At 46.0% G+C, this 576,716-nt stretch overlaps 1 protein-coding gene across 1 annotated transcript; it reads left to right on the plus strand.

The window, feature by feature from the left end:
• The first annotated feature begins 78,221 nt into the window (after positions 1–78,221).
• On the plus strand, positions 78,222–470,080 carry AMFR (autocrine motility factor receptor). Its single transcript, XM_085638721.1, has 14 exons — positions 78,222–78,771; positions 125,309–125,401; positions 148,406–148,570; positions 178,798–178,950; positions 187,048–187,088; positions 194,277–194,409; positions 232,851–232,984; positions 278,381–278,491; positions 292,227–292,417; positions 335,222–335,325; positions 354,519–354,653; positions 364,367–364,450; positions 401,325–401,509; positions 466,871–470,080. Exons 1-14 carry the CDS (start codon positions 78,529–78,531, stop codon positions 467,028–467,030), a joined length of 1,932 nt encoding a protein of 643 aa, XP_085494847.1. The 5' UTR covers positions 78,222–78,528; the 3' UTR covers positions 467,031–470,080.
• Positions 470,081–576,716: the final 106,636 nt, after the last annotated feature.

Here is a 576,716-nt window from a genome sequence, read left to right on the forward strand (position 1 = left end):
GAATAAACACTGTTTACAGTAACCACTTTTCTAATCATATCCACTTCACTTCTCACTGAAGGTATCTGTGACTCTGAGGGGTTCGATACAATTAAAGGCGGTCCGTAGCAGGGCATTAGTTATGTAACAGAAGTTGAGTATCTGGAGAAATTTGGTTTTGTCTGAACAGTGGTATAAAGATTGAGCGCTATATGAAGTAGGGGTTACCCATCTATCTGTGGTTGATCGTTAATTTGAACTTGGCCACCCATGAACTGTATGGTATAGGGTCAATGTTGCACGTAACACAAGCTTGCCTCATTTAAGGGATTAAGGGAGTTGTATGTGTGATAACATTGAGGATTCTTCATATTATTTTGAGCTATATTCTACTTACTTTCAGACCTCTAATGCCACACTTGTTTATTAATTAATGTGTAAAAAAGAAGCTTAGATGATGTCTTCCGTGATATCATCGGAAATGTCATCAATGATGTCATTTGATATGTCATCAGTGATGTAATAAATGACGTCAGTGAACATTTCATGAGTGATGTAATATGTGAGGTCATAAGCAGTGCAGGCGGGGCGCAAGTTATAGTTAGCTCTGCAAAGCTCAGCAAATATATTTTAACCCTAATTTCTAAAAAAAAACTACAGAATGATATACACCAAATCACAAAAAGCACAATCTGCCGACCAAGATCTTGCTTCCTGCCAAATTTGGTGTAATTCGGCTGAGCAATTTATATGGTAGTGCTATTTAAAGAAGTCTATGGGGAAATTTGCTTCTGGGACCCCCCTGTTTTCTTGGCCCCCGCTTGACGGATCACCCCAAAACTTTCCAGGAAGGAGCTGAGATGAATTTACTTGGAAGATTCATCAAATAGTGCCAAAAAAACGCCTTGTCTATGGAAAAGCTGACCTAACTATAACTACCACCACTGGATTATTATATATAAACAATCTTTAGAAAATAAAGAATGTCACAACTTAAACGTTCTGGTCTGCTTGTTGTTGATTTAATGACACTCATAGTAACAGGACCCCTCCAGGGAGAATCTAATGATCTCCAGTAAGGAGGCACCTAATTTTCCCCATTCCCCCTCACTGCCTGATCCTTTCTCCCCTTAAGCTGTCTTCTCCCTACACCCCTACCACAACTGAATATCCACACTAAGGCTTTCCATGGAACCACCAGAGCATTAAACGTGTTGTACAGAAAGCAATAAAGAAATGTGATCTTTCTCCAGTATATTTGCTGCCACAGTGTATCTCTAGTCCCAATTCCATCTACTCTTTCCTCATTTAAATTGACTGGTTAGAGAATGAGTAATTCCCTTCAATGGTTGTTGTAACTAAATGATAGCTATGTCATCAACACTTTACATAAAACAGCAGCATACAGTAAGAACTAGAGTAGCTACAGACCAGAGAAAGATGAAATGTGGAATATCATTCTTTGATCATCGGATGTTACTTGAAGAGGTGAGGTTTTAGATGTTTCCCAGTAGGCTAGTAAGTTCACTGGAGTCTGAGCTATTCGGGGGGGGGATGATTCCAGGTCGTGGGAGCTTGATATAAGAAACGCTGAGTGAGTTTTTGATTTCTTAGTATTTTGTTTTTCCAGAAGGACACTGGATTTGATTCTAAAGTCTCTTTCTCATCCCTTGATATGTAGTTCAGGTAGCTGGCCTGTCCAAGGTGAAGGGCTCTTTGTGTGATATAGACTGAAATGCATTCTGGCTGCGAGTAGAAGTAATTCTAGGGCTCTTAACATCGGGATGATGTGTTCTAAATTTTTGGACCCTTAAACAAGCAGCACTGCAGTATGGGGAATGTTTTTGTGGGGTGCTAGGATGGCGCTGGGGAATCAGGCTAATGGGCCATTGCCGCTCTGGGACAAAACCAGACCAATCTATCAATCACAGTACAGATATCCCTGCAGTCAGTTATAATGTTGCTAACAATTGTACTATCAACTGAGATATGCCCCACACAATCAACCAACACAACACAGTAGAAAATGTTCTATGCCAATGCAACTCAAGAACAGTTATGCCATATGGTGTAAACTTGAACACTCTCTTGTGAAGCTTCAGATAAGACATCCAGCACGGCAGAAATCGCCCCTTGTTTAAAATGATGGCGCTTCTGAAAAGCATTTATTTCCTACAAAATGCTCCGTTTTCGATACCTAAGGATTTTGTTTCAAAATGGATGAAATGTTACACTTCCTGCTGTGGGATGGCGGACTGACCAGAATTTAGCTGGAATACTCTGTAAGGGAAAGGGAGCTCTTTCCCTTGTTTGTAATTAGTACTGGGTATCCCCTCTGACTATGGTAAATTAGTAGACTTTGGTACTTTGGAATGAGCTGTCACATGTACTATCTACATGTGTTGTACAGATACAGTGAGGTAAGCGCGCTGCCTGGCTGCTCAGACCCAGAGACTTTCTTGTATGAATTTGGAATGCCACAGCCATGATGGCTGGAAGGGCCTACTTATAGGGGAAACACCACGTTGATAGGTCACTAGAGTCCTGGAAGTATTGAGGCAAGAATGCTTTCTACGATGGGACATGATGGGAATAACTAGATGTGACAGATGTTTGGGGATGTTCAGGATTTCAATACTTCTAACTGCTGTATCAGAAATACCATTGGAGCAACTCTGAATCTTTAGTAGTTACTGCTCAGACTTGCAATAAGGAAATATGTAGAGAGTGACTTAAATATACAGTATTGGTCAATGAACCAAGTGTTGAGCGAGCCTCGGGTAAAAGGGGTAAATTTGCTTATTTAGAGAACACTGATGAACAATTCTCTCAATGGTTTGGAACCACTGCGAAGGAAATGGGAAAGGGACATGGACTCTCTAGAAGACCCTGACTGAGAAGAATCTTTGATATGCTCTGGGGGTTGGGGGGGCGATGAGAATGAGATTCAGATTGGTGTAACTTTAAATATTCCACACTACACAACAGTTTAACTGAATTCCCGAAAGCTGTGGCCATGAAGAGTGTTCCTATAAATGTTATGGAATTGTCTCGAGAGTCAATGTTTCTGGACAGGGGTAAAGAGATGAGTTGTGTAATGTTCTGGAAAGAAACACTGATATGGGAGTTACACTGACCCTATGAAAATGTGGGAGGAACATATCAGCTGAAGACATCATAAAATGCTTAAAAATCTAGTACTACCAGTGACATGAAGAGACAATTCACACAAATAGGGCTGCACAAGGCACATACACTGGACACCTGGTGTGTTATTATGGACTGGTACATGGCATTGGACAGGCTGGCTCACCAAGCAAGGGTATGCCCCCCAAAATAGAAGAAGATATTGGGCACTGCATGCACCACTACAGACTTTAAGATCTCTACAGATCTTTCCCTCTCCTTTCTTTACGGGGCTGGAAAGTTGACTGTGGTGTGTCCCACAAATGTATGGTAGTTGTATAATGCAAATATGAAGAATCTAAAACAAAAATACTATCCACCAGAAAAAGCATTACTTAAACTGTGAATACATCTGTAAGAGTGTGTTCACCATCATATAGAAAACAGCACGTGGAACATGATCAAAAACCTAACTCTAATCTGCTGTCAGTTTACTCAGATTGTGTGAACCACCAAGGGAGAACCTATTGGACAGATTGATTATCAGCGGGTCCAAGTTGTAACTTTCCACAGGATTAACTTCACCAGTCATACCTTTGGGTAATGTCACAATAATGTGGACAACGGAGGCAGGGATGTTTCTCATGAGCAGGGTAGCAGAGTGCAGTTGAGGTGAGGGAACTGCCCTCTAGTTCGTACACTGAACCAAACATCAAGTCAGCATTAGGGAGTCCCTGGGAATCAGCAGGTTGGGCAACAATGCCACAAACCATTGGGATGGATAAGGGTGGGGAAGGAGGTGGGCCTAGCTCTATTACAGATTCCTTCCCAGAGCAGAATGATTGACAATCCCACCAATAAGCAAACACTTTAGGTCTGCCACCACAACTCCAAACCAAATAAAGCTCAATCATGAAGAAGTAAGTGGCCGGGAAAAGCAACAGTACCTCCCACCCCTTTTATGTATAGAGAGATCTTGGTTCAAAGACTTTAGCAGAGAAGGCTTAAAGAAGCACAGGGATCTTGACTCCCAACTTCTTTTCCTGCTCAGATATATTTTATGCGGCTAGCTGCAGAGCGAGGAGACAGTTTGAAACAGAACAAGGTTAGTGAAGCACTGTGTAGTATCCTGGTTCTAATGTGGTTCATGCTATGCCAGTGGAATTCTCCCTGAGTGATGTAAGATAGAATGTTGGGAGTGAGAACCTACAGTTGGAGAAGGGCTGAGCAGCATGCTGGCTGCTCCTGGTGGGGCTGAACTACTGGAATTGTAACTACTACAATAAATACTCCTGAAACACTACAATCTGTCTGGACCAAGTTACTACACACTGATATCCTGATGCCTTCATTTCTCTCCTAGGAGAATAAAGGCTATGGGAACCTAGCGCAAGGGACTGGATAAAATGTGTGAACCTAAAAGAGAAAAATCATATAGACTACATTATATCCTTCTCAGAAACAATGAAGGTATAGAGACTGAATGTACCTTTTTGTATGGTTATGAAATAATATCTCCACCCATGGAAAGAATACAATTTTAACAAGGTAAATTAAGGTCTCTTTTTAACTACTAGAGAACAGGGAGGTGTTTCTGGTGATATGCCCGCCCCTACAATATGTATTCTGTAGTAAATCGTTGGGTACAAGTGCTTTCAGTCGGGTAATGTGAAGTACCTGTCGGATTTCATCTAGGATTTTTACATGCCTACACTGACAAAAACACCCACACTCTCTTTCATCCATGTTTCGAAGACCTTAAGAAAATGCTGATTGGCTTGAAAAATATTGCGTTTTAAGTACCCCTAGCAATCTGCACTCTCTCTTTCCGCCACCCCTTAAGCGCCTTCATGGCCTGTTTCTCATATAATGTGTTTTAACAATATGTCCCAGCGTGATTGTTCGGAAATCTGAAGCTCCCTCTGTGGAAATGCCTTTTTAGGGGCCCACCGTTGCAGGGTTCACCCTTATCTGTCCACGGGTCCTTAAACCAACAAAGAAGAAATTGGCACTGAAGCTGAAACATCAAACAACAGGTTTATTCATCACTCATGAGTGGGACTACATCAATACAGAGCTCTCAGGAACTGTATGAGGTAGTACATTGAAGTCACAGAACACAGGCCTTATATACAGCTTTTTCTGCACAGTAAGCATTGAGACTCAAAGGGGAGGTACAGGCATACACAGGAATAGCTATTGACAAATATGGTTGGACAAGAATCACTTAGCCAGCAGAGTGGGAGGGGAAACCAGAACTGCTTACATCAGTTAAAATAACCTGACAGTTACACTCAAAGACAGGTGCATTCTAGCAGCTACAGCCCTTTCTGAGCATACATTGCTCTGGCTCAGTGCTGAAGGAATATATAGTTGATGACTCAAGCAGAATAGAAAAGCAGGCAACGGTAAAGATGGAAGAAGCCCATGGTGAGCATGTGGCTTAACTAAAATGGCTGCCACAACCAAAATGGCTTCAGCTCATGCTAACAGCGATTTTTGTTGATTCCCACAGACAACCCTTTTAGCATTAGCTGAAGACATCCCTATAATTTAGAAGGGACATGGAAGATATCTTGCACATCTATATGTGTCATGTTATTGATCTCCTGATCTACTACTAGTTGAGCATTTACATTTTTGGTATTTCTCATGACAGGTGTGCATGAAGTACAGGTAGAAACACAAAGGGAACAAAGTACCGGGCCACATTGTAGACATAAACAGCAGATGAAGAGGATTGCAATAAATATACATAGAACTGTTAACAGTTTCCAGCCCCAAGTGGTAAACAATGTCCAAAACCAACCGGTAAAAGTCCAAGTTCATAAATCCTGATGGATTTCAGTGGCAATTTTATGCAGCTTAGAAATTGCTTCGAAAACAGAAGGAGCATGATTAGGTGTATAAACACAGCAACTGCTCCCGATGATGTGGCATGCTCCACCACGATCTGCCAAGACCACATCGAGCACCATTCGGTTTTGGAGCACCACAATTCTCGCAATTTGTAGTTCTTCTGTGATGTTCCCAAGTGCCATAGCTGTTTGATTGGTCACAGCCTCTACAACACGTGTCAAGCGCCTGATCTTTCTGCTGTTTAAGGCGGCACCAACAAAGAAGAACAGTCCCAAATTGAAGTTAATATACTGTTGCAGTGCAGTATCAGTTTGATCAACCTCATCATGATTTATTGTCCTCTTAAATCTGTTTTTGGAAATGTCATTAAACAGTTTATAGTCTTTATGATAGGATGTAGGAGCCAAAAAAACAGGTGGTAGCAAAAAGGACACAAAACAGGTTCCCGACCAAGTGATGGGTAAATGATAGCATCCCTTATTTTCACATATAAAATACGTATTGTGTGATGATGTAAAACTGCTATTATTAATTCCAGTAATATTTAGCACCAGAGTACAATCACTTTTCCCCACAGGAATACTACCAACACTGTTTACACACAGGTCTGCTCGAGCTCTAGTAACAGCTATAACAAAAGGTCCATTACCCTTGGCAGTTCGAGTGTTTGGGAAAACATAATGTGTGGAGGAATTTCCTCGGCGATACTCCTCCATTTCACATACAGTTCCTTTGGCCAGTGGATCTCCTTCCTCATCAGGGTAACAGGCTCTGTTTAGCTGAAAGTTCAGTCTTTCTACGCCAAAGTCAGTGATGTTAGCAACATGAGTAGCCTATAGCAGCGCAAACCAGGCTCTGCAGGAGCCGTTGTGTGAAAATGGCAGAGGAATAAGGCTTCCTCCCTTTTTCTGATGAGCTGGCATCATTCCACACACCCAACAGTTGGTAATATTCGTAGCATTATGGGTGTGATGTAACATTTGAATGAACATATTGTTGAGATAAGACTGTCTATATTTCTGCTCATGATAAGGGAGGGTGAAGTAGTGGTGCTCAATGGGGACAGGAGTAGTAGCAGTCAGTAGATTTGGAGCAAGAGCTACTCCCTCTACAACCCATGTTATCATAGCAATGATGATAATAATGGAAGTAAGCCCAATGATGAACACAATCTTTCTCATAGCAGTTGACTTCTTCTCCATAGGCATATCCATGTTATATTAGTGGAGATTTATAAAGCGCTCGGCTACTCAAAAAGAGTGTCCCGGCGCTAAGAGTAACCTGCCAAAAAACCAAGGAGCTCACATACGACTTCTTGAGACCTCACCAAGCAATATAGTTACAGTCTATAGGAGAAATAGCCAGGTCTTAAGGTGCTTTCTAAAGCTGAAAAGTTCAGAGGTGCTTCTGAGGGCCAGAGGAAGGGTGTTCCATAATTTGCTAACCATCGCCTGGAAGGAGCGACCACCCTTTCTGGTTAGGAGGAACTTAGGCACCTGAAGCAAATAGAGAGCAGAAGATCATAACGTCCTCACAGGACAGTAAGGGATAATTCTCTTTTTAAGATAAGCAGCTCCTATATTATGAAGTGCCTTAAAAGCAAGGACCAAAGCCTTGAAATCAATTCTATTTTTTATTTTGAGCCAGTGAAGTTCCTTAAAGAGGCTAGCCAAATGGGTCCTAGGGCCGACCCTCAAAACAGCCCTGGCTGCAGCGTTCTGAACTAATTGCAAACGATTCAGAAGAAATTTCGGAATGCCCAGATAGAGGACATTAGCATAGTCCAATCTAGAGATGATGAGAGCCTGCACTACAGTCTGTCTGTGAGACCTGGACAGGAGGGAAAGAAAGTTCCTCATCATTTTAATAAGCATGAAACCAGTGCCCGTCACAGATTTCACTTGCGACTTCATAGAGAAGTCTGAGTCCAATAGGACTCCAAGATTTTTCACTGTGGACACAGGATTGGGTGGTAAAGGCTGGTCCTAAGGCCACCAGTTTTTCCATTCGTCCCCAGGCGAGTGACAAAAAAGATGATTTCCGTCTTAGCCAAATTACAGGCTAGCTGATTCAGACGGAAGCATCCAAAAATATTAGACAGACATTCCCTGATTAAAAATTCATTAAACGGTTCATCCTTCCCATAAGAAAACAGGATTTGAGAGTCGTCAGCGTATATTATGATCTTGGCTCCACATTTTTCAGCAAGAGAGACTAAAGGGGCCATGTATATATTAAAAAGAGTCGGACTCAACACTGAGCCCTGAGGTACTCCCACATTTAATTGGGGAATGGCAGCAGAGAAAGGAGGAGACCAAACAGACTGCTGACGCTCATTGATGAAAGAGGAGAACCAATTAAGAACTGTGCCCCGTAGGCCGCACTCCCTCAATCTCTGAAGGAGGCGGTCATGGGGCACGGTGTCAAAAGCAGCTGAGAGATCAAGCAGTATGAGAACTGCTTTTCCACCCTTGTCGAGAGTATTCTTGACGCTTTCAGAGATTTCTAACAAAGCTGTCTCGGTACTGTAATTTGCTCTAAAGCCAGATTGGCTTGCATGAAGAGCATTGGTGGTTTCTAGATGCTTAGTAATTACTGCATTCACATATTTTTCTAAGGTTTTGGCAAAGAAAGGAAGCAGCGTTATAGGCCTATAGTTGTTAGTGACTGCTGGGTCAGCCGTGGGTTTTTTCAAAAGAGGGAGTATCATGCCATGTTTCCAACTCATCGGGACAGTGCCCGTACTTAGTGCCAAATTAAGCACATAGTTGGGGGCCGGGTTCATAACTTCAGCAATTGATGCTAATATCTTAGCAGGGCACGGGTCAGAAGGCACACCTGATTTTAATGATCTCATAATGGCTAGAGAAACATCCAGGGGTATCTCGACGTTGAACAACAAAGCAGATATCACACTAAGGTCCTGGACAGCCATTGGTTTCTTCACTGAGGTTGAGACGGGTATCACTATTACGGTCCCCCCCATTGCTACTCAGGCTTTCACTAGCCCAGGACAGTGACTCAACCAGTCTTTTTCAACAATGAGGTCTCTCTCTTCCGGGGTCGCAGCTGATATTGAAATGTACCAGGGATCGTGTGGTCCGGGAAGACTTCCTCAGGTCCTTCAGGTGTCGCAGGTTGGCCTTTCTCGGTGTCCAGGATATCGCGGTGCTCTTTGAGCGCAGCAGGTTCCACCAGGGTGGACGGCACCTTCTTACAGTGGGTGGAATGGACCCAGTTCTTCTGATTGGTCATTCGGACTGCAGTTCTGGTCACCAGAAGAACTTGCTCAGGTCCACGCCAATGAGGTTCTAGGCTGCTCGACCTCTGGAACACCTTCACCATCACCTGGTCACCGGGCCGCAGATCATGACCATCACCTTGCGACCTGTCAGGAAGAGCCTCTTGGACCTGTTGATAAATAGAAAGCAAGCTGTCAGTCAACTGAGACAAATAGTCGTTCATCAATACATAAGGTACATCATGTATAGGGCGTGGCTTAGGAATTCCCCAAATGTTCATTGGCCTTCCAAATATCACCTCATATGGTGTGAGGCCAGATCGTGTATGTGGTATCGAGCTGATGGACAATAAGGCCAAGGGCAGTGCATCAGGTCATTTCAAAGATGTGGAAGCCTGTATTTTGGCAAGTTTCAGTTTTAGCGTGGAGTTGTAGCGCTTCACCAGCCCTGCTGATTGTGGGTGGAAAGCAGCATGGAACTTCTGCTTAGTTTCCAGTCCTTTCATAAGATACTCAACAACTTGCCCAATGAAATGGGGTCTGTTGTCACTCCACAAAACTCTGCAAACGCCGAATCTGGGGAAAAGCTCCTTTAGTAGCACCTTTGCTGTAGTAAGAGCTGTATTATCTTTCGTAGCGTATGCCTCTATCCATTTACTAAAGGCACAGACCACTACTAGAACATACTTCAGGTTATTACAGCGTTCCAGCTGAATATAATCCATTGCAGAACCTCAAAAGGTGCAGTTGGTATTGCAAACCCTCCTGATGGCGTTCGTGTTCCCTTTACAGGATTATACTGGAGACAAATCAAACAAGACTGGACTATCTTTTTAGCTGTGCCGGCAATATCTGGATGATCCCAAACTTGCAGAAGTAACTTTGCCATTGAGGATGCTCCAACATATGCCGGCCCATGTGCCATGTGAATCATGGGGTGTAAATAGGCTGTGGGTAATTGCAGTCATATCTTTATTCCTCCAACAGCCCTCATCAACCAGTGTTCCCTCCTTGGACCATTGGTCTAGTTCATCAGCAGAGGCAGATCGCTGCATATCCAGGACCTCTTGCCTGACATCATGCCGACGTTCAGCCTGTGACTTGACCACATACATAGATGTAGTACTTCGCTGCATTGCAGTCTCACAAGCTGTACAGTCTGCAAAGGCAGTCCCTGCTCCTTTTTTGTCAGTCATTTTCTTGTGGGCGCTACACTTAACAATTGCTACTTTCTTAGGATATGTCAAGGCAGTAAGGAGATTATGTACTAATTCCCCATGCACTTTTTGTGTACCGTGTGATGTAAGGAAGCCTCTCTCTTTGCAGAGTTGCCCAAAGTCATGAGCCACTCCAAAAGCATACTGGCTATCGGTGTAGATGTTAACAGACAGGTCTGTGCTAAGCTCACATGCTCTTGTTAATGCTATCAACTCAGCTGCCTGAGCTGACTTCTGTGAAATGCAAGGTGTCTCAACTACCGTCTGAAGTGTTGTAATTGCATAAGCAGCGGATGTCGTGCCATCGGGCAACTTCAAGCAAGACCCGTCAACCCATAATTCCCCATCAACTTCAGAAAGGGACATATTTTGTAGGTCAACCCGACCCTTTGTTTGTTCTTCAGTAAGGAATATACAATCATGAGACTCTTGTGACTGAGACTGAGTAGCTGGGAATGGCAATAGTGTAGCGGGATTAAGAGTCAAACATCTTTTCAACGTGATATGAGGGGCCAAGAGTGTCAATTCATATCCTCTCAAGCAAGCACTAGTCAAGTGTTGTGTTTTCGTCTGATTTAAAAGGGCATCGACTGAATGGGGCACTAACACAAGCAATCTGTGTGACAAGACTATTCCCTCACGTTGACGTATGGACACAGCTGTTGCCGCCACCGCTCGAAAACACCCAGGCAACGCACGGGCGACTTGATCAAGGACAGCTGATAAATATGCACAAGGACCTTTGCTTATCACCGTGTGTCTGTACTAAAACTGAGAGAGCGCAAACATCCCTCTCATGTACATAAAGTGTAAAGGGCTTAGTGTAGTCTGGAGTTCCTAATACTGGTGCAGAGCAAAGAGCTTGGCGTAACTGCTGGAAAGCATTCTGACATTCAGTAGTCCATGGGAGGGGCATCGGAGTGTCTTTAGTCAAAAGGGCCAACAAGGGTTTAACAATGTAAGAAAAGCTAGGAATCCACTGCCTACAAAAGGAAGTAAGACCAATCAGTGCACGAACATCCTTCTGAGTACGGGGCACAGGCGTGTCTAAAATGGCTTGAATGCGGTCTGGTGTGAGTGCACGTCCCTCCTTAGACAGGAGGTGACCAAAGTAGGTAACCTGCTGTCTACAATATTGCAATGTTTTACGAGGGACTTTGTGACGTTGAGATGCAAGGAATAAGAGCAATGACAGTGTCCCTTCTTCACACTGTTCAGGGGTATCAGCAGCCAACAAGTTATCATCAACATATTGAATAAGAGCCACCCCTTTCGGTACAGGAAAAGAATCAAGCTGCCTTTTCAATGCCTGGCTATAGATGCTAGGACTCTCTACATACCCTTGTGGAGCTCTACAAAATCTGAAAGATCGATTATTCAAAGTGAAGCCGAACGAATAACGGCTGGCAGGATGAATAGGGATGGAGAAAAATGCATTTTTCAAATCTACTACGCTGAATGTAGTTGCAGTAGGAGGAATCATAGTAAGAAGTGTTGTAATGTCAGAAACAACTGGGTATTGAGGCACTACTATCTTATTGACCTCTCGTAAGTCAATGATAAATCTATAGATTTTAGAATCAGTGTCTTTTTTCAAAATGGGAAGAATAGGGCTATTACAGGTATTGTAGGGGACGTCTTCCACAACCCCCACTCTGGTCAAATCCTGAACAATGTGTAACAATGCCTCTTCACCTTCTCGAGAAATTTTATATTGGGGCAATTGAGGCAATGAAGCACCCTCCTTTACTTGAATATGTACTGGTGAAATAACCATCTGACCCACATCAGTATCTGATGTAGCCCACAAGGTACTAGGTAGCGATGCCAAAGCAATATCTTCTTTAATAAGGCAAGACCTCCCAACCATTGGATAGTTATTATTCAGAATGACACCTACACCTTCTGGGAAACAACGTATTGTAGCAAGAAAATGTTTAAGAATATCAAGACCCACAATGTTATCTGGTGTGTTAGGGGAAAGCAGAAATGGACATGCAGCAGCGAAGTTACCGAGACTAAATGCAAGTAGCTGTGACAGTGGGCTAAGGGAAGGTGTCCCATCGAATCCTATAGATGTTATCGTCGTACCAGACGGGGGAGCCCTAGGAACCAATTATTTAGACAGAGCACCATGAGTAGCTCCTGTATCAACCAGAAAGCGATCAGTAGAACCTAAGACATTTGCATCAACATAGGGACCCCTTTGATCTACTGGGACCTCAACCGGTTCCGTACCCCATCCTAGGCACTCCTATGCATAATCAGAATCCTTAGGATCATTGATCGAATAATCAGACATTTGATATTAATATAGTCTGTCAAAAGTATTAAGAGAATTTGGATTCTGTGCAACTGCCTCAAATCTAGCAAGTATATCTATGCCTCCCCTATTACCTAAGTTCCCGGGACGACCTCTCATGTTCCCTCTACCCCGCTGATACTGCTGACCTTGCAAAAGGGGGCACTCAAAACGCCAATGTCCGATCTCCTTACAATAAGCACACTGATCAGAAGACAGAGTTGCTCGCGGGAAAGGGGGTGCACCAGGGTGATACATCGAACGTCCACCTCTACCACCACTTCTAAATGATGGACCATAAACTTGAGCCAACATAACTTTCGTCTTTAAATCCTTAACCTTTTTATCCTTGTCTTTTGCTTTAAATTCCTACCGCTCATAATACTGGGCCATAGTCAAAAGGGAGACAGGGGAAGACGTAGTCCATGAACTCTCGCTGGCCTTTAGGCGACTAGCTATTTCTATTCTGGCAACATGTTCGCGACAAATTTGTCGACGAACAGATGCTTACCCGTGTCATCTGCTTTAAGAGCCATAACGTCTGCTCTACTCCAAGGAGTATAAACCCAATTATAGACAAAATATCCTTTTGAATCATCTGAATCTTTGTCATCATTTGTGCCTGCACCCTTCGGGGGAACATACAAAGGCGCAGCTTCGCGCATCGGTTTCACAGTAACTACAATATTACTAAGGTCATCATCTGACCCCGTAGTTCCTTCTTGTCGCACCGAGATCTGAACTGTTTGTTCAGTTGTGACTTTAGCAGCTGCTTTTTTATCTTCTCGCAGACGGAATGTATCAATTCGCAATTTAACTACTCGCCTAATGAGGTCAGGTACCTGTGAAAGAAGAAAAGTGCCCTCAAGTAATTGTTTATAATCAGAATTTATATCAGAGGGCCCTAAATCGTCAGAATGTTTTCTAAAACTGGATATCACTTCCTCAGCAAACATTTCAACAAAATATAAATGCTCTAAATCTTTCCACTGCTGAACCATTGCTAGAATTTCTGGAGCAGAGGTACTCTTACGAGCAGCGGATCTAAGAGTGGCCATGCATTCAGTAGTTAAAGTAGAGCGAGTTGTTCGCCCGACATCCTTATCGTTATCTTTTTCTTCTGAAGAAAAATGCTCCTCATCAGAATTGTCATTCTTAGGGGCACTAGGGAATATATACGGTGGCGGAGGTCGATCTAATAAAATACTGTCATCCTGAGGTTTATTAAGTATAGGGTAAACGGGGCACCTAACAGGGTACTGGCCAGTTACCTCTAAAAGACGCTCCCTATCTTCTTTCTCTCTTATTTCCTCCATCTCTTTATTTTTTAATTCTAACGCTTTTTGGTAGATAGTCTTGCGTCGTTCTTTTTCTGCTAGAGCTTCTTCTTTTTAACATCAAATGATCCATTTACTGGCCATCGTAGATCAGGATCCTTTTTGGTATATTTGTTCCACAGTGTACTATAAATTATGGAAGAAATAACGTATTTGACATACATATGCCTATTGGGTGTCCCCTCTGGGGGAGCCGGCTGACTTTTTTCTGAATCCCTTTTGGTACCACCAAGACAGCAACACAACCTGCGAAGTGTGCTGGAAACAGGCATGACAGAAATATTATAGTAAATATAATATTATCAGGTAAATAGTACTATCCCCAAATATAGTACCGATCCAAATATACCAAAAATAAACAAAAATCTCCTCATTACCTGCCCCTTTTTTTTTTTTTTTAATTTATTTTTTAGCTGACAACACATGATGACATACATAGCTGTGCGCCTACAACCCTGAGGCCGGCTGCGATGTTGCTGATGGGCACGTTACATCACAGCTTATCCCACATCCCGGAGGCTGGGCATCACTGTGTTCAGAAGTTGTAGTTCGGTATATCTTTCAAGGCTTGCAATCTTGTATGCCATTTCTTGTAGACTTTTCTTCATAAGGGGCACAGATTTTTCTACTTTGAACATAACACCTGAAAAATCAACACCCTCCCCACCCCCCTACCCATAACCGTTGATGTGTCCTGTCAGCAACCCACATAAGATTTATCCTCGTACTCAGTACCTAACCATGACGTCTCCTCTCAGAAGAGACTTCCATACCTTGTTTCTCATATCAGACAGGAGTACGTCAGTGGCCTTTTGTGTCCTCCCCCCTACCATCAATCCCCTGTTAGTGTAGGGACTCTCCTACCCCACCATCTATACGGCTCTACGAGCTCCTAAAGGTCGCCCCTCAGACCGCTCAGGGAATGGCTGTGCTCGGGGCCCTCTCATTGTTTGTCCCCGTCTTAGTCTCCGCAGCTCCACCACCCCTCCCGAGATAGTCGGCGTACAATCCCCAAAAGTTCTTTGGCCTGCTCCGCGGGGGGAGCAGTTCGCTAAACTTCTCTGACTGCGTGCAGCAGTAGAGCACATCTCGTGCCCACTGCGCCACTGTGGGCAAGGGACCCCGCATCCAACACAATGCTACCCTGCGCTTTACTGTAAGCATACCCATGTCCACTAGCTTACGTGCTGCCTTGGGTAGCACTCTAGAGTGTCCTAGCAGGGCCACTGCAGGGTCTGGAGTAAGATCTAATTCTACTATTCTTCCTATCTGCTGAAAGATGGCTTCCCAGAAGTTGTGGATACCTGGGCAGTCCCACGCTAAATGGATGAAGTCAGCAATTGGGTGGCTGCATCTATCACAAGTCGTCCCCTCCCGTAGGCCATACCGGTGCAATCTCTCCGGCGTATAATAGACTCTGTTTATGAATTTAAAATGAATCAGCCTATGCTTGCCGTGTAATGATATGCGACGTATACCAGAACAGCAATACGCCCACATGGCGTCGTCTATTACAGTGTCTAGGTCCCTTTGCCAGGCTAATCTGGCCTTAGTATATTTCTGTGATCTCTGCGACATCGCTATGCCGGATAGTTTAGACATCAGCCTACGGGGACTTTTGTGTTTAATGAGATATGATAATTCCAGAACCTCAGGGGGTTTGGCCATATCGTCCCCTAGGTGCTGCTGCCGTGCCCCCCTCACCCTATGGAATTAGAAGCGCTGCAGTTGTGTAGCGGTTTCCACTGTGGCAGCGACCTCGTCCCATGTTTTAGCGATGCCGTCCGAGAACAGGTCCCCCAGCGAGTGTATACCCAGCTCTCGAAGGGATTGCACCACCCCGCGGTCCCTGCAAGGTGTCAACCAGACCGCCCAGTCAAGTGGCATTGCTGGGGAGTATAATAATGCCCCCGCCGTTTGCTGCAGTATATTATTCCATGCATGCCGGGTTGAGTTTAGTGAGTCTAAGAATCCCGTTCTACGATCAGTCGGCTCAAAAATGGCCGCGGGTAGCGGGAGAGGTGCAGCAAACAATCTCTCTAATTTTAGATATGGGACCGATTCATCGCCATGTATCCAGCTATGTGCCTGAGCTCCCTGTGCAATCCTGTAGTACAGCTCCAAATCAGGCTCCCCTAAGCCTCCTATATGGTAAGGCAGCGTCAAGACGCGCCAACTAACACGGGCTTGCTTACACGCCCACGCCAGCCGCAACAGGGATTTAGTAAGCCTAGCAAAAAAGGCGCGCGACAACACGATAGGGATATTAGTAAACAGAAATAAAAATCTGGGAAGTGCCACCATCTTCATAATGGATATCCGACCCACCAGTGACAGGGGTAGCCTGATCCAGGTCTCCACATCTTCTTCTAGTTTATCAATGGCTCTACCATAGTTCTCAGAGAGTATTACTTCAGAATCCATATGCAGTTGTATCCCAAGGTATCTAACCGAGTCGTCCGACCACTGAAGCGGATACTCCATCTCGAATGGGGTAGTGGACGGGGTCAACGGAAAAGCGATGGACTTAGTCCAGTTTACCTTCAGCGCAGAGAGCGCCCCAAAATGCACCACTTCCCGCAACACCGGTGCCAAGTTGTTCTCAGGGTCCCTGACATAAAGCACGGTATCGTCTGCGTATGTGGAGACCACGATCCTGTATGTTGGAAAGCTCACTCCTCTAAGGCTGTGGTATTCCCGGAGGGCGCACGCTAAAGGCTCCGCTATAAGGGCGTACAATATGGGCGACAAGGGGCAACCCTGACGCGTTGCCCTAGAGATTGGAATAGCATCCATAACCAGGTCGCCTAGTCGTATCCTCGCAGTAGGTCCCCTATATAGCACCCCGATCATTTGTAAGAAGACCGGGCCCAGTCCCATTTTGGTCAGAACCTGTCGCATGAAAGGTCATTCTACCGAGTCGAAGGCCTTTTCCATATCCAGGAAGACTGCAAGAGCCCGCGTATCCCGTCGTACATGCTGCATAGTGCCAAACACCGTCCGCAAATTATACGTGAGGTTTCTGCCGGGCACAAACCCTGCCTGTTCCGGATCGACCAGCTCCGAAGTGAGCAGGGCCAGGCGCGTGGCTAAGACTTTCGCAAAAAGTTTAGTATCGACATTTTACAAAGATAGCGGTCGATAAGAACTGCACTCCTCCAGCGCCTTACCTGGTTTGGGGATAGCAACCAAAATGGCCTCTCTCATAGACTGTGGCATGTGGCCCGTAACACACATATCATCAAACAGTACCGATATGTGTGGGAGCAGCAGGTCTATAAAGGTTCTGTAAAAGGCGACCCTGAGGCCATCCGCCCCTGGAGCACTATTCGCCTTCATGCCCGCCAGCGACTCCAGAATTTCATCCTTCTCTATGGGGAGGGCCAGAAATTCCCTGTGTGCATTAGTGAGAAAGGGTAACTGAATATGATCCAGGTAGTCTCGTATGCTCTCTTCCATATCGGTCTGTCAGGAAGCATAGAGAGTAGCATAATACGACTTGAAGCGCGTAGCTATATCTGCCTCCTCCGTTAATAGCACACCTTCGTCCGATCTGACCTTGGTAATAGCGGCTCTACCCCTCCGGGCTTTTAGTATATTAGCTAGTACTGAGCCAGGCCTATCGCCCTCCCCATACACCCTGGCCGTAGCGTACTTTCCTAAATGCTGCACTTCCGCATCTGCTGCCTCATGATATTCCGCTAACAGTGCCTTCAGCTCCTCTGCAGTATCTTCCGACGCATCAGACTGTTGCCTAGCCTCTAAGTCCCCCAGCTTGCGCTCCAATGTCGACAGTCTCTGCCGGATATCGCGCAGTACCCCGGAATGCTTGGCTATTGCCACCCCTCTAATATAAACCTTAAATGTTTCCCAAATCGTTTGGAAGCTATCCACTGAACCAATATTGGTATCGAAGAACAGTGTGATCGCCTCCGCCATTTCTTCTTTAAAAAGGGGGTCCAGCAGTGAGTATGGGGGAAACCGCCATATAAATGGAGGAATGGTCTTTCTGGGTGTAGCCAAGGTCAGCAATATAGGGGAATGATCTGATAGAGTGCGCGGCAGCACCTGGCACGCACGGAACTGTGACATAAGAGACGTCGATGCGAGCCAGTAATCTATACGTGTATGTAGGTTATGATAGGCAGAGTAGTGCGTGAAGCACCCCTCCGTAGGATTAAGGGTTCTCCACACATCCGTAAGGGCCATACAGAGCATTTCCCTTCCGATTACTTTAACTGCTGCTGCCTGCATTCTAGCCGGGCCTCCCGATCTATCAAGGCCTGGATTCATGACCATGTTGAAATCTCCTCCCCACAACATGTGTGGCACTCCACAGTCCCTAATTGTGTTAGCTAACGCAGTATAAAACTCTGGGCAGTCATAGTTTGGGCCATAAACATTAACCAATAATAAGTCCAGACCTCTACCCTGACAACGCGAGAGCACAAACCTGCCTCCGCTGTCCGCTGCCAACAAATGCGACCTGTAGTCTGACTTAGGGTTGAACCAAGTCATTACCCCCCTGGCGTGGGTGGTGAAACCAGCTGCATGTGTATTTCCCATCAACCCTCTGGTGCGCAGCATGTGGCTATGGTTGGGGAGATGCGTTTCCTGTAGGAAGGCTATATCAATAGCATGTCTATTAAGGTAGTGTAGCACCTTACGTAGCTTCCGGTGATCATTCAGGCCTCTGACGTTCCAGGTCACCACTCTTACAGAATCGAACGACCCACGTGTAACAGTTTTACTAGTCATTGCTATCCTGTCTGAAACGCATAGCGTCTACCTCTGAGTACTATATGCGACATGTATGATGGAGAATGCACAATATAGCATACTGACAGTCGGACCTCTGAAAAAGAAAAATGGAACCCACTACCCTCCCCCCCACAGCAGACCACCCGCAACACGGCCATGCCGTGTCCCCTGTAGGGACTACCCGCACCTCCTGCCACCCTGCCCTGAACAAATTAACCCCCCCAAGTTGTGGTATTCACTCGCGGGCGGAGGTCGCTCAGTCCTCAGTTTATAACGGGTTATCACCTTGTACCCAATTACGACCCCCAAGCGCAGCAAGCGAATGTCTGCCCCACCGCCATGCAATGATCACAGACCTGTATACGTCTCTACACAACCCGCAGTCCCCAACTGCGCGCCCGGCCCGTGCACCCCCCCGACACCTTACATGACGTGTTGTCAGCCGGGGTCTAGGCCTATATGCCAGCCCTCACTTCCCAATGTACAGCTTATAGGATATTTGGCCGATCACAGCGCATGCAGCCTGACAGTATTTCAGTGAGCGTCTATCCATCAGTCGCTGTTTGCACCCTGTCCCATCGACTCCCCCCAACACCCCAACCCACTTCACCCTCCTAGGTACCAAGTAAATGCAACACATGCTTGCCGGTCCTCCAGGTTCAGTCCTGATCCTCCAACGAGCCATCCGCCACCTCCCCCGGCAGCTGTCTCTCTGGGCTCCGCTTCTGCTCTTTATTCCAGTCTTTCAACGCCTTCTGCAGTGCCTTTGGGTCCAGGAAGATGTGGGATTTCCCTTGCCTGTTAACTCGCAACTTGGCCGGATACAGCATTGCGTAATCCAGTCCCAGTTCCCGCAGCTGTTTTTTAACTGGAACAAACTGCCGCCTGGCCTCCTGCACTCTGGCAGTGAAATCCGGATAGAGCGAGATGGTCGACCCTTCATATACCAGTGTCTTTTTCTCTCGCGCCACACGGAGGACCGCATCCCTGTCGCGGTAGTTCAGTAGTTTCGCTATGATTTGTCGCGGTGGCGCTCCCGGAGGGGGCCTGGGTCCCAGGGATCTATGCGCTCTCTCCACCACAAACATCCTTGAGAACACGTCCTGACCGAGCAGCCCGACCAGTAGCGACTCCACAAAACACTCCATTCTACCAGTTGACGCCGTCTCCGGCAGGCCTGTAATGCGCAAGTTGCAGCGACGAGTACGTGCCTCAAGGTCCTCTGTTTTATCCTGTAACACCTGCATAAGATGTCCAAGTTTCTTGTGGTCCGTGTCCAACGAAGTCTGTGCTTCTTCAACTTCAGCAAGACGTTGGTCCGACTGATCCAGTCTCTCCGCATGCTTGTCAATTCGCTCCCCCATTCGATCCATCCTGTATGAGAGAGCGTCGATCTTTGCGTCCAAGGAGGTGATACCGTTTTGCAGTCCTCTCTCCATGGAAAGCAGCAGGCCCCGAATATCCTGTTCTTCTTCCGGCGGGACAGAGGGGCCACTGTCCGCCCCCTCGGCAGGGACCTGAGGTTTGGGGCATCTCTGCTCAAAAGATAGTTTTGATTGGGACTTGTCAGACTTGCCAATCGTGGTTACTGCCTCCGCGTGGCGTCGCACACCTCGTCCAAAAATACACCCAGAGGTGCCAACCAGGGCGCGCCGATGTGCAGAGTGTCTCACCTGGTGCAGTCCTCACCGGTCTCCGTTCCTGGGGCCCGGCACCAAATGCGGGTGTAGCGTCGTCGTTGGTTCTCCCCCTAGCGGGTGTCGCCGCACGGCTTCCCTAAGAAGGCCCACTGTTCCGCCACATGCGCAGCGATGCTCTTCCTACTCCTCGCCTCCCAATTTAAGGGCAGATGTATTGGGCAAGAGGGGTCGCCACGACGGCTCCCGCCCACTCCTCGCCCTCCGCGGCCTGTAGTTCAGCGGCGCTGTGGCAAAACTGCTCTCTCTCAGCTTCCCCAGGATGTCCAACTTCGGGCTTCACTCCGGGCCCCCGCTCACCCGTGCACCATGCACCCTCCTGCAGCCAACACCCCCTCGTTGTGCGCAGTACCCCGGTCGGCTGATCCGCAACGTGTCTCTGGCCAACGCGGTCATCCAACCTCTGCTCCGGTGGTCGCCTCCCAACCGCGTCTCATGGCCACTCCTGCCGTGTCTCATCCAGGTAGTGAGGAAATTCAAATACGGCCCCATCTTTGCTTGTAACACCATTACGCTGTGGGGAACAACCTTTACAACGCAACTTTTACAACGCACTGCCATTACAACGAAACTGTTACAACGCAAATGCATTGACAACGCATGCCATTACAACGCAAGTCTTTACATCGACTTGCACTAGATGGCGTGCTAACATTAAAAATAGTGTAGTTTACTATCCAAACACCTTCCCTACTGTTACGTGGACTGGAGTTAGAATAGTAAATTACACTTTTTTAATGTTAGCACGCCATCTAGTGCAAGTCGATGTAAAGACTTGCGTTGTAAAGACTTGCGTTGTCACTGCATTTGCGTTGTAAAAATTTCGTTGTAACAGCATGCGTTGTAAAAGCATGCGTTGTAACATCATACATCCTTACGCTGTTGCCCTCACTCAGGCCCTTTCAACCTCCATAGCGTTTCTATCACGTTCTGTACTGTTGCACATATTACACGACCTTTCCTGTTTCCTTGAACTAAGTCCATTCTGAGACCCGGCTCGAAGCAACTAATTCCCCAGATAACCATCTATTGACCTTTGGTGACTGTTCTCGGCCTCTCCAGTTGTTTTACGAATCACCATCTTCAACACGCAAACACGTCCTGTCGTAAATTGATTTAACCCAGGAATGGCAATGCCACCTGACCTATAGGGTCGGGTAGAGAACACGACCTTAGGGAAGGAATTTCTATTGCCCATTATCCTGTATCTTGTACAAAGAATGTTTTCCTGTGGATGATTTGTATTTTTATTGCACATGGAGGGGGTTGTTGCTTTAGGGGATTCAAGCGCTACAAAAGACTGTGAGCCACGGATTGAAGTGGCAGTCTCCTGAGAACCTACCAATGATGTACTTCTAGGACAACTGAACCTAGCTGCAGCTAATAAATTGAAGTTCCTATGCCAGACAGAGTGTTCCGTGTCTCTTTAATTTGGAAGGCGAGCTCAGAAGATTTCAGGCGTACCCTGCGCCGCCAGGCCTAAATAGCCCGGTTCTTCAATTTGGTGCCCTCTGTGAGGCCGCTTCAGAGGCCGTGGGTCCAGCCCGAGGATCGTGAGGAGCCCGCAAGGAAATTCCGGAGGACGCGCACCACGTGATCGACCCCTGCATGTCATAAATGGACCGAAGGTTTTTTACCGTGTGGCTTCTCCCTTCCAACGGCTGCGAAGACCTGCTGCCCTGACTGTGGCCATGCTTTGGCTCCCTTTGGTAATTTGTATCGCGAGACATCAGACGGACCTCTGTTGGCGGACGGAACCATCTGGTTAAGTTAAGTATAGTGGCCACTCCTTTGTCTTTGTTTTGTCTTTGTTCGAGTTTTGCAAAAGCCGAAACCGAGGGGTGAGTGCAGTTTTTTTGTACTATAAAGTGACTAATTAACCCCTTGAAGTTTGTAAAGAAACTATTGTGGTAGCGATGCCTAGTTTCAGTAAGTTTGGAAAATGGTTTTGTTGTAATCGCGATAGGGCTTCCCGACTGGAGGACTCTTGTCCAATTCCTCCGGCCGGAACTCCCACTTATGAAGTATATTCTAAACATGGTATTGGCCCCATAGCTTTTAATGAGGCATGGGTTCGCTATACTAGGAAAGATGGTGTTTTACGATGGCCACAGAACGGCAGTTTTGAGCTCAATATTTTAGATAATTTGGAGAACACTTTGTTTAAGTGAAAAGCCCGGCCGGCTATGTTTGACTCTTTTCGCCTATGGCGTAAGGAGGCCAAACAGAAAGAAATAAAAACAAGCTAAAAGAGATAGGAGGGATATGTCTATTTTGCAAGCTGCGCAACAGTTTAAAAACAATGAAACCGATCATGCGATTGAGGTCTCAGATAGGCAACATCGTGTGGCGGTAGATAAATGTTATCCAGTGTTGCCAACTTCCCCTACGGAGAAAGATGTAGACCCTGAGAAGGATCCTTTAATGTTCCATCTGTTGAGATTACCCCCGCCCTATGCGCAGGGAGGTAATGTACCTTTTGGATTACCGCCTGCACCTTTATTGTTAGCGCCTGCCCCGCCTGTTCCGCCCGTTGTCCCACCTGTCGCTCCCCAACTGGTTCCTGCACCCCCACCACAGCTTTTTCCGGCATTGCCGAGCTCTCCCTTACCTTCGGCTCCCTCCGTAAATGTTACTTCTTCTTCTGCCCCGCCTAATATTCTGTCTCCTGTCCTAATGACGAATTCCCCCTCCGCTCGGAGGCGAATGATCGATACCGTTTCTGGCCTTTTGCCCCCTCTCTTTGGGACATTTCAAATGACCCCTGTTTCTCCTCGTAGACAAACTCGTAGTCAGCTACCAGGTCCGGAGGAACGGGAAGTGCTAGATCTTCAAGCCCGAAGGTGGGTCACGAATGGCCCCCAGTATAGTGTGCAAGATATTATGGTAACCTTTCGGCAGTGGGAGGCATCAACGCAGAGATATGTTTTTGATACTATGTGTAATATTTTAAGTCAAGAATGGGAGGATATGGGATTGGGACCAGCCCCTCAGGGCCTGCTCGATGTACAGGCCGAGTTTGATAAAGGGCTGATTGTGGGCGCAGAGGTTGAGGACGCGGTAGGAACGCTTGTCACTTTTAGAATGATGCTTGCCTGCCGGTCCTTGCCAAAACGCGATTCCTCCGTCAGGCGAAAATTAAAACACTATCCCATGCGAGAGGTTCCCCCAGTGTGGAGAGAGGAGGTTGCAGCTCAGGGCGCTAATCCTATCATACCTGCTCACTTTCAACGCGTGTGGGTACACGTTCCGTGGAAACGATCTGAGGTATTGGCCCTTAAACAGTCGTTACCGGACCCCCGTAAAAATCCTGCTGGGTATTACAAAGAGTTGTCCCAAACTGTCGATGCATGTATTATGAATTTGGCCGATATAGACATGCTAATGGGTAATGTGGTCCCACAACCGTTATGGGCTAGGATTCGGAAGGAGGACCATGTGAGGGAACTGGGGGGTGATTGGGCTGCCATACTCGCTGCGGACAGACTCCAAGTGGGTGGTGCCAAACCTGAGGCTCTAATTACAGAACTCCCAGCTAGGATCATTACCTTACTGAAAACTATGATGCCCCCTCTGCGAGTTAATTGGGATAAGTTAGCAGCTTGCAAGCAGAAAGCAGATGAAAACGTCTCTGATTTCTTCACTCGTTTCGAGGAGATGTTCATCGATCATAGTGGTCAGGATATGAGCACGGAAGGTGGCCAACGGTTGTTTGTAGACAAATTTGTGTCAAATTTGGTTCTGGAAATATCTAATAAGTGGAAGATTCCGAAAGCGCGTGGGCGGTCTCCTCTTCGGCCCAGATATTGGCTACTGCCCAGTATTATGAAAATAGGGACAAAGAGGAAAGAGAGAAACTTGATAAAAAGACCAAAGAGTTGAAAACAAAAGTTCTTTTACAACAAGCTTATCCTCCTCGCCCTGCCCAACGTGAATATCAGCCGTCTCCACAATTCCAGAGACAGTTGCAGAGGTCTGGGCCTTTCGTTCCCCGACCCCCACTGGGCCAAAATCAATGCGCTTACTGTAAAGAAGAAGGCCATTTAAAGTATAATTGCCCGGTTTTGCTACAGCGCACGAGCGATATTCCCGCGTCACGAGGCCAGGGTGGTTATCAGTCAGCACCTAGAGGTAGAGGACGAGGTACGCAGCCTAATAACCAACGTTCCATGCCCCCTGGAAACTCCACAAATTATTTTGATCAGCAAAATGTTCAGTCTACCAACTGTTACAACAGTGATTACTATACTGAGGATGAGAGTCAGAATTCCCAACCTAGCTTGGACAGCCATGGACAAAGTAAGGGAGTAGTATCAGTTCCAGTGGACCAGAGCGGGCCTTATGTTGATGTGGAAGCACTAGGTGTTACAGAGCCATTCCTATTAGACACTGGTGCAACAAAGAGCTCTATGATTCACTCTAAACTCCCTGGGGCACTTTGTCTGGCTGTACAAATGTTTCTGTAGGTTTTTCTGGCGCCCCAGTTCAAAACCCGGTTTCATGCTCTTTGCCCATTTCAATTGGTCCTTACAAATTGGAGGACCCGCTCCTTTTAACAACTGGTTGTGGTGAAAATTTGTTGGGCTTGGATTTATTGAAGAGATTGTATGCAACATTACATTGTTCCCCTTCTGGTGTACGTCTTACCTTAGGTAAGAAATTGACCTCACCGATGTACTTGTCTAAAGATCAGCTTCCCCCTGAATTACAATCTCTTCCAGCCATCCTCTGGGCCACCGGCCCCAATGATGTGGGCCTCTTGCGGATTCCTCCCTACAATGTAACACTCAAGCCTAATGCTAAAATTCCTCGCATTCCACAGTATAAAATTTCCAGTGACGGCTAAAAAGCTCTTTTGACTATAGTTCATGATTTGGTACAAAACGATGTAGTCGAAGAGACTAGGGGAAATGTATGCAATAGCCCTGTTCTGCCTGTTTTTCAACAAACCAACCCTTCCCAGCCACCTGTCTATCGTTTTGTGATTGATCTCAGAGAGGTCAACAAGATTGTGGTACCTCAATTCCCTGTTGTCCCGGATATCAATGCCCTGCTGACAATGATACCAGCCTCAGCTTCCTGGTTTTCTGTCATTGACCTCAAGAATGCTTTCTTCAGCATTCCCATTGCGGAGGAAAGTAGGGATACTTTTGGCTTCTCCTTAGCAGGCCGAAGCTTCCGGTTCAAGCGAGCTCCTCAAGGCTATTGCGAGAGCCCCTCCATTTATAGTCAAGCATTGAAATCACAGCTCGATACTTTGTGTTTACCACCAGGGGCCACTCTCATTCAATATGTGGATGACCTATTGGTCGCAGCAGATTCTGAAGACACTTGTAAAAAGGCTACCATTTCACTGTTACGCCACTTATCTGACCACAACCACAAGGTTTCACCATCAAAATTGCAATATTGCTGCCAAGAGGATACCTACCTAGGTCATCTCTTGTCAAAGGAGGGACGGCGATTGACCCCAGAACGTATCCAAGCAATTGCCCAAATGCCTATTCCATGTACGCAAAAAGAGGTGCGTGCCTTTTTAGGTATTACCTCTTATTGTAGACAATGGATCCCCAATTTTTCCCTTCTGGCAAAACCTTTGTTGGCACTCACTCTTAAAGATACACCACACCCGCTTCCATGGACTGCGGAATGTCAGAAAAGTTTCACTGATTTACGCACTGCCTTGTGCTCTGCCCCTGTGTTAGGTACTCCTGATTACAGTAAGCCTTTCACACTCTGTTTATGAGAAAGAAGGTTGCGCGTTAGCAGTCTTAACGCAACGATTTGGGGACAAGCAACGCCCCTGTGCCTATTTTTCGGCCACGTTAGATCCAGTGGCCAAGGCATTACCTAGCTGTTTGAGGGCTACAGCAGCAGCAGCAGTTTCCATTCGCCAGTCTGCTGGATTGGTATTGGATAATACCCTTATGGTCATGGTACCGCATGCTGTAGACACCCTCCTAAATAGAACAAAGACCCAACATCTCATGAGTGCACGCCTTTCGGGGTACGAATTGACGCTCTTGGATAGCCATGTACACATTAAGCGATGTAATACCTTGAACCCTGCAACATTGCTGCCAATTCCAGTAGAAAATGACACTCAGGAGCAACACGACTGCTTCCTCCGCACGGAGGAAGAGACAAAAGGCAGAGTTGATTTAAAGGATACTCCACTCCCGGACCCGGATGGGACCTTATGGGTGGACGGTTCTTGTTTTAAGCTTCCCAATGGTGAAACGACCTCAGCCTATGCAGTCACTACCTTATACACTGTTGTAGAAACAGCGCATATTATACATAACTCAGCCCAGGCAGCTGAATTGATAGCACTGACTAGAGCTTGTGTGTTGGCTGAAGGAAAAAGGGTGAATGTGTATACTGATAGTCAGTATGCGTTTGGAGTGGCCCATAGTTTTGGACGCCTGTGGAAGGAAAGAGGGTTTCTCACATCCCATGGCACAAAGATACAGCATGGCCAATTGGTAAATGACCTCCTTGAATCACTCACCTTGCCCACTCAGATAGCGATTGTGAAGTGTAGGGCACATAAGAAGATCACTGATGATGTAGGTCAAGGAAATGCTTTCGCAGACCACATAGCGAAAGAGACAGCTAGAGACACTACAAGCCGCATGTATGTTGTGGGCTCAGCTAGATGGGTTGCACAAGGAGGGATGTGTGAGAATACTGTGGACAGTGTGAAAACGATCCAGGCAGAGGCCACAGAGAAAGAATTGAGTATGTGGAAAGAAAGTATAGGAAGATTGGATGTGACAGGGTGCAGGACAGACTTGTCAGAACATCAACGCTGGTTGTTACCAGATGCTTATGTACTCCCAGTAGTTACCATGGCACATGGTCCAGCCCATATTAGCGCTAAAGGTATATGCAAGCTTCTGGCTCCGGTATGGAAGAATGTGGGGATCCATAAATATGCAGACAATCTAGTTAAGCATTGTATTGTATGCTTGATGCATAACCCTGGGAAGGGACCACCAACACCAGCAGGACACTTTGCTCCCCCAACTTACCCTTTTGAGGTTTTACAAATATATTACATCCACATGGAACGATGTAACAATCTGAAGTACGTTCTTGTTGTGGTATGTGCCTTCTCCCGATGGGTAGAGGCCTATCCCCTATTTATTTATTTATTTATTTTATCAATTTATAGGGCGCAACAGCTACCCAAAAAGGGTTTCCCGGCGCCTAGACACAGCTAGTTTGAGGGCAGAAAGAGGGAGGTGGCTGTTGAGTGTTTATTGTTCAAACAGCCAGGTCTTAACAAGCTTTCTGAACCTAAGATAATTTCCTTCCTTTCGGATACAGGGGGGGAGCGTGTTCCAAAGGGAGGGTCCCAGATAGGCAAAGGATCTGCCACCTGTTCTTGCTCGTTTGAACCTTGGTATGCAGAAACAGGCTGCCATCTGCGACCGGAGGTTTCTCTTGGGCGTATAGAGGTAGGCAAGAGTTAAATAATACTTAGTTAATACTGCTCTATCCACGGCAAAAGTCCTTTTGAAGGAGTTTCTGCCAAGATTTGGGTTACCCAGAATTATTTGGAGTGACAACGGGAGTGAATTTGTGGGTCAGATCATGCAGAAAGTATGTACAGGCCTCGGCATTCAGCAAAAATTCCACACAGCAAACCATCCTCAGTCAGCAGGTTTGGTGGAATGCTATAATGGCACCCTTAAGCTTAAACTGGCGAAAATACAAGTCAGCACGGGTCTTGCCTTGCCTGATGCCTTGCCCTTGGCTCTCTTATCCACCAGAACAACCACCCATTCCCGTATGGGGCTTAGTCCTTATGAGGTTGTCTTTGGACGCCCTGCAAATGTTTGGGGAGTCCCAAGGCCAAAGAAATACTCAGAGATAGAACATCCATTGTTAATTGACTATTTACATGATCTAACCACTAAGTTACATGTCCTTCACCAACAGGTACAAGATACTTTGCCCCAGGCTTCAACGGATCCTGGTCACACCATACGGCCGGGAGACTGGGTCTGCGACAAAAACTTCTAGAGGTCAAAGAACTTGGAACCTCGCTGGCGAGAACCTCGTCAGGTGATACTGATGACGCGTACTGCAGTAAAGGTGGTCGGCAAAAAGAACTGGGTACATGGGGTACATTGCAAGAAAGTGCCCCTACCATTGCCTTATGATCAATGGGTTCATAAACGAATTAGTGACTCTGAAACCGGAAGAGTACCAAGATTTGGACTATTCAGCGATGCGCGCCTAGACTTTGCCGGAGCAGGACAAGACGACGACGAGGTCCTCCAGACAGCTGTACCACCGGCAGTGAAATTGGACACTACTAAACCACATCTCCTTTTCCAAGAGCAAACTGTACCTGGTTCCCGGAGGTACGATTTGAGGCCCAGACTGAACAAAATACCTCAATAGTGCTTCACTGACTTTGTCTTTACCCCGATTTCCACATGATTGCAGGGCCGTGATCGTAAGTCTCAGACTTGTGACCCAAGATGTGGCTCTAGGCCTGTGGGACTTGTAGGAAAGTATAAAGAACTACAGACAATCACAGCAACCTCCCGTCACGGGCTATATTTAGAGCTGGAAATGACTGTTAACAAGGGAATGGACAAAATACAAACAAGGAGCACAAAGCATTGTAAATTATTGCATAATCTTTTTATAGTGGTTTTAATGATATTGATTTTGATATGTATTATATTGTCTTGTATAGGATGGGGACTACACGTAGTTTTTTCACAACCTACTCCCAAAGTTACGGTTGAAATGCATACACATGGCACTCTACCACCTCATGTTGAGTCAAGAAGGAGTGAATTCCGCAACAACACATTTGTTTCCATGCTACACCAACATCAATTGGCCACGAATGCGACAAACTGTTGGGTTTGTGGTCTTCTGCCAAGTTCGGTGAATACTGGAATGCCATACATTACCCTTCCTTTTTCATTTAATGGCTCTTGTAGTGCATGGTGGGAGTTGAGCACCAGTTGGGTATTTTCTGGAGATGGGGATACTCGAGAAGTAAGGAGCTTGGGAGTACATCTATACCATTTATGTTGGCGAGACAGAAAAAGGATATATGGGACGGAAAGTGAGAAGTCAGAATATGCTGATCGCCAAACCAAATCTACGGATTTGTATTTTCTGCCCTCTAATAGAACCTCTCGAAAAGGACAAACTTTTCTAGTTGTACCTGGTCAAGCACCATTCTGTATTAGGAAAGGAGGGTTAGAATATAAAGGTACAAGCAATTGCCAACATATTGTGACATTGAATGGGACAGATTAGCCTCGTATAATTCTCTCACGTAATACATACTTCGTGTGTGGAAATAAGTCGATTCAGATTAACAACAGCCTCTGGCTTCTTTGCCTGAGTAATGGCAAAAGGAGGGTCTGAGGAAATTCAAATACGGCCCCATCTTTGCTTGTAACACCATTACGCTGTTGTCCTCACTCAGGCCCCTTCAACCTCCATAGCGTTTCTTTCACGTTCTGTACTGTTGCACATATTACACGACCTTTCCTGTTTCCCTGAACTAAGTCCATTCTGAGACCCGACTCGAAGCAACTAATTCCCCAGATAACCATCTATTGACCTTTGGTGACTGTTCTCGGCCTCTCCAGTTGTTTTACGAATCACCATCTTCAACACGCAAACACGTCCGGTCGTAAATTGATTTAACCCAGGAATGGCAATGCCACCTGACCTATAGGGTCGGGTAGAGAACACGACCTTAGGGAAGGAATTTCTATTGCCCATTATCCTGTATCTTGTACAAAGAATGTTTTCTTGTGGATGATTTGTATTTTTATTGCACATGGAGGGGGTTGTTGCTTTCGGGGATTCAAACGCTACAAAAGACTGTGAGCCACGGATTGAAGTGGCAGTCTCCTGAGAACCTACCAATGATGTACTTCTAGGACAACTGTACCTAGCTGCAGCTAATAAATTGAAGTTCCTATGCCAGACAGAGTGTTCCGTGTCTCTGTAATTTGGAAGGCGAACTCAGAAGATTGCAGGCGTACCCTGCGCCGCCAGGCTTAAATAGCCCGGTTCTTCAGTAGCCTGCAGCTGGGAGTTCCCATCAGAGTGATTGCATCAGTCCGCAGCCCCAGGGTGCACCTTCTATGCCCCCCGTGTGTCGCCTCCAGCTCCCGGTCACTACGCGCGCAGCTCCAGCCGCCGCTCACGCGTCTGGCAATGGTGGCCGAGTCTTCTCCTAATCGGGCCCCTCCCGGCCCGAGATTCTTTGAATTGCGGAGGTGCCGGCAGTCCCAAGCGCCCCTCCCGCTTTTACCGCGGTACGCGGCAGCACTCCGGGTGTCTTTTCCGCGTCGCGCCTGCCTCAGTGCCCGAGCCTGGGCCGCAACAGTGGGAGTCGGCGGGACGGGCCGCGGCACATCAAGTACTCAGGCCTCACGCACAGCGACGCAAGCACGCCTGTGCGCGCACTGGTGTCCGAGGATTAGCGGCCCAGCGCCGCACCCAGCTCCGCCGGCCGTCCCACAGTCCCGGCAGCGTCCCTCAGCACAGCAGTCGCATCGCTGGGTAGCGCACCAAGCCCGGCGCCCAAGTCTTTACTTTGGCTGCGGTTACAAGCCGTGTAGGGCTGGATCAATGAAGGATCAATGTGCTGCCTGCCGGAGCCCGAGGCTCAAGCAGCCATCTTCGTTGCGAGCTAAGCTCTGCCCCCCTACCTGCCCCTTTTTATTGTAATAAAAATAATCAAACCAAACCAGAATCTTGGCCAAGCAAATCCAAAATCAAGAGTGTAGCTTCAACGACCTTACCATACAAAAGTCTCCAGCCTCCAACTGCCAATCTCTTGTGTGACCTAATGGTCTCTGCAAATATGCGCCAAAGGAAGTCTCAGTCGGGACCGGCCACCACCTGGAGGGTCAAATCGGGCAAACCAGAAAAACACGTCGGTCTGCAAAGACAAAGTGCCTCCTCGTGCAGGGTACCTCCTCAGTAGAATTCCATTCCTCCGTCAAGACCACTCCTTCGGGCGGCCGCGTCTCCGATGAGCCCCACGAGCCGGGTGCCAAACTGAGGAAATGAGCCTTTTTAGGGGCCCACTGGTGCAGGGTTCACCCTTATCTGTCCACGGGTCCTTAAACCAACAAAGAAGAAATTGGCACTGAAGCTGAAATATCAAACAACAGGTTTATTCATCACTCATGAGTGGGACTACATCAATACAGAGCCCTCAGGAACTGTATTAGGTAGTACATTGAAGTCACAGGACACAGGTCTTATATACAGCTTTTTCTGCACAGTAAGCATTGAGACTCAAAGGGGAGGTACAGGCATACACAGGAATAGCTATTGACAAATATGGTCGGATAAGAATCACTTAGCCAGCAAAGTGGGAAGGGAAACCAGAACTGCTTACATCAGTTAAAATAGCCTGACAGTTACACTCTAAGACAGGTGCATTCTAGCAGCTACAGGCCTTTCTGAGCATACATTGCTCTGGCTCAGTGCTGAAGGAGTTAACTATAGTTGATGACTCAAGCAGAATAGAAAAGCAGGCAACAGTGAAGACGGAAGAAGCCCATGGCGAGCACGTGGCTGTACTAAAATGGCTGCCACAACCAAAATGGCTTCAGCTCATGCTAACAGCGATTTCTGTCGATTCCCACACCTCCCCCCATCCCAAGGCATACTTACCAAGCTTCCTATGCCCCTGCTAGAGATGGCCACCCCAGTGATTTTTACAACGTCCAATAGAGCAAAGATATGGCATGAAGTAGGCTATAAAATATAACTACTAGCTGCACTTACCATCAGGAGAAACCACAGCAAAATATACTAGCTAGGGCACTCATTAACTAGAAAACAGAGACATACCAAGAGCATCAAGCATTATAGAGACATCCACATAAGAAATCCAACATTTTAGAACATCACACAGTCGTTCATCAACACAGATCTGAAGGGCCACATGGCAAGTAATGATAAGCTCGGTGACGGAAGTGTGAATAAAAGCTGAGTGGGTCTAATTTGGTGGCGGGGTGCCATAGTGCGGATGCAGTGGTGGGGTTGGGGTCAAGCCTAGAAACAGTGACCATAGCAAAACCACACTGGGACAAAAGGGTCTTCCACATCTTGACCCTAATGAGTAGCCTTATAAATGCAATGGGCACGATAACAGGAGGTTTCTGGATCATCAGAATTATGAGGTCTATGGAAGCACTACTGACCTGTTTTGTGTTCCCCATAGTTTTCGGTTGTTTTGAACAGCAGAAACCTCTGGGGGAAATTAGGGGGAGGGGTGAATTCCCAGGTGAATTGGACTCATAAATACTTATTTACCTGGGTATTCTCCACTTCTCACCTAAACCTCAGAGTTACAATCAGAATACCTGCCACCTCCACACCCCTGGAATTAATAAGTCCCCCAATAATGTTAACTCCTTGGGTGCTGTGCAGGCTGGGGTGAGATTCAAGCACTAGTAAAAAGCCCTTTGTGAGGTGATGTTTAGAGAATCATCAGGATAAGAATGTGCCATCCTTTTTTACAGAGATCTGTTGCTAGATGAGTCACACTGAAGAGGAAAAAAAAAATGGAGATTACGTCGGGCTCACAGTCCCAAGGGATGACTATGATAAATTAGACTCCTACAGAGTTAAAGCTCTTCAAAGATAAGTAATTAAAGATGCTTTAATTATGGAGGTTCCCTACGCAATGGAAATGGAAATCGACCCTTCAATAGAATAGAAAGGTTTCATAATATATTCTAGACTGCTGGAAATTAGCGTTAACTTGCATTTCGTTAACAAACATTTATAGAATTGTGTGCGTCCAATAATAAGAGCAAACATTGTTTATGCCTGACTGTAATTAATGGCCCTGGAGGTGAGCCTGCCTACCTAGGTACTGGCTTTTTAGTTGGAATGGAGGCACAGGAAAGAAACAAACAATGAGTGACCAAGCTCAACAAAGTCAATATATTTACACATATCAACAGTGGTTACACATGCCATTCAATCACATTAACCATTTGATTCAAAATAATTCGGGTCTCTGATCTTCACAATGGTGACAAAGTGAAGCTTCCTTGACTGCAAGATCAGGCGAAATTTCAAGATGAACTTACGGCCATCTCTGAGTAGATGGCTGATAACTACCTGCAATTAAATTCCATCAAGTCAGAGGTGCTTTTGGTGGGCCGAGATACCCATCTATGGGGCAACCAATGGGGGCCCTCGGCCCTGGGATCCCCCCCCAACCGAAAACCGTGGTTAAGAATCTAGGAGTTTTGGTGGACAGCACCCTCTCATTTGAAGGTCACGCCAAGACAGTGGCTGGCACCTGCTTCGGTCTTCTACGCGGCTGGAAAACCATTCTGGGATTCTTTGATGCAGCCACCCGACAGATGATCGTCCAATCCACTGTGCAGTCTTGCCTAGATTACCGTAACGAGCTACTACTCGGTGTAAATAAAGCTGTGACTAAAAGACTGCAACGGGCACAGAATGCAGCTTCCCAGATGCTCTTTGTACTACCTAAGTACTGGCATGCCTCAGAACTTCTTCCCCGTCTCCACTGGCTGCCGATAGAACAGAGAGTCTACTTCAAGACGTTATGTCTTACTCATAAGATCTTGCATGGCCTAGGGCTGCTCATTCTGAATGAGCTGTGCTCGCTGTATGTTCCAGCTCGAGCCATGTGCTCCGCGGACCTGCATTTCGCCTGTGTAATGCGAGTGCGCAGGACAAGAGCTGGGGGGCGCTCGTTCAGGGCAACGGCACCCGCCCTCTGGAAATCCATTCCTCTTGCTGCTCGCGGCACTCAGGATCATTGGGCCTTCAGGAAAATGATCAAGACGTGGCTTTTCTCCACCCTTTAGTTTAATTGTCTTTCCTGTCTGTTCCTGTTAGTCTTAGCGCTGGGACGCCCCGTTGCTGGGGCAGCCATGTGCTCTATAAGAACAGTTAACATAACATAACATAACTGTTTACAGATACAGTACCAATGCCTATGTCTAGAACATTCTGGACAGGGAGCAGTTGGACAATTCCTAATGCAAAAAAAAAGATTACAGGGGCCTAGTGTTGCAAATGGAAAGAAGTTTGCCACGTTCACTCCTTCTTCTATTTGCTATTTGGAAAAAGTAGCAGAAACCCTTTCACACTAGACTACGGAATGACTTTTGCAACTTGTAAAAGGAGTTATGCGTGTTTTCAAAAAGATATTGTCAGGTCACAAACCAGGTATTTTTGTTATTTTCTGACTTAGATCCTGCATAGGATTTTTGTACATCAGGCTTAGTGACCCCTAGGGTACATTTATGGTACAATATAAAATTCACACCATGAAAGCTTGTTCATTAAGTTAACTGCTTGCTGCTGAAATGCGTGTGACTTTAAGATAATGAGTTTAGATCTTGGCAGGGCCAAATCATCCTGAGATATGCCAACTCACACGGTGCCACAGTGTATCACAACACAATTGATGTCTTCACCTGGTCTGCCAGTGAAGAGCCACTATCATCGTGTTCACACAGTGAACTGGAGAAAGCGAGTTTCAATCTTGTGATTAGCAGCTCTGGGCAGCCAAAGTCCAACAAGGGGGTTTCCAGCCCCCAGGACATCGATTACAGCCTCAGCAGCCTTTGCTTTTTTTTATTTGGGAAGGGGGAGTGTTGGCTCGGGTAGTGTCAGGCTATAAGCACTGACCCCTCCTTGGTTGGCCAGGTGATGCTGAGCTAAAAGCTATGTCCATTGAAGGCCTGTCCCCTCTGATACAAACAAAAAAGTGTCAAAGTTGGCGGTTCTGCAGCCTTTCATCCTTTTGAAGTTGGAACGGCCTAATGTGGGTTTGTTGTTGCTCTTTTAATAGCATGCTGCACCTCACCTGCTTGAGCCATCGCCAGTGAACCTTGTACTGCTGATACGTATACTGTGTGCAGTGGTTGAAATGGAAATATAGAACGCACTATCCCTCAGTACCTGATTCTTTCTGAGAAATTCTGGTACTCCCCAATTAAAATAGTTGGACTGGGGCTAGATGTTCTGGCACTCCACATTTCAAAGGAAAGAAGAGCAGGTACTCAGTGACTGGTTCCCTTTGCATGTCAAGTCACCCGCATTTGCTGGGTGTCCCCTACTTTTTACTTGCATTTGTTAGGTTTGTACGTGTGGCCCCCTGCGGACACCGTAGTGGTTCTCGCATCTATGTGTCCCTGCGAGGACACCGTACCTGCTGATCTCCTCACCGGCTGTCAGTTGATGTAATGTCGGGGCCCTAGGCCCTCATGCTGGGAATCATGGACGCAGGACACATAGTTGGGGATAGTGGGAATGGCCACGAGCACGTGCGCTCGGCCCTTTTATTGACAGCGTCACCTGACACAGTGACGTCTGTGGTGGGTGGGTGTACAGTGTAGTACAGCAAGTTAGAACACTAGAACGTGTCCATGCATGGACACTACATCCCTCCCAATTTTTAATAACAAAACACAAAGTCAAAGTTCAACCTGGGGGAGAAAGAAAGATATACACAGTTGTAATACAGAGACCAAACTTCTGCAGAATCGCTCACGCTTCAGCTGCTTGGAGTCGCAGAAGATGTTCTTCCTGTCGCGGACGATGCTCTTCCTGTCGCAGACGATCACCAGTTCACTGTGGCACCAGTCATGGGTGCTCGATGGATCTAGTCTGTTTGACGGCTCTGCCTTGAAGTTGTTCTCACAGTCTTTTCTTCGCTTTACTTTCTTGGCGACAAACGCAGTTGAGTTCTTGTGGTTCACCGCTAGATGTTGCCGTTCGTCTTTTCGTCCAGTCCTTTTCTTTATCTGTGGCGTGTGTTCTGTTTTGCAAAAGACGGATTGGTTGCAAGACACCCCTCTCACCATGATGCCTCTCTCGCAGGTGTTCCCCTGCCACGGGATATCCCTGAGGCCCTCTGACTCGTCCTGAGCTGGGTGTACTGTGCCGTGTTACTCGCACGCCGATCCGTGTGGGTGCAGAGGAGACGACAAGTCTCACCTCGGGTTCTGCAGTCGTGCCTGGAGGGTAGCTGTTGGCTCCTGTCTTCGCACACAATGTCTTCATCCTCCTGGGACCTTTGCTGGAGGGCGGCTGATGACCATCTCTCGTCACGGGGACGCTCTCTCACTGGCATCCCTGAGGCCTCTGCCCCTGGGTCACCACGGCTGGCGTTGTCCAGTGTCCGTGTGACCCCAAAGGTGGGTGTTTCGAATGGTCCGGCCTGCTCACCTCTGCAGATCCCAGGTGCGCTGAAAACATCATCAAACAGATGGTCTTTTCTCCGTGCCACGGGTGTTCTTCAGGACTTGCGCACCGTGTTCTGACGCTTGTCACCTTCCTTGTCTTTGAGGTGTGAGTAGTCTTGCCACACTCTTCTCTCTTTCCTCTAATTCTTTCTCGGTGAGGATGTCATGTCACTCTGACTTCGTCTTTTGTTGCAGTGGCAACCGTGCCACTCAGATCTCTTCCTTTCCCCTTTTCTTTTGGTGGCAAACGTGCCACTCCGATATCTTCATTCTTCTTTTCTTGTAGTGGCAAACATGCCACTGCGATCTCTTCTTTCTTCGTAGTGGCGGACGTGTGTACTGCTCGATTTTTCCGGCCTTTTCTTGCGTTAAAGAATAACTAGTGTGACTTCAGTCTCTTTCCATCCAAGTCTAAGGGTTAGAGTAGTGTATAGAGCCTATTTATTAGGCACTTCGACATGATCCTGTGTCCTTCCCCATAGATTAGGGCTTGCACACATATCCTAGGGGATAGATTCGTTAGTCTTAGGGATAGCCTGCCCTGTAGTAAGGGTATTTCATGGAGCCGTGCTGAATTCAGGCCTGGTAGGCCTCAAACGGGGGAGACTCCATCTTTCTTTCTGCTCCAGCAGCTTGAGATGCTTCTAGGTTAAAGGGGATGTTTTAGTTATGAGGTGTTATTCGCTTGGAGAGAACCGGTTCAGACCGGCCCTTATCGAAGGATTGTATTTTTCTTCATGCCGAAGACGCTACATCAGGCCGGCCGGCTGGGAAAGTGTCCTTGGCACGGGGAGGTACAAGAATTTGGTGGGCGGCAGGTTACGGGCTGGAATTTTCCATGAGAAAATGCACCTCTATATTAGTGAAAGTCTGAGGCAGATACTGGCACTTATTCTTTCAATCCATAGGCGGCATCTAGCCGTTAGCAGAAAAGCTACTACTTATTCCAGGGAAGACAGATGACAAACTTGAGGGCGGAGAAAGACCAAGAGACAGATACTCTTCTAGCAGAATTGCCAGAGAGGAGAGAGTAGCCGATGAGGAAGAGGTCCCAGTGACTCGGAGAAGGGAGCTACGGAGGTGTGATCTCCAGGCGAGCCGAGGCACAGACGAGAAGGGAACCTAGATGACCATTGAGTGCAGGCTACACACGACTAAGGTGATGTCGACCCCTTTCTTATTAGAGTGTACAACCTAATCTCTCACTTTTCTTTACAGGTTATGTGTTACACAGTAATGTTATGTGCTTGCGTATATGATATATAATAAAGTCAGTTTGTAGTGAATCAACATGTGCTGCGTGTTCTTGCATAAGAGGGTAGCCTATTCTTCTAGTCAGCTGTGACTTGACATGAACAGATGTTAACCCTGATCAGGTAAGTGGTAACTGAATAAGGGAGAGAGGAGCCCCTCGACCCAGAGAACAGGTTGTGCTCAAACTGGCAGTTCTTGTGTGATCTGATAAATAGTAACACTGATTCCCTTGTTGTATGTTATGGTGATCATAGGATGAACTCGTGCTAAGGCTGCCGTCTGGGTAGGAAGTCCTGGGTCCATCTAGGACCGCGAGGCTGAGGCTGCCGTCTGGGTAGGAAGTCCTGGGTCCATTTAGGACCGCGAGGCTGAGGCTGCCGTCTGGATAGGAAGTCCTGGGTCCATCTAGGACCGCGAGGCTAAGGCTGCCGTCTGGGTAGGAAGTCCTGGGTCCGTTTGGGACCGCGAGGCTAAGGCTGCCGTCTGGGTAGGAAGTCCTGGGTCCGTTTGGGACCGCGAGGCTAAGGCTGCCGTCTGGGTAGGAAGTCCTGGGTCCGTTTGGGACCGCGAGGCTAAGGCTGCCGTCTGGGCAGGAAGTCCTGGGTCCGTTTGGGACCGCGAGGCTAAGGCTGCCGTCTGGGTAGGAAGTCCTGGGTCCGTTTGGGACCGCGAGGCTAAGGCTGCCATCTGGTTAGGAAGTCCTGGGTCCGTTTGGGACCGCGAGGCTAAGGCTGCCGTCTGGGCAGGAAGTCCTGGGTCCGTTTGGGACCGCGAGGCTAAGGCTGCCGTCTGGGTAGGAAGTCCTGGGTCCGTCTGGGATCGTGAGGCCGCCACTTGTATTATAAGAGGTCTTGGTATATATAGTAGGAATTCCCTGTCCTTAGGTGGTATATATATATATGTGGTTACTTATTGTGAATAGGCCCTAGGGAGGGGGTAACGTTCTGGCTGGGTTAGAGAGGCTCTGTTGAGCGGGTTCTATCTGATCCGACAACCCAAGCAGAACATTTGGCGTCACGAACCGTTTTCGAAACCTGTGTGCGTCGTGTTGTCTCGTGTTTGCTTTCGGCGTGTGCGTGGTTTTGTTTGTATATTATTTGTAGTATAATTGTGTGTATAGTTTTTCTTCTTCTTTCTTTTCTTTTTCTTTCTTTTCTTCTTTCTTTTTCACAATGTTTTCTAGAAAGTCAAAATCTACTTTTAAGTTGCCCGTTGATATTCCCGGATGGGATTCAACGCCTTATGAAGCCTTAGCCCGTAAGTGGGCTGATTCTACTGGTTTGAGTGAGAATTGGAATTCTTCTTTGGAGCTGGCGGAGCCGGCTAATGTGATTACTTGTTTACAGAAGGCACCCATCTCGAAGGGTGAGGAGATTCCCATTTTGGGGCGCAGAGGTTGGATTGTTCTGTCTGCGTACAGGATTCTGCATGAGAGGTTGTTGAAGCTACAGATCTCTCTTAAGGATGTTGAAGCGCACTTTGTTGAGATTCAGAATTCTCATACTTTGTTGCGGTGTCAAAATAAGTTGCTTGCTGACAAACTTGAGACTTACCAGACTATTGCCGAGAGGGCGGCTGTGCGAATTGCCCGTTATAAATACAAAAATCGGCGCGGCCGGGTTTCGACGCGAAAGGTGCGTCTGGTCGTGGCGAAAGCCGGACTGGATTGGAATCCTGATGAATGGGATGGTAATATCTGGAATTCGAGTGATTCTTGTTCCTCGGGTGAGGAATCTGTTAAGTGCGAGTCCTCCCGCTCCCGCCATGATTGTAAGCCTGCTTCTCGCACCCCTGATGGTTCACCCCGTGATTGCGCTCGTCCTTCGAGTGGGGTTGATGCTTCTTCCACTGGTTGTTCCTCTACGTGTACTGGTCGAGCTCCTTGTGATGCTCACCCCGCGGTCTCGGTGCATCCAGTTTTTCGTCGGAAATTGCAGCAGTCTCCTGCTGCTCCGCAGGGTATTTCTTTAGACTCTTTAGAGGACTTTACTCAACAGGAAATTAGTGATATTTTGCAGCGATTTCGGCAGCGAGCTGGTGAGACATTACTCACATGGATGGTGCGCCTTTATGAACTGGGCGCTGCTGGTATTATGTTGGATAATGGTGATTGTTTGAAGTTTTGTTCCTTGAGCTCGGATTCTACTGTACAGGATCATTTTCGTAACTATAATGGTGGTGGTCAAATTTCTTTACTTCAATTGGCGACTGAGGGTTGTAATATAAAGTACCCTACTGAGTCTGATTGGCCTGTGAATGACAAACAGTGGTATACTTTGCGCGACGCTGCACAACGTCTCAAAGAAGAGGTGATGAAAACGGCGATTTTTCTAGGTACTGCTGACAGGTTGCTTGATGGTTCGTTGACATCTTCTGTGCGGAATCGTATTATTCGTTCTTCCCCTGTTGCTTATAAGCAGGTCATGATGACTTTATTGATTAATCAAACTGGTAACGTGTTATCTACAGTACTGGAATCGGTACGCCAACTCGGTGAGTTAGTCGAGTGGTTTAAACCTGAACGTCAGTCCCGGCCTGACACTCGTACTCCTGGTGACAATAAACTTACTAGACGTGATATCTTTTCTGGTCTTCTGGCCGATGGTGTGCGGAGGGAGGACATTGACGGTGAGACAACTGCTCGTTTGTGGGAGTTGTTTCGCAAACGTGGCTTGGATCGGAAGGAGGGTGCCCGGCGTGTTCGGATGTCTGAGTGTGATCGCGGTGGTTCTGACGGTAGCGGTGATGACGACCGCCGTGGGCGCTCTGTTCGTCGTGATGACCGACGTTATGTACGTGATATGTCCCCCCGTCGAGAGAGAGACAGAGAGAGAGAAGAGGAAAGAGAGAGGGGAAAAAATGATTATATTTACAGCAGACGTAGAGATGATAGGGATCAATCCTCTGAGTTGAGGAGGAGAGAGGATCGTCATAATCTGGCCGATCGAAACCAGCACTGTACTGCGGAAGACACGAATCCATTTCGTACTGGGAATGGATATGAACAGGAGGTACCGATACCTAAGAAGCGTGAGAGTCTTTATCCTGATTTATCCTGGTACACAGAATGCAGTAAACATGACTAGGAAATAGGTCAAGCTCCAGTACACAGATGGGCTCACAGAGATAATAGACCCTATGTAGATATTGAAATTTATTGGAGACATCGTAATATCCAAAGGGCCCGAGCATTGGTAGATACAGGAGCGGAGGCCACTCTTATTCATGGTAAATCAAAGAAGTTTAAAGGTCAGCCTTTTACAATTACCGGATTAGGTGGAAAGGAAACTCCCGCAATTCAAACATTACTTGAAATGAGAATAGGTAGAATTCCTAGAAAAGAATACTCTGTACTAGTGGTGCCTCTCTTGGAATTCATAATTGGAATAGATATTTTGAAAGGAATGACTTTGCATTTAGATGATGGATGTTACCAATTTGGAACTACGCATTATATATCGTCCAGGCCTATACGGGTTGGTCGTTTACGAATGCCCCCCATAACAGTTCCTCAGGCGACAAAAGTGGTTTGTCAGAAGCAGTATCGTATTCCAGGTGGTCATGAGGAGATTAGTACCACTATTCAGGAGTTGGTGGATGCAGGTGTTATAGCCCCAGTTACTTCTGCTTGGAATAATCCTGTTTGGCCTGTACGTAAAAGTGATAATTCTTGGCGTATGACTGTTGATTATCGAGAATTGAACAAACACACACCCTCTTTGACCGTTGCAGTACCGGATGTTATTACCCTAATTGAAAGAATCCAAAAACATCCGGGTACATGGTATGCGTCAATTGATATTGCTAATGCTTTCTTTTCGATTCCGATTGCCCCTGAGTGTCAGGAACAGTTCAGTTTTACGTGGAATGGGCGTCAAATGACGTTTAGGAGTCTTCCTCAGGGCTATGTGCATAGCCCTACTATATGTCACCGGCTGGTGGCAGAGCATTTGGCTGAGGTACCGGTTCATCCACAGGTTCAGATGTGTCATTATATTGATGATGTTTTGATCCAAGGCGAAACACAAGAGGAAGTTCAGACCCAATTGGACAGAGTCATTGGGTGCCTGCGTGAGAAAGGTTGGGAAATCAATCCGGATAAACTACAAGGCCCGTCCCAGGCTGTGAAATTTTTGGGTATTAATTGGCATGAAGGGCACCGTGAAGTGATCCCTCAGGTTAAACAGAAAATTCTTGATTTTGCAGTTCCAAGGAATAGGAAAGAAGCCCAAAGCTTCATTGGTTTATTTGGTTTTTGGCGTCAGCATATTCCTCATTTGAGTCAAATATTGGCCCCCTTGTACCGTGTCACCCGTAAAAAGAATGCGTTTGATTGGGATACACCACAGCAAGATGCGTTCGACCTAGCAAAAGAGGCAATTCAACATGCTTTGGATTTATGGCCCGTACGTGATGGGGAGGTAGATTTAAATGTGTCTGTACAGGGCCTTTATGCAAATGGAGTTTGTGGCAGAAGCAAGGCAGGAGTAGAGTGCCGTTGGGTTTCTGGACCAAAAAGTTACCTGATGCTAGTGAGCGTTATACACCCTTTGAGAAACAGTTACTTGCATGTTATTGGGCTCTGGTGGATACCGAGCAATTGACTTTGGGACATGATATAGTTTTGCGACCTGAGATTCCTATTATGCAGTGGGTTATGAGTTCGCCAAAAACTCACCGCATTGGACACGCTCAAGAGGCGAGTGTGATTAAATGGAAATGGTATATACAAGACAGGGCACGTGTGGGACAGAGAGGAGTTGCATCTTTACATGAGCAGGTGGCGCGAGCGCCATCGACTGAGACTGAGAGTGTATGTTCCGTACCTTTAGTACAGGAGTCTCCTGTCAAGTGGGGTAGACCCTTTGATGATTTGTCCGCGGAGGACAGGAACCATGTCTGGTTTACGGATGGTTCAGCAAGGTTCATAGGGCCGAAACGGCACTGGAAAGCGGTGTCCTATAATCCGGTCACACAGAAACTGCTGAGCACAACTGGTGAAGGTAAGAGCAGCCAATTTGCTGAATTGTATGCTGTTTATCAAGTCCTGAAACAAGAATTACCCGGCACATGTCATATTTTCACCGACTCTTGGTCTACTGCCAATGGACTGGCAGTTTGGTTACCGACTTGGCATTCCCATAATTGGGAATTGCATTCAAAACAGTTGTGGGGAAAAGAGTTATGGCAAGAGATTTGGGAGATGCTCCCACAGAGTACTGTTACAATCTTCCATGTGGATGCTCACACCCCTATAGATTCTCTTGACAAATTTTTTCATAACATTGCAGATGAGAAATCTAAAATTGCTGAGGCAGTGGTGGACAGGCAAGATTCTGAGATGGCGGGATTGGCGAAATGGGCCCACCAGAAGGCAGGACATTTTGGAGAGAAAGCCACTAGCAGGTGGGCTGCTGATCGAGGAATTTATATTCCCTTAGATTTGATCAAGAATGTTATTTTACATTGTCCCATTTGTCAGCATATCAGACAGCGCAAAGTGCCCCAAATTGTTAAAGGTCATTTACATCGCGGGAAACTGCCCGCTCAAATTTGGCAAATTGATTACATTGGTCCACTTCCCATGAGTAGGAATTGTCAATATGTTTGCACTATTGTTGATACATACAGTGGCTTGTTGGTAGCCCTTCCCTGTAAGCAAGCTACCCAATTGAATACCATTAAAACATTGGAATTGATTATCATGTATTATGGTGTGCCATTCCAAATTCAATCTGATAATGCATCCCATTTTCGTGGAAGATTGGTACAGGAATTCTGTGTGGAAAACAATATTGACTGGGTATTTCATGTCCCGTACTATCCACAGGCCTCAGGTCTTGTGGAGAGATTGAATGGTCTGCTGAAGGGGCAGCTGCGTAAACTAACTGATGACAAATATAAGAATTGGCTAGACTTTTTGTCCCAAGCACTATTAATTTTGAATAATCGTCCTTTTCTAAATGCTGAATCTCCACTTATGCGTTTGTTCCCTCCGAATGTTAATGCTCAGCCAAATGAAATCAGAGAGACTGTGATGTACTGGGAGATTACTCCCGGAGCCTTGGCTCCATGTAGAGCGACCCCAGGGTCGGCAGGTTTAGACTTGCATGCCATGGATGACACCATTCTAAAAGGTAAAGATCGGGTCATCATCGCGACCGGTGTTGGTGTTCATATACCACCCGGGAATTTTGGATTAATCGCCCCTAGATCGGGGCTGGCTGTAAAAGGCATTCAGGTACTTGGAGGGGTCATTGACAGCGATTATCAGGGAGAGATTAAGGTGCTCCTGCTAAATAGCAGTGAGGCTGATTTGCTGATCCATCGAACTGACCGAGTGGCTCAATTACTGATAATGCCTGTCTTCAGTGGTGGAATGGTAAAAGGCACTGCCCCAACTTTGCTAACTGTACGAGGCCAGAAAGGTTTTGGCTCCACAGACAACCCTGGGGCCAGGGTTTGGGTGCAGTCGCCTAAGACTCCCCCTGAACAGGCAGAGGTCATCGCCACCGGTCATGATAATACCATTTTAGTTATGAGACCAGGGAAAGATAGCTGGGAAGCGGTCCCGGCTGACAAATGTTACTTACGAGAATGATTAATGCCTGTATTTGATTTTCTTTCAGATCATTCTTTGGACTGTCGCTGCAGGATGTGTCGTCGCAGGACTATTTTCGGGTTGGTTCGACGAGAGAGGAGGACTCCCGTCAACCCCGGATGAGCTACGCGCCCGAGTGTCGCGTTCCTTCGCTGCGTGGGATTCGTCATCGAACTTTTGGACACTACTGGCGAAAAGGGTGACCGATGCCCCTCACTTTTGTTTGACGCCGATGAGATCTGTACATGACATCCTAGCGACCTGTCTGGTTGCTGTCCCTGCTTCACTGGAAACACTAACTAATATTTTCAACATTTCGAAGGCTCGCCCCAATGTTCTTCTGGGCGATTTTGCCACCCATACGTATTGCCCCTTATGTACTGAACTACCGGACAGGATACCCCCCGTCCAGTCCCAAATAGTTACCTATAATATCACACAAGGTGATATATGCTTTTTTCTTACATGTAATCCTAGTGCAATTTCTGAATGTCTACATCTGAAATTGAAAGGTGCTACTTCCTTCACCTTTCATGAGCGAACTTTGTGCTTTCAAAGGACACCGAAAACATGTGCTTCGGTCATGAACAATATGACTTGCAAGAGTTTGGTAGTTACCCCTAGTCATTATGGCACGATGTTGCTACCTGCCGGATGGCTTTTCTCATGTGGTAATACTTCTTGGCCATATGTCCCCGCAAATATTTCTGGTGGCCCCTGTGCCATTACGAGACTCAGCTTACTGATGTTCTCGTCACATCCGAATGCCAATTCTCGTGTGATTCGAGATGCAGTGATGTTACAGGAGGATTGTGACTCATCTTTGCATTTATATTCCAAGTCTGAATACCTTAGCCTGGCTATTTCAATTATTGGTGTTCCTGCTTTGGCGGTTTATAATGCTAAATCTATTGAGAAAATGGCCTGCTGGATGGTAAAATCCATTAATCATACTTCTACAGTCCTATCTGACATGCTGTTAGACGCCCAGGGTGAACGAAGAGCCATCTTGCAAAATAGAGCGGCCATTGATTATCTTTTGCTTAAACATGGACATGACTGCTCTGATTTTGAAGGTCTTTGTTGTTTTAACTTGTCTGATCATACACAATCTATTCGCGCCCACATTGACAGGTTACATGATTTGACGGAGGAAGTTAGAAAACACATTGACCAGGGCTGGTTTGACTGGCTCTTTAATTGGTTATCTGTTACGTCGAATATTAGGAGGTATTCTAATTACCATCGCTGTTTTGATTTCTATTTGTTGCTTTATTCAGTGTATCCCTTCACTACTTCAATTCTGCACACTTGATACTAGACATAGATCAGTTAGTTTTGTTTCATATTATTCTTCCACCGATGTTAGTTCTGTTTAATGAATGTATAATAGACTGAAGTCAAGGGTGAAATGTACTGCTCGATTTTTCCGGCCTTTTCTTGCGTTAAAGAATAACTAGTGTGACTTCAGTCTCTTTCCATCCAAGTCTAAGGGTTAGAGTAGTGTATAGAGCCTATTTATTAGGCACTTCGACATGATCCTGTGTCCTTCCCCATAGATTAGGGCTTGCACACATATCCTAGGGGATAGATTCGTTAGTCTTAGGGATAGCCTGCCCTGTAGTAAGGGTATTTCATGGAGCCGTGCTGAATTCAGGCCTGGTAGGCCTCAAACGGGGGAGACTCCATCTTTCTTTCTGCTCCAGCAGCTTGAGATGCTTCTAGGTTAAAGGGGATGTTTTAGTTATGAGGTGTTATTCGCTTGGAGAGAACCGGTTCAGACCGGCCCTTATCGAAGGATTGTATTTTTCTTCATGCCGAAGACGCTACATCAGGCCGGCTGGCTGGGAAAGTGTCCTTGGCACGGGGAGGTACAAGAATTTGGTGGGCGGCAGGTTACGGGCTGGAATTTTCCATGAGAAAATGCACCTCTATATTAGTGAAAGTCTGAGGCAGATACTGGCACTTATTCTTTCAATCCATAGGCGGCATCTAGCCGTTAGCAGAAAAGCTACTACTTATTCCAGGGAAGACAGATGACAAACTTGAGGGCGGAGAAAGACCAAGAGACAGATACTCTTCTAGCAGAATTGCCAGAGAGGAGAGAGTAGCCGATGAGGAAGAGGTCCCAGTGACTCGGAGAAGGGAGCTACGGAGGTGTGATCTCCAGGCGAGCCGAGGCACAGACGAGAAGGGAACCTAGATGACCATTGAGTGCAGGCTACACACGACTAAGGTGATGTCGACCCCTTTCTTATTAGAGGGTACAACCTAATCTCTCACTTTTCTTTACAGGTTATGTGTTACACAGTAATGTTATGTGCTTGCGTATATGATATATAATAAAGTCAGTTTGTAGTGAATCAACATGTGCTGCGTGTTCCTGTATAAGAGGGTAGCCTATTCTTCTAGTCAGCTGTGACTTGACATGAACAGATGTTAACCCTGATCAGGTAAGTGGTAACTGAATAAGGGAGAGAGGAGCCCCTCCAACCAGAGAACAGGTTGTGCTCAAACTGGCAGTTCTTGTGTGATCTGATAAATAGTAACACTGATTCCCTTGTTGTATGTTATGGTGATCATAGGATGAACTCGTGCTAAGGCTGCCGTCTGGGTAGGAAGTCCTGGGTCCATCTAGGACCGCGAGGCTGAGGCTGCCGTCTGGGTAGGAAGTCCTGGGTCCATTTAGGACCGCGAGGCTGAGGCTGCCGTCTGGGTAGGAAGTCCTGGGTCCATCTAGGACCGCGAGGCTAAGGCTGCCGTCTGGGTAGGAAGTCCTGGGTCCGTTTGGGACCGCGAGGCTAAGGCTGCCGTCTGGGTAGGAAGTCCTGGGTCCATTTGGGACCGCGAGGCTAAGGCTGCCGTCTGGGTAGGAAGTCCTGGGTCCGTTTGGGACCGCGAGGCTAAGGCTGCCGTCTGGGCAGGAAGTCCTGGGTCCGTTTGGGACCGCGAGGCTAAGGCTGCCGTCTGGGTAGGAAGTCCTGGGTCCGTTTGGGACCGCGAGGCTAAGGCTGCCGTCTGGGTAGGAAGTCCTGGGTCCGTTTGGGACCGCGAGGCTAAGGCTGCCGTCTGGGCAGGAAGTCCTGGGTCCGTTTGGGACCGCGAGGCTAAGGCTGCCGTCTGGGTAGGAAGTCCTGGGTCCGTCTGGGATCGCGAGGCCGCCACTTGTATTATAAGAGGTCTTGGTATATATAGTAGGAATTCCCTGTCCTTAGGTGGTATATATATATATGTGGTTACTTATTGTGAATAGGCCCTAGGGAGGGGGTAACGTTCTGGCTGGGTTAGAGAGGCTCTGTTGAGCGGGTTCTATCTGATCCGACAACCCAAGCAGAACAACGTGCCACTCTGGTCTCTTCATCTCTTCGCTTCACGACCTACTCTGGACCGTTCCTGTTCTCCTCTTATCTGGCCAGGCTTCTCCATGCAGCGCGCGCACTCTGCACGTGTTCCCCCTGGTCTTGTCCTCGTCCGAGAACACTCTCTTCATCTTCCTCAGCATTCCGAGTTAGGGTCGTGACCTTCTCTTCATCTTCTCCATTTCACAAGTTACTTTGGTTGAAGTTCGTGGGGCCGTACTCTTGGTCCGCTTCGTTCTTCTCCTTTTCACCAGTTACTTTGGTTCTTCTTGAGCTTCTTGGACCACTTGACGGTCCGCGCTGCCGATCACTGGCAGGATATCTTCGGTCTTGTCGTCAGACCTCTTGCTTTGTAGCTTCATTGACCCGTGCGTCGGTCACCTCCTTTTGCAACTCCTGGCGAGTCGGCTTCTGTGGTGCGACCATTTGGCTGGTCGGCTTGACCGTTGTGGTGCGACCGTTTGGCAGGTCGGCTTGGCCTTTGTGGTGCGACCATTTGGCTGGTCGGCTTGACCTTTGTGGTGCGACCGTTTGGCAGGTCGGCTGGGCCTTTGTGGTGCGACCATTTGGCTGGTCGGCTTCACGAGGTGTGTCGCGTCGTGTGACTACCTTTGTCCGCTGCCTTGTCAGGCGCTGGTGCGTGCTACTCTTCGAACCGTCGTGGTACATCTTCAGTGTAGCGTTGCTCCTTGTACCATGATCACTTGATGTGGTGGCTTCTTGGCGCCACTGGGTGTGGTTCAACATCCTTGCCTGCCAGTGTTGGATACTTGCTGTGCCCATCCTCTTCAGTGGGTTCCTCTCCTGTAGGCGCTGCAGTGTACCTTCCGCGTCCGGGGTACAACTGCGCTGAGTCCGTTTGTTCTCTCGAGGGTTCGCTCCACTTGATGCGGCGACAGCGCAGTCCTCGCTGGGGTGGATGTGGCTTGACACCTTTTCTTCTTTCTTCCTCCTTATTGCTGTGGGATAGCGCTGCATCCCTGTGGCACACCGTCTCTTCTTCCTGTGCTTCTGTCGCGTTCCTGCGCTTCTGGCACATTCCTGTGCTTTCGTCGCGTTCCTGCGCTTCTGGCACATTCCTGTGCGCCTCCGTCGCATTCCCGTGCGCTCACCATCGCGCATCCGTCTGCCCTTGCGGTACATGCCTTGCTGCCTCTTCTTCCTTGCGCTGCGACCGTCGGTCTCCTGTAGCTGCTGGACTTCCTTGGCTTGCTGTAGGCTTGTTGATTTTCCCCTTTTCTTGCAGTACCACCAGTGGCCGCTAGATGGCAGTGTTGCTTTAAGCTTCTTTGCTGTTAGACTTTCTTTCCCGTGTTGTTTTTTTTTTCAGGTTTTGGCAGAGTGCAGACGGGCCAGAGTGCAGACGGGCCAGAGCCACAGCAGAGCAGTGGAGGGCAGGACACGTGGCAGCAGGTAAGTCTTTTGTTCTTGTATTTATTTCTTTTGGAGGCAGGAGGGCACAGGCGTTGGCAGAGAGCTGCAGGGGTCAAGGCACTACTCTGTGTGTGCGAGTTGGAGGGGGGGGGGGAAATGCTCCATAGTCATGCTAGGGTTTCCAGCACCTCCTTGGGACTCCTGGGGGCATGGTGGCAGTCAGTGCCATCGCGCACTCCGCTTGAGTTTATTTTCGGCGGCGCTGGCCGCTTGCTGCTCGTGTAGGCGCTGCTGGGGGTCCCGCGAGGTGGGGGCATACTTCTATGGCCGGCGGCGGCCATTCTTTACATTTCCTTTCGCCCTCCGTGGCCGGTGGCGGCCGCTCTTTACTCTTGACATCGCCCTCCCTGCTCGCGGCAGCTTCTTGCGGCAGGGGGGGGGGTGGGGTGTGTCGGCACGCTTGTCGTCATGCGGGGTAGGCACCCGCTGGTAGTGCCTTTATTTCCTTTTGCTGTCTTTGCGTCGCGGGCCAGACAGGTCTCGCGCTCCTTCGCGGGTGTTCTCCGCTTTTACCTTCAGTTCGTCCCGCCCCCGCAGCAGGTCTCGTCGCTTCACCGACCGCGCGGGGGGGGCTGCTGGTGCCGCTTCTGTTTTCCGTCGCGGGTGGGCTCCGCTTGACACTTCTGCTCGTCCCGCCCCCGCAGCAGGTCTCTTATCGTCACGGACCGCGCGGGGGGGGGGGGCTGCTGGTGCCGCTTCGCTATCGCGGCGGGGTAGGCTCCCGTCCGCTTCAATTAGTTCGGCGCTCCAGGGCTCACCTTATGCCCGGCTGGGCTTTTCACGCGGGTGGGCTCCGCTTTTACTTTCAGTTGGCGGGCCTCCTTCTTTCCGCGGGTGGGCACCGCGTGTTACACGCCTCTTGCGGGGGTCGCAGCCGATGCGGGTGGGCTCCGCTCGGCTTGCTCTTCTCCTCCTTCACCGGGAATCTCAGCGGCAGGCTCCCGGTCCCTACGGGACATGCTGCGGGCCTCGCCTAGCCCTGGAGGCTTCTCGACGCGTTGCGCCTTACTGCAGAGGGGGGGTCCTCACCGGGGGTAGTCCTCTCCCCCTCATTGATGTTTGGTGCGCAGATCGGGGCTGCACACGCGGGGTAGATTACCCGCCTCGTCGCCAGTGTAATGTCGGGGCCCTAGGCCCTCATGCTGGGAATCATGGACGCAGGACACATAGTTGGGGATAGTGGGAATGGCCACGAGCACGTGCGCTCGGCCCTTTTATTGACAGCGTCACCTGACACAGTGACGTCTGTGGCGGGTGGGTGTACAGTGTAGTACAGCAGGTTAGAACACTAGAACGTGTCCATGCATGGACACTACAGTTGAGATGACAGTTGACAGCCGGTGATCCGAGGCAGCTGCAGTTACTTGTGCTCCGCGTTCGGAGCTGTGTTGGCAATACAATAAAGAACTTACCTGCTATCTACGTCTTGTGGAAACTGGTTCTTTACAAGTGGCGACGAGGGCCAACACCGGAACCCACATGTTACAGAAAAGAATACCGACGAACATCACGAACCAATAGAAGAAATTCAGCCGTTCAGAGATACATATGCTAGAAGGAAGACATCTGTATAAAATTAAAGCAGCTAAGGATCACATGGAAATACAACGCAAAAGGTTTGTGAAAATAGCAAATAAGAAAATGTACACATGCGTGTGAGGTGCTAAAAATAAATAAATGTAAAAGTAGAGAAATTGGCTAGAGCTGGAGCGTACAAGTTTATACGGTAAAGACTATATCGTGAATTCTAGCTTAACATCAAAAGGAAGAAGCCGATTTCCAAATGTGACGAGACTAATTGTGAGTTTAGCGCATGACAAGCCAGTGACAGTTCAACGAACTCTTCAACCATCAGCTGGTTGGAACGTCATCAACTGATGTATCAACGGCGTGACGAACTACGCGAAGACGTGGAGAACAATCTTGAAAGTGTGGTTAGCAGTCCAGCTCCCCGGATGATGCAATACGCAGGATAACGTGCGGCCATTTTGTTGCCAAGTAAACAAACAACAAAACGGTCAATTTCAGTCTAAAGACATCACGCACGCAAAGGAAAAAGGGACTTTCACCTTGGAAAAAGGGATTATTCAAGTATTAGAAGGCAGCGCGTACAATCAGGTACGGCACTGAAGTAAATTGAAACAAAAAAAATAATAATAATAAACAGTACAATTTAAAAAAAAAAAGGCAAAGTTGCAGAAATATCAAACAGAAATAAACATTGCCTACGAAAGTTTAAAATTCAATCCTATAAGTAGAATATACTAATGCATTCTAAAAGCAAGTATGGCATCAGGCTACTTATGGAATCTTGCCCCCCCACAATCATTCCTACCAGGTAAAGGTGAACCAGTATTGAAATGGGAGGAATGGAGGGAGTATTTCAACAATTACATTTCCCAATTTGATGAAGACGATGAATTTACACCAAAACAAAAATACAAACTTTTATTACATTGTCTGGGAGCAGGTGGTATCAAAGTTTACAACAGCATAAATAAAAAGGCTAGAGGTGAAGGCGTGGATGATGTTTACGCAAACGCAATAGATGACCTAAATGCATACTACAAGCCTAATGTGTGTGTGGGTGTGGACAGGTACAAATTCTTCCATAGGAAGTAAGGAAAAGACGAGTCAGTTGATGACTACGTGTCCACACTGAAAGAATTGGCATTGAACTGTCGCTTTGGCGCCTTGCATGACGAATTCATAAGGGATCAAATCGTAATGCAAGGGTCAAATGCCAACATCCAGGACAGTTTATGGGCCAAAGGGGAGTACCCACTCCAAAACATAATAGATGTTGCCAGAAAAGCAGAGTTAACGGGTCGCTGTGCTAAAGCTGTCATTGCCGAGAGCAATGATAAAAAAGAGAGTAGTACCGTAAGCAGAGTGACACAAGTCAAGCACACCCCAAAACAGGCATGGGGCAACAAAACTAACAGACCTATATACAAAAAATAAGTGAATAACGAAATGAAACGTTGTTATAGATGTGGCGATGACTCACATTTGGCTGACGACAGGAGGTGTCCTGCTAGAGGTGTGAAGTGCACGTACTGCGGAGTCATAGGACATTTCCAAAAGGTATGCCGCAGACGTAAGGCACGCACTGTCAAGATAATTAACGAAGAAAATGTGCACCAACCTGATACATCTGATGATGATGAGATCAATATGTGTGTCCTTAGCATAGAGGATGAAGAAGTAAATGAGGTCAGTGAAATTGAGACCACTAAAAAGAAAAAACCCATCTGTGATATGACCATCGGGGGAGTGAAAATAAGCATTGTTGCTGATTCAGGCTCACCTTACACGATCGTTAACAACAAAGTCTGGGAAGAAAAGTTCTCACCATGCATGGGAAATCACCTAGAAAAGGCAGACATATCCATAAAGTCGTTCACTGGTGAACCAATTGACGTATGGGGATACAGAAAACTTAACTTTGAATATAAAGGGAGGGAGTCAGAAGGAAAACTGTACGTATCTGCAGTAGGACCGTCAGTACTAGGTTGGATGGACCAAGGCAATTTGGGCATCATACTTGATCCCAGCAAATCTGACCCTGTCCTTGTCGTCCAAAGCTCAGTCGACTACAGCAAGTCCCTCTTAACCAAGTACCCTAAAGTGTTCTATGACAATATCGGAGCACTAAAGGGATACCAGCACAAGATCATAGTAAAACCACATGCGACACCTGTAGTACACAAGGCCCGTAATCTTCCATTTGCTGTAAAGGATGAAGTCAAAATACAATTAGAGACACTTCTAAAGGAGGGCATCATAGAACAGGTGGAGGCTAGCGAATGGGTCACACCATTAGTCGTTGCCAAACGCCCCAACGGTAAATTGAGGTTATATGTAGACCTGCGTGACCTCAATAAAAACATAATTGTCGAACAATTCCCACTACCGAAGATAAGTGAAATGCTAGCTACAACAAAGAGAATAAAATGGTTTTCAACAATTGACTTAAAGTCAACGTACCACCAAGTACCATTAAATCGTGAAAGCAAGAAGCTCACAGCTTTCATTACACCCTTTGGGTGTTTCCAGTTCAAGAGGGTGCCATTTGGGCTGGCATCCGCAGCAGCGATGTTCCAGAGACTTATGAACCATATTTTCAAGGGTGTAACAGGGATACTTATGTTCCAAGATGACATCCTTGTAATGGGAAGGTCCAAAGAGGAACACGATGGAAAGGTACAACAGGTGCTGGAAATATTAGAGGCGAAAGGACTAACGGCAGAGTACACCAAATGCAAGTTTGCTTGTGAATCTGTAAATTATCTGGGACACGAAATCAACGGAAATGGGATCAGCCCAAGGAAGGACTTACTCGAAGCAATAAAGAATTCACCAATACTAAAAAACAAGGAGGAGTTAAGGTCATTCCTAGGCCTTGTAGAATTTTACGCAAAGTTCATAAAAAACTTCTCTAATAAAACCTATGAGCTACGGCAACTACTTAAAATGAAGAGAGAATTTGAGTGGAGCATAGTGTGTCAGGAAGCGTTCACCTCACTTAAAGAAGATTTGTACAATGCTATACCCCTGCAAGGATTCAACCCTGTGCTCAGTAACACTATCACTACGGATGCAAGTTCAAAAGGGCTAGGTGCGGTCCTAACACAGAAGGACGAAAAAGGAACGGGGTATACAATTGCTTTTGCATCACGGTCCCTAACCCCGACGGAGGAAAAATTCTCCGTCATCAAACGTGAGGCATTGGCATGTGTGTGGGCTTTGGAACACTTTCGACACTTCGCATGGGGAAACAAAGTCACCCTATGCACAGATCACAAGCCACTCACAAAGGTGTTCACAACGAAAGGCTTGTTTAATGCATCACCGAGACTAGCCCGCTTATCTGTTCGCCTTTTTGACTTTAATTACTCCATTCAATACGTACCAGGGGTGAAAAATATAGTTGCAGACTACCTAAGCAGGTTGCCTGTTGGAAAAGGTGACGAAGACAACCCTACACAAGAGGACGAGTATTGCATTGCCAGCTTGGAAGACTGTCTTCAGGGAATTTCAAAAGAAGAATGGCGTATGGAACAAGAAAAGGACAAGGACATCTGTCAAGTAATCAAAATGTTAGCAGAAGGTTGGACACACAAAAACAAACTCAGCGAACACCTAAAACATTTTTACGAAGTAAGGGACCAACTGTCACACGAAAATGATTTACTGTTGAGGGGTGGTAGAGTAGTTCCCCCTGTCACTCTGAGAAAACGCATTCTACAGTTATGCCACGAAGGACATTTAGGTATCGTAAAATGTAAAAACAGGGTGAAGGAAAACTACTGGTGGCCTGGTGTCGGTATTGACGTAGAAAGAATGGTTAGGGACTGCAGCATGTGTCTGCACTCTGACAAAACCCAAGTGACCCTTAGACCACCCCTTCACCCCATCACATGCCCCGCCATGGGAAAGGGTGGGGGTGGACATTATGGGCCCTGTGATGGAGCATTATGAACAGTGGTACATAATGGTCATCATAGACCATTTTACCAAGTGGCCCGAACTTAGATTTACAACCAGGCCAGATTCTAAGAATGTAGTTGAGTTCTTAGATGCAGTATTTATACGACAAGGATTACCCAAACAGATTATCAGCGACAATGTACCGCAATTTGTTTCTGATATGTTCCAGGATTACATATCAAGAAACCAAATTATGCATAAAACCACATCAGTGTACCACCCAGCTGGAAACGGCGCGGTGGAACGTTTCAACCGTGTACTTAAAGGTGTCATCCAGCTGGCAAACAGCAACAGTCTAAACTGGAAGAAAGAGATTCTCAAAACCTTGTGGGCTTACAGAATTACGCCGTGTGACACCCCTCACCAAAGACAATGTAGGTTGGACCTTAGCCGCGAAAAGAGTGCACTGGTCTACCGACCAGGTTAGAAAGAGAGTTGCGCAAAAACAGCACAAATGCAAAGGCCGGTATGACCTTAAACACAGTTGTAAACCGGTGCAACTCTCTGTAGGAGACATTGTTAAGGTTAAGAGAAGTGGACACATGGGCAAGGGACAGGACAGGTTCTCCCCTCCCCTGACCATTGACAAAGTGTATTGTAACTCCGCTCTCTTGAGTGACGGTAGGGTTTGGCACTTCTCAGCCCTCTCTGTATGCAAACCTACCTCAGAGGGCCTTACCAAAATACCCAGCGAATTATCTGGCAGTGGACAAACCTGTCTCCACAAACGCCACAATGCCCTATCAGACTCGTCCGACGGCGAGTCAGTGAACGATCCACATACATCACGCACTGAGTCTTCCAACAGGGCTGCACCTACACCAGCGGACATGACGTGTGCTACCCCCATGGTTACCAACTCTGGTAGGGCAGTTAGAGTATTGCCCCCCACACCTGGGCACAACGAGTCACCCCATGTCAGCACCAGCAGATATGGTAGGAGGGTGTTACCCCCGGTCAAACTCAGTGATTACGTTTGTGATTAAGCTTCTGTATATTGAACTAAATCTGCTGTGCATTTTCTCTCATGTTGTATACCCTTTTCTCTCCTTCCCCTCTCATCCTTCTCTCCTTGTTCCTTCGGGGGAAGATGTGTTAGGTTTGTACGTGTGGCCCCCTGCGGACACCGTAGTTGTTCTCGCATCTATGTGTCCCTGCGAGGACACCGTACCTGCTGATCTCCTCACCGGCTGTCAGTTGAGATGACAGTTGACAGCCGGTGATCCGAGGCAGCTGCAGTTACTTGCGCTTCGTGTTCGGAGCTGTGTTGGCAATACAATAAAAAACTTACCTGCTATCTACGTCTTGTGCAAACTGGTTCTTTACAGCATTGAACACCCTTACAAACCAAATGCTGCCTTTGGGCTTAAATGAAGTCCCCCTCTTTTAAAAAAGAGATCACCTTCCAAAGAAGTGTTCATTCCACCTTGGCCTTAACGGGATCAGCCTCTTAAAATCCAGATTTCATCCACATTTTAAAGCAAGAGGATGAGAGGTGTCCTGCTGGGTGTGCTTGACCGTTCCTGCGTGTTTGGAAGATGTGCAACGTCTGAAGGTTACGCTATGAACTATGCCATTAGCGACACTATTGAACCTTTCGCTATACAAACGCCAGTAGTTATTTTTAATGCGTTTGTTGTTTTTATCACATTATTCTTGTTGTTTTATATTTAATCTTTCGTTTTTTAGGCCTTTTTGTAGTGTATGCCTTATGGCAGTGTTGTTTATATTCAATGCATTGTGTGTGTGGAGCGTGGCCTGGAATCCCTGTGGGTTCCGTTCAGTTTCCATTCCAGAACATCAGTTCCTGGCTGATGTCCTGGAGAGGAGGCTGTGTAGCCTGGCGCTCGCCTGTTCTTCTCAATTAAATAAATACCTGAATATATCCACATCGTCATCCTTCCATCATTTCAATTTGCGATGATTTGGGATGGACCCACGAGGTGTTGCTGTCATCTCGGAAGAGGTGTAACGGATGCGGAGGAGTATTGACGGATTTGCGTCGAGGGACAGATCGTTGGTTTGCAGTTTTTTTTTGGGGGGATCGTGCCTGCTGGGATCCTCTCCGACACTGACACTGAGGCGAACTGAGGGAGTCTGAGGTTGATTCCTGTGCTCACAGCATGGTGCGAACAGTTGGGAGCCATCGGCGGCATTATTTGACTGGCAGCAATGCTCCATACCAGCGCGGACTCTGCTCGCTTCGTCACGAACAGACGAGCGTGAGCGGGGCATGCGCGTGAGGATTAGCACCACTAGCGCGCAAGGTCACGTAACGCGACCTCGTTCAACGTAGCGGCCATTTTGGAGGTAGCGCGATCGGGAGAGAGGGAATAGAACATACTGCAGACAATAAGGATTATTAAATTAAAAACTCGACAATGAGGAGAACCAATATTTAGAAGTAAGAACAGGTGAGAGAGTCGGGGGAGTCATATTATTTTAAAAAATAAATAAAAAAAAGTCATTGTTTTATTAACGATAGTGTGGATTAATACTAGCAATTACACATTTCCAGTTTCTGACATTTTTGTGAACTGCATATGGATCAGGGGGACCAAGCATCCCAAACAGAGGTACAGAGAATGGCTCAACAAAACTTCTCAATAAGCTCCCCACATGCGCTTTGGATGAGTGGACCACAACCCATTATTAAATGGATGGAGTGGAAGGAGCATTTCGTGAATTACATTGAGGCCATTGATGAGGATGGTAAGATGAAACCAGACCAAAAAAAAAGACTACTACTTCACTCTTTAGGTCCTGTGGGTTTAAAAACGTATTTGCGAATGCAGAAATCTGCGGATAACGATGGGAATGTGTTTGTGGCGGCACTTAAAGACCTGGACAGATACTTCGCCCCAAATGTGTGCATTGGCGTAATAAGACATAGATTCTTTCAAAGGAAGCAAAATAAAGAGGAACCTGTGGATGAATGGCTAGATGACCTCAAGAGATTAGCAATAGATTGCAAGTTATATAATCTTCACGATGACCTTATTAGGGACCAACTGGTCATGCATAACAATAACTCGTCATTACAAGACAGATTATGGGTCAATGGGGATGCACCTTTAGATGATGTGTTGGCCATAGTTAGAAAATCGGAGATGTCAGGAAGATGTGCCACAGTAGTTAAAGAGTCGGGAAAAGACCCTAGTGGTGTGTTTAAATTACAGAACGCAAACAGGAATCCAGGACTACGTTGGCCTACTCAGGTCCAGAAGTCTGCACAGAAAGAATGGAAACAAGAAGAGAGGAGATGTTACCGCTGCGATAGCAAAGAACATTTAGCGTTCAGTAAATATTGCCCAGCGTTAAAGAAGAAATGTAGCATTTGTGGGTTGGTGGGTCATTTTAGCAAAATGTGCCGTAGAAGAGGTAATGTGAAATATGTATGGGATGGTGATGAGGACGTCGAAGTTAAAAAGGACAGTGAAGACGCTTGTGTCAAAAGCTTACAAGGGAACTATGTCATAAATGTCTCGGATGAATCAGTCAAGGGTAAGCCTATTTGTGAAGTGTCCTTGGGGGGTGTCAGGATTAATGTATATGCGGATTCTTGTTCACCTTATACTATTGTAAATGAGTCAGTCTGGAAAGAAAAGTTCATAGATAAAATGGGGCAGGAGCTGTACCCTACAGATGTGAACCCGGTAAGTTTTACGGGGGAAAAGATTAACATGTTAGGGTTCAGGTGGCTCACATTCTGGTTCAAAGGAAGATCGGCTAGAGGCAAATTATACGTGGCGGAGCATGGACCATCCGTGTTGGGTTGGTTCGATCAAAAGAATCTGCACATTATATTGGACCCTAATGGTGAGGAGAAAGTTTTGATAATGGATGAAACTTACAAAATGGGGGATGTATTAACAAAAAAATTTCCAAGTGTTTTCGGGAAGGGTTTAGGAGCTCTCAAAGGGTTTGAACATAAGATAGTGCTTAAAGAAGCAGCAGAGCCCAAAGTTCATAGGGTGAGACCAGTCCCTATTTTGATAAGGGACGAAGTCAATAAAGAGTTACAAGATTTGTTAGCTAAGGATGTAATTGAGGAGGTGGAAAGCTCGGAATGGATTTCTCCGGTTGTCGTCGCGAGGAAGGGCAACGGGAAAATTTGTCTGTGCATTGACTTACGCCACCTAAACAACAACATTGTGATAGAGAAGTTTCCCCTGCCAAAAATTAATGAAATGGTTTCCTCACTTAGGGGAGCTAGTTGGTTCTCAACTAGTGACCTGTCGGCAGCCTATCATCAAGTCATATTAGCACCAGAATCAAGAAGACTCACTGCTTTTATCACACCCTTTGGGTGTTATCAATTTAAACGTATGCCATTTGGCCTTGCCTCAGCCGCGGCGGTTTTCCAGCGGCTGATGCACAAACTTTTGGGTGGAGTGAAAGGTGTGAGTTTCTTTCAAGATGACATTTTGATAGCTGCTGCGAACAAGGGAGAACATGATGATCTGCTTAATAAAATTTTGGGAATTTTACAGAATGCTGGTTTAAGCGTTGAGCTTAGCAAATGTAAATTTGGCGAAAGGGAGGTATCGTATTTGGGACACATTATCAGTGGCGACGGTGTGAAACCTAAACCGTCACTTATTAACGCAATTATGAGATCACCAGCTCCGGGCAGCAAGGAGGAGGTTATATCTTTTTTGGGAATGAGTGAATATTGCTCAAAATTCATACCTAATTTTGCTAGCATCTTGTACAACATACGCTCACTTTTAAAAAAAATGTGAAATTTGAATGGACGGAGGACTGTGAGAAAGAATTTTCTATGATCAAAACATATCTGGATAATGTGAATGCCTTGAGTAGTTTTGACCCAAACTTAGAGTGTTTTTTGACCACGGACGCAAGCGACAAAGGACTGGTGCAGTCTTGTCGCAGAAGGAAAACAATGGTCATGAAAGAATTATTTTGTTTGCTTCAAGAGCCAGTCAGTCAGTCAAATTCCTTTATTTGATAAATCAATATCATAAAAGACATTTGTACAATCATAAACAATCACAGTTAATTTCATAAATATGGATAAAAACTTGATATATACAAAATTCATATTATGCTTGTCATGAACTATATGGCCCAATCTAACACAAATATAAATAAGTATGATCTAAAAACCACTACCATAAAATTATGCATCAAGAACATCTTTAAAATACAAGAAATATTCTAATTAAAACCACATAAATCCGGCGGTATGATACCTATTTTTTTTCTAACACGAATAGCAGCAACCAAAAAGCTAGCAACATGAAACATTATTCGTGGAGAATTTAGTTGCTGTAGGTACACAAGTGCTGGCCTAACCTGTATAAATCCCGCCTCCCTCAAAATTGGGAGCAAAAACTTCCTTCTACAATCATTATAAAAGTTACAGAACATAAAAAAGTGAAGGGTATCCTGTCTTGAAAAATTATCACATTTACAGGGGTCAGCACGTTCCATAGTGCACCATGTTTGGTAAGAACCCAGAGAAAAATGTACCAGGTTAAACCTAAATCTGGTTAAAAGATACCGGTGGTATGGGGCATTCACAGTGGTCAAGTAAGGCTCAGGGCCCGGACAGCTAACCAAGGCATAATTAGCTCTTACTTTTGTTTTTTTCACTTCTGTCTCCTCTCGCTCTAGGGATAACAAAGCCAATAGGGCATTTCTTGTCAGTGCAAGGTCCTTTTTTGTTATAATGTCAGGTGAGGAGTAAAGGGCCTCGCGCCCTATTTTTTGGAAACCAGATTTTATGTAAGCCAGCCATGGGATTTTATTAGCGTTGTCCAACTTTAGGCAGTTTTTCAGTATTGTATGGTTTAGGGTAATTTCTTCGTTCAACCATATCTTTAGCCAATATATCAAAGGAGCAATTTTGATTTGATCAGTAACAAATCCGACCCCCACTTCTGTGTGTGTAGAAAAAGTGGGGGTGGACTGAGGAACAGAGAGAACATCTCTCAAAAACTTGTTCTCTATTAGCTGAATTTTTTTGTGGTTGGTATAACCCCATATTTGACAACCATACGTTGCAACAGCCAGACATTTTGCTTTATAAACCTTTAAAAGGGCTTCAACTGGTCTGGTCCCCAACCTTTTGATAAACCCCCTAAGCCCTGAGACTGTCCTTGCAAACGCCACACTTCGACTGTTATTTTGTGCAAAATGCGAAGTGGGTCGCACACCGCTCGTCATACTAGCTAATAGCCCCATAGGATTCTGGAGAATGTAGTGACAGCGGCGGGTACACCTATGCCACGAGTAAAAAGTTTAAAATGCCATCCCTGTTATTTTGTGCGTACCAAGTTCCCTTTTCATCAAAAACAACCCCCAAGTAGGGGAATGTTGATACCCTACAAACCACTTCCCCACTACAGAAAAAGGTTTTAACCTTGGATTTCCGCTTTCCCCTCCCTGCAATCAGAACCTGAGATTTTTTTGCATTTATTTTTAGGTCCAGGTTCTCCATAAAATCTCCAAAGGCATCCAACAACTTTTGTAGTCTTACCCCAGTACGAGCCAGGAGGACAGCATCATCCGCGTAGAGGAGAACCGGTATAACCAGTTCCCCTATACGCGGAATATCCAAAGATGCCTCTCCCAGTTGGGATTCAAGAGCATTTATATATAATGTAAACATCAGGGGGGCCAGAATGCATCCCTGTCTGACACCCCTTTCTGACCTAAAGTGTCGAGTTTATCGCCCCTCAGTATTAACTCTAATTTTAGCCGAGAGATCCGAGTGTAGGTCTGCTAAAAAGTGTACAAGGGATACTTCAATTCCCATGTCTAAAAGAATATTCCAAAGCTTTGATCTATTTACGAGATCAAAAGCAGAGGAGAGGTCCATGAACCCCATATATAGAGACCCCTCCTTGGCTACCGTATATTTACTTATTAAAAGATGCAAATTCAGGCACTGATCGATAGTGCTCCGCTTTGGTCTAAAACCATATTGGGCATTGGACAGTATCCCTCTCTCCTCTAGCCATTCACTTAGTCTGTGCAGGACCACTCTACCTAGTATTTTTACTGATGAATCAATTAAAGAGATAGGTCTATAACAAGAGGGATCCTGTCTAGCACCTTTTTTAAATACCGGGATAATAATTGAGGTGGCCCATGATGCTGTAAAACTATCTTGCCCAATCATGTTGAAAAAGTTAGTTAAAATTTTTGACCAAAAATATGGGTCAGCTCTGAACAAATCCGTGGGGACCCCGTCCGGTCCAGGAGCTTTATTTTTTGACATTTCCCCTATAGCCCTTTCGACTTCAGAAACCTGAAAATTCAGGGGGGACAGAACGCGTTTGGGCAAATTAAGTAAAACACATTTGCCATCTGCAGGGAGACTGTATATCTTTTCGAAATGGGCTATCCAAACCTCGTCCATAATATTACAGTCCAAAGGGTGATTTTCATCGTCATTAGAAAACAGAGGCTGGTTTATAGTTGCCCAAAATTTCCCACTGTCTTTCAGTACTTCCGTTGACAAAAGTTTTGTCCAGGCTTCATCCCTCAACTCCTGTTTTCTTTCGGTTAGGGCCTGTTTGTATACTAACCTACAAGTGGCTATAAATTCCCTATCCCTAGGGGTAATCTTCAGGGCCTTCAAAAGAGCAGCATGGGACTGTGAGCATTTTTTATTAAACCATCTTTTACCAATCTGGGGTTTTTGGTTCCCTTTAACTAGTAAACTATGGTTTATTTGTACACAAATACTATTAAAAGCATTAATAATGTCAGGGCCTTGAGCCTCAGCATCTAAACAGATATTAAACTCTACCTCGGCTTTGGATAGGATTTCAGATAAAAAAGACTCTGGAACCACTTTTGTCCATTTCAATTTTCTCCCCTGGTCCGTTAAGGTAACTTCTTTCACTACCTTTTGTAAAGTGTGCCTAAAAGATAATAATCAATCCTCCGGAATCAATTCCAAAATCACCGGGTTGTGATCACTAAAAACAGAAACCTCCATAAAATATCGTACAACTTGAGCTAACATTAAAGAACTCAAAAATACATAATCTATGATTGTACCTTTGTCTTTCCCCTTAAAAGTTGGGATCCTGTTTTCAACCTCCCCGCTAGCTGACTCATAAAGGTTCCAATCTGCTAAGAGGAGTTCCAATTTCTCACCCTGTCTTGTATGTTCAAAATAAGGAAATGCCGAAAATGGTGGACCCTCATGGGCATTTCCCCCACACAATTTGTCACAGGGGTGAATATTTAAGTCCCCCATCAGAAGAATCTCAAAAGAATTTGACCTTAAACTATAGGTTAAAAGAAACTGTTCTAACAAATCTAGGTTATTGTCTGTTTCCATGGAATTATAGAAATTAATAAATAGTACTTTATTTGTATCAGATACTGAAAGTTCCACAACTAAACAGTTATGGCATCCTGCTTCGAGCTGCATGAGAGAGCCCTTTATCTCTAAGGAGAACAAAGTAATCAATCCTCCCTTCGCTCTCCCTGCAGCACCTTGTTTGGCTGAAATATAAAAGTGACAATAACCATCCAGAGAAAAACAGTTTTGGGTATCCCAAGTCTCTTGAAGGGATATTATATCAAATGTTTTTAAAAACCCCTGCCATCTTGTGTCACCCATTTTAGCCCTTATACCCGCTACATTCCAGCTCATAATTTTACAGGAAGGGGCTGGGGAACCTTCTGGGCACTCTTTCTCCCCAGAGTAGCGTTCCAAACGCGTAAGGTTCCCCTGGGTTGATTCAGCCATTCTAACGTAGGGAACTATCACTGGATCAGTAGGCAAGGGATGAGAATACATTTTTCCCTGTGGGTACACAGAGGGAGCAGGGTCTAATGATAAAAAATATAAATCATTACAGTCTACTGATGGTGAAAAAATATCCGTATTTGGTCGTTCACCACCAGTTTCTGTAAGGCCCCCCAACGGACAACTATCGGGAGTTTTTCCCCTCCTGGTAATGCTACCTTGGCCATTTTTATCAGTACAATCAAGACCTATACTGTTTTGGGCCAGTCAATCCACCCCTTCCATGCTGCTCAGGGGTCCAAAGCGATTGTACAAAGGGAGATTAAAATCCGGTCTAGGTGGGCCTGAGTGGCCCCTATAAACCCTTTCCCACCGTGCTGGCTGGGTATCGGGGGTGATGGGATAGAAATACCGCAAATCAAGAGTGAGTATTCCTCTAGACCACTGGGTGTTAAAATGGTAACATATATGCCTCACTACTCTGGGGTCCCTAAAATTTATAATAATGCAATCACACTCCACATCCTTGGATTTGGTACCCAACCAACTCACCCTTCGCACAAACAGGATTTCAGCACACAGATTGGGGGGAGAGGCCTATTTCCATTAAGCCAATGTATGACCTTATTCTTCAGCTCTCTAAAAGACTTATCGTGTGAAATCCCTGGGACACCTGCCAGAATTACCGTGTATGGGCGTGACTCTGGGGGTAAGTTTATACATGGGGGTTTGGGGAGCGAACCAGCATTCAAAGGGGCTGAGGTTCTACCAGATATGTGATCAGGGTTAGAGTCAGTGTTTGCTAACTTATTATTACCAACTCTATTTTCATTATAGGCATCTTCCTTTGCGGGATCCAAAGCAGGAATATTTACCGGCACTATAGGTGCAGAACATGTGGGACAATCAGGTGATTTACTATGCAATGTAAAATGGTTTGTGTCATTTAAAGTGTTCTTTTCTTGTGTCGTATTTTCAACTGGTAATGAGCTCCCAGAACCAGGGTAGCGCTCTAGGGTTCTTTCCAAAACGGCCGTATTCGCAAGCATAAGATTTTCAAGATTCTCTACCTTTGTGCTTAATTGCTTAACTCTCTCTAATATAGGGACAACAAAGATTTTAACAGTTGTTCAAGGGTATCCAAAACACCAGTAGGGAATAAAGTTGCACAAGGCTGGCCAGGTAAGGTCTTGGTGACCGTAGGGCTTGATTTATCTGGGGATGAGTTAGTGTGGACTGGGGGGTTGATTACATTAGGAAATATGTGGGATTTTGCCACTTTAGCTCGTCTTCCCTTATTTGTCCCTCCCACACGTTTCCTTTTTGTAGGTTTAAACTGAGTCATACTCCCCTTTTCCTTGATGACTCCTGATGGTAATTCTACATTGGACACTGAAGGGATGGTACTGTGTTCCCCCAGGGGAGGTCTATTCTCTAGGATAGATATACTATCTGTACTATGAACACTATTAGGGCTTAGGTTGGTTATGTCCGACCCCAGAGCCTCAATACTAAGTGCCACGTTGGAATCAATATCAATTGACGAATGCTCAGGGGACTCTACAGACATAATTTTCCCTAGTGAGGATCTCTTAGCTGATAGGTCTAGGGACAATCTCTTTTCTGTGAGAATAATTTCATGTTCCAGGACACGGGTAGCTCTGGAAATAAAATGATCTAAAGTGCCAGACACTGCACCCCTATACAATCCTGAGCAATTTTTCTCCCAGACCTTAAGGAGGTTGCCATGGTTTAGTATCCCGTATGTATGTAATAAAACAATGAATGAATCAAAAGGGAAGGGGGGGACCAGGAGCTGGTTGTGGTCCAATGTCCGTGCTCCACCAATGACAATTAAATCAATGAGGACATTGTTCCATGTTGGCGGTGAGACAAAAAATGGCGGTCACCTGCTCAACGAAAAAGGTTGGGAGGTGGGGGGGGGAAGAGAGAGAAAGAGTGTAGAGGAGGGAGGGAGGTAGAGGGGAGGTGAAAAGAGGCAGAGAGAAATTTCCCCAGTGTCAAGGATCCAATCCCGAAGGGGAGGACTCAATGTAGCCTCTTGTTTGCCCTAACACACCCCGAAGGATGTCTTGCTTCATCATCGGGCTTGTTATTGCTCCTCGTCGGGCCGGCGCTGCAATGCCCGACGGTCCCCCGAAGGGTCTCTTTGTCGGAGGTCTTTTAAAGAGAAAAGCCGTAAGGTGAGTGCGGGTGTGTGGGCTTAAAAAATGATGGTAGTGGATCCAGGAGAAAGGTGATTGCGTGCGTGCAGAGTGTGTTAATAAAAATGCCTAGGGGTGGCCAAAAAGATACTATTTTAATGATGTGGGGCCCCTGGCAGAGTAAAAAAGACCAATAGGTCACGGGGTCACTAGAAAGCGCAAGGTGCTAATGTGACTTATAAAAAGGTCGACATGTTTCACGCCTAGATAGCCCAGGAGGGTCAGTGGCGATTCTTCAGGACCTAACTCAGTGGGGTGATGTGCACGGTGAGGACGGGGGTTCCAGTGGTAGACAAGGTAACCTGCGTCCAAGAAAGGTAAAGAGAGGTACGGAACTGCGGGGTACAGTGACCTATTCAGCAGATTTTGAGAAAGCGTACCAATGCTAGTGTTACCTAGAAGGGGAAATAAACGGGGGAGGGGGAGGAAAGGGAACGGGGGAGGGGAGTGACAGACACACGTTGATGTTTATAGACAGATCTGGTACAAATGTAAACACCACTTCATCGAGAGAACACAGCAACAAATTGACCGTGCCCCCGATTACCATCCAAATTGTAAGTGTGCAGTCACATCCATCGTATTGTACAGAGAGACATACACAGGTACCGTGATAGCGGTACAGCATTGTAACATTAGTGCCAGGCACACACATCTATATTGCAGGTGGTATAACGCCCAAACGTAGAGGGGCGGTGAAAGAGGTCAAACAATCGCATCAGCTTGATCAATATAAGTGCCAAACAATAGATGACGATGCGGGGGGCAGTCTGTGCACCCAGAGAGAAATGACGATTATCATAATGATTCAGGGGTGAATTTAAGTGTATACATTCCACCAAGTGAAGATAAAGTCCCGCTCTGCTCGTGGGTAGACAGCAGATACAGAGCACACGTGGAAACTTGGTTCATCTCACTGAGTGAGTGAAAATAGAATGAAACAGACTCGGCATTCAAACAATCATACGGGAATCACAAACACGTATATATCACACTCCTTACCCTCGTAAATGTACGCGAGGGCTTCCTAGGTGTTGCCGTGGCTGCCTGCGCCCTATTTGCTAGAAAAAACAAAGCATAGGTGGATTGATGCTGGGGCCCCTTAATAAAGGCGAGCTGCGTATTGGGATCGTGGATCGTGGAACGACTCCCAAGCAGACCCTGCGTATGTAGAGTACTTACGGTTGCGTCGGGGGCTGGCTCATTCAGCACCTACCCTCTGCCAGCGGCTGCCTGTAGATAATCCTGGTACTATTCAGGGTTCCATTTAAAGCCGTTGAAGGAGGGGTGTCCCACTTCCTGTTCTGGAGGAACCGGGTCGCTGTGAGTGAAGGATCTAGCGCATGCGTAGGTGACTGTGTCTTGGCAGGCGCGCATGCTCAAACGGAGCAACAGGTGGTATGCGCGTGCGTACTGAATAGACCTCGGTGCCCTTCCAGGAGGTGACGTGCATGTTAAAAAATGCAACCAAAGACTGTGTGGGCATGCGTTATGACTGTGCTCGGTGCCCTTTAATGAAATTGACTACGCTTATGTAAACGATGGCGCTAGTAAATGTGGATGGTGCCTCCTAGTCTGGTATAAAATAACGGAGTGGCGTGCCCGCCCCAACTAAACCAGACGTATCCGTGTATCGTCAGGAAGCCCCTTCATAAAGTGGTCAATGATTCCAGGGGCATCAGAGGGGAGCCAAAGGGCCAGAGCAGGGGGATATCCCTTAATCAATAGCCAAAGGGCCACCGTTGAGTCACAAGTGTACAGATATATGTCCAATGGAGGGATGGTATATGTAGGGGACTAATTAGAGTTCCACCCAGGGTATCTCATCATTAAGACCTCTCGTATCAGTATGAAGACGGAACACCCAGCGTTGTTCTTGGCGTAAGAGCGCCTGGGCATTCCAGAGAGGTCTGGATTCTAGTATGGTCCAAGACAGTTGTTCACAGTTATGCCCAAGTTCAAGGAAATGGTTGGTGAGCTTGGTGGCTGTTCGTCCCCGTCAGATGGTGCTCTTGTGCTCACGTATACGTATTTTGATGGGACGTGAAGTCATGCCGACATACCTGAGGCCACAGGGGCATGTGATAAGGTACACGCAGTTCTTGGTATTACAATTGGAATGTCCACGTTGTTCAAAGATGAAGTTCTCCAGGGTCAGTTGTTTGCTGTGGGTTGTGGTGGAGCAGGCGTGGCAGTTCCCACATGGGTAGTGGCCTGTCACAGCGGGTAGGTTCCACAGTGTGGTGTTGGGTGGTTCCGGTTTACATTGTAAAGGTCGCGTGTTGACCAGTCTGTCACGGAGGTTAGAGGTTCTTTTGAATGCGAAACGTGGTTGTTCCAATTCCAGTGTGTCGGTATTCAGAATCTTCCAATTCCGTTTTATGATTTGTTTGATCCTGTTGGACCGGGGTGTGAAAGTTGTGACACATGTAATGGACTTGCTGGGTGCCTTGATTCTAGTTTCCAGTAATGTCTCCCTATGGTTGTTACGGGCTCTTTTTCTTGCGTGTCTGACAACCCTCTTAGGGTAGTGTCTGTCCAAGAGGTTTTTTTCAAGGTGGCTTGCTTCAGTCTCATAGTCCTGACTAGTTGTACAGTTGCGTCGTATGCGCAAAAATTTACCATACGGTAGGTTCTCCCGAAGGGCCTTGGGGTGGTGGCTGTGAAAATCAAGGAGGCCGTTACAGTCCGTGGGTTTCTTGTGTAGTGTTGTCCTCAGGGTACCATCCTCTAAAATGATCTTGAGATCCAAGAATGGGATGGAGGTTTCGCTCATAGTGCCTGTGAATCGGAGGTGGGGGTTCAATCCGTTAGCCCATTCCAAGAAGGTCTCACAAGACGATCTAGTACCCTTCCAGAAGACCAAAATGTCATCTATGTACCGCTTCCATGTAACGATGTTATCCTTGTATGGGTTTGTGTCTGAGAAGACATAGCTGCTCTCAAAAGAGGCCATGTACAGACCCGCCAGACTCGGCGCCAAGGTACTACCCATGCTGGTACCTTGTACCTGATGGAAGATGGAAGTTTTGTACATAAAGAAATTTTCTTTCAGGGCTAGTGTAATCAGGTCCATGATAAAGGCCACTGGTGTATTCGTTAGGGGTTCCGCCCTCTGGAGTAGATCGTTGACAACCTCGATGGTGGCGTCTTGAGGGATGTTAGTATACAACGCTTCTACATCCATAGTCAGGAGTAGGTCAATAGGTTCCGTGTTCTCTTTGTTGATGGTTTCTATGAGGTTGAGGACGTCCCGTGTGTCCTTAAGATACGCGGTGGTGCTCTGAACCAATGGACGAAGGAAGTAGTCACTGAATTGGCTCAGTGGTTCCAGGAGGGAGTTAATCCCCGAGACAATGGGTCTTCCTGGAGGGGGGATAACCCCCTTGTGTATTTTGGGGAGGATGTAGAAGTATGGTGTCTTGGGATCATTGTTGATCAGGAAGGCCGCTTCATGGGGGGAGATCCACCCCTCCGTGCTGGCCTCATTGACCAGTATCTTAATCCTTTTGGACAAATCATCTGTTGGGTCTTTATTCAATTTGCGGTAATATTTAGTGTTCCTGAGTTGTTTCTCACATTCAGCTTCGTAGTCGGTGATGTCCAGGAGAACAGTGGCTCCCCCTTTATCCGCAGGCTTTATGATGATCGTCTCATCTTCTCTCAGTGACTCCACTGCCCGGCGTATTTTGTTTGGGAGGTTGTTGTACGGTGATCTTTGTGTTAGTCGAGTCGTCTCTTTGAGTACGGCCTTCTCGAACGTCAGGACCTCAGGTGGAACCATTGCGGTGGTGGGTGTAAATTTGGATGGGGGTCTGAGTCCAGAATCCTCTCTGTCATTGGGTGGTTTACCCTGAAAAAAAGCCTGTAATCGAATATTTCTAAATAGTTGGTGTAGTTCCTGATTCATCCTAAAGTCATCCTCCTTAGGGGTGGGAACAAAACCAAGGCCTAGTTCAAGGGTCGTTGTTTCGTCTTCATTCAGCTGTTTCCTGGAGAGGTTGACGATCAGGGTCTTTGATTTGTCATGCTCCTGGTTTGTCTCTGCTGTTGTTGTTGTTGGAGTTGTCCGGCGTCCTGCCATTGTACCTGCTTCTGACCTCTTCTTCTCCCTCTGCCTCGCCCCCTGCATCTGTACTGAAAAGGAGGTGGTGGGTTTGGGAAGAATGGTTGAGGGTAGCCAGGCTGTGCGTATCCTGGTTGCGGTCCATGAAATGCAGGGTACCACATTGGGCCTTGAGGTGGATAAGATGGATGGTGGAAGCCATAAGGGTTGGGTGGCATATGTTGGGGTGGGGGGAGGAGTCCCGGTAGTTTCATGGCTCTCCCCCAGCTCCTGTCACTCGAGTTGCTGTAGGATGAATGTCCTGAGTGATTAGATGATGTTGAGCTGTCTTCCGAGAGGGCATCATTATCTGTGGTTTGGTAATCATCCTTGATATAGGGGTAAACTTTCTCTCTGTCAAATTTTATGACATCCTTCTGGAGTTTTGTGATCTTCTGTTGTAACAGGTAGTCGCGGTGTTCATTCATCTCGCTATTGATCTCGGCGAGACGTGTTTTGAAGGATGATATGTTGATGCCTGTTTTCAAGCCATCTTCAGAGATTTTGATCTTGATGATCAGGGCTTCTGATAGGCGTTTGGCTGTGCTGATGATCAGTATGAGCCAATCACGAGTGCACTTCCAGGCAATCTGACTCCATTCCCTTTTGAATACCGGATCATCTAAAAAGATGCAAGGAGCTGTCCGTACTATAAGGCCATTAGGGGCCGCATTGGCCCTAAGATACTCGGTCATAATCTGGCCGTGGAGTGTGACCTTGACCAGTGTTTTTTTAAGGGTGGTCAGTGAATTCCAGTCTCCTTGGGAGCTGGAGCATGCCATGTTCCCGTCCGTGTCAAGTATAGATGGTGTCCTAAGAATTTCAGAGACCATGTCCTCGCCGAATGCGAGACCTAGGGTGTCCCCCATGTTGGGTGTTGTCATGTCCACAGATGTGTGGTGTCGGGCCGAATGAGAAGGGGAAGAAAGAGGTAAAAAGAGATAAAAGAGGATAAAAAGGTCCCTCGGCTGCGCCGCCGTGCTAATACTGAATCAAAAGGGAAGGGGGGGACCAGGAGCTGATTGTGGTCCAATGTCCGTGATCCACCAATGACAATTAAATCAATGAGGACATTCAGCCTCATGCATCAAGCCAAAATCCAGTCGGTAAAATACCGATTCGCTAATAGCTCCCGGTATTGAGTTAAAAATACCCAATCCCAATGCATCAACCCAAAAGCAAAAATCGCTATTTAAGGAATCCTTAAATAGCGATTCCTTAAATAGCGATAGCATTTAAGGAATCCCAAATTGAGATTCCTTAATTTAAGGAATCTCAATTTGGGATTCCTTAAATGTAATGCATGAAAGTTAAAAAATTAGCGAATTCGCTAATAGGGGGAGCAAATTACCATGAAGATGAACGGCATGGTAATTTGCTAAAAGTTTGAAAAATGCACTTTTGTGCATTTTTCAAAGTTTCATGTTGCGCACACACATGCCCTTAGAGCATGTGTGTGTGCAACATATGTGCACATATCAATTTCAGGGGTGCAATAGGGTGTCATTTTGACACCCTTGCACCCTTGAAATTGCATGAGCAATTTGCGAGAACCTACTGGTACTCGCTATTTGCTCATGCAATCTCCAATTCATTCCTATGGGCCTGGAGGCCCATAGGAATGATTGGGATGGCATTCCTTAATTGCTACTCGCAATTTGCTAGTAGCAATTAAGGAAAGTTAAGGAATCGCTATTTGAATAGCGATTCCTACATGCATAGCCTTTTGCTATTCCTTATTAGCGATTCCTTATTTTTCGCTAATAAGGAATCGCAAATGGCATTGTTGATGCATGTGCCCCATTGTTCCATGTTGGCGGTGAGACAAAAAATGGCGGTCACCTGCTCAACGAAAAAGGTTGGGAGGTGGGGGGGGGGGGGGGAAGAGAGAGAAAGAGTGTAGAGGAGGGAGGGAGGTAGAGGGGAGGGGAAAAGAGGCAGAGAGAAATTTCCCCAGTGTCATGGATCCAATCCCGAAGGGGAGGACTCAATGTAGCCTCTTGTTTGCCCTCACACACCCCGAAGGATGTCTTGCTTCATCATCGGGCTTGTTATTGCTCCTCGTCGGGCCGGCGCTGCAATGCCCGACGGTCCCCCGAAGGGTCTCTTTGTCGGAGGTCTTTTAAAGAGAAAAGCCGTAAGGTGAGTGCGGGTGTGTGGGCTTAAAAAATGATGGTAGTGGATCCGGGAGAAAGGTGATTGCGTGCGTGCAGAGTGTGTTAATAAAAATGCCTAGGGGTGGCCAAAAAGATACTATTTTAATGATGTGGGGCCCCTGGCAGAGTAAAAAAGACCAATAGGTCACGGGGTCACTAGAAAGCGCAAGGTGCTAATGTGACTTATAAAAAGGTCGACATGTTTCACGCCTAGATAGCCCAGGAGGGTCAGTGGCGATTCTTCAGGACCTAACTCAGTGGGGTGATGTGCACGGTGAGGACGGGGGTTCCAGTGGTAGAAAAGGTAACCTGCGTCCAAGAAAGGTAAAGAGAGGTACGGAACTGTGGGTACAGTGACCTATTCAGCAGATTTTGAGAAAGCGTACCAATGCTAGTGTTACCTAGAAGGGGAAATAAACGGGGGAGGGGGAGGAAAGGGAACGGGGGAGGGGAGTGACAGACACACGTTGATGTTTATAGACAGATCTGGTACAAATGTAAACACCACTTCATCGAGAGAACACAGCAACAAATTGACCGTGCCCCCGATTACCATCCAAATTGTAAGTGTGCAGTCACATCCATCGTATTGTACAGAGAGACATACACAGGTACCGTGATAGCGGTACAGCATTGTAACATTAGTGCCAGGCACACACATCTATATTGCAGGTGGTATAACGCCCAAACGTAGAGGGGCGGTGAAAGAGGTCAAACAATCGCATCAGCTTGATCAATATAAGTGCCAAACAATAGATGACGATGCGGGGGGCAGTCTGTGCACCCAGAGAGAAATGACGATTATCATAATGATTCAGGGGTGAACTTAAGTGTATACATTCCACCAAGTGAAGATAAAGTCCCGCTCTGCTCGTGGACAGCAGATACAGAGCACACGTGGAAACTTGGTTCATCTCACTGAGTGAGTGAAAATAGAATGAAACAGACTCGGCATTCAAACAATCATACGGGAATCACACACACGTATATATCACACTCCTTACCCTCGTAAATGTACGCGAGGCCTTCCTAGGTGTTGCCGTGGCTGCCTGCGCCCTATTTGCTAGAAAAAACAAAGCATAGGTGGATTGATGCTGGGGCCCCTTAATAAAGGCGAGCTGCGTATTGGGATCGTGGATCGTGGATCGTGGAACGACTCCCAAGCGGACCCTGCGTATGTAGAGTACTTACGGTTGCGTCGGGGGCCGGCTCATTCAGCACCTACCCTCTGCCAGCGGCTGCCTGTAGATAATCCTGGTACTATTCATGGTTCCATTTAAAGCCATTGAAGGAGGCGTGTCCCACTTCCTGTTCTGGAGGAACCGGGTCGCTGTGAGTGAAGGATCTAGCGCATGCGTAGGTGACTGTGTCTTGGCAGGCGCGCATGCTCAAACGGAGCAACAGGTGGTGTGCGCGTGCGTACTGAATAGACCTCGGTGCCCTTCCAGGAGGTGAAGTGCATGTTAAAAAATGGAACCAAAGACTGTGTGGGCATGCGTTATGACTGTGCTCGGTGCCCTTTAATGAAATTGACTACGCTTATATAAACGATGGCGCTAGTAAATGTGGATGGTGCCTCCTAGTCTGGTATAAAATAACGGAGTGGCGTGCCCGCCCCAACTAAACCAGACGTATCCGTGTATCGTCAGGAAGCCCCTTCATAAAGTGGTCAATGATTCCAGGGGCATCAGAGGGGAGCCAAAGGGCAAGAGCAGGGGGATATCCCTTAATCAATAGCCAAAGGGCCACCGTTGAGTCACAAGTGTACAGATATATGTCCAATGGAGGGATGGTATATGTAGGGGACTAATTAGAGTTCCACCCAGGGTATCTCATCATTAAGACCTCTCGTATCAGTATGAAGACGGAACACCCAGCGTTGTTCTTGGCGTAAGAGCGCCTGGGCATTCCAGAGAGGTCTGGATTCTAGTATGGTCCAAGACAGTTATTCACAGTTATGCCCAAGTTCAAGGAAATGGTTGGTGAGCTTGGTGGCTGTTCGTCCCCGTCGGATGGTGCTCTTGTGCTCACTTATACGTATTTTGATGGGACGTGAAGTCATGCCGACATACCTGAGGCCACAGGGGCATGTGATAAGGTACACGCAGTTCTTGGTATTACAATTGGAATGTCCACGTTGTTCCTCCCCCTCCCCCGTTTATTTCCCCTTCTAGGTGACACTAGCATTGGTACGCTTTCTCAAAATCTGCTGAATAGGTCACTGTACCCCGCAGTTCCGTACCTCTCTTTACCTTTCTTGGACGCAGGTTACCTTGTCTACCACTGGAACCCCCGTCCTCACCGTGCACATCACCCCACTGAGTTAGGTCCTGAAGAAACGCCACTGACCCTCCTGGGCTATCTAGGCGTGAAACATGTCGGCCTTTTTATAAGTCACATTAGCACCTTGCGCTTTCTAGTGACCCCGTGACCTATTGATCTTTTTTACTCTGCCAGGGGCCCCACATCATTAAAATAGTATCTTTTTGGCCACCCCTAGGCATTTTTATTAACACACTCTGCACGCACGCAATCACCTTTCTCCTGGATCCACTACCATCATTTTTTAAGCCCACACAACCGCACTCACCTTACGGCTTTTCTCTTTAAAAGACCTCCGACAAAGAGACCCTTCGGGGGACCGTCGGACATTGCAGCGCCGGCCCGACGAGGAGCAATAACAAGCCCGATGATGAAGCAAGACATCCTTTGGGGTGTGTGAGGGCAAACAAGAGGCTACATTGAGTCCTCCCCTTCGGGATTGGATCCTTGACACTGGGGAAATTTCTCTCTGCCTCTTTTCACCTCCCCTCTACCTCCCTCCTTCCTCTACACTCTTTCTCTCTCTTCCCCCCCCACCTCCCAACCTTTTTCGTTGAGCAGGTGACCGCCGTTTTTTGTCTCACCGCCAACATGGAACAATGTCCTCATTGATTTAATAAAACAATTAATAACACGTCAATGATGTCAATAAATGTACATGGGTGGCTCAAAATATATGACCAAAGAACAAGTATATCTCCCACATATATAACAGACACAGTACCGTAGCTGGCAACAGGAGTTGGATTGCTAAGTCCTGGTGTGGTGAACAGGGCAGTGATAGCGTCTTACGACCAACAACTACAACCTGAATTGGCGTTTGATAGGGGGTGGCCCAGCCCGGCCTCCTCTGGCCCCTGACGGCCACAGACGGCCCGCCCTTTGCCCGGGCTTAGCCCGGCGCACGCCCGCGCGCGTCCCGCGAAGCGGGAGGCGCGAGCTCCTTTCAAGGTCTGGTGCGAGAGGGAGGGGCCACAGGTCACGACACTGCCCCTCTACCTCCTGGGTCTTGAAGTCCGCTGCCCTCTGGTGAAGTTTGCTGTAGTCCCCGCCTGCTTCTCCTGCGATGCGCGTCCCGCGAAGCGGGAGGCGCGAGCTCCTTTCAAGGTCCGGTGCGAGAGGGAGGGGCCACAGGTCACGACACTGCCCCTCTACCTCCTGGGTCTTGAAGTCCGCTGCCCTCCGGTGAAGTTTGCTGTAGTCCCCGCCTGCTTCTCCTGCGATGCGCGTCCCGCGAAGCGGGAGGCGCAAGCTCCTTTCAAGGTCCGGTGCGAGAGGGAGGGGCCACAGGTCACGACACTGCCCCTCTACCTCCTGGGTCTTGAAGTCCGCTGCCCTCCGGTGAAGTTTGCTGTAGTCCCCGCCTGCTTCTCCTGCGATGCGCGTCCCCGCATTCAAGAGCCTTATCTCCTGCGGAAACCAGATATCCCATAATTGAAAGGGAAGCATTAGCATGTGCTTGGGCGTTAGAACATTTTAGAGCCTTTGTGTGGGGCAAACCTATTATCATCTGCACCGACCATCGACCTCTGGTTAAGATTTTGACTAGCGAGGGCAGTGTAGGAGCTTCTGCTAGACTGACAAGGATATCCATGAGGATGAAGGAGTACATTTATAGAGTCATTTATGTGCCTGGGAAGGACAATGTGGTCGCAGATTGTCTCTCTAGGCTGCCTGCTCCCTTGGAAAAGTATGAGGATGACCCGTGGGGCAATTTTAGCATTGCCCTTATCCAAGACTCAGGCACCCCGGTCATTACTAAAAAGGAATGGGTGGAGGAACAGTCCAAGGATGAGGTTTTACAAGTGGTCTCTAATTATATTTGTAAAGGGTGGCCAAAGAAATTCAATATTAAAACGGAGGAAAAAGCTTATTGGGAAGTGAGGACAGAATAGTCTTTGGATAAAGATTTATTACTTAGAGGTGATAGAATTGTTCCTCCTAGAAGTCTGCGAAAAAGAATTTTAGAGTTGTGTCATGAAGGACATTTTGGAGTAGTCAGGACCAAACTTGTAGTGAAGGGTGTGTTCTGGTGGCCGGGAGTGGACATGGAAGTGGAGAAGTTTGTTAGGGGGTGCTCAATTTGCTCTTCTGCAGATAAATATCTCAAAACCTTGAGACCTCCTATGAGTGAAGGGTTAATTCCCAGTCTTCCTTGGGAAGTAATTGCAATTGATATTTTTGGACCAGTGGGGGACTTGAGAGAGTATGGCATTGTTGTGGTCGATTTATCCACCAAATGGCGGGTGGTCAAAATTGTGGACAAAGTAGACACTCACACTGTTTTGAAGTTTTTGGATAAGATTTTTATTTTGGAAGGGCTGCCGGTGTGTATTTTAAGTGACAACGGAGTACAATTTACATCCAATTCTGCAAAAGAATACTTCCAGAAATGTGGCATCCAACATAAGACAATTTCACTTTATAATCCTGGTGGGAATGGTACAGTGGAACGGTTTAATTGTGTTCTCAAAGGTGTAATTCAATTTGCAATGTGTAAACATTTGGATTGGAAGTTAGAGTTGCAAAAAGCTGTTTGGGCGTATAGAGTGACAAGGCATTCCACAACGGGTTTATCACCTTTTGTTATGATGAGAGGTAGAAGGCCCAGATCTAAGTTCTGTCCTAACCGGATAATGGAAGGTGGGATTGAACAATGGTCACCAGAAGAGGTAAAGAATAACCTAGAAATAGCACATGGCAAATGTAAAGAGTATTATGATGTACAACATGGTTCAAAGGAAGTAATGGTGAAAGTGGGGGACTGGGTAAAAATTAAAAGACCTGATAAAGTTCCTAAAGGTGAGAGTAGATTTGAAGCCGAACAGCAAGTGGTGGAGGTTCTCCGAAATGCTGTTAGGCTGAGAGATGGAAGGGTGTGGAACATGAGAAATGTTGCATTTGATTGGGCTCAGATGCATGCAGAGAGTACTTCAAATTCTGAGCATACACCTAATTTTGAATGGGTGGGAGATTATTTTGATTGCAGCAAAGTACAAGCCGATTTGGGTGTGGGAGAGAGTGTTGATAGAGGGTTGGTGGAACAGGATGGGAGATTCAAAGAGCTTGATTTTACTGCAAATTTTGATGGAGAGAGTTCCGTTCTTCCGGAATCTCTTCGCACTGTAAGGAAGGGGGAAGTGCCTAGTAGTTCTAGCATTAATATGGAAGGTGTGGAAGGGAGTGGGGACACAGGTGTGGATAGTGGTAAAAGGAAGAGGGTTTTACAGGCATGGCTTAAGGAATATGTCAGGTAATGTGTTATGGAATATACTCACATTGTTAAGAGAGGTAATTCTGTGTTTCCCTAAAAGTTCTCCCTTCCATCTTTATCATTATTATTTTTATTGTATACATATTGTCATGTAACTTTCTTATGGTTATGTATTTCACATTTTTGTTCTTTGTTTTATTTTTCCAAGAGATGGGGATGTGTAGTGTATGCCTTATGGCAGTGTTGTTTATATTCAATGCATTGTGTGTGTGGGGCGTGGCCTGGAATCCCTGTGGGTTCCGTTCGGTTTCCATTCCAGAACATCAGTTCCTGGCTGATGTCCTGGAAAGGAGGCTGTGTAGCCTGGCGCTCGCCTGTTCTTCTCAATTAAATAAATACCTGAATATATCCACATCGTCATCCTTCCATCATTTCACTTTTATCGCTATAATAGTTTTCTTGTTTTTATAATCCTTTATATTTCTTCCCACGGTCGTTCTTAGTTTATTACTCCTCTCCTCTAGCTTCCCATTTCACTGACTCCTCCCTTCGCCCCTCCTCCTTCAGAGACGAGCAGACACTGCGCGTGATGACGTTTCACGTCACTACACAGTTACGGAGGGAGGCCTGGTCTATTATGGATGTCCGCTTGAACTTCCGGTCTGTCAGGTGTTTTGTAGTCCCGGTGCTGTCATCGGGGGTCTGAGCCCAGCGTGGCAATTGCTGCCCTCCTTTTGACCTGTCAGTTGTCCGTCAGACCCCCACGTTTCTCAGGTATCTCACTGAAGTCTCCTAGATTGTCGGGAGGCCGCAGACGTCCCGCTCGGGGTCGCGCCACCGGTCCTTGTCCCCGGAGATGCCTTTTCTCTTCCTGGAGCGCTTCCCTTGGCCTAGTCTCCGTACCTACACCTTGCTCAGCGCTCTGCTGCTCGGCGTCAGCTTCTTCAGCGCCTACCGGGGGGTGACCGATCCGCCTAGCCATGGGGAGGAGAGCGAGGAGGCGGTGGAGGACCCCCAAGCAGAGCCTGAACCAGGAGGTGACGGAAGCCTGGTCACGCAACTCGTCTACTACCTGGTTTCTGACAGCCTCTGTGTCTGGGTGAGTCTCCTGCCCCTCCAGCGCCGAAACATCTGAATAAGCCCAGACTGCCGAGTGCTTCTTTTAATGTTCTCTCCGACTTTCAAAAGTTCCCATAATAGTAAACATAGACCGGCAATCCCTTGCACCCGTAGAATGTACCGAACCCCAGACCGTTGCACATTCTCAGAAGTTCTTATTTCATGTAAACTCATTCTGAATGTTTCTTAGAGCATGTCATGTACTATTTTAATGTATACAGTATTCCTTTGTTCCTCACAGTGATATACATAATGTGGCCTTCATCCTTGTAATGTATCTGTAACATGGACCGTATTCTTGCAGTGTACGCAGCATAATTCTTAACGTTGCACTACGTGTGGTTTGAATTCTCAACATGCCCCCAATGGATCCTACATCCATCCATTGTTTAGAATATGTACCCTAGGTGTTTGACATTAAATGGTGTTTACCCATTCTGCTGTGCCATAATTTATGTATGACTTTCATATGACGCTTCTATCATGTATACCAGATTCTAAATCTGGGAACTCACTGCTAAGACGTTACAACAGTTAATTACAACACTTGTTGCACACTGTTGCTACATCGTACAGGCCTTCCAGGACTCTCTTGAGGGCGTGTCAGACAGTACAGCGTGGCTTTCATGCTTTGTCAGAAAGTCGAGCTGCGGGATGTGGAGGAAGTTGGTTAAGGGTGGCAGGTAAGTTATTTTTTCACATTTGGGACTGTTAGAAGAGGCTATATTATGTATGGCTTCCCCATTACTCCTCTGCCTAACAGTCAAAAGCAGGGGCAGATGATTTCAAGGCCACACTTAACATCAAATTATAGATAGTTAAAAAGTGAATTACGGGTATGTTTTTCACTTCCGGGTTCTGAGTGACATCATAGACATCTCGAGCTTCGCTTTATTTGCCTATTTGATGTCACTCTGAAACCTGAGGTGAAAAACATCCCCATAATTCACTGTTACCCATCTATAATTCCATCCAGAATGTGCATCATGTGACACACCTAGTCGTGTATTATAAAGAAATGATGTAGCTGCTCAACTGTATTAACTTATTATAGTTGAGTTCTGATGTCACATTGCTTTCTGCCAGAGCCAGCAGCCAAGGTGAAAGGCTGGTCAGGGCACAGAGCATAATTAAAGCAGCATTTTAAAGAAAACAAAATATGGTTTTTCTTCTGCTATGTTTTTATAGATGTGCAGTGGCAAACAGGAGATATTTATGGCAACATGTTTGTTTTGCACTCCTTGGGTAATTATAGATAAGTTAAAACATTTTTTGCATGTTTCTACACATTCCAAGCTACTGTGCCTTTTTTGCTTAAAAAAAACTTGTATGAAACTGATTCTAATATCTTTTTGCAACAAATATCTAACATCTCTTTTGGTGTGTTTAATTTTGTACTAGAAATTGTTTTTAATCTACATGCTTAATCTTTCATATGGAAGAGCTACATTCCAAGGATTTAAGTGGTTTGTGGGAAAGGTGATGGTGGGACCATGCATTATAAATAATAATGTTCCCCCTGCCATACATGATGGGGATATTGCCAGTCACCTCGGAGTTCCATAACCTTATGAAGGAACTCTTCTTCAGGCATCGTTCTTCTATAGTCATGGAACTCAACAATGAATTGCAATATCAATATAATGTACTGCATGGTTTACGTTGTCGCATATATACATTTTAACTTGTTTTGTTCATAGATTTTTAGCTTGCATGTTTGAACATTTATTTAAAGTATAGTTTGAGGAATTGCTTTGTCAACTATTCTTTACAGAATTGTGTACATCACTTATAACTTGCCTTGTTAATACAGTGGTAAAGGTACACAGAGGTTTGTAGATGTGGTATACAGCAGTAATGTGCCAGAAACCCTTGCAGGACTTATTACCTTGCCATCTCATGCAGAAGTTTAAGTCCAGTTTTTTTATTCATTCCAAACAGTCAAAATTGTAGCCAGTTCTGGTCTGTGATGCTTAAGTCTAGTTTAAATAGATTCTTTCTTTTTGGGAGCGCCACAAACAAAATATCCAGCCACCAGAGTTTAAGCTATACAAACCCACCAACTGTGCAAAAATTACCTGCTTCAGAAGAAATCCAGGGCAGCTACCGGCTAAGACTGATGGCACCAAAGATACTATTGATATAATTTATGCTGGCACACCTCTTTCATTAAAATAGGTTCATTTTAATTTGTGCTTTCGTTTTAATGATTTCAAAAAAATCTTTTTGTGAGGGGTCATGTACTACGTTTTCTTTGCAAGTTTATATATTCCACCTTTAGCGGGGGAATTATTTTGTATTTTCTTATTACGTTAAACTTTTAATTCCTAATTCGTATACTTGCAGAACTGAATTTAGAAAACAATGCAGGCTAGGCAAGACCAGACCTATTGACTTAACCAGTCCTTATTGTTAATGGATGGGTAATTGTTAAATAACAGTTGAAGAGACTAGTGGATAAAGAGAGCTGACCTAAAGCTCCTGCATGAACATATATGTATTAGTGTGTTTTTTCTTGGAAAACATGAGCTTTGTGAGACAACTAAGGTTGTACTTAAAAACCATAGGCTGTCATACACCAGGCTTAGGATGAACAGTGTCTAGTGTGTTTGAGCCTATCCCGGTCTTTCTCTTAGGTAAGAAATCTTGTAATTCATAGTCTTTTATGTTTTAATAATTTTTATTGGTATTTGTAATCACACAACATAAGTTGGACATTCCTGCCTGCCTAACGAAACCCTGAAAAGATCCCCTACACCCAACTTAAAACCACATCCCAAACTCTCCTCCTTCATATTCAAATTCAGCTGTTCTATTTAGGCCAGGACCCATGCCACCCTAGGTTATGCCAACGTGTTACATACACTGTAGAGAAGAAATCCATCTCTGTCTATCTGGCCCAATGCGGTTAGATTTTTTAGGTATGTGCGATGGCTGGTTATGTAAGATATCACTCGGTTCCACAGTTTGTTACATACATATACTTTATCTTTCTGGTTGTACATTAGGTTCTCAACTCTTAAGTGTCCACAGCTTTTGGATCCAGAGGTCATAGTTGGAGCACAGTATGTCCCCACATAATGTTTAAGTGTACAGTTTTACTGGTACAAGCAGCTGTGAGATAACTTCCCTTTCCTTGAATGTAAGGGATATATATTTTCCGTTGGGGTCAGTGTGTGGACATTTTTAAATAATCTATTTGTCCATCGGACAAGAGTCAACAGAAATCTAAATGTCCTGTAAGACAACTAACGAATCCCACTTACTCCCTAAATCAATTGTGGGCTGACACAGAAACATTAATTATTTTGTGTTTTAATAAACCTGACCAATGATGTCAATGTTTGCAAAAAATGCTAAAGTAAAATTTTGAATTTATTGTTGAGAAAATTGTTATCCTCCTTATTCTCCCAAAAGTACTGAAACACATTAATAAATCAATTTGAATAACTGATTTCAGGTACAGTAGTTAAGACCCCATGTCCAAAAAGCAAGCTGCATCCCTTTTGCATATCCATCCATGTTGGTTGTATGTTGAAATATATATGATAGAAACATCATGCTTCAAAAAATTGAGGACCAAAATATCGACTCTGAAGTTAAGAATAGTGAATCATTACTTGCATATTACTGCATTGATATTTTGGTCCTCGATATTTCGTACACAATATTCTTATAACACGATATTCTGGATTCAGTATTAAGGTGGAGTAGCTCAGTGCTGCAGTGCGAGAGAAAAGAATCAGGAATTCTGTGTGGTCTGAGAGGTGCTATCTATCACTAGATGCCATGCCTGCTTCCAATCTAATTGGTTCTTTCCCTTTCTTCTTACCTTACTGACTGACTTCACATACACACAAGCCAACAGCAATGACCCGCAGCCCTGGGATAGGTAACTCATTCCACTGCACTGTCACACAAACCAGTTGCACAGACACATAACCGCACAGATGCACACACCACGGCATAGCCTGACATATCATCTACTGCACAGACCCCACACATACTATTGCAGGCCCACACCACTAGAGGCATATACCCACGCATGCACAGATGTATATGCACCCTATCAAGATAGACCCATACACTCCCTATTGAAAGACATATACCCACCAGCTGGTCAGAGACAAAGCCTCCTGCAGACACACAACCCCTATGCAGACACACACCCATTGCAAACATACACACTGCACAGACACACACAAACTCTCTGCAAAGACACAACCTACACCATGCAGAGGCACAGACGTTCCATAGAGAGACAACACATCCCTTGTAGTCACCCCAAGCAGAGAGATACTTTCTCCACATAAACATGCTTGCACACACTTCAGAGACTTGCATGCCTGTAGATACACACATTACATACTTCGAGCAGTAATTACCTGCGCCAGGTGTACCCTCAAGCAAACTAACTTCCCAAACCGAGGAGGTTGCTGCCTGGATCAGGGAATGACACCAGAGTTGCACCAAGTACTGTCACAAGGGGGGGGCTTTCCTGCTGATGTTTATTTAGTTTGTAAAGCGCCTGAATCGCCCCAACCGGGGTATCTCTGCGCTGCGACTGCCAGTGCCAACCAAGGGGAAGATAAATCAGAACAGTGTTGTTTTCAGCAACCTTCTGAAAACCAGAAAGTTTGTGCATTGACGCAAATGGATATGAAGTTGGTTCCAATAAAGTGGGGCAAGGTGGGAGAAAGCTTTACCACCCATGTGGGCTAGTTTGAAACGCGGGATATGAAGGAGAGCTTTGTAACAGGACCGAAGGGGCCTAGATGATATATATATATCCGACTTATCTGTCAGATAACTGGGGCCCATGTTGTTCAGGGATTTGTAAACCATACAACAGATCTTGAATTGAATTCTCTTTCGCACTGGAAGCCTGTGTAGTTTTTGGAGTAAAGTAAGAGAGGCAGTTCTGGAAGGGGCATTGGTCACCAAGTGGGCCGCCGTGTTCTGGACTACTTGCAATTTGTTTAGGGAGGTTTCCTTGGCTGAAATCAGCAGAGCATTGCAGTAGTCCAGGCGGCTTAGGATCAAAGCCTGGATCAAGGTTTTACTTATGGAGAGTGGCAGGAGGGGGAAGACCCTTTGAAGGAGGCAGTGTGTGATAGCAGGCCCCGGCAGTGGCGGTAGCGTGCTCCTTCCAGAGTTAGTTTATGGTCTATCCGCACTCCTAGGTTCTTCACCACTTGTTTAGGGGATGGAGCAGATCCTAGTTCCTCAGGCCACCAACTGGGGGACAATCTCACTGCAGCTTCGCCAAACAGCATTATTTCAGATTTAACTGCATTAAGCTGCAGGTAGTTTTCTCTCATCCAGAGTGCGATGACTTTCATACCCTCCGAAATGGTGGTCTTAATATTGAGGTTGGTTTTGTAAAAGGAGAAAAGAAGTTGGGTGTCATCGGCATAGGAGATCGGAATAAAACCTAATTTCCTCAGTAGCCCAGCCACAAGATGGTAACATAGATGTTAAATAACGTTGTGCTCAAACAGGAGCCCTGAGGTATCCCCTTGGTAACTCTTGTGGTCTGTGAGTGAAAAGAGCCCAGATTGATGGTCTGGGTTCTATCGGTCCTGAAATTGGCCATCCATTTTAAGGCGCTCCCTTAGATGCCTATGTCCCTAATATGTGGATGAAGATATGAGAAAGAGGGGAAGGGTAAACCATAGTCCCTCATTGCCAGTGGTTGACTGACCAGTAACTCGATCCATCCAGCTAATGTGGGTTGGTCTGGCTGTTCTAAAGGTTTTTGGACCAGTGCTTTGCTTGCTGCTGGTTTTCCCTTTGCTAATGGGGGCTTGCTGTACTATGTAATCTCTTTTTGCTTTTCTCCTTTTAGCATCTTTGAAAATAAAGTTAATGCACTTTTAAAGCTTAATTGAGCAGTACCCATTCTTGATTCAGCTCCTCCCCCCCTCCCCCATACACCAGGTAAACCAACAAATCCCTATCACAGCAGCCTTTCACCCTTTGCAGCTTCTCTGTGTTTCCGGGGTAAAGTGTGTGGTTTGGTGGTGGGGAAACACTGGTTGCTTTCAGCAACCAACCCTCCAACATCCAGTCACAGCACTGAGCTTATTCCACTGGGCTGTTTTCCCAAAAATCAAGATATGGTTTCATGTTTTAAATGGGGCATGCTCTGGACTGACTTAGCCAATTGCAGTCTAGGGTCCACTTATGGGCTTTTAGCCAGTCAGAAACGTATACACTTTTTCCCATGTTAATGTACATTTTTTCAGTGTTCTCGATGGTCTGTGAAAGTGCTTCAGCTTTGTTCTTGTTTACTTTGATTTAATATCTAGTTCTCTGTTGAAAAAAATACACATTCATTCTGCTTGCCCTTGACAGAATCAACATGTCAGGTGATATGAATTCCCCACCCCTGTAGTGTCCCCAAGATGATAATCTCTGGCCCATTAATCTATGTCCCTGCTTGCTGTTTGGGAGATGCCCTTACGCCCCCCCCCCCCCAATACTGCATGGGTTTCAGGCAAGCCAATGGTATGTGTAGGAGTGCACCAGTTCATCACACTATCTCCAGCATGCCTCAGGCTTTCTCTGGTCAATCTATGTAACGCTCTGGGGTAATAGTGCCACCTACTTATTGAGGAAAAGGGGACTCCTACATAATGAATGAGTTTGCTATACGCAGGGATTGAAACATGATTGGGTAAAGAACAATAGCAAACTAATACTAAAAACTGCCAATCAGAGCCAGGTAGATATCTGCATATAATTCATGAAGTTCAATATAGATAAACATACATAATAGAAGATTTGTGATTTATATTATTTATTGTTTTTTTAAATACAAATATAAAAATAAAACATCTAATACAGGAGACAATGATTTATGTACCCTTTTGTATAGACAGAAAATATCACTGATTAACAATTTGATATAAATGTTACTTTTGAAACAATAATGACACGGTCAAAATAGTAGTCGTTGAAAGCATAGCGGCAGATGGAGACTACACGCGTTTCGGCAGAGATGCCTTCATCAGGGGCCCGTCTATTGCATAAAAGCTATAACAAGAAAATTAATATAGAAAAAGATATATAATTATACAATAATATACATTTACATATATACATGCAGATACCTGGCACATTTGGTCAGTGGTTATGTTAAACTAATAATCTTACACTATTACCACTTATTAACAACGGCTAGTCAAGTGTTTAAGAAAAATACACAACTAAACACCATACATTTATATTTACAATACAAACCATGCAGAAGTCAATACCTAAAGCTTCATCAAAAAAGTCCATACTAACTGAGAGAATCAAATCATAATAAATATTTATAACACAGTACCTATAATTATTTAGATCTAGATAGAAAGAAGAAAAGGGTAGATATTAGAAATGATTTAATGAAAAGAAAAAAGGAAAAAAGAAGAAACAAAGAGACTAAACTAAAAAGATTAATATATAATTTCCTAACTCAAAGATATACCTAAGGCTATTCTATATGAGTTGTTTAATAATACACAGTAATGTGTTCGGCATGAATAATACTGCGTTAGAAATAATAATCCGGTGCAATTTAGAAAATCGAACAAGAGGGTACCTCTTTATTTTGAACAAAGATTTACTTACTAAAGTCACAAAAGGCGATATTCATGTCTTTGTCAATCTAAAATAACGAGTCTTTATCCAGTACTTTTCTTATTTATGACCATCCTAAAAAGAATGATAAATTTTAGGTAGTGAATTTAAGCTATACTGTTGATGTATCAAAAAGGGTGAAAGAAACCAATGGGACAGTGGCCAGGCCTAATAAAGGCAATTTGTTCACTCTTGATAAGGAAAACCCAAAAGGTTCCAAGTATTGTCACGCAAATAATCTGCCACCTTAAGTAAGTGAAATAATCACTATAGAACTGTGATTATAATTGTTATTATTGTATATTCATATTCATGGTATTTTGATGGTTCCTAAGAGATGGAAAAGTACTTACTGAAGATATTATTTGAATGCCGGTCGATTCGAACCAATAACTGCATGAGTTTATGGCAAAGCGATTAGGCATATATGCAGATAAACATATCTGTGTATATCTAAAGGAAAACGATATTTTAAATCATCTAAATTGACTAGTTAAATTGGAAATACTGTCACTAATCCAATATTAATTTGATAGAAAAGAATGAAATCTCGATGCCCAAAAATTTACTCATACATAAACGTCATCAACGGTAAAAGAATGTGTACTCATTTTTTAGCACTACTGTTAAAGACCCACTTAAATGATGTTCCTACAATGAGTAAGCAGCATAGAACAATTAAAAGTTCGATACCCAATTGAGTTCTGATATACAAAACTCAGAAGACTTAAGCAAAGAAAAAATACGCTAATCGTTGCGCTTGAGTGGCTCTAACCCATTTTAAAGGCATACTCAATTGATATTTATGCGTTAACGGCAAAGGGTAAACGAGACCAATGTACTTACTTAGTCTAAAAAAATAAACTCTAAGTGCTGCCTCTATTTTAATTCGGGTATGATGGAAAAATGGAAGGATATCAGGAACGATATCTAAACATAATCCAGATTGTAAGAATCAATGTATACAAATGAAGAAATGGCAATAAATATCAAGAAAAGCCTATCTAATTTCAAAACATACCTTAGTTCGGCAAAGCACATATTGGAAAAGGAGGGGGTCTTTACGGTAGAGCTTGTCCGGTAATCTAACGGATAGACATGATCGGTGCAAACCTCACAATACTAGATTCTGTCTTAAATAGAGCTGGAAAGAGCGCGCAAAATCAAACTGATGAGTCTGTGAGCCAATGGGCTGCAGATACAGAACTCCAATTCAAACTAGTGAATCTGTAGGCCAATGGGCTGCAAGTACAAGACGCCATAGTGAAGTCAGGCATCCGACCGATATTGGACTAAAAGAAAGACTATGACTACTTCTCGTATAATTGATGTTTGATGCTGTTGTATACTAGTCAATCATAACCAAACTAAAATCTAAAACGTGATATAGTAAAGAAAGATCAAAAGGAAATTAATATATGAAAACGATAAAAATATATATATATCGCTATTAACATGGAGATTTGAACCGGCAAATGCCCAAAAAGTAAAGATTGTCACGGTCTTAGCCTCTTGAGCTAAATCTATATGATGAAATGAATGTCCCAATTTAACAGTTACTTATTTAGAAATAAAATTCTAAAATAGAGAGATTAGAATCTATAGAGTTAGGTAGCATACTTTGCACCCTAAAACGTAATCTTGTTTAAACTGGTTTAGATGTACATTAACAGGGTCTAAGTAAATGTTACAAAAAACTCTGCTCCCATGGAATTTCAAGGTTCAGACCTTTGTTAACTGTATCTAGGGAAAAGATCCAAAAGACCTCCCGTTTTTTCCTTATTTTGTCAGAGCACTGTCCATCTTTCGCAACTATCCGTTCTAGAATGAATCCGCGTATATCTTCTGAACAATGGTTGTCTAAAAAATGAGACACCAAAGGCGCAGTCAATTTTCTAGTTTTAATGGCCGATTTATGTTCAGTAAGACGTATGTTGAGGGTACGCGACGTTTCTCCATCATAGCCTTTGTGACACGGACACAGAAGCAGGTAAATGATATTCTTGGTTTTACAATTATTAAGGTTTTTAGGTGTTATAGTTTTACCATTAAACTGTAATTCCTTAGTCTCTATTGCTTGTGGGCAAACTTTACAACAGCCGCATTTGAAGTTTCCTTCTATTGGAACCATACTATCAATTCTAAGCTGTATTAGTTCCTTTTGTTGTGGCATACGTTACCTAACCACTAGATCTTTAAGATTTTTATTTTTGCGATACGCAAAAAGTGGTTTAGATATTTGTTCAGATTTAGGTATATTAATGTTGAGTATGTGCCAATTAGAACAGATAATTTGTCTAATCTGTTCATTCATCAGGGAGTGTCTTGTCACAAAGACAAGTTTGGTGTCCTCCTTGTGTTCCGTGGTTTTCAACAGATGTTGACGATCGAAAAATCTGGCACGTTTGTAGGATTCCCTGACTAATCTATGCGGGTAGCCCCAATATAGAAACTTTTGTTTCATTACGACTGCTCTATTGTCGTAGTCCTCCAATTTAGTGCAATTACGTCTTAGACGTAAAAATTGGCTGAAGGGGATGCTGTTTTTTTGAGTAGTAGGGTGGAAACTATTATAATGTAACAGGGTGTTACGAGCAGTGGGCTTAGTATAGAGGTCTACAAATAAAAAGCCATCTTCATGTTTAATCAAAATGTCTAGAAATTCTAGTTCAGTGTTACTGATGTGGGATGTGAATTGGAGATTAGAGTCACACAAATTCAGCCAGGTAATGAACTCAGTCAAGATATCCTCATTGTCGTCCCAGATAAACACAATTTCGTCTATGTATCTAGACCAATAGAATATTGATTCGAAAAACGGAGCTACCTCATTGAAAATGAATTGTTGTTCGAGGTAAGCAACATAGATGTTAGCTATAGTTGGTGCACACGATGCACCCATGCTTACTCCTTTAATTTGAATATAGAGGTTACCTCGAAATTCAAAAACATTGTCCTGTAATATAATCCTCAAACAGTCCAAAACAAAGGGAGTATCACATTCGATGTTGTGTGTTTATGAACCATTCAACCGCTATAATGGCTCCAGTGCAGGGTATGTTTGAATAAAGGCTTTCCACATCAAGAGTAACCAACCACTGTCTTTTGGCATTAAACGGTGTTCCTTCCATCTGGTTGATAATATGGCGAGTGTCTTGTACATAGCCTGGAATTTTAGTTACATATGGACGTAAAATGATGTCCAAGTATTTAGAAATTGGTTCTGTAACAGATCCAATAGTGGTTACTATTGGTCTAAAGGGGGGGTCTGTTTCATTTTTATGAACTTTCGGTATTCCATATAGACTTGCCATTTTTGGAAACTGTACATTCATGTATTCATATTCTTTTTTACAGATGATTCCCTCTCGCAGAGCTTTGGTAGTCAATCTCTGAATTTTATTTTTAATTTTATTGACAGGGTTTTTTGTGATTTTAGAGTAGAATGTACTGTCACTGAGCATGTCCTCAATTTTATGGATGTAAGTAGCAGTGTCTAAAATAGCTATTCCACCTCCCTTGTCACAACTTTTTATTGTTATATCCTGGGTGGTTTTTAGTTGTTGAAGAGCCTCATATTTCCTCTGTATTGATGTTAAAAGGAGTTTTTGGAACATATTTAGTGGCATTAGTTAGCCTATTATAAACCACATGTTCAAAAATCTTAACTTCTGGAGCAACCTGCTCTAGCGTGGGAGTAAAAATTGATTTCGGTGCCAGACCCGATCTGTTGGTGTCCATAACTGTTGTTTCCACGTTAGCAAAAAAAGATTTCAATCTAATTTTGCGAAAATATGACTGTAAATCATTGAACAGTTCACATTTGTTCAGCCCTGAATGGGGTACAAAGGATAATCCCTTTGACAAGAGTGAATAGATGGAATTATTGTGTTTCTGGGGACTCAAATTGAAAATTGGTATAGTTTTTATTGTCTCCAATACCGTGCATTGCGTGTCTCCAGAAATTGATTCTGGTTCACAGGTTGATGACCCTGGAATTGCGTCTGGTATTGAGGACGAGACTGATATTGCTGCTGAGGTTGATATTGGGACTGGTTTTGTGGCTGGTATTGCGGTCGCCAATATCCTCTGTATTGGCTGCGTCTCCCTAAAAAAGGGCGATAGCTTTGGTTTTGGCGCGGAGTATATCTGTTACTTCTATTATCAAAGTTAGGAGGTGGACCATCGCCATCCGAGTCAGAAGTATCAGAAAAAGTGGTAACTTTTCTAGTATTGAATTGTCTGAAGCTATGTGGGTAGGAAGAGTTATCTTGGCCCAAAGATTGAGATTGTGAATAAAAACCGTCTGATAGATATGGATATACATTCTCTTTACTAAAAAATCTTATATCTTTTTTTAATTTTTCAGTTTTTCGTTTAGTAAGGTAGTCATTGTATGAGGTTAATTCCAAATCAAGGTCTTCTAATTTCTTTTTGGCTTCTTCTAAAGCCATTGATGATTTTATTTTATTTTCCAGTTCAAGAATCTCACTCAATAATTGTGTGAACAGTTCTTTTGCCGTTTCGACTATCAACATCATCAAATCTCGTGAAACAATAGTTATTTGGGACCATTTATCAAGAAACTCCTTAATCTGTATAAAGAGACCTGGGATGTTTTTTATTTGTAGTCCTTGAGGGATGACTCCTTCTCGCAAATATTCCAGCATAAACTGGCCATGTAACTCAATTCTTTTCGTCTTTTTTTTGAGTGACAATAGTTTTGTTATATCTTCATTATGTTCTACATTAGAGGTACCTCTATTGTCAAAATTCATAGATGCACCTACCATAGAGACAAAGTTGTCATCTGTAAAGCCAAATGTCTTAAGGTTAGCCATGATAATATCACTATTTTGTTCAGTTTGAATAGTAGGAAAAACAAGAAGGAAGAAAAATTATGAACTTTTCAAAAATTACAGTTATAAAATTAAATTCAAAATAAACAAAATTAAATATACAGTACAATGAGAGAAAATATATAACAATTAGAATCTTATATATATTAATGTATACATATACATAAGCCGTAAATGAAAGAAAGATATATACAAAGAATACTATCCCCTCATAGCGTGGCTATGAGAATTACTTATTGAGAAAAAGGGGACCCCTACATAATGAATGAGTTTGCTATACGCAGGGATTGAAACATGATTGGGTAAAGAACAATAGCAAACTAATACTAAAAACTGCCAATCAGAGCCAGGTAGAGTGCCCCAGTTCATCACACTATCTCCAGCATGCCTCAGGCTTTCTCTGGTCAATCTATGTAACGCTCTGGGGTAATAGTGCCACCTATACAGGATCTTGTACAGTAGCTCTCTTGTGCCTGTTTAAAATTGTTCACGTGTATACTTCCTCCCATTGCTAATGATCTAAAGTAACATTGAGGTATCTTTTACACTGGCTCTGATATGCGTATTTGGAATAGGTTGCCTTTTAATAGCAATCACACCGTTCTTGGACACTAAGTGGTGGTTCTGAGAATCTCAAAAGTTTTCAACAACAGCAGGGGGTCTTATAGTGCTTGCTTTAATCATTGGATGTAAAGCCTAGTGCCTGTTTTTGAGTTATCGATAAGGGTCAGATTCCGGCATATTGTAGTCGATCTTATTTTCTTTAAACATTCTAAGAGTGCTTCTATCATAAAGGTCACAAATCCCTGACTTCTCCAAATGTGGAAATCGGCAACCCTAAACTGAGGCCCAAAGTCCAGGTTTCCTCACCAGGGTGTGGGGGTGAATGGAATGCAGTAAGTCTCATATGCTTAACCATACTGTCCAGTAAAATGGTGCGAGTGACTGGATTTATGGAGATTTCGGCTGCATTGGTGTTTAGGCACCCACAGTACTTCTACCATTTGGTGGGTCGTAAGATTCTGGTCAGTGAGGCACCACAGCTTATCATTTTTTAGTCTGAGCCATTCTAACATGTCACAGCTGGGTGGCTTGATAATAGAGAAGTATATGCTGTTCACCCTGTCCTTACTACTCGGGATGTTTCATACATGCTTTAGCCCTCAAATGAGGCCTCCCTTGACAAATGTGTTAGAGAGTTCTTGAGACATACTATCTATTCTTTCATGAGTGGGAGAGGAAAGCTTGAAACATGTACAGGATGTTCAGCAGTAACATCATTTTAAGTGCTGCTATTCTACTCACCTGCATTCACATATGGTAGTGCCAGGACATTAGGGTGGTCTTTGTTTCCCTCCTTCGCTCAAAGGTGTAGGTTCAGGGATCTGGTATGTACCCAATAGTGAATACCACCCAGTGACCATCTAAAGGGTTTGGGAATTGGAGGTTTTTAGTAAGGGATTAACCACCCACCATGACTAGGCCTTCTGATTTGTTTAGATTGATTTGAAGGCCTGTTAGAACTCTGTTGTTTGGGCTCAAGGAGAAACAACAGTATGTCGTTAGGGAATGCAGAGAGTTTAAATAGTGTGGAAGTATGTGTTTTCTCTATTCTGTGGGTGTTCATTGTTTTATTTTATTTACAAGTGCGACTCTAGATACATGACAAATAACAAGGGAGCAGAGGACACCCCTGCTGGATACCTCACTGGATGTTGATACTTTTGGAGAATCTGTAGAGTCCTTGTCTAGAGGGCATCATAGAAGGTATCCACCCATTCTGTAAATCTAAATCTTGCCTAACCATCCCGCATTCTAAACCAGTTAACTCTTTCAAAAGCTTTTCCCTCATTAAGGGATAAAGTATCGCCTTGTTGCGTAACCGCCCTGTAATATCTGTCAGGTGCAGGGCTCTTTGTGGTGTCGCTGGTCAACGTACCGAGGATAAGCCCCATCTTGTCTGCCTAGGTCAGAAATGACTTCACCCTGTCCAATTGGGTTGCAGATTTTTGGCAACAGTTGTAACATTTATATTTGACATGGAGATTTGATGATAAAATGTATAGCTGGCAGGATTTATTACCACTTTCAGTGTGTAAGAAATTGTGTCTTCCGACATTGAACCAGTGATTCCTTGCTTGTTCCCAAAACTGTTAAAGACATTAGCCAAGATTGAAAGCATCTGTAGAGTGAATTGCTTATAAAATGCAGAGGTAAAATCGTGGGATCCACTTGCTTTTCCTAGGTTCAGGCTTTGTATTACTGCCATTATCTCTGCATTAGTTGGGGAGATTTCTGAATCTATCTCCGATTTGGGTATCGCAGAGAGGGCCTCTAAATTCAGATAGGTGGATCCAGCTTTAGGGTCAGTAGGATTTGCTGTGTACTTTGCTTGGTAGTTAGTATAGAGATCTCCTAGCTTCCCAAGCATCAGTTGCTTGTATCCCCCTGCTATGTTTGTCTCTATTCTCTGCAATATAGCTGTATGCTTGTGCGGCCAGCAGATTGCCAATAATGTACCCACCTTTTTGCGCCCTAACTCTAAGTGAGCCCCATATTCTAGCAAAGATGTAGTTAGCTCTATAATTTTCTTCTTTAAGGTGATGGAACTCCAAGGTAACTTGCAATATCTTTTTAACATCCAGCTGATAGTGTGCCCATGTATTACAAAGAATAAAATACTATCACCCTTTCCACAAACTATTTCAATCCTTGGTGTCTTGCTCCTTCACATGGAAGCGATAGTATGTTTGCAGACATTAACAATAAAAGTAGAATCTGTAGTGCAAAATTAAACACACTAAAAAGCAGTTAGTATTTGTTGCAAGAATCATTTTAATGTAAGTTAGATGGCAAATGCTGCAGCTGGGGTTTAGAAACATGCAGAGATGCTTTCTTTCCTGTACGATATATAACGTTGAGAAATATGCACATGTTGCTATATCTCCTTTCTACTGATCACTGTTCATCTTAGAAAAACAGGTCAGAAGTACGAATTTAAACAAAAATCTTTTCTTTTGTTGAAACTTCAGCTGTTAATATGCTCTGTGACGTGACTTTCATCTTGGTTGTTGGCTCTGTAACAGGCACTATAACGTCATACCTGAACTGAAATAACGTATGGCAGTTGAGCAGCTACGTCATGTTCTTATTACAGGTGGTGAGAGTCATAACAAGTTAACTCTAATAAGGAAATTGGTGACAGGCTTTTACTAGGAATTGCATAGGCAGGGGTGTGGAATTTAATAAAGTATCTACTTGTCCATGAGCAGGTTACTTCATAAATCTACTTGTCCTGCAACAAAATCCACTTGCCCCTTTGTGCCTAGTAGTGCAGTGACAAATTATGGCAACAATCTCATTATATAAGAGCTCTGATAGAGCCTCTCTGATTATGCGAGGGCTCGTACCATAGTAGTATTTGAACACTTGCAATCCCCTATGTTGCCACATTTCTGCAGATCTACATACTGGGGCTGAAGGTACTGGTAAGGAATAGTTCCAGGGTTAGAATGCCCTTTTGAGTCTGTGCAAACCTACTAACATGCATGTTTTAAGGGGTTTCAACAACTCTTCTCTAATCTTTTCCCATACTGAGAAATGTTGAAAATGTACTCCTGACAATGGCAGACGTAAACCTCTTCCAGAGTTGGGAAAAAAGTGGTTGGAGGGAAAGTGAACTTGCAAACACTCAGATTTTCGCATGAGCAAATCTACACATGCAAATTTGCTCATGCTAAAATGCAGTTCATAAATATTTTCTATTTCTATTTCTTTTCCTACTTCTGTTAATTCTTGGGAAATCACAAAGGCTGTATGGCTGCACTTATGCAAGGGCATATACCATGGGTGCCCTTTTGAGACTTTCTTTAATAATTGTGCCCCTAATTTGGTCTGGTGTTGGCTGTGATCTTTTGTGTTTATTAAAATTCTGTCTCTCTCTCTGTATCGGCTGGCTTCACTGTGAGTGACAGCATTCTGCTCTTTCACAAGGAGTATATCTGCACACAAAGTAGTTTTGTTCATTACCAGTAACTACTGTGGCAGTGTGTGCTTTTTGAGACCAAAAAACTATTTTTGCTTTTGCCAGTGTTTGTTATAATGGTGAAGACCCAGCAGCTCCCACACCAATAAGGTTTTATAAAAACAATGCCAAATCAAGTCACACATTGACAAAACTAAAAAGCTGGCCACCAGTTTCAGACCTACTGGCTTTACCAATGCTTGTTTATGTTTGTTTCCCATTATCTTATTGAAACTGGTTGCACTGATTTTCCATTATGAATATTTTTTTAGAAATATTAGCATGCGTCAACACATGTTACTCAATGATGCTGCAAAGAAATGGTACCTGAAATTACCTAAATGTTTCTTTCCTGATTTCATTTTTTTAATGAACTATTTATTTTGGAAGCAAAGAATCCTCAATCTTGCTTTCAAGCTTCTGCAAATATTTGCATCAAATCAGAGAGCGTTCTGGGAGCATTATAAATAGCCTTATATTGCTAAACTTTGAAAACGTGTGTACACATTTTTATACTGGAACCACTGTCAGTAGTGCAGTCGGAGCTTACAACATTTACTTAGAGTGCTCACCCTAATAATAAAGGCTTTCAATTAATGAACCATAAATACAAGTTTGGACAGCATTAACATATAAAATATTACATTAACTGCAGACAGTGCCCTTCCCTGATCCATAATGCTGTACTGCAAACTGGCAGCCAAAGGGTTTGTGCTGCAGGGGGTTGGGCCTACTTGTCCCAAGGACAAAATACACATGAAAACTTGTTGCCCTTGACCCCAAACAATATGCCCTGGGCGTCGGGCTATAGGAATTCCACATCCCTGGCATAGGAAATCTCATGTATTTTGTATTTGTTACTCATGAAGGGATTACGCTGTATTCCAGTTTCCAGATGGCCTTGAAGCACCAACATATTTTTAGATCACCCAGACTCCTATTTCTGTCCGTCTGCCAGGTTACTGGTAATGATTGTGGTAATCTATTCCTCAGTTATTTAGTTTCTGATAGAACCTATCAACCTCAAATGTGTGAAGCGACCATAGCTCTTGTAGTGCACTACATATGCTAATCTCCACATGGGATATGGGAAAAGATGGCAATATGGTCCTTGCTTTTGAGGAATGGCACCATGTAGCTGAAATGAATTGACAATGTATTGATTGTCTGGGATGCATGTATATGTATCTAAGTTACATAGATATTTTGAGATCCTGAATAAGAACAGTCTGAATTTGGAGTTCACTTACACATTGTGTCCCTAGTGAGTAGAGTGTTTTTAAATTCAAAGCTTTAATGATTGTGACCATTCTCCTGCATTGTTTAGAAAAGAAAGACATGACAAAATTTTATATTGCATGCACAGTTTTCGCACCCCTGCACATTAAAACACCAGACCCCATTTTGGTTGGATGATCTGTGCCAGTAGGAATTGCTATATTTGTCATTTATTTTTTATTATTTTTGAATTTTATTGTAAACCTTCTTTACTTTGCAAAACAGTAAACAAAGGACACTTTCCCGTTCTCATGACATTGCAATTACAGTGGTATTTTGCAGTCTTACATTATAAATTCAAACAGAACAGCAGGCAAATATTACTCCATAACTTGTTATTATTGTATCGTACCACCCATCCGGCTGTGAGCGCAGTATGTGCTGCTCACCCATCCTCAAGTTTCCCATACGGCTTATGGTGTGTCACATATCCCAGTGCTCCCACATGTCCCACCTTATATCTTCTGTCTTCTTCAGGGCCAGCACCTATTTTACAAAACTTCAGGGCTGGGCACTCTCGTTTCTTGACGCTCACCCTCTGTGGATTTATCATCTCCTTCTTTAGTTGCTCTGTATGTACTATACAGCCCCCAGAAATTCTTAGGTCTATTACGGGGAGGGAGGAGGTCACTATGATTCTCCGTTTGGGTACTGCAGTACAGCATATCATTCGCCCATTGAGCAGTCGTAGGCAGCGGTCCCCTCGACCAGCAAATCGCCACTCTGCGCTTGGCCATCAACAGACCCATGTCCACTAATCTGCGCACCCCTTTAGGCATGGATTTAGAGTAGCCCAGCAGGGCCAGAGCCGGCTCCGGCGTTAGTGCCTGCCCAATTATCGCCGCCATTTCAGAGCAGACTCGTTTCCAAAATTTCGCGATCCCCGGGCAGAACCACGCCAGATGCATGTAATCAGCCACCTGCTCGCTGCAACACTCGCATCTCGACTCTTCCCTCAGGCCATACCTGCAAAGCCTTTCCGGAGTATAGTAAACCCTTTTTAGATATTTGAAGCGGATCAGCCGGTGTCTACCATTGAGGGAAACTCGTTTTGTGCTGGTGCAGCAGTAGGTCTACATTGCGTCAATTTCCCTATCTAGATCCCTTGGCATGCTAATCGTGCCTTGGTAGAATAGTTCTCCCTATAGGACATGGTGAGCTTGTAGATTTTAGATACTGTTCTCGTCGGTTCACCGGTTTTTATGACATAAAGAGCGGTCAGCTCTGGTGATTCTCCTAAGTCTTCCCCCAAGATCTGAAGTAATGCCTGTCTGGTTCTGTGAAATTGGAATTTGGTAAGGAGGGTGGGTGTTGCGTCCCCTATTTCCAAGTTTTCCCAGTTTCTCGCTGTGCCTCCCACAAACAGGTTACCTATAGTACTGACCTCTATTGAGTTAAGTGCACAAACCACTCCCCCATCTCTGCATGTGGGCAACCTGTTGCACCATTCCAGTGGGGCTAGCGGAGAGTACAGGCTAGCTCCTGCCTGTAACTTTAAAAGGTGGTGCCATGCGTGTGTAGTAGCGTTGACTGAATCAAGTATTCCCGTCCTACGATCTGGGGGAGAAAAAAGCAGCATGGGCAATGGTCGAGGGGAAGCCACTGCCTTCTCAATCCGCAGGTGCGGGGTGTCTGGCGGGCTGTGGATCCATAGATGAGCGTGCGCACTTTGTGCTGCCCTATAGTACAAGTCTAAATCTGGTGCTCCCTGTCCTCCCATGTGATAAGGTAACTTAAGAATTTGCCATTTAATCCATGGTTGTTTGCCTGCCCATGCCAATTTAACCATCAATGTTGTGAGTCCCCTAAAAAATACACTTGGAAGAACTATTGGGATATTAGTGCAAAGAAACAGAAAGCGAGGAAGTATCACCATTTTCATTATAGAGACTCTGCCCAGGAGGGATAGCAGTAATCGGATCCAACTCTCTACCTGATCTTCCAGTTTACTAACCAATACGCCATAGATTTCCCTAAAGACGATGTCATAGTCCGAGTTTATCTGAATACCAAGGTATCGTACAGAGTCTGCCGTCCACTGCAACGGGTAGTCTGGTTCAAACTGGGTTGTGGCCGGGGTAAGGGGAAATATGATAGACTTCGACCAGTTAACACGCAGTCCCGATACCCCTCCAAAACTTACCACTTCTTGTAGTTCAGAGGAGAGATTACGTTTGGGATCACGGATATATTTGAGTGTGCCGTCCGCGTAAGTCGATACTTTAAGTTCGTAGCCCGGAACACGAATACCTTTATATCTGTGATATTCTCGGAGCACACAGGCTAAGGGTTCTGCCACCAAAGCGTAGAGAATCTGAGAGAGTGGGCAGCCTTGTCATGTGCCCCTAGTGATGCATATTGGATCCATCACCAGGTCGCCAATTTTTATCCTGGCTGTGGGCGCATAATATAGCACCCCTAGCAACTGTAGGAAAACCTCCCCCAGTCCCATCCTTGACAACACCTGTCTCATGAAGGGCCATTCAACTGAGTCAAAGGATTTCTCCATATCGAAAAACACTGCGACCGCTGGTGTGTCCGGCTTAGTGTGCTGAATCGCACCAAACACTGTATGTAAGTTGTAAGTTAGGTTTCGACCCGGAACGAACCCTACCTGCTCTGGAGCCACTAACATTGGGACCAAAGGGACCAATCTATTCGCCAGGATCTTCGCGAAGATTTGTGTCGACATTAAGCAATAAAAGCGGTCGATAGGATGTGCATTCCTCGGGGGCTTTAGCCGGTTTCAGGATAGCTACATTTATCGCCTCTCTCATCGAAGGTGGCATAGTACTGGACACACACATATCATCGAATAGTGTAGCTAAGTGCGGCATCAGCAGGTCTGAGTATGCCTTGTAGAAGGCAACAGTCAGACCGTCAACACCTGGGGCACTACCTGGTTTCATACTTGCAAGTGTCAAAAGTATTTTGTCTTTCTCTAAGGGTCGCATTAGGAATTCACGATGCGTGTTTGTTAGCCAGGGCAGCTTAATATGAGTTAAGTAGTCTAAAATTTCCTCCTCCGAACCTGTGCTGCGGGTAGCCCATAGCTGAGAGTAAAATTGTCTAAACCTCTCTGCAATGGCTGTTTCATCAGTAAGTGTCACTCCCTCGGCTGACTTGAGTTCAGAAATGGCTGCATGACCTCGCCGTTTCTTTAATAATTGGGCTAGTACCGTGCCCGGTCGCTCGCCGTGGCGTATTTACCAAGGTGCTTAATTTCCGCATCAGCGGTGTCATGGTATTCCTCTAGTTGGGTTTTGAATTCTTTCAGAACCTCGTCATCCGCGCTAGTTGGAAGGCGCGCCTCCAGATTGGCTAATACAGTTTCCAGATCTGCAAGCTTCTTACGCAGCGCCCTAAGGACCCCTGAGTGTTTAGACATAGAATGTAGACTTTGAATGCTTACCACACCACCTGAAAGCTCTCCACTGAGCCCACATTCTTATCGAAGTATGTTTCAATTGCTTCAGCCAGCTCCGCCTTATATACTGCGTCTAGTAGAGAGTACGGAGGGAACCTCCAAGTGAAGGGGGGATAGATGTCTGGGGGACATCTAAAACTAAAAAAATTGGGGAATGGTCCGAAAGTGTACGGGGCAGCACCTCGCAAGACCGCGTCCATACAGCTGTCCGGTAGCTAATCAGTAGTCTATGTGTGTATGTAGATCGTGATACGCTGAATAATGCGTATATCCCCCTTTATCTGGGAATCTCTGCCTCCATACATCGTGCAAGTCCAATTGGACCAATAATGTCTGTGACCGTTCTAGCCGCTGCTGTGACGTGCCTAGCCGGTCCTCCCGAGTGGTCCCGGTCGAGGTTTAGAACAAAGTTTAGGTCACCTCCCCAGAGTTGCTGTCCCGTCCCACAATTACGAACCCTGTCTGTCAGTGCAGAATAAAAGTTGGGGTTATCATAATTGGGGCCATATACATTGATTATAATCATGTCCAGCCCCTGTCCCCGGCACTTGGAAATTACATATCGTCCATCTGCGTCAGTTACCAAGGGTTCTAGCGTGAGGGAAGCCCTTGGGCAAACCATGTAAGCACCCCTCGGGCATGTGTGGTAAATCCCGCTGCATGGATAGAACCCTGCAGTCCCCTGCTACGGAGAATGGGGCTATTAAGAGGAAGGTGCGTCTCCTGCAGCAGCGCAATATCTATTCCATGCCTCATCAAGCATGCCAGAACCTTACGTAGGTTCCTGTGGTCATTAAGACCCCTCACATTCCATGTGAGAGCCCGTATCTTACCCTGCGCTGCAGCCCCATGGTAGTGCTACCAGCCATCCTGTGGTCGTGCGCTATCAGACTATTTGTGCCTGCCATAGGAACATACAACTTGTGCAATCGTCATGTGTAATGAGTTGTGTCTATTAGAAGTGTCCTGCCACTCAAGTCCCCGTCCCATCTCGCCCTCACCCACGCCAGGCCTTCCCCAACTGTGCCTAGGCGAAATGCAATCAAACATGCCTCTAGAAACATCCTGATAAACAGCAAGTGCAGACAACGCAGCAAAGAGGTCCCACCCCCAAGGCACAGTACCTCAAGTGTGTGTTTCACTCGCGGGCAGAGGTAGCGCGCTCAACAAATTAAAACTGAAAAACCCAAATCTGGTCCTTGCTCCGCACACCATCAGCAAGATATAAATCATCTTAATGAGAAATGGTATCTCCAACCCCCATCCCACCCATATGCCCTACGTCCAATTATCCAAGTCCCCGTGACAGGCGCCACCCTCGCCAGGGAGCCATCCTTACAGTACCCCAACATTGATGGCAGTGATACTAGGAATAACTAAATCAAATCAGGACACGTGTCCCCCATGCATTACAAATGAGACTTTCACTGATCACTCCGTGAGTGACTTTCTTATCTGGATTTAGAGAAGTCCAATGTTCAGTCCTGTTCTTCCGAAAGGCCACGTTCCGCTCCCTCCTAGGAGCCTCTCTCCGGGCTACGTCGCTTGTCTTTAGACCATTCCTTCAGGGCCTTCTGTAAGACTTTAGGGTCCGTGAAGATTCGCGACTGGCCCTGATGGTTAACACTGAGTCTAGCAGGGTACAGCATGGCGTAGTCTATGTTGTGTTCCCTGAGTTGTTTCTCCAAGGGGGCGAACTATTGGCGTGCTTCTTGTACCCTTAGTGTGAAGTCTGGAAACAGTGAAATGGTGGAACCCTCGTATTGTAGTGACTGCTTGTCTCTGGCGACTTTCAGCGCTGAGTCTCTGTTCCGATAGTTCAGCAACTTCGCTTTAATCTGCTTCGGGGGAGCGCCAGGTGCTGGGCGAGGGCCCAGGAAGCGATGCACCCTTTCGACAACGAACAAAGGCGAAAAAGTTTCACTACCTAGGAGTGATACTAACAATTTCTCAACAAACTGCTCCATGTTGCCGGTCTGGGTCGATTCCGGAAGGCCCGTGATCCTTAAGTTGCTGCGCTGGGACCAAGCTTCAAGGTCCTCTGCTTTATCCTGCAGAACCTGCATCACTCTCCCCAATTGTTTGTGGTCGGCGTCATGCGTTGTTTGTGCTTCTTCAACCTCCATGACCCGGCACTCCGTAATGTCCAGCCATTCTGCGTGTTTATCGAGTCTCTCAGACATTCTATCCATGCGATAGGAGAGGGAGTCTATCTTGGTGCCTAGGACTGAAAGGCTGCTTTGTAAACCCTTTTCCATCGCCGCTAGCATAGTACGAATGTCACCATCTGTTTCATCCTGGGTTGGATCCTGCGTATTATCGCCATCCTCAGCAGCTGCGTCCCGCCCCTTAGACTTCCTTTGGTCAAACGTTCGTTTTGGTTATGTCCTGTCAACCTTGCCCATCTCTTGAGGAGTTCAATTACTGTTCCAGGCCTAGAACTGTACTCTCCCAAGTCAGACATCTCTGTTGCCGCGTATACTATGCCATGACGATCACTGCTAAATGGAGCGGTCAGGGCCAGGCTTTATCTTTACTGCCCTACCTTCAAGGATACCCACGAAGTGGCCACCGCAGGGCTTCAGGTCGCAGGCTCTCTTCTAGTATGCGCCTCACTGTAGTCATGCAGAGGTCGGGGCGCTTCACAATCAGTCGGGGCCAATTCCGCTCTGCTCGTTAGTACGGTTGGCTTCCACCGCCCCTAGCGTCACCTCTCCACATCTTGCACCTGAGGCGCAGCGCGGCCCTTCGCTCGTAGGGTCCTTCAGAAGAGGGTATAATACTGTTACAACCCAATGCACTGCAATCTACATTGCCTGCACAATCCGTTCTGCAGTGGATTGCGTCGTTCAACCGCTCAGAGGGGGCCAGTCTGCAGCGTCCCACACGACATGCGTTTCGAGTTCCTCAGGGCCGTCCCCGACACCACCTAGGCCGTCGGTCACCACCAAATGCACACTCTCCTTACGACGTCGCTTGGGTGCCCAGGCAGGGGTCTGCGCAAAGCATCCTTCCCTCTGGGGAGATGGGGACACCACCAGACTCCTACAGCTCGCGCTCTCACCCCAGGGCAAACTAGTCAGCCGGGGAAGTCCGTCTCTCCTGCTTTAAAAATGGCGGATCGTACCTGCCCTGCTGCGCAGCTCCTATTGCCCCAGGCTCCAGGTTGTCGCTCCTCCAGTAAGGCGTCACCCACAGCACTCTAACCGTACCGCAGGGGGATCACCATGGGCGCAACTCTCAGCACCGCCGCCGAGCTTCAAATGGCCACTGCTTCCATCCATAGTACTCAGCAGGAGCGCTGCTGCTCCCTGTTGCTCCCTTCACGAGCCCTCGCTGTCCTGCCGCCCCACCGGCTCGCCAGCTCTAGAGTTCCTCAGTCCCCTCACCGCGTGTGGAGGGGGTCACCACCCAGGTCCCGCGCTCCGCTGCAGTTTCTCCGATCTCTCCAGCCGTTACTAGGGCTCAGGTCTTCGCCATGCCGCAGAGCGTCAGGTCGCCGCAGCTCTTTACGGCAGCCTGGGGATCCCGGCCTACGCTTGGTACGCACCGGCCGAGATCTCTCGCTCCGCCGTCTGGGCTAGTGCAGGGGTTGGAGGCAGCATGTTCCGGTCTAGGGCTCCTCCAGAGCTGAAATCGGCCCCAACAAAGCCGCTTGCACTCTTCAGATGCCGGATAATTACAGAATAGACTGATGGCCGTGCGGAGCTTCTCGCTTAGGCGGCCATCTTCATCGGGAGCAAGCTCCGCCCCCCCGATATTTGTCATTTTTACTGTAAAGCTGAGGATATGAAAAATTCTTTTGGAGCGGTTACAGCTCTGATTGTTTAATTTGTGCTTTTGACAAGGTCAAGGCCATCAAAAGGATAAACCTGTTGAATATTAACCCAAAACCCAATCATAACGGCATAAGATTGATCACTACCTGTTAGAATGAGGGGACCATAATTTGAGGCTTTTTGCAAAGGGACTGGGATATTCTTAGAATGGATCAAGAACTGTTTTGATTGTATTTGGCCTATTCCACCCTTTACTTTTCTCAAACTTCAATCTCAAGTTGATATGGCTGAACGTCATTTCAATAAATACAAGGATAATTGGTTAGATAAAAATGGTAAGTAACTCGGGACAATGTGTGGGTCATTGCAATGGTGTCCCCCCTTCCCCCCCACATAAGTATCAAAGTGCATGATTTAGCCTAATTCAATTTGTTATGCTACACAGGGCTTACCTTCACCATACTAACTACACAAAATAGAGGCATTGACCGACATCTGTCCGGGGTACGTGGGAGTAATGGAATACCTCATGCGCGTTATATTAAATTTAGTTATTGAGAGCATGTTCACCGTAGGTTTGTTGGCGCTAATCTGTTCCAGGTAAAACACATTGTTGGGAACGCTGATTAGAGTGAAAACGCTTGTTTGAAAAGACTAATTTTAATATTTCTTTTTAAAAAAGACAGTAGGTCTGGTGTATGGCGTATGTAATCTTACGTGAATTTCAAGCTGTTGTGGCCTTCACCACAAAGCTGTAAGCTCAGACTCTGCTCTTTCGTTATCTAGACATGATTAAGAGATTAGAATGATCTGATCTCAAATTTTGTGACTGTGTATATCTTTTTATCCTGTTAAAAAGGAAGTGAGGGCAGCATTATTTATGCTCTTCAATGTAAGGCAGCAAGTTTTAAAGTGAATTTCCAGAGTCAGTGGGCGTCAATGTAAATTGTAGACTTGGGGTGACATGAGTATGTCTTTGGACTTAGAAAAATCAGGCTTGCTACTTCATTCTGTATGATCTGAAGCCTATGGAGAGCTTTCTTATTCGGTTAACTTTGGTAGATGGCATTGGCACAATCTAGTCTTGAAATAATTGCAGTTATAGTGACTTTACCTGCTTCTAATGAGAGAACAGGTAGTATTTTCCAAAGTATTTTTGGAAGAAAAATGCATTTAGACACTACCATGAATATTTGTGGTTTTAGGGAAAGGTTGGAGTCTACCAGAACTCGAAAGCTTTCTGCCATTGCTTTCTATTAGAGGTGCCCTTTGGGATGCAAAAGTCCAGAAGGGGTGACAGACATGCATCCCTATCCTGAGTGCTCCAGCTGCAACTATGTCTGGATCCCTGCTGCTGATTTGTGTTGCCATGGGCAAGCATGGATCATACGTGGGCGCCATAACATAGCGTGCTTCACGGATTATGGTCTTGTAGAACTGGAAAGGACGCTCTAAGCCCTACTCTCCTAGTTGCGAAAGGCTACTGCCAGTGCCAGGATTTCAGTGTCAGGAACGTGGTGGGGGCAGCATACTATGTAGTGATCAGTAGAAGTGAAGAGGCCTTTTTAAGTCTCGCTGAGCCAAAGGCTCGAAGAGACATTTTGTATGTGGGATTTTCAAAGTGCTTCCCACAGTCTTTTGGCTGGCCTAAACCTTGAGTGCACGATCACATGCACGTGCACAGCTGCTCCCACTCCCCCCTCCCTTCTCTATAGCTTTCTTTCACTTTAGCCGCTTTGACCCTTGCATTCCCCCCTCCCTTCTCACCCAGCCCTTTGATGCTCTGCTCGATTACTTTCACTTTCGCCGCTTTGATGTTTGATTTTTATTGCCTTTGTTTATGTGACGGAGATCCATTGCATTTGGCAGAACATTTCTGGGGCCGTATTGCATGAAATACACCAGGTGGCGCTAACGTGTTTTACAGAGCACCATACAGCATTTTGTTCTGCGCTAAAAAAAGACGCTTTAGGAGCGGAAAGGAGCTATCCTTTTTACTTGTATTAAAATGTATTTTTAAAGGTGTCTCAAAGGATCCTGAACATAGTTTATACTAGCATGCTCCAATACTGTCCGTATTTCACTCCTGATTGCACTGGCCTTCCAGGTCCTAAGACTCAGACTCATGATTTTACTGTTATTTCAAAACCAATCTAACATTTGTTTTGTTTTAGGTATTACCTTAGTAAAGCATACCTATGTGATCTTACTCTCCTTGGTCAGTGTTTTATTATGGATGACAAGATGTTTTCTCATTAGGACTCACACCATAAGCCTCTTTCATTCCGAACATCTGGAAACGCATTAGTCTCTGTAACTATATAGTAATGGCTTTCAGTTACAGCTGGCGGAAATTATGCTACACACCTATTTATTGCCTTCACCAAACGATTCTGCTTTCACTGGTGTGACCATAACTTGCCAAAATATTTTACTGATGCTTTCGGCAGTGTCTCCACTTCTGTCTGATCACTCCTCAAATGACACCTTCCTTAATCCCACCCACAAGCAAGGTAAGCCACTCAATTTTATGCTAATTTCAAACACTTTATCCAAATCTAAACCCATCATCGCTCCATCTGACATCACACATTTCACATGCAAATCAGTTCGCCTCCTTGTAGATCGCTCTCTCATGTACCCATCTGCTGTAGAAAAAAGGACCCCACTGCTCTCACTGCTTTCCACGTGATCTTCATAAAGACCTCACTTCAGTCTTGCACTACAGCTCATACAACTGCTTCATTATCCACCTTGTACCAAAGATAGGCCTCCGTTATGAATTACACTTGAAATAAGAGCGCATAACAGTAAATGAGGGCAGCAGTACATAAATGGCGAAAGCACATATTCACTGCTAACTTCTTGGTTAATAAGCAAGCCCTTCATACACTGCATAATGATCTAGGAGGTGTCAAATCTATCTGTTTCCAGGACCTCATTACCTCACCATCCACAAGCGCTCTGTGCAAACCTTCAGCTCTTTACTCTCTCCATCATCTTCAATTATCAGTATTCAATTGTTCATCCTTACCTGCTCATGACTTCACCCTGCTACATCTGCTCCAAGATTAACACTATAATTAGTCCACAGTGCTCAAGTCCTCACTCGCCTCAACCCTGCGCAGTTACATTATTACGATTTAACACAACATCCTCCTAACAAACGTTTCCTCTTATGAAAGTAGCTAATCCACCTTGTGCCCCCCCCGTAACCATTTTGTCCTCCCTTCATCAAATCTTTGCCTCTTTCATCCAACAGTTTCCCCTGCGTTTCCCTTCGCACTAACTGCCTGTCCTGTAACCGACTACTCAACCCTCTCCTGTGTTCGGGACCCTTCATTCCACTATCCTATCCTCTCCTCTGTTCTTGTCTATGCTCATACTCTTAGATCGTTCTGCCTCTCCTTTGATATTGCTGGTCACCCCACACTTTTCTCAATAAGCGCACGGGGCATTAGCTGGATACCAGCCCTTATGCTCCTCAATAAGCAGCAGCAATCGTTGCAGTTTCACCAAGGTGAGTTTAGTAAAAGTTTATTTTACTACTTTCGATAACTGGTGCCTTTCGCAAACAGAAAAGGTAATGACAATGTATGGCACATTACAAGATGGCATGTTTTAATACTAGGGCTTCTGATTATATGCATAACGTTTGATCTAGCAGACATGATTGAACATATGGTGAGACCCTTAAATGAAGGCTTAGGGCTCAAATCACAAAGGGACTAATATGCAATAAAGTTACGTGTCTCTTCACTCATGGCAGAATCTCCGCACTGCACTCACTGCAGTGCGCTGGACAGAGAGACTGCCCAGAGTGCAGAGACTCCACACTTGTACCTTTACTACACGTAAGTCCCTTTGCAAATCAGACCCTTAACCTCTACTTCTTTGTGATTTTTAAAATAAAGAGAGGGAAGCATTTATAGTAAAAATGGAAAACTCGTGTCTCTATTTACAATGCAGTTATTGGTTGTTTTTAACTTTCAAGAAAATAACACATTTGTTCTTAAACGACATCCATATCTTAAATCACACATTTTATGATTTTGAGATTTGGAATTTCATGTCATACCCTTCACTTGTGCCCATTCCCGACTTCTTATACCCTTGTTATCTAGCAGTGCTTTCAACACCACAGGCCATCAAATTCTGGACGGAACGGCCCTAAACGGTTTCACCCATACCTCTATAATCACACTCAAATGCTAACAAGCATTGGCATAGCCAATAGGTCTCGCCTTTGGGACCGTTTAAGTGTTTAGTTATCCAGCACAATATCCTTGGTGCAGTAACATTAACTGTTGCATGGCTAAACACTTATAAGGTCCCAAAGGCGAGACCTATTGGCTATGCCAATGCTTGTTTCTTGTGTCACTGGAGTGAGACCTACAGGCTCACTCATGTAAAGTTCAGCTGCTGTGTGCTTAACTACGCTTTAGTCTTCATCAAGTTAGTATGTAGTGCTGTGCAGTGCCTGTTTTGTATTCATGTGCCGAGTATGTGTGACTTCGAATGGTATAATACATGGAAATCTCTGGCTTCCATTTTGGGAGACCAAGGGCCTACTAGAGGAGGTTGAGGAATCCACCCCAGACAGATTTGTGGATTGCTGCATTCAAGGGAGCTGGGTGGGAGGAGTGCCAGTCTCTTTAGTACACTTCAAAAGGTGATGTTTGATTCAGACAGAGGTCAAATCTCAGGAAGGAGACGGGGTTGATATGAGAATCCTAAAGAGTAGGGCTGGGGCCTGGAGTGACCTTTTGAAGCACATATCCCTGTGTCTAACATCCAGGTGTGAACCTCTAGTCCATCCCATGGCTGGTGCTGTGGGGCTATGAGATTTGGAGTCCCTTCCATGTTACAGATTGCTTTCTGGAAGAAGGGCAAGACAGAGGAGTGGGTACTTAAAAAGGAAGCAGACCCCCAATACAAACTTAAAATACTTTGGCCCTAAATCACATTTCGTATGTGGAAATAGAATATAAGAAGGGGATCTCAAGGCCCTCGAAATTGTCACCTTTGAAGCAGCCAGTTGAGCTGTGCGAGGAGGAGAACAACTGCAAGGCTTTTGTCTATGACTGGGGTTTAGGTCTGCCAGTCTCCCAGCTGGGTGAGGGAGTTTCACCCAGGGAAATCCAAGACCACCTACCCCCAGAGCCTGGAGCGCCAGTGCCTGCCTGCTTGCCAAGACCAGTTTTACCTGTGAAGACTAGCGAGGTCCAGTTTAGGGATCCTGGATCCCCATAGTGATTAGTGAGGAAACGGCAGCTGAACTTGTTGAGTCATTGCCCATTTGCAGGTTCATGTCCGCGACCCCCGTATGCTAGAGGCAGCATCTGTGAAGTTAGCTGTGGACATAGCCTGTGTACAAAGTTAAGTCAGCGCCCCCCCTTCCAGTGTGGGCCGCTGCGAAGAGGATGCCAGAGGGGGCAACCATGCAGAACAAGGGACGTTGTCTAGTTCAGCTGCCGTCGAGAGGAGAGGATGCCGTTGTGACCTGTGCGTGCCCAAGTAGCTACTGAGGATTGGAACCAGAGCTATCCTTCCCCCACCTCACCTGTGAAAAGGACCAGAAGAACTGGGAGGAGGAATGATAGGGGGGCTACTTGTTCTGCCACACAGCGCTTTGGATGCTTGGTCACTTTTGACTTTGTAAGAGTCGGAGTGGCACTCCTGAAACTCCGACTCCTAGTAGGGCTTCACCTGAATGGGGGATAACCACTACCGTTAGTGAGAGGGAAGTGGGACTCAGGGGACCTGCCTTTGGAACACCAGAACCCTAACCTCACTGGACTGTGTGTATTGTTTATGTATGCTGTATTTTCCTTGTGTTTGTATATAAACATTCTCTTTTTCATAAGTGTTTGACTGAACAATCATTTATTGCTGCAGTTGAGCTGATCTTGTGTTGTAAACCTGTTTCCAACCTCTCTAGAATGTCCAAGTTGTGTACACTACCTCAAATGTCTAGGCTATCACCAATTCTAGGAGTAAATCCCTTGGGTGGGTTAATTGTAGCAGAGACCATGAGCTTGCCGTTGGCTCACTAAAAGGCTAAGGCTGTATAAGAGAAGGCCAGAGTGTTCGAGAGGACGAAGCCAAGACTAGCACACCAGGAACAGGAGGAGTGTAGGAAGGAGAGATGGGAGAAATTGTCCCGGAAATAGAAGTTGAGAAAGAGAGGGACAAGAAACGGAGAGAAAAGTAGGAAAAACTAAGTGAGTTGAATGAGAAACGGAAGTAAATGGAAAGAGATCTGAAGAGGGAAAAGATGGACCTTGAGAGAGAGAGAGAATCTTAGGATGGCAGCAATGACAACTTTATTTGGGATATTTGATTCTAAATTCAGTTCAGGCCAATTTGTGGCCAGGCTTCCAAGAGCTCCAGTGAACGTCTATGTGGAAGGTCAGGACATCTTGGTATGGTTTATGAGCTTTAACATCGCTTGTGAGGTCCAGGCCTTGAATAATTTGAAGGGACAGCCGTCATTCTAAGGATGCCAGTGGCTGACCAGATGTTTTACGAGCGAATGAAGGAGGCTCCGATTAGACGGTTTGGGATGAAGCCAGCTCAGTACCTTCAGAGATTCCGGAACTGCAAGAAAACAATGTGTTCCATTTGAGACCTGAATTCACTGAGAATTGCGTTATTGGAGTGAGTGGGCAAGAGGGATGGAGGCCAAAGTTTTCAGCCCCTTAACAGATTGATGGTGACAGAGCGACTCAGGGAGGAGTGCTCTACTCCACTTCGGCAATACTTGTCTGATCTGACAGACTGGGATCCAGTGAAACGTGCAGTATTGGCTAACAAGTGGTTAGCTAGCCTGGTTCAAAGGAGGATTTAACAGCTAACTGCACGGTTCTAAGCCAAAGGGGCTCTACAAATAGCTTCCAAAGCGAAGTGTGAGGACCAGGGTAATTCCAATGGAACCTAAGGAGGGCCCAGGGGAAATGGGAATAGTAATGGTGTGTCCAGGAACAAGCATTGTAAGAAGGGAGGGTAGGGAAGTTATTCCAAGTCCAAAGTGGTGACTTACTACAAGTGTCATCAGGTGGGAAACCTCCAGGGGTATTGTCTGGACAGATTCTGACCCAGTAGCAGCTTGATAGCAAGCATGTTTCACATGGGTGAAGATACCGGAGGGATCCCAGTTGCGCTCAACCTAGTAGCTATAGAGATCTGGGAGGGGGACTCAGATGCACATTCATCCTAATGTGAAGTGGGTCGCACACCGCTCGTCATACTAGCAAATAGCCCCATAGGATTCTGGAGAATGTAGTGACAGCGGCGAGTACACCTATGTTACGAGTATATAGTTATAATGCCATCCCTGGACACGTGTTTCGAGGTAATTGCCTCTCGTCAGCAGGGAGCAGGTATGTATGCAGGGTGCCAAGTAGACTGCCAAAATATATAAGGTATAGTACCTCTCACGGCGCGCGGGTGCGGGATCCAGGCTCGTCAGCCCATCGCTCGCACATTCTTCCTAACACAATGGGGTTTGTGCAGGAAGGTAGTATAAATGGGAGGAAAGTGCCTGCCTTGAGAAATATTGGAGCCTTTCACACTATGGCTGAGAGTAACTTCCTTAAACCTGAGGAGATGTCCCCTTGTACCAAGTATATAGTCTTAAGAAATCAGTGGGGAGGGAATCGAGTATCCGCTTGCCAGGGTTGAGATAGTGCTTCATGGCAAGGCAGCAAGGGTTAATGTGGTAAGGGAAAAGCAAGGTGATAGATGTCTCTTGGGCAATGACTTGATTTCCCCAGGCTTGGTGCCAGGACTGGGAGCCTAGATGGCTTGGACCATGTCCGCTGTGTTGACGAGAGTGCAGGCTGTACATCAGTTTCAGATGAAACTGTGATCATTCCTTATTTGCAGGGACCAGGACTTGGTGGTTTGCAGAAAACGGCAGACTCAGAGAAGGTAGTGGCCGTGAAGGTCATCCCTTCTGCTCTAAAGGGAGAGGAGAATGCAACTCCTTATGCGGACTAGGTGCTGGAGTCTGGGTTGCTCACAGAGCTGCAGAGTTTGTTAGCTGCTAGAAGGTCTATCTGGAAAGATTTCCGAAAGGCACAGGAAGAGTGGCGTACGTTTGAGAGACTTCAGAAGGAAGCCCTGGAACAAGTCAGCAAAAGTGTGGTTGGGAAACACTGTTAGCTTGGAGGATGGCTTATTTTCTAGTGAGTTGTTGAATCCTTAGCCAGGAAATAGCAGGAGGGTAGTGGTTCCATTAGTGCACAGAAAAGTTATTTTGTTACTGGTCAACAAAGTGCCCTGGGCAGGACACTCGTGCATTAGAAAAACTCAGGATAAGTTAGACCCTCTGGTATACTCAGCTACAATGCTTAGAAACACATAGAGGTTCTGTAGGACTTGTTCGGTTTGCCAAATGAGTGGTAAGTTGCGAGGGACTACAAAGGCACCGTTAGTGCCTCTGTCTGCTGTAGGGATTCAATTTGAGTGGGTGAGAGTAGACCTAGTCGGTCCATTTCCCCCCCACCATAACAGTCTGGTAACAAGTTTATCTTGATTGTGGTGGATTATGCCACCAGGTACCCAGAGGCTGTACCTCTGAGGAGCATGATTACAAGGGTGGTAGCGAGAGCATTCCTGGGAATCTTTCCTAGGGTTAGATTTCAGAGTATAGTAGTTTTTGACTGGGGAACCGTTTTGATCATCTCTTACTTGACATAGATGTGGGAGCAAACTGGTGTGACATACCACTTCTCCAAGGCATACCACCCTCTTGTTTGCATACCGAGAGATTCTGCAGAAGGGGGTAGATGTTCAGTTGCTTTGAGCTTCTGTGTGGACATCTGGTGCGGAGTCTTCTCACCTTAGAGATGGTTTGGAAGGCACCTTTGAGTCACCACAGAACTATGCGGTTGTCCTTAGGACATTGATGGCACAATACAGAAGTCGGGCAAAGGAAAACCTTCAGGGTAAACAAGTGCTGATGGAGTGGCACGAACAAAAAGCTAAACTGACTGGTTATTATGAAGGTCGTGAGTTGTTTGTTTCTAAAGCCTATTTGTCTTAGGATTTTGAAGGACAAATGGTGTGGGTCATACATGGTAGTTCAGAAGGTTTCTGAGGTTAACTACTTTGCAGACACAAGTGCTACAAGGGAGCCTAACAGGGTGTTTCATGTGAACAGGCTGTAGCCTTAACTCCGGAGAGAGATTACACCGTGAATATCATGGCTATGTGGAGGAAGTTTCTTAGCAGGTGCCGAGCCCATATCATGTGGGTCTGGGAGAGAAGAGTTTGGGTCCGGAGCAGTAGGTTACGCATGGGGCCTTTTGGCGCACTCGCATGCAATAAGCTGTGTAATCCATTGGGCTTTCATAAACCTTCTCTGATGCTTCCATTCCAAGTTGCAGTGTTCCTAACCCAAAGGCAAACCCAAGTTTGGGAGATTATGTCTTTTGATACACTGGGACTCCGATAATGTGCCCTTCTCAGCGGTTCAGTCACACCAGTTATATCCACTATCGGGGATTTCACTCTACCTGATATTGACATGGATATCATTAGCGCTCTGGAAAGTTAAAGATTAATCTCCTTTGTGTGATATCTAAAAAGTATTTAAAAAACCAATGAATTTATTATTTATTCACTAGCACTCGGAGTAGGACATGATACTCCTTTCCAGAGCAATCAGTAACCCCAGAACTTGACTTTAAGGTCTCATTTAATTTCCTGGCGAACAGTGATCAGTATTTAGAATCTCCACTGCTAGAAAGAATTCTGTTAGAAGTTGGCCTGGTATATGCTGTCCACTAGTTATAGTGGGCACCCTGTACCAGTCCAAACAACCCCTTATTGGTTATAGGTCAAAGACAACCTTTATTGAAAGCTATCCTAGTGGTAGCTATGGAGAGCAGCCTTCAGGCTAAGTCTTGAAGGAATGTAAAGCAGCTTGTTTTACCAGTCTATAATCTCTTGAGTGCCTAAATGAAAGATAACCACACCAGGTATATATATAAAATATATATGTATTTATTTCTAAACACACCCTCCTAGACTCTTAATGAGGCTAGAGGTCAAAACACATAAATCACACTTCAAATAGGACAGTTATGTTATGTTAATAAAATTTGTAGAGCGCAGCGGTTACCCTGGGGTGTCCTGGCACTATGTACTGCCTAACCGAAAGAGGGAAGAGGTAATTGGGTAAACAACCAGGTCTTCAAACCCTTCCTAAAAAGAAGATAACTCTTATAAGCACAAATAAACGTTCGGCCCTAGGGGCGAGCCAAACATATACTAAAATAGTGGTATAAGAACCACGACTTAACTAGACACAAGACCTAGAGCCTGTAGAATCGCTGGGACCCCAAGGAACCACCCCAGGTAGTGACACAGGGGACCCACGGGGGCCGTGTGAAGTGTGAGAACACAGCCGCGAGCTCCCGTTAGCTTCTATTGGGAAAGTCGCGGTTAGATTTTTGAAGATTAGGGACACTTAGAATTGAGTCAGGACTAAGGGGCTGATGCGGTGCAGTACCTGGAGAGCTGGCTGAAAGCTGAGGTGGCCCCCGGAGGGTCTCTCCCCCTTCTATGCACTGGAACGGGCTTACAGGGTTCCGGCTCGCCCACCTGGGCCTGGGGCCCCACCCCGTCCATTTGTGGTGCGGCTGTTGCATTACCGGGATCGAGACTGTCTTCTACAGAGGGCCCGCGAGAAACAGAACCTACAGATCGGGAACAGCAAGGTGATGATATTCCCGGACTATACTAGGGAGGTGCAGCGTCAGAGATCCTCCTTTCTGGCTGTTAAGCGGAAACTGCGCCAACTTCATCTTCCCTATGCAATGCTGTTCCCGGCCCGCCTTAGGGTAACCTCTGGGGAAAAGACGCACTTTTTCCTCACCCCGCAGGCCGCTTGGGACTGGCTGTACACCCGAGGTGACGTTGGACCACGCTCGCCACATCAGAATTCGCCCCGTCAGCGGTTGTCTCCCGTTTCTCTCCCACGGAGGCCCCTTTCTCCTGCTGACCGCTGGCGAGAACGAGACAGGGCGGTTTTGGCGGTGGCGACCATTAGCCGAGGGATTGGTGGTCCGGCTGGTGCTGACACGGACCGTGAGAGAGACGGATCTGAGAGCTCGGGGGCGAGTAGTGTCCAGGGGCTCTCTGATGTTGAACTTCCGGATGTCACTCCACAGACGGCGGATGAGGTGTTTGGCTAGGTTGTCTGCCTGTCTCTTGGCAAGTAGCTGGTGGGCAGCCCTCTATGGGCCCTGGTCCCGGTGGCCTAACTGTTATCTGATGGGGGGGGCTTGACTATATCATGGGGCCCGGTTGGATGGCCTAGAGTTGGCGGGGGGAGTCGGGGGGAGGTCTGGGGACATCGGGAGTGGGATACGTACCTCCACCTTTCCTTAGCTTCGAGCATGACTGCCTTAGTTTGGATGGGGACCTGTTTTTGTGTGCCTGTCCTGGGGTGTGGGAGTTAGGTAGGGTTTAGTGTTTGGGACAAGGGGGGGGTGGTCAGACATGTCGCTCAGGGGAATCATTGTGATCAGTATATAGAGTCAGGATCATGGGTACCTCCGTAGGCATACAAATTATGACCTGGAATGTCAGGGGGCTGCATACGATGAACAGACGGCACAAAATACATGCCTACCTGACGAGGAGGGGAGTCCAAATAGCCTTACTTCAAGAAACTCACTTGACTAAGTCTGAAGGGGCTGCGCTACAGCGCCGATGGAGGGGTCAGGTATTCCACACTACGTACTCGGCCTTTGCGCGAGGGACATTGGTGTGGGTGCGAGCGGGGGTTCCCTTTCAATGTGTACGACAGATAATTGACCCTGAGGGGCGCTTTGTGGTAGTGGTGGGGCATCTGGATGGCCGGGATATCACTCTGGCAAGTATATACGCCCCTAATGTAGATCAGCTGTCTCAGAAGCTGGCGCAGGTCCTGACTGGTTCTGTGCTGTTGGGGGGGGTACTTTAACTGTGTCACTGATGTGACCCTGGATCGGTCTCATCCTCCCCTCCCTGACGCCTCCACGCATAGAATAGCACAAGTTCGTCGTGACTGGCAGTGGCACTGGGAGCTGATAGACACTTGGAGAGCACATCACCCAGGGGAGCGGGACTATTCTTATTTCTCGGCTTTACATGAGCTACATGTTAGGCTGGACTCCATCCTCTGTTTCCCAGATGTGCATGGAGGCTTCACCCTGAGTGAATATTTAGCCATGACGATATCCGATCATAATCCCCTACTGGTGTCCCTGAATTGGCTGCGAGTTGGGGCCGCTGTTCCCAGTTGGCGCCTTAAACTGGAGACCTTGGAAGACCAGGTCTTTCGAACTACAATAGGCACTGCCATCGAGGAGTACTTCCAGACCAACACTAACACGACCGCTAGCATTCATAATGAGTGGGATGCTTTTAAAGTAGTGATAAGAGGTCGTTGTATAGGAGAAGCGGTTGGGGTCCGCAGAACCCTGTTGCAAGAGGTTCAAAGGGCAGAACAACAACTCCGAGACGCGGAAAGGGAAAGACCTGAATGGGTGGATGGACAGGAGGGGCTCATGGCGGCCAAGGAAGGTTTGGCGACCCACGTAGAACGCCTGCGATGTTTTGATTATAGGGCGTACGCGGTGTGGGCGCACGCTGAGAGAGACAAATCTGGGGCCTTACTGGCATGGCTGGCCAACCCAGCGCGAAGGGAAACTCCAATCTTAGAGCTGCGGGATGGAGATGGGGCAGTGCATTATGAGCAGCAGGCTATTAATGGCCAATTTCTGGAATACTATACCGCCCTATATCAAAGTCAATTAGACCCCCGGGTGTTGGAGGAGGATGATTTCCTGGATATTGAACTCCCTCTGGTTGAGGCGGGAGATGCGGAGAAACTGGGTCGAGACGTGGAACTGGAGGAGGTCCGGGGAGCAATAAAGCGGATGGCCAGGAATAAAACCCTCGGCACAGACGGGCTCCCTATAGAGTTTTATGCCTCATTTGTAGATCAGTTGGCCCCCCACCTTTTAGCTCTCTACAACAGGTCGAGGCGGGAGGGCTACTTGCCTCGTACAACCAGAGAAGCAATAATCGTACCACTTCTCAAGCCGGACAAGCCGGCGTGGGATCGCGCTGCTTATCGCCCCCTCGCAATGCTTAACCTTGATTACAAGATATTGAGCAGTATTCTGGCCCGCCGTCTCCTGACCCACATGACCACACTGGTCCATACGGATCAGGCCGGGTTTATTCCTTCCCGGAACACGTCCATGAATGTTCGCCGCTTATGTCAACTGCTTCACAATTCAGTACACTTAGGGGAAGATGCGTGTATTTTATCGATTGACATGGAGAAGGCATTCGATAGCTTGGAGTGGCCGTATTTGTTTCGAGTTGTCTGGGCGAGAGATTTGTTTACTGGACGAGGATATTATACCACCTCTCGACTGCCAGGGTTCGCACGGGGGGTGATTTCAGAGGCCTGCAGCGTGGGCAGGGGGACGATACAGGGATGTCCATTGTCTCCCCTCCTGTTTGCGCTGGCAATGGTGCCCCTGGCGGTGCATGCCCGACGATATTTCCGGGGATTGGACGGGGGGGGGGCCAGGTTCATCGCATCGCCCTGTACGCGGACGATCTCCTAATGTTCCTTGCCAATGCTGCTGAGGAGCTGCGGGGGGCCCGGGAACTGTTGGGCAGACTGGGCCGGGTGGCAGGCCTCAAAGTCAAATGGAATAAGACGTGCATTTTCCCTATTCGGGGTGGTAGAGGGGCACCTCCAGGTGTACCAGATGTGAGGTGGGAAAGCAGCTGCCTGACTTACCTAGGAGCCCGGATCTATCAAGAACCCTCTGACCTACTGGAAGGGAATATCGAAAGGGCTTTGCGAACCACTTGGAGCAACTTCGAATTCTGGGGGACCCTTCCCCTTTCAGTAGCGGGGAGGGTGGCGTTGTTAAAGATGGTCACCTTGCCACGTCTTCTGTATTACTTTGGCTCCCTTCCCCTATGGATACCGCGAAAATATTTCACCCAGCTCAACGCTATGACTACAGGATTTTTATGGGGGTCTGGGAGGCGCAGAGTGGCGCTTTATACCATGCAGCGCCCCTGGCGGGAGGCGGGATTTGCAGCCCCTGACTTTGAGGCCTATTACCATGCAGCCCAATTTCAATGGTTTACTAAATGGATGGCCAGGGGATTGCGCCTAGGGGAGGACCGCGGGAGCATGGGCCCGGACCTGCGCCAGCTCTCTCGGACGCTTCTCCAGCTTCCTCTACAGGAGCGGGAGACTCCGAGGGAGCTGTGGGTGATGCAACCGTGCTGGAATCAGGCGAGCAGAAGGGCCAAGATGGGTCCTCCGTACGCCCCGGAGATCCCGTTGAGGGTCTGCGAGGCTCTGCCACATGGGGGGGGGGGGGGAATTGGCAGCGCCTGCTAAGTTGGGAGGAAATGGGGGTCTCCACTATTGGAGACCTCTATGAGGATGCTGTGCTTTTACCTTACCAGGACCTCTTGGAATGGTTCGAACTACCCCGCCAGGACTTTCTTTCACATGCTGCCGTGACGGCAGCTATCCGGAAGCACTGGAAGAGGGGGATGGAGGAACCCCCGACCTCTCTCCCCTGTCAATATGTGGTTTATGCAGCGGGGACGATTAAAGCGGTAACCTGCCTATACAGGCGTCTTACTCAGGAGCTTAGGTCCCCTTTGGAGAGGCTACGGACCAAATGGGAGGCGGACCTTGGGATGCCTATTGAGGAGAGACCGTGGGAGGATCTGATGGAGCGGGCGTGGAAATGCTCTAGAAATGCGAGATTTCAGCTGATACAATTTTATGTCTTCCATAGGGCGTACCTCACCCGCACAAAATCAACAAATTTTTTGGGTCCCGCACTACCTGCCCCCGCTGTAAATTAGAAAATGCCACATTTTTGCATATGTTTTGGGAGTGCCCATTGTTATATGAGTATTGGGGGGAGTTAACGGCTAAACTGGGCAACATAACGGATAGGAGCATTGATCAGACCCCGGGTTTTTGCTTAATTCACTGGTTTCCCCACACTGCCCGTAACAAGGTGACTAGTAAATTTATTGACTTGGGACTAGTCCTAGCTAAGCGAGAAATCACCAGTCATTGGAAAGCGGCCACGGCGCCTAATGCTGCGTGATGGCTGCGAGAATTCACAAAGTGGGCCGACTGCGAGGGGACTCTCAGACTTCAAATGGCCCAGAGAGCCGATAATGACAAAATGTTGACTGCAGCCAGAGCATGGGTGGTGTTGGTGGACCTGCTTAAGACACCGACAGCTGACATTGACTGATCTCCTTCACGACAACACTAGTACACACGCATGGCCGAATCGCCCTTCCTGAGCGGGTGGCGGGGCTGGAGGGTAGCGGGTATTGAGTGGTAACTCCTGTTCATTCATCCCCTGACAGTGCGATACCAGTGGTCCAATCAGCGGGGGCTCATCATTAATACTGAAAGATAGTGGATGGAGCGACATGTCTGACAGTGGGGGGGGGAGTTGGAGGGACTGGGGGTGGGCAGAGGGTGTTTTGTTAACTTATCTATTGCGGAGGCTTGCAGTGAGGCCTCCTAGGACACTTTTGAACTGGATCCTCCGGATGGGGCTATAGACCGTGCCTAACCTGACACTGCTGACGATGTGCGGGTTTGCAGGACCAAGAGGGGGAATAGGGGTAGGGGGAGTGATGCTCCTTCCAGGTGCCTTTGATATTGCATGTGCAGGATGAGATATCAGCATGTGGGGTTTAAGAAACAACCCTGTCTTATGATGTTGATGGTAGAGGGATATCGATGCAACAGAATTTGTTCGGGAGGCCTTGGCAGGAGCTCTAGAGAACGTGATCGCATTAGTCATTGTTGTGCTTACTGTCATGTCGTAATAAAACTGCAATAAAGTTAGTTTAAAAAAAAAAAACACCCACGGGAGCACCAGAATACTTGTGTTACGTCACCCAGGGAAGCCAGGTGTCAAATGGTGTTGGGTCGCGTCGTCGATTTCAATGGGAGCTGTCGAAGAAGTGCTGCTGCCGGGAAGATGCGAAGTGTCCGAAGACATCCAAGCCTGGATTGTAGATGAGAAGAACCTGAAAGCAGAGGGGATAGAGTCTGGGTCACTAGCCAGTGACCAGGAAGGCGATAGGCAGATGCCCACCGATGTCGGGTGATTTCAGGTGAAGAAGGTGAAGCTTGACTCTTCAGCCACGAGGACCAGGAGGCGTCGAGGGCCACCAGGAGCTGGATTTGTGCTGTCCCACGAAGGATGTCGAGTGCTGCAGCGTCTGTGCCCGGATTGGACACAACAAGCCTTGGCAACAGCAACCCACGCAGAAACAAGAAAGATGCTTCGGTGCAGACCAGCAAGGTCTGTGGGACTCACCACTTGGTAGGCAGTTGGGGCACGTCTGGAGCAACCAGGGAAGCCCAAGGAAATTCAAAGTTACCCCCTCGGGGACACACCAGTCGACGGACCAGGGATCGCGAAGGGACCATGAGACGAAGCACAAAATGGCGGCCCACGGGTCACTCTGGGTGACTAGGCCAACGATCTTCGGTGGAGTCTGTGCTCGAGGTGGGGGCTACAAGTCGGCCCAAGCACGACTTCAGGAGACGTTGAGAAGTCAATGAATTTGCAAAAGTGCATGGTGACCAGGAGTTCCGGTTCCACATTACTCACGAGGGCTGCGGGTCTCAGCTTTGCTGGGGACTCAGGTCGGCCTCTGAGATGTCTGGAAATCCTCTTCCTTCGCTGCAAATACTTAGGAGTCCGGCGGGAGCTTTGATGATGCAGACCGGCAAATTGCTTCGTTGGTGCCTGCCAAGCAGGGGAGTCGCTCCTTGACTCCAAGGGAGATTTCTTCAGTCCTCTAGTCTTGAGTAGAGCGTCGAAGTTCCAGGATTCAGCTTCAGAGTTTCGTCCAGGGATAGCTAAAGTTCTGGTTACAGAGGTTCCTTACTTATACCTAAGGAAGGGGTTGGACTAGCTCTGGGGACCCACCTATGGGAGGGTTTGGAAAGCGGGGTGGCTACACCCATTTCCTTTGTCCAGTTTCGCGCCACAGCAGGGGCTGGAAGCCCCTGAACCGGTTTGAGCTGGACTATGCACACGGACACCAAATGTGCCCCTAGTGCAGGACTTCAAAGCACTCAGAGAGTGCTCCCACCCAGCCCCAATACACATAAGCCTGTCTGGGAGATGGTTACACCTCCCTGTGACACGAAACCTATTGTCCAGGCCTCCCCTGCCGGTGTTTCGGTCAGCAGCAGGAGGCCAGACCCGTGTCTGCGTCTTTGGCTGCAACATCCATTTTGTGATGCCAGGGCTCTATTAAGTTTCTACCGGGTATACCAGTGCTGTCATGTCTCTCCCTCTAGAAGGGTGGGATCATGCTCCCACACCAGTTACTGGTGTGGGGGTATGATTCCAAGGTGTTTTGACACCAAACACGACATGTTTCCGTGCAGTCAGTCCAAAGTTAGCATTTACCGTTGGGTCATAATGCACTTAAGAGTATATGGTCAGGCTGCACTTCAAACAGCATCAGAGAAGGGACTCTAAACGCTGCAGAGGGGCTCTGCTCATGCAGGGGCACCCTCACATAAGAACCAAGCACTCTGGCTTCAGGATTGACAAGGCCTGCCATAGGAGTGACTTACAGGTTTATATGTGTGTGTATATATGTAGTGATACAGGTAACCTATATCACAGTAAGGGGTGCATGCACCACCTTACCCAGGCTGCAGTAGCAGACCTGTGGTGTCATTTTGGGTGGCTTTCCAGGGGTGGCATAATACATGCTTCAGCCCCTGGTAGGCCTCTGGGGTACCTATGCCTTGGGTACATAGTATACCATATACTAGGGACTCGCAAGGGTACCTCAGGATCTAGTCTGTGGTGCACCTAAAGTACATGCAATCAATTTAGAGAGGAAGCAGCTAGGCTGGGGCCCTGAATAGCAGGGTCCCAGCCAGACTAAAGTCGAAAAACAGTGAAACATCAGCAAAAAGTGGGGGTAAACATGTGAAGCAGATCCTACTCTCCTACACATTCTGTACTCCATTATAAGCTTATTGGAAAGGTGAACTAATAATTTAGTTGACGTATTAGCTACTCTTTCTTTCATTCTTCAAAATGTGGGTCCTTTGGATGGTGGAAGTCCTTTAAAAAGGATGCAAAGAAAAGGAAAACATGGCTTCATGCCTACTAATGTAGGCTGATTGCTGCAGTGTACAGCTGCTGTCTGAAGTGTCAGGATAACCTTGTTAACTGGGAACAAAACCTTCCTTTTAAATATTTAGTCACCCATATGTAGGCTTTTTAGCCCACAACGTAGGGTGCATGATATTTAAAAGTGAGACTTGTAGAAATGTTATGTTGCATTTTCCCTACAGAGACATGTGACATGCCCCCCCCCCCCCTCCCCCAAAAGCTATCTGCACTGTGGTAGGCTATGCCTGCCTATGAAGAAAACTAGAATACAGATTTATATATTAATTATGCTATCTATGGTTTGTTTTAACAGATGTGATTTTGTACATATTTGTAATTTCATGCCTATATGCTGATTGTTGCTTTGTGGCAAAGTTTGTACTCGATACAATGCCTAATTATTTTTTGATAATTATAGTGATACGTCAATGTTAAATACTTTAGGTTTTATTGGTTCATTGGGAAGGTTATACAACATGCCATAAAGGCGATCTGTTTATTATGAAAAGTTATGGTAGAAGCAGTAGACCTGATTCAATAACTGTAAAAAGCACATCATAGCTGGTAGGCCTTTAAGGATGGAATCTTATTACATTGTGTTAAAACCTGTGGACAGATTGTGTGTTATACAGGTTGCTATAATACCCAAGGGTCTGGTACTGGTTACTTCTCTGGCAAAAATAAAAGTTTAGAAGATTTGGACTGTCCGAATCCTTGTCGGGCACTTTTCGCCGTAGTTGTATATTAGTTTGACAACTCTAATTATGTACATATGTTAAATTTTATGACTGTATGCTTGATGGTTGCCTATTGGGAAAAATTCTACTCCATATAGTAGGCCTGAGTAGGTTGTGATGATGAGCCAATGATCACGGGTATAAGCCTAATTGATTAATTTGTAAACATTATGTCAGAAGACATAGATTGGGTCTGTTTATCATGGATAAATTACATCAAAGGTATTAGGTCTGACTTTGTTATTGTGAAAGTCCTATGTTAAAAGTAATAGGCCTTTAAGGCTGAATTGGTATTGCTCTGTTAATGTCTGTTGACAGGTATTCTGTTACTTGGGATCTCACAGATTTACTGCATTAAGCAAGGAGTTTGGTATTGGGCATTTCATTTGACAATCCTTGAGGGTAGAAGATTTGACCTGTGATAATACTTGATAGACCATCTTAGGAAGACCTGGCAGGAGTAATCTGCCATACCCTAGTAATACAAAAAATACCTATTCATCTGTCTGTTCGAGGGTCAATCACATTCGGATCCTCCCCATGATACTATACAGCATTGAGTTATCTAGTCCACCTTTGTTATTCGTTCTATTCCCCTGTGAGTAATGGCATTTTGCCAGATCACATACATTTGAAAATGAAATGCCCTTCAGTATCTGGGTGAGGGGGCAGGTTTCCATTTTTACCCATTTGTAAGTTCCCTTAAATTGTTTTCATCTTTTATTTTTAATGCATCCTGCATATCCTCAAATGGTCCTACATGCAGTTACCTTGCTGCTCCTTTCATCTGGAGTTTGCTGCAATCATTTCCAAACTTGGCAGCTATCCTGGAATCCTATTGTGCATTGTGTATCATTGTTTTGACCGCCCCAAGGTGGATAACTTGTTACTTCTTAACATGGCAGCAATGTTGGTACTTTAAAACAATGATTCACTATGTTCAGTGCCATTGTAAGATACCGGCGATTGCTATAGTAAATGTTATTTTTAGATGATAACCTTATGCCTGTTGAGTGTAGGCAATGGCATTTTCACTCTTTCTACTTGTATTCTTTTAATTCATCTTCCATGTGCTTGTTGACGTAGTTTATCTGTTTTATTGTGATGGGTGTGACTAAATGCAAGAGTGAGTCAGTGGGTGGGTGAATAGATGTAGGACAGAGTGCATGTACGATAACTTGGTGAGTGCCTAAATTCATCAGTATCTTAATGAGCACTTTCTAATATAAAATCTAGACTTATTGACATTGAATTTCTTTTTTTTTTTTTTGCTCTAACCCATTTTAATTCCTTTCTTGTTAGGTCAGCCTACCAGACAGTGCAAGCTGTCTGGTTGTGAAAGACCTATTTAGGCTTTCCAAGAACTTACAGGGACTAACAGCCCACCCATTGGTTGGCTTTGTCACTCTCATTTACTTGTTTCTTATTTGATGACTTTCTTTGTCTATCTTATGTTTGTCCCTCATCTGGAGCATAGCCTCTTTACAAACCTCTTGACTGGCTGACGTTTGACCTTCCACTGTTCACTGTCAGGGAGCTACTCTTTTCCTTTTTGGTAATTTCCATTAGAGTGCATGCGTTTAGCAGCTTTCTCCCTCTTGTGTTACTCTCCTCCCCAAAATACCCACCCCTTGTGCTCTCTCTGACTTGGTCCTGCTCACTCCCCCTCCCCGGCACTTCTTTCCCGGCATCCAACCCGTGCACTCGTATGACTGTCTTCTTTGTGTGCTTGCCCCCCAACATTCGTGTGGATCTCTCACTCATGCCCCTGCCCACAACCTTTGTGTTTTCCACAACCCACCCCCCCACCTGCTGCTCCTTTGTCCCCCACCTCTGCTGTTCTTTTTTTAGATACATTTTTTAATCATATATATATTTTTTGGGCTGCTAGACAGCAAATTGCTGTTGTCTGTCAACAAACGTTTCTACCCCCGCCCTTTTCAATTTTTTTAAACCGATTTCAAGTGGCGCTTACTATCTTAGATCGGTCAATAAAACAATAGTGTCTACATGCTTTGCAGGATAACAGACTGTGAACAACGCCCACTTCATTGCACTTTTTTTGGGTCAATGCTAATCAGCCCCAACAAACATCATTACCTTACTAATGATGCTCTGCATTGTTAAAACGCATTGGCAAAGCCAGAGAGTGCCAAAGGCGAGACCCTTTGACTTTACCATTGCTTGATGTCTAAGGCATTTGTAAAGCATTATATTTTTCTAATTTAAAGATATATTTCCTTTCTTCATTTTCAGAGGCTGTTTGCTTTGAACACCCTTTTTTTGTTTGTTGACAGTAGCAAACTGACGCCATCCTTTATTGCTTGCACTTTCATCATTTTATAGCTAGGCTGATGCAATAGTTGGTCTGAAGTTCAAAAGTTACTGGGTAGCTCTTTTGCATTTTCATGTTGGTTTTTGTAATATTTGTGTTTCAAAACGTTCTTCTAAAATATCTTGGCTGTGTATGTGTTTATACCAAGTACTTTGAAGAATCTTTTACTATGTATGTTTCTATTACCATAAGTACACTGTCATTTGCATATTTCTACAGGTGCTTGTAAATACTGCCTGCTGTTTACTGATGTTGATCGCTAGATTAATCCAGTGTGTGGTGTTTGGGCCCCTTCGAGTCAGCGAGAGACAGGTACGTTTAGGGAAAGTTTTTATAGTTCAGATTTACTTCCATTGATTTTTATTTTTGCCATAAGCTCTGCTTTCATAATGAAAATGTTTTTAAAAGCATAGTTAATTTATACAAAACATAGGTACAGCTCGTGCACGGCTATACACTTTCACACACTTCAACAACATTGTTGCCTAACCATTATCCTTGCTCCTGCCCCTTTTGCACCTAGAGGGTAACCGAATTGAACACAGAGGTGCTGAAGGTCACAGAGGCACCAAGGGGATGGGGTTCTGTATAAGATGTGCTGGGGTGATAGGCACCGATCATCTTGTGCATAGGTGAAAAACTGAATCCTACAGGGACCCACAAGCGCTCTATATTGAGTCTAAGATGTACGCAACTAGATACTGTGGATGAAAGATCCACTGTGTGTACCATGTCACTACAGTATGAAAAAACGAAAGTGCTGATAAACGCCAAGTTGATATGTAGAACAATGTAAATGACCGTATGTACAAAAGTGTTGTTTAATCACGTCGGCTAAAGATAACATGACCATGTGTATTGCAGACACTGTGGGGAAAAAAGGACATAAAAAAACCCCACAGAATTGGATAAATACACCACATATCGAAAAAATAAAAAATCCACCACTTATCAAAGTAGAATGACGAATAAGAAAAGAGACTATATTTATATTGTCAGTTACCAGTCCAATCTGAAAAACAAACAGTCTCTTATTGAGGCACATGACTTATAAACAGCCCAATTATTTGAACCATTGACCTGGTTTTTGCAACATTTTTGTCCTCAAGTTCACTCCAGGTCTATTCTCTACAGTTTCCAAAACCGTACCTTTAAGTTGGCAAATACTATGTTCATCTCCTGAAAGTACATAACCACTGTGGATTTTATGTTCCTTGAACGAATGTTGCTCTTATGTTCGTGACAGGCAGAATTACATTTTATGTACTTGCTTGCCCACCTATGTAAGTCTAAATGTGCATTTCAGCATGTTAAATACCGTTTTGTATATTGCATGCAGCTAGTCTTTTAATCTTTAGTTTCACTCAACTGTGAGTATGTGACTTGTTTCCCTGGTGTAATACTTTTACAGTTGCAACAGTTGTGGCACGGAAACATGCCGACTTTGACTGGTTTGTTTCTCTCAATAATATGTCTGATATTACTGTTGCGTTTGTATGCAAAAAATGTTGGTTCCGTTTTTCTATTTGCCAAAAATGTGCTTCAGTTTGAAGCAATTTCAAATACTGTTGTATAATTTTCTTGATATTTGTACTGTTAGTGGAAAATATGGATACAAAAAATTGCCTTTTTAGGTTGAAGCGTAGCTTACAGCGTAGCTGTTTGGTTTTCTAACAACATCTTGTGGACATTCTGAAAGCTTCCCTGGGAATGCATAACGCCCATTGCTTAACATTAGTTTTCTGGTTTGTAACTCTCATTTGCTTTCTTTATATTTACAGGCTTTATTTTTTTAGGCTGTCTATTTTGAGTTCGTCCCTTCTATGGCCCATACCCTATTTACTATATTCTTCCACTAGTACTCACTGTCTGTAAACAGGCCTTTAAATCTTGTTCTTATCTTGTCACATTTGCTGTGCATTCAAAGACAGAGGTCAAATGTTAGGCTCTGTCTTCCAAGGGAGCTTGATCTTCACACTTCTTTGTCTGACTTCAAAGTGAGAGGATTTATGCGACTTCACTGGCTTCCAGGGGTGTCCTGGACTAAGGCTGTACGATGTTGTTTTCTTTCTTGCACACAATTTTTTTTAATGTCTAAATTAACTCTACAGATATTTCAGATATTTCAGAATGTATCTGAATTAGAAAAGCACAAATTAAGCTGATTTTTTGGTAATTCTGAAGTGTAGTGGAAACAAATATTCTAATACGATCAAAACAAATTGATACAATATGTGATAACATTTCCATACATTATCTTTTGTGCGCTGTATGCTTTTATCAGTATAACTGTATGTCTGTTTAAATGTAATGGTCATTTCAATTGAAAGATTTTTCTTGTAATGATGGTGCGCTATCACACCATGCATACTCCACTTTATCCCACTCTACTCTGCACTGCTCCACACCTCTGCAGTCTGCACTCTGCCCCTGCACTCTGCCACACTCTACTGTGCACCACTAACTCACCCACCAACCTTCACCTACCCAGCCACAGCTGGAGCAAAATGTCAGAAATAGAATGACTCTGCACCCTCCACGCGGACCTACCCAGCCCTACAGACATCAGTGTGGGTGTAGACAACTTTAACAACTGGATCAAGAACTGCGTAGATCTCCTCGCACCCATCAAGCTCAGCAAACCGAAGACCCAACAAGCAAGCCAATTGGTACACCAAGAATCTCCGTGACACCAAAAGACACTGCAAACAGCTTGAAGTAAAGTGGAGATTCAGCCACAAGATACCGATAGAACTATCTTCAAAACAGTACTCTTACGATTCCACCAGTGGAATGCATCGAAGGGAACTCCAACAGTAGAAAAGAAGTCTTCTCGATCATCAAAGATTTCACCGCACCCACGGCCTCCACTAACAGCATCACCCCCTCGCTAGAACTCTGCAACAACCTATCCAACTTCTTCCACAGCAGAATCGTAAACATCTACAACAACTTCGGGCACCAACCAAATCCCAGCAAACTCCTCACCAACCTGCCTGTCGCCAATCAAAACATCCACCTGCCCAAATAAAAACCCTCATCTGCGAAGAATCTGCCTTAATGATGTGGACTATCCATTCTAAATGTGTTAAAACAGTAAATGTTGGAGTGATTGCAAGGAAGTTGTACTTTGTGACACTATTGACTTTCTAAGCCAGCCTTTGAACATGGCTCGGACTAGGAAATCGTTTCCCTTTTTCAGGATGAGATTTTCATCTTCCTGTAGCAGTTGTCCTACATCTCCGGTACTGTTATGGTACCTATTTGTTCATGCTGTCCATCTCTTACTCGTGGTAAGAGTCTTCTCCACTTCTTTCAAAGCAGGGTTTTATCATTTTTACCACAAGGAGTGGTGTCTTGTCTCTTTCACTCTGTCAATGCATGCAGAGCACGACTTGTGAACTGTCTGTTTATTCTCTTTTGCTGTAGTCCAGCGGTTCCTTCCTCTGCCTTACATATGCATAAACGTTTCTGATGTGCATTTGTATTCTCCCTTAGAGAGGGAAGTGGTTTGCTGCCACCGCTCTCCACATGCTGTTTGTTTGTTCCCTGCCATCCCATATTACCTGGTGGAGCCTTCTTGGCTTGAGAAGGCCAAGAGAAAAGAGAACCCTGTCTTAAAAGCATGATCTGTCTGCTCTGCAGTGCCAACGAAACCTATTAGAATATTTTGCGCTTTATAAAATGTTTGCTTCTTCTGGTACCTAGTCATGTAAAGCACTACATGCTATCACCTGATAGCCTCAGAAAAGTACTTTGACATTGTTATACATAAATTATAGTCCACAGTCCCTAATCGTGCAGATACATGATGAAGATACTCAGTCAACAAAAGGATAACAAGTGGTGAGAACAATTATCTACATTAACGGTGGGCGGAACTCTCAGAATTACATACAAACTATGCGCGATTCCTCGAAGTTCTGCCAACTGGCAGAAAATATGCATATTGCCCTGCAATTTAGCGCTGGTAGCTTGAGCTGAAAAATCAGTTTGAGCGGCACCATGTGTGTGCAAGAGCATGCAGCTGTTCAAGTTGGTTTTGCTGCTGCTCAAATATAAAACCTACTCGAGCCGCAGCAAATGTACTCGAGAAGCAGGCCACTGACTGCTCACGACTGCCTGCGTTAGAAAAGGAAGCTATGGACACTATATATCTCATTCGCCAGCTTGCATCTTAGGAGCCTCGCAGAGAAAAAAATTCCGCCACGCAGCAAATGGCAGAATTTGGTGGGAACTGAGTCTCCAAATTCGCAGGCAGAATTAAAAATTCTGCCCATCCTTAATCTACATGTAGCGTTCTGAAAAATAACAGCATCGTTGATAAGAATCAACAAATCTCTTGAGCCTCGGTGAAAAGGCTTGGCTTTCCTCATCTGTCGGTACCTATTAAAAAAAGAAAAACCGAATGGAATGTACTTAAAGTATTAGAAAGTAGAGTTTCACACCAATACAAAATTTGTGTCTGGATTTCATATCTTTTTTCATTTGTTATTTTCAGAGTTTGTGTTCCAATTTGCACTCTTGTTACAAATTAGGAATTAACTTGCTTGCATTCTGATAGTTCTTTGTTGATCATCCAAACATGTTTTTTTATATGGGGATATATTTAAGGTATAAAGTAAATGGTGACCCTTTTTTTGTAGAGATGCATACTGTGTATGGTCATGGTCTAAGAGCGGCATCTCATGGGCATTGAATGACAATTCATAGGTAGACCTAGATAACCCTTACCAGCACATGCAGGGGATACCTGATGCTCCAGAGTGTTTGCTATCTTTTCCTACAGTTCATTGTAATTTATATTGTTAAAGTCTTGGATTGTTTGGGGGTGTTATCCAATGGTGTTGGGTAAGTGAGGACACACCATGATTACAATGTTGTGTGTACGTTTACCCCCTAAACTTCAGGGTAAAGCCCTTACAGGAATAGCAGCATTGTTAGCTGAGGTCCAGGATGCTCCTGCCCTAGCAGGGAAGAGGTGGGGTTAACTATGCCATGGAAGGTGTAAAGGATTGGACGTTGGAGCGATCCCTCAATTCTTCTTCATCCACACTAATTGCCTATTCCCTGGCCACGGTGGGCATAAAAGAGATTAGATCACTTGACTACACTAGTGATAGGCAATATTCATTTCACTAAGAATTTCAAAGTACTCTCTCTAAAAGTTAATATTTTTTCGTTCCTGCTAATGCTTTTGTTCACATCAGATCCATGGTAGTTATGTTTTGAGGATATATGATCATCCCTTCCTGCTTCAAGTTCTTAGATGTTAGCTCACTTTACACCAGCATCCCACCAGACAAAGGTATGGAAGCCCTGACATAATATCTTTCCAAACGAGATGCTACACTCTATGACCATACTAAAATGATACTGGAATTGACAAATCTTACACTTGACAATAACTTCTTTAAATTTAAGGATAACTGGTACAAACAACATTCAGGTGTAGCTATGGGGGCCAAATTGTCTCCATCCTTTGCCAATATCTACATGGGTTTCTCCATGAACATCATATTTGGAACTCTTGTCCAACCAGACTAACTAACAACATAAAACGGGATCCATAGAGACATTGCCATCTCTTCACCACCCAACATATACTCGACATCTGATTCACAAGGGTCCTGTTGTACTGTGATTGCCGATACTCTCAGCGATTACCTTAGCATTTGAAGGGTGTTTAATAGCTTGCTACGATGCTTCACCTTAATTAAGTTTTGCTTGGATCTTGACGTACTCTGGAACTTTGACTATACTAGGATTACTGCGCTCGATTGTTATCTACGCTATTGCCTTGATAAAGTCTGCATACCTACTGTGGTACAGACGAAACACGTGTTGGCCTGTTTTTCACTTATTTGCTGCTGGGAATTTTCGTATACAAGAATAAAAAGAAGATGAATACACAGCACTAATGGACATTCTTTTATGAATACAAGTACTTTTGCTGTTAAACTTGAGGCAGATATTGCCATCTGTAACTGTATCAGGGAAGTGCTATTACTGAATAATTCTCATGTGTAGATACAGGTTTTTGATCTGTTGACCAGCACTGTTGGGTAATCAGTGCTATCAGTGTGTACAGCACCCCTACTTTGAATATTATTCAGGCACCTTAATTTCTTTGGTATTTGTGACGGGTTTATTTCCACTAGAAGTGCGGCTTATCCCTGCTTAGGGATTGCTATTACCCTTTATTTCTAATTCTATATCTTGGTAGTTGCCCAAAACTGCTACATACTATTGGTCAGCCCATCCAGATCCAAAGGAGTGAGGCCTTGCATCATCCAAGTCATTGAATATAACGGGCATGGGGCAGGAGATATCTTTTTCTGTCAATAGGTATCCAACAACTCTGGACCTACGGGCCCTTTTTGGCACAATTGTCCAATTCGTCCTCGGTAACTTGTTTCTGCATTTCAGCTATTCCATCAAGGCTAAATAAAGTCTTGTGACCCCTTGGGTCACGTTTGGGTCCGAGTGGGCTACAAACGTGAGGGAAATGGGGGGGGGGGGGGGAGGCAGTCCTTCTGGTTGTTTTATCTACAAAATCATTTCCCCTTCGCACATCAAAAGTTATTTTCTTATGAGCACTACGTTTGATAAGACACTTTGGCAGGTTAGGACAGTGCATTCAGTAATCTCGTTATTAACGCCCCATGTTGTATTTTAGCGCTTTGTGAAGTATAAACTCCCTCTCAGCCCATAATTACCAAATTTGTGGGCGACACCAAAGACACATTGACTATCCATATATATATGTTCAACCTTTTCCCCAAGGCCAGTTCACAGGCTCTGGCTAGTGCTATCAGCTCCGCTGCCTGGGCGGAGTTCTCGGGTATCTTGCATGTTTCTACTATTGTATTGAGCTTGGTGATAGCATATGCTGCCATAGTACTGCCATTCTGCAATTTAAAACAGGAGCCATCCACCAAGAGATCTCCATCCCTAGCTGCCAACGGTACATCTGACAAGTTTATCTAACCATTCGTTTGCTCTTCTGTCTGTATCACATGGTCATGCACCTCATCCATTCTGTCACACTCCACATTGCACACTACAGGCAACAATGTAGCGGTATTAGGAGTCTTACATCGGTGTAAAGTTACATGTAGGCTAAAAAAACCCACAATTCATGATGAGTCAGGCGAGCATTGGCTCAGGGGGCAACGTAGATAGTATATTAACAATATTCGGCACAACAGGGAACTGAGGTACCACTATCTTGTTAATCTCTCTCAGGCCAACTACGAACCTCCAAGAATCTTGTTTCTTCTTACCGACCCCCTTTTTCAAGACCAGTAGTATGGGGCTGTTGCAATGGCTCCCTGATATTTCTTTCACCATGTCCTTTTTGACTAAATTCTCGAATATCTTCTGCAATCCCTGCAAATCCTCTGGTGATATTCTGTATTGAGTTATCCTGGGTAAGCGTGCATTGTCTTTGTAATGTGTACAGGTGCTATATTCTTTCTTCCTGTTTCATTGTTGTGTGTGGCCCAAAGTCTGTTGTCTATCTGCTTCAGATACTAAGGAGGTATGTGCAATATTCCACATAAAACTGATCCAGTCATCATGGTCACATTGTCGAAATGGCATTCCAATTAAATCCCATCTGCTGTACACCTGATGATTGGATTCGGTTTGATCAGCATATCTAGTTCTAAAATGTTAATGGCACACTTGTCTGAGATTATAAATTCATGTTTGTCTGTTATAAGACCATTCGTGTAGCTCTAGGGCTGGGTGATGGGACTGGTGACTGTCACACTGGTAAACCCCCCCCAGCGATGTTTACTTTCTAGGAGAGTGGGACCTGGGGCAAGGATTGTTTAGTCAGTGAAGAGTTAGTGGCCCTTGTGTCTAGTGGAAATTTATCAGTGGGTGTTCTCTATTGTCCCCATCACATATGGACCGCTTAAATCTAGAGGCAAAACACTTCTATTTACTAACCCTCTTGAGCATTCTAGTCCTCATCTTCCCCCATAGTAATCGTCATAGAGTAGTATTTCATGCATTGTGACCGTGTCATTTGGGCTTGTGGTTGTTGCATGATGTCAAAGTAACAACTATTCTGCCTAGGGCCATTTTCCCCTTCTTGCATATGATCGGAAAACGGCGTTTGAGATCTACCTCTGCCTCTACTGCTGCTTTGCCCTTTTTGTATGCGGGGTGTAGACTTTCTCAAACCCAATGGTCAGGGCTGCCACAGTTATGGCATGTACCTGGAGGAAACATGTTTCCTAGTTGGGGAGGGGCTGAACTGGTCCTCATCTGAGCCCTTCTTCTCCTGTTTTGATATTGCTGCATCTGTTGTATTAGTACTTTGTTTTAACTCCCTATGTTTCTTCTCCTTCTCCTGCTGTAATTTCTACTAAACATCTATTCTATGTCATCCAATGTAATGGAAGTGACCCTCAATGTGCGTTCTGTATGGGAATACCATTTCTCAGTGATTTCTCGTATATTGGGATACTGAGTGGCAAAAGTGAGTGAGTTCAGTGCATGACCATGGGACATGTACATAAATAGTTGGATTTGCCACCTCCAAGCCTGGTACTTCTCTAAGTGGCAGGGATTTCTGTCTGTTCTACATTAGCTTAGGTGGACGATTGTTCCTTATCATTTTGTTGTTGCAACGCCGAGGCATGGCACTCCTATTCATCGATTTGGTCTAATGTCTTGTCTACCAATTTGATAAACCTTGAAAGATAAGCCGTCTGGGCCGAAAGGGGCAAATGAGTATCTTTTTAACGTTCCGCACTGTCTTTAGCATCTTGGAGTGGGGATAATTGAGGATAGCTCTGACTTGGGGGTGGGGGGGTAAGTTATAAACCAATCATTACACATATATTTGGTCAAAGACCATGTGCAGTAGGTGGTGCCTTATCCCTAAAGTTAAAATTGACAGGAAAACTGTTACCATAAGCCTTTGAACCCTATTTCATTATGGCATGATACATGTGTTCTACCCTGTCCTATTCTTCTTTGGTCATTTGAGTGTCCTATCCAAGTCTTCTTATTTCATAGTCCTCTCCTTCTACCTTAAACAATCATTGATCAGTGGGTGCAGCTTCTAGGATGTCGTTCTTGCAGCTGCACTGATTCTGCAGGGGTATAAAGAGGAGGTTGGGGACTGTTAGTTAGTATATGTACTATCAGGGTCCTTGTCACCGCTGAGAGCTGAGGCGACAACTGATTTATGATCTATGGGTTTATGAACAAAAGCTTTTTGAGCCGACATTTCTGCTTCACATCCTAGCTCTACCAGTTTTTTTCTTTGTTCTATTTGTAGGCACGGGCCTTTCCCCTTTCTGTTCCCTCCCTGGGGACCCCATAGTTTCTTGGCCGTGCATATACATCCTGACAATGTAAGAGTTCATATTGTAGCAGTCTAATCTTTCACTAGCCATTAAATATTGTGATAAATAACCCAACTTCGCTTTTTCAAAGAGTCCTAATTCTGGCCATTGTTAATCTGTATTGTCATTAGTCTATCATGCCATTGTTTCGGAAAAAGGCCTGCCTGGCGACTTTCTTCATTACTTACCAACCCGGACTACCGGGTGGAGGTGTGGACTGTGCCACTTCTAAACACTTCTCCTGACAACAAGTTCCTAAACGGGCAGAAGTTTTACAAACACGACAACCCATGGTAAGGAGGAACAAAATTAATACTGACATAACAAGACCAGGGCCTCTAATTACATAGGAGGCCTCAATCCGGTTGGGGGACTCTAACCACCTGCAAACAACCACTCATGGGGGATTTGAACCACTCAAAATTTTAAACTCCACGTCTCCTTACCTGGTCGATGAAAACTCTAATTTACCTTGTCAAGGCAACAAAGGTCTGGTTTGTTGGGATTCAACACAGCGGGGTCACGTGTCATAGGGTGTCTCAGGAGATTCAGTGGACTGCGACAGCAGGAGACTGGGCTCCCCTCGATAGGCGTACACTTCGGAGCCGTCAAGATCTCCTGGCCCTCCAACTGTTGCAGTTACTTCAACTAGGCTCCAATTTGATGAATCCCAGGGTTTGCCACTATATGTCAAAGCAAACTTATTTTTCTATATAAAGCATGGATAACCACAGATGGATGCAGTCAGGAAGCAAAGTTTATTTGCTTTAGCTTGAGCGAGAACAGCCAGCAACCAACTGTACGAATCTGCTGGGGGTTACAATCAGCAGCCTTTTCTGCATTTTGAGGCACGTAGCAGAACGTTATACTGAAGACAGTTGGCAAGCAATAAATCATTGTGGTCAGGCAATCAGGAGGCTAATTCATAAGGCGCACGCAGGGTGCACCGAATAGGCCTGCAAACACATTCTGAGTAGACCCATAAATCCTGCACCTGTTTGCTTCTCATCAACAACTTGTACACAGTCTGTTTGTCCACAGAAGAAGAGCAAAAGAGCAGTGTAATTACATGAACAGCAAAATGACATACAACTTCTAAAAAGGATGAACAGTAATTAATTTTAATTAAGAACAAGATGTCACAGGTAAAACGCATTTTACAATCATGCCTGTTAGCAGTACATCCATCGGCGTTGTTCCAGACCCCCCCCCCCTCCCCTACACAAATCACCAACAAGTGTAAAGCATTGCACCATTAATATGCGTGGGATCCCACTACTCTGACTAGTGCTTTTGTCTAGCCAATGGCGGTTCACAGATCTCTCCCTGTAACCGTTCCATTTGTTCCATATTTGTGTTCACTTGTTGGGGCAGCATCTTGATTCATACACTCTTTTCTGTGAACATACAATGATCCATATCATTTTCCCAAAGTCTCAAGGTCAGCTGTTCTTGTGCCCCCCACAACCTTACAATATTTTGCTTTGCGATCATCATCCCCAAGGATACCCGTATTTTCTCCTTGGTGTTTAAATCAGTGGGACCCCAAAAATTTAAAAGGCACACCTTTATTTTGCAGTCAAACGTGACGCCCATTACTTCTTCCATACAACTCTCCACCCCTGCCCAATATTTCTGGATAGCTTGACATTCCCAGAGCATGTGTATGAACGTGCCGTCTTGCCCACATCTGTGCAGTCTGCGTCCGTCCTATAGCGCCATCTTCACAAACATCGTATTCTGTGAAGTATCTTAAGTTGTACGAGCCTGAGCCTGGAAGAGATGGCTGTTTCCCTAGGAGAGCAATACCAAAGGGGATGATGGACGGAGTGTTGAACATTGCAAACACTCGCCCCCAGTCAACTGATCTGGGTTTAATCCATCATCATTCTTTAGCTCACTCCGCCAGCCCAGTTCAGACATGGCCATATGTAAATCAGTCTGACCCTGTGCCTCATGGGAACAGTCCAGCCCGAACTGCCAAGCCATATCTTCCCTGGACCGGAAACAAGCATCCTGGGACCGGTTTCTGGCTAATCAGCCGTCATCAGCCAGGCTAGCTTGAATCCAGTGGCAAAGTGAGCAAGGGATCCACGTCTGGGCACACCCTGCCAACTTAGGGCGAACAAAGCACTGCCAAAGGGGATGATGGACGGAGTGTTGAACATTGCAAGCACTCACCCCCAGTCAACTGATCTGGGTTTAATCCATCATCATTCTTTAGCTCACTCCGCCACCCCAGTTCAGACATGGCCATATGTAAATCAGTCTGACCCTGTGCCTCATGGGAACAGTCCAGCCCGCACTGCCAAGCCATGTCTTCCCTGGACCGGAAACAAGCATCCTGGGACCGGTTTCTGGCTAATCAGCCAGGCTAGCTTGAATCCAGTGGCAAAGTGAGCAAGGGACCCAAGTCTGTTCCCATGAGGCACAGGGTCAAGACCGATTTACATATGGCCAGGTCTAAACTGGGATGGCATTGTGTGCAAAAGAACGATGGATTTAACCCAGATCTCTTGACTGGGGGTGAAGGTTTTGATTTGTTCTGCATTCCATCCATCAGTTGTGTGTCTTTTACTTTCTCGCCCTAAGTGCACCAGATATGCCCAGACGTGGGTCCTGGGCTCACTGTGCCACTGGAATCAAGCTATCCTGTCTGAAGAGGGGTGAAACCCCGAAACCGGTCCTAGGATGCTTGTTTCCGGTCCAGGGAGGACCTGGCTTGGCAGTTCATGCTGGACTGTTCCCATGAGGCACAGGGTCAAGACTGATTTACGTATGGCCAGGTCTAAACTGGGATGGCATGGTGAGCAAAAGGATTGATTTAACCCAGATCTCTTGACTGGGGGTGAATATTTTGATTTGTTCTGCATTCCATCGATCAACTGTGTGTCTTTTGTTTCCCTAGGAGAGGCGAGAGCCTCAAGCCATCCCCTGTCATCCAGTCCCGCTACGTCATGATCCCATTAGGTTCTAAGTCGGAGTAGGGGGTCAGGCATGTTAACAAGCTTTTTGTAGATTAGTGAAATTGCCTTCTCAGGAACGTGTCCGTCGAGTATTCTGTCCTCTAGTGGGGATAACTCTGTTGGAGTCTCTCCCTTTTAATAGTGCCGCCTGAAGGGCATGTCTATTCTGTAGGTACCTGAATCATTCGGTATCAGCTAATTCGTAATCTTCCGTCAGTTGGGTAAAGGAAATTACCTCCCCCGCCCTCTATAGGTGCCTTTCAATTCCCACCTGTCAAAGCCTTTAGTGAATCGTAGGTTGCCTAGTTGTGCAGCATCCAAAAGTGGGGTGGTGAGTGTAACTAAATCTTTCCAGGCCAAACTCGTTGTGGCAGTCCGCCACACCTGTACTGCGTGCCCGGCGGGCCCCTTCAGTTTCAATTTAGAGGGGTTAGCATATAGTGCACCCATAAAACCTCCCCCATCGAGTAGCCACCTGTCCATATTATATCCCGGATCACCCTGCGGCCTGTACATAACACTGGTTTACGGCAGCAAGTTGTGCCGCCCAGTAATATCTTTTTATATCCGGGGGGGGGGGCCTATTTCCCCGTCATACCAGCCTCTTGTTAGCTTTTGAATCGATATCAAGGGGATTTCCCCTTCCATAGGAGTTCTCTTAGAGCGCAGTCGATAGATTTAAAATATTCTGTTCTCACTGGGTGTGGCGTGTTCTGCAAGGCATAGAGGAAACATGGAAGGGATATCATTTTAAATAGGGCTGCACGCCCTAACCGGGACAGTGGCAGCGTCTTCCAATGCACGACATCACTCCTGAGTCTATGCAATGGTGGGAGGAGGTTTCGGTCGTGAAAGAGAGTCTGGTCTTTGGACACGTGGATCCCCAGGTACTTAAATCCTGTTGTGACTTCAGCAATAGTGAACCCCCTGGGTAAGACTGGCGATTTTCCACTGAGTACATAGGGAACAGACTTGGACCAGTTAATCGTATAACCTGAAAACTTCCCAAAGGCTATAAAAATGTGTAGTACTCTATTCAGGGAGGCAGCCAGCGATGCCAGGTATAGTAAGATACCGTCTGCATACAACAAAATGTGGTCCTCCCAGTCCTCAGCCCATCTTAGCCCTCTAATTATTGGGTACTTCCGTATCCACATCGCCAAGGGTTCTAACATAAGGGAGAAATGTAGTGGGGAGAGGGGGCAGCCCTGTTGGGTGCCTCTTCCGAGCATGAATGTTAGGGATACTCGGTTGTTGGTCACTATTTGAGCCAGCAGTTTTGCGTACAGGAGGTGTACCCAACACAGGAAGCCCGGGCCGAACCCTATCTTTCTCAATAGTGCGAACATATATGTCCATTCGACCATGTCGAACGACATGACTGTGTTAAGCGACACCACCACTGCATCTTCTCGTATAGTATTGGCCCAATCGAGCCCCCAATGTAGTCTCCACAGGTTAAGAGGGGTATTTCTGACTGGCATAAAGCCAGACTGATCAGGGTGTACTAGCCTAGTGATAACAGCCAACAAACGGGTTGCAAGTATTTTGGCCAGTACCTTGGCTTCCGCATTCAACAATGAAATTGGTCTGTAAGAGGAGCATAGATGTTTGGGTTTGCCATGTTTGTGGATGACCACTATAGTGGCCAACCTCTGGTCTACTGGGAGCGATCCTACCTCGCAGCTTTCGTGGAATATGTTGGACAGATGTGGAGTGATTTTTACTTATGGCAAGCTTATACAGTTCAACAGGCAGACCATTCGGGCCCGATGCCTTACCCGCATGCTAGTCCTGGATGGCTTTTTCTACCTCAGAGCTTTCTAGGTCTTTTTCCAATTCTAGTCGTTCGTCGTCTGTGAGTGGCAGCAAGGGAATGTCTTGCAGTAAGGAGAGTGCTTCTACTTCTGTGTATGTCGTCTGTGAAGTGTATACACTGCAGTAGTGATCCCCGAACGCTTGCGCAATTTCTCGCGGGTCCGAGATCATGTGGCTGGACTCTGTTGTGAGTTCCACGACTACCCTGTTGGCCTGCTCTCTACGATCAAGCCATGCAAGCAGCTTCGTAGATTTTACTGAGTGTAGCCCTATGTTGAGCCCTGGCCGCGTCATTGGCCACCTTTAAGTAAGCTTTTGTTTTAAGTCTCAATGTATGTCGTGCCTCTTCAGAGTTATCCTCGTGAAGTTTCCCTTCCAGTTCCAAAATTTCAGTTGCTAGTCGCGTTAGTTACCTCTGTTTCTCTTTCTTAGTATCGGCGATCTGGGAGACAGCCGTCCCTCCTATTACTGCCTTGTAGGTCTCCCACAGCACCCGTGCGGATTCCACAGAATGTTCATTTTCGTGAAACTAGTGTTCTGTGTCGCTTACAATCGTGCCATGTATCGTAGGGATCTTAAGGTACCAGGGGTTTATAGGGGCTGTCCTCCCTCTTTGGACTCCCCCACCCGGGTCCAGAGAGACAAATGGTACGATTTTCCCCTTGCCAGGTGGTTAACCTCTGACGTATCCCTGTTGGCCTGCCGGTGTAATAATCACATCTATCCTAGACATACTGCGGTGTGTCCCTGAATAGAACGTATATTGCTGCTCTGTGGGGTGGAGCACTCTCCAGATGTCAGAGTCCAATTGCATCCAAGAAGTTATGGATCTGTGTGCGGACTAGCGGCGGGTCCCTAGGGGGCCAACGATCCAACCTGTCGGAGACAATGGAATTGAAATCTCCCCCTATCATAAGTCTCCCCTCAGGCAGGGAGAGTAAGAGGTCACCCAGATCTTTGAAGGCCGGGGCTTGGAGGCCGGGCGGAATGTACACAGAGACTAAGTTTAACGTCCGCCCCTCCCAACACCCCGAGACTGCCACAAATCTTCCCAGATTATCCGTCCATATATGATCCGTCGTCATCTGAAAAATGTTCCTGATCAGTATCCCCACCCCGAGATCCAGAGCCAAACGCAGTGTGTGCCACCAGTTTGAACCCCCAGCGTGTGAGAGCCTGGCATGCATTACCCAGCAAGTGTGTAAAATCACATCCTGCAAGTGCCTTTTTAATATACTGAAGCACTATACCGCGTTTCAATTTATTCCCCAGCCCGTTGACATTCCAGGACAGTAATTTAAATCCGATTGGTAATGGTAGCCCCATAGATAGATGTGTGGTGTGTTAATTTGGTGCCTCAGGGGAGTCCATACGGATGCATCACGTTTTAGTCAAGCTGCTCCTATATCAGATATTGTGTCTAGTGCGAACGTAATACCTGTGGGTACAAGCATTTCAGCGGCATTATAACAACCTGTCGAATCTACCTTATCAGACTTTGAACAAACTTAACTAAAACAGCCCCTCTCACCAAATGTCTCTATAAGGGACAAACTGTACCCCAGTGCAATCGTAAATGAATTAAACATTTTTCTTCACTGACTGAATTCCCTCCCACCCTACAAACCTTAGGTGTTTTCCCCCCCTCCCTGCATGGTGGTATCGGAACCTCCCGCCACCCCAAAATTGCAGAGTGCCTATCGCCCACTTCTAAAACTTGTAGGTCGTGTGCCAACCCCGCGCACGTTCCATAGTTATTGTCGTGAGGTACTGTAGCATTAGTTCAAGTGTTTAGAAGCCTAGTTTGTTTATTCATGCCGCTGTGGCAAATGTCTAGTGTAAGGATCGATTGAATCCCGCCTTACAGGAGACCTACGAACCTCATGGAGGTTAAGTCCCATTGTACCCCAAAGAAAGGTGATGGTAAGCGAGAGTTATCTCAAAAAAGGATACAGACCAATTATTTTCTGTTGCCGTCGGTCGTTAGTTTCACCTGGTGGAGATCCCGCATGCTGCTGAATTTGGTTCTGCCCCTGTCTTTGCTGTGAGTTCTGGTGGTTCTTTCCTGCGACACGCCATCCATCCAGCCAGTCCCACGCCTCATCGGGAGTAGTGAAGAACCATGCCTTACCCTCCGCCTCCACTCGCAGTTTGGTAGGGAAGAGCATGGCGTATTTGATATTCTTCCTGCGCAGGGCTCTTTTGACATCGAGGAAGCTATGCCTTTGGACCCTGATCGTGAAGTCTGGGAAGAAAGTCACACTACTGTTTTGAAAATCTATTGGTGGTGCTGTGCGAGCCGTTTGCAGTATAGTGTCTCTATCCAGGTAGTTGAAGACCCTTGCCACTATAGGTCGTGGAGGAGCACCAGGCCTGGGCCTTCCACCTGGCACTCTGTGAGCCCGCTCAATCGTGAAGAGTTTTGACAGTCTCACGGGCTGCAGATGCTTTGTGACCAGATCCTCCACAAATAGGTCAGTCGCTCGCCCTTCGGCATGTTCTGGAACCCCAAGAATTCTCATGTTGTTGCGCCGTGAGCACCCTTCGTATTCATCAAGAAGGTCTTCCATTCTGTTGCTTGGGGTCTGTAGCTCAGTCACCTTCTTCTGCAGAGTGACAGTGTCCTCAACCAGAGAGTTCGTAGTAGATTCGACTTCTTTAATTCTAGAGTTCATGTTGCGCATGTCTGCACATATGAGGGAGACTTCGGTGTCAATTCTGATCTCTAGTGACGTCCTCACCATTGTGATAGCAGTCGTCATATCTTGGAGAGTGACTTCTGTCGGCCCGTCCCTCTCTTGCTGCTTTACAGTTAGGTCGTCCGCATCCTTGTCTCTAGGGCCCGCTTCCTTATTCCAGACGAACTTTTCCAGCTTGGCTTGCGTTGAGGCCTTAGTAGTGCTTCCACTTGCCATTTTGCATCCACTCGACTCTAGGAGGTTACCAATAAGGCGTCCATTTGCCGGTTATCTGCTGTGCGTGTCGGGTATATGGGCTACACCTTCAGGCCAGGCCAGCACGGGCAGCACGATATCTGATGGTCACTCACACTTTTGGCTGTGGACCCCTTAGGCCGCCTTGTCTCGATAAGTGAGGCGCCCCCCTTCTGTCGTCCCAGGGCCCCCGGGATATCTCAGACGTAATCTTTGTTCCAATTTTCCAGGTGGACAAATAGTTTGCTGGTAGGCACTTGGGCCAGTAGCTCTACGCCGTTGTTAGGGGTAGCTGTGGCAAAGCTGCAGCGCGTGTTTGTAATCGGGCGGGGGATTAGCCAATGCTTTCAATCCAGGCCACAATCCCCCTCAGCAGGTGGCGGCCAATACTAGAAAGTTGCGTCGTGCCCTCTGGGCCACGTTACGGGCGGCGTGGCAGGACTGCTTCACGAGACTCACCGGTGGGAGCTATGGCCTAGTAATATTGCCCGCGGGGCCCCAGATAAGTCGCAAAAGGTGTTGCACAGGTTCGCTCTGTCTTCGCCGTTTCAGACAGCCATGCGGGGAATACGAGTGCCCCATCTCCACCTCTCAGGACACGCAGGCGGATTAATTGACAAGGCCGGCGCTCCGTTATCTGTTTCCACGCGGCCAAATTCACCCGTTCTTTTGGCGAAAATGCTCCGGGTGGGCTCCGGTCACTGGTTAGGCGAGTGGTTTTCACTCACAGCGGATATTTGCATGGATGTTGCCTTGGAGCGGGCGTGCTCAAACGGAGCCGCTCTAAGCTGCTGCCATTTTGCACGGCGGTTGACCACGCCCCCACATAAGTAGACTTGAACCCTCAGTTGACTGCTGGACATGAGACCTGGAGTAACCGTGCCCAAAAATAAAATGATCTATTTTATTGGACTCCTCGTGACAAAAAGAGATCTTGTCTGGGAATGGGGTAGTTGTAAGGTACCTGATGTAAACATCTTGAGGAGTAGAATAGACTAGTGTATGTCAATGTAAAAACGGAGCATTTTGCAATGTCCTGGTGTCGTCATGTACGGAGGTGGAGTGACAGCTAAAGTCTCATAGCACCACCTGGCGGTGCGGGAGTGACCATGCTGGCAAAAAGTTTTCTGGACTAGTCTGAAGTTTGGAATGAGAATTCATAAAGTGAGGAATCTGTGTGCAGAATATGTATCGACCTGTTTCTGAAGGTAGGCAAGTTTTTTTCTTTTTATTCTTCCTGTGACTTCGAGGACTGGGCGACTAGGATATACAAATAATTAAATAGTAGTTACTGTAGTGACTTTGTACTGGTGGTCAGAGTACTATAGAACAAGCTGTATATTACCCCTTTTCCTGTAAACACCGGTGTAAACAGAGAAAAGAACTGAGATACCAGTGGGAAGTGGGGTGCTCTAGCCTTTGTGGCTGATGGACTCCGCTCCCCAAAAAGTTAAACTTTGATTTTCAAGTATGTTATGGTGTAGCTTGCATGCTGTGCAGACATCTCCTGAGTCAGGACAAAAGGGAACTATGAGTCTGCAAGTACAATAGTTACTAGTATGACCAATGTATACAGTCTAATCACTGGTAATGCCTCATTTACCAACGTAATCCAAGTGTACCTTTTTCTGGTAATCTATTTCCAAAAGTTCTGAATAAAAGGGAATTTGCTGCAGGTTAAGGAAATGTGTACTGTACAATAATAAGTAACGTGGATTTGGTTCATGGACATCCTTTCTTAAAGGACACTCTGTCCCTAATTTAGATCTGACTGGTAGTTTTTCCAGCTGACTTTGATGTTTAGCATATGCTGGTTTTTAGGTGGTAGACTGAAGCACACACTGGAGGAAAGTGTTTAGTTTCACACTTTCTATTTCCACTTCAAGAAGGAGCATCACAGGTTTTTCAAGAAAGGGAACATATGGGAGAGTATCAGAGTTACTTAACATCTCCTTCGTTTTATTTCCTATTCTAGAAGGAGTCTCCTGTTACCTTTTGAGTGCTTACTTATTCTGTGTACTGTTAAACTGGTTTAGTATGCAGTGGGGATTAAAACAAATAGTGCATTTGTGCATTGGAGATCTTTTAAAACAAATGTATTGGTAGAAGTACTACACATTACTGTCTTTGTAACATCAGTAATGTCGCTGTGAATCTTTCTAAGATGTGGACATATCAGTGGCTCTAAGGGTACAGCATCGCCAAAAGTGTGAACTGTGCTTTTGCCATTTTATCTGTTGGTTTTCTAAGTAATGTTGGAGGGACAAACCCACCAGCAACCATCTAAAGCCAACTACAGCAGTGCTTGTAAAGGACTGTGACCTTTTTAGGTCTCGGCTAGCGAAGGCTGCGCTTGCGCAGTATCGTTTGCGAGAGATAATGACTTGGAGAAGAGGGGCTTGAACCCGCCCCTCTTCTCCCCTGTTCTCCATTGGCTGGCCTCTTGAATGCTGGCCAGCCATTGGAGAAGAGGTCCGTCATTCCGATTAGGCCCCGTCCTTTTCGGATCGGGGGGCGTGTTTTTTTTCAAGAAGTCTAATTATCTCCTCCAGCCAATGGCAAGAGGAGAACACGCCCCCGAATCCGAAATGGCCGCTGCCTTTCTCCGAGGCATTTCTGCTTCGCCTCGGAGAAAGGCAGTGGTGTGCTTAGGCAGTGGTGTGCTTGTTTTTTTATCCACCTTAAAGCCCTGGATAGGCTGCAGCATGGAGTGCACGGATTTAATGTCATTAACTGATAACCGTCCATTTCTAGGGTTTTGCAGCATTTTCGAGATATATTAGCGGTTCACTTTGCTTAAAAGTGCAATTTCTGATATTTATTTGCTTCTATGCACTTAATTGCTTGCGAAATGAGCAGCGAGATGAGCAGCACAGGATCAAGGTTTAGGGACTAGCGCGGGGACAAACCGCCACTCCCGTACAACGGGGCCGTGACGGAATAAACTCGTGACACAGGCGCCCGCGCGCTGCACCGCGCCTCGCGGCACTCTGACCCTGCTTCCGCTCCCCCTCCCCTCACGCCGCTCCTCTGATGATGCTATCGCCGGTGGGTGCGTGGGGGTGATGCTGCCAGTTCCTGGTTCGCTGGCCGTTTCGGCACTGCGACCAATCAAAGCCCGCATTATAGTGCGAATTGGAGGACAAGGGGGAGAGTCTAGCAAAGCAGTCCGCGCCGACCCTCCTCCTCCCGGCCAGGCTCAGCCATCGGGACTCCATGGGAGGGGGAGAAGCCGCGCCTTCTCCCGGGCTCCTCCAGCAGCATTGGCGGCGGCTCGGGGTGCGTGCTTGAGTTGCTGCTGCCAGCCGAGAACAGAGGAGGGAAGCCCGACTCACCCAGCATGAGCCACGAGCCCTGTGGGAGGCACTAGGACCCAGGGCCGTATGAAGGACAACAGGTAACCATTATTTTTCAGGGCATTCCCAATCGCTGTCACCCATCCAGGTTATGCATACCCCTCCTGCAGCGCATTGTGCAGACGGGTGGAGGCCAGCGACGGTCCCAGAGGTGGGGGTGGGTGCGGAGGGTCGACTATTAGCTAATGGGCGGTCGAGGGTGCTCTCGGACAGGTCTCTGCTTCGGGGTCGTGATGGAAGGGGCAGTGCAGGTGCTGACGGTAATGACTGAAGTGCATTGGCAATGATAACCAGCACATTCGTGCTTTAGCCAGGAGCTCTTTGGGTCACTGCGTGTGTGAGCTTCGCCTGGGGTCGGAAGGAGCAGAATGTGTACACCCCTTCTGAGAGGGTGGCAGGCTCGCTGTAAGGATGGCGTAACTTCTCCCCAGCTTAGTTCACAAGCGCATAATAAAGATCCCTGTGGAACTTCGTCATTGTAATGTGCCTTCGGTCTCTTCGCGCCATTAGATTTCTGGTTCAGCTCCCACATTGTAGCTGTCATTTGTAGGTCTGAAGGACTGTAGAGCCGCTCCCTTTCACCCACCGGGGTCTATAAAATGGTGGCTTTCAGTTTCACAATACCACCTACAGTAAGTGCCAAGATACCGTTTGTGGTTCGAGGTGCTAAAAGGTGACTTGTTTCACTAATTACTTTGGAGGGTGCTATTCAGTCTGACCGTATTTGTAGAGGACAGTGCACAAACATACTGCCCCAAGCTCAGCCAGCTTCTCCATCCACGAAAAACAGCTCACCAAGCAGGGCCTAGAGGAACTCTGCTCCTCCTGAGGCACTGGTGCTTTGTTTCCGCCTGGCGCAAAGTGCACTGAATGCTTGTTTTTTTGCATCTCAGCAATGTACCTCTAACTCTGCCAGCTGGTGCTTTCGTTCTACTGCTGCCTACATCGGGAGAATAAAGGGGGTTAAGAGTGCTGGTTAAGTGTTGTTTTGAAGATTTGTGGTGGGGGTTATGAGCAATGCCAATAGCTCTAACTTTAACAATGCAGAGACCATTGCATTGTAAATGCTTGTTAGTCACTGTACTTTGCTGTTCTCAGCTCAGCATCTTGAAATTGACGCACTGTGTTTGTTAGCTAAAATGGTAGAGCTCTGTTGTATGCTAACTATTTAGGTGCAAAGGATCAACATTGGGAAGCCATACAAGCCCTTTAGCCAAGTTTGCAAATGTATTCACACAATGAAGTGAAACTTAGATGCACAAATGCACCATTTACTAAAGCAAAATCCTGTTCTCATTCAGTGAAGCATCAACTATGACATTTTACTTAAAAGGAAATGTGTCCAATACAATGCCAATCAAATATAAGGTATGGGACTTTGTTTGTTCTGTGGTTCTTGCACATAGTAAAACAAGTGAGCACCCACAAACTAACTTAAAGGTTCGTTTGAGGGCATTCACATTTTTTTTTGGAGTTGGCTTTGCAACCTGAAAACTATCATAGTTTTACTGTTATAAATCAGCAGGCCTGGTGATCCTATTAGGGGAAAGGACCTAGGGAATGAGAAGAAAAGGGATAGTCCCTCCCCACTTGAACTACAGTTAAACAAAAATCAAAAAGTAACAGGTTTACTGGTTGGTAGTAATAGATTGTGTGCCTGATGATGTATGATGGCTAATGTATGTTTAGAGCTAGGATTCAGTAAAATTAGGATCTGGTGTCCTAAAGAAAATCTTGGACGTGCTTAACGGCCGGTTTATAGGCTGGAGCATGCTGACCCCTAATGAAACAGGGATACTAGCTCATAAAGTGCATCAGTGTAGTTTTTAATCATCCCCCAGATCTAACCACCTTAAAGGTCAACCCTTGGGATTACATACTGAGATTTTTATATAGTCTGGATTCCGTTTCCACATTACCTACCTTCCCAAAAGTACTCCTCATTACCGTGCGGACCCCATTCACCATTGGGAGGTTCTTCGGTGAATGAGGTGTAGCCGATGATGAAGCATGACGTATAGGTGGGTGTGCAAGACCACACCTATTAACTTTTTGGTATTCTGTGTGTCTTGTGTATGTCTAGAGATGTTGCAAAATGCAGTCTGCATTGAAGGGAAATTCTCACTAACTCAGCATTTTTGCTCTATTTGTCACTTTTTTGCTTTTTATTTAATTCTAGGTTTACTGTTGTCTAGGGCAGGGGAATTTTTTTTATGGTGGCGATGTGTAGAGGGGGAATGTTTTCTCCACGGGATTTATTTTTCTTATAATAAAAAAAAAAAAAAGTGGAACGTTAAAATGTAGTTTACCAATGCATTGCCGTATACATAATAGATATGCGTCATAAAGCTGGTATAACCTTGGCTTCCTAACAGCAATCCTGGAATTCTTTGAGGATTCTCAAAGTAAGAACATTAATTATAGCTTAGGTTTTATGAATGAATTTCTGACTTTTCAAAGAGTGCTTTTGCAGATTTGGCCCTAGGCATATACATTTACATATCTGACTGTAAGAAGAATATTTGGAAGTAACCAGTACATTTGAAGTGGGTGGATTTTTTTCTTCCTGCCTGTGAAGGCGGCTTTTCTCTGGGATTTATTTGCCCATATCAAACACTTAATTTATTTTCAACATGCAGGGTTATGGCATGTAAAGAGCATGAGCAGGCTTAATATTATATTCAAAAGCTACAGTATTGGCACATGATTTGTGCCGTCCCTGCTACCTCTAGAAGACCTGTGCACATCTGAGGTGGGGGGGGGGGGGGAGTCTAATAGCAGTCTCACCTTTTAATAGTAAACAAATGTAAACCTTGATAAATTATATTTTCATGCATACCTGATAACTTTTCATATGTTTGCTTCTTATTTTCAGCACCTTAAGGACAAATTCTGGAATTTTATCTTCTACAAGTTTATTTTTATTTTTGGCGTACTGAATGTACAGACCGTGGAGGAGGTAGTAATGTGGTGCCTCTGGTTCGCTGGACTGGTTTTCCTTCACCTCATGGTTCAGCTATGCAAAGACCGGTTTGAATATGTGAGTATGCAAAGCAGTCATTGTGTATGTATATATTTTTTTAATAACCATTCTAACTTTTAACATCCCGAGTGACAACTCATGTGCTTCGCTTTTGTTTATGGATTGAAAGTGTATTTATTTATTTTGGGTGTATGCTACGCTTTTACAAGCCAATTGGACATTGAGCTGTTGACTGTTACAGTAGTTGACCCAGAAGACCCATGGCTGAGTAGAGCAATGAAAATGTTCTGGCTTGTGTTCAATTTGGTATACTGAGTCTGCTGATATTTTGATGACTGACTACTTAAGCCTCCCTGGAAGATGTGATCTCTTTGAATTTTTTTCACTCGCTATGCCTCCTTTGACTCAGTCATTCTTTCTCTTCTTTACTCCCCTCTTTAATCACTTGGGATTTCAGGCTCTTCACTTTCACTGTTTATGGTCTTGTTGATGCCGAAAACTGTCTGGGATGTGTGTTTTCTAAATGGTTCTAAGATTTTCTTGCTGACTAGATTTGAAGCAGTTGTATAATTGTTTTTTGCTATATAAAATGGGGAGACATCGGAATTTTATACTTCGAAATTTGTCCTCAGTTAAGCGTTCTACTTCTCCAGTATGCCTGCACCATGCTTCAGCCCCAGATTGTATTCAGTAAGGTGCCCTCTTTTCTATTGCATTTTAGGCAGGTAGGTGTTAGGGCTCTACCCATTCTGTGCATCCTGTTACTGTTATAGTACACTCTGTGAAGAATATTCAGTTGGATAAGCTGCACCCTTGCCTTTATTAAGACCTTCCCAGTCGATATGTTCCAGTGCACCCAATTCTTCTTCCTGTCTCATCCTCGGGTGTTCCAGCTTATCTGGCATATTGTTAATTAGAGTTCTGTAAGTGGAAGAAACCCCCCTCTTTCCCAGCTCATCCAGTAACATTCTATTTTCTAGTTGGGCAAATTCTGGGATCTCTGACAGTGTCAATTCCTTGACCTGCAAAGCGTGCCAAAGTTTGGTGTATTTAGATAGTTGACTTTGAGTTAATTCATTTTCCTATCTGTTGAAGGCTCAAAAAAAGCCTTAAAAGTGCCTCCCTCAAAGAGGTCACCTACCTTTTGATATGTCTATCTTGTCCCACTTCCTGAACCCCCAGAAATTTTGTGACTTCCTTAAAAGTTTTCTGTTTCTATAAGAATATTCCTTTTGCAACTTCAACCTAAGGCACCACATGACCCTTTCCCAGGCTACTGTCACTGCCTGTGTTGCTGGCAATTAGTGCACTTTCCTTTGACCTCCATATAGATGGTGGAGGAAGGAGGGTTTGATCAGCGTCAGTCTTTCCAGCCTGATTGAGGGGTCATCTGTTGGTGCATACATCCGCTTGGTAATGAGTTGTGCCAACCAATAGTTGGCTCTAACATCAGGGAGAGCAATCCTTTTATTGTAGAGACCCACTATTCGGAGCTTTCATTGCAGTACTTGGACTGCCTCTATTTCAGAGAAGTGTACCCAGCACCTTCTCTATTCTAACAAAAGGTGCCTAAGAAATTTGGTATGGTATGTTCTCCGTAATGTACAGTAATATTGGTAGGGTGACCATTTTGATGTTTGCCATTCGACCCTTTAGTGTGAGACTACCTCTAGCGACCCAAGCCTGAAGTACCCCCCAGAGTACACTGCTGAAATCCCTTGATTTGTGCCTGCTCTCTGACCTACGAGGCCAAGGCTTCTATGCTTGTGGCAAAAAGAGCTCTGAGTGAGCATCCAGAGACCTCGTCCTACGGGAAAGACACGCAACACCATTTTGTTAACTTTGATCACTGCTGTTGGGTTCTTCTAAAAAAGAGCCACCCAACTGCCGAACACTGGTCCAAACCTAAACCTTTGGCGTGTTAAGAACAAGAGAGATCAATTTACTGCATCAAATGCCTTTCCCCACATTCAGTGATATCATAAAATGGGGTTCTGTCTGCAAATTTATTGAAGGTGACCAATTATGGAGCCTTCTAAGGCTAAGCCTGGTGGAACGTCATGGCATAAAGTCAGAATGGTTTCTGTGGATAAGGGAGCTGAAGACCAGGATATTTTCTATTAATTTTAGTTTCTATATTGAGCAACCATTTGGGTCGGTATGATTAGCATTTGTCCCCTTGCCTTCTCTCCTTCTTTATTACTGTAATAATTGCTTGTCTAAGGTTAGGAAATAGTGTCCTCGTATCTCCGTCTTCCTTATACTCTCGTAGTAAGTGTGGATTCAGAAGTGAGGAGTGTTTTTTATGTTATTATTTTATTTTGTAACGCTCCACTAGTATCCTACTGGGGCCTTTCCAACTTTCATTTGCTTTATTGCCTCAGTGACTACTTCTAATGTGATATCCCTTTCCACATCATTCCTATTGTTGCTACTCAGTTTTGCCACGTACAGTCCAGAAATTGTTAAATCTAGTCTTCTCCAACCAGAGTTTCTGCCTCCTACAATTTACCAAAGTATTTAGCAAACGCATGGTGGGGTATGTATGTCCAAAAACTAACAGGAGATGCAGAGTCTAAGAGAATAGCAAGCTACTGACTGCTGAGTGAAAAATACAGAAAAGTACAAGAGAAGTCCTTAAAGAGATCAGGATAACACCGGGCGGGAGTTAAGAGTTCATCAGCCCACCCTTACTGGCGGAGCATCGTCATCTGAAACTCTGTGGAATAAAGGGCTAAGTACACAATGGCAGGCCAGAAGGTACTGCTCAGTGCTCAGCCTGATTATTCCTAGAAGAAAAATACTCCTGCCAGGGGTTATACTCAAAAGCTGAAGAGTATAGTGCAGTGCTCAAGTGTGAATGTGAATTTAAAAATGAATACTAAGGCAAAAAATATGTTTATTCAGGATTACTTAAGTTTCATATTTAAAAAAACCTAGTCTAAATTTTAAATTTTTAAGAGAATAATCAGGCTGAGCACTGAGCAGTACCTTCTGGCCTGCCATTGTGTACTTAGCCCTTTATTCCACAGAGTTTCAGATGACGATGCTCCGCCAGTAAGGGTGGGCTGATGAACTCTTAACTCCCGCCCGGTGTTATCCTGATCTCTTTAAGGACTTCTCTTGTACTTTTCTGTATTTTTCACTCAGCAGTCAGTAGCTTGCTATTCTCTTAGACTCTGCATCTCCTGTTAGTTTTTGCGCTTTTGATCTGAGGGTTTTTGGAGTTGTAGAAGTCTTTAAACTTAATGTCCCTCCTGACCCCCTCTCAAATTGTATTCTTGGGGTATGTATGTCGTCATTGGTGTCATATTTATCCCTCCCACCTACCTTTTTACTGTGCTAAGCCAGCAGATGTTCGTCCTTGTCTCCCACTTTATACAGTTTGTGTCGTATTACCAGTATTAGTTGGTGTCACATTTTGTTCCTTATCTATATACTCTCTTCTACCGCCTGTCTCAGTAGAAACGGGCACAGCTGCGAGAGCAATGTGTGTTCTTGCTCTTATTACTCCAAATCTGTGTGTTGTTTCTTACGGGTGATAATACCCTCACCTTATCTCTTAGGACTGTCTTGTATGCTTCCCATACTGTCTCGGGGATTCACCTAAGCCCTAATTTTCTTTAAAGTACATTTCAGGATCTGCAGTTATCTGTGATATGGTCTCAGGATTCTTTAAGTCCCATGCATTAAGTTTCCAGTCCGATCCTATGTTTCCGACTTCCCCTCCTATGTTTCCAACTTCCCTCCTAAGGGTATAATTAAAGGGAAGTGGTCTGATATTCATTTTACATAGAATTCTGCCTTCCCTATGGATGTTATCTTCCCTCTAGAGATAAATATATAATCCAGGCTGGAGAATATGTTGTGTGCCCTGGAATGTGTAAGTGTAGTTGTTCGTTGGGGTGTTTCAATCCCTTAATGTCAGTAAGGCACATTGGCCATGTCCACTGCAAGAGATGCGTCTTGGGTATGCTATTTGTGTGGTAATCCCTTCTATCCCAGTTTTTTCCCCCCCAGCATATGTTGGGACCTTGGTGAATATTCAGGGCGTGGAGGGCAGGAGCTAGGTACCATGCAGGGTATGGACTCTTAATGAATGTGTGACTATAGAGCCCGCCCTCCTCTCTAGAACTTCTGGAGCCTTGATTACTAAGTGGGCAGTTATAGACCGAGGAAATACCCTGTCACGGTTTGTACATGCATGCATGCTTATATGAATATGAATAGTTCACACTTTTGTTGTTGTTTAAGGTGGTAAAATTTACCATTATTCTCACGGGATTGAGGTAAGTGAGTGGGCCAATCCTGTGCTTCTTTCTAGCTTTCCTTTAAAGGACGATGATGGATTCAACCCAGATCTGTGACTGGGGGTGAGTGTCTGAAAAGTTTCAGTGCTCCGTCCATCATCTCCTTGTGTTTGCTTTATATTGCTGAATAGACAAGAACTTCAAAACGAATTTGATACTAATGAGATTTTTAGTGCTTTTGTTTGCCTATATTTTAATTGAGCAGAGTAGGTATTCTGGTTTTGCTTATATGGCTTACAATAATTCAACGCAGAGCACCTCATAACATATAGCTTATGTCATATGTAGAAAATCATGTTTCAGCTGATCACTGCCACTTGACTAAAGAAGAGATCCGCAAGAAAGATGTTATATGCCCCCAATTAACCTTTTACCTGCTGCAATCACATTTTCACGAGGTGCAAACATATCTCCTGTCATGCACATCCTTGACATTGGGTGAGACTGGCGTCTTAGGGAGAGGAGCTTGAGTGAGGGGAAACCGGGCAGGCAGGGAGGTGGGAGGAATGATAAAAAGGTATATGGAAGAGTATGTTCAAGGGGGGGTTAGTAGGAAGAGCGTAAGAAACAGGAAGAAAGGAGGAACTGTCTAAAGGAATGAATTGGACAAATTAAAATCTAAACTATTTATAAGCGCGGAAAATAACGTCCCTGTGATTTTTATTTTGTTTTATTAGTATTTTTTAATAGTACAAAAACGGATAACAAATGATTTGTACTAGTTATAAAAATACTGGATAAAACTGAACCCCCACCAGAAATCACAGCAAATCAAATTGAAACCAGTAAAGCCTATATATAATGGATTAGTTGCATGCAGATCTGCTTCAGAAGAGGTTCTCTGTGTGTGTGGTAGTTTTTGTGAGAAAGGTGTATAGGTTGTGTTTATTGTGCATAATCCTCATTATAGAGGGAAATGTGAGTTAGAGGCTTTGTATAGAGAGTTGTTTTGTTTAAGAAACTTTTAATTGGATCTACAGCCAGGATACAATGTCATATACAGCATCATTTACTCCGCGACCTCTACAAAGTTTTGCACCCTTCTTTATTTTTTGATTGACACTGTGACATATGAGTAGGGTATCCTTGTGCCTCCTGCATACTTGATGACAAAGGATAATATCTGTGTTTAAACAATCCGCGTTGAGCTTGGGTTTTGAGGTGAAGATGGTGCTAGCAAAGGGTTTGCTGTACTTCTTGGTGTGAAGTTTCAGGAAGGGATGTGTTGGCATCAACTGGACTTTTTTATGGCGTATTGTGTCTTTGAATTTGGTTATATGAATATGTTACTCTTTCCCGTCGATGACGGTGGACCCTGTCACCAGATTTCGGACTCCATACCAACTATAGGAGTTGAATCTTCTGGCACTACGGTTGGTACATGCAGCTGCCTGCAGAGATGGACTGGTGTCTGAGGGGTATTAGATGAAGAATCATTGCTGCAATGCCACTCTGGTCAGCGTATGCTTTGTTTCAGTGTTGTGGGTGAGGTAGTAAGAATGGATTTGAAAGGAGCACATTCTGGACTAAAGTCAATATATTTTCAAAACACACTATGCAACTCTAAAGATGCATAAATAAATTATGCCAGAGCCATTGCTTTTGTCATAAATATTATGTGCCTATTCCAAGATCCAACCGTAGTTTTTGGCTACAGCTTCCAGTCCCCTTTCACCCTTCCTTTCTTCAGAGTATCCGGCATTTTCCATCCCCCCTCATGGATTCTCTGCCAAGTAGTTGATTTAAAAGACTGAGGGAAATATATTCTTGGTGCATGAAGAGTGAGTGGTGGGTTGCTTCACCAATGCATTTTTCCTAATTACTGCGAAAAACACTTGTACCAAAGAGGACTCTCGCAGAGACAGATTAGAAATTGAGAAAAGGAAATGATAATGTTCTGAAAATGTTCTTTAAACAGTATATAGAATTTTCAGTTAACGCCTTCAGGCGGCATAAGCATGTGGAAAAATTGGATGCCCTGCCACACGTTTGCCAATAATGTGTGTCAAACGTGTAGAAGAGTTTGAGTTAAGAAGTATGCTTACATTTGATGATTATAACATATTTTATTTACGGCTACACAAAACAAGTCTATGGTATGAAGCAAAATAGTTACAAAAAATAGTGCATTTCAAGGTTTTCAAAAATAGTAATTATAACAATAATATCCTTCCAAGACATTGCACCCCATGACCTTTCCCTTTAGTGTACTAGAGGTTTATTAAATTGACATAAATACATCATGTTCTGATAAATACTTCTTCCTGTAAATTCCTCACCTTTTGAATATTCTCCAGAGACAAGACTGTATCTGGCTTTTTTTCCCCAGCAATAGGTGTCCAGCACAGTCAAGAGACACCATGCTGTTTAAGCCGCAGCTTTATCCCCAACCAGGAGTTGATGATACATAGACATATAAAGCGGCGACTGGTGCCAGTTTGTTTTTCCACTCCTCATTGACATGGGTCCATATCTCTTTGTGCTTCACCAATGCCATTCCTCTTGTGTTTGATAGCAGCTAGGTCAAATGTTTTCTAATGGTTCCATGGTTTAACATTTGCATGTGTCTTTGTCTGATCAGCATTGTCTCTGCATGTGGTATCTTGGCTCCCTCAGTGAACTGTGAGCTTGTGACTCTTGTTCATGATTCACCTGGCCATGGGATGACAAGTTATTTTTTAGCGAACGTCCATAGTGACCCCTCAAAGAGACCATAATCTCTTTCAATTAGGTCTCCTCGTCAGGAACGATCTCTTAAGACATCTTTCCACAAAATAAATAAAAGCCCCACAGGACGACAAGTTTGTTTTCTTGCTCAAGAAAACCGCTTTGCTCCCAGGACCGTTTGTAGACTCAACACCATTCCACGATGTTAGTCTGTGGCAGAGACTGAGCTTCATACTTACTCTGCTATAGATGCAGCCTGTACGATGACTTTTTCCCCGGAGGAGAGAATTGTAGATACCCGGGATATAATATCAATATTTTTGGCTTGGACAGAGATTCAATTTTTGCAAGTCCTACTCCTGGTAGGCCTTGCGGCCTTATGCATTCCATTGATGACGCACATCAGTTGGTGAATGAAGACTATACAGTAATGTTCAAGCATTAGGGAAATCTCTCAGCTCAGCATGTGCCATTCCAGTCCTTTGGTGTTTTGTTCTTTCAGCATTCCAGAGTTGCGGGCTACAGTTATTGTGTGCCTCCCCATTGGGCTAAGACACTCATTTGAATGACATAACTGTGGGGGTCTTTTGATCCCTGTCTTAGGCTACCTGCACATCCAGGCTCTCAACCTGCAGACAGCACACTTTGCCCTGAAGGTCTTCCTCGCCTCTATCTCAGGAAGCACCATTCAGGTCCTGTCTGACAACACACCCATTGCCATTCTGTCAATAGACTGGTGTGGAGTCTTGGACACCTGTTGTAAGACAATATATCTGTGCCAATGGGCTCTCCAATGGTGCATATTCAAAGTTTCAGCTCAACTAGTAAGCATCCTCAACATGTGGGCAGACACTCGGAGTTCTTTCCCTAGAGAACCATGAGTTGGAGATTCACCTCAAAGTGAAGAAAATGATCTTTTACAGGTTGGGATTATCCATTTACTGTATCTCTTTGCCACAAATGATGCTCTCTGCTTTGTTCTCCCCCGGAATAGTACCCTTTTGGATATATTCAGGTGTGATAAGTCTCCGGGTGTGCGCTGCGTGTTCCTGCCAATCCTACTTCTGCAGAAGGTGCCAGGGGATTGATAACAATTAATTCTGATCACCCCAGTTTTGGTGAGGATAGTTTTGTATGCCCATCTGTTAAAACTCGGTCCCTCTTTCTCTTCAGCTTAGGGTGGACCTACTTTCAAAGCATTTTTTCCTGTTATGCTGCAACTGCTAATATGGGGATCGAGCTCGGCCAAATGGAACTTTTTGTTTACCTAAAGAAGTGGTAGACATCCTCTTGGCTGTTGGCAAACCCTCCATGAAATCTGTTTATGCAGGCCACTTTAATGTGTCTGCTTATTGGGGCGAGTCCGAATGTTTGGATCCTTCTGTAGCCCATTTTTTCATGTTTTACACTTGGTACTGTCTCTTGCTCAGTAGGGTTTGGCAGTTGCTGCGTTTGGAGATTTGTCTGCCCTATTAACTGTTGTGTTCCTTCCTGACCATCATTCTTTGTTTGTCACTACACATTGCATGCATTTTGAAAGGTTTGTTTTGTTTGTCGCCACTTTTAGTATTCTTCAGTGGGATTTGCATTTGGTGTTCACTTTCCTCTTGGCACCTCCCAAGCCAATGCACAGTTGCCTGGTTCATCTGCTAATATTGAAAACTGTTTTCTTGGTGGAAATAACTTCTGCCAATATGGATTGAGAACTGAAAACCCTCCCAGTCCAACTGCTATTCATTGTGTTCTTTCCATATAAACTGGTGCTTTGCACTTAGCCTTCATTCCTGCTGAAAATTGTGTTGGTTGGTCAGTCAGTCTGTTTCCCGTCTTTTTTCATCCTCCTTATCCCCCAAAAGAAGAGGAGTATCTGAATTGGGCTGGATTCCAGGCACCCAGTGTCATACTATATCCATTGCAGCCAGAAAGGCCAAATGCACTATCTCACCTTGGATTAGTCTTTGCAATAAGATAGTCTATGCAGTGTCTAAGGAAACCCCAATTGCCTGGCATTCTTGCCCGCTTCATGAGTGCTGATGCTACTTCCACGGGTTTCAGTGCTCAACAATGTCTTGGTGGCTAATATTTACCAGGTGAGTACATTGTGATCCTTTTGTACTTTTTGTTAAGTAGTATTGCCTAACAACTCAAGGTTGCAGTGTTGGGTACTTTGCCAGGTTGTGTTGCACGACTTACATGGGTCGTTGGCACTACTCACTCCCATCTTCTGGAGGGTATTGCTTTGGGATATTTTCATAGGGTGAGGAATCTGTTGGAAGAAGTAAAAGAATACTTTCCTCCAGTAAGAATATTTCTGGTGAATATTAGATCTTCTCTCCGATACCTATCCACTCCCTTTTTGGTTGGTACCATTCATAAGATCCCAAGGTATGTTGTTAGACCTGTCAGCCCTTTGGGTGGTCCCTCCTCATCATTATTTATTTTGTCCCACTTTTGCCTCAAACCCTGTTTGAATTTTTTCCTTTTTGGGAACCACCAGACTTTTTCGTGTTGCTGCAGATTCAGGGAGCCATTTTAGCTACCCCTGAAACTTCTGTCTGAGGGCCTGGAGCACAAGATGGTGGCCACCTGTGACATCACCAGCATCCACTGGAACCTACCAGCACCTTCCAGAACATTCCAGGAGATTCCAGAACTCTGTGACAGTTGGAGACCGTTTAGAATGTTGGGAGGATAAGAGAGGCAGTTGGCAGTTGGAGCTGGCAGTTGGCACCTGACTGGTGAAGAGAGAGGAGCACAACAGTGAAGGAGGAAGGAGTGAAGCAGCAGGGGTGGAAACTTGTGCCTGGAGTGGGATCCATAAACCCACCCTTGATACTTGTCCCTACTGATGGATCCCAGCCTATAGCCCTGTGTGGGAAGAAGACAGAAGAAACTCATCCTAAGGACCTGGACAGCAGGAACAGGCCTTAGAACCAAGAAAGCAGCAAGATCCTGACCTGGAGACTGGTTTCCCTGGAGTCCGGCGTCGAGTAGCCTGAAGACCTGGAGCCCGAGGTGGAGAAGCGGCGCTGACTGAAGTAGCAGACGTCGTACCCGGAGCCGCCTGAGGTCGTGAGAGGGCGCCGACGGAGGTCGTGAGGAATACCAGAGGTCGAGGAGGAAGTGAACCGAGGTCGAGCGAGCGGCGTCATCGGAGGAGTGAAGTCCGCCCTCCGGAGTCGTCGGAGACCGAGGTAGAGGAGCACCGGAGGTCGGGAGTGAGGATCGCACTCCGGAGACGCCCGGAACCTGTGTGGAGGAGCACCGGAGGTCGGGGGTGAGGATCGCACCCCGGAGTCGCCGGAAGTCGACATCGAGGCCAGGCCGGCTGACGTCATCGGAGCCGAGAGCGCCATCGGACCGGAGCCGCCCCGAAGTCGACATCGTGGAGAGACTGCCCGACGCCGTCGAACCGGAGGTCGAGATCGAACCGAGGCCACCGACATCGGACCGGAACCGCCTACCGGCGTCGTCAAAGAACTGACATTGTGCCGAGGCCGCCGAGACCGAACCGGAACCGCCTCACGGCGTCGACACGACTCCAGCGGCGTCGGAACATCAGAAAAAGGGCAGTAAGTGGAGTAGAGGGCGCCTAAGGCCCTGTGGAGACCTGCGAGACTGCTCTAAGGGGCTAGGGAGGTGCTGAAACCAACCTGACTGTGCCTGGGGTGAACTGGGACTAACCTAGAGAGGTTGTGTGGAGAGAGAAAGCCAGGGCACTGGTATTCCCCCCTTTGATCTACCTCAGCTTAGGCCTCAGCCTTGTCCCAGCCAGGGAGTAGCCCCCCTCAAGCCTTCCACAACCCTACAAGCTGTGCCTGGGCCAAATCAGCCCTTAAGAATTGAAGTGTCATCTGATTACATGAGTGTTGCTGTATACTTTTAATTATTTATTGGGGGTACTGTATTTATTGAATTTTTACCTATTTATTGCTGCACTATATTTATAGGTCCACAGGACTTGATGGTGTACAATATTTATTGGTACAGTATTTATTGCCTCAAAGTATTTAATTGTCTGTATATATTGCACTTGTATTTATGCCCTGTTATTTATGATCACCCCTATTTATTTCATCAAACAGCCAATATTTATTTGACCTGCACTAATTGAAACTTGTATATTGTGATTGACCTATTTATTTTTCCAATCAGCAACTAAGAGAAAAAGATAAAGAAAGAATATTTTCATAATTTTTACGGTGTAGAGTCGTTTTTGGAACGGATGCACGCATGGTTATTGTATGGGTATATTGTATGCTTAGCACTGCGCCTGTTTCCTGACCACTCGAGCCAAGCTACCACAGTGTGTTCGGGGAGTCCACCACCACCCTGCGGAGTGGGAGTGGGCTGTTTCCAACATAAATTGGTGTTCAGCGGTGGGATAGAGCTGTGCCTACGTATACTCAACAATAACTGTGGGTAGTCCATAGGCCTACACCGGGAGTTTTCTCAAAGCGGCCTTCCTAATTGTGGGTTTTTGTTTTTTTCAAATTTACTCTGGTGGTGGGAGGAGGTATTATTAAAGGTACCCCCCTGCATTGTTACTGCACAAAACCTGTCCTCTAACCTGAGTGGGCAAGATGGAGTTTGTACTAGAGAATCTAGAAACGTACACTGTGGCCCAACTCAGGGAGTTTTGCCAGCGGGAGGGGGTGTACTGTCCCCCAGGAGCAAAGAAGGGTGCACTCCAAACCAGCTTAAGGGCTTGGGGGGAGGCACGCCGAGAAAGCAAGGCTGAGGAGGAAGACAGGGATGGAGAGCCTGACCCCGAGGGGGCTGAGATGTACCAACCTGAGGTGGGGAACCTGTCAGCAGGGCCCAGGACACTTTCTAGGAAGGGCAGCACTGTCTCTAGCGGGGGCTTATCCAGCGTGGAGTTAGCAGATCGGAGAGAGAAAAGACAGCTCACATGGGATTTAGCAAAGCTGGAGAAGGAGAAGGAGGAACAGAGGTTGGCTCATGAGACGGAGAAAGAGAGGATGGCTCATGAGATAAGACTGAAAGAGATAGAGCTTCAGATCCTAAGAATTGGGGCACCAACTGTTCCTAATGGTGGCAGCCAAATCCAAGAGTCCACCAGGGAACCCAAACCTTACCTGCCAAAGGACATAGTAGCTAGCTATGGGGCGGGTGACGACCTCGCGAAGTGGCTAGCAGCCTATGAGGTCTCGTTGAGGGCCCATGGGGTTCCAGTGAAGTACTGGGGAGGGGGATTGTATAAGTACATGCCTCCAGCTGGTAGGGATGCTTTATTGGCCCTCGAAGAGGATGAGCAGACCCACTACCCCACCATGAAACTGGCGCTCATCAGAAAGTTTGGACTAACACCTGAAAAGTACAGACAGAAGTTCAGGGGTAGTCACAAGCTGGGCACACAGAATTGGGTGGACTTCCTGGACTATGCAAAGAAGGCACTGGAAGGTTGGATTCAGGGCAGTGAAGTAAGGAACTACGAGGAGCTGTTTGACCTAGTACTGAAGGAACACCTACTCGAGAAATGTTTCCCTGAACTGCGGCAACACCTGGTGGATAGCAAGCTGACCAGTCCCCGGAAGCTTGCTGAGGAGGCGGACATTTGGGCTAGTACCCGGGTGTCCACAAGGGGGACTGGAGGGGATACTCAAAAGGCCGGACAGGGCGCCCCCCAGAAGAAAGAGGGAGGGGAAAAGAAAAAGGAGTTCTCCAAAGGCCCCCAAAATAACTTCCAAGGGAAGGGAACAGGATTCACCTCTAAGGCTAACCCACCCAGAAACCCTAATCCTGGCCAGAGTCAGCAGCCAAGGGTTGTCCATTGCTACGAGTGCGGTGGCGTTGGACACTATAAAGGAGATCCGAAGTGTCAGAAACGATCACCCCCTCCCACTGGAGGAAAGCCCCCCGGAGTAGCTAGTGTAGTGCTCGGGGAGGAGATGCCCTTAACTAAGGGAAGGGAGTGGGCGGGTGTCACTCTAGTGTCCCTGGGAGAACGGGAGATGGTTCCTAAGATCCAGGTGCCCGCAAATACCGCAAAGTATGGGCAGTGGATCACCATCAACGGCCAAAGAGGGGAGGCTCTGAGAGACACAGGAGCCAGTATGACTATGGTGCGTAGCCAGCTGGTGTCTCCAGAGCAGGTAATTCCCGATGTACTCCACCCAGCCGCGATGGCTGACGGCAGAACAGGTCACTATCCCGTGGCCGAGGTTCCCTTTGAATGGGGGGGGGTTGCAGGTTCACTTCGAGTTGCCGTAAGCCCTGCCGTGCCAGTCGATTGTCTGCTGGGCAATGACATGGAGCACAACGCTTGGAAGGAGGTGGAATACCGGACTCACACCGAGATGCTGGGTACACCTGACTGGGCCTGTGTTAGCACAAGGTCCGAGACTACCCGAAGAGGGAGTTCATTCCGGCTGGAGCCTGGAACAAAGGCCCAGCCAGCTGCCAGTCAAGGGAAGAACCGAGGACAGGAGGAGCCTGCCTCGGCGTCTCCACCCCGTAGGACGGATAGGCCACCGGAGGTGGTGGGCCAGGAGTCTGCGGAGGGGGACGTTACCAACCTGGAGGACTTACCCATCCCGGCCGAGTGGCACGTGGAGGGAGGCCCGTCCAGGGAGGAATTCTGCCAGGGCCAGAGGGAGTGCCCTACCCTTGAGGGGCTGAGGCGACAGGCCGAAGCCCAAGCAGCAGGGAACGTTGAAGGGAACTACAGTGTTTACTGGGAGGATGGCCTCCTCTACAGTGAACCCAAGGCACCCCTACATGGATCGTCACGAGCCTTGGTAGTTCCTCAACGTTATCGAGCCTTCCTTCTGGAGTTGGCTCACGAGATACCATTGGCAGGACACCTGGGGCAAGACAAGACCTTCGCCCGTCTTGTCCCACACTTTTATTGGCCTCAGATGAAAGTGTCGTCCGATACCTACTGCCGGACATGTGTGTCTTGCCAAGCCAGTGGGAAAACAGGGGTGAAGCTGAAAGCTCCCCTGGAACCACTTCCTGTCGTTAGCACCCCCTTTGAAAGGGTGGGCATCGACATTGTGGGTCCATTAGATCCACCAACTACAGCTGGTCACAGGTTTATCCTGGTTCTGGTGGATCATGCCACACGGTACCCAGAGGCAATACCTCTGAGGACCATAACAGCACCTGTTGTGGCTAGGGCCCTGATGGGAATCTTTACCCGAGTGGGTTTTCCCAAGGAAGTTGTGTCCGACAGGGGGACCAACTTCATGTCAGCATATATGCGGGCAATGTGGAAGGAGTGTGGAGTGACCTACCGGTTCACCACTCCTTACCACCCCCAGACAAATGGTCTAGTGGAAAGGTTTAACAAAACCTTAAAAGGCATGATCAGAAGTCTGCCTGAAAGCCTGCGGAGGAAATGGGACGTCCTCCTACCCTGTTTACTTTTTTCCTACAGGGAAGTGCCACAGAAGGGAGTGGGCTTCAGCCCCTTCGAGCTTCTGTATGGGCACCCTGTACGTGGACCTCTTAACCTGGTGAGAGACGGATGGGAAAGAACTCCCAGAAAGCTCCCCCAGGATGTGGTGAGCTACATGCTGGCCTTCCGGAGCCAAATGGCTAAGTTGTGGAAGCAAGCTTCTGACAACTTGGAAGCCAGCCAAGCAGTAATGAAGGCGTGGTATGACCACAACGCTCACCCGGTGGAGTTGGAGCCTGGCCAGAAGGTGTGGGTGATCGAACCAGGAGAGCTTAGTGCCCTCCAGGATCGCTGGTCAGGACCCTTTGAGGTGTTGGAGAAGAAGGGTAAGGCTACCTACTTGGTGGACCTGAAGACCCCTCGTCAGCCCCTGCGGGTGCTGCATGCCAACCGCCTCAAACCCCACCACGAGAGGCCCGAAGTCATCTTGATGATGGTGACTGACGGAGGAGAGGACGTGGAAAGCGAGCCTCTCCCTGATCTGTTTGCGTCTCAGGAAAAGGATGGGTCGGTGGAGGGAGTGATTCTCTCCCCATCTCTAACTCCTGAACAGCAGGAGGACTGTCGCCAGGCCCTGGGGCAGTACTCTGCGTTGTTCTCCCTTGTCCCGGGTAGGACTCACCTGTGCGTCCATGACGTGGACACAGGAGACAGCCCACCTGTGAAGTCCAAGATCTACCGGATGTCAGACAAGGTGAAGGCCAGCATTCATAGTGAAGTCACTAAGATGCTGGAGCTAGGAGTGATTGAACCTTCTAGCAGCCCCTGGTCCAGTCCGGTGGTGTTAGTACCGAAAGCTGCACCACCGGGTGCCCAACCAGAACTGAGGTTCTGTGTGGACTACCGGGGACTGAATTCAGTGACAAAGACTGATGCACATCCGATCCCTAGGGCGGATGAATTAATTGACCGGCTGGGAGCTGCCCAATATCTAAGTACCTTTGACCTTACCTCTGGGTACTGGCAGATCTCTTTGACTGATGGAGCAAGGGAAAGGTCAGCCTTCTCCACGCCCAATGGCCACTACCAGTTCTGTGTGATGCCCTTTGGGCTCAAGAACGCACCTGCCACGTTTCAGCGCCTGGTAAACCAGATCCTCACCGGGATGGAGAGTTTCTCTGCTGCTTATCTGGATGACATAGCCGTCTTCAGTAACAGCTGGGAGGATCACTTGCGTCACCTGCAAGCTGTTCTCCAGGCCCTGAGACAAGCTGGATTGACGATCAAGGCCAGCAAGTGCCAGATCGGGCAGGGGTCGGTAGTGTACCTTGGACACTTGGTGGGTAGGGGAACGGTGCAACCCCTCCAGGCGAAGATCGAGGCCATCATGGCCTGGGAACCCCCCAAGACACAGACTGAGGTCCGAGCATTTTTGGGCCTCACGGGATACTATCGCCGCTTCGTGAAGGGGTACGGTACCATCGTAGCCCCTCTCACGGAGCTCACGTCCAAGAAACAACCTCGACGGGTAGTCTGGACGGAGGCTTGTCAGCAAGCCTTTGAGAAATTGAAGAAAGCCATGTGCGAGGCCCCGGTCTTAAGGGCCCCAGACTTTTCCAAGAAGTTCATTGTCCAGACAGATGCATCAGAGCATGGCATTGGGGCAGTGTTATCGCAACACAACGAAGAGGGTCTGGATCAACCCGTGGTCTTCCTATCCAGGAGACTACTTCCCAGGGAACAGAAGTGGAGTGCAATAGAGCGTGAAGCCTTTGCAGTGGTATGGGCTCTGAAGAAGTTGCGGCCATACCTGTTTGGCTCGCACTTCCTAGTTCAGACCGACCACCGACCCCTTCGTTGGCTGATGCAAATGAAGGGGGAGAATCCCAAGTTGTTGAGGTGGTCTATTTCCCTACAGGGGATGGACTTTCAGGTGGAACATCGGCCTGGAGTGGACCACGCCAATGCAGACGGTCTCTCAAGGTATTTCCGCCTTAGTGATGAGAACTCCCAAGGGGTTGGGTAGCTCTCCCCACTTTCAGCTGGGGGGGACGCGTGTTAGACCTGTCAGCCCTTTGGGTGGTCCCTCCTCATCATTATTTATTTTGTCCCACTTTTGCCTCAAACCCTGTTTGAATTTTTTCCTTTTTGGGAACCACCAGACTTTTTCGTGTTGCTGCAGATTCAGGGAGCCATTTTAGCTACCCCTGAAACTTCTGTCTGAGGGCCTGGAGCACAAGATGGTGGCCACCTGTGACATCACCAGCATCCACTGGAACCTACCAGCACCTTCCAGAACATTCCAGGAGATTCCAGAACTCTGTGACAGTTGGAGACCGTTTAGAATGTTGGGAGGATAAGAGAGGCAGTTGGCAGTTGGAGCTGGCAGTTGGCACCTGACTGGTGAAGAGAGAGGAGCACAACAGTGAAGGAGGAAGGAGTGAAGCAGCAGGGGTGGAAACTTGTGCCTGGAGTGGGATCCATAAACCCACCCTTGATACTTGTCCCTACTGATGGATCCCAGCCTATAGCCCTGTGTGGGAAGAAGACAGAAGAAACTCATCCTAAGGACCTGGACAGCAGGAACAGGCCTTAGAACCAAGAAAGCAGCAAGATCCTGACCTGGAGACTGGTTTCCCTGGAGTCCGGCGTCGAGTAGCCTGAGAAGCGGCGCTGACTGAAGTAGCAGACGTCGTACCCGGAGCCGCCTGAGGTCGTGAGAGGGCGCCGACGGAGGTCGTGAGGAATACCAGAGGTCGAGGAGGAAGTGAACCGAGGTCGAGCGAGCGGCGTCATCGGAGGAGTGAAGTCCGCCCTCCGGAGTCGTCGGAGACCGAGGTAGAGGAGCACCGGAGGTCGGGAGTGAGGATCGCACTCCGGAGACGCCCGGAACCTGTGTGGAGGAGCACCGGAGGTCGGGGGTGAGGATCGCACCCCGGAGTCGCCGGAAGTCGACATCGAGGCCAGGCCGGCTGACGTCATCGGAGCCGAGAGCGCCATCGGACCGGAGCCGCCCCGAAGTCGACATCGTGGAGAGACTGCCCGACGCCGTCGAACCGGAGGTCGAGATCGAACCGAGGCCACCGACATCGGACCGGAACCGCCTACCGGCGTCGTCAAAGAACTGACATTGTGCCGAGGCCGCCGAGACCGAACCGGAACCGCCTCACGGCGTCGACACGACTCCAGCGGCGTCGGAACATCAGAAAAAGGGCAGTAAGTGGAGTAGAGGGCGCCTAAGGCCCTGTGGAGACCTGAGAGACTGCTCTAAGGGGCTAGGGAGGTGCTGAAACCAACCTGACTGTGCCTGGGGTGAACTGGGACTAACCTAGAGAGGTTGTGTGGAGAGAGAAAGCCAGGGCACTGGTATTCCCCCCTTTGATCTACCTCAGCTTAGGCCTCAGCCTTGTCCCAGCCAGGGAGTAGCCCCCCTCAAGCCTTCCACAACCCTACAAGCTGTGCCTGGGCCAAATCAGCCCTTAAGAATTGAAGTGTCATCTGATTACATGAGTGTTGCTGTATACTTTTAATTATTTATTGGGGGTACTGTATTTATTGAATTTTTACCTATTTATTGCTGCACTATATTTATAGGTCCACAGGACTTGATGGTGTACAATATTTATTGGTACAGTATTTATTGCCTCAAAGTATTTAATTGTCTGTATATATTGCACTTGTATTTATGCCCTGTTATTTATGATCACCCCTATTTATTTCATCAAACAGCCAATATTTATTTGACCTGCACTAATTGAAACTTGTATATTGTGATTGACCTATTTATTTTTCCAATCAGCAACTAAGAGAAAAAGATAAAGAAAGAATATTTTCATAATTTTTACGGTGTAGAGTCGTTTTTGGAACGGATGCACGCATGGTTATTGTATGGGTATATTGTATGCTTAGCACTGCGCCTGTTTCCTGACCACTCGAGCCAAGCTACCACAGTGTGTTCGGGGAGTCCACCACCACCCTGCGGAGTGGGAGTGGGCTGTTTCCAACATATGTTATTTGTTGTCTACTGTTATTGCCGTTTAAGCTCTTATCCTATCTGCATGCTTTGAAGGGAGAATAGGAAAGGAACAAGGAAATATCGCCAGTGAGCAGTATGTTGCCTTGTATGTCCCAGTATAATCAAATCGTAGGTATAGCTGGATGACGTCAGCTTGTCGTGCTGAAGAACTGTTACTCAGAAAAAAGATTCCCGGTCCAGTTTGGCGATAGTCATAAGGTGAGGAATGCTTGGGTAGGCCTAGAATCGACCAGAAATACTGTTACCGAAGGTTAGTAAATTTTTCTTCACTTTCTAAATTGCATTTTAATTTATAATGATGACCACGCCACACCATCACACTCTACTCTGCTTCTGCAATGGCTGGGATGCAGGGGCCCCCAAAATCTGTAAGCCACTGCAACTCGAATAATTTCGGTTTTTATTGAAAATGTAGTACTTGTGAAATCTCCCTGATCATGTGCAGCCACCTAGTAACGAGTTTACAGATAAACACTGAAGCAGATCCTCTATTGTCATTTGAAAATTGACTATTTTTGTTTTGCTATTTTGATTGAGAACAAACTTGACGAGTTTCGTCTTGCAGTTTTTTAGTTCTCTTCCAGGGGATCCTCATCAATAGTCATAAGCATTAGAATATTCCCGCCCATGCGCGGGACCCTGGAAACACTGTATTATATGTGCCCCATTTATTTATTTATATATATATATATCTCTATCAAGGCTCGTTGGGGTGACCAAAGGGCAAGCAGCACTCGAACACGACACTCTTTTCCCCAGTAAAAGCATTTATTTGGTATGCTCAGCTTCGCTTCTCAGTGTATTAGCATACGACTGCCACCTGACGCGTTTCGTAGTTCACTTCTTCAGAGACACCGCAGTCGAAGGAAGCAAGCCGGGCCACATCCTCCTTTTTAATCCAATCGTCCGCTGATGTGCAGCTGCTCTGGATGAGACAAAACGCAATGATTAATGGGAGATGTAGTCCGTAATTACTTTTCCATAGATGGGTGCTTCCTTAATAATTGCCAAGTTCATAGCTCTACATTGAGCCCCAAGGAGTGAAGCCGCGCTCAATCCACGCGCCGTGCTCCACATTGAGCCCCATGCTTCGGAACTCGTGGCCCCCTTCACATGGGGTGGTGCTCGCTCAGCGGCTGGTCTGCCGCTAGTTACATCAAGGCTCGTTGGGGTGACCAAAGGGCAAGCAGCACTCGAACACGACACTCTTTTCCCCAGTAAAAGCATTTATTTGGTATGCTCAGCTTCGCTTCTCAGTGTATTAGCATACGACTGCCACCTGACGCGTTTCGTAGTTCACTTCTTCAGAGGCACCGCAGTCGAAGGAAGCAAGCCGGGCCACATCCTCCTTTTTAATCCAATCGTCCGCTGATGTGCAGCTGCTCTGGATGAGACAAAACGCAATGATTAATGGGAGATGTAGTCCGTAATTACTTTTCCATAGATGGGTGCTTCCTTAATAATTGCCAAGTTCATAGCTCTACATTGAGCCCCAAGGAGTGAAGCCGCGCTCCATCCACGCGCCGTGCTCCACATTGGGGGCCACGAGTTCCGAAGCATGGGGCTCAGAGCGAAGCTGAGCATACCAAATAAATGCTTTTACTGGGGAAAAGAGTGTCGTGTTCGAGTGCTGCTTGCCCTTTGGTCACCCCAACGAGCCTTGATATATATTCACTTAAAAAACCATAGGTTTCACACACGTTATAGTTAGGAGTTAGCATTTAAAAAACCTTGCAAATTCACTGAAAAAACCATAGGTTTCACACATGTTATAGTTAGCTGGACATTTCACTCGTAAAAAACCAATGAAATTCCCCCGTTATAGTTAGTTCAGCTAACTATAACTCGCGCGCCCGCAATCCACTGCTTATGACGTCACATTATTACATCACTCATGACATGGTCAGTGACATCACTGATGACATCTCAAATGACATCACTGATGACATCACTGATGACATCACTCATGACATCATCCATGCGTGCGCGCACCGAGCGCGCGTGTACCGAGCACCCGCGTACCCAGCGTGCACTCAGCGCACATGCGCGCGTGCTCGGTGCGCGTACGCGCTTGCGCGCGTGCTCCGTACGCACGTGCGTGCTCCGTGCGCGCACGGCAAGTCATGTGATTACGAAACAACACTTTTCATTGGTTTATAGTAGTTTCAGTTCCAGAAACTTCCAACACCACACCCACTCCCCTCATTATTACTTCTGATTCCCTGGGAGAAGGAGCTGAGCAGCTTTTCCAGTACTCCAGTACTTGAGAATGGCAGAGCAGCAGTCATCTTCTGGGAGTGAGCAGGAGACCCTTGTAAGACAGAGGAAACAGAAAGACTCTTTTATATGGCAATTTTTTACATTTCCACAGGGGCAGAAGAAGGTGAATGCTCCAAAAGTCACCTGCACTCTTTCTGATCGTGTCTTATCAAGAGGAGATCCTTAAAATAAATACTCTTTTAGTATCTTCACTATGATCAGGCACGTTAGAGATGTACATCCTGTGGCTTATGCTCGAGCTGCTAGAGGAAACCCTCCAGCAGCTCAGGTGAGCACATCATCGGCAGCTCAGCCGAGCACTTCATCTGCGGCGGTAGCTTCACCTTCTTCGGTTCCTCTGGATATACACCCTCTGTTTAAGAGGGTGCATATACGGTGCAATGCTTTTCTCTCGTATGCGGACACCAGCATTCCGCTAATGGAGAGCAAGATACAGCAGCACACGTGCGGCACCCTATAATTTTTGCCATGTCTTTTTTTTTTCCCCTCTGTCCCTCAATTAACACAACGGCTCTTTTTAGAGCCGCCTAACATCTAAACACTTAAATTTGATTTTTAATTCTATTTTTTTATGATTCCGCTGTGCATGCACCGTGTGCGCACCCCGCGATTTAAAAAAAATAATGTTTTTTTCACCCTTCATGGTCCTTCAGGGACCCCCTGACAAGAACTAGGGGGTCAGGAATTCTGTAACCTGCCCCCTTTTCACGTTATCCACCTTTCTTTTTCCCTGTCACACACAAAATGGCGGTCGACACTTCCTGATTTCGACCGATTCGAATGTTGACTGACATGAATCCACCAATGAGAATTACGCTCACGCACGGCACCGTGCGCGTACCGTGCACGCACGGTGCGCGGCTATAGATATTTATGTGCTTTTAACTGCAATTTTCTCAGGAACTACTGAACAGATTGACACCATATATGCATAAGGCACATGCCTGACCTGAGGACTACCTCTCTGCCAAATTTCAAGTAATTCTGTTCAGCCGTTCGGGCTGTACCTTCAACTAAAGGTCCTATGGGAAAATGCATGGGGAAAACGCGTTTTGGGACCCCCCTTTTTTCTCAGCCCACGCTTGACGAATCACCCTGAGATTTTCAGGGTAGGAGCTGAGCGGAGCGCCCCATTAGTTTTGAAAATTTCGCGAGGATTCGTCAACCGGCGCCAAAGTTATTCAAAATAGAATTTTCAGATTTCCTATGGAAACACGGTCCTAACTATAACTATCTACTGGCGACCGCCAGTAGAAAATATAAATATAAATATATAAATATATATATATATTTATATATAAATATATATATATATATATATATATATATATATATATATATATATATATATATATATATATATATATATATATATATATATATATATATATATATATATATATAATATATTTATTTATTTATTTACAGCCTAATAAACACCAGAGCTGAATCATGCTGTGAGGAATTTCCACCATACATGACAAACATGCATTAGAAACAGGAGAAACAACAACAAAGTGTGTTTAGAAACTGTTTTAATGCTCAGCAAACAGTAGAAATTCTCATAAATCACTGAAAGCATAGGAAGCTCTCAGGCTGCATTGCAAATACCCAGTCTGAAAAGCTAACCTGTAGCTGCATAGCAATAAACTGACACCGTGCCTTTAAGGCACTCCTGACCCCCAGCTTCCCATCATGCCTCAGGAGTGACAGTTAGGTCAGTTGTTCTTTCCGGTTCCTTCAGGAAGTAACCTGGCAACACAGCTCCACTCTTTTCTGCTTTTTGTCAGAAAATCTTTTTACTTTTCACAACCTTTATTCCTTACTTCGACGTTTTTCATCTTTTGAAGTAAGAAGCTGTCTTTTTCTGACAGGCTTTGGCATTTTTTAACAACTTAAAATGCCATGTCTTTTTGACACTTGCCCTTCTTGTGGTAAAAAGAAGGCCAACACAGACTCTCATGAGGTCTGTATTCTGTGTCTACCTGAGGATCATGATCCTAAGACCTGCCCTCACTGCCAGAACCTGTCCAGAAGAACCTTGAAGGACAGGGAAAGAATTTGCCTGTATGGCCTGGCAGATAAATCATCTAGAGGAAGGTCTCCGGTAAGGAAGGGCTCCAAGAGGTCTAGAACGCCTTCTAGAACCAAGTCCTTGTGTCCTTCTGCTTCAGCGTCGGGCTCGGCGCTGAGCAAGATCTTCAGGTGGGTCATTTACCTAAGAAAAGACCTTCGACAGCGGGCTCGCCGTCAAAGGTACGTCGTCGACGTCGAAGATTCGGGATCCTCCGCCGTCGTCAACCCGGCGACGATCGGCGTCGAGGAGCAGAGACCCTCCGCCGTCGTCAACCCGATGACAATCTGCATCGAGGAGCAGAGACCCTCTGCCGTCGTCAACTCGGCGACGATCGGCGTCGAGGAGCGCAGATTCCCCACCGTTGTCGGCAGTACGTTCGGCGTCAAGGGCAGGCTCACTTCTGCCATCGCAGTCCCATCAGCGATCGACGTCGAGAGCAAAGACTCCTGCGCCGTCGTCAACTCGGCGACGATCGGCGTCGAGGATGAGGTCTCCGTCGTCGTCTTGACGGCGTTCAGCGTTGAGGGTGAAAAATACCCCTCTGCCGTCGTCTCGCAGACCTTCGACGTCGAGATTGGACACAGCTCCGCCGTCGTCTAGACGACGCTCGGCGTCGAGAGAGAGAGAGAGTCCCTCTGTCGTCGGCTTCACATCGCCGTTCGACGTCGAGTCCGCATTCTTCACCTGCTTCTCATCGGTACCGGTCGCCGTCGAGCAGACGGGAGGTCCAACTAGCGAGAAGTCAGGAGCTAAGATCGACGTCTGGAATGCGTGCAGGTTCGACGTCGAGACAGGCCTCGGTGAGGTCTGGGGATGGATCGGTGGTACTGGTGACGGAGTCAGCCTCAAGCCATTCGTCCTCTCACTCTTTCAGGAGGGCTTCATCAAGGTCAGCCACTCCGGAAGCTGCTAGCTATGTCCGCAAGTCTCCTTCAAGACAAAAGGAGGCCCCTTCTGCTGTTCAGTTGTCCCCAAGATGGCAGCTGCCCTTACGTCACTGGCAGGACTCGGGCGACAAGGCGAATGCAGGAGTATGCCGGTCTGGTTCATAGATCTCCTCTTCAGAGATTGGTGGACAGAGTGAGTTCTCCCAGGCATAGGCATGAGAGGTCCCCTGAGAGACGGCACTATAGTTTGCGTTCCCCCAGGCGAGAAGAACGCGCAGTCGTATCACGAGAAAGGAGGCATCGTGCTCATCGGCTAAGTAGAAGAACACCATCTACTTCCTCGACTTCCTCTACATGGTCCTCCAAGAGGGATTATTCCCCCACACTATCGGACAGTCCGGTTTCCAGGGTCTCTCCCATAGATAAATTAATACATACCATGAGGTTCTGCAGAGGGGTGCTCAGAAGCTCAACATTGAGATGTCTGTCCCGCAAGTCACGCCGACAGTGATTTTCGAGACTCTTAATCAGGTCTGCATCTCGGCCATTGCTTCCATTGGTTCCTGGGATCCTTGACCCGGTCATGGACACTTTTTTAACTCCAGCAACCATCAAAGTGGTGCCGGCTCGCATCCTAAAGAAATATAAGCCGGCTACCTCGGATCCGGTCTTCGTCAAGACGGACCCTCCTGCAGACTCTGTCATCGTGGCGGCAGCAAAGACGACGCATGCTGTAACAGCCACTTCTTCTGTTCCAACGGATAAAGAGAGCAGGTCTCAGGATTCGTGGGGTCGCAGAGCCTGCACTTCTGCGGCAGCATCCCTTAAGGTCTCCAGCGCGGCTGCGTTGCTAGGCCGTTATGACAGAGCTCTCTGGGACTCTTTGGAGCGGTTCAAAACCATGCTCCCAAAGGAAGACCAAAAGGATTTTGACGAGATAGTCACTGAGGGATCTTTGGTGGCAAATCAAATGATTAGAACAGCGGCAGATGGTGCGGTGCTATCAGCGCACTCTTGCGCGCAAGGAATATGCGCCAGGAGATCGTCCTGGTTAAGATTGACAGGACTAAAACCGGATGCTCAGCAGAGGATCTTGAACCTCCCATTCTCTGGCTCTTCTCTCTTCGGCACACACGCAGATGAAGAGATTAATAGAATGAAGACCGAGTTGGACACCCTCAAGGCAGTTGGGTTGGAGAAAAAGAAGGAATTAAAATGCCGCTACAGATCCAACCAGTGCAAGGGGCCTCAACAGAGGATTCAAACCCCTCAGTGGTCCCAGAACAAGAACCAGGGGAAGTCCCAGTTTCGGGGAGGAAAGTCCAACAGAGGTAGAGAGGGTCACCAGCAGCAGTCCTCTACCACGTCGAGAGCGGGAGGGAAGTCATGAGCAGTGGCTTCCTCTGCCGCCGTTGCCCACTCCAGTGGGAGGAAGTGCTTCACAACATGTGGCAGAGTGGGACAACATCACAAAAGATCACTGGGTGCTGAATATACTGCGCAATGGATACGCGCTACGTTTACGTGCGCTTCCAAAGGACATACCACCGAAAAAGTCTCGTCCTCACCAGTTAAAGCTGCTTCGAAAGGAGATGAGGGCTCTTCTTCAAAAGCAGGCTATAGAAGAGGTTCCGCCCTCTCAAAGAGGAAAAGGAGTTTACTCCAGGTACTTTCTTGTCCCCAAAAAAGATCAGGAGCACAAGTTTCGACCTATCCTGGACCTTCGACTTCTGAACAAGGTCATAGTGAAGGAGAAGTTTTGCATGTTGACCCTTCACCAAATATATCCACATCTGCAAGTAGGGGATTGGATGTGTTCGGTGGACCTCCAAGATGCGTACTTCCACATTTCCATTTCAAAGCGTCATCGCAAGTACCTACGGTTTGTGGTTGGCCACAAACATTATCAATACAAGGTCCTGCCCTTTGGACTCAAGTCGGCTCCGCGAGTCTTCACCAAATGCATGGCAGTGGTGGCAGCTTTTCTTCACAGAAAAGGTCTCTTCGATACGACAGAAGTGCAGGCTTCTGCTCCAGGTGCAGAATCCGACAGTCCGGCAGGTGGCATCCCTGCTAGGATCCATGGCGTCCTGCATCTTTCTCATTCCCAACGCCAGGCTGAGGATGCGGCCTTTGCAGCAGTCTCTGGAGGACCAGTGGGATCAGTCAACAGGTCGCTGGGAAGATCAGATATGTCTCTCCCAGGCGTGAGATCCTCCCTCACATGGTGGACTCAGCAGCGGAATCTGATGATGGGAGTCCCTTTTCACCAGCCACTTCCAGTGCAATCGGTGGTAACAGACGCGTCTCTGCAAGGCTGGGGGGCACACATGGGGTGCCTTCAGATACAAGGACTGTGGTCGGCAAAGGAACAGACCTACCACATCAATGTGCTAGAGCTACGAGCAGTCCACCTTGCTTTGAAAGCTTTCCTACCGGCAATCTAGTCCGATTCGGTCCTGGTACAGACCGACAACACGACGACCATGTTCTACCTAAACAAACAGGGTGGAACTTGCGTCCTCTTTCCCTGGAGTCACAGGCGATCTGGCACTGGCTTCTCGCCCGGAACCTCTCGGTGGTGGTAGTACACCTTCCAGGAGAGTTAAATGTCAAGGCAGACGCACTCAGCAGGCACTTCGAAGATCAGCCAGACTGGGTGCTACACGACGAGGTAGTGGCGGACCTTTTCCATCGTTGGGGTCGTCCGGAAATAGATCTATTCGCAGACGACAAATGCAAAATGCCACGCCTTCGCGTCCAGATTCCACTGTCCAGGGACAAGGGGGAATGCGCTTTTGATGGACTGGTCAGGGACATTTGCCTACGCCTTTCCTCCTCTGCCCCTGATCCCGAAGGTGGTGTCCAAGCTACTCAGATCCAGCATGACGATGATTCTGATAGCTCCAGACTGGCCACGGCAGTGGTGGTACCCGAACCTTCTTCATCTGTCGGTACTTCCACACAGGAGACTTCCTTGCAGGCCGGACCTGCTGACCAAGATGGGCGGGAGGATTCTTCATCCCAACCTTCCCTCACTGAACTTGACAGCATGGCTCCTGAGGTCCTGCAATACGGACATTTGAAACTGCCTCCTGATTGCATACATATTTTGAAAGAAGCGAAAAGACCCTCCGCAAGAGCGTTATATGCGTTTAAGTGGAAGAGGTTTTTTCTTTGGTGTAGAGAACATCACCTTGATCCTACAAAGGGGCTGGAGGATGTCATTCTCCCTTACCTTCTGTAGTTAGCAAGATTGGGTTTTAAAGTATGCTTCTATCAGGGTGCATTTATCTGCCATTACGGCGTACAGGAGATTACCTAGTCAGCCCTCCTTTTTCCAAATGCAGGTGGTCAAGGACTTCTTACAGGGGTTGAAGTAAGTGTATCCCCCTGTTCGAAACCCTTCTCTTCCGTGGGAGTTGAACCTGGTGTTATCTAAATTGATGGGCCCACCTTTTGAGCCAATCCACAGAGCTTCCTTGCAGCATTTGTCTTGGAAGGCCGCTTTTCTGGTAGCCATTACATCAGCGCGCAGAGTAAGCGAGATCCAAGCACTGTGTACCAATGAGCCTTACACTGTTTTCCACCATAACAGAGTAGTTTTAAGGGCACATCCATCTGTTCTCCCTAAGGTGGTGTCTAATTTTCATATCAATCAGTCCATTTCCCTTCCATCTTTTTTACCAAATCCAGCAACCTCGGCTGAGCGGTCGCTTCATTCCCTAGACCTCAAGAGGGTGCTTAAGTTCTACTTAGAAAGTACCAAGGGCATAAGGAAGACAGATCAGTTATTTGTCAATTATGGCGCCATGAGAACAGGCTTCCCAGCCGCTAAGAGATCCATTTCGAGATGGATTGTATCCTGCATTACCTTAGCTTACAAGCTGGCGAAAAGACCCTTACCGTTGCCTCCTAAGGCGCATTCCACTAGGGGGAAAGCGGCCACAGTTGCTTTCTTACACGACGTCCCATTGTCTGAGATTTGCAAGGCTGCAACCTGGAAATCGGTTCATACCTTTACGAGGCACTACTGCCTAGAATCTGAATCCAGGACTGATGCTCAAGTAGGCCAAGCCTCCTTGAGGAATCTGTTTGGATAGTTTTTCTTTTTTTGCTCTATCCGAGCTTGGTTTTCTAAGCTTACTGATCACATTTCTGTGTTTTCCATTGCCCGCAGGGAGATGAGGTGAGGCTCGCTATTCTATTCTAATGCTTATGAATATTGATGAGGATCCCCTGGAAGAGAAGGATTAGTTACTTGCCTGTAATCCTAGTTCTCTTCCAGGGGTATCCTCATCAAAGTCATAAGCAACCCTCTCGCCTCCCCGGGCAAAGGATTGTTAAATTTTGAAGATATTGTTAACTCTTTGTACCATGGATTTTTCAGTCTCCGCAAATAATTTTTTAGTCTCCGCAAAGAACTGACCTAACTGTCACTCCTGAGGCATGATGGGAAGCTGGGGGTCAGGAGTGCCTTAAAGGCACGGTGTCAGTTTATTGCTATGCAGCTACAGGTTAGCTTTTCAGTCTTTTTAGACTGGGTATTTGCAATGCAGCCTGGGAGCTTCCTATGCTTTCAGTGATTTATGAGAATTTCTACTGTTTGCTGAGCATTAAAACAGTTTCTAAACACATTTTGTTGTTGTTTCTCCTGTTTCTAATGCATGTTTGTCATGTATGGTGGAAATTCCTTACAGCATGATTCAGCTCTGGTGTCTATTAGGCTGCAATTGTATGTGTATATATATATGTATATATATATGTATGTATATATATATATATATATATATATATGTGGGGCACATATAATATAGTGTTTCCGGGGTCCCGCGCATGAGCGGGAATATTCTAATGCTTATGACTTTGATGAGGATACCCCTGGAAGAGAACTAGGATTACAGGTAAGTAACTAATCCGTCTAGGCTACCAGACAGCAAGAGTTGTTCGTGAGCTATACCAAACCCTTAAAGTTGGCTTACAGCCCGTCCACTCTTTCCATTCGTCGTATTTTTTTGTTGTTGTCATTTCTTGCTTCTTATTTAATGGCTTTTGTTCCTCTTTCTTCCTTTTCCTGAGCTTGTCCCTCCCACGTAGAATAGCCTTCTTACTGTCCTTTTGATTGGCTGACATGTATCTTTTGACTCCTATGTTTAAGGAGCTACTTGTTTTTGCTAATCATTCCATGCAAAGTCCATGTATGTTCTACCTCTTTTCCTTGTGTGCTCCTCTCTTGTGTGCTTCCCTCATGCTGCTATTCCCCTCCTCTTCCCACCAGCTTTATTTTTATTTGGTCCCCCTCTCTTCCCCCACCTGTTCCTCCACTGCCCCCCCATGCCTAGCAGACTTTTTTTTTTTTTTAAAAGAAAAACATAATTTTTTTCAAAGTTTATTCTTTGGGGAGAGGATGTGTGGGCAGCGTTGCTATTTGCTGCTGGGCAGTCCGCTACAACAACAAAAGCTCTTTGCACAGAAACATTAAAAATAAAAAGTATTTACTAATCTAAGTGGCATCCGAATTTTAGATTGGGCAATAAAAAACAGATGAACCCGCATCATCCTGTAGGTGCGCATTCGGCAGTGACAAATGCACATGCATACATCATAATGTATGTGTTAGCCCACAGAATGACACAGCCACCAAACCAGTTTTGTTATTATGCTTATGCCCCCCGCCACAAGTGTACAGCGTCTGTACAAATCATGGAATGAACCAATAGGGCCCAAAGATGAAACCTGTTGGCTTTGCCAGTGCTTTTTTAAAAATTGATTCTCTCTAGCGCATTTCCAATGAAAATCAAAGCTTGATGTGCCTTCAAACGAAAAATTATATTTTATGACGATTGAAAACTTTGTATTTGCACAGCTGTCTGTATAATACCAAATCCTAAACATACATTTGTAGGGGAGCATACAATGCTATATCCTGCAAACAGTTGTGGCCTATCAAACTACCTCATTCTTTCACATGTTCTTTCTTACTCTTCAGTTTGATTCTGGTGTTTTAGTGCTTTTACCCTATTACTTTTGTTAATTTCATAAGCACAATATTTTATTGAAGCTTAGCATATGGGCTCTTCATGGGAATATTAATTCATTTGTATGAAAGACTCGTGTGTCTGCAGTGTTTAACATTGTCTTCTGTGGTTTAATGAGAGTAAATTCATTGCTAACCTTAAGAGTATTGTGGCTTCCTTAACCTACAATTTTGAAATGTTGCACTAGCTAGGCTTTGCTAGGAGAGGAAAGGGCCAGGGAACAGATCCCAAATCGTAGTAGAATTGATTGTGGCATTTTTAGGCTGATGCTCACTCTCTCTAGGCTCAAAACTGGTTTTCTGCACATAGGTGCTGCCTGTTACAGAATCCTAAGGAAATAAAATGCACCATTACTGATTGGCAGCATTTATTTGTTTTTACTCTATAACAGAATATCATTAGAATCCGTTATTTTTGAGGTGCACAATTACTGAATCACATTTTTTTAGATACTTCAAATACTTGAAAGATGTTTATAGTAATGTACAGATCGAATATTGAGTAAGTCTGTAAAAAATGCAGTAAAGCATTCAATGAGCTAAATTGAAACATGGTAACCAGTACTAGGACATTGATGGTGTTGTGTATATACAGTTCTTATTAATATTCAATGTTTTGTTTTTCAGCTGTCATTTTCACCAACCACCCCAATGAGTAGCCATGTTAGAGTCCTGGCTCTGTTGGTTGCGATGTTGCTATCGTGTTGCGGATTAGCAGTTGTCTGTGGTGTGACAGGCTATGCCCATGGAATGCACACTCTATCTTTCATGGCAGCAGAGGTAACATTATAGTATATTGATTTATCTTTCCTTTTTCTAACCCAATTTTAATATTCTCCCAGAAGTCTTGCCAAGCGTATAGTGTTATAATGTAGACCATCAATTTTTGGGCTATCGTGTTTGCTGCAAAATTTATAACCTATGCCTCATTTTTTAATTAACCCCCAGGAAAGTTGTAATGCCAGCAGGCTATACCATATCTTTAAATCCAACAGTTGTTCCCATGTGTAAATTTCAGGGAGATTATAACTTGTTTGCATTGGCTCATGTACACACAGTAATCCGCTTACCAGTAAGAGTCTTCCTGTTTGCAAATAGCCTGCCTTGTAAGTAACACATATATTCCTTCCCTCATGTTACAACTTATGTCCAGGGTTCGATTTCCGTCCCTCCTCAACAGGTCTCCCCACTCAATTTGTGTCATCTAAGAATACTACCTATTTGAAAAAAGCCAGAAGAGGAAACTCTCGTCAGGATAGTAGTTACCATTGTTGTTTAGGCGACACATGAAATCGAAACCACTAACAACAACGTATTTGCAAATTGAGCTATTAGTAATATGAAACTCATCAAGAGTGGCTGCCACTATTATATTCAATATTCAACCTTGAAAAGTAGATATTTTGTGTCTTTCAGTAGCAGTGGTAAAATGTTTAAGAAAAGAAATGTCCAGAACACAATCGTACAAAAAAATCTGAATATTCAACACAAATCATAGTAAACAACCATTTGCAATGCAATAGGTCTCGCATTTACGCGAGTTTGGGTAATTGTCATTGTAAATGACAGTGGCTTGTATTTATGTTTTAAAAACCAAAACATAAATAAAAGGCATTGTTATTTACAATGCCAATAGCTCAAACTCACGTAAATGCGAGACCTATTGCATTGCAAATGCTTTTTTTTTACGAAGCCTTTATTTCCCTTGTTATTACACTGCAAAAACACACAGCATCTTGGGGGTAATTCAAGTAACTCGCCGGGCTTGTGGGGCATCAAATAACTACGTCTCAGTAAAGGCGCAAAGATCCTGGTCGTTTTAAAAGGCTTCTACGGATCAGATGGCGCCGCCCTCTGCAGCAGCAAACCAGCATCTGCTTCCGCGACAGCACAACAAGGATAGGTAGGCGCTAGTGCAGCAGAAGTCCAGTGCCTAGTTGTGTCTTATGCGGGGAGCAGCCGAGACTCAGGGTCGCGATAAGCCCACCGACCTCACCACATGCACTTGAAATGACAGGGCAAAGCCCAAAATCTAAGAAAGAGGGACATTCTGATCTAAATAATATTAAAAAGACACTATTTACTCTACTTCTGTTATTACAATACACTGTACAGCGCTCCAAACCCTTGATAGGTGAGTTTGCGCTATAAAAATGAAATGAAAATATAAATACCAGAGTCTAGCTGGGTAGCAGTTAAAGCTGGAAGTGACGCGCCAGTAGCATTCCCAATAAGTGAATCCTGTGTGGTCGGCTTTTGTTGCCTTAGTAGTGATCTTCAAAGTGTTAACCCACCTCCTCCACCGCCCCCCCCCCCCCCCCCGTTTACCCCGACTGAGTGCTAGCCTTTCCCAGGGATCAGTCTTTTGCCTTTCAACGACTCTTCGTGGGTAGTAGGCGCTATATCAATGCAATTGAAATACCATACAACGACGCACCCAGTTTCCTGTGTAGCACCGCCAGGCAGAGCGAGGGGAGATGTAAAGTTTGGTCAGCACCGTGCCCCCTCGGGCTAGTAGGCTGCAGTATTTAACAGCACACGTGACACTGGTGGCATCCACGACACTCCTGCTAGTAACAGAAGGCGATTTTAAAACCAGGTGATGTGCCCCTCTCTGTTCAAAAGAAGCAGGTGAAAAGAGGGACAGAGGTCCGTGACGTGACGTGATGTGTAGTGCATGCGAAGCCAGAGATAGTTATTTACCTGTGCTTAAGGCCGGAGTGGGGAACTTCTCAGCAGGGGTGCAATACTTTAAACGGACAGTGCCAGCACTTCTCACCAGGGGTGCAGTACTCTTAATGGGAGAGTACCCGCACTTCTCAGCAGGGGTGCAATACTTTCAATGAGAGAGTACCACACTTGTCAGCAAGGGTGCAATATTTTTAATAGGAAAGTACCAGTGTTTATTACGAACTACAAGATACCCTGGTATAGTAAGTACCTTTAATTTTAGATTTCCATTTCAAGCACTGACCTGAAGCCATCGCCAGACAGCGACTCTGACCCTCAGAAAAGGTATTGAAATATGTGGTAATGGAGACATCTGGTCCAAGAGTCTACATATAATCTTATCATGGGACGTCATTTTGTACATCTCCATAAGCCATCTGTCATCTGATGACTCAGTATGAACGCCAATGTCATAGTATGCGCAGCTCACCTGTGCCTAGGGTAACTGGAGGAAAAGTACCTCCACTAGCCATCCGTTATCTGATGATGCAGCTAGTGTTTAAGTATGCACATCTTAGCTGTGGCCAGAGTGACTTACGTCCATGCGTCCCTACTCACCGTTCGTCATATGATGACGTCAGGTGACCCCCAATGTCTAATTATGCACACCTTAGCTGTGGCCAGGGTGACAGACGTCCACCGCCGGTGATGTGTCAGAAGTGTGGTGCAGCATACCGAGTTTGCAAGAAGTCATCGGAGGGTGGTCGAGGGGCCATGCAAGCGTGTACCATACAGTCAGTCTCCCAGTGTTTATTTGGGTGCAGTCAAAGCCAGAACCCGTGGAGCTGGCCACGGCTTGGTTGCGCTCATCTCCAGTATAAGAAATATCTCTTCGGCGTGGTAGCACGGGGCATGGGCACTGTTTGGAGCACCTGGGATATATGAAATGATGCTCTTACTTCTGATCTCATCCCATGTGCCACTTTATTTAGCCATGGCTACCAGTATATGCGTGATTTCACCTTATATGGCGCCGAAAGGCCGTTCCTCAGGCGCAGATGCAGGTTTTGGGTAACTTGTCAACAGTGAAAGCAGGAGAAGCGAAGTTCTAATCCCGGTTCTCGCTTCAGTGCCCCTTGTGATCATGAGCGCAGCGCTTAATTTTTCTTAGCCCCGAGTCCTGTCTGTAAACCTGAGAGCGCTTCAGAACCGGGTGCTCTCTGGACTCTGGTGTGAAATACAATCGGACAAAGTGGAGTCGTGTTAACTCCTGAAGAGTCCACAACCGCTGTGCACTTTTTAGAGCTGAAGAGAAAATAAAGGCACCTTTCAAGATGCGACTAAGTGCGTTTTGGGATTAAAACTCACATTTTGCGAAGAGCTGATGGAAGAGCTGATGGAGCTGCGGGCTGGCGCAGGAAGAGGGTGAGCTCTGGGGAGGGAAAGGAGGGGAGAAGTTAACAGAGCTGTGTGTGTAGAAACAGGGTTTCTGCCTGAGTGCGAAAAACTGTAAGGAGAGAAGTTTTGTTGGGAGGAGGGGAGGTGAAACTAGAGGAAGTAAAGAGGAGGAAGGGGGGCTCGAGCGTGAGGCAAGCACACAACGCACGAGCAACAGATGATGGGTGGGTGGGGCCCGCTACCGGAAAGCTGTTTCCCGTCCAGGCGCGTGCACATCTCCTGTCTTGTCTCGCGAGCAACAGATGGGTGGGCGGGGCCTAAGGGAGACAGGGCGGACACCAACCCCGCATCCAAAGAAGCCGGACAGAAAAGCAACAACTATAGATCTCCCCAAGGCGAAGCAGCGCATGCGCTGCAACGCAGGCGAGACCTAAGAAGGAAGCAAACATTTTACATTTTCAACACCGCAGGTAAATAAGAGCATCCTAAGTCTTGGTTACTTACAAAACAGTATGCACATCTGCATAAATCATTCACACCCATTCATCAGCAAACTGAACTCCTATCTAAATAATTATTACTTTTTCCTCGTCTTCCCTGCTCGCCAGACATGATCGGCAGTACTGAATTATAGGCTAGAATGTTCAGTGTTTCTTTCAGAAATCAAGAGCATCCCTCCTGTTTTTAACTCTAATTTCAAAAAGCAATGGTTTTAATTAAAGTTTCAACAAATATCCATATGCAAGAGGAGAAAATGCATTTCATCCTCGACTGTGCCAGGAATGCAAATGCTAGTGCTCAAGTTAGCTGGTAATCATCTTACTGGAAGGCTAAATAATGACTGATTTTCCAAACTGAACCTCAAATATAGGTATCTTATGTAAACTGAAAATATTTGATCACTAAAACACGTCTCTCCCACAGTGCATTAATGCCAAATATATTCTGGGCCTAAAGAAGAGTTATGAGTGGCATTTAATTTTTCAATTATAATTTTGTCCCAGAATCTAGCCTCAGCGAGAAAACTATGTAGGTTTTGTAATCCAACTGCGGGAAGGACAATCTGTACATGAGTTGTATAAATATTGGCAACCCAGGTTAAATTTTACCGACTTCTAGTTTAATGGTAGATTCCACAACCCTTACTGGTGTACAGGGCTGCCGTATTAGTCTATAGTCTAGCCCAGAATAAAATGGTTTTAATTAAACAGCTGTGTGAAACACACATCGCATCTCTTTAACTCAATAACTGTAATGATGTTGAATAGGGACTTTCCTATTTTTGCTCAAAAAGATGGTCTTCTGAAGGGCTATAGACTTTAAATTTGTTTAACACCACAGTTCAGCCCTATACAGTGCCTCTACTTCAGATTTGACACCAACAATTTTGAGCAGTACAGGTCTGTGATCCCTACTTGTTTTCATATTATATGTAGATGTGCAATATTAGACATTACTTTTAACAAGTTGATCTGACCATGATCCCTGATTGTCAGTTTAGAAACCAGAATAATACAACAAAACCTTTTCTACATTGTCAAGGAAGGCTAAAAATACCACACTCCCCTTAGGGTAAGACATATCACTGTGAACATATAGACAAACTGAAGCCCTGCTTCACTACTTTAATGTTATTGTTTTATTTGGCAAGAGTATCACATTATCATCCTCTTTGCTAGTGGTTTTAATGCCAGAGCTATTATAGTGGCTGAATCTGGAGCTGTAAGTCAATATGTCAGATCTGTGTGGAAAACTGTGTGGATTTTCAAGTGAACATGTAAGAGATGCTAATATTCTTACATTATATGAGCTTTTATTCGGTTAATAAGCATTCATGTTATCAGAGCTGCTGAATTTGACTCTGTCTGTAACAAAGAGAGTGGTGACCAATTGTCTGGAACGCATCAGATTAACTCCTTTGCTTGGCCTCCAGTAGTGCTCAATTTGGCCCTGTGGCTGCTGGTGGGGCCCGCCGGCCCGCATTTTTGGGGACCAGCACTTATTATTCCTCAAAGACTTTAATCCAGAGCAAAGGAGAATAACACAAACATTTGCAAGAATTATTAAGCCAAAAATGGTTAAAGCAGTGATAAAAGGAGAAGCAGGGATGAAAAAGAACCTGCCAGAGAGTTATAAAGCAACACAGAGTCTCTAGTGGAGCATTAAAAAGGCAACCGGTGGATTCAAGCCGGTCTTGGTATTTTGCACTCTGACCTTCGTTTGCGTTGCCATTGGCTTTTGAGGTAAAACTTTGGGCCCAAGCACTTATTCTTTTTCAAAATAAACACTGGCCTCCACCTTCATGTCAGGACAGTGAATTTGCCGCACATTAGCACAGTTCTGCAGACCATACCAAATTGGAGTTAGTTAACGGTTACAGTTTAGCTGAAGCAAGCTTGAGCCCTGTTGATGCAAAGAAGACAATATTTTTAACCCTCAAGAAAGAAAAGATCACCCTTGAACTAGCCCTTAATTCAACCATGTGTCTAAACTTCCCAGGCTTTCTGAAGATGCTGTTGCTTTATCGGCTGGGAAGGAGGGCTGATGGACACGACAAAGTCCATTATCAGCACTATCCTGTTGTGGGTACAATCATTCTGAAAAAGGAGAGGTAACTTGAATTGCCTAGAATTACAAATCATAGTGCTGGGCTCCTGGCTGACAGAGGCATAATGCGTCTGCAAAAGGTGGGATACAGGGAGTTTGATGCCTTTAGATTGCACAATAGGAAAGTACTGAAAAATAGACACATGATTTATTTTATGTGGGAAGTAATGAAGTAGTATAGTAGGAGGGAATCCCAGAGTTTTTGACTGTCAGTAAATTTAAGAGGTGCATTTGTGTTATAGCAAGCAATTGAATAAGGAGTGAAGAACTGGGTTTGCAGTTGGCATAGCCGTTGTATATCCTCAAGCTATTTGTAAGTGGAGAAACAGTTGGGCTTGCTTGCATATTGCGACTTGTGGCAGTTAATTTCGAAAATGGCACTGGGAGAAAACGAAAGTGTGTTAAAGAAAAGGGGTACTAGGAAGGGCAAGAGGACAGAATTCCTATCACCTGATGCCCAGGACATATGGTTTGGGGGTAAAGGACAACAAATTATAGTGTTTGGACAAGTACACCCAACCCCTTGCAGCACAACAGCACAAACCATTTAGCTGCTCGTTTACAGGCTGGACCTTTGAGAGATGACTGTCTACAACTAAGACCGGTTTATTTCTATTCTATTCTATCTATCTATCTATCTATCTATCTATCTATCTATCTATCTATCTATCTATCTATCTATCTATCTATCTATCTATCTATCTATCTATCTATCTATCTATCTATCTATCTATCTATCTATCTATCTATCTATCTATCTATCTATCTATCTATCTATCTATCTATCTATCTATCTATCTATCCCAGCGTGTGTTGCTAAAACAGTAGTAGTAGTATTAATATAAAATACATGTGCATGCTTATAAAATGTAATAATGCGAGGCTACTTGCATTGCCACTAGAATGCACCCTGTTTGTATGCAAATATATGCAGAAGCCTGAAAGCACACTTGTGAATTGTTTGCTTTCAACCTAATAAGTAGAATACATTGTTGCTTGGAAAAGAGGGTTTGCTAAACTATTGTGCAACTTCCAATATTATTTCTTTAAGGCATCATATAGTAAAACATCTTTGCTGGATGCCAAGATGTAAATATAGAGATTAAAAATTGATAATTACTGTGAAACTCTAATGGGCATAATAAAGGGTTACATGAAGATAAATTTGGGTCCCAGATCTTAAAGAAAGCGGGAAAAGTGCACCCATAAGTATATACTCTTGCATCGGTACAGATTTACTGCTTTTAGGAGCTCACCAGATCTTACAGAAGAAGGCGTGGAAACAGCCTGCTTAGCTAACTTTTGTGAATTCCTTTTTGGCTTAAGCAAATATATAGGCGGATATTTGCTCATGTGAAAATCTGCAAAGCATTTGCACATTCCTGACATTAACCCCATGTTTCCCACCCTGGAAAGCATTCGAGTAATGTCTTTGTAAGGAGTCTATTTTCAACCTACTTCTTTTTGGGAAGAGATTGGAGAGGGGTTGATAAATACCCTTAAACATGCAAGTCTGTGCATATGGAATGACTGCCATGGCATTCCAAGCATGGAAATACTACTGCCCGACGAACTCCAGCACCCATATGCAGATTTATAGAAAGATGGCAAAATCAGAACCTTGCACTGGTATAACATAAACCCTTACAAAATCCAGAGACTACTGTTAGAGCTCTGATCAAATGAGCATGCTGCCATAGTTTGTCATCTCACTGTTTGACACCAATAAGGACAAGTGTATTTTTTGTTTACAGGACTAGTAGATTTCTGAAGAATTCCGTCCCTTTGACAAGTAGACCTTTTATAAAATTTCACATCCCTTTATGGTTCTTTTGGGTGCCTTACAAATCAAGAGACCTATTTGAAACTCATAAACGTTGATCCTCTGACTGGGTTTTGCTCTGCAATACATTCTTTGGTACGTTAAGCACATTTTTTTTAATGTAGCAAAATGGTGGATTGCTGAAAACCTTAATGCAAGTGTCATCAACTATAGATTGGGAAAAGCAACAGGTAACATTTGAACAGTCATCCATTTTGCCAAGCGTCTTAACGTCTCCATCTCTTGGTCTAGTTTTAGAACCTGGCGATGGATAGGTTGGATTTATTAATTTATTTCATATTGGCTAGTAAGGAAATTGTTTTACTGTGTGTTTAATACATTTTCATCAGATGATTTTTTGTGTGTTTTTTTTGTTGCAGTCTATGCTTGTGACAATGAGAACTGCTCACGTTATTTTACGGTGAGTACATTTTGAGGATATTTATACCGAATGTATAAATGACGTGGCCTAGACAGGAGTACAGGGAAGCATCCTCTCTAGCAAATTAGCACACATTTGTGGAGAATTCTTTTTTTATATATAGTAGTACTGTCAAAATTATGTTGTACCATATTGTAAATCTGTCATGCAGAATGTGTCGATTCCAATAAGAATCATCCAGAGTTCCATATGAAATCACCACTTGTTAGTATTTTGTGAAATTCTTCTAGAAAGTATATTATTTTGCATCCTTGGGCTGTCAAATGCATACTTTGTGTTAAACTACAGCATTTTATGGGGCTGGTTTTAATTGAATGATGTTAGGATTTTTTGTTGCTTAAAACTTCAAGTATTTCTGTAGATGCATTTTGCAGGTGAGGCTAAGTCTTTGCACTGACTTGAGGTGTCTTTACTATTAGACAGTAGCAGCAATATAGTTAATTTTGGTCATAATTCTAACCTATTAGAAGGTAGGGTCTTCAATATATTGACAGTTCAAGATAGTCGGAGGTAGCATTATGAATTAGGGATTTGATTTTAGTCCCTGCTCCAATGAAAAGATTTCTGAACAGATGTTTGGAGGGCGATTTATTGGAGAAATCAGACATGATATTGGTTTGCAATAATTGCCAAACCAATTTGTACATCTAGAATAACTTTGCGGTCCTGTGTATTTAACTTTGATGCTGAAGTGGTTTCCTTTCCAAAGATTGATGGAATTAAGATGTGCCAAAGTGATTTATTTTCAAAAACATTTTGGCATATTTCTTTTATGAAAACAGGTGAGACATGATGGTGTATATACCCTCGGAACAAGTAGCAGACCAGGCATCCGTTTGAGATTGCAGTGTGTTCTATATGGCCCACCCCCTTTTTTGGAGGGGGAAAATCTTTCAACGTTCAGTGCAGGATAATCCACGTTCACTTACCGCTGCAGGGATTTCTTTTAGATGGGGGTTGTCAAAGGCAAATGAAATAAATATGCATATATTAATTAACACAGTTGACTGTGGTGAGAGACCCTGATTCACAAGAGTTGACACTTTGAGTGAGTCATGATGCTCTTCCTTTAACATTGGGTAACAATAGCATATACTACTCTGGGTATCTGCATACATGGTTTATGCCATAGCTTTTTTTTCATGTGTATTTAATTTAACAAATATATTTCACGCAAATCATGATGCAAGGAGTTAAGCTATTGCAAAGGGAATACATACTGCATCTATGCCCCGAGGTAAAAACTTCTGTGTGATAGAGAGAAAATGTGGTTTATAAACCAACATTGACAAAGACAGTAGGTTTTGTGCATGTGAAAGCTGTTGGCTTTGCCAATGTTTTTTAGCCATGTTGTACAGAAGCATGGCTGCTATTCAGCATGGCTAAAAGATAGTGGGACAGAGTAAAGTGGAGTGGTGTGGAGAGGCATAGAGTGGCATAGATTAGGTGGTATAGAGTGGGGTGGAGTGGAATGGCATAGAGTGGCCTAGAGGTTCATAGAGCGCATTGTGTGGAGTAGAGTGGCATAAGGTGAGGTGGAGTGGCATAGAGTAGTTCAGTTATAGTTGTAAGTAACTAGAGGTTTGATGAAGATAGCAGATAGTTATAGCAACATAAATAGGAAGCCATATGCTATGTATGTTAAACGTAGGAAAGCGCATTGCACTTCCAGGAATAATACCAAAAAGTTTATTAAATGTTAAATAGTGCATTGCAAAACGTCAAGGAAGAGCATAAGTTCTTGGTCCGTGCTCCAGGGATGAGCTTACACAAGAAAGGAAAGAAAGCCTACAGGCACTGAGCAATCGCAAGATTGCAAATGAGTGACAACAGTATCAACAAATGGTATGCTGTAGATGGGTTGTAAGCCCACTGAATTGTAAACAATGCATCTCGCTGCACAGCATGTGCTGTGTAGGCTTGAGACCAAAAACTGCTTTTTTTCCCCTTCGCACGTTTCTCCTTTGAACCTTATTTGGTGCTCATAACCATTCTGACATTTATACCTGTATGCTTCATCTGCTTCCACTTCCAGCTTCATTAGAAGTCTCTCAAGGTACACCGCTGTATTACACCCTCTCAACCCTTTGGTTGGATCCAGAAGGCATTAGGCAACATCTGCCTTAGGCGGACAGAATGTCAGAATATGTGGTGTTGTCCTCCTTTTTGTTTGTTGTTGTTTTTTGTTAATAACAAATGCCGTAGTCCTACAAGTACCTGTAAGAAAGCGGATAAGGCAGGAATACCGACCGTTTAAAATACTTGCAATACCTTTCTGGGTACACAACGTAAACAACATGCAGATTGTTCCAGACTCAAGTAATCATACCAATGATACGTTCATAGAATTACAGACTATACATAATGTGGGATAAATAGGTCCAGAGAAGTGCACCTATATAGTGATTTCTGTTGGGGGCCCGTAGATGGTAAAGGGGGAAGCTCGATCCTACGATATGTTGCCCAGTGAGCCCAAATTTTTCTGTGTTTTTGGGGGCAGTCGCGGGCCAAAAATACCGCAGTTTCCGCACCCATTCATTTATCTAGTTCGGCCTTCCACTTGCCCACCGTCGGGGGAGAAGTCCCCTTCCACAACTGTGCAATATCACGTTTGGCAATAGTGAGGGCCAAAAAGAGTAAATGCTGTTTGTATTTATTGCCCGTTGCCCTCTTTTTGAGGGGAAGAGGTGGTTGTAAATCGTGAACAGCCAGAATCTAGCACATGGCCAGAGAATTGGTCTCCTCATGCCTAACCATCATAGTTAAAAGGCGTGATCCACTTTCTACCTGGGCTTATTTTCGTAGTATCCTCTGCACTTTTGCTAGGCCTGTCGACCACTCCTCTACGGGTCATGCTTTGCCTCAGGGTATCTCACTTTTGTACACTCCTGAGTTGCTCCAGAGTGTACAGAAAGGCAGCAGACATTAGTATTCGGTTTTCCACTGAGAATGGGTTATTTAGTATATTAGAACGATAAATGGAAATGTGAGTCTTTAACCAGGATATTCTTCCTATGGGTAGCCTGCTTGTTTTTCTTTTTCCACAAGTGGTTCAGAATTCAGATTAAGCTCAACTGTAATAGAATTTCTTCAGGTGTCAAACACTCCCATTCCCTGTTGACTATCTATTAACTCTCCTTCTCTTTTTTTATATAGTACTTGAGCATATGGTGTAGGGGGTCTGCCTTTCATGTTGTGGCTCTGGGGCTGGCTCCCACACATAGGGTCTATTCCAATAAAACTGGTTAGGGGATTTTCTGATCCAACACTTTATTAGTAGGAATACCCTTTCAAGGATAAAAAAGCCTAATTGAAGGCTGTGGCTACCTTGGGTTTAATAGGAAACCTGGTAGTTAGTCAGGTGTAGGGACAGGAGAGGGAACTACACTGCCTAAATCCCCTCACCAGTTTTAATCTTACACACAGCACCCCACTTTTTGGAAAATACCCCCCTCACTTGCATTTATCCATATGGCAACCTTGCAAAAGATATCCGCAAAAGCGACACTTTGGGGTGACCCGTTGGGCATTGCAGCGCTGGCCCAACGAGGAGCAACGCCCGATGATGAAGCATGACATCCTCTAGAGGATGTGTGAGGGCAACATGAATAGTCTTGTTCACTGCTCATTCCTGTCATCCCAGTATAGGCACACTCAATAATTGTAAGACTCAGTGCCCCCTTTCACTCTCCAGCCTCCACTTAGGAACTTAAGCCATGAACTGAATCAGCCTTGACCCCGATTGAGGTTGCACTATGACTCCATTTAAGCGCATCTGGTTACTAAATTTTCTGGCTCAGACAAAACACTTCCTCTGCCACATAGCCTTGCCACCACCTGACGACGACTATGATGCTGATTATGGCGATCTACCCCACAACATTATGAGGATAGTGTATACATGGATTTTTACTAGGCCAGTGGGCTTGATACTTCCCCCTGATAATGGTTTTATTTTGATCCCTGAACCTGTAACAGAGGAGTGCTTTTCATTTGTTGTTAGACATGTGGCTGAGTTCATTGAGCTGCCTTCTGTTGAAGTCAAGACAAATGTTCTTACTAAGGATTTCCACCCTGGACCAGTCTTGTCTGAGCCTTATTCCCATTTGATGAATCCCTGATGGTCATCCTCGTGGTCACTTGGGCTAAGCCTTGCTCTTGGGCACAAGGGAACTGGCAAGTGGCCAGCCTCCACACACTTGCACCTGATGACCTGGGTAGTTTTATGCAGCACCCTATTCCTGAGAGCTTGGTTGTCCATGCATCTACTAGCAAAGTAAACCCTAGATTTTCCGACCACTCCTCTAGACAGGAAACCAAAAAGGATTGAGGCATTTGGAAGTGCATATTCTCTTTTGCCAGTTTAGCATTATGGTCGGTCAGTGCATTCTGCCTCTTTGGTTGTTATACGCATACTCTCTGGACGTGGCCAGCAAGATCTTGGTGATTCTGGATGAGATTTGTGCCACTCCAGCTCAAACCATTGAAGCAGACCACGATGTAATTAGGGCTGCACTTTATACTTCAGCTTGCTTAGGGCAAGTGATGGGCACTAGTGTGGTGCTTTGCTGACCTGCTTGGATGCAGTCCACAGGTTTTTCGGAAGATGTGCATGCCTCCCTTATGAATGCCTGCCTTAGAAAGAGGGATGGATTATAACTCCTGCTAAATCCTCCTGTCCTAGATTAGACATTCGCCCTCTGAAAGCCTTCCTGTGGAAGGACAAATTTAAAATGCTCACACTAGTCCAAGTTCTGTCTGTCCTGGATCTGTCAAATGTTGCCTTGGGCTTGCAGGACTCACACTTTCTTTTCCATGTTCCTGCCTTATCGCAGATGTTACATGTGGCTCAAGGTAGACCAGGATTTTTTTCAGTTTGCCGTGCTCCCTTTCAGTTTTACTAGCTCCTTTTGGGTGTTCATGAAAATAATGGTGCTGGTTGCCGCCAGTCTTCGGAGGTTGGGAATACCAGTTTTCCCCTAGCTCGGCGACTGACTGTTGAAGGCAGGATCACCTCAGTCGGTCATAGACTATCTCCGGGTACCTTTGGACATCTTTGGGGTTCTCAATTAGTGAGCTAGAATCACGTGTGACTTCTTCACATAGGCTTTCTTTTACTGCAGGTCATTTGGACACTGTGCAGTTACAGGCCTTTTCTACCTTGCAGTGAGTTCAGGACATTCGGGTACGATCCTGATGTTTCAGCCGTAGATTTGTATCTCGATGAGAGTGGCTCTTATGCTTTTTGGCTTGCTTGCTTCATGTATCCTGTTTGTCCACTACATCAAGCGGCATTTACAGGCTCTGCAGTGGAATCTGAAGACTCAACAAACCCATCGCCAACTAAACCGGTTGGATCTTCTCCAGTTTTATGAGGGGTCTGCACTAGATCTGCAGTGGTGGCTGCTCAACTGTAACCTGACCAGTAACAGACCTCTCTCCATTCCCCACCCAGAACTGACTGTGGTTACCATTGTGTCCCTGCCTGGCTGGGGAGGTCATCTAGGAGAGGTGGAGCTCAGAGGTCTCTGGCAGAAACCCAGCTCCACGTAAATCTGTTGGAGCTGTGGGACATCCGCCTGGTGTTGAAGGCCTTTCTGCCGTCCATCAAGGGAAGGCCAGTGCAGGTTCCCATGGAAAATACCATTGTGGTACTGCAAAACGTAGGGTGGAATGGGGTCCTGTGCTCAAAGGTGCTATGCCTCTGGAGTGTGAATTACCTGCAGGGATCTTTAAACCCCAAGAGTGGACAAGCTCAGTCAACGACACCTAGCGGATCACAAATGACGCCTGCATCCCGTTGGGGTGCAGGTAGTCTTCCAACAGTGGGGTAAAGCTTGGCTGGAACTTTTTGCTACTGTTGAAAAGGGGAAGTGTCAAAATGTCTGTGCATTGGAGTTCCCTCAAATGTCCTCTCTAGGAGATGCATTCAGGCTAGAGGGCAGCATGTGACACCTGCACGTCTTTCAAACACTACTGCTCCTGTGCCCCCGGTTCTGAAGAAGATCTGGAACCACCAGGATCAAGTCTACCTAGTGGCTCCTGACTGGCCTGACTGCTTTGGGAGGATCTTCTGTCGTAGCAGCAGGTCAAAGTTCTGCACCTGAACCTGCGCAGTCTACATCTACATGTGTGGTTATTGAGTGGCGACAGTTCACCGTGTTTGATCTGCCATAACGCCATTGATAAGGATGTGATGAGGATATCAGCAGTTGCCCAACTAGTCTTCCTGACCCTATTCCATTCAAATAAGCCTCTTTCCCTTCTTATTTCTGACTAACTCTCTTACATCATTCTGATAACCGCTCTGATTTTTGTCTGCAGTGCATGTTTGCAAATCAGAGCTCAAATCTGCCACTTTCATTTAATCTTCATCTTCCTACTCTGGACAAAAGAAAATGTTGAACCTTAGTCAATAATTCTATAGTGGTCTACGAAGCATTGGCAGATTACCCATTTGTGGCAAGTCGTGATGTTTTGGGCAGTTAGCACCGAAAATGTTCCCGGTTCTCAGGTTTGACTCCACCGTGGATTTGGACATTTACTTTGCAGGCAAACTAAGAACATGACTATATTTTAATTTGGATCACCAGCAAATATTTTCACCAGCTTTAAAACCTTTTATAGATTAACATCAGGCTCTACTTTTTGTACTTCATCCTTCTGTAGAATGCTTTAGAATCTAATCTGTCATGGCCTCTAGTTGAAGAGGAGTTTTCAGCACATTCATGTTGTTGGGCAGCTTTTTGTGACGTGACTGTACTATTCAAACTACTAAATAAACATTAGTCTTCACTGAGGGGCATGGTAATGTTTTACTTTTACGTCTAAAACTGCTGCAACGCCCAGACTGCCATGTGGAATCATTAAAGCATGTGAACCTGTTTGTTTTTGATTTGCAGTTTTATATAGCAGAAACTCGACTCTGATGTATTGGAGTGCTTTACATGAGTTTCATTACACAAGTACACATTCATTATTGGTAGGCATGGGGAGACTGTGATTTGCCCAGAATCCCAGGATTTTGAGCAACACAGACTCGAACCTGGTTCCCCAGCTGTAGGACTGTAATTAATGGTTAAGTAACTTCTTTCTTATACACAGAATCATACTTTAGGAATGCAAATTCTAAAGCAGCTCAATAATTGTATTTCTTTGTTCCATTAGTTATGTGATTCACCTCTGGGATCTCAACCACGAAGGGACATGGGAGAGCAAGGGGACATATGTTTATTATACAGATTTTATCTTGGAGCTAGCCCTACTTTCCCTGGATCTTATGCATCACATTCATATGCTGGTAAGTATTACATCAGAAAAGTGAGGCTCTGTCTGCTAAATTACATTTTAATGTAATATTGCTATATTGTTGGTATAGTTGAGAAGTGTGCAGATCCATATAGGTCCGTTTTCTTGTCTATTTTTAGGTCCGGTTTGACTGCTGTTTTGCAGGGTCACAAATTCCTCCTGTATTCATGATAAAAATAATAATGTTCCAAAATAATGTAAAAAACTTGAAATTGAGTCTTGAATGCTCTACTGTCTAGAAATACAACAATGAGAACAATCGTTTGGGGTAGCATTTATTCAGAATGTGTTCAAATTGTTTAATATTGCCATTAGTATGCATCTCTAACCTCATTCAATGCAGCTACCATGACTGAAAATGATTCTGCAAATACTGCATGCAGAGAAACTAATATTTCTAACCATTTTCTTGTACATTCTCAACTGTCTAGTTTTAGTGCATGGTTGGTGAAGTGTTCTTCTTGTTACCTGCCATTTGTTGTATGCTTCTACCACAGGTGTAGTGCTGCAACACTCTTTCCTTGTCTGGTTGGATACAAGAGTCTGCCTGTTTGTCAGTTGGAGCCTGCTTGTCTTGTGCCTGCTTGATTTTTTTGGGAGGAGTCATTGTTGGAAGAGTAGGGAGAACTGTAAATAGCATGAGAAAAAAGTCATTTTGCCAATCAGAACATTTTGTTTGGGCTCAGAAGAGATGAGAATGTTGACTGCTTTAAATTACAGAATGCCAGGACGTTATGTTTGATTTGATATTTCAGAAGGAATGGGAAAACACAAATTTGAATATTCTAACACAGCCAAAGATACTAGCATGGAATGATGGTTCATTTCCATGTTTTTATTTTTTGTTTGTTTTTAATGCCCCCTTTAAGACCCATAATGTAGACTGTCGGACGCATCAATGCTTTCCAATGTTGAACGGCCACTCCATTGGAACAATAGCCCCTGCAACATCTACAACCAAACAGAAACTACTGTCTGGCTGTTGTTATAATTGTGTGGAAAATCGCCAGCTATCTTATTTGCTGAAATAGGTAATGGATTTAGGTATGCACAAATCTGGCAAAGCCTGGGGCTATGCAAGTTTCCAAAAGTTCTATATTACTCGAACGCAGAGAGTTGTTGAAACTAATTACAGAATGCGGAAGAGGTGCCAAACTGTCACAGAAAATGTTTGTGTTCAAATAGGTTCCTGAGACAGTCCACCGAAATACCTCTTTATTAGTTTGCTAGGTTCTATGCAAAAGTGACAAGTCGAGCAAGCATTGACAAAGCCATTGCTGTTTGCCTATAATGTACAGTTGGCAACAAAACGCTTGGCGGTGGAGTCGATGTTGCTGGCATGTCATGCTACAGGTATGCACATGTGTCAGCACACAGGCATACGCCTACAGAATGACAGGAGCACCATTTTATTATTCACTGATCTAAGATGATGATGATTTAAACTTAGGTCAGCAAATAAAAGCATTACATGTTAAGTGTGTAAAAGCACTTTTGTACATAGCGAAGTGCCCAGGTACAAATGACAGCTGCCAGGCCCTCACACAACAAAAAAGGAAATTGCACTTGAGGGGTATGGTAGTAAATGAGAAGTGGTTGGAACATGCAGAAGAGGTGGGAGACAGTAAATAAAAGTAAAGCCAGGTGGGTGAAGGAAGGAAAAAATAGCACACAAGGGAAAGAGTAACACATCGCAGGGTGGGGAGAAGCTGATGAGAGCGAGAAAACAGCACACAAAGGCTAGGGTAGCCTATGGTTGAAAGAGGGGGACAGAAGCACGTGAGAGACAAAGAGCAGCATACGAGGGAGGGAGCAACATGGAGTGTGCATGGCAGTCATGACTGGTGTTTGGGTAGAAGCAGCATGTGAAGGAGAGGGCTAGAAAAGGAATGCAATCGTCAACTGCTAAAAGAAAAAAAAAAAATCCCTAAATTTAAGCAGATACTGATAGCTAGCCAATCAAAAGGATGGTAAGGAGGTTATATTCTAGGGGAGGGAAAAACAGAAGAATGGAAAGGCAAGCCATTGACTAAGAAGCAAGCAAACTAGTGATCTAAAGCTAACCAGTAGGCTACCTGTCACCCACTAGGTTTTTAGAAAGCTCGCAGTAGATCTTTTGATGCATTGAGCTGTCTGGTACATGAGACCTAAAAATGTCTGTCCCTTCATGAGATCTCCACTGCACACCACATCTTCAGTACTATTCACAGTGTTATGTACAGAATTGATGTGGCACGTGCAGTATTAGGTTAGTTAGATGTGCAATATTAGGTTATTTATTTGTAGTTCTCAAAAAGCATATGAATGCCTTACAGTATTCTTTTATAATGCAAAGGAGATTAGGCAGGTGCAATATGATATTGGGTGGATGTGTAACATTAGGATTGATTGGTGCCATGTGTAGACATGAACAATTATAAACATTCCTTGATCTTAGTTTGATCAGATACTGCTTGCTAGCAGGTCTCTATCCATTACATGAACATTCTAGCTCAAGATCTGGAAATCCTTAAAAGTACTAGTCCTTGTCAGGTGGCTATTTTGAGACGTGAGAATGTTCTCAATCCAAGAATAAAACATTTATAAGTAGATCTAACCAGCTTGAAAACTGAAGACCGCGGAGAGGTCTAATATTGAAAACAGAGTCTTAGAATATTAAGACAGAAGTGACCACGTGAGCAGGCTACAATTAAGTTGTATTGAACTTAGCGGAAAGTGTTAACATTTGTTTAATTGCCAACCTTTTAATTGTGGGCTTAACCTCAAGGCAAGTCAGAATAAATAGTGAGAGGAAAGGAACATTAATAGCTGTAGTCTAAAGCAGCATGTGTTCAACAATTCTATTGGCACCTCACCCACCAGTCACCCTCTTTCATACAGCCAGAAAAATCAATTGAACTTGGAGTGCCTCATATCCCTGTTTCAGGATTTCAGTTAGTGGAATTAATGTCCATGACAATTTTATTGTTTAGTTAATAAAAACCATAACAATTTGTATCCACATGATGTTAAAATGTCAAGATTAAAAGCTATGTTTAACTGTCCCATTAAAATTGTTTCTGAAAGAGCAAGGGTCGCGACAGACAATACAGGAACTAACAAATCGTTTTTATGAACCTGTTTGGGCTGAAAGTGCTTAAGCAGGGGCTAAGACAGAATGCTTATATTAGCGTGTTTCACAAGGAAAGCTGCAAGCAGCGAAGTCTGAGGACATTAGTTAGTGGCCGTGCTAAGCCATTTAACTCAGACTAGACCCTTCAACTCACCACATGTCCGTGAACAGAAAGGGCCCTCTAAACTGTACTGAAGTTTGCTCAAAGCTGTCACCTTAATGATGCCACTATAAACTGCGGGGTTATACAGTCTTAAGGGCCTTTAGCAAATCTCCCAGCAGATTAATAGAGCAAAGTGCTTCGTATAGTGCAGAGAGCTGGTTCACTCGAGGACTGTCACTCAAGTGTAACTGCAGGAAATAGACAGGCATTGCAAGATCTAAGTGTCAGAAAACTGTATCTCCGAACACAAAGGGCACAGGAGGAAAAGGGTAGTTAAAAGGCAGAATTGACAACTAATCAACCCAGACTGATGTAGTTTAGCTGGAGCGAGGAGAGGTGGAGGGGACCATTAGTATGGTGAAGTCATAAGACCGTTGTTTTATGCTGTAACTATTCTAATAGAAATTCATGCTGATGATTTCACCCCCCCCTTCACCCCCGTTAGAATGGTTAGACCAAGGACCCCTTTGCTGCGCAATTATCACGATTCAGTGTTTATGTGAAGTAGTATCAGCTTCTGGGTCGAGATAATGTGCCGGGGCTCAGTAGTTTGGGGTTGACATTGAGCTCTGAGTTCCTTGACAAATTTCCCACACCCCGATAAAGTTCTTACATCAGTTTGGATGAAACCTAACGATGAAGCCTCCAGAGAGGTACGAACTGCCGTAGTCAGGCAGGTTGGCTTCAGCAGGGACCTCCTGAAGGCATCCAGCTTGAGACAACAGCACAGGAGGTGAAGCCATGATTCATGCTTAAAATTGCATAGCCTGCACACCCCTCTCTTGTTCTGGGCCCATGCCGAGTTGGTGTCGGCCCCTGGTATGCTTGGCAGGTGCATATACAAGATGTTTCTGTGCATCTGTTTGTTAATGGCCTCTGATAAATATGGTTGTCGCTTCCCTACCAAGTATAAATTGCTCAATGGGAGCAAAATACCAGAGGACCTTAGGGAGGATATATCCTGTTGGTTTGAGATTAATTTCAGTTGCCTATTAACTACGCTTTTCCAGGCAGTTTAGGAGACACATACGATTTTAACGCAGACGCTTCAATTTGACTAGAGGTTATGACTTTTTGTATTTGTTGCTGCCACAGATTACCCGTTGTCTCGAATGTGTCTTTCATGCGGGCTTTGAGCGAGTTGACGCTTTCAGGCCCCAAATGTAATATTTAAATATATCTGACTCGCAGGCTCTGGTTTGTCTCGACAAATTCCACTCTGAGTCTTACAGATGTGGCGAGACATTTGAAATGTTTTCTTGAAGCCTTAGCACTATGTTTGCTCTAGATTAGAAGCACAGGCCCCGGGAAATGCCTAATGAACATATTGCAGCTCAGGGAAGGAGGGTCGCTTTCATAACATTAAGTATAAGGGCTTTAGTGGCACTTTTTAGTTTCATGTTGAGACAATTGAGACCATATGTAATAGCTTTCACTTCCTTTTCCAGGTAGACTATATGGGTGGTAGGTTTGGAGGTCTCTGTAAACCAGACACCTAGATAGTTGTAATTCCTGGCTAATTTACTGATCTTGCTCCCCATGCCCCATGTTAGATGCTTCTTGTTCTTGTAGCAGTCAAAGATCAGGATTTTAGTTGTGTCCTGATTTATCATAAGGTGATTTTTGTTGTTGTATATGTGGAGCCTGAGTGAAATTAAGGGTGAGCATGAGCAAATTCACCGATTTTACTCCACTTCTATTGGACCTCCTAATTTTATTTCAAGGCAGTGTCAAAATGAGTCCCCCCATGGGTCCTTTCTCAAGTTTTCAGACTATACCCAAAACAAAATCTTGGTTTTGCTTAGTCATCCATTGGTCTACTGAGTCCTATACTACAGAGTCCTGCATCAAGAGAGCCTGTACCTTAATTAAGTCCGATGACTCACTGTGCAATTCTGTGGTGACATTTACGTTATTAAAATGGCGAGTTTGTTTCTCTCTTAGATTCAGAGGGAAAATTCGATTTTTGTCCCAGTCTGGATTTTTTTTTTTTTTTTTTTTTACAAAAAAAGATATTGCCTAGATTGAAGAAGAATATTGCTGGGAGTTTAGATCTCAACTATTGTTAAATTATAAACCTCCCTCAGACCAGTTTTTGATGATTATAGGATAATGGAACTTAGAAAAATATATTATTTGGATGAGTGATTATAGAGCGAGACCTTTATTTCTTAAACATTTTCACGGTATACATTCAGTCTTCTAGGCTCTGTTGCTTTTTTCTTCAATTAAGTAGAAACTGTATTTCATTTGATTTTTTTTATTTTTGTGTCCTTCAAATTCCGGATTGTTAAAAGAATCTTTGTTATCCATCATCCTATCAGCAGGGACCAGAAAATGAAATATGTTCTCTTTCCTTGTAAATGTGTACTTGATCAACTAGTAATTAGGTTGAGCCTGAGCCAGCGTGCATGTGCTGCTCTGGCGATCTACTGTAGTAGTGTATGGAAGAGAAGCCCTGCCCACATTTTTCATTGGCTTGTGTCTTTGTCCTTCGTAAATGCTGGCTTCTGATTCTGTAATTAGCTTGTTAGTCCCTCCTTAGTACGGCGATGGTCTTCATTTGTAACCTCCCATGGTTACTGGCCCCTTTACTTTGGTTGTTACACAGTACGTCATTTTAAGTCTCTAGCACTACTTACTTTATTACTACTGCAGGCATAACATGCTTTCCTGCAATATTCGGCGTGCGATGCACGCTTTCATTTTACAAGCACTGGTGCCGCTCATGACAGCGGCTGAAGGGGCAACCGAGGAGCGGGGAGCCAGCCAGACACCATGGAGTGTGACTATCTACAGCCCACCGGGAGAGCACGCAGCTGAGCCATGGATGCCCTAGAATTCAAATAAAATAACGCATTTTAATACTATGAGTGGATGGTGTCTGGGAATAGGGATGTTGGAAGAAGCAGACCATGGATCCCTCTCCCTAAGGACTTCCCCTCCCTGCCTTACATTGTCTCGGACCTTGATTTTTTGCTGTGTTTTACATAGCTGAAACTCGACCGAAGGTCCTAGAGCGCTTTAAATAAGCACCAGTTACACAAGAAAAAATTGATTTTTGGTAGGCACAGGGTGATTAAGTGATTTGCCCAGAATCAAAGGATGTGGAGCCGACGCCAAAACTTGAACCCGGTTGCCAAGCAACAAAGTCGGCAGCTCTGGCAGTTACGCCACATCATCTGACCTGCACTATCCTATAAACAGCACAGCACTTTCTTAAAGCTGCTTCCTTAGGGTTCTCGGGGGAGGGATTAGCTCACCTTCCAAGGCTTCTTCGTCTTCAGACTAAGCTCATGTGACCGTAAAAATTCTACTTCTTACCACTTGGAGGGACTAACAGTAATCTGATATTATGCGTGTAAAGTGTGACAAAGGCACTTCCAAGCATGATGGTGTGGACCTGAATGATGGTCATTCCCTGTACAACACAGCACTGCATTGTATTATTACACAGTGGTGCTCTATATGCCACAGTGCTGCCTGCCCAGCATGATACAGAGCTGCTCTGTATGAAACAGATCTGTTCAGTATAACATAACCCTACCTCGTAGACTTTGATTTCGAACCGTAAGCTGCAGTGTACAACTGACTTATGCAGCATTGCTTCCCAATTTGACTGATTCTATTCAGCCGAGTTTTCTCTCTGCCTGCACTCTTGTGTGGTACTTAGAACCCAGCTGATTTTTGCTGCCTACTGTGGCGTATTCGATTGTGCAGAGATGTCACCCTGATGACAGGTGCTCATATGCAAGTGACAGTAACTGCGGATTACCAGAAAAGATCATGTTGGCCCGCCCTCCTTAGACACAGAACAGGCTTACAAGCAAGAGCGGAGGCTGAAAGATGCAAGAGATATACAGTTTGTTTTTATGACTGAGTTAATGAGGAATCATTACAGTGGGTGGTGGGAAAGAGCCTGGAGCTTTCAGAAGTTCCCAGAAAGTCCACAATTATAACACAATTTCCCTAGAGACGCATGCGCCAGTACTCCAAAATGTAAATAAAAAAGAAACCAGGTTAATGGAAACACATATTTTAAACTGAAACCAAACAAATTTAGCACACAGACCTGTAGAATCATGCCCATGTCTCTTCCCCACCCACCATCCTTCCAGGTCAGGATCTCCTACTTGGATCTAGGCTTCACTAATTCTTAAGTAGCACCATAAAAGGTGTGAGCAGAGACATTTTAGGGCATAGCCAAGGTAAGCAATTGCCCAGGGCTCCGCCTTTCAAGGTGCCCCTGGTAAAGTGAACTTTCTTTGTAGCTCTCTTCTGTGTATTTCTCCATCTTAACCTTAACTTATAATTCAGTATTTTTAAGCAACATTGGGCTTGAATTAGCTAAAATGTGTAATAAAATGAAAATTTGCCCTGAGTCTGATGCACACCGCTAGTTCCGCTGTTTGGCTGAAGCTCAATAAAAGGGTGCTTACGTCCCCACCACCTTCCCAATTAGAGATTATAGCACGCTGCATACCATTGATTGACTAAGATTTGTTGAGTGTGGAGGCTGTAGGTTTCATATGCTGTGAAATGCTCAAAGTACACTCTGCACTTCCAGGTGTGTAAAAATATAAGAAAGCAACGAAGCGATAACAAAAAAAACCAAGGTATTATTAGTAATGTGAATTAATTTACTATCGACGTGACTCTTTCTGTTACCAGGCACATAATGGTCGGACAATAACCACTCCTGCATTGGATATGTTCAAATCAACAGAGACTCATAATTAGAAAAAAAAGATAAACAGTTTACATTTAAACCCTTCCCCCAACATCCATTTCCTCACAAATCAAGGCATGCCACCTTAAATTTCTTAAGAAAATACATTTGTGACGCAGTCCTTGATAAACCTGTTACGAGCCTCTGCCGAGTTAATCCACTGCTACTCATACTGTTTAAAACGCCCAGTGCTAACAAACACTTCTCCCTTTAGTTGCGTTGCCTGATGTGCAGCGTTCTGCACCCAAATCGGTTATGCTAGAGTAGGTGGACAGACACCGGTACTAAACTTTAATGCTAAGGAAGCTGATTTTAAATTCAAAGGTGGAAAACTAACTAGCGGCCAGATACGTGGCTGTCATCAGTGCAGCAGGTGCAGCAGCACCACGTACATGGGTATGAGGGACCTACTTCACCATAAACACCAACCAGTGGAAATAGGTGCTTGCATCAGGGCCCTTGTCTTCTTCCTGTCCCACTGCCTTTGGCGCAAGAGCTGTCAAGCTGTCAAGCTACTTTGTGAAGTGTGAACAGGTCATACAGCCCCGATTGTCCCCTTTGCATTCCGATACTTGCTGTTTTGCTTTTCTCTTTTTTAAACCGAATGCTGACTACAGGTTCCACAAAGCAAAGGTAAATCCACGGCACTCACGAGAGACAACTAGGAATCCAGGAACCCTGTCTGTACCACCCTTCATTATTTTAATTTGGTATACTTACACACTCATATGCTCAGGGAAGAGATTTTTGGAGCACTGGCAAAATTACTATTTGCTGTTTGGGCACTCGTCCCCCTCTAACCTCCAGCAACCACCCCATTTTTCTGAGACCATTTGGTATAGTCTATTGTCCTCCTTCGGCATCTTTGAGTAATGTACAAAGACAGCTACTTATTGGACTCCAACGTCCAGCAACAATACCCAAAAATATAGATTGGCTAACATCCACATAGGCCAGGACCTGTGCTTGCATGGTTCCTTAAATATTTGCACCCAGGAGGCAAGATTTAAACTTTTCCAGAAGAAGGGACAGCTAAAAGCTGGGTAACCCAATAGGTTTAACAGTAAATTCCTAAAAAAAATGTTGTGATGTAATGGTGCAAGTCAACACCTACCCATAACTTGTCTACACGTTGCACAGCAGCCATGCTGCTCTACTACATAGCTTAAAGATATTGGCAAAGCCAATACCTCTGGCTAAACACCTATAAGGTCCCAAAGGTGAGTTCTATTAGCTATGCCAATGCTTATTTTTATTGTCTTCCAACATTTGATACACCTGTAAAGGATTCGAAAAAATGTTACTCCTTATGTTTCACTAAGCATCTAGCTAAGGTATAACAGTTTCACAATATTCAGATCTCGTAATGTTAGAGGATGGTTGTAAAGCTCTTATGGGTGTGTCGTGCTAATCAAGAGTTGTACTTTACTGTCAGTCAAAACCAGGATAGAATTTGGCGATTTACTATAAGTACCAATTAATATGATTATGAATGGCATGATTTTATGTGCATTGTTACATAGTTAAATTATTATTTGTGATGATTTTATGGAATGGAATTCCCACAGTAAATTGGGAATTGATTATGATTAATATTTTGAAACAGTGGCTAGGGTTCGCACAAGTAGTTATATCAGAATGCAATAGAGTGGAATGAGGTACACGGTAGGATTGCCATCTGTTGCCTCCTCTCTTCGATCTGGCCATGGAGCTGCTGGCTTGCTATACCAGGGCGGGAGGTGCATACAGCAGTATAGTGGTTGGAACACCGGTACACCATATTGCATTGTACGCTGATGACCTGTTATTACTTCATGGTGTAGAGGAGGCATTAGCAGGGGCCGAGAGTTCCTGGAGCGCTTTGGCTCCCTGTATAGACTTGAGGTCAAATGGCAAAAGTTATGTTTGTTCCCAGCATTGGCGTTCTCAGACCTCTGGTCTTTTATATACTGAAATGCGTGCCCAAGGTGTCCAGGAACGCCCCGTTTAAACTTATTAATTTCTCTGTTTTGCACAGAGCTTATTTCACCCCATGGGAGACTTATTATATACTTTGCAACAGAGGGAGAGTGCCAGATGCCCGGGTTGTGGGGAGGTGGGGGCTGAGTTTATCCACATGTTTTGGAATTGTATGATATTGGCAGATTACTGGGGGAGCATTACAGACATGATGACCGAGGATACAAAGCATGAAATACCACACACTCCGGGATCATGTATGAGCTGTTTCCCACATATCTCCAAAGCTAAAATAACAAACCAGTTCCTGCATCTAGCATTTATCCTAACCAAGCGAGAAATTCTTAGAACTTGGAAGAATCCAAGGGGGAAATCAAGTGGCAGTGTGCAGAAGGGAATTAAGGTGGATGAGCTATGACAGTGAGATGAAGCTTCGAGAAGCCAAGCTGGGTAAAGGATTGCTAGGACATGGGATTCCGTTGATGCATTACAGCGCTCAGACCTTGATTCCCCTGGGAAGGAGGTACTTACCTCTTCGATGTAGGGTATAAACAGTGAATAAGCAGTCCTTCAGAGAGGTGGTAAATCGGAGCATGGGGACGCAGGAATTTATGGGGAAATGAAACTGGCACACGAGTGATTGGGACCACTAGCGCAAGATATTGCACCTGCTATCTTGGGTGGTTGGGCCGCTCAAGACACGCAGATGGTGAAGGAGGGTGGGAGTTGGGTGGCGGTATGTTTGTATATTGTTATGTTAAGTGTTGAGAGACGGGTAAGATCCGTGACCTCACAATGACGGGGATAATGTACTGCTGTTGTGTTCTGCTCTTAAGGTAATAACTATTGTGTGTTTTTTGATTTCAAGATATCCCGATAGTGCTGTTTGAGGGTTGTATATGTACTGTGGTGCGAAGTCCAGATTGTCAAGGTATATGCAACCGGAAAACTCAGTAAAATGTGTTTGAAAAAATAAATATTTTGGAACAGCCCATAGACCATATATATTAAGAAAAGCTTTGGGTCAGCCTTCTAAAATAATTACTTTGTTGGAAGCTTCTGTCTCATTTTAGATCAGAACAGCCATTTAGTGCTGGAAGTTTCATTTATCCTGGCAGGTGTATAAAAGCTGAAACCGTTTCTGTTGGCTCCATTTGTCTTTCCTTTTTAAATGTTGACAAGAGAAACATTTAACATTTTACCATTTGCAGCTGCCTGTGTGTTTTCAGACATATGTTAACATATATGTTCCTATGTGTTAGCATCTTGCTACTTTTTACTAGTGGCAGCCACGTTTTCCAGGTGTTGGATATTTTACTTTTATTTAGTGTTAACATTAATTTCTTGACTTGTTTTCTTTGTTTTTTTCTATTATTAATATTTTACAATTTTGGTATTACAAGTAGTATTAAGACTGCTAGTGCAGAGAGCGTCAGCAAGATAGATATGGGCAATATGAGGACTTTTGAGAGAGATAGTCAGTCCATTAGCGATGGACTAGAACTACCTGCTGCAAGCCTCCACCACACATGGCTTCTCTTCTAACCCAAGACCCTAAATTAACTGACTGGCCATGACCACCCAAAAATGTAAACCACATAAAGATGGTCAAGCCAGCTGCCTGAGAAATTGCTTCCCTTCTCAGCAAATTAGTAAACAGTGGCTCTTAGCAGCTGCTGTTCGACACATCTGTACTGTCCTTGATGCCAGGTCTGGACCTTTTCTTCTCATAAAGGAATCCATCCAGAGTAAAATACCTTGTTTACGGAGGTTTCTGGGAGTTCTGAACTTTAGCATGCCGTTGTGCGCACTTGAGCCTTTGAGTAGTCCCGTATTAACACCACTTGCCAATCTTTCTATGCTTCCCTGTTCTATGTTATCAGTGAGAAGGAGCTTCATTCCTGGATGTATCCAGACAACACAGAGTTTGTAGTTGGCCTACATAACCACTACAAAATGTGCACACTGTTATGTCTATTGTCAATAAAATATTGGATGAATCTTGACAGACTCTGCTTAAATAGTGAGTATATCGAGGACCTGATCATAAGTAATGGCCTAATTCCACTAGGTGCATGTTGATATTCATGCAATTAGGTCTGCTAACAATTCATCACCATAATTACTAACTTAAGCAGTTGTGTCTAGATCTTCAATACTGTATGGTTGTATATCTAGATCTCCTCAGTAAGGCTATCCGAAAACCCCAAATGGCTCAAAATGGAGCCATATATCATGTTTGGCTTTAGGTAGATCGATCATGTTCCTTCCTTCAGACAATAGCTTTCCTTGCCAACCATCAAGCACCTGATGCAACTCTGAGTCTTCTGATTAAGTTGTAGCACAACCAGTGCAAATGCCACCAGCTGTTTAACAAACCTTCCAATTTCACCAACCTGCTATACCCTTTCTTCCAGCACTGAACGCAAACAGATCACCTGTAAATGGCAATCCTCAAGATTTGGTAGCAGATCAGTGCAAGTGTCAATAGTGAAATTATGGGACTATCTCCCCAGTGACCTTAGTCTGCATCTAATCAGGTTTAAGCATTACCTGTATCCATTCCGGCATAAATAGCAAACATGAACCTAATGATGAACTCCATTTTCCTTAACTGAAGGTCCCCTATTAACTGGCTCCTCTTCTTCTACTTTATTTTCTGTTTATGCCACATTCCCCCTTCATAGGGCTCGTGTACCAGACAGTGCAAGCTGTCTGGTTGTGAATGATTTCTTGTGAACTTCCAGTAGCCTTCCAAACCACCCATTGCTTACCATTGGTTGGCCTTATTGTCACTTTGATTTGCTTTTTATTTGATTGCTTACCTTCCTGTTCTTGTGTTTTTCCCTGACCTAGAACATAGCCTATTCACTGTCCTTTTGATTAGCTGACTTATATTCTTCCACTGCCAACTTTGAGGCAACTACTGTTTTTTTGTGTGTGCAAGCACTCCATGAGTGTTTTTCCAGCTCTCGCCGTCATGTGCTTCTTCCCTATCAAACCTGTCCCACACTTCTTGTTACTCTCTCTTGTGTGCTATCACCCCCCAAACTCCCTTGTGCTCCTTGTCGCTCCCTTCCTCATATGCTTCTCTCTGGTCAGCTGTGCAGCTCCCTCCTTTGTGTGCTGTTTTTCTCTTCTCCCGCCACTCGTTTTGCCTCGACACCTGTGTCTGTCATCTTGATCAGTAAATAAAAAAGGAAAAAGGCACCTTTTTCGTTCTGTGGGCATAGCAACAGCAGTTGTCATTGAAGCTCTTTATTTGATGATGCTGTCAACACAGGCAAACATCATTTTACTTTTTGTCAGTGATAAAGAGCATCAGCAAACTTTACTGGCACAACCAATAGGCCCAAAGGATGAGGACTATTGGCTATGCCTGTTCTTGTTTCTTCACACCAGCCAAGATCTTTTATTTTGGATTCTGTGCTGCTACTCAGCTTTGTCATTCCAGATTTATTTTCATCTCCAGTTTATTGCATGGTTAAGGTAACTTCTGTTTGTTTTATTTCTCTGTTCTTGTTTATTGATGCTGTGCGTAAAATCTGAATCCTTTGTACTTAGTGCTCCAAAAAAAAAAAGTTAAAAGAGCAGTATACTCTCAGTTGAACAATCTATATAACAGGGAGTTAGCTCTGGGTATCCATCCCTTCCAGTGGAGGGATCTGAGCAAGGACCCCTTGAGGAGCCCTTTTCAGGTTAAATGAACCAATTTTCATTACTGCATATATCTGTGTTTTAAAGACATCCCATGATAAACCTCTGTCTATTGACCTTAGGCTACAGGATGAAGTGACACCACCTATGAAAGAAACCTATAAAGCAGCCCATTGTAATGGTCTGCTTCTTAAGGTCCTCTCAGAGAGTGGAGGTATTTGCCCTCTATAGCTATTGGTGTTTTTCATATTATGTTTTGACCCTTAAAAACTTTTCACTTCTGGCTATCTCAACCTGTTGTTTTGGAAGAATTTTGTTGCTGTACCCATCATTTTAGAGTGGCAAGCGTAAAGATCTCCAAGTTTCTTCAGCTTGGGCTTGCACATCATTAAGGATATGTAAGTTTGGGTATCTTTCTTATGCGTCATTCTTTCTTTATGGAAGAACGAGTTCACAGTGAGCATGTGAACCTTGTGTCTATGCTATTGATAGGGCATACTTGTTCAAATTAATGTTTGTGCTTGAATATATAGATTTGTTCACAAATGCGGCTGAATTCAGTTTTATGGTCTGTTGTCTGGACTAGGATTCCACCTGTACTATATCGGTTGAATGCTCTTTATACTCGTTTCCTGGGACCATCAGCAGACTTTTCACCTGCAGGAAATATAAGATAAGAATTCGGTTTGATAAAAGAAACTAATCACAACAATGTACCCGAGTTTTAGCAACTAGAAACTTGTTTGAAAGTAGAGAGACTTACTGCAAATCACTGTTACTGACAAAAAGAGACACAAAATTTCTTCAGCTCCCTTAGGTGGCATGCTTCATGATAGAGCTCCTCGTCAAACCACAACGACTTGTTGAGGTGTGGGTTACAACTCCTGAAGTAAAAGGAGCTCTAAGATGTTCAAACTGACCCATGATAGTCTAAGATGTGGGTGAGCTAAGCAGAGTGCACAGAGTGCAGTTGGATGAAGAATAAAACTGTCACCAGGTCAGACCCTCCAACATTATTCTGTCTGCCAGGTACAGGATTAAAACAAGCATTTGCAATGCAATAGGTCTCGCATGTATGCGAGTTTGAGCTATTGGCATTCAAAATGACAATGCCTTTTATTTATGTTTTGGTTTTTAAAACATAAATAAAAGGCTTTGTCATTTACAATGCCAATAGCTTAAACTCGCGTAAATGCAAGACCTATTGCATTGCAAATGCTTGTTTTTTAGGGCACTGGGAGGTTGTGATTTGCCCAAATTCACAGGATGTTGAGCCGAAGCCAGATTCGAACCTGGTACGCCCAATTCCAAAGTGGCAGCTCTGGCTGTAGGGCGCACCCACGACCTCTCTGTTATTGAGATGCCTGGAAGGTGTAGACATAGAGCCCTCTCCAAGAAAGGCTGATGAACTCTGCGTGATAGGTCTTGTGAAACTGTCCTAATGCGCTTTAAAAAACAAACAGTTCTTATTAAAACAATTTCTAGGTATCCTATCCCCTGTATCGAATTCTATTTATTCGAATTTCTGAACACACTGCCTCAAGCGGTCACTGGGAGATGCAAAAAAGTAAACCAAATTATTCATGTGTACAGTCGAGGAAAAACTCTGGGTCCTGGAAGAGTTACCGCGAAGTATCATTAAAATATTTTATGATTGTATATGAAATAATAAAATCCATGCCGTTCCTCGATAAAATGTAGTATCTGTCGGTACGTGTCCGGTACAACTGCCGTTATACTCGCCCAGGCTGTTAAAACTGTTTTATTCGAAAACGAGTGTTAAATCATACTTTAGCGCTATCACCGATATTCCTCCAAGTGTCATTATTCAAAGGCCACATGTGCGTAGGAGGGATTTCTCTAGATAACAGAAGAATATTGAATGGGACGATTCCTTGTGAGGAGAACAGATGGCTATCTATCTTAATTTGAATAAAAATCCTAGCTGTCGAAAAAGCACATATACTAACAAGCATTGGCCGCGCGGCTGTGAAAGTGCCACGCGGCCGAAAGTGATTGCGAGCCCGCGCTGCGAGCGATGCGCTTAATGAGCATGACGAGGAAAGCCAGATAGCGCCTCTACTCGTAAGCGCGCGCCTGCGTGCGTAACTGCAAGCTTGAGGCCAGCAAAAGCGTGTGGGAGCATTTTCTGAAGCCCACTTTCTAAAAGTCTGACCAGAGCAGTGCATGCGCTGGCTCAGGCGAGACCTAAACAGGGAGATGAAGTAGGGAGGGAACTCATCCCTGATTATATCAATGGGTTACCATGTTTCTGGCCTAAAACGACCCTTCAAGAGGTTAAGGAGCATTTGTCAGGACCTATTAGTCACTCTGCTGCGAGTTACATTAGTGAAATAAAAATCATAATGATACTAATACAAATAGGGGTCATCTAAGAGCAAAAAATATCCACCTGTCTGGTACCTGTTGTAATCTGGTCAACTAACCTCCACTTGAGGCAACACTGACAAGAAACTCAGGCTGTGGCCACTAACCATGCCTAAGTGGCTATTTCTTGACAGTTGCGAGAACCTTGAAGATACTTTTTTTATTCTCTCTGCCAGGCACAGGATTTAAAACGGTTAAATGAAGCAGGGAGGGGGCTCATTCCGGACTATATAAATGGGTTGATATGTTTCTGGTCTAAAATTACCATTTAGGAGGTGTAGAGGCATTCTTCAGGGCCAAATGTCTGTGCAGCTGTGATTCATTTAAGAAACTAGGCTTCTTTTTCAGGTTTTTCCTGCTTGTGAAATCTATTGTATTCAATATAAATCTTAAAAGGGGCTCACATCCCGCCCTTGCTTTTAATATTTTTATTCCTGTGCTTGCCACTTACTACCTCTGTTACTATTGACTATAGCATATTAATTCCTGTTGTTCCTCTGTATGTTTCTCTTATCAGTCTCTCATGGCCCAAATACTGTTTTCATCCGCTTTGTGGGCCTTTTTTTTTTTTTTTTTTTTTAAAGCTTGTTTATACACACACTTCCTCTAGCTGCACCGTTTTGGATGTGTTTGTTTTAATTTTTTGTTTCTCCCCCTTCCTTTACCTAATCTTCCAGTGCATTTTGAGCGTGGTTGTCAGCTGTGTTAAGGGTCACATGACCATCAGCGGTGGGGACCCTTCTGAGGCAGCACCTACTTGCAGGCAGACCTGTTTTAAAAAAAAAAAAATGTTTTTGCACTTTTTGCGCATACTCGACAAAGGTATCGGAGTAATTTGATTTCATTTGCGCTATGCAACTACTGAAGTGCGATGTACTGCCGTTTCAAAATGGCCGCCCTGTATGATACTGGTGGCGGGGTCAAAGACCTCTGAGTCTGTGATAAAATGTTTCTCTTCTGATGGCTATTTTGGCATGGTTCTGGATGCCTAAGGATTATTTAAGAAATATATTAGTAACCCGCTTCTGGGGTAAATTACTTACACCGATTTTCTCCAAAATGTGAAAACCTTTGTACGGCAACTGCACAGCATTTCTTTCAGTCACCGATTGCTCTTGCACTATGCAGGACTAAGTCTCCCCATAATATTCGATCTGCTTCTGGTCGGATGAAGTACATGGCTTTCACTGAATATATGAGTGGGTTTGTGCTGCGTACATGCATGGAATGACTTGGAGAGGTGCTTCTCAAGTGACAAGGAAAGTGTGTACATGGGGTGGTGAGGTCATGGTACGGTGGCTATGACTTGCTGGTGATTATAAAAACAGTGAAGACAAACAATTTACCCTTTACTTCTGTGAGTCTGACCACAGTTGCAATCAAGAACACATTTGGATGAAACAATCCAAGCATTTCTGGGGAAGTCTCGAAATTATGGCCGATCTAGGAGGTGTTATTCATTGCTTTTTGTTTTAATTTATTTCCCAACTGTTTTTTATTGGCATTTTGATGTGCAACCACACAGGTTGGCACATAGCACACGCAAAGTAAAACATCCAGGTAATACCGCAGTTGACATTGATATGAGAGGTGTGAATCACTGGTGAGTGGACGGGTCCCAGGGAGTCTCCTCATGGCACCGGGGCCCCTTTATGCAGTTTCCGGACTTTTGTTCTAAAATTTGATGAACAAGCTGAATGATCTGAATTGGAGCACAGAAGACAGGCACGCTGCATAAAGTTATTGCTGGGTACCTGATGCGAGGGTGTATGCATCTCTGTTTTCCTTGATGGGTGCGTAATCCCTCACGAGGTGCACGAAGAATGCCACCTGCAGGGTTCGCATAGAACACGCTGCATGGGTGCACAGTCTCATAGTGTGCCCGCTTATTTGGTTTTGGTTTTTCTTGCCGTGTCAGGTGGTAATACAGTGAAATGTCCTATCAACCAGTTCCTGTCAGTCACCGCTGGAAACACTGCATGGGGTAGTTTCACTCCTCCTTTTAAGCGATTGTTTAGTTTTTCCAATCCGGCAATGCGAACGGGATTAGTGAATTATATCGGCGGCAAACCCGAATATTGCATTAACCATGGAAGATGCAGGCCGTGACTTGAAACTAGCGTTGCTGAATTTATGCAAGACACTGCAGATACACATCGAAGTTCATCAGAATTCTTGTAGCTCTGCCAAGTAAGATGATGTGAAAGCCCAGGTCTTAAAATTATTTAAAAGGCATTGCATAGTGTTCAGAGATTATACCTGGAACAATTTTGATGACGTCTTTCTCAGTAAACATGTGGAAGTCTATGTGTCTTGCTTGTTGCTTAGCAACGGCCTCATTACGACTCTGCAAGCATAGTAAAGTCTCTGTGTGTTGATTTACAATCTAATAACACATAGCAAGCCTATTTGTTTCACAGTGATTGAATCAAAACTAGAAATATAGTAGTGGTGGATGTCCAAAAGCAAGCATTAGCATTGCCAATAGTTCTGAATTTAATGTGCTACACCCCGCACTCACCAAAGCATGCCACTCACTCTGCATTCACATGGGTACATCTCTCACCCTGGCACTTCTTCCTCCTGCAATCAGAGGCACAGCACTTGCCTCTCAACCTGCACTCAAACAGCACACTGCCCTTATTCTCCTCTGTTGGAAATACTCCACTCCCACACCGGTAAGGGTTGGTGGTAACGGGGTCTTTCCAGGACATACAGTGGTAGCTTGGCTCGAGTGGTCAGGAATCAGGCACCGTGCTAAGCATACGACATACCCATACAATAACCATGCGTGCATCCGTTCCAAAAACGACTCTACACCGTAAAAATTATGAAAATATCTCGGTTTATCTTCTTTTTCTCTTAGTTGCTGATTAGATAAATAATAACACAATCACAATATACAAGGCTTTTTAAATAGTGCAGGTCAAATAAATACTGTCTTAATGATTCAATAAATAGGGGTGATCATAAATAAGGAAGGCATAAATATAAGTGCAATACATACAGGCAATTAAATATTCTGAGGCAATAAATACTGCAAACCAATAAATATTGTGTGACGATAAATACTGTGGAACAATAAATACAGTGAAGCAATAAATAGGTTAAATACAATAAATACAGTGCCCTCAATAAATAATTAAAAGCTGACAGTGACACTTATAGAATCAGATCACATTTAGATCTCTATGGGCTGATTTGGCCCAGGCACAGCTTGTAGTTATGTGGATGGCTTGAGGGTGTCTACCCCCTGGCTTGGACAAGGCTGAGGCCTAAACTGAGGTAGATCAAGGGGGGAATACTAGTGACCTGGCTCTCTCACTCTACACAACCCCTCTGAATTAGTCTCAGCTCACCCCTGGCACAGTCCAGCTGGTTCCAGCACCTCTCCAACCCCTAGAGTAGTCTCTTAGGATTCCACAGGGCCTTTGGCGCCCTCTATTCTACTTACTGCCCTTTTTCTGAAGCTCCGACGCCGCTGGAGTCGTGTCGACGCCGTGAGGCGGTTCCGGTTCGATGTCGGCGGCCTCGGCACAATGTCAGTTCTTGACGACGCCGGTAGGCGGTTCCGGTTCGATGTCGGCGGCCTCGGCTCGATCTCGACCTCCGATTCGATGACGTCGGCAGTCTTGGATCGATGTCGACTTCGGGCGGCTCCGGTCCGATGGCGACCTCCGTTTCGATGACGTCGGCCGGCCTTGGCTCGATGTCGACTTCCGGCGGCTCCGGAGTGCGATCCTCCCTCCCGACCTCCGGTGCTCCTCTCCTCAGGTTTCGGCGACTCCGGAGTGCGACCTCCACTCCCGACCTCCGGTTCTCCTCTCCTCAGGTTCCGGCGACTCCGGAGTGCGATCTCCACTCCCGACCTCCGGCACGCTTCACCTCGGTCTCCGGCGACTCCGGAGGGCAGACTTCACTCCCCCCGTCGACGCCGCTCACTCGACCTCGGGTGACTTCCTCCTCGACCTCTGGTACTTCTACGACCTCCGTCGGCGCCCTCTCTCGACCTCTGGCGGCTCCGGGTACGACGTCTGCTTTTCCAGTCAGCGCCGCTTCTCCACCTCGGGCCCCAGGTCTCCAGGCTACTCGACGTCGGACTCCAGGGAAACCAGTATCCAGGTCAGGATCTTGCTGTTCTTGGATTCTAAGGCCTGTTCCTGCTGTCCAGGTCCTTAAGTTGGTTTTTCTTGCTTCTTCCCACACAGGGCTCCAGGCTGGGCTCAGTCAGTAGGGACTAGTATCAAGGGTGGGTTTATGGACCCCACTCCAGGCACAAGTTTCCACCCCTGCTGCCTCACTCCTTCCTCCTTCAGGTTTCTGCTGCTCACTCTTCACCAGTCAGGTGCCAACTGCCAGCTCCAACTGCCAACTCTCTGTCTTAGCTTCCCAACATTCTAAACCGCCTCCAGCTGTCACAGGGTTCTGGAATGTTCTGGAAGGTGCTAGTAGGTTCCAGTGGATGCTGGTGATGTCACAGGTGGCCACCATTTTGTGCTCCAGGCCCTCAGACAGAAGTTTCAGGGGTAGATAAAATGGCTCCCTGAATCTGCAGCAACACTAAAAAGTCTGGTGGTTCCCAAAAAGGAAAAATTCAAACAGGGTTTGAGGCAAAAGTGGGACAAAATAAATAATGATGAGGAGGGACCACCCAAAGGGCTGACAGGTCTAACACGCGTCCCCCCCAGCTGAAAGTGGGGAGAGCTACCCAACCCCTTGGGAGTTCTCATCACTAAGGCGGAAATACCTTGAGAGACCGTCTGCATTGGCGTGGTCCACTCCAGGCCGATGTTCCACCTGAAAGTCCATTCCCTGTAGGGAAATAGACCACCTCAACAACTTGGGATTCTCCCGCTTCATCTGCATCAGCCAACGAAGGGGTCGGTGGTCGGTCTGAACTAGGAAGTGCAAGCCAAACAGGTATGGCCGCAACTTCTTCAGAGCCCATACCACTGCAAAGGCTTCACGCTCTATTGCACTCCACTTCTGTTCCCTGGGAAGTAGTCTCCGGGATAGGAAGACCACGGGTTGATCCAGACCCTCTTCATTGAGTTGTGATAACACTGCCCCAATGCCATGTTCTGATGCATCTGTCTGGACAATGAACTTCTTGGAAAAGTCTGGGGCCTTTAAGACCGGGGCCTCGCACATGGCTTTCTTCAATCTCACAAAGGCCTGCTGACAAGCCTCCGTCCAGACTACCCGTCGAGGTTGTTTCTTGGACGTGAGCTCCGTGAGGGGGGCTACGATGGTACCGTACCCCTTCACGAAGCGGCGGTAATATCCCGTGAGGCCCAGAAAAGCTCGGACCTCAGTCTGTGTCTTGGGGGGTTCCCAGGCCATGATGGCCTCGATCTTCGCCTGGAGGGGTTGCACCGCTTCCCTACCCACCAAGTGTCCAAGGTACACTACCGACCCCTGCCCAATCTGGCACTTGCTGGCCTTGATCGTCAATCCAGCTTGTCTCAGGGCCTGGAGAACAGCTTGCAGGTGACGCAAGTGATCCTCCCAGCTGTTACTGAAGACGGCTATGTCATCCAGATAAGCAGCAGAGAAACTCTCCATTCCGGTGTGGATCTGGTTTACCAGGCGCTGAAACGTGGCAGGTGCGTTCTTGAGCCCAAAGGGCATCACACAGAACTGGTAGTGGCCATTGGGCGTGGAGAAGGCTGACCTTTCCCTTGCTCCATCAGTCAAAGAGATCTGCCAGTACCCAGAAGTAAGGTCAAAGGTACTTAGATATTGGGCAGCTCCCAGCCGGTCAATCAATTCATCCGCCCTAGGGATCGGATGAGCATCAGTTTTGGTCACTGAGTTCAGTCCCCGGTAGTCCACACAGAACCTCAGTTCTGGTTGGGCACCCGGTGGTGCAGCTTTTGGTACTAGTACCACCGGACTGGACCAGGGGCTGCTAGAAGGTTCGATCACTCCTAGCTCCAGCATCTTAGTGACTTCACTGTGAATGCTGGCCTTCAACCTGTCTGACATCCGGTAGATCTTGGACTTCACAGGTGGGCTGTCTCCTGTGTCCACGTCATGGACGCACAGGTGAGTCCTACCCGGGACAAGGGAGAACAACGAAGAGTACTGTCCCAGGACCTGGCGGCAGTCCTCCCGCTGTTCAGGAGTTAGAGATGGGGAGAGAATCACTCCCTCCACCGACCCATCCTTCTCTTGAGACGCAAACAAATCAGGGAGAGGCTCGCTTTCCACGTCCTCTCCTCCGTCAGTCACCATCATCAAGATGACTTCGGGCCTCTCGTGGTGGGGTTTGAGGCGGTTGGCATGCAGCACCCGCAGGGGCTGACGAGGGGTCTTCAGGTCCACCAAGTAGGTAGCCTTACCCTTCTTCTCCAACACCTCAAAGGGTCCTGACCAGCGATCCTGGAGGGCGCTAAGCTCTCCCGGTTCGATCACCCACACCTTCTGGCCAGGCTCCAACTCCACCGGGTGAGCGTTGTGGTCATACCACGCCTTCATCACTGCTTGGCTGGCTTCCAAGTTGTCAGAAGCTTGCTTCCACAACTTAGCCATTTGGCTCCGGAAGGCCAGCATGTAGCTCACCACGTCCTGGGGAAGCTTTCTGGGAGTTCTTTCCCATCCGTCTCTCACCAGGTTGAGAGGTCCACATACAGGGTGCCCATACAGAAGCTCGAAGGGGCTGAAGCCCACTCCCTTCTGTGGCACTTCCCTGTAGGAAAAGAGTAGACAGGGTAGGAGGACGTCCCATTTCCTCCGCAGGCTTTCAGGCAGACTTCTGATCATGCCTTTCAAGGTTTTGTTAAACCTCTCCACCAGACCATTGGTCTGGGGGTGGTAAGGAGTGGTGAACCGGTATGTCACTCCACACTCCTTCCACATCGCCCGCATGTACGCTGACATGAAGTTGGTCCCCCTGTCGGACACAACTTCCTTGGGAAAACCCACTCGGGTAAAGATTCCCATCAGGGCCCTAGCCACAACAGGTGCTGTTATGGTCCTCAGAGGTATTGCCTCTGGGTACCGTGTGGCATGATCCACCAGAACCAGGATAAACCTGTGACCAGCTGACGTTGGCGGATCTAACGGACCCACAATGTCGATGCCCACCCTTTCAAAGGGGGTGCTAACGACAGGAAGTGGTTCCAGGGGAGCTTTCAGCTTCACCCCTGTTTTCCCACTGGCTTGGCAAGACACACATGTCCGGCAGTAGGTATCGGACGACACTTTCATCTGAGGCCAATAAAAGTGTGGGACAAGACGGGCGAAGGTCTTGTCTTGCCCCAGGTGTCCTGCCAATGGTATCTCGTGAGCCAACTCCAGAAGGAAGGCTCGATAACGTTGAGGGACTACCAAGGCTCGTGATGATCCGTGTAGGGGTGCCTTGGGTTCACTGTAGAGGAGGCCATCCTCCCAGTAAACACTGTAGTTCCCTTCAACGTTCCCTGCTGCCTGGGCTTCGGCCTGTCGCCTCAGCCCCTCAAGGGTAGGGCACTCCCTCTGGCCCTGGCAGAATTCCTCCCTGGACGGGCCTCCCTCCAAGTGCCACTCGGCCGGGATGGGTAGGTCCTCCAGTTTGGTAACGTCCCCCACCGCAGACTCCTGGTCCACCACCTCCGGTGGCCTATCCGTCCTACGGGGTGTGGACGCCGAGGCAGGCTCCTCCTGTCCTCGGTTCTTCCCTTGACTGGCAGCTGGCTGGGCCTTTGTTCCAGGCTCCAGCCGAAACGAACTCCCTCTCCGGGTAGTCGCGGACCTTGTGCTCACACAGGCCCAATCAGGTGTACCCAGCATCTCGGTGTGAGTCCGGTATTCCACCTCCTTCCAAGCGTTGTGCTCCATGTCATTCCCCAGTAGACAATCGATTGGCACGGCAGGGCTTACGGCAACTCGAAGTGAACCTGCAACCCCCCCCCCCATTCAAAGGGAACCTCGGCCACTGGATAGTGGCCTGTTCTGCCGTCAGCCATCGCGGCTGGGTGGAGTACATCGGGAATTACCTGCTCTGGAGACACCAGTTGACTACGTACCATAGTCATACTGGCCCCTGTGTCTCTCAGAGCCTCCCCTCTTTGGCCGTTGATGGTGACCCACTGCCCATACTTTACGGTATTTGCGGGCACCTGGATCTTAGGAACCATCTCCCGTTCTCCCAGGGACACTAAAGTGACACCCGCCCACTCCCTTCCCTTAGTTAAGGGCATCTCCTCCCCGAGCACTACACTAGCTACTCCGGGGGTCTTTCCTCCAATGGGAGGGGGTGGTCGTTTCAGGCACTTCGGATCTCCTTTATAGTGTCCAACGCCACCGCACTCGTAGCAATGGACAACCCTTGGCTGCTGACTCTGGCCAGGATTAGGGTTTCTGGGTGGGTTAGCCCTAGGGGTGAATCTTGTTCCCTTCCCTTGGAAGTTATTTTGGGGGCCTTTGGAGAACTCCTTTTTCTTTTCCCCTCCCTCTTTCTTCTGGGGGGCGCCCTGTCCGGCCTTTTGAGTATCCCCTCCAGTCCCCCTTGTGGACACCCGGGTACTAGCCCAAATGTCCGCCTCTTCAGCAAGCTTCCGGGGACTGGTCAGCTTGCTATCCACCAGGTGTTGACACAGTTCAGGGAAACATTTCTCGAGCAGGTGTTCCTTCAGTACTAGATCAAACAACCCCTCGTAGTCCCTCACTTCACTGCCCTGAATCCAACCCTCTAGTGCCTTTTTTGCATAGTCCAGGAAGTCCACCCAATTCTGTGTGCCCAGTTTGTGACTACCCCTGAACTTCTGTCTGTACTTTTCGGGTGTTAGTCCAAACTTTCTTATGAGCGCCAGTTTCATGGTGGGGTAGTGGGTCTGCTCATCCTCCTCGAGGGCCAATAATGCGTCCCTACCAGCTGGAGGCATGTACTTGTACAATCCCCCTCCCCAGTACTTCTCTGGAACCCCATGTGCCCTTAACGAGACCTCATAGGCCGCTAGCCACTTGGCGATATCGTCACCCACCCCATAGCTAGCCACTATGTCCTTTGGCAGGTAGGGTTTGGGTTCCCTGGTGTACTCTCGTTCTTCGCTGCCACCGTTAGGTACAGGGTGTGCCCCGATTCTCAGGATCTGAAGATCTATCTCTTTCAGCCTTATCTCATGAGCCATCCTCTGTTCCTCCTTCTCTTTCTCCAGCCTTGCTAAGTCCCATGTGAGCTGTCTTTTCTCCCTCCGGTCTGTTAACTCCACTTCAGACAAGCCACCGCTAGAGGCACTGCTGCCCTTCCTGGAAAGTGTCCTGGGCCCCGCTGACAGGTTCCCCACCTCAGGTTGGTACAAACCAGCTCCCTCACTGTCGGGCTCTCTATCCCTGTCCTCCTCCTCAGCCTTGCTTTCCCGTCGTGCCTCCCCCCAAGCCCTTAAGCTGGTTTGGAGTGCACCCTTCTTTGCTCCTGGGGGACAATACACCCCCTCCCGCTGACAAAACTCCCTGAGTTGGGCCACAGTGTACGTTTCTAAATTCTCCAGTACAAACTCCATCTTGCCCACTCAGGTCAGAGGACAGTTATTTGCAGTAACTATGCAGGGGGGGTACCTTATATAATACCTCCTCCCACCACCAGAGTAAATTTGGAAAAAACAAAAACCCACAATTAGGAAGGCCGCTTTGAGAAAACTCCCGGTGTAGGCCTATGGACTACCCACAGTTATTGTTGAGTATACGTAGGCACAGTTTTATCCCACCACTGAACACCAATTAATGTTGGAAATACTCCACTCCCACACCGGTAAGGGTTGGTGGTAACGGGGTCTTTCCAGGACATACAGTGGTAGCTTGGCTCGAGTGGTCAGGAATCAGGCACCGTGCTAAGCATACGACATACCCATACAATAACCATGCGTGCATCCGTTCCAAAAACGACTCTACACCGTAAAAATTATGAAAATATCTCTGTTTATCTTCTTTTTCTCTTAGTTGCTGATTAGATAAATAATAACACAAGCACAATATACAAGGCTTTTTAAATAGTGCAGGTCAAATAAATACTGTCTTAATGATTCAATAAATAGGGGTGATCATAAATAAGGAAGGCATAAATATAAGTGCAATACATACAGGCAATTAAATATTCTGAGGCAATAAATACTGCAAACCAATAAATATTGTGTGACGATAAATACTGTGGAACAATAAATACAGTGAAGCAATAAATAGGTTAAATACAATAAATACAGTGCCCTCAATAAATAATTAAAAGCTGACAGTGACACTTATAGAATCAGATCACATTTAGATCTCTATGGGCTGATTTGGCCCAGGCACAGCTTGTAGTTATGTGGATGGCTTGAGGGTGTCTACCCCCTGGCTTGGACAAGGCTGAGGCCTAAACTGAGGTAGATCAAGGGGGGAATACTAGTGACCTGGCTCTCTCACTCTACACAACCCCTCTGAATTAGTCTCAGCTCACCCCTGGCACAGTCCAGCTGGTTCCAGCACCTCTCCAACCCCTAGAGTAGTCTCTTAGGATTCCACAGGGCCTTTGGCGCCCTCTATTCTACTTACTGCCCTTTTTCTGAAGCTCCGACGCCGCTGGAGTCGTGTCGACGCCGTGAGGCGGTTCCGGTTCGATGTCGGCGGCCTCGGCACAATGTCAGTTCTTGACGACGCCGGTAGGCGGTTCCGGTTCGATGTCGGCGGCCTCGGCTCGATCTCGACCTCCGATTCGATGACGTCGGCAGTCTTGGCTCGATGTCGACTTCGGGCGGCTCCGGTCCGATGGCGACTTCAGTTTCGATGACGTCGGCCGGCCTTGGCTCGATGTCGACTTCCGGTGGCTCCGGAGTGCGATCCTCACTCCCGACCTCCGGTGCTCCTCTCCTCAGGTTTCGGCGACTCCGGAGTGCGACCTCCACTCCCGACCTCCGGTGCTCCTCTCCTCAGGTTTCGGCGACTCCGGAGTGCGACCTCCACTCCCGACCTCCGGTGCTCCTCTCCTCAGGTTCTGGCGACTCCGGAGTGCGATCTCCACTCCCGACCTCCGGCACGCTTCACCTCGGTCTCCGGCGACTCCGGAGGGCGGACTTCACTCCCCCGTCGACGCCGCTCACTCGACCTCGGGTGACTTCCTCCTCGACCTCTGGTACTTCTACGACCTCCGTCGGCGCCCTTTCTCGACCTCTGGCGGCTCCGGGTACGACGTCTGCTTTTCCAGTCAGCGCCGCTTCTCCACCTCGGGCTCCAGGTCTCCAGGCTACTCGACGTCAGACTCCAGGGAAACCAGTATCCAGGTCAGGATCTTGCTGTTCTTGGATTCTAAGGCCTGTTCCTGCTGTCCAGGTCCTTAAGTTGGTTTTTCTTGCTTCTTCCCACACAGGGCTCCAGGCTGGGCTCAGTCAGTAGGGACTAGTATCAAGGGTGGGTTTATGGACCCCACTCCAGGCACAAGTTTCCACCCCTGCTGCCTCACTCCTTCCTCCTTCAGGTTTCTGCTGCTCACTCTTCACCAGTCAGGTGCCAACTGCCAGCTCCAACTGCCAACTCTCTGTCTTAGCTTCCCAACATTCTAAACCGCCTCCAACTGTCACAGGGTTCTGGAATGTTCTGGAAGGTGCTAGTAGGTTCCAGTGGATGCTGGGGATGTCACAGGTGGCCACCATTTTGTGCTCCAGGCCCTCAGACAGAAGTTTCAGGGGTAGATAAAATGGCTCCCTGAATCTGCAGCAACACTAAAAAGTCTGGTGGTTCCCAAAAAGGAAAAATTCAAACAGGGTTTGAGGCAAAAGTGGGACAAAATAAATAATGATGAGGAGGGACCACCCAAAGGGCTGACAGGTCTAACATCCTCTTACCCACGACTCACCCTCTATACACCCTGTAATCACACACTGCGTCCCTTGCACTATCGCATTTATGCCCTCACCCAATGCTCCACTTACACTCATCCAGCACTGACACTAAACACAAACACCGCTCTTCCTTAACACAGACACCCAACTGCTCACCAAGCTGGAACTTGAATAAAAAGTATTAATCACAATGGCGAAACCTATTGCTTTTACTAATGCTTGTTCTATTTTGGAATACAGTCACTGGGAGGGTGGTCTGCTGTCCCTTGCAGGCCGCTATCTCTTTGATTGCAGCCAGTCGCAGGGGGTTGCAATTTGCGACCTGCCTAAAGAATATTAATTAGGTAGGTCATTCTTTGACTCTTGTGATTCTTTTACTTTGTAAACGGACATATTTGTGCATAGGTTGGGTCGTTAAAAGTTGATACACAATTTGTGACTGCTTTTGCGACCACTGAAATCCTACATCTTGTCCCCAACTGATAAAATTGGCAGTTTAATTTCATGACTTATCCAGAACTTCGACCGGGTTTCAGATGCACCCTAGTAGGTTAAAAAGACTTATCGCAGAAAGCAATGCCCGTATTGTTCTGAATTTGTTTAATGTTTTCTGGTGTGTGTGTGTGTGTGTGTGTGTGTGTGTGTGTGTGTGTGTGTGTGTGTGTGTGTGTGTGTGTGTGTGTGTGTGTGTGTGTGTGTGTGTGTGTGTGTGTGTGTGTGTGTGTGTGTGTGTGTGTGTGTGTGTGTGTGTGTGTGTGTGTGTGTGTGTGTGTGTGTGTGTGTGTGTGTGTGTGTGTGTGTGTGTGTGTGTGTGTGTGTGTGTGTGTGTGTGTGTGTGTGTGTGTGTGTGTGTGTGTGTGTGTGTGTGTGTGTGTGTGTGTGTGTGTGTGTGTGTGTGTGTGTGTGTGTGTGTGTGTGTGTGTGTGTGTGTGTGTGTGTGTGTGTGTGTCCCCCCCCCCCCCCCCCCCCCCCATATATCCACAACAAAGATGCCTGCAAAAGGAGCGACCCACAACAGGTAGGTGAATATTCAGGTAATTTATTGAAGGTTGCCGCATGTAGAACAAAGCTGCTGACACGGGTATCACCCTTTCAGTCCGACGCGTTTCATGCACTTCAGCATTTCATCAGGGGCAGGGCTTTTCGACCATCAAGCTGACATCACAGTTTTAAAGGCAACAATGTAACAGTCCCCGCCTCAGTGGGCGTGGCCACTCCCGTGGCCTCTCGGTTCTTGTAGTGCTCTGAATTTTACATCAGTGGGTTGGATGTCAGCTTCTGGCATAAAATAAGTTTTCCCCAAGTGGGTTGTGGCAAACCAACGAAGTTCCACACCGGCATCTCAGCACCCTCAAACTGACTGCAGGCATCTTTTGTTGTGGATTTAAACGGCTTGCCTGAAGCCGTGGAGACGGCCCTGCTGTTTTACAGACCTGCGGCAACGCTAAGCAGCGTGCTACGAAAGGAACAGGAGTCAGTTTGAGGGTGCTGAGATGCCGGTGTGGAACTTCGTTGGTTTGCCACAACCCACTTGGGGAAAACTTATTTTATGCCAGAAGCTGACATCCAACCCACTGAGGTAAAATTCAGAGCACTACAAGAACCGAGAGGCCACGGGAGTGGCCACGCCCACTGAGGCGGGGACTGTTACATTGTTGCCTTTAAAACTGTGATGTCAGCTCGATGGTCGAAAAGCCCTGCCCCTGATGAAATGCTGAAGTGCATGAAACGCGTCGGACTGAAAGGGTGATACCCGTGTCAGCAGCTTTGTTCTACATGCGGCAACCTTCAATAAATTACCTGAATATTCACCTACCTGTTGTGGGTCGCTCCTTTTGCAGGCATCTTTGTTGTGGATATATTTATATATATATATATATATATATATATATATATATTATCTACTGGCGGTCGCCAGTAGATAGTTATAGTTAGGACCGTGTTTCCATAGGAAATCTGAAAATTCTATTTTGAATAACTTTGGCGCCGGTTGACGAATCCTCGCGATTTTTTCGAAATAGGTGGGGCGCTCCGCTACGCTCCTACCCTGAAAGTCTCGGGGTGATTAGTCAAGCGGGGGCCGAGAAAAAAGGGGGGTCCCAAAACGCGTTTTCCCAATGCATTTTTCCATAGGGACCTTTAGTCCAAGGTACAGCCCGAACGGCTGAACAGAATTACTTGAAATTTGGCAGAGAGGTAGTCCTCAGGTCAGGGATGTGCCTTTTGAATATCTGGAGTCAATCTGTTCAGTAGTTCCTGAGAAAATTTCAGTTAAAAGTACATATATATCTATAAGCGCGCACCGTGCGCGCACCGTGCGCGCACGGTGATGTGCGCGAGCGCAATTCTGATTGGTTGTTAGATGTCAGTAAACATTCGAATCGGTCGAAATCAGGAAGAATCGGTCGAAATCAGGAAGTGTCGTCCGCCATTTTGTCTCTCGCAGTCTGAGGCAGTGAAAAACAAAGGTGGAGAACGTGAAAAGGGGGCAGGGTGGACAGTTCCTGACCCCCTAGCCTTTGTCAGGGGGTCACTGAAGGACCCCCAAGGGTGAATAAAACATTATTTTTTTTTTACGAAAAAGCGCGGGGTGCACGCACAGTGCGCGCACGGCACGCACAACGCATCGTGGGTGCTCGGTGTGCTTTGCGCACCGAGTGTCCACAGCACGTGCACGGTGCGCGCACGGGGAAAAACCTGTAAATAATTATTAATAAATACATAACTTAGCATTTTAAAAAACGTACAAATTCACTTAAAAAACCATAGGTTTCACACACGTTATAGTTAGCTGGACATTTCCCTCGTAAAAAACCAATGAAATTCCCCCGTTATAGTTAGTGCAGGCAACTATAACTCACGCGACCGCAATCCTCTGCTGATGACGTCAGATATTACATCACTGTATTTAGACACCTATTTACCCATGGCTTCTTCCATTAATCTTTAGCTATACATATATTACAAATATTTATTTTTCAGAAAGACACATATGTAATCAGTGATGTAATATCTGACGTCATCAGCAGAGGATTGCGGTCGCGTGAGTTATAGTTGCCTGCACTAACTATAACGGGGGAATTTCATTGGTTTTTTACGAGGGAAATGTCCAGCTAACTATAACGTGTGTGAAACCTATGGTTTTTTAAGTGAATATATATATATATATACACACACACATCTCCTTCATTTCATTATAGAATTAACCACCGTGTTTGATGTGACACTCATCTACTGCCCTAGCCCTTAAATGACCATCTCTCTCTCTCTCTCTCTCACTATATATATATATATATATATATATATATATATATATATATATATATATATATATATATATATAATTAAATTAATTTATCTGCCGAGGGTCCTTAACTGCTGTGATGTTGCTTTTTATACATTCAAATATGGTATGAATATATAGAGATTAGGACTCTACATACATTATACACATCTGATTAATGTTATGCAGTGCTGGGTTGAACTCTCATTTGTTGCTGTAAAAGTAAATATGCTTACATGCTACATAATATAATTGGAACATAAGTACTTTACAAGTTTATATAGGTATCCATGTGGCTGAAAATGCTCAAGTCTAAATGTGATCATTTGTTCCCTTAAATGACACACGTTTTCTTTTAACATTTTGGGATTTTTGGTTAATTGGGGGCGGGGCAAACCAACCCCTTTTTAAACACCCTTCACTGACTAGCACATGACCCGGACGAAGGCCTCTGGCCGAAACGCGTAGGTCGTCTTTTTGTTACTTGACGCACTTGCACTTTGCATGGTTGAAACTTAAAGAGGAAAAAAAGCAAATAAACATGAAGCGAGCAACTTGAAACTTACCTGGATTTGCTGTTTGGTGTGCTACCTTTTTGTGACCCTCTGGGACTTGGTGGTCAATTTGAGGGTCTGTAAGGAAAATTTCTTTATATATGTATTTATATAATGTATTATCTGTCTGTATGCGTGCGGCCGTATCATTTTTTTAGGTCGAGCCTAGTGCAGCGCGCATGTGCTGCTCTAGGAGATGACCTTTAGAAATCGGTCATCACTTTTCAAGCACTCGTGTTTGTGATGGCATCCACCTTGCGGGAATGAGCAGCGGCCCGCAGGGGCCATCTGTTTGTAATTAACGTGGCCGCGCGCTCTTGTTTATATTTCTTTACTTTCCCTTCCACTGCCTGCCTCGCCCTCCCTTGTCAACCGGTTCCTTTTAAACAACTTTGTGGCTTTTTGATCTCTGCCAATTACTGTGCTACATGTCTAGCAACTGTACTGAAAAAAAGAAAAAGAAAAGAAAAAATCGTACTTTGTTAAAAGTATCTGCTAGCATGTATTTTTGTATAATACATTAAAATAAGGGTTGCTTTCTACACACACCATATAAACAAGCGCTTTCTCCTAGCACATGCTGCCTCTCTTCTTAAGGTATAGGAAGGATGACACTTGGAGTCAGCCCTGCTTTCATTTGAACCTGTGGCTACTGCGTGTGCCCAGATTTCTGGGGCCATCTGTTTTTAATTAGCGTGGCCGCGCCTGCTTTTTTTTATGTGTTTACTCTCTCTCCACATTCCTGTCTTACCCTCGCCCTCCCTTGTTAACCGTCTTCTCCTAAACAAGTTTGTGGCTTGTTGATCTCTGCCAATAACTGTGCTACATATCTAGCAGCTGCACTAAAAATAATCGTATTTTGTCAAAAGTATTTGCTAGCATATATTTTTGTATAAAACATTTAAACAGGTGCACAGATTTCTGGGGCCATCTGTTTTTAATTAGCATGGCCGCGCCCGCTTCTTTAGCTTTGTTTACTCTCTCCCCTGCCTGTCTCAACCTCGCCCTCCCTTTGTTAACCGTCTCCACCTAACCAAGTTTGAGCCTTGTTGATCACTGCCAATAACAATCACTTAATCTCCCCGTGCCTACCCTGGTTTTATTTGTTTACATTTATTTTTATAACTTTACCGGTGCACATGATCAATTCGCATTAAAATAGGGGCTGCTCTCTACATACACCATATAAACAAGTGCTCTTTCCTAGCACATGCTGCCTCTGTTCCCAAGTTATAGGAAGGATGAAACTGAGTCAGCCCTGCTTTCATTTGAACCTGTGGCTGCTGCGTGTGCACAGATTTCTGGGGCCATATACAATAACAGCACAAATGCACAATACTGAAACATATCAAACTATGGATAGTAGAAATGAACTTCTAATAGACTGGATTATGATCAATACAGATATGGAAGACTTATCCGATGCACTTATGCCATATTTTCCGTAGACATGTGAAGTAATATTTTGCAATGGCATTATTACAAAAATATTAAGAAATTGCAACAGAATGTATAAATGTACATCAAATCTTTTTTTTATTCCATTTTTTTTCCATTTAACTTACTTTAAAGTACTAAAAATGTTAACTAAAAATTCTTGCAATAACATTTAAATTACCAAACATTTGTCAGATATTCCTGGACAAACCATTGCCAATATCTTTGGTTACACACTGCTAAGGTGCCAAAAAAACAACACATATTAGCAATGCCATTAGCTCAAAAATACAATCCAAACTACCAAGCTCTAATTGGGTGTTTTATGTATGCTAAAAACAGATCACTGCACATTGCTCAGAAAAGTACAGTTTGTATTTTTAGGCTTCAGGCTACTTTAGCATTAAAACTAATTGTAAAGCTGTTCCACAGTTGCTTTTTAAGCAAAAAATCTAGAACAAGATTTTTCAGTGGCACACAATTCATTACTTTGTAGTAGTGTTTAGAAACAGTTATGCTATAAGAACATTGCCATAGCCAATACGTCAACTGTTGCATGGCTAAACACTTATAAGGTCCCAAAGGCAAGACCAATTGGCTATGCCAATGCTTGTATTTTTAATCGTTTAAAAAAAAAAAAAAAAATGAATTATGTGCAAATCTGTTTTTGATACAAGGGGAATACACATACACCATCCTACAACCGCTGGCTGATGGAGGAAGTGAACTAGTGGTTGAGAAACTCCCCATGGGGGAGGTGGGAGTGGAGGAACTGGAAGAAAGGAGGGAGAAATAGGTGGGGTGGAGTGGGGTGGGGTGGGCCGGGGAAAACAAACTCTAGGAGTAAGTGTCCGGTTCTGATGTCCCTGGTTTGCAACTAAAGTCAGTGCCCTCTCCCAATATTCCACATTTTGGGGGATATCACTCTGGGCACACTTGGGCCATTGAAGGGCAGCGAGTCTCAGGAGTCGTAAGAAAACTGGACAGGTAAGCTCTTTGTACTTGTATGAGAGAGAGGCTATGTATGGGCCCCAGGTCTTGTCAAATGAGTGTTTGGTGTGTTTCACTACCGCAACATTTTTTTTCATGCCAAACCACATGCTCTGGTACTTTGCCCCACTTTGCTTGTTTTTGTTTGTTTGGCAGCACACAGCGCCAGTGTGATTGTCCTACCCCTGTGAAAACTTTGAGGATACACAGGAGTAAAATGTTGGCTGGAAATTGTGGAAGGGCAGTATTGAACATCTCATAGATACCCTGCTGTACTGAGTCCCAGTATAATTTAAGCTTTGTTCATCTCTTTAAGAGGTGCGTCACTGTGCCTAGATCGCCACACCCCTGCCAGCACAGGTCCTAGCCCTGTAATATACATCTAAACACCCCTCATCTGAGTGGGTGCATTTCAGCTCTGCTTCCCAACGTCACTAGGCAGGCGATTTAACCAACCTTTGGGAACAATTCAGGAATCGGTAGATGGCTGAAAGCCTACCCTTATTGTCTTTCTTGAGAAAGCCATTTCTCAAACGGTGTGAGGTTTGCCGGCTGATGCCTGTATGGCCGGCCGACCGAGTGGCAGATGTGCAGGTACCGCCACTGCTCGGACTCTGGTAAGTTGAAGTTTTGTTGGAGTTGTTTGAACACCAGGAGACCCTGGTGGTTGTAGAGGTCTCCAATCTGGTTTGCAGTCGGTCTTTGCCAGCCAAGGAAGTCAGTACCCTTTGGCGTGGGTGGAAAGTCAGGGTAACCAATGATTGGAGTAAGTGGGGAGGAGTAGGTAGATAATCCTCTAGATTTAGCTGTCCTGTCCCATGTGTGCATTGTAGGTCTGGTGACAAGGGAGGAGTACACACCCCAAGGCAGGTGCTGTTTGGCTAACCCGGGCACCTTCCAGATATGTATGCAGCTACAGTCTGGTCCATGAAGCACCAGTGTTTCTCTGATGCCGGTGGTTCCATTACACCATATATCGCAGTTGGGCTGCTGAATAGTAATTGGCTAAATTTGGAAGGCCAAGGCCTCGTCCGCGATCGATAGCTATGCTCAAAACAGCACCATGCGTGCCCACCCACCCCCAATACAAATGAGACTATTTGCGGTTGCAGTTTCCTGAGGAGATGCTGCTGGGGCTGAAAAGGCAGAGCCAAGACAGGCTACCTATCTGCCAGCTGTAAAGGTCTCTGCTCTCCCGGGGACCAGCAGATCTTAAGGCAGATGTAGTGTATCCAGCGGGTAGCCCACATCAAAGGGTAGCGGGCATCTACTGCCACTTTGCACTCCACCGGGATTATGAGGTGCAGGAACTGAGATTTTTGTAAATTAGTCTTTAATCCCGATACCCTTCTGAACGCCTCATCTCTGTCAATAGGGCTGAGAGGAACCTGTGCGGGTCCGAGAGGGTGAAAAGGACATATTCAGCGTAGAGTGCAATACTGTACTCTTGGTTACCTAAGGTGATACACTATATCTCCCTACTCTGCAGAACGTGCTCGGCCAGAGGCTCCTTATATAGCCGAGCAGGGACAGCCCTGTCTGGTGCCTCTGGTGATGTTAAAGGGGTGGGAGAGTACGCCATTCATGTGGACTCTGATGGATGGATGGGTGGGTGGGCATAGTTGCTGTTCATCCACCGCTGCAGATAGGGGCCAAAGCCCATCCCTAACAGGACCACTTGTAGTAACCTCCACTGGACTTCATCAGAGGCCTTCTCTGCATTGATAGGTAGCAGAAGAGCAGGATTCTGAGCACGTAAGACCTTGTCTACTACATGTAGTATCTGTTTTGTGTTGTCACTACATCCTTTCTGGGATCAACTCAGTTTGATCGGGGTCCACCAGCCCCTGCATGCATTGCTTGAGGCGACTGAGCTGTATGCCGATGAACATTTTTGCATCTCCATGAAGGAGTGAGATTGGGCAATAAGAGACGTATGAGCTCGGGTCTTTACCCTTCTTCAGGAAGCCTGTTATGATTGCCTCAGACGTAGTGGCATGAGAGTTCCCGAGTCAATAAAGGAGTTGAAGAGATGTGTAAGAAGTGGTGCCAGGATTGGGCAAAAGGTTTGATAGAGTGCAGGGTGAAGCAGTCACTCCTGGGGGCCTTCTGAGCCTGTAATTTGGCTATAGCGGAAATAACCCCCTTGATCCTGATGTCTACCTCCAGGTTCTCCACCTTTCCCGGTGGGAGGAGAACCAGTCTTGAGCCGGGCACATAACGCTCCAACTCGTCCCGATCCACCTCGTCAGCTGTGAACAACCCGGCATAGAATGCCCCAAAGGCGTTTTTTCCAGGTATTCTGTCCCGTCAGACGTGCCGATGTGTGGGACCTTGTCTCATTGCTGCTTTGCCTGCATCTTACATGCCAGAAGGCACCAAATGTTATTGCCACCCTGTAGCATTTTTGCCTGATGAAGTGTAGGGCATGCTCCGCACTGTTGTGGTCCAGGGCAGTGCTTAGTTTGTCAAATATTAAGTGTCAGGGTCCTGATAAGTAGGCCACTGCAGCTGGCACCACCCATTGCCACGTCATCGCTGCCAATGATGGTACCAAAACAACTACTAACCATCTCTCCCGCCTGCTAGTACAACAGTTCAGATTTCTTCAGGTCCCCTAAGTTAAATTAATGCCTGGGGAGGCAGGTTTTAGTATTTTTTATTGTATTAATTAAGAACCGTTGTTCTGCTCATCTCTAAATTATATAAGCAGCGCAACCATGTGGCAGACTGTCATAAGTTTGGTGATGACTATTAAGTGCCGGTGGCCATCATCGGAAACCACTGGCTCAAATTCAGCACTGGTCCAGGGATTTTAACTGTTTCCACTGTAGTGTTTAAAAATGTTTAGCCATGCTGCACAGAAGCTGCAGTGCTGTACAGCATGGCTAAAAACATTAGCTAATAGGTTTTATAGGTGAGACCTAGTGGCTTTGCCAGTGCTGGTCTTTGCTAGACCGCAAGGCTTCCAACAAGAAAAGGTATTCCACCCAAACCTTATTGCATTTTACTTTCTTCTGTCACATACGCAAAACGATTCATGTTTCAAATATTGAGAAGATTGGGCTTTGTCACATGCAAGTCCGCACTGCAATTTCTCCAGTATCGTGGCCTGCCTTGTGTGTACGCCAGCGTCTGCTCCTTCTTAAAATCTGCACTTTGTCATAGAGAGAGAGACTGTTGTTTTAACCCTTTTAATGTTAATTTTTCTTTTGCATTTGCTAGAATGACCTAATGGTCACACTACTCTTTGAATGTTTTTTATATATTTTATGTATTCAATATGTGTATCTTTTTACTGCTTTCCTGATTTTTTTAATAATCGAATAAAGCTATGGTGATGAACAAGCAAAGGCTTTCATTTTAAGGAGCATTGCAGTTTGTGTATTGCTGTTTTAGCAAAATGCAGTCTTTTTTTTAATATAAAATTTTTAACCAAACTTTAATTTAAATTTGTTTCTAATACGATATATTCAATAATACAACCCTAGTGGTTTGATGCTTTCCCTAAACAAACCTTCATTTTGTAGAAATTTGCAATGTTTTCATAGAATTGCTCACAAAGTTGCTTACAGCCTGCATAATGTTTTTGCACAAGGATCACTCAAGCTGCCTACCTCACGCTGGAGTGAATTTAAAGTCTATGAACCTTAAATGGTGAGAGGGGGGAACAGATTACTTATTTTGAACTTTGGATTCCTGTGTTGTGGGGTGTATACAGGATTCCGCTCTGCCCTCTCTACCTTCCATAACAACTTTGAGCTGTCCTCTTATGACTATCTATCAATCAATCAATCAATCAATCGGTATGTATATAGCATGGCTTATCAGCCCAGGGGGTATTCTGGTGCTATTGTGAGTCTTGACTGAGAGGAAACAGATGAAAAGGCTTGGAGAAGATGAGAGCAGGATTAGGGTTGTTATCAACTGTAACAATATGCTGGGCGTGACTGATTAGGCTATTATATAGTGAGCTAAAGTACTGTCCATAACCGTTAAAAGGGTTTTACTCCTCTTTTACTTTAGAAAGCGTATTCTGTAAGTGGCTACCCATATAGACCACGGCATTCAGCAGATCATTGTTTGAAGCAAGTGATTTCTTATTTTTATCCTTTACAGATAGGAGAGACTAAAGATTAGGCACCAACTATGCAAACCTTTCCATTTTCCTTTCAACAATTGCTTTTCCAGTTCCTACAAATATGCAGCAAGGAGATATTGTGTAAAACCTGTTTTGAAAACATTGGCATTTCTACAATTATGATGATATTTCTTAAACATTAGACACTTCCTTGAGTTGTAAGAGTGATAAATGATTTATTTGATATTTTATTGTTTATTGTATGTCTCTTTTGTTCTTTTCATGCAGTTGTTCGGTAATATTTGGTTGTCTATGGCCAGCTTAGTTATTTTCATGCAACTTCGCTACCTTTTTCATGAGGTCCAGCGTAGAATACGTCGTCATAAGAACTATTTGCGTGTCGTTGGAAACATGGAAGCCAGGTGAGTACTTTATAGAGATGTTGGTTATTTAATCTTTCATGTGATATAATCATTAATTACAGAATATGTGAAGGATGTTGTGTATTTCTTTGTCGGCTACCCTTGTCACTGCTTCTTTTATTTGCTTTTGATTGTTAATTTAATATGAATTCATTGTTCATCTGAATATGCTTGTCCTGAGAACAGCCTTGCAAAAGGCTTTTTTTTCAGTCTTGCAAACAGCTCGATCTTAACTTGGCAAATGAGTGAACGACTATTAATGTGTAAATCAGATGCATGATTTAGAAACGAAGCAATGCCTTTTGTGCAGTGATGGGTTTTAATTGCACATGAGAATGAGGATTTGAAATGTAAGCAGTGTTTTCTTTTCAGCCTCCCCTACTCATCAAATTCAGAGTAATTCTTACATCTTCAAGAGACTGAAGGCTAAAAATGCGTTTAAGAGCTTTAGAACCACTTTCTATGATTTACCTGCTTACAGTGTTGAACCACCACAGGACTAACCTTCTCACTACTGGGCATAGGCAGCACTAAATGAGTGTGTGGTCAAAAGTGTTAAATAAGATACTAGTTTTCAACAAATGATTTAGAAAGATGATGACTGGCCTCACTTTTTCACACTTTATCACAATAGTGAATACACAATGACACAACAAACAGAAATTGGTTCACAAGTCTGGGAGACCAGCCACCATACACTATCATACATGACAAAGGCCACATTTACGATAATAGCACATGACTTGATGTTTTGCTGATTTGATAAAAATTATAGATCTCATTTGATAATTTGGTTTTGCAAGACAAAAGCTTTGGATGCTGAATCTTATGTGCTATTAAGATACTAGCATGTTTAGATAACCAGAGTTTGTTAATCCTATCAAGTTGCCTAAGTGGAGTAATCTGTATTGTATTTACCTTAGGTTGTGTCATGCCCAAATTCAAGCATGCAGCAGGATTGTTCTGCCATCATGCTATCACTTGGCAGTGGAATGATGGATTAGAGAGAGGGGGTTAGTGGTTAGCAATGGCCGCTTAGACACATTTCTCTCTCTGCTGCAGATCTCGGAGATTAGGGACTGCCATATAAGTTCTTAAATTACAAATGTTTCTAGAGAAACATTGGGTAGCTTTGATACAATTGTGATTGAGGATGTCTTAATACATTTTAACAGCAGGTAGTGGATTTTAGTAGTTTATTTTAAGGGTAATGTGTTATTAAGACAACTGTTCTGTCTGAGGTTAAGACCGAGGGTGGGGGGGGGGGGGTATGGTGACGGGGGTTGGTAGAATGTCAGAAACTTACTGTGTTCACCTGAAGGCAAACTTCTAAAAACATAAGACCTATATTCACCAAAATCTTCTTTTTGTATGGAGAAAATTACATCTTTGCTGTCAAGTCTTGGTTATTTTTCATTTTGAAGTTTTTAGGCACCATTACAGATAGTGATAAAGCTTGAAACGGCTTCCAAAGCTGTTAAATTCAGAACTTTTGCATGCTGGATCCCTACTTGTATGTGTGCATCTGTAGGTTCTCCCCATCCTTGCGTGTATGTGTACCCTCGCAAATCCCTGTTTTTTCTGCCTGACAGTGTGGATCGAAACCCTTGTCTCAGTATTTATATTTCTTTCTGTTCCCTTTATCATCTTTCGTCCTTCAGCTTGGGTATCTTCTTTAATCTGTGTTCATCGTGTCACCTACCTTTCTCAGCAGCCTGTCCACCTAAACTCTGCATCTATAGTTAGATGACCATTCATACGGAGTTTAGCACAGGGATGTGGCTCATGGTCCTGGGGACTCTTTCTGTGAGATAGTGAGGTACACTACAAGTGCCTCTCCGCTTCCACATAGAGGGTCACTCTCACCATCCTTGTACAAGTAGTTCATGGCTATGTTTTCTCTTGTTTTAGTTTGAGCCAGTTTTTGCGGTTAATGAAATGGATATCAAGCACTTCAGAGCCAAGAGGCCTTCAGGGTGCAACCCTTGTTTTGCTCCGGAAACTATATATTCCACCTTGAAGTTGAGTTAAGCTTCTCATGAGGACATGGGAATCCTGAGCCACAGTGGCACAGTAGAACTAAGCCAGTATATCTTTCTGCAAAAGACGCACAATTGATGGACGGAATGCAGAACAAATCAAAACATTCTCCCCCAGTCAAGAGATCTGGGTTAAATCCATCATTCTTTTGCTCACCATGCCACCCCAGTATAGACCTGGCCATATGCAAATCAGTCTTGACCCTGTGCCTCATGGGAACAGTCCAGCCCGAACTGCCAAGCCAGGTCTTCCCTGGACCGGAAACAAGCATCCTAGGACCGGTTTCGGGGTCTCACCCCTCTTCAGCCAGGATAGCTTGATTCCAGTGGCACAGTGAGCCCGGGACCTACGTCTAGGCATACCCGGCGCACTTATGGCGAGAAAGCAAAAGACACACAATTGATGGACGGAATGCAGAACAAATCAAACATTTTCCCCAGTCAAGAGATCTGGGTTAAATCCATCATTCTTTTGCTCACCATGCCACCCCAGTTTAGACCTGGCCATATGCAAATCAGTCTTGACCCTGTGCCTCATGGGAACAGTCCAAACTGGAATGGCATGGTGAGCAAAAAAACGATGGATTTAGGCCCAGATCTCTGTACTGGGGTGAATTTATGACATTGTTCTGCATTCTGTCCATCAAGTGTTCTTTTTGCATTTGTCACCCCGAGTGTGACGGGTATGCCCAGACGTGGGTCCCGTGCTCTCCATGCCACCGGAGTCCATCAATCCTGGCTGATGAGGGCTGAAAGCCCGAATCCGGTCCTAAGATGCTTGTTTTCAGTTTCAGTCCAGGGAGAACCTGGCATAGCCGTTCGGGCTGGACTATTCCCATTGGGCACAGGGTCAAGACTGATTTGCATATGGCTGGGTCCAAACTGGAATGGCGAGCAAAAAAACGATGGATTTAGGACCAGATCTCTGTACTGGGGGAATGTATGACATTGTTCTGCATTCTGTCCATCAATTGTTCTTTTTTCAAGTATATCTTTCTGGGCATGCTTGTTGCACCCAGACGTTGAGCAGGTCTCCCTCAGTGCAGAGCAGGCAATCCAATCTCAGTTTACTCTACGGACTTGTACTGGGCAGGAAGTCCAGGATGTTTCCATCAGGGCCTGCTATTTCAATCCCAGTTTTGGGGGGGTAGGTTTATCTCTTGAGTCTTCCCACTTCGCAGGGTCCAGCTCTCGTTCTGTGCAGGTAGTAATTGAGAGTGAGGGCACCACTTGGTCAATGCTAAGGCATGTACTTTCAAAGACCTATGCCGGTTGGCTATGTATGCTACCTTACACACATACCTGCATTCTACTAACACTTTACTCTTGAGGCTTCTCCCTGGAGCAATGTTAAGTTTGACTAGAAATCTTTGTGCAGCCTATTTGCCTAAGTTTAACCTGTCCATGCTGGGGTTGTCGTCCCTTGCACATGGTACTTGGCCAACATGTCAGGCTAGCCAATTACCATTTGTCCAAGGAAAAAACTGATTTGTGTCAAGATTTCAACAGATTTTAATGATTTTGTATGGTTGGTTCCGACTGTAGTGACTGATGAAAAGAGACACTGTGATGCAGCTACAAAATTTACCAGTAACTGAGAGGAGCCTAATGCAAGCATTCTTGTTCCTTCATTTTTAGTTTTTCTCACAAGTATTAAAGGCCAGTACTTGCCAAGCTGCTACTCAGTTAATACTCGGTCAGCAAGTTTATTTTTTACTGTTTTATTGGCATTATTATTATTTCATTGATTTTGTGTTTCTATAATTGTAAGTCAGCAGGAGTTAGAATTTCATGACAATAGTTGGATAGTTAAAGAGGAATGGTGGGGACATTTCCCTGTCTTTCCATAGTTTGCAACAATTTTAGCTCTTTTGTGCAAAAAATGCTTTTATTCCTATTGGATTCACTACATTTGATCTAATCTGAGAGGATATTAGATACTTTTCTTTTTGCAGTTGTTAAGTTGGTTAGGCAGGGCTGACTTGGTGTACTTGCCAGCTCAAACCACCATATTTGCTCTTTCTTTCTTGTCACTAGCCACAGCCATTTTAGTCTACGTGCTATTTTAGCAGACTAACTCTAATGTGATGTGCAGACACTTGGGTAGTTATTTAAACCATCACCCAGCTCACATGCGGTGCGCCAAAAGCTAGCCAGTCTGCAACTGTCCGTTCACAAACCCAGCCATGCTGCCCGTTCGTTACCTTCAGATTGTGACGCTGCAATTGGTCTACTCTTGTGAAGCATTATTTGCTCTTAAACATTGTGCAGAGTAGCGTAATTTATTTACCAATTTCCATGACCACTCTGTCTCCTGCCTCAGGCTGTCTTAGGTCAGGGCCGAATTATACTGGCGCTATTACAGTTTTGGGCAAAGTATAGTGGTTAAAATGTGTACTTGTTAATACATTAACTAGAAATATATGAGCTTTTAACTCCATTTAAATTTGAGGTGTTTATCGCGGACATATGGACCATGGAAGCTCCTGATGTAGTGTTTGCCAGTCACTCAGGACATAAGATGTTTTACTTACCATGTCCTAATAGGCCTGTGAGTAGTCTTGCCACCATTTGTGATCATTGCTGGGGTTCACATCAAACTATCCGTATATGAGACTGTGGCGCTCGATGCCGAAACTGGCTGGACCCCTCTTGTCCAGTTAAGACACACTGCCTCTGTCTTTTCACAAACCCAGTCTGGATTTGGAGTTTGGGGGTGGTGATTACGATGGCTCTGGGTGCCCCAATGGGTTAGGGCTAGAAACATATTGACCAGTGGAACCTAGGCACATTGTTAGCTTTATGTTCCCATTTCCCCATATTTTAACTATATCTTACAGGGGTAACAATAATGATTTTTTCCTACTGTCTAGATATTTTTATATCCTTTTTTCCCCCCACTCAGCCCTCTATACTTCACCCACACATAGTACAAACTGTAAGTGCGCCCACCTCTTCGTAGGTCGGTGCATGCCCTGTTCCGCGGCAGGACGGAAAGTACCCGATGATGAAGCATGCCACCAAGGGGAAACCCTGGTGGGTGAGGATTATTTGAGGAAAACACAGTGCTTGTCCTTATATGTTTAAAAACATCATTGCCACCTAGCTGGGAAAGGATAAATAATTGATTTATTATTCTGGCAAAACAAAGGGACTCTTCTTGATTTATTATAGGTTTACTTGTGAAGGATGGGTCCTCCTGTTTCTCAATTTTCTTCTACCTCTCCCTTTTTTCTAAGCTGGTTCAGTACAGCCCAGGCCTCTTATGGTGCGGTTAGAGTCTGTACCAGAAAATGCGTTACCAAAGTTAATTGACTTGTTAATTTTTTATTTAAAATCCTGGTATGCCTTAGAGAGATTTTTTGTTTTTTCAGTGTGCAGCATGACAACCCCTTAAATAACAGGGCTTAAACAGAGTTGTGCCTATAATTTACAGATGTCGGTCACTGACACCCATAAAGATGGTCTCTGGTGTGTTCGCGCCAAACGCAACCCTTCGGTTACACGACTGCTGTGTTAAAAATGTATAAGAAGGGTGTTCGGGTTCAAGAGGCCAATTTTGCTATCAGCAAACTCAAGAAGTCAAAGACGTTGTCAGGGTCAAAGTCGCAAGCATGGACACGCTTTTGCTGCTTAGGTTGCGTTAATGACAGGTCGTAGTCAAAGTCATGGAGCTCAGGTAAATCCAGGAAATCCCATAAGAAACAAAAAAAATACAAGCACAGGTCCCCTTTGTCTGGCTGCTCCCACCACTTGGAGTCACACAATGCTTAAGGCACCTCCATGCCATTAAGTTGGTCGCTGTAGTCCGAACCAACACCTTCCCGAGTTAAGACCCAGTGCAATCTGCAGTGGAAAGTGATGCCACAACAGTTGCATGAGATTTGTATGGCCATTTACAATATTCTTGGTGCCTTACCAGGTCAACCTGGAGCGGATTTGGGCCCCATGGATACGAGATGGATGCCAGTCGATTCCCACTGTTGGATCCGGTGCAGACCTCTCCACTCTCTCTCTCTAACTGATACCGCTTCCTCATTTGGATACGGCTGACGATTGGCTGCGACATTACCTTTGGCGCCGACTCTACTGGCTCTGAGACTGAACCCAAATGCCTTCCAGCCAGCCCTCCCTGATAGTCAAAGTGAATGGAAACCTTTTCAGAATGCATGTATTTTCTGTCGGTCCTGCTCTTAGATCAGTGAATAAACTTGTCTGCTGGACAGGTATTTTCAAGCACTGTGGGATAAAGTGGCAAATGTTTTGCCAGCTGTCGTGGATGACGTCTAAGTCACACATGAATGATAAGTCATTTAAGATGTGGCAAAATACGCCATTAGGCCTTGACTGGACACAAACAACCAACTAGGTAGGGCAGTCAGCACTAGTGCAGTGCTAAGATGCCTCACCTGAATACACTCAACAAGCTTATCTTCAGATTTCAGGCATCCTCTAATGACACATGCCATTTGACTATTCTCGACTATTTCTGGCAAAGGTGGACTCGGCCTTCGAATGCTTCAACGACAGGAAGGCCACATTCTTCTTTTTGGGCCTAGCTCTCCCTGCATGGCAGGTTTCCCCACACCATTCACCTGTTTCGTGGCTTTGAACCAGGTTGCCAGTAGAGGTGCTGTTATGGACCTCAGCAGCAGCAAGCCTCCCAATCCATTAGTGGTAGAGACCGGATAAAGCTGTCAGTCTCTAGGGCCCCAGAGACAATGCTCTTCCCAAACCCCTACACCCAGTTTCTGCAAAACCATCATTAAAGGATGGAATTGGTTGCTACTTCCATTATTTTCTGGGGCCAAAAAAAGACAGAGTCCTCCATCCCATCCTAAACCTTTGCCCTCTGTACTTCTTCCTTCGGAAGGACAAGTTCAAAATGCTCACCCTGGTTCAAGTTCTGTCGGTCCTGGAGCCAGGAGACTGGATGGTGAAGCTCAACTTGCAGGACCCTTATTTTGACATCCAGGTCTTGGTGGTCCTTTTTTGCCTGACAAGTGCACTTTGGGTGTTTACATAAGTGCTGGTGGTGGCTGCAGCTCATCTGCGTAGGTTTGGAATAGAAGTCTTCCCATTCTTCAATGGCTGGTTGCTGACGACTTGCTTGCCTCAGACACTCGTAAGCGACCTCCAGATGATGGCTGACCGGTTGACATTGTTGGGTTTTTCCATCAATGTGTTAGTCACACCTGACTCCTTCACAATGGCTCCCTTTCATTGGAGCTATCCTGGAGACATGGCTTTTCTAAGCCATCTTTCCACTTCAGTTAGTCTAGTATATTTGGGCTATGATCCTGATTCAACCCTGCAACCTGGAATCTCAGTGAGAATGGCTCTTGATGCTTCGTGACGACCTGCATCCTGCTTGTGAACCACACCTGTTGACACATGCAGGCTCCACAGTGGGATCCGATGTCTGTGTCTCAGCACCAAGGGAATTTGTCAGATTACATCCAGGTGTCAAAGCAGACTGCGAAAGACCTGCAGTGGGGCTAATCGACCTCAGTTTGATTCGCAGCATACCCCTGTCCCTACCACACCCATAACCGAACGGTAATTGCAAGCAAGGCGGTGACAAAACTATATTGCACTTTATGCTACTTTGCACTGTCCTTACAAGCTAGGAGGTTGTATTTATGACTTCTTTTCATTAGATATAATACAAAGCTTTGTGAAGCTGCACTGTATTTATGCCTCTGAGCCTATTCGGATATTTTTTATCCTGGTGGCCTCTTATATCTATGCTGCCTAGAAAGCTACTAGAATCGACTCTCCCACTGTGCATCCGTCTATATTTCCAGGGGTCTCTGTATTTTAGGTCACGGGAGTTACAGATTGCTGTTCCTGTTCCAGTGAGTGCTTAAGCCCCAATAGAGGGAATCAATTAAGTTGACCTGTCCCACTGTAATTAGCTGAGGAGGGACAATAGTTTTAGTATATGAAAAAATTCACTTTGTTACCCAGTTTGCGTATTTGTACTCCCACATTAGCAAATGACACAGGGGAACTTGGAGCAACTGAGTAAGGTCATTAGCTGTTGCAAGACATAGTGTCCTTACCTAGCTTGGGAAGCACCACTGTTAGGGCCTTATTGGAGATTGTTTCCAGGTTGCCTGTCTGGTTCACCTCTCTGAAAACTGCATTGAAAGACTCCACTATGGTCAGGTTTTATTCATTTGTAAAATTCCACGAGGAAGCCAACAGTCTTTTAAAGTATAATTACACAATTCCAGTTTATTCAACCTGCCTCTTAATGCATATATTGAATTGAGGGGAATTATCGATGTAGTGTAAATTCTTACCTCATCTCTTTTACACATGAAAGATGTAATGTGATTTATTTATTTTTTTAATATCCTCTATGCAAATTTTCTGTTGGTTAAAGATTCTGGTTACCATTGTCGGCCAGCTGATACGAATTGCTTATTTGCATTAGACAGATAAAATTAATATTTATTTTAAAACGGTCTTTATGCTAATTTTGTATTAGTTTAATATTGCCGCTAGCATGGTTGAAAATGAAATATTTTAGATTGGAGGGTATGTATCATAAGTTGATTTGATAAAATATACAAGGTCGACTGTCATTTTAAGTGTGTTAATTTATGTTTTATTGTATGGCTTACATTTGTAAAGCTAAAGCAATAAAGGAAACTCTACAGTTGTGATGGATTTCTGGTTTGGGGAGGTCATCTGGGAGAAATAGAGATTCAAGGACTCTGGTATCGGGTCGAAACCTACACTGACATCAGCTTGGTGAAGTTAGGAGTGATTTGCTTTTCATTGAAAGCTTTCCTCCCGCCATCAAGGGGGAATGGATACAGGAGCTTGCAGACTAGTGGACAACCATGTGATACTGAATCAAACAGGGTGGTGTGGGGCCTTTAGTCCTGTGCCAGGAGGTGCTGCTTCTTTGGAAGTGGCTGCGCGCTCAGGGCATCTCTCTTACTGCCCAACTCCTTCCAGGATCTTTGAACACCAGGGCAGATGAGCTCAGCCGCCATTGCCAAATGGATCACGAATGGCGGTTACACTCTTCAATGGCACAGGGTGTCTTCCAGCACTAGAGAGAACCCTAGCTTGATCTATTCTCTACTGCAGAGGATTTGCAGTGTCAAAGCTGTTGTGCATTTTCATTCCCAATGCAGCCCTCTCTAGCAGACGCAGTCCACCTGCACTGGAGCTCGAAACTGTACATCTTTCCACCTCTCATTCTTCCCAGAGTACATAAAAAGTTCGGACAAGACCAGGCCTAAGTCATCATAGTGGCCTTGGACTGGGCGAGAAAATTGTGGTACCTGGATCGTCTGTTCAAGAGCATTTTTCCTCCTATAGGACTGCTTCTTTGGGGCAACCTCTTGTCGCAGCAGCAAGGCCAGGTCTTGCACCCATGCTTGCACAACCTCCTCCTCCATGCTTCAAGATTGAGAAATTAAAGTTGATGGCTTTTGTTCTTCCTTCCAAAGTAGTTGGAGTTATTTTATCAGTCTGGCGTCCACCTACCAAAACTGTATGTACTGGACGTGTGGATAGGTTTGTTGATTGGTGTTCCTCCGGTAATGTTCAGCCCTTGCAAGCAAGAATGTCTGACCATTTCTTTGTTTTGTCTATTATTGGTTCAGTAAGGCCTTGCTATGACCAGTGTTTTTTCTTTTTTTTTTTTTAAACTTTATTGTGCAAAATAGCATCGTTACAAATATGGGCCTACAACCACCAGGGCCGGCCGCTAGTATATGCATGTCAATTGCGTGACATCACGAAGCAGCGACTGATCCCCAGAGGCTCAGCAGGGTTACAGGAGAAATTCTCGGCAGCTCAGAAGCTAGGCAGGATACAAATATTTTAAATTTTGAAAGAAAAGAAAAAACAAAGAAACAATAAAACAAAACTCAAGGCGAGAAACAGTCTAAACGGTGTCAAGCGCCGATGGGGGGGATCCCACCACACCAGGTAGAGAATAATAGAGATGACCAGGGGGTGGAGGCAACGGGGAAGTCAGAACAATCAGCCAAAAGGGTACAGTATTCCAGGAACCTCAGGATCAGGGGGACAGAGAAATGTCCGGGGTATCTACAAAAGGGGGCGTACAGATGTTACCTCGGTAGGTGTTCCACTGACCCCAAATTCTACCCCACGCCCCAGGCTTGCCTCGAACCAGGTACACCGTCTTCTCTCTGAACATGCACCAGTCCATGTTCTCCTTCCACACTGACACAGTGGGAGGCCGTCGGGAGCCCCAAAGCTGCGCAATATCCCTCTTTGCAATCATGTTCCCAAGCGCCGCCCACCGGGCCTGGGCGACGTTGTAGTCATTCGGCTCCCATACATTCAACAAACATCGACGGGCCTCAGGCAACAGAGCGACCCCAGTGACACACTCCATTACAGCATGCACACAGTGCCAATACGCCGCAACCTCGCGGCACTCCCAAAGGATATGAAGGAAGGTGGCGCTCATTCCACAGCCGCGCTTACACAACCCGTCCGAAGAGAAACCCATCACAACCAAACGAGGACCCGTCACATAAACACGGTGAAGGATTTTGAGCTGGACGAGACGGAGACGGGCAGGAATGGCAACCTCTTTCGGGGAGGACAGTGCGGACTGCCAGTCTTCGTCATCCAACTCCAACCCGTCTCCGGTCCAGGCCTCCCTAAGACGCACAAGGAGATCCGCCCGATTGTTTATTAATTTCTTATAGATCAAGGAAATCGTACTGTCGGGCAGATGACCATCAAGTATACGGTCCTCGAGTGGTGAAGATGCAGGGACTGTGGTACCGGCCTCGAAGACCGACAGCAAAGCGTGGCGAACCTGTGCATATCTGGAACTCTCTCTCTCACTCAACTCATACTCACTCTGAAGCACCGCAAAGGATTTGACCGCACCTTTCACCCAAAGATCACCCACTCTGCTAATGCCAATCGTATCCCAGTTCTCAAAACCTTTCGTTGTCCAGAGGCATCCCAATCTGTCCGATGCAAACAAGGGGGCCGCTCGTGTCAGGTGATCATTCCATCCCACAGCCACATTGGCATCCTTCCACACACGTACTGCAATCTTAGTGGGTCCCGTTAGGTTCCTCCCCGCCGTCCGAGAGTAGAGCGCTCTGTTGAAGTTGCCACCAGGCAACTGATATTTATCCATCTCGAAAGCCGGATTTGGACCGGGTGCATACGTAGCATGGTTGATGGCGGACAACTGGGAGGCCCAATAATACCTCCTGATGTCCGGGAGCGCAATGCCCCCGTCATACCAGGGGAGAGTCAGTTTTGCAAGAGCGATGCGTGCGCGACCGTCCCAAACAAGTCTCCTCTGTAAACCCTCCACCTCCCGAAAGTAGGCCGCCGGAATAATATCAAAGGAGTTCTGGAGTGCGTAGAGAAATCGGGGCAGGGACATCATTTTAAAAAGTGCCGCTCGACCGAGTGGCGACAACGGCAATCTACGCCACCGAGCCACGTCCAACTTCAATCGCCGGAGAGGGGGAAGGAGATTATGCTCGTGACGGACCGCCGGGTCTAACGATACGTAGACCCCCAAGTACTTGAAACCGGAGTGCGAAATTTGAATGGGAAACCTATTCGGTAAGGGGGGGGAAGGCCACCGGAGATAACATACACACACGATTTAGACCAATTAATGATCAAACCGGAGTTTTTACCGAAAGAAGTGAGGACGTCAAATAGGACGTTAAGGGATTCACGCGGGGAGGTGAGGTACAAAAGAATATCATCGGCGTACAACGAAACTCGGTCTTCAAATTCAGGGGCCCACTTAATGCCCTTTATCGATGGTTCCCATCGGAGCCAGGCTGCAAGCGGTTCTAGAGCAAGAGCAGGGGGGACAATGGACACCCCTGCCTAGTACCCCTCCCGAGAGCGAAGGGCTGGGACACCTTACCATTGACAAGAACCTGAGCTAGCGGATCCGTATATAGAAGTCTCACCCAACTAATAAATCCCGCACCGAAACCGAACTTCGCCAGAGTGGCCCAAAGATATGGACATCTATCGTATCAAAGGCCATCGTGGCGTCCAAGGAAGCCAAGATGGCCGGCTCGGAGAGAAACTCCGCCCTGGCGAGAACGCAGTGTAGGCGCCGCAAGTTGAGAGCAGTGTTCCGGTGCGGAATGAAACCAGATTGATCCGGATGAATCAGGTCACAGATGACAGCGAGTAAGCGATTAACAAGGACCTTGGCGAGGATCTTCGGTTCAGCATTCAATAGGGAAATAGGCCTGTATGAGGCACAACGATCACGAGGCTTGCCCTCCTTAGGAATCACAACTATAGTGGCCAGACGCTGGTCGCAGGGGAGGGAACCAAGCTCACGCGACTCCAGAAACATATCACGGAGGAACGGTGCGACTTTATCCGGGCGCAACTTGTACAATTCAATAGGCAATCCATTGGGGCCCATAGCTTTACCAGAACGAAGGGAACGAATCGCGGTAGCAATCTCGTCGGCCGACAACGACGCCTCCAATACGCTCTCGATCCTCTGCAGACAGGCAGGGCAGCGCAATATCCCTCAACAAGAAACGAGAGTCATCCTCATCTCTATCGGACACCGGGGAGTAGACCACACGAAAATAGTCAGCAAAACACTCCACAATCTCGACAGGGTCAGTCACACGCACACCGTCAGAATTCTGAAGCACAGGGACCACACGGTTCGCTCTCTCCTTCTTATCAAGCCATGCAATCAATTTACCCGCCTTATCCCCGACATCATACAGTCTACCTTGCTGTTCCCTGTACATTGTCTTGGCCGCATCCGTAACAAGGGATTTATATTCAAACTGCTTCAAGCTAAGGGCGTGGAGCCTATCCTGGGTGACACCTAAGTCCAGATCAGCCTCCAACTCCAGTATTTCGGCCTCCAGCTTCACGACCTCCCCATTCCTAGCTTTCTTGGTCTCGACTATTAAAGATAGGGCCTGTCCACGAATAACGGTTTTGAAGGCTTCCCACAGGGGCACTGAGGACAAAACAGACCCCTCGTTCTCCAGGAAGTAGTGGTCGAGCGACTTAATGAGGCTGTTGCGAGTCTTGGGGTTGCGCAGATGCCAAGGGTTAATAGGGGCGATCCGCCCCGCGGCTTGCGTCCCCGTGTCGAAGAGAAGCCACACAGGGGAGTGATCTGAAATGCCCCGGGCCAAGTGTCTTACCTCCCCAATGTGGGGGGACTGGGCCGCGGGCACGAGGAAGTATTCAAGCCTGGAGAGACTCCCATGAGCCCCGGAGTGGAAGGTGTATTGACAGTGCGTCGGATGCATTAACCTCCAGCAATCCACCAAACCAAAGGTGTCCAAGAACCCACCTAGCCATGATCGGGAAACGGGAAGGGCCCTGGGGGGGGTGGCGATCCAGATCGCCGGACAGCACGGAGTTGAAGTCCCCACCCATGAGGAGAAGACTATCAGGGAGTTCCAGCAACATCTGACCAACATCAGAGAAAGTGGAGGTCTGGAGGCCTGGGGGAACATATATCGTGGCTAAGGAAAGAGTCTTACCCTCCCACCTACCGGTTAGGGCGGCATAACACCCTCTGTCGTCTAGGATGACATTATCAATCTCTAGTGGGAGGGAAGACCGGACCAGAATACCAACCCCTCTGGAACCAGTGGTGAACCCGGAGTGTGCAACCAATCGGTACCCCCACCTATTCATAGCATGACGTACATTGCCGACCAAATGCGTCTCCTGCAGGAGTACTACATCAGAAGTCAAACGACGGCTATGACCAGTGTTTTTTTTTTAAACCTTTATTACAAAATGCAATAGATATTCAAGTATGGGCCTACAACCTTCAGGCCGGCCGCTAGCAAACAGTGAGGTCATAAAACACAGTTATAAAACACAAGCGGCAAGTGGTAAAGGTCCCAGAAATCGAAAGAAGCGTTTGCGGCCACACTGCCCAGACCTCCCAAATGGCGGTTCCATTTTTAATGAAAAACTACAAACAAACCCACAAGGCGGCAAAAGTCTAAGCAACATTATGTGCTCCCCTCGGGAGGACCCTACCGATCTACAGGAATAGGAGGGGGGACGGGCAGGGACAGAAACAAAGTGGGCACGATGACACAGAATCAAGGGAACGAGCAGACTAGGGAGACTGGGCCGCCGCCAAATCAGGCGTCAGTGGCGGGGTACAGATCCCGCCACGATAGGAGTTCCAGGGTCCCCACACTTTCACCCATTTCCCAAGCTTACCTCTCGCCACATACACTACCTTTTCCCAAAACATACACCAATCCATGTTGTCCTTCCATACCGAAACAGTTGGTGACCTCTGGGAGCCCCACAATTGTGCTATGTCACGCTTGGCCACCATATATCCCAGTGTCACCCACCACGTTTGTGTCACCGTGTAATCAGTCGGCTCCCACACATTCAACAAACATCTCCTAGCCTCGGGAAATAGCGTCACATGCGTGACCGCTTGCAACACCGCATGTACACCACGCCAGAATCGAGCCACCTCCGGACATTCCCACAAAGTATGGAAGAAGGTCCCTAACAAACCACACCCACGCTTACACATCCCATCCACGGCATATCCCATACGCATCAGACCCGGTCCCGTAACGTAGACCCTGTGGAGTATTTTGAGCTGGACGAAACGAAGGCGGGCCGGTATGGCCACCTCTTTCGGGGAGGCCACCGCAGATACCCAATCCTCGTCATCCAGCTCCAATCCGTCGGCAACCCATGCCTCACGAATGCCAGCCAGCAGTCCCGATCGATCGTTGATGAGCTTTTTATTAATCAGTGAGATAGTGCCATCCGGTACATGCCCGTCTAGCACTCTATCTTCCAAAGGGGAGCACTCCGGGATGGACGCCACATCCGGGAATACGGAACACAGCGCGTGACGAACCTGTATATACCGGAAGTACTCCCTGTCCTGCAACTGGAATTCCGTTTGCAGCACATCAAACGTTTTAAATCCCCCCCTCGTCCAAAGATCGCCCATCCTGCTGATGCCAATCGTGTCCCACTTCTCAAAGCCTTTCGTAGTCCACAAGCAACCCAATCGCTCAGATGCATACAATGGCGTCGCCCGGGTCAACCGATCCTTCCACCCCATCGCCAAGTTTGCCGCGTGCCACACCCGTACCGCGACCCGTGTAGGACCCGTCAAACGTGCGTCGAGCGATCTAGAGTAGAGCGCACGATTGTAGTCGCCACCCGGCAACAACAATTTGTCCATTTCAAAAGCCGGGTTAAGGGCGGGCCCATAAAGCCCGTGGTTTATCGCAGCCAGCTGGGAGGCCCAGTAATATCGTTTGATGTCTGGGAGGGCGACACCCCCCGTCATACCACGGGAGCGTCAGCTTCGCGAGGGCGATACGCGGCCTCCCATCCCAAAACAGTTGGCGCTGCAGACCCTCCACCTCCCGAAAGTAGCGAGCCGGGACGACGTCCATCGTGTTTTGTAGAGCGTATAAGAACCGTGGCAACGACATCATCTTAAACAGCGCCGCCCGGCCGAGCGGCGAGAGCGGCAAGCGCCTCCAACGCGCCACATCCTCCTTCAGACGCTGGAGGGGGGGGGGGGGGAGTAGGTTCTGTTTATATCGGGCCGCAGAGTCCAGGGTAGTAAAGATACCCAGATACTTAAATCCCTGTGGAGCAACCTGGATAGGACAACCCCGCGGAAGGATAGGAGCCTCCCCTGAGAGGACATATACACAGGATTTAGCCCAGTTGATGACTCGGCCGGAGTTGCGGCCAAATGAACACAGTACATCCACTAACACAATCAACGATTCACGCGGGGAAGCAAGGTACAAAAGAATATCGTCCGCGTAAAGGGAGACGCGATCCTCATACTCAGGAGTCCATCGGAGACCACGAATCGAAGGGTGCCACCGCAGCCACTCCGCCAGGGGCTCCAAGGCGAGCGCAAAGAGGAGCGGCGACAGCGGGCAGCCCTGCCGCGTGCCCCTGCCCAATTCAAAAGGAGCCAATACTCTACCATTCACCACCACCTGCGCCAGCGGTCCGGAATACAACAATTTCACCCAGCCAATGAATCCCGGGCCAAACCCAAACTTCGCCAGCATCGCCCAGATATACGGCCACTCGAGCGTGTCGAACGCCATAGTGGCGTCCAAGGACGCCAAAATGGCTGGCTCACTTATGAACGGGACCCTTGAGAGCACCCCATGCAGACGCCGCAAGTTAAGCGCGGTGTTGCGATGAGGGATAAAGCCGGACTGGTCCTGATGGATCAGATCGCACACCACGCTGACCAGCCGATTAGCCAGCACCTTGGCCAGAATTTTCGGCTCCGCATTCAACAGCGAAATGGGCCTGTAAGACGTGACCCGATCCCGCGGCCTCCCCTCCTTGTGAATAACCACAATAGTGGCTAGACGCTGGTCCAGCGGGAGGGAACCCGCCGAACGGGCCGCGAGGAACATATCACGGAGATGCGGAGCCAGTGTATCCGGCCGCAATTTGTACAATTCGATGGGTAGGCCATTAGGACCCATGGCCTTGCCAGAGGCGACTGAACGTATGGCGAGGGCAATCTCCTCAGATGTCGGAGCCGCGTCCATCAACAATTTATCCTCCTCCGAAAGGGAAGGCAGCGAAATATCTTTAAGCAGGTCGTGGGAATCCTCTTCCGAGCGGGAAGATACCGGGGAATACACCCCGCGGAAATACTCTGCGAAGCAATCAACAATTTCCTCCGGCTCAGTGACACACACACCATCCAGTCTCTCAACCGACGGGACAACTCGACTCGCTCTCTCCTTTTTATCCAGCCACGCAATCAGTTTTCCAGCCTTATCACCCACATCATACAGTCGCCCCTGTTGCTCCCTACTCAGGCCCCTGGCCGCCTCAGTGACTAAAGCCTTGTAGTCCGCTTGTTTGAGTCTGAGAGCATGCAGTTTGTCGTCCGTGACACCACAATCCAGATCACCCTCCAACTCAATTATCTCAGATTCGATACGGGTCACCTCCTCCCGCTCGCGCCTCTTGGAATGGGAAATGAGGGATAGGGCCTCCCCCCGGATTACCGTCTTGAACGCCTCCCACAGAGAAACAGCAGACGACACAGATCCCACATTATCTCCAAAATATTGCTCAAGGGATTTAATCAAATCTGCGTGAATTGTGGGGTTACGCAGGTACCAGGGGTTGATTGGGACCACCCTCCCCTCCCCCCTCGGGACAATATCGAAGTGTAACAAGAGCGGGGAGTGGTCTGAAATACCCCGAGCAAGATGTCGCACCTCCCCAACCCTCCCCGCCTGTGCTGCTGGCATCAGAACATAATCAAGCCTCGAAAGACTACCATGATCCCCGGAATGAAAGGTGTATTGTACCTGCGCAGGGTGTTTCAGCCGCCAACAATCCACCAGTCCCAGGGTATCCAAGAGGCCAGACAACCAAGTTTGGGCGCGGGGGAGATCCCTGGGTGGGTGATGATCCTCAGTTCCGGAAATTACAGCGTTAAAATCCCCCCCAACCACTAGAGTCCCCTCCGGCAGCCCAAGAAGAAGGCGCCCCAAATCAGCGAAAGTAGTCGTCTGCAACCCCGGCGGGACATAAACAGAAACCAAAACAATCACTTTACCCTCCCATCTACCCACTAGAGCCGTATACCGTCCCCTATCGTCATGGAGCACCTCATCAACCTCCAACGGGAGCGAGGTTTTAACCATAATGCCCACACCCCTCGAACCAGAGGTGAAGCCCGAATGAGCTACAAGGCGATAGCCCCGCCTGTTCATAGCACGGAAGGAATTACCAATAAGGTGTGTTTCCTGCAGGAATACAATATCCGGTTAAATCCGTTTTAAAAACTGCAGGACCACCCCCCGTTTTATCCTGTCCCCCAGTCCATTAACATTCCAGGAAAGAAGTCTCAATCCCCTACCCCCCATCACAGCCAAAACCGATCAGTCTCCCCCCAGAGAGCACTTTAGATATAGCACAACAATACGTCTGCCTTGTGGTACAAACAAATAATACCCAACCCCAACCCAACATCCCAAACAAAACTCCCCCCTCCCTGCACCCCTGCATGAGCCCAAACAGCCCCCCCAACTTGCAGTGTGCCTGTCGCCCCTGTATGAACTAAACCCCTAGAGGAGGAAAGAGAACCCCCTCGAGACACAGCACAACCTCCAATGGAGGGGGAACGAGACACGACAGTCAAGAAACCCTGAGCATGGCCGAAAAGTGGCATCATCAGGAATTAGCCCCAGTGTCAATAGGCTATGACCAGTGTTAAGTTATTTTCAGCCTTTCTACGTTTTCCAGATCAGCATTCAATCTTCAAATTATCTATTGTGATACGCTTTTTGAAGAGGTTGTCCCATATGTTTCCACCAACATCATTTCTGATGTTGTTGCATGTAGGTGAGGGGAAAAAGATCCTCATCCCTTACTCGTCATTTAATAAGCATGTATCCTTCTTATACTGGTTCTGGCCCAGATTTACCCGCTCATATTTAGATGTAACTAATGTAAATTTCCTTTCTTTCATCTCGTGCCCGACCCGGCAACCTTGATGCTGCAATCCCATTTCATACTGTAAATATACACTTACCTCTTACAATTGCATGGCGTTTGACATCCTGCCTCTGTTTTAATATATACTCGTAACGCTGATTTGTGAATATCTACATTTTTTCGAATGTCTATATAATTGATTCCATGCGTTACTTGATCGCGTCATTTCATCACAAATTTTGGAACGCTTAATGACTTATCTTAAAACTGTTGACTCTCTTGACTACCCTGCTCCTATATGACATACAATTCCTTTTTCCTTCTGTCTTTATATGACCGTTTGACTTCGAATATAAAAAATGCTTTCGTTATTATGTTATTTTTCGCAAATATGCACCTTGTCAACCGGGAATTGTTTTGATTCTGTTTTGCATACGCACAATGCACTCTGAATGTTTACACTATATTATTTTCTCGAATCTCTGATGCGATTATGTTTCCAATTTACTGTGCTCAAAATGTCGTGTTTATGCTATAATTATATTCTATGACATGGACTCCTGCAAATTTAACTTTCTCCGCCTAATATAACTATCTATTTTTATTTTTCCACCTTCAAATCCGAATCACATCACCTATTCTTTCCTTACTAAACTAACTATATTCTGCACAACTGTTCTATTATACTCCCATAACCTCTACCTTACCTCTTTCTATCTCCCCCACCTATACACTCTCCCTTCTATTCACACTAAAAACTTGCTATAATAAACTTTGCCAATCCCTCGCACCTCAACTCTGATCCCTTTCTCACTTTCTTTCCCCTCTCTCTTCCCTTACTTATCCCTACTCACGCTTTGTTTCTGTACCTACCACCCACTATTATGTATATGATATACACTTGACTTACCAAACCCTGTCTTAATCAACCCTTGGTGTCACACTGTCTATGTACAGCCCTGAGGAAGCCCCAGGCCTGATGGCCAATTAGAGGGCGAAACACGTGTTGGCTGTGCCATCCTTTCTTCTTTTCCAGCTGACGAATAATAAAAAACACGAATATCTTACCCTCATCATCTGATTTACTTGCATCAATTGGATATTTTATCCCAATCAACGGAAATTTATACTCTTGTCCAGATACACCCACAAAATCATTTCTGATGTTGCAGTTTGGTCCTTAATTTGATTCTCACCTATCATTTGCATTTCTTTCACAGTTGACCACTAAGTCTTTTAACCATCATGACAGTTTTTTTTTTATTGCTGTAACATCAGCCAGGCAAGTGAGGGAGCGGCAGGCATGGTCTGTGGTACCTCTGTATACTTCCTTCATCCCAAACAAACTTGCCCTCTGAAGAAAAGCAGCATTCCTGATGAAGGTAGTCACACCCTTTCATGTAGGGCAATCTATCATCCTGCTGGTTTTTTATACCACTTCATCCCTCCAAGGAGGAAGAATTGCTCCACGCCTTGACCCAGAAAGACCCCTTAACTTTTACATTGCTTGTTTACGGGCATACCAATAGGATGTCCAATTTTTTATCGGTTTCTCTTGAACTCTGAAAGGAAAAGGGTTGCAGAAGAGAATCCTCTCCCAATAGATTGTGCTATGCATCAAGAGCTGTTATGGACTGGCCAAAAATCAACTTCTTGAAGGTTTACAGGCCCAGTCCATCAGAGCGAAGACTGCAACCACTGCCCTGATGCACAGTGTGCCAGTCTTGGACATCTGCCAGACTGCTATGTGGGCGTCCCACCATACTTTCACTAAGCAATACTGCCTGGATAGCCAGGTCTGTTTGGATGGACATTTTGCCCGCTCCATCCTAAAGACTTTTCTTTTCTGAGCTCACAGAACCATCACCTGGGGAAAGTACTGTATTGGTGTCTATTCACAAGGTGATGAATATTCAGCTAGAAGACTCTATCACAGAACACGTTACTTACCTTCAGTAGGTCCTTTTCTGGTAGAGACTCAATTTAACTGCAGATTCCTCTCCAACCCACCTTCCTCCCTGTTCTGTGGAATGGATTAATACAGTCCATTAATAGGGTTCCGTCTATTGATAACATCTGCGCACTGTTACATATGAAATTCTAAGGGCTCCACGTCTACTGTCACAGACAGAATTCATAAGGAGACTGACTTCCGTGCGCCGAGGGGACACATATATAAGGGCCTGACACCCTACCCTACCTAGATAGGATGGATCTACTGCGGAGCTGCACGACAACACCTCAAGGCGTGCCGAGTAATTGTTACGGAAGTTTCCAGAATCAGTCTGAAGCATGGAGATATTCACATGGTGAGGAATCTGCAGTTAGATGGAGTCTGTATAATGTAGATACGAGGACCCCCTGCTACTGATATCCATTCCCAGGACAGGGAAAATACAATTATTGAAGAAAAAAATCCCTAGGCAACAGTAGGTCTATGAAATAAATAAGACTTTTTTGTTGAACAACATAATGTTTAAAGACTCAGTTTACAGTAATTATCAGTAAAAAATCATTTCATTCATACAAAATTGTTTTAAAAATGACCATTATAGGTTCTGTGGTACTTCTTGGAAAAACCTATATAAAACAATTACAGCACATCATAATCGCCAAATGGAATTCGAAACAATATTTCCCAATATAAGATAACTGTATGAATCCGCAATGTGGAGTTATGTATACCGAAGTTGTGTGTGTGTGTGTATATGTATATGTATATGTATATGTATATGTATATAGATATATATTTGTATCCAAAGGCGAGTCAAACTCACTCAGGGAAAATATGCTGGTAATTGGATTTTATTTCTAGTTACGCATTTCGACTGCAAAGCATTCTTGGTCACACATCGAAATTGTTGCAGACCTCACTGTTCTATAGAATTAACAAAATATAGAAGTTGGACAACTTCGAATTCTGAAGTGGTTTTGCCATACTAATGCGGCAGACATTTTGTAGTATACAGGTAGTCTTTGTTACAGCTCACAAATATCACATTCTAGGTATTCATGTAATCGCCTAGAGGCGTCTATGCAAATTTATTTCTCATGCAGATATTAATTGTATGTCACAAATGTGTGTTGTGACTTTTAAAATCATATTTTCTCTTCCCTAATATTCTTTCATAAATTATTATTGCGATGGAATTATTGGAGCAATCCAGTATTTCTAATGTCGGTGTATACGCCAAGTGGCTTAGTTTCATGTACACATATCGCAACTCTGATTTGTCAAGTGCTCCTCTATGTCATTTCCTCTTACAAATACAACAATAATATTCACACCGTGTTCAAATCGCACATATGATAACAGTAGGAAAAGAAAAAAGAAATTGATTGATTTATACTTGTTTCGTTCTTCTTCCTGAGATTGTAAGGCTCATGTCTAATAAACAATCAAAATTAAGTTAAAAAATAAACAAAACATTCTTATCTGTGTTGTACCCTTCACCACGGTGATGTGATATTGAAGAAAAGGGTTGGGACCTCTGTTCACATCTCTAACCTGGAGTAGGCTCCTACCTTTCCTCCTGTAATAAAAACAAAAAATTGGACACATGTATGATTAACACCATCAATTTGAGTTTCATTAGATAGGAATATACTGGCTTTATGTACAAATGGATCAGGATAATATACAGGATAATATACATAGATGTAATTTCTGTATATCTGAGAGCACGATAAACACAGGGGGCAGATCTAGTCCCTTAGTCTTCATGTAGGTGCATTTCCAACTCCTTGTCCAAGTTGTGTCCACCCGGATTTTTAGTCTAAGTCCAGAATGTATCTGGATTCCCTCTTCCTTCGCTGGAGGAGTCTATTGCCCCCCCCCCCCCCCCCAACCCCCCCCTGGGATTCTTTTCTATTTGCTCTATTGCAAAGTAGCTCAAAAGGGAACTATTAGACAGATGGTACTCTTCAAAATGACGTGCTATCGGGTTCGGGTAATGTGCATCTTTATTATTGATTGCGCTCATATGTTCAAGTATCTTCTTTTTTGCCATCAATGTCGTGCTCCCCATATATCTTAGGTTAAATGAGCACTCCAGGACATTAATTACAAATGTGGAACTGTATGTTGAGAATTGAGTGATTGTCTTTGTGCTTCTGGGTGTCTCAAATGTTTTCTTAATATGACTTTTTCGACACGCCTTGCAATGTCCGCAAGAAATAAATCCTTGTATGTTATGTTGCTTCAAGGACTGTCTCAATGTGATGTCTCCTTGTAGTAGAATATCCTTCAGGTTACGTCCTTTACGGTATGTAACCCTGGGGCGTGTCGTTAAGGTGGATCCTGTAATAGGGTCACTTGTCAGAATGTTCCAGTTCTTTGCTAGGATTCCAAAAACCCCCTCAGATTCGGCGTTTTCCGAATCTTGCTCTAGTGTGTTCTCCTTTTCCTCGGTTTGTTCTCTACTAGCTTTGTTGGCTTTCAGTACTGCTCTCTCAAGGACCCATCTAGAGTAACTCCGTTCTTGGAACCTGCTGATCATGTTGGCCTCTTCAAACACATATGCCTCATTTGTACTGCAGTTTCTCCTTGCTCTCAGGAGTTCCCCCATACAGAATACTCCCTTTTAGGGTGTCTGGGTGGCTACTGAGAGCATGGAGGAGACTGTTTCGTGCTGTGGTTTTGCGATGTAGTTTAGTGCAGATTCTGTTGGTCAGGATTTCAATTTGGACATCCAGGAATTCAATAGACTTTGTGCTCATGTTGTAAGGAAGTTTAAGATTATAATCATTTGTATTCAGTTTGTTGATGAACATCTCGGCACTGGCTTCACTGCCCTTCCAACCAAAAACTATATATAATACCTGCCACAAATGATTCAGGAAAGGCCCTAACAAGTGTCCTAATGATAATAATCACAAACCCTCGCGGCAGATGAACATGGAAATCAAGGGAAAACGAATATAAATATAACTACGCTAGATTGAGATAAAGTAAATCGATTACATTTATTTTTATTTTTATGTATTTTTAGATAACATTTAGTTATATGTTCAGATATATTTTTACAGTATATCAATCCACAATACAAAAAGGTTATCAGATTTCTGTCCCACAACTCTCATCCAGGAAACAACAATCATACTGTTAAACATTCCAACATAAAATATTCTACTCATTCGCGACATACAATTATATTCAAAAGGTAAAAGGAGGACATCAATATGATGAATCTGCCATATATTAATTAGGGTAACAAAACGGCAGTTAGTATCCACAGTGTGCGGGTAGTGGGGTTCCAACTACCACAATGGCCTTCACTAGCGCCGACACGTGTTTCGGTGTACTTCCCAAGCCGGGGCTACACCTTCATCAGGGCGAGGATGCATCAATAGTGTGGAACAGAAAGAACCTATAGTCATAAACAATATGAGAACAATTTCAGAATATAAAACGTAGTGTTTGTACAAAATTCAATATCCTCTAGTATATATATTTTTTTCTTCCATAAGTAAGCCACGAGGGACATGTACGCATGGTTGATGAACAGTATGTGTAAACACTTGGAATAGAGTGCAGCATACAAAACATAATCAAAAAAATATATAATAAAATAACGAATTAGAAAGATACATACACAAGGATAATATTATAATGAGGGTTAGATGGACAAAACAGAGTTTTCTTTATAGATTTCTATCCCAAGGGAAGGATAATTAATTAAATAAGTTAGGTACGATCTATTTAAGATGGGTGATGGCACACCTATAGGTGGTGAAGTCATGACTGAAGAAGTGCGAAGACAGGTAATCCATCACCAGATAGTTGGTATTCTCAATCAAAAAAAACGCTGGTACCTGATAGGGAGTACTTTATGGATGGCCGTGAAATGAATTACTGGCCCCTCAGGGCAGTGACAACGATTTCCAGAAATGATGGTATCCTTAGAATGAGAATTAAATAGATAAATTATAAAGACTGGGTTCTCACAGACAATAGAGTTAGCTCAGATTAGACCCATAGGGGATATCCGCGAGCATGAAAGGAGGGGCGTCATCAAAGCCTACCTGTCAGTGTCCATCAATGGTTAGTCCGCCGGACATAGGTTGAATGAGTGACCGGAAAAGAACAACAGTATTATGAGGCAGTCACAGGATGATCCGATAAATAGACCGTCTATAACGGACGTCGGTGTTCAACTCGGGAATTACAGGCGGATCTGTATATATACAAAAGAAGGGATGAATTAATAGTATGGGAAATATTGACTACAATAAGATAACAAAGTAAGTATAAAGCAAGAGAGTTAGGTTTGAATAGTGCAAAAAAATTATATAGTGGTCTAAAACCGCAATAGTGGGATGCTAAAGACAAACTAATACGTAAGGAAGAGATATGCTGTTCTGAAAGACTATGAATAAGTATGTTCAATAAGGTCCGGACACGTTAGATATACAATATATCTACATGTTGCTGATATGCATATAGGTTAGAATAAAAGGAGCCTGGTGAAGGGGCCGTCAGCGGTATAGGCAAAAGGATGTACCCGCAAGAACTAGAGAGGCTGATATCAAGCAGTGGCGAAAAATTACTAACCGGTTTAGCGCACAATAAATACTAATCAACAGAGATGGCATTCCATAAAGATGTTATGGATAAACACATCGGGACGGGGCTTACCTAGATAGATATGTGAGCTCCAGAATGTGTGCTTCGATGATTTTCGCAGCTTGAGGTGGCGGCGGCGTCCTAGGAAGTCGAGCAATTCATCACCGGGTGCGTATGTAATATACGCTATTTCCGGAACTTCGTAGGCCAATCAACAGCTATTGGTAAAAAAGGCTGGAAAAAGAAAACGGACTCAGCAAAACAAAGGCTGTTCCTAGAACGAGGGGGCCATTTTTGACTTCTTTAGAATGGTATGCTGAATATAGCGTACCAAGCGAGTTTAGATGGACCTGGTCATTCTAGTAGGAAAAATCAAAAGATAAAAAATATAAGGATAAAAAATAAAGATAAAACAGAAAAACAATAACGAGTGAAAATCACGTAGTGGTTCTGTATCTCTTAAATTTGGAGGATAGACAGCATTTTTAAGCAGGAGGTAACGAGAGACGATAACAGTCAAAACTGTGACAATAATGTCGAACCTTCAGGTGGAGTGTTGGCGAATGTGTATTTGTCAGAAGAGGGACAAAAGGGCACAAACGAAAGGCAGACAAAGAAAGGGTATCTCTCTTACATATGGCCTGGTAGAGGGCTAAGGACCTTAAATTATCCATAGGGTGGCAGAAAAGGGATTTAATAGGCCAAAGAGTCCCGATCTGGCTGGCCCGTGATGTAGAGAGAGACGTGTGCTAGTTTATATAATGGCATTTTCCCAAGGGCAATGTTCATTTAGGCCTTTAGTTACCGCATTGAGGAAGTAGATCCAGAACACTTCTCTTTTTTTGCGAATCAGAGTCGTGTCCTTTCCTGGGGTGGCAACAATTTTTTCCAAAATAGTCCATTTAAGTTCGTTTTCAGTGTGGTTCTTGTCAAGCCAATGTCCTACTAGTGGGGCAGATCGTTTCTTGGTGCGGATGTTAGATTTGTGTTCCCCAATTCTGACTCTCACTTCACGTCCGGTTTCTCCAACGTATATGAGATGACAGGGACAGGTAATAACATATATGGTGTTAGAGGTGCGACAGTTGGTCATTTTTTGGAGTTTTATTATCCGCTCAGAGGTATGGAGGGTATCTCCCACCAGGGCATTGGGGCAGGCCTGACAATTGCCACAACGATGGTTGCCTAGGATGGGTCCTGTGCCGGTGATGGCTTTTTGGTGTGGGGTAGGGAGCTCTTGTAGTCTACCCCTTACCAAATGGTTTTTAAGGTTTTTGTTTCTTTTGAAGGTAAATATGGGTTTAGGAAGGGTATCTTCTCCTTCGCCCCCATTAAGAAGGTGCCAACATGAATTGATGGTTTGTCTAAGCTTGTGGTTAATGCTAGAGTGTTTAGTCACACAAACTAGTTTATCAATCGATTTGTCCTCCTTAGGTAGAAACATGGAATCCCGGTTGAAATATCAGGCTCTTTTGAAAGAATCTTTAATCGGTTTATTCGGGTAGCCTCTGTGAGTGAGCTTGTTTTTGAGGATGTCCGCCCTTCCAAACAATAAACAAATGGGCCAGTCTGGGTTAGTCTGATGGGCCAGGAAAGGGCCTGGAAAGACTAGAATCCTTAGAAAGTCATGGCATCGGGCAAGAATGCTCCGTAAACAGTCCCTTTCACGGACCGAGACGTTTCCAGGAATCACAAGGACTGTTTACGGAGCATTCTTGCCCGACGCCATGACTTTCTAAGGATTCTAGTCTTTCCAGGCCCAGCAGACCAACCCTGACTGGCCCATCTTTCATTCAGACATTGATGAGAACTCACACTAGTGACCTGCTCTCTCTTACTACAGTTTGGAGCCTACGCGCCCTCCTGCCCCTCAAGCCCAACGAATCTGCCACTGATGGTAACCTGCCCCCACTTCCCCTCTCCTGTCCTGAGGAAGACCCTGAGGTAAGGGACACACTTACCTACCACTACCAGGGGTCGAAACGTCGACATCTACCACACTAGCCAGTTTGACCAACAGCGATTCATCACTGTTGTCTTTTGTTTGAAACCATGGCTATCTAGCATTTGTACCCAATGTGAATAACTTGGCTCTTGTATGAGCCCACCTTTGTGTTGTAAAATATTTGATTACGTGAATTGTACACTGTGTCACTCACTTCCTTATCCTCACTTGATTCACCATACCCTCACCCTTCCCTCCTGGGGCACTGCTTTTAAAGTGTCAGCAAATGAAATGGACTATTGGTTGTTCAGTGTGATTAAACAACACTGTACATCAAGAATAATATGTTTTGTTTAATTTTTATTTAACTCATTACAATTGTGTGGTTCGTCTATACATCCGTATACTAGTACATTGTTCTGATGTACTGCTCATAGTCAATGCAGTCTCTTTTTTTTGTTTGTGTATCTTGATGTCATCTTCGTATAATTTCAGTTTGGTTTTTAGATCCTCCATGAATCTCTTAATTGTATTCGGTTCCTTGTATCTTTTTAGCTCTTGTTCAAGTGTTCTCAGTTCTAAGATGATTGATTCCCTGTCTTACAAGGTATATTTAACCAATATGGTCAGCATGTTTTTTGAGCTGTGGACTGAATTTTCTGACCATTCCTTGCGCATTTTAGGGTTAGGAGACTTGTACGAGGGAGTAGCGTAGAGCCTTAAACCTCGTGGAACCATCTCTTGTAGGGAAACATAAACCTGTAGGGATATCGCCTCACACCATTTGGAAATCCCTGATTTCTTCAATTTCTCAAATCTCTTGAGTTTATCATGTAGAGAGGTATCTCTGATACTAGTTTCTGTGCTCTTCTGTCCTTTATTGGGGGCTCGTGCAAGCAGACTCTGTGCTGCTGCTGCTCTCCTTTCCATTTCTTCCTCCATTACCAATGGAGGTTGGTCAGTATTAGGTTTGTTTATTCCTACAAGTTGTAGACTCTTTGGTAAACCGGAATTGACAAGTGAATTTCCCTTCTTTCCTGTATTTGTAAGTTCCTACTGCTTTCTCGCTAACCTGACTCCCGCGTTTCTGTTGTAGTTTCAAAAGTGGTTATGCAAGTATATAAATATATATTCAACTCATCATTTCATAGGAGAATATCCAGTGTAACTTGACTTGTATACGATATACATGAGAGGTTCTTGTTCTCCGTTACACACAACTTGCTTATTCAAAGCAGCAGTGCAGGTTTAGTTTAGGAGGAATATCTCGTATATTACATATGCCCTCCGATTAGTCACACTGTTCGTGTCTCGTTTCCGAGGCTGGGTCCGCCACCCAGAGAAGTTAGCCTTGTCGGTGGAGGGAGGGCAGAGTAGTACGTTTCCTACGATCCATCCGCCTCCAGCATCCCTGATCCCCCAACCCAAACAGAGTCCCACCTACCTCTGGGGTGCAGCCCCGTTGTACTCCAACAGGTTTTCCTCGATTTGGAGCAGGTCCACTGCTGGTGATATTCGGTTCTATGTGGCAGTTGATGGCCGGCCGGTGGAGATTTCCATAAACCCAATCCTCACGCTTTGCTCCTTCCAATCTCCTGGCCTGTGGTAGTTGGTGCGCAATGCCGGCGGAGCACTCCGGGCGTTTTAAGCTTCAGATCCAAAGGTGTGTACAACACACTCTTAGAAAAAAAACACTATTTTGAGTTATGCGTTTCGACTGGGAAGCAGTCTTGGTCACACATCAAAATTGTTGTAGACCTCACTGTTACATGGAATTAACAAAACTTAGAATATGGACAACTTCAAATACTGAAGTGGTTTTACCATACTAATGCGGCAGACATTTTGTAGTATACAGCTAGTCCTTGTTACAGCTCACAATTATCACATTATAGATATTCATGTAATTGCCTACTGGCTTCTATGCCAATTAATTTCTCATGCAGATATTAATTATATGTCACAAAAGTGTGTTGTGGCTTTTATAATCGTATTTTCTTTTTCTGATATTCTTTCATAAATTATTATTGCGACGGAATTATTGGAGCAATCCAATATTTCCAGTATACACAACATTAGAAATACTGGATTGCTCCATTAATTCCGTCCAGGAGTTAAGTGCAAAATTTTCTTCTTTATTTGCTGGCGCTTAGCATGGTTGATGACGCGTTTCGCCCATCCACTGAGCTTGATCACATGACAAGATTATAGTCTGTCATTGCTTTTAAGCACCCTCACCGTGCATATATAATGTGACACATAGTGAAGATAAAAAACAGACTCCACTTAGAGTGGTTATACATCAACATCTATTGTGTGAGAAAATTATTATAATATAAAATATCAACACACGAGAGCAGGAGCTAGAATATTAAAAATGATTCAAGGTTAAATTCATTTTAGGATTAAATCTGTTTTTATTAGAGAAAACAAAGTATCGCAACGGCATCAGCAGCTAACGCCTACAACCCTACGGGCCGGCGGATCACTGCTCCTGTAAGTCAGCCCCTCAGGGTCTCAACTCGCTCCCCGTGGGCGGACCCCCCTTAAACACAGCAGGTCGCCTACAACCCCGTGGGGCCGGCCGCGTCTTAACTGCAAGGTACAAGAGGATCCCCGGGTTCTCTGAAAGGCAACGCTGACCATTCTTCCCCCCTTGCAACCCGGTGGAGCCCGCCCATTGTGAACCTCCCCGCCATGTGCCTGCCCGGGAGGGATGCTCCCCTAGGAAGGCTAAGATTCCGTTCCGGGCGTAAGGCTTCGTGACCATGGTCTGCCCAATAGGGCATCATCCGCTTCGATACTTCCTGAACCAAAGAAAAGGAAGAACTAAAACAATCCCCCGAAACTCCCCCCCCCCCCCCACCCTTCCAGTAACCCCAACCCCTAAATACCCCCTACCCAAGCCCCCCCCCCCCCTCGTCGTCCAGTGCGTATCGTCGGACATTCCTGGGAATTTCTAACAGTCCCTCTCGGGTGGCCCGTGTCAATCGCCGTCAAGAGGCGCCCTCCCCCTGCGCGGCAAGCCGCAGAAGTCGAAGATATCGTGGGCAGGTCAGTTCTCTAAATTCCGTGACCAGTAACGACTGGAACGGCTGCCATATGTCCGCCTGCCGCTGCCAACGACATCCTCTCCATACCCAGTACGTGCCACAATCTATGGAGCCAGCCCGTGACCGTGGGAAGTGTGGCCGTGCGCCAGTGTATCAGGATATTCTGGACCGCCGACCCCAATGCAATGGCTATCTGTCTCCCTCTGCGGGATTTTAAGGGGTACATCAGTTTATTCGGGAGGCCTAGCAAAATATAGACCGGCAGGCGCCGCAGCTCAACTTCGAAATGGGAGTCTACGTTGTCCATCACCTCCTGCCAATAGGTACCCAGAAGAGGGCAGTCCCATAGGATATGCGAAAGCGTACCCACCTGCCCACATCTCCTCCAGCAAGTGTCCTCTTTACTATGATCCATAGCGTGTATGCGTTCTGGGGTATAATACCAATATATCGAGACTTTAGTGAAGGTTTCAGTGAGGCCTGTGTGGTACGCCGAATGCCTGGCCCTGTAGGCTATCTGTTCCCATTCATCGTGACTCAAGGCTCTGCCCAATTCCTTCTCCCATCGCTCCCTCCCCGGGTTATAAAAGTGTGGCGTTTGGAGAAACTGGTAGAGGTCGCTTATGAGCTTAGTATCCGAAGTCCGCGATAGAAGCCAGCGCTCATAAGGGAGGAGACGTCTGTCCGCCGACTCTCGCACCTGAGGGTTCAGCGCCCAATGGCGCGCCTGCGTGTAGCGCATCCTCTCAGTTTCTTGGAATGTGTATTCCTGTCGGAAGCACTGAAAGGGAATGGCCCCTTCCAAATCGTACAGATGACACAAAGCCCTGCATCCCGCCGTACGCCAGTGAGCGAACGCCCCCCGTTCCATGCCCGGGGTAAAATCAGGGTTATCCACCAGGGGTGTCAGCGGTGAAGGAAAGGTCGTTAAGCCGTGTGTGATGTTGGTGGCGTCCCATACCCGTAGCGGAACTCTGGTGATAAAGGAGGCGTATAGGTTAGCGGGGCGGTGAGCCCTACGCAGGAACGGCACCTCCTGTAAAGGCCTGCCCGCAACCGCCTGATCCTGGAAGAGCCAGTGCTTGTCGACTCCCACTTGCTCCATCCAACTAAATAGCGTAACTGCGTCGCCTGAAAATATTTGCTGAGATCCGGTATACCCAGTCCTCCCGCCTCCGGTGCCAGCATCGAGAGCGCTCTCCTCATCCGAGGTTTCTTGCCCTGCCATATAAAGCGTGCTAGGTCAGACTGCATTTTCTGGGTCCACCCGGCCGGAGGCTGGAGCGGCAGCGCTCGGAACAGATACAAGATCTGGGGTAGAATCATCATCTTGACCGCTGCCACTCTACCCAGCAGCGAGAGGGTGTCGCGATCCCACCGGGTCAGTTCCTCCTTTATTTTCTTGCCCAGTGCGGTGTAGTTCGCCGTGACCATAGCGGGCAAAGTGGGGGCCAACATGATTCCCAGGTAGGGTACGGGATCTGACGACCAGACTATCTGCACCCGATGTTGTAAAAGGGTTCTAGTCGTCGGTGAGAGAGAAAGGTCCAAAGCTACTGATTTTCCCATATTCATTTTGAATCCCGCGACCTCCGCAAAGGCGGTTAGCTCCGCAATGCACGCCGGCAAGGCCCGCAGCGGATCTTCCAGTGACAGTATGACGTCATCAGCGTATAAGCTGACGGTATGGTAAAAACCGCCAAATTTCACCCCTCTCACCGCCACATTATTTCGTATCCGCTGCGCAAAGGGCTCCATGTAGAGAGCAAAGAGTAAAGGCGATAGCGGGCATCCCTGCCTTGTGCCTCTCTTGATGGAAAAACTCTTGGAGCTATGCCCGTTTACTCGCACCACAGCTGTCGGGGACCGGTAGCAATTGAATATCATGCAGCGAAACTTGTCCCCTATCCCTATTTTCACTAGGACCTGTTCTAGATAAGGCCAGTGGACGCGGTCAAACGCCTTCTCAGCGTCTACCGCTAGCAACATTCTCTCCCCTGGGATCCGTGACGCCTTTTCAATGAGGTGAGTAATCCGCTTAGTGTTGTCCACCGTCTGCCTTCCTGGAACAAAACCCGCCTGATCCGGGTCTAGAAGGCCCGGCAGATGTGGAGCCAAGCGCGCCGCCAAGATCCCGGTGTATAACTTGAGATCAATGTTTAAAAGAGATATCGGCCTGTAAGATCCGCACTGTGATCTGTCTTTCCCCGGTTTGGGGAGGACCACGAGGGACGCCTGTAGCAAGTCCGCCGGAATGGCCCCTGGTTCAGTGAAGGTGTTAAAAAGGCACGTGAGGACTGGCGCTAGGATCGTACAAAACGTTTTGTAGAAGAGGGACGTGTAGCCGTCTGGTCCCGGAGACTTACCATGCTTAAGACGAGCAATGGCCGATACCACTTCATCCACCCGTATCTCCTTATCTAGGGTCTCGCTTGGGAGGGTGTCAGGGACGGCAAGGAATCAGAGTCCAGATATTTGTTTGTCGCGAGAGCGTCTGGGGGCTCCTCGGCGTAGAGGTCGGCATAGTACCGGCGAAAGAGCTCCGCCATATCGGCCTCCTCCGTGACTTTCGAACCCGTCGGGCTGGTGATCTCTTTTATCATCTGCTTCTGTCGTACCACCCGGAGTTTACTCGCCAATAGCCTATCGCACTTGTCTCCCCCGTGTAATAGGCGTGTTTTAAACGCAGCGCCGCGTACTCCGCTCGGTCCATATCTAGCGCCGTCAGCGTCTTTCTCGCCTCCTTGAGCTGCCGCCAAACCCGGGGGGCCCCCGTCCTGCAGTGCATTTGCTCCAGCTCACGGACCCTCTGGGTGAGTTCCTCCCGCTTCTGCCGCCTGGCCACATTATCCGCTGAGGAGATCGCGATAAATTCCCCTCGCAGAACTGCTTTCAAAGCAGCCCATTGGGTCGCTCTGGATGTGTCGGAACCTCCATTGTGTGAGAGGTAGTCCCGGATCGCTGCCGTAACCTGCGCGACCACCTCCTTTCTATAGAGTAAGGAGTCTCGGAGCCGCCAGACCCGTGGAGTGCTAAACACCGGCGGCAAGGTAAACTTAGCCATAACTGGGGCATGATCCGACATGGATATCACCCCTATCTCCGCCGTTGTGGCCAAGGAGTACGCCGGTCCCGTGACCAGAAAGTGGTCCAGCCGCGCGTACGTTTTGTGTGCGTGCGAGTAGTAAGAGTAGTCCCTAGCAGTAGGGTGCATGCGGCGCCATAGGTCATGTAGATCCATATCTGCCAACTGGGCCTTGCATCCGGCCGAGAACTCCCCAACCTGCGGGGAGCGGTGCGCTGACTTGTCAAGGGCAGTGTCAAAGACCATGTTATAATCGCCTCCGACAATAATATGCCTGTCAGGCGTAGCCATGACCTCCCCCATGGCTGATCTGAGGAAGGGTTCCTGCCGGTCGTTCGGGCTGTAGAGAGACCCTATTGTAAAAGAGAGGCTCGCTACTCTGAACCTGTAGGCTAACAGCCTACCCTTCTGTTCCGCCTGTTTGTTGAGGACTTCTCCTCTAAAGTGTTGGGCTACTAGGATCGCCACCCCCGCCGTTTTCGCGCCGCTAGACGAGAAGAACTGTGATGGAAACGCGCGTGATCGGAATCTAAGGCAGTCTCGGGGTAAGAGGTGCGTCTCCTGAAGCAGACAGATATCAGCCCGGGTGTTCTCTAGAAGGGACAGGACCACCCGTCGTTTGACCGGATTATTGAGGCCCCTGACATTAAGCGTCACAATGTTGAGAGTCTTGGCCATCTTGGGAAGAGACAGCTGCCGCCATGTAGCCATGCATCCCCTCCACAGACCCCCGATTCTGGCCCTAAGCGTCGCCGCTGCGGTCGGGACCTTGTTCACGCACTGGACGACCCACCCTCCCGCCTTGACCTCCCTCCCTCTTGACCCCCGAACCCCCTTTCATCCCCCCCTCCCCCACCACGCTCCTTCCCCCCCCCCCCCCCCAACTGCCCCCCCCATCCACCCTCCAGCCCCTTCCTCTGGCAACGTGCCAATAACTTTGGGCCTCTCCTCCCCGATCTCCCCCTCCCCCAGCCCCTGGTCCTCCTAGTCCAAGTCCAGTCCCCCTAGGAACCAGTCTTTGGCAGTATACTCAAGTGGACGTCCAGCCACCTGTCCCTCCCCGCTCGCCCTCCCCCCTCCAGCCCCCAAACCTGCAAGTTGAAGTTGGCGAAAGCGTTCTCCCCCCGGAGTGATGTATGCAGTCAGTGCCATATCGTTGGCGCCAGCGTTCTCCGCCACCTCCATCACCGCGTTTTCCATGCTAGCCCTGATGGTGGACGAGTCCGGTCTCCCGGGGCGCTCACGGGTCCGCCTCCTGGACACCCGCTGCCATCCGTCCCCCCCCGGAGCGCCCTAGTCGTTGTGCTGTCGCGTCGTCCTCCGCCGCGGTGATGCCCAGGACTCCACACGTCTCCTGCAAGGAGCGAAGCTGGTGCATAGTACCATTCCACCTGAAGATTAGTCGAAAAGGGTGTCCCCAGGCGTACGGTGTTCCATGTTCTCTGAGAAAGTCCGTAGCAATTTTAAAAGATTTTCGCTTTTGAAGTGTGATAGCCGATAAGTCTTGGTAGAGGGCCACCGGGTGACCCCTAAAGGTCAGGGACTGCCGCCTCCGTGCCTCCGCCAGAATGCGTTCCTTGAGTGGGAAGTCCGGGAGAAAGGCCAGAATGTCCGGGGGCGGCGCTGACGCCCTCCGCGGGGGACCCACCCTATGCGCCCTGTTGATTCTGATGGGGGAAGTCCTCCGCCTCGCCCAGAAACTCCCGAAACAGGTCCCGCAAATATCCCGCTGCGTCTGCCCCTTCTTCTTTGGACGGAACTCCTCGAACCCGGACGTTTTTCCTCCGAGATCTGTTTTCGAGGTCCTCGGCGTGTGCCTGGAGGTCAATTTGTTGGTCCCGGAGGCGCAACACCTCTTGCTGCAGTAATTCGAACTCTTCGTCTCGCCTCTGGCCAGCATCTTCCACCGTGGCCACTCGTTCTCCCAGACCATCCATCTCCCGGCGTATCTCTCGTACCTCCCCGGCCACTTCCGTTTTCAAGGTTTGGAAGTCCTCCCTGAGGGAGCTAAAAAGGGACTCCATGAAGGACCTAGTGACCGGAGGCTCTCCATCAGCAGCCCCCCCCCCCCCCCCCCCGAGCCCCCAGAGGATCCAGGTGACGGCATCCCTCTTTCGGCTCTGTGTTGAGTTCTGCCGAGGAGTTCGGGGAGTGTGCGCTCCCCCTTCTTCCCACCTCTGCTGCCTGCCATGCCTATGAGGAAGTTAGGCCTCGCGTCCGGTCCGCTCCGCTCGCCACCTGCGGTAGCCCCAGGTCCTCGGCGTCCCTGCTAGGCACCCCCGGTCCAATCTACTGCGTCCAGCTCCAGTGACCGTGAGTGCCAGGCCCTCCAGCTCCTCCGGGCCGCAGCGAACCGGGCTCCCGTCCTCTCCGTCGCCTAGGGCCCTGCGCTCCGCCCTTGTCCTACTGTTGGGAGCGTAGTGCCCCTCGTGGGAGTCTTCCCCCCGCTTCTTTTTATCCCTTCGACTACCGGCTCAGGCCTCTCGACAGGTGCAGGTCTTAGACCCTGTCTCTTCCCGGTGCCGTGGGCTGCGTGTCCTTGCCCCGTTCCCCGCGTCGTACCGTGGCCAGGTCTCTTGGATAAGCAGCCGGGGGGGAGGAGGCCCCCCTCCCCCTTTTCACCCCTGTTAGCCTCCGAGGGGCAGCCCTCCGTAGCTCCGTCGCTCCCGTGCAGGCCGCGAGTCACCGCCTGGCCCACCCCTCGGGGGACCTCTCCTCACCTCCTCCGGTCCTCCAGAGCTGTATCGCCGTCTCCTGGTAAGGCCGGACCCACTGTCGCAGCCCGCGCCGTCTCCCCGAGCTCTCAGATCCGTGGCAGGAGATCCTAGGCTTGTTCCGGGCCGCCGACCTGCCAGCCAGTCGCCCCCTCCGGTCCCGGTGAGAACCGTCTCCCCCGGCTGCAGCGCTGGTCGGCGTCACCCCTCCTCCTGCCGCTCTCCGCCGCTCGTGTCCCCCTTCGGCTGCTCCCTCCTCACTGCAGCACGCAGGGCGCCTTGCACTGGTAGTGCGCCACGTGTCTCCAGGGCAGTCTCTGCTGTGCGCAGCGGGACACTCGGGGCTCGGCAACCCCCCCGGCTGCCCTCCGTCATCCGCTCACCCCTCTAGTTTGTCCCCCCCCGGCCCCTCAGCTGCGCAGCGGCAGGCCTCTCCGGGCACTTGCGTGGAGATCTGCCCCAGAGCGCTGGCGCCAAGCTCGGCCCCTCACTCCTCCTCTCAGCCTCAGCGCCGCGCTCGTCGGCCGCTGTACTGCACCGGCGCCTCCTCGGGTCTCCAGGGTGCCACACAACCCCGGCCAGCTCCTCGCCTTTCACCGTCGCCTGTACCCCCGCAGATCAGGGGGAGATTCTGCTACAGATCTGGGTTTAGGGGCTGGGAGGCCTAGGAGCTCGCGGGCAAGACTTCCGTTCACCTCGCCATCTTGGCCACGCCCCCGTTAAATTTATTTTAAAACTTAAAGTGCAAATTGATGTTTGACAGTACTCGTACATGATCACTGTGTAAAATATCATAAGATTGTCAATCTGACTGTATAATACTGATCCACTGAAATAGACTCTCCGATATATAGAGACAAAATGTCATTAACTTGGTTTCCTGTAGAATGAATACATCAATTCGATTCATAGTTACAAATAATACCAACTCTTTCATCTGGTTATTCTGTGATAACAATAGCATAGTCTGGTACTGTGACCAGACTAGGTTCGAAATTAGTCAAATTCAATGGTATTACTCATCAGACAAGAGAAAACTGTAATCAGTCTACCCAGAGTCATGTACACTCCATTTTGAATTGTTGTTCTCCAAGGCTTCTGCTTAATAATCCGAAACGGTAGAGGAGTCATAGTGGAAATCCTATTAAAGTACTAGTACGTGTTGTAAAGTGACAGTGCAATAACAAGAATGTAATATCAAAATCCTAAAATAAAACTAAAGTGTCGAGAGAACGGAAGGCGGTATATAGATAATCGTATCTTATACTTGAAACTAAATCTTTTAACATTATGGACAAAATTAGATGATATATAAATAAATACTGTCAGGAAAAAAATCTGGAAAAAGTCACGAAATATCAGTGCAGCCATAGAAACATGTTCATGATAAAATTTACATGAATATGGGACAAAATCCAGATAAATGTGAACATTCCTTGCTGAGCTTGACTGAATCATACAAGGACTAAAACCATTCATACACTAATCATAAATAATCCACACATTCTCATAAATAGTTATAAATATTCATAAATAATCATAAATAATTATATAATTCTTCCCCATTGTTTAATCCATGCGGGGTTCGAGTGTCAAGCTCAAGTATGAATTTGGCCTCTAGTTGTCTCAGAACTTTTTCTCCGTTTCCTCCCCTTCTCATTGGTGGCACCGCAGCAATGACCAAATATTTTAAATCATCTAACTTGTTTTGATGCATTGCTTTAAAATGTCTAGCCACTGGATAGGTCATATCTGAGTTGACGATAGCTTTAAGATTCTGCAAGATACACACATGAACTTTTAACTTTGTGCTGCCCATGTATTGCAGACCGCATGTGCAGCTCAACACGTAGACCGCATACTCAGTGCGACAATTGTATCTATTATGCAATTTACTTGAGCTAGGGCCATCGACCGTATTGAGATGTATTGATGCCAAATTTGCACGCCATGCATGTATTGCATTTGATAAATCCATTGTGAGGTGCTAACCACATAGTGCTTGATTTGGCTGTATTCGTAATCGGCTCGGGCGCTAGACCTAACTAGGGCATTATGCATGGATTTGGGTTTTCTAAAAGTTAATGGGGGGGGGGGGGGGACAGGAAACAGTTGGTTTAAGACCATATCAGTTTGTATAATCGGCCAATGTTTGTTGATTATGGCCCTGATCTTTCTATGTTAGCTGTTGAAGGTGGTTATGAATCTCATTTCACTGTCGGCTTCCACTACATTCGAATGGGGGCCAACGTCACTATTTGATGGAGTCTCATTAATCCGAAGTAATTCATCACAGGATTTGGTTCTGACTTTTATTAATGCTTGGTTTATGATCTTCTCATTATAGCCTCTGGCTTTGAATCTGAGACTGCTTTCTTTGACATAGCTCTCAAAAGTTGCTTCAGTACTGCATATTCTACGTAACCTCAGGAACTCCCCATAGGGTGGATGCTCCTGATCAGATGTACCGGATGGAAACTCGACGCATGAAGCGTGGAGTTTCCAGCCGAACCTTTACTGTGAAGAGTAGTCTCTATTTTGTTGTCATCAGTATATGCACGTACATCTAAAAAGTCAATTGATATATTGTCAACCGAGGCCGTAAACTGAAGTTTAAGATTATTTAAATTTAAGGTTTCAATAAATGCATTCGCCATTTCTTTAGTGCTTTTCCAAACAAAAAAGATCTCGTCGATGAAACGCATCCAACAAATGATGCGTTCATCCCATATATCCCTAAATTTCGCTTTGAGAACTTGCTCCTCCCACCAACCAACGTGTAAACATGCATAGCTGGGGGAGAAGCAGGCTCCCATAGCGACTGCTCTGATCTGTTGGTATATGTCTTTATTGAACATGAAATAGTTATTGGAAAGGCAGAAGGATATTATATCCAAAATAATTTTTCCAAGTTGATATTGTCCTATAGGTCTATTTTTCAGAAAAAACTGTACTGCATTTATACCGACTGCATGGTTTATACTAGTGTACAGTGCACAAATGTCCAAGGTAACCAACAAGTAGTCCTCTGACCAAGATATACCCCTGATTTTTTTTCTAAAAAATGATTAGTGTCCCTTATATAGGAACGAGAGTGGTTACTAAATCATGAAGATAAAAGTCCACATATTCAGATATGTTTTCCAACAGTCCCCCTCTAGCGCTGATGATAGGTCTTCCGGGGACTGGAGTAACCATTTTATGTATTTTTGGTATAAAATACATTATGGGGATAACTGGGAATTCTGTCCGTAAATAAGTAAATTTGTTATTAGTGAATAGGTTTTCTCGTCTCCATTTGTTCAAATGTTTAAGGCACAAGGCAATCAATGATAAGTTGCTGAACGTTGGATTTTTGTAACACTTGTCATCGTTTAAATGTTTAGCAGCTTAAATTAGATAGTCACTCCTAGGCCATAGGACTATATTGCCCCCCTTGTCTGATTGCTTAGTTATAACTTTGCTGTGCTCCTGTAGTTTTTTCATCAGGTCTTGATATTTTTTATATTAAAATGTAGTACCTCCTTTTCGACCTTTTATTGATAAGCCAAGTTTCTTGACCTCATCAATGATAACATGTTGAAATGTCATAAGCATCTCGTGGCATAACCGGGACAAAAGTTGATTTTGAGATGTGTGTGTATATATATATATATATATATCTGTCTATATAATATTTTTTTAAGTTGTCTATATACTTAATTTAAAACAATTAATTAAAACATTTTAATTTAAATTAGACATCATTTTTTAACAATGTACTACTTGTACATAAAAGAAATGCTTTGGGGGATTTTTTTAGTTTTAAACATTCATTAAATTAATAATATATTCAAATTAGTTATTTCATTATAAAATGTTAAATTATGTAAATATACATTTCTATTTACCTTAAAAAAAAAGATTTATTTTTTATTTAATAATAAACTTCTAAAATGTTTCCTATACTTTACCTTGGAGAAATCTCCACCTGTGTGTGAGTAGTAAATTTACACTTGTAAAGTCGGTTGTAGCAGGCCCCACCCCCTAATTTAGAGATTGAAGTCTACACCAAGATGTACATCTATGTTCTGAAATGGTGAATATCAAATAATGTAAAGTTGCACCTAGGTGTAGTAGTAAATCTACATATGTGCATTTACCTTTGTGAATAGATCCATTGTGATTGGGATCCTCCATATGTATTCCTCATCTTTACATTGCCATCTGACATGCATATTTCAATGGCTCCATTGCCAGTGCTAAGAGTAATGCTGAGAGTGGGCAGCACTATCTGGTGCCACTGTTCAACTTCCAGCACTCTGAGATTTAATACCCTTTTTTACCATTTCCTGGGAACCTTGTAAAGGAGCTTAAAAATAGTAGGCAACTAATTTTTTGAGTATATGTATGGTTATGTTAATCATGATGGAAAATAGTCTGTGCAACCTTCTGTCGGAAAGGCACCTATAAGGCACATGTGCTTTTGCAATAATGACCTCTCTCAAAGATACCAGTGGCATCTGGTTTCATAGGCATTCAGGTATAACTCCATCTGGTGTGCTCCTGGCGAAATTCCAGTAGGATACCATCTCTGCTTGGGGGTTTCCCTATTCTCATTATCTGAATTTCTGTTAATATACTCACTCTAGTGAGCGGGAACTTCTTACCTCCTTTGTTCTATGGTCACTTTAAACTCTTACCTCTGGCAGGTGTCCCTTATACCTGGACATTGAGTGTGGTGGTTGGGCAATCAACTCACTCAGTATTTACTGAAGCTATTGACTGCTAGCCCTTTTCATTCACAATGTGCATAATGGGTATCCAGGGGAGTCAAGTGAGTTTCATACCTTATTTGTCCCCTTGCCTATGCCAGTGCCTATAGTTGCTATGAGTGGGCTTATTTAGGGAGTGCTATATTTCATCCAGCCATCTTGTTCAACCAATATTTGTCCGCTAGTTCCTTCCTTAATATTTTCAGCTGGTTTCATTCTAGTTCCAGCCAAACACCGTAAACCTTCTTAATACAGACCTTTGCATTATTACTTCATGGATTCCTATTTATTAACTCGGGAAGAGGTCATACCCAAATTGGTAAAAATTATAGTGTTCAAACCTGCGTGATCACAATCACTGCTACTTTGGGACTTATGTGGCACTAAATAGAAGAAGAAAAACACTACTTTACGGGTGCTGCTCTCACTGTCTGTCTATCATGCCAGCCATTCCCATCACTTCTAGAAGTGCTTTAGTCATGCCTGACTTCACATTTTTCTTTAGGGAGCATCTATCCTTCAGATTGTGCAATGCATAGTTAAAATCTTCTGTCCAATCATGCCAAATGTTTTGCCCAATCATGGAAAAATTGCAAGACGGAAAGCCACATTTAAGCCCTAAAAAAATACTGTGAATTGTTCCATGCAGCATACACATTCAGAAGCAGATTACTTGACCCTCATGATATAACTATAAACCAGTTCACATCTACGATTGGGGTCTGCATTTTTATATATATAAGGACCGTGAGCTGCCTCTTCATCTTTTCGTGCCCACTGGGGTTAATATTATTTTGTGTACTTTTCAATTTGGACAGCGATACCCAACCGGGTTTTAGATGGAACTTTTGTCCAAGCAGCTATGGGCAGTACTACAGAGACCAGCATGCCCTGCTTTGCTGACGTCCACATGGGCGGGACTATACATTTGAATAAATACATGTTCCACTTTAAACCGCTCTCCTTGTTTGATTGAAAAGAGCCAGTGAACAAGAGCAGTCTTTGCTTGAAACGCGTATGGCAGTCACACTACGAGATTTGGAGGGCTGGTTGAACGTTTCTGCTGCCGGTGGCTGTGTGCAGTACCCCTTCTTGAGTGACCTCCTCACCAGGGCAACCCTTGTGATTTTGTTTATGGCGGCAAGCCTAGCCGCGAGGAGGTCCTGCCGCTACTTTGCGGTTCCGTCGCGTCTGCATTGACAAGCGCTGCCTGGAGTGAAGGGGGCCTAGCTACTGGGCTCATATTGACAGGACCGTGAGCTGCCTCTTCATCTTTTCGTGCCCACTGGGGTTAATATTATTTTGTGTACTTTTCAATTTGGACAGCGATACCCAACCGGGTTTTAGATGGAACTTTTGTCCAAGCAGCTATGGGCAGTACTACAGAGACCAGCATGCCCTGCTTTGCTGACGCCCACATGGGCGGGACTATACATTTGAATAAATACATGTTCCACTTTAAACCGCTCTCCTTGTTTGATTGAAAAGAGCCAGTGAACAAGAGCAGTCTTTGCTTGAAACGCGTATGGCAGTCACACTACGAGATTTGGAGGGCTGGTTGAACGTTTCTGCTGCCGGTGGCTGTGTGCAGTACCCCTTCAGGAGTGACCTCCTCACCAGGGCAACCCTTGTGATTTTGTTTATGGCGGCAAGCCTAGCCGCGAGGAGGTCCTGCCGCTACTTTGCGGTTCCGTCGCGTCTGCATTGACAAGCGCTGCCTGGAGTGAAGGGGGCCTAGCTACTGGGCTCATATTGACAGGACCGTGAGCTGCCTCTTCATCTTTTCGTGCCCACTGGGGTTAATATTATTTTGTGTACTTTTCAATTTGGACAGCGATACCCAACCGGGTTTTAGATGGAACTTTTGTCCAAGCAGCTATGGGCAGTACTACAGAGACCAGCATGCCCTGCTTTGCTGACGCCCACATGGGCGGGACTATACATTTGAATAAATACATGTTCCACTTTAAACCGCTCTCCTTGTTTGATTGAAAAGAGCCAGTGAACAAGAGCAGTCTTTGCTTGAAACGCGTATGGCAGTCACACTACGAGATTTGGAGGGCTGGTTGAACGTTTGCCAGGGCAACCCTTGTGATTTTATATATATATATATATATATATATATATATATATTCACCTAGTTCAGTAAACTGAGCCCATCAAAGTTTCATTCTAATTTGCCAACATTCTTTGAGACGCCTGAGGGTGTGATTAATCTTTGGCTCTAGTACTCTCTCCCTTTGTAATATTGGGTATTACCTGGCCTCAAGAGGGTCAGAATGTACTCTTAGGGTGGCATAATTGGTCTCAAATGCTTCCAGAGTTAGCAAAAAAGCTTTCACGTTTGACTTTATTCCTCTGGGTAATTCAGGTTGAAGTGTCATTCAGTGCTTCACTTCATGATGGGTTTTCCATTGTTTTTTGTGCCAGTTGTGACTTCAGGAAAGGCCATTATATTCTGCTTATCCAACATAACTTGGGAATCTTTGCATGTGTGTTTTAATTTGTCATCCTGGTCACGAAAATTCAACAACCAAGCTAATATTGATCTAGGGTGGGCTTCCACTCTGAGAAAGGGTTCACACTCCGTGAGCCGCTCTCAGGAAGGATGAGAAACCCTTATGGTGAAAGGTCTTTCAGGAGTAATTTGTTTGAAGACCTTTCTGCCTTAAATGGAAAATTAAGGAATTGCTGGTCATTGCTGCTAGATCTGCTCTCCATGTTGTCCACGCTCATCTCGAGAGCACTTTTTTTTTATTCTTTCAGTTGAATGATTATGTTGCACATTTCCCCAGCATTCTGTGTGATAATTTCCATTACATCTACTTTTGCTTGTGTAGGATTCTGCTGAGGAAATTCATTCACTAGTGTGAATAGATGATCTGTTGACTTGGATCCTCATTACGAATGGCTCTTTAAATTTCCGGTATGTGCGCTATCTGCAATTACCACATATGTACATTTTTTGTTTTGTGTCAAACAGTGCAGCCCATCACCTTTCCACAGGTACATTTTGGCAGGTGAAATTGTCCCCAATTCACCAGACGAAAATGTATGTTTAACACTGAACATGCAGATTTTGGTGCGGAGAGCGAGATAGGTATCATGCTATCATGATGACACTTCATAATTTCCAAACAACTTGGTGTCAGATTTTATCTGATGCACTAGTTATAGCATTGAAAACAGGGCTACCCATATTGAGTTCCACAGGTTAATTGACCACCCACTATTCCTCTGCATCTTGCATTGACACAACAGCAGCACATCCATTAGCAGCCCCTTCATATTGTATGATTTCTATGGCTCTGCTCAAGCTTATTTGGCTTTTACCATCATCCCACCCTTAGGGTGGCTCCCTACTAATAGCACCAGAGTTATGTAGTTGCACAGGGGCACAGTTTCCAATCCCTCTGTCACATTGTTATGGTAATTAGAATGCCTCTTTAATGCACCATAGGTTTCCCAGTGCAATTTACTTAGTGTCCACCAGTGGTTGGGAGCCTTTCCTCCAGGCAAGTTGGTGGTGCCCACACATGAACATCAGAAGCTGCCATACAAGCACAAACCCATCAGGTGGTTTGTCTCATAGGAAATATACACGGACCTATACTTGCTGCAGTGCTACTCCTAGTTCAATGTTCTGCTAGGGCACTATGTTCTTCTGCCAGTCCTGGGCTGTGTCTGCCATTTTTATCAGATATTTATAGTCCCCAACCATGCAGGAAAGCTCTTTTTAATGGGCGTGTACTTGAGCACTTAAAAGACACAGAGCACAAGAGCTTGCAGCCGATATTTCTGATGAAGACTGTCCCTCCTCGTTTGATGGCCTGTTAAAGTCTTGTCACGCTAGGCAGCACACTTTGCACCATCACATCTCAAAGCATGGGGACTGCTGCTATGTGCCACAGACTTAGGGTGGGGGAGGTTAGGGGTTGAGGCCTTCTAGCATGTAGCTGCCCTAGCTACCTGTGCTTAGTACACCTTCACTGTTCAAGGACCAGTCAATGTTTGTGCTATGTTTTATACACAGCAATAGGATCTCCTATCAGGGAGCACTGCTTAGTCAGGTAATTTTAGTCAATGATCACTAGAACGATGACCAACCCCTTTCTCTTATGTGCCTTGAATTGCATGCTGCATCATTCTGTGACTAGCTGGGTCCCCCGCTTAACATTTTGCACAAGAACTGGGGGTAGTTGCAGGGGCCCTCTCACATGCTCCCATTTTGTTTGGTCTCGCACCCTAAGAAGAGTTTAAAAAATGTAAAAAGGCATGGGAATATCACAGAGGCAGAACTATTCAATGTTCATGAATTTGGCAACAATTGCTGTAATGGAGAGCCGGGATTACAAGCAAGTAGCTATTTCTTCTGTGGTTACATCTCATGTAGCTGTGACCCATTGTACAATATTGTCTACAAAGTGGAGATATTGGTGCACAGGACGAAGGATATGTACTGTTGCATCAGGTGAGTACATTTTCTGCAGCCTTGTATATCCATGTTCATTTTGCTGAACGTTTCCTTGCTATTTTAGATGCAGTTTCTAAATCAAAGTATCAAAGTTAATGTTTTTGTACACAACTATAAAAAGGTTGAAGGTAACCGTTGTGGAATGGCATACTGTAAAGTGGTAATTTTAATGCTTTCCATCATGTCGACTGCGTGTTTTGGCTTATCTGGATTTTCATACAGGAAAAGCAATTGTTAACTACCTCTTTCATTTGACTGTTCATCTTTTAACAATTATAGATTTGCTGTTGCCACACCTGAAGAACTCGGTGCTAATAATGATGACTGTGCCATTTGCTGGGACTCAATGCAGTCTGCACGGAAGCTACCATGTGGACACCTTTTTCACAAGTAGGTACTTGGAGGGAGAGGGACTATTGAAAAAATTCAAGATCAGCCTTTCATTATTAAAAATGACCATCATACCTTGGAGTATGAAGTGGAGCACTGTATTAAACTTTCGTCTGGAGAAAAAGCAGGGCTTAATTCCTAAGCCTTTGGTATGTTCTGAGGACCTGGACTACCTCCCCACCCATATTTTGGAAGCTCCCTTACTACTTCTTCTTAGGAAGTAAATGAAGACTGTTTCTCGAGCAACACTTTGGCCATCTGTAACCCACTGGATTTCTTACCTCAACTGATTATCTCTCTGCACCATTTCCATCCCCTTGCTCTTCCTTCTCTATAGTCTTCACTTCATCTCACTTTTACACATTGCTGCACTGCATTGCAGGTAGGTTCACACCATTTACAGTCCCTTAATTCATACATTGACATTTGCTCAACATTCTAGTCTAAGCAAATATCACTTTATTTTCATTTTAACTCAAGGAACCTTTGTGTTCTCCTTCATGAACTCCCACCAGATGCATATCCTGTAGAATAGAGTTACCATCATTGGAACCATCAGGAGGAAGGAAATGAGGAACACTCAGTCTAAGCAGGTTTCTAGTAGATACCTGCCACACCTGCGACTCAGATCTTACATCGAAATCAAAACAGCAGCTTCTGCTGAATTGGATAGTTTTCCACATAACAGCCCTTTACATCTCCAGTAAAGACGCAGATTCTTAAAACACTGCTGTTGCTGCCTTGTCTCTTGCCAAAGAGATCTATTTTGAAATTGGTAAAGTGTAATTTGCTTTGCCATTAGTAGCACACAAGATTGTCCACTGTGCATCTTGCCTAAACCTACGGTGTTTCTGACCAAGCATTTGTGGAACGAGTGTTCATTTCAAAGGTTTGTTAGAGTTTGTAGTTTTGTACATCACAGCTTCTGTCACTTGTTCCTTCCTACTTTGATGGAGGCGTGGAGATGTCTAGGTGATATGCAGATGTTAGGAGGGAATTTAAGCACAGATTTACACTAACTCACTTTATTTGTAAATATACATGGGATTGTCTCTGTATGATTTAACTCTTCTTTTGAAAGCTTTAATTTCTGTTGCAACACTGGATTCTGTACTAGTTGTTCTCGGTCCTCCAGATCCTCCACATCAGAAATCCTTCCATAGTTAGAGTAATCAGTTCACCCTTCTGCAGAATAGAAGCAAAGTAGACACACAGGCATCGATTATACTGATTCTCACATTGTTAGAACATTTTTATTCTGCAGTACATTTCTGTTCAGTAATGGCTCAAGGGTATGGGAACTTCAAATTTGCACCCTCTTTCTAAGGCAGCCTATTTTACATACTTTCAGAGTTGACAACTTCTATTCTGTGGGACAGACTCCCAGTTTGGGCGATGCTTCTCTTGGAACTGTCCACATCAGTCACTAAGTTTAAAATTAACGCTTCCGTAGAGGAGCCCTTCACAATGAGCAGCTTCAGTACAATGAGTCTAGCATCTCTTCCATTGTTAGTTTTGAATAGTTTGGCAAACATGTGGGAAAGCAAAGGAATAAAATCACACAAAATCTTGCCTTTCCCTTGGACCGATTAATGCATCCTCCCTGAGGAAGCTGCAGCAGAATGTTTTCTAGTAGTCGGAAGGAAAGAATGCAGCGTTACAAAAGCTGAACTACACAAAGACCTTGTGGACACAACCACCGGAGCTATTAATGTCTCTCTTTCTCTCTCTATCTGTGGGGAGACTTGGAGCAATGTTTAGTTCCCACTGACCTTGAGTGATTTAAGTCACTTGATAGTAAAAGAAAGACCGCCTTCCACATGTCTGGGATGTACTCACTTAAAGATGGCAATCTGACGACTTTGTGCACCCATTTGTGACACCTATTCATAAGCACTCTAACAGCATTACCTGCCTCCCAAGCCATGAGAACTTATAAATATTAAAGTCTATCTAGGTTTTGCTCTGTATAATCTTATTCTTAGTCTGTGTTTTTGGGCTGGGAGTGTCAGGGGGAGAATCTTGTTATGCTGTAAAATTATTCATGAACATTAATGTTAATTAATGTAATCCAGCTTTGTTAGAATCTGCTGTTGAATTTGCCTCATAGTGTATATGCACAGATAGACTTCTTGGGGGAAATTGTAGATGCCTGCAATTGATAATAATTTTAATAATTCATTTATCTTCGGTTTAAAAGTATGTATTAACCCTTTCGATGCTTGTGACGGAGCGGTTCCGTTATGCGCGTCGGTCGCGCTGTGCGCATGACGGAACCGCTCCGTCACGGCCCAGCCCGCGCAAGAACCCTTCAGCACAGCGCGGTAATCCGCGCCGCGCTGAAGGGGTTAAGATAGTTTTGAGTAACTAGTAAATAAATTATAATTGATTTGTGCCACTTACCTACCTAAAATTGTGGTCTGCTGCTTACACTTTACAGTAGAGATAGTTGCTTTGAATGTCTTAAAATATCCTTGCCCTTAAGAGAAAGGTGTGGCAGCTGTGGAAACCTGTTTTTAGGTCTCGCCTAGCTATTGCGTAGCAATCGCTATGCGAGACTCTAGTAAGGGGCTCCCAAAAGTGCTCCCAAAAGTGGATTGCATGGCGAGCACGCGCACAATCACGTGCATCGTGCCACCATGCAATCCATTTGGCATCGTACTTCAAAGGGTCCGCTCCCCCGCCAAGCGCGCGCGCCACGCTCCGCCGCGTCTCGTGACAAATTTGCTTTTCCTTTCGCGCGCGGGCGCTCGCTCGCGTCCGGACCACTTTAGAAGCCGGGCTTGTTCCTGGGTGATTTAAACATTTTGAATTTTTGGCTGGGTAAGTCACTGGGGAACTTGTGTGTTTACATTTTTCTCCAGCTAGCATTCTTCATAGACTCAAAGAGTTTTTAATGCATTCTGCCACGTTAGGCATTTCTCCATAATTTAGCGTGACTAACGATCTACATTGGCACTGGAATTCTATGTGTGGTTAATAGACGCTTGAGATACTGGGAAACTTGGTGACTCATTGGCTTGAATCGAAGTGTACACTTTACTCGTACTATAGGAAGCCCGTCCCGTTGGAAATAAATACCGCCTCTACCCACGCCAGGTGATGTCACGTGTTCTATTGCTACTTGGCAAACAAAGGGGATCAACTTAAGACACGTTCAGCAACAAATCATTTCTTTGATAATGTGTCCCCGAATATCTGCAGCTTGTTAAACTTTGGGCAGTGGCCCGCAACTTCAATAATAAGCTTTGCAAACCCAAATCCAGAAACAAGTGATGCAAAGTGATTTTCTGTTCACATACCTCCTGGCATCCAACAGTCCCATCATCTTGCATCTCCTCAGCCATCCTAGCATTCTGACATGCGCCTCCAAACTTTCCAAAGTACAACATCACTCCAAAAATTCCAATCTGTTTGTGATAGGCCATCGTTCCTTGTTTCTTTAATATAACGACTCTGAAAGGGTTTTAACAGCAGTGGAACTGATCTCCAGTTACTCAGATAAAAACGTTGCTATAGTGGTTGATAAATAAGAGTATATCCATTTAGGTTTCTCCACTTGAGCGTCAAACTACACACCTCTTTGTTCGTTTTAGAGGCTAAAAGTGGTATTAGAGTGTTCAAAAAAGTTTTTGTAAGCACAAAGCTTTTACTTGTAAAAAGTTTATTTTAACGACACGACAACCAATAAAGTTTACTTGAAGGTCTAACAGTACTTCATAGCAGACAGCAAATCATCCTAGGCAAAGCCAAGCAAAGTCTTCTTGCCATCTACCAAGTCTACATTAGCCCATGTAGAGGTATGAGTAACCCAACGAGAGCTCTTTCAATGCTGAAATGCTAACCTTACCTATTGCTAGACATCAGAGTACCAGAAATTGTCCTATCCCTGTTCTCACAAAAGTTCTGCCCTCGCAGTCCTAATAGGCCCTCCAGCATCAATACAAACCCCTTCATTGCTCTCCTAGTGACTCTGCACGGTTACTTGTAGTTATGGTAGCTGAACTCAAATCTGATGCTATTTCTGGTGAACCAAATACTGAATTCCAACTACACTAAGCAGCCACAGGGGGTTAAGCTGTCTTTAGGTTACCAGCTTTTAGAACCAAAAGTGAAACTGACAAGGACCAACCCCAAGAGCCAGCATGACCTGCTCATCCTTGAATAGCTACTGGTCATCTGGCCCGCCCAACTTGTGTTGATTCACTGACAATTATATGATGGTCACTTTTGTGAAATCAGTGTGGCTTATGGAGCGAGGAAGTGTGTTAGGAGTGCAAGAACATGTGAACACTATGTATGAACTACCACTGAAAGTATCGGACTTCAGGAGCTCTACGCAGCCATTAGCGAGTTTGCAAGAAATAACACACAGCTGTTTAACAAAAGCCTGCGGTGAGAACAGAAAAATGACAGTACTAGTAAGCCTCAATTTACTTAAACAGTTTTCTTTCTTGCTAGGCTTGCAAAAAATCTGCAATATCTCTGTAAATGCTCGTTCCTTTGAAGAGCTTTTTACTTTCTCTCTGAAAGCAAGTAGCTGAGAGGAAGGCAACCGTTGTGGGGAATGTACCCTCAGGGTCACCCTTGTATCTTAGGTGAAGATTCTCATGTTCACAGTGGGATTAAGGGGTTGCAGTCTGTAGAACCCTGTAGCACTTGCCCTGCACTAGCAGTTTGCATGTCCTTCTTTGCCCACAAAAAACAGAATGCAACATCCGCACGGAGGCTTCCCCAGAATGGGGAACTGCACAGTCTCTTGGCACCATTTTGTTCAGCACATCTAGTGCAATGTGCATGTTATTTAGAATAGCAAGCACAACAAGATGATGGACGGAGTGCTGAAACTTTTCAACCACTCACCCGCAGTCACAAATCTGGGTTTAATCAATCATTCTTTTGCTCACTCTGCCACCCCAGTTTGGACCCAGCCATATGCAAATCAGTCTTGACCCTGTGCCTTATGGGAAAAGTCCACCCCAAACTGCTAGACCAGGTCCTCCCTAGACCGGAAACAAGCATCCTGGGACCGGTTTCAGGGTTTCATCAGTCAGGCTAGCTTGAATCCAGTGGCACAGTGAGCAACTGACCCACGTCTGGGTATGCCCTTGGCCACTTAGAGCACACATAGAAAAGGCTGCGCTGTTCAAAACATTGCATGAATAAGCAGTCAATTAGCACGTGGGTAGTGAAGAATTATGAAATATTATGCATTTGTTTTTTACTTCACTGCTGGCCTGGCCTATGCTATACCGTTTTATGGATGATATTTTTAGGTCGAGCCTGGGCAGCGCATGCGCTGCGAGGCATACTATATTCAGGTATAACTTGAAGCTCCACCCACTCTGCTCATTTTTCATTGGCTTGTGTCAATTTCCACTGTAAACTGTGGCTTTTCATTGGTCAATAGGCTCATTAGTCCCTCATTCGTACTGCCTGGTATCATTTTGTAACCTCCCATGAGGAAACCCCGTTACATGGGTTGTTACTCAGTAGGCTTTAATTACAGCCTCCGAGCACTATTTTTTAAAAATAGCTTTGTCCTGCCTGCTGTTCCAGGCAGGACACGCTCTCCAACACTTTGAAAATCTTTATAGCACAGGCGGTGAACGCATCTGCTAAAGTTTATGCTCTTGGCGTTGTAAATGACAATGCCTTTTATTTAGCTGTTTTAAAAACACAAATAAAAGGCATTGTCATTTACAATGCCAATAGCTCAAACTCAAGTAAATGCGAGACCTATTGCATTGCAAATGCTTGTTAGTTCCTTCTTGTCTTTCAAGATCTGAGAAATTGACAGAATTCCTTGAAGAAATGTCGCATAGCACTGATGTTAGATCTTTAAGATTTGAATATGAGGAGGAGGAGCTTAGCGCGCATCCAAGATGGTCGCGTGAGCACAGGGCTCCCCGGACCCTTTCTGCTCCTCGGAATATATCCTGAGACTATCCTGATTTGGTGTATGGAATCTGGGAGATGAAGACCAGCTGATCATATATCTCTTTTCAAAACTCTAATCGGACCTGGGAATCCTGAGTTATCGTCGCCGGAACTTTTGGGACCCACCCGACGGAGGTGGCCGGGGTGAAGGTGACCCGTGGGGCCGGGCTGCAATTGAACAACAGCGGCCTCAGCGCGGTGCCAGTTACCGATTCAGCACTTTCGGTTTCGGTTTTGGCCTTCAGGAGATCAGCTGGCGTGCGTGCTCAAGGTGGCGAGGTGCCTCCTGGGCCTCTGCCCGAGGTTTGCTTTCATCTGCTACTGGCGGGTCTGACGCCTCCGGCCCCTACACCGACGGTTTGTGGTCCTTTCGCTGGCACCCGCGCGCCCCTTGATCGGAGGTCCCATTGAGTGACTGCGCTCACATGGCGGGCAAAGGGGGTCCGGAGGGGCGCAAGACCAAGGCTTCACTGCGCGGGGGAGCGGTCCAGAGCAACAACATGGACCGCTATACCCAGGGCAGGAGGTCCCCTGGCGCTGCTGGCCTCTCCCCGGATGCTGCAGGGGGAGGCACGACCGTCGCTGCGGAACCCTCCCTGCAGGACATTATGGGCGCCATCGAGGGCATCAGGGAAACTATCGCGACGCAATATGAGGCCCTGGCCCGTAAGATCGACACTGTCGCGATCGACGTCACCCTGATTCGGGCCGACCTCTCTAAAACCAACGAGAAGGTCCAGGCCCTTGATGCACGGACCTCCACCCTGGGTGCGGAGGTGTCGGATCTGCGGGCCGCGCTTGGGGACATTAGAGTGGTCAACGACCATATGGCCCGGCGGCTTGAGGACTTCGAGGGACGGGCCCGACGCAACAATATCCGCATCATTGGGGTACCGGAGTCCTCCGACAGCCGCCCGGTGGACCTCGTGGTCGAGGAACTTATCCTGCAACAGCTGTCCCCGGTTGGCCTAAGCAAATTCTTCGCTGTGGAGCGGGCCCATCGAGTTCCGGGCGGCCGGCCGCGGCCGGGGGCCCCCCCGAGGCCTATCGTGGCTAAACTGTTCCACTACAGGGACCGCGATGCTATTCTGCAGGCTTCACGGACCCGTGGCCCGGTCCGCTACGAGAACTCGACCATCAACTTTTATCCGGACTTCACGCAACTGGTCCAGAAACAGCGGATGGGATTCCAAGGGGTGAAGCGCCGTCTCCGCGAGCTAGGCCTGAAGTACTCAATGATCTACCCGGCGAAACTTCGAGTGGAGCATGGAGAGCGGACAGCCTTTTTTGACTCTCCTGTGGCCGCAAGTGACTGGCTGGACTCGCTGCCGGACGGGGGTGGCCGGCCCGGGCCCTCTGGGGGCACCGCAGGTGACGGGTCCCCTTAGACTGACCTTTGGTCCTTACTTTTTACGGCTTGGCACTGTACAGTTGGGTCTTACTTCTTTTGTATACTGTGCTTTACCAGGACCCGTGAGGGGTGCGGGCGGGTGCGGGTCCCTTTCCTCCTCCGGGGTCTTTTTGTAGAATGGGGTTAATGGGGCGACAGGCACACTGCAAGTTGGGGGGGGTCTTTGGCCCGCAGGGGTGCAGGGTGGGGGGCGTTGGACTTGGGGTGGGGTTGGGGGGGAAGAGGGGTTGTTTAGTTGTGTGTTTTTTGTTTACAGGGCGAGGTATTGATTTTTATCCATATTTGGGAGCGGTGCTGCGGGCTGGGGGCCTCTTGAGCTATTGGATGGGATGGGGGGAGACGGGTTGAGGATTATGTCATGGAACGTCAATGGGTTGGGGGACCGTATTAAGCGGGGTGTTGTACTGCAATATTTGCGTCGTTTGACTCCTGATGTGGTGTTTCTCCAGGAGACGCATTTGGTCGGCAATGTCTGCCATGCGATGAACAGGGGGGGATACCGCCTCGTAGCCCATTCGGGTTTCACAACTGGCTCCAGGGGGGTGGGCATTCTCCTGCGAACCTCCCTTCCGGTGGAGATCACGAGGATAGTCTCTGATGACAGGGGGCGCTATGTGTGTTTGACTGGGAGGTGGGAGGGGCAGCCCCTTACCCTGGTTTCAGTCTACGTCCCCCCGGGCCTCCAGAACTCCACCTTCACTGACTTGGGTCGAATGCTGCTTGACCTTCCGGACGGCCTCCTGCTCATGGGCGGGGACTTTAATTCTGTGGTTTCGGGTGAACTGGATCGTCACCCACCTAGGACCCTCCCCGCTGCCCAGTCATGGCTGGGTGGGATGTTGGAGACCTTCGGCTTGGTGGATAGTTGGAGACTATTGCATCCGACCCAGTGTCAGTTCACCTTTCATTCGGGGGCGCATGGGAGTCTCTCCAGGTTAGACTACTTTCTTATGCCCGCGGCGCAGACTGGTCGGATTCGAGAGGTCAGACACCTGGCGCGTGGTATCTCCGACCATTCTCCGCTGTGGCTTCTCTTTGACACCGGGTCGCGGTCCGCAGGTCGGATAGCTCCCATTAACCCCTGGTACCTGCGGGACCCTGTGACTCGTGACAGCCTGGTTAAGGCCATGGACCAATACTTCAGTGAAAACGAGGGGTCGGTGTCGTCTGCGTTGTCCCTTTGGGAAGCCTTTAAAACTGTGCTACGCGGACACGCCCTCGCCCAGATAGTGGTGGCCAAGAAGGTTAGGAGCGAGGCGGTGGTAAAGCTGGAGACTGACATCTCGGGGCTGGAGTCGGCCCTGGAGGCGAATGTTACTCCGGACGGACTACATGCCCTTAGCCTGAAACAGTTCGAATATAGGTCCCTGGTCACTGACGCGGCCAAAACTATGTATAGGGAGCGGCAGGGCCGATTGTATGACGCGGGGGACAAGGCGGGTAAGTTGATTGCGTGGCTGGACAAAAAAGAGAGAGTGAATCGTGTGGTCCCCGAGTTGCGTGCTGCGGATGGTGTGTGTGTGACTGAGCCGGATGAGATTGTGGAATGCTTCGCTGATCACCTCCGGGCGGTGTACTCCCCGGTGACTGACAGGGACGAGGATGACTCTCGCCTCCTACTGAGAGATATTGCTCTGCCCGGCCTGTCCGTTGAGGACCGGGAGCGGTTGGACGCCCCCTTATCGTCGGATGAAATAGCGACCGCGATTCGTTCCCTTCGCTCGGGCAAGGCTATGGGTCCTAACGGTCTGCCCATTGAACTATACAAATTGCGTCCTGATAAGCTTGCGCCCTTCCTCGGCCGCATGTTCCGCGACTCTCTTGCGGCGGGTTCCCTTCCTGCCGACCAGCGCTTGGCCACTATAGTCGTTATTCCCAAGGAGGGCAAGCCTCGTGACCGCTGTACCTCTTACCGGCCTATTTCACTGCTCAATGCGGAGCCCAAAATCCTGGCGAAAGTCCTGGCCAATCGTTTGTTGAGTGTAGTGTGCGACCTTATTCATCCGGACCAATGCGGCTTTATCCCACACCGCTCTTAACTTGCGGCGTCTGCACGGGGTCCTCGCCAGGGCGGAGTTCCTCTCCGAACCGGCCGTGCTGGTTTCTTTGGATGCCACGATGGCATTTGACACTATTGAGTGGCCATTCCTCTGGGCCGTCTTGGATAAATTCGGCTTTGGAGAGGGATTTATTGGCTGGGTGAGGCTCCTTTACACGGGACCCATGGCTCAAGTGGTGGTGAATGGGCGGGTCTCTCGGCCCTTTGGCCTTGGCAGGGGCACGAGGCAGGGGTGCCCGTTGTCCCCGTTGCTTTTTGCTCTCGCCCTGGAGCCACTCGCTGCCTGGCTCCGTTGGGAGCCCTCGCTTAGAGGGATCCGGTGGGGCCCGGGCTTTGAAGATCGGGTCTCGCTGTATGCGGACGACATTCTCCTGTACCTCACCTCACCGCGGCAGTCACTCAACGTCCTCTTTGACGTTCTGACCTCCTTTGGGAACAATTCGGGTCTCACGATCAATTGGTCTAAATCCTGCGTTTATCCCATCGCTGGTGGTCCTCCTCTCCTGCCGCCTCGGCTCCCGATTCAAATATCTCTGAGCGGCTTTAAGTACCTGGGGATATACGTTTCGCTGGACCCGGTGGCTCGCTACGAGCAGAATCTTCTGCGTCCACTTCGGCGGCTGCGGGAGGACACGGCCCGGTGGTGCAGGCTGCCCCTGTCCCCGCTGGGTCGGGCCGCGCTGTTTAAAATGATGTCCCTTCCCAGGTTCCTCTATGCACTCCAGAACTCCTTTGACGTTATCCCAGTGGCCTACTTTCGGGAGGTGGAGAGCCTGCAGAGGAGACTGGTGTGGAACGGCCGGGCGCGTATTGCTCTTGCCAAGCTCACTCTCCCCTGGTATGACGGGGGCATCGCGCTTCCTGACATTCGCAGGTACTATTGGGCCTCGCAGCTATCTGCCATTAACCACGCCACGTATGCGCCCGGCTTGAATCCGGCGTATGAGATGGACAAGTTCCTGCTTCCTGGCGGGAACTACAACAGGGCACTTTATTCCCGCCTGGCTGACCGGACCCTTACGGGTCCTACTAAGATTGCTGTGCGGACCTGGAGGGCTGCCACTGCGGCCACGGGCTGGAGTGAGCGAGTGACATGTGCTACTCCCTTGTTTGCCTCCGACCGCCTGGGCAGCTTGTGGACCACCAAGGGGTTTGACCAGTGGGACACGATTGGTATCAGCAAAGTGGGAGACCTGTGGCACAAGGGCGCGGTCAAGACTTTCGCGGTGCTCCAGGCCGAATACGAGCTGACCGACAGGGAGTTCTTCCGCTACGCCCAGGTTCGACACGCCCTGCTCTCGGTCTTCGGGGAGGGGACCAAGATCCCTGTTTCCTCGCCCCTCGAGGACCGCGTACTTGACGGACATGTCCCTGATAGTACTATTTCTTTAATTTATAAAAAATTGATTAATCACCGGGCGGATCTCCTGGTGCGCCTTCGGGAGGCTTGGACTGGGGATGGGGTTGAATTGGACGACGAAGACTGGCAGTCTGCACTGTCGTCCCCCAAGGAGGTTGCCATTCCGGCTCGTCTCCGGTTGGTACAGCTCAAGATTCTCCACCGGGTGTATGTTACGGGTCCGCGCTTGGTCGCGATGGGATTCTCCGACGACGGACTCTGTAAACGAGGCTGCGGGCTCAGCGCCACCTTTCTTCATATCCTTTGGGAGTGTCGCGAGGTGGCGGACTACTGGCGCCGGGTCCACACGGTTATGGGACAGGTCACCGGGGTTGTGCTGCTGCCGGAGGTGCGTCGCTGTGTCCTGAATGTGTGGGAGCCCAATGACTACAACGCGGCTCAGACTCGGTGGGCGGCCCTAGGGAACATGATTGCCAAGAGGGATATAGCGCAACATTGGGGCGCTCAACGGCCGCCCACCGTGTCAGTATGGAAGGAGAATATGGACTGGTGTATGTTTCGGGAGAAGACAGTGTATGTGGCCCGTGGCAAGCCGGGGGCATGGGGTAGAATTTGGGGTCAATGGAATGCGTATCGCGGAGGCATCTGTACGCCCCCCCTGGTAGACACTGATATCGCCATGTCCCCCTGACCCTTGACGGCTCCTGGCGCTTTTTGTAACAACCACATATGGACGTTCATCTCCCTTGACCCCCTTTCCCCCCCCCCCCTCCGTCCCCGGCCTCCCGGTACTCCTCTCTTTAGCGGATTGCTCAAATGTTCTGACTGGAGTCTCCCGGGGGGAGCCTGAACCGCACTGGTATCCCTCGTAACTCGCCTTTTGTTTTTATTGTTTTTCTTTTTTGTTTCTGTTATTGTTGGACTGACGCTTGCTGTTCTTCGAGGACTATCTTGAGCCACTGCGGGGCAGTGCCCTGGGAACGGATTGCAGCCTTGATATGTGTATATTTCCTTATGTACCTAGCGGCCGGCCCGGGTGGTTGTAGGCCCATACTTGTAACCGAATTATTGTTCAATAAAAACTTTTTCCAAAAAAAAAAAAAAAAAAAAAAGATTTGAATATGTTTATGCTACTTCAGTCTTTCTGAATAATCACAATATCACCAATGAAGTCTATGGGGATCGAAAACTGAATGAATCTGTAAATCTTCAAGATGTGTACCTCAGTAAGTAAATCAACCAATAGCATTTCCATTTCCTACCCTTTATTATTTTAGATATTCTTAACACTGCCTTTAACCTGATCTTAGCTTCCTGGATATTCACAAATTTGCTTTCAGCTGTATCTGTCTGCCGCATTTGTCAGGTTGTTTGTAATTTTGTTATAGGGGTAGCCTGAACAAGGCCTAATCACCTGCTGCTCACCAAGAGAATCTTGTGTTTTCAATCATTTTATTGCTATGTTACTTATCAGTATCTTTCTGACTCCAACAATAAACCTATTTCCCTCTCTTCCTCCAGGGAACCACAGCATTAATGTAATTGCTGTTAATATACCATTGGCTTCCCTTTAGACCTCTCAGTGTAATTTGGAACCCTTTTGTTCAAGGTTTCCTGTCTCAGAGTTTATAGTGACCACCAGTCGTAGTACTTGTAGTCGCTTTGGGCCTGCCATGCTGAGGCAGTCATGTGCCAGAAACTTTAGTAGAGCCCCCTCAATGTCTGAGGTTGTCTCTATGTTGTATTTCAAATGCCAACTTCTCTCCATGTCCATAACGTCTGTAACCATAGAGTAAATCCTTGTGTTTCTATTTTGTTTCACAGTGTGAGAATTCTATATAGGGTAGATTTCCTCTGATGGTGCCCCAACAATAATGGACGTTTTGGCTAAATTCAACTCAGTTATTTGTGGATACTTTTTAGTACCTCATGCCAATAGAATAAGAAACAATATACTCTAATACCCACAACCTCTCGAACATATGTCGGTGATTTTTGTTTTTCTGATGCAAGCTGTCATGGAGGTTGAAGTATGAGGGGAAAATGAATTCAATTAATATTGTATGGGAACATTTCTTTAATTAGATTCTCCATCTTCCCCCAGGGTTATGCCTTGACCCCCTGTAGTCATTCAAATGTTGCCAAAAGTAAACCTGTACTAACCTATGGTTTCCCTGTACAGCTTCACTTGGTTAATTTAGCTATTTACAATCCACATGGCTCACTTTTCCAGGGATTCCTGCTCCTTCGTCCCACTCAGTGTTATAAGAATGAAGCTTGGCTTTCTTTCCTCACCCGAGGAAAAACAAAAGCAAAGAAGAGCGGGAAAGAAAAAATAATCATACAAATGCACTTTGCAGGATTTGTTGCCTGTCCTGTTTAACCCTGCTGGTCAGCAGCTCCACCACATCCATAGAAGAAGTTCTTGAGTGAGGCTTTGAAAGAAGACCTCTTCACCAACCAAACGGATTCCAACGTGCCTGATACTCACTGAAAAAAAGTTCACACCTTGACATTATCTTAGTTATGTACTCAGTGTTATGTGGCCCCTTGCATGAAGCTGTGCAGTTTAGATGTGCAACTAATTGCTTTCATACTGATCAGTAATCTGCGTCCCACTTTGCGTCACACAAGTGCCCCTTCAAAACCTTAGTAAGTAAATTTCTCTGTTTCAACAGCTAAGTTGTTGGCACCTATCTATGCCTCGGGCACATCAGTACATAGTCTTTGTGTTGAAAGTAATTATCTCTTGTGGGTTATGGGATGGAGAATGCTTAGATGTTGTAAACGTATAATTGCCACCAGAAATTCAGTTCCTGACAAAAACAAAAGGTTACTGAACATGACAGATGCCAACATTGAGGGAACATAGATCCATGTCTAAATATCTCGTACTTTCTTTTTATTGTTTTAATTTTTAATGTTAACATATTCTTTTTTCCTTTTTTACATTTTTTATTTTCAGCTCCTGTCTGCGCTCTTGGCTTGAACAAGATACTTCCTGCCCGACATGTCGGATGTCGCTTAACATTGCTGATAATAATCGAACAAGAGATGAGCAACAAAGAGAACATGTTGATGAGAATGTTGTTCCTGTGGCAGCTGCAGAGGGCAGACCTCGTATGAATCACCACAACCATTTCTTTCACTTTGATGGTAAGTTAGTTCAGTATAAATGTAATATTTCATGGTATGTGTGAAGTATAAAAAGCATGGTTACTTGAGGGAATGATGTAATTCCTTAACGTACACTTAAGTTTTTCTGCTCATCACCTGTAGCACTTTAGCTCTACTTACCAGTTGTATGGAGAAAGACTATTTTCTTGTTTCGAGAGCAACAAAAGACATTACTGGTATCGTGCGAAAGCAGGACTGTGAATACTGCTCTATATTTTGTTTCCAAATGCATGGTGGTGGGGCAGGTTTCCTTCAACTTGGATGCCTTTGGCTATCTATACTTGGATAAAGCCAACTCTCCCAGCAATTTACATTCTCCATTAATTGGGTCCATAAATTAACCCTGGATAATGAATGTTATCTTCAGTTCATAAAATTCAATTCTTGGGTCGAGCTTGGACACAATGTTTCCTTTGAAAACCAACTGCATTCTAATCTTGTTTGTCAATACATCCATTGATGCATTATCCAGTCATCCAGGAAATCTCCTTTCTTCTGGGCTCTATGACAAAGTGTGTCTTTCTAGTTACAGTAACCAACTTAACAAGCAATTCTCTTCAGGAGAATTCGGAGGATAACTGGTGGCACAGAACAGGGGCTGGGATGACAAGATCACTATAATCTATGTAGGGCCTTTTCTGAGAGCGGCGGTCAGATCTCATGGCTCCATGAACACTGATTTAGATCTGTTATAATCATTGGAGTACCGCTTTGAATGTGGTCGATGGGGAATCAAACTTTTAATTGTCTTGTTTTTACTTATTTTATCTATTTTATTGTATATGCCTGTACTTTTATGGATACCTCTGGTATTCAAATACAGTTTGGAATTGAATTGACAAGATCACTGTCTTCAGTAACCCTTCAGTCTTTATCATGAAGAGAATTTGGAAGGAGTTTCCATCTAAACATTACATTCAGCTCATTTGAATATGACAGGCTCCACAGTAGAGTATGTTTGAGCTCTCATGGGTGAACATCTCCAGGAGTAGAATGCCACTTAAGAAACACATCTGTCATTCTGCCTTCCGTAACATTGAGCTTCATCCTTATTCAAACAGACACTATTACAACTTATTGCCTAAAGACAGGGATGCACAACACCAGAATCCTGTTGTGGAAAGCACAGATTATATGGCATTGACTGAAAATCCATGTTACAATTGTTCACCTACCATTCTTTAAGCACTTAACTGACATTTGCTGAAGGAACATGCTTCAGCCTGAACGACAAGATGCTCCAAGAGATCTTTCCTGCTTGGGGAACCCCAGATGGTGATTTTATTTCCTCCCTTGGGCAAATTTTAAAATGCCGAAACTTTGTATCCAGATTATCCCATATCCATTTTGAAAGTGTAGTCCTTTTGATAGTTCATTCTAGACCATGTCTTCTCCCTTTTTCTCTGATTTATCTCCTGCCCAACATAATTTCAAACAGCAAAGCAGGAATGATGCTCATGTCTCCCACGTGACCACAATCCTGTAGGTAGCTGCCCTACTTCTGTCCCAAAAATATGCAAAAGCTTCCATGCAGGCCAGTTTTGTCCAGGATTTCAGACATAATTCTGCTCCCCAAGCATACAACTTCTGAGTTTGACTGCTTGATTCCCTGGTAAGTACCTGCATTGTAGACACTTTAATTTCTTGAGTGGCTGCATGACAATCTTGGGGGGAAAAAAGCAAACGCCCACAAAATAAGAATGTGCTTGGAAGTGGTTCAGAATCTAGTGAAGTTGACCTGAGTATGTGCTAACAGGATGTGTTACACTTAGCTACATCTGTTCTTCAAATGTTCGTTCCCAAACATTCTGGAATACCGTTGCGGTGTGTCAGAAATGCCTTTTTTCCTTATATCCTATTTGGTACATCCCTGTGGAGGATCTTAAAGTGCTGTTTTTCCAGTGAGAAGATATTCTTATTCTTTTGTATTTTTGAAGCACTGTCCAAGATAGTGGAACCCCTTTTGAAATCGCGCAAAAGGTTGATCATCATTTATGAGGTGCCATAAAGTTAATCTCCTAGTGCCCTTACTTGATTGATTGATGTGAAACTTATATAGCGTAACTGTCACTCTACGGGCATCCTGGCGCTTTAGAATGGAGAAACATACCAAGGGGACAGTGGGAGAATCAAGGGAAGGGCGCAGGTTTAGACTTTGGGATACAGCCAGGTTTTAAGCCCCTTGCGAAATTCGAGCAGGGAATTGCACTGCCTTAGATTCTGAGGGAGTTTATTCCACATGCCAGAAACCACTATGCTGAAATCCCTTCCGCCCACCCTGGAGCGTTTAAATCTCGGGACTACCAATAGACCAGCTGTGGATGAACGGAGCTGCCTGATGGGTTGATGACGAGCAAACTTTGCCTGTAGGGGGACTGGACCCAGTCCATGCACTGCTCTGAAAACCAGACACAGGGACTTAAAAGAGGCCCTTTCCTTGACAGGTAGCCAATGTAGGTCCCTCAGTGCTCCAGTAGCCGAGGAGCTGCGTCGCCTATCAAGAACTAATTTGGCTGCAGCTGACTGGATCCTTTGCAATCCCTGGAAGATATACTGCGGGGCCCCCAAATATAGGGAATTGCAATAGTCCAGCCTGCTTAGCACCGTACTGCGTACCACCGTAGCTCGCGACTCCCTAGGAAGTAATGGTAGAATGCTGCGTAGCAGACGTAGAAGGGCAAAGCAAACGTTAGCGGTCTTATTAGCCTGGGATACCATCTGGAGGTCATCATCCATAATCACCCCGAGATTGCGTACCTTGCTGACCGGAATCAGAGGTTCCTCCTCTGGAGTAAGTCTGAACTCAGAGGGAAGATGTTTAGGTATCCTGGATGGCGAGCAGAAGACCACCTCCGTTTTTCCACTATTGAACTGTAAAGAGTTCCTTCTGAGCCAGTTCGTGGTCTGCTGCATACATTGCTGGAATAAATCCATAGACAATGCGTCATCCCCTTCTAAGGAGAAGGCCAGCTGTGTGTCGTCAGCATAATTCACCAGGCTGACTCCAAAAGATTTAATTAGAGGGAACAGGGGCCGCAAATAGATGTTAAAAAGAATGGGACTAATCGCAGATCCCTGCGGCACCCCGTGCACAGCTGAAGACCTGTTGGAGGAGAAAGGTGTTAAGGTGACTACCTGCTGTCTACCTTCTAGGTAGGATTGAAGCCATTGTAGCGCCCTGCCTTTAACACCTATCAGCTTTAGTCTCTCCACTAGAACTGGGTGGCTCACCGTGTCGAACGAGGCCGACATGTCGAGAAGCACTAAAATCATGGCATTCCCATTGTCGGCAAGCATTCGAAGGTTGTCCAGCATGGTAGTCAGAGCCGTCTCAGTTCCATGGCCAGGACGAAAGCCAAACTGGTCACTGTCAAGCAGGTGGTTCTCCTCCAGAAAGCAGGACAATGTCTTGCTCACTGTTTTTTCAAGGATTTTCGCCGGATATGGTAAAAGCGAGATAGGCCTAAAGTTAGCTGGTATCAAGGGGTCCAGATTCGGTTTCTTAATCAGTGGGGTCACCACTGCTAGTTTCCAACAATCCGGCACAGATCCAGCCTCCAAGGACTGGTTACAGATCAGCCTCAACCATGGAAGGGTATTACGACCATATGATTTCCATATTTTGTGAGGGAGAGGATCTAAAGGGGAGCCAGAGGACACACTTTGTACCAGGCTGTCAAAGGCCACTTGAGATAGTTTGAAAGCTGTCAAGGGTCGCAGTCAGTGGTAGATCTCCATCACCCGAACTACCTATCTCCTCCGTACCAGTGTTGTCCTGTAGCGTGTTGACTATGTTAGCGATTTTTTTCCTGGAAAAAGGAGGCAATTTCATTACATAGGGCTTTGCGAGGGAGCTACTCTATTATTTATTTATTTATTTATTTATTTTTTTGAAACCGTTTATTACATTTTAAAAAGGTTACAAGTATGGGCCTACAACCATCCGGCCGGCCGCTAGAGTGGCAGAAGCATATGACATACATACAGTAAGAGTCTTTTGGCGGTGCAGATCGGTAAATCAGGAGACATCAATAGCGCAGGCCACATAACTCCAAGCCCACAATACGGTTTCCTTTCTTCAAAACAAAACAACACAAAAAACCACACCCGCAAGGCAACCCGCCATCCAAAGTGACGGCACGTGCTCCTTAAGTGGGGGATCCCAACCAGCAGCCAAACTCTGAAGAGGGGAATGGGAATAGATCAGAGACTGGGGAACCACATGCCCGTGGCTGAGGGAGGGGGTCGGCTAGGGGGACGGAGCTGGTGAGGCGGCCGGCAGCAGTGGCGGCTCACAAATACCCCCGCGATAGGCGTTCCAGGGGCCCCAGATTTTCACCCACGCCCCAGGCTTACCCCTCGCCACATACACTACCTTTTCACGAAACATACACCAATCCATATGTTCTTTGCAGGCCAACACCGCTGGGGGCCTCTGGGATCCCCACAATTGAGCAATGTCACGCTTAGCTATCATATATCCCAGAGTCACCCACCGCGTCTGCGGGACCGAATAGTCATTTGGTTCCCACACATTCAGCAAGCATCTCCTCGCTTCAGGCAACAGCGCAACACGCGTCACCACACGCAGGACCTCATGCACACCACGCCAGAATCGCTCCACCTGTGGGCATTCCCACAGAATATGCATGAAAGTTGCCAAGGCACCACAGCCACGCTTACACAAGCCGTCACCAACAAAGCCCATACGTAGAAGCCTTGGCCCCGTCACGTAAACCCGGTGGAGGATCTTAAGCTGGACGAAGCGAAGGCGAGCCGGGATGGCCACCTCCTTCGGAGAGGCCACCGCGGAAATCCAGTCCTCGTCGTCCAGTTCCAGCCCGTCGGCCACCCAGGCCTCGCGGAGACTAGTCAGTAGGCACGATCTGTCGTTGATCAGTTTTTTATATATAAGGGAGATCGTGCTGTCTGGGACATGGCCATCAAGCACTCTGTCCTCCAGGGGGGAAGACTCCGGAATGGACGCGACATCAGTGAAGACGGAGCCCAGCGCGTGGCGGACTTGTAAGTACCGAAAGTACTCACTGCCGTGCAGCTGAAATTCCGTCTGCAGCGTCTCAAAAGTTTTGAATCCACCCCTCGTCCAGAGGTCTCCCACTGTGCTGATTCCGATCGTGTCCCACTTCTCGAAGCCCTTCGACGTCCACAGGGAGCCCAACCTCTCAGACGCATATAGCGGCGTCGCCCGGGTCAAACGGTCCTTCCACCCCATAGCTGCATTAGCCGCGTGCCAGACACGCACCATGACACCCGTCGGTCCCGTCAGATGGGAGTCGGGCGCGCCAGAGTAGAGCGCTCGATTGTAGTCGCCACCGGGCAGGAGCATCTTGTCCATTTCAAATGCCGGGTTCAGGGCGGGCCCGTAAAGGCCATGATTAATCGCAGCTAGCTGGGAGGCCCAGTAATACCGTTTAATGTCCGGGAGGGCAACTCCCCCATCGTACCACGGGAGCGTCAATTTAGCCAGAGCAATACGCGGCCTCCCGTCCCAGAACAGGCGCCGCTGCAGGCTCTCCACCTCACGGAAGTAGCGCGCCGGAACCAAGTCCATAGTGTTCTGAAGCGCATACAGGAAGCGCGGCAAGGACATCATCTTAAACAAGGCCGCTCGGCCCAGCGGCGAAAGCGGAAGACGCCGCCAACGCGCAACGTCCTCCCGCAAGCGCTGGAGGGGGGGTAGCAAGTTCCGCTCGTAGCGGGCCTCCGGGTCTAGAGTAATATATATACCCAGGTACCGGAACCCCTGGGAAGCAATCTGGATCGGGCAGTCCCGTGGTAGGGCCGGAGCCTCCCCGGAAAGCACATACACGCAGGATTTCGCCCAGTTGATGACAAGGCCTGAGTTACGACCGAAGGAGCGCAGAACATCAACCAGGACAATCAGCGAGTTACGCGGGGAGGCGAGATACAAGAGGATATCATCGGCGTAGAGGGACACGCGGTCCTCATGCTCGGGGGTCCAGCGGAGACCACGGATAGAGGGGTGCCACCGCAGCCACTCCGCCAAGGGCTCCAAGGCCAATGCAAACAAGAGCGGTGACAAGGGGCAACCCTGACGCGTGCCCCGCCCCAGCGCGAAGGGGGCCGAGACTCGCCCATTCACCACCACCTGCGCCAATGGGCCCGAATACAACAATTTGACCCAGCTAATGAATCCCGGTCCAAATCCAAATTTCGCCAGCATCGCCCAGATGTATGGCCATTCAAGCGTGTCAAACGCCATAGTGGCGTCTAAGGACGCCAAGATGGCCGGCTCCCGCACAAACGGGACACGCGCGAGCACCCCGTGCAAGCGCCGCAGATTAAGAGCCGTGTTACGATGGGGTATAAAGCCAGATTGGTCTTGGTGGACCAAATCGCCCACCACGCCAACCAGCCGGTTGGCCAATACCTTGGCGAGGATTTTGGGCTCCGCGTTCAAGAGCGAGATAGGCCTATAGGATGTAACCCGCTCACGGGGTCTCCCCTCCTTGTGGATCACCACGATTGTGGCCAGACGCTGGTCCGGCGGGAGGGAACCCTGCGAGCGGGCCGCCAGGAACATCGCGCGCAGGTGGGGCGCCAGTACATCCGGTCGCAGCTTGTAAAGCTCGATGGGGATACCATTGGGGCCCATGGCCTTGCCGGATGCGACCGAGCGGATAGCCAGGGCAATTTCGTCCGAGGTGGGAGGAGCGTCCAGCAAGTCCCTGTCCTCCACCGCAAGGGAGGGCAGCGCGATATCCCGAAGCAGGGCATGGGAATCTTCCTCCGAGCAGGGAGAGACCGGGGAGTACACCTCGCGGAAGTAATCCGCGAAGCAGGAGACAATGGCTTCCGGCTCGGTGACAGGCACACCATCCATCCCCTCAATCAAAGGAACCACACGACTCGCTCTCTCCCTCTTGTCCAACCACGCAATCAATTTACCAGCCTTATCACCCACATCATACAGTCGCCCCTGTTGCTCTCTACTGAGGCCCCTGGCCGCCTCCGTGACGAGGGCCCTATAGGCCGCCTGCTTGAGGTGCAGAACATGCAACTTGGCGTCTGTGACCCCGCTCCCCAGGTCCCCCTCCAGTTCCACAATTTCGGCCTCCACCCGGGTTACCTCCTCCCGCTCGCGCCTCCGGGCATGGGAGATAAAGGAGAGGGCCTCCCCTCTGAGAACTACCTTAAAAGCCTCCCACAGGGAGATGGCCGAAGGGACAGACCCCACATTCTCATCAAAGTATCGCTGTAAGGATTTGATCAAGTCGGCACGAATAGTGGGGTCACGCAGGTACCAAGCATTGATTGGAGCCACCCTGCCCTCCCCCCTAGGGAAGACATCGAAATGGAACAGCAATGGGGAGTGATCTGAAATGCCCCGCGCCAGATGGCACACCTCTCTCACCCTCCCAGCATAGGCCGCCGGGACAAGGATGTAATCAAGCCGCGAGAGGCTACCATGGGCACCCGAGTGGAAGGTGTATTGCCGCTGTGCGGGATGCTTTAGTCGCCAGCAATCCACCAGGCCCAGTGTATCTAAAAGGCCGGACAGCCAAGCCTGTGCCCGGGGGAGGTCCCTAGGGGGATGGCGATCCACAGACACAGAAACTACCGCATTAAAGTCCCCCCCCAACCACCAGCAGGCCACCCGGGAGGTCCAGGAGGAGGCGCCCCAAGTCCGCAAATGTAGTAGATTGTAACCCAGGCGGGACGTACACTGATATAAAAACAAACACTCTACCCTCCATTCTACCCACCAGAACAGTGTAGCGGCCCCTCTCATCATGGCGCACCTCATCAATCTCCAACGGGAGCGAGTTCTTAATCATGATACCCACCCCCCCGCGAGCCCGAGGTGAAGCCCGAGTGGGCCACCAATCGATAGCCTCGCCGATTCATGGCATGAAAGGAGTTACCTATAAGGTGTGTCTCCTGCAGGAAGATAACATCTGGCGAGATACGTTTCAGGTACTGCAGGACCACACCACGCTTAATCCTGTCCCCCAGGCCGTTAACATTCCATGACAACACAGTCAAATCCCTACCCCCCATCATACGTAGAAGCAATCAGTCGTCCCCCACAGAGCATCTCGATAGCAACAATACAGTAAAGGGCTTGCCTTGCGGTGCAAACAAACAACACATCCCCCCCACCCCCCCATCCCAACAGAACTCCCCCCTCCCTGCACCCCTGCATGAGCCCAGACAGCCCCCTCAAAGTGCAGTGTGCCTGTCGCCCCATAGATGAAAAACTAACTAGTCCCCCAGAGGAGGAGGGAAGCCCCCAGAAGACCCCACACGACCTCCATAGGAGGGGAACATAAACGATCCGTAAATGGTAAAGGAATGTTGTCCAGAGCCAGGCCTATTCGTAACCCCTCAGTTCTGATCCGGCGGGCCCTCCCCGCCAACCGCACCCCCCCCACCCCCTCGGCCCCGATCTCCAGGCAGAGTGTCCAACCAGTCCCCAGCCGCCTCGGGTCGGTCAAAAAAGTGCGTGCGCCCATCCACCTCCACCCTTAGCTTAGCTGGAAAAAGCATTGAGTACTTAAGGTTCAGGTCCCGTAGGCGACGTTTAACTCCGAGAAAACTCAATCTCTGTTTTTGGACCGCCGGAGTAAAGTCTGGGTAGAAATGCACATCCATGTTATCAAGCTTGACCGGTCCCTGTTGCCTGGAGGTCTGCAGGATAGCGTCTCTGTCCCGAAAATTAAAAATCCGGGCAATAAGAGGCCGCGGCGGGGCAACGGCCTTAGGTCTGCCCCCAGGGACCCGGTGAGCACGTTCCACCGCAAAAAGCTTACTCAGCCCCCGGGGCTGGAGATGGGTAAGGATCAATTCTTCCACAAAAAGATCTGCCGCCTCCGCCTCTCGTCCCTCCGGCACCCCCACAATGCGAACGTTATTCCTCCGGGCCCGACCCTCGGAATCCTCCAGTCGCCGGTCCATCAGGGCGCTCGCCTGGCCAAGCCGGCGCACCTCCTTTTGGAGGGCCACCACGTCCGTCGTGAGGCTCGTTGTGGTGTGGGCCAGGGAATCGACCCGGTCGTTGGTTTTGGACAAGTCAGCCCTCACAAGGCTAACATCCACCAGGACCGAGTCTATCTTTTGCGCTAGGGTGTCGAAGCGCTGGTCCACCGAGGCCTTCATCTCTGCGATGGCGCCCATGACGTCCCGGAGGGTCAGATCCACCGGTTGAGCAGATGCCTCCGTCGGGCCCGCCGGGGATGTGCGCGATGTCTCCGGAGATCCCTTCTGGAGGGTGTAGCGGTCCATACTGTTGGATTGAGGCGCCGGGCCGCGGCGGGTCGTCTTCCCCTTCGCCCGGTCGCCATCTTGTTTGGTGGACATGCCTGCTCTCCCACCGTCGTGCCAATCTCCTCGAAAGGGCCGATAAACCAGTTCACGGGTTCCGGGGGGGGGAGGGCGACCACTGGGCCGCAGGACGACTCACGGCCGGCGGGCAGCCGGGCACCTGGACAAGGCCACACCACCGCACCCCGCTCCGCAACCCTACCTCGCTTGAGGGCAAGGAGAGCGCAAAAGCGAAAGTGAAAGCACAGGGTACGCGAGTCGCCCAGCCCTGCCCGCCGCTGTTGTTCGCTTTGTCCCCGGATCGCCCCACTACTCCAATCCGGGGGGCCAGCGCGGAGAAGGCCGCAACCTTCAATCGGTGCTCCCACCGGTGTCCGGGGTCCGATTCGAAAACGAAAAACGGATGGCGCCTCAGCTCGGGTTCACCGATGCAGTCCCTTCAACAAGGACAGGATCTAGGCAGGATTAATTCAGGAGGTCGTGGTGGTCCTCGGGAGCCTCGCACCTACGCGGCCATCTTGGTTGCGCGCTAGGCTCCTCGAGCTACTCTATTATTCATGCAAACCGGGGTAGAGAGGTCCCGGACAATCCTAAAAAGGGCTTTAGTCCCGTTCGATGCCTGAGAAATTGAGCAGGCATAGAAATCTGCCTTGGACCTCAAGATTAGAGCTTTGTATTGTTGAATCAGTCTCAAATCTTTTTTATCGTCCTCGGCATAGTTTTTCCTCCATTTCCTCTCTGCTTTCCTTCGGGAAAGTCTGAGTTGTTGCTACCCCTCGTTACACCAGGGTGCTGACCTTTTTCTCCCCTTCTTTAGTAGCTTTACAGGGATAATTTGATCTAAGATCTCAGTTATATGCCCAGTGAATGATCTATAGTTTTCATCCACTGACCTGGCGAAAGAGAAGTAGCTGACATCCAGAGATGTAGTTAGGGAGTCAACTTTGGCCAGTTTGGCCCATTCTCTATCCTTTCTATAGGAGAACTGCTGGCTGGACTTATTCTTCAAACAAGGCATCATAATGTTCAGGCGTATAAGAGAATGGTCTGTCCAATTCAGGGGTGTTATATTTAGTATCCTAGTTGTCGCTGGATTAGCGAATACCAGGTCCAGGATATGCCCCTTCTGATGTGTTGGACTTACCACCAATTGGTGGAGATTCAGGTTGGTGCATGTATACTGAAGGTCCCGCAGTTGGCCACAAAGACCTCCATCTTCTCTGAGGTTAAAGTGACCTAGTATAATCATATTAGAATGCGCAAGTTTTAGGTTAATAATAGTGTCAGCGAGAAGGTGGAAATGTGTGGTCGCACCCGGGGGCCTATAGCATAGCATCCCCGTGAGTATGCTCCCGCTAGGAGACTGTAATGAGAATCCTATTATTTCTATCCCCCCTACCTCATCAATCTGAAAGGGTATAAAGTCTAGAGTCTCTTTGAAAATCAATCCCACTCCACCTCCTCTACCCGTAATTCGAGGTTTGTGGATGATTTTATATCCACTAGGGCAGGCACTGCTCATTCCTACAGTCGACTCTGCAGTGGTCCACGTTTCCGTTATAAAGAGTGCAACTATCACCAGGTCTTCCAGGAGGCCCAAGATCTCCGAGGAATGCTTAATAAGCGAACGGCTATTTATCAGCCCGCAGGTGAGGGTAGTTCCCGTTATTGCCTTAGCACACATTGTCTGGAGGTTGTAGCCTTCGGACATATTCAACCGCAGTAGTTGATCTCTGCCATATGTCAACCGCCCTTGGTGGCCTTCTAAACGGGCAGCGTTGTTAGCGCTGGGAGCGTCCGGGGCGCGGACGGGCGCAGACGGGCTTGCCTCTGGCGCTCCTCAGGCGCGCCATCGGCGTGCCCACTGCGCGCGCGCGCGCTGCGCGCTTGCATTTACCGACTTAAATAGGTCGGTGTAGATGTTCCCCAGCAGCTAGGACGCCTCCCAAGATGGCGTCTGAGGATGGCAAAATGTCAGGCTCCCACACCCAAGATGGCGCTTCCAGTAATAGCGAGTGTTACCACGCTAAACCAGCGTGTGAGATATCGTTTTTTACAGTGCAGGTAAGCGGAATGGCAGTGTGTGTGACAGTTTTGGCAAAACTATTAAAACGCAAAGTACACAATATCAGGGCAGACAATAAACAATTAAAAACAAGGGAGAGCAGCACCTCTCGGCAAAGTGAGATTTAAAACAGGCAGCCACAGCAACTCTTTCACTCACGCTATCACTCTGGCAATGAACAGTCATCTGGAGGGGAGCAATTTGTATGCTTTATGTACCTAGTAGTCCTGTACTATTTTTCATTCCAACAAGGTGTCTTGGAAGAATTGGGCTTCCTTTTTTCCTTAAGCGTGTTCCAATTTTTTTTTTTTTTTTTTTATAAATGCATAAATTTCAGCACTGTTGGCATCAATTCAGAAATGCACTTACATGTTTCTCTCATGTCTCCTTCCCATACTCTCTTCAGCTAATCCTGGTGCAGTTGTTGGCGACCTACACTCCCCTCTTGCGAGATTTCTTTGAAGTAGGACTTGGTCTTGGCGTCCTCTGCTGTGTCCCACTGAAGAGTTGAGGCACAATGCTTAATCAAACATACCTCACTCAACCACCTAACAGTCTAGTAAATCCTGTATCCTTTCAGCCCACTTCCTAAGTTCCTCCTCAGCCCTCTTATCTGTTATGATTCTTTTCAGTCACACTTCACTATAGCCTACTTTGCCATATCACTGCCCCATTTCAAAGCCTTGAAGCCTCTATTTGATAGCCAGTGGATTGCTCTTCATGCCCAGAGTCCCAAATTGGTGTTTCATTTTACCTTGCATGGGTTGAGGTATAATACTATGTACTGTATTGTATGTTACATACAACAATGCCTCAACTGGAAATCATTGAAATAGAGGGGAACAACAAACAGTGATGCAAATCACAACGGGGATGGGGAACAAAAGGGAGAGCACAACGATGCATCTGGAGTGAAAATAGGGGGGTATTATTTGTAAGTAGTTATAGCAGCACTACAGTACAATTAAATATACAATTGCCAAAAACACGCAAGGTGAACACTGGACGTGTTTAGTGAAGGTGAGTGGCGCAGTGACTCAAGGGCGATGAGAGCAGGGTGAACGGTGACAAAAATTAAGAAGAATGTGGTCAAGATTTACAAAAAGATATAAGATGTATAAAATGTTCATGCTTTGGAAGTCAGATTAAATAAATTGACCCCAACAGCGCAAAAGTTCTATGCTCGGTAGTCGACGGCGGTTCAACCGGATTGATTTCAGGTCATCATCAGGACAATGGTCATTTGGTAGGAAGTAGTGCTGAACTGGACAGGGGTAAGTCAAGTGTCCGGGTCAGAACAGTCAGGGAGTGAACTACAAGCGAGGCGTCAGGTGTCGGCACAGAAGCCAAGTTGAATTATTCCACAGTGTGATGAAGGCCTGCCGATTCAAGCAGGGTTCAGGCGGTCAAGTGGAGCCCATGTTAAAGGATTCCGCAGCGTGATGAAGGGCTGCCTATTCAAGCGGGGTTTAGGCAGTCAAGTGGAGCTTAAGGCTAAGGGATTCAGGATCGGTTTCGCGGCAAGGCGATCTATAATTTCCAGAGTTGGCAGCAGAGGAGTCAAACCTCCGTAGTGTAGCTCAAGGCGGGGACGAAAGGCTCTCACTTTTGTTCCCCATCCACGTTGTGAGTTGCATCACTGTGTTTATTGTTCCGCTCTTTTTCAATGATTTCCAGTTGAGACATTGTTGTATGTTAAAAGCTTTACCGAGTCTCACCTGGGTTAACGGGTCCTACTCCTGTATTTGTTTCTTTGTATTGTATGTTACAAGCCTTGGGCGTGTCACTAGTTTAAGCTGTGATGCCAGCTCCTCCCAGTACTCTATCCTGTACATGACCACGTATATGTAGGAACATGGCACCCTGCTCATCACATTTCGGACAGGTGGAGGTCCTCGTAGGGTATGTGCTCTGCAGTCAAATGGGTGTAAGATACATAAGGTGGAGATAATCACAGTGTGTCAATTTGAACCGTGCATTGCTTGTATTGTTTTGCACCTTCATGAAGGTTTCCCCATCTCCACATTGGTCAAGGGGGTTGGCAGGTCGCCTCCCCAAGCCTATCTGGCTTTTGTTGTGACTGAAAGTCTGTTGACCTTCGATGCCATTTAAAGACGTGAGACCAGTCTCCTCCCTCCTCTATCCTCTAGGAGCACCTCCATAGTAATGGACGATTCTGGCACATCCAGGAAGTCGGTACTAACCTCACTGGCTGTGTGTGGCAGCTTAGCAAATTGCAGAAACTGCCCAGTTTCAACAAAGAAGTTCTCTTGAACCTCTTCAAAAGATATAAACGCATCACCTGGGTATATGTCATCCAGTGTGAGGAACCCTCCCTCTCCCTACACTGCTAATGATGTGTTCTCCTGTACACAATGAAACAGATGAAGCCATTTAATCCACAGTGATCTGCTGAAGGGTGGTCTCTTCAACACTCTTGGAGGCCATTTCCTGTGTTTTGGCCACTTGACGGACTATCCAAAGGTGCATGGGAGATGATGTTCCCCTGTTATTGAGTAGACTGGCAACATCAACCCCCCCCCCCCCTGGAGGAGTCTTGTTTCCCACTTTGGACCGTCAGCTCACCATTCCTCTGCGTGCTGTAATTGTGCAGCTATATAATAAAGTTCTGGGTTTCTTTTCCCTGCCCGTAGCAGTAGGACTAACAAACTAGCAATTTCTTGGAAAATAGGCTTCAGGACAGGGCATTTGGTAATTTGCACTATGTACAGTAGCAGCACCATTTTTCGCCATTGCCACTGTACCTATGATGGAGAGCCGAAGATCATTCTGAAAGTCTGTGGAGGCTCTAAGCCCCTTAAAGAGCTTACCCATGTTATGTGCACGATGAGATGCAGCAGGGTGGGTCACCCATATTCTCAGGTATTAAAACGATGTCTGTTCCCACTGTAAGCATAGGGTGGGTAGTTTTGGCTGCAACGTTTCTCTCAGCCCTGCTAGGGAGTATCATAGTGTATTTTGTTTATTAATGTATAACCCTGAGACTGTTGCAAATTCGTCCAACCCCCAAATGGATCGCGCCAGGTATACCAGGACAACATCCACTTATGGAGATGGCCCATGTACTGCATCGCCCACCTGTATTCACCATGGCGGTAATTCCTATCACAGCCATTTTACTGTCCATTCTGCCGCTATTGCAAATTTCAGAGGCGGTAACTGATACCCTTCCTGGTCCCCCTGTCCACTCTCCTCTTGCCAGTTTTCCTGCCACCCGAACTAACTCTGGCAACCGTGTTCTTTATACAGGGGCGCCGTCTATCTCGGAAACCTCCTTCCAGATCTCATCTCTCTAAGGACCTCAAACATGTACTCCCAACTGAGGGAGTCAAATGCCTTTTCAATGTCAAACGCCGCAAGGGCATATTCTTCCTAGGCCTTCTCGGTCGAGGCCATGACACGATTGAAGCGTCTGATATTCATGAGTGTATTGCGGCCTTTGATAAAGTCGCATTGGTCCTCATAGACCAAGGCCCCAACCGTAGTCAGAAATCAATTGGCTACTATATTGGAGAGAATCCTCATATCTACGTTTAGTCTAGATAACGCCAGAATGAGCCGAGCTCGACCGGGTTTCTATCAGGTTTCCGTACCATTGCAATAACATCCTCTCTCATGGTATTCGGTAAAATATTGCTCAGCTTCGCCAAGTAAGTTTCTAGTAACCTATCCACCACTATGTCAGCGTATGCTTGATATAACTCTCAGGAGAATGCGTCCCTTCCAGGGGCCCTGCCTGTGGACACAGTGCAAAAAGCAGCCACTACCTACTCTCTAGTGGTTTCTAGCTCCAGCGTTTCCATATCTTTGCGTAGCAGCTTTTGGAGCCCAAGAGGTTCCATGAGTGTCTTGATCTGCAATAGATCTGGAAGCCCCGGGCTTTCACAGAGGTGGGCCACATGTTACTGCCGTGTTCCTATCTGGCCTTTTCAAGGTCAGTATCAGCTACGTAGTGGATTCTCTTTTGAGGAGCCAGGCTAGGGATCTTCCTGAGGTGTCCCCTTCGTGGTGTAACATTTGCCTATTATCCCTAAGAGCATGTTTATCCAGAGCATTCCAGCTAGCTACATCATCACGTCTGAGCTCTAGTCTGGCCCGTTACTGACTGACATCATTATCTTTGCGCTCCTGGTGCTGTACCAACTTAGTCTTCTGCCGCGCTAGGGTGTGTTGTAGGTGCTGCTTCATGCCAAATATTTTTGACATGCACTCGGCCCAGATCATTACCTCTAGTGCTTCCCATTCAATTGCACATCTGTAGATTCCCATTTGGTCTTCAGTTAGCCCTCTAAGCTGGCTATGATTTCTGACCGTGACACTGTCGATGAGGGCCTCTAGCTTCAACAGCGAGGTTGATGTTCAATATCATCGGCCATCCCCATCGCAGCTTACCACCAATGGAGAATAGTATGAGAGGAGCCTGTTTAAGTACTAAACTCCTTGTATCTGGGAGTTCAGTTCCCTCCATACTAAGATACAGATCAAGCTCACTATAAGTACTGTCTGCTCATAGGGTACATGACTCGCCAGATGTTTATACAACCCAGCTTTGCCATGACCTTGGCGAGTATAGCAATGATCTCTGGTTTAGAGTGGTGTTGTGGGGGGTTGGGAGGGAGGGAGGGATGGATTGATTGGATAACCGATCAACATCACTGTCCAAAACCCAATTAAAATAGTCAGCCCAAATCAATTGTAAGGCTATGTATGGGAGAATGATTTCATATAGTGTATCTAAGAAAATGTTATCGTCTGTTTTGGGGGCATATGAATTTAGCACACATACCCCAGCCCCATCCATTAGCTCATAGCGTAGGAGATATATGCCCTATACGTCTGCTGTGTAGTGTTTTTGCTGAAAGGGTAATCTTGGGGTCACTTATATTGTGACTCCCCTGGCATACAAGGAGTACATGGAAAAGATAATGTTCGAGGCATATGAGCTGTAGAGCATATGCTTTAGCATAGATTGCCATCTGGTGTTGGGTCTGGATGTTTGCACTTTGTTTATGTTCGAAGAAGTCTTGTAGTCACGAGGTAGGTAACTTCTCCTTTCAATGATAGTGCACATTGACACCATCCTTAAATTGTTTTTTTCCCACCATCGGGTTTGGATGTTTATTTTTGCGCTCTGGTTCGGTACCGTTTTCGGACCCTTTAGACGCGCAATCCACTACCCTCGACGGTTTTGTTATCGATCGCGGTTCCTCATTCAACGCGCATCGTCTCACTTCAAAACTTTCTGTCTGAAAACTCGAAGCAGGCCGTCGGGCCTACCTGTACTGACCGCGCTAGCAGTCGATGGAACGGACTCCATTCAAGCTATGCCCCGGGTGTCGTGCTAAATTTCCATGCACCGACTTGCATGAAGTGTGCAACCTCTGCTTGTCCCCGGAACACGACCAGAAGGACTGCGACGCGTGTCGATCATTCCGATTGAAAAAGAGACTTCGTGATCGTCTGGCTTAACGCTACGAGATGCAACATCAGAGCGATTCTGTTACGGACGTCTTTGGAAAAGATTCCGATATCCAAAACCCAGCTCAAGGGCCAGAGGAAGAAGAGCAGATCTCCGGGTCTGAGCCCGACTCTGACATGGAAGAAGAAGAAGAAGACGACGACATCACTGTGGGTCAGCGTACCATGAGTACAGATCCCCCTGTGCCCATTCAACATGAGACCAAGGCTCCCATCCCTCCTTCGCCCTCTGGTTCAGGTTGGCACTGACACAAAGTTTCCGATGCCTCGCCCTCCGGCCCGGCTCTGAAACAATGCTTGGTCTTATGTCTTGGTGCCGAACCGACACCTTCAGCACCAAGACATAAGACCAAGCATCTATTGGTCAACATACCTTCGGGACCGAAGATTCCACCTTCGACACCGAAAGGCTTAGAGCCGAAACCCTCCAAGTCCAAAGACTCTGAGCCAAAACCCTCCAAGGCCAAAGATTCGGAGCCGAAAACTTCCAAGGCCATAGACTCTGAGCCTAAACCCTCCAAGCCCAAACACTTGTAGCCTAAACCTTCGAGGCCCAAAGGCTCGGAGCTGAAACCTTCGGCACTGAAATCACCACGGAAAGAGAAACACTCTCTCCAAAGAACCTCCGTCCAATGAGCCAACTTTGGACCCGAAACAGCAAAAGCTGGTGATAAACCCTAAAACAGGACATATTCAGAGAACCCTTCCGAAAAAAAACTGAAAATTGACCTACCAGAGGACTATCAGATCCCTCTTAAGAAGAAGAATGTGGGTACGAACCCTTCTCCTCCTTATATTCCACCTCCACCTAATCCTAACTTGATTATTACACCATTAAATTCACCACCAACAACAATTACACCTGACCCACAGGATGAAGGGGATGAGGATCCGGATCCACCACAAGACACTGACCCTTGGGAGGATTACCACACATATCCAAACACAGATAATGACCATGATTTGTATCCCTCCTGACCCTCCCCACCTGATGACATTGGCTATGGTGAGCTTCTTAACAGGGCTGCTCATTATCATGGAGTAGAGCTTCATAAAGAGCCTTTAGAAGAGGATTTCCTCTGAGACAGTTATTTCCTCACAAAGAACTACTCATACCTTGCCAATGCTAAAAGGCATGTTAAAACACACAGACGAGGTATTTAAAGATCCTGTAAGGGCAAGAATAATCACACATAGAGTGGATAAAAAATACAAATCAGCTCTTACCGATCCTATCTATATTAAAGGTCAGCTGCCCTTAGACTCTCATGTAGTCTCCAATGCACGCAAGAGGGCTAACTCACAAGCCACAGGAGAGACCCCTCCTTCTGACGAGGAGTCCAAGCTTATTGATGCCTCAGGCAAAAGAGTGGTTTCACAGGCAAAAAACAACTGGCGCATTGCCAACGCCCAGGAGCTGCTATCTCGTTATGACAGAGCTCATTACGATGAGCTAGAAAAACTCATGCAACATTTGCCTGACGAATATAAATCTAAGGCTAATGACCTTATTCAGGAAGGTATACTCATTAGCAATATCTCCATTAGATGTGCACTAGACGCAGCAGACACAGAAGCTTTTGCAATTAACACCAGTGTATTATTATGCAGACACGCTTGGCTTAGAATTTCTGGATTGAAGCCGGAGGTGCAAATCTCCATACTTAACCAGCCCTTTGACTAAGAGCATCTTTTCGGCACAGCTGTTGATATTTTGCGGGAAAAGATGAAAAAAGACACTGAGGTCGCAAAGTCCATGGGGGCTTTACAGTTACCTGCCAGTAGGGGTTCTTTTTGCCGCTCCTTTTAGAAGGGTGGTGCAAAAACGGTGTCCACTGATAATCCCTCCTCCTCTTACTAGGGCAACAACCAATCCCCCCTTGTCCAGAGGTTATTCTAGAGGAGGGTTCAGAGGAAACCAGGGTAGGGGAAGAGGTAGAGGTAATTCCACACGCACTTCCCGCAAACAAACAGTGACTTCCTACCGCTACCCCTGATCATTCCACACCGGTCAGGGGACGTCTCTCTCAATTCCTACCTGTTTGGAATTCAGTCACCTCAGACATGTGAGTGCTACAAATTATCCAATATGGTTACTGCCTGGAGCTTCCAAGCACTCCCCCAAATATTCTTCCAAGTGCACATGCAATGTCACCAGAACATCTCACCCTCTTTAAGCAAGAGGTCCTATCTCTCTTAGAAAAACATGCCATAGAGCCAGTCCCATTAATATATCAAGGGACTGAGGTATACTCCCTGTATTTCTTAATTCCCAAAAAGGTCGGCTCTCTCAGGCCTATACTAGACCTCAGACAGTTGAATCTGCATTTACAGTCGGACCACTTTCACATGGTCACACTTCAACAGGGCTCCCACTACTTCAGCAAGGCAACTTTCTCTCCACTCTAGACTTATAGGACGCCTATTTCCATATTCCCATTTACCCTGCTCACAGAAAATATATCAGGTTTGTGATAGACGGACAACATTATCAGTTCAAAGTTCTCCCATTCGGAGTAACTACAGCACCCAGGGATTTCACCAAGTGCCTGGCAGTAGTCGCAGCTCATCTAAGAAGACAGCACATTCATGTCTTACTTTACCTAGACGACTGGCTGATAAAAGCCAAATCACAACAAAGCAGCCTACAAGACACTCAATAGACAGTCCAACTGCTCCACGACTTGGGGTTACTGTAAACCTCACCAAGCCTCACCTCCAACCATGCAACACACAAGTGTATATAGGAGCCACAATAGACACTTGCAAAGCTCTAGCGTACCCCAACCCAGTCAGGATTCGCAACATGCAAACTCTAATATCACAGTTTCAGCCTCAATTCTCATTACCAGACCGAGTGTTCATGCAATTGATCGGAATGATGACTTCTTGCATTTTAATCGTTCCCTATGCATGACTTCAAATGCGTCCCCTACAGGAATGCTTAGCACGTCCGTGGAACCAGGCCCAAGGTCAGTGATCTGGTGTTGATAGATGGCCGTACTCATTGCTCTCTGCAGTTATGGAACATACAAAACCTTTCCAAGGGGAGGCCATTTCTCGATCCGGTTCCACAGATAGTGCTAACGGCAGATGCATCCCTCACTGGTTGGGGAGCTCATCTAGAAAAACATGCCATTCAGGACATGTGGACTCTGCAACAAAAACAACTCCACATAAACCATCTAGAACTGTTAGCAATTTTTCCAGCATTGAAAGCCTTTCAACGTCATCTAGTACTCAAAGCTTTCCTGGTTCGCACAGACAACATAACAGTGATGTACTACATACAAAAGCAAGGGGTACGCACTCTCTCCAACTCTCACAGATTGCACAGAGCATCTGGAGATGGGCCATACCTCAAAAGAGATCTCCTTGCAGAACCTCTTCCATGAGTAGACAAACAAATTGCAGATCTGCTCAGTCGTCAACGATAACAGAGCCACAAATGGGAACTCCACACTGAAGTTCTCCTCCCATTCTTTCAAGTGTGGGGCTTCCCAGTGATAGATCTGTTTGCCACCCACGTAAACGCAAAATGCCCAAACTACGCGTCCAGGTATCCACACCCATTGTCCAAAAGCAATGCACTATGGATGAATTGGTCAGGGATATTTGCTTACGCTTTTCCTAGTTGCTCCCACATGGGCTCAACAACCCTGGTTCACAATTCTGTTGGAACTATCAGAAGTTCCCCACCAAAAACTACACCTTTCCCCCAAGTTTCTTACTCAGAACTATGGATAGATAAGACATCCAGATCCCAATCACCTCAACCTTGCGATCTGGCACCTGAAATCCTAGAATTTGGCTACCTTAATCTTGTCTCTTTTTAGAGTGCCCACTATTAAAGCTTTTATGGAAGGACTTAAAAGACTTATTCCCCCCCAGACTTCCACCTTCTCCAGTGTGGTATCTCAACATAGTCCTTACAAGACTCATGGGTCCACCCTTTGAGCCATTGCACAAATGTGAAATACAGTTTCTCACCTGGGAGGTAGCCTTCTTTATAGCCATCACTTCTCTAAGAAGAGTCGGTGAGCTTCAGGCACTAACCATAGAGGAACCATTTTTGCAAATACATCAAAACAAAGTAGTTCTTAGGACTAACCCCAAATTTTTACCTAAAGTCATCTCTGCCTCTCATATCAACCAATCTGTTGAGTTGCCTGTGTTCTTCCCTCAACCAGATTCAGTGGCAAAATGTGCCCTTCACACATTAGATGTCAAGAGAGCATTTCTATACTACATAGAAAGAACAAAACCTTTTAGGAAAACCAAATAACTTTTTGTTGCTTTTGCTCCACCACATAAAGGCAATCCCATATCAAAATCAGGCATTGCAAGGTGGATAGTTAAGTGCATTCAAATATGCTACATTAAAGCTAAACTAACATTAACAATTCCTCCTAGAGCGCACTCTACACGCAAACTAGGGGCTTCTATGGCATTTTTAGGAAACATACCCATAGATGACATCTGCAAGGCTGCAACATGGTCTACACCACACACATTCACAAAACCTTATTGTGTAGATGTCTTAGCGAAACAACAAGCTAGTGTGGGCCAGGCAGTTTTACGAACATTATTTCAAACCACTTCAACAGCTACAGGTTAGCCACTGCTTCAAAAATAACTGCTTAATAGTCTATGCTAAAGTATTAGATCTACAGTTCATATGCCTCGAACGGAAAATGCTACTTACCCAGTATGCATCTGTTCTTGGCTTATAGAGTTGTACAGTCATATGCGCTCATCCACATCCCCGGGTATCTTTACCTGTTGCAGTGACATCTTACTTAGATACAATTTACATGGACATCTATCTTTACTACTTTACTAACTCCATCTTCACCCTTTATGGCAAAACAATCTAAGGATGGAGTTGATGCCCATGCGCACTATCACCGAAAGGAGGAGTCACCTACCTCGTGACTACAAGACTTCTTTGAACAAAAACAAAGTGCAAACATCCGGCCCCAACACCAGATGGCGATGTATGCTAAAGCATATGACTCTACAGCTCTATATGCCAAGAACAGATGCATGCTGGGTAAGTAGCATTTCCCTTGTCCTCACTATTTCTTTTTCAGTATACTCGCCATCTGTTAGGTGAGTTTCCTGGAGTATGGTGATTCTATTTCATGCCGTCTGAGATGTGTGTGTCCAGTATAGCTTTGTTTTGGCATTTAGCCCATGAACGCTCCAGGTGGCTATCTGTAATGTTCTAGTGTGGGCGGCAGTCATTTCCAAATCAGGTTGTTCGTCCCAGGTATGGACGCAGTCGCTACCCATGGTTGATGTTGTGTGCTATTGCCAGACATATGTGGCACTATACAGTGTATTCTAAATGCAGCGTATGTGATGAGCTGATGATAATCGATGTATGTGTAAACTAATCCCCCCCCGCCCCTCCAGGGTAAACACCCTGCCAACCATCAAACTGGTCCATCCCCCAAACAGAAGTGTTATAATATAGCTATATGATCCCAAAGCACCTACTGGTATTAACTCTGTTGTAAGCTAATCCTAATGTGGTATAATATATGGAAGGATGTAATTACCCCAGGGACTCCGAGGTCAACACCATCCCGGCTACTCACCCAGGGACAAGACCCTTAAAAGACCCTGAATGCTCTCTTGAAAAGGGACCGGGCAAGCCTACTATGTGGTCCCAACACCTCTATGGCTGTTCAGAAGGAGGAACTTTCCTGTAACAGGTCCTCCCACACCCCAATTGAACAGCTGATGCGGGGGGACAGCAGAGCAATTTGTACATTCGACCGATCAGAATACACAACAACAGTTTATTAATTTGCTCAAGCCAAATGCTGCTACCCCGCTCATCTGCTTCCTGCCATTTCATATGTACCTTTGTAGCCTACCATACTTATCAAGTTTACTTTCGAGCTCGTCCTCAACAGCAAGTTCGCTCGTCGTGTCCCCAAGAATGTCACTAACCAATCATGTCACTATCTAGCTGGATCGCAGGCGCACTGGAAAGAATTCCTGTGTCTGTCTCTCCCTCGAGATTTATTGTCCAGTGTTCATCTTCACATGCCACCAGCTGTTCAACTGTCTCTGTAAGATTGCTCCTGTCATGCCACCTACTATCATCGTCCACTTCAACGGCATCGTCCTGCTGTCTCTAATGTTAGCACTGCCCCTGTCCTTCAGTCCAGTTCCAACGACCCCACAACTCCTGTGGTGATGTAAAGAAATGTGATTTGCCATCATGTATTTCAGATTCATGAATTTTCTCTGACTATAGAGAAAAGGTTCAACAAATGCGTAAAACATTTGCGATAGTCAAGTAAAAACTGAAATCTTTATGACACTGTACTTAGCAGGGGTCAAGTCTGATGTGAAATGTTCGTAGAATCGTGTCCATCCCCCAGTAGTTAAAGATTTTTGCAATCATAGCCATTTATGGGCACCCTTGGTGGCATTGGGCCAGAGCCCTGGTCACTCGATCAATCACACACCAGGGAAAGTCTTGCTATTGCCAGTGACTGCTCGTTAACTTTGCCTCCGCTCCCTGGGCACCCTCTCTAGGGAATTGCGCTTTCCACTTCTGCGCTACTCTCAAATTTCATTGGTTCGGGCTGAGATCGACTGCACTTCAAGGCGCCACCTGTCTTGGACCTTCATCCGCATGCACTCATTTCCATCGAGACTACCTTTCTGATGGAATGCATACCCTTCAGATTTTGCCCCTGTTGCCTTGCGAACTATCCGCACACTGACCAACACCTCGAGTGCAACTTGTCTTTAGCCGGACCATGGTGAGGCCTACTGCGACGCGTGTAAGTCTTTTCAGTCCAAGAAAATCCTTCGCGATCGAAGGGCACTTCAGTTGGAAATCTCTCTTAGAAGCGGAGATGACATCCCCCCTATATTTTCGGCGAGGAACTTGCCCGGGAGGAGCTAACTTGAAAATGAATAAGGCGTCTTCATTCCTGATAAAAGCTCTGGCTTGGATGTCCAAATAGATATAGACATGTGTAGCCTTCCACCTGGTCAGCTCGTGAGTTCTTGCCCTTTATACTGTTCCAACACCAAGCACGTCTCCAAACATCCTCATACAGAGGTTGCTGGACCACCACTGCCTTTGGGTCATGGTCTGATCCAAAAGACTGTTTCGGACGCCCTGCCCTTTGGCCCAGCACCGAAAACTGATCCCAAGGCCAAGCCTCTGGCATTGACCTCTTCAGACCGAGACCGACCTTCGCGATCGAGCTGGAAACTGACCACATCTACCTCGGTGCCAACCTAAAAGCTCTGTTCCACATCAAAACCCTTGGGTCTGAAAATCACAGAGCCGAAAGCCTCTAAATCCTCATTGGCTTTCATGTCTCCAGTTAATCCCATTCGCGAGAAAATTGACATTCAACTATGGGTAATTCAGATCTAGGAAAGTACAGGACAGATCCTTGCATCTCATCACCAAAGAGGAAGATGTCCTTCCAAGAAGCACTTGACAGCCATATCCCTCGAAAGAGGAAGATGAAGGGCAAAGCTACCAGTCCTACACATCAGCATCCTCCTCCACCCCTCCTTCACCTTCTACATCTTCAGCACATGACCCACTTGATGCTTTACCTCCAGGGTCACCAGGTACAGATGATGGGGGTGTTACAAGGGCCATTAGGGGATTCTGACCCATAGGATGCATACAACACTTATCTCCTTTACCCCAAATGACCCGGATCTAGATCCTGCTTGTCCTTCCCCACCATAAGACGCCACTTCTTTCCAACAAGTCATTGCCAGGGCAGCTGCATTCCATTATGTTGTGAGTCACAAGGAATCCCTGGAACAGGAGTTTTAGGCAAACCTCTCTCACTATGATTCTAGTAGTTCCCACCACTAGATCTATCCGTGGTTTCTCATGCGAAGCTCTACAACAGGCCAGACTTTCTCACTCAGAAGCAAAGACAAATTAGACACCCAGACCCCAGAGCTCTCAATTTAGCAATTTGGCGCCTGAGGTCATAGTTTGGTTATCTTAATTTACCTGAAGAATGTATGAGCATTCTTAAACCAGTATTCAAACCTAAAACTAGAGCATGTTACGCTGCAGAGTGGAAACGTTAAGTACCTACTGCCAACCTAAACCAATTGATCCAATTAAAGCCATGGTACATGACATTACCTGCTACCTCCTTCATTTGCAAAGGCCTAATTTAGCCCTTACTTCCATTAGGTTACACCTTGCGGCAATGTCTGCATATCTCCAAAACAGACCGCACCTCCCCATGTTCAAAATCCCAGTCATTAAGTCTTTTATGGAAGGTTTCAAACAAGTCAGTTTTCCTCTAATTCCTCCAGCACTCTCTTGAATCCTTAACATTTTTCTAACCAGTATTATGAGCCCCTCCCCATTTGATCCTCTTCACTCATGCCCCCTTCAGTTTCTTGGAAAGTGGCCTTCATAGTTGCTATTACCTCACTCAGTGGTGTTAGTGAGCCCCAGGCTTTAACCTTAGAACAACTATTCTTTCAAATACATAGAGAAAAACTGGTTCTTCGTACTAATCCTAAATTCCTACCTAAGGTTGTCTCTCAGTTTCATACCACTCAATCCATTGAGCTCCCAGTTTTTTTCCCCTAACTCTGATTCTGTAGCAGAAAGAGCTCCTTATACCCTAGATGGAAAAAGACCACTAATATTCTGCATAGATAGAACTAACATTTCCAGGAACACAAAGCAGCTCTTGTAGCCATTCTCCACCTCATAAAGACAACCCTATATTCAATTGAGACATTGCCAGATGGATTGTCAAATGTATTCAAACTTGCTACGTTAAGGCCAAAAGAACTTTACCAGTTACTCCCCAAGCACACTCCACTCGTAAAAAAGGAGCTACTATTGCCTTTTTAGGAAATATTACCATAGCTGACATTTGTAAAACAGCTACATGGTCTACCCCACACACATATTTACCAAACACTACTGTGTGGATGTTTTAGCACATATTTCCACAGAATACACTATAGATAAAGGAACTAGGCAGGGGTGCCCACTGTCGCCACTACTGTTTGTGCTAGCCATGATGCCTTTAGTGCAAAAGCTTCGGCAAGAGGCAGCGAATTGGTGCATCCAGAGTGGTCCCCAGACACATGCAATTTCCTTATATGCCAATAACATGCTAGTTTATATCCGAAACCTTCATTCAGCTCTTACGCCAATTGCTGCCCTCCTGAAGTCTTTCAAAGCCTTATCCGGCCTCCAAGTCAATCATGTTAAGTCTTATGCCTTTTCCTTACAAGATACCATCTCACGAGACACATTCACCATGGGAAAGCAGACCAGGCAGGTTGCTCGAGTCACATTTCGCTATTTAGGCATCCAGGTCTATAACTCTGCTGAAGACTAATTAGACGGAAACCTTCTTAAGGCTGTTTCGGCACTCCGAGTGCGGGTTAAGTTCTGAGTGCCGGTAAAGTACTGGGGTCACCCTGCCCCTCTTGGTGACCGGTCGACTTGCCCAATCAAAAATGTTACTGTTACCCAAAATTGCTTTACTATTTTGTCAACCTTCTGGTAAGAGGTGCGTTAGCCGGCAAAAAGTACAACTGCCAACAGACAATGGTGGGTTGGGAGCCCCTGATTTTCAGTCATATTGCTTTGCAGCCCAACTGCAGTGGCTTTCTCATTTGCTGGCTGCAATACACCTGCAGACAATAGATTATACACACTCGATGCTGCGGGCGGGCTGATTGAATAACCAACTGTTTCCGGGGGTCACCCGACCCCTTACTCTTCCCCCTACTCCTATGCAATGCCCTACTGTATTGGAGAGCTGCGCTCCGCTCCACAAGTGAAGTGACATCTTATGCACTGAACCTTTATGTAGTATGCCTACTGCACAAGGTAGGCTCACAGCAGCGAGATTAGCACCATGGGAGGAGTTGGGGGTTACCATGGTTGGTGATCTCTTTGATGATGGCATGCTATTATCCCATCAGGACTTTACACAGCTCCTTGGGCTACTGGGGACTCTTTTCATTACCCATGGTAACATTACACGTTTTATTCGTCTACACTGGTCAACCAACCACACGTGCGTTTGTCCAATCAGTACACGATATGGGAACTAGTAGGTATTTGCCCTGTCTTGCCTTTCTCTGTCTAGCTCTGACCAATTGGAACGACTACACTATTCCAGATAGGTACTGTTAGACCTTCAGTCAGAATGGGCTCCCTGTCATCACACCTTGGACCCTGAGATTTTAGCTAAGAATCGTTACCTAGTATGCACAGGATGTAACACTTTTTCCAAACAGGCCCATAACACTCCACCTGACACAAATGTAATCAGGCCCCCTTCCAAAGAACTGATTGCGCAGGGCTACCTCATTAATGCAAGATCCCTGATTAAAAATAAGGTTGCTTTCAGAGACTTTGTCTCAGCAAGGAAGCCAACCTGGGTTTATATAACCAAAACCTGGGCTACGGACGCCGCTGGTCCTGACCTTGTAGATGCTATCCCCACTGGGTACACCCTTGCTAGAATGAACAGGTTAGGTAGGCGCGGTGGGGGTGTGGGCATTCTTTATAGAGAAACCTTGATCTGCCACACTCCTGATCTCTACCAGGCTTTTTATTTCTCAATTAACCTACACCTCACTGAAAGCTTCTCTGGCATCTTATGTTATAGGCAACCAGGCTCTAGGGTTTCCTTTAGTCAGGATTTTAGTACGCTGCTAGAACCCTACTGTGAAAGATCTAACCTTACTCTCTTGGGGGATTTTAATTTTCACTTAGATAATATTCTATGTAAAGATACCCAAAGTCTTTTGGAAACCTTGAGTTGCTGTGGTTTCTCACAGCTGGTCAGAAAGCCCGCCCATTTAGCTGGGCATATTCTTAACGGTGTCTTCTCTAATGACCCTCGGGTAAGGGTGGGGGATCCTATCCCCCTAGCTTGGTCTGACCATTTTGCCATCCCTTTTGATTTACACTACATGGCATCAGCGATGGCTCTTCCTGGCAGCAGGACTTCGGAGGAAAGCATGAATTTTAGCCTCATTAGTAAGGAGTCACTTTTTGATCTCCTTAATAACCTAAGCTTCACGATGTGAATTTGGCAGCTGCAGAGTTATCACATCTTAGTAAGCACTACTCAGCAAGGAAAAAACCCTCTGCTCCCTGGTTTACGGAGAGACTCAGAAAGTTGAGGCAAGGCTGTCGTAAACAGGAGAGGCTCTGGCGCATAGACCTAGAACCGTTGAGTAGGGAATTGCACAAACAGGGTTTAAAAGAGTATAAAATAGCTATCATGGAGGAGAAGAGATTATACTTTTCCAAGACTACTGATTCTATGAAATTCTCTAGGGATCTTTTCAAGGTAATAAACTCTCTTACCTCTCCCCATGTCACTGACCCCTCAGAATTTTCCCAGGAGCTCTGCGATGATATATCAGAATTTTTTCACACATTATTTCCCTGCTTGAAGCATCCAACTCCATCGCGTGGTCGTCTGCTAGACCCACTCTCCTCTCTAATGCGGCCTCACTCACTGAGTCGTCTCCCAGTCTTCTTACTTTTCCTTGCATGTCCCCTGAGGTGACTGATCTGCTTTTAGAACGGGTCAAATCGGGCTCCCCACTGGATCCCTGTCCCCTCAATGTGCTAAAAATTGGCCGTGAAATCATCATTCCCCATATTTCCGATGTCTTGAATGTTGCCATCTTAGAGGGGCAATATCCCACTCAATGGAAGACGGCTGTAGTGAAGCCACTTTTGAAGAAACCTTCTTTGGATCCTGGTGAACTAAAGAATTATCGGCCGATCTCCCTGTTCCAGTTAAGATCCTGGAAACCTACCTAAACTCTCAACTTAGCACTTACTTCATGATGGTTCTCAACATGGGTTTAGAAGCCCAAAAAACACAAAGGGTTCAGCGCTATATAATGTACATATGTTATTCCAGGTTCATGTTTGCAATCACAGAATAAAGTATTCAAGAGTCTTCATTTCTTGATAAAATACATTTCTTCTTTATTTTTCTTTAAAATGTTTTCTTTATTTTCAAGAAGCCAGAGATCATAGCCAACGCGTTTCGTCTCACATCGAGACTTCTTCAGGGCTTGGCAGTAAAATATTGCGTGATCCCGTCAATATATAATCGTTTCATGTGTTCTAGACTTCATCAGACATTCAGAAACTCTATACAGTACACAGTATCCCGAACGGCACGGTACGGTAGCACAAGATGTATGTCCTTCGTTTTGTTCAACAAAACGAAGGACATACATCTTGTGCTACCGTGCCGTTCGGGATACTGTGTACTGTATAGAGTTTCTGAATGTCTGATGAAGTCTAGAACACATGAAACGATTATATATTGACGGGATCACGCAATATTTTACTGCCAAGCCCTGAAGAAGTCTCGATGTGAGACGAAACGCGTTGGCTATGATCTCTGGCTTCTTGAAAATAAAGAAAACATTTTAAAGAAAAATAAAGAAGAAATGTATTTTATCAAGAAATGAAGACTCTTGAATACTTTATTCTGTGATTGCAAACATGAACCTGGAATAACATATGTACATTATATAGCGCTGAACCCTTTGTGTTTTTTGTGCTTATGATAGGATTTGTTCCTAAATAAGGAGTAGAGAGGGGAGTACTCCTTGGTTCGCTGCGCTATCGTGTGGACTCAAAGACACCTGTCATTTGTTGGGTGCGGATCTTTATAGCCTCTGCCCTCTTTCTTTTGTGTTTATATGGGTTTAGAAGCCACCATAGTACGGAAACAGCATTGACGGCTGTATTTAACAATTATTGTATTGACAATATCTGGACTCGAGTGGACGCAGGGCACACCACCCTGCTTGTTCTACTTGATCTTACCGCTGCCTTTGATACCTTGTCTCCTCATAGGCTGATTGATCGCCTTAGAGAGATAGGTATCGGGGGGGGGTCGGCCTTGGGGCTTCTTGCTTCTTTTCTTAGTGAGCGGGCACAGAAGGTGAAGCTTGGTCAATTCTATTCAGACCCCAAACCCCTGTTGTGTGGTGTTCCTCAGGGCTCCTCCCTGAGCCCAACTCTTTTTAATATTTATGTCGCTCCTCTTGCTAAGATTGTGAGATCCTTTGGGTTAGAGGTGCTGTCCTATGTGGACGACACCCAAATAATGGTGTCTATTTCGCACAGTATAAGCGATTCTGCCCTGAACTTTAGGAACAGTATGCAGGCAGTCTCCTCCTGGATGGTGGAATACATTTTGAAATTAAACAGAGAAAAGACAGAGGTCTTGATTTTTGGGAATAAACAGGAGATCTGGTCCATTGATTGGTGGCCGGATGCGCTTGGTGTTTGTCCCTGCCCGGTCTCCCATGGGAAAAACCTTGGGGTTATCGTGGACAATTCTCTGTCCTGCTAACCTGAAGGCTTAGTGACAGTCTCCACTTGTTTTGGGATTCTTGGGATCCTAAGAAAAATCTCCCATTTCCTCTCCTTCGTCGCACGTAAGCAGGCCGTTATTGCTTTGGTAACGTCCAGATTGGACTATTGTAATGCCCTCTATTTGGGCATTAACAAATGTCTAGTGCGACGTCTACAGATGGTGCAGAATGCTGCAGCCAGGCTGGTGATGAATTTACCAAAATATCATTCAGTCACAGCCTCTATCAAGTTGCTGCACTGGCTGCCCATGGACCGTAGGATCCTCTTCAAGACTTTGTGCATGACTCACGATGCCTACTACGGTTCAGGCCCCCGAGAGCGATTAAGGCTATTGTCCATCGCTATGTTCCTAGCAGGCGGCTCCAGTCAGGTTAAATGGGGAGGTAGAGCTTTTTCCATTGCTGCTGCTAAATTGTGGAATTCCCTCCCGGAAGAGCTCTCAAGTCAGGCGTCTCATTCTGTTTTCCGTAAAGCCCTAAAGACCTGGCTTTTTTTACAGCCCTCGTTATAAGCATGTTTTTCTGTCTGCACCCTTATGCTCCGCTCTAGCGCCTTGACGCCCTTGGGCTAAGTTCGCACTTTACAAGTCCAATATTCATTCATTCATTTATTTAGCCAAGTGGCTCTACAGTAGCATACTCTCCCACATACATGTCTCACTTAGATTGCTGAGGGCCACATGGGAAGTGGACCATGGCTATGAATTCCACGACAAGGAATGGAAATTCTTGTTGGAATCCCCAACTTAATACCCCGAAACACGAGGTTCAAGTTCATTCAGTTCTCATTACTGCATAGTGCATAACTCCCACCTTTGAAATTACACAGGATATTGCCTACCCACCCCTTCTCATGGTCATGCTGTTGTACGGATGGCGCAGATTTACTGCACATGTTGTGGTCCTGTCCCATACTGTTCCCTTATTGGGGTGACATTAGGGAATTCCTCGTATCCCTTACGGGGCGTCCCAGTTGGGACACAGTGGAACATTTCCTGTTGGGAGTCTACCTTAGACCCCTCAACATCTTTTGTGATTGGAGTTCAAGAGGGCGTTTGGTGATGGGGGTTGGCTTATAGCTCTTAGCTCCGTAGAGAGGCATGCCGAGGACTATGTAAAAGTCCCATAGTAATTGAGTAAGATGCCACGACTTATCCTGTGCTGTGTGTTTATGGTGGCCTGGGTCAGCTCTATTACTCCAGTGGTTCTTCTCCCCTCCTTTTCTTGTATGGTTCACACAAGGTTGATGCCCAACTGTTACACAGTGGGACCTTCTCTATTCATTATTCATTGTTTTAAAATTGTGAAGTTCTAGTTGATATGGCAGTACGTTTTTTCTTTTGTTCTTGTTGTGGGGTGGGTGGGGGGGGTTGGGGGAAAGGGTTTGTTATACCAACATGTATTCCCTCTTGTTGCATTGTTACCTGTACTATCATATTGCACATTTGTGAATGCAAAATATCTGCCTGATGTTGTAATGGCTAGGACCAGAGACTTCAGATTATGCTTTTTCAAAGCTGACTCTCAATCAGAGGCAACATCAACAATTGGTTTATGATAAAATATTTTAAAAGTAGAGGTTGAGGACCAATCAGCAACCACCATGATGTCCTCCAAGCGGGAGCCCAATGCAAATTATTTGGATGCCATAGCTCCCATCATTGAAAGCGTTTCAAAAAATGAAGTATCAATGCCAGCCATGGACAACAACCACCTGTCCCATCTGGCCACGGTGTCTGACTTCACTGGATGGCAGAAGGCTTATGTAAGAAGATAAGCAACAGACCCCTCAGGGTTTTGATGAAATTCTCTAGTTCAATCCCCATAGGCCTCAAGACACCGTACTACACAATGTTTGATTGTCCAGAAACACTGGATAGCTCACACAACATGAATGTGTTGTAGTCCAGTTTGATAAACAAAACACACCAGTAGGAGAAAATGCTCTACCTGTCAAATCCAAGGCATGCACATCTGAAACCCTTCTACATGAGAAGACATAAAAAAAGAACAGTAAGCTTTCCTGACAACTTCTTTCTCGCTAGATCTACATAAGTTGGCCATTCTCTAAGTAAACCAAGTGCCACAGCAACATCCCATAACTCAAAATATTTTGGTTTAGGAGGTTGAATTAATCTAATCCCCTTCAACAATGTACTCCCCAAAGGATGTTCACCTACCAGCCTACCTTCAAAAGGATGATGATACACAGAAATAGCTGACTGAACATTATTAATTGATCTGAAGGCCACACCTTGATCTGCCACCGAAACAAGGAAGTGTACTATCAGAGGGAAATCCGTGACCGGGGGAATCCACACTCTGCTTAGATCACAAAAAAAAAAATCTCCTTAACTAACGGTTGTGGGTGCCAGGTGCCTAGGATCACTTAAGGTAGAAAGAAGACTCTTCCAAAAGACCTGCCATTTGCCAGGGTCTTCCGAATTCCTCCAAGTAATTGGGACCAGTTGGCCCGACAATATCAAAGGATGCGGGTGACCTGATGGGTTTGAAAGAAGATCCCTGAAGATTGGAATCCGAATAAGATTCTGATGTTTAATTTCCAGTAACAAAGGGAACCAGGGTTAAGCTTTCCATACTGGCGTTACCGGAACCAGTTATGTCCTTTGTCGTTTTATCAGAGATATGACTTTCAGGATCATAAGGATGGAAAGGTATAGGGCAGATTCCTCTGCCAGTTCTGTAAACAAAAAATCCAATCTCTCTGCCAGAGTATTGGGTCTCCAAATGAAGAAAATCTGAATCTGAGTTCAGACAGAACGCAAACAGATCCATCAAATAAGGGCCTCAATTAAGGCCGAGGTGGTGAAAGACTTCTGAATGATGTCTCCAATGGCTGTAATCCCTCAGGAATCGGTAGTTCCAGTCTGAAGCCTAAGATGTATTCTGCAATCACTGAAATCCTGTTCTGAAGACCATGCCAAAAATCTTTGGCAAACCCCGCTAGAGGACGAGATCTCATTCCCCCTAACTTGTTGATGTACCTTACTGCGGATATATTCTCCATCCACAAGAGCATACAGCATTGGGCTTTGCAAGAGGATATGGTCTTGATTGCAAAGGAGCCTGGTAGCATTTCCACCCATTTGATATGCAACTGAAGTTCCGACGGGGACCATCTGCCTCCTGTTGAGATCGGGCTGCATCTCGCTCCCCCACCCCATCTGCTGGCGTCCGACTCCATCACTACATCTGGGAGGCTGTGAAAAATGGCCCTGCCATTCCAAGCTTCCATGTGGTCCATCCACCACGAAATATCTACTCTGGCTTTTGGGGACAAGGCTGTCTGGGCAACCCCTTCTGGAGGTTGAGGAGCTTCAGACATTGAAGGGCTCGGTAATGAAGGAGACCTTAAATGATCACCTGAATGGAACAGGCCAACAGCCCCACAAGCCTGGTTAGGGATCTCCGAGACCATCGAAGATGTTAGTGCACATCTCAATTTTTACCTGATTGATCGAATCTTCTGAGACAGGAGTCATAATTGTGCTTGAATCGAGTCTACCTAAAAAAAAACCAACGCTGTCATTTGGATGGGGACGATACATGATTTTGGCACACTTCTTATAAAAAACAAATTTTGTAGCAATTGAATTACCCAATTTAGGTGCAGAAGAACCTAGTCTCGATTTTGTGCCATAAGCATGTCGTAAATGATGAGACGCACCCCTCTGTTTGAGTGTCTCCACCATTGGCCTCATTAACTTGATGAAGCACCAAAGGGCCTTAGAAAGCCCAAAGGGAAGGGTGGCAGATTCATACCATTAGTGTGTCCAATGAAATTGCATAAAACGTCGGTGAGGGGAGAAAAATAGGAATGGTGGGGCACACGTCCTATAAGCCCAGTCAAACTAACCAATCGTTCACCTAGAGAAATCTCATTGCAAGTGAATGCCCTTCATCTTGAAGTGGCTATAGACCACCCAGGAGTTTAAATGTTTTAGGATCAACCGGGACCTGCCCCCTCTCATTTGCACCAGAAAAAACGTGCAGATGAACCCACTGGGATGAGGTTACGTCAGCATGCTTGCTTCTTTCCGCAAAAGTTCTAAAATCTCCATGTTGATGAAGCTCACTTATTGTTGGGGAAAAAGATAGGGACAAGGGAATTTCCTGCTGGCTTGGTATCCAATAGAATTCCCTTAGAATTATATTCTGAAACCCTACACTGTCTGCAAAACCCAAAGTTTGCTCGTAATCTGATGCTAGTTGATCATGGGTATGCCCTGACGGGAGTCACTTACTCATTGTGTCACTGGATTCAAGCTAGCTTGGCTGATTAGGGGTGATACCCCGAAACCTATCTGAGGATGCTCGTTTCTGGTCTAGGGAGGACCCAGCTTGGCAGTTCGGGCCAGATTGTTCCCGTGAGGAGAAGGGTCAATACTGATTTGCATATGGCTGGGTCCAAATTGGGGTGGCATGGTGAGCAAAAGAACGATGGATTTAACCCAGATCTCTTGACTTGGGGTGAATGTTTGATTTGTTTAGCATTCCATCGATCATTTGTTGCCGCAGCTTCTCAGGTGTCCATTAGCACTGGATTATGTTGAATAATTGCAAAGGGTCTGCTGGAGCTGAGCTCAAGACTTGCGGTCGGACATGCTGCTATGCCATGTCCCTTCCAATTTTCTTTTTAAATAAACATTACTTTGTCCATGTTCCTCTCCATTCTGTCTTCCTTGTTAGAAAGATCTTGACAAACCTTTAAATGTCAAATGAATCATAGGGAACTACCAAGATAAAACAAAAGATGTATGGACTTCAGAACAGCTGTTCATTTATCATTAGGCTGTTCACAGGAGCTTTGCTATTTCAATCAGTTCCTAGCACTCTGGAGAGTATCCAATATTACTTCCTGATGTCTAAAAGTCACTAGCCCTCTTCTGGGTAATCTTAAGGCACAGTAACAACCCCCGTCCTTCCTCACAAGATAGCTGTCCTAATAGCTGCAGTCTGCATACAGCCTAGCTTGAAGATCCTTTCATACATTTGCCAAGCATTAATGAATGGACAGCATAGTGGGTTAGGTCTCACTAGACTCCTTATTTGTGTGTTTATGTTCCTCAATATGGCAACTGTGCTCCTTTTGTCTGTTCTCCGTCATGGACACCAGGGGCATATTTTTGTTTTGAAGTAAATTATTACTGATTTCTAACCCTCTGACATAAGCTGCCTTGCTCAACATTTGGCGGGCATTGCAGCTTCTTTAATCAGTAAAGTGGCAGTGTTGGATTTCTCCCTAGAGTCCCACAGCAACATTCTTTTTTTTCTTTTAAAAAAAAGAGCTTCTGGAATGGTGTTTACAGACAAATCTCTTGTAGGTGTTTGACTCTTGTAAAGTCAGCTATATACAAAAAAGACAGAATATTACCTTAATAGGCTTGCATGAAAAATTAACATCTTTGGAATTAAAGTGTCTTATGGGATCCGGAAAATGCATGTGAATATAACACAGTTGATAAATTTAAAAAAAAGAAATACTCATTAGGTATAATTAGGATTACAAGTATGTAGGTTTCCTTTTATCTCCCTCTTCATGTGCCCAGGCTTTTATTTCCTTGTTATAGTTTTTATGGCTTCATGTACTGTCATTCTCCCTTTGCCAGTTGTTTTTCAGGTTGGCCTACATTGTCCTTGTAAAATCTAGCTGACTTATTAACATCTGTTGCACTTCGTGTGTTGTGCTTCCTTTCAATGAATAATAGCCACGCCTCTTATAATAGGACTTGCTTTTTAATCCAAACATCCTTTTTAATTAAATATAGAAATGTCTCTTGTATTGTCTTCCTAATGGATGTGTCTACGTGAATTTGGCACTCAGCCTTCACATAGGAATTTTGACTCCTCCTTGGCTCCAGTCACAAGGTATCTGAGATCACAGTGCATCCATTCCAGGAGATGGCATAGTCTGTCCCTCTAATTTGATTACAATTGTGTAGTTGTGTTGAATACTTCATAGACAGGTGAAATAAATGATTACCCTCCATTAGATGTACACTAATTGGTACTCTTTCAACAATCCCTCGTAAAAATCTAAATGAGGCATCGACCAGATGATAATGAAATAGACTTTTCCCAATTAGTATGTTTGATCCAGCAAGTAGTGTGCACCTCTTTCTCTACCCCCTAGCCTTATCACTCTGGAACAATGCAGTGCAATCTGCATTTCTGTTTAATTAACATACTTTACTTGAATGTTACACATACTTGCCCTATTGACCTTGACCCATACCTTTATAGGCTCATGCAGCAGTCTTAAAAATATACTGCATAATATTACTAATCTTAGCCCTCTCTTTTCCCACCTCTTCTATACCTGTGATATATTACCTCCAACTTTGTTTTAACTGAAATTTACCTAAATTCCCCTGACCCAGTCAAATATTATCTCATGCTAGCTCATGGCTGGTTTTGGACTCTACATAGAAATGTCATAATCACTAACTACCAACTAGGACTTGAAGTAATGAATATTACCAATAAGTCATCAGGATATTACTACCTCATCTGTCTTCATCGTCTTCATCTACATGAGGTGGTGCCAAGTTGGCACCTGACTCTTGGTACTCAAAAACAAAAGAACACAGGAATGCTGTAGACCTACTGAAACAGCAGTATAGGACATATGCATAACCAAACACCTAACAAGAACAAGCAAGTCCTTCTAGAAAATCAGTCGAAGAGAGGGCAACGTGAACAGCGACAACTAACCAGCAGTGTGTCAATCCCAAACAAGGGCCACCAAGTGCCATCACTCAGGAGGACATGGATGCTCCTCTGGATACCATTGAGGACAAACTAAAGACAAGATGGCTGGCTTTTTGGGCCAACTAAATCCACTGATAAAGTTGGTTAGAAATGCCAGTGTAAAAGAAATGGATGCAGGAGGCTAGAGAACAGAAACTCTCCCAGCCTCTCCTAAGAAGGAAGCCGGTACCACCATGAAGGACCCCTGAGGACCGGAAGGGCAGTGAGAACCACAAGGCTGAACTCCTGGGCTATGAGGAATAGCAACCCAGACAAAGGAAAGACCTAAACAAATCAGGGACCACCAAGATCTAAGTCTCCCGGGCTGGATCAACAGCATGCTCACAACAGGTGGCCCATGTTGAATACATCAGAGGAGCACAATCCAATGCCCAAAAGAGAGCTCACACAGACCCTGCTGGTCTGGGGCACAAGGGTGTAGGCATGAGAGCCAGGAAAAGAGGGAAACCTGGGACCCAGGGGGATGGAACTCCTCACACAGGATCAAAAAGTGGAAGCGAGACAGGGCCCAGGGGAGGTGTTTAGCTGAGCTGACTTGTAAACCTCGATTGGAAAAGAGCTACCACAAAGGCACACCCAGGAGCAGACACCACAGGGAAGCTGCTGAAAAGCCAACAGAGTCTGGAGCTGTAACCATGACTGGCTGTCTGGATCATATGTGAAGAAACACACAAAGGTGACCAAATTCCCATAACCCCATGGGGACCCCTGAGGAACATTGCCACTATCACAGAGGGACCTAGACCATTGACTTTGAGACCACAGTCTGAACCCTGGAAAGCCAGCAGAAAGTGTGGACAAAGAAGAGCCACCATGAAATCATTTCAGTTGGGCCTGATTAGGAGGGAGCTTGAAATAATACCATTCCCTGATAGCCTAAAAGGGGCATAAAAGACCAGTAGCAACAACAGATGCAAAGCAATTATACACCCAGGTCACAAACAGGAGTCCAGGTGACACCTCAGAAGTGTCACGGACATCAATCTAAAAAACAACCCCAGTAGAAGTACAAGCGATGGTGGAAGACAGAACCACCAACCATTCAAGGCAGAGGCATTTATGAGATGGCAAGCAGAGAAAGAGTAGCAAGACACAGTCCCAGAGATGCAGGAATGGAACCAACCATCCCATGCCTGCCCAGTCAAAATCATCTAACACTATTTGTGGAAGTCACCCAGAACTGGAAAACTGACAGCAAGGCCACTCTGCAGGACTAAACCAAGACAGACACCACAAAATCAGTCTCTGACACATACCAGGGAGGTATGCAGATCCCAAAGAGCCAGGTGCCAGATGTCTACCCACACAGCTTGCTAGATCCATGCCACCTTTATCCAAATCATCAAATTCAAGACTGGTAGCCTATACTCCCCAAAGTCTGGAAAGAGACTGGCGCCCAAAGCCACCCTAAATAAAAGCTATGAGGGCTGCACACACAAGTGCCAGCAAAATCACCAGGGTACAGAAGAGCACTGTGCTTCCATCATAGCAGGGTCCCACCTGATTAGCACTAAAAATCACCATACAGGGTATAAAAAGAGAATAAGGACAAATATTAATTAGCAGAAAAATGCTTACTGGGGAATTGAGCCTCCTAAACAGGACTTGAGATGAAGCGGCACTCCTGCAGCACCCAACAAGTTCTACTAAGTCTGGGATTTCACAGAGGAATGCGGCGACAGACTTCCTCAGAATCTGAAGCAAAAAAGAATCTATCACATTGAACACAGGGCAGAAACAAGCAACTTTGGAAATCTCAACTAACAACATTGTGGTCTCCCATGTAATTCCCATAGCTTAGCTTTAGAGACAACTGCACAGAGCACTACGTGATGTTTCTTATAGAACACTTCAAACTGCTCTCTTATCATTTTAATGTTCCATAAAAGGTACTTTTACCACTGCCAGACCTGATGAGACAAACTGCCTAGGCCTTCTGAAGCCTTTGCGGACCGCCACGTGTAGAGTAGCAAGGCTGTATGCTGCAAAACATGCAACCAAGAAGCAGCAACATGGAGGCAAGTGTCCTGCTGCAGCAATGACCATAGAAAATCCATTGGCAAGCAGTCAGATATGGTAGCTCTCCTTGCTATATGCAAGCATGTAGGGTTCAATAACACAGTACTGCCCAGGTCCCCCACCAGTCTTTGCATGGAATGTTAAGAAGCTGCAGATGGGGATACGCCCTCCTTATATGGGACAAACCTGACATGGCCTTGCAGCAGAACCTGCCCTAACAAGAGCAAATGAGTGGGGCTCAGTGCAGCCTATTGTGGAGTTCCAAAAGCCACCCATTGAGACAGAGAAGTGAAAAGGAAAATGGAAGAAAAATGGTGAATACATGATCTACAGTATGGGAAAATCCAAACTGTACAGTGTACTTGTCATTTTCTCTAGATAGATGAGGAACAGCTGAATCCTTCAATGAAGGGCTGTCTTAGTTGGTAATGCGGACTGGGCCATGGTATAGGAAAGAAGAAATGGCTATCCACTGTGTGGAAAAATGATAATAGCCACCTTCTCAGTTATGGAATATTTATGTCGTCTGTCTTAAGGTAAGGACCTGCTGCGGGTACATCAGGACATAAAGCACCATATGCAACTAGATCTCCCCCCCATGCCTGTTAATGTATTAGGACTCTAATTTTTGGAGTCTCTCCATTCCCTCTAGCCTGCTTTCTGAGCTTATAATTTCTTCACACCTATGTACAGTACACCTCTGGTCATTTTCTGTGTCTCCTAATTTGTTTCTTTCATCTTCCTGCATTTGATTTATGCCAGCACAATTACTCACTCTACGTAACCCTTTCCCGGATTAATTCTACCAGCCTTTTCCCTTTCCATCCAATAAGATGCTTATTGCAGTGTGAATAAAGACTTGAAGACTTTGCTGTAAAAATGTCAAAAGGCTTTGTCACTTTCTCGCTCAGTGTGGACCTCTCTGCACATCCTATGCTTATAATCTATGCTAGTAGACTGGACATTTGAGGTGAGCAGGTTCAGAGTGTTGGTGGTGTTGTAAGGTGCTCTATATGAAGAAGCTGCTCTCCACTTAAACTTGCGAACTACCCAGTGTTCCCTGCTTCCTTTTTAGTGTGTGGATATATACGTGTGTAAGTATATGTGTGTATGTATATATATGTGTACACATATATGTGTGTATGTATGCTTTTGTGTGTGTGTGTGTATAATATATATATATATATATATATATATATATATATATATATATATATATATATATATATATATACACACACACACAAGAAAGAACAAATAAACAATGAATAAAACACTGTATACTATTATACGAATAATATATCTGTCCATCAGAATCCTCAAGAATAAACTAAGCTCTACAGAACGTATCTCTTCTGTAGAGTATGTCCAATTAAAAAGAAAAAAAAAAGTTGTAGTTCGCGAATTCCAAAATTTCATTCGTCTTTTTAAAAAACACAAGACCATATTCTTATATGCATCATACAAACATTATACAGTATATACACTATTTCATATTTTAAATATTTTCCTTTGGACATAATATATGTACGTCAACTAGATGTTCATCAAATCTAGAGGTAAATGACTTTCTCATTAAGGACCATACGAGTATACTAAAACTTCTCAAAAACATCACCTACAGTGAAAAAAATGTCAGAGTAGGTCTCAGTTGTCTCATGACTGTTGGTCAACACATCAAATGTAACCAAAATTTGCAAGTATAATACAAACATACTAATGACTTAGCTTTATTGGTCAGTTTATAAATTTCCATTCTAGACATCTTTCATTATTCCAAAATTAACCTAACATTTGCCAGAATTCTTTCTTCAGCGATCACGCTCCCATACAATCCAGTCTTTTGCCCCTTGCATACTTCTTAAGTAAAGTTTACGCACAGTTATATCTGTTACTTCTTAGGAGCCTCGTCTTGTCTAACTATAAAATATCTTTCAAGATAACATGCAATACACAGAAATAGACATATCATTTACCTTTAATTTTTTAATTAGTCCTATTTGATTTTCTTATTATTGTTGGTATGTCTTGTAGCCCTTGCTTTATCTCTTTAAATCTGTTTGTTCAGGGTAAATTCCTGCATGGACAAGAGTACTTAATATAACCACGATTCTTATTGTGTTGTGCACAAAAAAGAGAAATCAACCTTGTTTCATCCGCTCTCCTGCTCTTAGATTAAGTTTACATATATAGGCACCCTTGTTGATTATACATTGACCTGTATGTCCAGATATTGTACCAAGTTCTTACCAATTTTTGCCTAATGTCTAGAGGCGAGCGAGCTTACAAAATATTTGAGAGCGCCAAGCCAAGCCATCGCGTATCTTAAAGCCCGTTGCAGAGCCCTGGAAATGTGTGCTATGTAAATCATATAACAAACGTCATGTAAAACTTGTACATGGCCCAGATTTATATGGAGCCACATTGCAGTCTATTAAAACACAATAGGTTTCATATAACTAGTATTCTGAACTCACATATTTGAAAGTGCTTTATTAAGAATAATAAAGAACAAGGAGTTTTGCTGAAATAAAATATTTGCCTAAGACCACAAAATTTAAGTGGTAAGCCGCGATTTATCCAGAGTTTCTGGTTTCACTTTGTACAAATTGTCCACTTAACTTGTATCTATTTATATTTCACTTATGTAGAAGTTTTGTTTTTACCTCTGTGTGCATTTTTCTGCAGTTTTTATATAGCACAAACTTGACCTGAAAGTATTGGAGCACTTTTTGTGAGTAGCAGTTACATTACACAAGATTGCATTCATTATTTAAAGTCACTGGGAGCTTAAGTGATTTGCCCAGAATCACAGTATGCTGAGCCGGCGCTGAGAGTAGAACCTGCTTCGCCAGTTCCAAAGTCTGCAGCTCCGACTGTAATGCCACGTTCTGTGTAGAGGTAAGTTGTCAGGCAGATGCCACTTGGGAGCTCAGCTTGTTATGGGCTTGAGGTTTTAACAGGACCTTGAGCTGAACCAGAACCTAGCTCGAGCTTTCAGAGGCTCGCCCACCTCTACTGATGTCCCCAATACATTGACACTGAACATACAAACCTATATTAGTTACCAAAGAGTGCACAGGCTGGCTTTAACATTCATTCAATCAATCAGGACATTTGTAAAGCGCACTACTTACCTGTGAGTGTTTCAAGGTGCTGGGGGGGGGGGAGAGAGAGAGTGCTGCTACTGCTCGAAGAGCCCGGTCTTTATGCTTCACATATTTTGGCAAGGTAAACATCGTGAACAATGGGACTTTTTAACGTTAAACATTTGTGACCAAAAGCTCAGGGAGAATTCATTACAGGCAGTGTACCCCAGTGCACAACACCTCAAAAAGGGACTCCAGTTTCACCAGCTGAATCATGAACACTCTAGCAATTTTTAGGTTTAAATCTTATAAATCCTCTTCGTTATCATTGGTGTGGTGTTTAGTTCAGTTTTGTTTACTCTGTCATAAAAAAGCATTAAAGAGAACCAATAACAAATAGTTACCCACATCAATTTGTAGCAGACCATTCATATATTACTGCTGCACACATGAGAACACATTTTGTATTGTAGGTATGCTTCAAAACTTCCCTGTTTAAAAGCGTAGATAATGTCTCATATAGAAAGCTGTGTGATTTTTCTAAGGTGTTCCATAGCTCAGTAAAACCAAGCATATATTTTGTCATTTCCCATTTAGGATCTCGAATTGCCAGCTGGCTTCCCAGCTTTTCAGTGGAAGTGATGCATACCACCAACATCCTGGGCATTACCCAAGCAAGCAACTCTCAGCTTAATGCTATGGTGAGAAGAGTCATTGCTTTCTGTGAACTAGTGCATCAGCTGGATGTGTAATGAACATTGCTCTGTTGGTACAGCTTTGTGGTCACATTAGAAATACCAGAGCAAGTGTGCAGTACCTGGTGTCATTTTATTCGAAATAATTGTGAAATTGCAGCTTTCTTGTGCATTGGTCAGTAAACTTTATTACTTCTCTCTGTTCTACACATTGATTTTGCCAACAAGGCTATTCTGCAATAATACCTAGACAATAAGAATCAATACATTTTCCCATGTTAAGTGTTTGGAACACTAACGAAGCTGACTTTGCTAGGGAATTAAATTATTGTAAAAAGTAGCTAGGCCTGTGAAATGCAGTACACCAAGGTTTAGGGAGATCATCTGAGGACTCGGTGGTAACTTTAGGGAAAACTTTGCAGTGCTTCTAACAGGACTATGTTTAGTCCCTTTACAACCTAACTTTTGGGATGTCTATTCTGACAAACCCAAAAAACAGCTTGCCTTTTCTACTCCATAGAAAAGGTTTCAAGGGTGCACAAGAAATTTTAAAAAGGCCTTATCTGTCCTATACATGCTCCCACTGACCTCCATATTTCAGCCTCTTTTATGCATTCATGTGGTTGGGCATGTTTTGTTAACACAGCCTTTTCCTCAAAGACTTCTGTGCCTATTTCTAGAGCCAGTGACTACTCGACCACTGACTTCCTCGCTCAATTTCTTGTGCTGTTCTTTATGTTGAAGATCACTTGCTGTAAAGAAAGCCTTAACTGCAAAGACTGGTTTATTTTCGTTGCCTGCCCCACACAGATTTCTTGATGTACCTGGGACCTGAGCATCCTAAACATTATTACCTATTTTGTGATCCTGTTTGGTATGGGCTCAAGAACTAATTTCAAGTGAAAGGCAGATAACTTTAGCCTGAACCCGGTTGGGTATTTCCAATACGCTGTTCGAAGGGTGCAAATGAAGGAGAGTGTCTCAAACTTTAAGTCAAGGTATCTTTTTTTTGTAGTTACGGTTTCTGGTTAGGTCAATTTATCAAGAAGATTTCCTTGGCTCCTACACTACTAAACGGTCTTTAATCCAAGGTGCTTATTTAGGTTAACATCTGTTTACACCTGAGGTGCCCATGTAGCCTACCATTGGGAAGTGTCTAATGCCATGCTGCAGTCTAATAGTTAGGTCCTTTCTCAGTTCTATACTTATTCCACTCAGTGTCTTTTTTTTATAACATCAGGCAAAGAACTTTCATAAGAATCCAGTTTCTGCATTATAGGTAAGGTGCACTGTCCTACTTAGCGCAGCAGTGCCCATTGAGTAGAAGTGCAGATCCGGATAGTGCACCGTATCACCGCATCACTGCAATTGCACTGTCCCCACTGCAGGCTCATACTCAAGTCTGTACACTGTTGGTGAAATGAGAATCCTCCTTTTCAAGCTGCTGTTCCACCTTTCACTGTGCAGATGGTAACTGACCTGGCTTTCAAAGGGGGACACAGATCTCAATGCAGGCAGTTTTAGTGAGTGCACGAGCCTGCAGGGGGATGTCTTCAGGGTCCTTTCCCTTTTTTCCAGTGTACACCTTCAGGGTGTGCATTGACCATGCTCCATGTCTGTGGGTGCACAGTCAGTGCACCTTCTAACTGTCTCTGCACCCATGTCTCTAATACAGCGTCGGCACAAAGATTTCCCTTATTTGCATTGGGCCATTCCCCCTTGAAATTGTACTGGCATACATTTAGCGGTGTCACATTCTGTATCCTATATGGCTATATGTATATTACAGCCCCAGAGGCACATTTTGAAACATCCAGGCAAGGTACAACTCCCAAATCCTAATTCTCCATATTGTCTCTCTTCTGAGATTATAGACTAGCAAAGTCTACAAAATATGTGAGCTTTTCACTCCTGACTAAAGGCACAGGGAGAACAGAGAAATGGCTTTGAAACTACTTGCCTCTGTGGGTTCAACAGGAATGACCTTGCACCTTGTGACTTTGACATCTCTCGCTTTGTCAACTTTTCCATTTTCCTCCTCCTCCTCTTCCCTCATCCCTACCTATAGCCTCTCCCTAACCAATCATCCGTCTTGCCCACCCTCACCACTTTACCTCTCACATACTTGATGCTTTACTTACACACCTCTGTCTCTTCCCCACCTTCCTTTTCCCCTTCCTTCCGAGTCTTAACCAACATCCTACTTTACCTTCCCATTCTTCTTCACTCTCCTTCCTACCTCCCAGTCTAACCTTACTCCCCTTTTCCATGATGTCTGGTGTGCTGGGGAATGTATAATTCTGCTTCCCTGTCAGTCAGTTTTTTCCTTCTATTAGCAGTGGTAATCCCTGTCCATGCAAGAGACCCTGTTGGATCGATCAATCCAAAGTGCTATCAGGCTATACCAATGGCAGTTCTGCTCAATGCAAGAACCTGTTACCATAACTGAGTTATCTCCTCAGCCTTAAATTCTCTGGGTTCTGTGGGACACCTTGACGCAGAGAGTATTTGTTTTAAAGCCAGTTAACATGGCTTGAAAGTAGTCTCAGCTCAGTTTCGGCCTTTCTAGAAAGCCTGGAAAGATGCACTCAGTTCTCATTAAACTAGTAATTGAAATTTGGACAAAACGTGTACTTCAACTGGTGCTGCTTTTCTATCCTGCCACCATGCATGATAAATAATGGCCTCTTCCAAGCAGAAATTGTCCTTCATCTGAAAGGTTTCAACCATTTCCAAGAAACGGGACTTTGCTTGTTCCTGTCTCTCTAAGTGCAGAAACAGAGCTAGGACTCTAGAGAAACACTGCTGCTGTGACCTGCCCTAGAAGAAAACAATGCTATACTTCTTGGTCTGTTAAGATGTACTAGACCCTGGCCAGGATGCTAAGGAGCAAGGACACATTTACTAAAGTATGAAATATTTCAGTTAAAGCACCTCCCTAGTACAGTTACAAATGGCAATGTATGCCTAAGGTTTAGCAACACAGGTACTTGTATTTACAGAAGAAAGTCCATTAATGCTGTATGTTAATCTTCTTTTTATTCTTTGTATACGAAACTTCCCAGCAGCAAATAAGTGAAAAACAAGCCAACACGTGTTTCGTCTGTACCACAGTAGGTATTCAGACTTTGTCAAGGCTGGAAAAAGATGAAAGTATATACATACAATGAGACTTCATAAGCAGTTATTCAACAAATAAGTTGTTATATGCATTTTAGATGTGCTAAAGATACTCTAGAAAATCATAGAATTTGTTGAAGATGAAACAAGAAGAAACCAAAGGAAAAAAGAGAAAGAGAACCCAAATGTTGGAGCTAAGAATTTACGGAAGACCAAGTTGCACACTTTTTGGTCATTGTATCAACTTACATATTTAAGTTTCATTGGCCTCATTTGAGCGGTTCATTATTACACAGGTCCTGATGCACTGAGATTGTTGAGATTCTCTACGACTACTCAAGTATTTGAAGGGTGTCTTAGTATTTTTGTTACGACGCTTTACTACGATTTAAATTGTATGTTGGTAAGGGTTTTTATTGCCCCTGTTTTTCTGCACTGTCTTTACGTTGATTTGACTGGTTTACTTGGTTGTGACTAGTCAAACATCCACTTTGGGCAGTATCTCCTGTCCACCTAAGTTGTATGCGCTACGCTTGTGGTACACCCACCAAATTATTTTCTATTTACAGCGTTTTTGCCTTTGAGCTCGCATTTTATTAACTATCCTACTGATCCAAGACCTATAGTCAGCCTTACTATCTGCCTAACATTATAGGCATACATACATGTTTCTTTGTAATATTCACCTCGGACACTACTGATACTTATGGTATAGTGTTCACTGTCGTAGTAGCGACTATCTAGTGTTATTCATGCTGATCGTATTTTTCTCTTGGACTAAATACTCAACGATTTGTTTTCTTTTGCTCTTTAGACTTTGACGAATTCTGTAACTTAGAGCACACCAGGATTACTACGTTTGACTCTTCTCTCCGCTGTTGGTGCGTGTCTTTTTGCGTTTTTCCGTATTTTCCCTACCTACTAAGTTTCTTTCTACCTTTTTACATTTTTTGTCTTACCTTGGTTTATCTTCTGGCTAGCTCTGGTGTTGAGGAAACTTTTTATATATTTTCTTGCACCATTTTATAATGAGGGACTCTTTACATAGCTGACTACTTTACTCGTTTTCAAACTCTGATAGGTTAACCAAGTCTATTATACTTGCTCCATCATTCATATCACACCTATTCCTCTTCCTAATTTGTCACATTGCTCGGTGCAACTTGGTCTTCCGTAAAATCTTGGCTCCAACATTTGGGTTCTCTTTCTCTTTTTTCCTTTGGTTTCTTCTTGTTTCATCTTCAACAAATTCTATGATTTTCTAGAGTATCTTTAGCACATCTAAAATGCATATAACAACTTATTTGTTGAATAACTGCTTATGAAGTCTCATTGTATGTATATACTTTCATCTTTTTCCAGCCTTGACAAAGTCTGAATACCTACTGTGGTACAGACGAAACACGTGTTGGCTTGTTTTTCACTTATTTGCTGCTGGGAAGTTTCGCATACAAAGAATAAAAAGAAGATGAACATACAGCATTAATGGACTTTCTTTTGTAAATACAAGTATCTGTGTTGCTAAACCTTAGGCATACATTGCCATTTGTAAGTGTACTAGGGAGGTGCTTTAACTGAAATATTTCTTACGTGTAGAGGCAGGTTTTTGATCTGTTGACCAGCACTGTTGGGTAATCAGTGCTATCAGTGTTTACAGCACCCCTACTTTGGATATTATTCAGGCGCTTTGATTTTCTTTTTATTTGGGACAGATTTCTTTCCACTAGAAGTGCGACTTATCCCTGCTTAGGGATTGCTATTACCCTTCATTTCTATTCATTTACTAAAGTATCTTTGAAGGTCCTCCATGAAGAAGTAAGCATCCCAGGAGCCACAAGGACATTATAACATAACGGCCAGAACCAGTTCATGATGCACACCTGATTTTGTAGCACTTCCTCTTTGCTTTGCTGTACAAATTCCAAGACGCACTAAATGTAAGATGGCTAAACCCTTCTTGCAGCAGGAGGAACTCTGGCTATCTCTTAGACCACTCCCCTTTTTATATGAGCCCCCCCCCCCCCCCCCCTATCAGGATCCAGACTGGTTCTCCCTCATTATGAGGTTGGTGCCAAAGAATCAGTGTCCCTGAATATGAGTTGCATGGTACTGGAATTACAGTAAATGTGCATGTGAATTTACTATTACAGTGCTGTTAAATCCGATCCAGGACCATGCAATTTCAAGTTAGGTCCCTTGGAAATGGGATTTAATTTTTGGGACTAGATTTTCCAGTACTAAAACCGTTTGAATTTTCCAATTTTGGGGTTTTAACAAATGCTTTATGTTTAGTGCTTCTAACCTTAAATTCCTCACCTTTTACATGAGGAGTGTTCAGTTAAGCACCCAAATGGGTTTGGGATCACAAAGCCAAGTTGTTTTTTGCTGAGCACTGCATGATGTGTGTAAGCACCATTCCTGCTCCAGGTCTAGAGCATGCACCTGTTCCTTTTTGGGGCTGATCCCACGGCAGGTCTCAGTCGCGATCCAAGAAGGTCTAGGTAAAAATGCCAAGCCAAACTCATCCCGCTCTTATCACTGTTCCTCTAAGAAGTCACAGAGGCATCAAGGTGCCCACCGATTCCTCGCCTGTGCCCGCATTTAGTAGCAAATTCTGCATCTAATCATGATGCAATCTGAATTGGTGGTGACATTGCAACAGATTCAGGCTTTCAAGGAAGCCATGTTGTGTCACCTGTGGCTCCATGCCAGCTCCCACTGGCACCCGGTCTTGCCTTAAGGATGGGCGGAGTCTTCTAGTCGGGTTATCGCTGGCGGAGCCATCCTCTGCACTGTCTGTCTGTGCCTTCGAAATCTGCTCCAGAATCTGCTCCCAACTCCTGAGCCGATCCTATGTCTGGTACCACATCCTGGTTCATGCTGGAGGGTGATGCTGATCCTATTGTCCTGTCCATCTCTGAGCTGAATTTGTCTTGACCTTGATGAGGTCCCGAAGAGACCGGTCCCAGTTGACTCTGACTCAGAAAAACAGCACCTTCACCTAGGAGCCGCTGTACAGTGCTCCAACAACATTTTGGATTGGATTTTGGCTAAAACCAGCAAGACCTCCTTAGGCGACCATGGAAATGATGGAAATAAATTTTTCACGCAAAATGATGAGAACAATTTCTATTTGAAACTACAAGAGGCCAGTGGACTGGACACTTCCCCTGACACGTGACTAGGTTCTCCTCCTCGTCCTTTAATAGAAGAGACATCTGTTGGATCATTTTATCTGGTATTCTCCCAACAGATCGCTTCGTTCAGCAAATGCCTACCTGATGCCCACCCCTAGAATCAAAAGGACTCACTGGGAGGGGGGGGGGGGGGAGAGTTTCAGCTACAACACTATAAAGGAATGGAACGCCCTTCCACTCCCCCTTAGGAAGACTTCATCCCTACTTGAGTTCAGGAAACTGCTCAAGACATGGCTTTTTAGAAATGAGCTTTTCCTGACACAGCATGGCAGGCCGTGAGCGCCTAGGCACCTCCGGGAAGTATGCGCATAATAAATTGTTATAACATAACAGACTGCCTTGTCTGCTGTGGTCATCAGATGGGCAGGTGAAGTTATGGGCTTACAGTTCCTATTTGTTAAGGTAAAAACCAAATGTGCTCTCTGAGTTTGTTTGGCCTTTGCAGAACCTGTCCGAGCCCTTGCTGGCATTGAACCAAGCCCTGAATAACACACTCATTGACATCTGGGCCAAACCTTGCTCCTGCCCACCTGTAAATAAACAGGTAGCACGACTGCACAGACCACTCCAGGTGGCCCTGCCTTTTTGATGCAACACACTACTCATGAGATTGTGGTAGTTCATACTTCCCCCTAGCAGGATCAATCCAAACTCATTCCTTATGACGCCTCCTTGTTTGGAGTTGAAGAGAATTGAGGCTTTCAGGGGCATTCTCCTCAGCTAGTCCCACCATTTGCTCAGTCAAGGCCAGCTGTTTGTAGGGTAGGTACTCCCATGCATAACGTGACTGGTTTCCAGAGATCTTGCTCGCAGTCCCAGAGGGATTCTGCACCAACTTGGTGCAGACCATTAAAGATAGTCCAGCCACAACCAAATATTTGTATGGTCGGGCCTGGACATGAATGACTGTTGAGGCAAAGCAGTCAAAACTAGTGTTGTGCTCAGGCGAGATGTATGGATGAGGCCCACAAGCTTCTCGAATGACGTCCAGGCATTACTCATGGAATATACTTGTGATGGGTCTCCCCTTTTTGGCAAGAAAACGGTCTTAACCATAGTGCACTTTAAAGAACATAGAGCCACAGCATGCTCCCTTAGTCTCTCAACATCAGCAAGGCAGTATCCCCAACAGTTTTACCTCTTTCGGGGCATCACCAGGGGTTTTGCTTATAGGCAGTGCCAAAGCCAGCCCACCACCCCTAACTAAAGGCACCCAAGTACTGTTGGGGTAGGATTTCCTGCAAAGAGTGCCCAGGCCCATAGAAACAGGGTACCTTCCAGTCCCTTGCCACTTCAGCAGCAGCAGCCTCCAAGCTGCTTTGCTTTAGTTTGCTCTTAGCGGCACACAACCACCCTGTGGGATGAAGAATCCATCATTTCCTCCATGGGTGGCAGGCCAGAACATCTGATAGGGGTATCCTGTTGATAGTTTAATGGGGCAAATCCTTGACGTTCTTTTCCCCACCACCTCTTCCACCCACATCCAAGCAGCTTTCGGAGGAGCACTTGTCCATTTTGCTCCAGGAAGTACAGGCACTTTTGATAAAAGGAGCCATAGAGTGTGTCCCAGTCTGCTGTTTCGTAGTGTTGAAAAAGGAAAGATGTCTTTTTCATGCTATTTTAGATCTCCAACCTTTCAATTTCTTCCTGCGGTTGGACAAATTCAAGATGCTTACCTCGATTCATGAACTGTCTGCCCTATATACTCGGGAGACTCTATGCAAGGATCTATAGCTATTTCACAAACAAGCTAATTATGTTCAATGAAAATCATCTCAAGTTACTAATAGTATTGGTGTTGTACACATCAGACAAGACTATATTAGTGTCCATCCTACACAAGATTTCAAGCCGTGATCCTCTCAGTGCAGGATTACCAGCAGTAATGTGAAAAAGGCTTAGTCAGTTTGGAACGTCTCAACCATCATAATGCGTAACAGCCTAAACTGCAGTGGCTTCTGACGCCAAGATTATCATGTTATTAATATTAGTAATAAGTCTTCCAATGCTGCTTGGTTTCAAATATAAACAAAATATATTCTGGAAACTATGGGTTCTGAAAATACACATTTTCAGATCAAATACAGTTTTCAGTTTTACTATACATATATTTCAAACAAATAAAAGCTATTAATGTAGTAGGCTGCGCTGCACACAGGAGAACTACTCACATGTAGCTGGAAAGTTACCAGCAGCTCACGAGCTACTCGATGGAGAAGCCTGGTCTATTGTAACTCTGGACCTACAGGATGCTTATTTCTGTGTTGCCGTCGCAGGTCCACCGGCACGGTTTGCGGTTCAAGGTGGGCCACAAGCATTTTCAGTTTGCCATGCTCCCTTTCTGCTTCAGCGGTACCCTTTCGGTGTTTATGAATGTGGTGGTGGTTGCAGCACACTTTCGGAGGTTGGGTACCCCTACCTCGATGACTAGGGGTTGAAGGCGGTCTGGCCACAGACAGTGATGGACCACCTCCAGACGACATCAACACACCTGAGATCATTGGGTTCACTAGCAATGTGCAGAAGTTTCACTTGACCCCTTTGCAGAGGCTCCCTTTCATTGGTTATTTTAATTTCATTCCATATTTGTAAGGCTGCAACTTTGGCATCAGTGCACATGTTCACAAAGCATTATGTTAGAGACATGTGGCTGTAGATACACATGCTGTGCATACTCCTGCCATCTAGTGTTGGGCCCGAATGTGTGCACATTTTTTTCCTTCAAAGAAGTCTTTCCAGTTGCAAGGTTTGGGTATTTCTCCTCTTGCTGATAATGTGAATGGGCATCGACTCCATTGTTAGATTGCTATCTTTCTGTCGTCTGGTTCGGACGTGTGCTCCCGTGCTTTCATTTGAGACAGTCATTGGTACTCTTTTCGGTTCCCATGGGTAAACTATTGGTATTGTTTTAGATTGTATATCCCATTTTTCTGCAGGTCCGGTTTGACCACTCGAGCTGCGCCCAGGCGAACCTCAGTTCAGTCTCACGCCCTCATGGGGCTTTGCCCTCTGGTCGCCTTCTTTTCTTGGGACATCCAATTGGTTCCATGCCATGTCATGAGTGTGATGGAACGAACGCCTTTTAAATATTATCCTTGGTACCACGCAAAATATCCACGACCGATCTCCATGGTCTGTAACCTTTGCCTTTAGCTCGTGCATAATGAGTTTGGTTGCCACTCCTTCAGATCGAAGAAGGCTTTTTGTGACCATCTGGCCCGACGATTGGAGATGTCACGGAAGATCACCGAAGTACCAGGGGACCTCTTTGGCACTGAACATCACACTGAGGTATCTGCAGCCAGCGAGTAGACATACTCCTTCCAGCTGCTTAACAGGTCGTGAGTGCCTACACTTTCCCTCCTCAATACAGTTCATAGGCCGAGGCCTCCACCCAATGCTGCACAGCCACCCTGGAACACTAGCGGCAGACCATCAGGCCACCACTAACCTCAGTCCATGTTGGCACCAACTATCAACTACAGCCACAACTCCGAGCTCCAGCTCGGTGCTGAAAAAGATCATTCCAAGCCTAACCTGTCTAAACCATTGGCTCCAAGCCTAACCTATCTAAACCATTGGCTCCAAAAACACCAACATCCCAAAGCCTTCAGCGCGGAAGTCGGCGACTAAACGGTTGAGCCACTCCTCCATTGGCTCCAAGAGGAGATTGATGCTCGACAGACATTTAGCAATCCATCCTCACACGGGCCGGATCATCTCCCCCACCCGGAACTGCCATTAAGCCACCAAAAAAAGCAGCTTTCTTTCCAAGAAGTCCTGCATATAGCCCCAGCTCTTAAACTAAGGGAAAGGTCAGACAAGGCCACCAGCCTACTACCTGCCCCTACATCACCAACACCAGCCACACAGGACTCACCTTCCCCTCCATACGGTCATGGAGAGCCTTTTTCATAAACACTCCACAGTGGTCACCACTTCCACTCACTGGGTTTTTAGGGGGCTGACACTATTGCCATTTCCCCAGAACCAGACACCGGGGACACTTATGACGTTGTGCCCCCTAGCAAACACCATCCCTGCTCTTTACCCAGCTTGACCATCCTCCCCCATATGATTCGTCCACATATCAGGAACTCCTCACCAGAGCAGTGGCCTACCATAAAGTTCCCCACCATTCATATTTGATAGAAGAGGATTTCCTATTCAAGATCCTCTTCTCCACATAACTCAGTACACAATACCTCCCTATGCTAAAACCTATGTGGTGTCACACAGTTGGCATTTTCCAGTTCCCTGTCTGTGCTCGGGTAATTGCTCCCGACTTGATAAAAATTATAAGGCGTGCCCCTCGGACCCTCATTACATTTGAGGTCATCTTCCCCAGACTCTCTTGTGGTTCACACGGCGCAGAAGCAGGCCAACTCCCAAAGTAAAAGACTAGATGCTGCAGGGAAAAGAAAGCGACAGTCTGCTAACCACTGAAGTATTGCCAATTCTATAGGTCTTTTGGGCAGATACAACAAAGCCAATTTGGATGAAATGGAGGAACTCCTCCAGTAGCTTCCTGAAGAACACAGGAAAAGAGGGCATGAGTTGGTTTCTGAAGGGAAATGAATCTCCAACACCACCATATGATATGCCCTTGATGCCGCCGACACTGCTGCTCGGGCATCAGTTCAAGCCTCCTTCTTAGACATCTTGCATGGCTACGTACATCAGGGTTCAAACTAGAGGTACAGCAGAACTAGCTGGGACTTCCATTTGATGGTCAACAACTTTTCGTGCCGCAGGTGTACCAGCTTCTTGAAAATAAGTAAAAAAGGTACTGAAACAGCTAAGGCTATGGGCGCACTTCAAATGTCCACTTTTAGAGGTTCCTGTCACCACACTCCATTCTGTGGAGGCTTGAAACAAACCTCTCCTGAAGCCTCCACAACGTACAATCGACCACAGGCCCTGCCACCCTCTGGTAGAGGTTTCTCAAGAGATAGAGGTAAGGATCCCTCCTCAAAAGCAACCCCCTGCCACAGTCCACAAACCCTGCCTTCCCCCCTTCCTGCCCCGATCACATAACACCTGTCGGGGGCTGTTTGCAGTCGTTCTTCCCCCACTTGACAGAACATCACCTCTGACCACTGTGTTCTGGACATCATACAGCATGGTTACTGTACAGAGCGAACTTTCACACCACCCACCGCACCACCCCGTAAACACCGACTTTCAGCAGAGTACATTAAACTACTCAAACAAGAGGACCAATCGCTCCTTCACAAAAGCGCCATCGAGTCGGTACAAACTCAACACCAAGGCTCAGGAGTGTACTCCCTGCACTTTGGAATTCCCAAAAAAGATGGCTCCCTGAGGCCCATTCTAAACCGAACACTCCTCAACAAATGCATCCACTCAGGCCATTTTCATATGGTCACTCGTCAGGATGTCATACCTGTTCTACAGCAGAGTGACTTCATGACTGCTCTCAACCTGAAAGACACATACTTTCTCATACCAGTACACCCAGTGCCTCGGCGCTACCTCAGGTTTGTGGTCAGCGAAAAGCACTATCAGTTCAAGGTACTCCTCTTCAGGGTCACTACAGCTCTCCTAGTGTTCACAAAGTTCCTGGGAATGGTAGCCTCAGACCTGCATCAGCAGAGCATTCATGTCTTCCCTTATCTGAACGACTGGCTCATCAAAAGGTTTACCCGCCAACTATGCCACAAATAGTCTTTTTTTTTTTTTTTTATAAACCTTTTTTTATTGGCATTTTTATAATAGTACATACAACACATCTGGTAATGCGATTGATATAGACATACAAGCAAGAGCGCTCAATCGCGCGCCACAAACAGTCATACCACCATACACCTTCTACACAAATTGGGATTCACCATCAGTGCCACAAAATCCATCTTCCAGCCCCAACAAATTCAGCCTTATTTAGGAGCAGTCATCAACTCTGAACACGGGCTGTTCTACCCCCAACATTGCAAGGAAACAATCTTTTCAGGCACTCCTGCTCTTTCAGCTAGACCATCAGGTAACAGCCAGGACAGTTATGCACCTCCTAGGCATGATGGCTTCCTGCATTGCAATAGTGCCCAACGCAAGCCTACACAGCCGTCCGTTGCAGGAATGCCTAGCACAGCAATGGTCTCCACCGGAGGGTCACTGGGACGATCTAATGTTGGTCTGCTGCTGCACTTGTCACTTTGTAGTCGCGTAACACTGAAAACCTGTTGCTGGGGCGGCCTTTTCTTGACCCAGTTCTGCAGGAGACCGTTACAATGGGCTCCTCACTCTTGGTGTGGGGAGCACATTTGCACACTTTGACTGTCCAAGGCCACTAGGAACCCAAACACCAGGGCCTTCACATGACTTACTTAGAACTCCTAGCAGTTCAACCCCATCTGGAGGGCAAAGTCGTCCACAGCTATTTTTGATCTTCAAAAGGAGGGGGGGGGGGCTCTGTCTCCATAGGTCTCTCAGCTCACCCAACACATGTGGTAATGGGCTCCCAATCACAAAATCCACCTACTGACAGTGCCTTCCGGGACTGAAGGACGACTTTGCCGACCTCCTCGAAGGATGCGGCAACAAGTCCATGAGTGGAAACCCGAAAGTCCTCCACCACTAATTCCAGCAATGGGACTTTCCTCAAATAGACCTGTTCGCAACCGTAGAAAAACGCAATATGCCCAAACCTCACATCCAGATTCCCATACCCTCAGCTCAAAGGCAATGCACTATGGATGAACTGGACATGGATATTTGCCTATGCTTTTCCTCCTCTCCCACTGAGTCTATTTGTGGTTTGGAGGCTACAGCAGATGTCCCTCACTCTCACTCTCATTCTAGTGGCCCACACTTGGTTCTACCAAACGGGGTTACAACACTAATGCAACTCTCTCTATGGTTCTGCACAAGAAACTCCCAGCCAGGCCAGACCTTTTCATGCAGAACCATGGAGGAATACAGCACCCAGACCCCAAGTCTCTCAACCTTGCGATCTGACTCCCAAAGTCTGAGAATTCGGATATCTCAAATTAGCTCCCGAATGCATGGCCATCCTGAAGAAAGCACGTAGACCCACTACCCGCCCATTTTCTATGGCCAAATGGAAACGATTTGCCCACTACTGTCACTCAAAACATATTATTCAGCTCACTGCTAGAGTACAGGACATTTACTGCTATCTGCTGCATCTACAAACTTACGGACTGGCATTCGCTTCTATTCAGTTCCATCTAGCCTGTGTGGCTGTTTATCTACAGAATAGGGCACATATCTCCCTTTTTAAAATTTCAGTTATCAAAGCTTTCATGGAGGGCCTCAAGAGGGTAATACCTCCCTGGACCGCACCGGCTCCATCATGAAACCTCAATATCATCCTCACCGGTTTCCTGGGTCCCCCATTGTAGCCTCTCCGTTTTTGCCCCCTTCAGTTCCTCTCCTTGAAGGTGGCTTTTTTTCATTGGTATTGCTTTCCTTCGGCGTGTCATTGAGGTCTAGGCACTAGCCCTAGAAGAAATGTTCTTTCAAGTACATGGGGACAAAGTTGTACTCCGCACCAACCCTCAGTTTTTTCCTAAGGTGGTTTATCAGTTCCACCTGAACCAAGCCCTAGAACTGCCTGTAGAAGAAAGGTCTTTAAACACACTGGATGTCAATTGAGCCCTCATATATTTTATAGACGGGACAAAGCCTTTCAGAAAGACTCTGCCACTATTTGTCGTTTTCTCAAAACCCCACAAAGGAAAGGCCTTTTACAAATCATGCATTGCCAGATGGATAGTCAAGTACACCCAAATCTGCTATGCTAAAGCAAAGAGAACTTTATCTGTCCCTTATAAAGCACACTCCACTCACAAAAAGGAAGGCTCCTTGGCCTTCCTGGCGAATAGTACAATAGCTGACATATGTAAAGCAGCTAACTGGTCCCCTCCACACAACTTTAGAAATAACTACTTTGTGTTAAGTGCTAGCCCGCCAACAGGCCAATGTTGGCCAGGCAGTACTCCGTACACTTTTTCAATCTACTGCAGCACCCACAGGTTAGCCACTGCTTTTGGCGAGAACTGTTTTTCAGTCTATGCATAGCATGTGTATCAACAGCAACACATTTCTCAAACAGAAAATATTACTTAGCCCTAAGGCTCCCAGCTTTCCATTTTTACTGATTTTTACCAATAAATACAGATGGGAAACTGTGTGTTTCCTGTCTGTATTTATTTGTAAAAGTGAGAAAATACGGAAAGTTGTGCTTCTTGTGGAAGAACATCTGTGCTGTTTTTTGTGATTTCCAGGACACAAGCTGAGCAGATAAACAGCAGGGGAAGATAAAATAACAGGTTGAGATTTCCCTAAATACAGGCATATGTTATCACATATTTGTATTATAATTCTCATATTAATCTGTGGTTGTAGTGTTTAACTATATTTTGCCTGCTTAATTTGCTATAACGTGGCTGGCAGCAAAGTATGAGTGCATGTTTATCAGTTAAATAAATGTAGAAATATACCATTTTACGACTCCATTAATTCGCAAAACACAAAATATATAGGGATGAATACCAATAGGTTGGCCCAAAAATAAATATGGATCAATGAAGACAGAAATGTTAAAAAGAAATATATATATATATCGTAAAACCGGGAGCCCTACTTATCCAGTACACATCTGTTCGGGACATGTAGTACTGTAGATTCACATGCGCCCGCCCTCGTCCCCGGACACCTGTGGCCGTTGCAGTTCTCTTTCTATCTCACTTTAATCTTTTGCATGGACATTACCCTAGACATCGCTTTGCGGCTCATTCCAGCCTCACTTAATTTCCGGGGGAAAACAAAAACAATCTTAACAATTGGGTCGATGCCCATGCGCATTACCATCAAAAGGAGGCATCACAGAACCTTGTGGCTCGAAAGACTACTTCGAGGAAACACAACTTCCACACATCCGAGCCCAACACTAGATGGCATGAATGTGCACAGCATGTGAATCTACAGCACTGCATGCAGCAAACAAATGTCTATTAGCATTTCCTTTCTTGACAGCTAGGTCCACCAGGAAGGGCATTTCGGTTGTTCGGTCCTCTAGGACCTTTTGGTCTGAGTCATTCTACAGATACACAGTCGGGGGTGGGGGAGAGACACTGCTTTGGTATGTATTCTAAAGGTGAGGAAACTGTGGTTAGAAATATCCATCCGAAGAACAAGCTCATTATCTTCAGTAATGCTCTGTCTGATGGATACTCTATCTAACTTCAGATTCCTCACTGCGCCCCCCCTCCTCCTCCTCGTTCTGTGGAATAGACTGTTTAATCTAAAAAGGTCCCAACTTCGAGACCTGGACACTCGCACTAATAACTGTTTTTGTGGCATGGACAGCGTCAAGAAATAAACCTATATCAGTGTACTTTGATGAGACTCCAGCTCTCACTTCCGGGGCAGAACGTGGTTTACGGGTAACTGTACAATCGCACCTTCTGGTACACAGAGTCTACTCTGAAAAATCTTCTAGATCCAGTTTGATGCCTGGGGATATTTTAAATGTGAGGAATCCTTGGTTGGATAGAGTATTGACCAGAAAGAGTGTTACCGAAGGCAAGTAACTTGCTCTTTACCTCTTGCTATTAGCAGTGGTAAATGAATGCGGAGAACTTTGGGGTGGGTGGGGAGGGTAAGGTGTGCGTGGGATGCGTGTGTAAGTCTGTCAGACTGGGGCATAGACAGCCACAGAGGCATGGCTTGGTACTTTTTTATAGGACATGAGGGATGAAGCAGTGCTAGTCACACGCCAGGCTGGGCCTTTAAAAGGCAGGAAGGGCTGTGCAAGTGCGACCCTTTACCTATGCTACTGAGAAGACGTTAGGGCCGGGGCAGAGTCAGTCAAGTGCCAGACTCGTGCCTTTTCACTGCTTCCGGGAATAGTCAATGACACATTAGTCTTGTGCCTGTAAAAGGGCAGTTGGGCATGGGCAGAAAAAGGTCACGTGTCAAGCATTCGTATCTGATAGGTCGATAGGGTTGCACAAGTAGAGATGGGGAAGTGTCAGACTTGTGTCCTCAAGTGGCCAGAAATAATCGACCGATGTAAGTCTCCCTACAACTATGTACATTCTGGGATCCACTGAGGGATGGAAACACCCTTTGCAGGAGTAAAAGTCAATAAAAATCTGAACATACCTGCGGGGGAGGGTGGGGGTCTGCTGTCATTTTTGACATGATTCTGGGCGAGGGTCGATGGAAACAGTGGCACGGAAAGGGACACAGACTCGTTCTCACTTAAACATCAAAGCCACCACAGCAACTCTTGCCGAATGAAGACGTTAGTAGCTAATCTCCACATTTTATGCACGATTCTTGAATCCCTTCAGACACAACTAGTGCCCGATGACCCGGTCATCTCGTAATAAGCACATTAAGAAAGAAAATAGAACAAGCGGCACTGAAAGCGATCGCTATTGTAAAAAAAAAAAACACGCCTGCGAGTGGTGCACGCGCCACAGCGAAACATGTGTTTTCAATTATTGCGCCCGTGTCTGGGCACGATAATTGAAACCACATGACCTTTGGTGCGCGTAATAGACACCAAAAGGCCATGGGCGGAGCAATGCACTCGCCTTTGGCCTATTGCGTGCCGTCTTTGTGAAAAACACGCACGCAAAGGCCAATCGCGGAAGCCAAAAGGAAAAGCACGAGCGTGTGCGATTCCAGGCTCCGTTTTCAAACCCCAGACAAAAGGACGCTCACTGCGCGAGCAGTGCTGCGCACTGCATCGCTAGGCGCGAGACCAAAAAATGAATACATTTAGATCTAGATCTCTACCCTTTAGGTGTACAAGGCACTCTTTAGCGGTGTTAGAGAGATAGAGGATAGATAGAGATTATATATATATATATATATATATATATATATATATAGAGAGAGAGAGAGCTATATATGTAGAGAGAGAGATAGATGGAGGATAGATAGATAGATAGACATAGATAGAGAGATGGAGGGAGAGAGAGATATAGGGATAGAGAGATATATATATATTTACTTACATGGCAAAGGCGTGTTTCCCTTCATGTGACACTGCTGTGCTTTTAAACTACATCCCAGCCAGAGCGTAATGATGCTCCTGACAGCCATCATATTCTTGTGGGCGGTCTAACTTTAAACTGCAGCACACAGTTGAGCTTTTTCTGCACCAACTGCCTAACCGCAATTTTCCCAATACAATATGAGGCCCAGAGCATATGCACCGGGACACGGAGTAGTAATGTTACATTGCACAGAGTTCCAATGGCAGCCAAAAATAGGATGCAGAAAATTTAATAAACCTGTCTATTTGTGCAGAAAAGGTGGCATTCGTTCACATTGCTGCACTTAGCAACACATTTGCAAAACATTGTTCTGTTTTCTTCTGATCTGCAAGGGTTGGAGGGGGTGGTAAATGCTTCTCTAGAGCTCTGTTTCCGTTGCAAAACCTCATAGGCATTGCAGTTTGAAAAGCCTTTCTCAAATTGCAGTGTCACTTTCATATTTTTAAAGGTGGATTTGCGTTTGTAAAGATTACCATTGAGCTATTTGTTGTTTTTCAGTGTTAATAACCTTTCATAAATCTAGCCCATGATAGCTAAGTTGAGTCCTACAAAACTCTTTGATTAAACAATGATTTATTCAGCAACAGTGTATGTTTCTTCCAATATGGAGAGCCTCTTCATTTTGTTTTATCATTGGTTGCTCACAAGCCAGTTGAACTCATGGCCACCCTTGAAATATAATTGGTTGTTGCCCTTGCTTTTGCTAGGGATTAAACCTTCAATCTTTAGCCGCCATCTTATTTATACTCAGTTGCATGCGTTCAAAGAAGGTTTTATTTAAAGTCCAGTATAAACTATGAGATTTAGATTAAAATCCACATTAGATAAAAAAGGGATTCTCCACATCTGGTTTGTCCCAAAGGGCTTTTGATGTTATGAAAGCCTTTCGATCCTTAGGTTTTTATATTTTCTTTTAGTACAGCAGGCAAACTGCCCTCCTTTTGTGCATTGGGTTATATTTTATTGTTGATAGGTATGTCATCAAAGGTGTATCTTACTCTGGTGGCAGTCCCGCCCAATCCATTGTTGACAAAGTCGTATTCAGGCACTTCTGGTGCTATGTTCTAGTCTAAAAGAACTGGTGAGTGTTCTCTGAATGACCCCACACATTAGGCATTAATGGATACTTAGGTGATGCTTTGCGCAGTCTGGCCATGTTTGGCTAAGGCTTTGGTGTTCAGATATCATCTTCCATCCGCATCCACAACCAATATTTTGAGTGCTATAAAATGTATTCTTACATTTTTATTAATGGACACTGCTATTGGCAACCATTCTACATCCGTTTTTTTCTGTTTATTAGGGGGTCAAAAGCTTGAGACTTGTAGGCTGGACCTAGCCAGATTTAGCTGTGTGTATCGTCAAAATATTGCATGGATCAGGCCCTGCTGATACCATGTTGGGCGTGTTTTGAATTCCAGTGTTTATTTACAAGTATGTTGAGCAAAGATGAGCTACTTTTCTTCATTCTGTAAGTAAAGCAGTGCAACAGTCACCACACACCACATTAGCATCAGTAAACCCTGAGGTTATGTACACTACTCTAAAGTGAAGTTATTTGTCTTGTAACATTGACTAGGTCCATAGGGTATTTTGGATGTAAGTTTGTTTCACTAGTTGCACAAGCAGACCGTTAGATTTCGCTTTCAAGTATGATTTGAATCTCTGTACTCCCATAATACCAGAAGTATGAGAATGCTCTCAAAGAAGGTTTAGACACCTTAATTAATATATCTGGATAACAAATGGAGAACATATTTATTCAGTATGTAGGATAGCATGCATGCATGCAGGCAATTGGTCAGTTTAACAAATATTGTAATTTCAGGCTCATCAGATTCAAGATATGTTCCCTCAAGTTCCTTACCACTTAGTTCTGTTGGATCTGCAATTGACACGGTCTGTAGAAATAACAACGGACAACATCTTAGAGGGACGCATTCAGGTACCTTTTCCAGCACAGGTCAGTTTTCTCTCTTGATCTCTATATTGATGTCTTAGCCGATATTTTTCAAAGAGCGACACTTCTTTGTTTCTTTTCACACAATAATCACTTAACTTTGGTCAAATGTGTCTGTTCAGTGTGTACTTTGAAATAGGATGGTAAACTGCTCCTGTTTTTTCATAACAGCCACGGTTCTCAAGCAAAAATGTTTTATTTTTATTTTTGGGGAGCTGGAACGCTTGCTTCACTTACAACAAAGTCCCTATTATCAACTCAGATGTCCTTTTGCTTGAGGTAATTTGTTTGCACTCTTCACAGCACTCAACAGTTACGTCTTTTGCTGGTGCAATGTCTCCAAAAATGGCTGTGAAAATATCTTTTCAAGTTATCTTGTACGTTGAACTAAGAAAGAACTTCTCTCTTTCATCGGAGCATCACTGATCGTGTTCATAAACCCAAATAGTTCTGCCTATGAATGGGCTCCTGGAACAGTTTAAGAGCTTTTGTTTTGTTTTTTTCTCTCTCTTCTCTCTCGCTCTTCTCTCTCGCTCTTCTCTCTCGGTACTGAAATGCCTGTAATATATTACAGGAACCCAATATTAATTGAATTGTTGAAAAGAATACCCTTCCGTTTGATGTAAGGGCACTTGACATTGATGCATATGTTGTTGAAGTTTACAAAGAGCACTCTGCCTTCTTCCCTTTCTGACTGCAAACCATCAACTCCTTCTTGAAACAGAGTTCTTTCTGAGATTTCCTCAAAATAGGTCATATTTGTCACCTTTTAAAAAGTCCAACAAGCAAGTGCTAGAAAAGTAAGTGCAAGCAAAACACAGGTTTCACCATGCTCTCAAAGATTCTTTAAAGATGTTTTCGCAAGCCAACTAGAAGAATATATCAGTAACAATCAATATGAGATAGAAAATCCATATTCACAATAATGACTGATGTTCTACATCTCTCTGATGAAGGAAACTCCAGCTCCTAGACTAATCAGCAGCTGCTGCGGTTACTAGGCTGCTTTAGCTGTTCATTGAGACTCCTGCCAAGCCCCGAGGGGACAGTATTCAACATTTCCTTCCTGGCTGGAGATCCATTACTTTAGACAAGTGGGTCTTGGAGATCGTTCAAAAGAGCTATGCAATGTCCTTCCATGTGTCCTCGCCCACCACTACCTCATATGCCCTACCCTTTTTTGTCTTCCATCCACTTCCCAGTTCCCTGTCTAACTCCCACACCAGAATGCATTTTGGAGGAGCACTTGATAATCCTGTTGCAGGAGGTGTATTTTTTACTCTATAAGAGTGCCATTGAATAGGTACCAGACTTTTAAAAGTGATACTGTTCACAATACATGTTTGTCCAGAAAAAGGTCTAACCTGGAACTTCAGCCATTGAATGCAGAAGGACACATTCAGGATGCGAACACTGGCTCAGATTTTATCTGCTCTGGGACCAAGAGACTAGTAGGTGCCCTTGGACTTATAGAATGCACGTTTTCATATACCTGTCTAACAGAATCACCGGAATCATCTCCGATTCAAGGAGCATCAAAAGCTTTTTCCGTGCTCCCCTGTGGTTGTGCCTTCACTTCTTGGATGTTCACAGAAGTTATTGCAGTGGTTGCGCCCCATCTTTGGAGGTCAGGAGTGCATGTATTTTCCATAATTTGGCAACTGACTGCCGAAAGCAGTCTCGCAACAGTCGGTCGTGCACCACCTCAAAATGACTTTCAAATTTAGGGTTCTCCATCAATGAGCCAAAGACACACCTGAACTCATCACAGAATATTCTGTTCATTGGGGCAGTACTGGGCATAAGGGCGTTCAAGGCATATACCCTACTATTGCGAATCCTGGATATTCAAAATATGATCTCTGTTTCAGGATCAGTTCTTGGTGATGATGATGGTGGTTCTAAAGCTTCTTGATCCCCCAACGCCATACATCCTCGTCATCCCACACTGCATATGGCACATGAGGGCCCAGGCAGTGGAACCTTGTGTCCTAGTGAACTCAACAGTACCACCGTTGCGACATAATGCTGATCTCAGAGGGAAAGCCTTAGGACTCGCAGTGGTGGCTGACAGACACCGGTATGACTTGCAGCAGGCCAAAATCTCTCCCTCACCCAGAGCTCATGTTGATGCCTGATGCTTTTCTGCTGGGTTTCAAAGGTGGGAGGGGTGTAGGTGTGGGAGGAGCAGTTAGGGAAGGTTGAGATCAGAGGTTATTAGTGTCGAACCGAAACACTTCATGTCAGCCTGCTGGATCTGCAGGTGATGTGATTGGGCTTTAAGCCTTCTTGCTGTCCATCAATGGGAAACTGGTGCAGGTTCTCATGGACCACACTACCACCATGTGGTACTGCAACAAGCAGGGAGGAATGGGGTCCTGGACTCTGTACCAGAAGGCTCTACACCTCTGGAAATGACTGGTGCAACAGTATCTTTCTGGTTGCCGACCACCTAGCTGGATTCTGAATGACTGAAGACCAGCAGAGCAGGCATTGTTTAGAGGATCATGAGTAATGTCTGTACTTTGAGGTGCTGCAGGGTGTCCTCAGTCAGTGGAGAGCACAGTGTCGGCAGTTTTGCACACTGAAGTTTCCTCCAAGGTAATCTCAAGGAGCTCATTTACTGTTAGATGGAGTTAAGGACTGATGTACATGTTCCCACCGCTGCCTCGCCTGACCCAGAAACTGAAGATAACGAAGGACCAGAGCCAAGTCATCTTGACTATTCTGGACTGGGCCAGATGAATGTGGTACGCAGAGCATACACAGTGGTTGCCATTATAGACTGTAGGGTTGATACCAATTGTAGGGTTGATACCAATTGTATCTTAGTGCTCCCTCCATGAGTCTGTAGAGCCCACCCAGTGTGTATTATCTGGCTGGAGATCCATTACTTTAGACAAGTGGGTCTTGGAGATCGTTCAAAAGAGCTATGCAATGTCCTTCCATGTGTCCTCGCCCACCACTACCTCATATGCCCTACCCTTTTTTGTCTTCCATCCACTTCCCAGTTCCCTGTCTAACTCCCACACCAGAATGCATTTTGGAGGAGCACTTGATAATCCTGTTGCAGGAGATGTATTTTTTACTCTATAAGAGTGCCATTGAATAGGTACCAGACTTTGAAAAGTGATACTGTTCACAATACATGTTTGTCCAGAAAAAGGTCTAACCTGGAACTTCAGCCATTGAATGCAGAAGGACACATTCAGGATGCGAACACTGGCTCAGATTTTATCTGCTCTGGGACCAAGAGACTAGTAGGTGCCCTTGGACTTATAGAATGCACGTTTTCATATACCTGTCTAACAGAATCACCGGAATCATCTCCGATTCAAGGAGCATCAAAAGCTTTTTCCGTGCTCCCCTGTGGTTGTGCCTTCACTTCTTGGATGTTCACAGAAGTTATTGCAGTGGTTGTGCCCCATCTTTGGAGGTCAGGAGTGCATGTATTTTCCATAATTTGGCAACTGGCTGCCGAAAGCAGTCTCGCAACAGTCGGTCGTGCACCACCTCAAAATGACTTTCAAGCATACACAGTGGTTGCCATTATAGACTGTAGGGTTGATACCAATTGGACACAATGATGACGAATGCCACTTGACTAGTGTGTGAGTGAGGCTCCAATTACCAAAAATTATAACCCCCTTTTTCACCTACAAAAGGAATCTGGAATAGGTATCAGAAGGAGGATGTTGGGGTCAAGCCTCTCTATCGAGTTGTTCAGTACCGGTTGAGTTTTCCATCTCTAGGGTGCCTGGGATGGTGGGATGGTAGACTGTGATCAAGGCAGCTGAGATGTCCAGCAGTATCAGGAGAGACTGGAGTCTTCATCTGTTGTCAGGAGGACGTCTAATGCTATGTAAAATAGCACTCTGTGTTGCAGCTTTAGCTGAAGTCACACCAGTAGTCATGGTGGAGGTTGTTCTACTTAATGTGATCTTGGAGTTAACATAAACTACTTTTTCATTGATCTTGCAGATGAATATTAGGTGAGTGATGGGCCTGTAACTAGTGATGTCAGTAAGGTCTAGTGTAGGTTTCATTAGGAGTGGGAGTATGTGGCATGTCTACAGAGCTTTTTGGAAGATGCCATGAGTTAGGGAGGCATTGACAGTGGTGAGTAGGGACGAGATAGCGTCACTAGAGAGAGTTTGGTGATTGATGAGATTAGATGTGCTCTTGTATATTAAGTATTTTTTCACTGAAGAAGAGGTTGATGGGAATGCACTTGCCTGTAGAAAGAGCAGCAAGTCATTTGGCAGCGTTTCATGGCTGCTTAAGATGTACACAATTAAGCCAAATCTTGCTAAGGGTAATACAGTTGCGAAGGATCATACTCTGATGTTGCAGAGGGTTCATTTTTGTGTGTTATGAACATTGTTCTGCTATAATTTTGCTGCAGTAGTCTCCTAGCAATATGCCTGCTTCATGTGATCCTCATATTCACAGAAAATATCAACTGTACTGTCCACAACTTGTTAGCTTTACTCAAAATTCAGGTGGTTGTAGACTTGATTCTTGCATTTGGCTGAACGGGAGTGAAAGTATGTTAATTGCTGCTAGTTTTTAAAAGAGTATGTCCTATCTTAAACAGTTGTCAATGTCAATATAATTATTCATTTTAAACTCCTAGCAGGGCACCACACCTTGTTAGTTGGATCCATTCAGTATAGGCCCAACACTATACTTACCAAGGCTGGGGAAACCACGTTCTGTCCCTTTTCATTATGTTGAGAGGTTTAGCTATTGGTCCAGAGGTTATCTTACTAAGGATGGAGAGAGATGTGTTGTTTGGGGATGTGAACCAATGCATTGGCCATCTTTATTGTGATGTTTGGGCTGTAGAAGGTATGTACCTTTGCTACTCTGACAACATTTCAGATACCTTATTTTGCAATTTTAATTTTCTCTGTATAAAAGACTGGCTGAGGAAGAAGGTGGTTCAGTTTGTTGTGTCCCCCTCTTACAGTTGTAGGTTTGCATGAAAGAAAGGGTGCTATTGGATCTCATCGTTATGGCATCTTTTGTCATTGAAATGTCCTTAACACTAAGGCACTTTTGCCTAATGTCTCGACACATAGGACTAAATCATAAAAAAATGCAAACAGTTCTCTTGTCTAGGCTCTCCATGTTGATGCACTGTTCTGCTTCCTTTTGGCTAGGTTTGGGCAATATAAATACTCCGGGGCAGATTTATGAGGTTTTGCCGTAGGGAAGCGCAGCAGGCCTTCCGGCTGCGCTTCCCTACGGCAAAAGAAAAGGGCAGGGATGCGCCGTATCTATAAAATGCGGCGCATTCCTGTCCTTTTCCCCAGCGCCGGCGCACAATGGGCTGCCTGCGCCAACGCAGGCACCTCTGCACCATGGTGCAAGGGTGCCTGCGTTGCGGAGATGAATATTTTTGTACAGGACGGAGAAACCTTTCTGTACAAAAATAATCACAAGAGGTTTTTCCTCTTTGTATGGGTGCTGCAGAATGCAGCACACATAGAAAAAGGAAAAAAGAGGAGAAATAAAGATATTTCTCCCCGTTGCGCCTCCCTCACGCCTCCCCTGGGGAGGCGGAAGCTTTTGGCGCTGCCTCAGATTTATGATTTCTAGTAAATCTGGGGCAGTGTCAAAAGGCCATGAATGTTGCTGGGAACGCCCCCAGCAACACCCATTGCACGCCCCTTTAACGCAGAACACTGCGATAAAGGGACTGATATTTATGAGGCAGCATTAAGCCAAAAAAAGTGGCGCAGTGCTGCCTGATAAATATCACGCAGGCTTCTGCGCCACGGAACGTCACAAAAAGTGACGTTCCGATGGCGCAACGGGCCTCATAAATCTGCCCCTCCATACATAAAAATAATGGCATTGTTAATTTAGCAGCTAGATGACCTACCTCAGCGCCTCTAAAACCTGTTTGTGTTCGCAATTACCCATTCCTAACATAAGGGAAAAGTATTACCAGCCTGACCAGAGTCTGATGGTCCGTATCCTAGGTCTAGAAATTGATGGATTTTACGATCTAGGAGGAGCAGAAGAACATTATGCAGGATTGATGCACGAACAAAACCAAGATGGCCCAAGTCTCTAGGAGATCATATTACTCTGTTGCTTGTATAAAATATTAAAACAACATTTTTTTTAAAGATCGTACTTTTTAGGACTAAAATGTCCTCTGCATGGTATGAGACATGTACTTCTGTCCTGAGTGCACAACTATATGGTTGTCTGGATCTCCGATATTGTCAGTGGCTAATACTGATCATGCATGTGCTCCATAACTTAGGCCTGTCTCACGGATTGCAGTCTTCATGGACTGAGAGGGGTGCCCAAAGCGCTCCCTCATAGTGGTGGAGGATCCCACCTTCACAAGGAGTTAAGCAGCACAAGCCCTGTGGTGGTAGCATACCGTGTAGTGATCAGGAGCAGTGAACAGGGCCTTTTTACCCTGTGTCACCGGAGTGAGAACTACAGGCTCACCCAACATTTGAAAAGTTCCTCTGCGGTGTGCTTAACTCACCCCTTGGCCTACATAAGGTGGATGTGTAGTGCCACATAGCACAGGACTAGTGACTCTGCGCTGGATATTGGGGGCATGAGAAGGGAGCAGTATTGTTCCGTGCGTGTGAGATTTGTGGATGTGCTTGGCTTTATGTATGCCTGTGAGGAATACAATATATGAGAGATGTAGTGCTGAGCGATGCGTGCGCAATGAAACCATGTGCTGGGTGTATGTGTGCCTGCGAGAAGTACAATACATGAAGGATGAAGCGTTATATGGCAGGCACAAGGTCCGTGTGTGTACTGGCAGTGCCTGTAGTTAATACCGCAACCTGGTTAAATAATAGAAGAGCTTCAGTGCTGAACAGTGCACGCAGATTGTGTGTGTGTGTGCGGAGTGCTTGTGTACATGTAGGGGTACAATGCATGAAGGTAATAGTGCTGGGCAGCAAGTGTGCTGTGAATGTGCACTGAGTAAGTGTACCTGCAATGTTAAGTTAAATGGAGGACCCTGGGGTTCCATTATGGGGAGCCCAGGCCTGTCTGGTGAAGAAAGGAATCACTCAGACAGATTTGTGTTTTGCTGCATTCCTGTGAGATGAGTGGAACATACACTGGAGGAGAAAAGGATGAGAGTCCTTTTGCAAGTCAAAAGTCTGCTCTTCAGTGATAGATCACAAGGAAGGGGACTGGACACATCTCAGGAAATGAGATAGGGCTGATAAAGGAATCATAAAGTGTAAGGCTCAGGGTCTGGGATTAACCTTTTGATGAACACTTCACTGTGACCGACATCCAGGTGTGAACTCTGGTCACTCCTATGAATTGTGTTGTGCGACAATCTGCTACAGAGTCTTGCCTGCTGTGACAGACCGTCTTTTATGAGGAGGAAGAAAAAGAAGCAGAACCCCAACATAAAACTTCAAAGACTCAGACAGACCTTAAATCACATTTTGGTGTCTGGAAATGGACTATAAGAAGGGAAGGTTGAGAACCCAAATTGTGGCATCTGCCAAGCAGCCAGGCATGCTATGTGAGAATGGAAAGGTCTGCAAGGCTTCTGCCTATGATTAGGACTGGGTTGAAAGGCATGCTATTCTCCCTGCTGGATGAGAGGACTTTAACCAGGGAAACCAAGACTACCTTCTCTGGAGAACCAGTGCCTACCTGCTTGCCAACACCAGTGTGCCCTGTGAGGAAAAGAATAGCGTTGGAGAGAGCGAGGCCAGTGGGGAGCCCTACCATGAGTACTCCTTTTGCGAGGTGTGATAATACAGCTGTGTACTGATTCGGTCTTTGTCTGTGTGAAGTGTTGCTCTGCCACCTTCATATGCCTGGAGAGGGCCTCCATGTGTTGAGCGATGTGCGTGTCTTGCTGAGCCTGTACTACTGCACTCCAGCGAGCCCATATGCCAGAGGGGGCCACTTGTAAATTTTCTACTTTGAGAGATGCTGAGACTTGCAATCATCTGGGCAGGGTCGCTTCTGCTGGAGGAGCCTGCGTCTGTATTAATCCCATACCTCGGCAAACCCCATATGCCAGGAGGGATTGCCATTACCAATATTGCCAAAGTATTCAGGATGCCACCTAAAAGAAAGATTGAGGCTACATTTGGTGGTTTGCACCCACACTGCGAGGGACCTGCCCCCGACTCACCACTGAGGACTGCAGAGTATGCCGTTGCACCCCCACTGGTTCCAGTCGGGAGCTGAAAAGAGGATTAAAAGGCTAGGTAAAGCCTTGCAGCATCTTTGCAAGCTGTGAGCTGCGCCAACAACTGAGAGAATTCCAACAGGAGAGAGAGCCTGCGCCACTGTGTACTGCTGCATGGGCCGCAGGCAGCCCGACTTCGCAGAGCAGGACTCGCTGGTGCTCGCAATGAGGGTATCCACTGAATCGCTGAACTCTCCTGTGCTGAGTGAGGGGCAAAGTAGTAAACTTGGCCGATGGTGGCCCCAGGGGAATTGCTGCTAATGGTGCTGCAGCTCCATCGACCCTTGACTGAAACCTGAAGGGTCAAAGGTGAACTCTTGAGTATGGCCTAATAGTGAACATTCCCTGGATGCGGCCATTAGTGAATGGGGTAGAACCCTCAACACATTACATGAAGGAGTGTGGGACATGGATTTGCTAGACTACTTTTAAAGCCTCTACCTCAGAGATCGTGGTGTTGCGTTTGAATGTCGTATTCCTTTGCATGTGTAGTTAGATATAAATAGTACTTAAAAAAAAGAAAAAAGCAAGTATTTGACTGCTTATTGATTTGTTGTTCATAATGTTTGCACTTTATAATCCGTGCTCACTGACCTGTATCTACATCTTTTTATGCCCCCCCCCCCCAACCTCTTGAGGAAGCTTTGACTGCGGATCACAGCTATCTCTGAGAGTCAAGTGCAGAAGGGGTACTTGGCCCAGTTGCTCAGTATCCATAGAAAGTTGGGCCCTGACACATCAGGAGTAAAAGGCCTCAACCCCCATGGTTGGGACCAGTAACCAATGCATTCCCTGGGGCCCTCTGAAAGGAGTTCTGACTGTACTACTGCAAAATACCCCATATTACCATAAATACCCCATATTACCAGTTCTAAAGTTCAGTGAAGCTCGTATTCACCAACATCAATCCCATCTTCAGAATCTATCCTGCCATTGTTTTTCCCCAATTACTACATCTTAATTTATGGACATCATAAACAGAGCCACTGCCTAGCTTGATATGCTGAACACTGTGCTGGCAAGTACAAATACGAGTCCTCCTCCAAACTGTGGCTTCTCTTTATCCTTAGTAATCAATTTCCTCTTATTTGCACAACCCTGTGTTCTCTTCTGTAAATGACTAGCAAAACTTGTACGTTTCAAAGTATTCACCCTGTACGGCAGTTGATTCGGTTTGATCATATAGAAGATTGTCAACCTTTAAAATTTATCACATCAGATTTCGTTTAATATTCTATTCCTCAAAAGTATTCCAAACAAAATCCAGCATTATGATTGAGCTTGATGATTGAACTGGACCACCCTACATCATTTGTGGACCTCTGTGTTAAAACCTGCTTGATTTTCAGTAACCTCTCAGTGTCACTGTTAGCAGTTTTGATTGTTGTATCTTGTAGTAGAAAGGGGATAATGCGTCCTCTGGTTGCAGGCTTGGGTGACACAGGAGAAGTTGTATTTGTGGAAAAATATTTATTGGTAAGTAACTTGTTCATTTCTTTCTTTCTAGCGTCAAGATGGCATCAGACCTGCACTGAACAGTCCAGTGGAGACCTCATCCGTGGATCAGTGGGATGGTGATGCAGAAGGCCAGGTAAATCTACACAAAATATGCTATTTAAACGGACTGACTCGCTTTTTATATTCGGTAATGGTAATTTGGCAGCCATTATGCTGTATTTGAATAATATAAGTATTGATTTGTTTTGCAGTTATTATACTTTATGATTTGAAGAAAATAAAAATGAATGTTTATGCTGATTTTATTCAGGTTTACTGAGGAATATACACACTAAATATATGAAGTCAACCTAAGGTTCTACTTTTTGTTACGACATTCAGCAATGCACAGATACTCCTGATAAATAGCCCTTTCTTAGGAAAAGAAGGTGAACATTTGTATACCAAAATTACTGCTAACACACAGGTGCCTTATTTCTGTCAACACAAAGATGGTGTGAAGGGTAAGGCATGGCTATTATCTAGGTGAAATGTATATCTGCCACAGTGTAGAAAAAATAGATGGAATTTTGAACATTTGGTAGAGGGGTCTGAGAGGTGGCAGCTTACGTCTAGCATAATCTGAAATAAATCTGGCACTTAAGGTATAGAATGTCCGGGGTATAAAAAAATCTTCAGTAATTATGAGTTGGCCTATGACTATTGAAGATGTTTAGGGAATGTTATAAGCTGCTTCAAAGGACATTTATGTGAACAACATAAACCTTGTGGGACCTCCTCTATTTTGTAATATTTCGTTCTGAAGATGAAAAATCCAGAAGGTTGATTAAAGATGGCGACTTGCGGTCTAGTCAGTGCTGAGATCTAGCTCCCCCACATCCACATAGCTTTAGAAATGCGGCCCAACCCTTGTCAGCAACGGCGTCCCCAGACGATCACCCCTGCCTACAAAGCTGGTCTTCTGGTGGTCTGTCGATGGTTTGGCTGACTGTGGTGCAGTTGTCTGATTCCCGATCTTCAGTCCGGTCGGCCGCCTGGAGGCTAGGGGATCGGCAGAAACAGACGTGGTGACTGACTCCAGCTGGAGGTCGGCTGGCGGAGCACGGAAGAGTGCTATTGGACCATGGTTGGCTGAAATACCTGCGGCTGACTGCTCTGCCTTGCATGTCGGCTGTAGAGGGAGCATGGAGCCCCCAGTCTTGAAGCCCTTGTGGAAAATCGGCTGCTTGCAACCTCATACACACTGTTCTTCTCGTTTTGCAGGGGTAAGGAGAGCATCCGCAGCAATTGTTACTTTGTTGCAGGACTTTTTCTCCAGCCACCGCATTGTCAGTTCTGCTACAGGGCAGCTGCCCTGCTGGATATGTTGTTGCAGTGTGGAATGCGAGCTCATAGCCTGCAGGTGGCCAAGGCAGAGTCTGCACTGAGTAGAAGTGCACTGAATTGAAGGAAGGCTCCGGTTTCACTATGGGGTGATTCTCGAGCTGAAATTAGGATACAAGTCAGTGTGCCTGCTAGGAGTGGACCGAAGAGGGGGGTCGAACAGAAGTGGACACCTCCCATTTCTCTCCAAAGGTGGAAAAAAAGTGTTTGTTGCAAGTCAAGTTGGGTGATGGCAGCATGAGTTCCCGGAGTGGGCTTAAAGGGGGGGTAAGTGGTCACAGGCTCTCCTGACCCCCCCCCCCCCCAACAAGGATAGTGCGGTGGATTCCCCTGTTCTAACTACCTTGGAAACTATCCTGAATGAGAAGGCATCTAGGTATACCACCTCGAACAGTCCGGCTGGACTCAGGAGGTACAGTTTGGTACCTTGCTCACAACGCACAGTGGACGCAACTGTGTCGGCTGTGATTATTGAACTGGGCAATGATATGAGGACAGATCGATCAAGTAAGTGCTCCGATCTCTCTGCTATTTTATCTCAATTAAGAAGCATGCGGGCGGTCTGCCAGCTGATCAAGTAGAGGGCTTTGTGTTAGCAGCGTTCGTTCGAGGCGTAATTGACCGGGTCACCTCGCTGGTGGTCGAAGATTAGTTGTTATGGGATCCTGATGGGACTAAGTTGACACCAACTCATCACTCTTGCCTGGAGGTGGTACCCCTAGTCATACCTTCTCTCATAGAGTGTTGAATAGTCCCGCCTGTCTGCGGGGGACCCCGGAGCACTTTTTCCAATATAACTTCTTAAGTGCTGAAGTTCGCCTTTCTTCAGGAAGGCCCTGAAAAGTCACTTAAATCACAATGCAGCCTAAAGGACAAGGCTACAATGGTCAGAATTCTTCATCTTGAAAGGGCAAAAGGAGAGACTCAAACAAAATATGCACTTAATGCCTAAATAATTTTGCAAGGGCACAGTAAAAGAACCTTCACAAACCTTTTTCCTATGACAGAAACAGGGATGAAGTGCTGGGCAATGTACCCATAGGCTGCCATTATAAGTGAAGAAAAAGGAGACTGTGTCTTTAAGAACAGTGAGACCTCCAATATTCCATCATGCTTAACTAGAGCAGTTACCTTAATACTTTCTTCCGCCATCTGCTGACAGGACCCTTGGAGCATTGAACTCAACCTTTCTAATTGTTTTCTTCAAAATAGAACTTTAAAGTTCAGTGTTTTTTGCTTCACTCGACGTCTTTTGTCTTTCTTTTTTGAGTAAAGTATTTTCCTGGCAATAAAAAGGTATTTTTTCTGTTTAAAATGCCTTCCCCTTTCAACAAACGAGTCGTCGACGATCGAGGTCGACGTCAAGAAGGTAATCGACGTCGAGGAGACAGTGGAAACCCACTAAAACGAGGAGAATCTATCCATCATCCGATTTCTCATTCCACATCTCCATTTCTGGTAGAAGTACCCTCTTCTCCCATTCTGGTATGTTATCCACCTGGCTCATCAGCTCCGTCAGCTCCTCCGTCTCCGGCAATACTAACCTCTCCTCTGATGGCACCACAAACTACAATTTTGCTGCCACCAGCTCTACCTGCACCGATCATTCCACCTCCTGCGGTACCGCAGGTTCCTATCATACCAGTTCCTAGGAGATCACAGTCACGGACACGCCATCGCTCTTGCCATGGTCACCACTACACACCTGGATGTTCTCCTTCTAGATCACAACACTCTCGTTTGCATCACAGATCTCATCACAGATCAAGATCACGTTCCGACCACCATCACCATGGGGATATGTCCTCTTCCACCAGGCACAACTCTTGTACCTTGATGGACTTACCTCAACCTCGGTCCTCACCAGTTGATATCATCAACACCTTTTAGGAGGTTCTGGTTCGAAGCGCATCTTCTGCCTCCTGTGACATCTGCAAGACCTTCTCCAGACGAACCCTGTGTGACAAGGAGAAAATTCACCTTCAGGAAAGGGAAGAAAGAAGAAGGCCACATGAAGCCAGTGGGACCTATGAGCGAGGGGGAGGTAATTCTCCCATCAGAGTTCTTCTCTCAGCCTCCAGGGCGTCTTAGGAGGTCTAAGAGGTGTTTTTCAGGAAGAAAACGCTATTGGTCCTGGTCAATGTCGAGAGGAGGTACGGCGCCGAGATGCTCGCCGTCTTTGACTGGCTCAACATAAGTGTCAACGCTATACGTCGAGAAAAACTCTAGCGACGTTGATACCTGCTTTACATCGCCAACCGACGTCCAGGGATGGATGCAAGGACGTCGAGCGATTCAGACTCTCCGTTCCCGACAGGCGAACCTAAGTCGACAGAGGTCGATGTCGAAAAGCAGCTAAATTGAATATACCAATGGAGGATTCCACTCCATCGACGTCTGTGATCTTTGAAACACTTCAACACGGCCTCTAGACCTTTGCTCCCACTAGTGCTGGGTCTCCTTGAGTCAGCCATGGAATTGTTCCATACTCTAGCTGTAACTAAATCGGCACCCTCCAGGCACCAGAAGAAATATCCCCCTCCGGAGCTAGATCCGCTCTTTCTGCGCGCTGACCTTCCACGTGACTCAGTGGTGATATTAGCTGCCCATAAATCTCACGCCATATCTCCATCTGCTACTTCTCCCCCCGGATAAGGAAAGCAAAAGGTTGGACTCATCTGGCCGCAAGGTCTGTAACACAGCTGCTACGTCCATTAAAGTGGCCAGCGCAACAACCCTCCTAGGGAGATACGATCGAGCCTAGTGGGATTTCCTCCTTCACTTCGTGGATCACTTTAAAAAAGAATACCGGGAGGTTTTTCAGGAAATCATCCAGGAGGGAGCCATGGTCTGAAGGTAATACCTGCTCACCTTTCAGGTGTTCAGAATGTCTTGTCACACGCGCTCAGCAGGGCACACGACAAAAACCATAAGTGGGTGCTGAACAAAGAGGCCTTACATGATATCTTCTTGTGGGGCACACCTTCTTACAGACCTTTTCTCCACAGCGAAAAACAAAAAATGGTGCGACTTCGCCGCCAGGTTTTACTATCCAAGGTCATTGGGGAATGCCCTATGGATCGAATGGTCAAACACATTTCTTTACGCTTTTTCACCAATGCCTCTGATCCCGGCAGTCCTGCGCAAGCTTTCAACCACGACAGCCAAGATGATCCTCATCGCTCCAGAGTGGTAGAGGCCTGTGTGGTTTCCAGACTTGCTTCGCTGGTCGCTCCGCCCACATCTCAGGCTGCCATGCAGGCCAGACCTTCTCACGGAGTTCAAAGGTCAGCTTTTTCATCTTAAACTCTCTTCCTTAAGTTTGACTGCAATGCTCCTGAGAGAGTGCAGTATGGCCATCTGAACCTACGCAATAAACACAAGGAGAGGGGAGACCCAGTTATTTGTTACAGTGTGTATCTTGCCTGTATCAGAGACAGGTGAGCGTAATGCACCTCGGTAAATCAGTCCTTGTTTCACAATTTCTCAGACTGATATATATATATATATATATATATATATCACTGAAAAAACCATAGGTTTCACACATGTTATAGTTAGCTGGACATTTTACTGATAAAAAAACCAATGAAATTCCCCGTTATAGTTAGTGCAGGCAACTATAACTCACGCGACCGCAATCCTCTGCTGATGACATATTTGTCTTTATGAAAAAAAAATATTTGTAATATATGTATAGCTAAAATTTAATGGAAGAAGACATGGGCAAATAAGTGTCTAAATACAGTATTAGCATCAGCAGAGGATTGCGGTCGCGTGAGTTATAGTTGCCTGCACTAACTATAACGGGGGAATTTCATTGGTTTTTTATCAGTAAAATGTCCAGCTAACTATAACATGTGTGAAACCTATGGTTTTTTCAGTGAATTTGCAAGGTTTTTTAAATGCTAATTCCTAACTATAACGTGTGTGAAACCTATGGTTTTTTCAGTGAATTTGTACGTTTTTTTAAATGCTAAGTTACTTTACGCCATTCGTGGCGTGCGCGCCCACTTAACGCAGTTCGTTCCGTGCGCGCACGGTGCGCTTCGCGCACCGCGCGCCCACTTTACGCAGTTAGTGCCGTGCACGCACGGTGGGCACGCGGTGCGCTACGCGCACCGCGTGCCCACGTTACGCTGGATGGGCCATGTACGCACGATGCGCTTCGCGCACCGTGCGCACATGGAGGACATATTAGGCGCTTCGTTGTGAAAGGTAATGTTTGCGTTTTTAAGTTAACTCATATGCAATGCACAAATGGTGCCCTTCGGGCACCATTTGCACACTGGGTGTGGAGAGTGTGGATAATTATTTTTTTTTTTTTTTACATTTTTTTACCGTAAGCGTAATCCCCATTGATGTCAACCTTGTGAGAGCTGATCTCTCTAAGACTAACGACCGGGTCGACTCTTTGGCCCACACCGCGTCGGGCCTCACGACTGGGGTGGCGGCCCTTCAAACGGAGGTGCACCGGCTCTGTCAGGCGAGTGCGCTCATGGATCGGCGCCTGGAGGACTCCGAGAGCCGGGCCCGGAGGAATAATATCCCCATCATCGGAGTGCCCGAGGGACGGGAGGAGTCGGCGGCGGATCTCTTCGTGGAGGACCTGATCACTACCCATCTCCAGCCTCGAGGGCTGAGTAAATTCTTTGCCGTGGAGAGGGCCCATAGAGTTCCCGGGGGCAGGCCGAAAGTTGGAGCCCCTCCGCGGCCTCTTATTGCCCGTATCTTTAACTTTCGGGACAGGGATGCGATTTTGCAAGCTTCCAGACTGCAAGGGCCGATTAAGCTGGAGAACATGGAGGTGAACTTTTATCCTGACTTCACCCAAGCGGTCCAGAAGCACAGACTGAGTTTCCTGGGCGTCAAGCGGCGGCTTCGAGGCATGAACTTAAAATACGCCATGCTCTTCCCGGCCAGGTTGCGGGTGGAGGTGGATGGTCGCACTCACTTTTTTGACCGTCCTGAAATGGCCGGGGACTGGCTGGACACTTTGTCTGGGGTCATGATCGGGATGGCGGGGGGGGGGGGGGCTGCGGGAGGAGATTGCCCACCGGACCGGGTCTGAGGTACTGATGCCGGGGCTCACTCCGGATGACGCGGCCACTTTCGGCCAAGCTTAGGGTCCTTTGTTTGTTGTACTCGTCTCCCCTCATTTGGAGGCTGTGCGGGGTCTTGAGGGGGTGCTCTTTCCTCCTCTAGGGGGTCTAGCTAGTTCCACTTATATAGGGGCGACAGGCACACTGCAAGTTGGGGGGGGCTGTCTGGGCTCATGCAGGGGTGCAGGGAGGGGGGAGTTTTGTTGGGGCGGTTGGGGTGGGGTATTGTTCATTTGTACCACAAGGCAAAAGTATTGTTGTGTTACTCCTAAAGTGCTCTCTGGGAGACGATTGATCGCTTTCGGTTATGATGGGGGGTAGGGGACTGAGTCTTTTGTCCTGGAATGTTAATGGACTGGGGGACAGGATAAAACGGGGTGTGGTCCTGCAGTTTCTGAAACGAATTTCACCTGATATAGTCTTTCTGCAGGAGACGCACCTCATCGGTAACTCCTTTCGTGCTATGAATCGACGGGGCTACCGCCTTCTGGCCCATTCGGGCTTCACGTCTGGTTCCAGGGGTGTGGGCATCATGGCTAAAACCTCGCTCCCATTGGAAGTTGATGAGGTGCTCCATGATGACAGGGGACGTTATACGGTTCTGGTGGGTAGAATGGAGGGTAGAGTGATTGTTTTTGTTTCTGTCTATGTCCCGCCAGGGTTGCAAATGACTACTTTTGCGGATCTGGGGCGCCTCCTCCTTGGCCTTCCGGAGGGGATTCTAGTGGTTGGGGGGGAATTCAACGCGGTGGTTTCCGGAACTGAGGACCGTCACCCCCCTAGGGATCTCCCCCGTGCCCAGGCGTGGTTATCTGGCCTCTTGGATACTTTGGGGTTGGTGGATTGTTGGCGTTTGAAACACCCTACGCAGAAACAGTATTCCTTTCATTCCGGGGCCCATGGCAGTCTCTCAAGGCTAGATTATGTCCTGGTGCCGGCGGCGCATGCGGGGAGGATCGGGGAGGTGCGCCATTTGGCGCGGGGTATTTCAGACCACTCCCCGCTCCTGTTGCACTTCGACATTCTCCCGAGGGGGGAGGGTAGGGTGGTCCCGATTAATCCCTGGTACCTGCGTGACCCCACCATTCGCGCAGAGTTGGATAAATCCCTTAAGCGATATTTTGACGATAATGTGGGGTCAGTGTCATCGGCGGTCTCCCTGTGGGAGGCTTTCAAGACGGTACTCCGGGGGGAGGCCCTGTCCCTTATTTCCCATTCCCGGAAGTGCGAGCGGGAGGAGGTGACCCGTATTGAAACTGAGATAACCGAGTTGGAGGGTGACCTGGAGTGTGGGGTGACGGATGACAAACTACATGTTCTCCGACTCAAGCAGGCGGCCTATAAGGCCCTCGTTACGGAGGCGGCCAGGGGCCTTATTAGAGAGCAACAGGGGAGACTGTATGATGTGGGTGATAAGGCTGGGAAACTGATTGCGTGGCTGGATAAAAAGGAGAGAGCGAGTCGAGTTGTCCCGTCGATTGAGAAACTGGATGGTGTGTGTGTCACTGAACCGGAAGAAATTGTGGATTGCTTTGCAGAATATTTCCGTGGGGTGTATTCCCCGATGTCCTCCCGCTCGGAAGATGATTCCCATGCCCTGCTCAGGGATATCGCGCTGCCTTCCCTTTCGGAGGAGGACAGGGTGTCGTTGGACGCCGCCCCAACATCTGAGGAAATTGCCCTCGCCATACGTTCGGTCGCTTCCGGCAAGGCCATGGGTCCTAATGGTCTTCCTATCGAATTGTACAAGCTGCGACCGGATACGCTGGCGCCGCATCTCCGTGCTATGTTCCTCGCGGCCCGTTCGGCGGGTTCCCTCCCGCTAGACCAGCGTCTGGCTACTATCGTGGTTATTCACAAGGAGGGGAGGCCGCGGGACCGGGTCACGTCCTACAGGCCCATTTCGCTGCTGAATGCGGAACCCAAAATTCTCGCCAAGGTGTTGGCCAATCGGCTGGTTGGCGTGGTGTGCGATCTGATTCACCAGGATCAATCCGGTTTTATCCCTCATCGCAACACTGCGCTCAACCTGCGGCGCTTGCATGGGGTGCTCGCGCGTGTCCCGTTCATACGGGAGCCGGCCATTTTGGCGTCCCTGGACGCCACTATGGCGTTTGACACACTTGAGTGGCCATATATTTGGGCGACGCTGGCGAAGTTTGGGTTTGGCCCGGGATTCATCGGTTGGGTGAAATTGTTGTATTCCGGACCGCTGGCGCAGGTGGCTGTAAACGGTAGAGTGTCGGCTCCGTTTGAGCTGGGCAGGGGCACGCGGCAGGGCTGCCCGTTATCGCCGCTCCTCTTCGCGCTTGCCTTGGAGCCCCTGGCGGAGTGGCTGCGGTGGCATCCTTCTATCCGTGGTCTCCGATGGACCCCCGAGTATGAGGACCGCGTATCTCTTTACGCTGATGATATTCTTTTGTACCTGGCTTCCCCGCGTAAATCGCTGATAGTGCTGGTTGATGTATTGCACTCATTTGGCCTCAACTCCGGCCTAGTCATCAATTGGGCTAAATCTTGTGTGTATGTCCTCTCTGGGGAGGCTCCTATCCTTCCGCGGGGTTGTCCCATCCATATTGCCCCGCGGGGATTTAGGTACCTGGGTATCTTCATTACCGTGGACGCGGAGGCCCGGTATAAACAGAACTTGCTTCCCCCCCTCCAGCGCCTGAAGGATGACGTCGCGCGTTGGAGGCGCTTGCCGCTCTCGCCCGGGCGGCATTGTTTAAGATGATGTCGCTGCCACGTTTCCTGTACGCCTTACAGAACACAATGGACGTTGTCCCGGCGTGCTACTTTCGCGAGGTGGAGAGTTTGCAGCGCCGCCTGTTCTGGGAGGGTAGACCGCGTATCGCCCTGGCGAAGCTGACGCTCCCGTGGTACGATGGGGGGGTTGCCCTCCCAGACATCAAGCGATATTACTGGGCCTCCCAGCTGGCTGCGATAAATCACGGCCTTTGAGATGGATAAAATGTTACTGCCGGGCGGCGACTATAATCGGGCGCTTTATTCTAGCTCGCTCGACGCACGTCTGACGGGCCCCACGCGGGTCATGGTGCGAGTGTGGCACGCGGCTAACTTGGCGATGGGGTGGAAGGATCGTTTGACCCGGGCGACGCCACTATACGCATCTGAGCGGCTGGGCTCCCTGTGGACCTCGAAGGGCTTTGAGAAGTGGGACATGATAGGCATCAGCAGGGTGGGCGATCTCTGGACGAGGGGGGGGATTCAAAACGTTCGATGTGCTGCAGACGGAATTCCAGTTGCAGGACAGGGAGTACTTTTGATATATGCAGATCCGTCATGCGTTGTGCTCCGTATTCCCGGATGTTGCCTCCATCCAGGAGTACTCCCCTCTGGAGGATAGAGTGCTAGATGGGCATGTACCGGACGCCACGATTTCATTAATTTACAAAAAACTCATCAATGATCGTTCGGGACTGCTGACTGCTGACTGGCCTTCGGGAGGCGTGGGGGGCTGATGGATTGGAGCTGGATGACGAGGACTGGGTGTCTGCGGTGGCCTCCCCGAAAGAGGTGGCCATACCGGCTCGCCTTCGCTTCGTCCAGCTCAAGATACTCCATAGGGTCTATGTTACGGGGCCGAGTCTGATGCGTATGGGTGATGCTGTGGACGGGTTGTGTAAGCGTGGGTGTGGTTCTTTGGGGACCTTTTTCCATATATTGTGGGAATGCCCGGAGGTGGCGCGATTCTGGCGTGGTGTGCACGAGGTCTTGCAGGCAGTTACGCATGTGCCGCTGCTGCCCGAGGCGAGGAGATGTCTCCTGAATGTGTGGGAGCCAACCGACTACTCAGTGCCGCAGACGTGGTGGGTGACTCTGGGATATATGGTGGCCAAGCGTGATATTGCGCAATTGTGGGGTTCCCAGAGGTCACCGACTGTCTCGGCGTGGAAGGACAACATGGATTGGTGTATGTTTCGGGAAAAGGTGGTGTATGTTGCGAGAGGTAAGCCTGGGAAATGGGTGAAAGTGTGGGGCCCCTGGAACGCCTACCGTGGGGGAATCTGTACCCCGCCGCTGATGCCTGATCCGTCACCGGCCCCGTCTCCTTAGCCTGCTTGTCCTCCTGGTTCTGGGCTTGAGTTCACTTTGTCTCCGTCCCGACCTATCCCCCCCCTTGATATTCCTGTGGACCGGTAGGGTCCCCCCCAAGGGAGCACATGCTATTGTTTCCGATTGTGGATTGCCTTGTGGACTTGTTTTCTTCGTTATTTATATAAAAATGAAACCGTTGTGTGGGGTCCGGATGATGTGGCTGCCAACGCTTCTTTCAACTCCTGTGATCTTCCTTCTGCCGCAGCGTGTGTTCTACTGTTTGTATTATATGCTCTTTCTGTCTGCTAGCGGCCGGCCTGAAGGTTGTAGGCCCATCTTTGTATATCTTTTGGATTCTGTAATAAACGGTTTCAAAAAAAAAAAAAAAAGAAAAGTTGAAATATAAAATATGTGCTGGGCAGTGTAACGTTGCATATGCACTATGACAAAGATATGGATCCCAGATTGTAATATGTATGGCATAGCGCTGTGCGTTATAACATAGACATCGAGGAAGGCACGTTAGATGGGGCAATATAACCCGTGCGAAGGCAAGTGTGGCATGACATATTCACGGGGTGGTGTTACAGTGCACATGGGCTAGAGAGTGTCATAGCATACGCACTAGCTGGTGGAATGCAACACAGAGGTGTGAGGCACTCGGCGGGCACTGGTGGGTGTAACACAGCATTGGGCTCAGCCCGGAGCACGCTGTGACTCTCAAGTGAGATTCATCTCCTTTCCAGAGAGTAAAATAAAAAGTATTACGGTGGTGGATGTGTATTTTATTAACCGTGAGGGGGGTTTCTTGCATAGTTTGGTCGAATTTTAAGTTGGGGAAATAATTCCCTTTCAATCCTGAGGGACCCTGGGGGCCAACTAGCCCACCAGGTGCTTCCAGTAAGCGCCACTGCGCTGCGTTGCAGAGAGGTGGTCTAGGCCGTGCTCCTTTTTACATCTCTCTGCAACGCAGCTCTGTGGCGCTTACTGGAGGTACCTAGTGGTCTAGTTGGACCCTAGGGACCCTCAGGATTCAAGGGGACTTAATCTCCCAATTTAAAACAGCCACAGGGCGTGTTTACACAGTGGGGAAGTGAGGGGACGGGCCTGAGGTGACGTGTGCAAACACGCCCTGTGGCGCGTTTTAAAAGGTAGTTTTAATCCCCTGCCCTATTATATACTAGGGGCTTACAGAGGAGGTCCTGCTGATCACACGGTGATCCCAACGCATAGTGTTCCCTAGTGTATGTAGGTGGTTTCACTGTATTCTGAGTGTCTTTTAACATAGCACTGGCTCTAGGACTGGTTAGTCAGACTCAGTTACCACCAGTATCCGTCTGAAAAAGTTGAGGGTACAGGATGATTTTGCAACAAGGCTTCTTTCTGCTCTTCTGTTGTTCTTTCTGCACGTTATCCTTCTTCCTGCACTTTTCTTAGTCTTTGAGGACTTCTGTTGCTTCTTTCTGCATTTCTTTTTTTTCTTTCTGTGCGTTTTTTCTTCTTTCTTCACATGTCCTATCTCTGTAGGCATAGTTAGAAATTAGCATTTAAAAAACCTTTGAAATTCACTGGAAAAACCATGGGTTTTAGGCACGTTATAGTTAGGAATTAGCATTTAAAAAACCTTAGAAATTCACTGAAAAAACCATAGGTTTCAGGGGCGTTATAGTTAGCTGGACTTTTCACTCGTACAAAACCATTGAAATTCCCATGTTATAGTTAGTTCAGCTAACTATAACTCGCGCGCCCGCAATGCACTGCTGATGACGTCACATATTACATCACTCATGACATGGTCAGTGACATCACTCATGACATCACTGATGACCTCTCAAATGACATCACAGATGACATCATCCTTGTGACAGTGTGGCAGACCTCCTCTCCCCCTAATATAACCTTTGATACACACATTCAAAAATAGAAACTAACATTTTCAAAACAATTGACATACCAATATCAGTTACAACAACCTATTCAGTAATTCTAAGATCCACATACACATCCACTCATTCACCAACAGTCCTATACAGTCACTCATACATATACTCACTCATCATATGTACTCATACACCTATACATCCTGTTACACAATGCCACTCATCCATAAAGTTACTCACACACATACACTCATGCTAATAAAGAATCAAACATCCATTTACTTGCATATACAGTTATACACACACCACCACACTTACTTCTACAGAAACGTACACATACTTAGTCTTTTAAACAATCCCTTATAGAAACACATACTACTCCAGTATTGGGGTATCTTTCATAGATTCACATGCTTGAATATTCCCCGTCGTCTGAGTGGGAGTCCCACGGTAAATAAAATAGCAATATATATAGTCATAATATACCTAAATAATACCATAAATAAAGCTATGTAGGTGTAAAATCACCAAGAATGTACCTATATGAAATCTCCATAGGGATACATGGAGAGAGAAAAAAGACATTTGCAGTCTATCTCTGTCATTATCTTGGTCCAAACTACAGCCAATCAGGCGTCAGCACCTCTCCAGAACCTTCTCCTCAGAGTTCCTGACCTCAGATTTTCTACCGCACGTCGTGTGACAGGGAGTCTCCCTGAGCTCTGCTCAGTTTTTGTCTGTCAGAATGTCTTCAAGTAAGAGATCTCTGTTTAGACCTTGTTCTTCGTGTGGAAAACTGCGTTTATTCTCTGAGGACCCACACAGTAAGTGCATTTACTGTTTGTACCCGGATCATGAGGTGGCAAAATGTAAATTTTGTAGAACCTTTTCTACAAAAACTTTGAAGGACAGGGAAGGCCGTCTCTTATTGTGGTTACAGAGACTTAAAGATAAGGAGGATCCAGTTTCTGATATGGAAAGCCTTATTTCTGGCCGTTCCCAGACAGCCTCAAAGCGCAGTAGTGTGGAGGAGTTGCCATCTCCTTTCCTGAAGAAAAAGAAAATGTCTTTGGCTCTTACATCTGCCACATCTGCTGTTTCACCTACTGTTTTGTCACCTTCGAGACCTAGTTCTCAGGCTATTGAGGCGTCTACTTCCAAGTTTTCTGGAAAAATACTGGCAGCCTCGTCGACGATACTTCCGACGAAATTGGCAGTGACCGGCTCGTCGACGGTGACTCTGACGACGACAGCAGCAGCGTCTTCGTCGACGATTGTCCCGTCGACGGTAACCATCAGTACCACAAGGTCGGTGACTTCTATATTGCCCATTACATCGTCGTCGACGAGGAAAGAAAAGGTTCCGTCGGCGAAGACTTCGTCGTCGACGAAGGGTGTGAGATCGACTTCGTCGTCGAACTCATCGACGGCTATTCCGTCGACGAAGAAGAAGATTCCGACGACGGCTTCGTCGACGACAGCTCTGTCGACGGCGACGTCGACGACGGCTCTGTCGACGATGGGTTTGTCGGCGCAAATTTCGTCGACGATAGTTCCGTCGACCACCGTTCCACCGACGGTAGCTCCGTCGACGAGGCCCTCTCCGAAAACGTCCTCGGTGAATACCACGCAGCCGTCGACGGCAATTTCATCAGTGAGGATAAAAGTGAGCAGAGTATCATCTGCTCAAAAGTCATTGAGAGAGCAGCTGCCTCCCGCGTCTTCAGCACCGGTCTCATCTTTCGCTGTGGTCCCCTTGATGCCATTGCCACCTAGTACTGGCCTAGATAGGCAAGCCGAAATTATTCCTGTAGAAGAGTCGCAGCTTCCATCACAATTATTTGCGACAGATTCTGAACAGGAGTCCGAGGAAGGTTTGCCTGACTCTTTTGGTACGGCGCAAAGCCCATCTGACTTGATAATTAAATGTCAGGATGACAGTAGTGAGGATGAAGATCCGGTTTACAGGCAGCAGGTTCCTGCGCAATATTCAACGGCGACTCTGCCATTGTCACTCATAGCTAATCTCCAACGCATGTTGGATGATTATAACCAACGTTTTCCTCTGTCGCCGCAACATCCTGGGGTTCCGTCAACGCCTGTGGTTCAGACAAATATAACTCCGGTGCCGATTGAAAATCCTTCACCCCTGATGCCGTCAGCACCACCAAGACAGCCTTCAACGAGGTTTTTACCTCGTCAGGAGTTTGTGGAGGAGGTCCCTCAGGAAAGAGAAGAAGGTGAAATCCCAGATGATGATGGTGATGTTGATAATGATGATGATGATATGGTGGAGTGGGACGTGTACCAAGCACAAACACCATCCCCCTCTCAAGTGGTATCTCGTGACTCACCTCCAGTGGACATAGCGACTTTTCACCAACTAATGGAAAGGGCGGCACAACGTTTTAGGCTGACAACGGAGTGCAGAGAGGAAGATTGTTTCCTTTATGATTTCAAGAGTCAACCTTTAAAACAAACGCATACTATTCCCATTGTGGATTTCATTTGGGAAGAAGGCAAGAAGTTGATAAACACCTAATACCTTGCCAGAACAGGTGCCTCAATTAGAAGTATAAGGCGCCACTAGGAACCCCAGCATGCCTCACAGGTCAGTCAAGACCTGAGTCCGTCATTATGCAGGCAGCGCAACGTAGAGCGAAAAATCCTGCATCTACTGTCACCGCACCACTGGACCGTGACGGACGTAGAATGGATGCCATAGGGCGTAAGTTTTCATCAATGGCCTCTACTGTGGTTAGAGCGGCTAATGCCTTGGCCATTTTGGGTCGTTATGACCGACAAGTGTGGACTGACATTTCGACCTTGGTTCAAGAACTGCCAGAGCCATCTAAGGGCGAAGCAATGAAGTTGCTCCAAGAGGGAGAGGCTACGTCGGCGGAAATGATTGATTGTGCAGTGGACATCGCATGCACGGGTTTCCGTCAGCTTGCTGGAGCGGCTGTTCTGCGCAGACAGGGGTGGTTACGATCGACATCCTTTCGCCAGGAGGTGCAGTCCATGATTTTAAACATGGCTTATGACGGGGAGGCGTTATTTGGAAATCACTTCGATGAAGCGCTCCAGTCCATAAAGAAGGATACTGAGACGGCTAAATCTCTCGGAAATTTACATTTTCAAAGACAAAATTTTCGTGGTGCACGCGGACGCGGCACCTCCTCAAATTTTCGAAGGGGAAATAATCAATATAGACCCAATAATCAAGGATCCAACCGCTATTCATATAGCCAGCACCAACAATCATCACGACAGCAGGCCTCCAAGTCGTATAGAGGGAAATCCTCATACAGAGGAAACGCGTCAAAAAGACAATGACTCTTACCAGACAAGCAAAGTTGGAGGTCGAATCTCTCTGTTCTTTTCCCAATGGTCCTTAATTACAAAGGACCGTTGGGTTTTTGACATTGTGAAAAAGGGGCACGCTTTAGAGTTCACGAAATTCCCTCCGTCCACACCACCCACCGGACCACCACCAGCTCACATCAAGGAACTTTTACATCAAGTTCGACTTCTAAGGCAAAAAGGAGCTATAGAGTTGGTACCAATATCTCGAAGGGGGAAAGGATTTTATTCCCGGTTCTTTCTTATTACAAAGAAGAACGGAGAATGGAGGCCCATCCTCGATCTGAGGGCGCTCAACAAATATATAAAGAGCCAATCCTTTCGTATGATGACGCTAGTAGAGATCTTGCGTTTACTCTCGCAGGGAGATTTCATGGCAACGATAGATCTCCAGGATGCCTATTTTCATATCCCTATATTACAACGTCATCGCAAGTTCCTGCGTTTTCGAGTGGGTCAACACGATTTCCAATTGAAAGTGTTACCGTTTGGTCTGCGCTCGGCCCCTCGAGTGTTTACAAAGGTACTAGCTCCAGTGATAGCGTTTCTGCGACTCCAAGGTGTGCAAATATTTCCATACCTAGACGACTGTCTACTAAAATCACAGTCAAGCGCTCGCCTACGACAACACACGTTTCTATGCCAGGAGATGTTTCGCTCATTAGGTCTCTCCATAAATGCAGTGAAATCCCATCTTCATCCTTCACAACAAAAGGACTTTCTGGGAGCCACTCTGGAAACGGTATCAGCCAAAGCGTTTCTATCCCAGGAACGTCTACAAAAGATATTACGGCTGGTGACTTTGATCAGGTCAAAAAAGTCAGTTTCTGTAAGACTGTTGAAATCATTTCTGGGGATGGCATCATCGTCCATTGCCTTGATTCCTCACTGCAGGCTAAGGACACGTCCTATCCAGGAAGCACTGGATGCTCAATGGGGTCAAGTGTCGGGATCTTTCAACGACATGGTATGTGTCACAGATCAAATGAGGTCAGCACTCGAATGGTGGACAATACCAGCCAACTTAGCAGAAGGCACTTCAATTCTGTCGGTGCCACCGGACAGGACAATCACGACAGACGCCTCATTAGAGGGATGGGGCGCTCATTTAGAATATCTTTCTGTAAAAGGAAGATGGTCAACACATCAAAGAACTTGGCACATCAACAGGCTGGAGCTTATGGCGATTTTTCTGGCTCTAAAATCATTTCTACCCCTAATCCAAGGAGAATCAGTGCTAATACAGACAGACAACACAACCTGTATGCACTATGTGAACAAACAGGGCGGAACGAAATCCCCGAGTCTGTCCAGGTTAGCTCAATCAATTTGGGACTGGTTTCTCAGTCATCGCATCATGATTACAGCAGTTCATCTACCAGGAATATCCAATGTCCTAGCGGATTCCCTGAGCAGGTCTTCCTCATCGACCCACGAATGGGAATTACACCAACCAACTCTAGAGAGGATATTCCAACAATGGGGTCGTCCACGGCTGGATCTCTTTGCTACGCCGGAGAACCGAAAATGCCGAGATTATGCAAGCTGGCATCCCCACAAAGGGTCACAGGGAAATGCCCTTTTGATGAACTGGTGCAATCTATTTGCGTACGCCTTTCCTCCAATTCCCCTCATACCTCGGGTCCTTTGGAAGATGAAGAGACAGCCTTGCCACCTGATTCTAATAGCCCCACGTTGGCCCCGACAAGCATGGTTCTCAGAACTGCTCCTGCTGTCCCAATGCCAACCAATCCTCACGATGAGCGAAGGGAGAATTTGTCATCCGAATCCTTCCTCACTGAGTTTATCGGCATGGAACCTGAACACCATGAGTTCGCCCATCTAGACATCCCGCAGGATTGTAGGGACATTTTGGCCCAGGCAAGAGCACCCTCTACAGTCAAGACGTACAAGTTGAAATGGAAAAGATTCTGCCACTGGTGTGCTTCTAACGGAATCCACCCAATACATTCCACGGCACACCAGTTACTACCTTTCTTCTTGCACTTGGCTAGTTCTGGACTATCCCATGCAACTTTACGGGTTTTCCTAGCAGCGATTTCCCGTTTCCGACAGGATGGCTCAAATTCCCTTTGTTCCTCAAGAATAATCCGCCAATTCTTTAAAGGCTTATTCCGAAAATTTCCCCCAGTTCGGCGTCCTCCTCCGTTGTGGCATCTTAACGTTGTGTTAGCGCAATTGATGAGACCACCTTTCGAGCCCATTCACAAGGCCGACTTATAACATCTAACTTGGAGGTGGCCCTTCTTCTGGCACTAACGTCTTCACGTCGTGTCAGTGACATCCATGCTTTTACCATCAAACCTCCTTTCCTGCAGTTCAAACCGGATGCTGTAGTGTTGCGTACCAACCCATCATTCCTACCCAAGGTGCCTTCTGATTTTCATATTAACGAACCAGTCATATTAAAGACTTTCTTTGCTAACCCTCAGACACCTGCGGAGTAAAGGTTGCATTCTTTGGATGTGAAACGATGTTTGAAGTTCTACATCAGCAGGACAGCTTCGTTTCGAAAATCCGATCAGCTTTTTATAGCATATGGACGCTGTCATAAAGGACGTCAGGTTACTAAACCGACGATTGCACGCTGGATTTCGACGGCTATTGTCTTCTGCCATCAAAAGGCAAACAAACCACTGCAGTCTTCAGTGAGAGCACACTCCACTAGGGCAGTATCATCATCTACCGCCTTATTTGCTGGAGTACCTTTGCAACACATCTGCAGAGCAGCTACGTGGTCGACCAGACACACGTTTACTAAGCACTACTACTTGGCGGCTTTAAGCGAGGAGGATGCTGCAGTGGGACAGGCAGTGCTGCGCAATCTTTTTAAATAAGGTGAGCCTCTTCCTCCCGCCTCCATATTGTTTCCATTTACTGTTCAATATTATTCATTGCATTTATATACATGCTGTATGTCAACAGAGATATGTATCTATATATATATATATGTGATGTTTTATCAGAAGGTTATGATCATTGCGATCTCATGTTGATGGCATTATGGAAACAATTATATGGTTACTGCTTTCTATTCATATTCAAGCATGTGAATCTATGAAAGACACCCCAATACTGGAGAAGAACAATTGTTACTTACCTGTAAACAGGTGGTTCTCCAGTATTGGTGTCTTTCATAGATTCACATGCGACCCTCCCTCCTCCCTTCAGAGGCTTTTTCCTCCTCATAAACTATGCATACACTTTGGTGCTACGAAAATCTGAGGTCAGGAACTCTGAGGAGAAGGTTCTGGAGAGGTGCTGACGCCTGATTGGCTGTAGTTTGGACCAAGATAATGACAGAGATAGACTGCAAATGTCTTTTTTCTCTCTCCATGTATCCCTATGGAGATTTCATATAGGTACATTCTTGGTGTTTTTACACCTACATAGCTTTATTTATGGTATTATTTAGGTATATTATGACTATATATATTGCTATTTTATTTACCGTGGGACTCCCACTCCGACGACGGGGAATATTCAAGCATGTGAATCTATGAAAGACACCAATACTGGAGAACCACCTGTTTACAGGTAAGTAACAATTGTTCTTATTCATACAGGAACTCTTTCAATCTCTCACTCTCACATATACACACTTATATACACCAATAGTCACATATACTAGTTTAAAACATATGTAGTTACTCATAAAGACACTATTGAGACAGTCATTCACTCACTAACACACCCATGCACACACTCATCCACCCATACAGTCCTGCACACATGCTGTCTTCAACACATACAAACAGTGAGTCACTCATTCATACACCTATGCACTACGTAATACCCCCACCGAACCATACAGACACTCATACTGATACTCAAAAAACCAACTAATAACCTATATAGACAATCATGTAGCTACTCACCAACCCATGCAGCCTCTTATACACAAAGTGAGAGACTGATACAGATATTTACATATTTAAACATTACTCACTAAGCCATGTATTCACTAAGATACACTTAATCAGTCAGTTATACAATACATTTTTCAAAAACAAATCATCCATTTAGACACTTATATACCCATTTATTCTTCCATCGACCTTGAGATATACATATATAAAACATATGTAATTTTCAGAAAAACACACATTCACTGGATGTCATCAGTGATGTCATTTGAGATGTCATCAGTGATGTCATGAGTGATGTCACTGACCATGTCATGAGTGATGTAATATGTGACGTCATCAGCAGTGCATTGCGGGCGCGCGAGTTATAGTTAGCTGAACTAACTATAACAGGGGAATTTCAATGGTTTTGTACGAGTGAAAAGTCCAGCTAACTATAACGCCCCTGAAACCTATGTTTTTTTCAGTGAATATATATATACACATATGCATAAATATGTGTATATATATATATATATATATATATATATATGTGTGCGGGTAGAGGTAGAGGTGTAGAGATGTAGAGGTGTAGAGGTGTAGAAGGGTAGAGGGGTAGAGTGTGAGCAGTAGCGAATAGTAGTGTGAGCAGTAGAGTGTGAGCAGTAGCCAATAGTAGAGTGAGCAGTAGAGTATGAGCAGTAGCCAATAGTAGTGTGAGCAGTAGAGTGTGAGCAGTAGAGTGTGAGCAGTAGCGAATAGTAGAGTGTGAGCAGTAGCGAATAGTAGAGTGTGAGCAGTAGCGAATAGTAGAGTGTGAGCAGTAGAGAGTAGTCTGTCAGTGTATCAGTGTCTGTCTGTCAGTGTGTCAGTGTCAGCTAGAGCAGCTCTGCTGACCTGGTTCTCTGGCTCTACAGCAGCTCTGCTGACCTGGTTTCTCTGGCTCTAGAGCAGCTCTGCTGACCTGGTTCTCTCCCTCTAAATCAGCTCTGCTGACCTGGTTCTCTGAATCTAGAGCAGCTCTGCTGATCTGGTTCTCTGCCTCTAGAGCAGCTCTGCTGACCTGGTTCTCTGCCTCTAGAGCAGCTCTGCTGACCTGGTTCTTTGCCTCTAGAGCAGCTCTGCTGACCTGGTTCTCTGGCTCTAGAGCAGCTCTGCTGACCTGGTTCTCTGCCTCTAGAGCAGCTCTGCTGACCTGGTTCTCTGCCTCTAGAGCAGCTCTGCTGACCTGGTTCTTTGCCTCTAGAGCAGCTCTGCTGACCTGGTTCTCTGGCTCTAAAGCAGCTCTGCTGACCTGGTTCTCTGGCTCTAAAGCAGCTCTGCTGACCTGATTCTCTGGCTCTAAAGCAGCTCTGATGACCTGGTTCTCTGGCTCTAAAGCAGCTCTGCTGACCTGGTTTCTCTCCCTCTAAAGAGCTCTGCTGCCCTGGTTCTCTGCCTCTAGAGCAGTTCTGCTGCCCTGGTTCTCTGCCTCTAGAGCAGTTCTGCTGACCTGGTTTCTCTCCCTCTAAAGAGCTCTGCTGACCTGGTTCTATGGCTCTACAGCAGCTCTGCTGACCTGGTTCTCGGCCTCTAGAGCAGCTCTGCTGACCTGGGTCTCTGGCTCTAGAGCAGCTCTGCTGACCTGCTTCTTAGGCTCTAGAGCAGCTCTGCTGGCCTGGTTCTCTGGCTTTACAACGTCTCTGCTGACCTGGTTTCTGTGGCTCTACAGCAGCTCTGCTGACCTGGTTCTCGGCCTCTAGAGCAGCTCTGCTGACCTTCTTAGGCTCTAGAGCAGCTCTGCTGACCTGGTTCTCTGGCTTTACAACGGCTCTGCTGACCTGGTTTCTGTGGCTCTACAGCACCTTTGCTGACCTGGTTCTCTGCACTCACGATGGACGCACCGAACTTCGCGAAAATATATTTAAAAATAATATAAGTTTATTATAAGTACAAATATGTTATTTTTATGACTATCTTAGATAATCTCTTGCCCGAATATGTATATTAAAGACACATACATATAATTTTGGAACATACATTTTTTTTGCGGGACTCGCGCACCCAGTGCTCCCCAGCACGTATATGACGTCACGCGGGACCCGCCACCGCGCAAGCATCTCGTAATGTAACGCGCATGTGTCGCGAATGCGCGGGAGCAGGAATCGCGGACTGGTCGCATACGAATCGCGCACATCACGTAATATTAAATGCATATGATGTAACTGAAAAACACGCAGCCGTCGCACACCGTATGCGGATCCTTCACGACTTTTCTAAAATAGCAGCTAGAATCCGTGCGCGAAATTAGAATATTTTTTTTAAAGTAAATAATATAAATGTATTAAAATAAAAAATGAAAACAAAAAAATTAATCAATATTTCAGGTTGGATTTTTTTTTGTTGCAATTTTCAGAAAAATTTTGTTTAATGAATAAAATATTTATAAATAAAGTTTAAAAAAACTGTAGAAAATCAGTACAAAAAAATAGGTATAACTACTATGACACTTAAAAATTAGCATTTAAAAAACCTTTGAAATTCGTGGCGAAGGATTATGGGAATTGTAGGAGTTGAGTGCGGGAAGGAGGCATAGGGAGGGGAAACGAGGGTTAACGGATTGATGGTTTCTGATTGAGGAATTTGAGGGCAAGGCTATGTAGGTCACGGGTTGAAATGGCGCGAAAGAAATAGTTTAAACAGCGCACAGAGTAACTTCAGGGCTGGTTGAGCATTCGGCAAAAGAAAGAAAACCGAGCAGATGCGAGCAAACGTCTTCAACATGTAAATTAGAACTCAGGAATCCGTGATGGCTGTTTATTTAAGGGCACAGGATCAGATAACAGATATTTAATTTCCGTGGTGTAGTTGGGAACAGGGTTTTGTTAATTTTGAGGTTTTATTGAAGGCACTGGGGTGGTTCGTGTGTTTATTTAATTACGCGGCATAGTATTGGCAGGTTTTACAGCGAGGAAGGAGAAGGGGAGGTTACCGCGTTGTAATAAACACTGGATACAGTTAGAATGGTTTTGAGGGTTAGGGATTACGTTAGCAGCTTGAAAGGGAATTTCACTTTCATTGGGATTACAGTAAGGAAGTTTGAAATTAGATCACGGAGTATAAATGTGGAAGAGCAACACAGGTTTTATTGTATTTAAACAGCTTCCCCTGACGAAGGGCAAGAAAGGATGCCCGAAATGCATTGGGAGTATGATGTTGCTGCATTTCATGAAGTAAATGTCCTGACAAGTAGTAAGAGGCCTGGATTGGCACAATTATTTTACGTGAAGCATAAGGATATTTTGGACAGCTTTTTCGTGTATGAATCCAGTCAAGCTGGATTACATTTGAATATTCCTGAATAAAATTAATGACAAGTTCAAAAGTCTGCGACGTAATTTTCCGAAGCTGTGCGAATGGGTATACAGCATAGTTATGCTGCATGTTGCTCATTATTGGAGATGGCCCTGAGATGTTGCAATATACGGACATGAATAGGGTGAATGGTGCTGCCCATGTACTTTTTGCCACATGTACGTTGTAAGACGTAGACAGCAAAGTCTGATTTGAAGTTGTAGCTGCCTCGAATCTCGTAGGGGGAATGTCTGAATGGCATTTGGACTGTTCTAGTATTTACCCTGTGTTTACACGCTTTGCATTTAATGCATTTGTGAAACCCTCTTTGTGTTTGGAGCCAGTTGGATCCCTTCGCAATTGCTGGTGCGTTGCATACTAGTTCTTGGCGCATGGATTTTGCTCATCAGAAAGTTATTCAGGGTTCTTTCGCGCATGTAGGGCCAATGACTGGATCGCTGCGCACTGAACCCCAGTGTCTGTAGTATCTTACGCAGGTTGGCATGATAAGCATTTAAGCCTGTGATTAGTCTGGGCGTATCGATTTTTCTGTGTATACACCTTGTTCTTACTTTTGGTATTGAAAAGCAGATCTTCCCTTTTTATGTTAATACTTTTGGCTTTTGCTGTGGATAGTGTTTCTGTGCTATACCCTCTCTGTTCTAGTCTAAGAAAGAGGTCATCAGTGAATTGTTCTAACCCTTCTTTGATGCTGCAATTGCGCTTCATGCACAGGCATTCTGCATATGAGATGCTCTCTTTCAAACTGGTGGGGTGAAAGCTACTAGCGTGGAGGATGGCGTTGTCAGCGGTAGGTTTTCTGTAGGTCCTAGATTGTATTTTACTGTTCTCCACATATTTTTTGAGATCTAAAAATTGGATGGACTCCCTACTGGTGTTGCAAGTGCATGAGAGATTCAGGTTATTACTGTTTAATTCTTCTGCAAAGGTCTTTGCACTCTCCTGGGTTCCCTGCCAGAGAATGAATATGTCGTCAATATATCTGGCATACAGAATTACATTTTCTGTCATAGATTTTTCCTGTGTTCTCATGAGTACTTGCTCCTCCCACCAGCCCATATGCAAATTAGCATCGCTGGGGGAGAAGCAAGTACCCATGGCTGTACCCTGTAGCTGTTTGTAAAAAAGTTTATCAAAAATGAAGATATTGCTGTCTAAGCGCCACTCTGTCATTTGCAACAACATCATGATATGCTGATGCAAATGTATTTGTCACTTTCCCAGATAATGATGTAGAGCATTTAATCCATCCGTGTGTCTCATGCTGGTATATAGTGTGTTTACATCAAGTGTCATTAGTACACAGTCAACATTCCAAGATATATCATAAATTTTAGTCAAAAAGTCTCTGGTGTCTCTAATATAGGACGGAAGTTAACAAACGGCTGGTTGAAGAAAATAGTCTATAAATCTTGAGGTATTCTCGAAGAGTCCACCTATAGCCGCTATGATTGGTCTTCCCGGGGGCTTAGTGTGATTTTTGGGTATTAAATACAGTTGCGGTGTCATCGGGTAATCTGTTTTCCAAAATTTAATTTCATGTTTTGAAATCAATCCCACTCCTCTCCATTCATTTTATTTTTTTATTTTTTATTATTTATTTTTTCCCCAACTATCGCAGCATTAAATCAACGTTACATACACTAGCCTCGTGCAAGAGAGCCAGGCAACTTAGGACAGTGCAGGAGAAGTTAATTCCACAACATTTTCTTCCCTAACCCCCCCCACCCCGCCCCCTCTCTACCCCCACCCCCCTTTGTCAGTGTGCCCGCGGAAGACCCCCTCCCGGTGAGACATATAGTGCCCCAAGGATCAAGAAGGCCGAACTCAAAAATAGGGGATGAGCCCCCGCGGTGCTCTCAAAAGGACCAAAGGCTGCACACTGCCACTCACACGCAAACCACTCCTGCGGCATGACCACTCGGCACGTCTTAATATATTGTACAGATGCCGATTTCTCGCGGAAAGTATTCAAGTGGCCTCGACCTGAGCAGACTCCCCAGCGGTCCCAGGGGCCCCCGCCTCACTCCCCATATTCTCCCCACCTTCCTCCTCCTGCTCCCCAGGGCAACGAAGCTCCTCCACCAAGGCTCCCCACACCCTAGCAGCGTCTAGCGCCTTGTCATTAGAAGCACGCCTGGCCAGTTGTAGATGAAGCGTCCCTTCATTCCCTGCTCAAACCGGGAAACTCGCCTTCCACCTCCTAAAGCTCGGTCCTGCCCTTGCCTTCCAATGCATGGTAAACTCCCTTTTTGCCATTATCAGCCCCAAACTCCTCTCCATTCATATAGGGCTTAGTGATATTTTTCTTTTATTCCAGTGATACTGGTTGGACTTGTGCGTCTATAGCATTCTCTGTCTTGTAGCTGTCTTTGGGCCTCAATGTTGTAGTTGTCCAATGGCCTTAGGACCACATTGCCGCCTTTATCGGACCATTGGACAACTATATCTTGACGTGGTTTGATTTCTTTTTTTTATGAGTTCATTGATTTGGGTCCTTTTATTGTGGTTGGTTTTGAAAACTCTTTGCTACACTCTTGAGCAAATTCCTTTAAGTCTCTCATCACATTTTCTCCAAAAATATCAAGTCCATCTTTTGGCATCATTGGGATGAAGACCGATTTGGGTTTGAACGGTGTGCGCACACTGCCACAGATATCAAGACCTGTTGCCATAGCCAATTCAGCTGGTGTTTACAGGCAATTTGATTCCTCATCTTCAAGTATTGCCAGATTTTGAAGAAGAGACATATCTTCCACATTGAGAGCATTGTCGGTGTCCTAGATTGCAACAGAATCATCACTTTTACTGGATATGTTGAAATTCTTTTTGTAATTTCAATTTGCGTACAAATTGAAAGAGGTCCACTCAAGTCTGCATGTAATTAAAGTTGGTTTTCGCACAGAACGTTAGGCCTGAGGAAAGGATTTTTTGTTCATCAGTAAGAGCCATGTTTGTTAAATTGATTACTGTGTTGTCAAAGTCTTTGTTCTTGTCTACCTCAGTCTGTTTCTTCTGTATGGTAGTTTGTTTGTTTTTTTGTGTTTCGTTTGCCCCATTGTGTGTCCTTTCTCCTCCTCCTGTTTGAACTCTGCCCGTGCTTTTGTTTTCTGGGCGCTGGGGCCGTGGCCGCAGGCTCATGGTTTGTTCGATTTGTAAAAAAACGAATTCTTGCAACACGGTCTGCGTTTTTCGTTTCTGTGCACCGCTTCCTGTTGATTCTAAATCTGACTCTACTTCTGAGCTCAGTTCAGATCCGCTGGGTTCTTCAGGACTTATTTGCATTTCAGCAGTAGCGGACAATTGCTGTCGACGGATATTTTCAAATTTCTTTGAGAACGTGTAGATCTTTCCATTCATTTAATCTTTCCTGTCTCTTTGGAATTGTATCGCCTTCGTATCCTTTATTGATTGCTCATATTTTGACCGTCTTGCCTTCATTTCAGTGAGTATTTTCTTGATTTCGTCTTGATTCTTAAATTTTTCCATTTCCTTAAACAATGCATCGATTTTTGTCCGAATAATTTCATGATCATTTGTGGCATACTTAATGAGTATTTGTAGCATTCTTCTTGATGAATCGGCACTGTTATCCGCCCATTCTCTCAACATTTCGGGGTTAGGATTTTTATACGTTGGGGCCATGAGAATCCTAAATCCTCTTGGAATACGCCCAACGTCGAGATACCGTTGGAGCGATTTACATTCCCAGCACTTTGAGATTTCGCTCTTGCGCAATTTTTCCAGTTCATGTTATTTTTACTATATCATTTGCTGCAGATTGTGTTAGTGTCCTAGTTGCAGTGGAGGCTAGCGTTGCATTTGTATCCGCATCGCTGAAAATGTCTATTGCTGCCTCTTCCTGTTCCCTGACCCACTCCTCGGCCATTGTTAGAAATAATCCGTTTTCTGTGTCACTCACTGCCCGTCTCAAAGTACACGGGACTACCTTTCCCATCAGCCACCAGGCAATACATCCAAATCGAGGAGGGTCAGCAGCAAGATTCCGGAGAAACTTCAATATATTACCAATCCTGGCAACAGCAAATGACAGGCACTGACTCCGTGAGAATATGACAGAGAAAAGTTTTAATCCAACAACGACCTAGACTCGTTTCGACGGCGAACCGCCTTGATCACTACATCAGTTACACTTAAATTGTCACTATTTATGCTAAACACTCACATTTGGTTGTCACAGCAACCTGTTTTTCAGCAATGGACATAGGAGTTTCTATATGACGTCACATACATGACTATGCAAAAAAGCTGTTTTTATAAATGTAAAGAATAAAGTATAAATTATCATTGTTGATAGGCCACGACTATTTCAACACAATAATAATCAACTTAAAATAATTTCAACTGTACACTTTGTAAGAATTAGAAAAATTAAAGTATCTACACGAGACAATAGACAAATAAGTGTGTATGAATTTATATATATATATATATATATATGTGTGTGTGTGTATATATATCTATCCTCATGCACACTACAAGTTCCATAAGGCACCGCGAACAACTCATCTGAGTGGCCCATTAGAGGGCACCTGATTATAAATTTAGGGTGTGTCAGCACATGTGCTAAAACTGAACGTCGAGCCTTTGAAGGTGGAGCAGCAGCTCTTGACTGAAATCGACATCAGAGCTAGGATTTTTATCCGAATGCAAGCTTCCAGTTTTACCCATAATAAAGACTCATCTAAGTCAGCTGTTGATATTGTGCGTCCTTGTTCTTGGGGCACTTGGTTTGGAAAAAAAATAAAGATAGATAGATCTATATACATACATATATATATATATCAGAAACTCCTACCGGAAATCAGAGCCCGGGGGTGGGGGGGGGTTTGGGGGTTGCGTTCACCCGCGGAGATAGACCGGCATCCAAATCCAATGCAAAATTTCAGTAGAATCGTGCTCTCAGGACAATGACTCTGGAAGCTCCAATCAGAAACAAGGGGATTTATTTAACTTCATAAACCCTCTGTGACGCGTTTCGACCCAAGATAGTCTTGATCATACACCAGAGTCCCAAATTTCATGTTCTTACATACACTTCCTTGATAAACATAAACATAGAACTAAGCATCGTTAAATGGCATAACATTACAAGCATGGCCGCCATGATGGAAGAGTATCGTGTACACACAAAGCACAGAAACCACAGTGTAATTAATTGCAAACTATCTGATAGTGACTGACATAAGTGTGTAATGAATCTGTGTACTGAAATCCAGAATATGGACAAACTGGTATAATGTCTGCCATGGAAAATGTCTCTCTAATTAAGGTGCTTGACCGTAGTGGCTCAAGTGAGAGTTGCAGGTCGGATCATCGTGGAGTACAAAACCTTCTATGACCTAAGTATCGGTCAAAAGGTCATCTTGAAAAGCTAAATGCATAACATACACGTGTGATACTCCCACGCAGTGCAAGGCGCGTAAGTGACTGGGGAAAATACCAGGATGATGTTAGACAGACAGGATGCATCATGGTACATGATGTCCTGTGTGAGACCTTCTGTCACATGTCATTGTAGGTATGGCTTAAAAAAGTCAGCCAGGTGCCTTGAATACAATAGATGACTCGTATCGTAGTCAAGTTCAAGGTCAAAATTTCAAAGCCGTGTATTGAGGGGTCGTGTCATTCTGTAAACCTCCAAATAATACACACTTATGTCAGTCACTATCAGAAAGTTTCCAATTAATTTCACTGTGATGTGTGTATACATTACTCTGGTGTGCGAACAAGACCATCTTGGGTCGAAACGCGTCACGGAGAGTTTATGAAGTTTTATAAATCCCCTTGTTTCTAATTGGAGTTTCCTGAGTCATTGTCCTGAGGTGTGATTCTACTGAAATGTTGCGTTTTAATTCTTCGTCCGGGTTAGAAGCAGGCGTGGACCACAAAATTGGTGCAAAATTGTATATATATCCATCCCACAGGTACCACTTGTGGCATGCACTAGGGTTGAGTGAGTGTCTTAAAATAGCCTTTAAATCCTTTGTAAGAAACGTTCTAGGGCTAGGTTAAAATAGATCAGTGTGATGCTTTTAGGAATTAATGTTCCCATGCATCTGATGCCTCACCTGTGGGTATATATATCTCATCATTTTTCACACCATCTTAGAGAAAGTTTACTCTCTGATAAATTGTGAAGTAAGCACTGATTTACCTGGGTGCATTACGCTCACTTGTCTCGGATACAGGCCAGATAGGCACTGTCGGATCTATCTATCTATGTGTCTGTCTGTCTGTCTGTCTGTCTGTCTACAGCCCTACCTACCTACCTACCTATAGGTAGGACCTGGTTACGTTTATTGGTTTGCTAATAACGTTGGCGTGACATGCCAAACCTTGACAAAACTTTAAAAAAACACATCCACCTTAACTACTTCTTCGAAAGTTTCAAGGTGATCTGTCAAGCAGCGTCCGTAAAAAAAAAAAAAAGGGTTCAAAAAGCATATTCCACATACAATTTTCTGGCATAAAATTGAATGACAATACCACAAAAACAACTGAAGGAAATTGCACCAAATTTACCAGAAAGCGAGATCTTGTCCCAGGATGTGTGCTGTTTGTGATATGGTGTAAATCCGTTCAGTAATTTTGGGCAAATTAAGGTTCAACAACTTTGTTAAGTCCTGTGATCACACATCTTTAAATAAGAGTGATCAGGTTGGCCGCTTTTTTTTTTCCTGTCGGTCGCGTCACTTCTGTGGGAGCTCACGCTCTAATTGACCGACCACAGCATGAAGAGAGATGTTATGGCTCCCCTTTCAGGGCATTGGAACTCTGTCACCGTATCCTGAAAATTAAAGAAAAATAAATACTATAAGGTGTGAGGGGCAAGTTAGGGATACTCTGATGCCCTGGATTCTGATTACCCGAAGGCCACAGTTTGGAAAAATATTTTTGGGTGATTTACATGAACCACTGTCTCCCGCAAGAGTCTCATGGGATCGGATTTAAAAAACAAAAAGGAGCCGGCCTGAGGGTCTGCAATGGGTTTCGACATAGAGGCGAAAAGCTGTGTGTGATGGGTAGGCATGCCTGTGGGGGGAGTTGATCTTCTGTGTCGTAATAAAATATTACCTAATGTGTAAAAAAAAAATATATATATATATATTCACTGAAAAAGAACGAAGGTGAAATTGGCATTACATTTAGGTATGGTAATTTTTTACTTCGCATTGAACAATAAATTCAGAAATTTCTCTGAAGAGAAATAAACTAAGGTTTAAGTGACTATAGTTGTGAAAATGTCAATTTCAACGTATTGTTTTAAACAAAAAAAACTGAAATTCAACTGTTATATATATTTCAAGTGACTACAACTTGCGTTCTCCACACTCTCTGCTTATTACCTCACATTACAACTCTCATGACGTGTTCTGTGACATAATTGATAATATTCCTGGTGCCAACTGAATTCACATAATTGACAATAACACTATGCATGGCAGGGCATGAGTTATACTTAGTTCAAGTAACTGTTGAATTTCAGTCTTTTTTTATTTTTTTTTAAATGTTTTGTTTAAACTGACGTTTTCACCTAACTGTAACGTCACCTTAACCTTTGTGTTTTTTTGTTCTTCATGAAATGTATATATGCACTCTGTGCTCTTGCAGTAGGTTTTTGTTAACATTCCTTTGTATAAAATACCTATATTTAATTGTTTATCAGTTGAAAAGAAATGTTATTTGAGGGATACCTATGTTGTGACTCAAAGTCAACCATAAAAGGTCTGCCAATGCAATGTTCCTATGCTGATAAGCATTACACCTTTACCGTTTACATCTTGCTACCTTTGCAAGATGAGATCCTAGTGAGCCTCTTGGCAACTGCCATACTGTTGCTGGCTTCCAGTTGGAAGCCAGAACTGCCCCTTCCTGTGGAAAGTAATTTTTCAATATACCATGAAAAACTATCATCTCAGCAGTGGTAAGGTTTCATAAAAAGAAATGTGATTTCCCCCCCTGGATTTCTCGACCGTCCACATACCACACTTATCTTCCACCTCAAGCTCATGATATGCTTATTGCGAATCTGTGTCTTCCATTACCTGATCTTACTGTAAGAACATCATATTTGTAAAGCTTTGGCAAGTATTTTGTGGAAAGTTGAGGTTCTATTGGCTAATGTGCCTTCTCTAACATTAATTACAGCGATTTGGATACGGTTTACTCCATGTACCTGTATTAGGATTTAGATTTACTGTAACTTGCTGTAAATGTACATGTCTCAGTTTTGTCTTTTATAATGACGATTGTTAGAACCCCTTTCAGAGGGCCGTATGCACACAGGGGCTACTGGGCCCAGCCGTGGTGGTTGAGGCCTTTTACTCCTCATGTCCTGGGCCTAACCTTCTATGGTACCTTCACAATTGGACAGAGCTCCCCTTCTGCACTGACTCGCTGTGGTAGTGTCACATGGCTAGGTTTGGCCCGGGAATAAGCACTGCCATTTTAAATGTACCAATTTCAAAAGTCCCTTTCTTTTTCCACACTTTGACTTTTGACACACATTTGCTTACATGAAAGTGCAGAATTAGTTTCTCTGAATCCACTTTGATTACAATTCCACTTTTTAAGTACACTATCACGACGCCTTGAAATTTCAGTACAAGGCCTGAACCTACATTGTGCAAATGTTGTTCATTATTCATCCATAAGGAGATGGCACCATCACAGAGACCATAAACAATGTCCGCTTGGCTGAAGACTCGACACGAAAGCATAAATGCTATTATAAATACATGCGCTTTTCCGTTCTCAAATTGGAGTAACACTCAGCTGCCATTGCGAGGTTATCACTATCGTCTGCGATTCAGCACAGCTGAGTCCTGTTTGCCCTCTGCGAGGAGGGATGTCAAACCTGTGACCAAGACGGGGATCTACCTACCTTGCCTTCTGATAATGGGGATTTAGATCATCCAGTAGTGGGTTCTTGGCAGAAGACAAACCCTATGCAGCTAGATTAGGGAACGCATACGTAGGAGTACACTATACACAGTACTTAAATGCAAGCATATATACACTGTTTTACCACAAAGCGTTCATTCTTATCACTGTCCTCATATTGCTAATCACATTTGTCTCCTTCTGTCTACTAATCATTGAAGCGCATGTATTTTATACAAGAATAGTGATGGCTCAATAAATATTGAAAACGCCCCTTTATGTAGTTCTTGTACATTTCTCTGAGAGAGCACGAGTGACCCAGCGAAAGGGTTCTAGATCTTTTTCCACGATTCCCTAGGGGTCAGAGTTGTCATGTTCTGAGACTGTCCAAGCCATTTGTTACCTTACTAGGTTGAGTGGTACTTTTGGTGGCACTCTGAGCTAGCAGATCTATAGGATAACATATCCTCATGGGGTGCACGGTATCGGTCTGGCACCATCCCAACATTTGTTGTTCAATGAATGAACAGTTCCTACAGAGAATTGGAACCCGTACAACAGTAGCTGTGGTTGAGCAGTAAAGACTCACTCACTGGGTGGAGGGGATGGGGTGATTGGAGGGTGATGAACAGGTGATACAGATCATTGAATATGACTCGTAACTCAAAATGCAAGCAGTGCGATCAGTAAGAATCAAGGGAAATGGTGCACCAGCAAGGAGCCCACCGATCGGAGCACCTTCAAGACATCCCTCAACCTGTACCACTGTCTCCTGAAAGAGACCAGAAGGCATGCCATAGCCAACTGCATTGAAGCCAGCTCCAGTCACAGCACAGAACTCTTAAGTATCGTCAAGGAGTTCTCCAACCCCACAGCAGCTCAAAACATTATCACCCTCTCCCCCACAAGATCTTCTCCATCTGCAAAGACTTTGGTTCCAGCCCGCCGACATACTCTGCCTCCTCTCTCCCACAGCTGCTTCCCCCTACCACCGGATCACTGCTTGGGAACAGCTCACCACGCAGAGTACCACGGACATCATGCACTCAGTTCACTGAGGAGCACCCACAGACCCCTGGTCCCACCACATGTTCAACCTCGGCAACAAGAACATCAGCGACAAGCTCACAGCCATCTTCAACACATCCATCACCTCGGCCACTTTTCCAGATGAATGGAAACGCGCAGAGGTCAAACTTGTCCTCAAGAAACCATCCGCTGATCCAGACGAGCTCAAAAACTGTTGACCCATTTCCCTGCTCTCCTTCCCTGCCAATATCCTTGAAAAATCCATCAACTGACAACTCATGGAATACCTCAAGAACAGCGACCTTCTGATCCCATCCCAATCTGGGTTTCGCATGAACCAGTGCTCCAGAACCACATTGATCGCAGCCACTGACAACATCAGACCCCTCTTGGATCAAGAAGCGGCTGCCCTGATCCTCCTCGACCTCTCAGTGGCTTTCAACGCTGTGTCCTACCACACCCTGATTAAGAGGCTCCATTAGATTGGAATCCAAGAGGACGGTTTCAAATGGATAACATCCTTCCTCACCAGAAGCACACAAAGAATCTGCCTTCCACCTTTCACCTCAGAACCCAAGAACATCATCTGTGGTATCCCTCAAGGTTCATTCCTCAGCCCTACATTGTCAAACACTTACAATACCTCCTTGGCCAACACCATTAGTGCCCATGGACTGAGTATCATCTCCTACGCAGACGACACTCAGCTCATTCTCTCGCTGTCTGAAGATCCTTCCACCGCAAGGACCAACTTCCACTTGTGCATGACCAACGTTGCCGACTGGATGCAAACAACTGCTGAAAGCTCAACAGACACAACTGAAGTTCCGATCTTCAGGAATAACACCTCCCCATGGAATAGCCCCTTGTGGCCTGCTGAACTAGAGCCTTCGCCAACCACCATGCACCACACCTGGCATCTCTTCAACACCCTGGCAGCAAACAACATTAGGAACCAGATCAATGCAGTCTCCTCCACCTGCTTCCTCACGCTGCGGATGCTCCGAAAGATTTTCAAATGGCTACCAGTCCCCACCAGACGCACAGTCATTTAAGCCCTCGTCTTCAGCCGCTTGGACTATGGCAGCGCACTCTACTCAGTAATTACCACACACCTCGTGAAGCGACTGAAGACCAGCTGCCAGACTCATCCTTGACTTCCTAGATGGACAACCATCTCCCCTCCCCTGAAGCAACGCCACTGGCTAACCGTCCAAGAGATGCAATTCAAGAGCCTAACTCACACCTACAAGGCCCTGCACGACCAAGGACCAGCATACATGTACCACCACCACCTATATTTCTATCAACACCCCCCCCCCCCCCTTTCTCTTGCCCACACCCCCTGCATCTGCCGAAGTACCTGTGGAGGACACTTCCCTCACCTTGCCGCAAAATCCTGGAACAGCATCACCCTCCATCTACGGACTTCACCCTCTCTCTTCAGGAGTTTAGAAGAGGGACTCAAGACTTGGCTATTCAACGGAGGCCTCCCGAGGAGCTTGGACCCAAGTGCCTGGATACCCTCACGGGTGATTAGCCTCGCTTCATAAATCCTGTTTTGGTCTGATTTGGTTTGAAACCAATGTCGAGCCAAATACTTAGTAGTATTTTATTTCTAATTCTACACACGCAAAGAGATGCAACGTTCAAACGATTAACACAGTCCCACTTGAGGCTGGGGCTCTAGACGTTTTCATGCGAATCTCTGTCCCACCCTCCTTTGTGTAACGTGTTCATGGTTATTCCCCATTCACGGGTAGCTGCATCAAGTAATGCAAACTATTAGGACGTACTAGAGTTCTTTCTTCTGACCTTTTAGGAACTTAAGTCAAAATTGTCTATGGTGCCGCAGCACCATTAGCACTAAGTTCCGCGGGTCCCCAAAGGCCCGGTTTCAGTCTTACCCACTCTGGCGGTATGGCAATGTTCAGCAGTGCAGTGAGTACCCTCCCCTTTGGGTTCCCAAGTCTGGATCCTGTACAGCGAAGTTGGGCTGCTCGCGATGAGCATGGCAGCGCTCAACTGTGCAGGCTCTTCCTGTTGAGCAAAGCTACTAGTTAGTTTCCAATAATCGGAGCTGCTCCTGCTCGGAGGACCATAAAGGTAAGCTTCTCTTTCCCCAAGCGAGTTGCTGGTCCTCTACCTCCCAATCGGAGCTCAAATAAGAGTGCAATATCCTTGGCGGCGTCTCTATGAACCTCTGGGACTTAGTCCTATGCAGCTCATGGTGTGCAGACTCCACCCACTGGTCACAGCACCTCTCCTTCAGTTTGCGGGTGGTTGCCTGAATTCTTGGCTGAAGTGGTGCCAGCTGTTCAGGATGGGGACTCTTAAGTGATCGCCCTCACAATGGCGGCCCCTCTTTGCATATGGGTTCGCCGATCTCAGCTGTCACAGGCCCTACGCTCTTGGCTCAAACTCTGTTCACCAGTGATCTCTTTTGGCATACGGGTCACTGCAGCTATGCAGATCTGTTTGGTGCTTTCTATCCAGTGCTTCCAATAAGGCTCAGCACAACGTGGTCCTTTCCTGGCATATGAGGTTCATAGAGCTGGTTCTGCACACGGGCAAAAGCCCGATCGGTACACAGCCTCACATCTCGGTCAGGGAATCCTTGTGCATGGCTCCTCACTGGACCTCTCCCCATCCAACGCTCTCCTCTCCCTCACAGAGCACACTGGTATTGGCACACAGGCAGCCAATGGTGCTCAAGGGCAGATGATCTTTGTGTCCTGGGGAATGTCCCCTCACTTAGCAGGGAGATTAGCAGCCCTTTTGCCGCCAGTCCTGGACACAGGCAGAAGTCTTGCAGAGATTCCCCTTCTCACAGCATGTCTGACTACTTGGCAGATGTCAAAGTTTTGGGGACTTAACCTTCTCTTTTAATAGTCCTTTTCCATACACCAAATGTGAGTTATGTTGGAGTTCTGCTTAGTGGTATGTGCATCAAAGGGTTAGTCCCAGACCCCCAGTGCTTCTCTTTAAGATCCTCATATCAGCCCATCGCCCTTCCCGAGATGTGTACAGGCCCCTTCCTGTGATCTATCACTGAATCAAAGAGCAGGCTTTTGAGATGTAAAGGGAGTCTCTTCCTTCCCTCCAGTGTGTCCCCACACAGCTCACAGTAATGCAGCAATACACAAATCGGTCTGGGGTCCTCTCCTACTAATGTCTTCACCCGTCAGGCCTTGTCTTCCCAAAATGGAACCCAGGGCCCTTATACAATGTACCATTGCAGGCACATTCTCCAATTGTATATTCATACCCCACTTGCTGTTCAGCACTAATACCTCTTTGCTTTGTACCCTCACATGTTCCCATGCATCCAATTCACACATTCTGTGTGCACTGTTCAGCACCAAAGTGTCTGTCTCTCTCCCTCTCCTCCCCCCTCCCTCTCCTCCCTCTCCCTCTCCTCCCTCTCTCTCGCACACTGCATCTACCTGATCTATGCCAAGGGTGAGTTAAGCACACAGCAGCAGAACTTTTTTTTAAAAAGTGAGCCTGTAGGCCTCACTGTGGTGAAACAGAGAAAAAATGTCTTGTTCACTTACTACTAATCACTACTGAGTATGCTGCCACCACTGGACTCCTGCTCCTTAAGTCCTGGTGACGGTGGTAGCCTTCCACCACTGAGGGTAGCGCTTTGGGCACCGCTCTTGGTGTAACAAGATCACAATCTGTGAGGCAGGCCTTTGTCATGACACACATGCAAGGCCTGTGGTCACCCATAAGGATCCAGACAATAGTCCAGTTGAACACTTGGGCAGGGTACAAGTCTCCAACTGTGCAGAGAACTTTTCCATTCCAACAACGGCTCATTGAGATGTTTTATGTTGCCATGCCCAGTTTGTGGGTGCTGGTAATTATGCACTTGTATTTTCTGCGAGTAAAAACGCTTATAAAGTCAATTTCAAAATTATTCGTTCAGAGTATGTACCTTTTATTGTGGATCAAAGCAAATAGCGTGCAGACTCTTTTTTATACCAGAGTGCATCAGACACTCCATCGAGGAATCTCGTGAACTGCTTCAACATATTGTTTTTACCCTTTTTTGACAGACTGATAGAGTTCCGCTTGATCTAAGTTCTGGCATGGAGGAAGTGGAAGAATACAGTGAAAGTGACCCACCACTAGGTGAAATGCGTGAGGTTGAGGTACGAGGAAGTCGCTTTTCTAAGTCAGCTGAAGAAAGACAGAGAATGCTAGTACAACGGAAAGAAGACTTGGTGCAGCAAGCTAGAAGGTATGATCAGTGTTACATGTCTCTTGTTCTAACATTTCTGCATTTCACCATGAGATTTTTACAGTTTTTGTTAAGGTGCTATCAACTAGTGATCCACAGTAAAATTTTCAGTGAACATGATATGCATTCTGAGTGTAATATGCTAATGTCATTGAGTTTTGAATGTGACCATGATTTCCGATAGGCAAAGCATTGTTTGGGTAAGATGATGCTCCTCTCCCTCTATAAAGCTACACAATAGCATATTATTTTTGGTGCATCTGCATCTCTGTTTTTACCATGGTGTTGTATTTGGTCAACAATTAGCCCAGATCTTTTGTTTTTCAAAAAACAAATATAAAAAAATACATTTTAGCTCAAAGGAAATTTGGCTCAGCCCTCTTTATCAAATGGTCTGTCAATCTGAAAGAGACTATTAGTTATAGATTCCTTACCTTAGAATTACCCCCAGGCATCAGACTGGATCCAGAGAATTTTTCTTCAGCAGTACCCCTGCACGTCGGTTGACGCAGCTTTCGTCATTGCGTCGGGATCGCCAGAATGACATTGTGGTATCTACTTAGATGCCTCCCCTGCACGCTGACGTCAGTTCATTCTTTTTCTGCACCAGCCAGCGCAGATCTAGAGAGAGCGGTACCCTTAGTCACTTTTTAACTAAAGTTTTTCGACTTTTGTTTTACGTTTTTCGAATTGTTTGACTCCTGGTGCACGTAGGGACGTCCCATCGACTTACCGGCTTCAAACCTTGTGACTCCTGCCACAAATTGATGTCGGTCACAGACCCACACCTCGGGTGCCTCTGGTGCCTGGAGCGCGACCAGGACCCAAAGTCATGCTCTGACTGTAGGGCCATGAACCTGAAGGAGCAGTCCCGAAAGCTTCTGGACGCCCGGCAGTCCGCTCCACGCCGCTAGAGGTCCTGGTAAAGGAGGTCGCGGGACCGGTCGCGGAATCACCACCTTCATTCATCTTCAAAGTCTACATCTTCGGGTAAGTCAAAAGCACAAGAAAAAAGCGAAGAACCACCGTCTCTCTTTACCTTCTCCCTGTCCTCCTGCTGATGGGATGTGGAAGGTAGTCATCCTTTGGCTCCGCACCTGAGCCTGCTGGTACGGCTCCAAGCTTCCTTCCCTTCCCGGGAGCTGAAGCGCCCCCTGCCCAGCTTCGTGCATTTACGAAGCCCTCCACTCCATCTTTGGGCAGCCTGGTTGACCTCACTGCACCTCCCATGAGAGCTTGGTGGTCCAAGCCTCAACCTCTAAAGGCGCGTTCCCTACTGCTCCCCCAGGAAGCTGGAACATCTTGGGAAGATGATGTTTTCTTCCGCCGGCTTAGGACTGCAGTCGGTGAACACCACATGTCTCTTGGGCCACTACACCCACTCTGATTGGGACACGGTTGTGCAAGTGCTGCCAGAGTGTCCGGAGGAGATCCGGACTGTACTCACCCATGTGGTTGTAGAGGTTAGAGACGTGACGAAGTTCGCCATTCGATGTGGGCTGGATACTGCTGACTCCCTAAGTAGAACGATTTCTAAGTCAGTAGCCTTGATACGCTACAACTGGCTGAGTTCCACTAGCTTTTCCGGAGATGTCCAATCGACCCTTTTGGACATACCCTTTGATGGCCATGCCTGTTTGGCGAAAAGGCAGACAATGCACTCGAGCGGTTCAAGGTCTCTCTGGCTACGGCCAGATCCTTGGTCCTCTGCACGGCCAGGAAAGTTGGACCCAGTGCCGTGGGTCTGGGGGCCGGCAGGCAGGCAGGCAGGCGAGTCCACCAGTGCCCCCTCTGCATCAGCCTCCAAGCTTTCCTAGCCTGACCTCTCGGGCCACCAGTTGCCAGTGGTTGGCAGGATTCCCCATCACCACCCCCACTGGCACAACATCACGTCGGACAGGTGGGTTTTGTAGATACTGGGAAGGGGCTACCCCTTCCCCTTCGAGAGTACCCCTCCTTCCATGCTACCAACACTTCATCGCATGTCGGAGGATCACTTGGCCCTTCTCTGTCAGGAAGTTACAGCTCTCTTGGCCAAGGGAGCCATTAAGCGGGCTCCTGTGCCAGAAGTAGGTCGTGGTTGCTATTCCCACTACTTCCTGATGCCCAAGAAGGACAAAGGCCTGCATCCTATCTTGGATCTCAGGGACGTCAACCGCTTCATCTGGAAGGAGAAGTTCAAAATGTTGACATTGGCTCAGGTCTTGTCCGCCCTCGATCCTGGAGATTGGATGGTAGCGTTGGACTTGCAGGATGCTTATTTTCAAATCCCCGTCCTGCCGGCCAACAATCGTTACCTACGGTTCACTGTAGGCCAAGAGCATTTTCAGTTTACCGTGCTCCCCTTTGGCCTTACCAGCATCACTTGGGTGTTCACGAAAGTGATGGCGGTGGTCGCAGCTCATCTGCGCAGATAGGGGTTCCAGTCTTCCCCTATCTCGACTGGTTGTTGAAGGAGAGTTCGCCCCCCCCCCCCCCCCCCCCCCCCCCCCACACTGAAGCTCCTTTTTCATCGGAGCAGTTCTAGATACAGTGCAGTTTCAGGCCTATCCTCCCGAGCAGGGATGCCGATGTTACAGCCTCTATCCCGGGTTTCGGTGAGAATGACTTCGAGGCTGCTGGGCCTCATGGCCTCCTGCATCCTGCTGGTTGACCATGCCTGGTGGCATATGCGGGCTCTGCAGTGGGACCTGAAGTTCCAGTGGGCACTGCATCAGGGGAATCTTTCCGATGTCCAGATCTCGGAGGGCACTGCACTCCAATCGCAGTGGTGGCTAACGAACCAGGATTGGGTCAATGACAGATACTTCTCCCTTCTCCAACCAGACTTCACAGTGGTGACAGGTGCGTCACTTCTGGGATGGGGCGGCCACATGGGGGAGGCAGAGATCAGAGGCGATCCGTCTTGCACTGAAAGCATTCCTTCCTTCTGTCAAAGGAAGAGTAGTGCAGGTGTTCACGGACAACACCACCGTCATGTGGTACTGCAACAAACCGGGCGGGGTGGGGTCGTGGACCCAATGTCAAGAGGCTCTCCGCCTCTGGACGTGGCTAGAACATCAGGGCGTGTCCCTGGTGGTTTAACACCTGGCAGGTTCCCTGAACGCCAGGGCGGACAAACTCAGCCGCCGGTGCATGATGGATCACAAATGGCGTCTTCACTCAAAGGTGGTGCAAGGTCTCTCTCAACAGTGCGGAGATCCTTGGTTATATCTGTTCGCCACCAAAGAGAAGGCCAATGTCAGCAATTCTGCACGTTGGAATTTCCAAAGCGGCATTCACTAGGCGACGTTTTTCGTGGCTAGTGGAATTGCGGTCTTCTATACGAGTTTACGGCTATACCACTTTTGCCCAGAGTGCTGAAGAAGATCAAGTGCACCAGGCCCAAGTCATTCTTGTGGTTCTGGATTGGGCACGAAGAGTCTGGTATACCGAGCTCTTGAACATGGCCATCGATCCTATGATACGACTGCCTCTTTGGGAGGATCTTCTGTTACAGCAACAGGGAACGGTCCTCCACCCGAACCTGTCCAGCTTCCATCTCCTTGCGTGGAGATTGAGCAGCAACAGTTGAGAGCTTTTGACCTTCCTCCTGAAGTCTGTAATATCATCTTGATAGCCAGGCCTCCCTCGACTAAAACAGTATGCGCCTATAGCTGAGACATATTTGTGGCATGGTGCATGGGGCGGGACATGGGAATTCTCTGCAAAGGCAGAGAATCCCCTTTCTGCCCCTCTTTCAGAGATTCTCCTCTTCATTCTTTCTTTGGCCCAGCAGGGCTCTGCTCTGGGCACCCTTAAAGGCTATCTTTCGGCCATTTCGGTCTTTCTTCGCCTTCCTGATCAGCCTTCTCTTTTCAAGTCCCCTATTGTAAATTGATTTCTTAAGGGCATTGCTTAACTTTTTCCTCCTATTCCTTATGTAATGCCACAGTGGGACTTGAATCTGGTCTTAACTTACCTCATGTGTGCTCCTTTCGAGCCACTACATAATTGTCCTCTCGGACTCTTGACCTTAAAGACTGCCGTTCTGGTTGCCATCACCTCTACTCGCAGGGTGAGTGAGCTTCAGGCTCTTTCTTCTAAACCTCCTTTCCTTGCTGGTCATCTGGACAAGGTTGTCCTTCGAACTAGACCTTCTTTTCCTTCCAAAGTGGCTGTCTCATTCCACACAGGACAGAACATCAGTTTGCCCACCTTCTTCCCAACCCCGCATCCTTCGAAGGGGGAGTAGAGGCTCCACTGTCTGGATCCAAAACGTGCGCTATACTTTTATCTGGATCGCACAAAACCATTCCGGGTGGATGATCAATTCTTTGTTGGTTATGTGGGCGCCAAAAAAAGGTCGGGCCGTTGAAAAACGAACCATCTCACGATGGGTTATTCTTTGCAATAAAATTAGTTATTACTTGATGAAAAAGAAGCCTACTGTAGGGTTGCGCGCCCATTCCACCAGGGCGACGGCAGCCACTACTGCTTTGGGACATGGAGTCCGCCTCAGTGACATCTGTCAGGCAGCCACGTGGGCATCTGTGCACACGTTCACGAAGCATTATTGGCTGGATAGTCGAGTCCTGCGAGACGGTTTCTTTGACCGTTCAATGCTCCAGGACTTTCTAGTGTGAACTTAGTTCGCAGACCCACCTCCGGGATTGGTATTTCTGGGGTATCTATTCTAAGGTAAGGAATCTATGACTAACTGTTTCTTTCAGATGAACAAGTTACTTACCTTCGTTAACAATATATGTGTAAGAAACATAGGTTAGTTATAGATTCCTTACCACCCCACCCATCCTCCCTGTTCTGTGAACTGTTTTCTAGGGTTAAGGACTTCCTATCAGGGCCCTAGTTTTGTGCACCAGTGGTCAGTGTCTTGCATGGCTCTGCGCTTCTGGTGTGTAAAGAACTGAGGTCAGCACGCGGGGGCGGCGTCTAAGTAGATACCGCAATGTCATTCCGGCGATCACGACCCCAACGACTAACGCGGAGTCGACCGACGCCACCTACTGACCCGCAGCAGTACTGCTGAAGAAAAATTCTCCAGATCTAGTCTGACGCCTGGGGGTAATTTGAGGGTAAGGAATCTATAACTAATATATGTCTCTTACAGATTTATATTGTTACCGAAGGTAAATAACTTGTTCTTCACACTTTGAATCCTCTGAACATACCATACAGTGTAGAGTAGTGGGTCAGCCCGCTTAAGTAATTTCTGGGCCTGCCCACTTCATTAATTTTTTCTCTGTGTGAGTGATGGCATTTTCCTGGATTAACTTTTCCTTCCTCTTTTGGAAGGCGCAGCCACTGACAAAAGTAGTCCGGAGATTGTCTCCGGCCACCCCCTCACCAGACTACACACCAACACTCCGGGAAGCGGTTGTGTGTGGTCCAGGGGAGAGATGCTCGATGCCTACACTGAAGATAACTGCATCTGCCTACATTGCAGGCCCTCCTACCTGTCTTATTTCCAAACCCTTAACCAAAAGCGTGAACTTGGTGTTTTACTGGTATCTTTATGTCCCAGTTGTCAACCCAAAACCCTCAACCAGTATTTGCCACAGGTGGTGGTAAGTGATCACCACTATGGTGTAGTATCGGGCGTCGGCATCATTGGGTTTCACACCTAGGTACTCTTTCCTAGGTGAATACTGTCTCCTTTTGAGGAAAAGTATTGGTGGGATCCGGGTAGTGAATTACCTCCTGTATCTAAAAATTTACTTTTAATATAAGTGCAATATACAGTGGTAAGATTAAAAAGTGAGGTGAATATGTTGTTTGGACGTGTAAGTTGTCCTTCGCATCATACGTAAATGGTTAACATGTTTTGGCCTTTCTTGCCCATATGGGTCCAAGCCTTCGTCTTATCGGCTTCCGAAATCAACAGATCCCTTGTTGTAACTCAGTTGACTCGTAAGTGTCTTCACACCGATAATTTTGGTGGCTTACATTCAGCCTTCTCTTTTTTCTCTATCCGCCTCCTAGGTAACGGGTGAGACAAGGGTGTTGTGGCTATTTGTCTCCAATGGACCGCAGTGTCCCAAAATGGATTGTCCTCTTCCAAACTCTGTCACAGCTTCAGTGCCATAGGCGCCTCCTCCTATCATTCCTCATAACATGGACAGTGTATTGTTGCCACTAGCACATATTCATTATGCTGTCGAGATGTATAGTAGATATTTAAAAGGGACTTAGTGTGCATTGTAAGTGGCCTTATTAGAATAGTGCATAACTTCCTGCACTCTGGGTCACGTAGGCATTTGTTGCAGATTTGTTTTCTTAAAGCTAAAATGGCTTTCATAACATCCAAGCCTTTTATGGTATTTATGCATTTGTGAATTCCAGCCCTCTTTTTGCTTTCATTGTGATCTGTGCTTAGTGGGCACTGTTACACCGTAGCACCCTCTTCATTTCAAACTTTGGGTTCGATTGGAGAGTCATGTTGATGATGGGGAACATTGACGATCATACTGAAGAAGCGGTCTGCATTGAGACTTCCTGTTTCTGGTTCGACTTGCAGCCGTTTCTCCTTTCACCTCTCTTGCCCTTCCTACTTGCTACTCTCATGACAGTTGAGCCTTGCCATGATATGCACTGGGTCCACTGCAGAAATAGAATTGGCTTTTGGTTAATATGTCGGTTATAGACCACCACTATCTCTTGTTCTTTTACTTGTCCTTGAGTAAACTTCTAGGTATATTTTAAATACTTTTTCCTTTCCCACAAAAAAACAGGACTACGTGCTTTGTCCTGATCATAGATTTATTAGAACTCCCAGGGGGAGACTAGCTTCCTGTGTTTGAGTCCACTAGGGTGGCATACTCCTACCCCGGTTTGAGAGGTAGTCAAATGATGAAGCATGCCTCGATAAGTTGAGGGTGAGATGACCTCTCAAAAGTCTTTTGGGGCCTATGCAGATAACATCTTGCACAGCCTTGCTCTCTTCTTCCATTTAATTTCTTAGTGACACATCTGGCGTATGTGAGCATCCTGTGCTTGATGATATAGTGTAGCAAGTAGAATTTATGTCCATAGGGTGCTGTGGCTGCTCAGCAGCACCTTAATATTCTTAATATTAATATATAAGGAAATGTTGCTAAGTGTTTGGAGCTCTCACTGACGTGTTGCTTTGTAAACATACAAAAAGAACTAGAATTAATTATCTTCCTAAATATGGCAGTCATATGCAGATGCTGATCCATTATTTTTAAGTTTATCCTTCCAGATAAGACAAGCTAGTTGGTTGTAAAAGAGATCATGGGCTTAGCAAGAAGATACAGGAGCTTGCCGCCCACCCACTGCTAAACATTGGTTGGGTTTACTGTATCTCTTATGTTGGAGGCTTGTTTGGCTGTAGATACTCATGCAGTGAATACTTCTGCAATCTAGTGTTGGACCCATAAGTGTGCAAGATTCTTCAAAGAAGTATTTCGAGTCCAAGGAAGCGTGACTCCTCTTGCTGGTAGTAGACATGGTCATCCACTCCATTGTTAGATTGTTTTCCCACATGGCTGTTGAGGATACATTGTAAGAAACGAAGTGATGTATTGAGAGATGTCCATGCAAAAAGATAAAAAGATTCTGCAACAGCCACAGTATTGGTGTAGGAGGCTGGACACATGTGAATCTACAGAACTACATGCTACAAACAGATGTCTACTCGTTAAGTAATATTTTCTGTTCGAGGCATATGTGGGTGCCGATACACAGGGTGTGCATAGTCTAACCTAAAAGCTGTGGCTACCCAACGGGCGTTGCAGTAGATTGAAAAAGTGTACAGAGTACTGCCTGGCCAACTTTGGCTTGTCGGCAGTCTAGCACATCTACACAGTAACGTTTGGTAATGGTGTGTGGTGTAGACCATGCAGCTGCGTTACATAGGTCAGCTGTTGTAATTGGTGTATTTGGTGGTAAATACCGAATCTTGAATACAATAAAACACTCACTTGAGTGCTCCCTACATATGATTTAAGGATTCAGTAATTTACCGAATCTGTATTTTACCGATTCGGTATTTTACCGATCCATTACCGATTCGGTAAATTACCGAATCCTTAAATCATGCCTCCTACATCTCAAATGCCTAAATACCGATCGGTAACGGGATATTTACCGAATTTCGGCCGTTACCGGCCGGTATTTAGCTACCTACATATGGCCCTAGGTGCCACAAACGGATGTCTCCTGAAGTTTCCTTTCTTGATTTCCATTCAAGGCTTTCCTTATTTCAGCCTTGTGTTTGTCCTTCCCATGGAGCATAGCCTGTTTACCAACTCATTAATTGTCTGGCTTCTGTGCCTCCTCACCTCTCTTTTAGGGAACTACAGTTTTCTCTTTGTTTATGCATGCCATGAGAGTGCATGACTTTTCAAACATTCTCCCTCGTGTGCTTTTCACTCGTCGGCCATGTTGCTATCTTTCACCCTTATGTTTCACCCTTAGTCCTCATGTTCTCTGCTTTTTGTTGCAGCTGCCAAGCCTGTCCCATTACTTCTCCCCGTGCCTGTCTCGTTAGGTTCATCACCCCGTCCCCTCCTCAACCCGCTTATCTATTTTATTTATTTTAATTGTTTTTAAGTATTTTCAATTGTAAGTTTTAAAACAACTTTTTTTAATTTACCAACCCATCTACAATTGACAAATGGGGAAAACAGCCCATCTCCTTTTTAGATCTCGCCTGGCGTAGGCTGGGCGCATGCGCAGTCTCACTGGCGAGATTTAATGATACGGGGATTTTTTAGTAAAGGGCATTAAGCCCCGCCCCTCTTTTCCATTGGCTGGCGTCACCGTTTATGCTAAACGGTGGCCAGCCATTGAAAAAGAGCTCCTTGTGACGTATTCGCTCGGCTTTTTCGCCCGTCCCATTTGGACAGCCTCGCCTGCTTTGCGTTCGTCGCAAAAGGTTTCTTATCTTTATGGGGCCAAACACATGGCCCCATAAAGACAAGAAACCTTTTAGCAGGCGAGGCCGTCCAAGTGGGACGGCAGAAAAAGGCAAACGAGAACGTCATGGCGTTTTACTCTTTCCCTCCTCTCCGGCGTCGCACAGCGTAAAGCGGGGGAAGTCCACACAGTCGTCGCCGCTCAGCCCATTCATGTCGCCCGTTTCTTCTCAGACTTTCATTCGGTGAGTTGTGACCGAGTCCTTTGGTACAGTGTAAGGCATGAGCATGCTATTTTGCTTGGATAGGGGCTGTCCGGTCTTTCCTGGACACGGCGGCACCTCTTTTTCTGAGAAAGGTAGCAACTGATACACACATCCACCTCTACAGTAAATAAACACTTTAGACTTGTGAATTATAAACAAATCAATGCATTGTGACCGCGGTGTGCTGTTACAGTTGAACATTAGATTTCATTGAAGTTTGACAGAGCACATCAACGGGGCGTTTCCGAATGCCATGATAGGATCATGCAGTGCTTACTATGTGCCAAAAGAAGACGTTGACAGTGACGTTTTCTCTGCGATGACGATCAATATTTTGAGCGAGCGCATGCGTACAGTGAGAAATGCGCGTCTGGCGGTTTATGAAGTCTATTCAACGCGACAGGAACCCTTGTGCTTCTCTCTTCTATGTCTATGAAAAACACCTTCTGCTTCTGGAGCGGAGGCGAGGATGTGAGCATGCGCATCTTTGTTGGTCGCCACCCCCGCCTTCTCAAGCTAGTCCAGTTTTCAGGATACCATAAGCGAGTCACGATGGCGGCGGGCGGCCATGAGATAGCTACCCCTTATCACGCGCAGCCCAGTCCCGCAGTACAATAGAGCGAGTGCCGGACCTTCCGGAAACAGGCGCAGCGGCGATGGAGTCCCGGGGAGACGGCCTCATGCAGATCACCCTGAAGACCCTGCAGCAGCAGACCTTCAAGATAGAGATCGACCCCGAACTGACGGTACAGCGAGGGCCTGGGTGCAGGAGTGGGCTGAAGAAGGGGTGGTTTGAGGGTCTCCTTTTCATTAAGTTCCTCTGCAGTGGGAAGAAACCCCACCCACAGTAAAGCGCACATGCCTTCTTTTCTTAATATTTGAAATATTTCAGGTGTGCCGCTTATTTCATTTTTGACCGGGACTTCTACATGCCAGTGAGCTCTGTGGTTTACTTCAAATTAGCTTCTAAATCTGAAGTAACCCAGAGACTGTAACCCACCACTTCTTCCTTGTGAGAAGACTTGTAGTAGGTGAAGCTCTCCACTAGGATATAAGGTATATTATGTCACCGTTGACTTGCATTGGCCAGAGAGTTATGATTTTCGGTTATTGGGGAGTCCAAAGTACACATTATCATGGGGTGTTATCTATGACCAGAATTGTGGTCGTAGAGATGGATGTTGCCCGTCAAGAAAAGTTAAAAGTAGCAGTCAACGTGTGAAATGATTCAGAGGAGGGTCAGAAGTCAAGTATCGGAGCTGAGAATTGCAGTGTCATCCCAGGCTCTGGTAATGAAATGAGGCTTGCCCGAACACTTTCCTCCCAGTTGCACTACCTGCAGCACAGAACAGCTCAGGCTTGCTTTTGGAGGTCTGAGGAATTCATTTGCAACCCTACATGTTTTGTAGAATAACCAAATGTGACAGTGAGGCACGTTTGACGTGAAATGGGTGTGTTGAAAACTGGGGTTTCCTGCACAGCCCGGACTCAGTTTGACAGACTAGAAACGTCATCCTCTGCTGCTCAGAGGGTACCTGCTTTAGTCTAATATCGACGTAACTTGATGCAGTATGTTCGGTATTTTCTATTTCAGCAGGTTAGCTGCACTGGCGTTGAAGAGTAAACCTAAGCACGAGAACAGTAGTTTTCCGAATATATCTTATTTTAAAAGCATAATATAGAGCATTTTAATGTCTGTAAATGGAGAGTCTTGTGCTAAAATGTTAAGCACTTAATTTTGCTTCTGTAGGTACTGCGAGAACCGCAGTGTTTTAACTCGTTGGCGAATGTCATGTACTTTTTCGGTTCTACATATGTATGCTAATTTTACACCTTATGAAGTGACGTTTGTCAGAAGAAATTGAAATGTATTCCACCCGCTTCAATGTAGCAACAATTCGCCTTGCCTTCCTGAATTATACGTTTATAAATCATCACCTGCATTTGCATACCTAGGATATTCAACATAGGCCCTGCAGGATTGGATCCATGTCACTTTTCCAGACTATCCACATACGATAAATGTATTGTATTCTAGTTGCATGTCTCTGATAAGATATTGATGCGTGCTACTTAGTTGTGCTTGGTTGTGAGCGTGTGGATTTGCCGAGTGCCTTATGTCTACAGTGAGTTGATGACATGCACGAGAAGAGTGGTGCTCTTATTACATTGCATGTTTCTTTGCTTGAGTGTGAGTTAGAGTGAGAATACATTAAAGCTTGCAAGTCCAGGAGGCTTAGTTATTGCTTCTACTCCTAGAATATTTTCGGGAAAGTTAAAATAAAAAATAGACCAAATATTTTACGAAATGGCTAAAGTGATAATTTTGCATTGACCAAAGGGCTGCACGTTATGCGCCACTCCAGGCACACAGATATGGATACCTAGATGCACATTATAACCAAAAACCGTTTAAAACCCTAAGAACATGTTTTTTCATTGAATTCCTAATGGCTGAAGTTTCACAAAGATTGGGTGCAGAGGTGTAAGTTGGTTTTATGTGCTACAATGTCCATCATATGTTCTTATACCTGCATATGACTTTTTTGATGCAAAATCTGGAAACTATTTGCCTGTAAACGGTGATGATTAACCAACACTGAATGTGCTACTTTCTCATTACTCATTATTCAAATCAACTACAGGGTGTTTGTTTCTGTAGCCTTTGCACATCATATTCCGTTTCAGCAGTGCTGTAACGGGGCATCAGACATATTTTCTGTGCACCTGAGTGCCCCTTGGTCATGCAGAAGAAAGATGTGCTGTACTAAATTGCTCATCCCCATACGGGCACTCACATAATATAGTGAAAATCAGAGTAAGCGACTATCCTTTGAGTGGATAGGGATTTCTTGTAGGTCTCGGAGAAGGAGTTTATTAGGGACAATAGTTTCCCTCTGCAGGAAAAAAGGAATGTACAGTCACACATTTCTGCATTATTTTACCCTACTGTCTCTCCACTCAGTGGAAACTGCACGATGACTGTTGTGCTTCAATACACAGGGAATATGTGGCTGTCAGATTTCTAAGTGTACTGCTGGGATTATTTTGGAGTCCCATGTGATAGAAATCTTCTCCAAATGTATATGGAAACCCGTAGGAGTAGGCTCTGGTCAGTTGGTCTTTCTCTGAGTGAGCGCCAGTGCTTAGTTTGAGCCGGTGCTTTCCGGTGCTAAGCACCGGCACTTAATTGGTTTCCGGTGCTCGGCACTAGCACCTAATTGTCAACACCATACTTAGAACAGTCCACCACATGGTGGCGCTGCACATCTAACTTGGAGAGGAGCAGAACAGCGGTTGATTAGGAATACAATATCAATTCAAATATACTAATACCAGCCTCCCCAGCCATTCCTTGACCTGGAGTAATCTCAACTGTGGCACTTGCGGGTGAAAGAGATGGTTAGTAGTTGTTTTGGCGGCGATGACTGGGGCGATGGGTGGTGCAAGCTGCAGTGGCCTCCCGGTCAGAGCCCTGGCACTTAATATTTTACAAATTAAGCACTGGTGAGCACTCAGAAGCCTGTCTTAAAATGATGTGGGAGGGCTTTATAGCAAATATATTGAAATATTCATGTTAAGCAATGGTTGTCAATATACATGCACTTTTAAGTTTGTGTTGTCTGGTCCAAGTAGGATAAGAAGCTCCCTGAAGACTAAAACTGACCCATTTCATGAGTATATTTCCTTGTTTAACAGATCATTCTTCTACACCTGTATCATTTTCTTGATTAATACATAATTCTGACAATACATTTCTATATTTTTGAATGTTGTTTAGATGTTTTGCAGCAAATGGTGTTCGTATCTGCTCCTTGTTTAGTAAGCGCAATAGGTCTCACATTTGCAAGAGTTTGAGATATTTTTATTGTAAATGACATTGCCTTTTATTTAGGTTTTGGTTTTTGAAACATAAATAAAAGCCATTGTCATTTACAATGCCAATAGGTCAAACTCGCGTAAATGCGAGACCTATTGCATTGCAAATGCTTGTTAAGCATTTGCATTTCAGGCACATCATCACACCTTAAAGTTTTTGGATTCCTTCAAGGTCTCTAGCAATGGACTCGATACCTCAAATGGTCCTGACACTTCCAGAATTTCCTAGGCCATTGTTGACCTAGCAACAGAATGAGGTGGCAATGCTGTGTATATTTAGTACACTTCCAGCTCTGTCTGGCATGCCTCCAGTCTGGTTGTTACCGGCCAGTCCTCCCCCAATGCAGTCTGCCCTCTTGGGACTTGTTACTGGGCTGTACTGATTCTGGTAAAAGCTTCTACACCAGCTTCGGCTGCACCAACACTGGCTTCACCTGTACTGATCGATGACTCTGTGCTGATGAGCATGTCAAACCCCAAACTGACGTTGGCCCACGCTCATTTCAAGTTGCAATACAAAATAACTAACAGGCCACCAATTGTTATCCTGACTGATTCTGACCCGACGCCTGTATTACAAGACAACTATCAGAGGCTACTCCATTCTCTTTTTTGCTCTGACTCTGATCCTGTACCAGAAAAGGGAGCACCCCATGGTGCTGAGGATGATGTGGAGGGGGATGTATTGATTCCCCCTCATTATACTAATGATGCCCTATATCTTAACTTAAATAATGTCAGTGGGTTTGATACCTTTCCTGAAACAGAGCCTGACTTGCTGCATAGGCAACCTGTGGAGGAAAGCACCTAATGTATGGTGGCAGTTTCGAGAACAATTGAGGTACTAGATTTGTAGTTGTCCTCCATTGAAACTAAGACAAGTGTTCTGATGGAGGTTCTCCAACCTGAGTCAGCAACATCTGATCCCTTACTCCTATTCAGTGACTCCCTAACCAATACATGAATAGATATATGGTCAAACGCATGTTCTTGTCTGCATGTTGGTTGATAAGTTGTCAAACATTACAGGCCTGCACCCTGTGGTTAGTCTTTCCTCACCAAGCACCATAATCTGAAAGAAACAGTTATAGACTCCTTACCTTAGAATTACCCCCAGGCATCAGACTGGATCCGGAAAGTTTTTTGTCAGCAGTACCTCTGCGCGTTGCAAGGTGACATTTGTAGACTTCGCGCTTTTGGCCGCCGGGATGACGTTGCAGTAGCTACATAGACGCCACCCTCGCGTGCTGACATCAGTTTTCTTTTTCTGAGCCAGCAAGCGCAGATCTGGAGAGAGCGGTACCTCCAGTCACTTTTTGACAGAATTTTTCTCGCCTTTTGTCGACTTTGTTTTTTGAGTCCATCGAGCTTCAGGGCTTGCAGTTCCTGGAACCAACTGATGTCAGTGACAGATCTGCACCGCGTGTGCCTCTACGGCATAGAGGGCAACCAGGATCTAAAGTCGTGCTCCGGCTGCCGGACCATTGCCTGAAGTCTTTGCGGGAGCAGTTCCGAAAGCTACTTGAGGCCCGGCAGTCGGCTCTGTGTCGCTCGAGGTCCCTGTCACGTAGGAGGTCGAGGGACCGGTCTCGGTGCCAACAAAATTCTTCATCCAAGTCTTCGCACTCAGGGTCAGGTAAGTCGAACCACAAGAAGAAGTCGAAGAAGCATCGTCGCTCTTCGACTTCTCCCTGTCCGTTGGCCGACGCGACGAGGGATGTGGGTGGTGCCCCTCCTGCGGCTCTGCGGTTCCCCCCCGGGACCGTGAGCGACCCTGCCCAGCTTCGTCAGTTTTATGAATCTATGCGCGCCATCTTTGGGCAGCCCGACTCCGCCGGCGTGCCTTCGGACCCCGCAGATTCGGCTGGGGACCCTGGGCCTTCGATGCTGGCGGCTTCGACCTCAGCGCTGCAGGTTCCCCTTGATTCCAGGCCTGATACCGGATCGACGCCGGTCGACCTTGTTGCTCCTCCCCTGGCACCGATTCCACCAGCACCACATCCGCAGCTAGCGTCGGCTGTGTCCCCAGCTGACGTCGGCTGTATCCCCAGCCGATGTCGACCCTGGCCTCCACCTCGAGGTAAACATAGCGCCGGACCGGTGTCAACTGACGCCGAATCCCACGCCGATGTGCCCCTGTTCTACCCTGGCTCTTTGAGACCATATTGGCAGTCGGAGGAGGGTGAGGAGGACTGGGAGGGGTCTGGGGACCCTTTAACCGACCAGTTAGGTTGTGAAACGGACTTGAGAGAGGAACTGCGGGAAGCCAGTGGTCTGAATACCTCTCCAGACCATGGCATGTTGTCTCCTCCTACCGTGGCTACAGAGGCGGGAGCGTCATACGCAGTGGTGTTGCATAGGGCGGCCGAGGCTCTCCACTTCAAGCTACCTACGGTGGCAGTCAGGACTAACCGCCTGACAGGTGCTCCAACCGGCAGCGAGCTCTTCAGAGCCCCTGCTTCCGTTTAATGAAGCCCTCACGGACATCCTTTTGGGCACCTAGTCCAGGCCCAACACAGGGGCTCCTGTGGACAGGATGATTGCCTGTCGCCACCGCCCAGCCCTGGGCGACCCCACTTTCCTCTCCCAACACCCCACCCCCGAAAGCTTGGTGGTCCAAGCCTCCACCTCCAAAGGCGCATTCCCTAACGCACCACCCAATAGGGAATCCAGAAAGCTGGACCACCTTGGGAAGAGAATGTTTTCTTCCTCCAGCTTGGGACTGCGGTTGGTAAACACCGCATGTCTGTTGGGCTGTTACACCCACTCTATGTGGGATATAGTAGCGCAGGTGCTGTCCCAGTGCCCGTAGGAGGACCGGGCCGTGCTCTCCCGTGCAGTTGCCGAGGGGAGAGCCGCAGCGAAGTTTACCATCCGCTGTGGGCTGCATACAGCTGACTCACTAGGCAGGACGATTTCCAAGTCAGTAACCCTTCAACGCTACGCCTGGTTGAGGTTGACTGGTTTTTCTGGGGATGTCCAATCCACTCTTATGGACATGCCCTTTGATGGGCGTCGTCTTTTCGGCGACAAGGCAGACTACGCGCTGGAGCACTTCAAGGACTCTCGGGCTACGGCCAGGTCCTTGGGCCTCTCCAGCACCCGCCCTGTGCAGTCTGCATTTCGCCCCTTTCATGGCTAGGGAAGGGGTGCCCTGCCACGTCCCGCCCAGAGCCACAGGCCGGCGCAAGCTGCTCAGCCCCTTCGCGGCAGGGGCCGTGGAAACCAGCGCCTTGGTTCTGGGGGCCAGCGGCCAGGCCAGTCCGCCATAGCCCCCTCTGCAGCAGCCTCCAAACTCTTCTTGTCTGACCTTTCAGGGCCACCAAACGCCAGTGGGCGGCAGGATTCGCCATCACCTCCCCCACTGGCGCACTATCACAGCAGACAGGTGGGTTTTGCAGATGGTCCGAATGGGCTACTCCCTCCTCTTCGAGACAACACCTCCCTATATGCTACTTCAGTTCCATCGCATGTCGGAGGATCATCTGGCCCTTCGCCAACAGGAAGTTTCGGCATTCTTGGCCAAGGGAGCCATAGAGTGCATTCCTCTCCCAGAAGTAGGTTGTGGTTGCTATTCCCACTACTTTCTGGTGCCCAAGAAGGACAAAGGCCTGCGTCCTAGCTTGGATATCAGGAACGTCAACTGCGTCCTCCGGAAGGAGAAGTTCAAAATGTTGATGCTCGCTCAGGTCTTGTCTGCCCTTGACCCTGGAGACTTGATGGTACCGTTGGACTTGCAGGACACTTACTTTCACATCCCCGTCCTGCCGACCTACCGGCGTTACCCATGGTTCACAGTAGGCCAGAAGCACTCTGTTTACCGTGCTCCCCTTTGTCCTTACCAGCACCTCTCGGGTGTTCACGAAAGTAATGGCGGTGGTTACAGCTCATCTGCTCAGATTAGGGATTCCAGTCTTCCCCTATCTCGACGACCGACTGGCTGTTGAAGGCAGGCTCGCCCGTCACGGTGCGAAGGCACATGTCATATCTCTTGTACCACGTAATATGATATCAACTGAGGCTTGTAATATATACAGACTGGATTGTATACCATCTAAGATGTTACCTACAATGTACCGCAAAGTTTGCTATGCATATCCATGTTTTTATAAATTTGAAAAAGAATGAAACATCAATAAAATGTGTTTGGGAAAAAAAAAAAAAAAAGGCGGGCTCGCCCCAGGCTGTCGTCTCCCACCTTCTGACTATGGCCGACCTCCTGCATTCGCTGGGGTTCTCCATCAATGTGCCAGAAGTCACACCTGACCCCCTCTTAGAAGCTCCTCTTCATCGGAGCAGTTCTGGACACGACGCAGTTTCAGCTTTATCCTTCTGAACAGCGAGTCCGGGATATTCAGGCTATGATTCCGATCTTTCAGCCTCTTTCCCGGGTTTCGGTCAGGATGACCCTCAGGCTGCTGGGTCTGATGGCCTCCTGCATCCTGCTGGCGGACCATGCCAGATGGCAAATGCGGGCTCCGCAGTGGGACCTGAAGTTCTAGTGGGCACAACATCAGGGGAATCTGTCTGATTGCGTCCAGATCTCGGAGGGCACTGCACACCAATTGCAGTGGTGGATTACAGACCAGGATTGGGTTGACAGCAGATCCCTTTCCTTTCCTCAACCAGAGTTCACAGTGGTGACTGATGCATCACTTCTGGGATGGGACGGCCACATGGAGGAGGGGGAGATAAGAGGCCTCTGGTCTTAGGCAGAGTCTGGGCTCCACATCAACCTTCTGGAGCTTCGGGCAATTCGTCTTGCATTCAAAGCATTACTGCCCTCTGTCCAGGGAAGAGTGGTGCAGGTGTTCATGGACAACACCACCGCCATGTGGCACTGCAACAAACCAGGCGGGGTGGGGTCGTGGACCCTTTGTCAGGAGGCCCTCCCTCTCTGGACATGGCTGGAACGTCCGGGCATATCCCTGGTGGTTCAACACCTGGCAGGATCCCTGAACACCAGAGCGGACAAACTCAGCCGCAGGTGCATGATGGATCACGAATGGCATCTTCACTCGGAGGTGGTGCAAGCTCTCTTTCAGCAGTGGGGAGAGCCTTGGTTAGATCTATTCGCCACTGAAGAGAACGTGCAAAGTCAGCAGTTCTTCGCATTGGAATTTCCAAGGCGGCACTCGCTAGGCAACGCTTTTCGACGCAAGTGGAGTTGCGGTCTGTTGTACGCCTTTCCGCCTATACCACTTCTGCCCAGAGTGCTGAAGAAGACAACCGGGCCCAAGTCATTTGTGTGGTTCCGGATTGGGCACGAAGAGTCTGGTATCCCGAGCTGCTCCTCCAATCCAACTGCCTCTTCGGGAGGATCTTCTGTCGGAGCAGCAGGTGATGGCCCTCTACCTCAAACCTGTCCAGTCTCCACCTCCTTGTGTGGAGATTGAGGGGCGGCAGTTGACATCGTTTGACCTGCCTCCCGAAGTCTGTGACGTTATCTTGGCAGCCAGGCATCCCTCCACTAAGATGGTTTACGCCTGCAGGTGAAACAAATTTGTGGTATGGTGCACAGCAAAGGCTGTGTATCCCCTTTCCACTCCTCTTTCTGAGGTTCTCTTGTTCCTCCTTTCTTTGGCCCAGCAGGGCTCTGCTCTGGTCACTCTAAAAGGCTACCTCTCAGCCATTTCAGCCTTCCTTAGGCTTCCTGATCAGCCTTATCTATTTTAAGTCCCCTGTTGTAAATAGATTCCTTAAGGGCTTTACTCATCTTTTTCCTCCTGTTCCCTTCGTAATGCCCCAGTGGGACTTGAACTTGGTGCTTACCTATCTTATGTGCGCTCCCTTTGAGCCGTCTACATAACTGTCCTCTCAGGCTTCTTACTTTGAAAACTGCCTTTCTGGTGGCCATCACCTCTGCACGCAGGGTGAGTGAGATACAAGCTCTTTATTCCAAGCCTCCCTTTCTAGCTGTCCATCCGGACAAGGTCGTCCTTAGAACTAAACCTTCCTTTCTTCCAAAGGTGGTTACTTCTTTCCACATTGCCAAACCATCACTTTGCCTACCTTCTTTCCGCATCCTTCAAAAGAGGAAGAGAGGATCCACTGTCTGGATCCAAAAACTGCGCTTTCCTTCTACCTGGATTGCACAAAGCAATTCCGGGTGGCTGACCAGCTCTTTGTTGGTTACGTGGGCGCTAAGATAGGTCGGGCCGTGCACAAACAGACCATCTCCAGGTGGGTCATTCTGTGCATCAAAGCTTGCTATTCTTTGGCAAAGAAGGAACCTCCAGTGGGACTGCACACCCATTCCACCAGTGCGACGGCAGCCACCACTACTTTGGGACGGGGAGTCCCCTTTAATGACATCTGTCAGGCAGCTACGTGGGCATCGCTGCACACATACACCAAACACTACTGCCTGGACAGCCAAGTCCAGAGAGACGGCGTCTTTGGCCGTTCTGTTCTCCAGGACTTTCTGTTGTGAACTTGGTTCGCAGACCCACCTCTGGGTTGGTATTGCTGGGGTATCTATTCTAAGGTAAGGAATCTATAACTAACTGTTTCTTTCAGATGAACAAGTTACTTACCTTCAGTAAAGATATATCTGTAAGAAACATAGGTTAGTTATAGATTCCTTACTGCCCCACCCATCCTCCTAGTTCTGCAAACTGATTTCTAGGGTGAAGGGCTTCCTTTCAGGGCCCTAGTTTTGTGCACCAGTGGTCAGTGTCTTGCATGGCTCTGCACTTCTGGCGTGGAAAGTCGTGTACAAAGCTGACGTCCGAACGCGAGGGCGCAGTCTATGTAGCTACCATGACGTAATCCCGGCGACCACCACGACGCCGACGACAAACGGGTATTGCTGACGAAAAACTTTCTGGATTCAGTCTGACGCCTGGGGGTAATTCTAAGGTAAGGAATCTGTAACTAACATATGTTTCTTTCAGATATATCGTTACTGAAGGTAAGTAACTTGTTCTTCAGGAAAGTCTTCTCATGCAGACTTCAACCAGTCAAGTTATTCCTTGCTCGTTTCTGAGAATTTCCCCAGCCAGAAAATCCAAATGATGAATGTTTTTGACAAACTGATGTTTCCTTCTAACAGCTTGGCACTGTGGTGCGTAACCAGTCTCCCTTTTAGGCCTATATTCGCATGCCATGTGGGACCTTGTCAGCAAGATTTTGCCACTTGTGCCGAAAGTCATTAGGGCCTCCCTAGCTCAGAAAATCCTTGTTGGTCAGGATGCAGTGAAATAAGTTATCCTCCCAGGCCTACCCACCACGAACTGCAGTGGCAGAGCAGTTTATAGGGTCGTGCTTCAGAGCCATGCTTAGGTGACGTTAACAGGGTTTTCTGGGGAAGCGCACGCATTACTGATGGCCATGCCTTTCAGTGGGTCTAGAATCTTTGGAGAGAAGACTGATTATTTTCTGGAAAGGTTTACAGACAGTAGTAACACAGCTAGTTCCCTTGGATTACTGACTGGTGTGAGATAATTGCCCCATCAGTTCCACAAATGTATGGGTTATTCTAGGAGTTAGCCTATAAATAATGGCGGCCTTCTCAGCCAGTGATGCAGCAGAACACTCATCCATTTTGGGGCTGCAGATATGGCACTGGCAGACCCCTGTGCCCCCACAGCCGGTCGCTCCTCTTCACTGCTCTGCCTACCTGTCGCTGCCTGGCACCTGCCCACCCTGTAACCTCCGCCTGACGCCACTCACCTGGTTTCACGCCGCCGCCGCCGCCTCCTGCCTCCTGCCTGTCGCTTCCTGCCGCTGCTGCCCCTCCTCGCCCGCTGACCTCCGACGCTGCCCCGGTGACTTCTGCTCCGTTTTTCCCGCCGTTTCCGCCACCGCTGACCCGCTCTCCTCCTTCCTGCTCCCGCCTGCAGTCCCGCCTCCCCCCACTGCCCATTGGACAACCCGCTCCCGCCTCCCAGCTGACCCTCCCTCCCGGCTCCTTATTTAAAGGGACAGTAGCGGGCTGGTCAGTGTGACCCCTGTGCCCCCACAGCCGGTCGCTCCTCTTCACTGCTCTGCCTACCTGTCGCTGCCTGGCACCTGCCCACCCTGTAACCTCCGCCTGACGCCACTCACCTGGTTTCACGCCGCCGCTGCCTCCTGCCTGTCGCTTCCTGACGCTGCTGCCCCTCCTCGCCCGTTGACCTCCGACGCTGCCCCGGTGACTTCTGCTCCGTTTTTCCCGCCGTTTCCGCCACCGCTGACCCGCTCTCCTCCTTCCTGCTCCCGCCTGCAGTCCCGCCTCCCCCCACTGCCCATTGGACAACCCGCTCCCGCCTCCCAGCTGACCCTCCCTCCCGGCTCCTTATTTATGACGCCCCCTGGGCAACCGCGCAGCGGGCGCGCCGAATGAGCGCCGAAAGTGCGCCAAAGGTAAGCCCGTCTGCGCCCGTCCGCGCCTGGACCGCGCCCAGTGCCAGACCCCCTGGCCCCCGCGCCCGCCAGCCCCCCCGCAGGACCTACGACTTCGCTACGCTCATCGCACTCAAAACCGCCCGAGCCCCCGGGTGCTACCGAGCGTCCCCGCGACACACCCATGGACCCTTCGTCTGCCGATCCTGCAACTTCTCCTGCCTCCAAACAAGCACCACGCCCACCAAGACGGACAACAGCAACCACCTCAAGTGCATCCTGATCAACACTCGCTCCGTCCACAGACACGCCGTGGAACTCTGGAACCTCCTCGACACCGCATCTCCAGACGTCGCCTCCCTCACGGAAACCTGGATGAACGCCTCCTCAGCCCCCGACATCGCCATAGCCATCCCGGACGGCTACAAGATCATCAGGAGGGATCGCGTCAACCAGACCGGAGGAGGGATCGCCATCGTACACAAAGACACCATTCGCATCTCGACTGACTCCACCGACGCATTCAACACCGCCGAATACCTGCACTTCCAGATCCACACCGACCCCAAGACTACCCTCAGAGGCACCCTCATCTACAGACCCCCGGGACCACGCGCACAGTTCTGCGAAGACATCACGGACTTCCCTCCGCCGACTATATCCTCCTCGGGGACCTCAACTTCCACCTGGAGAACAAAAACGACCGCAACACGACCACCCTGCTGGACAACCTCGGACTCCAGCAACTGGTCAACACCCCCACCCACTACGCCGGCCACACGCTCGACCACCTCTTCTCATCCAGCAAGCACGTCACCTTCAGCCACTGCACCGGACTCCACTGGACTGACCACAGCTGCGTCCACTTCAGCTTCAAGAAGAACACGGTCCACCACCACCCGAAGCAGGTTCCCCACAGAAACTGGAGCAAGATCACCGTCGACCAGCTCACCACCTCCCTCAGCCAGAACCCACCGGTCAGGACAACGGACCCTAACACAGCAGCCCTCGACCTCACGCAATGGCTGACCTCCTGTGCCAACGACCTCGCCCCACTGAAGAACCCACTCACCAGGCCCAGAAGCAAGAAGGCCCCCTGGTTCACCGACGAACTCAAGGACTCCAAGAAGGCCTGCCGCACCCTCGAGAAGGCCTGGCGCCTCGACAAGACCACCGACAACATGACCGCCCTCAAACTCGCCACCCGCAGACATCATCAGCTCATCCGCACCACCAAGAAGAAATCTTTGAAGGAACGACTGGACAAGAACGCCCATGACAGCAAGGAGCTCTTCAACATCGTTAAGGAGTTCTCCAACCCCAGCACCGGCAACAACGACATCACTCCCTCGCAGGACCTCTGCGACTCCCTCGCCTCGTACTTCCACCGCAAGATCGCCGACATTCACAACAGTTTTGGCGCTCCACCCCCGCACCCATCGACCGAACCTACACACCCCGCCGCTATCCTCCAGGCATGGACCAAAGTGACCCCCGAAGACACGACACGCATGATGAACACCATCCACTCCGGATCTCCGACCGACCCATGCCCCCACCATGTCTTCAACAAGGCCGCCTCTACCATCGCACCTCACCTCCGAGACATCATCAACGCCTCCTTCGACACAGCCACCTTCCCGGAGAGCTGGAAGCACGCCGAGCTCAGCGCACTACTGAAAAAACCAACAGCGGACCCGACCGACCTCAAGAACTTCCGCCCAATCTCGCTCCTTCCATTCCCTGCCAAAGTCATCGAGAAGGTCGTCAACAAGCAGCTGGCCGCCTTCCTCGAGACGAACGGATCCCTCGACCCATCGCAATCCGGATTCAGAGCCAACCACAGCACCGAGACCGCCCTCATCGCAGCCACCGACGACATCCGAGCCCTGCTCGACAAAGGTGAAACAGCGGCACTCATCCTCCTTGACCTCTCCGCAGCATTTGACACTGTCTGCCACCGCACCCTAGTCCAACGCCTCAACGACACCGGCATCCAGGGGATTGCTCTGGAATGGATCATCTCATTCCTCTCCGGCAGAACACAGAGAGTATGCCTCCCTCCGTTCCGCTCTGAGGCCACCGAAGTCATCTGCGGCGTCCCGCAAGGATCGTCGCTCAGCCCCACTCTCTTCAACATCTACATGAAACCCCTCGCTGCCATCGCACGCCAACACAACCTCAACATCATTTCCTACGCCGATGACACCCAGCTGATTCTCTCCCTCACCAGAGACCCCGACACCGCCAAAGCCGACCTACACGAAGGGATGAAAGATGTCGCCGAATGGATGAACATCAGCTGCCTGAAGTTGAACACGGACAAGACAGAAGTCCTCATCCTGGGACCGTCGCCCTCCGCATGGGACGACTCCTGGTGGCCCCCGGCCCTGGGCACCGCACCCAAGCCAACGGACCACGCACGCAACCTGGGCGTCATCCTGGACTCCTCCCTATCGATGACCAGACAAGTCAACGCTGTCTCCTCATCTTGCTTCCACAACCTCCGCATGCTCCGCAAGATCTTCAGATGGATCCCGACCGAGACCAGGAAGACTGTCACCCAGGCCCTCGTCCCCAGCAGACTAGACTACGGAAACACCCTCTACGCCGGTACAACAGCCAAGCTTCTGAAAAGACTTCAGCGTATCAAGAACGCCTCCGCCCGTCTCATCTTGGACGCCCCCCGACGCAGCCACATCTCGAGCCACCTGAGAGACCTGCACTGGCTCCCTGTCAACAAGAGGATCACGTTCAGACTCCTCACCCACGCACACAAATCCCTCCACGACCTGGGCCCAAGGTACCTCAACGACCGCCTGACCTTCTACACGCCCACCCGACAGCTACGATCCGCAAACCTCGCCCTCGCCGTCGTCCCTCGCATCCAGAGAGCCACCGCCGGAGGAAGATCCTTCTCCTACCTAGCGGCCAAGACATGGAACTCCCTGCCCGTCCACCTGCGGCTGACCCAGGACCACTTCGCCTTCAGGAAACAGCTCAAGACCTGGCTGTTCGAGCAGTAGCAGACCCCCTCCCCCTAGCGCCTTGAGACCCTTCCGGGTGAGTAGTGCGCGATATAAATTCCATGATTGATTGATTGATTGATTGATTGATTGATTGAGACATCACAAAAGACAGGAGGGGCAGTAGTCCTCCAGCTGTTCATCCACCACTGCTATGGCTACCAAGCCGCTATAGTTTTTCATAAGTGAGCAACCGGTGGGAGGCAAAATTCATTATTTTCTCCCTGTTTGGCAATACAGGGCATCTTACAGATTCTTCAGAGAAGCCTTTCAGTTCCTCCATCTGACACCTTCCTCCTACACCAGAATACATTTCGGAGTAGCATCTGCTCTCGCTTCATTTAAGTTTCAAGGGATATGGCCAGGATTTGCAGTGGTGGCTGACTGATCACAATTTCTCCTGCAGCAGACTGCTGTCCCTTCCTTACCTAGATTTCACAGTGGTAACGGATACATTGCTACTGGTTGGGGGTGGGAGGGACTTTTAGGGGACGTGGAGATCAGAGAATTCTGGGCTCCAGCAGAGAGCCGGATCCACATTAACCTACTGAAGATAAGCCCATATGCTTGGCCTTCAGGCTTTCATGCCATCTATCAAGCGAGGTTGGTGCAGGTGCTCACGGAAAACACAACCTCTATGTGGTACTGAACCAAGCAGGGCGAAGTGGGCTTTTGAGACCTGTGACGAGAGACTTTGTCTCTGGAAGTAGCTGGAACAGCATAACATCTTTCTAGTAACCAACCACTGGCCTGGATCCCTAAATTACCGAGCAGATGATTTGAGCCGACATCTAGACGATCATGAGTGTCACAAAGTATCGCCTACCATTGCAGCAAGTCCTCAATAAAACCTATTTGCCATCACGGAGAACACCCAGAGTCAAGAATTTTGCATCTTGGAGTTTTTGCGTGCGCACTCATTAGAAGATTCATAAAGGCTGGAATGCAACATGGGACTACTGAATGTTGTCCCTCTCTACCCTCCGTGCATTGAGTTCTGAAAAAGATCAAGAACCGACCATGCCCATGTCATCCTAATTGTCCTTCACTGGTCAGGAGAGTTGGACCTGAGCATAAGCTTCTGTTCTCTAATCAGGCTGCCTTCGAAAGGACTTCCTGTTTAAGTAATTGGGGATGTTGCTCAATTCGAACCTCCACGACTTACACCCCATGCATGGAGATTGAGGGGTAGCAGTTGACTTCACTTGAGTTGCTGAGATGTCATCTGAGGTGTAGATGTCATCCTCACTGTCAGATGCCCTTCCATGAAATCTGTAGGAAGCTAGCTTTTTGTGTAGTGCACAAAAATGAGGTACACTATGTAGAAAGTCCAGACAACCCATATTGGTTTACAGGGCTTAAATTAATAATCCCAAATGCTCTCTTTCTGATAGTGTGGGTGAGCAGTTTAGGCTTATCAGAGGGTAGTGTTAAACATTTGTTGCACACAGTCACACACTCAAGAAGAAACTCAAGACCAATTTAGAAAAATATCACAGACTTTTATATAATTATAGACACCAAAATCATCAAATCAGGTAAGTACTTTTTAAACGTTCCAGATTTTCTACAGGTAAAACAGTAGAAAATCACAGCTGTCAGATTTGAGGCATGAGCCTCAAACTTGGTAATGTTATCCTATGGGAGAAACATTCACTGCATAGGCAAACGTACAAACGATTCTCAGGGTTACTCTTCTGGACTAGGGGCAAAGGTCCCACAACCAACAGCAGTTTGGATTTACCTGCCCTGGTGTGTCCGGGTGCAGAAGTGCTGGTCGCTATTGTAGCTTCAAACGCTACCTGTTCAAGTCAGGCTGCAAGTGGGGACTTGTGGACAGGTCCAGCAAAACCCAAAGGGGGGCTCAGCTCTTGAGGGCATCTGGGGCAAGAGGGCACTGTCTGTTGGCTCGGAATCGGGCTGTGGGGTTTGGGTGCAGAGGTGTTTTGTCCGGTGGTTCGCTTGTGTTGGAGGCTCTCACTTCTTAGGGTCGACCTTGTGATGAGGCACATAGGACAGCAGGGCCACTCTTGGTGCTGGCCTTGGTGACACTGACGTCTCTAGTCGGTAGTTTGGTCTTAGCAGGGTTTGTGTCCAGACTGGATACTGAACAAGCGTTGGCTGCTGCAAGGGCTCCTGTACCTAGGTTATTGGTGCTGGGGGGCTCCTGGAGAGTCTAGCCGCGCGAAACCCACAGCGGAGATGGGGCTAACCCCTGGAAGCCTCATTGTCCCTCTCCTGGTGTGCTGCTTTCTCTGCAGACCTTGTGGTCAGCAGAACGATGTACCAGGTAGATGCGGTCACTGACTGCAGGTAAGTGGCTCCTCCACTTCAAGGGAGATGCTGACTGGTTGGCAAAGTGCTGGCAGCCCTCCAAGGCTTCAGGAGGATGCACAGATGTAGGACGAGTCGAGTCTTTGCAATTGTCAGGGCAGCAGCAGACAGGGTTTTGCACCAAATCCAGTGCTAGGCCACGATTCTTTTCTTTTCATCTCTTCTCGATTGTTCTGTTCCCAGTAGATTATTTGAGTTCCTGTTGTCAGGGAGCCACCTAAATTCTGAATTTAGGGGTGTTAAGGGGAGTGTAAGGTAATAGCTAATGGTCTACCTACCCCTGGGATGTCTACACCCCCCTATATGACCACTTCCTCTGCAGAAACTGACCCAGAGTTCCTAGTTCCACTAAAAACAAAATGTGAAACCCTTCTTTTGTTGTTCACATCAGATAGCCCACCTTTGGGTTGTGTGAGAGTTAACATGTCTTCTGAGTAGCTAATTGTCCCGCCTGTTTTGGTGCCAAGTGGGCCTCAGGGCAGGAGGTGGCATGTCCCAGGTCTGGGGAATGGTGGAGTCACATATTGAAGACAGTAAAGGCTATGAAGCCTCTGACATCGATATGCTAAAACACTAGCCATCTACCTGACCACTTGCAATGCCGTGGCATCACAGGGGCACGTCTACTCATGCAGATATGTCCTCACATATCATGCACCCTGCCTTAGAGCTCTAAGACTGCTGTAATGGTGACCTACATATAGCATATGCAGTGTGTATGGGCGTGGCACACAGGGAGTGTGCTATGTTGTATTTTCAAAATGTTTTGCACCATTTAACCCAGCCTGCAATGGTAGTCTGCATGCAATTTGTGTAAGGGTCCCTTATGGTGGCATAATACATGCTGCAGCCCTTAGGGACCCTCTTTAGTACCCATGCCCTAGTTATGAGAGGTACCATTTACCAGGGCCTTACAGGGGTGGTAAAGTGGTGCCAATTGGTCTAAGAATCGAACATGTACTTGATTTAGAGAAAGAGCACTGGAGTCTGGTTATCAGGGACATAGTTCACTTTCAGTCGAAAAACATCAGTACTAGGGAAAAAAGTGGGGGTGACCATGTAAAAAGGTGGCACTTTCCTACAAAATCTATTCGACTGTTCCCTGGGATAAATGTATTGCCAAACGTGATGCCGGAAACACTGACCCTTTACAATCTAAGTTGTCAGGCGGTCTGTTTGTGCTTTCTTCAGCCCAGCAAAGCCTTGCATTCTGCACTGTAAAAGGTTATTTGTTGTCACTGTTGCCGTTCTGTTTTTAATGGACCTGCTTTCCTTGCTTAAGTCACTAGTTGTGATGCGGGTTATTAAAGGTTTGACACAAATGTGCCCTCTTTACCATTTTTGTGATGCCTCAATGGGACCTTATCTTTGTCTTGACATGTCTTGTGTATGGCCTTTGAGCATATACATGGTTGCTTGCTGTATCTCTTGACCTTGAAAACTGCCTTCCTCATTGCAATTACATCAGCTCGTTGCTTAGGTGAACTGCAGGCATATTAAGTTCAACCACCTTAGTCCATCTCCTTCTTGACAAATTGTTGCTGAAGACTGGGCACCTTCTTGCTTAAGTTTGTGACTCACCTTCACATTGAGTGAGTAATCCTAATACTTATGCATAGACATCACTAGCACACACACACCCTTATGCAGCACATCTTCTACCACCCCCCAGGTGATAACCTCCCTCTAATTAAACAAACTATGGCAACCATCTCCTCCAACCTGGGCCGACACTGCCCCCAGATCTTCCTTGGTGACTTCAATCTCCACTGGAATGACCTGCATGATCAGGCAGTTAACACGCTCAAAAACGTCCTAACTGACCTCTCCCTGACTCAATTCTGCGACAGTCCCACACATAACTTGGGCTCGACACTAGAACTAATCATCTCCAACCCAAACTCCATTCATCTCTAATCCATTCTCCCCTGTGACTGGTCGGACCATCACTATATCAACTTCCTCATCCTCGAAAGTTGGAACCCCAAAAGTGCACAACCACTAAAACAGTGGAAAAGATCGCTCCATAACAAAAGCTCAAATGATCTCATAGCGCGCTGAAATTTCTCCCTTCCGTTGCCTGCAAACATGAACGACGTTCACGACCTCACTGATCGCTATAACAATGCCATGCTGTCTGCCCTGAATGCTACGGCCCCCCCTTCAACTAAAAAGAATACCCATCAAAGACTCCAACCCTTGGTCTAATGACAGCCTAAATGATGACAGACGCAGCCTAAGACTAGCTGAACGCACCTGAAGATCCACTCCCTCCACGGATCTTCTAAAAACTCCAAGAAGTAGGTACAACAAACTCATTAGAACGGCGAAGTTACCTTCTTCAAAGCACAACTTGACAAAGCCAAAAATCACCCGAAACGACTATTTGAGCTGATTAAAATACAATCCAACAACACACCATCCAATCTCGGTACATTTCTCGTCCGCAGCCAAACTGCGATGCGGTTGCTGACTTCTTCGAAAAAACGAATAAGATCAAATCAGATCTAAGGTCTGCTGCACTCTTACTCTCGCCCTCTCCTGTCACCTCCTTCTCCACGCCCCCTCCCACGCATCACGGTCTCTCACCCAAAAACAATGCCTCTTGGAGTCAATTCACACCCCTCAATGACATTACCATCCTCAACACTCTCTCGACCCTTAAACCCTCGAATCACTTGAATGATTCCCCCCCCCCCCCCTCCCAACTTCTTTAAAGAAATGATAGGATCACTAGCACCGCTCTGGTCCAAGATCAACGCCTATCTTCGTCAAGGTGAGATCCGGATTGCCTGAAGGCTGGCCTAGTGCTCCCCACTCTCAAAAAACCCTCGGCTGACCCTGAAGACATGAATAACTACAGACCAATCACAAACTTCCCTACCCTGGCAAAACTACTGGAGAAATGTGTCCATGAACAACTGCGCAAACACATTGAGCAATTCCAGCTGCTCGACCAATTCCAATCGGGCTTCCGCATTGGCCACAGCACCGAAACGGCCATCACTCATATAGTGGACGACGCTCTCACTTTACTTGACCAGAATGAAGCCTGCCTATTAATTCTTCACAATCTCTCATCTGCATTCGACACTGTCAAACATGACAATCTACTCTACTTCTTGGAATGCAGGATGGGGCTCTCTGGCACGGTCCTTAAATGGTTTGCCTCTTTCCTCAACAACAGAACACAAAGAGTCAAATCCAATCAGACTCTATCCAACCCCAGTCCCTTCACGCTGGGTGTTCCCCAAGGGTCCTCACTCTCTCACACGCTCTTTAACATTTTTTTGGATCCACTAACTGTAATTCTTAAAGCCTCCAATATCCAATATCACATGTATGTGGATGTCACCCAACTTTACTTGAAAATATCCTCCCCCAAAGACATTAAAGTTCTCAACGGAACCCTGCTCGAAACCCTAAACTGGCTAACCTCCAACCATCTCAAACTAAACACCCTCAAGAATTCATCCTCATTGCACCCGCTAGGCAAACCCCCACGGTTGTGAAATATCTCTGTAACCTCACCACTCTCAACTGCACTCCACACATAATTTGATTCCACAAAATCACTTCTTCTCTCTGCTTGATAAGAACCTAAACATGCAAGATCACATCAGAGCATCTACCAAAGGAGCGAACTTCCAACTGCGCATCCTAAGAAAACTCAAACCCTACCTTTCCCAAGAAGGCTTCAAATCGGCAGTGCTAGCACTGGTCATCTCTAGACTAGAATACAACAGTGCTACTCCATGCGGACTGCCGAAAATCAGTTTAGCCCCCATCAGAGCATCTCTAAATGCTGCTACTAGACTCATCACGGGTTCCAAGAAGACCAACTACATTTCGTCAGACCTTGAATCTCTCAACTGGCTTCCTTTTGAGGCAAGGGTCCAATTACAGATTGCTTATGTGACCCATAGAGCTCTACACTTCAATACCCCACTCTACCTGACAAATAAGCTGGAACTATCTGGTGGCTCCCGGCCGACAAGGAGCTCCGGCACACTGCTCCTCAAGCCAAAGAAATTTAATAAGCTTAAAACCTTCAATCGTACATTCTCTGGCATTGCTCTGAGAATCTGGAACTGCCTTCCAGTGGAAATGAGACCTATTCCCTCTACATTTGACTTCAAAAGGGAAGTTAAAGCTCTACTAATGAACAATGCGATGAACTAGAAGCTTTTCTCCTCTTGCCTCGAGCCTGTTTAGCAGTTCTAACTATTACATGTCATTTGTTGCGACCCATTGTAGCCTGCCATAATGCCATTGTTGCGCTTGATGTATATTGCCCTACCTTTCTTTCTCCCCCAGCCTTCTTCCTTTGTCCATCATAAATGTCATTTTTGCTCTTGTTGCTTATTGGCCTACTTTTACCTTGATTTTTCTCCTTTAGCTGTTTACCTATGTCTTCATCAACCGTATGTAAAGCGCTCTGATACCCACTTGGGTCATGTTCGCGCTATGCCAAACTTTTTAAATAAATAAATCAGTCACTCTGCCAGCGTTCTTTGCATCCCTTAAACTTTTGAAAGAGACCTCTTGGGGTCTAATGGTTGGACCCCAAGAGGTCCTTCAACTTTTATATTAATCATACCTGAGTACATAGAGTGGACGATCAACTGTTTGTGGATTTTAATGTGAAGAATGAGAGGGCTTTGCAGACGAAAACCCTGTTGAGGTGGATAGCCCTCTGCCTCAAGATTTGCCATACACTTGCCAAGAAACAGACCCACTAAGGGTCTTAGAGCCTATTCGACTAGAGCCAAGACTTCTAGAATGATGTTGGTGCGAGGGGTGCCTGCCCTTGTAATTTGCCCTAACAACCAGGTCTGGCGGGAAGCACACTTTGCCCACTCAGTTCTGCAGGACTTCGATTTGAGTCCCCTACACAGCCCTTCCAACTGTTGGAGGTTCTGCTTTGTTATCTATTCAAAAAGTGAGAAATCTGCAGTCAGATGTATCCATTAGAAAAACAAGTTATTTGCCTTTGGTAACGCTTTGTTTGGTGAATGCTCCAAGTGTTAATTCCTCATTGCCCTTCCACCTCTCTCTCAGTTCTGTGGGGTGACCTCTTCTTCTAAAAAGGTCAAGGGTGTGAGATCAGAACAGTGTCCCCAACCACGGTTTGACACTCTGCGTCTAAGAGAGCACAGAAAGAGAAAAGGCATCAAATTGACATCATAGCTCAGGGGTGTGGCTTATATGCAGCTCTGCTGCATCGTTTCCAGTGTGGCTTGTAGTCGGTGTGGAGCCACATAATACTGCCTACTGGCTTGCGGAAAATTCTCCGGATCCAGTCCGATGCCTGGGGAATATTCTAAAGGTGATTAATCTGCTGTTAAACAGAGTATTCACCAGAAAGGGTTACCTAACTTAAGTAACTTGTTCTTTTTTTCTTTTCCTAAGCACAGCAATTCCATTAATGTATTTTCAATGTTCTGTTAATTTGATAGATCTCTCATTGACAAACAAATTGACACTTACCATTGTCTCTCACGCATTGTAGTTTTTTCTACATGCTTATGAAGTAGCACTAACAATTATGATCCTTTTTGTACTACTTACAATAAAACAGTTCATTTTATAGATGCAGTGGTTCTTATCTGATAATGTGGTGACCAGAATACAACAGACCCCCGTACATTAATGAAGAACGTTACTGGTAACGCTTTTTCTGGTGGATACAGTATCTGCCTGTGGATTCCTCACTGACCCACCCACCTCCCCGTTGTCCACCCTTGTATACCTACAATAGTGATGATGTTTCAAAATTCATTTATTGCTGTCAAAGGAAGAGTGCTATTTCTTTTGCCTTCCTGTATTATCTTCACACTGTGTGTGTTATTTTGTGTATTATGTACTGTGTATACTGTATATATATTGCTGTCAGTCCGTCCGTGTGCCTTGAAGGCACGGAAAAAAGGGCAGAACTGACGTCATCACGCCGACGAGGTCTTCTTATGGATCCAGTGACGTCAGCAGAGCCGCGAGCGGAGCCGTGCTTCTGTGACGTTGTCCTCGTCGGCGTGGAGAGCTACAAAAGTTTCAGAATGTTGCTGGCGCAGGGGATATTCACAAGGTGAGGAATCCACTGGCAGATACTGTATCCACCAGAAAAAGCGTTACCGAAGGTAAGTAACTTGTTCTTTAATGACAGACTTTGGTAGGAATGTATTATGAGTGCTGATGGTTGTGCTTTTGCACCTGTAGTCTGGAGACGATATACGCCCACGTGAAAGTGTACTTTCAGATATGAAAATACCAGACTATCAGTGTTGCCTATGCTTGTTTTTTTGTTTAGGTCTGGTCTTTGAGTCCGCTTTAGTTGTCTTGTTGGAATATTGTTTTTGAGAAAAAAGGACATATTTCATTACAAGTAGGAGCTATTTGTCCGCCCTCTTAGTCGATTGGTCTGTTAGTTGTCATGTACTCTTTGCTTCAACCCACCAGCAAGGGACACTGGGTCAGCCCACTTCAGCCATTGGCGCCGTCCACGGAGAGTGATGACATTTTGCTCTTGTATAATGGGAACATCCACATACCAAGTAGTGTACTTTATCTTCTCTTCTGACTACTTGGGTGGGTATAGGGACTGCCCTTCTCCCCTTCACACCATTTCGTAATTGCCAACCTTCAAGGGCTTAAGTATTATCAGGCACTTGTTTTCCACTTTTGCGTCCCAGTGTGTCCAGTGCGCTCTCCACATTGCTCCATCCAAATTAACTACCCATGTTTCTCTGCAATATACTGCTTCTGCACCCCTTTTCTCTCTGTCTGTGCTTGAATGCTTTTTTTCTTCAAGAAATTAAATTTCTATTTGTTGCCCTCCGTTTTTTTCACTTTCCTTGTGGCTCTGCATGCTTTTTATTTTGGGGACCATATTACAGCTGTCGTATAGTAACAGTGCTAAGTTCCCACACTGCTCACTACACTGTCCCTCTCGTTTGTCATGTCTGATTAGGGCTTTGTTACAAGATGACCACCTCATTTTTTTTCTGTCAAAAACCATGCCTCCCTCTGTCCCTTTTAGGCTTTACTTCAGGGCACTTCCAAAACCCGTGTAGCGTCACATTTGTTTTTTAGGTTGAGCCTGGGCTGTGCATGCACTGCGCTGCTCCGCGAGGCATGCTGTATTTGAATAGGGACTTGAAGCTCCACCCATATTTTTCATTGACTTGTGTCATTGTCCTTTGTAAATGGTTGCTTCTGATTCGTTAATAGGCTTGTTAGTCCCTCCTTAATACTGCCTTGTCTTCATTAGGTCTCGCCTAGTAAATGCAGCGCATGCGCTGCTTCGCCTTGCTGAGACTATTGTTATCTGTTTGGTGTGCGAAGGGAGACAAACCATGTGCTCGCACGGACAGGCGATGGGCACGCGCATGGCGCCTCCTCTCTGCTCCCACCGCGCGCTTGATTAAGCTTTCCGGGGCGCTCCCACCTTGCGCTTGCCTCCCCATGCCTGTCCCTCTGCCCTGCACTATGTTCCAACACTTATCTTCATGCACACGCTCTACCTTTGCTTTTACCGGTTTGCTTACTCCTTTTTTATGTTTAGTAAATTCCTTGTGTTTTATTATGTACACCATCGTGTTTACTTTTGTTGCCATACCACACAACAGTGCCGTATTCTGTTCCCTTTGCCACGCACTCTGTCCTGGTACTTATCCTTATATTTTTGCCTACCCGTGCCTCTTCCTGTACCACACACACAATCCTGCCACCTATCCTGATGTTATTCCCTGCCCTGCCTTTCACTCTACCCCGCACTCCCTCCTGCCACTTACACATATGCGCACGCTTTACTTTCGCTTCCACCGCACTCTCCGTGCCAATACCTCTGCCTCTCACTCTCCATTCACACTTATTCTCATGCTCTATAACTCGCTGTGCTTACATTCTGCTACGTGCTATGTGCTGCCACCTGTACTCATGTTCTAGCTTCGCTCTGCCTTTCACTCTGCCCTGCACTCTATCTTGCTACTTATTTTTATATTTTTAACTCCCCGTGCCTCTCCCCCACACTCTTTCCTAACACTTATCCTCATGTTCAAAACTCGCCGTGCTTCTCCCTCTAGCCTGCTCTGTCTCCTGCCACCTAAACATATGCATGTGCTCTACCTTTCCTTCAACCTGGTTGCTTTTCCCTTTTTGTCTTTATTAAGTCCCTCATGTTTTATTCTGTGAAGCATAGTATTTATTTTACTTTTCTTCGCTTTTGTTTCTTTAACATACAACAATGCCATATTCTCTTTCTTCTGCCCTGCACTATGTCCTACCACTTATCCTTATGTTTTACACTCTCCGTCTCTGTCCCTCTGCCCCGCACTGTCTCCTAACTTTTATCCTCATGTTCTTAACTCGCTGTGCTTATCCTCCGCCACCCGCTTTGTCATGCCACCTATACTCATGTTGTAGCTTCGCCTCACCTTTCACTCTGCCCCTCACTCTATGCTACCATTTACCCTCATTTGTTTCACTGCTCGTGCCTGCCCCTCTGCTCCACACTCTGTCGTAGCACTTATCCTCATGTTCTATACTCACCGTGCTTGTTTAGGACTCTCATTGCTGCAAATACTGGCAGTACCGCTAAACGTAGCAGGGCTGTGAACCTTGACAAAAAAAAGGGGGCGCAAATACCACTTCAGAAAACTGCCCTTAAAGACACAACGTGCCACTAACACTCCGCTCGCACCGCTCATCTCTGCACGAGCCAGTATGTGTACTATTCTGAAAGAAATGACACAATCTGTTATGTGAGTGTGTGCGGTGATATTTAACTGCCGTCTGTGACTCCACTGAGCCCTGCGTATTTCCAGGTCATTGCACATCCGATTCCCTTCAAGGAAAGGAAAGCACTTCCAGGGTAGGTGACTCCCTCTCCAGCTCACTGGCAAGCTTAACAAGCATTGGCATAGCCAATAGGTCTCGCATTTGGGACCTTATAAGTTTTTAGCTATGCAATAGTTGATGTTATTGCACCATGGATGTTGTGCTGCATAACTAAATACTTATAAGGTCACAAAAGTGAGACCTATTGGGCTATGCCAATGCTTGTTTTTGTATGGCCACCTTCACTATCCTCACTGTGTGCCCACACCAAGTGCATATCTTTTCCCATTATTTATTACTGATGAAATGTTAACACGGTGGTTTGGAATATTTGTTTATATGAACCCAATTCTTGAATAAATGTCATACTTTTCGTGTTTTCCTCGGTTTGCATTTGTGGTGTTTATGATGTACTGAAGGTATTTTATAAATATTCAGTTTTTCTATATTCATTCCCTCATGCACATTATTGATGCCAGATGTTATTACCCCCGTCCATTGGGGTCTGCGGAGTGCTCCTGTGGCATCTTCTAGTTTTGGAGATTAGTGATGGAGGTGTGGGGTACACCATCCGTGCGAGGGTCCTCATGTCTCACCTACAGGGATGAACCCTCATCCTCTGCCTTGAATGTACCTCGAAGCCTCTCACTTGCTTCAGTGATACACGTATGCGTTCTCATTAATAAGACGAGGCTTCATTTTGTGTTCTTGTGTCCTGCTCTTTGCTGTGGTGTTCGGTGCTTGGGGTGGGTGTGGTGCAGTTTCACGCAGGAACTTGTGATCATGTGATTGCACACCTGTTGCACGGATCACACCGCTGTACAGTGTAACCTCCGCTGTACATATGTTCCAGCCGTTCAGCTACTTGTGAAAAAACCTTCTTCTGGTAAAGGTGGGACACCGCCCACCTGATGCAAGTACTGTCCAATGCAGGTGTTACTGAAAAGTAAAGTGCAAAATCAATCTTCAACAGTATCTAGCATTATTTATTACGATTTCTTTCAAATATAGTAGGTGTATTTCAGACACGGTGGATGTGAGGCTGTGGTTCAACACCTGTGTCCCGGAATAGTTGCCTGCTTCAGATTGCACAGAACGTGACAAGAGCACACTGTGCGTCAGTCATATGATAGGTTTGTCCCCTGTGGTGAATGCGATGCTTCCCGAATCTTGCACAGCTGGTGAGATGACTCAAGATCACACAGCGCGTTAGGAACGTGAAACCAGATTTGTAGTTCACTGCTGAAGGGCCACCACTGTGGTGACCCCCGGGGTAATTACGTGACAGCGGACGTTTAAGCTGAACAGTTTGTGATAGATGGTGAACCTGGCTACGAGCGGAAATGCATAAGGTGAAAAACAGCAAAGAGCTTTGAAAGTCACGAGTTAAAGAACCTGCGTAGGAAAGAAAAGTCAAGATATTGGAAGTTTATAGTCCGCCTTCAGTGGGGAGGGCGCGTGCTTGGAGTGGGTCCTGCAAGCAGGATTAAGGGCATCGCTGTGTGGTTCTTTAGTTCCATGTGTTGAGCCGGTCTGCCTCTCCTTGGGATTGTCTATCCGAAAATAAAATTGAATAAATATTGTTTGCGATGAGTTGGGCTTGTAGGATTTATCTTTTAGAGGTCCATATAGAAATCCTGAAAGCAAACGTTTTAGCTACCTCTCGTGAGCGCTTTATCCCATTACTGTCTCTAACTTCTAGTATGAAGCTTTTTGCCTGTCACGCTCTGAGGAAGTTGGCCAGGAGTGTTGTGTTTTTGTTACTAAAACGCCAAGGGAGGGGGTGGCAAATGGTGAGCACTTTTGCGGCCGCTTTGATGTTCTCAGTAGCCGCGCGGCTCACTGAGAACATCAAAGCGGCCGCGAAAGTGAATCGGCAGGCTGACAAATGGTGCGCGTGCCCGGTGCACATGCACTGTATTTGGAGGCCTGAAAAGCACTAGTTTGCACTTCCAAATCCCCCGTTTACTAAAGCTCTCGCCAGAGCAGCGCTAAAGCGCTGGCTCAGGCGAGACCTAAAAATGTAATTTAATTACAAAATGATCATTGTTATGAAGCCGTGATCGCCCTTCACAAGCTCCTTGAGGGCGAAAGATGGCGCTTGGTAATTTCCTCTTTACATACCCTAGCTTCGTTTTGTATTGTGTACTGTTATTCTTCTCAAATTAAACAACTAATTGAACCGGGGAACAGAGTGATAAGGCGGTATGCCCAGGATCACACCATTTCCTGAAGCGAGGAAATGAGTATGAGAGTTTGGTGCAGCTTTTCAGTGTCAGGCTCTGCCTTCTTTTAATGGCACGGAGTGTTTGTAGCTCTAGTGTGTGCTTTGGTGCATATTGGAATGTACATAAAAGTACTAGATAAACTTTTGACACGGAGCAACATTACTTTTAAAGTCTGACTTCAAAGACAAGGTGCCTTCCGTGCTATTTTCTTCTCCGCTTGACACTGCCTGGCATACCTGTTTTCTTTGCGTTGTCCTCTGCTGATGTAAACTGAGTTGTTCGCAAATATAAAGTGCTAGATTACTGTTTGCAACGAGAGCAGGGTGTAAAAATATCTTATGTTAGTAAGATTTATTTTATGTGTGCTGCGTTTAACTAACTAATGAAATTTGTTTAATGTGACGTGACTAATGTGTTGTGACTAGAGGCTTATAAAAGCGTTATTAGCGGCAGTTGCTGCCCTGTAAATGTTCTTTGCTAGTTCCTCATGTGAGCCCAACTATTACTTATTTTTACATAGGGCCCTTCTCCTTCTCGGCTGCATCTAAGCGCTAACTGCATGAGAGCTTTCCTATCAACTTCCTGAGTTGCATAAATGGTTGTGGAATGTGGAATGAGTAGAGTGCAGTGCTATTTGTCTTTTCCTCAGATGTATGTACTCTGAGGTCGTAACTCTTCAATGTATTCCCAGGATGTCTTATCTTTGTCCTTCCATTGGGCCATTTTAATGGCTTGGAAATGTCACACTAACCTCATGTGGCACACATGCAGAGAGCGTACTCATGATAGTTGGGAAGTGCAGATTTGCCTCTGAGCTTTTTCCCCCACAACTTTCTCTGCCTGCTTCACCATCTCCCAGGAGCAAACAGTAGCAGCATTCCAGGGCTCTTGCCACAGTAAGCCAAACAAGCATTTCTTACAGCCCTGATGAAAAAACAATTCCACTTATCCTGTTTTTCCCAAAATGATTGAAGGTAATTACAGTCCGCTAAGGAGAAACGTTTTTTCATTCCACTTAAAGCCCTGCCTCCAGTATAGTGTCTTCCTGCTGTAGAGGGAGAACAAGTTTGCTTAGGCCATCATACCTGCCAACTTGAACAACCCGCATTGGCAAAGCCAATAGGTTTTTCCTATGTGAAATCTGTTGACTTTGGCAATGATTTTTTTTTTACATATTGCATAGCAGGTAGGTTTAAAAAAAGTGCTATGATGCGCACTCCATTGACTGCGTCATAGTGCTTTTTTTGTTACCATAAGCCATGTTGCTCAGCAGCTCAAGTGCTGTGTAATATGTAAAACAATTGACGGAGCCAATAAATTATGAAAAGACGAAACTTGCTGGTTTTGCCATTGCTTGTTTTGGATGGTTGTAAGTGGGCTAGAGTGCCTTGAGCAGGCTGGTCAGGACGTGACTGCAGCTCATTTAAAATTAGCATTTACAATGCAATAGGTCTTGCATTACTGAAAGTATGAGCTATTGGTATTGCATTATTATTTGCAACGCCAATAGCTTAAACTCTCAGTAATGCGAAACCTCCTGCATTGCAAATGCTTGTTTTTAACCTCCCTTGAGGACTGGCCCCTTTGTTTCTGTTGTTACACGGTATGTCTTATTTAGTCAGTAAGCACTATTTTCTTTAATGAGTTTCTCGTACTGCAGGCATGATATGCTTTCCTGTAACATTCAGCTCAATTTCCGCTTTCACTTTCATTGTAGCGTGCAGACTGCACTTAATATGTAAAATTGCGGTTGTGCTTTTGTTTTCTTCTGCATGTCTGGCCACAAACTACTTTGCAAACCTCAATTTCTTATTTTATAACAGTGCGCCATACCGCGCTTTCACTTTCGTATAGCAGAGCCCTTTATGCCTTCCAGCATTGCCGCGTCGCCGACTCACATGACACCCCCCTCCCCCCCCCCCAATACTCAGCAGCAGAAGCCAGGAGCAGCGATGCAGGAAGAAGAGCAGTCTGCAAGCAAGATAAATGGCACAGATTAATCTTTTAATAGTATTTCTTATTTATTTCGCTGCCTAATGACTTATTGGCTTTTCAAGTAATATACACCTTTTGGCGGCAGTACCGGCGCAGCTCTCCCCCTTTAATATTCGACACACTAATTAATCTGGCACTGTGGGGCTGCAGAGGTCCTTCCCCCAACCACAAAATGTGCCGTCTGCCTAGTTCTCAATGCCTTTGTCTCTTTCCATTACTGACCATGCTCTTCTCCCTTTCTCACCGTTACAGTTCTATTTTTCACCCCTCTTCAATTTTTCATGCTCCCCAATCTCTCTCTTCTTTCAACCACGAGACCATAAATACAACCATATTGACATGGGTTATTCAATGATCTTGAGTCTCGCCACTTGTCAGGGCTACCAGAGTGCATTTGCCGCATATTAGCACAGGGAACGTCATATACACAAAGATCTGTGCCTGGCTGCTCCTATCTCCCTGAGCACCTGATTCTTTACCTGCTGCCATATTTGTATAGAATGTGCTACACTTTGAATGACCTGCACGTGATCTTTAAAGGCACACGCTCCCGCATTCCACTATATTAGTAAGCAGAATGGTGTCTACAGGATGTTTCGAGTTTGTCCTCCTCCTATTGTGCACTCACAGCACTGACTGCTTTAGCAGGACGCGACTTGTCATATATGAGAGTGCCTCATAGACTCATTTGTGCCTGAGCAGTCTCTATTGAGTAACAGATTTCACCTGCAACTATATTTGTGTGGGGCAAGTCACACAGGATAACCTGGCCTGGGTTCTTACCCAGGAGGACCAGAGAACAGGCCTGTAGCAACAGCAGCCTGAGGTTTACCACTTGTAAAAAGGTGTTCTGCCTCTTTTCATGGGGCACCGGGGTACTGTGCGGTAGTAGTGTGAAGCATGCTGCACGCTGAATGACCTTGGACCTGCATACTCACCTGATCAGCGTGAGGCATGGATGTACAACACAGAACAAATTTGAACTTGCACACCTCACATTGTTGATGTGAGGCATGAAGCGCACAGAATGACTTTAAATTTGCACTCTTCACATTATTTGTGTAAAGTATGCAGTACACAGAATAACCTTGAATCAGCATTGATAGGCAAGCTTCTGCTAGTGCTTATCATAGGCATTTCACCACAGCAATTAATATGCCAGTGATCTTTCAGCAGTGAAATTTCAGCCTGTCGTTTTTTAAACCTTTTTTACAGGCTCGCAACACCTTGTGTATAATTTTTCTGGGCTGCCATTCCATAGAGCTATGTTATTTAGGTTAACAGGCTGCAGCGCTGCAAAAGTCTAAACCGGGACAGATCGCAAACCAGAAAAAAAAGTTGTGATTGGTCTCTGCTGCCCGTCTCCTTGTTGCCAACAACATCCTTGTTTCGTTTTTATAAGTTTACATAAACAAAGTAGGACAGGATGTCTGCCACAGTCCTTTTTACGAGGCATGCTGTATTCAGGTACGGACTTGAAGCTCCAATCCCTTGTAAATGCTGGCTTCTGATTCGATAATAGGCTTGTTAGTCCCTCCTTAGTACTGCCATGTCCTCATTTGTAACCTCCGATGAGCACTGGCCCTTTTATTTCTGTTGTTACACGGTATTTCTTATTTACAGTTTGACAGCACCATTTTCGTTAGAGGTTTTCTCCTACTGCAGGCACGACATGCTTTCCTGCAACAACGCCGCTTTGCTTGCACCTTCATATCTAATTTTTTTTAATTGTATTTTGGCAGTGCGGCACGCTGTAACTATAGCTGCTGTGCACCTCTATTTTCCTTGCACTTGCTCCTTTAAGTCTGTATTACTTTTTTTTTTATTTACAAGCACGGCACGCTTTAAATTTAGTGGCTGCGCCCCTTCCATTCTTTTTTGGTTTTACTTTTTTTTTTTTTTTTTTTTTTTTTTTAGCCATTACGGGATCTTGCTCCTCATTACCGTCCTGTCCCGGGTGCGCGCTAAACGTTCAGCATTAGCAACATGGGCGCCATTCTTAGTATTTCAGCAGGCTCCCGCTTGACTTGCTGACTTTCCCAATGCTTGCGTTGTCATATTACCGAGATGCACAAAAGATGCTTTACTGTGCAAATCAGATGCTTGCTGACTGGGCTGGATTTTATCCTGACGTTTTTTCTCCTTCTCACTGGGAATAACCTTTGACTTCCAGAGTACTGAACAAATGGCGTTGCCACTCCTTTTACATATGCTAGGGTACAGTGACTAAGTCTGGACACCTTTCTTCAAAGCGCCATTTCTGCGATAGGGGTCAGGAGGCGCTAGACTGCAGAGCACAGCATAACGAGGTTTGCAACATGCCTCAGTGTGCATCCAGTCCTGGAGGTTGCTTTTCATGTGTTCTTTACCTGGATTCCATTGCAATGCAATAGGTCTCGCATGAATTGGATGCAAAGCTATTGGCTTGGCAAATGTTAAAGTAATATGGCGGACAAACAACTTTTCTTTTCCTATGCATTTACTTTTGTAACATTGGTGGCACACTGCGCTCCCTTATGACAAAACCGATTTGTTTGCCCGCTGTATTACTATTCCATTTACAAAGCCAATCGCTCTGCATTACACTAATGCGAGACCAGTTGCATTCCAAACTCTTGTTTTTGTTGTCTGTGGATCTGGAGCGTTTTCTATAGCAATTCTCTTGCCCGTAAGTAAAGGGCATTATGTGGCTCTGCGTTGTATCTGTCTGCCACAGGTGTGATGTCCTGTCCCCTATATGAGTGCTACCTCCATGGACTGATGGTAGTTCCTTTCTTCCTGCGCCTTCCGATGAGAATCTGGAGCTCTCTTGAATCGTGTCAGCATGACAGTGTTTCTTCTGCCCTCAAAACTTTACCAGTGTGCAAGTGACCTATCCGCACTTTAAACTAGAGGGTTCAAACTAACTGTTCTCGCCAGAGATCAGTGACAGACACCCACAATATCTGTCTCTCATGCCCGGCTCCAAACAAGACTCCTCATCATATGACCAATGCACGAAAATTAACCAACTGCCATCTCTCACCGTGAAGCCAAACTTGCTGTTGCAGAACTCGGACTGTAGTCAAAGTAGTCCCGGTCCAGTTCGAAGTCGAGGGCAAGGATGTGCTTTAGCTCCTGAGGCCTACTCTGCAACCGAATGTCATCAAAATCGTGGTCATCAGTTAAGTGAAGGAAGTTTCAAATACACCAAAAATCCATATTTTTCCTTCGTCTCTCCACTTCCACCACTCAGTCGTGAAATGCCATGGGTACCTCCAGGCCAGAGTTGTTCCCAATCTCATTCTGCTCCCCATGCACCCCGAATTCTCCTGGCCATAGGTGACTCCACAGCAACTCTGTGAGCTGAAATAGGCCATGGAAATAATCTTTGGTACCTCTCCGAATCCCTCCGGAGCACCACCAGGCCTTAAGGATCTGAGGTGGCTTCCATTCAGATTACTGCTGGCAGATCCTTCCTGGACTGTGCCACTCGACCTCCCCTCAAGGCCAATTCCCTCCTCAAGCATGACTCCAGACCCGTGGCAATATAGGACTCCACCTCCACAGCCATGACCAACACCGCCAGCCTGAGTCTGTACACCAGCCACGATGCTGGAAGCGGAGCAGATAGTTTTATTGGACTCCGAAACTCATCTGCAACCTGTCTCTCTCACCCCCCCCTCCCTCTCAGAGGTGGCACACATTACGCCAGCATCCTCACTCCGATTCTGAAACAGTCCTCCTTCTGATAATGATGATCGAAATGACAGAGTAAAACATATGATGATGATGCCAGTGGCCTTTCCTCTCTTAATCCTGCTGCAGCAGCTGAGCAATCTGCCTCCTTCCCCACTGTAATCAGGAGGGCAGCAGAAATCTTAGACCTCACCGACGGAGGTCGAGACTAATGCCCTAACAGATGTCCTACACCTTAGACAGACTACCAAGAACCTCTCCTTCTCTTCAGTGAAGCTCTTTTGGATGTACTAATGGACACTTGGGTGAAACCAGGATCTTGCTTCCCAGTCAAGATAGCAAGGTGGCATAGAATTGCCCTCAGGATCCAGTATTTTCTCATATAACACACCATCACAGAAAGTTTGGTGGTGCAGGCATCTGCAAGTAGACTCAAACCCAATGTGTTTCCAAACACCCTACCAGACGGAACCGAAACTTTGACAAGCACATGTTTTCATCTGCCAGCCGTGCCCTCAAATTGTTCAAAATCAGCTGTCTCCTGGGTGGGTATTTGCATGTGTTACGGGACAAGGTGGCAGACTTCTTGCCAACTCTCCTGGATGACATTTGGCCAAACCACATCTCATCCAAGATATCCAGGATGCAGTGAAATACTCCATACGATCAGGCTTAGACAGTACTGACTGGGTAGGGTAGTCGGAACCAGCGTGGCGTTTTGGTGCCATGTGTGGATTTGCTGTACTGGTTTCTCCAGTGATGTCCAACTATCTTCAGTGAACATGCCCTTTGACAGCTCTAGACTTTTTGGAGCGAAGGCAGACTCCGTCCTTGAACGATATATAGAGAGCCAAGCCCACTGTGCTCTCTCTGGGCCTAGCTCTGCCTGTCTAGTAGCTCCCTCAAAATCGCTTTAAGTCACCCTCCACATCACAAGATCGCCAGGTGCGAGGCCTCATCACCTCCTATCTTCCCAGGTGGAAGAGCATCACATCTTACCAATCTGTGCTTCAAATTGTAGAACACGGTTACTCCCTTCCCTTCCCTTCCTGTCTCACACGCCGATATGCCTTACACACCAGAACACCTCCCAAAGGCTATCTGTCCATACTCCCGTGGAGAAGTTTAGGCTCCCTTTAGCAAGGGGGTCATAGGAAGGGCGTTAGTATCAGTGATCAGGACTGCCAGTTTCTACTTATTTCCTAGTGCTGAAAACTAATGCAGGCATTTGTTCCATCCTCCATCTCTGCCTTCTGAACTTCTTCCCCCCGGAATAACAAGTTTATGATGCTCACCCGGGCCAATGTTCTGTCTGCCCTGTACCCAGGAGACTGGATGGTGGGGTTGGATTTGCACAAGGCCTATTTTCACATCTTCCTCCTGCAATCCCACAGACTCGTCCTGTGGTTTCAAGTAGGCGAAGAGCACTTTCAGTTCTTAGTACTCCTCTTTAGCCTTACCAGTGCTCCTCTGGGGTGTTAACAAAATCGATGTTCACAGCCCATCTGCGGATGATAATACCATTCTTCCCATACCTCGACACTTGGTTGCCGAAAGAGTGTTCCCTTCTGGCATAAGACACCTCCAGATGATGGATGACCGGTTGATATTGTTGTTTTCCATCAATGAGCTGAAGTCACACCGGTCTCTTTCACAGCTGCTCCCCTTCATTGGAGCCAACCTGGATGCAGTGCTTTTCTGAGCCTTCCCTCCTCAATGAGTCCAGGACATTCAGGCTGTGATCCTGTTGTATCAAACTGCAGACTGGGTCTCAGTGAGACCGGCTCGGAGGCTTCTTGGCCTCCTCCTGAATCCTGCTTGTGGACTACACCAGGTGGGACGTGTGGGCTCTAAAGTGGTATCAAGTCTCCATGGGGGTCAGCACCAAGAGAATTTGTCAGACTCCTTCCAGATGTTGTAGGAGACTGCGAAAGACCTGCAGTGGTGGCTGCTCAACCACATTTGGACTGTTAGCAGCCTCTTTCTCTTTCCCACCCAGAACTAACGGTTGTGATGGATGCATCGTTGCTGGGTTGGGCAAAGTAATCTGAGTGACCTGGAGAAAAGTGGTCTCAGATCTCAGGTAGAGATTAGCCTCCACAGTAACTTGCTGGAGTTGCGAGTGACTCACTTAGCATTTAAGACATTCCTCCGGTCCATCTGGGAGAACAAGTACAGGTTCTCACAGACATGACCGTTTTGTTGTGGTATTGCTGCGGGTTGCAGCTCCTGTGCCAGGAGAATCTACGTCTCTGGAAGTGGCTGTATGCTTGGGCATTCCCCTGATCTCCCAACACCTGGTAGGATCTTTAAACGCCAGGGCAGACTAACTCAGTGGATGTTGCCTAGCAATTACATCTGGAGGTGGCACGGGGCATCTTCCAACATTAAGAAGAAGCCTGGCTCGATCTATTCTCCACCCCAGAGAACATGCATTGTCCAAACTTTTGCGCGCTGAAGTTCCCAAGGACGTTCTTATTCCGAGATGAATTTCACCTAAATTGGGGCTAGGGACTCTTGTACTCCATCCCACCACTGCCTCTCCAGCTCAATGTGCTGAAAAAGATCGGGTCCAAGTGATCCTACTGGCTCTGGACTGGGTGGGGAGAGTGGTATCCGGAACTTCTGGTCATGAGCATATGTCCTCCAGTCAAGCTGCCCCGTCGGGAGGACCTCCTGTAACAACAGGGCCAGGTCCGGCAACCGAGCCTGCACAACCTGCACCTCCTTGTGTGGAGACTAAATGGCGGCAGTTGATGGCCTTTGATCTCCCTTCCAAAGTGATTGCCGTTTTCCTGGCAGCCAGGTGTCCATGCACAAAAACAGTATATGCAGGTCGCTGGGAGAAGTTCGATGTCTGGTTTTCCTCCTGTGACATTAAACCTTCACATGCAAAGTTGTCTGACTCTTATTGTTTTGATATTCTTAGCCCAGCAAGGCCTTGTTGTGGCAACTCTTAAGGGTTATCTTTTGTCTCTTGAGTCCTTTTTACTTTTGCTAGATCTGCCGTTGCTTTATAGAACAATTCTTTTTGATTGAAGTCCGCTGAACTTCAACACAGCTTTCCACCTACAACCATTGCCAGTAGCATGCAAAAATGTATGAATTGATACACAGCACTCTGCCCACAACCCAGAGGCCAGCTGCCTTATGCGGAGTTCTGAATTTTAACTAGTGAAGAAATACGAGAAGGAAGAAGAAAGGAAAGGACCCAAGGAAATATCAGATAGTAATCGAGAAAAAAAAAACCGCCCAGCTCTGCCCCCACCTACCCCCATCTCTTCCTCACCAAGACTTCATTGTCACAATTCCCTAGGATGAAATATGAAAACTATATGAGGGGTTGAGCAATCAACCACTCGGGCAACAGTTTGGGTGCCCTCCCTACCCCTTCCTGGCAGCAGTCGCAAGATTTGCAGATATTTCGGGCAAGTCGCTCTGTTGACAGTTTTGTAATGAATGGGGCCCATAGTTCTGGATATTTGGCTGCCCTGTTGTCTGTCATCAGTGACATGCGTTCCATTGCAATCGAAACCCAAGATCTATGAGGCCACGCTACATGGTCTGGGATCCCGCCGTGCCCCAATATGCCAGGAGGACCTGTCAGGGGGCGTCCAAAGCAAGCTCCATTTGTCTGCCTCTAGTAGACCATAGGGGAAAGGTCAGGGGGTTAGATAGGCCCAAGATTGTGTATGCAGGTAAACTGTGTATATTCATGTTGAATGCTTGGTCGATGTAATTCAGGACCCAATCCCAATACCTGGGCAGCTTGGGGCAGTGCGACAGCAGGTGCATGAGGGAGCCCATCTGTCCACATCCCCGCCAACGTTTTTCGGAACGCCCTCTGTTCCAGCCATGTATTCGTGCGGGGGATAAATACCAGTAGGAGGAAATTTTGTAAGTTGCCTCTGTGCCGGACCTGTCATGCGCTGTGTGGTCTATCCTATAGTAAATATCCTGCCATTCATTGCCGGAAAGGGGGCACTCCAGTTATTCCTCCCAGCGGAGCTGGCTCTTGGTCTTGGAGCGTTGGCCTCATCAGAGAGGAGAGCATAGATTTCATCAATACGATGTTTATCTTTGTCTTTGCATACTAGCCATTTTTCAAAACGGGTCAGGGGGCAAGAGGATTTGGATTCATATTCTGGAGACATCACCCAATGCCTCACTGGCGCGTACTGGAAAAAGTCTGTCGCCTGTGGCAAGTAAACCTGTTGCAGCGGGTCAAAAGGACTGACCCCGAGGGGATCAAAGAGCGAGCCCACCTGTTTGATACTATGTTTGCGCCAGTGCCGAAAAACCTCTGAGCTCATTCCCAGGCGGGAAGTTTGGGTTGCCAATAATCTACATCATCAGCGAGGGCAACGATGTCCGTTTGTGTTTGAGAGCCACTGCGTCCCAGATTTATAAGGTCGTGGCAGTTATCGGCGAGATGTATAGCCCCCATGCCCTATGTGTGCGAGGTAGCCAGATCTCCCGCTAGAAATTGGCTTCCGCTATCGTCTGGTCCATGAAGGACCAGTGCTTTTCTGATAACGGTTGATTCCACTCCAAAATAAAGCACAACTGTGCAACCTGAAAATACCGTGGATTTGGGGAAGCGCCAGACCTCCCTCCGGCTTGGGTCGGTAAATTTGCTGTTGGCGAAGGCGCTGGTTCTTGCCATCCCAGATGAACCTGTTGATGGGGAGTTGTATGTTTCGGAGGATCGTTAGTGATGGAGTTAGTGGTATGGTCTGAAATATAAAGAGAATCCTCTGGAGTATTGTCATTTTGACAGCAGCAATACGGCCAGACCATGACAACCCAGTGTGTTTCCATGCAGAAAGCTTCTTGTTGGTCTGGGCTATAAGGGGGCCGTAATTAACTGCCAGCGTCTTCGCCGGCATGGAGGCCAGTAGGATTCCTAGGTATGGTATAGTCTCCCCTACCCACACAAAGGGGAACTGTGCCTGCAGTGTGGCAACGAGGGGCATGGCGACTGAGAGGTTTAAGATCTGAGGTTTTTGGAGATCGATTTTGAATCCAAACACGTCGCTAAACTCCCTCAAGTAGGGACGGGAGCAAGGTTGACTGGTTTGTCAGGGACAAGATAATATCAGCGGCATAGAGGCTAATCTTATGCGTATCTGGTCCGAAGCGGATCCCTGTGACCTGCGGATTGTCCTTACCCTCTGCGCCATGGGCTCCATGTAGAGCGCGAAAAAAAGCGGGGATAGAGAGCACCCCTGACTGGTTCCCCGTGCTATGGGGAATGATGAGGACAACATCCCATTGACACTGACTGGGACCCTGGGGGCGCTGTAAATGCAGCAAATTCATGGTATGAGCCGGTCCCCGAATCCAAACCGGCAAAACGTGGCAAGCAAGTAAGGTCAATGTACTCGGTCAAACGCCTTTTCAGCGTCAATGGGGAGGAAGATGGCCTTCCTCTGTGGAAATGAGTCTTTTTAGGGTCTCATCGGTGCAGGGGTTCACCCTTATCTGTCCACTGGTCCTTAGACCAACAAAATAGAGTTTGGCACGGAAGCTGGAATATCAAATAACAAGTTTATTAATCACTCATGAGTGGAACTACATCAATACAACACCCTCAGGCGCTGTAGGAGGTAGTTCATGGAATACAGAAACCATGGGTCTTTTATACTGAGTTTTCTGCACTGGTAAGAATGGACACTCAAAATAGAAGGCAGAAGCATACACGGGAATAGCTATCGACTAACATGGGCACATAGATATCACATAGTCCGCAAAGTGGGAGGGGATACAGAACTGCTTACATCAGTAGCAAATGCTAGACAGTTACACTCTTGAACAGGTGCATTCTAGCAGCTACAGGCCTATCTGAGCTCATACATAGCTCTGACTCAGTACTGAAGGAGGTAACTACAGTTGATGACTCACGCAAAATAGAAAGGCAAGCAACAGTGAAGGCAGGAGAGTCACATGGGTAACAAAATGGATGCCACAACCAAAATGGCTTAGTCTCATGCTAACGGCAATTTCTTTCGATTCCCACAGACAATCCTTTTAGCATCAGCTGAAGACATCTCTATGATTTAGAAGGAGCATGGAAGATATCTTGCACATCTATTCTCATTAATTCATTAATCTCCTGGTCTATTACTAGTCGGGCATTTACATTCTTGGCATTTTGTTTGGCTGGTATGCATGAGGTACAGGTAGAAGCACAAAGGGAACAGAGCATCGGGCCACATTGTATACATAAACAGCAGGGAAAAAGGATCGCAACAAATATACATAGGGCTGATAATAGTTTCCAGCCCCAAGCAGTAAATATAGTCCTTAGCCATCCAGTCAAAGTCCATGTTCCTGAATCCTGATGGATTTCAGTGGCTATTTTGTGCAACTTGGAAATTGCCTCAAACTGAAGGGGCGTGGTCAGGGATATAGACACAGCAACTGCTTCTGATGATGCGGCATGCTCCACCAAGGTCTGCAAGGACCACGTCGAGGATCATCCGGTTTTGGAGCGCCACAATTCTCGCAATTTGTAGTTCTTCTGTGATATTTCCAAGTGCCATAGCTGTCTGATTGGTGACAGCCTCTACAACACGTGTCAGGCGCCTTATCTTTCTGCTGTTTAAGTCCGCACCAACAAAGAAGAACAGTCCCAAATTAAAGTCAGCATATTGCTGCAGTGCAGTATCGGTCTGATCCACCTTATCATGACTTATTGTTCTCTTTGATCGGCTCTTAGAAATGTAATTGTACAGTTTATAGTCTTTCGATCACAGAGTCTTTCGGCAGTCGATTTCTCCTCCGTAGGCATGTTCATCTCGATGTTTAACAACAAAACAGATAACACACTAAGGTCCTGGGCAGACGTTGGTTTCCTCACTGAGGTTGAAATGAGTAACTACTAAAAAGAATACCCCCTTTGTAGCTCAGGCTTTCACTACCCAGGACAGTGACTCAACCAGTCTTTTTCAGCAACAAAGTGTCTCTCTTCCGGGGTCGCAGCTGATATCGCGATGTACCATGGATCGTATGGTCCGGGAAGACTTCCTCAGGTTCTTCAGGTGACACAGCTCGGCCTCTCTCAGTATTCAGGATATCGCAGTGATCTTTCAGAGCAGCAGGTTCCACCAAGGCGGACGGCACCCTTTTGCAGTGGGAGGTATGGACCCAGTTCTTCTGATTGGTCACTCGGACTGCAGTTCTGGTTGCTAGAAGAACTTGCTCGGGTCCCCGCCACCGAGGTTCCAGACTGCTCGATCTCTGGAATACCTCCACTATCACCTGGTCACCGGGCCGCAGATCATGACCGTCACCTTGCGACCTGTCAGGAAGAGGTTCTCGAACCTGTTGATGAATAGAAAGCAAGCGGTCACTCAACTGAGACAAGTAGTCACTCATCAACACATAAGGTACATCATGTATAGGGCGTGGCTTAGGAATCCCCCAAATATTCATTGGCCTCGCAAAAACCACCTCATACAGTGTGAGGCCAGATCGTGCATCTGGTATCGATCTAATGGATAGCAATGCCAAGGGCTGTGCATCAGGCCATTTCAGAGATGTGGAAGCTTGTATTTTGGCAAGTTTTAATTTCAACGTGTAGTTGTAACGCTCCACCAAACCTGCTGACTGCGGGTGAAAAGCTGCATGAAATTTCTGCTTAATCCCCAATACTTTCAAGACATACTCAACAACTTGCCCAATGAAATGGGGTCCGTTGTCACTCCACAAAACTCGACAAATGCCAAATCTGGTGAAAAACTCCTTTAGGAGCACCTTTGCTGTAGTAAGAGCTGGATTATCTTTCGTAGCTTATGCCTCTATCCATTTACTGAAGGCACATACCACCACTAAGACATATTTTAGATTATTGCAGCGTTCAAGTTGTATATACATTTATTTGCAGAACCTCAAAAGGTGCAGTAGGTATTGCAAACCCTCCTGTTGGAGTTCGTGTTCCCTTTCCAGGACTATACTGGAGACAAATCAGACCAGACTGTTCTATCTTTCTAGCTGTGCCGGCAATATCTGGATGATCCCAAACTTGCATAAGTAGCTTTGCTGTTGAGGATGCTCCAACATGTGCCGGCCCATGTGCCATGTTAATCATGAGATGTAAATAGGCTGCGTCAATTTCCACTTGCTCATTTTTTGTATTCCTCCAACAGCCCTCATCATCCAATGCTCCCACCTTAGACCATTGGTCTAATTCATCGACAGAAGCAGATCCTTGCATGTCCAGCACCTCTTGCCTGGCATCATGCTAACGTTCAGCCTGTGACGTGACCACATAAATAGATGTAGTACTTCGCTGCATTGCAGTCTCACAGGCTGTGTGATCCGCAAAGGCATTGCCCTGTCCTATTTTATTAGTCACTTTCTTGTGTGCACTACACTTAATAATCGCTACTTTCTTAGGATATGTCAAGGCAGTAAGGAGATTGTGTACTAATTTCCAATGCACTATTTGTGTCCCATGCAAAGTAAGAAAGCCTCTTTCCTTCCAGAGTAGCCTAAAATCATGAGCAATTCCAAAAGCATATTGGCTATCGGTGTAGATGTTAACAAACAGATTTGTGCTAAGCTCACATGCTCTTGTTAGCGCTATCAACTCAGCTGCCTGAGCTGACTTCTATGGGATGCGAGCTGTCTTGACTACAGTCTGAAGTGTTGTAATCGCATAAGCAGCGGACGTCGTGCCATCAGGCAATTTCAAGCAGGACCCATCAACCCACAATACCCCATCAAAACTAGAAAGGGGCGTATCTTGTAGGTCAACACGGCCCTTTGTTTGTTCTTCAGTAAGGGATATACAATCATGTGACTCTTGTGACTGAGACTGAGGAGCTGGAAATCGCAATAGTGTAGCAGGATTCAAAGTCGAACATCTTTTCAGTGTGATATGTGGGACAAAAGTGTCAATTCATAACCTGTCAAGCGAACACTAGTCAAATGCTGTGTTTTCGTTTGATTTAAAAGGGCGTCAACTGAATGGGGCACTAACACAAGCAATCTATGTGACAAGACTATTCCCTCACTTTGACGTATGGACACGGCTGTCGCCGCTACCGCTCGAAAACACCCAGACAACGCACAAACGACTGGATCAAGGACAGCTGAAAAGTAGGCACAAGGACGCTGCTTATCACCGTGTATCTGGGTTAAAACCGAGAGAGCGCAACTGTCCCTCTCGTGTACATAGAGTATGAAGGCCTTAGTGTAGTCTGGAGGTCCTAATACTGGTGCAGAACAAAGAGCTTGACGTAACTGTTGGAAAGCATTCTGGCATTCAGTAGTCCATTAGAGGGGCATCGGAGTGTCTTTAGTCAAAAGAGCCAACAAGGGCTTAATGTAGGAAAAGCTAGGGATTCACTGCCTACAGATAGAAGTAAGAACAATCAGTGCACGAACATCCTTCTAAGTACGGGGCACAGGCGTGTCTAAAATAGCTTGAATGCAGTTTGGTGTGAGTGCACGTCCCTCCTTAGACAGGAGATGACCTAAGTAGGTAACCTGTTGTCTACAATATTGCAATTGCTTCTGAGAGACTTTGTGATGATGAGATGCAAGAAATGACAGTAATAACAGTGTTCCTTCTTCACACTGTTCAGGGGTATTAGCAGCCAACAAGATGTTATCGACATATTGAATAAGAGCCACCCCTTTTGGCACAGGGAAAGAATCAAGCTGCCTTTTCAGTGCCTGGCTGTAAATGCTAGGACTCTCTGTATACCCTTGTAGAGCTCTACAAAATCTGGATGAGCGATTATTCAAAGTGAAGCTGAACAAATACCCGCTGTCAGGATGAATAGGTATCGAGAAGAAAGCATTCTTCAAATCAATCGCACTGAATGTAGTTGCATTAAGAAGTGTTGTGATGTCAGAGACTACCGAATATTGGGGCACTACTATCTTGTTGACCTCTCTCAAGTCAATAATAAATCTATAAACCTTAGTATCAGTGTCTTTTTTCAAAATGGGAAGAATAGGGCTATTACAGGTATTGTAAGGAACTTCTTCCATAACCCCCACTCTGATCAAATCCTGAACAATGTGTATCAATGCTGCTTCACCTTCTCGAGAGGTTTTATATTGGGGCAATCGAGGCAACGAAGCACCTTCCTTCACTTGAATATGCACTGGTGGAATAACAATTTGACCCACATCGGTGTCTGATGTAGCCCACAAGGTACTAGGTAACAATGCCAAAGCATTATCCTCTTTAAGGAGACAAGACCTCTCAACCATTGGATAGTTGTCATTTAAAATGACACGCATACCTTCTGGAAAACAATGTATTGTAGCACGAAAATGTTTAAGCATATCGATACCCACAATGTTAGGTGTGTTAGGGGAAAGCAGAAATGGACATGTAGCAGTGAATTTATCAAGACTAAATGCAAGTGGTTGTGACAGTGGGCTAAGGGAAGGTGTCCCAACGAATCCCATCAATGTTATCATTGTGCCAGACAGGGGTGCCCTAGGAACAATTGTTTAGATGGAGCATTACGAGTAGCTCTTGTATCGACCAGAAAGCGATCAGTAGAACCCAAGATGTTTGCATCAACATAGGGACCCCGCTGATCTACTGTGACCTCAACCGGTTCCTTACCCCATCCTATGCATTCCTATGCATAATCAGAATGCTTAGGGCCATCAGCCAAGTAATCAGACATTTGGTATTGGTTGCACCTATCAAAGGTATTAAAAGATTTAGGAGTGTGTTCAACTGCCTCAGTTCTAGGACGGTTATCCATGCCTCCCCTATTTCCTGTGTTCCCTGGGTGGCCTCTCGTACTTCCTCTACCCGGCTGAGACTGCTGACCTTGCAAATGGGGGCACTCAGAACGCCAATGTCCAATCTCTTTACAATATGCACACTGATCAGAAGACAAAGTTGCTTGAGGGAAAGGGGGTACACCAGGGCGATACATCGCACGTCTACCTCTACCACCGCCTCTAAATGATGGACCATAGACTTGAGCCAACATAACTTTCGTTTTTAAATCCTTAACCTTTTTATCCTCCTTGCCTTTTGCTTCCAATTATTGACGCTCATAATACTGGGCCATAGTCAAAAGGGAGAAAGGGGAAGACGTAGTCCATGAACTCTCGCTGGCCTTTAGGCGACTAGCTATTTCTGGCAGCATGTTAGTGACAAATTTGTCAACGAACAGATGCTTACCCGTGTCATCTGTAAACGATTGCCCACTAAAGTCATGGAATGTCTCTTCGAACCGTGTAAAGAAATCAGAAACTGACTCATCCACTTTCTGCTTACAAGACGCTAATGTAGTCCAATCTATTTTCTTGAGGGGTATAAGAGTTGTCAACTTAATTACTATGGCTTTGGGAAGAGCTAATATCACCTGTTGTGGTTTCTGCGCAGGCTCTCTATCAGCATCTATTCCCTCTAAATGCACCCAAGTATCACCATAAGCTACATTATCATCTACCTTCCAAATTGATATCCACATATCTGGGGGTAAAATAAGGCCAAAGAACATTTCAATATCAGGCAACATCATAGTGCAGGAGCTAATAGCTCCTTCTACTTGTTCATAAAAAGCGGCTGGATTTTTGCGCAGATCAGGCAAAGCAGCTTTAAGAGCCACAACGTCTGCTCTACTCCAAGGGGTATAGACCCAATGATAAATAAAATATCCCTTTGCATTATCTGAAGTTGTATCGTCACTTGTTCCAGCTCCCTTTGGAGGAACATACAAAGGCGCAGCTTCACGCATCTGTTTTACAGTAACTACAGGATTACTAGCGTCTTCATCTGTCCCTGTAGCTTCTTGTCGCGCTGGGATCTGAACTGTTTGCTCAGCTGTAGCTTTACCAACTGCCTTTTTCTCTTCTTGTAGATGGAATGCGTCAACTCGCAATTTAACCACTCCCCTAATTAGATCGGACACCTGTGAAAAAAGAAAGGTGCCATCACTTAACTGTTTATAATCAGAATTTATATCAGAGGGCTCTAGAGCATTGGAATGTTGTCTAAAACTGAGTATTACTTCCCAAGTGAACGTCTCTACAAAATATAACTGCTCAAAATCTGACCATTTCTGAACCATTGCTATAATTTATGGAGCGGAGGCACTTCCACAAGCTGCTTTACGAGCAGTGTATCTAAGAGTGTCCTTATGTTCAGTAGTTAAAGTAGAGCGAGTCGTTCGCACAGCTTGCTTATCTTCCTCTTTTTCGTCTGAAGAAAAATGCCCTTCATCAGAACCTTCATTCTCAGGGGCTCTAGTGAATTTATAAGGGGCGGAGGTCTGTCTAACAAAATAGCATCAGCTTGAGGTTTATTAAGTATGGGATAAATGGGGTGCCTAACGGGGTACTGGGCAGATACCTCTAAATGACGCTCCCTTTCTGCTTTCTCGTTCATTTCCTTCATCTCTTTATTTTTCAATTCCAATCCTTTTTGATAAATGAATTTGCCCTGTTCTATTTCTGCTATAGCTTCCTCTCTCCTCACTCTCTCATTCACATCTTTTTCCCACATTCGTACACAATCAAACATATCTTGTCGACTCTTTCGTTTAAACAGACACTGCTCAACATACTGAACCTTCTTAAAATCAAATGACCCATTTACTGGCCATCGTAGATCAGGATCCTTTTTCGTATATTTGTTCCACAGCGTACTATACATTATGGAAGAAATACCATATTTAATATACATAAACCTATTCGGTGTCCCCTCTAGGGGAGCCGGCTGACTACTTTTGAGATCCACAATGGTACCTCCAAGACAGAAACACATTCTACAAAGTGTGCTAGGAGCAGGCATGCCAAAAATATTATAATAAAATGTAATATTATAGTCAAATAGTATTTATCCCAAGTATATCAAAAGTAGAGACAAAAATCTCCTCATTACCTGCCTTTGTTTATTGCAACAAACAAACAAAACCATAATCTTGGCCAAGCAAATCCAAAACAAGAGTGTCGCTTCAGCGACCTTACCAAACCAAAGTCTCCAACCTCCACCTGCCAAGCTCTGGGTCGACCTAATGGTCACTGCAGTACTTACACCAAAGGAGATGACAGTCTGAACCGGCCACCACCTGGAGGGTCAGATCGGGAAAAACGGAAAAGCATGCCGGTCTGCAAAGACAAAGGGTCTCCTTGTGCAGGGTACCTCCTCCGTAAGATTCCTGTTCTCCGTCAAGACCACTCCTTCAGACGGCTGCGTCTCCAATGAGCCCTACGAGTCGGGCGCTAAATTGTGAAAATTAGCCTTTTTAGGGGCTCACCGGTGCAGGGGTTCACCCTTATCTGTCCACGGGTCCTTAGACCAACAAAATAGAGATTGGCACGGAAGCTGGAATATCAAATAACAAGTTTATTAATCACTCATGAGTGGGACTACATCAATACAACACCCTCCGGCGCTGTAGGAGGTAGTACATGGAATACAGAAACATGGGTCTTTTATACTGCGTTTTCTGCACTGGTAAGCATGGAGACTCAAAATAGAAGGCCGAAGCATACACAGGAATAGCTATCGACTAACGTGCAGATAGATATCACTTAGTCAGCAAAGTGGGAGGAGAGACAGAACTGCTTACATCAGTAGCAAATGCTAGACAGTTACATTCTTGAACAGGTGCATTCTAGCAGCTACAGGCCTTTCTGAGCTCATACATAGCTCTGGCTCAGTACTGAAGGAGTTAACTACAGTTGGTGACTCAAGCTAAATAGAAAGGCAAGCAACAGTGAAGACAGGAGAATCACATGGCTAACAAAATAGATGCCACAACCAAAATGGCTTCAGCTCATGCTAACAGCAATTTCTGTTGATTCCCATACCTCCACGATCGCTGGATAAGGTCGGTAAGATGGATGAGGCGTTTCGTATTGTTCCATCACTGCCTCGCCAGGAGCAAGCCTGATTGGTCAGGGTTGATTAGATAGGATTGAGTCACGCCACTAAGATGTCTGTAAAAAGTTTGGCATCAGTGTTGAGCAAGGAGATGGGCCGATAGCCACCACAATCCCTAGGGTCCTTCTGGGGCTTAAGAATCACGGAGATGGATGCCTCTAACATTGTGTGAGGGAGCCAGATTCTAGGAAAGAATTGAACAGCAGGCAAGCTAGCTCTTCACAGAAAGTTTTATAAAGAATACAAAAAGGGAGTGGAGCCATCCGGGCCTGGTTTTAGAGGATTTAAGGCACGCAATCGCCGCCACCACCTCGCCTACTCGAATATGTTCGTCTAGCCGGGGGGCAAGATCTGAAGGGAGGCATGTCAGCAGGACCTCTCGCCTGTAAGCCTCAAAGTCTCCGGTCTGGGCATCTAAGCCGGCATATAGGACCCTATAGAAAGATTTGAAAGCCTTGGCTATCTCAGGGTCCATATGGACCTCCACCCCATTCAGAGTGAGAACAGACTCAACAGACCCGGACAATGCCTTGCCACGCAACCTATGCGCTAGCATGCGACTGCAACAATCTCCACTTACGTAGAATTTATGCTTAAGTCGTAAGAGGGGGTATTCCGCCCCGTCAAGGTCAAGGTGTTTTAAGAGAAGTTTTTGCTTCTCAAGTTCCTGACATACCCGAGGGGCCCCCGTGCATTTGTAGGCCAGCACTTAAGAAGGCTCCTGTGTGGGAGGAACTCTGACTGGAGCGGTCCATGTCTGTGTCCATCACTAGGTTGAAGTCTCACCCTATTAGAATGGCCGAGTCAGGGGAAGTAAGAGCCATCACCAGGTTATTAATATTAAAGGGTTCTTGCCTGTTGTTAGGTGTGCATACTTTCACCAGGGAGAAAGTGATGGCACCCCATTGCAATTCAATCACTAGGACCCTCCCCTTGACTTCCTGAATGTGGAATTTAACTTGCCGTGGAATTTCAGGGCGAGGAGGAGAGCTACCCCATTATTTTTTTTTGGGCCGTAGGGCCAATATTGCCGGGGGAACCAGCGTGATCTCATGCGGGGGTATCTTTGGCAAGTAAGTGAGTCTCCTGAAGCAAGCAGATATCTCCAACTACTGCTCAATAAGAGACAGCAGCACGCTTTACTGGGCAATGTAGGCCCTGAACATTTAGACTGACAATGCGAAAGTCCTGGGTCATGGAGCTGGGGCCTGAGTTTTGTACTTAATTTCCCCTCCCCTCCCCCCTCCCCCCCCCCAAGTCTCATAGGTAGGACGACGGACACTCGGATGGGGGGGCCCCGTCGAGGCTCAGCTGCCTAGGCCAAGGTAATAGCGGAGGAGTGAGAAATAAGAGAAGACAGAAAATACCCAAAGGAGAAAAATATTGTAACATTTGAAACAACAGAATACGACCAGAGTTCGTCAAAGCAGCATGGTTGGTGTGGAGAGTCGTCCAATCGTGGCATCCGCTGGCTGCGGGGAAAGAACTCCCAAGGGTCCACAGTCCCGTATCAGGCAGGGCATTAGAAGAGGCAGTCTTGCAGCCTCACAATCTCCCCGCTGCCACTACTCCGTCTCCCGACAGCCCCTAAACTGAATGCTGCTTCAGCTGATCCCTCTTTGTTTCAAGGCGCTTCTGAGAGGGTGGATTCCCCTGTGAGTGCTTGGAGCACCGATTGCCGTTCTTTGTTCATGGTGTCTGGTTCCAGCTTCGTTCTGATAGGGGCAGCCTTGACCCGCTTCTAGCCTTGCTGCTTCTGCCTTCTGCATTCAAAGGAGTGTGACTGTCCCTGCATTTCGACTGGGTCTTCAATATGGAGCAGGGCACTGTCTTCCTTAAAGGATCTCAGTTGGTGAAGCGTTCCATCGTGGCGAAAGATGATTTGTAGTGTGACCCCATGAGTATGTTATGCCTGCTTTCCGCAAGTGATCAGAAACCAGACTGCAGGGTGATCCGGCAGAGGCCCTGGTAGAGCACTGGGGAGTGGCTTTGGAACTGGAGGGGTTGTGCCTCTCTGGCTCTTTAGGGTGTCCTCCTTTGTTTGAAAATCATGTACGCACACCAGGATGTCAGCGGGGGTATTCTTTTCTGATCTGGGGGGTCCTATCCTATCGACATGGTCAAGCTGCGGCTTTGACTCACCTGCATGACCAAGTATGTGACGAAAGAATTCTACATAGTAGTCTCGGAGGTTAGCTCCCTCAGCATTCGTCGGTAATCCCCTGATGCAAATATTATTCCTGCAGGAACAATTATCCAAATCCTCATTGTGTGCCTGTAGATCCAGATGTTGCTCCTTAAGATGCTGGACTTCTTGCTGCAGCCACTCCATCTCTTCCCCTCGGCTCGTTTCTCGGTCTCCTAGTGCAGCCACTCTATCCCCTAACTCCTCAATATCGTGACAAACCTCCCGAAGGCTTGTGCCAACTCTGACTTCATGGATTGGAGGACTCCTCGAAGTGATGTATAGAGGGATTCCAAAAAGGACTTGGTGACAGGGACCTTCCCATCATCAGAATCCACCTTGTGTTCGCCTCTGGTCGCCGACTGTTTTTTATCCCAGGCTGTTCCCCCGTTTCACGAACATGTCTTTAATGGAGAGGTCTTTTTTTGCTCGGCTCATGGACATGGCATAGCCCTGTTGGAGCACACAGCCAAGAGATCCGCCCCAGCGGCGAGTACAGGGCCAGCTGCCTTGATGAGCTCCCCTTCATCACCTTCCTTACGGGAGCTGGGATTTGATGCACAGAAGGGCAGCCTGGCGCTGGACCCAGCCTCACCAATCCCAAGGAAGAACTGCAATATCTCTGCGGTCGGCAGACCGAGCCCCCAGTGTCACAGGCTGCTGTGCCGGGGCCAGTCCCAGTAGTGAGATCCAGGAGCTGCCAGAAGCTGATGGGGGAGACCGCAATGGCCCCTCTTACATTGCTCTCTGTAAGGCGGTCTAGGCCTGCAAGGCCACCTTAGGCTTAACCAGAGGATGAAGGCACGGGCTCCTGTCCATTCCCCTTACTTTCTCGCTGTCTTCTCCCAGCAGGTTTGTTGCATCTTTGTGGGGGTGGGGAGTCCTATGTGCTTCAGGACCTGGAATAAGTCCCACATGTAGTTGTAGCAAGAGCAGGGCCCAGCCAGCCGTCTTTCCCGCCGGGCCATACCGCGCTCCCTGGGTCTCAGTCGTGAGTCAACCATGTGGAACTAGGAAGCACCCTGGGCCTGCCTACTCTCCAGCAGCGCGCAAAGCGTGATCTCCCCAGCTTCCATTCCTGATTCAGGCTTTGGCCCAGCGCCCAAACCTTGCGGGGGGAGGGGCCCCAACATCAACCTCCCTGGATCAGTGGTGGGAGGGGACTGGGTCAAGCCACTCCCCCGTGCACAGCGCGGCCTTCTCACCTTCCCGTTGGCCGGGATTGCAGCTCTCTGGGCACTCCGCAGGGGCCTCCTGACACAGACCCGTCCCTCTTCTTGGGGCCTCTTGACGTTCTCGGCTGTTCTCATGAGGCCGCCTGCGACGGGGGGACGGCCCGTCCCGTCGTCGCCCCTCTGGTGCCCACCTCAGGGCCTCTGCATGTCGCAGCTGAGTCCTCACGGAGCCAGGCCGGGAGCTGTTCCAGGCAGGCCTGTCCGCTGCTGATCTGCCCTTACAGGTCTCTGTAGGCCCAGCCGTCAAAGTCGAGATCCAGGACTATCGGCCAGCGCCTCTGCTGAGAGGTAAGCCTTCCGCTAGCTGTGGGGCCCCTCGGGGATCGTCAAAGTGGGCTGGCTTAAAAGTGGTGCTACAGTGGCGGCGGCGCGGAGAGACTGAAAAGCACGTCTCAGCCATCCACCATCTTGGACACTCCCCTTTTGCCTTTGCTTTTAAAATCACTAGTTATGATGTGTTTCTTAACGGAGCTGATCCACATATTCAACACTTTTCATGATGCTCCAGTGGCACCTTGATTTGGTTCTCACCCATCTCATGGCACTCTTTGAACTGATGCACAGCTGCTCTCTAAGTTTGTTAAAAACAGTGTTCTTGCCATTACTTCAGCCCAGTGAGTATGCAGATTCCAGGTCTTGTGCGTGCAACAGCTGTCTACATCCTCCTTTCTGGACAAAGATTGCATTTTTGCCGAAAGCAGTGACATCCTTTAACATGGAGCAATCCATCCTCTTGCCAGCATAATCTACGGTTCCTCTCCCGGTCCTTCTGAAGAGCCTTATGTTCCGAAGGATGTATGGTGGCCATTAGTTGGGTTACCGCTGGTGGATCCCTACCTGTTGCCAGCCAGTGACACTCGTTCTCCACTTGAGGTCTCTCTTCAAGTTTGACTCCGACCCCAGCAAAATATTTCACACCACATCCGGTGCCCTGACTGATGCTGCTAGCCTGAGTCCCTACACAAGTACTGACACTGGAAGCGGAGCAGATAGTTTTATTTGACTCAAACTCATCCGCAACCCCGGTCTCCTCGCTATGCTATGTGCGGATTTCTAAAGCACGTAGCTACCCGAAGGCTCCCAGCGCTGATTGAGACAGGATCTATGCATGCATGGATCATGTAAACATGGTAGGATTAGTGATTAAAACCAAGCGTTGAACTGTTTCCTAAACGGTGTTTCATTGTCTCGGTTTCTTAGTTCTTCGGGCATTGTGTTCCACAGCTTAGGCACAAGATGTGAGAACGATCTTCCTCCGCATCTGGTCCTTTGGATTTGGGTATCTTCAGGAGTCGGAACCCTTTTACATATGGTAATCCATCACCGTAGCTGGTTCTCCAGACAGACTTAATTCTTGCAAAAAAGTAGCAACGCCCTTCCACATAGGCCAATCCATCACCTTGCCGGCTTTCTTTGCTTGCTTCTCCCTTCCAATGAGGAGGGTCTGCTCCATTGGCTTGACAGTAAGAGAGCCCTCAATTTTTACATTGATAAGACCAGAAACCATTGAGTGGGCTTCTATGAAGGAAAAAAGGGGAAAGCCGTGCAATAAAGAACAGTCTCACGATGGATTGTTTTATGCATTAAGGTTTGCTATGGGATAGCTAAAAAGCAGCCCCAAGAAGGCTTGCGTGCGCATTCCCCCAGAGCAAAAGCTGCTGCCACTGTGCTGGCGCACGGTGTGCCATTTTCTGACATTTGCCAGACAGCTATGTCGGCGTCCCTTCACTCGTTCACAAAGCCCTACTGCCTGGATAGTCTGGTTCGGCGAGACAGGCGCTTTGCCCTACATTTCCTGCCAGATTTCCTGGTCTGAGCCATTCCACAGACCCACCACCTTGGAAGTGCTTCTTTGGGATCTATTCACCAGCTGAGAAATCTGTGGTTAGATGACTATCCGAGTCCATTATTAAGATCCCAATCTATACATCTGCACACTGGCATATTCCAATTTCTGTGAGTCCCGCATCAGACCACGTGGACAGAGATAAAAAAGAAATCGACTTTCATACACGGAGGTGGCACAGGTATAGGGACTCACATGTCACAACTGGAGCAGAGCGGATCGGACGCCAACTCTGAGCCAGGCGACCACCTACTGACACGCAAGGGCATTGCTATGGACAATTTTCCAGATCCAGTTTGGCCCGTGGATGTGTTCACAAGATGGTGAATCTCTGTGAGATAGTCTCTGCCAGAAAAGGTTTACAGAAACTTGTTTGTATAAACATTACTGTTATGTAAAAGTAATGGAAGGAGTAAGGGCGCCAGCAGACTGCCTTTTACAGATAATTGTTTTTTAGTTGATTAAATAATTTGCTGCAAACAGGAACCCAAAATTAGTCATGTCAAATTTTCTTACCTGTGACAATGAAACAAACTCCTAAAAAGGGCAGTTAGTTAGTTAATGTTTATTTCAGGATAGTCGTTCCATAAAACATACAATAATTTATTAAACATTTCTATTTTAAAAAATGAGCGAGCACATGTGTATTTTAACGTAGTTAGTGTGGCAAAAAACATACAATCATAGTAAGCAAAATAACCAGAAATAAGCTTTCATTGGTAAATTATGTCAACTATTCCGAGAAAATTGTCATATTAGGTACTAGTACAGTTCCTATGTTCCCTCTATGCTGACTGGATGTTCAGACTTCCTAAAGAATCTAGTGGAAGGATTAAAATAGTACGCGCCAAGAGTTAGCTAAAAAATTGGGCAAGTTTGGGCTATGCTGTCGAAGAAATGGCCAGAGAAAAGTAAGTATGACATTTAGGCAGACTGGAAAAATGGCTAATTAGGCAGCTCACCTATGTCAGGCTACAGTGTCAGTGTGCAAAATAAAAACAAGGGAAAATAATCTAAAAATAAGTTGCAGCACCTGCCCGGCTAATCTGGTGCTCACTGAAAGTGCCAGTGCAAATAATATGATTCATAAATGGTGTACAGGCGATCAAGGTTTTTAAAAGTCAGTTAAAAGAAATAAAAGAATTGGAAAGGTGGGCCGGGCTGGTGATGAGAGAGGGAGCTGCTATGCTTGATGTAGACTGACCTCAAGGCCAGCCAAACAGATCATCATGACTTACATTTTTTAATATTTTTCTTTCCTCAGCATCCTTACAGCGAATAAATATTTACCTAAAGTAGCCTCTTTGTGAATCGATGTGTCTCTCTTCCGCACCCTTAGATCTTTCTGGTGGCGTCTAATGGCTGGCTGGTTAGACATTTAATGTTCAAATCCTGTCCTGTCAGCATTTGCTGGTCACGCATAGTGAATCTGTACCCAGATTTGCATACGTTAAGGGCTGTGGATTTCCATGGATTGCACCCTAATTATAATTACACAGCGTCTTCTAATGAAAGGTGGCTGGTTTGGTGATAAGCATAAAATGCGACGTACCTTCCACACTCAAAACGAAGGTAAGCTGTAAAAAACAAAAAGGTAAAAATGCTGTACTTTGCCATCATTAAAAAGAACAGCAATCACTGAATTTGAAGGTGTTGCCAAAATATATGCATGTGGACACAGATGCACACACTTTATTACCCAATAGTGGTTTCCTCTGGGTAGTTCTAGTTAGGACCTCTGTAGAATTCCGCTGAGTTACCTAAAAACTCTGAGATTCCTTGGATTTCCGCAAGCGGCGGTATTTCAGTACATCGCGAAGCTCGCGCCGGGAGCTTTTCTTGGAGTAAAATCATCACGAATGGCACTATGTGGCGCACCAGAGGGCTGTACTACTTCCTGCTGCTCTGGTACATTTTCTACTCGAGCTGCAGCTTTCTGAACGCAAGCAGCAGCTGTCTCAACATGTCGGGACTTGACCTAGTGCTCGATTTTCTCCCTCCCACTCGCAAACTTACTTTGGCGAGCCGTGCACAAATAAAAACTCCATCACGTGGCAGTTTGCAGAATTTTTCCAGAACTCCACACTCCCGGCGGAGTTGTCAAAGCTCGTTGAACTCCGCCAGCGAAGCAGAGTTTACTGCCCACCCCTAAAAAGTAGAGAATGAGACTGCCCCAGTGCTGGAAGTGGGCTGTGCCCCCGGTGAAAGTGGGCTACTAAGGTGGAGAAAGTGGAGGGGTCTCCTTCGAAAAATATTGGGCACAAGCACTTTTTTCCAAATACAAATTGATCACTATGTGGTGTATAGGAAAGAGGCTGATATAGGGAATTTGTGGAGTGGTCATATCCATCAGAAAGAGGGTTATTGAAGGTAAATAATACTTATTCTGCCCTTTTCTGATAATTGTTGTGGCTGCTACCTATAAAATTACTCCAAAATTGTCTGCACTTCGACATCTCTGCGGGAACCAAATTTCGGTGCCCTCGAGAAGCTCATGCTTTCTTTGTTGCAGTAAATAATTGGTATTTTACGAGGTAAGATACTGCTGTTGACTGTCTGGTTTACCTAGGCTTTCTCGCCAATATGCCATTTTCTCTTGTGCCTCAAACTGCACCCTCTTCGTTATAATAGAGTTTAACATTTTTCCTTTTTGTTTATTTTCTTTTGGTGCACATTACTCCCCTCTAATACTTCTGATTACTGCCACGAGTTCACCTTATTGAATTTGAAAGTAACATATTTTTATGTTTTTTAATTTTTTTATTCTTTCCTAGACGCTATTTAAATAGGACAGATGAAGATGAGTTGGAGAGCAACTCTTCCTCGGAGAACGGCTCCTCCTTGGAAGGCACTCTTACAGACTCTGCTATGCTTCGTCGGCGGACACTGGCTGCTGCTGCAGAAAGAAGGCTTCAGATGCAGCAAACCTCCTAGTAATCTACCGGGAATTAACATACTTAAATCCAACACTTCCCATGACAGCGAGCGCCTGTAAAGCACCAAACTCCTGCAGTGCCTGCATCCCCGCTCTGTAAAGCATGGGCTGACAGTGTTTATACAGCTGACAAATTGGATGATTTGTAATATCTTAAAGGACATTTACAAAGGAGTTTTCTGGCAATGCGTGCATGGTTTTCTTTTGCCAGGATCGTGCTTTTCAAGCAGGGTGATTGTAGGACAGGTGGAAGACTGGGTTGCAGATAAATAGATTTTTAATATAGGTCACACAAAAAGCTTTCATTTGCCTTGAAAGGTAAGGATATCCATATTCAAATTATGTAACAGGTTGACAGATCTCGCCACATTTTACGAATAAACAACCACAAGCATATTGGACAGTTTGTCCATATACTGTTACTAGAATTGAAATGACCACAGCAGAGGAAGACCTTGTGCATAAGAGGCATCTAATCACATCATAAAACCAAAACAGCCTAGTGCACAATGCTGCAAGAACTTCATCGTAGTGAGAGCGTTTACTGACCTCTAAGCTGCAACTAATTGTATCTCCTAGGAGACAGAATTTGACAGTGTTACATTGTATTACACTTCTGTACCTTCATAGATTGTTTCATTGTTGGAGCACATAGGAACCAAGATCTGTTTGGATTTCAAGACGCAACACTTTGATATTCTTTAGACAGATATGTTGCGAAGAGCAATGCTTATCTGCTGCTTGCATGAACTATGGAACGTGTGTGAATTAAAAAAACAAAAACTATTATACACATTTGTGATTTTCAGGCAGTGTTCAATTCTTTAAGAGGAATTTCCAAAGCAAAGTTTATAACTTGACAATGAAAATAAAACTATGTATAGAAGTTGACAAAATCATATTTTTTTAACCTGTGTGGAAGTTGGTTTGCATATTTACTAGTACTGTGGTTCATACATGTAGGATACTGGAAGCCTTTTGATGCCACAGTTCTGATTTTGAGGATCATGGTCTAAGTAGTGTAAGAACAAATTTTCCTAACTCTTATTTGTCCGTTCTTTGTGTACTCTAGTTGTGAGTGCTGGGGATTTGCAAGAATTGCTCATGTTTAATACACCTCCTAAATAAATAGTTATGTCCTAGCTATTTTAGGTTGTTGGCTACCTTCTGATTTTGGGAACTTCTTCCTCTCCCATTCTCATTTATGGTCTTCTGCTAGTAGTGACCTTAACCAATGAACGAGTTTTCTTGCACAGTTGCTGGGCACTGAGTTGTAGGCAATATCGACCTAGATATCAGTGGGAGGGCACTCTTTTTGTTAAGGATAACGGACTGAATGCAGAGTCTGTCAAAGCCCTCCAATTAGGTAGAGCAGTTTGTTAGGAGTGTTTTGAAGTCTCCTAGCCAGATGGGACAGTGTTATGGCACTTTTTATTTCTGTAAAGACATGTTACTTATAGTAAGTTCTAGCGAAGGATCACCTTTTCCTTAGAAGAGGGGGGGAGTGTGGGTTTAAGTAACCAGAAACTTAACAGACACAGATGGCAACCTCAGGAAATAGTGTGGTGCGCAAGTTGAGATCAAGAACGTCTCTTTATTTATTACACATTAAATATATTGACTTCTTTCTTAAGGGATGTCAACCATTGTACAATAAAAGTGAGTCCAATTTGTTATTGTTGTTACTGTGCTGTTAAGCCCCTTGCAACCCTCACTGATGATTTGCTGCACTTTAGAAGTCCTGATTTATTTTTCTTCATACTGCGCTAAACTGAAATTTACTGATCCTTTTTGCTGTTTAATTTACCTCTGTTCTTTCTTTTATAATTGTAATCATTTAGCAGTTGTTTGAAGGATTATCATTTCTAACAGTCACTTGGAATTTTTGGAAAGTCACTTTTCCGCCACGGTTAAGTCCCACCAGTTTTGTCATAAGGAGACAAAGACATGACACAATTTTGTGTCTTAATCTTTACCTCCCACCCCTTTAAGATCCCACACAAAGCTACATAGGCCTTAAATACCTTGTATGTCTTTGTACCATAGAACTGTTATTTCATTAGTTTCATGGTCCCTCTAGCCTCAGGTAAACTTAATTTCTTTCTAAAATCTCAAAAATTTTCTCTGGCTCCTGCAGATCGTAAGTTGCATTTATGACATGACAATGTATGATAAGTCTGTTACTAATAGGAAGACAGCAGCAAAGTAGATCTGCTAGAAAGGGATGTTTAACGATACAGCTAGGAAGTATCGTCAAACAGCGCCTGCCTTTTCCACGCCTGCCTTTTCCACGCACGCCTTTTCCACGCAGATGGCTTTACCACGCATGGTAAGTATTAATTAAGTGAAACCCCTAAATATATATCTAACCTGCCTTTACCGCTCCCCTTCTGAAACCCTGAGTTTACCTTTTTACCCTTACCACCCTTTACCACTACCTACCCCTAAAAGCTAAAATTACTCTTACCACTCCTAAATCCTGCTTACCGTACCAACACTTACCACAAGTGGTAAAAGGCACAAAAAATGTACCTCCGTGGTAAAGGCATTGTGGTAAAGGTAGCGTAAAGGCTGTCTCCTCGAGAAATAGATGACAATTATTAATTCGAAAGATCTGGCTTTTAGTGCACCCTTGAACATGTTTTTGCTAGGAGTTTTGTCAACAAATCTAGATGCCTTCAAGGCTTTGGTTGCTTATTTCAGCTAGACTGCTCTCTTAAAGCAAGTAAAGATTTCTTGAGTACATACGTTTTTAGCTCATAACGCTAACAGTAGAAAATACGTTGTGCAGTTTAATTGTTAATGATGCAGAGGACTGGATATCTAACTCCTCCTTTAATTTGGGAAGAAATATTGTGGACTTTATATAACACATGGATTTGAAGAAATACGCTGCAAATTTACAACAATGCACTATAGATACACATTCAGACTGATTATATTTTTTTAAACTGTCCCTAAAAGCCTTACTCTGCAAAGCTGTTATCAAGTGCTAATTATTTTTTGATTCACTTTTGCTGAGATAAATAAATGTGCTTTTACATAGAGATAATCGTTTGATCAATGTTACCTCTATTAATTTGCAGAAAATGTCATTTTGTTATCCTTTGGTTTGCCATATAGCTTGTTCACTGTGCCTTTCTATCTCCATCATGTGGGGTTTCTCCACAGCGTTCCTAGTGGCATCAGAACTAACGAAGACGCAGCTCTTCAATGGGTATTAACCCCAACACACTAGTATGTATCTGTTGCCTAGCTCCTGAATTGAAGTATCGCTTCTGAGGCTCCTGACTGTGGGCAGGGCTCAATTACTTTGCAGCTAATTTTGAGCTGTAGAAGTTTACTCATATGCTTAGAATAATCCTTCACTCTTGGGGTGATCTTAGGGGAACTTTACACTTCATTAAAAAGTTATGATCGCTCATCCTCATTCTTGCACTAGTGTAGGCACAGAGCTCATAATTCCTACCTAGCCTGTAAAACAAATGTGGTTTCAATTTGCTGCCAGGATCCAAAACAAACACTTGCAAGTGCCAATGGGTCCCACTTTTTGGGCCTATTGGCTTTGTCCATGCTGTTTGTCGATGTTGGGCAGCATTAGCAGAAATAACTTTTTGCCAGTGCTGTTTAGCATACGATAAAAGTTAACAAAAACTACAAAGGTAGAAGGCTACGTAATTTGGTAGGCACACACCTGCATCACCACACATACACGTGCGTACCAAATTATGTGGGTGTTTTTTTTTTTTTTTTTACTAGTGTGAAAGTGCTTTTTTTAGGTTTCTGTAGGGCATTATTGTTGGAAAGCTACCTGTCCAACCATAAAAGAAAATATTTCAAAAAAAGAAAACAAAAAGCAGGATTGGGTTGAGGGGGCAACAGAGGAGCAGCTGGGTGATGCAAAGTGGAGAGCGGGCAGGTATAATAAAATATAAATAAAGCCAGTGTTTTGATGTGATAGGGGAGTAGTAAAGCAGCATACGATGGAGAGAGCAACACAGAATGCAGGGGAGAAGCACACGAGAGAGCAGCAGTTAATGGCCAGAGTATCAGAGAACATAGGGGATAGATTTTGCTGGAGAGAAGGACAAGAGACCAAGATCTAGAAAACACATGCACTCAGATGGAGTGGTTAACCAAAAAGAAAAAAGTAGTTTCCTAAAAGTGAGCAGTGGAAGGATACAAGTCAGCCACTTAAAATGATAGTTATGGTAAAGGAGTTATGCTCCGGGGAAGAAACAAACCGAAGAGGAAGGCAAGCCACCACTGCGAACCAAGCAAATGAGTCACAATAAAGTCAACCAATGGTATGCAATGTGCAGGCTGTTAATGCACTGCACGTTCTTGTTTAGATCCACAAAAAGCCTATCTTAACTCTCAGGGAGTGTCTGGTAAGCGGGACCTAAGGAAAAGAAGATGGCCTAAAAGCAAAAATGTTGTTTTGGTCCTAAAAGAACAAGGACATAGTAGTTCCTCGCACTGAAGGGACTAAATACTTGTTTGTAAATGTGCTTGTCTAAGTTAAGTCAGAAACATTAGTTAACGGGTGAGTGGGCTGGCCTACTGGCTTGCTATAGTGGACAGAACAAAACTGGAAAAAAAACAGACCAATAGATTAAAAGGGCTGGCTTCTGCGGGGATAGCAGGCACTGTGAAAATCAAAAGGTCTTGATTAATGCCAGACCTAAATAAAAAAATAATGGCTGCTCTCGACAAGCTTTTACCGATGCGGAGTTTCATGAGTCAGGTTCGATTTTGAATCCCGCTTACCCAGATATTCAGAGTCAATAATGGGAAATGTGACGGAGTTGTGGTACAGAAAAGTGGAGACTGCTGCTGCTGATGTGGCAACTTCTAAATGAAGCAATACACCCCCAAAACAAATTGTGCAGGGGTTAGGCATTGGTTCAGTTGAGCTATGCGGCATGGGGAGCTCATCCGGGCATGTTTATTGTGCAAGCATCCAAGGCAAACAAGCACTCTAACTAGTGAGTACCTGAACTTTTATATTTCCATTTAAAGCACTGATCCAATGTTATACAGCATTTACAATATCTGGCTACCAGGATGACAATGGAGCTCAGCGTCAAGAGTCGAAAGTAAACTGGAGTAGAGGTAGGGCTCGAGTAGAGGTTAGACACTGGTAGATTGCTATTTGCATAGAGTGGACGACGTCTACCCTGCTGCAAAGCTGGCCACTATCAGCGTAAAAAATATGTAAAACCTAGGGCAACTTTTAAATAATTTCTAGCAGTTTATACAATCTAAAAATAGAAATAAATATGGAATAACACAGGCACAAGTTGTCTGTGAGAAAAGATATAAAGATATTTTGAACAGTATTTTTATTTATATATAAATTTGGCAATCTATTTCAAAATGTTAAAAACAGTTCCATACTATAATCACAGTATCATTAGGCATGTCATCAGTAACCTTTCATTTATACACCATTTGCATCTGCAGTCAAACTGAAAAAACACACACACACTGAGTACTAACTCAATCAGATGTGATCAAAGATAAATTCTGTAAAACGAATGATATCTGAGGTGTGTATTAGTCACTATTGATACAATATTATTGTCAACAGTAGATTCTTTGTGTGGCTAGTTGACTAATGTCTTCCAAATTAATCTGTGTGTTTTAACAAAAGATCGCCCTTTCAGGAAAGCCACTAATTAACAGTGTGAAGTACCTGCAATCACATGTGCCTAGTTAGTTTACCTCGAACGATTGCATTGAAAAATGAAACCTCGGATAGTTCACGATTTGTCACCAACACACTGGATACCGAGTTAGAAAATCATTGGAATGTGCCAAGAGAGTAAAAAAGGTAAAAAGTATATCCAAAAGATTGGAAAAAAAGAAGAAATCAGCAAATACCCAAGGCTGTGAAACTTAAACGAGCATTGGTGCTTAAGACAGAATACCAATACAGAAGAAAGAAAAATAGATCCTTCCTATGTTTGATGGATTAGTGTGCTTACTGTGTGTGATGGATGTGATTCAATACCCTGCAAAGTTGCTACATTTTTGGGCTTGGTAAAAAAAAACCTCAGTAAATAGTACACGAATGTCCTGTAAATAGACGAAAGAAATATAGATACTGTAAGCATTCTCGGTTGTGTGAGAAAGTAACATAGTCCTGCAAGCAATCTGGAAAAGGGGCATGACATTTCAGTCTATAAAAATCTGAAGAGCTCATGGCATGTCGATTGATGAAAAAATTTAAAATTAAAAATGTAATGAATAACAATGGATAAATAACAAGTCGAAAAAAACAGTAGTAAGAAAGCCACCTGTGATCCTGTATTCATAGGTGCACATGGCTATAAACTGAACATGGTGGCCAGAAGACAGTTTTTCATGGTGTAAGCGGTCCAGCAAGCATAAATACTGAACTTGAGCCCCTCCTAGTCACCGTGTATGGTGTGGTATACTGCAGGCATCACAGTAGGTGAAGATGATAAAAAATAAAGAGACTTTCCGCGTAGTGCCACGTTCCTTTCCTACTTCTTCCTGAATTCACAGAAACATGCAGAACTCGTTCCAGTGTTGTTTTCTGACACCAGGACACATTTAGAAACCCCTGCTCGTTGTCTGCGTTGGTTCAAAGCAGCAATGGGGAAGGGGCTTATCAGATTACAGCTGTACCCCATAGCAAAAGCCAGAGTTAAGTGGCCAAAAGGCCTCTGTTTTTTGTTGGAGTATCATGACTGGGAGCTATGAGGAGCCTTACACCTAGATGCAATGGAAGGGAAACAAAGGCTCACTTCTTATAACTTCACAGGTACTGTGCTTTTGACTTTGTTCAGTCCCTGTATGTAAGAGAGGTGCATACACTGTAAGAATGTCAGATGTGTTGTTCGCCCCAGTATTTACACAAATAACAATTTAAATGCCACTATTTTGTTTTATTATTTTTTATAATGCTTTAGCACTACTTCTCCCAATGCAGGGTTTCGGAGCGCTTTACATCACATGTACAGATTCTACATTGACAGTAAATCTTGTGTGTACATCAATATAAAGCATGTGTTGCGTAAGACAGTGAGGGTTACAAGTTGTAGGAGCCACATGGCCTTCATTCATAACTGTGCTATATTGGAAGGATTACAATTTATGAACTGCAAGTAACCAAGGGATCTCTGTGTTAAAAGCAGTAACCCGTGTACCCATTTACATAAAATAAAAATCTGTCATAATGCGCTTAGCAGGAGACATATTAACCCTCTATGGTACTTTGATTCAAAACTAAGACTAGGCAAAACAAAGATCTCCCCAGTAAATGTTTTCCCCCAGAGCAATTTTACCTTTATTATTATACCCTGAGATTTAGCTGGCACACAAAGATCTCTGCAGCAGATGCCTTAACCCCATAAGAGATTTTAAAATAACGACATTGCAACCAATTAAGCAGAACAGATTTACTGCCACGTTTCTTTGTTGCCTACTTCTTTATGGCAGAGTTTTTAAAAAATGTATGAGTTCTCTTGTTGGGGATTTCCATGCATAGTCATAAGCACTGAACAGTCCTGCCCATGTGTGGGGACCCCGGATAACTTCTAGATATGTCTTCTTAAGTGGATATTCTTTGCCTTTCTTCAAGAAGGCCTGTAAAAACACTTAAGAGACAAATAATGCAGGCCAAGTACATAGGCTACACTGGTCAAAGTCTTCATGAAGTGAAAAAAGTGCCAGTACATTACATTTGAAAGGAATTTGAAATGTTTTACACACATAATGAATCTCCTTAACAAAACCCATTTTTATGATAGAGATGAATGAGAGCAGGACATAGTAGCCTCATAATCTGCTATTTTATGGCTCAAAAATAGAGGCGGTGCCTTTAAGAACTCATAGACCACCAGTATCCCATCATGCACAGCTGGTGGCCGTTACTTCAGTTCTTTTTTCTGGCTCCTGCTGACAGGACCCTAGAGCATTGAATTTGGCCAATATTTGTTTTTTCTTTTCAAAATTAACTTCTGAATTCCACTTACAACTGATTCACTTTGTCTTTGGTCTTTCTCTGCCTCTGTCTGCCTTTACCGACCGGAATTATTGGATTTTCACTTCAAAAATGCCATCTCTTTTAGATAATTGTCCAGACTGTGTCAAAAAGAAGGCCAAGACTGATCCTCACAGAGTATGTGTACTCTGTTTATCTGAAAGTCATGTTCTTGACTCTTGTCAAATTTGTAAAACATTCTCCAGGCACACTATTCGCGACATAGAGAAAATTCGCCTTCTGGGAGCAGAAGAGTGGCAAAAGCAGAAGGAAGGTGGGACCTCAGGACAAGGAGAGGGTCGGTCCTCTTCCAGGGCTCTGTCATCAGCCTCTAGGGGACTTCCTAAAACAAAATAGTGCTGAAATACACTGCCGGTCCCAGTCGAGGACAATGACGTCGAGAGGAGGTAGGGCGCCAACCTGTTCACTGTCAGCCTACAGATTGACGTCGACGAAACGCCGGCAGCGGAGACCAACGTTGACCCATAGACACAGGTCAACTTTGAGAAGCCCGGTACAATCAACGTCATGCAGGTCACTGTCAAGCTCATAATCTGCATCGACACACCACCACCGTCGATTGACGTCGAGACCGGATCCGACGTCGATGAGCAGATTGACGTTGAAGGGGAGAAGGTGGTCTACGTCCCGTTCTCGATCTTGTCCTCGTTCACACAGGCACAGTCCATGACGCTCCTCAGGAACTTTCAGGAACTTTCAGGAACTCCCATCATCATCACCACCATGCATGAATGTCTTGCTCAAGGCACACCAGAGGCACTTTCTCTTCAAGCACGGGGAGGTATACTCCAACTGTCTGCGACTCTCCACCCCTTCCCCCCCACCACATTTCACCTGTGGATGACATCTCTATCTTTCAGGAGGTTTTGGTGAGAGGTGCTTCAAAATTGAACATTCCAATGTCAACACAGACACCTATAACATCTATTATTTTTTAGACCCTCCAGCATCAAGCAGCTTCTCTCCCTTTGCTTCCACTGGTTCCAGTTCTCTTAGAACCGGCTATGGACCTCTTCCTTACTCCATTTTCTATCAAGTCAACTCTATTTCAACTGCGGAACAAAATACCGAGAAGGACCCTGTCTTCCGGCACACAGACACAATATCGGTCTGTCATAGTAGTGGCTGTGAAAAACAAGCCACGGCTCCTACCTCAACAGTCCCACCTGACAAGGAGAGCCACATACTCGACTCAGTGGGTAGGAAAGTCTGCAACACGTCAGCAACTATAATGAAAGTGGACCGTACCACAGCCTTGCTAGGCAGATATGATAGAGCGCTGTGGGACTCCAACAATTCATGGACTCTCTAGAGACAAGAGAAGATTTTAATGAAATTCTCACAGAAGGTCTCATGGCTTTTAACCAAAATTATTAGTGTGGCAGCATATTCATATCTCCTGGCAGCACACGAGTACTGTTAGGGAATTGCCCTCTCTTTGACACTCTTGGCTTGTAATTACATTTCTGAAGCCAGAATCATAAAAAGGATTCTCAATCTCCCATTCTCTAGAACACCTCTCTTTGGCACTCACACCGACGAGGAGATGGCCAGGATGAAGGAGAGATGGAGACGCTAAGGGCAGTCAGCTTGGGGAAACCAAAGGAACAATGAAAATCGTTCAGGCCATTCCAATGCCATTATTCATCACAGAGGGTGCAAACCCCTTGTTGGTATCCGAGGCACCGGTCGGGAGTACAACATCAGTACCAACAATCCTATCAGCTCTATCAAAAGAGGCAGGCTAGGGGATGATCAAGCCAGCAGCTTGCACAAGGAGGCAAGCAACCAACAGGATCGAAGCACTGAATCTTTTCTTCCCCCTCTCCCTACTCTGGTAGGGAAAAGCATTCAACATTACCTGGAAGAGTGGCAAAACAACACTCAAGATGCCTGGGTGTTGAATATTGTTTGCAGTGAATATTCTCAGATTCACCAGCCCTCCTCCGTCAATACCTCTGAAACCATCCAGGTGCCAACTTCAACATTATAATTGGAGGCCAACATTCTCGCACAGATCCCGGAAGTCCTCATCAAGCGGTCTCACTTAAGGACCAAGATAATACTAGGACAGATTAACTTATGAAATTCGTAGGCCAGATGGTACACCCAACCTCTCCTCTTTGAGTTTGGCAGCATGACTCCTAAACCAGTGCAGTACGGACACTTGAACCTGCTGCAAGACTGCATGGAGAACCACAGAGAAGCAAAGCGGCCTTCCACACGTTCCGCCTATGCCTTCAAATAGAATCGGCATATGGTGTTCATCTAAAAATTAGACCCTCACTCTTACCAGGAAGATGTCATCCTTCCATACTTAATCCATTTTGCACAATTTTCTTCCAATAAGGTTCCCCTGGCATCTCTTACTGCCTACTGAAAATGTCCTTCCCAAACTTCCTTTTTCAGAATCCCGATCATCAAAGATTTCCTGGAAGGGTTGAAGGTGTTACCTCCCATTAAACACCCTTCCCCCTCCATGGGAGATTAATGTGGTTCTCTCACGCCTTATGCAGGAACACTTCAAACCCATACATAAGGCGTCTCTTCAGCACCTGTCTTGGAAAATAGCTTTCCTTGCGGCTATTGCATCCACCCGCCGAGTTAGTGAAATCTAAGCTCTCTGCTCTCATGAGCCATTCACTGTATGTCATGCGTCCAAAGTAGTCATGAGGACTCATCCAAAGTTCCTTCGTAAGGTGGTTTCGATTTCCATGTTAACCAAACAATCTCCTTGCCTACATTTTTTCAGCATCCTACTCCAGTGGAAAGATCCCTCCATTCCCTGGATGTTAGATGGATTCTCAAATTCTATCTTGGCAAAACAAAACATATGCGAAGATTGGACGAATTGTTTATCATCTATGGCTCCCCCCATACAGGCTTAGCCACCTCAAAGCTTTCCATTTCGAGATGGATTGTTTAATGTATCTTACTCTTATCAAAAGGCTAACAAAACTCTCTGCTAGACCTTAAGCACATTCTACCAGGGGAAAAAGTGCTACTGCTGCTTTGCTCCACAATATTCCTATTCCAGAGATTTGCAAAGTGGCGACCTGGAAGTCAATTCGAACATACACTAGACACTACTGCCTTGACTCTGACACTAGGGCAGATGCTCAAGTAGGGCAGGCTTCCCTAAGAAAGCGATTTGCTTAACTTTCCAGTTACCTCCTCGTAAGTCTCCCTCGCCACATGCTAAATGAAGTGAACTTCAGCTCCACACCAGAACCCTCCAAAGCAAATGTTAGCCTCCCATGCCCCCATCCCTTCCCAACATGGCCGACCCATATCACCCCTGACCTCTATAAGAGGAGGGATGGCCCAACCCCCAGCCTGTTTTTTTGGTTCTGAGCTGACTCTCCAAGTGCGCTGTCAGGTGAATGTGGTCCTCATTTAGCAGGAACATGGGTCCCTGGGTAGAGGCCCCTCTCTGGCGGGCCCATGGGCTTGGGGATCCCTCCCCCTTCTTTCCCCTGTTTCCTCTTTTTTGGGGCGGTTAGGCTCTGCTATAGCGAGACCGGGGTTAATAGGGGGGCGGCCGCGGGGGGCTGGAGCTCTGCCTATCAGCCCATCTTGCCTCTGCGGCCGTGGTGGCATCCTGATTATACCTGGGATGCCTTGCCCAAGGACCCCGTCTGTTTATTGCTTGGTGTGTGGGATTCCCGCTTATGGGTTCTCCCGGTACTGGGCGGGGCAGGATCCTATGTGGCTGACGTGGGTTGCACCTTGCGGACCGATCACCGGCCTCTGGGAGCACTTCCTGCTTTTTGCTGTGGCTGTGGGGCTCGCGGGCGGCTCGCTGCGGCATGCGCTCTATGCACCCTGCTCGGGCTGCATTCATTTCCGCGCAGGTTGCTGCGAGGGCCCGCAGTATTTTGTGAGAGCTCCTGGGTTCCTGGCCTGGGCTTACCTTGATCCGGCGTCCGAGACAATGGCAGTTCACGGCGCCGTCTTCTTGCTTCACTTTCTCAATCCGCCCGTGCTCGTGGTACTGCATGGGCGGGTGTTGACAGTCTTTACAAGGAGGACTGGCCTGGGTTTGCCTACGGGGGAGGGGGCCATGCTTCCCACATTTTGTGACCGGCCTCCTGCGGGCTGGGTCCAGGCGTGTTCGGCCTTCCCACGTGGCCGGTTTTTCGCCTATTTAAAGTCACAGGCTGTAACTGGGTAATTCTGTGGCTGTTTGCTGTCGCACTGCGTGGTTTCTCCTCTGTGTGGTTCTCTAGCAGTCTTTCTCATGGAGCAGGGGGTGGATCCTCCAGTGGAGGCTGGCTCTAGCTCTCAAGTCCCCACCGAGGCCCTGTCTTTACAGTCCATCCAGGCTGCGGTGATGGCGGCGTTTGAGCGCGAAGGGGGGCAGGGTCTCTTCCCCCAAAGGTCAAAGTCTGGATCCCCCCTCCGGTCTCCGATGTAGATGGGGAGGATGATGTCCTCTGGGGTCGGTATGCCCAGGGGCAAGACTTGTGTGATGTCCTACAGCACATTAAGGATAACATGGCTTTTCCTGCTCCCTCATTGATGAACTTTCGGAGGATTTCTTCTTGCAGTACCAGCGCAAGGAGCCTGCGTTCCTTCCTCTGCATTCTTTCATTAAGAAGGTGATTGAAAATGAGTGTCAGGAAGTCGACAAATAGGCCTTTCCTCCGTATCTGTCCAAGCGCTATGCCATCCAGGTCTTCGCTAAGAAATTCCCTCCCTCTGTGAAAGTGGACCTTCGCTCATGGCTGGTCTGGCCACTCAGGGCTCCATCATCTCCGAGGATACCTCTCCTTCGGACCCGGTTGACAAACGGGTGGAGGCCGTGGCCTAGCGGGCCTATGCGGCGGCCAAATTTTCTATCCGTTCTTCAACATTCCTTGTTGAAGGACTTCCAACCTTTGGCGGAGGTGCTGTACCAGGAACAACAGACTCGTCTCCTGTCAGACACCTCTTTTGATACCTTGGGGGCCGCGGCTGGTGGTGCTGCTATTCAAACTCAGCGCCAGGTTTGGCTTCGCCACTGGAAGGCTGATGCTGCCCAGAAGGCGATCCTAATGAAGATCCCCTTTTCGGGGTTGAAGCTGTTCTGCGTGTCCTTGGAAGGCATGGTTAAGAAATCTGCAGAGGACAGGAAGCTGTTGGCGCCCATCCGTGCTTCCAGGAGCCGATTTTTATTTTTTTGTCCCAAGAGGGCATTCTCTTCCACGTTCTGTGTGCTCTTTCGAGGAAGGAGTCGCAGCCAGTGCACCCCATTCCTCAATAAATCCCAGTCTCAGCCTGTGGCTTCTTCCTCCGCCCCCAAGTCCTGACTATCTTCTGGTCCCGCCAGTGGGTTGTCCGATGGGTGGACACCTGCACCTTTTCATCTCGACATGGGAGTCATCCGTCACAGATTTGTGGGCTCCAAATTGTACGGGATGGTTTTTCCATTGTATTGAGCTCCGCTCCTCCGGATGCTTTCCGCACCACCCCGCTGCCTTCTCTCCTGTGAACTGGGTGGCCCTGCTGGCCGGCATTCAGGATCTTCTCAGCAAGGGTGCTATTCTGCCTGTTCCGGTGTCTCAGAGGGGAAGAGGCATCTATTCCATCCTGTTCTTTGTGAGGAAGCTGTCTGGGGACTTTCGTCCTGTTCTGGACTTGAAGCAGGTTAATTCGTTCATTCCCCCTGTTAAATTCAAAATGCTCTCTCTGCAGGAAATTCTACCATTGCTTGTTCAGGGGAAGGTGATTGTATCCCTGGATCTTCTGGACACCTACCTCCATGTGCCCGTCCACCCATCCTCTGTGTTTCCTTCGGTTCTGCGTAGGGGGCCTCCACTACCAGTTCCAGGTACTTCCCTTTGGTTTGTCCTCTACCCCTAGGGTTTTTACTTAGGTGCTGGCCCCTTTGGTGGGTATCCTCCATTGGGAGGGGATCAGGGTTTTTCCTTATCTGGATGACTGGCTGATTTCTGCCTCTTCTTTTTCCAAGGGGACACTTCACGTCAAGAGGGTCTGTGAGGTTTTGTCATCCCACGGTTTCCTGGTCAACCGCAAGAAGTCTCACCTGTTGCCAACCCAGGACTTGGTGTTCATTTAGGATCATTTGGACATGATCCGGGGGGATGGTGTTCTTGCTTCTGGAACGGCGGAACACCTTGTGGTGGGATCTGGGTTCTCTCCTGGGTCTGGATTCTGCCCCGGTCCATCAATGGTTGAGAGTTCAGGGGTTGATGTCTGCTACCATCAATGTGCTGCCTTGGGCTCGCCTCCACTTGTACCCCTTGGTAAATCATCTCCTGGCCCATTGGAATCCCTGCTCGGGGGACTACGAGGTTCCAGTGGTGGTGTCCCTGCAGATTTGTGCCGACCTGGGCTGGTGGTTGGTGGAGGCCCATCTCTTCAGGGGTCTTCCCTTCCTGGTCGCCCCATCCCGGGTGGTCACGATGGACGCCAGTCACCTCGGCTGGGGGACGACCCTGGGTTCATGGTCTGTTTAGGGTCGGTGGGATCAGCTTCAGGCGAGGTGCTCCTCCAACTTTCCGAAACTGAAGACGGTTCTCATGGCATGCCGGGAATACGCCCCTTCTCTCCAGGGTCAGCATGTGTTGGTTCGAATGGACAATCAGGTGGTACGGGGGTACATCAGTGATCAGGGGGGGTGCCGGGTTCGCTCCCTTTGGCTGCAGACCCAGGAGCTGATGTCCTTGGCGGAGTCTGCTGTCCTGTCCCTCAGGGCAGTGTCTCTCCCGGAGAAGGCGAATGTTGTGGTGTGTTTCCTCCTCTGTCTGCCCTATCCCTGAGGTCCTTGGTGTTCAGGCTTCTGATTGCTCGGTTTGGCCGTCCTCTGATCGACTTGTTCGCGAATGAGTTCAATGCTTGGCCGCCCTGTTTCTGTGTTCTCCATCCGTACCCGGGAGCTTGGCGGGCGGATGCGTTGTCGTTCCCTTGGCTGGCCGGCCTCCTGTATGCCTTTCCCTGGTTTCCCTTGATCCCGCGAGTCCTGTGCAAGATCCGCCTGGAGAAGGCGTTTGTCCTGTTGGTGGTTCCCGGTTGGGTTCACCGCCCTTGGTTTCCTCTCCTGTGCGAGCTGGCTGTTCAGGAGTGCTGGCCTGTTCCGGATCTGCCTTACCTGTTGCGGGGCCCCCCCGCTCCCTGTGGGGAAGTTGCGCCGGCTCCATCTGCAGGCCTGGCTCTTGAGCGGGAGGCCTTGCTGGCTCAAGGGTGTTCTGTGGGGGTGGTGGATTTGATGCAGGGTTCTCGCAGGTCTTCTACTCTGCTGTCTTATTTCCGCCATTGGTCTTCCTTCTCTCGTTGGTGCGGGCTGAACGAGGTCGACCATGTCTCGGTGGATCCCTTGCAGGTCCTTGATTTCCTTGCTGAAGGGTTTTCCATGGGTCTGGCTCCTTCCACTCTGTGGGCTCAATGGGCTGCCTTGCAGACTTTTTGCAATCCGGGGCTGGATGGCCTCGATCCTCTGGTGGCTCGCTTGCTGCGGAGTGGTTTTTTGCTGCGGCCTCGGGCTATTTGCCTGGCTCTGCCCTAGGATCTCCCCTTGGTTTTGCGGGCCCTTTAGGGGGCTCCCTTTGAGCCACTGACCTCGGTGGATTTAAAATTTCTCACCTTCAAGGTGGTGGTCTTGGTAGCTATTGTTTCGGCTGGTAGGATGGGCAAACTGGGTTCTTTCCTTCGGTCTCCTCCCTTCTTGCGGGTTCTCCCGGATTGTCTGGTGTTGCGCCCTGATCCTCGGTTCCTTCCCAAGGTTCCTTTGGTCGTTAACTGCTCCCGTGAGGTGGTCTTGCCTTCTTTTCCTCTTTGGGCTTCTGAAGCCTCTCTGTCCCTGCTGTATGTTCGGCGGGCGGTCATGGTATATCTGGACCACACAGCCGCCTTCTGTTGTGACAATTTGTTTGTGATGTTTGGTCTGGTCTGGTCACAAGCCTTCTGTCTCCACGTTGAGTTGATGGATTAAGCAGGCTATCTTGCTGGCCTACGGGTCCCAGGGGTCTGAGATCCCGGCAAGGGTTCAGGGTTGTTCCACTCGGGCCGCTCTGTTTCTTGGGCCTCGTTTAAGGGTGTTTTTCTGGAAGGTATTTGCAGGGCTGCGACGTGGGCCTCCCCGCACATGTTCATGGAGCACTACCAGGTAGTTTTGGCTTGTTCTCCTCCTGTGGGGCGGTTCTCGGTGCTGGGTCCTCCGTCCCTGGATTATGGCCTTCTGTGTGGGGCCTGTGTGGTTTGGTCTGTAACCTGGTTAGACAGCACTGATTGAGTGTGCAGCGATTTACTAAGGTAGCAGCAATCTGCATACCTTTAATCCTGTTACCGCTCATTGGGAAGAACTCGAGCACATTACCAGTCCAGGTTTCCTTTTGGTTTCTGGTACTGTCGCCTACGGCCCACAAAACTACAAATACCAAAATGCAAAGAACTCAAAACTGGAAGAGCTAATCACTCCTGTACCTCGGAAATGTGGAATCTCGTGATGCTAGTAAGGATAAAAACAAATGAGACCGTAGAGACATAAACCATGGGAAACATCCTAAACAACGAAGTCTGAATCACGACTTACCTGAAAAACGAAGTCAGAACAACGAGGAATCCCGATCAACTAAGTCCTTAACCACGACTCTTAATTTCAACGAACTCCTGAACCACGACACTCCTAAACCACGTCCCAGACTTCTCCGCCTCTAGGGAGGTAAAACTATTAGATAAGGAGCCGCAGCAGATTCATTACATGCAGTTGAATGAAATTACACTTTGTTCTTTGATCTTCAGCTCAGCATCTGGACCGCTTCGTGGTGTATATTTATCTATCGACCTCTGGAAGTCTCACATATACTGTTCCCACTGTTTAAAACAGGTGTCCTATCTAATAAAAAGCCGCTTTCGCAGTAATGAGACTTTTGCTCACTTGAACATTGCATCTTACTCAAGCATTTGACTGCAAAATCGAGCGTGCCATTACTTCTCCCTCAAATGATTCATTCTTTCACACAATGTATTGCTTTTTCGAAAAAAGTCTACTTCCGTTTAAATGAGTTTTTCCCTCAAAATGACCTCTTCGATATGTATGTCCAACCTTTTGACTACATATATTTGCTCAAAAAAATCTTTCTGCAGTAAATGCATCTTTAAAACTATCTAAACAATATGTTCCACGAGAGCCCTGTCAAATCAAAATAATAAAGTTGTGATGTTAAAAAAATGGATGTAATACTTTCTATTGAAATTTTGGGGAATGCATGCATACCATTTCTGTAGAATCTGCTGATGTAGGCGCAAGATCGCTTCACTCTGGATTGCGGACTGTAGAGCTTTCCAGTGAAGAAGAGAGGAGGCAGGAAAAGCAAGGAGGTAAGATTAAAAAACGTTTTATATAATTTAATAGAATGGTGGGTAACTCTAAAATAAAGTTAGATGTGTGGGAAGTGTTATAAAAAAGCAGATTGAAAAGAACATACTAGTATAAATGAGTAAAGAGAAATATGGTAATTTTCGTGGTCCAGGAACTCGTTATTAAAAAAGTAGTTGTTTGGGTTTGCTCGTTGTTTAGCCTATGTGGTTAGCGAATTCGTGGTTTAGGTAGAAGTTGTTCAGTCATGCATCCATAAACCATGATTACTGAACCAGCGTGCCTGCTGCAATGTCCTCTCCCTGTGCTCTGGACAAAGCAGCAGTTGCATCTGCAGTAAGGCTTTGCTGATGTTGCTACACATCTCCAGCACCTCCTCAAGGAGCTGCTTGTAGCAACACACCTGGGGCAAGTCTCGCTTAAGAGGTGTCTCTGCATCCTCTCCCCGAAGTGGTCTTTCCTCCCTAGAGGTGGATGAGCCAACAAATTAACAGGGAGACCAGATCAAAGCCAAGAGCTTGGCTCGGCTCCTAGAGCCCATGCCAAGCCCTGAAAATGTTTGCTATGTAAATCATGCAACAAACATATTACAAAATGGAACAGTCTCTTCAAAATTCAAAAATGTATTTTTCATTAACATGTGGAAGCTTTGACATTAATACATCACATTATAGAACTGCATTCAGAAGAAATTATTAAAAGTGGTTGTTTTGGTGAAATAATATATTTGACTAAGATGATACAATTTAAGCAGGGATGCCATGATTTATCCAGGTTTTCTGGTTTCACTTTGTACAAATCAGCCAGTAAATGGGTATCTATTTCTTTCCTTGTGTTAAGGCTTTGTTTTGACCTCTTTGTGCATTTTTCTGCAAGTTATATTTAGTGCGATCTCTACCATGATGATATTGGAGCACCTGTTACATTACAAAAGGTCAAATTTATGTTTTTTAGGCACAGATATTAAGTGATATGTCCAGAATCACAGGATTTAAGCTGACACCCAGACTCAAACCTGAGGGAGAGTCGGAGGCAGAAGCCACATGAAAGCTCAGCTCGTTTTGGGCTCGAAGCTTTAACAGGACCACAAGCTTAGCCAGGGCCATGCTTCATGCTCCAGTCCGGCTTGAGCTTTCAGTAGCTCGCCCACCTGTATCCCTCCCATTAGCATTCCCTGAACAGGGTTTGAGGGTTGCCACCATTTTCTCCTTTCAAAAACAATCCCACCGGACCGGAAACTCTCTCCGATGTGCACACAGCACACGCCACCCTCTACATGTGGGAAACACAGTGTCCGGTGAGAAGAGTTCCTTGGGAGGGAACTTTTCTTTGAAGTTTGCATATTCTTGCTTAAGCACCTAACCTTAAAGCAGAAACGTGGAACAGGTGGAAGAATGGGGCGAATAACAATGTGTAAAGCGGCGAGGGGACGGGGCAAGCAATAAGGCGGGAGTGGGCAGGAGAAGGGGCAAGCAGCAAAGCAGTAGGAGGTGGGAGTGATGGGGCAATGAACAATGCGGGAGGGATGGAGCAAGGAACAGCATGGTTACAGGCCAAGCAATAACACAGGCAGAAGGAATTCAGCAATCAATGACGGTGAGGCAAATGAAAGAAAAACGAAAGTACCTCAAAAAGCACAAACAGTGGAAGGACACTAGGGAAAGAAGCAGTACTGGGGCTATACTCCAGGGGAGAAAGAAACACATAAAGGAGAAGTGAAACTGGCACAAATTGATCAATGAGAAGCAAGGAAATTAATGATGACTAAGCCAAATGGGTGGGCTCTAAGCCCCTTGTAAATAAACAACATTTCTGATAGAGAGTTCTAACTTCAGATTCTAGACCTTGTGAATTTCCCCACATCCTAGAATGAATTGACAAAATGTTGCTAGCAATTCCTCGTGCATCGGCAGGTGGTGCTATGTGGGTCTGCGTCTGATCACTCCTGTCCAGGATGTGACATTGGGCCCTCATATATGCTCCGCCTCCACACACTGACATCAGTCCTTTCTTTCCTCACCTTCTTACGTCGATGTGGAGCGTCTCGAAATCCTGTAATCTCTGACAGAATTTTCCCATAGAACTTATCAGTATGTAGACATGTCTTCCTTTAAAGCTTACAGGATTTAAGCCATAGGGCAACTGTCATTGAGAGATGTCGATGACCGATACCCATGACATCTGTCTGTGGTGTCAGGGATCCAAACATCTTGGTGTTGTGCACAAATATGAATCACAAGGCCATTAGCAAAAATAAACTCCATCTCTGAACACCACAAGAAGTCGATAAAACTGTCCCAGTTGTAGTCAAGGACCGTCTGCCCCTCCCAAGAGCACTCGTTTTCTGAGTCACGGAGTTGGGAGTAGGTCAAAAAAAGTACTAGCATAGGTCTCCATCATCCCGCCAGTCCCAAAACACGGATTCACACAATGCCCCGGGCACCTGAACGCTGAGAAGTGGTTCCCTCTCTTCATAACCAATTCCAGCATTGATTCCAATGCGCCCCAATCTCCCTGGGCCATCAGCGATACCTCAACAACTCTTTGGTCTGAACCAGGCCATCAACACCATCTTTGGTACCCCACCAGGTCCCTCTGGCGTGCCTTTGGGTCCCAAGGATCAGAAGTGGCCTCCAGTTGGGTTACAATTAGTGGATTCATCCCCAACACCAACTCTGCCAATTGGCCTCAATTTGAGGCTGGTCCCCTCATCTAGCTCTGAACCCTAGACTCTGACCTCCGTACAATATCCCCCCAGTGCTGTGATCTAAGTCACCAGTCTGAGCCCTAGTTGGGGACTGACTTCTCCGACTCTGGAAACATAGCAGATAGTTCTGTCAAACTCCAAAACACAACCAAAACCAGTATGCCCATTCGGATCCCAGAAACGTATTCTTATTTTGTTGATGTTGCGGACAATACTGATGGCCCTAAGATGATGGCAACCTTTTTGATGACCTACTGGAAACCAGATTTTTGGACACGTTGTCAGCGATTTCCCATTCTTTCCCAAATCCAGCCATGACAACAGAGGAGTCCGCCTCCTTCACAACAATTATCAGTAGGGCGACAGAGGTGCTAAACCTCACTTTTCAAACAACTAAAGTTAAGAAAACCTCATAAAAGAGGTCTTCAACCTAAGACAAACTAGTCAAGGACCTCTACTACCTTTTAATGAGGCCCTAACTGATATACGGATGGGCAGCTAGGCAAAGCCTGGTTCTTGCCCGCCAGTGGATAGACAAGGCAGCATAGGTCTGCGCCTGGGGAATCCTGTTTTCCTATTCCAGAATCCTGCCCTGGAGAGCCTGGTAGTGCGGGGGTCCCAGAAATTCCCGAAGCCCAAAAAATTCTCCACTACTCCCCTTGACAGGGAATCGAAATGGATGGAGTCATTATGAAAACAAGCATTCTCCTCTACCATCCCTGCCCTCATATCTGTCAACTTTTCTTGTCTCCTGGTGACATGCATTGTGGGACAGGATGGCAGACATCTTGCCAGCTTTCACAAGTGATATAAGGCCTACCCTCCCATGTTTAATTTGGAGGTGGTCAAGACTTAGCGAAGTACTCCATTCACTTAGGCTTGTAAAATGACTGTCTCAGTAGGGTAGTCAGAACCAGCATGGTGCTGGGCTTGGATTCGCTCCAATGGGTTTTCATCAGATGTGCAGCAGTCACTTATGGACATGCCCTTCAGTGGTTCTAGGCTGTTTGGAGTGAAGGTGGACTCTGCCCTGGGGAGATTAAAGAAGAGCAAAGCAACTGTGCATTGTCTAGGTCTGTTCGCAACAGCTTCGCCCCTTTCAACGTTTTTTTAGGGAATACCAACAGAAGCAATGTCAATGCCTCAACAAAAACATGCCTCTGTCCTTTTGAGGAAAGTGCCTAGGTGCAAGCCAACAGTGTCCAGGCCCCTAGGAGCAATGTTCTATCCAGACCATCCTTTCCACAGCTGCCACAAAACCACTTCAGATCCTCCTCTGCATTTCACGATTGCTAGGTTAGAGGACAAATCACCTTTTACATCCCTGTGTTAAGAAGCATCACAGCTGGCCAATGGGTTCTGTAAATCGTAGAACACGGTAATTGCCTACCCTTTCTCTCTCATTGCCTGGATATGCAAACACCGAGCAACACCTACCAGAGGATCACTAGTCCATACTCTGTAGAGAAGTTAAAGTTCTCTTGGCCAAGGGAGCCCACATCACAGATCTGAACTGGCTGCTATTCCTGCTACTTTCTGGTGCCCCCCCCCCCCACTCCCCCCCCTCCATCTCTTGGATGTATGGAAAAAAGGTATGGACTTCTGCATGGGCATGGAAGTGCCTATATTTAAAACTAGGGGATGCCCACAGAAACACCCCAAAATCTGGAAGGGGGGAGCCGACTACCGTGGCCTTTATTTGGAGCTGTCGACCAAGATGGCAAAGGTTAAAGAGAATGAGGGTCGATAGGGATGCTAGCTTGTATAATACTGTGTAACTTAATTGTTTTGGAGATATCGCGGCGTGGGAGGGTGAAAGCTGGGGAGTACCGCAGGGACATGGCACATTTTGTTGTATTATTGAATGTTGTTCTGTTTTTCATACGTACTGCTGTACATATTTACATTGCAGTAAATATGTGTGAATTCGGCCTGAAAGGCCATATGTGGTTCATAGCACAAATAAAAATCTGTTTTGAAGGGGAAAAAAAACTGGTACTTATGAAGTGCAACCAATGCTCAGATAGTGTTACCAAGTTTTAAAATGCTGAAATAGTGAAGTATTGCGATTACAAAATATGCAGCTTTATGCCGCATATGCCTTTTCTTGCCGCATAATTTACCCAAGCCTACTGCATAATTTGTCCCTCTGCTGCCGCAAAATTCTAGTGGCGCTGGCTTTACCAATCCCCCCTTGGGTATTCACAAAGGTGATGGTGTTTTTTACAGTCCATCTGCGGAGGTTGGGAATGCTAGTCTTTTTGTACCTCGACGACTGGCTACTGTATATGGATCCAGATGATAGCTTACCTATTGACATTGTTGGGCTTTTCCATAAACATGCAGAAGTCAAACCTGAATCCATCACAATTGCTCCTCTTCTTTGAAGCCATAATGTACACTGTGCTTTTCTGAGCCTTTTCTCCACCTCAATAAGTCCAGGGCATTCAGGCTATGATACCTATGTTTTCACCCTTGACCTGAGCCTCAGTGAGAGTGGTTTGAGGCTTCTGGATCCCTTGGCCTCCTGCATCCTGCTGGTGGACCACACGAGGTGGCAGATGCAGGCTCTACAGTGGGGTCTGCACCTAGGCGACCTGTCGGATTCAGCCTGGTGTCAGAGGAGACTGTGACCGACCTGCAGTGGTGGCTCCCTGGCCGCAATTGGACCAGCGGCAGGCCCCCTCCCTGTTTCATCCACAGCTAACGGTCATGATGGATGCATCGTTACTGGGTTGGGGCGAGCACCTTGGCGAGACGGAGATCAGAGGATGCCGATTTCTGGCTGAACCTTACTTCCACATCAACCTGCTGGAGATGAGAACTATTTGCTTGGCACTGAAGCATTTCCTTCCGACCATCGGGGGAGAGTGGGCACAGGTTCTCACAGACAACACACTGTCATGCAATAGGCAGAGCAAAGTGTGGCTGTGGTCCTGCGTCTCTGAAAGTAGCTGAACGCTGAGGAATGTTCCCTACTTGCCGAGCACCTGGTAGGAATGTCAGGGCAGCCGATGTTGCCTAGTGGATCACAAATGGCAGTTACACGCTGAGGTGGTACAGGGCATCTTCCAGCAATGGGAAGAACCCTGGCTCAATCTGTTCGCCACTGCAGGAAACAAGTAGTGTCAAAACATTTTCACATTAAAGTTATCACAGCAGTTCTCCCTCGGAGATGCTTTCCATCTGAATTGGGGTTTGGGACTCCTGTACGCATCTTCACCCCTATTTCTCCAGCCCAGAGTGTTGAAAAGGTCAAGAAAGACCGGACGCAGGTTATCCTAGTGGTCCTGGACTGGGTGATGAAGTGTGTGGTATGTAGAACTGAGCATAAGCACCGATCTTCTCACCCAGCTGTCCCTTCGAGGGGACCTCCTGTTATAGCAGCAGGGACGAGTCCTGCACCCGAGCTTCCACAACCTACAGCACCACGCGTGAAAATAGAACAGCGACAGATACTACCTTAGAATTGCTTCCTGAAGTGGTTGGAGTCATCCTGGTAGACGGATATCAAGCTACAAAAACTGTTTATGCAGGACATTGGCAGAAGTTTTTTTTTTTTTAATAATTCTTTTTTTAAAACAGTTTCAACATGAATCACATCACATAATTACAAGCAAGCGACTTGGCAGAAGTTTGTTACCTGGTGCTCCTTTCTAAATATCCAGCCCTCGAAAGCAAATCTGTCTGATGTTCCCATATTTGTCTTTCTTTAGCCCAGCAAGTCCTAGCTGTTGCACAGTTGAGGGTTACCTTTCGGCCCCTTTGATCATGTTTGCCAGTCAACCAGTCCTCGAGTCCCCGCTGTGATGCATTTTTAGAAGGGCTGATCCATCTGCTTCTGCTAACGCCACATGCTGCTGTGGGACCTCAGTGTTCCTGATGAACACTCCCTTCGACCCAATGCACAGTTGCCCTCTATGTTTGCTGACCAGTCGGACTCAATTTCTCATCACCATGACGTCTGCAAGGCGAGTCGGCGAACTTCAAGCATTCTCTGTGGCACAGCCATATACTTCATTCTTCCCAGACAAATGGTTCCTCTGGACCAAGCAGCATTCCTGCCTAAGGTAGTCAGGCCCTTTCATAGAGGACAATCTGCTCTGGGCTGGTTAAAAGGCAGTGCTTAATTTGTGAAATAAGTAAGTGCCGGGGGCCCAAGGATTTTCTCAGAAGAACATTACTAGCGCCTCCTGAATGTGAAGTTGACATTTGATTCAGATACCAGGCCTTCTTTACCCCTTTACTGCCTTTTTCTCTCCCTCTTTCCCAGATCCCATAGGTGATTGCTGGTAACCACTAGCTCAAATTAAGTACTCCAAATGGGAGTCCTGGTGCGTGGGTCTTGAATTTGGCTCATTGTTACCAGAGCTAAGCTGAGGTTAGTTATAGAAAGAAGTGCAGCTTGAAGCATGGCTCATTGAGGTCTTTGGTTTTATCTCTTAGCGCCACTATTATGGAATCATAAGTTTTTTCCAATGTTGACCACATCACTTCAAGAAGGGAAACAGTCTGAACACCGCAGTCTGAACCACAAGTGTTCCGACTATGCAAGCTATACCACGCATGCCTTAACCACGCATATGCGTGGTTAAGGCAGTGCGTGGTCTAGCTGCAGGAAGACGGAAGCAGGATGACGCTGCGGTGAGGTAAGTGGGGCTGGGTTTTTCTTTTTAAGGGCTGGGAGGAGGTCGGGCCAGGTTTTAGGGCAGTGAAAGGGGTTGGAGTAGTTTAAGGGACAGCGCAGGGGGTCAGGGTAGTGTAAGTCAGGGTGCAGGGTTTTAGGCCTTGGGGCAGTGGGAGGGGAATGGGTAGTTGGGTTCGTTTTTAGGGAGGGCGGGTCGGATAGGTTTTAGGGCAGTGGAAGGGGTTGGGGTAGTTTAAGGGACTGTGGGTGGGCGGGGTAGTGTAGGGTTTTAGGCCTTAGGGCAGTTGGAGAGGAATGGGTAGTTGGGGTAGTTTTTTGTGCTGAGAGGGGGTTGGGTAGGTTTTAGGGCAGTAGAAGAGGTTGGGGTACTTAAAGGGACAGCGGGGGCAGGGGTGAGGGGGAGGCGTAGTAGTGGCGACCTTAGCCACACATACCCCTTTACCATTCATGCCTATACCAAGAAATTGTGTGGTAAAGGCATTTGTGGTAAAGGAATATGTGGTAAAGACGCATTTGTGTTTGGGCTGCGTGGTAGAGGCACGCGTGGCAAAACCGTTCGTGCCTCTATCATACAACCCTGAGTGAAGCAGAATTTCACCATTTGTTCTACGTTAACTGACGCCCCCCCACCCCAGAAGCTACTGGAGCAGCCCACCTCAGACACTAGTAGGGATGTTGTTGGAATCCATTTACTTAGCTGTAGTCTACCATGTCCTGAAGGGAGGAGGTGAAATCTCCAGTAACTTGGGAGAAGCAATAACAAAGGGCGGGACCCAAGCAAAGCTGCGCACTCTCCGCGTTCCGTTACTAAGCATCTCTCATTTTTATCTGACATGCCAAAGCATCCTGGGACTTGTAGTTTCACTTTTCTCATTTTACTTATTAGCCTATAAGATAGTGTAATTAATGTGGAGTGAAAAACTGTTTCTGGCTGAAAGTCACCTTCATACTATCGTCTTAGTACAGTGATGAGATTACCAGAGGAACATGGTAGAAGTGAGTGTTGCTGTATATGTCTGGAGGAAGGAAGACGCAAGTCTGAAAGGAGAGTGTGCCACTAATACACAAGAGTGTGGCAAGAATTCGAAGAGGCCTTGCTGCAGGTTCCTGTATAAGGGTAAAATAAGAAACAGAAATGTGACTGTACATGCATCAGGAGATCCTAAGGCGTGAGCTCTGCAAGTCTCAGCAGGGATGGGAGTAATGTTACTAAATGTTAGAAAATAGGAGCCTGTAAAGAAGGAGAATAACAGGATTAAGGTGAGCAGATGGCTCCATGTCACCCGGACACTACCTTTCTATTCCTGGACTTTGCTTTTACATATCAATGCAATGTATTTGTTGGTTTTAATTGAACCAGTTAGGCGCAGGCACCTGATAACAATGACATGTTAAAAAGCTAAGTCTAGGTTTTGAAAAGTGGTATCCCCATAACATGGAGCCATCTGGTCATCCTACACAGGATCCTAGAGTGAGGGAGGAGCTCAACATGTATGTATTAGAAGTTTGTACAGCTGCATAAGCCTTTTTGAACTTTCTGTTCTGTTGTTGAAGTATGGGCAGAAGGAGCCTGTAGTGAAGGATCAGGAACAGAGTAAGTGCTCCAGGAATTTGGAGACAGCGAATTAGTGGCACAGAACTTGTACAAGAATGCTGCTTTTCGGGGGCCGTATTGAAGAGCGTGCCCCAGGGGCACAACTGTCATGTGAACCCACTTTGCGTGACCTTGGGGCATGTTGGTATTACAGAAGGGGCCACTTACGCTTGTGCGGGCTCTTCTGTAATACTGAATGCGCTGGCACACATGTAGTGCCAGTGCTTTCTCAAGAGGGCCTTCTCTCATTTCCATGGGGGTGTGGACCCATGAAAATGAGGGAACCTCTTTGCCTCTGCGCCCGCGATGTATTATAGAAGTGGGCACAGAGGCAAGGAAGCTATCATGAGGTGCACTATCAGTGCGCCCCCTAAAAGGAAGGACAGTGTCAGTGCGCCCCCTGATAGCAGCCCTCTAGAGAGGGTCAAGGAGGTCCTATGGACCCTCCAGACATCCCCTCGCAGGTGGGTGCAAGTGGATCCCTCACCCCTCTTAAAAGTGCAGGCAGGATGCTACCTGCACAGTGAAACACGGAGTGGCTACTTCAAAGTCGCTCCGTATTTCACTTAAATGCGGTGCCCTGGGCAGCACAAGTTTTCTGGGTGCCCTGGGGGTAGCACATTCAAAATAATACGACACACATTGTCCTGATTGTGCACGGCACACCTGTTTTAAGGTGCGCCATAGCGCAAACAGGGAAAGTGCCCCTTATGTGTAATAAGGCCCCGGGTGTTTTACACAATGCCGAAACGTGTTGTAGACCTCGACACTGCAGAGCTCAGATAACACCCCAATGCATATGTCTCTGATTCAGCATTTGTAATCACGCCACATTTACATGGCACGTTTTGAACAGACAGAAAAGTAGGGTGTGCTGCTAGTTATGCTTCAAGTGTACAGTATTGTGTTCATTTACATCTTGGCTTAAGTTGACGTCTTGTATGATTTGGTTATGTAATGTGCCTAAAATCCCTTCAGGGCTAATTAAACAGGTGAGATTAAACTACCCACGTTACCTACTTCCCCAGTTGCAGCACACTTTTAGCTTATTTCGAATTTTTGGACATTTTCAGCCTGAGCAAACGGTAATGAGATTGTAGCCGGGATTTGCGATTAAAGTGGGCTGGCAAACTTGGGCTGAGAGGTAATGACACGTGCTGCACGCACCAGCCCCGACTGGGACGGCTTCTCTCTTACAGCTTAGCCAAGCCTGTTGAACGAGGCCCCGGAGGGGGAGGGAGGTGGCAGAAAAAAAGTCGCTCACTGTCAAGTTCACGCTGAATTCCATCCCATAGGTCACGTCCAGGAGCAGCAACCTGCAACAGAGGGCCAAGTTCATTCTAGGCTGGTGCTATCCAGGTCTGCCTCACCGCAGCTCAGCCACGAACCAGCCCCCAGTTATAGTTATCCAATAGAAGTCTCAGCCAGGACGCCTGCGTAGTGACAAGTGAGCGAAAACGACAGCTGGCCAGAAGACGACTTGGGAAGAATATGTCTCCCCAGCCGCATGCATTTATGTTTTGAGAAAGTATCTGCACCTCTGCTGACCGCATAAAAGAAATCTATAGTACCGGGCCTGTAAAATAGGTGCTGGTGCTGAGTACCTGAAACCACCAGCACTACTTAAGCACTGATAAAAAGGCAACCCTCAGAAGGATTGCGCGATCATTCTACCAGACCGAAGGCTGCTACTGCTGCACCAAAACAAGCTGTGGCAATTTTAACGTCTGTTAATTTAAATTTTGCATCAAAATAGCCAGGACACCACATGTCTAATGTACATCTCATCTTCGAGGTCCTTGAATAAGGGAGCAGTAGGTTTACCGGCGGGTGCGACACTTTGACGAAAGTGTGACTGCAAGTGCGCGCACCCCTCTTGGATCTATGATGTGAGGCTAACTTTGGCTCCAACTACACGTGTTCTTCAGAAATCCTGAAGAAAAGGGTAAAACCGTGAGTTTCTTGTGGTTTTCTGTTACCACCGACGGTTGGGTGCGCCTTAGCGTGTGCACACCACCAGGGTGGCGAGGTCCTGATGAATGCCTGGTGAACACTCTACATAGGCAGAAACACGTTGACCACTATGATTTTATTTGCACTTTAAGGGATAACTGACCAGATCTGGTGATAGTTATTTACGCCCCTTTTTTAATCGATGCCTGATTTACCATAAATAAATAGCTTTGGGTTAAAATCTAGGCATTTTTTAATCACTATTTTTTGCACTCACAAAAAGTTTTTTTTTTTTTGCACTCCTGCACTACATTCAATCACCTGCTCCGCTGTAAACGGGCGTTGTAGCACACCGGGGAGGTATTCGACCTTCCTGGTGGGAGCCCAATGATGAAGTATGTCACCAACTGGGTTGGTGAGTGAGGGCTCTTTTAACAAATCTGATTGATTTCTGCTGGCTTTACTCCCTTCTCATGTGCCGTTTATTCATGCTCTTTTGTTGTTTACCAATATTACTTTAGGGGGACTGTTGTTGAATTCTCTTTAATGTACATCTCAGTAAACAATGGGGACAAGTGATACAAAAGAGATCAATAAAATACAAAAAAGCCAGTGATGAATGGACGCTTGAGGCATGTGGGGGCACGAAGGGTCAGGGAACGCTGTAAAGGGAATGATAGCACTTCAGCACCAGTAAGATATCATGGGAAGGTAGCCCAAGTATCTTTGGGAGGTGTACTAAATTTAGACATTTGCCAGGCTGGGACCTAGGCGTCCCTCCACACATTCACGAAGTGCTATTGCCAAGACAACAGGCCTGTGGAACTGGCACTTCACCATCTGTACTGCAGCATTTCCTGGCCTAAGTCATTCCACAGACCCACCACTTGGGGAGCTTCTGCTCTGCTATCTATTCACAAGGTGAGGAATCTGCACTTGGAAATCTCTATCAGAAGGACAAGTTACTTACCTTTGGTAATGCTTTTTCTTGTAGACACCATATCTAACCACAGATGCCTCACCTGCTCATCCTCCTCCCTGTTCTGTGGAATCATCTCATACAGTCCATTAATAAGATTCCAAATCAGAAGGTTTACGCACTGTCATACTCTGATTTCAAGAACTCCGTGTCTGACGGTGCAGACCGATCAGAAGGAAATCGACGTCTGAACATAGAGTTGGAGCATCTACGAGGCCCTGAAGGCTCATCCAGGGCGAGACTGATCTGGCGCCGAGCTGCACGATGCCACTTCCCAGCATGCAAGGGAAGTGCTAGCAAATGTTACCAGACCCAGTCTGGTGCCTGGGGAAATTGACTAGGCGATGACCCTGCAAAAATGTCTACAAAAATAAAATACTATGGAGAACTCTTTTCTTACAGCTAAGTAACATTTCCTTCTCCAGCATGAACTCCGATTTAGTCTTACCCTATTGAACCAGAATACTGAACACAACAACCTTACTGGCAAGAGAATATTTGCTTGTCTTCATAGTCTTCTTTAGGACAACATGTTCCATTTTATCAACAAGAGGACCGGAGTCTACACAGTAATATTTCAAAAAGGTGTTGAGATCTTCAAGTATGTGATGCACAGAACTTAAACAGGGAGTGTTAATCCTTGTGGTGTGAACATCCGCTTAGTGAGCGTTTATCCTTGTGATGGGAGTATGGTTTGGTCTAAGAAGGGGCCAAACAGAGATTTGTCCTGTAACCATAATGTCATCTAACCTGTTCAAATAGGAGCTCAAAGCCATTATGACATCTAATGCCCACTTACTCTGGCCAGGTGGAGGTGTTTGTCAAGCTCAAAAGGATTGAATGGGTGTGAGGTTTTGATATTTTTTCTTTAAATTCTAATAAGTTTTCAGGCAAATGTTATTTGGGGCTCGACATCCACAGCTTTGCAACCTTTGTAGAGGAGAAACCACCACCACTTAGTTCAATTAGAAGAATTTGGGCATTGGGAGGAGGAAGAAAAAATCTGTTTGCAAGGTATGTGTACAGTTGGTTCTAATGTGCTTTGATATTTATTTATTAGTACCTGCATTTTGTTACGAGCATCAAGGGCACGATGTTAAGAAACAGTGTGATAGCGAGAGAGGCTGCAATTTCAGGAGTTTTAGAGAGCAAATTCATCACAGGAATTTGAATTAACTGAATGTTTTTTTATTGCAGGTGTGCTGATCCCAGTAGGTAAACGATAACAGAACCTCTGCTGCACATTAGAAGTATATTTCAAGTCACCAGGGCTCGTGTGGCCATATAAACAGCGGGGCAAGGCTGAAGGCAAATATATTGGCTACATGTGGAATTTGTTGGTCAAAATTGAACTCTCCAATATATGGCCAGTAAATAATTGGAAGAACGTATTGCATGCAGTTAAATGCACATTCCTTTCAACAACAGCTGTTCGTGTGGGGTAATGTGAAATTAACTCATTATTTTGTAAAATGCTTTTCTGTATTTTTCAATAACAGCCCTTTGCTCTGCTCATGCTAACACTGCTTCTCCAGATGTGCCTGTCAGAGTTGAGTTGTGAAGCATCTTGGTACTCCTGGTGAGGCACACTCGGATGTAGCCTGCTCAGCTGGAACTGTGTCCAGTGTTACTTTTGAAGCTGGTCTACTACGCCTTCTCTCGTGACCTCAGTTGTGGCTCATGAAAATAAAACATTTTATGCTCACCTTTCCAAATTAGAGAAACAAATACCGGATCGTGAAAGGCTTTTCATCTCGTCACAAGATCCACAATACAAATATCAACTTCAGAAGCACAGTTATGAATAGAACAATATGCTCAGTAAAAAACAGCAGGGTTACTTATCTCAAAGGGACAATCTAACTTTAATTTTAACTCAAACAAATCTGGTCGACTTTTAGCTGACTATTTACGCATTAAAAATGATCAAACTCAAATCCCTGCCATTAAAACAAATGATGGTACCTTACTCATTAATTCAGAGGAGACATCAAGAGAGTTTTTATCTTGTTATACTTCCTTGTATCATAAGCCTACAGTTCTCCATGACTATGTCATTAATAAATTCCTTGAAACTTGTCAGTTACCTCACATTTCTGATACCAATAGACTTACTTTTGAAAATCCTATTGCCATTCAGGAAAAAAACCATGGCCATCAAAGCATTAAAAACTACAATAAAACTCCTGGTCCAGATGGCATCACGGCTGAATTTTACAAAAGTTTTCAAGCTCAACTCTCTCCTATTCTGCTTTCCTTGTTTACGGAATTTCAATATACTTGGTGGGTGATTTAATGAAGCCACCATCATTGTCCATCCAAATCCAAACAAAGACCCTACTTTGGTTCAAAATTATCGTCCCATATCCCTCATTAGTCAGGATTGTAAAACATTTGCCAAAACCTTAGCAAATAGATTATCACCTATACTTCCCTCAATTATCCAACCTGGCCAGTCTGGATTATGAAGGGTAGATTGCCAGCTGATAACACTGGCTTTAGCTAAGGATCTCAAATATCCAGTAGGCCTGTTGGCCTTGGATGCGGAGAAAGTATTCAATAGTGTAAATTGTCAATTTGTATTTAAAACACAAGAAACTTTTCATTTTTGGCCCTATATTTCTCCAAATGGTTAAAACACTATACTCGGCACCTTCAGCTTCTATTGATGTCAATGGTACCCTTTCTACTCCATTCAATTTATTTAGAGCTACACACCAAGGTTGCCCACTATCCCCTTTGTTATTTCTTATTGCCATTGAACCTCTCTTGTGCTTTTCCGTATTAATGAACAATATGCAGGTGTCGTTTTTAAAAATACAATTATAAATGTTTCTTTGTACGCTGATAATGTTTTATTAAATGTAGATGATCTTCTTGTTTCTTTACCTATCATTCTTGATATTATTCAACAGTATGCAGATGTCTCCGGTTATTCTTTGAATAACGATAAAACTGAGTTTTTTCCACTAAAGATTTCATGTAACTCTACAATGTTAGCAAATACTGACATATTATGGTCACCAAATATACTAAAATATTTGGGGATAACATTTGCTGATTCTATTAAAAATACAGTTGAAATCAATTGAACTAAAATGTTAACCACCGCAAAAGAGAAACTTGATAAATGGTCCACCCTTCATTTAAGTTAGTTTGGACATATTGAAGCTCTTAAAATGACTATTGCTCCACAAATTCTTTACATGTTCTCTATGATACCCTTAGGTTTTCCTTCTACTTTCTTTGCAAACCTATTGCTTACTAAGTTTATTTGGAATGACAAACCCCGGTCGCCTTATTCTTAAAAATTTACAAATTCCTAAATGTGAAGGAGGAGTTGACCTACCTGATTTCAAGAAATACTATGTCAGGATCCCTAGCTCCAGTCCCAAAAAGACTCGCAAACGGTTACACACTAGTGATCATTCAGGGTTGAAAATCAGGCGTCAGTGGTCGAGTTGTTGGCAAGTTCGCAACTCCAAGATGGCCGCTAAGGTGCTGGGGTCTGCGGTCTAGTTGATTACAAGATTCTGGAGCGAGCTGATGTGACGCGCGTACACCTGAAGTATTGCGCACTTCACTAAGGCGTTTCCACAGAGAAGACAGAATTTAAGAGCGTCCGTAGTTTAAGGAATAGATACTCTTAGAGCTCGAGTTTTAGGAGAGTTTATCAAGCGTCCAAGTTAGTAGTCATAGAATCACCATAGTTACCTTAGGTGAGAGAAAGGAGTCATTCGGAAATTCCGAGTGGCAAGAAACTTACCGACATCCAGACAGCGCTTCGTTGTTCAAGTCTTCGAGTCAAGTGGCGAAGCAGCAAAACCTGAAGAGAAAAGAAGAAGAAGAAAGCTAAGTGAACTTCTGAGAGAATTCCTAGAGTGATAAGATATAATAAGTAAATGTAAGAATACAATGTCGTTAAGGTAGATACTTACCATTGACAGCAGATTTTAAGACTCAGTAACTTGTAAGAAAATAAGATAAATGATTTTTGGTTGCGAGAAGCCCTAAGAGAAACGACATTAATAAAACATTAAAGACAGTTAAGGAAAAGATAAAAGGCAATACCTGAGGAGAATAATCCAGTATAGAACTAGAACTGAGAATTCCTGTGGAGAGAAGCCGGACCAAGAACAAATAAAGAGACAAGAAAAGAAAACGACCTAAAAGACAATAGATAAAACCATAAGGAAGAAGCAACGATATATAAGGAGAAAAACCCAGTTAATTCTCATCTGGTAGGTTAAAGAGTGGTAGGGGAACACATTAGGAAGTAAGGAATAAATAGATAATAACCAATAAAATATATTACAGGAAAGAACGCCAACTCGAACCAGAGAGAGAAGAAGGCAGCATAGCGCCAAGGAGAGGGGCACAGAGTTTTAGGATCTCGGGTAGGTCGCATTTTCAAAGAAAAAAGTAAAAGCAAGAAGTAGGATAGAGTAGAGGAGGGAAAACAAATAATTGTTGTGTGCTTAGTTTTTCTAGGGAGACATCAGCTAGCCAGATCAAAGGCGGAAGAAGGTTTCCAGATAGAAAAATCTGAAGGTCCAGAACCAGTCTCTCTTATTGTTTATTATTTTATCCACTTTCCCCCTTCCCCCTTGCTGATCAGTTATCGCCAAGTATTCTTTTGGGGCTGAGTGGTTGGTAGTGGGAGTTGGGAAGCAAGCAACTTCTGTTCCTGTGCAAGACTACAGAACCAGCGAGAAGCTGAAGGTGAGCTCTGACATACTACGTATCTTTTCTTGTTGCAGAATGATCGTTATGGGTCCAAAGTATTCATCCTTCTAATTCACCCAAATGGCTTACATTAGAGAAAAACGTACTAGCGCTATATCCTCTGCCTGCTCTCCTAACCATGACTAATAGTAAATTTGGACATGTTCCCCCATAATTGCGGCTTCAAAGATTGTCCTTTTATCTTTTGATTAAACATTGTCTGTTACTATTAAATCATCTAAAAAGGTTTCCCTTTGGTTTAACCCAACCTCAAATTAAATTAACCTATTTCTTTCTGGAATTTATGGATTAATGTTGGTATTTTTTATATTGCTGATATATGTCAAGGAAATATGTTTTATTCATTTGACGAACTAAAAGCCAAATATCATTTGCCTATATCTGAAATTTCCTAAGTATGAATTACTCTCTAATACCACCCTTAGTACATATACTGATTTGTTACCTTCTGCTAGGTTTTCTGATATGGAGTTCTATATAGTCCTGTTTAGCCAAACAGTACATATAGCCTCTAAAGTGTAAAAAAAAAAGTTCTGCTCATCTTTCACCCTTTATGGTTCTTAATCACAAATGGTCATCATAAATAACTATACCATCTTCAAATGTAGAATGGAAATATCATTAGTTATCGCCCAGCCACTCTATTGAAAACTAATATTAATTTACTATATCAATGTTTTTGGTCCCCAGATAAATTATTCAAAGCTAAGCTCTTAGACATTCACCAAACCGTTGGCATTGTAAAACAGCCACTAAAGGTTTCCAGCATACAACGTATAGCTGTCCTGTTATTTTTGAATTTTGGTCTCAAGTGTGGAATATTATTACCCAGCTATTTAAAATCCAAGTACCTTTATTGTTTTCTATATTAATCTATAAATTTGACTCTCTTAAAAATGTGTTATCTCCTAAGAATTAGACTTTTTGATTTTCTTCATTCTACTGCGATTAAATCAATTACTTTAAATTGGAAGGATGCCAAACTACTATCGGTTACTGCTTGGTGGGAATGGATTATTTTCCTGAGATGTGGACAATCCTCATTATTACATGCTTGCAATGACTACTTTGTTACTAGGCCCAATATGTGGTCTGCATTGGACTCATATATTAATGCATGTAACTCATTATGAAATGTATACTATTGTATCTTATTTTATGTCATACTTCTCATTGTAGACCTTCTTGTTTTTATTTTTTTTGTTTTGTTAGTTATTCATATGGTTCAATATATTGATGTAAGTTGATGTTTCTATATTTCTCTTGTGCTGTGTTCACTGTATACTGTACGTAAATGTAATAAATATTTCTGACCTCTAAATACTGTTGGATAACATGTTGAGACTGCTTGAATCACATCTCTCATGGGGCCTGCTGGTATCTGTGCGTGCATGCAACAGTTCTGAAGCGTTCCAGGCACCCCAGCTTGATATTTGAAAAATAAATTTAAAAAACCAAGCGCAGTTCCATTGACATACAGTGTGTTTCAGACATATGTTATGCTCCCCCAGCAGATTGTTTTTTAATAATTTTTTAACATACATGCTTTACGGCCATCTGGCCATTATAACTTCATAAATCCTCACAGTTTGAAGATCACTTATTTTATTGCATTAATTAATCCACTCACCGGACCAAGGACAGTTGTTCCTGTGGCTACCTCGATGACCAGTTGTTGGTGAAGGAAGGAAGTGAAAAGCTTGCAGATAACAGGAGACATTGAATTCTGGTGTGAGGCGAATTCACTGCCACTCCTTGCCAGCTCCTTTGCCCAGGTCAGAGGCTGGCAGGCCGCGCACTCACAAAGCCCCTCAGAAACACTTGCAGATCTTGGCACAGCAACTGCAACAAGTTGCTGCCAATGCACATGTCTGATTCTCAACTTCACTCCCGGGCTGTAGGAGGGCTGGTGTGCCCCAACTGACTTCGAGTGGTCCTGGCGAGGCCACCCGGCCCTTCCTTCCGCAGCAGGCTGCGCTGTGAGCCTCATGTCCCATCAGGGGTGGCTCAGGGAGTTATAGAATATACGCAGGGCTCATCAGTATCCTATTGGCCTTCTGATTTTGAACCTCTGAAGCGAAGGTCAGTCAATCAAATAGTTGTTTATTTAGACCTTAGTCTATAAACATTCCAGTAAATGCATCCTAAAATCATACACGGATAAAAATACTTAAAATCGCATATCAGCAATATAAATACAACTGTATAAAAGGGAACAGCAGTTTGGTGGAGGGTCTATCGACACGATAGGTCCCTCAAAAAGTATTCAACAAAGCTTTTATTGACTCCCATATTGCATTTAAAAATCTCCCACTTGCACATACATTTAAAAATCTCATGTCTACCAACAAGATGAGGGCTTGATCCCAATTGGTAAGTCCATAACTGCAAAAATGGGTTTTTAAAATGTTTTCAGTTTGGCTAAACACCATAAACAGTCCAGTAAAATACGTGCCACATTACATTTTGCCTTCATCCCACATGCGCACATGCCCTGCTTGTCTCTCATTACTACTTTTGTCTAATTATCTACGTAACATGGATTCATCCCGGTGTCGAATTTTATCACCGCTTTCCTGAGCTTGTTGTTTGGTAGGGTCTCAATATAAGGACATTGGTCATCATTGCACCAACCTTTAACCAGAAATTGAATGGATGATTTACCCCTCAAGTAAAATAGATCTTCTTCTCTTGCGCCTTTGATTTTAATGCTGCGTCGCTCCTGCTTAGGGGTCTGTTTCTCTTTCCTCCACTGATCTGGCATTAGTGACAATTTGAAACTGAGCTTATCTAAGATCTGTCTTGCTTGGGAGACCCAGTTGAGTTCACTGTTCACTATCTCCGCTTTGCAGAGGTGCGATATTTTGGGGTTTTCCTTTCTACTTAGTCTCTACCAGAAAATGTCAGTGTAGTTTGTACCACCAAATAGCTCCAGGCCATTAGCTGGCTTTTAACCCTTATGGCTTGGATCATGGTTGAGGGCGGCATTGTGAAGAGCCTTTTCACACAGTTACCCTCTTCAAGATTCCAATCCAATTTGCCACCTAGGTTTAGCACTCCTACCCCGTATTGGAATTGGACCATTGCATTAAAGGCATACCAGTATGGGGCGTAGGGAGGGCCCTCCATCCTTGCGTCTAAACTATTTTAGGCACCATACCGAAGACAATGCCCTAGCTTCTAGTGATTCAATGTGATCTCTTCAATTTAACTTGGCCTCAAACCACATACCCAAGTATTTATATTTGTCGACTACATCAACTTTATTTCTGCCCAAGCACCCATTAAATCTCCCCTTTCCTCTCCCCAACACCATTATCTTTGTCCAAGTTAACCACCTCTGAGGCAAGCGGCAAGCCTGGTATAGAAGCTGTTGCCCTGGCCGCCCTTAATTGATACCCATTCCTTCAATACTCTGAGTAACGTCACAAAGAGAATTCTACTCCAGTGTTGGCCCACTAAAACTGCTTTTGATGTCAAATTTGAGAAACCCTTGTTCGCATTCCAATAAAAGTAGATCATACAAGTCTTTGTTCTTAAATCATTCCAGCAACATGACATTTCTAAATCGCTCACTGAAATATGGGTCCTCCTACCAGTTATGGGTCAATATAGATGGGGCCGGCCACTGCGTAGCACGTGCTTCCACATACAACATGAATAACTGCAAGCACGGCAACATCATCAGACTACTCCCGCCCTTCATTACTTGACCTGCTGTGGGTGGTGGTGGAAGAAGTGAAAAATCCTACAAGAGTGTGCAGAATCAAAAGTCTTCTGGATCTCAGGGAATCTCATAGAATTTTTAATTAGACACAATTAAAAAGAATCTTAACAAGGTCTTTCATTGGCAATCGCTAGTATTCGTGAATGTATGGATCCATTCACAGTCTACCATTACCATTATTCCATACGCAGTTTACCATTCTACTTGTATACGTGTCCTAATGTACAGAACTCGCTGAGAGTGGCACCCTGGAGCCTTTGCTCTTATTGACTGAAGCAGAGCATGCGTATTGTCTTTGTAAAGTGCATTGTCTTCTACCTGTGCCGTAGATTTGCCACATTACTCAAAACATTTTACTCTGTGTTATCGTGAAAGGGAAGACTTTGCCTTTGGGGTGTTAACACAAGACCTGATGATAAAAAGAAACCAGTTGCTTATTATCATTCTGCTGTTGATACCGTTGCAGTGGGGCTGCCACCATTCCCACGCGCAGTGGCAGCGACTGGCCATTTTGTCGAAGTGCCACAAACAGCTTCTTGGGATTACTTCTCACTTGTGCGGTGCCGCACACTGTGGTGGCAGAGGGATTAACAATGAAGATACAACTCTTGAAGTCAAGATTGTCAAGGTGTGAATTATTGTTGCTCTCGGCTTCTCGTATTACCCTGGTAACGTCCTATATTTAATCAGCCTCACTGGCACTTATCTCTCATGATGGAGGGCTTCATGATTGTTGTCACTACTGCCCACCTCACAAGCCTCGCATTGGTCTCAATGATGCACCTTGGCTGAACTGTGAAATGTTCATGGTTCCTGCATCCAAAATAATGAAGGGAAGCGAGTGGCTGGATACGCCTTGTGCACCTTCCAGGAAATAGTATATAGTCCGTCTTTACCGCAAGTGCATTCTGTGTAGGTTGTTGAACTTGTCCTACCTGTTGCTATGTTGATTCAACATATGCACTTGGTGTTACCCACGGCATTGGGAAATTGTGGTTACCAGGGGGTGTTTTCACCTTTTTGACTGAGCTCCTATTAAAGTTGGCTCTTATGTGAAAGATTTGCTCAATGCTCTTCAACTTCCGAGGCAAGTAGCAATAGCCTAGTGTGCTGCTCACCAGTCCACTCCGGGCGAGGTGTGCCATGTAGATGCTTTTGCCGGTAATGTTACTAAAAGGGCTAATTTGTCTATTATTTGGCTACTACAAACCTTGTGCTGTGTCTCAAAGTGTAAAGACTACCCATGACGGACTAACAGTGCTACTCACCCTTTCACACATGTACAGATTGTACCAGTGCTTAATTTGAGCTGGTTATGGGCACCTGCACTTATTTTTGAGAGCCAGCACTTTAAATAAAAAAAAAACTATTCTGCATCAGACATTTGCAGAGAGCAAGAGATAGGACATTTTTAAAAGCGGAAAACGTGAGGAAGAGTAAGACGGAAAAAGTGTCGCAAATGAAGAAAGCAGGAACCTGCAGGTGGGGGCTCAAGGGGACAGGGTGTCTGGTAGAGGACTAAAGAGGCATGGGATGGATTTAGGAGTACGCAGCCTTGGTATTCCATGTACGCACATTTAAGTGCACCACCCGCATGTTTCAGAGCAGAGCTTTGGGCACCGGCACTCTTTTATTTCCAAATGAAGCAGTGGATTGTACAGAACTACAGCCTGGTGATTGGCTCAACTTGACGAATCACCAGTCATCGCTTTAGTCCTGTTAGTGACGCCCATTGCAAGTCCTGCTCATCACCATCGCTCCTGTCGAGTTACAAGGACGCCTTGTCTTAACACACACACACACATTGCAATGCAAGCAAAAGACAGAACCAGAAGTCGGATCTTCTGACAGAACTGCCGCCTCTGCAGCACCAAGATACAGCAGAAAAGTAGCCCCTCCTCTTGCCTACGTCAGCGGCCTGTGACCCCCGTAATGGGAAGCCTCCCAGTCACTTCATCGCTCCTTGGGCTGGCCCGCTTCCCTGTGGTCCTGTCTGATTGGGAGTATGAAAACGAAACAGGGTATATAGTACACGCACTGCGTAATGGTAATTTGGTTGTTGATTAGTTGTTTCGTGCTCCAAGGTCTCGCTTTCCGAAAAAGAGTGAGTAGAAACGTGAAGAATGCACTCCCCAAGACATGGGGTGTGTCCCTCGGGCACAGATATAGTCCTCTCAAGGAGGTTTCAAATGTTATTCAAATGAGTAAAGATGAACTTTCATCAATTTGAAAAAAGCTTTATTCGTCCTTTTTGTTGGCGTTCATTTCAAACACGTCACAGTGAACATTGACTTAGGTTACATATTCCCAATGCATTTCGGCTTGAGCCTTCATCAGGGGAGATCTACAAATGGTAAAGAGGATGGGTAAATGTAGGATACAAAAATAGCGTGGCATTTATTTACATTGGATGTTATTGGTTAAACGAACAAACTGAAAGGTAAAAAAAGGTGAAAGAAAGGCGGGTTAGTCGGAGCGATAAAGAGGTCGTTTACGAAGAGCGGATCCTCGTGTGTGTATGGCTTAGTCTCAAATAGGGTGTATAGCTCAGTCTCAAATGAGGTGTCTAGTGCTTTTAGTGAGTATAGTTCCCTAAGGAATACCCAAGGAATGGTTACAAGTGGTAGGAGGCTAATGCGAAACGTGCGAGTAGAAAATATAAGTAAAGACGTGTAAAGTGTTCTTACCGAGTGCTTAACGCCTCATCGTGTCGTCCGTGTGGTCCGTGTGTGGCTGTTCGCGTCTATACTCGTTTTAGGACGAGTTTAAATATTGAGAGAAGGACGTTAAACGTGTGTCACGTGTCGAGTAACAATGTGTATAAACATAGGACTAAACGATTGTGGACGTGAAAATGGTGAAAGGACTGGTGTGCCCGTAGCATTAAATATGAACATAGGACTAAGGAATTGTGAGACGTGAAAATGGTGAAAGGACTGAAGTGTCCGAAGTTACCCAATTAGTCTCATTAGCGTATACTGCGTCAATGAGAATGTGTAAAGGAAACGTGACGTAATTACAGAGTGGTGATACATATTGTTCAAGGGAACAGTTGTGAGCAGAACAGTCAGTAACGAAGGTTGGTTATAAGTCGGTCTAAATCAAAAATGCATTTTGCGATAACTGACAAAATTAATAATGTTAATAAATCAATGGTTAAACATATTCACAAATCATGTAGCAATGCAGGTATGAGAGATGAGTATTTGTATAAGTATTTATAAATAACATGAAAATTCAGTACGCTCATTTAAGCCGTTCGGCTTCATCGAGTTCAAGAAATAAATCCAATGATTTTCTCTTTGCAGCATAAAGTTGCGATTGTCTCTCCCTTCTTTCTTTGTTACTATTTCCAAGACGCAAAATTTTAGTTGACTAACATTATGGCCAACTTCCAAAAAGTGTTGAGCAACTGATGATTTTTGTTGTTTAGTCCTAATGTTGGATTTGTGCTCGTTGAGTCTTATTTTCATTTTTCTTTCGGTTTGTCCAACATAAATTTTGCCACAGGGGCATTTGAGCATGTAGATAACATTAGATGTATCACAGGTTGCCGTTGTTTTTAATTTGATTTTGTGCCCTTTCATAGGGTGTGTGATGTAGTCACCCTTGATGATGTTATTACAGTTGTTACAATTTAAACAAGGGATAGTTCCTTTGAATGAAAGTGTCGTAAAAGGTGGATGTTGTTGTTTCAAGATTTCACCTATGTTCTTGTTGCGTGTGTAGGCGAAAATTGGTTCCTCATCAAAAATATGGTTGAAGTCCTGTTCTAATCTAAGCAATTGCCAATGCTTTTTGATTATTCGTCTGTAATTTGTACTCATGGTGGAATATTTGGAAACTATAGTAACTTGATTGCTGGTTGGTTTGGGTAGTGTGGTGAGAAGTTGGTTCCGGTTTTTGGAATCAGATCTTTCTTTCGCTTTATGTAGTACCTGATCAGGGTAACCACGGATTTTGAATCTTTGTGTGAGCGTGTTGAGTTGGTCCAGTGATTTATCATGATTCGATACAATTCTTTTTACTCTGAGCATTTGGGAGTAAGGAAGATGTTGTTTGAGTGGTGGCGGATGAAAACTTTGATAGTGGAGGGTATTGTTCCTATCTGTGTTTTTTCTATATAGGTCAGTCTCAAAACCCGTAGGTGTTTTAATGATGGTAACGTCCAGAAAGTTGATGATGTCAGGATGGATGTTGAACGTGAATTGTAATCGTTGATCAATTTGGTTAAGGTTGTCAAGGTGATTCTTAAGAGCGTGGTTCGAGCCTTTCCATATGATGAAAATATCATCAATGAATCTGAGGTATAGTTTTAAACTGCTGGTCCAAGTAGGTGAGCTTAAGATGTGATCCTCCTCAAATTGATTCATGAAAATATTGGCATACGCTGGGGCAGCGCAATTTCCCATAGATGTGCCAGTTAGCTGTTGATACCATTCATTGTTGTGTACAAAGTAGCTGTGGAAAAGGGTAAATTGCATTAGTTCCATCAAGAAAACCTGTAAGTTGTGTGGATGTTTGGAATGTAACAATGCCTGTTCAATCGCCTCTAAACCCATTTGATGAGGGATGGAGGTGTATAAGGAATTAACATCCACTGTACATAGGATGATGTGCTCATCTTCTGATATGGATACTTGGTTGAGTTTAATTAAGAAATCAGTGGTATCTTTCAAGAATGATTTCATAGAGTTAACACTGGGTTGAAGATGACGGTCTAAAAATTTGCCAACTGGTTCATGAAGACTACCACGTGTAGAAACAATGGGTCGACAGGGAGGTTTAGTGGGATGCTTGTGGATTTTGGGTACCATGAAGATAGTTGGGCTTTTTGGGTTGGATTGAATGAGGAAATTTTGAACCTTCTCATTAATGATGCCATTGTCAACAGCGGCTTGTACGATGGTCTGTAGAATCACACTATATTGTGTTGTAGGATTACTTTCCAATTTCAAATATGTTTCAGAATCCTGGACGTGGATCGATATTTGAGAGTTGTAATAATCAGAATTGAGTACAACTAGTGCTCCGCCTTTGTCGGCTTTGGTACAAATGATGTTAGGATTGCCAGCGATGGATCTTAAAATGCCTATCTCTTTGTTGGTGAGATTACTGCATGTTGATCTGCTTCTGCTGTAATTGAGTTTAGATAAATCGTTCTTTACACATGATTCAAATAGGTCCAAACATTTGTGGCTAACCGGAGCCATAAATGTACTTTTAGGTCGTAAACCCATCAAGGGATCCTCTTCTTGTTCTTTAGTGGGTGTCAAAATGTTGTCAAAAAAGTGTCGGAGTCTCAGTTTCCTCATGAGCTTGTAAAAGCTGATGTGCAATTCAAGTAGGTTGCTGGTTGTTGTTGGTACGAAAGATGTACCTTTCTGTAAGACTTTCAGTTCGATGTCACTAAAGGTGTATTCCGAGATATTAATGACCAAGTTGTTTATTGATTCGTTTTCTTTGTGCGGTCCCTCTTGGTTGAGGTGGTGCGAGTATGTGGAAGATCCTTTTCTTTGGTTTTTTCTGTGGCTCCTCCTGGGTCGTCTTGTCCTGTGGGGCCTACCTCTAAAAAAGGAGTCGTTTCACTATGTGGGGTTGTAGTAGACGTTGTTGGTGTGTCTATTGGAGTTGTTGTTGGTGTTTTGTCCTTTGCAGGAGGCCTTCTCTGTGGTTGTGTGTGATCACTGTCAGAAGAGGAGGTTTCAGTATTGTTAGTATATGGTTTGTTTTGTCTCCGTCTGGCGTAGATTTCGGCCCAGGAGTATACCTCACCCATTTTATAATCCGTTGTGTCCCTGCGGAACTTTCGGATTTTGCGTTCGTTGACTTCAGCTGAATGTTTTGCCAACTGTTTATTAATGTCCTCCAAAATTACATTGAGATCCTCTGCAGTTAATGATTTTTCTAGTTCGGTTTTGATGTCATGTATTTCTTTAGTGAGTTCCTCCAAGATAGTTGATAATTCTTCTATAATTAATAAGATCAAGTCTAGGGAGCATTTATTGAGAATTGCAAACCATTTATCTTTAAACTTCTGTTGATTTTTACATAAGGATGGTTTAAGTGGTATTCTGAGTCCCCTTGGAATTCTCTGAGCTCTGTGGTATCTGATCAATGTACTCGCATGTAAGCGTTGGTTGATTTGTTTCTTCGAAAGGTATAAAAGCTGACGTATATTCTGCTCCTTTGTGTTCCTGGTTGAAAAGGTGGTTACATCCTCTTCTATGAGAGCGTAGATCCTAGATACTTCCTCTTGACCGTAAGCAAATGTTTCTGCTCTTGTATCCGTTAGATGAGAGATTTCGTCAAATTGCATGGTGATTTGGTTTGCGTGCTGCGTGCTAACTTTCGGAATGTGAGTATGAAAACGAAACAGGGTATATAGTACACGCACTGCGTAATGGTAATTTGGTTGTTGATTAGTTGTTTCGTGCTCCAAGGTCTCGCTTTCCGAAAAAGAGTGAGTAGAAACGTGAAGAAACAAATCAACCAACGCTTACATGCGAGTACATTGATCAGATACCACAGAGCTCAGAGAATTCCAAGGGGACTCAGAATACCACTTAAACCATCCTTATGTAAAAATCAACAGAAGTTTAAAGATAAATGGTTTGCAATTCTCAAATGCTCCCTAGACTTGATCTTATTAATTATAGAAGAATTATCAACTATCTTGGAGGAACTCACTAAAGAAATACATGACATCAAAACCGAACTAGAAAAATCATTAACTGCAGAGGATCTCAATGTAATTTTGGAGGACATTAATAAACAGTTGGCAAAACATTCAGCTGAAGTCAACGAACGCAAAATCCGAAAGTTCCGCAGGGACACAACGGATTATAAAATGGGTGAGGTATACTCCTGGGCCGAAATCTACGCCAGACGGAGACAAAACAAACCATATACTAACAATACTGAAACCTCCTCTTCTGACAGTGATCACACACAACCACAGAGAAGGCCTCCTGCAAAGGACAAAACACCAACAACAACTCCAATAGACACACCAACAACGTCTACTACAACCCCACATAGTGAAACGACTCCTTTTTTAGAGGTAGGCCCCACAGGACAAGACGACCCAGGAGGAGCCACAGAAAAAACCAAAGAAAAGGATCTTCCACATACTCGCACCACCTCAACCAAGAGGGACCGCACAAAGAAAACGAATCAATAAACAACTTGGTCATTAATATCTCGGAATACACCTTTAGTGACATCGAACTGAAAGTCTTACAGAAAGGTACATCTTTCGTACCAACAACAACCAGCAACCTACTTGAATTGCACATCAGCTTTTACAAGCTCATGAGGAAACTGAGACTCCGACACTTTTTTGACAACATTTTGACACCCACTAAAGAACAAGAAGAGGATCCCTTGATGGGTTTACGACCTAAAAGTACATTTATGGCTCCGGTTAGCCACAAATGTTTGGACCTATTTGAATCATGTGTAAAGAACGATTTATCTAAACTCAATTACAGCAGAAGCAGATCAACACGCAGTAATCTCACCAACAAAGAGATAGGCATTTTAAGATCCATCGCTGGCAATCCTAACATCATTTGTACCAAAGCCGACAAAGGCGGAGCACTAGTTGTACTCAATTCTGATTATTACAACTCTCAAATATCGATCCACGTCCAGGATTCTGAAACATATTTGAAATTGGAAAGTAATCCTACAACACAATATAGTGTGATTCTACAGACCATCGTACAAGCCGCTGTTGACAATGGCATCATTAATGAGAAGGTTCAAAATTTCCTCATTCAATCCAACCCAAAAAGCCCAACTATCTTCATGGTACCCAAAATCCACAAGCATCCCACTAAACCTCCCTGTCGACCCATTGTTTCTACACGTGGTAGTCTTCATGAACCAGTTGGCAAATTTTTAGACCGTCATCTTCAACCCAGTGTTAACTCTATGAAATCATTCTTGAAAGATACCACTGATTTCTTAATTAAACTCAACCAAGTATCCATATCAGAAGATGAGCACATCATCCTATGTACAGTGGATGTTAATTCCTTATACACCTCCATCCCTCATCAAATGGGTTTAGAGGCGATTGAACAGGCATTGTTACATTCCAAACATCCACACAACTTACAGGTTTTCTTGATGGAACTAATGCAATTTACCCTTTTCCACAGCTACTTTGTACACAACAATGAATGGTATCAACAGCTAACTGGCACATCTATGGGAAATTGCGCTGCCCCAGCGTATGCCAATATTTTCATGAATCAATTTGAGGAGGATCACATCTTAAGCTCACCTACTTGGACCAGCAGTTTAAAACTATACCTCAGATTCATTGATGATATTTTCATCATATGGAAAGGCTCGAACCACGCTCTTAAGAATCACCTTGACAACCTTAACCAAATTGATCAACGATTACAATTCACGTTCAACATCCATCCTGACATCATCAACTTTCTGGACGTTACCATCATTAAAACACCTACGGGTTTTGAGACTGACCTATATAGAAAAAACACAGATAGGAACAATACCCTCCACTATCAAAGTTTTCATCCGCCACCACTCAAACAACATCTTCCTTACTCCCAAATGCTCAGAGTAAAAAGAATTGTATCGAATCATGATAAATCACTGGACCAACTCAAAACGCTCACACAAAGATTCAAAATCCGTGGTTACCCTGATCAGGTACTACATAAAGCGAAAGAAAGATCTGATTCCAAAAACCGGAACCAACTTCTCACCACACTACCCAAACCAACCAGCAATCAAGTTACTATAGTTTCCAAATATTCCACCATGAGTACAAATTACAGACGAATAATCAAAAAGCATTGGCAATTGCTTAGATTAGAACAGGACTTCAACCATATTTTTGATGAGGAACCAATTTTCGCCTACACACGCAACAAGAACATAGGTGAAATCTTGAAACAACAACATCCACCTTTTACGACACTTTCATTCAAAGGAACTATCCCTTGTTTAAATTGTAACAACTGTAATAACATCATCAAGGGTGACTACATCACACACCCTATGAAAGGGCACAAAATCAAATTAAAAACAACGGCAACCTGTGATACATCTAATGTTATCTACATGCTCAAATGCCCCTGTGGCAAAATTTATGTTGGACAAACCGAAAGAAAAATGAAAATAAGACTCAACGAGCACAAATCCAACATTAGGACTAAACAACAAAAATCATCAGTTGCTCAACACTTTTTGGAAGTTGGCCATAATGTTAGTCAACTAAAATTTTGCGTCTTGGAAATAGTAACAAAGAAAGAAGGGAGAGACAATCGCAACTTTATGCTGCAAAGAGAAAATCATTGGATTTATTTCTTGAACTCGATGAAGCCGAACGGCTTAAATGACCGTACTGAATTTTCATGTTATTTATAAATACTTATACAAATACTCATCTCTCATACCTGCATTGCTACATGATTTGTGAATATGTTTAACCATTGATTTATTAACATTATTAATTTTGTCAGTTATCGCAAAATGCATTTTTGATTTAGACCGACTTATAACCAACCTTCGTTACTGACTGTTCTGCTCACAACTGTTCCCTTGAACAATATGTATCACCACTCTGTAATTACGTCACGTTTCCTTTACACATTCTCATTGACGCAGTATACGCTAATGAGACTAATTGGGTAACTTCGGACACTTCAGTCCTTTCACCATTTTCACGTCTCACAATTCCTTAGTCCTATGTTCATATTTAATGCTACGGGCACACCAGTCCTTTCACCATTTTCACGTCCACAATCGTTTAGTCCTATGTTTATACACATTGTTACTCGACACGTGACACACGTTTAACGTCCTTCTCTCAATATTTAAACTCGTCCTAAAACGAGTATAGACGCGAACAGCCACACACGGACCACACGGACGACACGATGAGGCGTTAAGCACTCGGTAAGAACACTTTACACGTCTTTACTTATATTTTCTACTCGCACGTTTCGCATTAGCCTCCTACCACTTGTAACCATTCCTTGGGTATTCCTTAGGGAACTATACTCACTAAAAGCACTAGACACCTCATTTGAGACTGAGCTATACACCCTATTTGAGACTAAGCCATACACACACGAGGATCCGCTCTTCGTAAACGACCTCTTTATCGCTCCGACTAACCCGCCTTTCTTTCACCTTTTTTTACCTTTCAGTTTGTTCGTTTAACCAATAACATCCAATGTAAATAAATGCCACGCTATTTTTGTATCCTACATTTACCCATCCTCTTTACCATTTGTAGATCTCCCCTGATGAAGGCTCAAGCCGAAATGCATTGGGAATATGTAACCTAAGTCAATGTTCACTGTGACGTGTTTGAAATGAACGCCAACAAAAAGGACGAATAAAGCTTTTTTCAAATTGATGAAAGTTCATCTTTACTCATTTGAATAACATTTGAAACCTCCTTGAGAGGACTATATCTGTGCCCGAGGGACACACCCCATGTCTTGGGGAGTGCATTCTTCACGTCCTGTCTGATTGGTACATCCTGTGGATGCATCCGAGGTAGTGGGTGTGGGCTAGAAGGTGTCAACCACACACAGCCCTCTCCAGGAACAGAAAATCTATTTGAAAGAATTTGCTTTCCTGTAAGTTTTGTTTAAATACAAGTAGTGCCTGAGTCTTTCTCCCTGTTGACTCTGCTTCCATTCGCCCACGGATTCCTGTGGCGGTGTGCCCATGATTGATCCCATGTGAATGTGACATTCTTTCAGTTTTAATTATCTCAGGTTAAAAAAACCTAGGGGTAAATACATATAAGCAGCTAAAATATTGGGAGCCAAAACAGTGGGGAGGTCCAGCGTAATTGCATAGTTGAGGGTAAAGCAAAGGTAAGTAGAGAATATTAAAAATACATGTTACGGAGTGTTCTTGCACGTAGAGTGGATTGTTGCTACTCGACCCCGCATATATGACACCCGTCGAGTAGAGTGAAATATATATATCTATATATATATATATATATATATATATATATATATATATATATATATATATATATATATATATATATATATACACACACACACACATACATATTTATACTCACACACTCCTATATATATTTATACACACACACACACATATATATATATATATATAAAATAATATAGTTTTTATCACACTTCTGACCGCTCAATAACTTTCTGATATGAAACATGAACTGTTCCACACATAAACTGTATACACAGAAAAGTTGACTAAAACATGCATCTGATTAAGGTTGTAACTGCAAGTATTGCCAATAAAAATATATTTTAAAAAGGCTGTGGAGGTTAAGGAGGTCCTCTCTGTACATTAAAAAAGCAGGGGCATACAGGGATCTCCCCTGTAAAATCAATACATAATAAAAAATAAAAACAAAGTACAGCCTTTAAAAGTAACTAAAGTAAAAATAACTGTACATGGCACAATACTGCCATCTACAGATAAAAATTAAATTAACATCAGATAATAACAAGACCGGATATTTCTACAGCTATAATTGTGAAATCAAATGGAAACAATGGGGATTCAAAATGAATTATTATGATATTAATCTCACAATATTAATTCTGAAGTATTTAATTACCCAAAGAACAAAAGCACAGAACCGCTTGGGAAGAACAGTGTGGTGACATAAATCTGTCTGAGCAATTTTACTTCTTTAATGTGATAACTAGTCCAAGCAAATTTACCAACCTGCAATGAGCTTATTGATCAAGGAGATTTGACTAGTTGTGAGGGTACTGCACAAGGTGGCCAATGCGACTGGAAGTGCTTTTGCACTTAGTCCCGCCGGGCCGGGTGTAGCAGCCGACCCTAGAGGGACGGTGACTAATCCCCACTCCCCATGGACGGCACCCGAAGAGGCACTGCAGTGTCAGTGTGAAGAAAGCGTGCCAAAATCACAAGGGTCACAAGAGTGACCAAACAAGTTATTTTTCAAATGCCCCAATCAATGGAGAAGGGGCGTGGCCATGAATGTGGCCAAAAGGACAACCGAAAGAAGCGGTCAACCATTGTTACCACCTGAGGAAGCTGATCCCATCCACCCCGGTCAAACACAGGCGTTGCATCCATGAAGAGTCAGGGGCAAGGAGCGGCAGGGAGCTACAAGGTTAACAATAAATATCTCCACACAAGGACATAAAAAGAAAATTGCTCCAATGAGGTCCTTGGGATGCCTCACGGCAGGGACACTTGAGGACAAACAAAAGGGGGTAGGAAGTGGTCAATGCTGGGCGGACACAGCACTTGCAGCCCAGGCATGGCCACAGGTTCGCGAACGGCAGATGTGGGGTAGCAAGGGAAGCTGCGACCCACTGAACCAAGTAATCGATAAAAGGAGAGCCGTTACTGCAGCTGACAAACAGTGATTTATGACACCCATTGAAGAGACAGTTACAGTTATTATGCAATAAAGATAAGACTTCGCTGTGACAGTAATAACTGTATGCTTTATATGAACTGCAAGTCGAACGAAGAGCTGAACATGTAATGACCAGTACAATCGTGATGACTTATGGACCAGTTAATGATGTAAATAAACGGTGGCAGTTCAAACACCAACGTGTTCTTGGTGTTCATAATAAAGGGAGAGAGTGAATGGTCGGAGGGCCCACAGGATGATCGCACACCAGGGTGGGGAATGTTATCTACCCACTTAGTGGCAGAAAGAACTGCTATTTTGCAAAATAAAATGGATTAATTTTTGCTGCGAAGGGTGGCGTTTGAGCCATAATTATGGCTGAATGTTGTACCGATATCCCTAACACTTTCCTGGAGATATATGAGCGGACTAGTAGTATTCAGGCTAAGATTAAGGAACTACATAATGTAATGTGTACGATGAAGTTGAGGTGCACCTTTGGTCCACAGAGCAAACTGTATCTTGGGGTTTGGATGTGAAAATATTTAATGGTATCCTGATCATTGTCATTGGTCTCTTCATGAGCTGCTTTCTCATCTGAGCCTGAATAACCCCAGTAAAGGGTGTGAAGGGGACAAGGGTGCTTTCCAAATATATATCTTACAACTTCTCTTGATGAAGACTGTGATGCTGGCGTTTCAAGGGTGAGGAAGTGTTTCACTTAATGAGTATTGGATTGTTTTATGGTGTCATTGGTTGCAATCAGGAAGAGTCAAGAGGGAGGAATTATGAAATTTGAAAGCACCATTTTGTGAAATCCTTGCCTCTAATTTTCAAAAATTGCCCCTTTTTCTGCTCACGGTAGCTCTGCTTCCCAGATGCACCCCTGCCTGAGGTGAGGTGTGAAGTACCTTGGGACGCGAGGCGAGACACTTAAATTCCGCCAGCTTAGCCAAAGGTGCGGCCTATCCTATTAATAAGGGATCTTGGGTACCTATAGATACGAAAACAGGCCAATGTCCTGGTATGAGGAAATCCATTGATATGGGTGCCAGGTGAACTCTGTACTCCTTATAACACCGGTTCAAAGGTACAAATACAAATGTTGAGGCTGCTGTGCTGTTAAAATAATTTATTGTGTATATATTAAATTCCATTACATCAATATATTTATAATACAGCCGACGTGTTTCAAACCTTTTCCTCAAGTATCAGGTTTTTTTTCCAAGGCTTGATGTCCAAAGTTGGTCGAGAGTTAAGTGCAGAAGTGCAGAGGGTACCTAAAGCAGGAGAGGTTTATTTTTATTAACACTGGCCACAAATCACCCACATTTATATTAAGGAGAGCAAACTGGAATTCGTCAGATTTGACTGCACGGATTGTCCAGTTGAGAACTAAACTAATTGAACTATACATTCCCGGGTCAAACAGCAAAACAGCTCATTGTTTGTCATGACTTTCTTTTAAGGAGGCGATGGAGCTTGAAACCGAGCATGCAGATGTGGAATGTTTTTGACTGTTGTGGATGAATCTAACAGGGATGAATTTACTGAGGATAAATGGATGAATGAATGCCTGAGCTTAGTCAGGATCAAGTGCGTGTTAACGCCATTGAATATTTATGCAATGCTAGGCCTGGTGAAAGGAATTTAATTGTAGATGCGGAGTCATCCGTCCAAACAAGTGTAGAGTTGTCTGTACTGGAAGTGAAGTTATGGACAGACGTTACCACACCAGGGGCCGCCAGACCCCGACTTATAGACCTTCCATTATAAGTGTTACCTAAGGATGACCAAATGCATAATTCGTTTTAAAGAGAATATTGTTGGTGGCCATGAATAACTAGGAAAGTGCAGTTGTAGGTTAAAAACGGCAGAGTCTGTCTTTGTCTTGAAAGTACGGGGTTGAACATCCGGGCCAGCTTTAGCTCTGGAAGCGCCCGGGGCGACAGTGTTTGTTGGTGCCCCTCAATGACCACCTCCACCACGGATTCCCTCCCCACCACCCTTTAACAGTGCCCCTTAAGTCTCCATAACCACTCTCTTTCAGATGCATTTAATTAGTTATATAGCACCACTCACAGCAGTGTAGGGTGTCAGAGCACTTTGCATCACACACACATTACACAGAGACAATCAATCATACGTGTGCAAATCAATGTATAGGAAATGTTACACAAGACAGGGGACTACAAGGTGTAGGAATATCTGACGTTACAACGCATGCCATTACATCGGCAACTTTAACATCGACCTTCAGTCGGGGGAGCGCTGGAAGTTGGAATAGATTAATTTTCTATTCCAACTCCAGTGCGTGCAACAGTAGGGAAGGTGTTGGAGTTAAATCAAACACCTACTACCCACTGCTGCACACCTTTTTCGTTGCAACGCCATGCAATGTAATGACATGCGTTGTAACGGTTGCGTAGTAAAGGCTGTTTCCCAGGTGTAGGAGTCATGTCGTCTATACTGGTAGGCAGGATAGTTTGAGTGCTTGGTCTGGAGAAGCAGAAACTCAGAATTCAATACGGAACACCAATGTTGGGGGTTCTCTTTAATAATAAGAATCGATTTCTACCTAAATGAACCCTTTTTGCAACATTATTCTATGTTCTAATCTGTACTTTGCAGTGTGCATGCAGTTCTTTGATGACTGTTAATAATGCACTGTTCTATATTGGTATTTTAATTTATAAACTGCAAGTAACAAAAAGATGTCTCTTAGAAAAGCAGTAACCCACTGAGCTATTTACATTATAGACACTTTGTGATTTGCATGGTACACTTCTCTGCAGCAGGCACAGTAATCCTCTGAACTATTTTATAATCAGTGAAAATCTCAAATAGACAAAACTCGATCTCTCTCCAGGAAGAACATTAATCACTGGAGTTATCTTGACATTTTTATTGTTGCCTGGAAATTGCTGGATGTAAGGAACAAACAGGACCAATGTGAATGAGGGTTTTTACAGCCATGTTGGTGGCATACAGGAAAACCTCATACTGCACCTTGGGAGCTGTATCTTTTCAGGCACTAAAAGGTAAGAAAGGTTCATGGACCACAAGGATGCCTGGGCAAAGGAAGGGGGTTACAAATGTTGTTTGCAAGTCTTCAAGAGTGAAGAGCCCCTAGTTTGGTCCAAAGACTTTATTTAGCGGGTGCTGGTGGAAGGCTTCCCTTGTATTCTTAGTTTTATTCTCATTTCTTTACCTTTGGTATGTTTTTGATTGGGGTTAAATTGTGTGTTTTTGTGTTGCTCGGTGGTGTATTGTTTTGTCATGCCTTGAGTGGTTGGTTTGCGAAGATGGGATGTGTGTTATGTCTGCCTTTTTGTATGACATACAATAATTCTTTGGAAATGTTCTTATCTGTAGTGTTCTAACATTCTTAGCTTTGGGAAACTGAGAAAGTTTACCACCTGGACGAGGAGCTGGTCTGCTGCTGTACATGGCCTGGTCTTAACATTGCCACTGTTGCCTTGACATGAAACACCATCATAATGTAAAGACTTGGTTGAGGAAGAGTACAAGTAAGAGGTGGGGAGGGATGCTGGACCCGCCAAGCCATAACAGTGGAGGGGGAGAGTGTATGCTCTTCAGTCCATAGCATTCGTAAGTTTATTTATGAAGTGAAAATATAGGGACCCACCATCAAATTTGGCAAGGAATTGCAGGACCACCAGGGGTGGAGTCTGGTGTTGGTAGTGAGGGGGAGAGGGCATGGAGGTGCAGTTGTGACTAGTTGCCCTGGGACTCGCTCTATACAGCGTGCCGCTCTTCATTTACTGTGTATGTGGTAAATGTCTCCTAGTCAAATGAGGATAACCAGATCTAAATGCCACCTTATAATTTTAGCCTCAGCAGTAGAGCTGATTTGGGAAAAATAGTCAGACCCATTTTGGGTGAGGGAGGGAAGGCGGTGGGGGGGAAGTGCAGAATCATTAATTTGTAGAGCGCTGCTCATCACCCATGTGGGTATCCAGGCACTGGGGGGACGGATGGGGGTGCTGCTGGGAGTTGTCAGTCGAACATCCAGGTTTTTAGGCCGTCTCTGAGCATCTGTCGGGTGGGTGTTCTCTGGAGGTGGAAATGGGAGGCTGCTCCAGGTCTTAGTTGCCAGGTAACTGAAGGTGCGGCTGCCGCTTCTGGTTTTGTGGAAGCGAGGCATGTGACAAAGGGAGGCGAAGCCTGGTTGTCTGCTGGGTCGGGGGAAGTTCAGTCTGTGGTTCAGGTAGGCTGGTCCTTTGTTTTGTAGGGTCTTGTAGGCGTGGGTCAGAAGTTTGAACTGGCACCTTTTTTGGACGGGAGTCAGTGGAGCGCTCTGAGGTGAGAGGTGATGTGGGCTCCACTCGGGAGGTCGAGGATGAGCCTGGCTGCCACGTTTTGGATGGTTTGCAGTCTGTTCAGTAATTGTGAGGGGATGCCCACATAGTGGGAGTTGCTGTATTCCAGGCGGTTGGTGATGAGGGCTTGGGTGATGGTGTGTTCTCAATAGAGTGAAGAGGCTGGATGACTCTTCTTACAAAAAGCAATATTGCAGCATGTGCACACTGACTCTCAGGTGACGTATGTATGCTTTTTTTCTCTAGTTAAATAAACGTTGGGAAAGCCAATCATTTTCTGTAGGAAAAAACATTTCAGTGTTCACACATGCACAAGCAGAGAGGTAGACGGCAGGGATGGTGTTGGAGTAGGAACAAGACAGAACAGGTCATTTTTTTGTGGGGGAGTATACAGGTAATGTCACTGCATGTTTGCAATGTGGTAAAGATATTTGCCACCGAGATATTTTCAAAGAGTCGCAAATTGAAATAAGAAAATAATACATATAGCCCTTCATTCTTGCGTTTCTGTTGTTTCTAAGTCCACTGTATGCTCAAATAGCATACGTTAATGTCCCTATAATAAATATCTGGATGTAGCCTCTAAATCTGATTTAAACCCAGGCAAATCCACTCAGCCTTTCATCCATCTAAGGTCGATACGAATTCCTGGGTTAGACACGTCACCAAAACATATAACTGCATTTAGGGAGCGTCTTTGTGGCATATGTAATGTTCGGCATGCGCGAGGCGTTCTAGCCTTCTGCGCTGCCGCTGACGCGTGACGTCAGACGCTAGCTAGTTATAATAAAGAGGCGTGGCCTCGGCTAGTTAGTCGGGGCCGCGTGTGCAATCTAATGAGACCGGCTCCCGTGTGTTTATTTAGCGCGATCGTGCTGCCATGCTAATTAGGCATTTAGAAGTATTACACTGGCGACGAGGGGTCAAGTGAACCCTGCTGTGCTATTTTAGCGCCCCACAATGCTTCTGGTGTCCTCTCAGGTTGCCTGAGCCTGTGCATGCTGCTTCCCTCATGGTGTCTCGGTTGAGCCTGCTGGGAGGCCTGGTGAAGATCACTGCAGGTGCCAGGAGGGCCCTTCCAAAGATCTGCTGTGTGTGCCCTGGAGCCCCAATCCACGGCCTGGAAGGGATATGTCTCGCCCAGGTGCTGCCGCACATGCCCCCACGAGGTGTCTGCAGACCACCGTGCCCTCCTCCGATCCAGGCCCATGCCAGGTGTGATCGCCTCGACCCAGAAGCGCCGGAGAGTCCCGCGGACGATGTCCGGAGGTAGGCGCGCCCCCGGTTGGTGCAGCAGCGCGAGGGAGGTCACCAAACAACGCCCGGAGGGAGTGCAGGCCAGGTGGCGTCGACGCAGAGGAGAGGAAGCCAGCGTTCACCGCGTGCTGCGCACGTGCCAAGATGGCGTCGATTCCCGCCATTGAGCCGTTTGTCGTTGATGGTGCCCCGTCGTCCCTCGCCCCGCGATGGAAGGATTGGACAGACCGCCTGCAATTCTACTTCGAAGGGGCTGGCATCGCGAGGGAAAGGCGCAGAACACTGCTGCTCCACCTAGGAGGTAAAGACATCCACCGCATCTACAAAACGCTCGTGGAAGCCACGCCAAAGACGTACCACACACTGCTGAACGCGCTCAACGCCCATTTTGAGCCCATGGCGAACAGAGACTATGAGAGGTTCATCTTCCGTCAGGCCAAGCAAGAGGCGGACGAGTCTCTGGATACGTTCCATGGCAGGCTGAAGGAGCTAGCCAGCACGTGTGGGTTCCGTGATGAGCAGGAGGAGATCCGAGGGCAGATCATACAGGGGTGCTACTCGTCTAAGCTTCGTGTCACAGTCCTCCAGGAAGAAGGAAAGCCCCTGGCGGACATCCTCACCCTCGGACGGTCAAAGGAGCTGTCGCAAGCGAGAGCCTCGCACATGGAGGCAGCCCTACATCGCCCTGTGAAGACGGAGCAAGTGCAAGTGGCGGAAGCGGTGAACGTAGTGCGGCCAAAAGGGAGGCAAACCGGAGGGAAACGGCAGCCGGAGGCAAAGAAGAAAGACTGTGGGTACTGTGGCGGCCAACCCCACCGCATGCAAGACTGCCCGGCCAGAGGGAAAAGGTGCGGCGCCTGCGGGTGGATGAACCACTTTGCGGCGGTATGCCGGTCCACCAGAGCCAAGAAGGAGGCGGCCCATGCGGTACGCGAAGAGGCAGACAGCGAAGACATGGACGACGACACCGAAGAATACCCAGTCCATTATGTGTTTGCAATCCACCAACCACAGAAGAAGAAGCGCAGACTTCCGAAATGTCGCATACTAGTCCAACAACAAGAGGTAAAGGCGACGATTGACACTGGGGCCTCCATCGAGCTGATGGCCGCCAATGTCTACTACCAACTGCGGGCCAAACCCCCGCTTAGAGGGGCGAAGATTAGAGTGTTCGCATATGGCCAGAAGACGCCCATCCCCCTCATTGGGTGCTTCCAAACAGAGATACAACATGGCGAGAGGAGCATCAGCACCACCGTCTATGTCACGGAAGAGGGCAGTGGGATGCTGCTGAGCGGGCAATCGGCCGAAGAATTGAGGTTGATATCGTTCGCCATGGCAGTCCTGGAGGAGGAACTGGACACCATCCTAGAAGAGTTTGGAGAAGTCTTCAACGGCATTGGATGCCTGAAAGGAAAGGAAGTATCCCTACACATCGACCCGTCGGTCCAGCCAGTGGCCCTGAGGCACCGACGAATTGCTTTCCACCTGCGGCAGAAGGTCGAGGAGGAGCTAGAGGCCCTGGAGAGACAAGGCATCATTGAAAAGGTCAGTGGGCCAACCCCGTGGGTATCCCCGATCGTCATCGCCAGGAAGCCGAAGCAGCCAGGACAAGTCCGCATCTGTGTAGACATGCGCCTCCCCAACGCCGCGGTCAAAAGAGAGCGACACCTGACGCCCACCATTGATGACATCCTGGGAGAGCTGAACGGGGCCAGGTGGTTCTCGAAAATGGACCTACGGTCAGGCTACCACCAGCTACCCCTCCATCCGGACTCGAGGTACATCACCACTTTTTCCACCCATGTGGGCCTCAGACGGTATCGGCGCCTGAACTTTGGCATTTCAAGTGCCGCCGAGGTATTCCAAAATACCATCAGAGAGGTGCTCAGTGGGCTCCCTGGCGTGCTCAACGTGAGTGACGATCTGCTCATATATGCGTCAACCATAGAGGAACACCATCAGCGGTTGAGGGGGGTCCTCAAGAGGATCCAGGAGTCAGGCCTGACCTTGCACCGGGAGAAGTGCCAGTTCCTGCAGAATAAAATCAGTTTCTTCGGGTATACATTCTCGGACCAAGGGGTGGCCCCAGACCCGGACAAGGTGAAGGATGTCCAAGACGCCCCAGCTCCGACGAACATCTCGGAGGCCCGGAGTTTCCTGGGCATGGTCAATTTCTGCGGCCGTTTCATTCCGGACCTCTCCAACCTCACCAAACCCCTCAGGGAGCTGACCAAGTCGTCCACCACGTGGCAGTGGGGCCCGGAACAAGAGCAGGCGTTCCAAGCGACGAAGGCGGCCCTGTCCGCGGACACTACCCTTTCATATTTCGACCCGGCCAAGCTCACCAACGTGGCAGTGGACGCGAGTCCGTTTGGGCTGGGAGCGGTCCTGACACAACTCCAGGACAATGAGGAGTGGGCCCCCATCGCCTACGCCAGCCGGTCCCTGACCGAAACAGAGCAGTGGTACTCTCAAATTGAACGAGAAGCCATCGCCATCCACTGGGCATGCCGGTATTTTCACGTGTATGTGTATGGACATCATTTCACGGTGACAACCGACCACAAGCCACTCATCCCTCTTTTCCAAGGGTCGTCCTCGAAGCCGCCACCCCGGATTGAAAATTGGATACTCCAGCTACAAGGGTACGACTACCGGGTGGAGTACAAACCAGGGGCCACGAACCCGGCGGACTACCTGTCACGACACCCGCGGAAAGCCACGACGGAGGAGAAAGAGGAGGCCGAGGATACAGAGGAGTACGTCCGGTATGTGACAGAGCGGTCACGGCCCCTCCCAATGAGCCTGGCCGCAATAAGAGAAGCCTCAGAAGGCGATGAGTGTGTGAGAGCAGCAGTGGAGGCTGTCAGATCGGGGGATTGGAGGACAATTCAAGCCTCCCTCAACAGAAGGCCAAGCTAACACTAGAGTCGTTCCTGAAGGTGAGAAGTGAGCTGTCCGTTGACGCCCAGGGATGTCTTCTGCGGGGTCCGAGACTAGTCATGCCGGCCAGCCTCGCTCAACAAGCGGTGGACCTCGCCCACAGGGTACATCAAGGAGTGGTGAAGACAAAGGGCAGGCTCCGAGCCAAAGTATGGTTCCCAGGAATGGATGCGATGGTGGAACAGACGGTGAGAACTTGCACGTGGTGCCAAGCCGCAGGACCGCCGGAGCGCCCTCGCCCAGTGGCAACCGAAGACAATCCGCTGCGACCATGGGAGTGCGTGAGTGCCGACTTCGGACATCTCCCCGATGGGCGGTATGCGTTGGTCATCATCGACTATTTCACCAAATACCCAGAGGTCGAAATCGTGGGGAGCCAGACAGCCACGGAGGTGATCGCGAAGTTTGAAAAAACCATCGCCACTCATGGCATATTCGGGGTGGTTAAGACCGACAATGGACCGCCTTTCCAGGGGCAGGAGTTTGCAGAGTATCTCAAGATCGCTCACCGCAAGATAACACCACGGTGGCCCCAGGCCAATGGAGAGGTTCATGAGGACGCTCAATAAAACCATTTGCATCGCTATGGCTGAGGGATCTCCACTAGAGAGAGCAATTTACAGCTTCCTGCGGGAATACCGTCTGACCCCCCCATGTCACAACCGAGGCAGCGCCCGGGTCAGCCACCATGGGGAGAATCGTAAGCGACACGATCCCGCACCACCCTACTTGGGTTCCGGCACAAGCCACCAATGAGAGGACATTAGCCAACCGGAGGCGCTCAAACGACCACGCCAGCCTACGAAGGGGAGCTAAGGAGTCCAGGATACAGCAACAAGACCGAGTGTACGTGAAGGACCGCTACCCAGGCAGCAAGTTCAGACTTCCTTTTGAACCACAACCATGGGTGGTCACCCGCCGGACAGGCATGATGGTGACCGCTCAAAGAGGTGCGGAAACGGTCACGCGAGATGTGTCCTTCTTTAAGAAAGTCCACCCAGGAACACCGCCGCGTCCCGTGGCCGAGTCTGAGAGGCCGGATCCCGACCAGCTGAGAGAAGATCAGGAGGTGGAGGACGGTCGGAGCGAGGATGGGGGTGCACAGCCCGTCCCAACCACCCCAGGGGGTAACCCGCCTGGCAGCTCCCCAGCCCGGGTCGAGCCGAACACCCCAAGGCGCAGAACCCCCGAGGTGGTCCCTTCCAGAGGCGGTCCGTCCCGCTACAACCTGAGGAAGAACCCGGCACCATCATCCCAGCTGGCGGACTATATGGTGTGACCTGTAAGGACTGGCGAACTGGTAACAGATCCATCGTTTTGTTTTCATGTTGTGCTTGATGTTTAATGAAGGTTGGAAGGAGTGTAATGTTCGGCATGCGCGAGGCGTTCTAGCCTTCCGCGCTGCCGAGGTGCGCTAGCGCTGACGCGTGACGTCAGACGCTAGCTAGTTATAATAAAGAGGCGTGGCCTCGGCTAGTTAGTCGGGGCCGCGTGTGCAATCTAATGAGACCGGCTCCCGTGTGTTTATTTAGCGCGATCGCGCTGCCATGCTAATTAGGCATTTAGAAGTATTACAGCATACGCCACGGTTACAAAATCATTTTGTGGGGAGCAATTTCAGTATTTTTGCCATGAATGACCTGTTCAAGGTGCCTAACTGTATACTTCCTTAGATACAGCAAGTTATATAGGCTCGTACAGCCTGGATTATTTATAATAGATAGGCGGCAAAATAATTTGGAAATGTATTACATGTATACACGAAAAAAAGTCGCTAGATGGCAGTAGAACACCAAAACACAAAAAATTAATTCAAAGCGGTTTATCGCATGGATTACATTTCTTTGGTTCGCCAGTAGATGAATGTTGAACCTTTAGCAGCTACCCTCAGACGTTGATACCTCATCTTTCTCACTCTTTGCCGAGTCCAATCAGACCACAGGCAGAGACAGGCAAAGCAACAGCAGCTAAATGAAATCACTTTGCTGAAGCAAACATTTCTTCTGGACACTGAGTCATTAAAGATGCAGCATTGGTATCTGGAATTTTGCAAATTTATCAAAACAGTTAAACTCCCTAACATATTCGATTGACGCTGTGTGGAGCTTTACATCTAGCGTTCTGACTTATGCAAAAGAGCAAGGCCTAACTTGTGCTTGTTTCATTTTAGATTCAACCTATCTCCTTCCCAAAAGTCAGAGCGTCAGTGTAGTTTCACCTTTTGCCTCACTGGCTTTCTTTAGCTTCTCTCATTCTGCAATGCAGGAGAAGGGGCAGAGAAGACAAGGGACAGGCAGAAAATAAAAATACCCCCCACTTTGAGCCAAAGCGAAGCAAGTGAACTCTTCCTTCCCTAGAAGAGCTCCCTTGTTTCTTCCATCCAAACATCTATCCATGCATCCTTTCACCCTTTCATCCATCCGCTGATATCCACCATTTCACCTTTACTTTCTGTCATCCATCATTCAGTCTTTCACCCTTCCATTCATCTATCCATTCACACTTTCATTCATCCTTTCACCCATCTATACTTTCAGCTATTCATCCATGACCGACACATACTTTCGCCATTCATCCATCCACACATCAATTCATCCATTCTTTCACCCATCTACCTTTTTACCCACACATCCTTTTACCTATTCACCCATCCATGCATCCTTTCACTCTCCCATGCATCCTTTGACCCCATCTACTCTTTCACCCAAGCATTCTTTCAGCAATCCACTCTTCCACCCATCCTTTCACTCATCCTCACACTCCTCCATGCACCCTTTCACCCACTTTCACCCACCCACGCATCTTTTCACCCATCCATCCATTTATTCACCCACCCACACATCCTTTCACCCATCTACCCTTTCACTCATCCTTTCACTCATGCACCCTTTCACCCATCCAACCATCCTTTCACTCACCCATGCATCCTTTCACCAATCCATTCTTTCACCTATTCAGGCATCTTTTCACCCATCGTTTTTCCGACACACAATTCCTTATACCCATCTACCCCTTCACCTATTCTTTCACTCAACAATGCATCGTTTCATCCAACCACCTTTTCAGTCCTTCTTTCACCCACCCACGCATTCTTTTACCTATCTACCCTTTCACCAATTCTTTCACTCACCCATCCACCCTTTCACCCACACATCCTTTTCCCACATGCTTCCTCTCTCTCACCCATCCAGTCACCCCATGCATTATTTCATCCACCCACCATTTCACCCATCATTTCACACTCATGCATCCTTTCACTCAATCTTTCTATTAACCTTCTATCATTCTTTCCCTTTTCTATCAACCCTTCCTTCTTTGGTCAATTATAAGCTTTTGTCTGCCGAGTTGAAGACAAAAGAAGCCCATAAAAAACCCAACCCTATTGCACTGTAACGCCCCTGAGAGAAGACACTCATAATGTCTGAATACTCGATTTAGGATAGGAGGCAGTTTAGAAGACAGGGCCCGATTCACAGACCACAACTCACTACTAACAGAGAGCACAAAAATAAATTTTTTACAGGATCATATTTATGGAGTGCTGTTTTTTTGTTGCAGTTTTACATAGCGCAAACCCAACCCAAAGGTATTGAAGCGCTTTACATGAGCACCAGTTACATTGCACAAGAAATATTTACATTTTGCCTAATATTTAGGGACACAAACAAAGTTGTTGCACTGCATTGAGCTGGGGGAGAAAGCAGCGCACAACCATATTTAATACCAAGGCCTGCCACTCGCTTCCCTTGAGCTGACGCTCTTTAAGGCTGCCTGGTACCTCACACTTTAGTGCAAGATGTGTGCTTGATGTCTAGCATAGGTGTTGTACTGGAAGGATACTTTTCCAGTAGTAAGTCCTACGTTTAAACTCTTATTTACATTTTACACTTTGGTTGTGTGCTGTGCAGCACACATGCAATGAATGAAGTGGAAGGGGAAATAAATACATTTCTGCTACTTAACCCCTGTCAAAGAAGTCTTATTTTTTATGCAAAGTCCAGTCTGCCAAACTTTGTAGATCTGGCTTTGTGTCAAAAACCATTGGTGGTAGCATTGGAATGCCTAAGTGCTATCCATGGAACGCCTACCTTTTACAAAGTATTACAAAGTAGTGTAATGCACTGTTTGTCCTGCTTTAAGGGACACGCTACAGCACACAAAGTGTGTTGTGCTGACAAGTAAATACTTTATCAAGACTTTGAACTGCTTTAAGTGACTTTTCAGTGGTGCAAAGTCTTAATAAATCTGTCCTCTGGCTTGAAGGCTGAAGTTGTGCCTGTATTTTATTATCAAAAAAGGAAAATAAAATACTACTGGGAGTATGCAGGGCTAAAGATATTAGATCGTACTAGAAGATACTGGTCGATCTGTGGCTACTGACAGCCAAAAGTGAAATTGGGGGAGAGCGACCAACCACAAGTGCAGGACTGGGTGACAGAAACGACAGAGCAATAGATAAGCTAGCATTCAGGGTCAGAGGGTGACCCAAAATGTTTGGGGAAATCTGGGCTATCTAGGCGGCGGAGAAAGACTAGCCCAGACCACCAAGGAGATGGAACATCAACAGAGGACACTAACGGCGGTGGGCTGCACCAAGGCCTGAGATGAACTATTGTCAGTCGTCAAGCTACAGTGAGTGGCAGCCTACTGCCCAGGAATGTACTCTAAGGGACAGAAGGGACACTGTGGTAAACCCGGGTCGGGGAGGATAGCGCGGGGCGGGCGGCAGCGAGATGGGTGGACCAGACTCTGTATGGTTCGATGCTCGAGTGCTATTTGATTTGAATGGATAGAAATGACTCAACTTCACGGTGAGCCTCTCAGCCACTAAAACCTGCAAAATTAAAAATTAACCCAAAAAAATGTTTTAATCGAGAAAAGAAAAGAACATTTGCCAAATCTAATGTACTGCAGGGTATTGTGTTCACTTAAAGAGTTAGTCTAGTGCTTCAAGTGTGCTGTGCATGAAAACGTTTTGTTTACTCTAACTGTAAAAAACATTTTCATGTTCCAGAATAAATAGATTTTTTTCAAACTGCTGTACGGACAATGTTCATTTATATGTGTTTTCCTATGAGTATGTTGTAGCCAAAGGTTTGGGGGTTGGGCCTACTAGACTGCTTCTTCCTCCTTTGCTGGGGAAAATGTCACTTGTGCCCATGCCCAGTATCCACTGAGCACAGTGGGTGTCACAGATGGAGGTAGTGTGTAAAGGACATTTCTGAAGTACATCTGTATATACCTGGGGGTGGGTTCTTATGGTTGCAGAGCTTAACTGTAGAGAAATGTGTGCAGTCCTCTAGTCACATTTACACATACCCAACAACAACAAGCCATACAAGACAGCATGCAACCTTCTGAAAGGAGCTCTGCATCTGCCCTCTTCAGCCATTGGCTTGTTCTTGTTAGTAGTTGCCTGCCATTGCTGGGATAGACTGTGGCTAATGTGCTGGATCAGCCAATGGCATATTGCAGATGGTTACATAATGTAATTTCGGGTTTGTTTGGTGATGTAATGCCAGTGCAGCTTCCAATCATGACTGCATTAAGTATAAAAGTAGTTCTGCTGAGGTCCCCTCTGTTGATACTCACTTCTGCAACCTTCAACCAGCAGCTTTTAGTCCTCAACAGCCCATGCTGTGGTCATCTCCTCCCTCAGCTTCTAAGCACCTCCACCCATACTCTTTCCTGCATGCCTCATCTTCAAAGCGCTGCCGGCACATGCCTGATCCTAAGATGGCCAGCATGCCATACTTTCATTTTAAGTGGAAAGACATAGATCTCTGGAGTCTATTATACTCCATTGAGGCACATCTTGATGTCTCATTTGTGTGATTGTGCACAGTGTGTCAGAGATTGTTGTAAAGAAAATGTTAATACTCTTTGATGTACAACCTTGCTTAGTTGTTCTCTGCATACATTTTTCAAGAGAGGACAAACGTCAGGGGAAGAGATCTATCTGCTCATGTATATCCGCATTGATGAAACTCCTTTCAGCTTGCCGGTTTAACAATTTCACAGAACAGCTAGTTCGAAATCAATTTTTCGTAGATGTACTGATATAGGGATTTGATAAAATCTTCTCTCAGTGGCATCTATAGTAGAACCCATAAGAATGGCCAAAAGAATAGAAACATCTGAATCATGAATAAAGGAGTTAGAAGACAAATGGGTTTACCTTGTTAATTTCATAAAGATCAAAGATAACATGACTTCAGACAATTTTAAAAGTGGAACAAAGTTTTTTTTAGACAGTCTAACTTATGTGTTAGGTGTGGTAACCAAGCCCATGATGGTGCGTCCTGCCAAAACTGTACCTTGAAGAGTACGTAGCAGAGTGGGACACGTTTCCAAAATGTGTCAGTCTGGCAAATGGGAAGAGGGTGGATGAACTATGATGCCAGACCAGGCACATGCCCTTTGATAAAAATCCAAGCGGATTTGAAAGATATGATGATGGTTGTCAGTGTCCACGAAAGGGTTGTGAAAGGCGATAACTCCAAATGTGTTGATCTGTATGTGGAGTGGGTTACAAGAGCATACATTTGATTGTTGACTCAGGAGCCCGGATAATAATCATTACAGAATATCTCTTTGAGAAAACATGTCCTGGAAGATCTTTAGAACATCCTGATTGTGCTCCTGGGTCGTATAAACACAGGATAATTGATGTGCTGGTTTTTTGAAGGTGTTTTGGAATTCAGGAGAAGGGAAGGTTTTGTTAAAATGTATGTGGCAGTAAAAGGTTAATGCTTGGTCCCATCACATGGTTTTGAGAACTGATACCAAGAATCAGCTCTCTGTATTAGCCAGTGATGTTGTCACTCATGATGTGGTTAAAAGAAAGTTCCCTTCTGTTTTTGCAAAGGAATCAGTAATCATAAAGGGCTTTAAGCACAACATTGAAGTCAAAGAAGGTTTTATTTCCATAAAACCTAAATTGTCAAGAGTTTACTTCTGTATTAAAGAAGACCTTGAAAAGGAACTGTTCGATTTATCTGCAATAGGGATCATTGAGCAGGTTGAATGCAGTGGCGTAGCTAGGGGGGGGCGGTGGGGGCGGTCCGCCCCAGGCGGCACTATTTTGGGGGCGGCGGCCTTTGTAGTTTACTTGGGGACACTCACTGACACTACTGTCAGTCAGTGTAGCTATGCCTCTGGCTTTACTGCAGCTAAACAGGAAATGAATTTGAAATAATAATGAAGGAATGCGGATTAATACATTATTTTCCATCCATGCCTTCCTGCCTCCCCGAGCGCCTGACAATATTGAAAAGACAGGAACGTCAGCGATGCGGCGGTCTCACAGGCGTGCAGGAGGCAGCAACGCTTTAATGCAGCAGCAAACTACACCGCAGTGGGGGCTGCGCAAAAGGCCTGCGCGGGAAAGTGCAGCGGGAGCGGTATTATGTGCAGGAAGGTGGACTTTATTTTACACTGTGCATACTGTAAATGGCGGCAGGAGCGGCATTCGGAAGCATAGCTTGGTGCGAGTTTTCTGAATCAAGTGCGTGTTATTCACAACAGTTCCATGATGTATGCCAGCTCTGCTGCTCCCCGCAGACGTGCTGCCAGCAGCTGGGCTCAGTAAATTAAGATTTAAATATCTGCCCTCTGCGCTGGAGCAGGCTGAGTGTGCTACAATGTAGCAAATATGCCCGGGACCATATTTCCTGCGGCCTGCGGCGCCGCGCGGCTTTCAGACGCACTACCACACTGAGACTGACTAGGGGGCCCGGGATTAAATCCGGATGTGACCGCCGTAGTGCCTCGTCAAGACCTGAAGGAAGAGGAAGTGAGGTAGGTCAGATTCGGTGGGGAACTTAAATCTGAGTCTGAGTCAACTCAAGTGACAGTCCTCGGTGCGCTGCTGACTGCACAATAGAATACATTTATGAAACCCCCCGGCGCTGCCAGAAGAGCGACCAGATCAAGACCAGTGTCAGTGACTGATTCATTTCTGTCACAGAGACACTCACGGCCGCCGCGTATCAGTGGCATCAACATCGTGGTGATGATGATCGCGGGCACAAAGTGGTGCGGCCAGGTGGGGGACGGGTCAGTGACTCAGTCTGGGAGAAGACTGGCGAGTGCATTATGCAGTGTGCTGCAGCTGTGCAGCCACTATTGGAAGCCCTGTGCGCAATGCCGCGGCCGCCGGACGGACCGGAAGGAACCAGCAGACAGACTGGACAGTTCATTAAGTGTGTGTTACTTTGGCCAATGCGTGCAGAGCCGTTACTGACTTTGCTGTACACAGTTTATTATAACTTGTGTCAGCGCCGCTGCGAGGGGCACGCACAGTGTCTGATCTGATAACATTGGGCTGGTGCTAGTGACTCGCTCCACGTCTCTTATTTATATGCCATTCTTTGCTGTTTTTATTATATGTTTCACAGACGCATGTTTTAAACATGCTAATTATGTGATTGGCAAATGTCAACCTCATGTTCCAGAGACTAGTAACGACATACATAATATATACACAAAAAGCAAGCCCTGCACATGATAGTGATGTACTGAACAATACAGGTGCCATCAGCATATTGCACTGATGCTAGTGAAGTATTGTGCACTACATGCGTTAGTGATGTGCTCTCCAGACACTAGTGCTGTACTGCACTCGGCAGATACCAGCAGGGTGCTGTGGGGTGTCAGTAACAATTTTAGCTCATTCTAGTTGTATACCTTATGGATGCTAGTGACGAACCAGGCCTGGCTTGATTTCACACAGACTACATTGGGCTGGCTGGACTGAGCTCTGCACCAGACACCAACGTTGCAGGCTATCAGCAGTCTGTGCTGCGCACTCTGACGCCTCTGCCCCAGGGTCAAGAGAGACTCTCCCTGTAGCACCACTGAGGCCACTAACTTGGGAAAAACTTGACTAATGTCTGCCTTGCGGCTGGTCGCCTTGCGACTGCCTTGTGCCCCGAGAGAGGGCCCCTTCCGGAGCCCCTGCCTTGCTATGGACGCCAGCAGTGCTGAACTGAGACAACAAGGAGAGCAGCACTGGAGCCATTCTGGCACATTCAGCGTTTCCCACTCTCTGGTAAGGTTGCTAAATACTGCCATACTGGCCATTTGTTTATGTTGATTTAAAGCTCAAGCATGACAAAATTATAAAAAAAACATTGTCTTCATAAAGTTTATACATGTTACAATGGGCTTTGTCTTTATTTACTTTAATTATGAGACAGTTATGTTTAACTTTGCAGCTTCAAAACACTTAAAAGTATGCACTGATGAGGGAAAAAATCTCGGCTTTTTGTATGACCCCGAGCCAGGACAATACAATATGAATCATGCCAGTAAAAACAACAGATTAGTGGTAACCCTATAGTGACTGGTACAGTAGGACCTACCTGGGATCTACTGCAGTAACAGTGAGCAATAGTGAAGGCAATAATCCAAACAGGCCAGTCCAACCCTGGTCAGGCTCAGGTTCTTATTAATGGCAGGAGGGTGAATGTGCACACTGAGCAGCATTTGCTGCTGCTTTTGGGCCAGTCCAAGCCTGGTTGGAGCTTCTTATTATTGTGGTGGGGAGAAGGCTTTAAAATACATTTTTGTCAGAGGGTGTCTCTGAATGTCACTTAACACCAAGTACGATAATGTGGCCCATCCATAGCTGCTTCCAGGTGTGTGTTTCATGTGAATTGTAACACTGTGAAACCTGACTTGTCAATCCTAAACACTTTGCATGCTGAGGTTAATAGTTTTGTCATTTCCTATCAGAATGAATGCACATACAATATCCACAGTACAAAATGCACCTAGTTATGGAAAGCAGATGTGCTGTGATCAATAGGAAGTGCACTGCAGCAGTTTAAAAATCTTTTTCGAGTTTCTCACAGCTCAAAAGGGTATCATTTGTATTGTTTATTCATTTCCATGGACTTCATTGCTAGGTTTTGCTCACGAAAAATTGTCACTCATAGTGGTTGAAATGTCACTCATAATTGCACTGCAATTTAAAAAATGTCACACAGCAATCTGAAACCTTAGCTGCTATGCCGGCGTGGCTGCCACGCAGTGACACACTTGCTGGGATAGGGGAGCAGTTGAGACTCAGACCGATGTGTGGGAAGGGGACACATTGCATTGGGTGTGTTGAATGCTGTCGTGAGCAGGATTTGAGCGTGGCTGTGCCCACCTGTGGAATGGTTCTGTGTGGATGGTGGGGTGAGACATAGGCCGCTCGGCACATGGGTCGGGGCGGTGAGAGATGGGCCCAGACTGTGGCGGGATGTGGGAGTCCCTGGCACGGATCTCGATTACCTCGGGCCTATACTATGGATTAATTGGAGTCAGCTGACTCGCGGACTACGGCCACCGCGGTGAGCATGTGCGTGATGGCATGGTTGCTGGGCAGGCCTCGGGAGAGCCTGTGGGACGCGCGTGGTTGGGCGAGTGGCCCCGGAGTGCTATGCGCGGCCCTCTGCGGCTGCGAGTTCAGATGGTTGACACTTGCTTGCACTGGTTGGTGGACTGGTGTGGAGCCGGCATTCCGGTGATACATGTGAGAAATATTTGTGCCTGAGGTTTGACAGTGGGGTGAGATTCGAAATTCGAGTCGAGACTTGGCCTCGCACGGTCATGGGGCTGCGGATGCCATGGGCGGCAGTCTGTGGGATGGCCCCGGGCGCCACGGGCTCTAGCTACGCCCCTGGTTGAATGATCTCTATGGCTTTCACTTTTGGTAGTAGTGCACAAGTACAGTGGGGATTTGAGGGTGTGTCGACCTATGCAGTTAACAGGCAACATGGGTGTATTCAGATCCTCAGCCCAAGATCATGAAAATACTAGCCATGATAGGGGGTTCACAATGGTTTATGAAATTCCATTTCCATGCTTTATTTCGATCATTGTAGACCATAAAAGCAAAAAAATTAAATGCATACATCACTGACAGTTAAAAAATATTAAAATTTAAAAAGCATTTAAAACAGTATATTCATGATTTAATAAGGTCGAAGCAATGGAAAACGGAAGGGGTATATTTAAAGTGTACGGGGGGAGTTTAAAAACTTGCAACTGTCGAAATTTAATTCGTAACTGAACATTATCTGCGCCATCTTGCCTCTTCCCCAGCACCGCACGCAAAAACACACAGCAGCCATTTTAGGCACCATGGCCTCTCTCCCTGCTCATTGCCGATCGCCAGCGCGTCCCTCTGGCGCTGCGAACATCCCCCCACGCGCTGACCACCCCCGCTCTCTCATGCACGGGCCATAAAACCTCTCCTCCTGCGCGACTCTGCCTTGGAACCACATCCCGTGCCTGACCAACACCTCCCTTCATCCCATACATGGTCACACACCCTTTTGATAACCCCCTTCCTCTGTGCCGATCCCAGGCCATCACCTAGCCCTGCGGATGCGGTTTATTGCTCCCACTGTGAGGAATCACCCCTCTTCAAAGGAGTTACAGTTGATCAAGGCCCCCACCCCATGAGACCCGACCAGTCGCACACATTCCGGGAATCGGCGGGATGTCCAGCTGTGTGATAGCCATCTCCTACTGTGGGTGGGGTGGGGACTTCTACTGTAGCTATGTGTGGGAGCGGGCCTGAGGCGGGGACTCCGAGGATGTCCTTTCATGTATCAAAGCAATCTCAGGAATGTGCCATGTATAATAAACCTGTAATAAATTAATAAAATTGTGTATAAGAGACCAGGTCTCAGATGCAGAAAGGGCACCTCGAAACGATACCTTGCTGTCCGATCTGACGTGTTCTGCTCCGTCGGAATAAAACCTTTGTTTCCTGCTTTCCAGTCTCCAGCGCCTGCCTCTTTGTTTGATAATTATCGAATGGTATGAGAGGCGATTACCGCCGGGCAATACTTAAAGGTTATCAACTGAAACTGCCTACCTTTTTACAATTGGCGACCCAAACGTGGGGCCCATCAGCGACACGTGGATCCAGCGGGAGAGGTCCTGACGACAGAGTGAACGACTGCAACGATCGGGAAGAGCTCCTGCCCGATAGACCCTCGTCTGGCAGCCGATCATCCGAACTTCACTGGTTCCGAGCAGACCTCTCTCTCGAGTGATCTACGGTCCTGACTGGGACCCATCAGGAGGACAATAACGGAGAGTAGAGGACGATCGGGCGCTGGAAGCGGAAGACGAGAAACTGTCCATGCGGTCCGGGTAAGGTCGTGTAACACGACTAATTGCGAAACGATTGTTTGATTGATTGAAAATACTAGTATTGCTTATTTGGTTATTTTTTTAGATATTCGCTGCCTGCAAACGGGGATGAGTAGAAATACTCCCTCTTCCTTTGCAGATAGTGAAGGGTAGGTAACGCGGACCTTTGTCCCCCTTTGTAATCTGTTGTGCCTATTTATCTCCCCACTGATTGATTGTCCGAACATTGATTGTTTGAAGAATAGTTCTTTTTGAGATATTCTCTGTTTGCAAATAACGTAGAATAGAAATATTCTGTCTAGTCTTTGCAAGTAGTGAAGGAGAGGTAGTGCGGACCTTTGTCCACCCTTTGTAATCTGTCATGCCTATCTTCTCCCCACTGATTGGTAGTTGGTTCAGCCCGGACAGCTTATTAGAGATGAACCATCCAGCTCCACTGGAAGGCACCCCTAATAAGGACATGTTCACTAAATATGGACTAGTCGCCGTAGCCTATAGCAAACTATGGCATAAATATACAAAGAAGGACCCCGAAAGTCAGTGGCCACTGATAGGATCCTTTGATGATCGTAAAATAGAAACGCTAGAAACAGCTCTTCGCAGTAATAAAACAACGCCCACCATGCTTGATAGTATCGGCATGTGGCGCAAAGAAGCAGCACAACGGAAAAAGAGAGAAGAAGTGAAAGCAGAAAAAGAGTTACGAAAAGCAGCTCACCTTGCCGCTAGAAAGCTAGAAGAAGAAATAAAAGAGAGAGAGGAAGCTAAACTAAAACAAGAGTCTGAAACATCAGGCCAGTGCCCTGTTAGGACCCCCTCTACGCTCTACCCTGAGTTACCTTCCAAACAACGAGCGAACGATGATTTACTATTAGACCCCCCAATTATCTACATGCTCCCTCCATACGCCCCCTCCCAACCTTTAGTACAGCACCCACCATCCCCGAACGCAAGCGAGAGTAGTGCCAGGGCCTCGGTCCTCACGGCCTCCGCGCCGGCCGAACCCCTTGTACTGAACACTACGTTAGCGGTAACATTAGATGACCCTGAGACTAGAAAGAAGGATTCTGCCAGAATGAATAGGCTGACCAAAGGTGAACGAGCCGGAATCGATAAGGTAGTGAGAACATTAGTAGAACGGAAGGAAAGTGAGGAATATGTGACGGATATGTACAATTCATATGCCGATAGCCACAGACGACACTTTGTCGTGCGGTTTTGTTTCCACACCCTAAATACCTATGAGGATAGATACCAGGATAAGGGTCCTGAGAGCTTAGCGACTTTGTATAGAAAAGTTGACATTGGTGATGAGGGCGATGTGACGGACCTCTTCACGCGTACGCTTGAAGTCTTCCGCCACCTCAAAGAACAAAGACAGAAAGCCAAAACAGAAACCCCCGTAGCGACTGAACCCCAGACAGAAAAAACTGATACCATGATGCCCATCAAGGAAGCCGCTCCCTACTGGGTCCCCCCACGATGTCAGGGAACACACGATGACATCAACCACCAAGATGCGAAGGGGAGGGTTGTGTATAACTGGGTCTATCAGCCATGGGACCGACAAGACATCCTGACTTTCAGAAAGTCCTTACCCGATTTGAGAAAGAACCCGACTACCTTTTACACTGAACTAGGCACAGCCTTAGGTTCAACAATAATGACCCTAGCGGACATCGATTTGTTTTTCGGGTTATGTCTGCCAGCTGATGTGTGGAAGCAAATCCGGAGAGTCGACCACTTTGAGCCGTTCGGATATACCTGGGTACAACTCGATGCCATAGATAAACAGCGAGACCCTGGACAGAAACCCTTAAAGGCCATATTAGAACTCCCAGACAAGATTGTCCAGAAATTAAAGACCCTGATCCCAGAAAAGAAGGTAGACTGGTCGATAGTAACGGCTTGCCGCCAGAAACCCCAGGAAGACGTATCGGAATACTTCTCACGATTCGAGACAGTGTTTTCCGATTATAGTGGCCAGGACATGACCACTGCAACCGGACATCACCTTTTTGTCCAGAATTATGTTAAGGGTCTGTTGCAGGAAGTCTCTCAGAAACTACAGACTAGTGAGAGTAGTTGGGCGGCCTCCAAACCCGCGGCTATCCTTCAGATGGCCCAGTACTACGAACACCAAAAGAACGAGAACGATAGGGCGTCCGAGAGAAAGAAAAAGGACCTGAAGGAAAGAGTAATGATCGCACAGTTGCAAGGGGTGACAATAGGAAGGGAACCTTCCAAGGGAAATTATCAACAGACTGCTCCTAGAAAACTACCCCCTAGAGACCATACACCCGCACCCTATGCTGGACGTAAGGACTTAGATGAGAATCAGTGTGCGTTCTGCAAGGGATTCGGACATTGGAAATCTCAGTGCCCGGTCCTTCTGGAAATGAACAAAAATAGAGAAGCAAGAGACGTAGGGAATGGCCCCAGAAATAGAGGACAGGGACGAGGGTACACGAATGACACCAACAACGACAGGCCAGATAGACCGAACACATTTGACCATCCCCGACAGAACCAGTACCAACAGTCTGACTACGAGAACACCCATGACTTTGCATAGGACCGCCAGGGGCAAGGGAGGGATCCAGTAGAGCTCTGTGTTGACCAGCAAGGTCCTTACGTCACCGCTAAGGTCCTGGGCACGAAGTCTCCATTTTTGGTATATACTGGGGCGACAAGTAGTGCGTTATCTAAACGACTGATTCCAAGGGCACCCTTGTCTGGCTCACATGTAACATCAATAGGTTTTGATGGCACGCCCTCCACTAATCCCTTGTCCACACCGATCTCCTTTGGTTTGGAAAATAACACCACCGACACAACATTTCTGCTCTCCTCCAACACCCCCGACGCCATTATGGGTCTTGACTTGCTAAAACATTTCCGAGCTACCATTAGGTGTTCCCCAGACGGAGTTCGAGTCATACTGTATGATAACCCAAATCTGTTCGGGCCTTTTCTCACACGACGTATGTTCTCCATGACCGATGCTGACTTGTCCCTACTCGACACTTTACCCTCGTACCTACGGGCCAAAACTGACTCAGACGTAGGACGCATGATGATCGACCCTGTACATATAACTGTTCGACAGGACCCAGTGCTGTAATGTTTGTAACAGCCCTATCCTACCCATTGTAAAGAAGCAAGGCGAGGGAGGTGAGAAAGCGTACCGCTTCATCATTGACCTACGAGAGGTTAACAAAGTGGTTGTGCCTCAGTATCCCGTAGTCTCAGATATCACCACCATTCTGACCCTGATTCCGTCCACTGCCACCACCTTTTCTGTTATCGATCTCAAGAACGCATTCTTCTCCATCCCCATTCCCCCAGACAGCCGCTACCTCTTTGGCTTCACCTTAAAAGCCCGTTCGTACAGATTTTGTAGAGCACCCCAAGGCTACACTGAAAGTCCCAGCATCTATAGCCAGGCCCTCAAGAGACAGCTGGACGCTGTCCAGCTACCGGATGGAGTGGTGTTAATACAGTACGTCGATGATATTCTTTTGGCGGCCGACACCACTCCGCTTGCAGTCACAGCCACCATCCAACTCCTCCACTTCCTTGCGGAGAACGGTCACAAGGTCTCCAGGAAGAAGTTGCAATTCTGCCAACCCCAAGTGACATACCTAGGCCACCTCCTGTCCAAAGACGGGAGGAAGCTTACGCCTGACCGAATTCAGACCATTCTGGAAACCCCTGTTCCCAAAACTCAGAAGCAAGTTCGCTCTCTGGTAGGCCTCACCTCCTTCTGTCGACAGTGGTTGCCAAACTTCAGCCTTATCGTAAAACCTCTGCTTTCCCTGCTGGCTAAAGATGTCCCCTTCCCACTCCCCTGGACCCCCGAATGCCAATCCTCCTTCAAAGAATAGCAAGATGCCCTTTGCTCAGCACCAGTCCTAGGAACCCCAGACTACACTAAGCCTTTCTCCCTCTTCACCCACGAAAGGGAGGGATGCGCGTTGTCTGTTCTAACTCAATCCATAGGCCCCAAGCAACGCCCTTGTGCCTACTTCTCCGCCACTCTTGACCCCGTAGCCAGAGCTTTGCCTGCCTGCCTTCGAGCAGTAGCCGCCGCTGCTGTCTCTATCCGACAAAGTGAGGGGATCGTACTTTCGAACTCCCTCACGGTGTTAGTGCCCCATGCGGTTGACACCCTCCTGAACCAGACTAAGACTCAACACCTGACTAGCGCACGACTGACTGGTTACGAACTGACTCTGCTTGCACCCCACATCACACTGAAACGATGTACCACTCTGAACCCAGCCACTCTGTTACCTCTCCCTGACACTGATCCCAATGCGTCCCCTATACATGACTGTGTGACCCTCACGGACGAACAGACTAGGAGTAGGGTTGACCTCCGAGACACTGCCTTCCCAGACCCTGACGGAGAGCTATGGGTAGACGGCTCTTGCATCAAGCTCCCCGACGGCACCGCCTCAGCTGCCTATGCAGTCACAACGGCCCGAACGGTAATTGAGACAGCCCGCATCACACAGCGATCCGCACAGGCGGCAGAACTGATTGCTCTCACACGAGCATGCATTCTAGCAGCAGGGACGACCGCAAACATTTACACAGACAGCCAGTATGCCTTCGGGGTGGTTCATCATTTTGGGCTCTTGTGGAAGGAGAGGGGATTCCTGACTTCCCATGGCACACCCATCCTGCATGGAGATCCAGTCTCCGCTCTGACCGAAGCAGTCCTCCTCCCCAAACGGCTAGCTGTGATCAAATGCCAGGCACACAAAAGGGTGACAGACATTATTGGACAGGGAAATGCGCTGGCTGACATCACTGCCCGAACCACAGCTGAGAATAGGACGACGACACGCATGTACGTGACTAGGTCACAAGCTGAAAAATGGAAGGATGCTAGGGAAACCATTAGGGACATCCAATTGGCCAGCTCACCACACGAATTGACTGAATGGGCACGGATGGGATTGAAAGACGATTAAGGCTGCTGGCGGACTAAAGACACGAACAAATGGTTGCTACCTGACTCATACCTGATTCCCATACTGACCATGGCACACTCCCCCGCACACATAGGATCTGCCCCCATGATCGAACTCATCTCCAAAGTTTGGCACAATGACAGGATCCCAGACTCAGCTAAACGCCTGGTTCAACAATGTCTAATATGTCTGCAACACAACCCTGGGAAAGGAACTGTTGTACCCCGGGGAGGGTTTGGGGTCCCTGACCATCCCTTTGAAGTCCTTCAAATGGACTACATCCAATTAGAAAGGTGCCAAAGCCTGAAATACGTGCTTGTTGTTGTGTGCGCATTTAGCAAATGGGTGGAGGCCTATCCAACCCGCGACAACACTGCCATGACTACCGCAAAGGTACTACTGAAGGAATTCTTCCCTCGTTACGGCCTTTGTCGAATTTTGTGGAGCGACAACGGCCCCCACTTCGTAGTCGAAGTTATCCAACTCATCTTGAAGGGGTTGGGTGTAAAGCAAAAGTTTCATGCGGTCTTCCACCCCCAATCTGCAGGCTTGGTTGAGCGACACAATGCCACACTGAAGCTCAAACTAGCAAAAATAGTAGCCACCACGGGACTGAAATGGCCAGACGCTCTCCCACTGGCATTGCTATCAATGCGTTCCACCCCTACCAAACACCACTTAACCCCCTACGAGGTTGTCTTCGGGTGACCCATGAACCTCTGGACTGCGCCGAAACCGACATCCATTCACGACGTCCCGGACGTCCTCATGTCTGACTATTTGTATAATCTGACTAAAACGCTGTCTGTTATCCATCAACAGGTGCTGCAGGCCATCCCCGATGCTTCCAGGGGCCCCGGACACGACATCCAACCCGGTGATTTCGTCCTAGTGCGAAATTTCCAGCGCGCAAAGAGTCTGGAGCCCCGGTGGACGGGCCCCTGGCAAGTCTTGATCACCACCCGAACAGCTCTTCGAGTGGAGGGGAAGCGTAACTGGCTGCATGCACATCACTGCAAGAAGATATCCTCGACTCTGACGACAACTGAAAACGTCACCACCCAAGAGGAGCTCCTGGACAAAGACCGACCATCCCTGAGCTGTTACCCTGATACAGAGACACTTGAATTGGCAAAATTTCCCGATCCCACTGTGCCATCCAAAGAAGGGTATAATCTGCGTCGAAAGGAGGGAGTTTCGGCTAAGCAGACCACTGACTAAGTTAAATCTCAGAGCGGTAGCCTAAACACAACAAAGGCCTCCAGGAGAGAAGCTAAACGAAGTTTGTGGCTCTGCCCGCTACCGAGTCCTTTGAAGATGGTGGAAGCGCCCGATACGAAGATGATGGAAGCAACCGGACGTCCGAAGATCCACTACAAAGACCCAAAGACTGACAAAATGCACAGCTCAAAGACTATTGCACTTTTCATCGCCCTTCTCTTTTGCCTCCTCCTCATGGCCACCTTCTGGATTGTGGAAGAGAGCGCACCCGCTCATAAGACATTGCTAACCACTGCTCAGCCTACCACCATGAAAGAAGACCATCTGATCTCACTTTCACCTCAACTCCAAGAAAGGCGTAAGGAGTTCTGGAATAACTCTTTTGTGCAGTTGCTACACCAACATAATCTTGCCGCTAATGCCACGAATTGCTGGATCTGTGGATGCCACTGGACACTCTATCCCTTTCATCCCTTCGCCTTTCTCTGTCCATGGTTCCTGCCTCGCTTGGTTGATCCTCTTACAAGAGAGTTACAAGGATAATGCCACTTCCAGCAAAACTGTGTCACACTTCTATCGTGGGTTCTGGCTGAACAAAACAGGAAGAACTTCTGCTCCCTTTTGCCCTCTGACATCAAACGCCTCTTTTCATATGGACATCCCTGCCAAAGAACGAGTTGAAATGCAGGTGTTCAACAATCCAGCCAGACCCACCTTCTCTTACCTCCGGAAACGAATAGCCGCCACCCTGACAGTGGCCCTGTCTGTCGTCAACGTCTCAGGCCTTGTATGCATCGAAGGCCTGGGGACGCAGTTGGTGGGCCACAGTTCCTGCCACATCACCCGAACATTAGACTCAGTTGATCCACCCTCTTTTGTTACCTCCCCAAACATGTACTTCGTCTGTGGTACTAAGGCCTACACCTGGCTTCCAAAAGGCTGGGGGGGCACCTGTTACATCGCTTTTATCCTTCCTCTGACATATGTGGCTCCAGCAAACCACCACCGGCAGAAGCGTGCAAGGGACATTGAGCAAGCCGACTCCACCGGAGAACAGTTCCTGGATGCAGTAAAGGGACTCGTTCCACTTTGGGGTCCGATGGCGAACAGCCGTGCCATCCGACACTTGACCCAGGCAGTTGAGACAACAATGAACATTACAGCTGGCATCCTCACCAACAACACCGCCGAGCTTCAGGCCGTCCGCCTGGTGGCTCTTCAGAACCGTCTCGTTCTAGATGTGGTTCTGGCTAACCGTGGAGGAGCATGCCGCATCATTGGATCCAGCTGTTGTACCTACATACCGGATAACTCACCCTCAGTCTACAAAGCAATTGAACACCTCCACAGACTTTCCTCAGAGGTTCATCAGGAACAAGAAGGATGGTCGCTTGGGAGCTGGTTCTGGGACACTATGAAAAACTGGGGGTGGAGGTTGTTTACGTTTATCCTAATACCAATCGTGATACTATGTGGATGCTGCCTGGGTATTCAATGCTTACCACCTCTGTGTTCACTTTTTGCAAACTGTATCTGCCCTAAGACTCTGGACTTTGAAGCCGAACGTATGAAAGCTCTGTATGAGGTAGAAATACGTAATATTATGGGGATAGATCCGAACTAACAAGCTGGTGAGATATGTTAAAAGGGAGGACTGTCGAAATTTAATTCGTAACTGAACATTATCTGCGCCATCTTGCCTCTTCCCCAGCACCGCACGCAAAAACACACGGCAGCCATTTTAGGCACCATGGCCTCTCTCCCTGCTCATTGCCGATCGCCAGTGCGTCCCTCTGGCGCTGCGAACATCCCCCCCACGCGCTGACCACCCCCTCTCTCTCATGCACGGGCCATAAAACCTCTCCTCCTGCGCGACTCTGCCTTGGAACCACATCCCGTGCCTGACCAACACCTCCCTTCATCCCTTACATGGTCACACACCCTTTTGATAACCCCCTTCCTTTGTGCCCGATTGTCTGAGCCGATCCCAGGCCATCACCTAGCCCTGCGGATGCGGTTTATTGCTCCCACTGTAAGGAATCACCCCTCTTCAAAGGAGTTACAGTTGATCAAGGCCCCCACCCCATGAGACCTGACCAGTCGCACACATTCCGGGAATCGGCGGGATGTACAGCTGTGTGATAGCCATCTCCTACTGTGGGTGGGGTGGGGACTTCTACTGTAGCTATGTGTGGGAGCGGGCCTGAGGCGGGGACTCCGAGGATGTCCTTTCATGTATCAAAGCATTCTCAGGAATGTGCCATGTATAATAAACCTGTAATAAAGTAATACAATTGTGTATAAGGGACCAGGTCTCAGAGACGCAGAAAGGGCACCTCGAAACGATACCTTGCTGTCCGATCTGACGTGTTCTGCTCCGTCGGAATAAAACCTTTGTTTCCTGCCTTCCAGTCTCCAGCGCCTGCCTCTTTGTTTGATAATTATCGAATGGTATGAGAGGCGATTACCGCCGGGCAATACTTAAAGGTTATCAACTGAAACTGCCTACCTTTTTACACAACGCCTGAGCCACATAGAGTTAAGGAAACGGGACACGGCAAAAATAATCAGGGGATGAGTTTCAGTTCTCATAACTCTGAGGGCCTCCCGTGTCTGTCTAAACCCCATGTTCCTGCATATTGGTAGGAGCCAATACCTCTTGGGTTCATTATAACCAGGACAGAAGAAGAAAACGTGAGTGAGAGTCTCTTTCGGACTATCACAGGCAGGACAACCAACAGGGGAGGCTTTTGGCCAATTGTTTGTAAATGCATGGACTGGCAGGCAACCACATCTAAACTGGGCATTGTGTTTCCTTGCCATGAGCGGATGGACGGCATCAAGGAAAGCCTCAAATAAATGCTGATCTTTAAAATTGAGGAAGTCAGAGGTTAAACGGCCAGATTTTATACTCCCTTGGAGTTCAGCCAGCTTAGAAAGTCTGTACGTTTTGACTAACTTGAGGCGTGATATAGTCGGGGACACTTCCTCGGGGTGGGTCCATAGGTTCGGCCGGTCTAGTCTAAAGCACAGGTCTTTTATATGTGCGAACTTGGATAGTTTTCCCACCCCTGGGAGCCCCAAGATCGCCTTGAGTTCTGACTGGTAAGCTGCTAATTCGGGAGTCGCCCATAATCGGTGCCAAAAAGTCAAAGGTCGCAGCCCAATCTCCTCATCTATGGGTCTGAGCCCAAGGTCCATACGTAGGGGGATAAGAGGAGTGCTTGGCGGTAGGCCCAAGAACTGTCTCATAAACTTGTTCTCAGATTTGACCAATCCACCTACGGGGAGGTGTCCCCAAAGTTCTGCCCCATACATAATAGCACTCCTGATTGGACTTTATTAAATCTCTGTAAACGAACCCGGTTGTCTAGATGTTGAGTTCCTATATAGTTTTGCTAGACCCTCGGCCATCTGCTAGCCTCAAGCCTGCCTTTTCTTGATGCGGACCCTACCCACAGGTTTCCGTCAGCGTGACACTCGGGTAGTCTCTTTGAGGAAACATGTCCTGGAAGATCTTTAGAACATCCTGATTGTGCACCTGTGTCGTATAAACACAGGATAATTGATGTGTTGGTTTTTTGAAGGTGTTTTGGAATTCAGGAGAAGGGGAGGTTTTGTTAAAATGTATGCGTCAGTAAAAGGTTAAGGCTTGGTTCCATCACATGATTTTGGGAACTGATACCAAGAATCAGCTCTCTGTATTAGCCAGTGATGTTGTCACTCATGATGTGGTTAAAAGAAAGTTCCCTTCTGTTTTTCCAAAGGAGTCAGTAATCATAAAGGGCTTTAAGCACAAAATTAAAGTCAAAGAAGGTTTTATTTCCATAAAACCTAAATTGTCCAGAGTTTAATTCTGTATTAAAGAAGACCTTGAAAAGGAACTGTTAGATCTATCTGAAATAGGGATCATTGAGCAGGTTGAATGATTCTATGGCTTTCACTTTTGGTAGTAGTGCACAAGTACAGGTGTGTCAACCGTAAACAGGCAACATGGGTGGATTCAGATCCTCAGCCCAAGATCATGTAAATACTAGCCATGATAGGGGGTTCACAATGGTTTATGAAATTGGATTTGGCTGCTGCATACTATCATGTCATGTCGGAACCAGAGTCAAGACATTAAACTGTTTTCATGTCTTCGATTGGTGCATACCAATATTGCCGAATGCTGTTCAGACTACCCCGGCGGACTCTGCTTTTCAGAGTTATGTATCAGATGTTCAAAAATATAAAAATGAGAGCCATGTTCCAAGACGAAGTCCTTGTGTATGCTTCAACAATAAGACAGAAATATAAAATACTCCAGAGGGTTTTGGTGACAATGCAGAAGCATGGTGTGGTGTTGAAAGCTGGAAAATATGAATTTTTCAAAGAACGGGTGGAATATGTCTGACACATGATCTCTGGTGATGATATTGAGCCCAGACCTGGGCTGGTAAGAGCAAGTGTCAATGCCGCCCCCTTGGAAAAAATGGTCTTAAGTCATTTATTTGTCTGTGTGAATTGTCTTCTTGGTTTATCCCAGACTGTGCTACATCTGTTAAACGTTTAACAGATTTGTTAAAGACGACTTTACAATTCTCTTGAGATAAACGGTGCCAGTAATCAGTTCCAAAGCTTTCAAGTCGTATGACCCAAGTTTCTGATATTGCATCACAGTTGATGCCTGTAACCTCAGGTTATGGGCTTTACTCATGTAAGAAAGGGGTGAAGAGCACACCATTGGTTACACCTTGCACATGTTAAGAGGGACTAAATTAAATGTCTCCCTTTTATAGACAAGGAATTGCTTGCTTGTTGTTGGCTAACCAGAAATGTCCTCCTTTCTTCTGGCCAAAAAGATTTCTTGGGCAAACCAGTCACAAACCACTAGTCTCAATCCTTGATTGTGATAAAATAAATGACAAAACCTCAAAGATTGCTAGGTTGATGACCATGCTGTTGCAATGCAATTTTGACATTTTTGTATTCAAGGTTGTAAAAATGTAAGGGCTGATTATCTAGCATGGCTCCTGTCTGATTATCATCTTGAAAAAACAGAAGCTAAAGACAATGAGAGTTGCTTGATTGCATTTGTGGACTTAGAATCCGTGTCTACTGTTTCTGAACTTGAATGAAGAACTGAAATGAAGAGGGATCCCACTCTGGATAAGGTGGTCTCTTTTGTAAAGAATGGGTGGCCAAAGAAATGTTGGGGGACAATGCCAGCCATTTGTGAAACTGTCTAGGGAATTTTGTGTTGAAGATGGGGTTCCCATGCAAGGTGATAGGCTCATTTCTCCATAGGCTTTGAGAGTAAGAATAATCGATGTAGCCCATAAAGGGCATTTACACCTAACCTTCTCCAATGCAGAATTTGTGAGATGTTTTGATGGCTTGGATGGATTGTTATATTGATGATTGTGTTGTAGGTAATAGTAATGAGAAGTGTTTGAAGGTAGTGTGTCTGCCTTTGCAGCCCATTCAATTGCCATCTAGGGAATGGAAAAAAGTCAGCATAGATTTTGTAGACCGTTTCAGGTTACTTCCTCCACAATGCCTTACTGCTGTCAATTATTATACTAAGTGACCAGAGTACGTTCCATAGCTGATCCTTGCTTCAGAGTCATTATTGATTTGTTTGAAAGATGTGTTTCTACAAGAAGGTTTTTCCTCAATTTGTGCATCTGACAATTTGTCAGCAATGAGGTTAGTAGATTTATACATTTGGGGGATAGCAAACATCTCAAAAGGTCATCATACCATCCACAAACCAATCGGTTGGTTGAGCGTGTGTTAGTGGAATGCATCCAGTGGCTGTGTAGTAATGAATGCTGTAAGATCCGTTCTGTGGTTTTATCACACTACACCTCACTCAACATCCAAAGTGTCTCCTTTCAAATTACTCAGGGGGCACAAACCCTCCTCCAAAGTGTATCTGGGATGGCTGGCAAAGTGGGTTTAACAGGACATACCTACTGAGGGCCTTGACAAGTCTGTGAAGAAGAATGTTATTGAGGTACACGCCAAGCAAAGATTTTCCTTTGACAAAAGACGTGGACTGAAGGTGGTGGAATTCAAGCGGGGTGTGCGCATGTCAATAAAAAGCACAGGTCATGTTAAGAAATTTGAAAATAATTTTGATAATTCTGTAGTTGTTGATAAAGTGTATGTGAATGCAGTCCATGTGGAATGATGAGAGACTGGTCAAGGTTCAGAGTGAGATTGGAAGAAAAGTGGGAAAAGGACAAGGCATGTGTCCAGGTAGTGGTGTGAATGAGGAGAAAGATGATGGATTGAAGTTTAACCAGAATACATCTAGTGATGCCTTGCTTGTTTGTACTAGTACTCGCAGTAGGGTCCTGCTAGTGAGGTATCATTAAGATCCTTGTTGCTTTTGAGAAGGCACTTGAGTATTAGATTTGTTTTGTATGAGGTTGTATGTTGATCATTGTTGGGGTTTACTCATGCTGACCTTGAACATTTAGGGGGTCGATTAGGATGGCAGAAGGACCGCCACCGCTGGGCCGGCGTTGGCGGTCCTTCCGCAATCGCACAGGATTTACCCACCGCCCAATTAGGATGGCAGTGGGTACCGCGGCGGAGGGAACGTCCGGCCGCCGCTTTTCCGCCGGTAGCAATCGTCACGATTGCACGGTGGAGCGGTCAGCATGCTCACAATGGCGGCGGAGACAAGCAGGCTCCGCCGGCACAATTATGATGCCGGCGGAAGCCAGCCTTTCCGTGGTGGTTGAGCCGCCATTAAAAGGGTGGTGGAGAATGTCTCCCGGGGCCCGTTGCGGGCCCCCCTTGTGTTGGGGGGAGGTGAGGGTGCACTGGAGGGGTAGCCATGGTACCCCCCTACATTTTACTGCACCAAGTGGCAGGCACAGTGTAGTGCCTACCACGTAGTGCAGTGAAATGCACAACATGCTCTTTTTAACATCGCTGCGGTGCTGCTGTCCGCAGCCACCGCCGCAATGTTAAGGTTGTGGGCTATGACCGCAGCGGTGGCGGTCCCATCATAATTGAATGGGTGGGGCCACTGCACGCATGGCGGTCAGACCCAATATCCGCTACGGTGGTGGGTGGATCAAATCCGCCCGCCATCCTAATGAGCCCCTTAATCTTTACCTGTCCCCATGTCTCCACTTTCTGGCACAAAGTTTGAGATCAAATGTATTCCTTATTTTGTTTAACTACTCCTTACTCTATTTTAAATGTTTTCTTAGGAAGCGTCTCTACTGTGTGGGCTAATGTTTCAATTAATGTGCAAATAATAGACCTTTTGTTGGCAGTTGCCTTTCAACAAATCACTACACATTGGAAAGACTCTAAGCAGTTGTCGTCAAAAGCATGGTGGTACGCAGTCTGCTACAATCATAGATAAGATACTGCCTATATGCATCCAATGTCTCTTGTTTTGAAACAGCAAGAACTCTGGACACCAATTACTCAGTTTTTAGATGACTCTGCCAAAAGGTCTTCTATACACTTTAACTTGAGAAGTACTCAAACCCCCGATTCCATTTTTACTTGCAATGTTTTTCTTATTTAATTATTACTGTTTGATTAATATTTTTATGCTTTTTCTTTTTTTGATTTTTACAATCAGACATTTGTGCAATATTATTTAATTTGTTACGCAAGTCCTCCTCCTTTCTTCCTTCCCCTTATCTCTATTTTTATTGATCGCGCTCTTTTAGTTTTCATTTTCCAATGTTGTATTCATATGTATTTCATTTTCAATTAATGTTTTCGCTTCATGATTTCAATAAATCTCTCTTTAAACTTAAAAAAAATGATGGGGTTTGCATTTTATTCTGTTTTGTAGTTTTGTTTCTGCTTCTATTTTGGGTTCTTTACTAAGAGGAGAAGTCATGTAGGTTTTCATTATTTTATCCTATATTTGTAATTACTCATGCCAGGCCACATCACATGCATGGCTTGCATTGGAATGTCATTACGTCACATGTCTTTGGCATATTATTTTGTTGAATGTTGTAGTTTGAATTTGCTTTTGATCTGTACAAATGCTCTGCAACCTGTATTCCCTGGTGGTTGGCTCTCCTTTTTCTTTGAAATAAATTGATTGAAATGGAACCCACTCGTCTTCCTCATTGAAGAACATCAACCATGCCTCTCTTGGTAAGGTCCGGAATTGAGCCAACATGTGCTATCATGGTTTGGCACTGTTCTGTGGTGGGGGTACTGGACTGAATATAGGGGCAGACATCACACTGGATACTAGGTGGTGTGGCACAGAGGAAAGTGGATTTCTCAGTGTCATGAAGCAGCACATGCCTTGTCATTACATCTGGGTACAATGGCCATCGTAGGCGTCAGCAATCTTGTTATTATCCAGTAGGATTCCTCTTTGAGCCACGTGAAGATATAGCACTTCAGACTCTGTACTGATCTTCAGCCTCTTTATCTCAGTGCTTCCAGCCCCAATCACAGAGCAGCTGTTCGCGTAGCATCACTCCAGCCCTGCTACTGCAGGAAAATGATCTGCTAATTGCTATTAACACAACAAAGCTTGTTATGCAACCAACAGGAGTGCTGCAGGCAATCGGCTAGCAGAGGGGGTCGTTTTTTTCCTTTTACAGTGGTGTGGAAGTAAAAATATAACAATATCCCTGCATTGTAGTGCATGGAAACCCCCCTTCATGCAATAAACAAGCATTTACAATGCAATGGTCTCGGCATTGTTAAAGTTAGAGCTATTGGCATTGCTCATGACATTATTTTTGTTTATGTTTTTGTTTTTAAAACATTTAACCCCTTCGGTGCTCATGACGGAACGGTTCCGTCATGAGCCACGGTTGAGCTGTGCTCATGACGGAACCGTTCCGTCATGACCACGCCCGCGCAAGATTCCGTCAGCACAGCGGCGGAATTTGCGCAGCATGGAAGGGGTTAAAGAAACTGCATTGTTATTTACAATGCCAATAGCTTAATCACTCTCAAATGCGAGACCTATTGCATTTGCACCCACACACACAAAGCCACCCACACACACAGAGCCACCCACAGAGCCACTCACATAGAGCAACCCACACACAAATAGAGCCACCCACAGAGCCACCTACACACACACTCGCAGTAGCCCACTGACCTATTTATATTATGTGCACTTTGTGATCCGCATGGTACATGTTCTTTGCTGCAGGCACATTAACCCTATGTGCTACCTTTCCAGGAGTCAAAACTTCCACTAGACAAAACTCCGATCTCTCTCTAGGAAGAACATTAAACACCAGAGTCATCATGACATTTTTATTGTTGCCGAAAATTGTTGGAGGCCAGGAAGGAGGCAGCAAGCGCTTGTAAAACCTTAATTTACTTGCAAACATAATGTCTCCACCCAAAGTCAGCACCCGGTCTCCCCGGTTGCACTGCCCTAGAGCTGGCCATTCTCAAGGGTCCTGTGACCTAAGTGACAGAGTCACTGTTGTTCTTGGCTGTGCTGCTTCATAGGCCTGCTAGCAAGACTGGAGGTGAACTTCAGTATGGATTGTGGTGGACAAACCTTGAAGGTTAACCCAGACTTGCCAGTGCTAGGGTCCACCTGCTGGTGCTAAGACACCAGCGCTTCTAAGGTCTTGCAAAGCCTTCTAAGGTCTAGCATGGGATTGTGCTCTCTCACGAGAGTGGTCAGGTGGACTGGTTATTAAGGCTTAACCTGGTTCCCCAGTTCCAAATTCAGCAGCTCTGGCAATAGTGCCACATCGTCTCCAGCCAATGGAGAAGAGGGGAGAAGTGGGGCGGGTTCAAGCCCCTCTTCTGAAAAACATTAAATCTCGGAGCGAGACTGCGCAAGCGCAGCCGAGACCTAAAAAACAGTTTGCAGCGACACCCAATCAGCTTGACCCTCCACCACAACACACACAGGCCTGAGGGTATTTGTGAGTCCTGCTCCACAGCCCCTGGCAAGAGTGGTTTGCAGGCAGCGATAAGTTTGGAAAAAATTATATTTTCGGACACACTCCGATATGGGAAAGCCGGAAAGGGGGGGGGGGGGGGAGAGAGAGCAAGGACCTGGGCAGAGCAGGGGAACAGGGCGGGAGTAGGGAATGGACAGTAGACACGAGAGGGCATAGAAAGGAAGGTGGGGGAAGGGGGAGAGGGGAGCTGCAGGAAACTGCTTTTGCTGCCACTAACTTGACCCAAAGGGTTTGGAGCGCTTTACATAAGCACCAGTTACATTACACAAGGATTCATTCCTACACATTCTGAAAATCATCACGTTCACTTTGAAATGTTAAATATTTTGCAAATGCTTGTTTTAGGAAGTCAGTGGGCGTCTTGCCCTTGGGCCTTATTGCATTTTTGTCCTTTTAACTTTGGGATGCGCAGACCCTGCTCGCTTCTGTTAGCCCCCTATCGACACCATTAGGACTCTTTAAAGCACACAAGGGGCAGTCTGTGGCGCTGTGTGCAGAAACTATTAGTCAAAAAGCCCAAATGTGGTTTGTGAAAGTTTTTATCCCCAGCCATTTGCACAAAGTGTGTTTGCGTTGTGTGTGCACGGGCATTTTGCTTAAGCAGCTGGCAGTAATATTTTAGGCATCCCCTCTGTGGGCACAACTTTTTCAGCCACAGTTAAACTTATCTCCGAGTGTATCCAAACAGTCTGTGTGTGGTCTCTTTGTGTAGTGCTTCCTGCTGCCCAGGGACCACTGGAGAGGGGGGAGTGGTAAAATTGAATGAGGGCATGGCAGGGGGGGGGCATCATGATATTACGGGATTCCGTGTCTGTTAGCTTTTTATTTTGCTTCTCAGTGTAATGTCGTTAACTACGCCTGAAGAATGAAGTTGCTGAGAAAAGGTAAGGACGAAATAGGTTGTAAAGTGTTTATATATTTCCAGGAACATAGTGAAAAAGTAGCGCACAAAGAGAACGGAGGGCTTTGCGAGCACACAGAACGTGTGGGAGCGGGGGCACAGGCACCCATGTGCGATGCGTTGAAAGGGTCCGCCGAAGCACTCTGATTCAACAGGTAAATAAAATGTTGAAACTGCGAAGCGCTCGTCTTTTAGGATTTCACAGGGGAGGAAATAAAAGAAAGTAGAGGAAAGAGAGTGAGAACCTCGTCTTGAAGTCACAGTTTTCAGTAAGAGAAGAACTGCTAGACAGAAAGAGAGGGAGGAATGAAAGAAAGGGGGGGCAGCTGAAGCGGCAGTGCAGAAGTGGACACTGTATTTTACTTCTCTGGGCAGGAAGGAGAAGACAGAGTCCTGTTACTTCTCTGCCGCCCGTCCTCGAACGCCAGGAAACGCCGAGCTTGAGGGGTGAGGAGGAGGGGAAAGAGTGGGGGGGGGGGGGGCAGCTGAAGCGGCAGAGCAGAAGCGGACACTGTATTTTTCTTCTCTAAGAAGGAAAAGACAGAGTCCTGTTACTTCTCTGCCGCCCGTGAACCATGTGAAATGCAAGCAGGAACAACATTGTTACCTTAACGCTTTTACTCACTATTCAGAAATCAGTGAGTGCTTTTACCTGAAAGGGCCTTGAAACGCCGAGCCAGGAAACGCCGGACTTGAAACGCCGATCCAGGAAACGCCGAGCAGCAAGGAAGAGGCGACCCCACGTCCCGCTCCGTAAAGACTGCGCATAAAATGGCCGAACCTTCCGATGTAGAGAAAACAAAAAACAAACACGCCCACCACGTGTAAAAGGGGCAGGGAGTACGAAACGAGAAAGAAGCGAAAAAACACGCCCCCGAATCCAAAAAAGACGGGGCTTGTTTGGAGAAACAAAGCTCTTCTCCAATGGCTGACCAGCATTTAAGAGGCCAGCCAATGGAGAAGAGGGAAGAAGAGGGGCGGGTTCAAGTCCCACTTCTGAAAGTCATTAAATCTCGCGAGCGAGACTGCGCAAGCGCAGCCTTCGCTAGCCGAGACCTAAAAAGAAGCGCTATTTATGAAAAAGAATGATACTCGTTTTTGTGATGACATGAGCTCTGCCAGACAGCTAACTCTGCACCCATTTTCCTCATAATGAACTTGAAGGTTGGTATTGAAAATAGATTGATTTGTTTGATTAATTATATTATGTACATTTCTGAGTTGACGAAAAAAAGTAGGTATTTGTAATATATTTGTATTCATGTTGACATGCAAGGATTGCCAACTGAATTTTTGAAATTATAGTTTATATTTTTGGTTATTAAATTGGTGCAATTTTTTCAGGACATGTATTTGAATAATTTGAGTTACGTATATAATGAAGTTGTTATATGTACTTTGCTTACGAAGTTGTTAACGTAGGTGCTCTGTTTTGTCTATTGTGACATTATGGTTGGACTTATTTCACTTCATTTACATAAAGGAATTGAAAAAGCATATTTGTATTTTTTAACTATGACAAAATCTTTACTAAGCACTAGGGGTGGGATTACAGGGAGCACCCCTGGGGTTCAACGGATATGTGTGTACTCGCTTTGTGTGCCTCTGGGACACTTCTATATTATGTTACATGGGTACTATGAATTTAGTAGGACTGTGTGTTGGATCAACAAAACCTCATAAGATAGAGACTGAGTCTTCTTATATCATTAGTAAATGTTGGTTTAGCTAGCTCACAGTACCACATCTAAACTCCTAAACCTCCAGAGTTATAGATGCTGTTGGCAACCTCCGACATGGCCACTCTTATTCCCAAGGAATTTGTGGAGACAGATCTAACCCTTTCATTTGTCACTTTTTCATGGCCAAGGTTTTATAAGGAGAAGAGCCCATAATAAATGTTCAAATGTTTATTGACAACATCCAATCCTTGTAATTAAAACATGAGCTGCGATTATTAGACAGATGAGACACATCACTGTTATATATAGAAGTCCACAAAACAATTATTGCAACTGTACTCACTTAGGCTGAAGTAACTTTCATTTATTTTGTATTATGATATTCAAAAATACAAAAACAGGTATACACAGAATTTTCAGTTTTGTATTTACAATATATGCATTTTCATATTTCACAGTGTTTTTATGACCCCCAGTGGTGTGACCATAACCAAAAGAAGTGCGATATACGAAGTGCTAAATAAAAAAGTACAAGACGCAGAGTTGGTTATTGGGATTATAAGAAGAGGAGCTCTTGTTTTTTTACTACAGTCAATTTTGCAAGAAATTTTTTGTTTTCTTAGGCTCTCTCTTTCTAGTAGTAGACGACATTTCGACCCTCTTGAGATAGGGGATCTCTTCAGAACAGAGGTTCTGGGGGATGATTAGCACATAATAGGGCCTAAATTGTAGAATTCTTCCTAAGTAATTCAGGGTGTTTCAGATGGTGTCCAGGTAGGGCAGGTCCCTGTCAATTAAAGTCAAGTAGGCTGCTGATGCTGTTCACGGTAACCCTTGGTTACCGTAGGTCCAAGTCGTAGCGGTGAGTATATCAATAGGGAACAGCCTTTCACCAATAATTCGGATAGAGATGTGGTGAGTGAGTAATTAAATTACATCAATGTCCGCCGTCACGGGTTCTCAGAGTACTGCCGGCAGGGTGCTCACAGTCAGGTACTTTACAAAACTGTGAGCACCCTGCCGGCTGTTCTCTGAGAACTAATCGTCCCCAGAACCTGTATTTTTGAATATCATAGTGCAAAATAAATTAAACTTACTTCGGCTGTAGTGAGTACAGTTGCAATAATTGTTTTGTGGACTTCTCTAAATACCGCTAGAATATTAATATACCTAATTGAATTAAGGTTCCATTCTAGATGTTTTTCTGTCTCTGATTCATTCACTCAAGATATACTAATTCTTGCAGAAACGATAATAATTTATCTAGTGAGTTCCTTGTGAACATTATTTTTACTTATAAGCAACACCCAGTTCGCAAGGACATATGGGTTGCTCTTGTCTAATTGTGAACATCACTGTTATCAGCATTATTAAGATGGTGAAAAACACAAACTATTCAACCATGTTAATTGTTGCTAATATTACTCCTATCAATCACTAATACCCTACACTAGCAAGAGCATGGTGGGAGTGCCCTTCTACCAGACCCAGTTGCAATGATCTAACCATATACCTTAGTGTAATGTCTTAGAATGCCGGCCTCAGTACATTAACAAATGCACTCCGTTTTAGTATGCATGCCTACACACATCTTGCTGCGCAGCCATCTTCCTTCTTAGAATGAATCTCGGGGCCTGTGGAAATGCATCTCAATCACAGCTCTCCCTGGCTTCCATGATAAATCCAGTGTGAAGTGCCTCTCCCTTGAATTTAAAACAGATACTGTTTAAATAATAACACACCGGCCTTATCTCATTCTGGAAGTGACGCAGAACAACATCTTTACTTAGTCTGGGTAAAATAGTTGTCTCCTACGAGCACAAAATAAAGCAAGTACATTGCGTTCTAATATGTGTCTCCGAAACTAACAGAGCAGACTCCAGAACAACAATGACTAACCATAATAAATGTGTGCGTGGCATTTTGTCGTGTTAGTGGAAAATATGTTCAAACCACCATCTCAAAAAGATGCTAAGTTAGAAGGAAAACTAAAATGGAGACAAAATGTAATCCATATAAAAATCACATAGCACGTGCCTTCACCAGAAACAGCACTTTAAGTCTTTGAGAGGGTGCCAGAGCAGACCTGGACTGTGCACCAGATTAACATAACATGGTCCCTGTGTGTCACTACAGTATTATGTCAAGAATTGTCAAGTGAGAGAATCCGTGTTTATATTTCTTTAAGCGCCTTGTGAAACTGAAATACTTAATTATTCAAATGAAGGTTTACAAATAGTTCATGATTTAGAGAGTTGAACTCATTTTATTACAGCTGAACACATAATTTATACATATGACCACAATAATAAAATATATATTGGAATTACAAAACATTAAGCAAGATCTTCATAATTAATTAAACAAAGAACCCAACTTCTCTATGTATGGACATGCACAGAGTATGTGTAACAATTCTCATATTAAAAGACATTTATGGAAGAGGAAGGACTGGAAATAATCACTGTGCAAGGAGAACCACATTTTGGACATAGACATACTGGCACAGGGTACATTTTGAATATTTTCCATAATTTATTCATGTGAAAAACTACATTCAACATAAAAGGCATAAAGAATGTGTGGCAGAAAACAGTGGTGTTACTATATCCAGGCGTAGAAAATAATAATAAATACTAATTGCATTGAGTTGGTAATAGACCACCCTCTTAAAGTGGTGTGGCTGGGTAAAGATTAAGGCCCGCATTGCGAGTAGGCTGGAAATTGGGACAGATTCTCCCATCTCTGGTATTTACCAACACTCGGGATACAGGTAACTTACTGGGTGGGTCAAATTTGGCTCATTATGAGTTGATATCTGAGGAAAGGGGGAATTCCTGGGGGAAATCGGCAATTCCGGCTACAATTCCCCTTAAGATTCCTCGTTTTGGGCCTTAGATTTCCACTGTTGTCAGCAGCCAAAATCTGTGTGAAAGTAAAAAAAATATAATTCCAATACAACTGGTACTTGCTGCTACTGCCCCCAGTGTAAATATAAGGACATTGAAATTGAGTGCTGTAGTGGAAGACATTGATATGAATTAAATTATTATGGCTTTGATTGGTGCCTAGCAGGTGCATCTTCATCTAGGAGACCGGACATCCTAAACCCCCTACAGGATATGGTCATCAAGAAAAGTCCATGTACAGTCAGGACATTTCTGACCAGATACAAACTGGTGTATAATCTTACTGATTCTGTGGGCAAATTCTTGTAATCTAATTGCCAGCGGATGAACTCCGGTAGTCGATACCTACCTTGAATAGGATTGTGCAAGTGAACCTAGCAAGCACACTGAGCTCCCCTTAGGAAGTTTGCGGTGGGGTAAGTGGAGAGAGATTTCCCCATAAAAATCTGAAAAGTGGGGGCAAATGGTATATTTAACAGCACAATGTTCATAGAAATAAGCTTGAACAAAAGTTCTGGTTGAACTGTAGAAGCCATCTTTCTTGTATGATACCAAATGCTGTAATATGTCTGGTCCTTTCTATTATGTTGCAACTATTAACTGGAAAAGCACCAGACCTATATCTTACATTACAGTGGAAAGTCCCAGAAGCAGACCTAGGTCACGCAGGCGGCAACAGTACTTTTCGGACCTTAAATGGTATATAACTATCTAGGCCCTTGCAAATTGGTCAAATGAACTATGCTTAATTTGTGCTACGTATGTGATGATGCCGTATCCTTTGTGGTTTTGGCTTATAAAAGCTATCACCAATGTCACATCTTTGGGCATTCAGTATCTTTATTGTCTGCCTCCGTGCTGCACGTACTTTTGCATTATTTGTTGTTCCCAAATAAATCTTGCTACCAGTTGTGCTGACAGAGACTTGTGTTATTTGTATTATTCCTTATTATTTCTATTTCAGCTTCTACAGAACAATTCCTTTACTTTTGAGGTGTGCCAGGCAATACTTACTCTCCTCAGGGTTGTTAAGTCTCGCCCTCTCTAAGAAAAAACATAGTGGCAAAATAGTACTTTTGTTCTACACAATTGCTCTAAAAATCGGTTTATGATTTAAATGTAATAGAGTCTGTCAAAGAAATCTGGTAACGCAATTACAGCTGCAGCATGTTTGTAGTAGGTACCATCCACTCACACCATAGGAGGGGTGTTCTGCTTTACCTCTTACCTACTTAGATCAGTGAGCGGATCTCACACTCTCTCGGATAAAGGAGTATATGTTGAACTGATCCTTGAACTCTTTACCGTGATTACTAGGGTTTTGAAACCTATGCTCTTTACCAGTTACACTTTGCCTGTCTGATAAATGACCACAACATATTTATATTATTTGCCTGCACATTGTCCTTTCTTTATAATGCCAGACAGAAACATTGCCATCCACATAATACACATAGGTACATGTACCCATATATTTAATTCACAAGCATTGGTTAAGGGAGTTATAATTCTGAACACCACCACCTGCCTAACCAAAGGGAAGGGTTGTATTTTTTGTCTACTCCCCCCTTGACGTTCCCAAAGGGTGAGAGGAGGCATTTGTTTTTTTTACAGCATCTGTGTCTGGTATTTTCCCACAAAATGTTCCCATACATTGAGTAAGAAAACTAAAGAGTGAGCAAGGATTTTGCATCACTTATCATCTTGTAAAGTATCTGGTGAGGGGATCTTACCTAGCCCCACCTTGGCCACTGGTGGGTACATTGCCCAATGGTGGAGAGGTATATTTTACTAGCCCCACTTTGCCTAAAGGTGGAGGTGGTGGGTGCATCCCCCCCACACACAAGGGTTCATATAATTTTACTAATGTTCTTGGGCATGAGATATATCATTTTTTTAATATATTTTTTTATTAGGTTAACAACAGCTTGATCGTACATAAATACACCATAGCATTCTTACACATAATCGATAATTATAGACCTTGCATTCATATTGTTGTCCTTTTCCACTGTTGGCAATGAGACACCCATCCCTTCCGGGGTGCAGTTGACCCCACCCATGAATGGGGGGGGGGGGACACTATTGACATCACTGTGGGGGCAACGCACAGACTCCCTCTGTTGTCACTCCATTTGCCCAAGACCCTCTCCCATTTCCTGGGGCAACCCCTACTTTCATAATCCACCTTCTCTGCCACCATACACCAATCCATGTCTCTCTTCCAATCTTTGAGGAGCGGTGCGGATCCAGCCTCCCGCCGATGAGCAATGTTGCGCTAAGCGGTAATCATGCCAAATGAGGGGGTGTATCATTTTTAAGAGCATCCCTCCACCTTGCCCAAGGGTGGTGGAGGGGGCGGGATTTGTCTTCTCTTTGCTGCAAGGCGGAGGTGGCATTTTCTTTTTTCAGAGCAGCTTTGAGCTAACTTGCTCTTCTATGGTCTACAGCCTTGTGCACACTTGTAAACGGAGTGCCTGGAGAGCCGAGTGCTGATTTCCCACTCCCCAAGAGCCCCCAATATTCTGTGGATCATAGAGGAGCAAACCAGCTCAGAGCTGCCCTGTCATCCTAGCTTTTTAATCTGCCATTGCACTTGGTGAAGGATAGGGAGAACAAATGCCTCCTGCCTTTGGGCAGTACAAAGTTAATCTAATAAGCACACATGCCATTTTATGAAACTCATCTTCAACTATGTGAATCCATGAATCAGCCCTGATTGCTCCTGCATCAGTGACAGGAAAACGTCACAGGTGATACTGCGCTTTACAAACACACAACACATTACAGAGTGCTCTGCACCCAATGCTACATGTATTGGTGACATATGTGTCCTGCATCCCATGTTCATCCTCCATCAGAACTCAGTAGATGTTCAGTTTGCCGTATGACTAGTGCATCACACTTCCAGCAGTGCACAAAACGGGGGACAAGACATATGCCACATTCTCACTGACTAACCAAAAATTAATGTTCTTTGTAGATTAGGATGAGTTCTTTAGGGAACTTAGGCAGTCTTCCCTAGTATGTTTATCTTAGATTTCAGAGGTAGATATGCTCACTCAGTTTGAGGAATGTGGGCCTCGGAAGGCATTGTTGGACACCCCCAACTTGCATCCACAAACTGGATGGAGTTGGATTTAGCACACTGAGTGAGTGCACCAAAGGCACATGAAAAACATCTCTTCCTGAGCCTCATGTGGCTGTCACGGGAGCCCGTTGGTAAACGTTCACCAGGAACGCTTTCGGTTATGTTCAGAATGTCGACGGAGGCAGATTTTTGGCAGGTAGTAAAAACGTAGTAAAATATTTTTATTTATTTGTGAGGGTTGTGGAGGCACCAACTGCCAGCATGTCTGGACATATGTGTTTATAGGAGTTTCTTTGTGGTGTGCTGTATGCAGGTTGTTTGAGGACTGGTTGAGATGTTGTTTTGAATGGGGATTCCGTCCTGTGGTTTATGAATGTGATGGGCACTTGAATGGTGGAGGTATGGGCGGCAGTATGAAAGTCTTGTGTGTGTGGTGCGTGAATGGCATATGAATGGCCCATAAAGCTGTTGGTGCCTTAACCTGGCTTAATGGCTCACCTTCAGTGGTCTTGGTTTCAATATTCAGATACTGTGACAAGTATTTGTTCTTTGAAGCTAGAATTTCTGGAGGTGCCAAAACCATCCAGTGTAAGTGGTGGATTAACTTTAAATAATTTGTGCCAGATTTATATCTGTGGCAGTAAGGATACTCCGTCACAATGGCAACAGAGTATACTTACAGCCAAGATAATGGTCTGCCTGCCCGATTTACATGCCAACGGACCATGGCGACATACTTCTCCATCTCCGGCATGTTTATACCCCTCCCACGGCCCAAATGAGTAAAGGTTGTTTGAGGCTAACCTCTATGTCCTCCCACCTAATTTAGATGGGCAGACATACAGGTTAGTTTTCACTGCCGGTCACTACCTAGAAAATCCTGAAGGTAAGGGGCTAATTCCCCCCTCGCCATGAGCGATAACTCCCATGGACAGAGGGGCATTTTTTTTTTGTCAAAAATAAAATTAGACATTGGGATTTTGTTTTTGAAAATTTGACAGACAGACCAAGACTTCTCTATTGGCTAACTTGTTAATGTGTCCCTAAGAACTCCTTTTTTTTTTTTTTGCAAACTAAACACTTGGAGGTGTCCAGCATGGTGTAGCTTGCATTGATTCCGCTCACTGTCCCATAATGCCCTACAAACCGCGTACAAGGCTAAGATTACTCATTTATTTACATTTTGTGTTGGAAATTTCTGTAATCTGTTGAGATTCACAAATTGACAACTAACACGTCTCCACGTAAAAATAGAACACAATTTTTGTTGGCGGCCCCAGCGCCCACGATTGAAAAAGGCTAAAAACGCAACATGGACATATCCGATTTTTCCACTGAAACCACCATGTTTTACAATACGGGTAGCTGTGAATTTTGGGGCTTGTCGGTACCAACAGCTCAGGGAAACCTACCAAATTTGCATTTTTCTGCAAACTAGACAATCAGGAGAATCCAGCGGTGTGTGCCCTGCATGGCTCTCACTAGGTAATTTTACTCTGAAGCCCTTACAAACCGTAACGTTTGGCTAGAAACACACATTTTTCTCACATTTCGGTGACAGAAATTTCTGGAATCTTCTGGGAGCCACAAATTTCCCACTAACCATCATTCCCCCAAGTCTCACAATATAATGCTACCTCACTTGTTTGGGTAGGACTTGTGCCCGCAACAGGAAAGGACCCCAAACGCAACATAGACACATCACATATTTGCACTGAAAAAGGACCCTTTTTTCAGTGTTGGTAGCTGTGGATTTTGGCCCTAGCTCAGCCTGCCCCTGGGGATACCTAGCAAGCCTGCACATTTTAGAACTAGAAACATGGGGAGTCTATTCTGACAAAAAAGTTACAGATGAAAATGTCACAAATGGATATTTTTTCCTCCTCATTGTTAATATTTCTTTATTTCAACAGTTAGTTTCTTTGGGAAAACATTGAGGGATCTTCAGATATGACACCTTGCAGATTTCCCAATTTTATCTAGTTTTTAGAAATCTATAGATTTCCCGGATCACCGATGGGTTTCAAACTGTTTTCAACAACACAACCTCAAAGTAGGTTGAAAACGCAAAGAATATGAAAAATGGGTTACCCCTTTTTAAAAATGCCAAAACTGTTAGATTTTTGGATTCAGTTCTGCATGTTCCTGAAAGCTGGGAAGATGGTGACTTTAGCACAGAAAACTGTTTGTTGACGCCTTTTTTAGTTAAAAAAAATAAGACATTTTTATCCGAGGCATTTTTTTTCTATTTTTCCCTATAAACTCAAAATTTAGCTATATTTTGCCTATTTTCTCAGTCCCCTCCAGGGGAATCTACAAACACTGGCTACCTTTAGAATCCCCAGGTTGTTGAATAAAAAGGATGCAAATTTGGCGTGGATACTTTATGTGTACAAAAGGTTATGGGGGCCCTCAGTGGCGTAACAAAACTTGGGGGCCCCTGCACTCCAGACCTAGTCAGGAGCTCTCAGGCCGGTGGCCCGCTGCCTGAGAACAGTGCCGGAGGGGGCACTGAGGACCTAGGGTGCCCCCCCCCCTGCACCACAGGGGCTGCAGGGGCTAATGTTACTCCACTGATTCCATAGAGCTGTAGAAGCCTTGAACTCTAAAAGTCCTGAGAGTCTGTTGGAGAAGGCAAAGCTGGTTTTAAGCATGTAATACAGATCACTTCAATTCAAATTATATAGGTCTGTGCCAGAAGGCACATTTTAAAAGGATGATCTCATTGTTATCCCATATTGTCACCTTAAGGACCACTATGCTACTGCATTAGCTCTCGTCAATATTTTTCCTGCGAGATAAAAGGTTTAGAGCTGGGCTGCAGTACTCTGCAGAAACAAACTGGTTGGATCCCTGCAGTTTACAGGGGTTTTCAACACTTGGACCAGCAAAACTTTTGCTTGTGCATTGCATTCCAGTTTGTAACTCAACAGACATCACCCAATCCAATGAACGTTTCTTTGTTAACCTGCTAGGTGGAGCCATGTTGTCTTACAACAACCTGTGTGGCATGGACATGCTGGTAGCTTCATTTGTATCCGGACATTAAGCGATGGAGCTATCATTAGTGCAGTGGGTGAAGGGGTTCTTGGAGCCTGTCATGTGAGATTCCCCGTACAACACAATTATGGCTTTGTAGTACCCAGAATGTTTGAGCCTGTAGCATTAGAGGCCAACCTCTCGGGCTACACTGCTGCAGAAAATGTGCTTTTTTACACTACATGTATACCATACTGAAGCACAATCATTCTGAATGCCACAATTGTGCACTTTTATTTTGTAAAAGTAAACATGTTCAGTTTTGAGATAAAAAAGGTATTTACTAACATGAGTATACAGTGAAGAAGCCAGGGGTTCCCACTGTGTTGCTTCACCAGTTACCTGACGAACCGCATGTGATATGGTCCGGCTGGCCCCCCTTTCGATAGTCCATGACCACCCCTAGTTTGATCTCCCCCTTCCCTGCTTAGTTTCTTGATATGGCAAACACCTGTTACATTGCATATAACTGAAGTAGAAATAATTATAACTGTCAAGATGGATATCACCGGACTGGAAAATATGTACTTAATGACACTGCGATCCAATATTGACATGTAACAACTGTACTAACAAATGCCAATAAAAACAAGTTTCCCAAAAAAAAATGAAAAGAAAAAAGAAAAAAAAAATGAGTATACAGTGAAGAAGCCTTACTCTGCCGCATATTGAAACCATCTTCAAATAATGGGTGGGTGATATGTCCTTTACGGTGGTAAACACATCGCCAGTGAGTAAAATATCTCTGTCAGAGAATTAATGATCAGGCCAACTAGGGAAGAGAAGTAGTAAGATACTAGAAAACATTTATAAAAGAAAGTTGACTCAGTGAGTGAAGCACTCACTGCTGACATCTATATGATCTGCCTTGGGCTGGTGAAATCGCTACACGATCAACTAAGCCTTTCTTCCTTCTGAGGTTGATAAACTAAATACTGTTAAGTTAGGTAATAGTAACACATGTAATTTACAGCTCTTAGATATAACTACAACAGCCGTACTCAGCACTATAAAAAAAAATAAGTCATTGTTATTAAGCTGAGTACACGCATCACTGTGATTATCGCAGCACACAGCACAGCAACAGCCCAAGTAGCACCTGTTAAACTGGCAATTGATTCATTTTAATTTCTAATTTCTAATTTCTAATTTAAAATACTTCTAGAGCGCAGCGTACACCTTGCGGTTTCTTGGCGCTAGGGGAATTGGCAACTGAGGGGGAAAGACCAGGGAGAGGTGAAGGGAATTTTGAGGGAGTTTAAGTGAGGAAAGCCTGGCTGAAGAGGAACGTTTTCAGATCTCTGCGAAAGGGGAGATACTGAGTGGCAGAGCGGAGGTGATCAGGGAGCGAGTTCCAAAAGGTTGGAGCCAGGGTGGAGAAATTGGCCCCGCCCCACTTTTTGCGAGAGAAACGAGGGATCTGAAGGAGGGACTTGGAAGAAGACCGGAGTTCTCTTAATGGTACATAAGACTTGATTAGTGAGGAGATGAAGGCGGGGGCAGTGCCCTGGCGGGCCTGGAAGACCATGCAGCCGATCTTAAATAGGGCCCGTTCCTTTATAGGGAGCCAGTGAAGCTCCCTAAGAAGAGGGGTGGAGTGGTGATACCGAGGAAGACCGTACACCAGCCGGGCTGCTTGGTTCTGGACAGTCTGGAGTCTACGCAAACTGTATGCGGGGATACCGTGGTACAGAGCGTTTGCGTAGTCCAGTTTCGATATCACGAGTGCGGCCATAATGGTCTTAAGTGCCTGGGGGGAAAAGAAGCGGGAGACAGTGCGGATAGTGCGAAGAGAGAGGAAGCAGGAGGACACCACAGAGCTGATTTGTGAACGGAGGGTGAGTTGGCTATTTATTTTGACACCAAGTGTTTTGACCGTAGTGGAGGGGGTCGGTGCAGTGCCGAGGGAGGGGGGCCAGAAGAGAGAGTTCCAGGGACTGGACGTACCACCAGTGAGAACCAGCTCGGTTTTATCCGGGTTCAGCTTGAGGTGGTTGTGGTTCATCCAGTCCCTGATGAATGTCATAGTTGACTGGAAATTAGAAACCGAGAGAGGAGATAGGGACAAATCAAAGATGAGCTGGAGGTCATCCGCGTAATTATAGACGGTGACCTCCAGCTGCTGTAGTGCAAAGATAAGAGGAAAGATATAAAGGTTGAAAAGTAAGGGGGAGAGAGAGGATCCCTGGGGGACACCACAGGTGACAGGGAGGGGAGTGGCCGTGAAGTCGCCTAGCCGGACCGCCTGAGTGCGTTCCCTCAGAAAGGAGGAGAGCCAGATCAAGGCTGATCCCCCGATGCCGGCCGCCTTGACACGGGTAAGTAAGATGGTGTGGTCCACCGTGTCAAAGGCGGCGGAGAGATCAAGGAGGACCAGTGCCTGGTGTTTGTTTCCATCCATACCTTTTCTGAGTTTGTCCAAGACTGAGACCACAACTGACTCGGTCGAATGTCTGGGACGGAACCCGGCTTGGCGGGATGCCAGTCCCCCATTTGCCTCAACATGGGCGCAAAGCACCGCGGTAACATGGCGTTCCAGCACCTTGCCCAAAAAGGGTAGCAGGGAGATGGGGCGATAGTTGGCCGAGATAGAGGAGTCAGCGCCAGGTTTTTTTAGGATGGGCACTATGGTAGCTGCCTTGAGCGCAGTGGGCACTATGCCCTGTGCCAGGGAGCTGTTGAGGAAGGCAATGGGGGGGTCAGGGCAGCTGGAGTAGATTTGCTGCAGGACACGTGCTGGGCAGACGTCCGCGGGAGACCCCGACTTCACTTTAGGGAGTATCTCCATAAAGGAATCCTGAGTAAGGAGGGGGATGGAGGTAAGCAGGCAGGGGAGGGGAGGGGGGGAGGGATCGACGAAGGCAGAAGAAGGTGGAGGGATATTGAGTTTGATAGTTGCTATTTTGTCTAAAAAATAAGTATTAAGCTGATCGCAGAGTGGTTGGGAGGGAGGGATATTGGGCGAGGTTCGATCTGAGAATGCCAGGTCATTCACTATCCTGAAGATTTCCCTGGGTTTATTTTCAGCAGAGGTAATTTTAAACCTTGTTATGCTGACATGAGGCTGGCACAAGGCTGGTAGTTAGGCAGAAGCGAATTTGGGATTGCTTGTTTTCCCAATACGAATAGAGGTAGTTTAGCACTTGGAATTGAGCTGTGCCTTTTGGGGTATGCGGTGCATGTGGATGGCCTCCAATGCTGCATATGAGCTAAACACGTGAATGGAATGCCCCTGGGGAGCTACCAGTGGTTCTGATTGACTCCATCAATCCCATTCATTGCTGTTATGCTGCCTGTGTGTGGGTTCTGTGGCCACCACAGCCAGGTCCATTCCTGCCATGTGCTAATCTGCCATTCGATAGCGTCTCATCATGAGTTTCTTGTCACTTCAAAAACGTCCAATATCGGAGGCGTGGCTTGAGCGCTGGAGGAGATGGTGGTGGGCTGATGCAGCTCCAGTCCGACTTTAACAAAATCTGAATAAAGCGACCGGTAAGGAGCTTCACCGAAGGCTTGACCTCCCACTGTCAACGTCGGAACCCTCACTGAGTCTACCGCTATTATTGTCATGTCGTGGTAGGCTCGTTTACATACCGAAATTTTCTTTAAATATGTGGTGTGTTTCCTTAGGAGCCCGCGACCGCCATCTTGCGTGTTAGATAGCGCTCACCTCGAGCTGAGTTTGCCGATGTGGAGAAATGCTACGCTTCTCTGCAATGCTCATAAAACGCTTCAGCTTTTTTGGAAAGGGCACCTTTTTCTTGTCAAAGCCCTAAAACATGCATGTATTTCACCTGCTTTCCACCTTCTTTTTCAGCACATTCAGGGAATGGAACTTCACAACTCTTCTGCATTCCACCTTGTGTAGCAGTGTTCTCTTCACCCTGTGATATTAGGGAATGAATATTTGATACAAAGAACAACTTCTGTTTTACATCGATTTTTTCTTTAAGTCAGCTTTCAGAATTCTGCTTTAACATGTTTAGTGTATTTTTTTGACTGATGTGACACTGCCATCTTGTGGTTCTTTCAAGTATGTATTTACTGCCATAATTTTTCTATCAAGGACTGTTATTTTTCAAACCTGGTTTTGCCTAAGTATTGTAGAGACTTCTTCACCTACTTACCACATTGACTTTTTCACTTTATGCCACTTTCTTGTGAACATTTTGGCTTATCACTTAGAGCTACCTGCATTTTTTTTTCCACTTGGAATCCGCTTTCTTTATTGCTTTTTGTCTCTATGGAGCCTTCCCCTCCTCTTGGCTAACGATCCATCCCGGCAGGTATGTCTTCCTCTCGTAAGGAACCTAATCCTGCCACCCCTCAGAAACATCACAAGAAGGAACCTAATTCTCCTACCAAGTCGCCATTACCCATAACGATGGAAGACCTCATGGAGGAGATAAAACTACTTAAGCCCTTTGTTATTGATACCAATGCAACTCTTCAGAAGCTAGATGAGAAAGGGTCTAGTTTGGAATCAACAGTGTCTGTTGTGGAACAAAGGATCAGTGATATCCAGGATCTGACACCTCAAGTTGTGGTTATGTCTAAAGAGATTGCTCTCCTCAAGACTCAAACAGAAGACTTAGAAAACCACAATAGACACAATAATCTCCGTATTTACAGTATTCCTGATGGAGAGGAGGGGTCTGATATGCTCGCTTTCTTAAAAGTACACATTCCCAAGATTGTCGGTCTCAAAGAACATCTCTTAATTTACAGCGCGCTCATCGCATCGGCCCTAAAACGTCTGGTTCCTCTTCATCAACATCAGCACAACGTCCCAGGGGGATAATTGCTCTGTTTTTGGAATATACTGAACTTTTAATGGTCCTCTCATTGGCAAAATCTAGGAAGCAAATGTTGTGGTCTGGCCAAAAACTTTTCTTCTCTCAGGATGTGGCTCGCGCTACTGCAGCTCGACGCAAGGAATTTCTCTCTCTTCGCCCGGTTCTTCGATCCATGAATGCCAGCTACGGTCTAGTACATCCCTGCTTCTTTAAAGTTACCTACAAAGAGAGGTCCTATTCCTTTGATCATCCTGAGGACTTGGGACAATTTATTTCTCGACACAAAGGAGACCAGATGGACTTTGGAGGGCCCTGAGTTGTATTCTTTAATTTGTCTGTGTTTTGTTCTTTTACATTTCTGCACTTATTCCAATGTTATGACAATTTTCAGCTTTTATGACGCTGTTGTTTTATGTTCTGCAGATGTTGTTTTTTGTTTAGTAACTATGACAGAGGGAGCGCGCCCGCCATTTTGTGTGCTCAGACCCGGCGCTACACGGACGAGACAAGTACGAAGGGCACGAGACAAGCGCGCTGCAGTTTATCAGCAGTTGGAAGGCTTGGGTAGCCTGTTTGAAGCTCCTGGTTTTTGAGGTTTTTTCGAGGAGACATAGGGGAGACATAGGGGACGATTCCCCATGGCTGTGCAGTACGCCGCAGTACGTCGCCTAACTTCTTTTCACACTCCTGACACAAGTGCGCAGTGAGTAGTACCAGGGGGAAGCTGTTTTTGAACTTGTGGGTCACGAGTTACAAAACACTATACCTGGAGGGCATTTCCTGGAGCCTGCTGGAGCCCGCTGCCTTGACTCCTGTGCCCGCTGGACTCCTTGGGCGTGCCTGATCTCCCCCTGCCGCCGCGGCTCTTTCCATCTGAGCGCGACCGCAGTGGAGGGGAGAACTTGGGTCTGGTACTACAAGAACCGAGAGCATTAGCGGCCGGAAACCGCCAGCGCCAGGAGGCGGCCATCTCCCGCGTCGCTTAGCCCGTGTGCGGGCTAAGCCCGGGCTAAGGGCGGGCCGTCTGTGGCCGCTAAGGGACCCTCCTGACAGTGTAATATGGGTAAGCGAAAGAAAACCATCGATGTGGAGGAGGGAGGAAGTAAAGCAAAGGTGGCAAAACACTCTACTTCTATTTTGTCATATCTCTCATCCGCAGTGGGGGCTCTTTCAAAGGAGATTGCAAACGTAGAACAGGAACTGGGCATCATATCTCCTGCATGCCCCACTGCACGCCCCACTACCCTTAATATCCAGGACACTCAGGGCTCTGTCAACGCCTCTCATATCCCCTTGGACCCAGTGGTGATCATTGCTAAAACTATCTCTACGGTGCCTCCTGACGCTGTAGTCGGTCCACCAGGAGTCAGTATGTGCACGCCCCCGCCCCACCTAGTGCTCAGCCACTTAAACCATCCACGAAACGGAAACGGGGAAAATCCAATAAATCCAATAAAAATGCCCAAGTTGGACTCATTGATGTATCAGACTCGTTGGGAGAGCAGATGGAGGCTCTTTTCACCGCTCGGATTGAGCCCCTTCTTCTGGGTATTGCTAAGGACATAGTGGACACTTTAAACACATGTTTGGAAGGTCTATTGAAGAAATGTTTAATAATTGACAAACTTGCCCACTTACACACTTTGCCCCTAGAAGCACATGAAGCACATGAAGGAGGGTCTGTAACCACAGTAATTAATGGAAGTAAGGGGTGCAGAATACAGGATTCTAGGCCCCTCTATAGTGAGGCAGGGCAAAAGAACGACAGGCCGAGGGACCCAACTGCCTTACATAATTGTCCGGAGGCAGCTACTCTAATTACTACTACTGTTGTATGCCCCACTATTCAACCTAACAACCCCAATAATAAGCGGGTTAGGGCTAGCCAAGTTAATCTACCCCTGAGGCTGCCCCATTTGTTGCCATCTTTGTTGGGGTCCCACCACTTAAAGAGGGAGAGGTGGAATCAGTCCCTGAGCTTATGGAAAAGACCCGTTTCTGGTGTGACGATCTGTGTTGTGGGGCCAAATTGTCGAATAGGATTATCTTTGCCAGGAGGGTGGATTGGATAGGGAGGCGTCAAAAATTTGTTCAGGGGGACTGTGTTATTGTAAATTTTGATAGGGCCGACCTGGCTAATAGACTCTTTTGGGATGGTTCACATATAACAGGAAATGTTTATTTGAGACCAGTTCCTCTGGGCTTTTTCTACCACCCCCCCCAATAAACATTTATGAGGATGAACGTGCACTACCAAGAAGGCGGGGGTTGACACTAGCACCGGGAGGGCCACGTATTGTTACGCAGGATCATATTTATCCCTCAAGAATTAATATAGTGGCCCCAGTGCATTCGGCCGTTCCAGAGCCTAGTGGTACTGGAGGTAGCGGGCTAGTATTGAGCAATCGTTATACCCCTCTAGTGGGCATAGATGAGATTGAGGAGATTGACTGACTAGAGGATAGGGGGCTTGCCCCTATGGTAGGGACCTCTGATTTCGATCCTGTTCCTGATGAGGTTGGGGTTTGCAAAATCCTCACTTGGAACGTGGCTGGCGTCAGAGCTAGAAGAGTAGATGATATCTGGGTTAGCTTTGTCGCCACCCATGACATTATAGCATTCCAGGAATCATGGGATACCTCGCCTGGTTTTTGGTTAGATGGTTTTTCCAGATTTGTTAACCCGGCCATCCCTAGTAATGCTGGTAGAGCTAAAGGGGGTCTCATCCTCCTTTTCTCACTTAAACTTAAGGGGGTGTTGCATCTGGTAAAATTGTTCCCCAAACATTTTAATTGTGGAAAGGGTGGTCTCCCCCAGCAGGAAAACTTTTTTCATTAATTTTTATAATTCCTGCAACAGGGAAAACGGAACTGATCATATAGCCTCCCTGGAAACCTTTTCCCTGGAAACCTTTTTATCTTCTGCCAGTCAAGACCATAACACTAATGTTGAGTTTGTCCTATTGGGCGATTTTAACATTCATCCTTGTAATAATCTGTGTAGCACGGCCAACCTTGGGGGTTCATCGGGTCCGACGGTCCCTCATTTTGAACATACCAAGGCAGGCGAGGCATTGGAGGCGCTAACAGCTAATTTTAACTTATTTGAACCTATGAGTACAGAGGGGGAGAAGAGATTAGTCACTTACAAGGGCTCAGATCCCGGGTCAATTATTGTCTATATCTTTGTGACACCAACAATTTTACACGGGTCCGTTTCCTATGCCACAATTGTCTCCCTTTTTAGTGATCACAACCCTGTTCTTCTTGAGGTGAGGTGGGGGGACTTTATGGGGTCAATGCCCAGCTGTACTATGAGTAGGCCCACACTTCGTCCAGTGGACCAGGGGAGAAGGATAAAGTGGGCTAACGTGGTCCCGGATACATTTTATGCAAACATCCTCCCTAAATTAGAGGGTCATATGATAATCTGTGAGGATCCGAAAGCAGCCAATCATGAGATAATGGGTGCATTCGAATCCTTTTGTAATCATATCTCAATTGACTTAACGGCAGAAATAGGGCAGGGTGATAATAATCATCGCCGTTGGTTTGATGCAAAGTGCTCGAGAGCGCATAGATCACTTATGACAGATCTTAAACACAATCAGAGAGACAAGGCAGCCATTACATCCTTAAGGAAAGATTATAAGTTAGCGATCAAACGTCGGAAGGATGATATTAAGATGGCAGCCTGGGATAGACTCCTTGCAGTCGTCATTCTGCATAAAAGTAGTAAATTTTGATCTGTCATAAACGAGCCATTTTTCTCAGACCAGGATAACAAAGTCATGGACTGTGTCATTCCGGATGACATATGGCTGACTCATTTCAGTACAGTGTACGGTGCTCCGGACACAACAGCTCCTGGTTCTACGTTTATTGTCCCCGAGGCTGGACCAGTAATCTTTAATGACATAGAAGTAGAACTAGCAATCGTGGAGACGACCAGAAATAAAGCTCTCAATTATTAACAGTGCATTTCATTTTTGGGAAATCACTTGCTAATACAATTGTATATACTGAACCATCACTCACCCTCGTGCCAAATCCAACCAGTATGTGTGTGCGTTTGAGGAATAGATGGCTGTGCAGTAATATTTGCCTTTCTGAAGCAGGGTGTACCTTGTCCCTTTTGTGAATTTTGTAATGTGTTGTTTTTGTGCCTGGTGGTGCGAATGGTCTTGTGTGTATCACGTATGAAAGGTGTGTGAATGGCCTGTAAAGCGGTTGGTGCCTTGCCGTGGCTTTACAGCTCACGAGCTGCAAGTCATTGGTTCAGTTTTTTCTCCATTTAATTATTGACAGTGCATTTCATTTTTGTGAAATCTCTTGTTAATAAAATTTAATATACTGAACCATCACTCGCCCTCGTGCCAAATCCAACCAGTATGTGTGTGCGTTTGAGGAATAGATGGCTGTGCAGGAATCTTTGTCTTTTAGTTTCTCTGCCAAGGTGTATGTTCCATGTAAGAATAACCCACCAACTGTAGATATTGTTGTAAACCCACGGGAGTTCATGGTGATGTCTCTCTTGTGAATTCCAAAAAGTTATTTTATCCACAATGTCCTGCAAACCTCAAAATGTCTGTCACATTTTCCTTGCAATATTGTGCCGAAATTCTCACGCTGTAGAAACAAACAATGTCAAAACGATCTGGTTTTGCAAGGGGGTCAACTGTCTTTTTGGCCTGTGCTCGGCGGCCATCTAGGGAAACCTACCAAACCCATACATTTCTGAAATCTAGACACCCGGGGGCTTTCAGGGAGGTATGGCTTGCGTGGATCCCCCAACGTTTCCTTACCCAGAATCCCCTGCAAACCTAAATTTTAGCTGAAAAAAAATCACTTTTTTCAAACATTTTTGTGAGGGAAAGTTGTGGCATCACCGGGGTCACTCAAATTTCCCACCTCCCAGCGTTCCCCTGGGTCTCCCGGTAAAAATGGTGCCTCACTTGTGTGGGAGGCCCAAGTTCCCGCGACAGGCAAGGGCCCAAAACGTAGTGAGGTGACTTCAAATTTGCTTATCTCAAAACCACCTGGTTTTGCAAGGGGGGTCACCTGGGTTTTTGGCCCGGTGATCTGCGGCCATCTAGGGAAACCTACCAAACCCATACATTTCTGAAAACTAGACACCTAGGGGGTTCCAGGGAGGTATGGCTTGCGTGGATCCCCCAACGTTTCCTTACCCCGAATCCCCTGCAGACCTCAATTTTAGCTGAAAAAATCACTTTTTTCGCACATTTTTGTGTGGGAAAGTTGTGGCATCACCGGGCTCACTCAAATTTCCCACCTCCCAGCATTCCCCTGGGTCTCCCGGTAAAAATGGTGCCTCACTTGTGTGGGAGGTCCAAGTACCCGCGACAAGCAAGGGCCCAAAACGTAGTGATGCAACATCAACATTGCCTATCCAAAAAAATGTTTGGGCCCTTGCCTGTCGCGGGTACTTGGGCCTCCCACACAAGTGAGGCACCATTTTTACCGGGAGCCCCCGGGTGTCTAGTTTTCAGAAATGTATGGGTTTGGTAGGTTTCCTTAGATGGCCGCAGAGCACAGGGCCAAAAACCCAGGTGACCCCCCTTGCAAAACCAGATGGTTTTGAGATAGGCAAATTTGAAGGCACCTTACTACGTTTTGGGCCCTTGCCTGTCGCGGGAACTTGGGCCTCCCACACAAGTGAGGCACCATTTTTTCCGGGAGACCCAGGGGAACGCTGGGAGGTGGGAAATTTGAGTGAGCCCGGTGATGCCACAACTTTCCCACACAAAAATGTGTGAAAAAAGTGATTTTTTCAGCTAAAATTGAGGTTTGCAGGGGATTCTGGGTAAGGAAACGTTGGGGGATCCACGCAAGCCATACCTCCCTGGAAGCCCCCGGGTGTCTAGTTTTCAGAAATTGTATGGGTTTGGTAGGTTTCCCTAGATGGCCGCCGAGCACCGGGCCAAAAACCCAGGTGACCCCCCTTGCAAAACCAGGTGGTTTTGAGATAGGCAATTTTGATGTCACCTCACTACGTTTTGGGCCCTTGCATGTCGCGGGTACTTGGGCCTCCCACACAAGTGAGGCACCATTTTTACCGGGAGACCCAGGGGAACGCTGGGTGGTGGGAAATTTGAGTGAGCCCGTTGATGCCACAACTTTCCCAAACAAAAATGTGTGAAAAAAGTGATTTTTTCAGCTAAAATTGAGGTTTGCAGGGGATTCTGGGTAAGGAAACATTGGGGGATCCATGCAAGCCATACCTCCCTGGAAGCCCCCGGGTGTCTAGTTTTCAGAAATTGTATGGGTTTGGTAGGTTTCCCTAGATGGCCGCTGAGCACCGGGCCAAA

The sequence above is a fragment of the Triturus cristatus genome, chromosome 12 (genome assembly GCF_964204655.1).
Source record: "Triturus cristatus chromosome 12, aTriCri1.1, whole genome shotgun sequence".
Lineage (NCBI taxonomy): Eukaryota > Metazoa > Chordata > Amphibia > Caudata > Salamandridae > Triturus > Triturus cristatus.

Bases quoted from the DNA above. Each gene is read 5' to 3' on its own strand.
- AMFR (XM_085638721.1), top strand. From the start codon at position 78,529: ATGCCTTTTCTCTTCCTGGAGCGCTTCCCTTGGCCTAGTCTCCGTACC. The intron at 78,772-125,308 runs GTGAGTCTCCTG...ATATTTCTACAG, and splicing joins CTGACAGCCTCTGTGTCTGG to GTGCTTGTAAATACTGCCTG. The intron at 125,402-148,405 runs GTACGTTTAGGG...TCTTATTTTCAG, and splicing joins TTCGAGTCAGCGAGAGACAG to CACCTTAAGGACAAATTCTG.